General features: G+C 43.6%; 1 pseudogene; it reads left to right on the plus strand.

Moving 5' to 3' along the window:
- The first annotated feature begins 172721 nt into the window (after nucleotides 1-172721).
- On the plus strand, nucleotides 172722-172839 carry LOC126417292 (5S ribosomal RNA; annotated as a pseudogene).
- The last annotated feature ends 403877 nt before the right edge of the window (nucleotides 172840-576716 follow it).

The raw sequence follows: 576716 nt of genomic DNA on the forward strand, positions 1-576716 counted from the left end.
CACCACGAAGGAATAATCCGAATGGGAGGGAAATCGGTAGATATGATGAACACTTACATGCAAACAAGTAACTACAGTTTTAGAAAAATTGGATGGTTATTCAAGTGTAAGAGTTTCACAGATTGAGAAAGTCAATAATGCGTCGTTTCGTCTTTAGATCTCATGTAAGCAGTTATTCGGCTTAGGGTTGATTGATACAGTGGTAGGTCGTCCTCCTGAGAGATATCGTGCCAAATTCTATTCAACTGGCGTATAAACATCGTCAGCATCCTTAAATAATAGGGGGGGGGGGGGGGGGCGCCCATAATACTCCAATCGTTCTCACTTGGGGAGAGATTTGGCGATCTTAAAGGCAGGGTTGGCATGCACGAAGACAAACACTATAAGCTATCACCGTGTGCTGGTGGGCATTATCCTGCGGAAATGTAAGCCCAGCATTGCTTGCCATGAAGGACAGCAAAACGAAGCTTGGAATGTCGTCGTTGCACCTGTCTGCTATAAGAGTGCCGCGGACGACAACCAAAAGGGCTGTGCTATGAAAAGAAATGGCAACCGAGTCAATCACTCCCAGGTGTCAGGCTATACGGCGGGCAACAGTACGGTTGGTAACCCGCCACTGTTCGGGGCGTCTCCAAACACGTCCTCGCTGGTCATTGGGGCTCAGTTTGAAGAGAGATTCATCACTGAAGACAATTCCACTCCACTCGACGAGATTACAGGCCGAAGATGTACCTGGAGACCCCGAGAGTGATGGGATAGTAACATGGCTGTCGCAGCTCGATGACCAGGAGTAATGGTGTTGGGCGCCATTTCTTTTCATACACTACCTTGGAGCAGGGTCCCAGGATCCCTCGCCAGCCGCTGTGGCCTGGCGGTTCTAGGCGCCTCAGTCCGGAATAGCGCTGCTGCTACGGACGCAGGTTCGAATCCTGCCTCGGGCATGGATGTGAGTGATGTCCTTAGGCAAAAAATGGTTCAAATGGCTCTGAGCACTATGGGACTTAACTTCTGAGGTCATCAGTCACCTAGAACTTAGAACTATCTAAACTTAACTAACCTAAGGACATCACATACATCCATGCCCGAGGCAGGATTCGAACCTGTGACCGTAGCGGTCGCGCAGTTCCAGACTGTAGCGGTGTCCTTAGGTTAGTTACGTTAAGTAGTTCTAAATCTAGGGGACCGGTGACCTCAGACGTTGTCCCATAGTGCTTACAGCCATTTGAACCATTTGAACCCGGATCTCTCCCAAATTAAGAACGTTTCGAGCATCATGGGCAAGGCCCTCCAATCATCGCGGGATGTTGAAGAAATAACGCGACAACTGGACACAACTGGACACGATACCACTTAGGAGGATATCGAACAACTCTGTCAATCAGTGTCAAGCAAAATAACTGCTTCCATAAGGAACAGATGTGGATCAACGCGTTACTGATTTGCTCATTTTGTGCAGCTGCTTCTCTTAAACAAACTACACAATTTTTCGTTAATTTCAGTCTTTTGTTTGTCGGTACAACTAAATCTCATCTAGCAATTTCCGCCTCATTCATGTAATTCCCACGCGGTGCGTCGTTATCTTCATGTCTTAGAGAGTTCCTTACACGAATAGCGGTGTTCGTCACACAGTGTGACCTTTCAAGTGATGTGTGGGACAGGAAACTGAATAGATTGATTAAAATTAAATACCTGACTTATGGGAATTTTCTTTAGATTCTTCCCTCTTCCCTCTCCCAACAGTCACATGCATGGATTAAATCTTAGGAATGTAGGTCATGTAAAAGTCGTTCGTGGACCGGTGCCCCTCCAGAAATCAAGACCCAACGGGACAGTACAGAGCTGGTAACAATAATAATCACTCAGTTAGTGTTTGCGCAGAACAGCACGAACAGTCTACATTGCAGCCGTTTCCAGAACGCTTTTAGCCAGGTGGTGTTTCTGCATACGAAGGGATGAGACTAGACAAGTTTCATTTAGCAATTATAGCCGGGATTACAATTGTAGCGACGTACAATGACGTTTCTTCAAAAGGCGAGGAAATGTCTGTTATTCGTTGATTACCATAACCCACCATTTCTAATTATTGCAAGGACAAACGTAGAGACTTCGTTGTAACGGTTTCTGATTAACGTCCGTACAAGTCATTTTCATATGTCTATCACCGTAAAAATATTTTTACATTGCTTCTGAGCAATGTATGACAATTTTGTACTGAATAAAATACTGTATATGGAACGCTGTTATACCACACATGATTTAGACGGACGAACCTAGTATCAATTTTTCTTCTTATACTTGTCACTTTCTCAGTTCCATATAATGTTGGAAATATTATTTACAATGTATTCCCGGTTATTTTATCTCTTTCTTCTCATAATTTTATGCAGTTCCCATTGGTTTATATTTTTTGGAGCAAACAGCTGCAACGAAGTTTCAGTCTCAAAATAGCTACAGTTTTATTTAAAAAAGAGTAATTGGTTGAGTTTAGCGTAGAAAAGTGTTATCTTGTAATCTAAAAATTATTTTGTACGTATCATATCGGAAGTGAGTTTGGTAGGCCTGTTTCCAGAATTTGTCTTTTTAATACATTTTGTACTTAGACAAAGCGATTAATAAAGGCACTCAGAGTTCGAGGATAGAATATTCATTACATTTCTTTTCTATTCGGAAGACTGATACAGTAATAAGATTCACGCGCTACATTCTGAAGGGCACTTTACAGAATACAAAACCCTTTACCAAATACAGACTTCCTGATTTTTCGAAAGTTACAGCGGTTTTGGTCTATTACACTGGGATCTATGGGCTAGTCGGCACAAAGATTCCTCACAGTTGCAGTTGGATGGTCCATGTACTAGTTGGTTAATTAGTTAGTTAGTTACTCAGTTAAATTGTCCATGCATAATTCGGCACGATAAACCCTAATAATATGAAATGAATCACTTTACATTCACATCCCAAATGAATTTGTAAATATGCCTACATGCTAACACTTATTGTTTTGTAATATACGTGTAATTACTACCCCCCCCCCCCAACTCTACTATGTTACAAGGGAAATTCTTCTGCGAACAGAGGGATTTGTGAGGGAGAAACTGTTTCAGTTTGCTTCCAAATTTTAATTTTCTGTCTGTCAGACATTTCACATCACTCAGAATTTTGTTAAGCAATGAAGACTTTCTTTCTTAAAGATGACTTGTCCTAGAAAATTATTTCATAAGGCATTATTGAATGAAAGTACGCAAAATATGTCAGCTTACTGATCTGCCTCTCTCCAAGATTTGGAATGGTTCTAAGTACAAATATGGATGAACTAACTTGTTTTAAGAGTTCTGAAATGCATTTCTTCCAGTATAAATTCTCCGTATTGTGGAAACGTAAGAATTTTGAAGTTCCCAGCCTATTTATTATTTCCTCTCCAGGTGTTATTTTTATCATTGGTATAGTGCCCCTAGATGTGCAGAACTGAATATGATCTGTCTTTTTAATGCTGTGGGTGAGACAAACCGCAGGAAACAAGTCAATAATACTTTTAAGAATACTGTTTACCTTTTTCTCTATTTCATTATTTATGTTTGGTTTGATTACAGTACTTGTATTTGCAAAAGGAACTAATTCTGCTTGTTATGTTGGACGGAAGACCTTTTACATGTATGAGGAACAATAGCGGACCTAATATTATCCTCGGGGAACCAAGTATGTGATTTCCGTCTAGTCAGAATTATGAAGTGAAGGCATAAGAATAATAAGTGAATAAAGACCTTTTTTTTGGATTTGAGTTATTACCACGAAATACAACTAGAATGCATGCTCCAACTGTTGGTGTCCGAATGGTACTAAAATACCTCCCACAGAAGGTGCTATATGGCTCTGCAAGTTATCACTTCATAGATATCCACTTTTCACTGAGAATGAGAAGTGGACAAAGGCCAGTAAAATCATGTTCTCACAGTGAATGTGAGAGATATACCATGGCTACATCTACGTGTTCCTCTGATGAAATTGTTGATGATCCTAGCTGTGTTGTGACAGATTATAGTGACACTGATGTTAATGTTATTCAAGAATCTCCTCAAAAGTCCAAGAAAAGATCTAGAAATGTGGCACAGTGGAAAAAAGTCAACAGAAATCTTATTAATGTAAGTTTGTTTACTGACTGTGGACAGAAGCTTTTGGTTACGTTACTTATTGAGAAATTAAAGAGGAAAAAGAGTATGTCTGCATTCCAGAAGATTGGTATTCTCTAGTAAGGAGTGCCTCAAAGAAATTTGAAGTTGTCCTCGTGACTCAAGATCTCATTAAAAATTTCAAAGCCCAACTGTCACCATTTGTTGAAAAGTCTATGAAAAATGATAAACAACCATTCACAATATCCAAGAACAGAATGTTTGTATATTCAAGAGATAGTATTTCAATGTCTGTAGCACACAGCATCTTCGTAAATCAGAAATTTGCCGCTATGAAGAAAGGAGTGCTCGCTAACGAAATTGATTTAGCTACAAATCTATACAGTTCGACATTGCCAATAAATCAAAAGAAATTGGATGACACTACGAAGCTGGAAAAGTTTATTCCTCCAGTGTATAAGTAGTGGTACGAAAGTATTGAAAGACTTGGTGAAGTTATTGAAAAGAATGAATGAAAAGACTACCATGTATATTAATGTGCGTTATATTTTCTAATTAATTTGTTAATTTTTTCCATACAGTTAAGTAATACTATCTGATGCATATTATAACACAATGTACGATAAATAATTGAAATCAGTGGTGTTTCAATTCACATATAAGTGATTTTGTGCTAGAAAAAATCCACGACTTTGATTGAGTATGAGAACTGGATAAGTCCATCGACATTTCCTCTTAATAAGTTACTTAAGTTTTAAATAATATTTACTTCATTACCAAAAAGTATTAAAAGATCGGTAACATAGTTGGGACTACAAAAAATTACTAAATGGTGAAATAGAATGATGAAAATAATTATTCTTTATTTTCTCAGAATTCGTGAGTTGGTCTTTAGCCACTTATCATTCTCATGCCTTCAATTTTTGTGCAGTTATTTATAATTAATAAAGCGTGGCATCGGTACACTCTCTTAGAAACACATGAAATACATTCCTTCCTTTAATAGGAACACATTACAGGTCAACAACTAAAGACACTGCTTTGATTCTATGAGTGTCAGTACGTCGCTAACCAGAAAAGAATATGAAAATGTATCCGACTATAATGGAACAATATATTTTTTGTGGCTCAGTTTTTAATGCAGAAAAGTAGGGAAAATTAACATCATAAAAACCAGTAATGATTTCTGGTTGACTAAAACTGTGTGGAGGAGCGAGACACCAACTCGGCACTTCGTCTTTTACGGGAAAGTGCTCCACCGACGAACGACCCATCCTCACAGTTTTACCGCCTCCAATACGTCGTCTCCAACCTACTAAACTTCACATATTTTCCCCTGTAAACCTTACAAGACTAGCACACCTGGAACAAAGGATACTGCAGAGACTCGACTTAGCCACAGCCTGGGGATGCTCCCACATGAGATCAATATATGAGTGACATTAATGACTACCGCACAAACAGCAAGGTCACATGTGTGCGTGAATACACCATACATGACAGCGCAGATACAACATATGACGATAATAAATTATCCTAGTGAGGATATTTTATTTAATGACATTTACTTCGACGTGATAACGACAGTATGACACAAACTAGCTGTAAATAAGCATTGTATCCATAAGGCAGGTTACTGTTGTTGCGGAAGACTGTTTTTGATATTGAATACATACCTAATTTTCATTTTTAGTTTTTAATTTGTGTCTATGTTTTTGAAGAGCAGTACGTTCGTTCTTAACATTATGTGTTGCACAATCTTTTTTAGGCACATCATTACCTTTATTGCCGTTTTCTTTAAATACAGAGAACGCAGGGCGTGGACACCTTGTCGATCTCGGGTTACACGAATGGTGACCGAAAATCAAGTTTATTCTCTTTAAGTTATATTCTGTGAATCTAACATGGAAGTTTAGGATAGATTTTGGTGCGTTATATCTGTATGGTAGTTATTTTCAGCCAGCAAATAGGGTAAGGTGGTGTGGGTTGCAGTTAGTGAACCTTAGTCTACTTGTGTGGTAACACTGATCACGGAATCGTATTCAATTTACATACGAGGTATGTGGGAGTGCCATGGAAATGTACTTGTACAGATGCTTGAATGTGTATGTTGTGTAACTGTTTCTGAAGCACTTTCACGAGTCAAACAACGTTAATAATTCTTTCCTCGCCTCTATAACTTTAGTTTTGTATAACACTAAAATGTCAGAGCTTGTACGTAATTGCTTCTGAAAATGACTGATGCTTTAACACGAACACACGTACCTTTCAAACTTTCCTTGAATTAGCATACGGAGTTATTTTGTCACATTTATCTCAGGAATCTTTCTTCTACTCCAGCCAATACAGGACGTTTCTACTATACATCAAACAATAAGAAGGTAATGTAGTCAATACTTTCTGAGTAGTTTATCCACATCTCCCAGTTATTTCTCGGCAGAAGCGTAAAGTGGAATATTCTTTGGCACTTGGAGCACAATGTAGGATTAGGTATATGTTGCCGCTTGTGTAAATGGAAAAACCCTTCACGAGATATTCCTTCGGTAAAAGTAAATCTAGTAGCCAGTTTTTCTACATTTATAACGAAATTTTATCTTCACCTCACTCCTCGACGCACTGTGAAGCTCTGATGCTTCAGTCGACACTATGAGAAGGCTAGAAGACATCAGACATTGCTGCAGTTAAGTGCAGTGAGATTTTTGACAGTACTGGTATACCCACACACGTTCTTGTATTGGAAACTGCGTTCTGCTTGATGGGATGTTGAGGTTCGAATTATATGAATGCCATTCCTCAGTCTTAGATCTGAGATCTTCTGTTACTGTCTGTAACGCTGTCTGTAATGTAGAAAACGTCCCGAATATACATTCTTCGCATTTTATCACTAGCGATACATTTAGATTCAAATGTGATCAGTAAATTTTGTTTTATTTTTTAATGTTTTGACCTTTTCTTTTTACTGTTAGTATGTCCACCCCTGCTTGCTCTGATGGGTGGGTGTGTCTGAAAAACTCTCTTATGACTGATATACTGATACTGCTTTTAGAGGATTTACATAATCCTATTAGGGTTCCAGTAAACGAAAGTGAATTAAGAGTCGACTTAGGAAGAATTTAGCGTAATCTTTTATGCTTAAGGCAACTGAGTTTACCAGGTGATTCAGGTTGTTGCCCGTTAACAGTCATATCGCCTCAATAGGTATCTGTGTTTAAATCCAGCGCTAAATGTTACACGTTCAGTTCCACCGTCACATAAGTGCAGCGTTCATTGCGATCATTGTTCCCTCCAGTTTAACACAAATCTGCAAATAAATGCTAAAGTTCTTTCTCCTTACCTTCTGCCTATCTCCCTTACCATCTGCAGCACTTTATGTATGTTCTCTGTCATCCCTAAGAATACATTGGAGAAAAGATGTACTATCCTACAATAAGCATAATTCAATGAAACTTCCTTTTTATGAAAATGAGATTGATTAATCGTGCACGAATACATATAATGTCTCTATTTCTTTACATATTTTAATTATCCTTCTCACGGAATAATTCAGTTTTACAGCAACATTTTAGTAGATATTTTGTATGTCACTGATATATCTCTTTTTCTCTCCCTCGGATTCTGCGGAATTTGTTCTAATTCGCCACACTCAGTAGTATGTTCCGCTTCATTATTATTTGTTTACATATTTGCCTAATTGTTTCCTTTTTACAGGAAAACACACATAGACACATAAACGTCGTTGAATAACACAATATGTCACTGACACTGCCATGGATGAGACATATGATTTTTAGTACAAGAGAAAGCATTAGAAGAGCTGTCAGACCATATGTGCACAAATACGCTAATCTCACTTGTGATGGCACTTTATTTGAAGGAGTAAGTTGTCCGCGGCTAACATTAAGTTTCATTCAGATACAATTTTCTTTAGTAGTGCTATGTACAACTTCTCACTTCCTTTTTTTCCCTTTGTTCCATCCTCTTTCCTTTTTCTACATTGCCTACAAGAGTTCGAAGAAGACCACCCGCCCTAAAAACTGTATAAGCATTGCCTGAAAGCGATCTATAAGCGCTTGCATTTTGGAACACAAAGAAGCGTGGGAATGTGGGCGTCTGCATGCCGGCTTTGAGTCCTGTAACTGGATTAAGTTCCAGCGAAATTAAATTAGATGCTCAAAGCTAGCTGGACGACATGGCTGACCGGAAGGCGTGAAAACGTTTTTAAAGAAGCGAAACTAATCTCCGCTGACGTTGTGAAACGTCGCTAAAGCGTAGTTTGCCACAGTGCTGTGTCTCGTACTTAATGTGTTCAGTCATCTCTTTTTTATGCGTAATTTGTGTGCGACGACGAATGTATTCTAAAAGCTGGAGGAAAATTAGCCGAAAGGATAGTTTACATAAATTACTTCAGGAATAGGAACCAGGGATTACGAAATGCTGCGAGCATGAAACAATCGAACAGTAGGAGGCATTTCCGGAAATTTAGAGTATTCGGTTGTTTAAAAATCGAAAATTCAGTATGAATTTATGAACTCATAGGAGTTTTTGTTCTTCTTCGGCGTAAATGTACTCCGAGCGCTTTGGGATGAGCTTTCTGATATCTTCGTCAAAAAACTCTCCCGCTGCCTGTTTGGCCCATTGATTTCTGGTATTCTAAACTACATCGTCGACAAAAAACATTTCCCCACCCATAAACAACTTCAGAGAGGTGAAAATTTGAAAATCCGTAGGTGCCAGATCATGGTGTGAACGGGATGGTTGATGTTTAAACTGAATGAATCCAAGAGTAGTGCTGTTTGGGGACGTGCATTCTGCAGCAATAAGCGCCCTCTCCTTTCTTTAACTTTTCTCGTTCTTTCGTTCTGTACCGCCCTCCGTAGTCTTTTGGTGTTTTGCCGTACCACAAATCATTGTTGCTATTCGGGAAACGTTCACTGAGGACAACCGCTCTACGCACCCAAAAGGAGGAGGCCATGATCTTTCGGGACGAAACAGTGGTTTCGAATATCATCTAGAGGATTAAGAAGGCGCTTCAGCTGTGATTAATGTTTTTTTTATCATCAGATAAAAACCCGTTTTTGGCACTGAGGACGCCCTGTCAGTATTTTTTCCTTCCTTTTTTGTGTTAATAAATTACTTCGGTAAATATTCTGAAAGGATTGTACAGTGACAAAGAGAGGAATCTCATGTGTAAAACATTATGCCAATCTGTTTCAAAAGGAGCGCGTCGATTTATATCTCAGAAAAATGGTTCAAATGGCTCTGAGAACTATGCAACTTAACATCTGAGGTCATCAGTCCCCTAGACTTAGAACAACTAAAACCTAACTAACCCAAGGACATCACACACATCCATGACCGAGACAGGATTCTAATCTGCGACCGTAGCAGCAGCGTGGTTCCGGATTGAAGCGTCTAGAACCGCTAGGCCACAGCGGCCGTCGAAGGTGGTTCATTGAACGCTCTGTCGGTAACTTTATTGTGAATAGCAGAGTAAGCTTGTAGATGTAGATGAAGATACATAAAAAAGACGTGAGGGGCAGCTAATTTAAAGAACAGAGGAAGAGCATGCAGTGAAGTGACAGTACGTGTCAAGCAAGTGGCTTATTAACGGAAATTGCATAAATAAAATAAACAAATACCACAAGTCCAGTCTATGCGCATTCCGGGAACATGGGTCACGGTCGCGTACTATGATATACTGACATTGTGAAAATAAGCCGCCAGCCCGCGTACGGCTCACACACGTGCGGATGATGGGCCGGCGTCTCAGAAGAATCGGTGATTCGTTGGGGAACGCGTTATTAATAAAATATTATCAGAAAACTTGTATGGACAATGTAACACTGACAGTTGCTATTTGTTAAAATATATCAGTAATAACGCCTATACAGGAGCAGCATGAACTAAGAGCATTTAATGTCTCAAATGAAAACAACCAGGCACATATATTGCGGCAAAGGGAATAGATCCAGCTGATACCAGTAACAATATCCACTATATAAACGTTAAAAATCTAAAATAAAAATCACAAAATTCCTTTGAAACCTTTGTTTTTACAAAGGAGACGGCTCTAATAACCTTAGAATATATAAAATCCATAACAACTTTTTTAAATAAATACTTGAAAGCACTATAAGAAAAAAAACTAGACGGATGTCCCTGGTACCCATAGAGGGCATTCGTCTATGTTACTTACATATTTGGTTCCAAGGATTAAAAAAAGGTCGAAATTTTATTTGGAAATCCTAAGGTTGTTAGATTAGTCTGAATTGTGAAAAGCATAGGTCTTGAAAAGAATTTCGTAATTTATATTTTACATATTTCAAAATATTTTTATTTTTGTATTTTAGGGCCCGTTATTCTTTCATGATTCAATATTATACAAATATCACCTGAAGACTCGATTTTCAGTGCACGAAACCAGTTGTCACCTGATAATAAAAAGTTTGAATACAGCTGAAGCGAATTCATCATCCCCAAGATGATTGGTCACAGCTGTGATTGCGATGTCTACAGGGATTTCCAGTTCTGAATAATTTCACTGTAGGTTAGGAGGAATGTTGCGACTGATTTGGTTGTCTTTTAGTTTCAATGATGAAGTGAGCTACATGTGTTTCGTCGCAATCACCTGGCAGCTCGAAACACTCGAGAAACACCCGTTAAGATGCTGTTCCGTTGACTTTGTGTTCATCTAAGACCTGTTTAGGTGCCGACCTTGCAACAAGTTTTAAAACTCATGTGTTTCAGAACTGACCTCACATAGAAGTGATCTGGAGGTTTCTGGAAACATTGCGTTCATCTCATCCAAAGTCAACTGACTGTGTTGCCACGAATCATTTCTTTGGTCCTGTTCACCATCTCTTCAGTCATGGTTGAGGGACGCCCACTCCTTTATTCATGTAGAACATTCGTTAGGCCAGCTTTAAATTGACGACACCTCTTGTTCACGCTAGCGCCATTCATTACACCATACCTAAAAAGAATTCAGATTTCGTTAAATATCTGAAACTACGCGTTTCCATCTCAGGATGAAACAAAATTACCCTCTTCCCCTCATAGCTGACGGGAATGTGATTGGAGAGATTAATTTCAGCACGGCGTTACAAAAGTTTTCATCCGATGGAGACAAACAGGTGTGCGTTCTACTACCCACTCCCCGTCCTCGAACTCAGTGCTGCCAAATTTCTTGAAAAAAATCCCTTTAACGCAGAGGCTCAGTCCCATTATTTTGTGGGCATGCTGCTTATTCACTGTAACTATGAATGGCTGTTCGTAACACCAAACCCTATGCCGTTCTAACCTCAGGCAGGCTGACCCACAAGTGTTGCAATTGTTTGATTTCCTTTATTCCCTCCCTATGACAGAGTTGACGTCCGAAGTGGGTCCACACCTGTTCTATCGGGGCAGATCTGGGCATCTTGCTAGCCACGGCAGTACCTTGACATCAAACTGAGAATTGATAGGGACAAGAGTCACGTGTTCACGAGCATTGTCTTCATGAAAAATGGCACCACGTTGGTGCCGCATGAGAGGTAACACGTGACGACACAGGATGTCTGTGACGCATTGTTGACCCATTAAGCCTCCTTCAGCCACTAGTAGCGCGATCTGAAGTTATACTTGACGGCTCCCCACACGGTGAGGGGTAGGGACACTTCTCTGTTTTCCTGAACACTGGAATATGAGGTATCTCCCCGAGCACGTGCTCTGCTCTATAGTCATCTATGGCACTACAGAACCACGATTCAACACTGAACAGAACGCGCCGCGATTCATCAGCAGCCGGCTGCTGTGGCTAGGCACTTCAGTCCGGAACTGCGCTGCTGCTACGGTCACAGGTTGGAATCCTGCCACTTCATGGATGTGTGTGGTGTTCTTATGTTAGTTGGGTTTAGGTAGTTCTAAGTCTAGGGGACTGATGACCTCAGATGTTAAGTCCCATAGTGCTTAGAGCCATTTGAACCATTTGATTCATCAGCAGTCTATACGGAACAGTAACACCACCATTCCCACCGCAACCGTTTGTGTTGTGGAGATAGCGGCAGCTTACGCTTGGGTCGATGATTTCCTACTCCGACTGTTGCCAGCATCCGATGAATGCTGAGGAATGACAGAGAATGTTGCAGGTAGTCTATTACTTGCTTTCAGATATCAGTCGCAGATGTGTTCCATGCTGCCTTTCCTAATTTCTACATCCACCAACGTAGACATTCAAAACGTTGTCACAAAAATCGGAAGCATTACTGTCTCCGATACTTATAAGCCACCTGATACCCCTTGGCCAGCCCACGTTCTTCAAACGCATCCACTTCCTGCTGCATGCGTTGGGGGTTTCAACAGTCATCATGAACAATCGAAGTATAAAGACAATGATGCAAATGGAGAAGCACTAGCAAAACGGGCAGAACGAATACTTATACCATGTAATCGATGCTAAGGATCGATTTACGTTTAGATCAGCTGCCTGGAGACAGGAATACAACCCTGACCTGTGTTTTGTCTCGTCCAACAACAGAGACCAACTTCTCATAGCCTCGCGTAGAGCTCTGTCCGACTTTCCGCACAGTCAACACCGTCCAATCATAATAGAAGTAGGAACTAGAATTACCCTAATTACCTCTATTCCTCACCCACGATGGAATTTTAAAAAAAGCCAATTGGTCTGGGTTCTCCACAGATCTGGACAATTATTTGGGATGGATACCACCTACTAGCAAAAATTACCAAAGATTTGTTGGTGCCATGATAAGCACGGCCAAGAAGCACATACCAAGAGGGTACCGCGAAGACTACATCCCTGGATGGTCCCAAACCAGGTACCAGGGCTACCTTGAATCCAGAGATCAGGAAATAGCGGATGAACTGCTTCCTAGCTTGGATGCTGCCAGAAGACAAAAGTGGACGGAAACTGTAGAAAGCCTCAACTTCCAAACATCTAGCAGGCAAGCATGGTCACTGCTGAGAAAACTAGGTAGCAGCCCACTAGCACAACGACAAAAAGCAGCTGTAAGACCAAATGCCATAACTGCACATCTAGTTAACACATCTAGGACACCAAAGGATAAAACTCATACAATCCAAGTGAAGCGAGAACTCTAAATCTTAAAACATGAAGCAACAGAAACTGAACACTCTCGCCCTTTCTCTAGCGAAGACATAGAAAAACCTCTGAAAGATGTCAAACCAACAAAGACACCAGGTTTCGATAACGTTCACTCTGTATTCATAATAAACTGTGGCAAATATACAAAAGTATGGCTGGCTCAATTTTTCACAAACATAATGCAAACTGGCCATATCCCACAAGAACTCAAACGTCCTAAGGTAATAGATAATCTAAGGCCTGGGAAGCCAGCTGACAACCCAAAAAGCTACAGACCAATTGCGCTGCTGTCTGTAATTTACAAATTACTAGAGAGGCTTACATATAACAGATTTAGCCCAGAATTGTTCAGGGCGGTCCCTGTTGAACAGGCAGGCTTTCAGCCAGGGAGACGTTGTACTGACCAGGTATTGTCACTCACTACTTACATTGAGGCGGGATTCCAGAGAAAATTGAAAACATCAGTCGCCTTTATTGACCTCTCAGCAGCTTACGACACTGTGTGGAGAGAAATCATATTGTACATAATTCTTCCAGTAATTCCTTGCAAATCTATAGCACGCTTAATAGACAGCATGCTCAATGATAGGGTGTTCCAAATAAGTATGGACACTGACTACAGCTCCATCAAAAAAGTAAAGAATGGCTTACCACAAGGATCAGTGCTTGCACCACTGCTGTTTAGCCTCTATATTGCAGACCTGCCGGAAACACAATCAAGAAAGTTCGGGTATGCTGACGAATGGGCTCTCGCTACAAGATGCAGCACAATTGAAGCATCTGAGGATGTCCTAACGAAAGACTTGAAGATAATGGGTAAATATTTCCGTAAGTGGAGACTTCAACTAAATGCTTCCAAAACAGAGGTTAGTTGCTTCCATCTCAACAACAAACTCGCTGGAAAGGAACTCAACATTCGATTTGAAAACACTGTTCTCAGGCATAATAAAACTCCGAAGTACTTAGTCATGACGCTGGACAGAAGACTACCTTTCAAAGAGCACCTAACAAAGACTGCAGAAAAATTAAAGACAAGAAACAACATTATTCAAAAGCTCTGTGGTACTACCTGGGGAGCAACGGCCTCCACTCTCCGCACCTCTGCTTTAGGAATTGTATTCTCGGCTGCCGAATACTGTGCTCCGATTTGGCTAAACAGCCCACATCTAAAAAAGGTGGATGTCCAGTTGCATAACTCTCTGAGGATGATTTCTGAAGTAATTAAACGCACTACAACGAAATGGCTCCCAATATTAAGCCACATCCCGCCGCCACACCTGCGACGTACTGACGCCCTTGTACGTGAATACAAAAACATCATGGGAAATCGAAGCCTGCCAATCCACCAAGACACTGAGGCTGCAAACAGTAATAGGATTCGATCTAGGAACCCGCCAACAAGAACAGCAAGGAACTGTGTACAAGGAGGTTTCAGTATCACAAACACATGGTCTGAAAAATGGAACGCATGGCAAAATCGTAACATGCCTTCTATCACACAAAAACCACCTGGTTTTGACCTACCACGCAAAACGAGGTCCACTCTAAATAGGATTAGAATTCGTCGTGGCAGGTGTGCTTACTCCCTGTATAAATGGAGTAAAGTACCATCCCCTCAGTGTGACTGCGGAGAAAGTCAGACCATGAGCCACATTGTTGAAGAGTGTTCCAGAAGAGCATATAATGGGAGCCCCGACGACTTTCTGCTCGCAACTCCAGAGTCGATATATGATATTAATAGACCTGATGTTTGTTTGTAATCCGTAAACTTTGTTATATTAGTAATGTTGGTTTGCAATTATTAACGTTTGTTATATTAGTGATTTGTCTGTTTGTTTCTTATGTGCCTGTATTGCCATACGATAAATAAATAAATGTATCTCGACATATGTGAGCAGCCCGTGGTGGCTTGCTTTCCACGTATTGTACTTTAAAAATTAGGTGACTAAAGCTTTATCACTTGATATTTATTTTATACGTGGCATGTAAGTACTGTATCTTCTTTGTGCTGTTAGTCAGTTTTCAGTCTTAAAACTGTCCTTGTAGGCTCGTACGAAAACAAAACGTTACAGTGTCCCCTGGTGTCAAGTAAAACATTGTCTTTCTCTCAAATAAAACATTGTCTCTTACTTTATGTACTTACTTTATGTACTAAATAATTTCATCTTAACGTTCATCTGTCTATATTTTAAATGTTAAGTAGCCTGCTTATATTTGCGGCTCGTAGTTGGCACTGTTGGTGTAATGTTCACCTGCCCGCAGTTGCTAACGCAGGCGCCCCAGTCTGTTGCTACCTGTGGCTTGACATGTGTGAGCAGACCATAGTGGTTTCCCTTCCGTGTATTCTTTTTTGAAGAAAATTTTGCTTCTAAAACTTTATCACTTGATATGTATTTTATACGTGACAAAAAATGGCTCTGACCACTATGGGACTTAAAATCTGGGGTCATCAGTCCGCTAGTCTTAGAACTACTTAAACCTAACTAACCTAAGGACATCACACACATCCATGCCCGAGGCAGGATTCGAACCTGCGACCGTAGCGGTCGAGCGGATCCAGACTGAAGCGCCTAGAACCGCTCGGCCACAGCATCTGGCTGTACGTGTCATGTAAGTATTGCTTTTTTCTTGTACTGTTAGTCCGTACTTACACTTTAATAAAAAAATTCCCATTTAATAAAAAAATTTCCATAATTATTGTACTTACGTTATAGGCCAGTTTGAATGTTTTATTTCTGCTTAAGGAGCTCGTAGAAGTACCGAAACCAGGTCAAAAGACTTAATCGTTGCGACCGAGAGCTGTAATGCCACTAATTTTAATTTTAGTGTAACGACTTCCTTGGACTCTGTGTGGTTATTTAGTGAATACAGAGGCGAGGAATAGACGCCGTTAATTAAAAGTGAATTCGCGTATTAATGTATCCTACATGTCTACATGTTATATTGAATAGGAAACATAATACATAACATTTTTGCTGTAGGTGCACAGTCAGTTGCTAACAGTAGGTGTTGAAATATATACAGATACAAAATCTTCAATGATATGTTATTCAGCTGACAAGCAAAAATGGGGGTAAGTGCTTGAATGTTCGAACTGAAGTGCTCAAGCCACTGGAGCTCCGGAGAGTGGATGCTCGTATCTCATTGGCAGCGGCCTTCGTGCAGCGGTGTTGGCTGTAGGAAACACGGCAGTGTAACTGGTAGCGCCTGTATGTGAAAGTGCCGAATGGGCAGTGAAGAGGTTAGTGTGAGCTTCCTACTCAACACTGTGACACTTCCTTGTGGCGGTCAGACTGATCGGTCAGAACCTTGTCGACGAGTATACATGCCCTCAAGCTCCCGTACAGTCCAACAATGAGCCATTATAGCATCCGAACGCCTCAAAAAACTGTCACTGCACGTTTCGGTAAGATGGCCAAATGGAGGTACCCAGCGAGGCCCCTACAAACTATGTCTTTTCGAACATTTACAATGATGCCTCACGTCAGCACCGGCATCACCGTGTCTTTCGCAGGTATCATTCAACATCGATTGTCTTCACGCCTCATATGTGCCGTACAGGATGAGAAGAACACTAAACACAAACAACACGGATGAAATCTGTTCCCCGTTGTACCTGTCACCGAATATTCCAGTCCTAATCATTTACGTACCCTCCGGTGGTGTGTAGGTGCACGATGTGACAGTGACATCCGACCATGTCTTCTGGGTGCTTACTCTGGCTAACTGGCAACTTCGAATAGGAAACCAATCCGTTTTAGGGTGGCTCTGCCTTCCCACTGCCTCAGTAGTACGCGATTACTCCGTCAACGACGATGAACACGGTTGAAGGCCGGGCTGGACCAGAAGGCCGCGTGGGCCTCGCGTCCTCCCTGGCGGCCGCCTTTGAAGATCCACCGTGAATGATGGCGGCCGACGCAGGCGCAGACGCCGCCCCCGCCCGCTGTCTGGCGTGATTTATCGCACCCCGGATGGCGCCCACATCTGCGCTTCCTGCGCCGCCCACAGCTTCGCGCGGGGACCTTCGCCACTGTGCCAGCCAGCCAGCCAGCCAGCGACTCTTTCCGGCTACCGCTGGTGGCTTCGCCGGAAGGAGGTACGGCAGCCGAAGGTCGCACAAAAGCCTAGCTCCAATAAGGCGTGGCGTTAAAGGCTACTTAAAGCAGTGCGTGCATAAGCTGTGATGGGTTGGGTTGTTTTGCGGAAGGAGACCAGAAAGCGAGGTCATCGGTCTCATCGGATTAGGGAAGGACAGGGAAGGAAGTCAGCCGTACCCTTTGAAAGGAACCATCCCGGCATTTGCCTGGAACGATTTAGGGAAATCACGGAAAATCTAAATCAGAATGGCCGGAGGCGGGATTGAACCGTCGTCCTCCAGAATAAGCTGTGAGAATCTGGTTATCTAAGAAATGTAGGAGAAACGCTAGGGGTAAATCGCTTAAAGCGAATATCGTTTGAGTGCTACACACACAAAAGAAAGTGTGCCGTTCTGCAGCATACGTTCTTGTTAGGTTATTAGAAAAGCTGAGAGGGAACCCCATGACATTGGGAAAGATTGATACTACCGAGTACGTAAGCCCTTTCGAAATTATAATTTTATCTGAAGATAGCATTACAACAGTCTTCACATCAAACCGTGTTACGATGCGTTACTTAATCTCTATCTCTTACACTATATTACAAAAATTTTCGGGACATAAGCGAAAGTTGGTAGGTGTCTTTTCACTTCTTAAAGACGATGTCCATTCAGATTTGAAGCCAGGCGCTTAATAGTAGCAGTAGTGGCGCCGCTATAAGTATGCAAATCACGTTTGCTTTAAGTAAACACCGTAACGGTCGTGAGACTTACCTTTGAAACTGGACGTGTCGCGTTGATGTTAGTCAAGAACCTCTTTAAAGCGACAAAGATGCCATTATCTACACCTTACTGAGTTTGAATAAGGTCGCCTAATTAGATTACAAGAAGCTCGATACTTCTTCTCCGAAATTGCAGAAAGACTTGTGAGGAATGTAATTGCTCGCAGTGGTGATCACGGGAATGAAAGATCGCAAGAGGTGCGCACTGCGGTCGGCTACGTGGCCTTACCGAGAGGGAAAACCATGTTCGGTACACGGATATAGCTCATCGTACTGCATCTACAGTAGCAGTTTCTTCAGTAGTTGGCATCACAGTGACATAATGAACTTTAAGGGCAGCTCGAAGTAAGACGCCCTGTAGCAGGCATTCCACTGACGCCAAACCACCTACCGTTTCCGACTTTGGGGTTGTCAAACGAGAGTTCATTTGAGGGCATGGGTCTGCTGTGTTTTCGATGAAAGTTGGTCTTTTTTCGGTGCCAATGATGGCCGTGTGATTCTCAGAAGAAGGCCAATTGAGAGTCTGTACCAAACCTACCTGCATGCTATAGACGCACTGGACCTACACCCAAAGCTACAGTAGGTGGTACGATTTCTAATGAAAGGAAGAACACTCTTGTGAAGAGGGGTCTCTACACGAGCCTCTTCATGATTTTGCAATACCACACAGATTCATTTGTTTGCCTCTGGCACCTCAATTGTTGGTGCAAAAGGTGTATTACCCTAGATGTAAAGAAGAAAAGGGAAATGGCTCAGCAGCTGAGTCTGATTGTGGTAACCATAGTATGCTATCCATATTTCGTTGAACATTTCATTAGGTTATTGGTACTTGTCGGAGCCCTACACGCAAGAGACCTGACTTTCTCCTGGCATATACAACTTTCAAATAACTTACGGCAATTCAGCCAGTTAAAACGCATGTTTCATACATTTAAGTGCCATATTTCAATGTATCTATTCTTTCCCCTTCTTGTCCGATCAATTGAATGTATAAATGAGAGTGTGCAAGGATTTCAGTGTGTAGATCCATGGGAGTGTAGTAGTGTGCCACTGTGTCAGAAAAGCCAACTGAGGGAAACACGTACCAGAAAGCAAAGAGGTTTGTGTTTGCCTTGGACGAACCTCCTGTATACATCGGCACCACAATAGGGGTTCCTCTGACCACTTCCGTAGGTACCGGGAGCGGTTTTGGTTGGAGAGCGGATGTTCGTGGACTCTCCCGTGGGAAGAGAGACGGGTGAGACCTACTGGCGGTAGGTGTGCCTTTTCGATGAGAAGCTAATGTTAAGTTTTATTTTAAGTTTTTCAAAGCTAGTCAAAGTAAATGATTCCTTTCATCCTTCATTGTTTATTATCGTGTGTGACAAATTGTGCTTGCTAATTCACGAGCGTTAAATGCTTTAAAATCCAGGGACAGTGTAGGGTATTGTTCAGTTGAACTGTTATTCAGACACTTGGTGCCGTGTTGAGTTTATTGTGATTCAGATCATCCTGTTTAGTATCCCTTTCGCAAGAGCATGTACACTACGTATGATTTGCGTGATTTTATGAGTGCATTTTGTGAAAATCGTCTGACTTGATAACTTTCGTTGTGCACCCTTTTGTTTGTGAGGACCACGTGGTCGTGATATCATGAGAAAGTTTACAGTGCCAAGGCCATAGTGATCTTCCGCTGTAGAATATCTGAATTAATTATGATTCTTAATTATCGTTCATTTTTATACCATTTCACTTCAAATAGAAATTTTACTCATTTATTCCAGTTCTTAAAATCAAGGGAACAGCCCCTCTTGCTACCCACGTGTGCTGTGGTGAAGGTTTTAGTTCTTTTCCTTCCTGTTTGTCTTTTACGTTCGTGTGAATGTAAGTGTTCGTGATTAAACCATCCGTTGATCATTCCTCTTCCATAGATCATGGACTCCGAAGTAAAGTTCTTGGGTTTATTAATATGTGACTTAATAGATTGCAGGCAACAGCAACCGTCATATTACTCATTATACACGTTCATGTTAGTTCAAATGGTTCAAATGACTCTGAGCACTATGCGACTTAATTTCTGAGGTCATCAGTCGCCTAGAACTTAGAAGTAATTAAACGTAACTAACCTAAGGACATCACACACATCCATGCGCAAGGCAGGATTCGAACCTGCGACCGTAGCGGTCGCTCAGTTCCTGACTGTAGCTCCTAGAACCGAACGGCCACGTCGGCCGGCATTCATGTTTGTAATTAGCGATCTAATATATGTTCTTTTGCCAGAATAATTTGTGTACGCTATCACTGCTAAAATTCGACTCCACGATTCAACCAGTCCTAATGTACGGCGCATCCTACTGCATTCACTTTCCGCGACATTTGTATTGAGGTGACACTTCACCCCCCCCCCCCCCCCCATATTCAGGTTAGTTGTAAGGCTATCCCTTAAATGTAAAGATACCTTTCAGTGGTTATCCCAAGCAACTCGAATGCAAATTTGTATCTCAGTCTGGCGATTACACCAGATGGGCTGGCATTTGTGAACAGCACTCCTGGGGGTGTTTTCCAATAGGACAATGCTCAACCACATATCGCCGTTGCAACCCAGTATGCTCTACAGACGTTTTGCCTTGGTCTGCTCGATCACCATAACCGCCTCCAATAGAATATACGTCGAACATCATCGGATGACAACTCCAGGAACATCCAGAAACAGCATTAACTGTCCCTGTATTGACCTATCAAATATAACATGCTTGGAGCTCCATCCCACAAACTGAATTCTGCCACTTGTACAGTACAATTTATGCACGTTTGCACATTTGCATTCAATATTCTGGCTGTTAGACTGGTTATAAATGTATCAACATTAAGTGTTTGCAATGTCTCGTCTCAGACTTACATTAAAATGTGACCTGGAATGTAATCACTTAAATATGTCGACTAGACAAATGCATTCCACAAATTTCATTTCTGTACATTAATTAATTCTTAGAGTAGAGATTTTTCCCGTCAGTGTATGTTCAGCAAATCTCCCTAAACTCAATCGACATGAACCAAAGCTGGCCATTGTGGCTGAGCGGTTCTAGGTGCTTCAATCTGGAACCGCGCGACGGCTACGGTCGCAGGTTCAAATCCTGCCTTGGATATGGATGTTTGTGATGTCTTTAGGTTGGTTAGGTTTAAGTAGTTCTGAGTTCTAGGGGACTGATGATCACAGATGTTAAGTCCCATAGTGCTCAGAGCCATTTGAACCATTTTTGAACACTACTTCAACCCCTCACCCCCATCCCAGAATCCAAAATATATGAAAGGGAGAAAGTGTATAAACTTGGCAACAAAACACTAAAGAACTTCGTTCTATAATAGATTATATTATCACCAGGCAAACAAGTAGTTTCAAGGCAGTAGACGTCAGATCTTATAGAGGAGCCCAGTGTGGATCAGACCACTATTTAGTAAAAATGAAGTCTTTCTGGCCATGGAAGAATGAAAGGAATGATACAAGTAACATAAATAAAACGAAATAGACTGAGAAAAATGAAAAATTAACTTTTAATATTGACAGCCTACAAGACTAGAGTATCAGAACACTCTTTGCAGCCAGGATGGAAAGGAAACTGGTTGAATCATTTGAAGGAAGTACAGAGGAAATATATGACTATATAAAAGCTAATGTGAAAATCATAGCAACAGAGGTGTTGGGTAAAAGTGATAGCAACCACAACCGTGCAGCAGAGTGGTGGTCAGAGGAACTAGAGGTCCTCGTTAGAGCAAAATGAAATGCGTTCCTTCAGTGGTTGAATGATAAATCAGAAGAAACAAGATCAATATAGAAGGAAAAGAAGAATGAAGTGATGAAAAAAATAAGGACGGCAAAAAATGAAGCATGGGAAAGAACATGTGCCAAGGTGAATAGCAAATTAGGATTCGGGAGAGCAAAAGAAGCATGGTCAGTATTAAAAGGGCTTCGACAGGATACAAAAAGCAAAACTAATCTCCAACTGATAGCACAAAAGGAATAGGAAGAGTATTTCCAAAAATTATTAAATGAGGTCAGAGAAGAATATCTAGAAGAAGGAACAGTGGAAGAAAAAGGACATGTAGATGATGAGATCCAAATTTTGGAAAGTGGAGTACTTCATGCATTGAGAACAGAAAAGAATGGTAAATCACCGGGACCAGGCAATATCAATCTGGAGTGTCTGAAATATGGTGGTGACAAAATTGTGAAACTGATAACACAGCTCTTCAACAAAATGATACATGGAGATTCAATACCCAATGAGATGAAGCTAGGTTAGATTAATACAATATTTAAAAAGGGATCGCAAAATTTGTTCAAACTATCGAGGAATTTGTGTTACAAACACATTAATGAGAATTTTTGCGAAAGTAATTAAAAACAAACTGGAAAAAAATTTTAGAACCCAAGAAGAACAATGTAGACTCACCGCTGGGAGATCATGTGTAGACCATATTTTCACATTACGACAGATTTTGGAGAAACATAGGGATAAATCAAAAAATATCGGATTAATTTTCATAGATCTAGAAAAAGCGTATGATACTGTTCCAAGAAAAGTAATTTGGAGAGCACTACATATGGTAAACATAAATCCTTCCTTGATCAAAATAATACAACAGATGAACAAAAATAACATTTGCCAAGTGAAAGTTGGTAATAAACTTTTACAGAAATTTAGAACAAGCAAAGGCCTTTTACAGGGCTGTCCCATGTCACCATCATTATTTAAAATGTATATAGATATTAGCCTTAGAACATGGTCTCAGAACATGGGATTTGAAATAAGAGATAGAGTTTACCTACATCATTTATTGTTTGCTGATGATCAAGTAGTCGTAGCACAAGATGGGGAGGATGCTAACTATATGTGCAATCAACTAGCAGTAACATACAAAACGTGGGGTTTGAAGATTAACTACCAAAAAACAGAATACTTGACTAATGATTCAGATGAGCTATACATTGAAGGAAAGAAAATCAAAAACATTAACACTTTCTCTTATTTGGGATCCATTTTAGAAATCGAGGGAAAATCAGAGTCAGAAATCAATAAAAGAATTAGTAGCTAAAGGAGGGTCATTGGGATGCTTAACTCAGTCTTATGGAGCAGGAATGTAATGAGCAGAACTAAAAAATTAATACACAAATCCATATTAGAGAGTGTGGTTCTGTATGGAACGGAGACCTGGACAATTAACATGAAGCACATTAAAAAATTACAAGCTCTAGAGATGGACTTCTGGAGAAGATCGGCAAGAATCTCCAGGGAAGTAAAGATAAGGAACACCGAAATAATAAGGAGAATGGAAATAAAACAAAGAATATGTGACGTAATGGATGGGAAGAAATTACAGTGGTACGGGCATGTACGACGAATGGAGAAAACCAGAATACCAAAATTGATACTGGAGTGGGAACCAGGGGGAGAAGAAGAATAGGACGACCTATGAACACCTGGCTCCAAAATATACAGCACACAATGAGGAGAATGGGCGCAGAGGAAGAGGACACACAAGATCGAAACACCTGGAGGAATATTTCGAAAATATAGTTTATGAACGTTTATTGCTTGTATTGTAATTTCCAAGTAAATTAATATGTTGGAGATAAGCCTCTGTAATGAGGAAAAGCTCAAAATAATAAGAAGAAGAAAGTTTATAACTTACTGCATTCTCACTGTTAATTAAGTAAAGCTGGCCCATCAGGTTAGTTTATTACTGCTACCTCTGTTGGTAACACATGTCGAGGACAGTATCTTCTCGTACCACTGATTGTACTGGATTTTTATAGTTAAAGTCAGCTACTGACGGAGGTAAAGTGCGGGCTATAAATACCGTACGACAGCGAAACTAGGTAGACATGCTAATGGTTTAACCCAGATACAATTTACGTGGAGCAAATCTGGCGCTATACAGGATCTCGTCGGCGTCTCCGATGGTAATACTGAACAAATGTCCGACCTAGGTGGCTGAGTGGTCAGCGGAACAGAATATCAATCCTAAGGGCCTAGATTCGATTCCCTGCTGGGTTGGAGATTTTCTGCGCTCAGGGACTGGGTGTTGTGTTGTCCTCATCATCATTTCATCCCCATCGACGCGCAAGTCGCCGCAGTGGCGTCAAATCGAAAGACTTACACCCAGCGAAGGGTCTACCCGACGGGAGGCCCTAGACACACGACGACTGAACAAACTGTAAATAATAAAATTAGCATTGAGCCTTTTTCCCTTGTTTGACGTCTTCTGTGCACATACCGCTTCTAATCCATTACATATGGAAATACTTCTATAGTTTTCACCGCATTCACTGCCCCAGATTTGCCAAAATTGAAATTAATCTTTTTCCAACCTAGATCCGTTCCATATTGAAGCATTATAATATCCACCAAGTCTCAATGAAATACGATAATTCAGCTGACACTGGATCTCTGTGAGGAGCTGCACTTTAATTTGTAAATTAATCATAAGTCTGAAGCTCTTTTATACGGGAGAGTCTGCTTCTTTAAAAGATTGGAGGTTTTTTGGCTACTTACTACCTGGAAAGAAGAACTCTGAGATTTATAACCACCTGTATCACAGACCGGTGCGAATGAATAGTGGATGGCATTGAAGTGTAACCTGCAGCAATTTCAGGCTAATTTGTTATTTACATGAGTCATTACTTGCATAAAATTTCTGTGGGACTAGATTTCCCACTACCAATTGGGACTGGGTTTGGATGAGCATAGGAGGGTAAAACTTTTGAAAAACAACTTGTTAGTATTTATTTTCTCTACTTAGTTGATTTGCTTGTAACAGTCTGAATTGCAATTTACCTCTTATTATTTCTGTCCAGTGTGTCAATTGAGTCGCGAGAATGAGCTCTGCAGCGAGCTAATAATGCTGTCAACGTGTTTAGTTGTCTAAAATGAAGCCACACTGCTGAATACTACAGATAAGTTTAACATCCTGTCTGCAGTCGTATGGTGTAAAACAACAGGGAATCGGACACACAGATATGTCACAGAGGTTCAGCATCTCATTTTAAGGCCATAGACGGTTTTCAATCGAATACAGTACACATGTTACTTATTATCTGAAAATAAATACTATGGGGCACAAAAACCACCAACTTCCCATCGGTGTGTGGGTGGGTGTCTTGACGGTGTGATGCAAGAGAAAGGCGGAGGAGGAGATGTACGTGATGAGGGGGGGGGGGGGCAGGAGGAGCTGGACAGAGAGAGGGGAGAGGAGGAGATGGATAAGAGAAAATGAAGAGATGATGGACAGGCATAAGGGAGGTGGACAGAGGAAGATGGGGAAATGGAGGGTTTGAGAAAGGTATGGTCATAGACGGGGACAGGAAGATTGGGATGGAGAGTGGAGGGAGAAGAGCATGGGAAGGGAGAGGGGGAAAGCATTGGCAAGGGAGAAGGAGGTAATGGGGAGAGGGTGGGAGGGGGAAGGAGATGGATACATAGAGAAAGAGGGGGTGAAGAGATGGATAAAGACAATGGAGAAGAGGTGGGCAGAAAAAGGGGGTGGGCAACAATGGACAGAGAGGAGAGGTAGGGGGAGATGGTTGGAGAGACTGGGAAGGTGGAGTAAAGGGGATGGAGGAGGAGATGTATTTATAGATTGGAAAAAATAAATACCTGGGGTTTTTCAAATAGCACAATTACAAAAATCATTTTCGTAGAAATATAAATTAATTGATGCCTTTAATATTATTTTCTCCGTTTGCATTTTGGTCGTTTACATGTTTGAGGATTATATCTGTCATGAAAATTATCTGTAAGAATTTCAGTTTCACGAAAACCGTTTCAAATTGCCCATAAATGGCTACAAACATGAAAAAAATTTAAGTACGTAATGTAAGTTATAAATCATAGTGAAAGTTGATCGAAATAGCTAAGAAAACCATAACCATTCGCTCGGATGGACCAGAATGTTTTTCAAAACAATCACGAACATCTGTGGCGCGTTGTCATCCATAAAAATTCCTTCGTTGTTTGGGAACATGAGGTCCATGAACGGCTGCAGATAACTCGAAAGTAGCCGAACATAACCAGAGGACCCAGTTCAGTCTGTGTAAATACTACCATTATGAAGCCATCACCAGCTTGTGTAGTACCTTGTTAACAACTTCGGTCGGTGGTTTCGTGGTGTCTGCACAACACTCGAATCCTACCACGACCACTTACCAACTCAAATCGAGACTCATCTGAGCACACCACGGTTTTCTAGTCAGCTATTTCCCAATCGATATGGCCACGAGCCCAGGATAGGCACTGCAGGAGACGTTGTATTGTTATGACGAGCCATTTATGTCTGTCGTCTTTTGCAATAGCTCATGAAATCCAGATTTTGCAGCTCTTCCCTAACGGATACGTTCATCATAACTCTCACATTGATTTATGCGGTTATTTCACGCAGTATTGCTTGCCTGTTCTGCACTCACAACTCTACGCAAATGTCACCGCTCTCAGTCGTTAAGTGAAGGCCGTGGGCCACTGCGTTGTCAGTGGGAGGTAATGCCAGAAATTTGGTATTCGTGGCACACTCTTGACACTGTGGATCCCGGGATACTGAATTCCGTAACGATTTCCGAAATTGGAAGTCCCGTGCGTCTAGCTCCAACCACCATTTCGTTTAGAAGTTGTTAGTTCCTGTCGAGTTGACACAAACACATCAGACACCTCCTCATATGAATCACCTGAGTACAAATAACAGGTCCGCCAATGCACTGTCCTCTTGAACCTCGTGTACGCCATACTACCGCCATCTGTATGTGTGTATATCACTAGCCCAGTTTCGCCACCTCAGTGTGTGTACCCTACTAGGCCTGGTAACAGCACTAATGACCAACAACGCTAAAGTACTCTGGTGGCAGTTGTACCTATTATAGAAAATTCTAATGCCAATTATTTACCCGCTGAAGGTGAAGTGCCGGCCGGAGTGGCCGAGCGGTTCTAGGCGCTACGGTCTGGAACCGCGCGACCGCCACGGTCGCAGGTTCGAATCCTGCCTCGGGCATGGATGTGTGTGATGTCCTTAGGTTATTTAGGTTTAAGTAGTTCTAAGTTCTAGGGGACTGATGACCTCAGATGTTAAGTCCCATAGTGCTCAGAGCCATTTGAACCATTTTTTGAAGGTGAAGTTACAATGATAACTGACCCTGTCTTCTCGGAGTTTCCTTTGGTAGTTCGGCAAATTCGAACATCAGTTTACAGCATTTTTCCGACTTCGAGCACTATGATATCTGTAAGCGAAATACCACAATAACTATTGCTATTAACGAAACGATTAGCACTTCACTATGTATCTGACGTATAAAGATATGAGTAGCGTGAAATTTAGAATTTTCAACCGAATAGTTTCTTTGTAATAGTTTGAGAAAAATCACAGGGTACGTGATCGATTCTGTGAGTGTAGCGCTGGCCAACAGGCGCTTTGAAATGGGGCAAATTAAGTCTCTTTCAATCCAGCTCGCCGACAGGCAGAGGTCCCCAACAGTCAGCGCCGCTAACCGGCTAAAATTGTGTAATGCCTTGTTAGATAACAAGGTGATGTTTTCCGATCGAGTTCAAGGCATGGAATCGTCATCTCGAGCGGCGTTTAAGCGTCGCTCTGGGTTTGTCCTCTGGTGAAATGATGGTACATGTCACAAGTGTCAGTCCACAAGGCTGTGGAATGGGAGGGTCAGTCCAGCTACAGCAACATCAATCACTGTTGGTTTAACGACAGTTTATTTGCACAAGTTTAGCCAGTGAGTTCACAGACACAATGAAGCAAATTCCTTCCTTGCATGAAGTACTCGAATGAAATGCTGATTACACAGTAAACTACACTACTGGCCATTAAAATTGCTACACCAAGAAGAAACGCAGATGATAAACGGGTACTCATTGGACAAATATATTATACTAGAACTGACATGTGATTATATTTTCACGCAATTTGGGTGCATAAATCCTGAGAAATCAGTACCCAGAACAACCACCTCTGGCCGTAATAATGGCCTTGATACGCCTGGGCATTGAGTCAAACAGAGCTTGGATGGCGTGTACAGGTACAGCTGCCCATGCAGCTTCAACACGGTACCGCAGTTCATCAAGAGTAGTGACTGGAGTATTGTGACGAGCCAGTTGCTCGACCACCATTGACGAGACGTTTTCAGTTGGTGAGAGATCTGGAGAATGTGCTGGCCAGGCAGCAGTGGAACATTTTCTGTATCCAGAACGGCCCGTACAGGACCTGCAACATGCGGTCGTGCATTATCCTTCTGAAATGTAGGGTTTCGCAGGGATCGAATGAAGGGTAGAACCTTGGGTCCTAACACATCTGAAATGTAACGTCCACTGTTCAAAGTGCCGTCAATGCGAACAAGAGGTGACCGTGACGTGTAAGCAATGGCACCCCATACCATCACGCCGGGTGATACGCCAGTATGGTGATGTCGAATACACGCTTCCAATGTGCGATCACCGCGATGTCGCCAAACACGGATGCGACCATCATGATGCTGTAAACAGAACCAGGATCCATCCGAAAAATGACGTTTTGCCATTCGTGCACCAAGGTTCGTCGTTGAGTACACCATCGCAGGCGCTCCTGTCTGTGATGCAGCGTCAAGGGTAACCGCAGCCACGGTCTCCGAGCTGATAGTCCATGGTGCTGTAATCGTCGTCGAACTGTTCGTGCAGATGGTTGTCGTCATCCAAACGTCCTCATGTGTTGACTCAGGGATCGAGACGTGGCTGCACCATCCGTTACAGCCATACGGATAAGATGCCTGTCATCTCGACTACTAGTGATACGAGGCCGTTGGGATCCAGCACGGCGTTCCGTATTACCCTCCTGAACCCACCGATTCCATATTCTGCTAACAGTCATTGGATCTCGATCAACGCGAGCAGCAATGTCGCGATATGATAAACCTCAACTGCGATAGGCTACAATCCGATCTTTATCAAAGTCAGAAACGTGATGGTACGCATTTCTCGTCCTTATACGACGCATCACAATAACGTTTCACCAAGCAACGCCGGTCAACTGCTGTTTGTGTATGAGAAATCGGTTGGAAAGATTCCTCATGTCAGCACGTTCTAGGTGTCGCCACCGACGCCGACCCTGTGTGAATGCTCTGAAAAGCTAATCATTTGCATATCAAAGCACCATCTTCCTGGCGGTTAAATTTCGCGTCTGCAGCAGGTCATCTTCGTGGTGTAGCAATTTTAATGGCCAGTAGCGTATTTGTTGTTAAGAAAAATACATTAGAAGACACAGTAAAGCAGATGTTCTTAAGAATTTCACTAATCTCTACACTTAAGAAAATGTGCAATGTTTACTAAGATGAGATGGAACAGTCGTATAGTATTTTATAAAATTCATTTCTGCCATAATCTGTTTAATTGACCCATTAGTCATCTACAAGCTTCGGTTATCAGCAAAAGTTCGTCAATAGATGAGGAATGGGACAAATAAACAGCGGATAGTTGAAACTCATTTTATAAAAATTAAAATATGTGCCTAGCGTTTGTTAAACTATCTCTGTATACCAATTTGCCTTCTCAAAACAATGAAACCGAAATTTGCATTTTTAGAAAAATGCGCAAACGGCACTTAGTAAACTCAGTTACCAAGCTTTTAATTCACAGTCGTAATTAAGAAACATGGCCCACCACAGTCATTATCTCTTTAACTGATAGCTATTCATGTTACAAGGTATTTAAGATCAAAAAACGCCACGGCATTCAACAAATGATTATTTAAATATCAACAGGTCATTGCGAAGAAAGCTCCAAATTCAAATGTCATCCATCACAACAAAGCCAGATGTGTTTAAGAATGTAACATAAATTCAGAAAACTTCTTATTGTCATATAGCAAGAACCCGTACCGTCAGCAAAGTGATTCGACCTTTCCAAACACCGTCACATCGGTCGGTCGGTTGGTCGCTAAGAGAGCGGCGCCAGGCCTGTGGCCAACCAGGACTGCGGAAATCTACTTTCACCTCTCGTTCGTCAACTGCGGAAATGAGAGAAGCCCAAGGATGGACTGAACTATAACACACTGAAATTCTAAGTCAACAAATTGTTTAGCGCAAGGATGGACAATTATAAAAGGGGAACAAATCACTTCCACTCAAGGGAAGTGAGAGTGACGTTCCTACATCTGTCCACACAAACAGTGTCTGTACACATCAACAACAGCTCCGAATTCAAGCTACAACAAACTGGGAACTCAAGAAGCCATTAAGTCACAAGAGAAGCAATTAATATTGTTCCTGGAACATCAGTAATGACCCCGAATTCCAGGTAGAATATTTGGTTTTGTCTGATAGTCACAGCTATTTAACATTTTGAGCATTACATTTAATACTGGCTCGGAACAACGGCTGTCTTCAGAAACTGTAACTGACCACATAGGTTGCCGAGAAGTCTTGCCTGAAGGTTGTCGCTCCTCCCTGCCGCGATAACGACGTCCAAACACCACAGGCGCCAACATGTTGGCAGCAACCCCACCGACCAGGGAACGGTCCCTCTGCACTTCACGCCACTCACCGCATGCACCCCAAGTTTCAAACCTCCTCCACTTCTCACAGCGCCGCGGCCCCTATATATGCCGCAGCCTCACTGGCTCCCGATGTACCATTCGCGCCCTCCGCTGCACTTTCCTCATACCGCTAGCCAGCTAATTCTGCATGCAAGGATCGCGAACCAGTGATACATTGAATCGAGCGCCACGGTCCGCTGGGGTTGAATAACTCAGAAAGATCCTTACTAGATTGCGACGTGGATTTAGTCGCCATGAACGTCCGCCCACCGAATTTGCTCTGGAGCCTGGCTTGCTCTCCTTGTGGCCTTACTTGGTGGACATGCCCACATGATGCCCTCCTTGTTTCCCCTAGGCCTGATTCAGGAATAACGGAGAGCATTACGCTGTTAAGGGTACACCGCAGTTCATGAAAACTCCTATGCTTTTGTTAATTTGTTTGGTTTAGTTTTCTTGCCATAAGCTGTCGTTATTTATTCTGCTGGCCTTTACGTGGTCGTTGCCTTTTATGTGGATAAGCATCTTACTTATACAAACGTCCCCATTGACTTCACTGTAGGAACAGTTTGTCAGCGATTTGTTTTAAATGCGCTATTGGTGCGTGTATTTTTCTAGCATTCGAATTTTTAAACTCTTTCATTGTCGTTTTACTTCTGTCAATAAAAATTTACCTGCCCTACAAAAGCACGATTTTTTTAACTTCGAATATCTTTAACTTTAATTACCAGTTAAGATTAAAATGGCAGTGTATGTCCTAGTTCATTTAGTTATATAAATGTCTGCTCTACTAAAACGCTTATGTATCAAAAGGACTAGCTCGTCTGCTGTCATTTCCTCTGTCATGTGTGGGCACATACGCGATATGCCAATTGTATTAGTTTAATATATTTTCTATATGTGTGTTTTAGAAACAGTACTGGACTAAGAAAACCTTCAGCATGTCGATCGGATTGAACCAAAATGATGTTGTTAGGACATGGAGGAGATACAGAAAGACAGGAACTGTCGATGACATGCCTCGCTCAGACCGCCCAAGGGCTACTACTGCAGTGGATGACCACCACCATCGATTATGGCTAGGAGTAACTCTGGCAACAACGCCACTAGGTTGAATAATGCTTTTCGTGCAGCCATAGGACGTCGCGTTACGACTCAGACTGTGCGCAATAGGCTGCATGATTCGCAGCTTCATTCGCGACGTCCAAGACGAGGTCCATCTTTGCAACCACAACACCATGGAGCGCGGTACAGAAGGGTCCGCCGCGCGGGATTAGCCGAGCGGTATTAGGCGCTGCAGTCATGGACTGTGCAGCTGATCCCAGCGGAGGTTCGAGTCCTCCCTCGGGCATGGGTGTATGTGTTTGTCCTTAGTATAATTTAGGTTAAGTAGTGTGTAAGCTTAGGGACTGATGACGTTAGAAGTTGAGTCCCATAGTATTTCACACACATTTGAACATTTTTTGAACAGATGGGTCCAACAACATGCCAAATGGACCGGTTAGGATTGACATCACGTCCTTTTCAAAGATGAATGTCGCATATGCCTTCAACCAAACAATCGTCGATGGCAACTAGATCAGGCTGAACGCCTTAGACACACTGTTCAGCGAGTGCAGCAAGGTGGAGGTCCCCTGCCATTTTGGGGTTGGACTATGTGGAGCCGACGTACGCCGCTGGTGGTCTTGGAAAGTGGCATAACGGCTGTACGATACGTGAATGCCATCCTCCGACCGATAGTGCAACCATATCGGCAGCATATGGGCTAGATATTCCTCTTCATGGACGACAATTCGCGCCCCAATCGTGCACATCTTGTGAATGACCTCCTTCAGAATAACGTCATCGCTCGACTAGAACGGCCAGCATGTTCTCCAGACTTGAAGGCTATCGAACATGCCTTGGATAGATTGGAAAGGTCTGTTTATGGATGACGTGACCCATAAATCACTCGGAGGGATCTACGCCTAATCGCAGTTGAGGATTGTGACATTATGGACCAACAGCGCCTTGATGAACTTGTGGTTAGTATGCCACGACGAATACAGGCATACATCAATGTAAGAGAACGTCCTACTGGGTATTAGAAGTACCAGTGTGTACGGCAATCTGGACCACCACCTCTGAACAACATGCACCGTGTGGTTTTTATGACCAATAAAAAGGGCGGAAATTATGATTGTGTTGATGTCTGTTCAATTTTTCTGTACAGGTTCCGGAACTCTCGAAACCGAGGTGATGCAAAACTTCTTTTGATGTGTGTATAATATCAATTATATCTAGCAATACTATAAAAATGTAATGTTGCTTACTTCAAAACGCAATACTCCAAAGTTAAACTCATGCAGCGACTAGCAGAAGATAGCTTATCAGCACCCCTAAAGGCATTGTTATTTTGACTAGAAATCTTTTGAGGAGTCCTGTAACCCCCCGCCCCCTTCCCCAACCCTCATAGTTCGCACTACAGCTGTACTTGAGGAGCTCCTCTAGAGTTCAAGAATGCTGATCTTGTCTGAAGCAGTCCGTTTCTACCCCACATTACTCTCCTGCAAGTTTTCGAAGAATAGAGGAACACTTAAATACCACAGAATTGATTCCTCTGCTCAGTGAAATCAGCTGTATCCCATCATTTACGTTGGTGTAAATACAGCTGCCAACTTCATGGACAGACAGATTGTGATAGGAGGCCACTGGATTCAACAAGGACATAGGATTTTATAGTGCTTATTTTTTGACATAGGTTGTCCTGCTGCAAAACTGACTATGTAAATTATTCATGCTTTCGAAAATTGATTGACCCACTAGTTACCTAGTATTAAAATATGTTGTTGTAACTGGCAATTCCCGTTCCAAAATAGCTTGTTTAATGGTAAAGTGTAAGTAGAACTATTACACTTTTGTACAAAAAATTGGTTTCATCAGGGCAGCTTAAGGAAGATACTGATAATAATTCTAGTCGAATACACTGCACATTGTCGTCCCGTTTAGTTCAATTACTTTGGCGATGATTCTGAATAATTATATTTACCGAGATAGTATTTCATGTGCTTTGTTATTGTATGGTGTATATTTATTCATTAGACTGCATTATGGATGATTATCTAAGTACTCTTCTGTGTAACCAAGAACAATGGCTTCAATAAAGCCTGATAAACTCTGCGTTGCCTTAACGTTGGTAGTATTGCAGCAGGAAGAAATATGTTCGTGTATCAATCAAAGTTAATCTGATGGTTTCGATATGAGCTGAACTGATAGGCTACTAGCTGTAGTTAAACATTCACATTGCGACTGCGACTATTACAATGTACATGCTTTTATTATGTTCTGACTTAACTCTCTGGATCCCCGTAAGATAATACAAGCAGGCCTATGGATACGGCGCAATTCTTTATGAATTAGTCCCGTAGTTTGCCTCGGATAAACCGAAACTATGAAGTCATGCAAACGTGAGTTAAAGGTCATATCTGTAATGGTGTTGCTTTGAGTAACGATTTGAACGTCCTATTACTTCTAAACCAATACAAAACCTCTCTCATTACCAAATCCTGTCGAAACCAAAACATTTTTTTTTATCATATACGTGCGTCTGTTTGTTGACTTCTATTTACTGTTTGTCATAAACTACCCTTGTTATCAAAGACCGATGAGGTTGCAGGTAGATGTGAACAACAGTTCGGAATTTACTCCCGCGGATACAAAAAGGTCTTGTGTGTATTTTTTGGTGGAGTGGTATGTAAACGACACTCTTACACTTCTGAATGGAAATTGTATTTGAGGCGTCTTTACTTTGCTGTGGTTACTTTGAAACGAAGTGCTGAATATCGTCTTGCACCTGCTCTCTAACATCTCTCTCCTCCAGTGGAAAACTAAACTTGAAATCTGCAGGAAAACTAGTCCGGTTTTTGTCCAGTAGCGTGATAGAGCCGTTGCGCTTAACGTCTTCGTCTGATGAGCGAATCATCTGTAGATTTCACCAGTACCCATCAATGCGACACTGGAGACACTTTTGAAATTAAGCAGACTCTGTTCAGAGAATATACACAGTATAAACAGTGTTAACTGGCTTCATTGCTGACCACTGACGACATTCCTATTGTGGAAGATCCATCTGCCCCATTCTGGAACGTTCAGAAGTCGTAAGATTATTTGCGGTACTCATTCGTGAGCCGTGGCTGCCTCATACTATGCGCTGTATTGAACCTAGGTTGCTATTCTGTGTTTAGGCTCCCACGGTTATCGTTATTATGCTGTTATCCTCTCCTTCCGAAGGTGGCAGCAGCGGTGTGTATCGATATTCACACCTTGGACTATCTTTGGCCTGGCTCTTGTAGTTTCCAGCTGGCCTGAGTGCGGGCAGTTTGTCGGTTGGCGTGGAGCAGCGAGGAAATCTCTGCGACGCGTTGTTTAGCCGGGCTCGCTGGCGGCTTCTACGCGGTGTCGGAGTGTGTGGTGCTGTTCCCATTGCTACGAGGCTCGTGGCCTACCGATCCTGAACATGAAAGTTGAGTTTTGGCTTAATGTTAGAGCAAGTCACGACTATTCACACTCTGTCGTTTGGAGTTCGTAGTCGGCTGTTGGGATATTCCCGCAAGAAAGAACGTGTGTTTTCAAGTTGGCAATTTTAGCCACCCTCCAGTGGAGTTCAACTGTATTTGGTTATTTGAACTGAAGTACACCAGTGGAATCTTCTACCTGGTGGCCGTTAACGTTCCGGTTACCTGCCCTGGCCGTTGACGTAAACTCAGGCAGTGTATTTTACTCATCATGTTGTTGCTGTCCAACACGGTGTGTAGTTCAAAATGTTCAAATGTGTGTGAAATCTTATGGGACTTAACTGCTAAGGTCGTCAGTCCTTAAGCTTACAATCTACCTAACCTAAATTATCCTAAGGACAAACACACACACCCATGCCCGAGGGAGGGCTTGAACCTCCGCCGGTACCAGCCGCACAGTCCATGACGGTGTGTAGTTTGACAGCTCAACGTATTACTGGTTGTGGGCGCCAATGCCTTCTACGTTGCTCCATTGAACTCCCTGTTGTGTGCTGGTTGGGTGAAGCGGAGTTTATCTTGTCGGTGGGTCTGTTTCTTTAGAATTTGTTTTGCTATTTTTATATGTTTCAGTTGCTCTTTGTGTTTTGGCAGTTATTTCTGAACCTCCTCATGGGTTGTTTGCACCGTGTTGCAGAGGTAGATTTGACTAGAGCTTGAATACCCTGAACTGTGACTAAGAAACGTAATTGACGACCTTCCACTTGCTAGATAGTTCGTGGAAACTTGTAGGAAACGGTGATCATTGTAGTCGATGCTAATCTAAAAAGTTTCGTAAGGTCTGCCAGCCGTTGCTTCCTTTAAAATATTATAGAGATAAAATCAGTAATTGATCGTGAAGCATACCGATGCGCAGATACAAACTGACGCCACAATTTTGCCATGGTGAAGAGTAAATTCAAGCTTAAAGGGATCATCCGGTTTTATCAGAGTGCAGTAAAGAGGGATAATGCAAGAGGGGATACTGTTATACTTAGGAATGACGATGCGCGTTTCAATTTCTGTAAATACTGCAATAATGAATATTACGGTATGCATTTAGGTTGAAGAGGAACTGACATTTCTAAAAGTGGCGGTCACAGTAGTGGAGCAGAGGAATACAGATACAAGGAACGTAACGGCAAACAAACTTTGGGTAAGAGAAAAATATACTTCAGTAGATCAGAGCAAGGAAGAAGTAAAAAAATTACAGAAAAGTTGACTCCTTTACTGCTCGACTTAGTGTTAACTAAGTACATTATTTCGGAGAGCAACTCAGGTGCCCTAACGAATTGAACTCCTGGCGGCACCTGATTGACATACACTGAAGCGCTAAAGAAACTGGTATAGGCATGCGCATTCAAATACAGAGATATGTAAACAGTCGGAATATGGGGCTGACTGCGGTCGGCAACGCCTATATAAGACAATGAGACAACAAGTGTCTGGCGGAATTGTTACATCGGTTACTGCTGCTATAATGGCATTTTATCAAGATTTAAATGAGTTTGAACGTGGTGTTACAGTTGGTGCACGAGCGATGGGACGCAGCATCTTCGAGGTAGTGATGAAGTTGGGATTTTCCCGTACGACAATTTCACTAGTGACCCATGAATATCAGGAATCCGGTAATACATCAAATCTCCTACATCGCTACGACCGCAAAAAAATCCTGCAAGAATGGGACCAACGACCACTGAAGAAAATCGTTCAACGTGATAGAAGTGCAACCCTTCCGCAAATAGCTGCAGATTTCAATGCTGGGCCATCAAAAGTGTCAGAGAGCGGACCATTCAACGAAACATCATCGATATGTTATATGTGAGAGCACGCTTTCTCGGTGAATTTCATATAGGAAGACTTCACAGGTTGTTAGCCGAGTAGCGTCATCGTCTCGTAGCAACGTTCCGATGGAATGCGTCTCCATCATCTTCAGGCAAAGATGACGGAGACGCATTCCATTGAAACGTTGCTATGAAACGACTACACTCGACGCTACTCGGCTGACAACCCTTGAAGGCTTCATATATCATCGATATGGGTTTTCGGAGCCGAAGGCTCACTCGTGTACCCTTGAAAAGCGCGCGACACAAAGCTTTACGCCTCACCTGGACCCGTCAACACCGGTATTGGACTCTTGATGACTGGAAACATATTGCCTGTTTGGATGAGTCTCGTTTCAAATTGTAGGTGGGCGCATGGACATGTACAGCCATGGAGACAACCTCATGAATCCATGTCAGTGGCCGCCCGCAGTGGCCGAGCGGTTCTAGGCGCTACAGTCTGGAACTGCGTGGCCGCTACGGTCGCAGGTTCGAATCCTGCCTCGGGCATGGATGTATGTGATGTCCTTAGGTTTTTTAGGTTTAAGTAATTCTAAGTTCTAGTGGACTGATGACCTTAGAAGTTAAGTCCCATGGTGCTCAGAGCCATTTGAACCATTTGAACCATGTCAGTGGGGGACTGTTGAAGTTGGTGGAGGCTCTGTAATGGTATGCGGCGTGTACAATTGGAGCAACATGGGACCCCTGATACGCCTAGATACAACTGTGATAGGTGAAACGTACATAAGCATCCTGTCGGATCACATGCATACGTTCATGTCGATTGTGCATTCCGACGGGCTTGGGTAATTCCAGCAGGACAATATGACACCCCACACGTCCACAATTAATACAGAATAGCTCCAGGAACACACTTCTGAGAACACACTTCTGAGTTTAAACGCTTCAGGTGACCACCAAACTCCGCAGAACGCGCATTGAGTATATCTGGGATGCCTCGCAACGTGCTGTTAATAAGAGATCTCCACCCTGTCGAACTTTGTAAGTAGGCTGTTTAGGTTTTCTTATTGGTAACGCCACGTAGCGCTCTGTATGAAAATCCCTGGCTGTGCTGTGTGCAGTCTGTGGCTGGTTAGCATTGTTGTAATATTCGGCATTGTAGTGTTGGGCAGCTGGATGTTAACAGCGCGTAGCGTTGCGCAGTTGGAGGTGAGCCGCCAGCAGTGGTGGATGTGGGGGACTATGAAAAATTTTTTCAAATCTGTATTGGCCACTGCCCAAAACAATTTGTAAAATTTTTTGTGGGGAGCATGGGGGCTATGTAAGTAGGCTGTTTAGGTTTTCTTATTGGTTACGCCACGTACCGCTCTGTATGAAAATCCCTGGCTGTGCTGTGTGAAGTCTGTGGCTGGTTAGCATTGTTGTAATATTCGGCATTGCAGTGTTGGCAGCGCGTAGGGTTGCGCAGTTGGAGGTGAGCCGCCAGCAGTGGTGGATGTGGGGAAGTGAGATGGCAGATTTTTGAGAATGGATAATCTGTAGGTGTGTCCATCAGAAACAGTACATTTGTAAGAATGGATGTCATGAACTGCTATATATATTATGACTATTAAGGTAAATACATTGTTTGTTCTCTATTAAAATCTTTCATTTGCTAACTATGCCTATCAGTAGTTAGTGCCTTCCGTAGTTTGAATCTTTTATTTAGCTGGCAGTAGTGGCTCTCGCTGTATTGCAGTAGTTCGAGTAATGAAGATTTTTGTGAGGTAAGTGATTTGTGAAAGGTATAGGTTAATGTTGGTGAGGGCCATTCTTTTGTAGGGATTATTGAAAGTCAGATTGTGTTGCGCTAAAAAATATTGTGTGTCAGTTTAAGCACAGTCATATATAATTTTCCTAAGGGGACGTTTCAACTTTTACGGATTTATGGACAGCCCACAAGGATTAATGGTGTCAGTTCCGTTCAGCACTACTTCAGACATTAGTCGAGTCCATGCCACGTCGTGTAGCGGCACTTTTGGACGATCTCTGGGACCCCACACGATATTAGGCACGTGTATGAGGTTCTTTGGATCTTCAGTGTAGATCCCCTTCTCCCACGTATATGGTGCGGAATTCCGTAGAGCTTCCGCGGCCAAGTAAGCGCGCTCGTCGAATAGGTGGCAGTGTTAGCGACAGTGGCTACAGACGCGATATCAGCGGCATAGCTGTCTGTGCTCCACCCTCTTCATAAGTCATCTCATTGCATTTGCTGAATAAATTTTTCTTCTCGTTAATCATAGTGCGGGCAGGTTCCAGTGCTGACACAATAGGTAGCCACCGTCATGCTTTATTATTTCGTACTCAGTTGGTATTTGGGTAACTTATTATATGACAGTCCCAATCCTGCTGTAGTCGTATTTCATGGCGTTCAGTTCAGAAAAACTGTGATTCGTTTGCAGTAAACAAGAATGCAGCTGGTGTTCACGGCATCGATCTTCCATGTGTGCTCCGTTTCAAATACTTACTTCATTCCATATTACCCGGGAATTAGGTACACCCCACTTTACGTAGCTCGAGATCATCTTTTACGCGCCCAAGTAGTGCCGTAGTTTTCGTTGGCGGACAGAATAATGCGTCAACACTGCTTTCCGAGGATCCACCCAGTCTTTTCCGACAGAGTGCCAACGTCTGGGACAAGTCGATGGCCACTTCTTTTTCCCATTCTTCTATTTTCTGAGGAAATCAGGTTGGAGCATAGTGCTCATCACAATAGCCTTTCAGGTTAACCGTGTCTTCCAGAAAACCAATTTCTGATGTTAGATTTACCATGGTGGAGTCTCCAGGTACGGGAGGGTGTAATAGTGTGACTCTAGAACTGTCTTCTGAAATGGTAGAGGACTGGGATCGGGGAGTGATGGGTATTAAGAAAATACCAGATTTGACTCCATACTAAACCATTACGCATAACGACTACACGTTATTATAAGGAAAGATAGGAATACAGGAGTAACCTTAGTTTTTTATTGCTCTTGCATATCCAGATTTCAACTGTAAAAGGCCGTCTTCAGTACATTTGAGTGAGCTGTAATCCAGCAGACTTGCAGCAGTACATATGACCCTGCTAGTTTGATGGTTTATAACTCACTCAAATACACTAACGATGGCTGCTTATGTCTGAACTCTGAATAAGTAAGATCAAAACACCAAGGAGATTGCGACTGATTCCTATCCTTCCTTATTAAGAAATTAATCCTTCCAACATATTTATTTACCAGACAGCAAATTTAAAATCAAAAATATGTCCAATACTTGTACTTATTTCAAACACAGGTCAAAAATTTAAATTATTCTTTCTGTATCAGTACAGAGAAATTGAAACCCAAGCAATACCTTTGACCTCTATATCATTACAATATCGCTTCAGAGTCTTTTTACTGGGTCTCACTATAGTTTTGGCTACTTTTAAACCGATATAACAAAGCCCATAAAGTGGATAGACTTTAATCATTAGAAAATCTTCCAAGAGAACATATTATGCAAGATAATAGATACTTCTATACAAACTTTAAAATAAAACATACGCACCGAAAATACATCGGATTTACGTCTCATATAAATGACAAACAGCACAGGGGACTCCAGCGATGACAGAAAAAGTGAGGGTAGAAAATTCAGTCCATCTGCCTTGTAAGTACTTGGGGTTATCAGAGTCGAATTTACATAAATAAAAAAAACTATAACATACACAAGAATCTTACCCGAAAATGAAGAAATGTTAAAGATACCTAAACCTCCAGAGCATACGCCCCTCTAGTGTAGGTGAAGGTAAATTTTTCTATATCAAAACAACTGGGTAAAAAAGCATTTATAGATATTTAAATCTACAATAAACCCAAATCAGTTTTAGAAGTAAAGGCGTATCTTTATAGATCACGTTGAAAATGCGAAAACAAGTCTTTCTAGACGTTCCGGATACTTTACGGAAACACAAGAAGTGGTGATTACTGTTATTTTTGCATTACGCCTAGGAGAAATAAGGACGATGAATGTGGCCACGTCCACCGACCAATGCAACACTAGACAGGCGCAGTCGAACCCCGGAATAAGGGCCGCTACCGCACAGGCAAAAGGAAGAAGCGGCTTTGCGGCAGCAGGCACGCTCGTGAAAGTAAGCATCCAGGACGAAATTGTGGGGAGCACACCTCCAATGCTTGGCCGCTGTCCAGAGAGGCAGCTCCCCAGGAGGTCAACACCCAGCAGACAGACATCTAGTGCGAACCGCCCCGCTCGAGGCACCAAGAGAGCACCATATATCGAGTCGCCAGAGAAACTATAGCTAGGTAACAAAACGCAAGGACGTTCCGCAAGCAGAGGTAACACTGATATTTGGAATGTTGTATACGTGCTCTTATACGGCAAGTACTTCCTACGGAGGTACCACTCTTGTGTTAGCGACATGTTTTAGTGGATTTTCGTGGCTATAGAAATGAGAATGGTAGTCAGAGGGTTTAATAAATAAACCACTCATAATAAATAAATGTCGTCAACAGATACAAAAAATTCAGGGTGTTTATAAATAAATATTGGGGTTTTAACGCTTTATAATATATATTGAATTAAACTTACAGTTATAAAAGATATGTCAAATAAAAGAGCAAATAAAACAGTTGCACCAAAAGTCTTATAAATTATCAATGTGAGCACCAGTTGTCACACGGTACACATCAAGTCTATAAACAAGAAAAAAAATTGTTCAAATTGCTCTAAGCACTATGGGACTTGACATCTGTTGTCATCAGTCCCCTACACTTAGAACTACATAAACTTAACTAACCTAAGGACACCACACGCATCCATGCCCGAGGTAGGATTCGAACCTGCGACCGTAGCAGCAGAGTGGTTCCGGACTGAAGCGCCTAGAACCGCTCGGTCAAAGCGGCTGGCTTAAGCCTATAGCCGCGTTCTTCCCAAACGTTGATAAGTGTATCTTCAGTGATTGTAGCAACAGCTGAATCAATACGGTTTCTTAATTCAGGGAGGTCTGGTGGTAGCGGAGGCATGTACACACGGTCCTTGATGAAGCCCCAACGGAAAAAATCGGAAGGGAATTAGGTGGGTGAACGTGGAGACCATGCAAAGCTAGCTCTGTCTGTGGTGTCACCGCCAGACACCACACTTGCTGGGTGGTAGCGTTTAAATCGGCCGCGGTCCGTTAGTATACGTAGGACCCGCGTGTCGCCACTGTCAGTGATTGTAGACCGAGCGCCGCCACATGGCAGGTCTAGAGAGACTACCTAGCACTCGCCCCAGTTGTACAGCACACTTTGCCAGAGATGGATCAATGACAAATTCGCTCTCAATTGCCGAGACGATAGTTAGCATAGCCTTCAGCTATGTCATTTGCTACGACCTAGCAAGGCGCCATTACCAGTTGTATTGAGATTGTAATTATGTATCATCAAGAGCGATGTTCTCCAATTATGGATTAAAGTTAAGTATTCCAGAAGCTATGTACTATTTTTGGCTACTATAATTCTTTTAACTGTTCCAGACCTCACGCCAGTCTGCGTGAGCTTAAACGCGTACATTTCGGCCTCCTCTAGCAACACAGGGTTGGCTCTTCTGCCAACACATCACATGGCGACGAGAGTAAAAACGGTCTTCTTCTTTATACTTGCTTAAATTACTTGTGTCATGGCTTCGCCACAATCTCCAGATGCACTGTCCGAATTTTATCGCTTGCAGAATCAGCAGACGCAGGCCTTATTGGATGCCCTTGGACAGCTCATCCAGGGTCAACGTGCAATGCACAACGATGCGGCCGCCGCCGCTCCACCGCTACCACAGCCACAACACGCTGTTGCACCACCTTTTCGTCCTTTTGATGCGGCACTGGAAAGCTGGACGGAGTGGTCACGCCAATTTGGATTCCATCTCGCCGCCCACAGGTTTCACAGTAATGAGCGGCAGCCTTTTTTGCTTTCTTGTGTCGGCGTGTCCACCTATCGTGTGATAGTGAAATTGTTTCCCCGACGCGATGTAGCAACTCTGTCCTGCGACGAAATTTTGTCGGCATTAGATACATATTTCAAAGACTCAGTCAATGTTGTTGCCAAAAGGTATACGTTCTTTCATACAAAACGTACGGACGGTCAAACTAATCAGGAGTTTGTTGCAACTTTGCAAGGCCTTACTAGGGATTGTGCTTTTGAGTGTGAATGTGGACTCCCTTATTCAGATACTATGGTACGTGATGCAATTGCACAGAACGTTCCTGATGTACGTATCAGGGAACAGATTTTGAAACTAGTCAATCCCTCCCTTCAACAAGTGATGGACATATTGGATCGGCAGGACACACTTGACTTTGCTCAGGAATCGTTTGCCACTTCGCCAGCCGTGAGTCATGTTAACCGGCCCGCCAGGCGCGCTGTACGGAACAGTAAACAGCCCTCGCGCCCGTCCGCGGTGCTGCCGCCAAGCTCTCCGCTACGTGTGCTGCGCAAGCAAGCAAATACAGTGCTAAAATCATGTCGGTGGTGTGCAACTAGACATTCGCGTGAGAATTGCCCAACACCCCAAGCTATTTGCTTTTTCTGTAATAAAAAAGGACATGTTCACAGTGTTTGCCAGAAAAAGCTTAGATTGGACACCCTTTGCTTCACGCCGGAATTGGAATCGAACCAAGAATACTCAGGCTTGTGAACCTTCGCCCATGGACATTCATGTAGTTAATTCCACTCCGCCCAGTGCCACTCTCTCTAACAGTGACTACATTCGTTCCAGAAATAGTGTGCGTCAACATCGCAGGAAATCCCATCAAGTAGCAAGTGCTTCTGTACCAGTGTCCGTTCACGTTGCACAAAACAGTCGCTCTTGTCGTCAGCAGGACAATCAACTTTTTGTAGACTTGGACATTCATGGCAACGTGATACCATTCCAGCTCGATACCGGAGCTGCAGTTTCACTGATCAATCATGACACGTACAAACAACTGGGCACACCTCCGTTGCGTGCCGCAAATGTTAAGTTTAATAGTTGTTCAGGACAAGCTATCCCTGTATTAGGAAAGTGCAGCCTTCTTGCAACATACAAGGGACAAACAAAACTTGTGTCATTTTACGTCCTTCGTTCTTCTTCTGTGGTGAACTTGTTTGGTTTAGATTTATTTCAGTTGTTTAACTTGTCTATAGTCAATCAGGTCCTATCAGTGAACCAGACTGTGCCTTCAGCCAGTGTTTCTCGTCAATGTGCAGAATTTGCAGACATTTTTGCACCGGGCCTTGGTTGCGCTCAGAACTATGAAGCACATTTGGAACTGAAAGTAAACATGCAACAGAAATTTTTCAGATCGCGCAATGTTCCCCACGCATTGCGTGATGAGGTCGCAAGAACCTTACACGATTTGGAATCACAAGGTGTAATTGAACGTGTGCAGGCTTCTCTCTGGGCATCACCCTTAGTAATTTTGCCAAAAACTTCCGGAATGTTGAGACTTTGTGTGGACTTCAAGGCAACAGTGAATCCACAACTAGTGATTGCAACGTTTCCTTTACCCCGCCCAGAAGATCTTTTTGACAAACTGTGCCCGGGTAAATATTTTTCGAAGTTGGACCTCGCCGATGCGTACTTGCAAATACCGGTGGACGAAGAATCCCAGCGCGTTTTGGTGGTTAACACGCATCTTGGTTTGTATCGATTCAAAAGACTGCCATTCGGGTGTGCATCCGCCCCTGCATTGTTTCAGCAGTATCTGCAAATTGTTTGTGCGTCGGTCCCTACTGCAGCAAACTGTCTGGACAATATTGTGATCTCCGGAAAGACAGAAGAAGAACATTTCACCAATCTCAGAACATTATTTCAGGTCTTGCGACAAAATGGTCTTCGCTTGCGGAAGGACAAATGTGTGTTTTTTGCTCGGGACTTACCACATCTGGGACATGTCATAAATGCACAAGGCATACATCCGAGTCCAGAGCACCTCCGTGCCATACAGGACTTGCCTTCGCCGCAGAATTTGAAGCAGCTACAGAGTGTGCTAGGAAAAATCAATTACTATTACAGATACGTGCGCCACGCCTCTTCTATTTCAGCTCCGCTTCATCGCTTACGCCGTACAGATGTTCCGTTCGTCTGGACGACGGCATGCGAACGCGCCTTTCGCCAGTTGAAATCGGCGTTGCTTTCCACTACTTGCCTTACGCCATTCGATCGCCAGAAACCCATTTTGTTGATGGTAGATGCATCGGATTTCGGGATCGGTGCTGTGCTTGCGCACAAAGAAGGATCGCATGATCACCCTATTGCCTTTGCGTCCAAATTGCTCTCGCCTGCGCAAAAAAATTATTCACAGGTCGAGATAGAAGCTTTGGCTCTCGTATTTGGTGTTACAAAGTTTCATGATTTCTTGTATGGTCGTCACTTTACCATCATCACAGACCACAAACCTTTGACATCGCTTTTTCATCCGAACAAGCCTGTACCTCCACGTACAGCGCAGAAATTCATTCGCTGGTCTATTTTCCTCTCGCAGTACCGCTACGATATCTTGTATCGGTCCACTGCTGAGCACGGAAACGCCGATGCGTTGTCCCGTTTGCCTGTTGCTGACGATAGAGCATTCGATTCTTCCGAACTTGCTTGCATGTTCGTTGATGCGGAAACCGAAGACGTGGTCGAACCGTTTCCGATTGATTTTCGTCGTGTAGCTACGGCCACAGATGCTGACCCTGGCCTTGCTACCGTTTTGCGTTTTGTTGCTCGTCAATGGCCCATGTCACACTCACGGATCGAGGATCCGTTGGTTCGCCGATTTTTTGCTCACCAGGAGAGACTTTTTGTACGACGTGGTGTTTTGTTGTTGCGTTCTGATAATGATCAGTCCAGGGTCGTGGTCCCACGTTCGTCACAGTCCTCTGTCTTACGGCTTCTCCACCAAGGACATTGGGGTATAGTGCGAACGAAACAACTTGCTCGTCAGCACTGTACTTAGTTCGGAATCGATGCTGCGATTACGAATATGTGCATGGTGTGCATGGTGTGTGCCGAACAACAATCAGCACCACCGCGGAAATACTTTGCGTGGCCAAAAGCTACTTCCCCTTGGCAACGCTTACACATCGATTTTGCTGGTCCATTCTGGAATTCTCGATGGTTGGTTGTGGTAGATTCATTCAGTAACTTTCCTTTTGTTGCCCGGATGTCTTCCACGACGTCATCTGCCACCATCCAAGCGTTAGCTGCTATCTTTTGCATTGAAGGTCTTCCACAGACTATTGTTTCCGACAATGGCCCACAATTCATGTCCGCAGAATTTCAGTCATTCTGCAAGGCCAATGGTCTTCAACATCTGACATCCGCGCCGTTTTCGCCTCAGTCAAACGGTGCCGCTGAACGATTGGTCCGGACTTTCAAGTCACAGATGTCGAAGTTGAAAGAGTCACATTCTCGGGAGGACGCGTTTTGCTCTTTTTGTCTTCGTATCCCTCTCAGCCCCGAGATGGTCGCTCGCCGGCTGAGTTGATCCACGGTCGTCCTCATCGAACCTTGAGGTATTTGTTACGCCGGCCGAAGTGGCCGTGCGGTTAAAGGCGCTGCAGTCTGGAACTGCAAGACCGCTACGGTCGCAGGTTCGAATCCTGCCTCGGGCATGGATGTTTGTGATATCCTTAGGTTAGTTAGGTTTAACTAGTTCTAAGTTATAGGGGACTAATGACCTCAGCAATTGAGTCCCATAGTGCTCAGAGCCATTTGAACCATTTTGTATTTGTTACATCCGCCGCATCAGGTTCCTGTGCAGCGGCAGCCACCTGCTATTGCTCCAGGCGACGTTGTATACTATCGCAACTATCGAGGTTCACGGCGTTGGCTCGCAGGGCGCATTCTTCGCTGCCTCGGCCGCGCTATGTATCTGGTTTTGGGGGCCTCTGGTGAGGTGCGTCGGCATCTCAATCAGCTGCGCCTCTGTCGTCGCCTGGGTTCTGCCGCTCCCCGTCTGCTTTCAGCGACGGTGCTGTCCGGTCAGCGCCCTGGGGACCCATCTACTGGCTCGCCTCATCCCGAGGTGTTACCGACGCTGCCTTCCATTTTGCCCCATGGCGACGCGCTGCCGCCGCCTGTTCTCCCGCCGGCGTAGCCCGCATTCGACGCTTCGCTGCAGCGGCCAAGCGCCTCCCTGGGTCACGCGCCGCCGATCTCTTCCCGTGACCAGCTGTCCTCCGACATGGAACTCTTACCCGCTCCGGACCAGATGGCGTCTTCGCCCGTCGGGTACCTCGACGCGATGGAGGTCGACCCTTCGGCCCCTCCTGTCTCTCTACAGGCGCATACACCGCATGTTGGCGTGCACCCTGGACTAGGTTTTCAGGCGTTTCCTAGATCCCCTCGGACCGAACGGCAGGGTGCTGGTGGCACAGCCTCGCCTGTTGTTAGGCTCCCCACCTCGTCGCATACGTCAACGTGGGGTCCTCCCCACGGCGGGCGGAAGCCTTATAACACACCCGTACCCCGATTTGCGGGGGAGGAATGTGGTGTCACCGCCAGACACCACACTTGCTAGGTGGTAGCGTTTAAATCGGTCGCGGTCCGTTAGTATACGTCGGACCCGCGCGTCGCCACTGTCAGTGATTGCAGACCGAGCGGCGCCACACGACAGGTCTAGAGAGACGTCCTAGCACTCGCCCCAGTTGTACAGCAGACTTTGCCAGAGATGAATCAGTGACAAATACGCTCTCATTTGCCGAGACGATAGTTAGCATAGCCTTCAGCTACGTCATTTGCTACGACCTAGCAAGGCACCATTACCAGTTATATTGAGATTGTAAGTATGTATCATCAAGAACGATGTTCTCCAATTATGGATTAAAGTTAAGTATTCCAGAAGCTATGTACTATTTTAGGCTACTATAATTCCTTTAACTGTTCCAGACCTCACGCCAGTCTGCTTGAGCTTAAACGCGTGTGCCCGCATCTCGTGGTCGTGCGGTAGCGTTCTCGCTTCCCACGCCCGGGTTCCCGGGTTCGATTCCCGGCGGGGTCAGGGATTTTCTCTGCCTCGTGATGGCTGGGTGTTGTGTGCTGTCCTTAGGTTAGTTAGGTTTAAGTAGTTCTAAGTTCTAGGGGACTGATGACCATAGATGTTAAGTCCCATAGTGCTCAGAGCCATTTGAACCTTAAACGCGTGCATTTCGGCCTCCTCTAGCAACACGGTGTTGGCTCTTCTGTCATTGGGCCCCTTACGGCCTATCCAGCGCTTGGGTACAGTGAAGTTCAACCAATCGCGTACTTCACTATGCCAGTTAACGTTTATAAGGTTCTTGGTAAAACTGTATGAGTGGCTCTTTCATTTGACGTATCATTTATGTTAGTTTAATGTAATAAATATTATAAAGCGTTAAAACCCGATATTCATTTATAAACACCCTGTATTAATTTCGCATTGCAAACTTATAGTATAGCATGTGCGCGGTGTTTGTTCTTCCGCATATATCCGAAAGAGTAAACACCATTTTGAACCTGCAGCAACTACGAATCAGTACACAAAGGAATTTGTGACATTAGTTGCCAGTGTGCATTGATTTAAATAGGTGGTGAAAGCTGAAAATTTTTCTGCTGAACTTGGATTCGAACGCTGGTCTGTTGCTTACTAAGAAGATGCGCTGATCACTGCGCCGTCCGGAGATATGGGCCAACGCAACTTGCACAAACTTCTCTAGTACGCCTCCCGTCAAACACAAATCGTCAACTTATCCATATACTATTTATGTACTGCCTCTTGGCCGCTATCAATATTTGCGGCATTTCGTCGATTCTAGTAAGAGGTGGAACGTGGTGTGCATCCGCTCTGAAGTGATCATTGGCCGTTCTCGCTTTAATAATGTATGTGGTTAACGTTCTTCCGGCTTCTTACAGGAATGCGAATAATGAAGATAATGGGCAAGCGGCACTACATAAGCAGTGTGTGGATAAGTAGAGAATTGGGGTCTGACGGGAGGAGTGTTAAGACAGTCCGTCTGGATGGTGTAGTCGGCTTTCAGCTGTGGCAGCGTGCGGACGGACCCGCGTGCCGGCCAGTGCTCCGCTGCAGGCTTTGTTTACTTCCGCGTCGTAGCTTTAAGGGTTGTGTCGGTCCACCGTGAACAACATGTCGAGCGCTTACCGCCGTGCGACCCTTAAAGTTTCCTTCCCAGCTGAACATGCGCGACCTCGTGCACATGAAGTTGAAACGTTCATACGTGAAGAAGTTCGTTTAGATCCTAACCACGTTATCGGAATCCATTTTTCGATCACGAGTAGAATCGCCGGCCGCGGTGGTCTCGCGGTTCTAGGTGCGCAGCCCGGAACCGCGCGACTGCTACGTTTGCAGGTTCGAATCCTGCCTCGGGCATGGATGTGTGTGATGTCCTTAGGTTAGTTAGGTTTAAGTAGTTCTAAGTTCTAGGGGACTGATGACCACAGCTGTTAAGTCCCATAGTGCTCAGAGCCATTTGAACCATTTGAACGAGTAGTGTCGTTTATACTAAAATGACAAACACCGAGGTGTGTGAAGATGTTATTCGCCGCCATGCCAATGGACTTAAGTTCAAATACTCTGATGGTCACGTCGGAGCTGTAACACTTGAATTTTCAGAGTACGGTCAACGCACGATTAGGGTGTTTGCACTACCTTTTGAAGTTCCGAAGGACGAAGATGTCCCTGCGTTAAAACCATACGGTAACGTCATCGGTTACGTAGAGGAAAAATGGTAAACCTTCACGACCTACCATGTCCTTAATTGTTTGCGTCAGGTCAAAATTGAACTGAAAAAACATATACCATCATACCTGACCATTGGCGGGGTGCGAGCCATTGTCATGTACGACGGCCAACCCCGAACATGTGCGGGTTGTGGACAAGAAGGCCACGTCAGATCCGCCTGCATGCGACGCCGCCTGATCCAGACGCCGGTCGGCGAGGAAGCATCCGTAGCGGTGATCACTCAGATCCCTGTCACATATGCCAAGGTTGCCAAGGAAGGTAGCACTTCTACGCAGGGTCTTCCTGCTCCGTTGACGTCGTCTGATCAGGTAGATGCAACCGCTACTAAGATTCCTCCTGAGGTGCCACAGACACCAGATCCTGACCTGCCGAATCTTCGCAGCACTGTGACTAAAAATTCTACTGAGATGGACGTTAATTCGGGAGTGGTACCTACTTCTGCTTTCCTTCAGACTGGTCCGGAGTCAGACGAAAGCCACCCGCAATCAGACTCTGAACGACATGTTCGAAAACAAGGGTCGACACGAAAGAGAAAGAAACGTAGCCGTACACCCCCTGATGACTCCATTCTACGGATGGAGACCAGGGATGCAGACCCAAAGATGGACGGCAAACCGCTCTTTGATGACCAAAAGTCTGATTCGAACGACCCGCCACAGGCGACCACTGGCAACGAACACCCCTCCTTACTGGCGCCGTCGCCCCCACAGGTCGACGTTGAAGAGAGCCTATCCGATGAGACGAAAACTACGTCTCCTCTCCACGTGGATGGTGTGCACAGCCGATGCCCTACCGCAGTATCAGTCTCCTGGGCGGACGACGTGGAGATCGAAGGGGCTGGGGTGGACGCTGCTGATGATGGGACACCCCCATCGGTTGCGCCAGCGCCCGCAAACTCTCCACAATAGCAGCCTCTTCAGCGGACCGGCAAGATCGACGACCTCTCGCTCCTGAAGAAGGAGCCCCACCTGTGCATGTGGGACTCCAACACCACCATTATCGTGTCGCAACGATTGAACTCGCGACCATTCGTGTGCCCCACAATCTAGCGCTGCTCCGCGATATGATTTATGATGCGGACATAGATTTTTCACCACCACGTGGCTTCACGGCGCACCTTTCTCCCGCTTCGGACACCGGTAGTGGTGTTGCCATCATCTTACGAGAAGGTCTTCCTGCCGAAGATGCCCTATACCTCCCCAACGGCAGAGGTATGGCCCTTACTCTCTTTGGTGTACGCATCGTCAACATTTATGCGCCGTCGGGCTCCAGCTACCGTCGTGAACGCAATGCCTTCTTCACGAATGAAGTTACACCCCTTTTTATGGGACCACACGATGACTGGGTCATGGGTGGAGACTTCAACTGCACCCAGCGACCTCAGGATCAATTGCCGCGTCACTCACCATGCGCAGCTCTGGAAACAGTCGTCACGCGGCTACAATTTGTCGACACGTGGAGACATGTTCACGGTGTTCACGGTGATCTTATGGGCTTTACGTACTACACTGCGCACTCCTCTAGCCGACTGGATCGCATCTACATCTCGCGATCCCTAATTCAACACACTCGACAGGCTGAAATCTGGCCTGTTGCTTTCTCAGATCATGAGGCTTACTTCTGTGATGTTGTTCTCACAAGACAGGCAGTATGGCACGGACGTGGTTTATGGAAACTGAACACGGCACTTCTTAATTCACCTGGCTGTCGACTTCTAATAGAAGACACTTGGATCACATGTAAAAGACGCCATCCCATGTATCCGTCTGCCATATCCTGGTGGATACAGTATGCAAAACCTGCTCTTCGAAAAACTTTGATCCGGTATGGCAAAGATGTTGTAGCCTGGAGGAAGAGCACTATGGACTTTTACTACAGGATCCTACGAGAATGCTCCACGATGCCAGCCTCCCCTGAGCGCCATACAAGGATGAACCATGCTGAGGCCTAAATCTCCAATCTCATGCGGAGGCATTTGGAAGGAGCGATAGTACGATCTCGTACTGCTGATCGCATGCCTCATGAACATCCGTCGATGTACCATATCATCCAAGAACGCCAAAAACGACGCCGAAAATTGATTCACGTCCTAACAGACCAAGAAGGGCGTCGCTACGTAACCCAATCTGCAATAGGGAATGTGTTTCACGCCCACTACCAGCAGCTCTACGCCGCAATTCCACATTCCCCAGAGTTGATCGAGGAAGTCTCATAGCTCAACTTCGGTGGTATCTCAGGAGATGCGGCGATTGATTTGATGTCAGAGGTGACTGATGATGAAGTCCGCGATGCAATCCGGGCAGGAACCATCAATCGCTCCCCAGGACCTGACGGTCTTCCCCTCGAATTTTATCGCACCTTCCGTGATTTGTTAGATTCCACCTTCACCTCCATCTGTCGGGAACGTCTCCGGAAGTACCTGTGCCAGACGCTTTCATGGAAGGAATTATTATTCCTGTACATAAACCGCAAGGTGGCAACAATATCAGTGATTATCGGCCCATCACCCTCCTTAACAGTGATATGAAAATCTTCTCTCGCCTTTTGGCGGCACGACTTGAAAACGTTGCCCGATATGTTGTGTCGCCAGAACAAGCATCTTTGGGAGGGGATAATAATACCCGCACGGCTTTATGCCGCTACAGGGATATGATCGCCGTTACCCAGGCACAACTCCTGTCTGGGGCACTTGCGTCTTTGGACTTTAGTGAAGCTTTTGATAGGGTTGACCATTCGTTCCTTACGGCCGTTCTCCACCATATGGGTTTACCAATCGCCGTTATCACGGTAGTGATGCGCCTTCTGCGGGGTGCCTCGTCCAGGATTATGTACAGTGGCAGACTCACTCCTCCGATAAAAATAGGTCGATCCGTAAGTCAAGGTTGCCCTCTATCAGCGATTTTGTACGCCTTTTCCTTGGAATCCTTGCTATGTGGACTAAGACAACGTTTGGTAGGGTTGTCCATAGATCGCTACCGATTCTGTTGCACGGCCTATGCTGACGATGTAGTCATCTGTTTACGTAATGCCGTTTTGACGTGGGTAGCGACTTATGGTGAGTCATTGGGTAGCTCTTTAAACTTACACAAGTCACAAGTTATATTAGTTGGCACGGGACTTCCCGTGGAGTGCGTTACACCTCTTACCACCATTGATACCATTCGCTGTTTGGGAATAGATTTTTCATCTGATCTCCGGCGTTCAGCCACCATCAACTGCCGACGCCTCCTTTTAATGATCAGAGCAGGTCTTATGGACCATCGCCTTCGATCCTTCGATATTCTCCAATGAGCTCGATATGTAAATATATATATCTCATCCCGAGTTCCCCATGTAGCACAAGTTCTACCTTTCCCGCTTACTGTGGCACGTCGCATGTTGGCAGCGATGGCATCTTTCTTCAGTTCTGGGCTGTTGTTTAAAGTTAACTATGCAGCCCTTACTCTTCCCCGTGAACGAGGCGGGATAGGTCTGTTTCACGTTCCGGATAGAGCTCGCGCCCTATTTGTCAGCTCCCAGATGATGGTATGGACACGTTGCCCAACGAGCCTCACTGGTCTCCTTCTGTCGGCATATTCGCCGGTCTCACTGTCAGCCCCAGTGATGAACTCTGATGTTCCGGCCCAGTTCCATTATATACGTTACTTCTTTCTTGAACTCAGTTATCCACGCCTCACCTTACCAAGACAACTTTTATTCAAGACAAAGGCAGTATACAATTCCTCCAATTAGGCCGTCCACCTAACCCGATTGAACGAAAGTTCCCCCAGGTTGACTGGCGTCATGTATGGCGCGCGGTGTTCGCCTGTTATCTTGACACGAATGTTCAATCTGTCTGGTACCTAACTGTCAATGGCAAGCAAATCAACCAATTTCGACTTCATCGTATCCACCTCGTCCAATCACTTCTATGTTCCACGTGTGGAGTGCCAGACAATGATGAACATCGGTTTGTTTGCGGACCGGCGGCGGAGGTTTGGCACTTGGTTCGTCGTATTGTGGCTTTTGTAACGCGTGACATTCCGGATCGGATTACACCCCTTTCATTATTATTTCCGGAACGTGACTATCTTCCTCGGACAAAGACCAATGCTGTGAATTGGATTCGCGGACATGCCATTCACTACCTATTTGGACAAACTGTAGACTCTGTACTCCATTTTTGGACATACCTGAATGACCGACATTATGTCGTTGTCCGTCACCTAAAATACAGAAAATTTTTCTCAAACTTCCTTGGGAGTGCTTTCCACGACCCGCCTCGCGGCTGGAATGTGTTAAGCCAAGAGAGAAGAAGGTTTCCTGTTTGAACCAATGAACATTTTGCCAGCCGGAGTGGCCGAGCGGTTCTAGGCGCTTCAGTCTGGAACCGCGCGACCGCTACGGTCGCAGGTTCGAATCCTGCCTCGGGCATGGATGTGTGTGATATCCTTAGGTTAGTTAGGTTTAAGTAGTTCTAGGTTGTAGGGGACTGATGACCTCAGATGTTAAGTCCCATAGTGCTCAGAGCCATTTGAACCAATGAACATTTCTGAACAATTTAACGGAACACATCAATTTCGAGAAGACGTGTCTCAACATATTACCAGCGGGGCGCAGAAGGCCTCTGATCAATTACACCACAAAAAGGAAAAAAATGAAGGAAAAAGAAAGGAAAATAAAAAAAATAAAACAATAAAAACAATAAAAATAAAATTCAGAAAAAGGAAGATTTTGTTTTGTATGTAGGATAGCCCTAACCTTAATTTCCTGTATATCCCCTGGTATATAGGTAGCTCTCTGGAATAGTTTGTCAGGAGCCAACGCCTGAAGTGCACCAGATTTTTTTGTTATAGAATGAAAAGTGGCGGTGGCACTTAGGTTTTTTTTAGTTCCAAAAAAAATAAAGAGAAAAACAAAAAAAGCGGTTTAAGAAAAAAAAGGATGGTGCAGTGATCAGCACATCTACCTAGTAAGCGGGAGAACCTGGTTCGAACTAACGACCGACACAATTTTCCAACTTCACATTTATTTAAATCAGTGCTCATTGTCATTAATTCTTTGTGTCTTGATGCGATATAGAGCCGTGTTGATGGAGATATAAGCAACGGCACTTAAAGGCCATTTCTTTCGTCAGTGTGTTCGGCAGCTAGGGAAACGCCGAAACTATGGTACTGACTGCCAACTGACACGTATACGGACAATAAATAAATGTTATTGTTACAGTGTTGTGGAAATCTAATAGACAACGGCATCTGATTTCTAAATTCAACCAAAAGAGGTCAATGAGAACGCACAGTCGCAGTGGGGCGTCTTTCCCTGCGATAAAGATTAACGAGGAACGTCTGCATACATGCTCGACCGACTGCAGACAAATTGCCTGTGCGTTGCATACGTAGGCAGCCCGCAGAACAAGAGCTGCTGACTGATGTTTGCAGGAGAGCCGTACGTTGCTGCTACGAAATTACGCGTCTGCCTTCCTACTGTTTGGCTATAATTTGCAGCTGTGCGCGTTGGCTGCAAGCGTTGTGCCTTTTCAGAGTTCTGGGCCGTCGAATTCGCAGCTACAGAAACATATTTTGCAGTAGCAGATGCGGCTAGCAGTTTCTTACTGCTTCATTATTAATTGTCCCATTCTGTAGTGACGCAACAAATTACACTGAAGCATTGTGGATACTGTAGAAGAAAACATATTGAAGTTATTTAAAATCTTTGGAGGACACACGATATTAAATTAAATTGACGAATGGAGGAAATATTATATTGCAGCTAATTAAGCAGGGGAAGATGCAAATGAGATAACGGGAACAGCAAGAGAAGCAGTGCAGTCTGTAGTAAAGAGAATCAGGTGTATGAATATCGAGAGTTCAGATGCCAAACCAGCAATCAGCAAGAGAGGGAAAATTCAAAAACCGAATTAGTAATTAGAAGAAATACAGGTAAAAAATGTGGATAAGGTATTATGGAAAAGTAAGGAGAGTTAATGATAACGAAGATGAGAAAGAGGAAACAAAATTGTGACCGAAAAAAGTCGAAACAAGGCTCCTGAAGTGAACAACCCGTCCTCAACGCTGTTAATATGCTCGGAAGAACTAATAAAGGTAAAACTGTCACATTTAGTGTGCTGGATATATGAGAGTGAAGTAATAACCCAAGGACGCCCAAGCCTTTTTTTCTAACTAGGATGCATAAGGGGGGGGGGGTTTCGGCGACCCCACAGGTATTAAATAAGTTTACTGACGAAAAATTGCAACTTTTAAAATGGTTTACGTATTTTAACTAATGCATCGGTTTATAAATGTTGTTAATTGTTGTATATATTGGATTGAGTGAATAAAAAATTGACATTTTAATATACAAAATACAGATGTGTTCATATACAATAGACTGCCCTGAGTCCTCAACTTCAAGGCAAGAGACACACTTCACAATTTTTTCTGAATGTGTGTTAGACACATGTTTATGACACTGTCCACAATACTGTCTTTGATTACTTAGATTGTTGTACTTCTGCTTCTTTGTTTTAGCTTTACTTACACAAATATGGCACCGACCTTTCCCTGCAGGAGGCTGACGTGCTACTGTTGTCACTTCTTTGATTTTCTTTTGTAGAATAGTCTCCATTGATTTAAAAATTTGGTTAGATAACCCTCTTGTATTGGCACTTCTTTCTTCTACCTACAATTTCATTAGTTCCATCCCAGCTTGCAGAAGATAAACTTTCCGTTTGTTGTGTTTCTTTTCATTCCATCTTGGATGTTGCTGGATGAATATGGTGATTGCATTGATAGCACAAATGTCGATGAGAGAGTAAAATACAGATAGAGGCCATCTCTTTGTTCCCCTCTTGCAGGTGTACATAAGCGCCATTTGATCAATGATATCAATTACACCTTTAGTGGAATTATAATACGCATTTATCTCAGTTTTATTCTTCTCTCCTCCAACAGTGCCTTTATCTTCGTGCATTGTTGACAACATCAGTAAGTTTTTACTTGCTTTCGTTTTTGCTGCGTAGGACACCAAAGGTACTGGAGGCCTACCTGTTGGGAACTGCACTAACTCACTGCAAGTTTACAAGATAAATAACAGCTGACTGACAGCAACAATCACTTCCTCTGAAAGTAAACCGATTGTTGTGAATATCAAGAATACCAACCAACTTGAATTGTTGTAGAGATGAGAAATACGAAATCCTACTAAGGGAAATTTTCTATACCATGGAAGCCTAAGGGGCGGGGGGTGTGTTGGACCCATAGTAAGTTTATTTATTTTTTCTTTCAAAGCAGGAATTTTGTACAAAATATATTGACACTAACGTTTTATAAAACAGCCAACAAACAATAACTCAAAGGGAATATGTAGTATGAAAGTTACTTGGGCAAAAGCAGGGGACATAAAAAAATTGTGGGTTCAACGAACCCCCTCCTTAGGCGTCCTATGGATAATAGAGATTAAAACTTTGGTTCCAGTCGACGGCGAGGTTGGCAGAGCACGAATTGTGAAAGAATGGGAAAAGGAACTATCATTCCATTCACTGTAACCGATTTATGGTATGACATATGATCGGACGAGTTTAAACCTGTCTCTTAAAGGGAAATATGTGTATATGGGGAACGGGGGCTGGAAGGGGGTGGGAATGATTAAAGTAGCAGATTGAGACCATGCTTGACTACATTAAGCAATTTTGACTGATGAATGTTGGCTGCAGTGAATATCCCAAGACGTAGAGACTCCCTCTTAGATCGCTTTATAACAGCGTCATGACTGAGTACCACAGCAATGGCAACACCAGTCAGCGAGGTATGATTTGTACGTAAGTGCAGCGACATCAGATATCGCCATAAGGTTAGCAAGTACCGAACCTTACGTTCTTGTCCTGAGATCTTTCCTCTTAGGAGCTGTGAAAGCGCTATTGTAGACTTGAAAGGCAACCGCTTGTACTGTACATCTAATGGCGACTGGGTGATCGTGCAGGTACTGTAAAAAAACATTAATTTGATAGATCTGATCCATTGCTGATTATACTGATATATGAAAATAAAGAATTACACGTGTCCTGAGTTTTTAATGATGATCACCTAAATTACAAAGTTTACAAGCATCGTATCATTGTTTGGTTATGCAAATTTCAAAGGCAAATTTATATAGGTTTAGAAGATTTAGTGACCCATGCTATAGTCTCTGATCAAAAGTATCCGGACCCCCGTGTGTAATACAGATTTGATCATTAGATGCCACGAGAGGCGGCAATGTCAACATAAAAGAAGGCGTGGAGCGCTGTGTCATCAATAGAGAAGCAGTAAAAGAGGAGAGGGTTGGTCATAAGAGCTCAATGACTTTGAACTTGTACTAGTCAATAGATGTCACCCATTCTAAAGCGGCAAAAGCCGGCAATTGGTGATGTAACTGTGAGGGGGGAACACGAGGGAAAAATGACGCTAAATCAAGAGTAGGCAGACTTCGTATAGTGACGAACATGTGTCATCAAGCACTGCAGCAAATGGACCAAAGAGCTACGTCACTTCACAGTAGATGACTGGTAGCGTCTGTCAGACCGATTAAGGGGCTTGTGTTTAGAAAGCGCCTGAAGAACGTTACCTACCATCACGTGTAGAGCCAACAGTGAACTATTGTGAGGGGAGGGGGGGAGGGTTGTGGTATGGAGTAGTTTTTCGTGACTAGAGTGTAGTCTCCCTGTAGCGCTTGAGAAAATGCTAAATACGGAAAGATGGAAGCACATTTTACAGCATTACGTAGAGCTATGACGATGACGATGATGATAACTGATGCACCCTGCCATATAGTATCTTCTGCCGGGCAATGGTTTGAGTACAGTGACATTCCTGAAACGAACTGGAATGATCAGAGCCCAGATATCCTTCCAATGGAACATCTTAGAAACGCCAAAACGCCCTATATCATACCTGATTTCGGCTCTTGAAGAAGAATGGGTTGCCTTTCATTCACAGACCTCCAGACACCTCAGTGAAAGCGTCCCCAGCGATGTTCAAGTTATCACAAATTTAAAGCATATGTACACTCTAGACTATATTAACGTATGCGGGTATTTTGGATCATATAATTTGTATGATGAGAATGGCTCACTGCCGTTACGAGGACTGCAAGGTAGAAGTGTTAGTGCTACCGAATAAGTATAGTCATTGTACAACATCTGGTCGGCCATTTCTTCCTTCCTGAGAACGCCACATCAGTACTGCTGACAGAAAGTAAACTAAACTCCGTCCGACCAGGCCTCGGAAGGCTCAACCGTGCCGACCGGCCACCGTGTCATCCTCAGTCCACAGGTGTCATCGGATGCTGGTATCGAGGGGCATATGGTCAGCACACCGCTCTCCCGGCCGTATGTCAGTTTACGAGACCGGAGCCGCTACTTCTCAATCAAGTAGCTACTCAGTTTGTCTCACGAGGGCTGAGAGCCAACAGTACTTGGCAGAACGGATGGTCACCCATCCAAGTGCTAGCCCAGCCCTACAGCGCTTAACTTCGGTGATCTAACGGGAACCGGTGTTACCGCTTGGGAAGGATGACAATGGAATATCCATAAATCGGTAGCATGTTGTAAATGTGGTGATATGAGAGAGAAGAGGGCGAGGAATAAAACTGTGGGTCAATAGGGTAAGTACGCGAAGTCATGGAAGTAACATGTGTTTAGATAAAGATTTTTGTGCGTAGTTAGAAAAAAAAAGATTGTTTAGAAACTTACACGAGTCTGACCTCCATATTAACGATTTTTCGGATCATTCTATTTGAAAGTAAGAGTTATTTCGAGAACTATCTGTATACTTAGACAGAAAAGGATAGTTTGAAACATATGTATATCTGATCTACTCGATGTTTTGCATAAATGTTTAAAGTTCTGTTATTTCCACAAGTTATCCAGTCAAATGTATTCTAGAAATCACACATATTTTATGGAAGACAAAATTTTCTAGATTACTTGCATACACCAAAGAAAGTTTTACATCAGCCCAGTTCACAGAACTCCTGAAGATAGACGTCGACTGTGGATATTGTATCCAGTCCTTTTGACTGTCCGGAGATGTCACAAAACCCGACCAAAGATGTAAATAACCATGCATGAGCAGTGCGTGTTAGGTGGAAGGGGTACGACACCTGATCAGTTCCAGTCATTCCACTAGGAAGGAGGTACACGGCTCGTGTTGTCTGTAGTTCAACCACGAATAGACGGTCAATACCGTGCTTCGATCGCGTCCGCATTGTAACTTTGTGCCAGAAAGGGCTCTCACCAAGGGAAGTGTCCATTTGTCTCGGAGTGAAACAAAGCGATTTTGTTCGGACATGGAGGAGATTCAGAGGGACAGAAACTGTCGATGAGATGCCTCGCCCAGGCCGCGCAAAGGCTACAACTGCATTGGATGACAACTACGCACGGATTATACCTCGGTGAAACACTGACTGCAACGCCACGATGTTGAATAATGCTTTTCGTGCAGCCACAGTATGTCCTGTTACGACTCAAACTGTGTGCGCAATAGGCCGCATGATGCGCAACTTCACTCCCAACGTCCTTGGCGAGGTCCATCTTTGCAACTACGACACCATGCAGCGCGGTACAGATGGGTCCAACAACACGCCGAGTGGACCGCTCAGGTTTGGCGTGACGTTCTCTTCAGCGATGAGTGTCGCATATGTCTTCAACCAGACAATCGTCGGATACGTGTTTGGAGGTCACCTGGTCAGCGGCCGACGTACGCCGCTAGTGGTCATGGAAAGCGCCATAATGGCTCTACGATACGTTAATGCCATCCTCCGACCGACAGTGTGACGATATCGGCAGCATATTGATGAGGCATTCGTCTTCATGGACGACAATTCGAGCCCAATCGTGCACGTCTTATGAATGGCTTGCTTCAGGCTAACGACATCATTTGCATGATGCCGGCCGCGGTGCTCTAGCGGTTCTAGGCGCTCAGTTCGGAGCCGCGCGACTGCTACGGTCGCATGTTCGAATCCTGCCTCGGGCATGGATGTGTGTGATGTCCTTAGGTTAGTTAGGTTTAAGTAGTTCTGAGTTCTAGGGGACTGATGACCATAGATGTTAAGTCCCATAGTGCTCGGAGCCATTTGAACTTGCATCAATGCAAGAGGACGTGCCACTGGGTATTAGAAGTACCGGTGTGAACAGCAATCTGGACCATCACGTCCACCTCTGAAGGTCTCGCTGTATGGTGGTACAACATGCAACGTGTGGTTTTCATGAGCAGTAAAAAGGTCGGAGATTATGTTTATGTGCAATATTATGAGAAGATAAACAGATCCGTGGCACGTAGTTCACTGGAAAAGACGCGCAGGGTAGCACACATTAATGTAGTATTTAACGAATATAATGGAGTGAAACTGAGGGGGAGGGGGGGGGGGAACATAGAATGAATATGCCACAAAAGCAATGTGCTGTTTGAGGGAGGCACCAAAATGGTCCGCGCGTCATTTAGCTCTTCCGCCTCGAATGTTTATCGTACACGATGGGTAAAGCAGAAAAAATTCAAGTTGTGGCTAAGACAAAGCAATAAAACAACGGTATCATCTATGTTAAAAGAGAAGGTTACCTTTATATGGTAACAGGTTATAGCCATTAGATTGTCAGGGAGAGCGCATTGCGAGTTCCTGCTGCTAATAAGGCGAGTACACTGTTCGTTTATTACATATGTTTACGAGCTTCAAACAGGAGCAACTTATTCTAGTTATCTGTTTAGTTACTAGTTTATTTTTGTAATTTCTTGCGGGTTTGAGTGCTTACTATGCATGACGTTTTATTTTAAAAACAGTGTAGTGTACAGTACCGCCTTTTCAATCGACCGTTGTATCGTACAGGCTTCTGTTTGGTTTGCTTAGAACAGCTCAGTGTCGGCTAGAAGGTCAATGGCAGAGCCGCTCGTGTTCGTGCTGCTAGTAAGGCGAGTACACCGTTAGTTTACACACTTTTACGAGTTTCAACCATGCTGACTTCAGAAATGGATAGGCACTGTGATTGCTGTGTACAGGTGCGCAATGAGTTGGCGACCCTTCGTTCACAGCTCCAAGAAGAGTCGGCATCCGCACAGAAGAAGAAGGTCAGCGCCGGTGTTGCCAGAACTACGAGTATATACTTATATGGATATGGTGTCTGTTCCTTCGGACATGTCCGAAAGAACAGACTCCATATCCATATAAGTATATCACTGTGGGGGGGTCGGATGCGGGAATGCGACGGACTTCGAGCAAGATCCGCGTGTCCCCCGATCCGTCCACTGCTGTGGCTGCTCCGGGTACTGCCTACACTAAGGTTGACTCCTCAATCGTAGTCGAGTGGGACATCATTCCAAAGTCTCGCAGGTAGCGAAAGAATTTCCGAGGGGCCGATCGTAGGGCTTCCCAGGTTCGTTGACAAACAGGTCAACCACAACCTCTTTATACTTATGAGGTAATGAGTGCTATCGACAGTCCATATTTTTAGACTTTCAGAAGGCTTTCGACATCGTTCCTCACAAGCGTCTTCTAACCAAACTGCGTCCCTATAGAATATCGTCTGAGTTGTGGGACTGGACATCCATAAAAAAGAAACGCAAAGTACATCTGAAACTTCCTGGGATTTTAAAACTGTGTGCCGGACCGAGACTCGAACTCGGCAGAAGTAGGGCTGTGAGGACGGGGCGTGAGTCGTGCTTGGGTAGCTCAGTTGGTAGAGCACTTGCCCGCGAAAGGCAAAGGTCCCGAGTTCGAGTCTCGGTCCGGCACAAAGATTTAATCTGCCAGGAAGTTTCATATCAGCGCACACTCCACTATAGAGTGAAAATTTCCTTCTATAAAGTACATCTATTAAAAAAAAAGCTGATAAAAATTCTCTCAACGCATTTTTAAGAGACAGTCTCCACTCCTTCCGATCTGATAACGTAAGCGTGGAAAATATGTGGAATGATTTCATAGAGATAGTATCGAAAGTAAATGAAAGCCATATACCACATAAATTAAGAAGTGATGGTACTGATCCCTCATGATACACAAATCGAATCAGATCGCCCTTGCAGAAGCAACGAAAAAAGCATACCATATTTAAAAGAACGCAAAATCTCAAAGATTGGCAAAGTTTTGCAGAAATTCGAAATATAGAGCGTGCTTCAATGCGAGATGTTTTTAATAATTTCCACAACGAAACTCTGTCTCCGAATCTGGCAGAAAACCCAAAGAGATTCTGGCCTTATATAAAGCACACCAGTGGCAAGAAGCAATCAATACCTTCACTGAGCATTAACAACGATGAAGTCACTGATGACTGTGCCACTAAAGCAGAGTTATTAAACACGGTTTTCAGAAACTCCTTCACCAAAGTAGACGAAGTAAATATTTCTGAACTCCAATTAAGAACAACTGCGAAGATGAGAAACATAGATTTAGGTATCCTCGGCGTAGCAAAGCAATTTAAATCACTTAGTTAAATCATGGCCTTCGGTCCAGTCAACTTCTTTTCGCAGTATGCTGATGCAATAGCTTCATATTTAGCAATTTTATACAAACGCTCGTTCAAAGAAAGTTCGGTACCTAAAGTCTTGAAAATTGCTCAAGTCACACGAATACCCAAAACGGGAAATAGGAATAATCCGCTGAATTACAGACCCATATCCCTAACATCTATTTGCAGTAGGGTTTTGGAACATGTACTGTGTTCAGACTTTATGTATGAATTCTCTCGAAGAAAACGAGCTATTGACACATAGTCGGCACGGAATCAGGAGACATCGTTTTTGTGAAACACACCTAACTCTTTATACTTATGAGGTAATGAGTGCTATCGACAGTCCATATTTTTAGATTTTCAGAAGGCTTTCGACATCGTTCCTCACAAGCGTCTTCTAACCAAACAGCGTGCCTATGGAATATCGTCTGAGTTGTGGGGCTGGATTCGTGATTTCCTGTCAGAAACGTCAGAGTTCGTAGTAACAGACGGAAAGGCATCGATTAAAACACATGTAGTATCCGGCGTTCCTTATGGATGTGTTATAGGCCCTCTACTGCTCCTGATCTCTGTTAACGACATAGGAGACAATATGAGAAGGCCTCTTAGATTATTTGCAGATGATGCTGTCATTTACCGTCTTGTAAAGTCATCAGGTGACCAAAAAGAATTGCAAAATTATTTAGATAAGATCTGTGTGGTGCAAAAAATGGCAATTGACCCAGAATAAAGAAAAGTATGAAGTTATTCACATGAGTACTAAAAGAAGTCCGCTAAATTTCGATTACGTGATAAGTCACACGAATCTGATAGCTGTAAATTCAACTAAATATTTAGGGATTACAATTACAAATAACCTAAATTGGAAAGATCACATAGATATGTTGTGGGTAGACATCGAAAAGTTCAAAGAAGTGCAAGTCGTTTTGTATTATCGCGAAATAGGGGAGATAGTGCCACAAACATGACACGTGAATTGCAGTGGCAATCATTAAAACAAAGGCGTTTTTCGTTGCGACAGGATCTTCTTATGAAATTTCAGTCAGCACTTTTGTCCTCCGATTATGAAAACATTCTGTTGGCACCCAGTTACATAGGGAGAAATGACCATCACAATAAATAAGAGAAATCAGGGATCGCACAGAAAAAGTTATGTGCTCGTTTATCCCGCACACCCTTCGAGAGTGGAACGGTAGAGAGACAGCTTGAAGGTGGTTCATTGTACGCTCTGCCAGTCACTTAATTGTGAATAGTAGAGTAATCACGTAGAACTAGATGTAGAACCTCTTTGCCACATTCCTTGAAACTGCAGTATATCTTCAGATGAACCAATGTATTCCACTTCTTCAAAGGAAATTGAAAAAGAACAAGCATTCCCAAGCTAGAACGGCTTTGGATTACTGTAAATAATAAGAAACTTTTACATTTCAAAGTAAGGTAAATGTTCACTTAAATGTGTTGGGCAGTAGTTTTAGTGACAAAAAACTGACGAAAATGTCTAGTAAATCACTTGTGGGAACTTTAACAGAATGACGACTTTTAAAAGCTGCTCTGTGCTTAATCTGTTATTGCAAGTGAACGTGGCCTTAAGAATTAACTTGGTGGAATTAATATAATCCTAGACTGAAACTTACAATTTTACTTTATCGACTCTCGTGACGGTGGCATGATCGAATAAAACGTTATACCAGTTAATATTAATGTCACCTTCTGTATCACAAAGTGAATGACCAAGTTGTGTAAATATATACGAGAAAACAATTAATTTGCTTTAGGTATGGTAAGTCTGAAACGATACTGACAAGAGTTCGTCTGCGTCTCCTGAGTTTTTTATGCTTAAAACTGCAGGGGTCATTATATTAAAAGGAAAACGCAAAGAAGTGTTTTTAGGTACATAGTTGGTAAATAAATAGTTATGTGAATCGAACAAATTGAGTTTCGTGTAGATGTAGCATTCTGAAACGTACACATCAGACAATATTTCGTATCATAACGCTGTGAACGGTATGCGCTGAAACTCTAAACAGCTGGAACGGGACTTTCAAATGTTATTTTACGCAACGGCATTCCAATTTATAAACGCGGACTCAATTATCACTCGAATATTGGTTCGGCTCCGCTGGCTGTTATTTATGTAATTACGATCTCCGAAATAAAGCGGTGCACACACGTGTCATCGTCGCTGTAGAAGGGAAACTCCGGTGCCTGGTAACTGCTTTTACGCTGCTGACTCAATCAAGGCTCTCTTTTACGGATCTGCCGCCTGCGAAGACCGAGCTCCGCAGTAAAGTGATCTTGTATGATATACAGCCTCCTCAGAGACTGAGCGACGTATCAGCTCGTGTCATCAAATGTTACGTTATTTTAAACGGTGTTATGTATTTATTTATTATTAGTAATCAGTCGATAATAATACACGGAAATCATATTAGTTTCTCGTTTCAGTAAGAGATCTCAGTCTCCTGTGTGAAAATTATTTTCGTCATATTTTCCCTATAAATGTCGCACAGGTACTAGTCTAACGGGAATATAAGTGTAGTATTGAACTGCAAGGTAAGGAGTAGATTTTACTGTCTCCAATACACTACATGAAACGTGACGATATATTATCATACCTAGTGTAAAGAAAAGAGTTGTAGTATTTCTGAATGTAGTACATTTGCTACCTACATAACTACTGAGCAAGGTGGCGCAGTGGTTAGCACACTAGACTCGCATTCGGGAGGACGACGATTCAAACCCGCGTCCGGCCTGTCTGATTTAGATTTCTCGTGATTTTCCTAAATCTCTTCAGACAAATGCCATGATGGTTCCTTAGAGAGGGCACGGCCGACTTCCTTCGCCCAATCTAGTTGGACCAATGACCAGGCTGTTTAGTCCCCTCGCCCACATCAACCAACCGACTAACCTAGATTGTTAATTATTACTGTGGAACACCATTTATTTTGTAAAATATGCACCACAATTCACAGATGAAATATGAAAAAAAGTTGCTTTTATTACTCCTCGTTACAAGACACTTAAGTTCATAAAGGGTTGAATAAATTCGTTGCAAGAAATCTACGATCACATACATAGCGACGTAAAATGCTTGTCGACTGAAATAAATTTTTCCCTACAACAAAACGTGTCCAATTCAAATTAACTTATTTCTTAGAAACTTGTAGCGTATGTAGCGCTGAAGTAGTCACAACCTCGCTCAGCGAAATCCACCACAAACTGGTCGCTAAGGAACACTGTAGATGGTGTAGACGTGGTAACTGGTGTAACTCTCTACCAGTCGTGATGCGCGTGTGCCGCTGGTCTTTATGTTGTTGTAACCTGACAGCGGTATTTAAAGATTTTCTCCTCTTCATCCAGATTAATATCTATAAGGACAGTGTTAAGTAAGTGCAGTAAAAATAATATTTAATATACTGTCAATTTGTCGTCCGTGAAATAAAGCGACATGTGAACATTGTAACCACTGTTGTTTGTAAAAAACAAAGAAAACGGTGTAAATCAATTATTTATAAATACAATGTACCAATTTAAAAAAGATCACTTTCTCACTTACTTGGATCTAGATCACTTGGACGGAGATCTCTTTACTTGGATGTTTTATTCTGCCGCTGAACTGTATGATTAATATGACTCTAATTTTCGTGTTTCGGTTGGATGTGCATTAAAAACCTAAAAAATAATTTTTTGCATCACGGTTACGTCATTTAAAAAATCCTTGCATATCAAATCAGAACAAAAGTTAATTTTCTATAATAAAAGTGAGCTAGTTAAATATGGAGGCATTTCGTTTATTTTGTGATTATTTTAAACTTCACCTGCAGTTAGATATTTTTCACGAAGTCCGATCAAAATTTTGAGTACAATTATTCTGAAAGAAATCTTCATTTCATTTCACGGTCACGCAAAATACCAGACGAATTGTTTCCAAACGAACTATGGGGCAAGCTATTTTTTCAGTTTTTGTGTAATGTTATCGCCAACGCCAGAGTTCCAGTACTTAATTTTACATGGCAATTGATGATTTTGATTGTCAAATTCTGAGTATAAAGCCAGTTTCACGAAGTTACAAGTCGTAATTTTATAGAGTCAGTACAGTGAGATTGTTCGACACGGAGGTGAAACCAAATGGCTGAAAAAAACTACCATGCTTGGACGTGTCCTGTGTTCTGATACATCACCGCGGACTATTCAACGTATCTATAAGGCATGCTGTACCAAATGTAGCCATGTTACACGGAGTCAAAACAATGGTCGTAAAATGGTGTTAACGACAATCGATTTCGAATCCGACACAAATGACAGTTTTCATTGAACACAGGGCACTTGAAGCAGTTTTGAGCGAACATTGTGGCGTCAGACGTTTAATCAGAAGCATGGAGGGTACATTCCATGCTAGGTGGGGTTTTGTAGTGTTTGAGTGTTTTCCATATCAGTGGCCAAAGAAGACCACGACACCTGGGCATTTACCAAAAGTTTCAAAAATTTTAGTCTAATTCCTTATTATTAAATGACGAAAAATTTTCAAATCTGAATAGAAACCGCCAAGGCCTTTACTTTAAAAATGTGAACAGTACAAAACATGCATGGGACTAGGTGATGCTGTTGAAATAGATGCGAACGAACTTATATATTTTAAAGTAACTGGTAGTTACGCAATAGAACATCATAAATCATGCAAATGAATAATGAAGAAAGCCCTAGGTATGAACAAACTAACGACAATCGTGGTCTAGTGGGAGAGTCATTGATTCAGAACTTCTTCGGTCCTCAGTATGAATCGCACCGGTGCTTAAATTTTGATTAATTATCAGCACTGGCGTCCGAATACTTCCGGCATGAGAATTCACCCCTCATTCTGCTAACGGACTTTCCAAAAATGGCGGAGGAACGGAAAGAGGTTCACAGCACTCTCTTGTTTCAGGGGCGGCAAACTGCTCCCAAAGGCGTAAGAATCAGCAATGATCAACGGCATGAGGTTGCAATGGAAACCATTACATTAAAGACACGTAACGTGTATCCAAAGTACATGTGGCCTGTAAATGAAGAAGTGTCATGATTATCCCTCCATTGGCAAAAGATTCTGGAATAGCCGCCATTCGGATCTGCGGGAGGGAACTGCCAAGGGGGAGGTTATCATGAGAAAAAGATTGAATAACCAACGGAAGGATAAAGTTCTACGTGTCGGGGAGTGGAATGTCAGAAGCGTGGACGTGTTAGGGAAACTAGAAAATCTGAAAACGGAAATGCAAAGCTTCAATCTAGATATAGTAGGGGTCAGTGAAGTGAAGTGGAAAGAAGACAAGGATTTCTTGTCAGATGAGTGTAGGGTAATATCAACAGCAACAGAAAATGATATAATGGGAGTAGCATTCGTTATCAATAGGAAGGTGGGGCAGAGAGTGTGTTACTGTGGACAGTTCAGTGATTGGGTGGTTCTTATCAGAATCGACACCAAACCAACACCGACAACGATAGTTCAGGTATACATGCCGACGTCGCGAGCTGAAGATGAATAGATAGAGAAAGTCAATGAGGATATTGAAAGGGTAATACAGTATGTAAAGGGATATGAAAATCTAATAGCCATGGGACACTGGAATGCAGTTGTAGGGGAAGGAGTAGAAGAAAAGGTTACAGGAGAGTATGGGCTTGGGACAATGAATGAAATTGGAGAAAGACTAATTGAGCTCTGTAACAAGTTTCAACTAGTAATAGCGAATACACTGTTCAAGAATCATAAGACGAGGAGGTATAGTTGGAGAAGGCCAGGTGATACGGGAAGATTTCAGTTAGATTATATCATGGCCAGATAGAGATTCCAGAATCAGATACTGGATTGTAAGGCATACCCAGGAGCAGACATACACTCAGATCACAATATAGTAGTGATGAAGAGTAGGCTGAATTTTAAGACATTAGCCAGGACGAATAGAATACGCAAAGAAGTAGGATACGGAAGTATTAAGGAATGACGAGATACGGTGGAAGTTCTCTGAGGCTATAGAGACAGCAATCAGGAGTAGCTCAGTATGCAGTATAGTTGAAGAGGAAAGAAAATTTCTAAAAAGGCCATCACAGAAGTTGAGAAGGAAAACGTAGGTACAAAGAAGGTAGCTGTGAAGAAACCATGGGTAACAGAAGAACAATACATATATTTCTGGATAGGGTCTGCCTTTAGCAAAACACAATTTAGTTCTTTAACTCAAACATGTTTCACTGCGGGTGCAGCATCTTTGTTTGTATACATGTAAATATTAATTTTAAATCGTAATTGCAGATATTTGAAGAAAAAAACTACATAAAATTATGAATTCACACCTTTTTACCACATTGTGTGGTTTTCCTTATTTATTGTGTTTCTACAGTGATTGGTTTCTTTCAGAGATTGTCATCTGCAACCACTTACACCTTAAAGTAGATAAATTGTCTAAGCCGAAATTACGATTTGAAAATTGTTACGGCTATGTCTGAAATTAATTAATTCTGTCTGTGTGTGTTTGCTAAAAGCGGAACCGATCCAAAATAATTGTATTGTTAAAGCACACATGGGAAAAAAAAGCTTCAACCCCAAGATGATTAGAACAATTGACATCTTGGGTTGTCGGGTGTTCTGCCGGATATCAGCGTCGTACTTGCAGGATATATCCGTCACGTAGTTCGTAACCTTCATCAGGTGCGACCTGAGACTGCTCCTCGAGCGGACCTGGTCCAGTATTTATGCCTATGGCCTTCCCCCTCCACCAACGGCTGCAGGCGCTTCCTCTGTAGTCCGCGCCCATTCCCTGCGACCTGCTGGGGCGTTGCTGCTCCGTTTTCCGTCCGCTGCGGTTCTAGGTGTTCCGTCTGCGGTCGGCGCCCACCAAACCCACTCCTGGGGGTTTCATCTACTGTCTGGGGTACCAAGCGTTCCCCCTGCGGTCCGCGCCCGCTCACCACGACCTGTTGGAACGTTGCCGATCCGTTTTTCGTCCGCTGCGGCTCTGGATGCTCCCTCTGCGGTCCACGCCCACCAGTCCCGCTCCTGGGTGTTCCATCTTCGGTCTGGTGCGCCTGGCAGTCCGTCAGGGGCTCGTTTTCCATGTCTCTGGTTCTTCTGGCTGACGATCTTATGAACTGTGACACAGGCTACCAGCTAAGCAGAGCCTGGGATCCGGCTCTGGAATTGTTAAAGGAGCAACGGGACCAGCTGCAACACTATACAAACAGAAGAACCAGAGACATGGAGATGGAAAACGAGCCCCTGACGGACTGCCAGGCGCACCAGACCGAAGATGGAACACCCAGAAGTGGGACTGGTTGGCGCGGACTGCAGAGGGAACATCCAGAGCCGCAGCGGACGAAAAACGGAGCGGCAACGCCCCAACAGGTCGTGGTGAGCGGGCGCGGACCGCAGGGGGGACGCTTGGTACCCCAGACCGTAGATGAAACCCCCAGGAGCGGGTTTGGTGGGCGCGGACCGCAGACGGAACACCTAGAACCGCAGCGGACGGAAAACGGACCAGCAACGCTCCAGCAGGGAATGGGCGCGGACCACAGAGTAAGCGCCTGCAGCCGTTGGTGGATGGGGAAGGCCATAGGCATAGATAGTGGATCAGGTCCACTCGAGGAGCAGTCTCAGGTCGCACCTGATGAAGGTTACGAGCTACATGACCGAAATATCGTGCAAGTACAACGCTGATATACGGCAAACCACACGACAACCCAAGATGTCATTAGATCGCCGGGAAAACCTGAAGAGTTACAGAACAACAATTGATCAATGAAAGGAGGAAGTAAAAAAATGTTCCGGGAAACTCAGGAATAGAGAAATACAAGTCACTGGGAAATGAAGTAAATAGGAAGTGCAAGGAAACTAAGACGAAATGGCTGCAGGAAAAATCTGAAGTCATCGAAAAATAAATGATCGTCCGGACAGACTCAGTAAACAGGAAAGAAAAAAAATCTTCGGTGACATTAAAGGCACGGGTGATAACATTAACAGTACAACGGGAATTCTCCTGTTAAATGCAGAGGAGAGAGCGAATAAGTGGAAAGAATACAGTGAAAGTCTCTATGAGGGGGAAGATTTGTCTGATAGAAGAAGAAAAAGGAGTCGATTTAGAAGAGATAGATGATCCAGTATTAAAATCAGAATTTAAAAGAGGTTTGAAGGACTTAAGATCAAATAAGGCACAAGTGATAGATAACATTCCATCATAATTTCTAAAATCATTACGGAAAGTGGCAACAAACCGACAATTCATGTTGGTGTCTAGAATGTGTGAGTCAATACTATCTGACTTTCGGAAAAGATTCATCCACACAATTTTGAAGACCGCAAGAGGTGACAAGTGGGAGAATTACCGCACGATCAGCTTAACAGCTCATGCATCCAAGTTGCTTAAAAGAATAATATACAGAAGAGTGGAAAAGTAAATTGAGGATGCGCTAGATGACGATCAATTTGGCTCTAGGAAAGGTAAAGACACGAGAGATGCAATTCTCACGTTGCAGCTAGTAAAGGAAGCAAAACTGAAGAAAAATCAAAACACTTTCATAGGATTTGTCGACCAGGAATAAGCTTTCGACAATGTAAAATGGTGCAAAATGTTCGAAATTTTGAGAAAAGTAGGGGTAAGCTATAGGGAGAGACGGGTCACATACAATATGTACAACAGGTAAGAGGAAATAATAAGAGTAGACGACCGAGAACGAAGTGTTCATTTTGAAAAGGGTGTAATACAAGATTGTAGCCTTTCGCCCCTACTGTTCAATCTGCACATTGAGGATGCAATGGTGGAAATAAAAGAAAGGTTCAGGAATGGATTTAAAATTCAAGGTGGAAGGATATCAGTGATACGATTTGCTGATGGCATTGCTATCCTGAGTGAAAGTAAAGAAGCATTACATGATCTGCTGAACAGAATGAACAGTCAAATGAGTACAGAGTATGGATTGAGAGTAAATCGAAAAAGGCGAAGGTAATGAGAAGTAGTAGAAATGAGAACAGCAAGAAACTTAACATCAGAATTGATATTCAAGAAGTAGATGAGGTTTAAGGAATTCTGATGCCTATGATGGACGTGGCAAGGAGGGCATTAGATGCAGTCTAGCACTGGCAAAATGGCCATTCCCGGCCAAGAGAAGTCTAGTAGTAACAAACATAGGTCTTAATTTGAGGGAGAAATTTCTGAGAATGTACGCATGAAGCACAGCATTGTATGGTAGTGAAACATGGACTGTGGGAAAACCGGAACAGAAGAGAATCAAAGCAATTGTAATGTTTGTGCTACAGACGAATGTTGAAAATTAGATGGATTGATAACGTGAGGAATGAGGAGGTTCTGCGCAGAATCGGAGAGGAAAGGAATATTTGGAAACCACTGATAAGGAAAAGGGACAGGACGATAGGACACCTGTTAAGGCATGGGGGAATGACTTCAGTGGTACTAGATGAAGCTGTAAAGGGGAAAAACTGTAGAGGAAGACAGAGATTGGAATGTATCTAGCAAATAATTGAGGATATCGGTCGCAATTACAACTCAGAGCAGAATAAGTTGGCACAAGAGAGGAATCCTTGGCGGGCCGCATCATAACAATTGGATAAAACTGGGGTAACGATTAAGAAAAGGGAGATTTCCTCTACTTTTCAATATTTATACTTACAAGAAAATGATTGTCTATTAGATGAAAAAGGGGGTAAAAATAGGAGAAAAAGCAATATGGTATTTGAAATTTGCAGATGAAGTAGTCCGTCTAGCAACTTATGAATATGAATTACAGGATATAGAGGATACCACTGTACCTGAAGGAAATCATTACAAAGAAAACAAAAGCAATGTTGCTAGAAAGAAATAATAAAGTTGACTGGAGATGTATTAGAAGATGTGCAAAGTTTTAAATAGATCGTAATCAGTATAGAAGCCGACTGTAAGAGCAGCACAGGCAGTAAAACCAGAAGTTTAATAGTCAAAGTGGCATTTTTAAGAAAATGACAGAATTCTACAGGAATAAAGAAATGATATGAGGAAAATATTAGTAAAACTGTTTGAATGCAATGTCCGCCTCTACGGTGCTAAAACGTGGGCACTGAGGAAGGAAGAAAGCAATGCTATACAGTGTGATGTGGAAATAGAGGAGGATGGTAAGAATAATTTTGATGGATAGAATGAAACATAAAGAGGTATTACAAAGAATGGGAGAGCAAAGACGAATTACTGGATGTAATGAAAAGAAGGAAACGAAACTGGATTGTACATATAACAAGACAGACAGAAAGGCTTATAGAAACAATTTTAGAGGGATATGTGCGAGGGGAGGAGAGGGTGGAATATATTTCAGATACTGGATGATTCTACGGATGGCATCACATTCAGCAGCATTAATAATGAAACAACAGTTCGCAGAAAATCGAGATGCAAAGGGCCTGTTAATACAGCTGAACGATAAAGATGATGATTAATATTACAGGTATTACATAAATAATTTTTACGTTGTCATAGTGATTCTCCACGCATTTGCAAGATATAACAGAAATTTATGTATTGTGAAGAGAAAACTTTTGCTTTCACTCCACCGGAAATACAATGTTTACTTGTAATATTGAGAAAAATGTACTTTCGTTTCACTGAAATGGCTCGTAGAAATAACGATAACTACGTAGACTTTAATTATCATTGTGTTTCAGCAAATATTAGAATTTGGTGAACTAAAAGTTCACTTTTCATTGAAAGTTTATGGATGTCATATAGTCTTTCCACGCCTGTCTTGAATCGGTTTCCATTTTTATAAAATCGATGGGACGTTAATTTTCATCATAGTGAGAGATTAAGCGGTTCCTCTTTGATGCCAAACTGGTAGTCTTTTGTTTATACGTAGCTGTTTCATGTTTCAGCTTATCTCTTGATCCTGTAATGGAAATTTCTATTCAGCTGTTGTTTTGGAGTAGTACAAATTTCTCATCACGCCTTGAAACCAGACGAAAATGAGCGTTTAATAGAGAGAACAATTACGCCGAGTAATTGCACCACAATTTAATATCCCTTTACTCCGAATGTAAATGCTATGAAACCACAAAATTACACTTTCGGCATATCTCCTTTTAGATATGGTCTGCTGTTGTTAGGCAAACTGGGAAGTGTGTTGGCAATAATGCAAACGCTGCCAAACAACGTTTATCCGAACACGTTGGTGTAACTGGTCACAAACGTCAAGAGCAAGGTAATAAAATTCATTTTTTGGCAGGACGTCACTCATAGAACAGTATAGGATTAATGTCTTCCTAAATCGCAGGACATTCAGTTCTGATGACTGTGAATGTGACTGTGAAGCTGAAAGAAATTTGCAACTGATAGCCTCAAACTCAATGTGGATGAAGTTGGCTAAGGGAAGAGTGCGTGCGTCTGTGGGAAAAAGGTAGTTTTGTGCCGTGATTTGTTTCTATGGGAAAGATATTCATCGCAAATGGAACGTGAACTTATAAATGAAATATTTCGCAGCTAATCTTTTTACGTTTAATAAACACACCGAGCGAGGTGGATAAAAACTCAAGTCACCGAACGTAGGTCACGTCTTGGCTTTCGGTGATTTCCCTAAATAGCTAAAGGTATTTCCCAGAAGGTTGCTGTGACAGGGGAAGGCCGATTTACTTCCTCCAACGGCACAAGTGCTCCTCTCTAATGATTTCACAAACAGCGGGAAGTTAAGCTTTACTCTCTCTTCCTGCTAAGAGAGACGGAAAAAATGTGTAATACTAGAGACAACATTATATATGGAAGCAACGTTTCGAAAAGACCGAAAATTAATACGCGCAGTAGCATGATACATATAGTAGTACTAAAACAAAAATTTAAATTTTTGTAGATCTTTTTCCTGTTTGTCTATCAATATCTAGTGTTTCTGCTTAAATGGTGGATGGCATGATCGCCTGGAAACATAAGTAGCTGCCCCAGCTTGTAGCAAAACGTATGTCTAACGAAACTCCGACAGGAAAACGACCACGAATATATTAAAATTTTTGTTGAAATAATCTTCCGGATTATGAAAAATGACATAAAGATTGTACTAATGCCGAAGAAACATGTTTCATTGTTCTGGGACGATAATATCCTGACGATCTGTACCTAACACACCAAATGACGGATTCAGTATGTCGTATGTGTTCCACTAATACTTCGTCTCACTGCTACAAACAGTTTACATGTTTGTATATACACAAATACAAGGACTGGAAAATACACAATTATGTTGAAAGAAAGAGGTGAATATATTGAGAATACGGTAAGAAATTTCTAAATAGTAAATGACATGGAAGAGAAAGTAGATCGCTAAATTGCATTAATTTTCTCTTCACCCATTACTATGAAAAAGAACTTAACTACAGCACTAGTTTCCACGACGGAAAATTTATTGCTATTTATTGAATGTGTTTTAAAAGATAGTGGAACAAACAGTACGTGGTTTAGGATATCCCAATGAGAAGCAGAGAATTTCAGCAAATGATTAATACATTTACTAGTTAAATTTATAACCAAACAGAATGCATTAAAGACATAGGGAGCTTTCAAACAAGTTGTAACTGTTTGTAGCGAGAACGTCTTAGCCAGAAGGTTCACTGCATCTCATGTAACTGGCGTAAGCGGCCTGATTCAAATTGTTCAAATGGCTCTGAGCACTATGTGACTTAACATATGAGGTCATCAGTCCCCTAGAACTTAGGAACTACTTAAACCTAACTAACCTAAAGACATCACACACATCCATGCCCAAGGAAAGATTCAAACCGGCGACCGTAGCGGTCGCGCGGTTCCAAACAGTAGCGCCTAGAATCACTCGTCCACGCCGGCCGGCTAGCGGCCTGGTGTTGCCCCTTGTTCACAAACTGCACATCGTAATGCATTGCCGACAGTCGTAGTCGATACCGTAAACATAGATATCCTCTTAAAAGTTGCCAATCAGGGCGTGGAGAAAAATGTTTTAGCGTTCAAGTAGGTTACATTCGCCAGGCAGCAACCTTTACCAATGTCACCAAAGGTTAATTTGTATCGTTAACCACTTTCTTCTGTAACACAGTAAGGTCGTGGCTTCTTTGTCATACGAACAAGGAAAATAGTTCATATAAAACATCGTTTATTTTGCAGTCTGCATTTGGTATACGACAAACGAAGTCCTCTACTTGTGGGGACTAAGTGTAAGCAACCGACTCAGAGTTCTGTGCACCGCAGCACAAAATGTATAAATTTAAAGATTTAAAGTCAGTATTAAACTGACAACAGTACCATCCATCACTGCATTAAACAAAACTAATTACAACCAACTCATGAAACGCCTGTTTATGTTGAAACCACAGTTCGTATAGCTAAGACTGTATTTAAAATGGGACGGCCGCTGTGGCTGAGCGGTTCTAGGAGCTTCAGTCCGGAATTGCGCGGCTGCTACGGTCGCAGGTTCGAATCCTGCCTCGGGCATAGATGTGTATAATGTCCTTAGGTTTATTAGGTTTAAGTAGTTCTAAATCTAGTGGACTGATGACCTCAGATGTTAAGTCCCATGGTGCTTAGAGGCATTTGAAATGTAATACTTTGTGCGGCACCCTGTAAGTCAATTAAGTGGAAACGTGGAATTGACAACTACTAGACATGCCACATGCAAACGTTTGAACCTCAGTTTTGTTGCAGTGCGGATAAACGTCATCTTAAAACGTGTGCCTATGATTGTGCCAGTCTGTTTAAGTACAGTAAACACAATTCTCGACTTGTCATTCTGTACTTCGCATTATTGCTGCCACAAGCAAAACTTTTCAACCAACCTAGGGATGTGTATGCCCTCCACTGGCGAAGTACTGCAGCTGTATGTCTACAACTACACTGGCGTAACACACTGCAACGCTGTGTTCAGCTGTAGGGGTGCGGTGGGTTGTTGCGTGAAATGGCACAAAACAGCATTTCCGCTGCCACTTAGGTGATGGGAAGCCCAGCGAGTAGAAATGCCCTTCTGACGTCCGCCAGCGCCATGACAATCTCGACGCCAGTCGTCCGATCAGTGTGTGGGAGAACCACTGCAGCCTCATCGCGTAGTGCCAGTGAAGCCACTGGTCTATGAGGCGCCAACTAAACGTAATGTATCTATGTCTCGAACTGGTACCGCCGTGAGGAGGCATCTCCCTCGGTGTCATGAAGTGACACTCAGGTCGACTCCAAGAAACCTGGGTTCAATGCGGCACATTTGCCCATCCTCGCCGGCCGCCTGGAGCTACATGCAGTATGCACGAGGCCAGCGGTAATCTCACGGGCCGCTGGGCTGACTCTAGCCGTGAATCAGGAAGGCCACGCATGCTGCCAGCCGTGTGGTGCTTAGGCGGAACTCTGCCACCCTGGAGGGCCGCCTGGAGCTACCTGCAGTATGCACGAGGCAAGCGGTAATCTCACGGGCCGCTGGGCTGACTCTAGCCGTGAATCAGCAAGGCCACGCATGCTGCCAGCCGTGTGGTGCTTAGGCGGAACTCTGCCACCCTGGAGTGCCGCCTGGAGACCCTGCAGTATGCACGAGGCCAGCGGTAATCTCAAGGTCCGCCGGGCTGACTCTAACCGTGAATCAGCAAGGCCACGCATGCTGCCAGCCGTGTGGTGCTTAGGCGGAACTCTGCCACCTTGGAGTGCCGCCTGGAGCTACCTGCAGTATGCACGAGGCCAGCGGTAATCTCACGCGCCGCCGGGCTGACTTTAGCCGTGAATCAGCAAGGCCACGCATGCTGCCAGCCGTGTGGTGCTTAGGCGGAACTCTGCCACCCTGGAGTGCCGCCTGGAGCTACCTGCAGTATGCACGAGGCCAGCGGTAATCTCACGGGCCGCCGGGCTGACTCTAGCCGTGAATCAGCAAGGCCACGCATGCTGCCAGCCGTGTGGTGCTTAGGCGGAACTCTGCCACCCTGGAGTGCCGCCTGGAGCTACCTGCAGTATGCACGAGGCCAGCGGTAATCTCACGGGCCGCCTGGCTGACTCTAGCCGTGAATCAGCAAGGCCACGCATGCTGCCAGCTGTGAGGTGCTTAGGCGGAACTCTGCCACCCTGGAGTGCCGCCTGGAGCTACCTGCAGTATGCACGAGGCCAGCGGTAATCTCACGGGCCGCCGGGCTCACTCTAGCCGTGAATCAGCAAAGCCACGCATGCTGCCAGCCGTGTGGTGCTTAGGCGGAACTCTGCCACCCTGGAGTGCCGCCTGGAGCTACCTGCTGTATGCATGAGGCCAGCGGTAATCTTACGGGCCGCCGGGCTGACTCTAGCCGTGAATCAGCAAGGCCACGCATGCTGCCAGCCGTGTGGTGCTTAGGTGGAAATCTGCCACCCTGGAGTGCCGCCTGGAGCTACCTGCAGTATGCACGAGGCCAGCGGTAATCTCACGGGCCGCCGGGCTGACTCTAGCCATGAATCAGCAAGGCCACGCATCCTGCCAGCCGTGTGGTGGTGAGGCGGAGCTCTGCCACCCTGGAGTGCTGCCTGGAGCTACCTGCAGTATGCACGAGGCCAGCGGTAATTTCACGGGCCGCCAGGCAGACTCTAGCCGTGAATCAGCAAGGCCACGCATGCTGCCAGCCGTGTGGTGCTTAGGCGGAACTCTGCCACCCTGGAGTGCCGCCTGGAGCTACCTGCAGTATGCACGAGGCCAGCGGTAATCACATGGGCCGCCAGGCTGACTCTAGCCGTGAATCAGCAAAGCCATGCATGCTGCCAGCCGTGTGGTACTTAGGCGGAACTCTGCCACCATGGAGTGTCGCCTGGAGCTACCTGCAGTATGCACGAGGCCAGCGGCAATCTCATGGGCCGCCGGGCTAACTCTAGCCGTGAATCAGCAAAGCCACGCATGCTGCCAGCCATGTGGTGCTTAGGCGGAACTCTGCCACCCTGGAGTGCCGCCTGGAGCTACCTACAGTATGCACGAGGCCAGCGGTAATCTCACGGGCCGCCGGGCTGACTCTAGCCGTGAATCAGCAAGGCCACGCATGCTGCCAGCCGTGTGGTGCTTAGGCGGAACTCTGCCACCCTGGAGTGAGATCTGGAGCTACCTGCAGTATGCACGAGGCCAGCGGTAATCTCACTGGCTGCCGGGCTGACTCTAGCCGTGAATCAGCAAGGCCACGCATGCTGCCAGCCGTGTGGTGCTTAGGCGGAACTCTGCTACCCTGGAGTGCCGCCTGGAGCTACCTGCAGTATGCACGAGGCCAGCGGTAATCTCACGGGCCGCCGGGCTGACTCTAGCCGTGAATCAGCAAGGCCACGCATGCTGCCAGCCGTGTGGTGCTTAGGCGGAACTCTGCCACCCTGGAGTGCCGCCTGGAGCTACCTGCAGTATGCACGAGGCCAGCGGTAATCTCACGGGCCGCCGGGCTGCCTCTAGCGGTGAATCAGCAAGGCCACGCATGCTGCTAGCCGGGTGGTCCTTAGGCGGAACTCTGCCACCCTGGAGTGCCGCCTGGAGCTACCTGCAGTATGCACGAGGCCAGCGGTAATCTCACGGGCCGCCGGGCTGACTCTAGCCGTGAATCAGCAAGGCCACGCATGCTGCCAGCCGTGTGGTGCTTAGGCGGAACTCTGCCACCCTGGAGTGCCGCCTGGAGCTACCTGCAGTATGCACGAGGCCAGCGGTAATCACATGGGCCGCCAGGCTGACTCTAGCCGTGAATCAGCAAAGCCATGCATGCTGCCAGCCGTGTGGTACTTAGGCGGAACTCTGCCACCATGGAGTGTCGCCTGGAGCTACCTGCAGTATGCACGAGGCCAGCGGCAATGTCATGGGCCGCCGGGCTGACTCTAGCCGTGAATCAGCAAGGCCACGCATGCTGCCAGCCATGTGGTGCTTAGGCGGAACTCTGCCACCCTGGAGTGCCGCCTGGAGCTACCTACAGTATGCACGAGGCCAGCGGTAATCTCACGGGCCGCCGGGCTGACTCTAGCCGTGAATCAGCAAGGCCACGCATGCTGCCAGCCGTGTGGTGCTTAGGCGGAACTCTGCCACCCTGGAGTGAGATCTGGAACTACCTGCAGTATGCACGAGGCCAGCGGTAATCTCACTGGCTGCCGGGCTGACTCTAGCCGTGAATCAGCAAGGCCACGCATGCTGCCAGCCGTGTGGTGCTTAGGCGGAACTCTGCTACCCTGGAGTGCCGCCTGGAGCTACCTGCAGTATGCACGAGGCCAGCGGTAATCTCACGGGCCGCCGGGCTGACTCTAGCCGTGAATCAGCAAGGCCACGCATGCTGCAAGCCGTGTGGTGCTTAGGCGGAACTCTGCCACCCTGGAGTGCCGCCTGGAGCTACCTGCAGTATGCACGAGGCCAGCGGTAATCTCACGGGCCGCCGGGCTGCCTCTAGCCGTGAATCAGCAAGGCCACGCATGCTGCTAGCCGTGTGGTCCTTAGGCGGAACTCTGCCAACCTGCAGTGCCGCCTGGAGCTACCTGCAGTATGCACGAGGCCAGCGGTAACCTCACGGGCCGCCGGGCTGACTCTAGCCATGAATTAGCAAGGCCACGCATGCTGCCAGCCGTGTGGTGCTTAGGCGGAACTCTGCCACCCTGGAGTGCCGCCTGGAGCTACCTGCAGTATGCACGAGGCCAGCGGTAATCTCACGGGCCGCCGGGCTGACTCTAGCCGTGAATCAGCAAGGCCACGCATGCAGCTAGCCGTGTGGTGCTTAGGCGGAACTCTGCCACCCTGGAGTGCCGCCTGGAGCTACCTGCAGTATGCACCAGGCCAGCGGTAATCTCACGGGCCGCCGGGCTGACTCTAGCCGTGAATCAGCAAGGCCACGCATGCTGCCAGCCGTGTGGTGCTTAGGCGGAACTCTGCCACCCTGGAGTGCCGCCTGGAGCTACCTGCAGTATGCACGAGGCCAGCGGTTATCTCATGGGCCGCCGGGCTGACTCTAGCCGTGAATCAGCAAGGCCACGCATGTTGCCAGCCGTGTGGTGCTTAGGCGGAACTCTGCCACCCTGGAGTGCCGCCTGGAGCTACCTGCAGTATGCACGAGGTCAGCGGTAATCTCACGGGCCGCCGGGCTGACTCTAGCCGTGAATCAGCAAGGCCACGCATGCTGCCAGCCGTGTGGTGCTTAGGAGGAACTCTGCCACCCTGGAGTGCCGCCTGGAGCTACCTGCTGTATGCACGAGGCCAGCGGTAATCTCACGGGCCGCCGGGCTGACTCTAGCCGTGAATCAGCAAGGCCACGCATGCTGCCAGCCGTGTGGTGCTTAGGCGGAACTCTGCCACCCTGGAGTGCCGCCTGGAGCTACCTGCAGTATGCACGAGGCCAGCGATAATCTCACGGGCCGCCGGGCTGACTCTAGCTGTGAATCAGCAAGGCCACGCATGCTGCCAGCCGTGTGGTGCTTGGGCGGAACTCTGCCAACCTGGAGTGCCGCCTGGAGCTACCTGCAGTATGCACGAGGCCAGCGGTAATCTCACGGGCCGCCGGGCTGACTCTAGCCGTGAATCAGCAAGGCCACGCATGCTGCCAGCCGTGTGGTGCTTAGGCGGAACTCTGCCACCCTGGAGTGCCGCCTGTAGCTACCTGCAGTATGCACGAGGCCAGCGGTAATCTCACGGGCCGCCGGGCTGACTCTAGCCGTGAATCAGCAAGGCCACGCATGCTGCAAGCCGTGTGGTGCTTAGGCGGAACTCTGCCACCCTGGAGTGCCGCCTGGAGCTACCTGCAGTATGCACGAGGCCAGCGGTAATCTCACGGGCCGCCGGGCTGACTCTAGCCGTGAATCAGCAAGGCCACGCATGCTGCCAGCCGTGTGGTGCTTAGGCGGAACTCTGCCACCCTGGAGTGCCGCCTGGAGCTACCTGCAGTATGCACGAGGACAGCGGTAATCTCACGGGCCACCAGGCTGACTCTAGTTGTGAATCAGCAAGGCCACGCATGCTGCCAGCCGTGTGGTGCTTAGGCGGAACTCTGCCACCCTGGAGTGCCGCCTGGAGCTACCTGCAGTATGCACGAGGCCAGCGGTAATCTCACGGACCGCCGGGCTGACTCTAGCGGTGAATCAGCAAGGCCACGCATGCTGCCAGCCGTGTGGTGCTTAGGCGGAACTCTGCCACCCTGGAGTGCCGCCTGGAGCTACCTGCAGTATGCACGAGGCCAGCGGTAATCTCACGGACCGCCGTGCTGACTCTAGCCGTGAATCAGCAAGGCCACGCATGCTGCCAGCCGTGTGGTGCTTAGGCGGAACTCTGCCACCCTGGAGTGCCGCCTGGAGCTACCTGCAGTATGCACGAGGTCAGCGGTAATCTCACGGGCCGCCGGGCTGACTCTAGCCGTGAATCAGCAAGGCCACGCGTGCTTCCAGCCGTGTGGTGCTTAGGCGGAACTCTGCCACCCTGGAGTGCCGCCTGGAGCTGCCTGCTGTATGCACGATGCCAGCGGTAATCTCACGGGCCGCCGGGCTGACTCTAGCCGTGAATCAGCAAGGTCACGCATGCTGCCAGCCGTGTGGTGCTTAGGCGGAACTCTGCCACCCTGGAGTGCCGCCTGGAGCTACCTGCAGTATGCACGAGGCCAGCGGTAATCTCACGGGCCGCCGGGCAGACTCTAGCTGTGAATCAGCAAGGCCACGCATGCTGCCAGCCGTGTGGTGCTTAGGCGGAACTCTGCCACCCTGGAGTCCCGCCTGGAGCTACCTGCAGAATGCACGAGGCCAGCGGTAATCTCACGGGCCGCCGGGCTGGCTCTAGCCGTGAATCAGCAAGGCCACGCATGCTGCCAGCCGTGTGGTGCTTAGGCGGAACTCTGCCACCCTGGAGTGCCGCCTGGAGCTACCTGCAGTATGCACGAGGCCAGCGGTAATCTCACGGGCCGCCGGGCTGACTCTAGCCGTGAATCAGCAAGGCCACGCATGCTGCCAGCCGTGTGGTGCTTAGGCGGAACTCTGCCACCCTGGAGTGCCGCCTGTAGCTACCTGCAGTATGCACGAGGCCAGCGGTAATCTCACGGGCCGCCGGGCTGACTCTAGCCGTGAATCAGCAAGGCCACGCATGCTGCAAGCCGTGTGGTGCTTAGGCGGAACTCTGCCACCCTGGAGTGCCGCCTGGAGCTACCTGCAGTATGCACGAGGCCAGCGGTAATCTCACGGGCCGCCGGGCTGACTCTAGCCGTGAATCAGCAAGGCCACGCATGCTGCCAGCCGTGTGGTGCTTAGGCGGAACTCTGCTACCCTGGAGTGCCGCCTGGAGCTACCTGCAGTATGAAAGAGGCCAGCGGTAATCTCACGGGCCGCTGGGCTGACTCTAGCCGTGAATCAGCAAGGCCACGCATGCTGCCAGCCGTGTGGTGCTTAGGCGGAACTCTGCCACCCTGGAGTGCCGCCTGGAGCTACCTGCAGTATGCACGAGGCCAGCGGTAATCTCACGGGCCGCCGGGCTGACTCTAGCCGTGAATCAGCAAGGCCACGCATGCTGCTAGCCGTGTGGTCCTTAGGCGGAACTCTGCCACCCTGGAGTGCCGCCTGGAGCTACCTGCAGTATGCACGAGGCCAGCGGTAATCTCACGGGCCGCCGGGCTGACTCTAGCCGTGAATCAGCAAGGCCACGCATGCTGCCAGCCGTATGGTGCATAGGCGGAACTCTGCCACCCTGCAGTGCCGCCTGGAGCTACCTGCAGTATGCACGAGGCCAGCGGTAACCTCACGGGCCGCCGGGCTGACTCTAGCCATGAATTAGCAAGGCCACGCATGCTGCCAGCCGTGTGGTGCTTAGGCGGAACTCTGCCACCCTGGAGTGCCGCCTGGAGCTACCTGCAGTATGCACGAGGCCAGCGGTAATCTCACGGGCCGCCGGGCTGACTCTAGCCGTGAATCAGCAAGGCCACGCATGCAGCTAGCCGTGTGGTGCTTAGGCAGAACTCTGCCACCCTGGAGTGCCGCCTGGAGCTACCTGCAGTATGCACCAGGCCAGCGGTAATCTCACGGGCCGCCGGGCTGACTCTAGCCGTGAATCAGCAAGGCCACGCATGCTGCCAGCCGTGTGGTGCTTAGGCGGAACTCTGCCACCCTGGAGTGCCGCCTGGAGCTACCTGCAGTATGCACGAGGCCAGCGGTAATCTCACTGGCCGCCGGGCTGACTCTAGCCGTGAATCAGCAAGGCCACGCATGCTGCCAGCCGTGTGGTGCTTAGGCGGAACTCTGCCACCCTGGAGTGCCGCCTGGAGCTACCTGCAGTATGCACGAGGCCAGCGGTAATCTCACAGGCCGCCGGGCTGACTCTAGCCGTGAATCAGCAAAGCCACGCATGCTGCCAGCCGTGTGGTGCTTAGACGGAACTCTGCCACCCTGGAGTGCCACCTGGAGCTACCTGCAGTATGCACGAGGCCAGCGGTTATCTCATGGGCCGCCGGGCTGACTCTAGCCGTGAATCAGCAAGGCCACGCATGTTGCCAGCCGTGTGGTGCTTAGGCGGAACTCTGCCACCCTGGAGTGCCGCCTGGAGCTACCTGCAGTATGCACGAGGCCAGCGATAATCTCATGGGGCCGCCGGGCTGACTCTAGCTGTGAATCAGCAAGGCCACGCATGCTGCCAGCCGTGTGGTGCTTAGGCGGAACTCTGCCACCCTGGAATGCCGCCTGGAGCTACCTGCAGTATGCACTAGACCAGCGGTAATCTCACGGGCCGCAGGGCTAACTCTAGCCGTGAATCAGCAAGGCCACGCATGCTGCCAGCCGTGTGGTGCTTAGGCGGAACTCTGCCAACCTGGAGTGCCGCCTGGAGCTACCTGCAGTATGCACGAGGCCAGCGGTAATCTCACGGGCCGCCGGGCTGACTCTAGCCGTGAATCAGCAAGGCCACGCATGCTGCCAGCCGTGTGGTGCTTAGGCGGAACTCTGCCACCCTGGAGTGCCGCCTGTAGCTACCTGCAGTATGCACGAGGCCAGCGGTAATCTCACGGGCCGCCGGGCTGACTCTAGCCGTGAATCAGCAAGGCCACGCATGCTGCAAGCCGTGTGGTGCTTAGGCGGAACTCTGCCACCCTGGAGTGCCGCCTGGAGCTACCTGCAGTATGCACGAGGCCAGCGGTAATCTCACGGGCCGCCGGGCTGACTCTAGCCGTGAATCAGCAAGGCCACGCATGCTGCCAGCCGTGTGGTGCTTAGGCGGAACTCTGCCACCCTGGAGTGCCGCCTGGAGCTACCTGCAGTATGCACGAGGACAGCGGTAATCTCACGGGCCACCAGGCTGACTCTAGTTGTGAATCAGCAAGGCCACGCATGCTGCCAGCCGTGTGGTGCTTAGGCGGAACTCTGCCACCCTGGAGTGCCGCCTGGAGCTACCTGCAGTATGCACGAGGCCAGCGGTAATCTCACGGACCGCCGTGCTGACTCTAGCGGTGAATCAGCAAGGCCACGCATGCTGCCAGCCGTGTGGTGCTTAGGCGGAACTCTGCCACCCTGGAGTGCCGCCTGGAGCTACCTGCAGTATGCACGAGGCCAGCGGTAATCTCACGGACCGCCGTGCTGACTCTAGCCGTGAATCAGCAAGGCCACGCATGCTGCCAGCCGTGTGGTGCTTAGGCGGAACTCTGCCACCCTGGAGTGCCGCCTGGAGCTACCTGCAGTATGCACGAGGTCAGCGGTAATCTCACGGGCCGCCGGGCTGACTCTAGCCGTGAATCAGCAAGGCCACGCGTGCTTCCAGCCGTGTGGTGCTTAGGCGGAACTCTGCCACCCTGGAGTGCCGCCTGGAGCTGCCTGCTGTATGCACGAGGCCAGCGGTAATCTCACGGGCCGCCGGGCTGACTCTAGCCGTGAATCAGCAAGGTCACGCATGCTGCCAGCCGTGTGGTGCTTAGGCGGAACTCTGCCACCCTGGAGTGCCGCCTGGAGCTACCTGCAGTATGCACGTGGCCAGCGGTAATCTCACGGGCCGCCGGGCAGACTCTAGCTGTGAATCAGCAAGGCCACGCATGCTGCCAGCCGTGTGGTGCTTAGGCGGAACTCTGCCACCCTGGAGTCCCGCCTGGAGCTACCTGCAGAATGCACGAGGCCAGCGGTAATCTCACGGGCCGCCGGGCTGGCTCTAGCCGTGAATCAGCAAGGCCACGCATGCTGCCAGCCGTGTGGTGCTTAGGCGGAACTCTGCCACCCTGGAGTGCCGCCTGGAGCTACCTGCAGTATGCACGAGGCCAGCGGTAATCTCACGGGCCGCCGGGCTGACTCTAGCCGTGAATCAGCAAGGCCACGCATGCTGCCAGCCGTGTGGTGCTTAGGCGGAACTCTGCTACCCTGGAGTGCCGCCTGGAGCTACCTGCAGTATGAAAGAGGCCAGCGGTAATCTCACGGGCCGCCGGGCTGACTCTAGCCGTGAATCAGCAAGGCCACGCATGCTGCCAGCCGTGTGGTGCTTAGGCGGAACTCTGCCACCCTGGAGTGCCGCCTGGAGCTACCTGCAGTATGCACGAGGCCAGCGGTAATCTCACGGGCCGCCGGGCTGACTCTAGCCGTGAATCAGCAAGGCCACGCATGCTGCTAGCCGTGTGGTCCTTAGGCGGAACTCTGCCACCCTGGAGTGCCGCCTGGAGCTACCTGCAGTATGCACGAGGCCAGCGGTAATCTCACGGGCCGCCGGGCTGACTCTAGCCGTGAATCAGCAAGGCCACGCATGCTGCCAGCCGTATGGTGCATAGGCGGAACTCTGCCACCCTGCAGTGCCGCCTGGAGCTACCTGCAGTATGCACGAGGCCATCGGTAACCTCACGGGCCGCCGGGCTGACTCTAGCCATGAATTAGCAAGGCCACGCATGCTGCCAGCTGTGTGGTGCTTAGGCGGAACTCTGCCACCCTGGAGTGCCGCCTGGAGCTACCTGCAGTATGCACGAGGCCAGCGGTAATCTCACGGGCCGCCGGGCTGACTCTAGCCGTGAATCAGCAAGGCCACGCATGCAGCTAGCCGTGTGGTGCTTAGGCAGAACTCTGCCACCCTGGAGTGCCGCCTGGAGCTACCTGCAGTATGCACCAGGCCAGCGGTAATCTCACGGGCCGCCGGGCTGACTCTAGCCGTGAATCAGCAAGGCCACGCATGCTGCCAGCCGTGTGGTGCTTAGACGGAACTCTGCCACCCTGGAGTGCCGCCTGGAGCTACCTGCAGTATGCACGAGGCCAGCGGTAATCTCACTGGCCGCCGGGCTGACTCTAGCCGTGAATCAGCAAGGCCACGCATGCTGCCAGCCGTGTGGTGCTTAGGCGGAACTCTGCCACCCTGGAGTGCCGCCTGGAGCTACCTGCAGTATGCACGAGGCCAGCGGTAATCTCACAGGCCGCCGGGCTGACTCTAGCCGTGAATCAGCAAAGCCACGCATGCTGCCAGCCGTGTGGTGCTTAGACGGAACTCTGCCACCCTGGAGTGCCACCTGGAGCTACCTGCAGTATGCACGAGGCCAGCGGTTATCTCATGGGCCGCCGGGCTGACTCTAGCCGTGAATCAGCAAGGCCACGCATGTTGCCAGCCGTGTGGTGCTTAGGCGGAACTCTGCCACCCTGGAGTGCCGCCTGGAGCTACCTGCAGTATGCACGAGGCCAGCGATAATCTCACGGGCCGCCGGGCTGACTCTAGCTGTGAATCAGCAAGGCCACGCATGCTGCCAGCCGTGTGGTGCTTGGGCGGAACTCTGCCACCCTGGAGTGCCGCCTGGAGCTACCTGCAGAATGCACGAGGCCAGCGGTAATCTCACGGGCCGCCGAGCTGGCTCTAGCCGTGAATCAGCAAGGCCACGCATGCTGCCAGCCGTGTGGTGCTTAGGCGGAACTCTGCCACCCTGGAATGCCGCCTGGAGCTACCTGCAGTATGCACTAGGCCAGCGGTAATCTCACGGGCCGCCGGGCTAACTCTAGCCGTGAATCAGCAAGGCCACGCATGCTGCCAGCCGTGTGGTGCTTAGGCGGAACTCTGCCAACCTGGAGTGCCGCCTGGAGCTACCTGCAGTATGCACGAGGCCAGCGGTAATCTCACGGGCCGCCGGGCTGACTCTAGCCGTGAATCAGCAAGGCCACGCATGCTGCCAGCCGTGTGGTGCTTAGGCGGAACTCTGCCACCCTGGAGTAACCCCTGGAGCTACCTGCAGTATGCACGAGGCCAGCGGTAATCTCACGGGCCGCCGGGCTGACTCTAGCCGTGAATCAGCAAGGCCACGCATGCTGCAAGCCGTGTGGTGCTTAGGCGGAACTCTGCCACCCTGGAGTGCCGCCTGGAGCTACCTGCAGTATGCACGAGGCCAGCGGTAATCTCACGGGCCGCCGGGCTGACTCTAGCCGTGAATCAGCAAGGCCACGCATGCTGCCAGCCGTGTGGTGCTTAGGCGGAACTCTGCCACCCTGGAGTGCCGCCTGGAGCTACCTGCAGTATGCACGAGGACAGCGGTAATCTCACGGGCCACCAGGCTGACTCTAGTTGTGAATCAGCAAGGCCACGCATGCTGCCAGCCGTGTGGTGCTTAGGCGGAACTCTGCCACCCTGGAGTGCCGCCTGGAGCTACCTGCAGTATGCACGAGGCCAGCGGTAATCTCACGGAGCGCCGTGCTGACTCTAGCGGTGAATCAGCAAGGCCACGCATGCTGCCAGCCGTGTGGTGCTTAGGCGGAACTCTGCCACCCTGGAGTGCCGCCTGGAGCTACCTGCAGTATGCACGAGGCCAGCGGTAATCTCACGGACCGCCGTGCTGACTCTAGCCGTGAATCAGCAAGGCCACGCATGCTGCCAGCCGTGTGGTGCTTAGGCGGAACTCTGCCACACTGGAGTGCCGCCTGGAGCTACCTGCAGTATGCACGTGGCCAGCGGTAATCTCACGGGCCGCCGGGCAGACTCTAGCTGTGAATCAGCAAGGCCACGCATGCTGCCAGCCGTGTGGTGCTTAGGCGGAACTCTGCCACCCTGGAGTGCCGCCTGGAGCTACCTGCAGAATGCACGAGGCCAGCGGTAATCTCACGGGCCGCCGGGCTGGCTCTAGCCGTGAATCAGCAAGGCCACGCATGCTGCCAGCCGTGTGGTGCTTAGGCGGAACTCTGCCACCCTGGAGTGCCGCCTGGAGCTACCTGCAGTATGCACTAGGCCAGCGGTAATCTCACGGGCCGCCGGGCTGACTCTAGCCATGAATTAGCAAGGCCACGCATGCTGCCAGCCGTGTGGTGCTTAGGCGGAACTCTGCCAACCTGGAGTGCCGCCTGGAGCTACCTGCAGTATGCACGAGGCCAGCGGTAATCTCACGGGCCGCCGGGCTGACTCTAGCCGTGAATCAGCAAGGCCACGCATGCAGCTAGCCGTGTGGTGCTTAGGCAGAACTCTGCCACCCTGGAGTGCCGCCTGGAGCTACCTGCAGTATGCACCAGGCCAGCGGTAATCTCACGGGCCGCCGGGCTGACTCTAGCCGTGAATCAGCAAGGCCACGCATGCTGCCAGCCGTGTGGTGCTTAGGCGGAACTCTGCCACCCTGGAGTGCCGCCTGGAGCTACCTGCAGTATGCACGAGGCCAGCGGTAATCTCACTGGCCGCCGGGCTGACTCTAGCCGTGAATCAGCAAGGCCACGCATGCTGCCAGCCGTGTGGTGCTTAGGCGGAACTCTGCCACCCTGGAGTGCCGCCTGGAGCTACCTGCAGTATGCACGAGGCCAGCGGTAATCTCACAGGCCGCCGGGCTGACTCTAGCCGTGAATCAGCAAAGCCACGCATGCTGCCAGCCGTGTGGTGCTTAGACGGAACTCTGCCACCCTGGAGTGCCACCTGGAGCTACCTGCAGTATGCACGAGGCCAGCGGTTATCTCATGGGCCGCCGGGCTGACTCTAGCCGTGAATCAGCAAGGCCACGCATGTTGCCAGCCGTGTGGTGCTTAGGCGGAACTCTGCCACCCTGGAGTGCCGCCTGGAGCTACCTGCAGTATGCACGAGGCCAGCGATAATCTCACGGGCCGCCGGGCTGACTCTAGCTGTGAATCAGCAAGGCCACGCATGCTGCCAGCCGTGTGGTGCTTGGGCGGAACTCTGCCACCCTGGAGTGCCGCCTGGAGCTACCTGCAGAATGCTCGAGGCCAGCGGTAATCTCACGGGCCGCCGAGCTGGCTCTAGCCGTGAATCAGCAAGGCCACGCATGCTGCCAGCCGTGTGGTGCTTAGGCGGAACTCTGCCACCCTGGAATGCCGCCTGGAGCTACCTGCAGTATGCACTAGGCCAGCGGTAATCTCACGGGCCGCCGGGCTAACTCTAGCCGTGAATCAGCAAGGCCACGCATGCTGCCAGCCGTGTGGTGCTTAGGCGGAACTCTGCCAACCTGGAGTGCCGCCTGGAGCTACCTGCAGTATGCACGAGGCCAGCGGTAATCTCACGGGCCGCCGGGCTGACTCTAGCCGTGAATCAGCAAGGCCACGCATGCTGCCAGCCGTGTGGTGCTTAGGCGGAACTCTGCCACCCTGGAGTAACCCCTGGAGCTACCTGCAGTATGCACGAGGCCAGCGGTAATCTCACGGGCCGCCGGGCTGACTCTAGCCGTGAATCAGCAAGGCCACGCATGCTGCAAGCCGTGTGGTGCTTAGGCGGAACTCTGCCACCCTGGAGTGCCGCCTGGAGCTACCTGCAGTATGCACGAGGCCAGCGGTAATCTCACGGGCCGCCGGGCTGACTCTAGCCGTGAATCAGCAAGGCCACGCATGCTGCCAGCCGTGTGGTGCTTAGGCGGAACTCTGCCACCCTGGAGTGCCGCCTGGAGCTACCTGCAGTATGCACGAGGACAGCGGTAATCTCACGGGCCACCAGGCTGACTCTAGTTGTGAATCAGCAAGGCCACGCATGCTGCCAGCCGTGTGGTGCTTAGGCGGAACTCTGCCACCCTGGAGTGCCGCCTGGAGCTACCTGCAGTATGCACGAGGCCAGCGGTAATCTCACGGAGCGCCGTGCTGACTCTAGCGGTGAATCAGCAAGGCCACACATGCTGCCAGCCGTGTGGTGCTTAGGCGGAACTCTGCCACCCTGGAGTGCCGCCTGGAGCTACCTGCAGTATGCACGAGGCCAGCGGTAATCTCACGGACCGCCGTGCTGACTCTAGCCGTGAATCAGCAAGGCCACGCATGCTGCCAGCCGTGTGGTGCTTAGGCGGAACTCTGCCACCCTGGAGTGCCTCCTGGAGCTACCTGCAGTATGCACGAGGTCAGCGGTAATCTCACGGGCCGCCGGGCTGACTCTAGCCGTGAATCAGCAAGGCCACGCGTGCTGCCAGCCGTGTGGTGCTTAGGCGGAACTCTGCCACCCTGGAGTGCCGCCTGGAGCTGCCTGCTGTATGCACGAGGCCAGCGGTAATCTCACGGGCCGCCGGGCTGACTCTAGCCGTGAATCAGCAAGGTCACGCATGCTGCCAGCCGTGTGGTGCTTAGGCGGAACTCTGCCACCCTGGAGTGCCGCCTGGAGCTACCTGCAGTATGCACGTGGCCAGCGGTAATCTCACGGGCCGCCGGGCAGACTCTAGCTGTGAATCAGCAAGGCCACGCATGCTGCCAGCCGTGTGGTGCTTAGGCGGAACTCTGCCACGCTGGAGTGCCGCCTGGAGCTACCTGCAGAATGCACGAGGCCAGCGGTAATCTCACGGGCCGCCGGGCTGGCTCTAGCCGTGAATCAGCAAGGCCACGCATGCTGCCAGCCGTGTGGTGCTTAGGCGGAACTCTGCCACCCTGGAGTGCCGCCTGGAGCTACCTGCAGTATGCACTAGGCCAGCGGTAATCTCACGGGCCGCCGGGCTGACTCTAGCCGTGAATCAGCAAGGCCACGCATGCTGCTAGCCGTGTGGTGCTTAGGCGGAACTCTGCCACCCTGGAGTACCGCCTGGAGCTACCTGCAGTATGCACGAGGCCAGCGGTAATCTCACGGGCCGCCGGGTTGACTCTAGCCGTGAATCAGCAAGGCCACGCATGCTGCCAGCCGTGTGGTGCTTAGGCGGAACTCTGCCACCCTGGAGTGCCGCCTGGAGCTACCTGCAGTATGCACGAGGCCAGCGGTAATCTCACGGGCCGCCGGGCTGACTCTAGCCGTGAATCAGCAAGGCCACACGTGGTGCCAGCCGTGTGGTGCTTAGGCGGAACTCTGCCACCCTGGAGTGCCGCCTGGAGCTACCTGCAGTATGCACGAGGCCAGCGGTAATCTCACGGGCCGCCGGGCTGACTCTAGCCATGAATCAGCAAGGCCACGCATGCTGCCAGCCGTGTGGTGCTTAGGCGGAAGTCTGCCACCCTGGAGTGCCGCCTGGAACTACCTGCAGTATGCACGAAGCCAGCGGTAATCTCATGGGCCGCCGGGCTGACTCTAGCCGTGAATCAGCAAGGCCACGCATGCTGCCAGCCGTGTGGTGCTTAGGCGGAACTCTGCTACCCTGGAGTGCCGCCTGGAGCTACCTGCAGTATGCACGAGGCCAGCGGTAATCTCACGGGCCGCCGGGCTGACTCTAGCCGTGAATCAGCAAGGCCACGCATGTTGCCAGCCGTGTGGTGCTTAGGCGGAACTCTGCCACCCTGGAGTGCCGCCTGGAGCTACCTGCAGTATGCACGAGGCCAGCGGTAATCTCACGGGCCGCCGGGCTGACTCTAGCCGTGAATCAACAAGGCCACGCATGCTGCTAGCCGTGTGGTCCTTAGGTGGAACTCTGCCACCCTGGAGTGCTGCCTGGAGCTACCTGCAGTATGCACGAGGCCAGCGGTAATCTCACGGGCCGCCGGGCTGACTCTAGCCATGAATTAGCAAGGCCACGCATGCTGCCAGCCGTGTGGTGCTTAGGCGGAACTCTGCCACCCTGGAGTGCCGCCTGGAGCTACCTGCAGTATGCACGAGGCCAGCGGTAGTCTCACGGGCCGCCGGGCTGACTCTAGCCGTGAATCAGCAAGGCCACGCATGTTGCCAGCCGTGTGGTGCTTAGGCGGAACTCTGCCACCCTGGAGTGCCGCCTGGAGCTACCTGCAGTATGCACGAGGTCAGCGGTAATCTCACGGCCCGCCGGGCTGACTCTAGCCGTGAATCAGCAAGGCCACGCATGCTGCCAGCCGTGTGGTGCTTAGGAGGAACTCTGCCACCCTGGAGTGCCGCCTGGAGCTACCTGCTGTATGCACGAGGCCAGCGGTAATCTCACGGGCCGCCGGGCTGACTCTAGCCGTGAATCAGCAAGGCCACGCATGCTGCCAGCCGTGTGGTGCTTAGGCGGAACTCTGCCACCCTGGAGTGCCGCCTGGAGCTACCTGCAGTATGCACGAGGCCAGCGATAATCTCACGGGCCGCCGGGCTGACTCTAGCTGTGAATCAGCAAGGCCAAACATGCTGCCAGCCGTGTGGTGCTTGGGCGGAACTCTGCCACCCTGGAGTGCCGCCTGGAGCTACCTGCAGAATGCACGAGGCCAGCGGTAATCTCACGGGCCGCCGAGCTGGCTCTAGCCGTGAATCAGCAAGGCCACGCATGCTGCCAGCCGTGTGGTGCTTAGGCGGAACTCTGCCAACCTGGAGTGCCGCCTGGAGCTACCTGCAGTATGCACAAGGCCAGCGGTAATCTCACGGGCCGCCGGGCTGACTCTAGCTGTGAATCAGCAAGGCCACGCATGCTGCCAGCCGTGTGGTGCTTAGGCGGAACTCTGCCACCCTGGAGTGCCGCCTGTAGCTACCTGCAGTATGCACGAGGCCAGCGGTAATCTCACGGGCCGCCCTGCTGACTCTAGCCGTGAATCAGCAAGGCCACGCATGCTGCAAGCCGTGTGGTGCTTAGGCGGAACTCTGCCACCCTGGAGTGCCGCCTGGAGCTACCTGCAGTATGCACGAGGCCAGCGGTAATCTCACGGGCCGCCGGGCTGACTCTAGCCGTGAATCAGCAAGGCCACGCATGCTGCCAGCCGTGTGGTGCTTAGGCGGAACTCTGCCACCCTGGAGTGCCGCCTGGAGCTACCTGCAGTATGCACGAGGACAGCGGTAATCTCACGGGCCACCAGGCTGACTCTAGTTGTGAATCAGCAAGGCCACGCATGCTGCCAGCCGTGTGGTGCTTAGGCGGAACTCTGCCACCCTGGAGTGCCGCCTGGAGCTACCTGCAGTATGCACGAGGCCAGCGGTAATCTCACGGACCGCCGTGCTGACTCTAGCGGTGAATCAGCAAGGCCACGCATGCTGCCAGCCGTGTGGTGCTTAGGCGGAACTGTGCCACCCTGGAGTGCCGCCTGGAGCTACCTGCAGTATGCACGAGGCCAGCGGTAATCTCACGGACCGCCGTGCTGACTCTAGCCGTGAATCAGCAAGGCCACGCATGCTGCCAGCCGTGTGGTGCTTAGGCGGAAGTCTGCCACCCTGGAGTGCCGCCTGGAGCTACCTGCAGTATGCACGAGGTCAGCGGTAATCTCACGGGCCGCCGGGCTGACTCTAGCCGTGAATCAGCAAGGCCACGCATGCTGCCAGCCGTATGGTGCTTAGGCGGATCTCTGCCACCCTGGAGTGCCGCCTGGAGCTGCCTGCTGTATGCACGAGGCCAGCGGTAATCTCACGGGCCGCCGGGCTGACTCTAGCCGTGAATCAGCAAGGTCACGCATGCTGCCAGCCGTGTGGTGCTTAGGCGGAACTCTGCCACCCTGGAGTGCCGCCTGGAGCTACCTGCAGTATGCACGAGGCCAGCGGTAATCTCACGGGCCGCCGGGCTGACTCTAGCTGTGAATCAGCAAGGCCACGCATGCTGCCAGCCGTGTGGTGCTTAGGCGGAACTCTGCCACCCTGGAGTGCCGCCTGGAGCTACCTGCAGAATGCACGAGGGCAGCGGTAATCTCACGGGCCGCCGGGCTGGCTCTAGCCGTGAATCAGCAAGGCCACGCATGCTGCCAGCCGTGTGGTGCTTAGGCGGAACTCTGCCACCCTGGAGTGCCGCCTGGAGATACCTGCAGTATGCACTAGGCCAGCGGTAATCTCACGGGCCGCCGGGCTGACTCTAGCCGTGAATCAGCAACGCCACGCATGCTGCCAGCCGTGTGGTGCTTAGGCGGAACTCTGCCACCCTGGAGTGCCGCCTGGAGCTACCTGCAGTATGCACGAGGCCAGCGGTAATCTCACGGGCCGCTGGGCTGACTCTAGCTGTGAATCAGCAAGGCCACGCATGCTGCCAGCCGTGTGGTGCTTAGGCGGAACTCTGCCACCCTGGAGTGCCGCCTGTAGCTACCTGCAGTATGCACGAGGCCAGCGGTAATCTCACGGGCCGCCGGGCTGACTCTAGCCGTGAATCAGCAAGGCCACGCAGGCTGCAAGCCGTGTGGTGCTTAGGCGGAACTCTGCCACCCTGGAGTGCCGCCTGGAGCTACCTGCAGTATGCACGAGGCCAGCGGTAATCTCACGGGCCGCCGGGCTGACTCTAGCCGTGAATCAGCAAGGCCACGCATGCTGCCAGCCGTGTGGTGCTTAGGCGGAACTCTGCCACCCTGGAGTGGCGCCTGGAGCTACCTGCAGTATGCACGAGGACAGCGGTAATCTCACGGGCCACCAGGCTGACTCTACCTGTGAATCAGCAAGGCCACGCATGCTGCCAGCCGTGTGGTGCTTAGGCGGAACTCTGCCACCCTGGAGTGCCGCTTGGAGCTACGTGTAATATGCACGAGGCCAGCGGTAATCTCACGGAACGCCGTGCTGACTCTAGCCGTGAATCAGCAAGGCCACGCATGCTGCCAGCCGTGTGGTGCTTAGGCGGAACTCTGCCACCCTGGAGTGCCGCCTGGAGCTACCTGCAGTATGCACGAGGCCAGCGGTAATCTCACGGACCGCCGGGCTGACTCTAGCCGTGAATCAGCAAGGCCACGCATGCTGCTAGCCGTGTGGTGCTTAGGCGGAACTCTGCCACCCTGGAGTACCGCCTGGAGCTACCTGCAGTATGCACGAGGCCAGCGGTAATCTCACGGGCCGCCGGGTTGACTCTAGCCGTGAATCAGCAAGGCCACGCATGCTGCCAGCCGTGTGGTGCTTAGGCGGAACTCTGCCACCCTGGAGTGCCGCCTGGAGCTACCTGCAGTATGCACGAGGCCAGCGGTAATCTCACGGGCCGCCGGGCTGACTCTAGCCGTGAATCAGCAAGGCCACACGTGGTGCCAGCCGTGTGGTGCTTAGGCGGAACTCTGCCACCCTGGAGTGCCGCCTGGAGCTACCTGCAGTATGCACGAGGCCAGCGGTAATCTCACGGGCCGCCGGGCTGACTCTAGCCGTGAATCAGCAAGGCCACGCATGCTGCCAGCCGTGTGGTGCTTAGGCGGAAGTCTGCCACCCTGGAGTGCCGCCTGGAACTACCTGCAGTATGCACGAGGCCAGCGGAATCTCATGGGCCGCCGGGCTGACTCTAGCCGTGAATCAGCAAGGCCACGCATGCTGCCAGCCGTGTGGTGCTTAGGCGGAACTCTGCCACCCTGGAGTGCCGCCTGGAGCTACCTGCAGTATGCACAAGGCCAGCGGTAATCTCACAGGCCGCCGGGCTGACTCTAGCCGTGAATCAGCAAGGCCACGCATGCTGCCAGCCGTGTGGTGCTTAGGCGGTACTCTGCCACCCTGGAGTGCCGCCTGGAGCCACATGCAGTATGCACGAGGCCAGCGGTAATCCCACGGGCCGCCGGGCTGACTCTAGTCGTGAATCAGCAAGGCCACGCATGCTGCCAGCCGTTTGGTGCTTAGGCGGAACTCTGGCACCCTGGAGTGCCGCCTGGAGCTACCTGCAGTATGCACGAGGCCAGCGGTAATCTCACGGGCCGCCGGGCTGACTCTAGCCGTGAATCAGCAAGGCCACGCATGCTGCCAGCCGTGTGGTGCTTAGGCGGAACTCTGCCACCCTGGAGTGCCGCCTGGAGCTACCTGCAGTATGCACGAGGCCAGCGGTAATCTCACGGGCCGCCGGGCTGACTCTAGCCGTGAATCAGCAAGGCCACACGTGGTGCCAGCCGTGTGGTGCTTAGGCGGAACTCTGCCACCCTGGAGTGCCGCCTGGAGCTACCTGCAGTATGCACGAGGCCAGAGGTAATCTCACGGGCCGCCGGGCTGACTCTAGCCGTGAATCAGCAAGGCCACGCATGCTGCCAGCCGTGTGATGCTTAGGCGGTACTCTGCCACCCTGGAGTGCCGCCTGGAGCCACATGCAGTATGCACGAGGCCAGCGGTAATCCCACGGGCCGCCGGGCTGACTCTAGTCGTGAATCAGCAAGGCCACGCATGCTGCCAGCCGTTTGGTGCTTAGGCGGAACTCTGGCACCCTGGAGTGCCGCCTGGAGCTACCTGCAGTATGCACGAGGCCAGCGGTAATCTCACGGGCCGCCGGGCTGACTCTAGCCGTGAATCAGCAAGGCCACGCATGCTGCCAGCCGTGTGGTGCTTAGGCGGAACTCTGCCACCCTGGAGTGCCGCCTGGAGCTACCTGCAGTATGCACGAGGCCAGCGGTAATCTCACGGGCCGCCGGGCTGACTCTAGCCGTGAATCAGCAGGGCCACGCATGCTGCCAGCCGTGTGGTGCTTAGGCGGAACTCTGCCACCCTGGAGTGCCGCCTGGAGCTACCTGCAGTATGCACGAGGCCAGCGGTAATCTCACCGGCCGCCGGGCTGACTCTAGCCGTGAATCAGCAAGGCCACGCATGCTGCCAGCCGTGTGGTGCTTAGGCGGGACTCTGCCACCCTGGAGTGCCGCCTGGAGCTACCTGCAGTATGCACGAGGCCAGCGGTAATCTCACGGGCCGCCGGGCTGACTCTAGCCGTGAATCAGCAAGGCCACGCATGCTGCCAGCCGTGTGGTGCTTAGGCGGAACTCTGCCACCTTGGAGTGCCGCCTGGAGCTACCTGCAGTATGCACGAGGCCAGCGGTAATCTCACGGGCCGCCGGGCTGACTCTAGCCATGAATCAGCAAGGCCACGCATGCTGCCAGCCGTGTGGTGCTTAGGCGGAACTCTGCCACACTGGAGTGCCGCCTGGAGCTACATGCAGTATGCAAGAGGCCAGCGGTAATCTCACGTGCCGCCGGACTGACTCTAGCCGTGAATCAGCAAGGCCACTTATGCTGCCAGCCGTGTGGTGCTTAGGCGGAACTCTGCGACCCTGGAGTGCCGCCTGGAGCTACATGCAGTATGCACAAGGCCAGCGGTAATCTCACGGGCTGCCGGGCTAACTCTAGCCATGAATCAGCAAGGCCACGCATGCTGCCTGCCGTGTGGTGCTTAGGCAGAGCTCTGCCACCCTGGAGTGCCGCCTGGAGCTACCTGCAGTATGCACGAGGCCAGCGGTAATCTCACGGGCCGCCGGGCTGACTCCAGCCGTGAATCAGCAAGGCCACGCATGCTGCCAGCCGTGTGGTGCTTAGGCGGAACTCTGCCACCCTGGAGTGCCGTGTGGAGCTACCTGCAGTATGCACGAGGCCAGCGGTAATCTCATGGACCGCCGGGCTGACTCTAGCCGTGAATCAGCAAGGCCACGCATGCTGCCAGCCGTGTGGTGCTTTGGCGGAACTCTGCCACCCTGGAGTGCCGCCTGCAACTACATGCAGTAAGCACGAGGCCAGCGGTAATCTCACGGGCCGCCGGGCTGACTCTAGCCGTGAATCAGCAAGGCCACGCATGCTGCCAGCCGTGTGGTACATAGGCGGAACTCTGCCACACTGGAGTGCCGCCTCGAGCTACCTGCAATATGCACGACGCCAGCGGTAATCTCACCGGCGCCGGGCTGACTCTAGCCGTGAATCAGCAAGGCCACGCATGCTGCCAGCCGTGCGGTGCTTAGGCGGAACTCTGCCACCCTGGAGTGCCGCCTGGAGCTACCTGCAGTATGCAGGAGGCCAGCGGTAATCTCACGGGCCGCCGGACTGACTCTAGACGTGAATCAGCAAGGCCACGCATGCTGCCAGCCGTGTGGTGCTTAGGCGGAACTCTGCCACCCTGGAGTGCCGCCTGGAGCTACCTGCAGTATGCACGAGGCCAGCGGTAATCTCACGGACCGCCGTGCTGACTCTAGCGGTGAATCAGCAAGGCCACGCATCTGCCAGCCGTGTGGTGCTTAGGCGGAACTCTGCCACCCTGGAGTGCCGCCTGGAGCTACCTGCAGTATCCACGAGGCCAGCGGTAATCTCACGGACCGCCGTGCTGACTCTAGCCGTGAATCAGCAAGGCCACGCATGCTGCCAGCCGTGTGGTGCTTAGGCGGAACTCTGCCACCCTGGAGTGCCGCCTGGAGCTACCTGCAGTATGCACGAGGTCAGCGGTAATCTCACGGGCCGCCGGGCTGACTCTAGCCGTGAATCAGCAAGGCCACGCATGCTGCCAGCCGTGTGGTGCTTAGGCGGAACTCTGCCACCCTGGAGTGCCGCCTGGAGCTGCCTGCTGTATGCACGAGGCCAGCGGTAATCTCACGGGCCGCCGGGCTGGCTCTAGCCGTGAATCAGCAAGGCCACGCATGCTGCCAGCCGTGTGGTGCTTAGGCGGAACTCTGCCACCCTGGAGTTTCGCCTGGAGATACCTGCAGTATGCACTAGGCCAGCGGTAATCTCACGGGCCGCCGGGCTGACTCTAGCCGTGAATCAGCAACGCCACGCATGCTGCCAGCCGTGTGGTGCTTAGGCGGAACTCTGCCACCCTGGAGTGCCGCCTGGAGCTACCTGCAGTATGCACGAGGCCAGCGGTAATCTCACGGGCCGCCGGGCTGACTCTAGCTGTGAATCAGCAAGGCCACGCATAATGCCAGCCGTGTGGTGCTTAGGCGGAACTCTGCCACCCTGGAGTGCCGCCTGTAGCTACCTGCAGTATGCACGAGGCCAGCGGTAATCTCACGGGCCGCCGGGCTGACTCTAGCCGTGAATCAGCAAGGCCACGCATGCTGCAAGCCGCGTGGTGCTTAGGCGGAACTCTGCCACCCTGGAGTGCCGCCTGGAGCTACCTGCAGTATGCACGAGGCCAGCGGTAATCTCACGGGCCGCCGGGCTGACTCTAGCCGTGAATCAGCAAGGCCACGCATGCTGCCAGCCGTGTGGTGCTTAGGCGGAACTCTGCCACCCTGGAGTGGCGCCTGGAGCTACCTGCAGTATGCACGAGGACAGCGGTAATCTCACGGGCCACCAGGCTGACTCTAGCTGTGAATCAGCAAGGCCACGCATGCTGCCAGCCGTGTGGTGCTTAGGCGGAACTCTGCCACCCTGGAGTGCCGCTTGGAGCTACGTGTAATATGCACGAGGCCAGCGGTAATCTCACGGAACGCCGTGCTGACTCTAGCCGTGAATCAGCAAGGCCACGCATGCTGCCAGCCGTGTGGTGCTTAGGCGGAACTCTGCCACCCTGGAGTGCCGCCTGGAGCTACCTGCAGTATGCACGAGGCCAGCGGTAATCTCACGGACCGCCGGGCTGACTCTAGCCGTGAATCAGCAAGGCCACGCATGTTGCTAGCCGTGTGGTGCTTAGGCGGAACTCTGCCACCCTGGAGTACCGCCTGGAGCTACCTGCAGTATGCACGAGGCCAGCGGTAATCTCACGGGCCGCCGGGTTGACTCTAGCCGTGAATCAGCAAGGCCACGCATGCTGCCAGCCGTGTGGTGCTTAGGCGGAACTCTGCCACCCTGGAGTGCCGCCTGGAGCTACCTGCAGTATGCACGAGGCCAGCGGTAATCTCACGGGCCGCCGGGCTGACTCTAGCCGTGAATCAGCAAGGCCACACGTGGTGCCACCCGTGTGGTGCTTAGGCGGAACTCTGCCACCCTGGAGTGCCGCCTGGAGCTACCTGCAGTATGCACGAGGCCAGCGGTAATCTCACGGGCCGCCGGGCTGACTCTAGCCGTGAATCAGCAAGGCCACGCATGCTGCCAGCCGTGTGGTGCTTAGGCGGAAGTCTGCCACCCTGGAGTGCCGCCTGGAACTACCTGCAGTATGCACGAGGCCAGCGGTAATCTCATGGGCCGCCGGGCTGACTCTAGCCATGAATCAGCAAGGCCACGCATGCTGCCAGCCGTGTGGTGCTTAGGCGGAACTCTGCCACCCTGGAGTGCCGCCTGGAGCTACCTGCAGTATGCACAAGGCCAGCGGTAATCTCACAGGCCGCCGGGCTGACTCTAGCCGTGAATCAGCAAGGCCACGCATGCTGCCAGCCGTGTGGTGCTTAGGCGGTACTCTGCCACCCTGGAGTGCCGCCTGGAGCTACATGCAGTATGCACGAGGCCAGCGGTAATCCCACGGGCCGCCGGGCTGACTCTAGTCGTGAATCAGCAAGGCCACGCATGCTGCCAGCCGTTTGGTGCTTAGGCGGAACTCTGGCACCCTGGAGTGCCGCCTGGAGCTACCTGCAGTATGCACGAGGCCAGCGGTAATCTCACGGGCCGCCGGGCTGACTCTAGCCGTGAATCAGCAACGCCACGCATGCTGCCAGCCGTGTGGTGCTTAGGCGGAACTCTGCCACCCTGGAGTGCCGCCTGGAGCTATCTGCAGTATGCACGAGGCCAGCGGTAATCTCACGGGCCGCCGGGCTGACTCTAGCCGTGAATCAGCAGGGCCACGCATGCTGCCAGCCGTGTGGTGCTTAGGCGGAACTCTGCCACCCTGGAGTGCCGCCTGGAGCTACCTGCAGTATGCACGAGGCCAGCGGTAATCTCACCGGCCGCCGGGCTGACTCTAGCCGTGAATCAGCAAGGCCACGCATGCTGCCAGCCGTGTGGTGCTTAGGCGGGACTCTGCCACCCTGGATTGCCGCCTGGAGCTACCTGCAGTATGCACGAGGCCAGCGGTAATCTCACGGGCCGCCGGGCTGACTCTAGCCGTGAATCAGCAAGGCCCCGCATGCTGCCAGCCGTGTGGTGCTTAGGCGGAACTCTGCCACCTTGGAGTGCCGCCTGGAGCTACCTGCAGTATGCACGAGGCCAGCGGTAATCTCACGGGCCGCCGGGCTGAATCTAGCCATGAATCAGCAAGGCCACGCATGCTGCCAGCCGTGTGGTGCTTAGGCGGAACTCTGCCACACTGGAGTGCCGCCTGGAGCTACATGCAGTATGCAAGAGGCCAGCGGTAATCTCACGTGCCGCCAGACTGACTCTAGCCGTGAATCAGCAAGGCCACGCATGCTGCCAGCCGTGTGGTGCTTAGGCGGAACTCTGCCACCCTGGAGTGCCGCCTGGAGCTATCTGCAGTATGCACGAGGCCAGCGGTAATCTCACAGGCCGCCGAGCTGACTCTAGCCGTGAATCAGCAAGGCCACGCATGCTGCCAGCCGTGTGGTGCTTAGGCGGAACTCTGCGACCCTGGAGTGCCGCCTGGAGCTACATGCAGTATGCACAAGGCCAGCGGTAATCTCACGGGCTGCCGGGCTAACTCTAGCCATGAATCAGCAAGGCCACGCATGCTGCCTGCCGTGTGGTGCTTAGGCAGAGCTCTGCCACCCTGGAGTGCCGCCTGGAGCTACCTGCAGTATGCACGAGGCCAGCGGTAATCTCACGGGCCGCCGGGCTGACTCTAGCCGTGAATCAGCAAGGCCACGCATGCTGCCAGCCGTGTGGTGCTTAGGCGGAACTCTGCCTCCCTGGAGTGCCGTGTGGAGCTACCTGCAGTATGCACGAGGCCAGCGGTAATCTCATGGGCCGCCGGGCTGACTCTAGCCGTGAATCAGCAAGGCCACGCATGCTGCCAGCCGTGTGGTGCTTTGGCGGAACTCTGCCACCCTGGAGTGCCGCCTGCAACTACATGCAGTAAGCCGAGGCCAGCGGTAATCTCACTGGCCGCCGGGCTGACTCTAGCCGTGAATCAGCAAGGCCACGCATGCTGCCAGCCGTGTGGTACATAGGCGGAACTCTGCCACACTGGAGTGCCGCCTCGAGCTACCTGCAATATGCACGAGGCCAGCGGTAATCTCACCGGCCGCCGGGCTGACTCTAGCCGTGAATCAGCAAGGCCACGCATGCTGCCAGCCGTGCGGTGCTTAGGCGGAACTCTGCCACCCTGGAGTGCCGCCTGGAGCTACCTGCAGTATGCAGGAGGCCAGCGGTAATCTCACGGGCCGCCGGACTGACTCTAGACGTGAATCAGCAAGGCCACGCATGCTGCCTGCCGTGTGGTGCTTAGGCGGAACTCTGCCACCCTGGAGTGCCGCCTGCAGCTACCTGCAGTATGCACGATGCCAGCGATAATCTCACGGGCCGCCGGGCTGACTCTAGCCGTGAATCAGCAAGGCCACGCATGCTGCCAGCCGTGTGGTGCTTAGGCAGAACTCTGCCACCCTGGAGTGCCGCCTGGAGCTACCTGCAGTATGCACGAGGCCAGCGGTAATCTCACGGGCCGCCGGGCTGACTCTAGCCGTGAATCAGCAAGGCCACTCATGCTGCCAGCCGTGTGGTGCTTAGGCGGAACTCTGCCACCCTGGAGTGCCGCCTGGAGCTACCTGCAGTATGCACGAGGCCAGCGGTAATCTCACGGGCCGCCGTGCTGACTCTAGCCGTGAATCAGCAAGGCCACGCATGCTGCCAGCCGTGTGGTGCTTAGGCGGAACTCTGCCACCTTGGAGTGCCGCCTGGAGCTACCTGCAGTATGCACAAGGCCAGCGGTAATCTCACGGGCCACCGGGCTGACTCTAGCCGTGAATCAGCAAGGCCACGCATGCTGTCAGCCGTGTGCTGCTTAAGCGGAACTCTGCCACCCTGGAGTGCCGTCTGGAGCTACCTGCAGTATGCACGAGGCCAGCGGTAATCTCACGGGCCGCCTGGCTGACTCTAGCCATGAATCAGCAAGGCCACGCATGCTGCCAGCCGTGTGGTGCTTAGACGGAACTCTGCCACCCAGGAGTGCCGCCTGGAGCTACATGCAGTATGCACGAGGCCAGCGGTAATCTCACGTGCCGCCGGGCTGCCTCTAGCCGTGAATCAGCAAAGCCACGCATGCTGCCAGCCGTGTGGTGCTTAGGCGGAACTCTGCCACCCTGGAGTGCCGCCTGGAGCTACCTGCAGTATGCACGAGGCCAGCGGTAATCTCACGGGCCGCCGGGCTGACTCTAGCCGTGAATCAGCAAGGCCACGCATGCTGTCAGCGATGTGGAGCCTAGGCGGAACTCAGCCACCCTGGAGTGCCGCCTGGAGCTACCTGCAGTATGCACGAGGCCAGCGGCAATCTCACGGGCCGCCGGGCTGACTCTAGCCGTGAATCAGCAAGGCCACGTTTGCTGCCAGCCGTGTGGTGCTTAGGCAGAATTCTGCCACCCTGGAGTGTCGCCTGGAGCTACCTGCAGTATGCACGAGGCCAGCGGTAATCTCACGGGCCGCCGGGCTGACTCTAGACGTGAATCAGCAAGGCCACGCATGCTGCCAGCCGTGTGGTGCTTAGGCGGAACTCTGCCAACCTGGAGTGCCGCCTGGAGCTACCTGCAGTATGCACGAGGCCAGCGGTAATCTCACGGGCCGCCGGGCTGACTCTAGCCGTGAATCAGCAAGGCCACGCATGCTGCCAGCCGTGTGGTTCTTAGGCGGAACTCTGCCACCCTGGAGTGCTGCCCGGAGCTACCTGCAGTATGCACGAGGCCAGCGGTAATCTCACGGGCCGCCGGGCTGACTCTAGCCGTGAATCAGCAATGCCACGCATGCTGCCAGCCGTGTGGTGCTTAGGCAGAACTCTGCCACCCTATAGTGCCGCCTGGAGCTAGATGCAGTATGCACGAGGCCAGCGGTAATCTCACGGGCCGCCGGGCTGACTCTAGCCGTGAATCAGCAAGGCCATGCATGCTGCCAGCCGTGTGGTGCTTAGGCGGGACTCTGCCACCCTGGAGTGCCGCCTGGAGCTACCTGCAGTATGCACGAGGCCAGCGGTAATCTCACGGGCCGCCGTGCTGACTCTAGCCGTGAATCAGCAAGGCCACGCATGCTGCCAGCCGTGTGGTGCTTAGGCGTAACTCTGCCACCTTGGAGTGCCGCCTGGAGCTACCTGCAGTATGCACAAGGCTAGCGGTAATATCACGGGCCACCGGGCTGACTCTAGCCGTGAATCAGCAAGGCCACGCATGCTGCCAGCCGTGTGCTGCTTAAGCGGAACTCTGCCACCCTGGAGTGCCGCCTGGAGCTACCTGCAGTATGCACGAGGCCAGCGGTAATCTCACAGGCCGCCGAGCTGACTCTAGCCGTGAATCAGCAAGGTCACGCATGCTGCCAGCCGTGTGGTGCTTGGGCGGAACTCTTCGACCCTGGAGTGCCGCCTGGAGCTACATGCAGTATGAACAAGGCCAGCGGTAATCTCGCGGGCCGCCGGCCTCTCTCTAGCCATGATTCAGCAAGGCCACGCATGCTGCCAGCCGTGTGGTACTTAGGCGGAACTCTGCCACCCTGGAGTGCCGCCTGGAGCTACCTGCAGTATGCACGAGGCCAGCGGTAATCTCACGGGCCGCCGGGCTGACTCTAGCCGTGAATCAGCAAGGCCACGCATGCTGCCAGCCGTGTGGTGCTTAGGCAGAACTCTGCCACCCTGGAGTGCCGCCTGGAGCTACCTGCAGTATGCACGAGGCCAGCGGTAATCTCACGGGCCGCCGGGCTGACTCTAGCCGTGAATCAGCAAGGCCACGCTTGCTGCTAGCCGTGTGGTGCTTAGGCGGAACTCTGCCACCCTGGAGTGCCGCCTGGAGCTACCTGCAGTATGCACGAGGCCAGCGGTAATCACACGGGCCGCCGGGCTGACTCTAGCCGTGAATCAGCAAGGCCACGCATGCTGCCAGCCGTTTGGTGCTTTGGCGGAACTCTGCCACCCTGGAGTGCCGCCTGGAGCTACCTCCTGTATGCACGAGGCCAGCGGTAATCTCACGGGCCGCCGGGCTGACTCTAGCCGTGAACCAGCAAGGCCACGCATACTGCCAGCCGTGTGGTGCTTAGGCGGGACTGTGCCACCCTGGAGTGCCGCCTGGAGCTACCTGCAGTATGCACGAGGCCAGCGGTAATCTCACGGGCCGCCGGGCTGACTCTAGCCGTGAATCAGCAAGGCCACGCCTGCTGCCTGCCGTGTGGTGCTTAGGCGGAACTCTGCCACCCTGGATTGCCGCCTGGAGCTACCTGAAGTATGCACGAGGCCAGCGGAAATCTCACGGGCCGCCGGGCTGACTCTAGCCGTGAATCAGCAAGGCCACGCATGCTGCCAGCCGTGTGGTGCTTAGGCGGAACTCTGCCACCCTGGAGTGCCGCCTGGAGCTACCTGCAGTATGCAGGAGGCCAGCGGTAATCTCACGGGCCGCCGGGCTGACTCTAGCCGTGAATCAGCAAGGCCACGCATGCTGCCAGCCGTGTGGTGCTTTTTCGGAACTCTGCCACCCAGGAGTGCCGCCTGGAACTACATGCAGTAAGCGCGAGGCCAGCGGTAATCTCACGGGCCGCCGGGCTGACTCTCGCCGTGAATCAGCAAGGCCACACATGCTGCCAGCCGTGTGGTGCATAGGCGGAACTCTGCCACACTGGAGTGCCGCCTCGAGCTACCTGCAATATGCACGAGGCCAGCGGTAATCTCACCGGCCGCCGGGCTGACTCTAGCCGTGAATCAGCAAGGCCACGCATGCTGCCAGCCGTGTGGTGCTTAGGCGGAACTCTGCCACCCTGGAGTGCCGCCTGGAGCTACCTGCAGTGTGCAGGAGGCCAGCAGTAATCTCACGGGCCGCCGGGCTGACTCTAGACGTGAATCAGCAAGGCCACGCATGCTGCCAGCCGTGTGGTGCTTAGGCGGAACTCTGCCACCCTGGAGTGCCGCCTGGAGCTACATGCAGTATGCACGATGCCAGCGGTAATCTCATGGGCCGCCGGGCTGACTCTAGCCGTGAATCAGCAAGGCCACGCATGCTGCCAGCCGTGTGGTGCTTAGGCGGAACTCTGCCACCCTGGAGTGCCACCTGGAGCTACCTGCAGTATGCACGAGGCCAGTGGTAATCTCACGGGCCGCCGGGCTGACTCTAGCCGTGAATCAGCAAGGCCACGCATGCTGCCAGCCGTGTGGTGCTTAGGCGGAACTCTGCCACCCTGGAGTGCCGCCTGGAGCTACCTGCAGTATGCACGAGGCCAGCGGTAATCTCACAGGCCGCCGAGCTGACTCTAGCCGTGAATCAGCAAGGCCACGCATGCTGCCAGCCGTGTGGTGCTTAGGCGGAACTCTGTGACCCTGGAGTGCCGCCTGGAGCTACCTGCAGTATGCACAAGGCCAGCGGTAATCTCACGGGCCGCCGGGCTGTCTCTAGCCATGATTCAGCAAAGCCACGCATGCTGCCAGCCGTGTGGTGCTTAGGCGGAACTCTGCCACCCTGGAGTGCCGCCTGGACCTGCCTGCAGTATGCACGAGGCCAGCGGTAATCTCACGGGCCGCTGGGCTGACTCTAGCCGTGAATCAGCAAGGCCACGCATGCTGCCAGCGATGTGGGGCTTAGGCGGAACTCTGCCACCCTGGAGTGCCGCCTGGAGCTACCTGCAGTATGCACGAGGCCAGCGGCAGTCTCACGGGCCGCCAGGCTGACTCTAGCCGTGAATCAGCAAGGCCACGTTTGCTGCCAGCGGTGTGGTGCTTAGGCAGAACTCTGCCACCCTGGACTGCCGCCTGGAGCTACCTGCAGTATGCACGAGGCCAGCGGTAATCTCACGGGCCGCCGGGCTGACTCTAGCCGTGAATCAGCAAGGCCACGCATGCTGCCAGCCGTGTGGTGCTTAGGCGGAACTCTGCCACCCTGGAGTGCCGCCTGGAGCTACCTGCAGTATGCACGAGGCCAGCGGTAATCTCACGGGCCGCCGGGCTGACTCTAGCCATGAATCAGCAAGGCCACGCATGCTGCACGCCGTTTGGTGCTTAGGCGGAACTCTGCCACCCTGGAGTGCCGCCTGGAGCTACCGCCTGTATGCACGAGGCCAGCGGTAATCTCACGGGCCGCCGGGCTGACTCTAGCCGTGAACCAGCAAGGCTACGCATGCTGCCAGCCGTGTGGTGCTTAGGCGGAACTGTGCCACCCTGGAGTGCCGCCTGGAGCTACCTGCTGTATGCACGAGGCCAGCAGTAATCTCACGGGCCGCCGGGCTGACTCAAGCCGTGAATCAGCAAGGCCACGCATGCTGCCTGCCGTGTGGTGCTTAGGCGGAACTCTGCCACCCTGGAGTGCCGCCTGGAGCTACCTGCAGTATGCACGAGGCCAGCGGTAATCTCACGGGCCGCCGGGCTGACACTAGCCGTGAATCAGCAAGGCCACGAATGCTGCCAGCTGTGTGGTGCTTAGGCGGAACTCTGCCACCCTGGAGTGCCGCCTGGAGCTACCTGCAGTATGCACGAGGCCAGCGGTAATCTCACGGGCCGCCGGGCTGACTCTCGCCGTGAATCAGCAAGGCCACGCATGCTGCCAGCCGTGTGGTGCTTAGGCGGAACTCTGCGATCCTGGAGTGCCGCCTGGAGCTACCTGCAGTATGCACAAGGCCAGCGGTAATCTCACGGGCCGCCGGGCTGTCTCTAGCCATGATTCAGCAAGGCCACGCATGCTGCCAGCCGTGTGGTGCTTAGGCGGAAATCTGCCACCCTGGAGTGCCGCCTGGATCGACATGCAATAAGCACGAGGCCAGCAGTAATCTCACGGGCCGCCGGGCTGACTCTAGCCATGAATCAGCAAGGCCACGCATGCTGCCAGCCGTGTGGTGCATAGGTGGAACTCTGCCACCCTGGAGTGCCGCCTGGAGCTACCTGCAGTATGCACGAGGCCAGCGGTAATCTCACGGGCCGCCGGGCTGACTCTAGCTGTCAATCAGCAAGGCCACGCATGCTGCCAGCCGTGTGGTGCTTAGGTGGAACTCTGCCACCCTGGAGTGCCGCCTGGAGCTACCTGCAGTACGCACGAGGCCTGCGGTAATCTCGCGGGCCGACGGGCTGACTCTAGCAGTGAATCAGCAAGGCCACGCATGCTGCCAGCCATGTAGTGCTTAGGCGGAACTCCGCCACCCTGGAGTGCCGCCTGGAGCTACCTGCAGTGTGCACGAGTCCAGCGGTAATCTCACGGGCCGCCGGGCTGACTCTAGCCGTGAATCAGCAAGGCCACGCATGCTGCCAGCCGTGTGGTGCTTAGGCGGAACTCTGCCACTCTGGAGTGCCGCCTGGAGCTACCTGCAGTATGCACGAGGCCAGCGGTAATCTCACGGGCCGCCGGGCTGACTCTAGCCGTGAATCAGCAAGGCCACGCATGCTTCCAGCCGTGTGGTGCTTAGGCAGAACTCTGCCACCCTGGAGTGCCGCCTGGAGCTACCTGCAGCATGCACGAGGCCAGCGGTAATCTCACGGGCCGCCGGGCTGACTCTAGCCGTGAATCAGCAAGGCCACGCATGCTGCCAGCCGTGTGGTGCTTAGGCGGAACTCTGCCGCCCTGGAGTGCCGCCTGGAGCTACCTGCAGTATGCACGAGGCCAGCGGTAATCTCACGGGCCGCCGGGCTGACTCTAGCCGTGAATCAGCAAGGCCACTCATGCTGCCAGCCGTATGGTGCTTAGGCGGAACTCTGCCACCCTGGAGTGCCGCCTGGAGCTACCTCCAGTATGCACGAGGCCAGCGGTAATCTCACGGGCAGCCGGGCTGACTCTAGCCATGAATCAGCAAGGCCACGCATGCTGCCAGCCGTGTGGTGCTTAGGCGGAACTCTGCCACCCTGGAGTGCCGCCTGGAGCTACCTGCAGTATGGACGAGGCCAGCGGTAATCTCACAGGCCGCCGGGCCGACTCTAGCCGTGATTCAGCAAGGCCACGCATGCTGCCAGCCGTGTGGTGCTTAAGCGGAACTATGCCACCCTGGAGTGCTGCCTGTAGCTACCTGCAGTATGCACGAGGCCAGCGGTAATCTCACGGGCCGCCGGGCTGACTCTAGCCGTGAATCAGCAAGGCCACGCATGCTGCCAGCCGTGTGGTGCTTAGGCGGAACTCTGCCACCCTGGAGTGCCGCCTGAAGCTACCTGCAGTATGCACGAGGCCAGCGGTAATCTCACAGGCCGCCGGGCTGACTACAGCCGTGAATCAACAAGGCCACGCATGCTGCCAGCCGTGTGTTGCTTAGGCGGAACTCTGCCACCCTGGAGTGCCGCCTGGAGCTAACTGCTGTATGTACGAGGCCAGCGGTAATGTCACGGACCGCCGGGCTGACTCTAGCCGTGAATCAGCAAGGCCACGCATGCTGCCAGCCGTGTGGTGCTTAGGCGGAACTCTGCCACCCTGGAGTGCTACCTGGAGCTACCTGCAGTATGCACGAGGCCAGCAATAATCTCACGGGCCGACGGGCTGACTCTAGCCGTGAATCAGCAAGGCCACGCGTGCTGCCAGCCGTGTGGTGCTTAGGCGGAACTCCGCCACCCTGAAGTGCCGCCTGGAGCTACCTGCAGTATGCACGAGGCCAGCGGTAATCTCACGGGCCGCCGGGCTGACTCTAGCCGTGAATCAGCAAGGCCACGCATGCTGCCAGCCGTGTGGTGCTTAGGCAGAACTCTGCCACCCTGGAGTGACGCTTGGAGCTACCTGCAGTATGCACGAGGCCAGCGGTAATCTCACGGGCCTACGGGCTAACTCTAGCCGTGAATCAGCAAGGCCACGCATGCTGCCAGCCGTGTGGTGCTTAGGCGGAACTGTGCCACCCTGGAGTGCTGCCTGGAGCTACCTGCAGTATGCACGAGGCCAGCAGTAATCTCACGGGCCTCCGGGCTGACTCTAGCCATGAATCAGCAAGGCCACGCATGCGGCCAGCCGTGTGGTGCTTAGGCGGAACTCCGCCACCCTGGAGTGCCACCTAGCTCTACCTGCAGTATGCACGAGGCCAGCGGTAATCTCACGGGCCGCCGGGCTGACTCTAGCCGTGAATCAGGAAGGCCACGCATGCTGCCAGCCATGTGTTGCTTAGGCGGAACTCTGCCACCCTGGAGTGCCGCCTGGAGCTACCTGCAGTATGCATGAGGCCAGCGGGAATATCAGGGGCCGCCGGTCTGACTCTAGCGGTGAATCAGCAATGCCACCCATGCTGCCAGCCGTGTGGTGCTTAGGCGGAACTCTGCCACCCTGGAGTGCCGCCTGGAGCTACCTGCAGTATGCACAAGGCCAGGGGTAATCTCACGGGCCGCCGGGCTGACTCTAGCCGTGAATCAGCAAGGCCACGCATGCTGCCAGCCGTGTGGTGCTTAGGCGGAACTCTGCCACCCTGGAGTGCCGCCTGGAACTACCTGCAGTATGCACGATGCCGGCGGTAATGTCACGGGCCGCCGGGCTGACTCTAGCCGTGAATCAGCAAGGCCACGCATGCTGCCAGCCGTGTGGTGCTTAGGCGGAACTCTGCCGCCCTGGAGTGCCGCCTGGAGCTACCTGCAGTATGCACGAGGCCAGCGGTAATCTCACGGGCCGCCGGGCTCACTCTAGCCGTGAATCAGCAAGGCCACTCATGCTGCCAGCCGTATGGTGCTTAGGCGGAACTCTGCCACCCTGGAGTGCCGCCTGGAGCTACCTGCAGTATGCACGAGGCCAGCGGTAATCTCACGGGCAGCCGGGCTGACTCTAGCCATGAATCAGCAAGGCCACGCATGCTGCCAGCCGTGTGGTGCTTAGGCGGAACTTTGCCACCCTGGAGTGCCGCCTGGAGCTACCTGCAGTATGGACGAGGCCAGCGGTAATCTCACAGGCGGCCGGGCTGACTCTAGCCGTGATTCAGCAAGGCCACGCATGCTGCCAGCCGTGTGGTGCTTAGGCGGAACTATGCCACCCTGGAGTGCCGCCTGGAGCTACCTGCAGTATGCACGAGGCCAGCGGTAATCTCACGGGCCGCCGGGCTGACTCTAGCCGTGAATCAGCAAGGCCACGCATGCTGCCAGCCGTGTGGTGCTTAGGCGGATCTCTGCCACCCTGGAGTGCCGCCTGAAGCTACCTGCAGTATGCACGATGCCAGCGGTAATCTCACGGGCCGCCGGGCTGACTCTAGCCGTGAATCAACAAGGCCACGCATGCTGCCAGCCGTGTGGTGCTTAGGCGGAACTCTGCCACCCTGGAGTGCCGCCTGGAGCTAACTGCTGTATGCACGAGGCCAGCGGTAATATCACGGACCGCCGGGCTGACTCTAGCCGTGAATCAGCAAGGCCACGCATGCTGCCAGCCGTGTGGTGCTTAGGCGGAACTCTGCCACCCTGAGTGCTACCTGGAGCTACCTGCAGTATGCACGAGGCCAGCAATAATCTCACGGGCCGACGGGCTGACTCTAGCCGTGAATCAGCAAAGCCACGCGTGCTGCCAGCCGTGTGGTGCTTAGGCGGAACTCCGCCACCCTGAAGTGCCGCCTGGAGCTACCTGCAGTATGCACGAGGCCAGCGGTAATCTCACGGGCCGCCGGGCTGACTCTAGCCATGAATCAGCAAGGCCACGCATGCTGCCAGCCATGTGGTGCTTTGGCGGAACTCTGCCACCCTGGAGTGCCGCCTGGAGCTAACTGCAGTATGCACGAGGCCAGCGGTAATCTCATGGCCGCCGGGCTGACTCTAGCCGTGAATCAGCAAGGCCACGCATGCTGCCAGCCGTGTGGTGCTTAGGCGGATCTCTGCCACCCTGGAGTGCCGCCTGGAGCTACCTGCAGTATGCACGAGGCCAGCGGTAATCTCACGGGCCGCCGGGCCGACTCTAGCCGTGAATCAGCAGGGCCACGCATGCTGCCAGCCGTGTGGTGCTTAGGCAGAACTCTGCCACCCTGGAGTGACGCTTGGAGCTACCTGCAGTATGCACGAGGCCAGCGGTAATCTCACGGACCTACGGGCTGACTCTAGCCGTGAATCAGCAAGGCCACGCATGCTGCCAGCCGTGTGGTGCTTAGGCGGAACTGTGCCACCCTTGAGTGCCGCCTGGAGCTACCTGCAGTATGCACGAGGCCAGCGGTAATCTCACGGGCCTCCGGGCTGACTCTAGCCATGAATCAGCAAGGCCACGCATGCGGCCAGCCGTGTGGTGCTTAGGCGGAACTCCGCCACCCTGGAGTGCCGCCTGGAGCTACCTGCAGTATGCATGAGGCCAGCGGTAATCTCACGGGCCGCCGGGCTGACTCTAGCCGTGAATCAGCAATGCCACCCATGCTGTCAGCCGTGTGGTGCTTAGGCGGAACTCTGCCACCCTGGAGTGCCGCCTGGAGCTACCTGCAGTATGCACGAGGCCAGCGGTAATCTCACGGGCCGCCGGGCTGACTCTAGCCGTGAATCAACAAGGCCACGCATGCTGCCAGCCGTGTGGTGCTTAGGCGGAACTCTGCCACCCTGGAGTGCCGCCTGGAGCTAACTGCTGTATGCACGAGGCCAGCGGTAATGTCACGGACCGCCGGGCTGACTCTAGCCGTGAATCAGCAAGGCCACGCATGCTGCCAGCCGTGTGGTGCTTAGGCGGAACTCTGCCACCCTGAGTGCTACCTGGAGCTACCTGCAGTATGCACGAGGCCAGCAATAATCTCACGGGCCGACGGGCTGACTCTAGCCGTGAATCAGCAAGGCCACGCGTGCTGCCAGCCGTGTGGTGCTTAGGCGGAACTCCGCCACCCTGAAGTGCCGCCTGGAGCTACCTGCAGTATGCACGAGGCCAGCGGTAATCTCACGGGCCGCCGGGCTGACTCTAACCGTGAATCAGCAAGGCCATGCATGCTGCCAGCCATGTGGTGCTTTGGCGGAACTCTGCCACCCTGGAGTGCCGCCTGCAGCTAACTGCAGTATGCACGAGGCCAGCGGTAATCTCATGGCCGCCGGGCTGACTCTAGCCGTGAATCAGCAAGGCCACGCATGCTGCCAGCCGTGTGGTGCTTAGGCGGAACTCTGCCACCCTGGAGTGCCGCCTGGAGATACCTGCAGTATGCACGAGGCCAGCGGTAATCTCACGGGCCGCCGGGCTGACTCTAGCCGTGAATCAGCAAGGCCACGCATGCTGCCAGCCGTGTGGTTCTTAGGCAGAACTCTGCCACCCTGGAGTGACGCTTGGAGCTACCTGCAGTATGCACGAGACCAGCGGTAATCTCACGGGCCTACGGGCTGACTCTAGCCGTGAATCAGCAAGGCCACGCATGCTGCCAGCCGTGTGGTGCTTAGGCGGAACTGTGCCACCCTGGAGTGCCGCCTGGAGCTACCTGCAGTATGCACGAGGCCAGCGGTAATCTCACGGGCCTCCGGGCTGACTCTAGCCATGAATCAGCAAGGCCACGCATGCGGCCAGCCGTGTGGTACTTAGGCGGAACTCCGCCACCCTGGAGTGCCACCTGGCGCTACCTGCAGTATGCACGAGGCCAGCGGTAATCTCACGGGCCGCCGGGCTGACTCTAGCCGTGAATCAGGAAGGCCACTCATGCTGCCAGCCGTGTGGTGCTTAGGCGGAACTCTGCCACCCGGGAGTGCCGCCTGGAGCTACCTGCAGTATGCATGAGGCCAGCGGTAATATCACGGGCCGCCGGTCTGACTCTAGCCGTGAATCAGCAATGCCACCCATGCTGCCAGCCGTGTGGTGCTTAGGCGTAACTCTGCCACCCTGGAGTGCCGCCTGGAGCTACCTGCAGTATGCACAAGACCAGGGGTAATCTCACGGGCCGCCGGGCTGACTCTAGCCGTGAATCAGCAAGGCCACGCATGCTGCCAGCCGTGTGGTGCTTAGGCGGAACTCTGCCACCCTGGAGTGCCGCCTGGAGCTACCTGCAATATGCACGATGCCAGCGGTAATGTCACGGGCCGCCGGGCTGACTCTAGCCGTGAATCAGCAAGGCCACGCATGCTGCCAGCCGTGTGGTGCTTAGGCGGAACTCTGCCACCCTGGAGTGCTACCTGGAGCTACCTGCAGTATGCACGAGGCCAGCGGTAATCTCAAGGGCCGACGGGCTGACTCTAGCCGTGAATCAGCATGGCCACGCGTGCTGCCAGCCGTGTGGTGCTTAGGCGGAACTCCGCCACCCTGAAGTGCCGCCTGGAGCTACCTGCAATATGCACAAGGCCAGCGGTAATCTCACGGGCCGCCGGGCTGACTCCAGCCGTGAATCAGCAAGGCCACGCATGCTGCCAGCCGTGTGATGCTTTGGCGGAACTCTGCCACCCTGGAGTGCCGCCTGGAGCTACCTGCAGTATGCACGAGGCCAGCGGTAATCTCACAGGCCGCCGGGCTGACTCTAGCCGTGATTCAGCAAGGCCACGCATGCTGCCAGCCGTGTGGTGCTTAGGCGGAACTCTGCCACCCTGGAGTGCTGCCTGGAGCTACCTGCAGTATGCACGAGGCCAGCGGTAATCTCACGGGCCGCCGTGCTGACTCTAGCCGTGAATCAGCAAGGCCACGCATGCTGCCAGCCGTGTGGTGCTTAGGCGGAACTCTGCCACCCTGGAGTGCCGCCTGAAGCTACCTGCAGTATGCACGAGGCCAGCGGTAATCTCACGGGCCGCCGGGCTGACTCTAGCCATGAATCAGTAAGGCCACGCATGCTGCCAGCCGTGTGGTGCTTAGGCGGAACTCTGACACCCTGGAGTGCCGCCTGGAGCTACCTGCAGTATGCACGAGGCCAGCGGTAATCTCACGGGCCGCCGGGCTGACTCTAGCCGTGAATCAGCAAGGCCACGCATGCTGCCAGCCGTGTGGTGCTTAGGCAGAACTCTGCCACCCTGGAGTGACGCTTGGAGCTACCTGCAGTATGCACGAGGCCAGCGGTAATCTCACGGGCCTACGGGCTGACTCTAGCCATGAATCAGCAAGGCCACGCATGCTGACAGCCGTGTGGTGCTTAGGCGGAACTGTGCCACCCTGGAGTGCCGCCTGGAGCTACCTGCAGTATGCACGAGGCCAGCGGTAATCTCACGGGCCTCCGGGCTGACTCTAGCCATGAATCAGCAAGGCCACGCATGCGGCCAGCCGTGTGGTGCTTAGGCGGAACTCCGCCACCCTGGAGTGCCACCTGGCGCTACCTGCAGTATGCACGAGGCCAGCGGTAATCTCACGGGCCGCCGGGCTGACTCTAGCCGTGAATCAGGAAGGCCACGCCTGCTGCCAGCCGTGTGGTGCTTAGGCGGAACTCTGCCACCCTGGAGTGCCGCCTGGAGCTACCTGCAGTATGCATGAGGCCAGCGGTAATATCACGGGCCGCCGGTCTGACTCTAGCCGTGAATCAGCAATGCCACCCATGCTGCCAGCCGTGTGGTGCTTAGGCGGAACTCTGCCACCCTGGAGTGCCGCCTGGAGCTACCTGCAGTATGCACAAGGCCAGGGGTAATCTCACGGGCCGCCGGGCTGACTCTAGCCGTGAATCAGCAAGGCCACGCATGCTGCCAGCCGTGTGGTGCTTAGGCGGAACTCTGCCACCCTGGAGTGCCGCCTGGAGCTACCTGCAGTATGCACGATGCCGGCGGTAATGTCACGGGCCGCCGGGCTGACTCTAGCCATGAATCAGCAAGGCCACGCATGCTGCCAGCCGTGTGGTGCTTAGGCGGAACTCTGCCACCCTGGAGTGCTACCTGGAGCTACCTGCAGTATGCACGAGGCCAGCGGTAATCTCAAGGGCCGACGGGCTGACTCTAGCCGTGAATCAGCATGGCCACGCGTGCTGCCAGCCGTGTGGTGCTTAGGCGGAACTCCGCCACCCTGAAGTGCCGCCTGGAGCTACCTGCAATATGCACGAGGCCAGCGGTAATCTCACGGGCCGCCGGGCTGACTCTAGCCGTGAATCAGCAAGGCCACGCATGCTGCCAGCCGTGTGATGCTTTGGCGGAACTCTGCCACCCTGGAGTGCCGCCTGGATCTACCTGCAGTATGCACGAGGCCAGCGGTAATCTCACAGGCCGCCGGGCTGACTCTAGCCGTGATTCAGCAAGGCCACGCATGCTGCCAGCCGTGTGGTGCTTAGGCGGAACTCTGCCACCCTGGAGTGCTGCCTGGAGCTACCTGCAGTTTGCACGAGGCCAGCGGTAATCTCACGGGCCGCCGTGCTGACTCTAGCCGTGAATCAGCAAGGCCACGCATGCTGCCAGCCGTGTGGTGCTTAGGCGGAACTCTGCCACCCTGGAGTGCCGCCTGAAGCTACCTGCAGTATGCACGAGGCCAGCGGTAATCTCACGGGCCGCCGGGCTGACTCTAGCCGTGAATCAGCAAGGCCACGCATGCTGCCAGCTGTGTGGTGCTTAGGCGGAACTCTGTCACCCTGGAGTGCCGCCTGGAGCTAACTGCAGTATGCACGAGGCCAGCGGTAATGTCACGGTCCGCCGAGCTGACTCTAGCCGTGAATCAGCAAGGCCACGCATGCTGCCAGCCGTGTGGTGCTTAGGCGGAACTCTGCCACCCTGGAGTGCTACCTGGAGCTACCTGCAGTATGCACGAGGCCAGCGGTAATCTCACGGGCCGACGGGCTGACTCTAGCCATGAATCAGCAGGGTCACGCGTGCTGCCAGCCGTGTGGTGCTTAGGCGGAACTCCGCCACCCTGAAGTGCCGCCTGGAGGTACCTGCAGTATGCACGAGGCCAGCGGTAATCTGACAGGCCGCCGGGCTGACTCTAGCCGTGAATCAGCAAGGCCACGCATGCTGCCAGCCGTGTGGTGCTTTGGCGGAACTCTGCCACCCTGGAGTGCCACCTGGAGCTACCTGCAGTATGCACGAGGCCAGCGGTAACCTCACGGGCCGCCGGCCTGACTCTAGCCGTGAATCAGCAAGGCCACGCATGCTTCCAGCCGTGTGGTGCTTAGGCGGAACTCTGCCACCCTGGAGTGCCGCCTGGAGCTACCTGCAGTATGCACGAGGTCAGCGGTAATCTCACGGGCCGCCGGGCTGACTCTAGCCGTGAATCAGCAAGGCCACGCATGCTGCCAGGCGTGTGGTGCTTAGGCAGAACTCTGCCACCCTGGTGTGACGCTTGGAGCTACCTGCAGTATGCACGAGGCCAGCGGTAATCTCACGGGCCTACGGGCTGACTCTAGCCGTGAATCAGCAAGGCCACGCATGCTGCCAGCCGTGTGGTGCTTAGGCGGAACTCTGCCACCCTGGAGTGCCGCCTGGAGCTACCTGCAGTAAGCAAGAGGCCAGCGGTAATCTCACGGTCCTCCGGGCTGACTCTAGCCATGAATCAGAAAGGCCACACATGCGGCCAGCCGTGTGGTGCTTAGGCGGAACTCTGCCACCCTGGAGTGCCACCTGGCGCTACCTGCAGTATGCACGAGGCCAGCGGTAATCTCACGGGCCGCCGGGCTGACTCTAGCCGTGAATCAGCAAGGCCACTCATGCTGCCAGCCGTGTGGTGCTTAGGCGGAACTCTGCCACCCTGGAGTGCCGCCTGGAGCTACCTGCAGTATGCACGAGGCCAGCGGTAATATCACGGGCCGCCGGTCTGACTCTAGCCGTGAATCAGCAATGCCACGCATGCTGCCAGCCGTGTGGTGCTTAGGCGGAATTCTGCCACCCTGGAGTGCCGCCTGCAGCTACCTGCAGTATGCACGAGGCCAGCGGTAATCGCACGGGCCGCCAGGCTGACTATAGCCGTGAATCAGCAAGGCCACGCATGCTGCCAGCCGTGTGGTGCTTAGGCGGAACTCTGCCACCCTGGAGTGCCGCCTGGAGCTACCTGCAGTACGCACGAGGCCAGCGGTAATCTCACGGGCCGCCGGGCTGACTTTAACCGTGAATCAGCAAGGCCACGCATGCTGCCAGCCGTGTGGTGCTTAGGCGGAACTCTGCCACCATGGAGTGCCGCCTGGAGCTACCTGCAGTATGCACGAGGCCAGCGGTAATCTCACGGGCCGCCGGGCTGACTCTAGCCGTGAATCAGCAAGGCCACGCATGCTACCAGCCGTGTGGTGCTTAGGCGGAACTCTGCCACCCTGGAGTGCCGCCTGGAGCTACCTGCAGTATGCACGAGGCCAGCGGTAATGTCACGGGCCGCCGGGCTGACTCTAGCCATGAATCAGCAAGGCCACGCATGCTGCCAGCCGTGTGGTGCTTAGGCGGAACTCTGCCACCCTGGAGTGCCGGCTGGAGTTACCTGCAGTATGCACGAGGCCAGCGGTAATCTCACGGGTCGCCGGGCTGACTCTAGCCGTGAATCAGCAAGGCCACGCATGCTGCCAGCCGTGTGGTGCTTAGGCGGAACTCTGCCACCCTGGAGTGCCGCCTGGAGCTACCTGCAGTATGCACAAGGCCAGCGGTAATATCACGGGCCGCCGGTCTGACTCTAGCCGTGAATCAGCAAGGCCACGTGTGCTGCCAGCCGTGTGGTGCTTAGGCGGAACTCCGCCAACCTTAAGTGCCGCCTGGAGCTACCTGCAGTATGCACGAGGCCAGCGGTAATCTCAAGGGCCGCCGGGCAGACTCTAGCCGTGAATCAGCAAGGCCACGCATGCTGCCAGCCGTGTGGTGCTTTGGCGGAACTCTGCCACCCTGGAGTGCCGCCTGGAGCTAACTGCAGTATGCACGAGGCCAGCGGTAATCTCACGGCCGCCGGGCTGACTCTAGCCGTGAATCAGCAAGGCCACGCATGCTGCCAGCCGTGTGGTGCTTAGGCGGAACTCTGCCACCCTGGGGTGCCGCCTGGAGCTACCTGCAGTATGCACGAGGCCAGCGGTAATCTGACAGGCCGCCGGGCTGACTCTAGCCGTGAATCAGCAAGGCCACGCATGCTGCCAGCCGTGTGGTGCTTAGGCAGAACTCTGCCACCCTGGAGTGACGCTTGGAGCTACCTGCAGTATGCACGAGGCCAGCGGTAATCTCACGTGCCTACGGGCTGACTCTAGCCGTGAATCAGCAAGGCCACGCATGCTGCCAGCCATGTGGTGCTTAGGCGGAACTCTGCCACCCTGGAGTGCCGCCTGGAGCTACCTGCAGTAAGCAAGAGGCCAGCGGTAATCTCACGGTCCTCCGGGCTGACTCTAGCCATGAATCAGAAAGGCCACACATGCGGCCAGCCGTGTGGTGCTTAGGCGGAACTCCGCCACCCTGGAGTGCCACCTGGCGCTACCTGCAGTATGCACGAGGCCAGCGGTAATCTCACGGGCCGCCGGGCTGACTCTAGCCGTGAATCAGCAAGGCCACTCATGCTGCCAGCCGTGTGGTGCTTAGGCGGAACTCTGCCACCCTGGAGTGCCGCCTGGAGCTACCTGCAGTATGCACGAGGCCAGCGGTAATATCACGGGCCGCCGGTCTGACTCTAGCCGTGAATCAGCAATGCCACGCATGCTGCCAGCCGTGTGGTGCTTAGGCGGAACTCTGCCACCCTGGAGTGCCGCCTGGAGCTACCTGCAGTATGCACAAGGCCAGCGGTAATCTCACGGGCCGCTGGGCTAACTCTAGCCGTGAATCAGCAAGGCCACGCATGCTGCCAGCCGTGTGGTGCTTAGGCGGAACTCTGCCACCCTGGAGTGCCGCCTGGAGCTACCTGCAGTATGCACGAGGCCAGCGGTAATCTCACGGGCCGCCGGGCTGACTCTCGCCATGAATGAGCAAGGCCACGCATGCTGCCAGCCGTGTGGTGCTTAGGCGCAACTCTGCCACCCTGGTGTACGGCCTGAAGCTACCTGCAGTATGCACGAGGCCAGCGGTAATCTCACGGGCCGCCAGGCTGACTATAGCCGTGAATCAGCAAGGCCACGCATGCTGCCAGCCGTGTGGTGCTTAGGCAGAACTCTGCCACCCTGGAGTGCCGCCTGGAGTTACCTGCAGTATGCACGAGGCCAGCGGTAATCTCACGGGTCGCCGGGCTGACTCTAGCCGTGAATCAGCAAGGCCACGCATGCTGCCAGCCGTGTGGTGCTTAGGCGGAACTCTGCCACCCTGGAGTGCCGCCTGGAGCTACCTGCAGTATGCACGAGGCCAGCGGTAATCTCACGGGCCGCCGGGCTGACTCTAGCCGTGAATCAGCAAGGCCACGCATGCTGCCAGCCGTGTGGTGCTTAGGCAGAACTCTGCCACCCTGGAGTGCCGCCTGGAGCTACCTGCAGTATGCACAAGGCCAGCGGTAATATCACGGGCCGCCGGTCTGACTCTAGCCGTGAATCAGCAAGGCCACGTGTGCTGCCAGCCGTGTGGTGCTTAGGCGGAACTCCGCCACCCTTAAGTGCCGCCTGGAGCTACCTGCAGTATGCACGAGGCCAGCGGTAATCTCAAGGGCCGCCGGGCAGACTCTAGCCGTGAATCAGCAAGGCCACGCATGCTGCCAGCCGTGTGGTGCTTTGGCGGAACTCTGCCACCCTGGAGTGCCGCCTGGAGCTAACTGCAGTATGCACGAGGCCAGCGGTAATCTCACGGCCGCCGGGCTGACTCTAGCCGTGAATCAGCAAGGCCACGCATGCTGCCAGCCGTGTGGTGCTTAGGCGGAACTCTGCCACCCTGGGGTGCCGCCTGGAGCTACCTGCAGTATGCACGAGGCCAGCGGTAATCTGACAGGCCGCCGGGCTGACTCTAGCCGTGAATCAGCAAGGCCACGCATGCTGCCAGCCGTGTGGTGCTTAGGCAGAACTCTGCCACCCTGGAGTGACGCTTGGAGCTACCTGCAGTATGCACGAGGCCAGCGGTAATCTCACGGGCCTACGGGCTGACTCTAGCCGTGAATCAGCAAGGCCACGCATGCTGCCAGCCGTGTGGTGCTTAGGCGGAACTCTGCCACCCTGGAGTGTCGCCTGGAGCTACCTGCAGTATGCACGAGGCCAGCGGTAATCTCACGGGCCTCCGGGCTGACTCTAGCCATGAATCAGCAAGGCCACGCATGCGGCCAGCCGTGTGGTGCTTAGGCGGAACTCCGCCACCCTGGAGTGCCACCTGGCGCTACCTGCAGTATGCACGAGGCCAGCGGTAATCTCACGGGCCGCCGGGCTGACTCTAGCCGTGAATCAGCCAGGCCACGCATGCTGCCAGCCGTGTGGTGCTTAGGCGGAACTCTGCCACCCTGGAGTGCCGCCTGGAGCTACCTGCTGTATGCACGAGGCCAGCGGTAATATCACGGGCCGCCGGTCTGACTATAGCCGTGAATCAGCAATGCCACCCATGCTGCCAGCCGTGTGGTGCTTAGGCGGAACTCTGCCACCCTGGAGTGCCGCCTGGAGCTACCTGCAGTATGCACGAGGCCAGCGGTAATCTCACGGCCGCCGGGCTGACTCTAGCCGTGAATCAGCAAGGCCACGCATGCTGCCAGCCGTGTGGTGCTTAGGCGGAACTCTGCCACCCTGGAGTGCCGCCTGGAGCTACCTGCAGTATGCACGAGGCCAGCGGTAATCTCACGGGCCGCCGGGCTGACTCTAGCCGTGAATCAGCAAGGCCACGCATGCTGCCAGCCGTGTGGTGCTTAGGCAGAACTCTGCCACCCTGGAGTGACGCTTGGAGCTACCTGCAGTATGCACGAGGCCAGCGGTAATCTCACGGGCCGCCGGGCTGACTCTCGCCGTGAATCAGCAAGGCCACGCATGCTGCCAGCCGTGTGGTGCTTAGGCGCAACTCTGCCACCCTGGTGTGCCGCCTGGAGCTACCTGCAGTATGCACGAGGCCAGCGGTAATCTCACGGGCCGCCAGGTTGACTCTAGCCGTGAATCAGCAAGGCCACGCATGCTGCCAGCCGTGTAATGCTGAGACGGCACTTGACCATCTGGAGTATGCATTCGGTGTCTGTATATCGGGTACAGACAACAACCTCTCCTGTGAAATTTTGTGAATGAAGACACGGTCCAGGTAGGCTGTATGCTATACAATTTTTATTATCTATGCGCCTGGCCAGGTTAGATCATTGGTCTATTGAAGCACGTATCTTAAGCTTCCAGCATCATTTTTCATTATAATATGTCATCGGTACATGTAGACAGTAATACAAATTCTGTGCGTTACTGCCACAAAAACAATGTACTCTTTTACATGGTTACGTCTAATAGCCGACACAAACAGAATAACATCTTCGTATGGAAGCTGTGCTTAATAAATAATATTGTTGTTGAGTGAGAGTTTTTGCTGTCATTAGCTGTCACCCGTCTGTGGCAATTTGAAAGGTAGCGCGAATAGGGCTGTGGCTGTATCCGTGCTACACCCTCAGTGCGCTTCCAGTAAAAGCGACACTACATCAGCACAATACGGGGCCACTGTGGGAAGCCGGCTTTGACGGAGAGTCAGGACGCTGGTTGTCACCAAGAAGCAAGTTGGTCACAAGAAGAGAGTGTCATGTGGTGCGGTCAAGTAGGAATACTGGACAGACTGCTTGGATGGGCGCTGGCTGGCGCATGGATGGTGATAGGAGCGTGCTGTTTGGTTGTATAGCTCAGCCGGTGGCGTTTAATTAAAGCAGTCTTTTTTGTGCGCTTACTGGAGTGATGAACTGGGATTAGTCTCTGCGTTATTTGTGTAACAGTTACGAAGTAGTGTTCTGGGGGTTTCCTGCTGCATGGATGGTACCGTATTTACTGGACGCAGTAGTGCCTTGTGGTGTGTGTGACTAATCGCTCACTAAGTGTAGTAGCTAAGTGGTTAGCACAATGGACTCACATTCGGGAGAACGACGATTCAAAGCGGCCATCCAGATTTACGTCTTCCTTGATTTCCTAAATCGGTTAAGGCAAATGCTAAAATGGTTCCTTGGATAGAACACGGCTGCTTTTCTTCTCCATCCTTCCTTAATCCGAGATTGTGCTCCGTCTCTAAAAACCGCTTTGTCTGCAGGACTTTCAACTCCAATCTCCTCCTCTTCCACCTCCTCCATTCGCTCGGTATGAGCTGGAATATGTTAATGCACTGTTATCAGATGAATATGTGACAGACCTGTCATACTGGAAGGTTTAAGCTGAATCGCCGGTAAATGTAATGGTACTCAGCTAATTGAATTGTGTGTCTGTCAAATAGTTTTCTTGTAAGTGACGTGAACTTAAGTGATGTTTATGAAATGAGTGGATCCCCGAGCTATTTCCTGATAACTAAAAGAGCCACATGCAAATGGAAATGCTATATGACATTCAAATAAAAAAGAAGTGTGGCAAGCTTACACACTACTTAATGTAACTTAAACTAAATTAAGCTAAACAGAACACACACACCCATCCACGAGGGAGGATTCGAATCTCCGAGGAGGGAAGCCTCACGAACCGCGGCAAGGCGGCCGAGACCGCCCAGCTACCCCGCGAGGCTCATTCAAATCAAAGTAAAAGACTGAGTTGGAAAATTAATTTATTAATTAATCAAGAACACTCATTGTAATGTCACTTATAAAAAAGGGATGTAATTATTAATATGATACAGGGATTGTTCACATGAATCGAATATTACAATAAAGTAAAAAGTGTGTGAACACTGTGAATAAGAGCAGCTTGCAGCAACATTCCTGAAAACAAGATGTATTCTAAAGAATTTGTTTTAAATAAAAAGGGAATACTAATCATTGGACCTGTGCGCATGAAAACGCTATGGATCGGCTAACAAGGGAACTTCAAGGTAAATGACGTCAGAAAAGGAGACATAATATCGGTACACGATAAGACTTAAAAAAAAAACTCTTTATTTCTTAACACGTTGATATAAGACATCTACATAACTGCTGTTTTCTGGTAACTAGGTACGACTGCTTGTGAAAACCTATACGATTCACAACAGAATCTCTTAATTTAGAATCATGGTCATAATTAGAGGAGGGCGGGAAAGGTCTAATACTCTTATTCAGACCCACATTCACTCAAAGAACAGCAAGGACGGCCCCAACACGAACGTGCAACGAAACTGGGATGTTTTTTCCACTGTGTTGAGAAATGATTAAATAAGAGAGTTCATTTGAATATCCCAGTTGCATTTAGAGTTGAACTTCCGTTTGGAGAAACCGCCACAACAAAGGCCACACATACACGCTTAGACGCGTAACATGAAATCACAAAACACAAACACTTTTGAATAATTTGGACAGGATATATTTAATGTTCCAAAATCAGAGCAATAAGTAAGGGAGGCACAGGAAAGTTAGGCTCACAGTTAACTCGTGTGGCCACGTGGTTCGTGGATACACAATTTCTACGTACAGTGGCCAAATTTTAGCAACATTAAACCACGCAGCTGCGAACGATTAACGTTTCACGGAAGAGAAATAGACTAAGAGTAATGGCAGAGGGTCAACGACCTCTAATATTAACACACGGGGATGGTTTCCAACGGGCATATAGTAATGAAACAAAGAAAATTCACAATGACACAAAAATTATGGAGATTCGGAAAGATTTATACACACGCAGTCGCAGGCACAAAAACATTCACACTGAACAAAGTGTGCACTCCGTACGTGAGATCGCTTCAACATATGCAACACCTTTGTGCTACGTTCTTATTAAGGACCAACGTCTGCATTAGGAATGAGACTCGAAGTCTGCAAAAGCCTTGCATTCCTTGCTGCAACTCAGCAAAGCAATCTTTATAGGACAAGATTCGAGGACAAAAGCTGCAGAAAGTGCAAGTTCAGTGAAAATGGATTACAAAAAGCTCCCCTCACGCTATGAGGCAGAGCACCACGCGGTTAAATCCTCACTATTCTTCGAAGAGACTGTAACCTCTCCTAAAAAAATACATAATTTAAATATTATTTGGTTAATGATTCTAATTTTAGTGTAACCTTAGAACAAAACTGGTTCCCATTTAATGTACCCACAAAATTCTTTTCTCATTTAATATAGGATCGAAACAGAAAAATTCCTAAACCTCGTAATAAAAAATAAATTCAGTAACCAGGTAAAATTTGGACGACAGCAGTGCTGCGTCATGGCCCTGTAAGATCATTCTGAATAAAAAGCAAAAATTCTCACCTCGATAAAGTCGGCAACTATCTGCTCTTACAATAGCTCCTTTCCGGCACAGCTCTATGCAATGCTGGCTTATACATTTGTTATTTATGAAAGGAAGCAAATGATTTTTCTTTTGCAACAATCGGAATGATCATGCATTGAAAAAAATATTAAATTATTTAAATTGAAATGAATGCTTGTTATTATTAGGACATTTTTTAAAAGATATACATGGGAGTTTACATAATATTACTAGATATGCGCGAGTCTGCATTTTGTTTACCTTATAGAATAATACTCAGGCTCTGGCATCGCTGCACCGCGACCGGCCCAGCCAACATGATACACCAGACCAGACCAGAGCAGACACACACACTGGCAACAACTTACTGCTACTGCTACACAGTTCGTACAGTCAACACTGCTCTCTGGTCAGCGATTCTCTTATACCTTGCATATCGCAGGCAGCGCATGAGCAACACATCGAAATTACATCTGCTCGGACCTCTTACATAAAATTACATCTGTATTACATCTGCTCGGACCTCTTACATAACCCTCCACTTGGGGGAGCCAAAAATTTGGCAGCGATGGTGAGTCAATTGGACTTGCCATGAGCAACAAATTTTTCTTAAGTAACTAAGTTTACAGTCACAGAGTATATACACACATATATATATAGGTGCAGAACATGAAATGAAATAGAGTGCACATGCACTGAGTACAGAAGATATCAAGAATTCACAAAATGTATACGCAATGAGTACAAAACATATTAACAAATGACATAAAGTGGATACACACTGTAGTACAGAACATATCTAGCAATAACAAAATGTATACGCAATGAGCACAAAACATATTAACAAATGACATAAAGTGCATACGCACTGTAGTACTTTTTTACCATTGTACAAGAACTAGGATAGGAAAGGGAAGGATTGCATCATGGTTGTAGCACAGTAGGTTGCACGTAGCTGCACTGAAAGTCCATATTTTTCCGCAGAAGCACAACACCAAGTGAGACAATCTGAAGTTCTCTTCCCTGAAGTATTAATCAGTGTAGCCAAGACACTGAAATGTCATATGAATATTCAATGTTATCATTTTGGTAGTACATTAGGTACACCGAACAGTGGAACCATAATACCATCTCCATTGTTCAAGGTAGTGGACACCATGATGTGTCAACACCACACTCTTTCACCAACGTAGAATTAGTGCAGAAACCAAGGATAGACAGGACAAATGTATATTGCAGTAATTTCTGGTAATTAGGTCAGAAGATGAAGGACATTAAGTCTCATGCTAGTCATCATTGAGAATTACACTAGTCTATCAACCGATTCGAGTAATTGGTGGCACTCATTGCCTAGTTACTAAGTATTTCTGCACTATGTATGGAGTATTACAGAATATTATTCATAAGTCATCTGATGACAGTAAATATTGGCACTCATTGGCCAGTTACAAATCATTTAAAAGTGATCATTCAAAGCAAGAGTTAATTAATGGCATACCATTTACATAATTCATCTAGTTATAGTAATCATTGGCACTCTTTGGCCAGTTACAAACCATCAAAAGTCATCCTTCAAAACAGGAGCTAATGAGTGTAGCATCAAGCTACTGGTATTCATATATAATAGCACGTAGGTGACATAATACAGAATTAAAATAAGAAACAGTGGCATTCATTGGCCAGATACTAAACATATAGCAAGTATTGAATAGTACAAAATATTTTTCATCATTCAAGTGACATACGACATATTTAAAATAATTATTGGCACTCATTGGCCAGTTACAAAGTATTCTTATATTTTTATAAAACCTTATTCAGTATTATTCAGAAGTTATCATTCAAAATGAGAGTTAATTATTGGCATAGTATTTATAGAGTATAACAAAAATATTATTTACAGAAATTATTGGCATAGTATTTATGCATTATTACAAAACATTATTCAGTATTACTTAGAACTCATCATTCAAGTGACATAGGACGTATTGAAAATGTAACACACTTTAACTATTACTCAAGGTCTGTAATTAGAAAACATCATTCAGTATTACTCAGAACTGAACATTACAGTGACATAAGACACATTTAAAATGTAACACACTGTAACTATTATTCAAGGTCTAATTTTTTGTGCTAGCAATGCATTGCGTTGGGATCGATAATTAATTGCTGGCGCATGAAAATATTTGCTTTTGACTTATTGCTGCAATTGAAAATAGGTAACGTCATTCATCATGAGTCAGCTGTAGCAAGGTTATGAAACAAGTAGAGTATATGTGATCACATTCATGAATGACACACACAAATGGGTAGGAAAAATGCAAGTACTAGAACAGGTTTAATGACTAACTGCTTATAGCACATTAATTTCATGAATAGCTTCTCCTAGAAAAAATACAAAATGGATTATTAAGCTGAAAAAAGAAACGCATATTATGCTGAAAAGTAGTGAACTTCGAATTAACAGGTAATGAAATGTGTACTCAATATATATGTACTTTAGCTGTCCTTTCCAAAATCTTCAGTCATTATACCATGCGACATGAGACATACTGTCAAAACGAACTGCAACAAATACTTAAATTACTACATAGCATTTCTTAACTAACAGTAAATATATAAACTTCATCATTCTTCTCATCTGCAAAGAAAACCTTAAAAGTGGTGCGTTTAGTGGCCATATGAAATTTATCACTATGATCACCTGTAAACAAAAACTTCATTATTCATATCACCATAACTTCATTATTATCATCACCTGCAAAGAAAAACTTCATTATTCACATTACCATATTCTTCATCACTATTCATCATCACTCGTTATCATCTGCAAAAAGACACTTCATTATTCATTATTCATATTACCATTTACTTCATACAACTATTCAGCGTATAGAGTTCCTTATTTCTAGCATATTTTATCACTAAAACTAAGATGTGTAGTTCTGTCTGACAGCCTCGTATTCTGAAAGAAAAATAATTAGTTAAGACTGCTATCATACGATGTGTATAGTATATTCTTGTTAATGTTTGTTAATTCTGATCCACTTACTCTTCGTGACGAGGTATAGCATCTTCTTTCGTTCATTCCGAAGGTGAAATTCCCATTTCATAGTAATCCACTGTGGTTTGTTTTATTTATTTCATTTTCACGTTATTGCTTTCTGAAAATGATGAACAATGATTAATGTCTTGCATTTAAATCATATAACCATTAAATAAAAAAATGTACACAGAGTATTATAATGTAGTAGCAAAAAAAAAAAAAAAATGTAAAAGTCACGATGTTGAGATATCATAAGGCAAGAATGTCAAATTCAACTGGTGTTTGTTATATCTTAAAGATTTCATAGTGCATACAAACAAACAGGAAAACAATCATACATACACGAAAAATGGAAAATGTGCACGGTCTGATATATAACGACAAGAAAAGCGACGTGCTAAACTTATCAGTAAGTGTTCATATAAATAATTGCATCATAGGTCGTATAAAAACCAGGAAAAGGCATTACAGTGTGATAAATCATAAAGTATGTTCATTCAATAAAGGGTTTAATATTGGAGACATGGTGATTGCCTTTAATTTTTCTGGTTCTCAGAGTTTCGACGTGTACTACATTCGGGAGAGGAATGCTGCGAATTCTGCATGGACCTGCATATAGAAGCTCAAATTTACTACATCTACTCTTTCCTCTGTTAGATAAATGGTGTGTACCTACTAATATCTTCTGTCCAATGTGAAAGTCACGGTGTGTACAAACCTGTTTTTGCTGTCTTCTCCGGCACTCTGCGGCACGTTTGATGTTGTTCAGCGCAATGTCAATTATTTCATGGTGTCGTAGTCCACGAGATGTAGGAAAGGATACTAATTCTTTAATTTTGTTAGGTGGTTCAACATTTTTCAATATAACAATCGGAGATAGCATAGTAGATTCATTTGGTATGGAATTAATTACATCCTGGAATGAGAGTATTTGTGTGTCCCAATCAATATGTTTTTTATGACAGTATATTCTACATAGTTTACCAATTTCTTTCAATAGTCGTTCACAAGGGTTCGAAGAAGCGTGATACTTGGATATATAGATCGGAGAAATGTTTCTAGCTCGTAACATACGTGTCCATATAGCAGATCGAAACTGTGATCCATTGTCGGAAATTACTTTCAATACATGCCCTACATGAAAAAAAAATGTTTCTCAAATGCTTTCGAAACAGATTTAGCAGTAGCTTTGCGTAACGGAGTGAAGGTAACAAATTTTGAAGTGAGCTCATCAGCGACAAAGATGTAGCAGACACCTCTATTAGTTCTAGGAATCGGACCAAAAATGTCTACAGCGGCCATGTGTCTCAATTTAACAGGTATAATGGGATGTAACGGAGGAATATGTGAAGTCGTGTCTGACTTAGCTTTCTGGCAGATTTTACATGACGCTAAAACTCGTCGAATACGTTACTCCATGTTGGTAGAATAACAGTTCTGTCTCAGTATTAGAAAACATTTCTGGCTCCATAATGTGCGTAACTTAAATGAGTATACCAGATTAATTTGTTAACAAGCTCGTCAGGAATGCATTGTAACCAGTTGTTGCTGTCAGGATGAGAGCGGCGAAACAGAATATAATTGCGTACAGTGTAATGGTTTCTAATGGTAACATTATTCCTATCTTGCCAAGGGTGTTTAATTTCTTTCCATACGTTGTCTTTACTCTGCTCTTGTGCTATGTCTCGTAATGACGACGAAATGAAATTTTCGAATACAACTTGTTGCATACACATGACGCTGAAATTTGCTTTGCAGAAGGTGGTTGCGATGTCTTGCTGATTGTTACTGAGAGAACGGGATCGTGCGTCTGCTACAATATTTCGTGTACCGGGAATGTGAACAATTGTAAAATTAAATTCCTGTAAATAAAGTTTCCATCTGCTTAACCTGTCGTGTGTAAATTTAGCGGAAAGCAAAAACTGTATAGCTCTATGATCTGTGTAAACAGTAGTGTATCTTCCATAAAGAAAATGCCTATATCTCGTAAATGCCCATACAACACATAATGTTTCAAGTTCTATAACAGAATAATTGCGTTCAGCAGGTGACAGAATGCGACTCGCAAAGGCGATGTTTTTAATTACTGTAGCACCATCTTCTTCAATTTCCTGAAAAATGTGTACGCCTAAAGCGGTGTTAGAACTGTCGGTAGCAATGGAAAAATGTCTAGTAAGATCTGGATCTGATAAAAGTGGTGCGTTCAACAAATATTATTTCAGTTTCACAAATTCAGAATGTGCTTGGCTATCCCAGGACCAAATAGAGTTTTTACCCGTCAATTGACATAATCTAGGGGTGTCTAGAGCAGAGTAATGAATAAATTTACGAAAAAAGTTAATTAAACCCAAAAAGCTGCGTTGTTGTTTCTTTGTCGTAGGAACAGTAATGTCACGTAAAGCTTGAAGTTTTTCCGGGTCAGGCCCAATGCCTTCTGCTGAAATTACGTGTCCAAGAAATTTTATAGAAGTTTTGCCAAAGTGCGATTTGCTGAGATTAACTGTGAGTCCTTGTGCATGTAAAGTTCGTAACAGTTGTTCAAGAATCAGATTGTGTTCAGACCTGTTAGCTTCTGCAATAAGAATGTCGTCTACATACGTTGTGGTTCTGTCTTTAAGTTCTGTCGGAAGTATACTATTCAAACCGCGAATAAATGCTGCTGAAGAAATAGTTAAACCGAACGGTAATTTACAAAATTGATAACAGTCACCAAAACAGAGAAAAGTCGTGTACTTTCAGCAGTTCGGATGGAGCTGAATTTGCCAAAATCCCGATTTCAAATCTAGTGTGGAATAAATAGCAGTACCATGAAATTTCTGTAGAAGTTCTTCTAGTGTCTGTGGGCGATCTGTTTCATTAATAATTATGTCATTGATGTGACGCGAATCAAGTACGAGACGAAGTTAACCATCCTTTTTCTTAACAATATGGAGTGGGTTTATGTACGGACTAACTGCCGTTTCAATAATTCCTTGGTCAAGCATAGCTTGCAATTCTTTCTAACTTGTTCTCTGTGAATATACGGAATGGGATAGTGTTCGGCTTTAAATGTGTCGTGCTGTTTAACTTGAAATTCATACATAAAACCGGACATAGTACCAGGGACGTGTCAAAAACTAGAGCTTGCTGTAAAACAATTTTGCGCAGTTGCGTGCGTTTGTCGTCTGTATTTGCACTGCTCTGTTTAACTTTATCAAAAATCATTTGCATAACGTCATAGTCGGCTTCGTCTGGAGTATTATGGTTGAGTACGTACGTATCTGTGAACAATGTGGAATGACAGTCTATGTTACGTGATGCGGAAATGACCTCTGTACGATTAATTGTTTGTTCATCTGCAGGTAAAGTGTGCTGAAATTCTAATGCCAGTTGTACATTTTCATCCTTTAACATTAAATAGGAATTTTGAAAGTCAATAATTGCGTCGTGTTGTACCAGAAAATTCGTACCTAAAATAACGTCTGTTGTCAATAAGGGAACAATCCAAAAATTTGAGTGAAATGTATGACCTGCAATACAAAATGATAAATGTGTCTGTAATTTTACATCTACTCCTTTGCCAGATACTGCTCCTTTTACTTTAGTTTTGCCTAATGGTAATATGGGATAGGTATTCTCTTTGTTACATTCGTTGAAAGTTTCCTCATTTATAACTGACATAGGTGATCCAGAATCGATTACTGCTGAAAATTTGGATGATCCAATCTTTACTTCATTGACAGGGTGTGAAATGGTTTTTTGAATAACTGGTCTTTCCTGCAAAAGAGTGTCTCGGATGTCGTCAAAAGTAATAACATTTTCGTGAACAAGATTCTGCGTGTCAAAAGTATTGCTTGCGTTGCTGGAAGATGCAACCTCTACTGTATCTAGTCAAATTCTATCTGACGTGCTATCATTTGCGGGAGGATGCTGTGGCATTTCCACTATTTGTACTGTTCTGTTATTTCGTCCTGATGCATTAGGTTCGGGATGATATCTACTGTCTGGTTCATTCATGATAATCTGTTGTTGCGGTTGATTTTGCTGCTGGTAAGACCGACTGCTATTAAACGTACGCTGAAAATTGTGCTCACTACTTTTACGTCTGTCATGATAGTCATTTCTATATGGTGCATTGCGATATGAGTTGAAATGGTGTGTTTTCTGCACGTACTGATTTCCTTGTTGGTGTGCATTACTATTTGGTGGAGCCGATGCTATACGTGCAGGCGGCGAAACATTAAAGCTTGGTTGACCTTGCAGACTGCATTGTTGGTTAGGTATGCTAACCGGCTGGTTTTGATGCTGTTGTTGAGAAAAACCTCTATTGTTACTAAAATGCGGTTCCTGTTGCTGATAATTTTGACGATACTGATAATGAAAATTTTGTCTGTTATTAAAATTCTGGTGGTTGTCGTTCCTGAAGCGTCTATTAGCTTTACTATTGAAATAGGTGGCTGATCGTAATTGCTGTATCCTTGTTGACCTTGGTTATTATGTGAAAAATTTTTGTTTATAAAGGAATAATCTCATTGCTGAACTTCCAAAAGCTGCAACAGATCTCTGAATGCCGAAATATTTTCTTTCTGCTGACCTGTTAAAAGTGCTACTCTTAACGATCTTGGTAATCTGGAAATACCTACTTGAATAAGAGCAGATTCACTTTATGGTTCACTTAAGTACTGGTTTTGTTGGACCATGTGTTCAAAAAATTGCGTGACAGTGGAAAAATTTGAGTTCTCATAATTCGGTAAATTAATTAATTGATCCTTGATTCCACGTTGTGTCGTCTTCGACCAATACGCTGACAGAAAAGCATTCCGAAATTCTTCTACCAAGTAGCATTGTCTCGCGATCGGTCTCATACGAGTTGCCGGTTCACCTTCCAAAAAACTGCAAATAAATTCAAGTTTGTGTGTTACAGGCCAAGTCGGTGGAAAAGCAAAGCTAAATTGTTGTATACAATCCAATGGGTGAATCTTTGTTCTGTCATTTTTAAATACTTTAAATTTTCTCACTGATAGAAAGTGCTTGTAATCAAAATTATCGTCTCTGTATGTCTGAACAGGTTCAGGATTGTATGAGAATCTATTTGTAGGTGACTGTTCAGAATGTAACTCACGTACTCTTTGTAAATTACCTAAATTATACTGGCTGTTTAAGTCTGACAAATGTTCGCAAAGTGGCGTATGCTGTGATGTGTTAAAGGCTGAAATATTTTTCATCTCCGTCACTTCGTGCTGTAAAGATGACAATTTTCTACGTAACGTATTATTGGACGAACCTATTTCACTGATCGTCTGCTGTAAATATTGGAATTCGGTTGTTTGATTAAGCGAAACTGGTGACGTATCGTCTGATTTGGTGTCATTATTACTTTCGATAACATCAATACGACTGGCCAATTCATCATATTTTTCAGTCAGTAATTTTACCTGATCATCGTTTTTAGTATCGCAAGCATTAATTTGTTCTTGTATTTTATGTGTGGTTTTGTTTAATTTCTTAACGTCTGCTTTGATGGCATCGGGATCCTGTATTACTTCTAATTGTTCAAGTCTGTCGGTCACTGTCTGAAAGTCTACTGTGTGTGTGTCTGTTTTTGTATTAAGGTCAGAGATTTCATCATATAATTCGGTGTTCAACTGTCTGATAGCATTAATTTCGTCTGATACTGTAGCAATATTGTTGTCTACGTATGTTTTTGCCTTCGTAAATAATTTATGCTTATCTTCCTGTCTCTGTGCAGTAACTGTTTCCATGACTTGTCGCTTTACTTTATTCTGTTCCTATATAAATTTACGGTAACGCGTTTCACTGTTTTGTAGGTATTGATTAAAACGTTCGTCAGTTTGGCTGTTCTGTTGGTCAAACTTCGCGTCTACTTTCGCATCCAAGGTGCGTGAAACTTCTGCTGACATTAATTTAAACTCGTCGCGTATCTGTGTTGCGTTTTCTGAACATTGTTCAGTGACTGCATTAATTTCATCTCTAAGTGATTCTGTTGTGGCTACATGTGTATTATTTAATTCTTGTGCAACAGGTCTAATTTCTCCACTACTGTTCCCAGCACAAGCCTCAATTTCGTCACGTAATTGTTCTTTAGTATCATGACGTTGAACGGTAACGGCTGTAATCTGTTCACTAAGTTGTTTGTTGTGTTCATTAAGTTGTTTGAGAAAGTCATCTTGTTCTTTCTTGATTTGTAGTAATAATGCTACAACTTGATCCCAGCCAAAATTAGCGGCTCTATTCTCTGTACTGTGTGATGGTGTATCTGCATTTGTCGCGTTTTGTGTACCGGTAACCATTTGGTCATTCTCTGATTCTTGAGAAGGTTCGCCAATTGGATATGCACTGTTAGTCACTACCTCGGAATCAAATAAATCTGACGTACTTTGAGTGCACTGTTAATTTTCGTTAGAAACATTTGTCTGTTCGTTACGTAAATTTTGCAAACCGGGTCTGTCAAGCTGGGCAGAGTTCATAGTATCGGAACGTGCCGCGTCATCAGTTGTTACATTTACTGTGGACATAATTGCATTTGTTTGCTCAACATTAGAATTAAAATCACTACTAGTGGTCGGTACACACTGATTGCCTGTAAATGGATGATTATCATTATTACACTAAGTGTCGCAAGTATTATCGGTCAAATTATTCGAGTCGGCTATTTCACTCATTGCACATCGCGATGTACTGTTAACAGTTTTTCGCGGCGTTTTTCACAAATCAAAATTAAGCACAAAAATGAAACAAAGACAAAGAAAAAATGGAACAAACACAATTACAACAAAGCGCAACACATTGCCGATGATCTGTGAAAGAAAGAGTGACAAATTAGAAAATGCGTTGCGCCAGATGCCTACTACATTTAAGTAAATAAGAGCAGATATATGACTACTTCTCAGAGATTCACAAAGAAATACGATCCTGGTCGGTTGTCGCCAAGTGTAACCTCCCCACAAAAAATTATATAACATAAATATTATTTGGTTAATGATTCTAATCTTAGTGTAACCTCAGAACAAAACTGGTTCCCATTTAATGTACCCACAAAATTCTTTTCTCATTTAATATAGGCTCGAAACAGAAAAATTCCTAAACCTCGCAATAAAAAATAAATTCAATAACCAGGTAAAATTTGGACGACAACAGTGCTGTGTCATGGCCCTGTAAGATCTTTCTGAATAAAAAGCAAAAATTATCACCTCGATGAAGTCGGCAACTATCTGCTCTTACAATAGCTCTTTTCCGGCACAGCTCTATGCAATGCTGGCCAATACATTTGTTATTTATGAAAGGAAGCAAATGATTTTTCTTTTGCAACAATCGGAATGATAATACATTGAAAAAAATATTAAATTCTTTAATCTGAAATGAATGCTTGTTATTATTAGGACATTTTTAAAAGATATACATGGGAGTTTACATAATATTACTAGATATGCGCCAGGCTGTTTTTTTTTTTTTTACCTTATACAATAATACTCAGGCTCCGGCATCGCTGCACCGCGAGCGGCCCAGCCAACATGATACACCAGACCAGACCAGAGCAGACACACACACTGGCAACAACTTACTGCTACTGTGACACAGTTCGTACAGTCAACACTGCTCTCTGGTCAGCGATTCTCTTATACCTTGCATATCGCAGGCAGCGCATGAGCAATACATCGAAATTACATCTGCTCGGACCTCTTACATAAAATTACATCTGTATTACATCTGCTCGGATCTCTTACAAGACCTCTGCTGCTGACTCTCGGAGAGCTGGATGCAGACTGCCCATCTCACACTAAAACTTCTCCCACACGACCCCGTGGCCAGGAAAACCCAGGGATGAGGCTTCCGCCACCAACCTAACACCGATAACTTTCACACAAAGGGAACAAACGTATTTGCCTACCTGAAAACAACAAGGGTTGGATATTCTGTAAGACCACCTCTGATTCTCTGCAGCAGACTAAACCGCAGTATGGCAAAAGAAACGCACGCACATTCATTCACTCACTCATGCCAGAGAGTTTAGGAATAGGAGAAGAAGGGATAAACATTTTATGGATCATAGTCGTGGGTTAGGTTACATATAAAAAAATGGAAGACTTACAATGGCGTTATAGCCGCATTTTCAAGTGTGATAAGAACCAACATAACAGCCACATGATGCTTGCAAATCGTAGAAAGAAATAGGCTACGGCTAGGCTTAATCATAGCTCAGTCTTCTCTAGAACGAAATTTAGTAACTAAAACACCCGAATTGTTCTGTAGGATGCAAAGTGCTCTAGAAAGGAAATAAAATGATAATGAAAGGGGGCTATAGGACCCTTTCACTGTGACTGACTGTGAGCACAGACCTGAAGTTGAGTTGCAAACTTTTGCATCGGTGTTGAATGTCACAAATTATCTTCTGGACCGATCCAGGCCTCCATATACACTGACGGAAAAAAATCGCAACACTGCGAAGGAGCTGTGTGACATAAAAGGAAATTGGTAGTCGTACTTCTACATCTGAAAGATGACGCATATTAAAATTTCGCTACAGTCGCATCAGAGTGTCACTTATTGCCAGAATGGGGTTGGAAATAAGGTTTTGTTTAAATACATGGAGCAACGGTCGTGAGCGCTAGCTACCTCTGAGAGTGGACGAGGTAAGTTGATTTTAGTCAAGGAAGCCTTTAAGGCCACAAAGAATCCATTACTAACACCTCACTGAGTTTAAACAACGTCGTGTAACAGGGCTACGAAAAAGCTGAATGTTCCTTCTGCGACACTGCAGACAGATTTCTCAGGAATGAAGCCACTGTATGTGACACCTGGTAGCGGTGGTCACGAGAATGTACGGTAGCAGAAGGCTTGTCTCCGGACGGCCACGTGACACTGGCCAGAGCGAAGACATCGTGTTCGGCGTATGGCTCTGCAGCATCGTACTGCATCTGGAGTACCAGCATGAGCAGCAGTTGGCACCATGTGACTCAGTGAACTGTTACAAATCCGTTACTCCAAGAGCAGTCCCGGGCCATACGCCCCGCAGCGTGCATTCCACTGACCCCAAACGTTCGCCATCTGCGACTTCAGTGGTGTCAAGGGAGAGCTCCTTGGAGGGTAGGCTGGAGGTCTGTTGTGCTTTCTGATGAAAGTTCGTTCTGTCTCTGTGCCAGTGATGACCGTGTGCTGGTTAGAAGGAGGACATTTGAGGACCTGAAATCAACCTGTCTGGGTGCTAGAGCCATTGGACCTACACCTGGAGCTGTGGTCTGGGATGCGATTTGTATGAGAGTAGGAGCACTCTCGTGGTGAACCTTAACTGAAAATCTGTACGTCAGTCTTCTGATTCGACTTATTGTGCTTCCATTCATGAACAGCATTACACGGGGTGTTTTCCAACAGGATAACGCTCGCCCGCATACCGCTGTTTTCCCCCAACATACTCTACGCATTGTCGACGTGTTTCCTTGGCCTGCTCGAGTACCAGACCTGTTTCCCATCGAGAACATATGTGGCATCATCGAACGATAACTTCAGTGTCATCCACAAACAGCATTAACGTCTCTGTATTGACCGAAAAATTGCAACAGACACGGAATTCCGTAGCACAAACTAACATCCGGCACCTTTGCACGTCTGCACGCTTGCATTTAACATTCTGGCTGTTATGCCGGTTATTAACGTACCCGCATTTCACATTTCCAACGTCTTACCTCGCGCTTACATTAGCTTGTGATCATACAATGTCAATCACTTGAATATGTTACCAAGTAAATGTATCCCCAACATTTAATTGCTCAACATTTATTACTTTTTTTGACTGTGATTTTTTTGCGTTAGTGTGTATCACCGCTCCTCCGTGCCTTAGCGTTCGCAATCTCTCTCTGACTCCTGCACTGAGAGAGACAGTGTTGTTATTGTCGTTTCGTCCTCTCTTGGCATGTAATACAATTTTGCATGGTGTGTATTTTACAGTGTCTGTATAATACTATGCAACGTCCTTCGGCCATGCAGGTATGTCTCTGTCTGGACAGCTTCGCTACGGCATTACAACACTACCTATCGATGTGATACAAAGTTCATCTCTCTCCAAAAGAACTCCGTAATTAAAATCCTTTAAACTTCTTAAACTAGTGTATAGTTTGGTGAACACAGAAATTTTTGCTCACAGCATTATGTTATTTAATGTGTATGCTCACAATAGCATAAAATGAAATATAGTGATTTTGTAGAGGGGAGTTAGAAAATGTACATAGAAGGAAACACAAAAGCTGATGCAAACAGTTGCAATTCTATTGTCGACGTTAAAGGAAGAAAGAAAGAAGAAAAAATACTTCGGATTATGGTAGAATTTTCACAACCACTCCTCAATTTTTTAAATTTCACTGTTTTTACGACAACGTAGGGAAAAATCGAGGGATTTAGGGACGAGACGTTATAGAAGGAAAGGAGACATACAGAAAGGAGAGGGCAAGTGAGGTGAGGGAGGAAGGGAGGGACGGAGGGAAAGAAGGAGGAAGGTACGCTGACAAGAAATGGTTGAAAGATTAACTCACTTTATTACAGAGAGGGTAGAAGCAGGAGGTGAAGACGATTGATCTTTGTAATTTATGTGTGGTGTATAGTAGAGGTTGCACTACTTTACTCATTTCTTTATCTACTGCTGAGAAACACTCATTTCACCTACCCTGAAGCTAATGCAATAACTGTGTACTAAATAGAATTAAATTTCAACCAAACGCTTAGTTGCTACCAAACATCTACTCCGCAGAAATTGATACGGCAAACAGTTGTCGTGAGGAACGCTCTTGTAAGTCAACATCGATGACGACAGTCTATATAAGAATTCAGAAATAAGTTTCATGCACTGGTTAGCAATAATCTATTTTGCAGGAACTGCTACAGTAAGCAATTAAGTTACGAGACTCAGAAGGCGGTCCATACACATGCTCACTCTTTGACGTATGGTGAACGCGAAGCAGTTTTCAACGCTATTATATAGTGAATAAAGTACGACTGCACGGGGAATTAGACCACCTTTCAAATAAATAAAAGTATGTCATTAATGGAGAGAAAACTTTGACGTAAGCTTAGATTGAAAGTAGCCCAAGAGAGTTTTATAAATTTCAGTTCGCTATTCATGTTAACGATATAATGGGACACGCAGAAAGCTCCACAAGGCGACTTGTGATTAAGGTATTGTTTGTCGAAGCAACAAACCAATGGCGGAAAGGAGGAAGACATGTAGAGGATTGACACATGAAGCAAGGCTTGGCAGATGATCTTCATCATAAATAAATGCAACTATTTCGCAAAAATATGTACAAATGACCCATTATTGTTTGGTTAAATGGTTGCCGCACATTCATTAGAAGTACGATACTGCCATGCCTTTGTTACTCTGATTACGACGTGAAGTTCCTTTTTGCATGCAAGCAAATTTTTGACCGCCTATGTGCAAGTTTGGGATAGCCAAATGATAATGTGACCCCTCGCATTCATTAGAAGTACGATACTGTAATGCCTTTGTTACTCTGATTACGATGTGAAGTTCCTCTTTGCATGCAAGCAAATTTTTGACCACCTATGTGCAAGTTTGGGATAGCCAAATGGTAATGCGACCCCTCGCAATAAGCGGGGAATCCGGGTTCGAGTCCCAGTCCAGAAAAAAAATTGTTGTCATCATACCTTTGTACAGCTCATGGTAGATATTATTGGCAACTGCGAAATCATTTGATGTGTTTCATTAGAAGTAGTCATATGCATTGAAGCCGTTGAATGTGTGTATGAAGGAATTTAAAATTCAAAGACCTTATAATAGCAAAGGCAGATGCCAGCCAGAGATACAGTGGAAGAATCACAATGATCAGCGACTGAAATAACTTACAAAACATTTATTTATCCATTAACTGAGTATTACTAACCAATATAAGATCATTAGATTTAAGGACTAATACAGAACATAGAGAATATCCAAAGAAGGGATGCATGTTTCTTCACTTGTTCGTTTAGTAAGCACGAAGACGTTACGAAGCTGTACATCCAACTCCTGTGTAATACGCTACCAGGTATGGGATGTGCGTAATGGTGTTGTATACTGTTAAGGCTCCAAGCGCATAGAGTCCCAGAACAGTCAGTCATGCGACTCACCAATAATTCAGTTGGAGAAATATGAGCTCACATGGAGAGCGTTATTCCCAATTGGAACTGTAAAGAAAGAATACACGAAGGTGGGTTACACAAAGCAGCCTCCGCCACACACCGCATAGAGACTTCCTGGCAATACATGTGACGTAGACAGATATAGGAGGTGCTGACGCAGCGGCACAACTTACATTCCCCGTCGGTTGTTTCCCCTGTGACACCGGATCCGAGAGGGGTCTCAGATGAGGACGATGGGGGCATTGAATGCACGGAATCAGCATAATGTGGAGATCGTAACCTGTGCTGAAAATAATGTAACAGAAATTTAAAACTGTAAACGTAAGTAGTACTTACGCAAAATTTCAACACCAAATCTACAGCCTTCGAGGATGACACGACTTCACTTTTCTTCTTTATAGTTCTATTACATTGTTTTCAATGTCAGCACATTTCATACGGTGCCAACGTTTGCTTTCAGGATGTCTGAAAATGACGAAACACCTTGACTCCAACAGCAATTCATATTTTCAAGAGTCATATGTGGAATGGTTCAAATGGTTGAAATGGCTCTAAGCACTATGGGACTTAACATGTAAGGCCTTCAGTCTCCTAGACTTAACTACTTAAACCTAACTAACCTAAGGACATCACACACATCCATGCCCGAGGCCGGATTCTAACCTGCGACCGTAGTAGCATCGCGGTTCCGGAATGAAGCGCCTAGAACCGCTCAGCCACGACTGCTGGCCATGTGGAATGACTAAAGTCAATAACTGCATTGTCTGTGGACCAGGCTGCCATCAAAATGATGTTTCCTGAGAATTCCATTTTCTTAAAGAAAGGAAGAAAGTACACAACAGGTTTAAAAGACATATGGCGTGTGATATTTTCTGCTGAAATGAATCATGCACCGCGGGGAAACGGGAAACTATTAGAATCAAAGTGTTTGGGATGTAATAGTAGAGATGGACACTCAAAGACCAAAGACGTCCAGTAATAACGTTCCACACACAACGAAAAGAAAGTTTTGCATTACCTCGGTTCCGAGAGTTCTGGAGCCTGTACAGAAAATTGTAAAAAAGATCAAAATAAACTTCTTTTCCGACTTTTCTATTGCTCATGAAAACCACATGTTGCATGTAGTACCAGCAGACTGCGACACCTTCAGAGGTGGTGGACCAAATTTCTGTACGACCCGGTACCTCTGACACCCAATAGCATGTGCTCTTGTATTGATGCATGCTTGTATCCGTCGTGCCATACTATCCACAAGTTCATCAAGGCACAGTTGGTCCAGATTGTCCCACCCCTCAACGGTGATTCTGAGTAGATCCCTCAGAGTGGCTGGTGGCTCACGTCGTCCATGAACAGCCCTTTTCAATCTATACCAGGCATGTGCGATAGGGTTTGTGTCTGAAGAACATGCTGGCCACTCTATTCGAGCGATGTAGTTATCCTGAAGGAAGTCATTCACAAAATCTCCACGATGGGGGCGCGACTTGACGTCCATGTAGACAAATGCCTCACCAATATGCTGCCGATATGGTTGCATTATCGGTCGGAGCATGGCATTCGCGTGTCGTACAGCCGTTACGGCACCTTTCACTACCACCAGCGGCGTACGTCGGCCCCACATAATGCAACTCCGAAACAGCAGGGAACCTCCTCCTTCCGTCACTCGCTGGACAGTTTTCGAAGGCGTTCAGCTTGAGCGTGTTGCCTTCAAACACGTCTCCGACGATTGTATGGTTGAAGGCATAGACGGCATCATCGGTGAAGAGAACGTGATTCCAATCCCGAGCAGTCCATTTCGCATGTTGTTGGGCTCTTCTGTACCACGCTGCATGGACTCGTGGTTGCAAAGGTGGCCCTCGCCATGGACGTCGCGAGTGAAGTTTGCGCATCATGCAGCCTATTGCGCACAGTTTGAGTCGTAACTGGTGGCTGTGGCTGCACGAAAAGCATTATTCAACAGGGTTCCTTCGAGCCATAATCCGTAGGTAGTGGTCATCCAATGCAGTAGTAGCCTTTGGTGACCTAGATGAGGCATGTCATCGACAGTTCCCGTCTCTCTGTACCTCCTCCATGTCCGAAAAACATGGCTTTGGTTCACCCCGAGATGCCTGGACACTTTGTAATCTCCCCGCGGAAAATTACCCTCTACCACGCAATAATTAATAATGGTCAATCAAATCATCCACATTTATTCACTTTTGAAAAGTTTCTTATCGGATTTTCTAGTAATATATGCGCCGACAGCTCATCGACGCCAAGGTATCTTTCTAGTACGTTTATTCTTTGGAAGAACAGAGATACATATATGTATTCTCCATGGTTGTTAGAGACGGATAACTAGGACAGCTTCGGAAGTATCTGTTGGAAGATTGTCGGGTTGCTAAAAGAGACATATTTGCTCTTCTTCTCGCTAAAGCGAGCTATTAACGTCTGTGCCACTAGCGGGTTATTTGAAGAGAGAGAAAAACTGTAAACGCAAATTAAGTAAGACTTGGAATCAACAGAAAACGGAACATGTAATGGAGATGGATTGAATATACAATTTTCCTCAGAAATAAGGTTTGTGACCCTTTTATTCTAGAGTGAATGACGAATGAGTTCTTTGTCTGAATCATTGATGATTGTCTTGGCCCTGTAATTAGTGGGGAAGTTTCAGTTGTGACGAAGAGAGCCTGCAATCACCGAGATTTTTTAAAATCGTCCAAAAAGGCTTCGGACACATCTGAAATTCTAAATCTGTCGTAAAATGAACGAATTGTTCAAACGATCGATTTTCCCAACTGAATGCAGCGCTTAACAAGAATAATAGATATAAAGATCTTTTACAGCAAGCCAGCCGCTGAATATTAAGACGAAGGGCTCCACCACAGATTCTATTGGGCTGAGTTCACGTAATGAAATATTATATTTAAAACTGTATATAGATAAAGGACAGAGAGAGAGAGAGAGAGAGAGAGAGAGAGAGAGCGAATGAAATTAGAGAAAATACGCAGAGTCCTCCATTAGTATAATTGTTTGCCTGTCTTATCACGGATCAGCCTAAAGATAAAACAGGAGGCCCTTACTTTACTGTACAGGTTTATGTGTGAGAGACATTACACCAAGTTAGCGGCAAGCTGCATTCACATTCTTACATCATTTACAGTATAATCCATTATAACTTCCCTTGTTAAGAGCCCTTCTTGGCACAAAGTAACAATGCGGACGGGATCGAACCGCGGTATTGACCGTCTGGGCATGGTGGAATTACGGACAACACGAGCCGTGTACCTCCTTCCTGGTGGAATGACTGGAACTGACCAGCTGTCAGATCCCCTTCGTCTTATTGGCGCTGCTCATGCATTGTTGTTTTCATATTCTGGCGGGTTTAGTGACATCTCTGAACAGTCAAAGGGACTGTGTTTGTGATACAATATCCACAGTCAATATCGGTCTTCAGGAGTTCTGGGAACCGGGGTGATACAAAACCTTTGTTGATGTGTGTAATTACCACATCAGAAAAATCGAGTCTCTAACGCGACAAATTGCTCCAAACGATGGATGGCTTGGTCGTAGACGTCCACATCTCGGCTGTTTAAGGAAACGTTCCGCCTCGTAATCACCGCATCGCCAGTCTGGAAATTTCTGCCACTTAAAGTGTTTTTTAATTGAAGGGAAGAAGAAGACGTCACTGAATCCACTTCAAGGGAATTCAGGGGTAATGACAAAGTTGACTTTCTCTGGATGTATCTAAATGTTGCTCATGAGACGTTTACTCGTTGATGTGGTTGTTTCGCTCTGATAATACACTGAAACGCCAATGAAACTGGTATAGGCATGTGTATTCAAACACAGGGATATATATAAACAGGCAGAACATGGCGTTGCGGTCCGCAACGCCTATTTAAGACAACAACTGTCTGGCGTAGTTGTTACATCGGTTAATGCCGCTTCAATGGCAGGTTATAAAGATTTAAGTGAGTTAGTACTTGGTGCTATAGTCGGCGCACAATCGTTGGAAGACAGCATCTCAGAGGTAGGGATGAAGTGGGGATTTCCCCGGACAACCACTTCACATGTGTACCGGCAGGAATTCGATAAGAACATCGACTCTCGGACATCGCTGCGGCCGGAAAAAGACCCTACAAGAAGGGACCAAAGACGACTGAAATGCAAGCCTTACGCAAATTGTTGCAGATTTCAACGCTGGGCAGTCAACAAGTGTCAGCATGCGAACCATTTATCGAAACATCATCGATATGGGCTTTCAGATGCACGGCACAAAGCTTTACGCCTCACCTAGGCCCGTCAATACCAACATTAGACTGTCGATGACTGGAAACGTGTTGCCTAATCGGACGAGTCTCGTTTCAAATTGAAGGTGAGCGGATGGACGTGTACGGCTATGGAGACGAATCCATGGACGTGTACGGCTATGGAGACGAATCCATGGACGCTGTATGTCAGCAGGGGACCGTTCAAGCTGGTGGAAGCTGTGTAATGGTGAATGTGCAGTTGCAGTGACATGAGACCCCAATACGTCTAGATACGAATCAGACAGGAGACATGTACGTACGCCATCCTGCGTGATCACCTGCATTCATTTATGTTCATTGTGCACCCCGACGCTCATGGGCAATTACAGCATCACAATGGGACACCGACACATCTATAATTGACACCGAATGACTCTAGGAAAACTCTTCCAATTTTAAACACTTCCGCTGGCCACCAAACTCCCAACCATGAACATAAGTGAGCCTATCTGATACGCCTTGCAACGTGCTGTTCAGAAGAGATTTCCATCCCCTCGTACTCTTTCGGATTTATGGGCACCCCTGCAGGATTCATGGTGTCAGTTACGTCCAGCACTACTTCAGACATGAGCCTAGTCCACGCCACGTCGTGTTGTGGCACTTCTGGGTACTCGCGGGGGCCCTACACGACATCAGGCATGTGTAATAGAATCCATCATATAGTCCTTGAAATCAAAGCATTCTAGTGGTTATGATAACATATCAACAAAGTTTATAAAAGAGTGTTCATGAGAACTTAGTCATATCTTAAGTTATTTGTGTAACCAATCACTTGTCACAAGAACATTCCCAGACTGGCTTAAATATGCTGAAGTTATACCTCTCTACAAGAAAGGAGACAAAGAAATGCCGTCAATTTACTGACCGATCTCACTTTTGACAGATTTTTCAAAAATCTTTGAAAAGGTTATATTCGAGCGTTTACTTAAGCACCTTAGTGAAAATAACATACTGTCAAAGTCACAGTTTGGGTTTCTTAAGGGTTCTGATATTGAGAAAGCTATTTACATTTACAGCGAAAATGTCCTTAATTCATTGGACAACGAATTAGAGGCAACTGGCATATTCTGTGACCTGTCAGACGCGTTTCACTGTGTGTATCACAGCATTCTTTTAAGTAAATTAAAATATTATGGCGTCACTGGTAGTGGTGCAAAGTGGTTTCAGTCATATCTTCCTAATAGAAAACAAAGGGTGTCATTCCGTAACACTTCAGCTGTAGCAATCAGACATCATCTGATTGGGAAGAAATTACATGTGGTGTTCCCCAAGGTTCCATACTAGGTCCACTACTGTTTCTTGTGTATATTAATGACCTGTCATCTGTTACATTACCAGATGCCAAGTTTGTCTTATTTGCAGATGATACAAACATTTCAATAAATAGTAAATCAAATATAAACTTAGAAAGGCAGCTAATCAAATTTTTACTGACATTAATAAGTGCTTTATTAAACTTTGAAAAGACCCACCATATGCTGTTCAGAACTTCCAAGAGATTTCCTTCTGGTGTGTGTATAAAATATGATGACATGGAAATAAGAGAAGTTGAGAGTGTAAAATTCTTGGGATTACAACTTGATAATAAATTCAGTTGGGAGCAACATACTAACCAACTGCTAAAGCACCTAAACAAGTCTGTGTTTGCAATGCAAATGATGTCAGACATAGGAGATATAAATACAAAAAAACTGGCTTATTATGCTTATTTTCGCTCCATTATGTCATATGTATCATATTTTGGGGTAACTCTACAAACAGAGAAAAAACTTTTAGAGTACAGAAGCGTATATTAAGAGTAATGAGTAGTGTAAATCCAAGATCATCATGTGAAACCTATTCAAAGAATTGGGCATATTAACCTCAGATTCTCAGTATATTTATTCCTTAATGAAGTTGGTTGTAAATAATGCATCTCTTTTTCCAATTAACTGCTTAGTTCACAGTATCAGTACTATAAATTAAAACAGTATACATAAAGATTTAAAATCTCTTACTCTTACCCAGAGAGGAGTCCAGTATTCAGCAATGTATATTTCCAATAAGTTACCACAACCATTAAGAGTTTAATTTCAGACAAGGCATAATTTAAACATAATTTAAAAGAATTTTTTGTGGCCAACTTCTTCTATTCCATCCCTGAGTTTCTCAACATGTGCAGTAGACCATTTTAATGAAAATTTATTACACTTTAGTTTTTGGCAATACTTGGTTGTAACAGACAAGTAACTAACCACTCTGTGAATGATGGATGTATGGAAAGAAGATGTAACTAATAGTGGAAGTTTAATTTTAAATCTTGTACATAATCTGACTGTTCTTAGCTGAGGATCAATGAAATGAATACTTTACTTTAATTTTTGACAATACTTGGTTGTAATAGTGAAGAAACTAGTAAATGTCTGAATGATGGATTTAATGAATGCAGATGTAAGTTTAATCCCGTAAATGTTAGAAGTTTAAATTTAATTTATGTACATAATTTTACTGTTTATTGACTGAGGATTATTAAAATTAACGAAACTCAAGTTTTTCTAATTACATTTTTGTAACGTGTTTATCTGATATGTTCCACACCCAGGAGGATTCCCTCTTTTATGGGTCTATCGAATGAATAATTAATCTAACCTAATCTAGTACCTACTTGTCGTTGTGTGGCTGCGGTACTCACAACAACCCCTGCCGTCTTGAGGCAGGCACCTTAAGGCACAGTGTTGTGATGAAACCAGTCATTTTTCTCCCCGTAGCTGCTTTATAACATTGCGCTAACTTTCTGACACGGAAGACATGACGGTCATTAATCACACATGACGTATACCGATTGAAACTGTAATCCTCCCAGCAACGTCCGTGCTATAAACGGACTACAGCTGGCCTGATGAACTATGGTAACTGATTTCAATATACTTGTCCTGCGAAACCCTACTCCCGCTTTACCCACATGACATCCTAAAAGCCATAGATGAAGCAAATCATATTATGTTCCATACAATATCTAATGACACTTGTGAGTGAATTATGGATTTCTTGGAAAGGAGGATGCAGCGTGTTACGTTGGATGGCAAATCATCGACAGACGTAAGAATAACATCCGTCGTTTCCCTTGGAAGTGGTACGAACCCTTGTTGATCAAACTGCATACTAGTGGACTCGCTGTCAATATTAATGGCCCGACATGAATTAATTTTAGCAAACTCTGATATTTAGCAGATCATGCAGTTATCTGTAAGGAACTACTATCTACAAGAATATCCTGTCAGATTCTGTTAACATATCAAAGTGGGCCAAAAACTGGCCATTACCTATAAATAGCCGTAAATGTGAAAGCCATAAGCTTGGAATTCTGTGACTGCAGTATCAAAGAGTCAGAAGTGGAATCAAACTCTTACAAATACACGTCTGAAAAGATATACCTGACCTAAACATCAAATATGCATCACCATTCCGTAATTGCAGTACCTGAGCGGATAAGTACAGCGTCTTGCCTGTACCTTTTCACGTAACTTAATCTTCCTCCATGTTGTTCTCAATTTCATCTGTACCAATCTGGATCAAACTTCACTGTAACCTATTGGTTATCCAAAACTGCTTTGAACTCTGGAAGAGGATGAGGTCTTATCTGCAAACATCCGTATAACTTTCCTTGTTTTCATTTTTCGAATTGGGGTTCACTATCTCCATGACCCCGTAATCAATGTTTATCCTTATATCTTCCTACTTCTGTTTTCTTCCTTCCGTCTCATCTGCTAATTTTACGCTACTATCTCTGCCTCTTTCTCTGACCAACCAACATAATTTTCACATTGATTCCTGCTGCATTTATATTAGAGATCGTACACTCGACAAAAACATAACGATCAAATGGCAATATACTTAATATAATATTGGCTAAATAAAGTGGTATGGCTAGATGTTGGGGCGGAGGGCCTCAGTCTTTCACGATGGAATAAATGCGTGTATATACACAAACTAATGCCTGGGTGTTACAATTTATGGGAACACAAAAAAGAATGATCTCGTTTGGTCGCTGGCAGCTGATGACACATATCGGTTCATTTGGTAGAACACTGTAAAAACGCAGTCCAAAAAGTAACTTGCGAACAAACAATTTCTGCTGCCTACTAATAATATGACAAAAGAGCGACAGACCAAAACGAATAGGGAATACTAAACGTTACAAACAAGGGCAGGAGGTGTGTCCACTAATGTGTTGAAGTCACATAAGTGTGTTATCGAAATTCCTAGAAACCTGGTCTGGGAAACGCTGGAAGACAGCGGTCTACTTCACCGCGAAAGCCAGCCCACTTACAAAGCTTCAAGTTCCAGTATTAAGTCAGGAATCTAAGAATACATTGCAGCCTCATATGTATCGCATCCTTATGTATTAAGACAAGTTTAGGTGGTTACTCTTCCGTGCAACCTATGCGAATAGGTGTTAGTCGATAGACTACAATGAGACGTACGAGACGTACCATTTGCATGCAGTTTGCAGTGGATTGGAGAGGATGGATGTAGATTTCGATGTGTGTCCAGTACGCAGCTAAGGTTAAAGAACCATCGAAATCGTGATGGTTGTGGTGTGCGCATAAGTCTGACTCTCGTGTTTTTTGCAGGGAACAATCTCTATAGACATAGTCGTCTGGCTGGTTCTTGACGGAAAACAAAATACACACAGGGATCAACACTCGAAACAAACAGGAATCTGTTATTTTTAAAACTGCTATCCCTGTGGAATGCATGTGTAATGAAACACATTGCCAGACAAAAATTTGTGCACGGCACTATCTCAAGAGACCAGGTGTGAATTGATGCCTATGGTGAATTCAGCTTAACCCTCGGGAAGCAGCTAATTGTTTTTAATAATTAAATGCATCTATAATTGATGAGTAACACCTCTGAGACTCTCCTGATTAACTGGTTCACCAGCCTACAGACTGTAGACTGAGAATATGGGTCACACTGTGATGCGTAACGCAAAAAAGCAAAATTACATGTTCCCATCGCTATAAGATACGTCGATTATATCTTTCGTCGACGTTCATTGGAATTACAGACTGAATTGCAAAAAAAGTTTTATTCTAACAACCATAAACCATTTACGGGCAGTTGATCGCTATTATACGGATACTTTAAGAATTAGAAATAATATTTGGAGAAATAGGTACCCACAGAAAGCCTTACGTCTATTTGGAAGAACAAACGAGTGGAAGTGGTACAGAGATTAAGGCACAGTTCTCATATGTGGGAGAATTGGATTTGGATTAACCATACAACATTAAGTTATCTGACGTGCATAAGATAAATACTGGGATGGTTGCTTTAGAATAGGACAAGGCAAATTTCACTCTCATATACTACCAAACAACTGGCATATTTTTAACTATCTCAGACTACTTAAATGTATCTGAAACATGAGAAAGTTTGTGAACTGTAGAACATTTCATTGATCATAAATTTTACTTAACCCAGGAGAGAGATTCTGTAATTAAACGGTTTAACTGAAGAAGCAAGAGACTATACTAAAAATGTTGTTGCACAATATATTAAACAATTAGAAGTAGCACCAACAACCATCTGCGAAATTAACAGAGTTATAAACACTATAGAATCTCATATGGTATTGATTTAATTTCCGACAGAATTGTGGAAAGCTGTTATAACTTAATAAGTAGTGACTTTAGTGATATACTGGGTGATCAAAAAGTCAGTATAAATTTGAAAACTTAATAGACCACGGAATAATGTAGATAGAGAGGTAAAAATTGACACACATGCTTAGAATGATATGGGGTTTTATTAGAACAAAAAAAAGTATTGCTAGACGTGTGAAAGATCTCTTGCACGCGTCGTTTGGTGATGATCATGTGCTCAGCCGCCACTTTCGTCATGCTTGGCCTCCCAGGTCCCCAGACCTCAGTCCATGCGATTATTGGCTTTGGGGTTACGTGAAGTCGCAAGTGTATCGTGATCGGCCGACATCTCTATGGACGCTGAAAGACAACATCCGACGCCAATGCCTCACCATAACTCCGGACATGCTTTACAGAGCTGTTCACAACATTATTACTCGACTACAACTATTGTTGAGGAATGATGGTGGGCATATTGAGCATTTCCTGTAAAGAACATCATCTTTGATTTGTCTTACTTTGTTATGCCAACTATTGCTATTCTGATCAGATAAATCGCCACCTGTTGGACATTTTTGAACTTTTGTATTTTTTTTTGTTCTAATAAAACCCCATGTCATTCCAAGCATGTGTGTCAATTTGTAGCTCTCTATCTACATTATTCCGTGATTTATTCAGTTTTCAATTTTATACTGAGTTTTTGATAACCCAGTATGTAAAGCATGTCGGAACAAGAAATCTTTCCATACCGGTAAAGGTATGCAACTGCTCGTAAGAAAGATCATAACAAAGACTTAAACCATTATCGTCCAATTTACCTATCTCACATCCACTTCCAAAACATACAAGAAAGTAATGTACTTAAGAGCAGTTTCATACATAAGTGAAAACAATTTAGTTAGCGTATCACAGCTTGCATACCAGAAAGGTTACTCAACTTACACATTGACTCATTAAGTAATACAAGCCTTAAATAACATAATATCGCCAGCTGGTATTTTTTGTGATCTTTCTGAGGGATTTGATTTGTTATCGTGCTACTCTCTTAGATAAACTCAAGTTTTATGTAATTGATGGCTTTACACACAGCTGGTTTGGAACATACTTAACAAACAGAATGCAAAACGCTGTACTGAATTATTCAGACAAGAGTGGAGGGAGAGGTTAAGCTGAGAATTAAGAAAAGAATATTATGCATTACGTAGTTTCCGAGTTAATTAAAATATTGAAGTTAGCAATCAGACTGTGAGCAGAAAAAGTGCATCCCAGACAAAATTAATGTCATTTTCCCGAAGCGTGTAGGCCGTAGATGATATTGCACGTGACTATTCAGTCTTTGGCTCAGATTCAATCCTTACTACCCTCCCGTGTCAAATGGCTGTATTGCTCTCTTGCTCGGTTTTAGGAAACCAAAGGAGGAATACTTTTGGTGACATCGTCTCGGCGAGCAGTTTGAATTTGCTCGCTCAGCGGCCTCATTGGCTAATGTCAGTGCTAATTAACACTGGAACCGTGCAACTTATCTAAATTTTTGCAACGATTATTTCTATGCGCAATATCCTTACAAGCTTTCCAGTCTGTACATGTGAATTTCTATCCACTTAACATTCAACAAGCAGAGCTGCAACTTTTTGCACAAAAGTCTAGTGTAATAATAAGTCCCATTAGAGAGAAAGCAACAGAAGAGGTTGTTAATGATGTTTTCCAATGAAGTATTAAATAGTTCTTAGAAATTGATCTCTACCTAAATTTCTCTGCAACAATAGCCAAAAAACAATTAATGTATTTAATGTGAGAGTCAATAAATTGTACGAGCACATATTGACGGAAAAATTTTTGTTAATGAGCTCAAACTGTCAAGCTCAATTACTTTTGCTCTTCGTACTATTGCTAATCCTGGAAAAACGGAATAACCTCTTGACATATTTTGCATGTTTCCACTCTATAGTGTCTTGTGGAATAATTTTCTGGGACAATTCACACTTAGGCGGAAAGTACTGATGGCACAAAAGCGAGCAGTAATAAGAGTATGAGACGTTCCTCTACGGATGTCAGCATATCTTCAAGGACCTTGTCGTTTTAACAGGCTGTCACAACACATATTCGCTAATGAAATTCGTTGTTTAAGAAGTACAGTGAGGTCCACACCTCCAAAACTAAAGTTAAAAGAAACCTTTATTACTCATTATTAAAGGTGTTAGTGACTCAGAGAGAAGTTCAATATGCAGCAACAAAAATGTTTGATAATTTGCCCAAATACATAAAATGTCTTAAAACTGGTGCCACGAAAAATAGTAAGAATAATAATAAAACTTGTTTCTAAGTGTAGTTACATGAGTAGAACTATAATGTCCTATAATTTAACATTAATCATCTGTAAATATTCTGGAAACCGACTCGTTCCACATTCCTTTGATAAAAGAGTCGTTCAGATGATCTCTGGAACATGTAACTAAATAAGTCGATGGCTTTATGGTTCAAAAATCCAAGGCACAATTAAAAAGTTAGAACCAAGAAAATTTTTATTTACGTTCTTTCCAAAATCCAAGCATGTTCTTCAGCTCTAATTATCTCGTCATCAACAAGAAGTGAAACCCAGATGTTATAAACCTTGTACGACGAACATTTGTTTGCCGGTACAATGTGTGTACCAACGCCTTCTCCGAGGTGTGCTCGTTCTAGGTAAAATATAAATGTGTTTATAACTAAATTTTTAGTAATCTGTTTCCGACTGTCCGATACCTTTGCTTCGCCCAATTACTAAGGTTAATTTTTCACACGTAATTCATGGTCTGGCACTACGCATTTGGAGTAATCTCGACAATGTCCATTCACTTTTGATGTATAATTTTGACTAATACTTGTAACAAAACTTATGATGTGATAATGATGTTTTCTTTTCATTGCGTTCTTATATTTGCAAATAAGCACATCAATTTTTTTAAAGTTATCCTTACTACGAAACTCTTTGATAATTTTCATTTGTACTTTTGAGTTTGAACAACAGTGACTTTGAGAAGCCCAGATGTGAGTCCTGCCGGACTCCTAACAGCCAATTGGACTTCTTCATCCCGAGGCCTCGTCTCGGGACGTCGCCTCCCTGGGGAAATATCGCGGCCCGGCTAACGCTGGGCTGAAGTGGCAGTTGTGGGATACTTTATAAACTCCGGGACAGGCCGGACGGACGTCTGCAATGAAGGCTGGTGTAACGGTCGCAGAAGGAGAGACAGAGGTTCTTCGACGATATCTTGGTTGAGGAATATAATGCCTCAAAGCAATCGTCCCACTCATGCATCTCTCTTTGTGTTTCCATGCACGTCTTGGCCAAAATTATGAATCAGTGGGAAGCTAAAATAAAGGGGGATTCAGTTAGGACAAACACGTGGAAACAAAGCAATCATAAAATTGCTGGCATTATCTGGTGACATGAAAGTATTCTGCAACAACAGCCGAGAACCTCAACAGCATTGGATCACTTAAGTGAAGTTTCTGCCAGTACAGGTATAACATGAGAAAACGCTGTACGTCGAAAGAAAATATACAAACAGGAGGATGAAATAATGCATCCAACATAAAATTGACAGAAAAACTCACGAAAGCGTATAAACCAACATGGATGCACTACGATAAAAGAAACTTATAAAGACAGGCCAAACTGAGGCATTACAATAAAATTGGATTACCAGACGCACTGTACGCATCAGAAAGCATCAGATATTACTTAAAAGAAATAAAGAGAACGTAAAATCCTACGAAAAGATTTTGGACCAATACAGAGAGACGGTACAGGGATGAAGAAATCAACCACATAATTATACGAACACTTAGATATACGCATATAATCAAAAAACATAAACTTACGTTCCATGAACACGTACATAGAATGTATAAGAACAGAGTGACACGGAAGACTTTTGATGTAAACGCTTAATCAAGAAACCTACCAGGCTTTAAAAAATCGTGGAAGTCCTATACAAACAGAAGTCAGTTAGGAAATGATATACGAGACACTTGAGTAACATAATTATGGACACGAAATTTGAAGAAAAGTTAGGAAGATAACGGTGAAAATATGGCGTAACAAAGGAAACAGGATGTCAGTTGGTGATTGCAGTGATTACGGAAGAGTCAAAGAAGGAAACAAAAAACAATTTAATCATGTAGCATTCAATTACAAACATGTCTTAAGGGAAAAATGTGTTGCAAGGATAGTAATAATAATAATGTATAGATTTCACCGATCTGAAGTTTTATCTTATTTTCGTTGTCCGTAAGAATCACTGGTTCTTTTATATGACAGAATAAGCATAGGGAAATAGTAATTACAAAATCTACAGTATCCCTAACGTTGTGTTGTCATACTTAAGTGTATTTGACGCTTACAAGGAAAGAGATCGTATTAATTTCACGACACGCCATTAAGTACAGAATTTGGTGATATGTCTTATATGCTTCAGACTTACAAATATTGTTGTGGATCTACGTGCGGCAAGACCAGATCAATAGCTACGGAAAATACAACAAGCGACAAATTTACTAAAGTCGGTATCTTCTGACGTTGAAGGAAGATTGGTTTTATCTGGAAGCGGTGTGGCTTGGTGTGGACGTGGTGAAGGAGTCGTCCGTTCATTTTCAGTTGTTTTATGCTGTGAATCTTAGGTTAACTACTTAGGCATTGCTTCATCACGATTACTTCGTAGCTAGGGAATCAACCGTATCCTACCGCACAGTAAAATGGAACCTTGTATATCACACAATCTTGACGGAATGGAAGCTGATTATAGTGACGTATATTGTCTTGTTAGTTCGTCGTAGAGCGGCGCATGTTTTCTTTTCAGTGCGCCGTGTTATTCGCTTCTCACTCAATCCTGAGTTATGAATTCGCTAGTTCACCCTGAAACTGAATTTTGCCTCTGTTGATTTGAGAACCCGTGTAAGTTTGTAAATAGATTCTTTTCGTGAGGTGACAATACATACTACTTTAACCAACTTCTTTCTGAATTATTTTGCTAAGAAACCGAGTCATCCTTTATGACTTACGTACGACAGTACCACGTTGCATGACCACCATCGTAATATCTATAGTGATTCGACTCACCTTCCGTGAATATTCTAATGCATCAGCAACCACATGTTGAGCAGCAGTCGCAAAACGTTAGTAGCAAGTAGCTCCTCTTTGCATGCTATCAGGTTACAAGTGCAGACTAGTAAGGCGGACTCTATGTTACCTGCTTGCTGAATGTGCTGCGCTGTTATCTCGCATTTTACTGTGATAGTGGGTTGATTCTGATGTCTTACTTATTATTACAGAACTGTGGAAACATCCTCATTAGTACAGCCAGACGCCATAAGCAGAAGGCTAACATTCGTTCAGTTCTTCATAACTTTCTTGATGAGTCTTTATTCTTTCCATAGTATCCAAACAGTAGCTACACAGATTATCTTTAAAAAATGTTTACTGGATCGTAAATATCGTCACATAACTTAAAGGTTCAGGGCCGATGGAAGCTGCTGAGTACTTTCTATCACAAAACACACTTTCCAATTGACCTGAGCAGAAACTGTCTTCCACCACCTGTATTTGAATTTCCCGGGAGTCTCGGCGCTACGTATTACCTTCTGAACTTTATTCGCGAGGTCTGTCAAGTTTTCTGTTTTCTTCTGTAAAGTTCCTCATTCCTTCGCTTATCAGTTCACCTAATTTTCCACATTCATCTGTAGCACCAGGTCTCAAATGTTTCGATTCTCTTTTGTTCCTGTTTCCCTGAGTTCTTGTTTCATTACCATACGATGCTGTGCTCCAAGCGCATGTTCTCAGGAATTTCTTCAACAAATTAAAGCCTGTGTTTGGTACTAGTAGACTTCTCTTGGCCAGAAATGCGCTTCTTATCAGTGGTAGTCTGTGTTTTATGTTCTTGCTCAGTCCATCGGGGGTTATTTTGCTGCAAAGGCAGCAGAATACCTTAACTTCGTTTACTTCATGATCCCAAGGTCTGATGTTCAGTTTCTCGCTGTTCTCATTTCTGATACTTCTTAGTACTTTCGTCTTTCTCTCAATCGGTTTTCTGTATTCATTAGAGAGTTCATTCCATCCAACAGAACCTGTACTTCTTCATCACTTTTACTCAGGATTGCGCTGTCATTCATGATGAATTTTAATCCTACTCTTGAGTCTTTCTTTTAGTCCCATCAATGCTTCTTCGATGTATGGAGTGAACAGTGGGGGCGAAAGACTACATTTCTGTCTTACACCGAGTATTATCCTTCTTGGTTTTGTACATATCGTACGTTACCTTTCTTTCCCTGTAGCTGAAAATTATTTCTCTCACAATATCCTATAAATATACGACTTCTAATGGCATTTCAGATGCGGTGCTACAAAAGAATATTGAAATATTAGGTGGAGTGGTGCGATAAGGAATGAGGAGGTTCTCCACAGAAATGACGAGGGAAGAGGTGTGCGGAAAACACTGAAAAGAAGAAGCGACTGGACGGTAGGACATCCGTTGAGACATGACGGAATAACTCCTATGGTACTAGAGAAGGCTGTAGGGATTAAAACCGTAGAGGAAATCCAAATCAGGTATACATCTAGCAAATAACTGAGGACATTGGATGCGTATGCTACTCTGAGATGAAGATGTTGGCTCAGCAGAGGATGTCGCGGCACGCCGCATCAGACCAGTGAGAAGACTAATGAGTTAAAAAAAAAGGCTATAATTATTACACAGAAAGTGACGTAAATACTGATGTAATGTTGTTCAGTGCAACATAGGCAGTCACCGATAGAAATATCAGCCCTTATACCTGTTACACCACGTATTATTATTTATTTTTATCATTCACGGCTCCACCCCAAGGGACCACCCGATATTCTCCTACAACATGGGACGTTTTCAGTGCTCTGTTTTACCTGTCCTTCGTGTCAGTGGTGTTTTGATTCTCTCAGAATGGGCTGTTCTCCGCACATCGGACCAAACTGTTCCGATCTCCAATGGCGTTTTCTCCAGGTCAACTGCTCAAATAGTTTCCTGTCTTATATATCACGTTGTGTTATGCCACTTCTTTCAGGTTTTCTTTGACTGCACAGATCCATTTCATCGTTTGAAATTTTGTTTTACTACGAGTTGATTAGAACTACTGACGGCCTTGGGAGAGCCAGTCCAGACGAAACTCTACCATCTGGTGAGGAAGATGTATGAGACAGGCGAAATACCCTCAGACTTCAAGAAGAATGCAGTAATTCCAATACCAAAGAAAGTAGGTGTTGACAGATGTGAAAATAACCGAACAATCAGTTTAATAATCCACAGCTGCAAAATACTAACGCGAATTCTTTACAGACGAATGGAAAAACTAGTAGAAGCCGACCTGGGGGAAGATCAGTTTGGATTCCGTAGAAATATAGGAACACGTGAGGCAATACTGACCCTACGAGTTATCTTAGAGGCTAAATTAAGAAAAGGCAAACCTACGTTTCTAGCATTTGTAGACTTAGAGAAAGCATTTGACAATGTTGACTGGAATACTCTCTTTAAAATTTTGAAAGTGGCAGGGGTAAAATACAGAGAGCGAAAGGCTATTTACAATTTGTACAGAAACCAGATGGCAGTTATAAGAGTCGAGGGGCATGAAAGGGAAGCAGTGGTTGGGAAGGGAGTGAGACAAGGCTGTAGCCTATCCCCGATGTTATTCAAACTGTATATTGAGAAAGCAGTGAAGGAAACACAAGCAAAATTCGGAGTAGGTATTAAAATCCATGGAGAAGCAATAAAAAACTTTGAGGTTTGCCGATGACATTGTAATTCTGTCAGAGACAGCAAAGGCCTTGAAAGAGCAGTTGAACGGAATGGATAGTGTCTTGAAAAGAGGATATAAGATGAACATCAACAAAAGCAAAACGAGGTTAATGGAATGTAGTCGAATTAAGTCAGGTGAAGCTGAGGGAATTAAATTAGGAAATGAGACACTTAAAATAGTAAAGGAGTTTTGCTGTTTGGGGAGCAAAATAACTAATGATGGTCGAAGTAGAGAGAATATAAAATGTCGACAGGCAATGGCAAGGAAAGCGTTTCTGAAGAAGAGAAATTTGTTAACATCGAATATAGATTTAAGTGTCAGGAAGTCATTTCTGAAAGTATTTGTCAGGAGTGTGGCTATGTATGGAAGTGAAACATGGACGATATATAGTTTGGACAAGAAGAGAATAGAAGCTTTCGAAATGTGGTGCTACAGAAGAATGCTGAAGATTAGATGGGGAGATCACATAACTAATGACGAGGTATTGCATAGGATTGGGGAGAAGAGAAGTTTGTGGCACAACTGGACTAGATGAAGGGATCATTTTGTAGGACATGTTTTGAGGCATCTAAGGATAACCAATTTAGTATTGGAGGGCAGCGTGCAGGGTAAAAGTCGTAGAGGGAGACCAAAAGATGAATACACTAAGCAGATTCAAAAGGATGTAGGTTGCAGTAGGTACTGGGAGATGAAGAAGCTTGCACAGGATAGAGTAGCATGGAGAGCTGCATCAAACCAGTCTCAGGACTGAAGACCACAACAACAACAACAACGAGTTCCGTACAGTTTCACAACCTGTTGGGTTAATGTGGTTCCTTTCATTCTTTTAGTATGCCCATAGAGTATTTGCTTGCGTGGTTTTGCGTCGTTTTGGCATGAATTTCAGTTTCATTGTTTGCTCTGTCTCTACGTTACTTCTTTAATATAATGTGCAGCAAAATTTTTCTTTATTAGCTTTATTTCTCTGTTTTAAATTTTTTATGTATCTCTTCCTATTTCAGATGGCTGCATTAGCCTTACAGAGACATCATGGTTTGTGGACTGTTTTCTAATGTACAAGTTTGCTATATTTTGAGATACAGTTTTGTTAAAGATGTATCTTGTACGTCAGTAGGTTTTTCTTTTGTTTATTTTTTATTTTTTTGCGTTTCATGCCAACGAATTTCGTAACCAGTGTTTTTCAGGTCAGTTTTCTGAATAGCGTAACTTAAACATATCAACTCTCCCGATTTCCCATATGTAGTATTTACAAGTTTTGTTGCTAGGTTGTTGCTGGACATGTATTTTGCCTTAAAAAAAGAAAGCGTTTGGAGACTTATTCTTTCTACTGTTTCTTTAAGAATTACTTTTCTTGATTTGGTCAGGTTGAATGTCCTGGCATGAATTCACCAGGGTGTCTGCTAAAGCCGTGCTGTCTTGGTAATCTTGGTTGTTCCAAGTTAGACTGATTCGTCAGTTTTCAGCTCGTATTTTAGCTGCTGACACTTTTTGATTACTTGTTCTAAGATACAGTGAAGCCATGGAGAGAGTCCATCACTTCAGTTTTAAGTTCTAATTATTCCGAATGCTCTTCTCAAAAGTATACATTAGATTTTGTTGATGCACTAATATCCGTAGTGATTTTGAGGTCCATTCATTATACTTTCATATTTCGGAAGAGATTTTTAAGGTCTATTGGGTCATAAGCTTTTTAGAATCTACAAAGATAGAGACCAGTTCGTTACTGTAAATTTTTGGAGCTGAGGGCTTCAGAACTAAAAATTGTTGGAGCAAGGTCTGTTGGATTCTAAACATGCTTCACACTCGTCGATTTTGCGTCGCGCTCTGTTGGGCCGAACACCGCTGGAAGTCGCCGGCCTGGCTTTTGGAGTGTTATTGATAGCATCAAGCCGGTTGGAGTTAAACTATTAGCTACTCTACCACTGGGGGAAGTGCGTCTGTTATTACTTTGTAGCGGGCCTTGGTTGTTTGTGTACGCATGCCTGCACTATCTGTCAAATTTTTCTGTAAAGTTAACTGACATTAGTTATTTGGTGCTCGCCAGCCTTCTTTAATTCGCTCGTGTTTTCTTTTTATTGGAGTAGAGTTAATGCATTCAGCGCATTTCAACCTTGTTTTATTCACAGGTATTTGTATTTAATCAGAAAAGTATTCTGCTTATGTGTGTGTCACAGGAGATATTAACAATTATTCAATGCTTCGTTTATTAAATTCATGAGTAATCTTTGGAAGGGGCTTAATTGGATGCTTTGGTTGGTCTTTTGCCATTCACCACACAATTTTGTAATGTAAGTTTCTCATACATCTGTTAAAGATGTACCTACTATGGAATGACAGCTTGGCAGGTCATTATAGTAAATCCACATTACTTATTATTAACCGATTTCCGAACAATCCACCCATGTAAGAATTATCTTGGGATCTGTTAGCCTGCCATTTCTGCCCCCTTGTTTAGGTGGTTCCTTCTGTACATTTGAACAGCTACTGCCTGTGTTTACTTACCTGTACCCCCTGTGATTAATCGTTCACCTCACTTTGGTGTGTATGTCAACTGCAGATGTGTCAATAACGAAATCTTTATAATTGTAATTAATTTATCTTAATATTTAGTGAAACTAATTTATTCTAAATACCGTGCAGTTAGCAAAGGCATTCGCGTCGGTCGTCTGCTGCCATAGCCCATGAAAGACAGATTTCATCGCTGTGTCCTAACGACCACGTTTTCAATCAAATTAACACAAATAGGCCCAGAACACCCGAATGAACCCCTAAATGCCGTGACGATTTAAACTGAGTGTACAAATTATAAGTTACAACTACATGGAGGGCTACGTGACTATTTCAACTGAGTGTACAATGTATAAATTACAACTATTTGGAAGGGTACAGCTATATTTAGCTGAACAACCCAACGGAATTCACCATAAATCTTAAGAGGCATGAGTCAAATCCACATTCTAATTTGCTATTAAAATAGTTAACAAAATATCCAAGTATAAATATGCCTTACGGTCATTGTTTACCCGGTACAGAGGCAACATCCACACCTCCCCAGCAAATATCTGGTAGAACAACAAGGCTATTAAATATGACCGCTCAACAGTAGGCAGTGATGCCTGGACCAGACTAAATGCCAGAAGTAAGACAGGATAAAACAACAAATACTCACAATGATCACAAATTTTCAAGGTAACAAAGTCAATAAAACAACTCAAACGTTGGTGCGGATGACTGGAAGTACTGTTCCGCACGGCTCTGAACTTAACAGATCATAAAACCGAGCCGCACAATGAATCGTGAATTTGTATTCAGAGCTGAGGAGCAAACTGCACTTAAAACAACATCAGGGGAAACACAACTGCAGGTAAAGAGGTCAGAAAATATCTTTAAATAAAATGACGTAAGCACAGGAAAATCACACTAAAAATTACCAGGCGTCTACGTCTAGCAGCATAAGTTCCCCTATTGGCTAGTAAGCGAACCAGGTCCACATAGAAAAAGCCGTCAATGTCCCCCAAGCGCCTAGTTTCCCCGCCTAGCACGCAACACAGCAATTCTTGCCGACGTTAGCTAAATCGAAGAACACTTTGCGAGGCACTTGCTAGGTTCACACTGCTCTCACCTTTTTTTCGTCAATGTTACTTCATTCCCCCCCCCCCCCTCCCCACCACGCCCCAGTTAGGCGAGGGTGGGAGTAGTGGGTTTGGGCTGGCAGCGGTAGTGATAACTGTAGAACGTATTGCTAACATAGATGCTAAAAACACAGGAACGTGGAGACACACATACTATGAATTTAAAAGTAATTGAAAAGGTGACAGGAATGGGAGAAATATAAATAATAAATTGCTGTCTTTATGAATTGTTTTAAAAACTGTGATAAAAACGTGTACAGACAGTACAGTTAAAATATTCAAGGGACACTTGAACACGAAAAAATTTTGAAAACGCAGGAAAAACATTGAACACAGAACAGCCAGTGACCATTAAAAACTGAGCAACGTGCAGCTTGACTGTAACTGGAAAAGGACCTGACCTGAGACAGTGGACTGTAGAGGAAAAGGAGAGTTATGGAGGGAGATGGGAAGGTAGTGTGGATGAGAATGGCCAACCGGAAAGAGGTGACTACGAAGACAAGGTTGCTGTGAGGGACAGGTATAGAGGAGCAACTGTTATTGGGAACTGTAGATTGGCGAATAAAACGGGATGGTAGCGGCAAGAGGCAAGGAAAGGGAATAGGATGAGGTGTGGTAGGAGGAAAGGCGGAGGAGGGAGCCCTAAGGGGGGGGGGGATAAGGTATTAACGGTCAGAGTTGTTAGGATGGGTACATGCCAAGGTGGAGTTCATGATCGGAATCCAGAAGAGGAAGATAGTTGAAATATCTTTGGGAAAGGGCGTGGAGGGTGTACAGCTGAAGGTCTGGTGCGATGTGTATGTAGATGTGTGGCAGCATCCTAGAATTGGAAAGGAAGTGGGACACAGCAGGTTTTTCAGAGTGAAGTTTACGGATTTTGTGTGTTATTAGGAGGTGATCAATGGGAGCGACGAGAGGTGGGAATTAGATGAATTGCCGAAGGAGCTCGTGGGGGAAGGTAAGCAAATGCGGAAAGAGAAGATGAGCAAATGGGATTCAAGAATCTGGAGGCGGAAAGACACACAGCATTTGCATAGAATGCATAGGGCGAATCAGGGATATGTACATGTGAAGGGCAGTGGAAGGGCATAGTCTCCATGTTCAGCAGGTTAATACTTTTAGTAATTGTAGTCTGTAGCGGGCTCTCTGTTGGATGGCTAGAAGTGTGCCATTCCCAAGTTAGGTGTCGGTAGAAGGTTAGTTCAAGGTACTTTACTATGTTAGAGAGATAGAACATGCGGGTTGTACGTTCTGGAATTATTGGTTGCGTTTTGGAGGTGTTAACCTTATGGAGCCATTAGTTACACCAGAGGGTAGATGGATTGAGATAGATTAGGAGGGATTGTTGGGATTTCTGGAGCGTAGGATAGATGGCGAGGAAAATGGTGTCGTCAGCATACTGAAGGATGTGGATGGGAGGAGTTTATTTGGGCATATCATCAGTATATATGAACTTCCACCACGCTGGAATACCTGTGGATCAGCAACTTCTGTTAATCAGAACAACGAAAAACCAGCCCGAAGTTGTAAATTTAACTTTTTTTTATTCACTCGATGACTATGTTTTGGCCGAGACCCATTTTCAAATGATATTTAGGAAAATGCAAAAACATGAGAAAAATGTGCAACTGTGTTCATTTGTACATTTTTGACATGTTTCTGCTTTTCAGAAATACCATTTTCGACTGTGTTATAGTGATGTATAGTGATGTGATTACGGGTTCCGGCCGGAAACTAGTCATCGACTGGATAAAAAAGTGAAATTTGCAACTTTGGACTGGTTTTTCGTTGTACTGTCAGCAGTGCGTAAGAGGTGAAGGAGAACTACTGCAGTTGGGTGTAATGGATAGGAACCGATGTTATGGCATAGGACAGGTGACTGTAGAGGAAGGACACAATGAGGCGGACATAGTTGATGGGATGTGCGTAAGTCTGGAGTTTGAAAAGGAGACCGGAATGCCATACGCGGTCGTACGCTTTCCCTAGGTCAAGATGGCGGATTTACGGTTGTCGAACTGCTGGGATAGGAGATGCTCTCACTGCTTTCCAGCGACCACTTCTTCTGGCCGTCAGAGCGCGCCACATCGTGCTCGTTTCGCAACCGACGACCGAAGATCAAAACAGAGAGCAAGGGTCGATATCCACGGAGCCACCAGGGCTAACCGCATACCTGGTTTCTTACGCGCGCAGAGGCCTGATTAGCTAATCTCACTGTGAATTAACTCGGACGTGCCGTAACGTATCCAATTGTTTTCTTAACAGTTACTTCTTTGCAAACGTAGCCTGCTACACTGCTGCAAGCCTTTCAGCCTGCCTCTGATCACCTTGTACACCGACTGACAAGTCGATGTGTACGGATGGGTAGCTTCACATAGTTCACAAACTATTGGTCGGAAGAACACAAAACGAACTAATTCATAAGTAAAGCAATCACATTGTAAAGATACATGAAACTAATTATTCTGAAATCCAGGAGTTTTTTTTTTTTAGTTTTCTGTTACCCATTTACGTACCATTAAAAAGCTAGCTGTCCGCAGCTCGTGGTCGTGCGGTAGCGTTTTCGCTTCCCGCGCCCGGGTTCCCGGGTTCGATTCCCGGCGGGGTCAGGGATTTTCTCTGCCTCGTGATGACTGGGTGTTGTGTGATGTCCTTAGGTTAGTTAGGTTTAAGTAGTTCTAAGTTCTAGGGGACTGATGACCATAGATGTTAAGTCCCATAGTGCTCAGAGACATTTGAACCATTTAAAAAGCTAGCTATTCTCGTCCAAATAATTATTCTGAAGAGTTTGAGAGTAAATATGCAACATTACGGCAGAAAATTACGATTCAGAAGTTAGGTTAACACAATTATGGGACACATTAGTAATCAGGTGTTCTTAAAGAGATTCTTGAGCCTTTTGACAGCGAATTATTTAATTTGTGAAGATATCTGTATATCTGTCGTTTCACCTGATGGTATTAATGTCGCCAGGTCATATTTCTTTATTTACATAGTTTACGCCTAGATTGTAACACTAAAATAAAACATTGTACAGCAGAATCTACAATGAATAAGTTTAGATCCTAGCATTTAGTAATTTCTTCGTTCCCCAAAACTTCATCCGCAGTCATCTGGCGGCTCGATCTTCTGCAGATACTACGTACTTCTTCCGTTGTGATGTTTTGAATGTCAGTCGTATGTACTTGTTCTTCAGCTGCAGTTTCTCTTCTCGCTGTTCAGTTTGATATTCAATTCATTTGGATCAATTTGTACCTATTGAAACCAGTTGTTTTGTCTTATTGTTCCAAAAGTAGACGAAAATTGTCTCAGGGGTGAGGCGAGAAATATTGCCAAAATACGCAATCCATGTTTTCTGCATCGTATCAGGGATATCAGCCTTCTCCAATTAACCAGTTGTTGTTTCAGTGTTTATTTTAAATAGTGTTTCACATGATTTCTTTGCCTTCGGTTTAACGTCGGCGCATTAATGCATTTGTAGAAGGAGATCGACTTTCGTAAGTTTGTATGTAGTTTTCAGTGCCCTTTTTTATATCCAACTGTTCTTTAGAAGAAAAAATCGTCTACTTAACAGCGTAAATGAGTCATGAAAGTAAGATGTAATGTTATAACTGATAATAATGTTAAATATCGAAACTAAAATTAAAAACAGTACTGCCAGAACACTATTAATAGTTTAGTAATAATAATAATAATAATAATAGTGTCAGTACCAAAATTAATTTATTTATCAGTAAGGGTGCAATTAAGAAATATTATGATAAAACGAATCATACATCACAGAAATTGAGGAGGAGAGGGGAAGGTCCTAGTGGCATCGATGGGTGTTTAGTTGCACTATACATATAGATCTGAGATACACACATCAAGAAAAGGTTTGCATCACCTCGGTTCCGACAGTTCCGGAACCTGTACAGAAAATTGTAATAGAGATTAACATAAACATCATTTTCGCCGCTTTTATGTTCATGAAAACCACACATTGCATGTTGTACCACCATACAGGAAGGCCTTCAGAGGTGGTGGTCCAGATTGATGTACACATCGGTACCCCTAATACCCAGTAGCACGTCCTCTTGCCTTGATGCACGCCTGTATTCGTCGTGGCATACTATCCAGAAGTTCATCAAGGCAGTGTTGGTTTAGATTTTCCTACTCCTCAACGGCGAATCAGCGTAGACCCCTCAGAGTGGTTGGTGGAACCCGTTGTCCATAAACAGCCCTTCTCAATCTATCCCAGGCATTGTCGATAGGGTTCATGTCTGGAGAACATGCTGGCCAACCTAGTCAAGCGATGTCGTTATCCTGAAGGAAGTCATTCACAAGATGTGCATGATGGGGCGCGAATTGTCGTCCTAGAAGACGGATGCCTCGCCAATATGCTGCCGACGTGGTTGCACTATCTGTCGGAGGATGGCATTCACGCGTCATACAGTCATTACGGCACGTTCCATGGCCACCAGCGGCGTACGTCGGCCCCACATAATGCCACCCCAAAACGGCAGGGAGCCTCCATCATGCAGCATTCGCTAGACAGTGTGCCTAAGACGTTCTGCTCGATCCAGTTGCCTCCAAACACGTCTCCGAAGATTGTCTAGTGGAAGGCATATGCGACACACATCGATGAAGAGTACGTGATGCAAATCCTGAGCGCTCCATTCGGCAAGCTGTTGGGCCCATCTGTACCGCGCTGCTTGGTGTCGCGGTTGTAAATTTGGACCTCGCCTTGGACGTTGGGAGTGAAGCTGCTCATCATGCCGCCTGTTGCGCACAGTTTGTGTCGTAACATGTCGTCCTGTGGCTGCACGAAATGCATTATTCCACATGGTAGCGTTGCTGTCAGGGTTTTTCCGAGCTATAATCCGTAGGTAGTGATCATCCACTGCAACAGTAGCCTTTGGTGACCTGAGCGAGGCATGTCATCGTCAGTTCCTATCTCTCTGTATCTCCTCCATGTCCAAACAACATCGCTTTGTGTCAACCCGAGACGCCTGGACACTTCCCTTGTTGAGAGCCCTTCCTGGTTCAGAGTAACAATGTGGACGCTATCGAACCGCGAGCCGTGTACCTCCTTCCTGGTGTAATGACTGGAACTAATCGGCTGTCGGACCCCCTCCGTCTAATAGACACCGCTCATGCATGGTTGTTTACATCTTTGGCCGGGTTTATTGACATCTCTGAACAGTCAAGGCACTGTGTATGTGATACAATATCCAGTCAACTTCTATCTTTAGGAGTTCTGTGAACTAGGGTGATGCAAAACGTTTTTTGATGTGTGTATAATATTGTTCCAGCTTTTGAAATGGGGCTAGGAAAGTTAGGTGGCTTTATGACGGAGTGAGGGCTTTGGCTTCCATACTCACTAGTAGATATATAGTTTTCAGATAAGAATGGAAAAGTCTTGGTGGGACAGTAGAGACTGTGTAAGATGGTTAGACATTAATGCAAAGAATATCGGTTTCTTCCGCCTGTCTCCCCATGGGTGCAATAGGAAAGGAGATCAAAATGAAGAAACCTACAGACATGCCATACGTAAGTTTCTTCACCAACTTCATACTCAACGAGCTTGAGTGACACTATCGCTGAAATAAAGAATCAGAAGTAGACGTGTTCGTGAAAGCTCATTTTTGTTTGTTGAATACCTAAGTTTGGCTAAAACTGTATATCTGATTTCGTGAAATAACCTTGCAGATGCAGCCATCAAGCAGGTCTGTTCTCTTCGAAATTCAGCTCCTTATTCAGTATCCCAGCTAGAAATCTAAAGCAAATGACATGGGGAGACATGTGTTGGTCAGAGGCTTAGTGGCTGGAAGTGAGGAGCAATATTAGGGCATTGTTCATGACACCCACCGTGCAAGATGGCGCCGTTCCTGAGACGCAGTCAAGTTCGAGAAGACTGCTGTTGAAATTCCAACCCGAATATCTACATTTACTTTTCCCGTGATTTCTCTAAAACTCCTAACACAGGTGTCACAATGATTCCTCTTAAAAGGTACGGAATTACTTCCCCAATCCTGACAGAAACTAGTGAATGTATCTCGAGAGTCAGGGACGTATTCAGTGTCATTATGTGTGTGTGGCTTCTAATCCCACAGTTAGGTGCGCATATTCTCGCCAACATTCGCCTGCGACGGTAACTAGTATAAACGAAGCTGGTCGTGCATCTGGAGTATCTCAAAACGCTTAGACGGAGGTAGCTTTACACAGGGGTTGCGAGAAATGCATGCCTAAACATAGATGGAGATGCTAACCAAGCTTGCAAATTGCGCTGTTGTACTTGACCACTAGCGGCACATATTCAGTGTCCTCATCAGGTTTCCACTGCCACTCGTGGTTAGAACGGTACTACGTGTAGTTGTGAGTGCATTATTTCAGAGCTAAGAGAAACCGAACGTGGCTGAATTGTTGGTGCTTGTTCAGTATTTCATGAGGCACCGTACAGAAGATTTATACCCCGCACAGGGGAATCAGAAAAACTTCATCTGCTAAGACACCATTCGGACGGAAGCGTATGGTGAGCAATCATAACGGACAGTCATTGAAGAGAATTGTGACCAAAAATAAGAGGGCGACAGCTGCTACTATCCATGCAGAACTGAATATCGCGCTCGCAAACCCTGCCGGCACTAAAACAACACGAAGGGAGATCCATACGCAGGGAATCCCAAAGCCACTCATCAGTAGTACAAACGCTCTAAAAGGGAAACGTGGTGTCGAAACCAAAAAAGTGGACTTTGTAGCAGTGAAAGGAAGTCATTAGGCAGGCTGAGTCTTGCTTCCAATTTCAGGCCTAGTGTGACATATGACGGGTGTTCGCCAACAATTCGGACAGCCATACCGCGGCACTCCATGAGCCCTACGTTTACTCCGTAAGGTCGCATTACTGCCACAGAACAATTTTTCTGATCAGGTCCTTCCCATGGTACAATGATCGTTCCTTAGAAGTGGTGCTGTGTTCCAAAACGATGTGGCGTCTTTCATGAAGGCCCAAGAATAGTTTTGTGAGCACGAGGATGAACTGTCACATCCCCCATGGCCACCACAGTAACCTGTTCTCAATATTATGTCGTCTACTTCGGAGATAAAAGTACTTGATCGCTCTTCACCTCCATTGTCGCTAACTGAATTTGACGCTACTTTGCAGGAATGATGTAAGAATACCTTTAAAAGCATTCAGGAACCATAATAATCCATACCAAGGGGAATTGTTTTGAATACCAATAATATACCTACACCGTATTGGGCATGGTAATGTGTTTGCCTTTTTTGGTGTTTCGATATTTTTGTCCAATCCCTGCACATTACACAGGTGTTAGCAATATAATAACAGTGACTATAGGATATCTCCCACAAAAAATACAGATTCCCCCGTTTAGTCTGAGAGATTATTGCTGTTTTATTCTATATTGACCTCTTGAGTCTCCTTCCTATTTTGTATAAGTGGTGCTAATTACTCTATAGTTTAGCGCCATGAAACAACACTTACCTTTACGTTGTGTGCTGAGTGGGAATTGCAATTTCTAAAACATATACTTTAGGATTCGGAATGAAACGAGGTTGACTAAGGATTCCTGACACGCTGAAACAGTGTGTTCTGACGAAGCTCCTGCCGGATGCATCTCCGTGCTAGGACCGGTGCGGGTTTCGTTATTTGGGTCTCGTAGACAGTTTGAAGTTTACGATGTCGCCCAGTGCTCTTTAGTCTATACATAAAACGGCTCCTTATACGGAAAATAGGCTGTATGTTTTCAGAGTCTGCAGGGGTGCACTGAGCTGGAAGATTACAGGCAAGCAGTCATAGGGTATGGAAGCGACGTATATTTAACACTACCTATGTCTCTAGTCGTTTTAATGGAGATACATCGCTTACCATTTTCCATTCACTTTCTTTTATTGTTTTTCGGTTAGATCCCTTAACTCATACGTATTGATAATGTTTTCAGATTAATAATAACTGATCTCTGAAACCATTAGAATCATTGACGTTATCACTGTTCGAGGGAGGCCTGAAAAGTCAGGCAGAATAGCAAGATAAAATGCTTGTTGTGCAAAAACTCAACTTATTTGTCGACGTAGTCTCCTTTGAGGCATATGCACTTGATCCAGCAATCGCCCACCTTTTCCACCCCTTCGGAAAAATACGTCTTATCAATCTGTGCAAAATAGTAGTTGACTACAACTATCATTGCCTCTTTTAAGTAAAATATCTTCCCAGGAAGGCAATGTTTCGAGTTAGGGAACAGGAAGACTTCATTTAGAGCTAACTCTGGTGAAAGAGGTGGATGAGGAACCAATTTAAAGATCAGTTCATGCACTTTCGCCATTGTTATCACTGATGTGTGAGATGGTACGTCATGCTAGTGAAAGTGCACATTTTTACTTGCCAACCTTGGTCTTTTTTCAGACAATGCAAGTTTCAATCGACCCAGCAAAGAAACACAGGAGCATTCAGTTATGATTCTGTCTTTTTCTACGTAATCTATGAGGATTTTTTCTTGGGAATTCCAAAAAACAATGACCATCACTTTACCAGTTCAAAAAATGTTGTTTGCCTTCTTCACTGCACTTTTACCAGCCTTCGTCGATTGTTCTGACTCCCGTTTTGACTCTGGTGTGTAATGAAGAACCCAGGCTTCAACAACATTGACAAATCGGTAGAATAAGTGTTGCAGATTCCCAATGAACATCGTCAGACATTGAGTTTAAGCGTTTCAGATACGCTTTTGGTCGACTGTGTGCAATCGCTGGATCCATTTCGTACACTGCTTCTTCATAGTCAGTTCTCCGTGCACGATGTTAGCCACTAGCTCTGTTGAAGTTGCCTACAGCTTCAGCAATCTCAAGAAATTTTATTCGGCGGTCTTGTATTAAAGTACCGTGGGTTTTGTCAATGGTTCCTTTGTGGTGACCTCAGTTGGAAGGCAAGAGCGCGCTCCTACTTTTTGCTTGTCCGAGCACATTTAAGTTCATTAATACAAAAGTAAATGGTCTTCAGTGATGGTGCAGAGTCCATGTAAACTACATCCAACTCTGTTTTGATTTGGGCTGTAGTCCGGCGCTTCAAATGAAGATGTTCAATAATAGCAAGAAACTCTGTTTTCTCCATTTTCAGTCGTAGTCCACACACTGACCCATTCAGATGGTCATCAACAATGAACTCTACGCTGTAAATTGCTGAAATTCTTGATAACATCCTTGGAATAATCAAGCTAACCAGCCAGGAAGGAGCAACAAAAAAACATTCCATTCTAAAATAATTTAAAAGCAGTTTTGATGGCAGCCTATGTTAACTTCTGACCGGTTTAGGTTCAAATGGTTCAAATGGCTCTGAGCACTCTGGGACTTAACATCTGAGGTCATCAGTCCCCTAGAACTTAGAACTACTTAAAGCTAACTAACCTAAGGACATCACACACATCCATGCTCGAGGCAGGATTCGAACCTGCGACCGTAGCGGTCGCGCGGTTCCAGACTGAAGCGCCTAGAACCGCTCGGCCACACTGGCCGGCCCGGTTTAGGTCTCTTAATTATGGGCCATTATCGGAGTTTACACTGTAAAAACAAAAGTTACAGTTCAATCTTACATAGAGAAGCCGATGCTATAAAAGTATACTCTAAACCGATGTATCATTACCCATGTGGCTGACTGCGATGGCACCTGACCCGCTGTGGATGTCTCGGTGGATGTAACTGATGCTAATAGCTAAGCAGCCACGAGTTGCAAAGGATGGAGACAGGACGCTCCAGAGCGTAAGGCATCACCGTCAGCCAATGGGGAATGACTTACGTACCATTTGAGTTTTCGTTCTTAAATTTTATTTTTTTTAAATTTAAGTAATCAAGAAATGAGTTAATATTCATTGATGGTTCATATTCTATGTTACAGACAGCCTCATAAAGTGTGCGACAATCTTGTGTAATTCGTTAACTGAGGTCCTGAGCGTCATCTGGATGAAATAAGTAGCACTATAAGATCTTTTGTCCTACAGCTACTGCTGTTTGTTCGTAATGAAACCAAATGTATGGCGTATTAATATGAAAATTTTACATAACGTCTTATTTATAGTCTTCACAAAACACTATAAAGAACTAAATACATCGTTGTATATGTCTACCGTTTCTAGGTGCTTCTAATAACGTATTAGGACGCCGTTTTCATGGAGACATACAGGTTGAAATGTCTCTCAGTTCCCAAAGATGTACTTGACACTTGTATAACACTGAAGGTCGATATAACCAAACATAAAAGGGGCGTTGTTTACAGAAGTGGCGCCAGTTTACCCACGTTATGTTATTCTGGATAATCTGCACTATATCACTGTTCACAAAGGGAAACAATTTGTTACAAATAATTTGTAAATATTAAGAGCTGAGAATGTCAACGGCCTTGCCGCAGTGGGAACACCGGTTCCCGTCGGATCACCTAAGTTAAGCGCTGTCGGGCTGGGCTAGCACTTGGATGGGTGACCATCCGATCTGCCGAGTGCTGTTGGCAAGAGGAGTTCATTCAGCCCTTGTGAGGCAAACTGAGGAGCTGCTTGATAAAGACATGGCGGCTCTGGTATCGTATACTGACATCCGGCCGGGAGAGCGGTGTGCTGACCACAAGGGCCTACGTATCCGCATGCAATGACGCCTGTGGGCTGAGGATGACACGGAGGCCGATCGGTACCTTTGGGCCTTCCAAGGCCTGTTCGGACCAAAGAGCTTAGAATAAAAATGTATCTTAAGAAGAACAGTAAAATTGTGGAAATTACGCAAACATGCCATGTGTAAAATCGTTAAAAACATATCGTTAAAATTATATCTTAAGAAGAACAGTAAAATTGTGGGAGTTTTGTATGCATGTCATGTGTAAAATCGATGACAATATTGTCATTATGAATTAATATTTTTGCGACTGTTGCACGTTTTATATTTCTAACGTCAACGATTTTACACATGAGATGTATACGTAACTCCCATAATTTTACTGTTCTTCTTAAGATATATTTTTATTTTATTTGTAACAAATCGTTTCCTCTTGTGAACAGGGATGTATTGCAAATTATCCACAGTAACATAGCCGGCCGGAGTGGCCGACCGGTTCTAGGCGCTACAGTCTGGAACCGCGAGACGGCTGCGGTCGCAGGTTCGAATCCTGCCTCGGGCATGGATGTGTGCAACGTCTTTAGGTTAGTTAGGTTTAAGTAGTTCTAAGTTCTAGAGGACTGATGACCTCAGAAGTTAAGTCCCACTTCTGTAAACAACGCCCATTTTTCTGAGCTGATTGATATCGACCTCTCGTGTTATGCAAGTGTCAAGTATTGAAAACTGACAGACATAACAGCCTGTATGTCTCCATGGAAACGGCGTCCTAATACGTTATTACAGGCGCCAAGAGATGGCACACATACACAACGTTGCATTTAGTTCTTTCTATTGTTTCTTGAAGACTTTATATAACTGTCTACTAATACAAATGTTTAATTTTCATTTTAATTCACCATACATTTGATTTCATTACGAATAAATAGTAGTAGCTATAGAACTAACGATCCTACAGTGCTAATTATTTCATTCAGATGACGGTCTGGACCTCAGTTAACGAATTACACTAGATTGCCATGCACTTTATGAGGATGGCTGTAACATTATAGTGCCAACTCTGATGATGGTCCGTAATTAAAAGGCCGAAAGCGGTCAGAAGTTAACATCGGCTGATATCAAGACTGCTTTTAAATAATTTTATCACAATGAGATACATATTCTCCAACAATGTTATATAAAATTATGAATGTTCTATTCTTTGATATAAGTTTACCGGACTTATGAAAACCACCCTCGTATATGAACTGTTATAACTGTTGTCTTAAAACTAATTTTTATAGTACTTGGACGGCGGACCATAAAGTTGTTGCTGTAGATAAATTCGTAAAAGCCTAGACATCTTATTTATGTCGAGAATTGGTTATTTTCTGACGTAAGATTGCTTCGTAACTTCCGCAGTACTTGGCCACTACCTTAAATGACGATGACGAGGGTAAAACTGTTCCTATAATTTTTTGTGTTCTCTGGAGTCATTCCTGTAAGATAAGGAGAGAGATTTTAGTATGTTGCACAACGTCTGGGCCTCTCATTATTATTAAGCATTCACTCACCCACAGTAGGAGACAATGTTGCACCTTCAGGATAGTGCACCTGTGAATACAATGTTTATTGGCCGGTACTTCAAAGTATAGACTCATTTTACAATCGCATGAAGAAATGTGCATTACAGACTGCCTGATGCAGTTTCCATCATTTTGTATAGTTTTGTGGAATATAAGGGTGTGCCTCGCGCAGTACTTGTAGATATTTCGAGTTCTACAAACTTCTGTTTTGTCTAATGTACTAGTATATAATATAAAAATATAATGTACTAAATAATGTAATGTAATACATAATCTACTAAATAATGTACTAAAGCTAATTGTAGTGTATTGTTAATTATTCACATAAGGATTTTTTATGACAGTTGAAATTCTACATATTTTTAAAACTACCTGTATAACGTGTTGATAGCTAAGCCATGCAATTTAAGCTGTACTTCGTTCATCGTACAGCATCTTGTACTTTGAAACGGAAGAAGGTCTTTTACCATGCAGTGTGTGATATCTACAAATGAACTGAGTTTCTTTAACGTATTAACAATTTACCTGCCTTGGACATTCAAATTTGATTGAGTTTCAAACAGTTTCAACTTCAAAACATGTTTAACTTCTAACTGGGTTCTGACAATAATCATACTTAATGTGATTTCACTTAGTGATTTTTCGCTTATAACTGAGTAATAATGTAACAGATCGACAATTTAAAACGGCACTGATTACATTTTCTTTGTTGCAGCTCTTTTAAATTTCAACAGAAGCTTTTTGCCTTAGTACAAACCATGCTGCACCTTGGAACATATTCTCACATTTTAAAAAACATTTTTCGGAGCAGCTTTCGTGACTTCAGAGAATTATTGAAGCACGCAAAAAACGAATGCCATCATTTAAAAATGGAATGAGACAGTATACTTAACTTTTATTTCAGTACTATTAAGGGGCGAAAATCTGAAAAAAATATTCTCCGATGTGGTCCCTCTTTGCCGCGCGGGGTAGCAGCGTGTTCTAGGTAGCCTTGTGACGGTCTGTGCGGCTACCCCGCGTCGGAGGTTCGAGTCCTCCCTCGGGCATGGGTGGGTGTGTTGTCCGTAGCATAAGTTAGTTTACTTTAGATTAAGTAGTGTGTACGCTTAGGGATGATCTCAGCAGTTTAGTCCCATAAGACCTTACCACAAATTTCCAAATTTTTCCAAGGCCTCTGCCCTGTTTTGTAGTAGTAGGCTTTTGCATAGTTAATCTGCATTGATATTCTGAATGTTTTACTACTACTTCCTTTAGTTATGTGTTACGTTTCACATTTTGTCCTATGTGTTGGTTTGTTGCTTCTGTTTCGGTACACTGCTAATAGGTTTTAATCGACATTAATACATGTGTCTCTTTCTATTTTACGCAAGTGTCACTATCGTCTGGAGGAGTGTACTGAATGGGGACTGGAATCTGTGAATCATCTTGCGGTTACGGAATGAAGAAAAAGGTTGGTAGTGAATGTCCGTTACACTGAATCACATCGTGAGTTGTTCCGGGAACGCTTAAGCCAGAGAAACAGCTTTCCCATGGCGGGTGTTGACGGCCATTTACTGTTCTAGGAGGCAGTTTCATCATAACTAACTGTTCACGGAAACGCTTGTAGCATCTCATATTAGAGTATAGTTTCCGAGCTGGATAATTGAATCAAGGTACACCTGTAAGTATTTGCAGATAATCTGTATTTAATTTCGCTGTAAGCAAATGAATCTCTGAACGAATCTCTAGCGGTCTCAGCTAGTCGCTAATACGAGGCGACCCTAATCCTTTGTGCACGTGTTTCGGCGTCAGCTCTGCGACGACTGACGCAAGAGTTGGCAGCTTAACAGAAGGGGGCGACAGGCAGGGGCGCGGGGCGGGGTTGTCTGGACCGGCGCTCAGCTCAGCCGGCAGCGGAACGTCCCGGCCGCCACTTGTTCCTGGCAGAAGCCGTGGATCAGGAGCGCATGCCGCGGCACCCGGGGCAGAGATTAAATTCCGCGGCTCTCATTTCCGTCCCACGGCTAGTCCTTCACGAGCAGCGGGCCACCCGCTGTTGCTGCTGCTAGCCTCATCCGCACCCGTGTCTGTGCGAGTTTCCTTGCGAACCTTCATCCGACGAAGACAAATGTCAGCTCGCAGCATGTACGCAGACAAGGCGGGAAGTTCTCGGAGTGTACAGGGTCCTTAAAGAGATTCATGTGAGTTCACGAGATTATTTCTTCTGTATGAATGAAGATAACAAACTGGGCTGGACATTAAATCAGACATTAAATTGCGCAAGTTAACTTTGTGGCCAATTGTTTGTGGCTCACATTGCTGCCAGTCGGTGTCCCTCTGCTGAAGTTAAGGGTTGGCAATTATTGAACCATACGCAAAGAAGACGTAAATTAGCTACAAACTACGGTGTGCACACACTTTATTCAACATGTAAACGTCATTACTGATATTCGGATTTTGGTTATGACATGTTCGGTAGGCCTTGTTGGTGGTGATGTGGCGCTGACGAATATCAAAATTCTGCAGGACCCTCTAACAATCCTACTACAACAAAGGTCGGAAAATTAATTATGATTGTAGTGTTGCTCACGCTGCTAAATATTGCATTTTCGGGAAACAACAAAGTTATATTATGTGGCAGGTGTCATTAGAGCACAGTTAATAAAGTCATTTCTTGAAATAATGGATAAACTAGGCACTAACGCTGGTCTCGTTGTGAACTCATGGCTCAATCGTCGAAAATCTATCCAAGCTCGGATGCAAAGAGGTCTAGGTGTTATTCTGCGATATTCAAAAGTTTTATAGGTGTGTTTCATAAACCATTCTTAAAGATTAAACTTTTGAAAGTTAGGACAATGGTGATGTAAAAAAGTAATCAGCACTCTCAATTTAAGTTACACTTCTTTTTTATTACTTTTGTTGCAATATCACGTAACTCGTTCCAAAACATCACTTCACAATATAAAACATACTTGAAAATATCTTCCTCGCTGTTAAAGTTCACATTTCATAAACTGGCTACAATTTGCGTCTTTTTAACATGACGACCAAAGATTGACTCCCTAATAACCGCTTACGCGCCCAAAAATCAGAGTTGCAAGTACGTCAAACATCATAGTGACAAAAGAAAGAATACACATACGAATAATATCATTGCAATATATACATACCGATGTATCGAAGTACCTCTACATTAATGAAATCAAATCTGAATGTTGTCATAGAAATATGTTAACTATTTTACAGAAACACGGTAGAGTATTGCTGGTATCGAGAGGTTGAGGTGAGGTGCCGTAATGGTTACGTAATTCAAGTACCATTACAACCCGCTGAAGTGTCAGAACGTCGATGACCCCCTGAAAGTTTTTTTTCAGGATTTGTGTTTGTTGCTGTACAGCTTGTCTTTAATATTGCCGCCCCACAAAAAGGGGTGGCATGTGATCAGATCCGAAGAGTAAGGCGGCTTATCGACACCCATGCCAGTGGCCTCTAAGCACCCGAGAGCCAGAATGCGGTCTCGAAAGTGCTCCTCCAGGACATCACTCTCCTGCTTCGATAGCTTCGATCTCCACATCTTCGGTGCACCACATCTTGTTGAAATCAGGGACACTTTGGATAAAGATGATGAAATGATCTTCCAAAAACTTCACGAACCTTTCGGTAGTTACTGTCTCATCAAGGAACGTCGCACCGATTAGTCAGTAACTGGACATTGCACAACACACAGTCAGCCGTTGAAGGTGAAGAGAGTTCTCGATCACGAAATGCGGATTCTCAGTCTCCCAAAAGCGCCAAGTTTGCTTACTAAATGGTTCAAATGGCTCTGAGCACTATGGGACTTAACATCTGAGGTCATCAGTCCCCTAGGCGTAGAACTAGTTAACCTAAGGACATCAAACACATCCATGCCCGAGGCAGGATTCGATCCTGCGACAGTAGCAACATCGCGGTTCCGGACAGAAGCGCCTAAAACCGATCGGCCACAACGGCCGGCAATTTTGCTTACTGACGGACCCATCCAAATGAAAATGGGCTTCGTCGCTAAACCAAAGCAAATGCGCATGCTGATTCCCGTCATACCCCGCGGCCAACCGTGCAGTTTGAACGTCCTAAAGCGAACCGTTCCGAAGTTACGACGATTTTATTTCATATAGTACAATAACTGTCTCCATCGGTTGTTCATTACCGAACGTGCATCGAGTTGAGATACCTAAAAGATATCAGCAGGTGCAATTCAGTTACAGCTGCGCAAGCGTGATTTTTGCGTGACTGAGACACTGCACAGCTCAGAGTGTTCGACGAAGTTAAAGTAGTTTCAAGACATAGGCAGCTTATGTAAGGGAAAAATGACGATTTGCCAGGGTTTGTTCGTTCGCGTCATTGTAGCGCCGACATTATTCTTTGGGCGTTACTGTGAAAGGTAGCAGTTCAGTCACAGTAACTGAAGAAGCTGCAAGTTGCTCGCGGGTGTCAAAGTGTCGGCATGCCAGTTGCAGCAATAGAGCCAATTATGCGATGCGAAGTGGGACAGACTGGGCACGGCAATCCTTCAATATAGGTGAGAGATGGAGTTCTTCCATGAAAGGCAAAGTGGGTTCCACACAGTCGAGAGGCGGGTTAGTTATTTCCATACGTGGCTTAAAGCAGTACATTATCACAGCAAATTAACTTCTAACCACTACAAATAAACATCAAGTCTTACAGATGTATTCGCAGTGTGGCAGCGCTTGAAATGACGATAAGACTACGCCAGATGGATTTCGGAGTGATATGGCTTAGTAAGCAACCACCATGCTGGTGGGTCTCTAGTCCAGGCGGACCCTCTTCTAGTACTGTCCTACACCCAGGACATGGTGCCTCCATGATCAGCAAGATCAATACTCGAGCCCCAGGGTATACCTCTTCGTGAGCAAAGCTGTAGAGCCACTGGTTCGGGTTTCCTGGCACCACGGCCCCTGCTTGCGCGAGCGGTTTCCACTCTCGGAGGCTGTCACTCCGTACAAAGAGTTCCGGCAGTGGTCCGTGTCGGTGACGCCTTCAGCGACCAGCCACGCCTAGCCTAACTGTACACTCGCTGTTGAGCAAGACTGTGGGCATCAGCATCGCCGGGTGCACACTTCATGGCTAGCTTCTTGGTCGGCAGCTGGCCATCGCAACGCACTACGGATCCTCCACGACACATGCTAAATGAGGAGTCGCCACCGCGCCACAGCGCTCCAAATGTCACAGCACAAATCTTAAATGAATGTTTTCCTTGTTTTACTGAGCTACCAAGTGTCGGAGCCTTGCTAGTACCAAATGCCGCAACACAACCCTGCACAAGTAGCTCTTCGTCCTGAGCGCCCCAACATATGGACGTCGAGTTCCCCACGTAGTCCACAGCCGTCATCGTACCAGCTGAAGATATTTCAGAGGGGTGGACATAAATATTGAAATACGAAAACGCAACATATTTACACGCCTAATATGGTGTAGGAAAACAGCTGGCACTCGAAACAGCTTTCAGTCGTCCCGGAATGGTTTCCAAAAGGATCTTATACTCCTCTTCCTACATAACAGTGGCATGTTGAGGATACGATGGTGGAGGTAGATCAAGCACCCTTATCGCCAAAGTGGACCACAAACGCTCAATAGTATCGAGATCTGGTGATTGTGGTGGATATAAGACAGACAAAAACAGTCCCGGAAGGCGCGAGCTATAAGAGCAGGTGTCCTGTCGTGATGGAACGCAGCATCACCACTGGGAAAAAAAGAAAACATTGTACCTTGGAATGGACAACATTAGCCAGTAAAGCGACCTCACGGAGTTACCACGGGGAGCATGGAACACCACCGAATCACTGCACATATCATCACCGAGCACCAGCCATGTTTCACTCTTGGGAACTAATACTCATCCGTACGTTGGAAGCCATGTGAAACGAGACTCATCCGAGGAAGTGACTTTCCTCCGTTGCTCCATCGTCCAGGTTCCATGGCTGCGGCACCACGTTTCCGTTTTGCATTACCAATACTGAAGAGCGTTTTTGGATTTCCTTTCAGTTCACCCTGCAATTCCCTGCTTATGGAATCCACTTCGTATTGTTTTGGTTCTGATAGGGTTGTGAATGCGACATTCAGTTCAGCTGTGACATTAGCAGTTGCAGCCTCAAAAGGTTTTCATCACAAATCTTCTTCATGACACTACTTCACGTTCACTCAAATCACATTTCCGAGTGCGTTGTGACTCGTCAGATACTGTTTATCCGTTTTCGCCGTACGCAGTGTACGTTTTCGACATGTTGCCTCTTCATACCCCAAACAAGTTCGTAACCTTGGCTACAGAAGTGCCCACCACATGAGCATCAACTATTTACGAATGTTCTAAGACACTTAGCTCCGAGCGGCTGCTCCCGGCGGAGGTTAGAGTCCTCCCTCGGCCATTGGTGTGTGTGTTTGTCCTTAGCAGTTAAGTCCCATAAGATTTCACACACATTGGAACATTTGAACTTAGCTCCGACGTAATACACTCACGACTACACTGAACACTATAGTGTCAGCAACCAACACTTGTACAGTGCCGTTCGTGGCCAAATACAACATCGCCAGCTGCAGGCTTGACTAGCATCTGCATTTATGTTGAGCCATACATTTCTCTCGGTGTTTCCATACTTTTTTCTAACCCCCATATGTGGCGGCCTAGCATGTTCTGAGTCTACGTTTGTGAGTTTCAAACCACGTAGCATTCAGTTTGTACAAGCCCTCCGTGATGCTGATCGACAACTACTTTTAGAGTTCTCAGAATTCGTTCTATACGTGGAGATGGTAGATAAAAATTTTCTTTCCGATTTAATGTTCAGTAATGAGGATTTGGTCAGCTTCAGTGACCAGGTCAACAACCAGAGCACGTTAAGGAGAAGACGGTTGCAATAATCATGCACTCGGACATCTTGATGATTTGACGTTTCCCACGACTACAGGACAAACCTGAAATTTAATTTTTCGTTGGACAGAGATCCACAGTCCTTGTTTAACAGTGAACTGTCTCAACGATGGGAAGACCGTAAGGGGTGTATGAACTGTGTTGGATTATTGGCCTCTTAGGTGTGTTCCTTTTTTGTTGCGTTTATTGATCGGTTCCATTTATGTGGCTTCACCTCCAACACATTTTCGGTGAGTCATAGCATTTATGCGGTCCATTACAACCAGCTCTGGCTGTATTCATTTGCCAGTTATTTCTGACACTTCATTTTCGCTGTATGATGCACATTCGCCCCTGTTTCAGTGTCGAATAAATACTGCGAGGTTTAATTGCTTCTAATTTGACTTTTATGACAATATGCGGACGATTACCAAAAATATTTGATTTCTCTCTTTTCATTGTGCACAATATTTCCTCCCACTATAATATGTAACAACCCGAACACGGTACTATAAATTTAAACTTGCGGACGAATGAAATCATGTCAGTCTGATGGTTAAGGTTGACCACATGACACGCTTCAGAAATTTGCTGGTCTTTCAGTGTAGCTCATGATTTGTACTTCTTGGGAGAAATACCTTATTTCTTGATTCTTCCCCGGAACTCATGGGAAAATTTAAGCCGGACGTCTTCAGCAAGGGAACAAGCCACTGCACTCACGAACGTAATCAACCCAGCTGAAGAGGATAACCTACGGCGAAGAACTCAACACAGAATAAACAGCGTGTCTCACAAGGAGGGCTACCCATTAAGGTTTTAAAATTTGGAATTTAGTCTACTAAACCATTTTCGTCCAGTGGTATAGGAAATATTATCCGCGATGATCTTTTTATTTAATATTCGTTTAGTCAATGCTCCAATTGTTAGACTGCACACTGGCTTAATCCCTGGCATGTGAAGGCAGCTGAAAGAGTTGGAAACAAAGTAATCGCCAGATCTGGATGGAATTCCAGTTCGATTTTGCACGGAGTACGCTACGGCTATGTACCCTCACATACGTTGCGTTTATCCCCAACCTCTCTCCCGGCACGAAGTTAAAAAGCGCCTGGAGAAAAAGCGTGGGTTGCTTCCACATATAAATGGGTAAAAGAACGGACCAGCATAATTACAAACCTATATCCGAAACATCGATTCCCTGTGGAATTGTTGTATATATTCTGAGTTCGAAAACAGTAATTTTCCCAGAGACAGATAAGCTTTATTCCACAATGCCGGATGGATTTAAAAAGCATCGCTTTTGGGAAACTGAGCTCGTCCTTTTCTGAGATGATATCCTGCAAACCATGGATGAAGAAAAGTAGGTAGATTTCGAATTCCTAGAGTTCTGAACATGGCGCCCATGTGCAGACTGTTAACTAAGGTACAGGTTCCGAAATACGTGAGTGGCTCGAGATTTCTTAAGTAATGGAACTCACTTCGTTATCTTCTACAGTGAGATTTCATCAGACATAGGGGTACGGTCAGGAGTGCCCCAGGGAAGTGCGGTAGAACCGCTATCATTTTCTGTATTTATCTATTATTTTCTGTAATTTTCGGACAGACAGGCCGAGCAGTAGTTTGCTGCGACGTTCGGGAAGGTGTCACCATTGAGTGATCTGAAGGGTGATACAAGATGGCAAAATTTAGAGTTGCTGTGATGAATGGCAGAAAAATGTAAGGTAATGCGGATACGTTGGTGCGCAGTGTCAGTAGTGTGTGGCTATGAACAGTCACTTCGATGGGCGTCACGTTACAAAGCGATATGAAATGGAACGAGCACGTAAGGACGGTAGTAGGAAAGGCGAATGCTACACTTCAGTTTATTTGGAGAATTGTAGGAAAGTGTAGAATATCGACAATAGAGACAGAATACAGAACACTAGTGCAATCTTTTCTCGCGAATTGCTCGGGTGTGTGGGATCGCCGCCGGGTCGGATTAAAGGTAGACATCGAAGAAATTCAGAGGCTGGCTGCTGGATTTGAGACCGGCAAGTTCAATCAGCAGGCAAGTATTACAGAGATGGTTCGTGAACTCGAATAGGAATCCCTGGAGGCAAGACGAGGAGGCGCTCCTCAGAGAACCGGCGTCTGAGACTGACTACAGAACAACTCTACTGCTGCCGACTTATAGTTCGGTTAAAGACCACAAAGATGAGAGAAATTAGGGCAGTCGTTCACTCCTTGATCCATGTGCGAGTGCAACAAGGAAGGAAACGGCTGGGAGTTGGACATGGGACCCTCCGCCAGGCACAGAGCGGTAGCTTGCGGGGTATGCACGTAGTTGTAGGAGATTTAGATGTGGACAGTTAACCATAAATACCACGAGGAACTTAAATACCGGAATAGCACTGTCAAAAATGTTGAACTGTCGAACAACCTGCAACAAATCGTGAGGTCACAACTAAGATCGATCTCATCACCTTTTCCCGTGCTAGGAAGATAGTTCGTGAATGCCCAGAGTTACCTTAGTTTCTGTAAGAGATAATCAGCTGAAACTGAGCGATGTTGACAAGCTGTCGCATTTCATTATCAGTGAGGGTGTAGACTGTTCTCGTAAGGAAAACTGTATCATGGAGATTTTGCGGATCTATTGAATTATACTGAGACTGACGTGCCCAGAAACTGTTTTTGCTCATCTGCAGCATTATAAATTTATAATATTGTGCTTCTGCGGTCATTTCACTATTGTTTGATAGCTGTGGTTGGTTTTGTTTTTGTGGTCTTCCGACTGAAGACTGATCACATTCAGCTCTCCGTTGTAGTCTAGAATTATCAAGACTGTTCTTTTCTGCATAACTACTACAACACACAACCATCTGGACCTGATTACTGAATTTAAGTCTTGGTCTCTATCTACACCTTTTACCCCCATCCCAATACTTCCATTCGAAAGACCAGAACGCAGTGGGACAGTTGAAAGCTCATAGATCAGCTGGTGTGTCCGTTTTGTGACACTGCTCGATGAGTCTGGATCAACATAGTTGTACGTTCAAAGGTGCAAAGACACTCGCCGAATGTGCGACCCCAAAGGAATGAGGATACCAGCTGAATTGGGAGCATTTATACTCTCTCTGGCTGTGTCTTGACCGGTGCTAGGGTACCGTCAGGTATTCGTCTGTGGAAATGCTGTATTGAGCAATACCGCCAACAGCTGACAGCAGAAAATGGCATTACAGGATGTTACACCAGCGCTATTGCAGCACGCAAGTGGCTAATTACATCGGTGGTTGCAAAGACCAGCCTGAAGCTCAGGCCCCAAGAGCAGTAGTCTCTACATGCTATGCACCACAGCCTCATTGTAACTTATAAATGATGAAACCACTTTAAATAACCACCATAGGCTGTCAGTTTTATTACGTAAGATTCTCTTATTGCACCATGTATATGTATCACATTGGGGCTAGTTTCGGCCTTTAGCCATATTCAAATGTCTACCTATACAATACCGAGAGAACAGTAAACAGGTAGAACACTTTGGTGAACGTCATTATGCCTCCACATAACAGCTTTGGTAATGTTTGTATCACATTCAAAACCTGTTTACTGCTATGTGGATCACCGAGGTTAAGAGCTGTCGGGTTTATCCAGAAGCCCTTGTAAGGTCAGTTCGGGTGCTACTTGATTAAGAAGTAGCGGCACCGGTCACGAAAACTGACAACGGCCGGCAGAGAGGTATGTTGACCACATGCCCCTCCATAACCGCATACGGTGACGCTTATGGGCTGAGTGCGACGCGGCGCCCGGTCGGTATCGTTGGCCTTCGAGGCGTGTTTCAATGATGTTTGTTTGTTTGTTTGCTTCTTCTACGTGGCAACGTAGCTTGTTCGCATTCATAGGTCGAACATCTATATATTTATGGTCTTGCATATCTCAGGCTACGTTCAAGCGAACATTATACAAATCGTCATGTAATTAAAATCACTACTAACCGCTAGCTTCATGGTGCTTGGAAATTAATGTAACGGCACAATGTGTCCTTTGCGTCATCATATACAAACGTGTATGCTCTAAAACGCGGGGAACATGCTCATCCAAAGGCTAAACCTTGGCATGCCATTTTGCAGCGAGTCAGGGTATATACCATATCTGGATAACCGACTCCCGTTCTAATAATTTTTCCAAGTAGGAGACATATAGCTTTGCCTAAAAACAGTTGTCCTAAATATAGCTGCCTTTACAGTTTTCGCCTACTTGTTTGATAGTGATATACGTACATGGTGCAATAAAGCCGTCTGGTCAGGTTTGATTCCATGGGGAAGCAGTTACGTCCAGCGACTGCATTCGTTTCAAATAGTGAAGGGTACAGCAATTAGTTTCAAATAATGTTTGTTGCGTATCTAGATTTCTCTCCTTGTGTGTTCGCCTTCAATCCGATAAATGTAAGTTAAAACATTAAAATCGCTTGTATGTGAAAATAGCTCCAACCGGACTGTTCATGTCGGATGTGGCCCGGGTTAGTTTTAATATATTATCCTACATGTACTGCACTGAAGATGGCAACACAGTGACTGAAATATAGGTATGCTACAAACATTACTTGTGACTGATTCTTATATCATTTACTAATTGAAAGGCATCTTGCATAAAAAACCTGACAACCTACTATATTTTAGGGTTTTGTCACTTGGAAGATGACTATTGTTCAAGATGTATAGTTCGATCGTGGCCTGTATCTTGTCCTCCAAGACCACTTAATCTCAATTCACAGATCTTTTTTCTGTCTAGGGTCATCAGTTACGGGGAATGTACAGCATTCAGTGCGGCTGAACAATCGGAGCAGTGAAGTGTAGTTTCATCATGATGTATTACATTATCCGAGGTTGTTCGAAGGAATTCGTCACCATGAAGGTATTCACTAGTTTTTCCATTATCAGCGTTAAAATTCAGGTTCAACCACCTATTACAGAGCATAATTACTAAAAGTGGCGCGTTTCGAAAAAGGAATAATTAATGAACTGTACTGTAACATGATCCATTAATCACATTAAGAAACAGTTCTGTTGTTTTTGTTATTTACCGGAAACAATGTTCTTCACTCTTCGTCAGAACATACCATGAAATTTAAGAAGGTTACCTTTCGCGTTTGCTTCTGCATCGCCTCCATCAAGTCCACCTATCCCGCTCCCCCTTGCTTTCGACCGGGAGTGCATGGTTACACAATGTATTGCACTTGCTAATGGTTACGGTATTAATTTTGTTCACAATGTTAATAAAGAAGTATTGAGGAAGATAGTTTCTTCCACTAACCACTCCATGATTTCTACTACCTTATCACTTCGCAATTCGTTTCAAGGAACAACTCAATATGAGTAGTTCGAAACCAGCACTAGCATCTCATTTACTTGATAATCAACGTACTATTTCAGATCTACACAATAACTTGGAAATACTACATAAAAAGTGAAAGGGCAGTGTTTTTGAATTGTTTGATGAGAAGCATATAATGAATCCCGTAACACTGTCCCGTGATAATACTATCAATAACCAAATGGAATTAAGACACAGAGCTTTCTTGGCCAGTATTGACTATCTGAATTTTGAAGTAAGGTATCTCAGCAGCTAACTAGTTGTTTAGCTTACTGCAACAACCAATAACCTCGGAGGAACATACGCAACAGAGCATTACAAGAGAGGATGAAAAGACCGCTGCAATAGTAACGTTCTTTTATTTGGTGTACGACCACATTCGTGCTCTTAGACGCCCATTTTCAGGTGTCATTAGTTCGGGGGATCCCGAGCGCTGCAGTGGATTAGTTCACTAGTCCACCGCGGCCCTATGGCTCACAGCACGAACTAGTAACACCTGAAGATGGGCATGTAATAGCCCGAAACCGATTGTGTTCTAGCTAAACGAACATTACAACAGTGGCGGTATTTTCAACCACTGGTAGCTTACTACAGTTTTTTGTGTTAATATACAAGTTTACTCCAACTGCCGCTCCACACTAAGTCATCTGATCCATTTAATGTAACCACTGTTTTAATGATATAGAAATAAATTTATACCTAAGTAACGTTATTGTATTGGTATCACCCATGTCCATCTTTTATGTAATATAAAAAACCGACTCTAATAGTTCGCGTAGTGATCGCAATTACTCAACAGACCACTGGCAACACTTTTCTCTCTTCATCCGTGTTGCCCGCTTTAGTTCGATTTCCGTAACCGTCTCAGTACACGGACAGCAGCCATAGCACTTGCTCCGACAACACACAGGACGTCTCTATGCATTGGTGACAAACACACATAAGCGTCTCGGCTTTCGGTAAGTTTTACTCTCGGCATAAGCTTTTCCCTTTCGGTTATTGGTGGTCTTGATACGTATTAAAAATAAGTTTCAGTGTACTTCAGTACATTAATTTTATTAGTTTTAAAATATAATTTTTATTTTATTCTTAATTCAATCCCGGACCCAATTCTTTTCTGGATAACTTTTGCGGGGTGGAGGGGGGGGGGGGGGGGGGAGGGGGCATTGTCTGTTGCCTGACATAGACCATAAGGCACATATTTTAATTGGTAAAGAGATGACAATTCTTGATTTTAACACAAGTGCGTCCCGTGTTTTACCACTTGTTCTGCGTTGCATGGAAACTGTACTCATCTCTTTTTCATTTTAGTTACTGCTTCCTGTTTTTAAATCAAGGATCAGTTTCTGATTCCTAATTCTATTCCTTCGCTTTTTTTAGACCGGTCATTCATCACTGATAATAACCATCATCAATTAAGAGGGCTGTGAACTTGGCCTACCGACGTCAGCTGTTACTCTGGGGCATTCTGTGATAACTCCCGATAGCATATGATACAGCATTTGTAAGTTGCCTACTATTGGTTTGAAATTACACACCTTATTTATTAAGTATGTACAGGCTCGTTATTTGTGAGGAGTACGTGATCAGCACCTACATTCCTAATTAGATAGGTAATATTTTCTTCCTTGTTTAAGTCTGTTCTCTCACTACTTAAAGGTATTTGATGTAACTTAATTTTTCGTTTATCAAAGCATTAATTTATAAAATTTTGTGTGCAGATATACATCAGAAGATGCAATTTAAAACTAGCGAAACCAGTTGTGTGCGTCTCTAATCGACTTAAGGAAATGCAGCTACGACATACTGTTGGACTTTACATTCAATTTTACTTTTTAACAGTTTTAAAGCATTTCTTTAAATACCTGTTGTACTCAGAGAACTGTCAATCAGTCATGTGTAATCTTATAAATCCGATTGAACTGAAAGTATTAAAAATTTGAGGTCACTTACCCTGTAATTCTGTTCAAAAATGGTTGAAGTGGCTCTGAGCACTATGGGACTTAACATCTGTGGTCATCAGTCCCCTAGAACTTAGAACTACTTAAACCTAACTAACCTAAGGACATCACACACATCCATGCCCGAGACAGGATTCGAACCTGCGACCGTAGCAGCCGCGCGGTTCCGGACTGAGCGCCTAGAACCGCGAGACTGTAATTCTGTCTTCATAAAATGTGGTTTAGCATAATTTGTCCACTCGATAAAATCAAATCAACGTATGCAATCTGTGAATACCGTGTATTGCAGTAGAAATGGCCATTATCAGATATATGACAGGAATGACCGTTCGAAGTAGTGAACTCTAGTAAGCATACACCATAAAATGCATACCTCAAGCTAGAACTGCTTCATCTCCGGTACTATGAAACAAATCTCTTCTATTGCAAGCTCTCCGCTTTTCAGATTTTGAAACGAGATAGTTTAGTCCAAAGCAAGGAAAAATTGACCAGTAAACATGCGCTCCAAAATGCGCAAAGCCCACAGCGGCACAGCGTTGGCCGCACCCTAAGATAATGGGCCGACAGGTTTACATTGTTCAAGAGGAGAGTTCGACCTCACACGCGTTTTACGCAACAAGTTGAGTGAAATTCCCGCAGCTAGGAAAAGAAGGGACCAGGATGACAGGACATTGTTAAGACATCAGGGACTGACTCCCATGGTACTAGAGGGAGCTGTAGAGCGCAAAAGCTGCAGAGGAAGACCGAGAGTGGAATACATCCAACAGATAATTGAGGATGTAGGTTGCAAGAGCTACTCGGAGATGAAGGAAAGAAATTCGTGGCTGGCAGCATCAAACCAGTCAGAATACTGACTAAAAATAAATAAAAACAAAGAACAAAAAAAGGAAAACTTAGCTTTAAGGTCAATAACTCAGTCACCCGACACAAGGGAGATTAGTCATAATGAGTCGTTCCACATGGAACATTGGTCTACTATTTTATCCTTTGTCGGATCTAATCGATGTTCACTTTTCGAACATTAAATTACCTGGGAACAGATGAACTGGTCAAATTGTTAAACGCCATAAGAGAATAGCACTGAGCTGCCTTTCCGAGTTGGTAGAAGCGTGTTCCCTTCTGTCATAAAATAGAGTACCACCTTATGTGGTCTTCCGTTCTCCTACGCTAAAACCGTTTCGTATGAGAGTAACTGCATACAGTGGCCATGAAATACACGTGAATATATTTTTACTACAAGAGTTCAAATGGTTCAAATGGATCTGAGCACTATGGGACTTAACTTCTGAGGTCATCAGTCCTCTAGAACTTAGAACTACTTCAACCTAACTAACCTAAGGACATCACACACATCCATGCCCGAGGCAGGATTCGAACCTGCGACCGTAGCGGTAGCGCGGTTCCAGACTGTAGCGCCTAGAACCGCTCGGCCACTTCGGCCGGCTACTACAATAGTGTCTTGTGAAAACGTTTCTAGGACTTATTTATTCTACGTTGTTAACTCCAGCAATGCAGATAATGTATGTGGCCTAGATCCATTCAGGCAGCACATTCGGAAAATGTATGATTGATGTCCACTACGATTCCGTTCCAAGTCAACGAAGACAGAGCTGCCTTATATTCGGGTCTGTTCACTCCTGGGTTAGGAAAGGCTACGAGTGTGGCACTAAAAATTCATGTAAAACGGGAGTCCGTGCCTCACTTCTCGAGAGCGTGCCCGATTCTACGCGCCCTATGGGATGCGGTTGAAGTGGAGTTAGACTGGATGAATTCTACATCTACATCTACATCTACATTGATACTCCGCAAGCCACCCAACGGTGTGTGGCAGAGGGCACTTTACGTGCCACTGTCACTACCTCCTTTTCCTGTTCCAGTCGCGTATGGTTCGCGGGAAGAACGACTGTCTGAAAGCCTCCGTGCGCGCTCTAATTTCTCTAATTTTACATTCGTGATCTCCTCGGGAGGTATAAGTAGGGGGAAGCAATATATTCGATACCTCATCCAGAAACGCACCCTCTCGAAACCTGGCGAGCAAGCTACACCTCGATGTAGAGCGCCTCTCTTGCAGAGTCTGCCACTTGAGTTTATTAGACATCTCCGTAACGCTATCACGGTTACCAAATAACCCTGTGACGAAACGCGCCGCTCTTCTTTGGATCTTCTCTATCTCCTCCGTCAGACCGATCTGGTACGGATCCCACACTGATGAGCAATACTCAAGTATAGGTCGAATGAGTGTTTTGTAAGCCACCTCCTTTGTTGATGGACTACATTTTCTAAGCACTCTCCCAATGAATCTCAACCTGGTACCCGCCTTATCAACAATTAATTTTATATGATCATTCCACTTCAAATCGTTCCGCACTCATACTCCCAGATATTTCACAGAAGTAACTGCTACCAGTGTTTGTTCCGCTATCATATAATCATACAATAAAGGATCCTTCTTTCTATGAATTCGAAGTGATTGCCCCCATCTATCCATCCAATGGGCTGCTCCCCTTATAGTAAAGATACCAGATGGCTCTCTGAGGTTATGTGACGATTTTGAAGCTGTTGATGCCTAGGTGACCGTTGATACTTTAAAAATTCTGCACCTGGAAGACCTGTTTTCAAATTTTCGAAACAGTAACATTACTAACGTTTATTTATCAGAGACCCAGTTTCAGTTACCATTACACCTGGAACCTCGGGAACTGTTGGCACTCGTAGTGAATAACAGGCAGCTCTTTAGCACTTCCAGAGCCCCAGCGGTATTCTAGCGTCATATGAAACCACTGGGACAGGACATGGCCTGGTGTCGCAGTTATCTGTATGACAGCTTATTCACAGGGGCTTCCACAAGATAAAAAAATAAATAAAATAACATTCAGATCGAGCAATCTTTGCTTTCTAAATTAACCACTGCAGCCCCGTAAATTTGATGAGCCGTGGCGTGGCTGGTGCAAGGGATATCTTTGGCTTAGGCACCATCGATTCCCTCTGGCAGAAGTTCGTCCTTGGAGCCTGGGGCGGCTCAGGATATAGCGGGCAGTACCGAGTGGAAGGAGGGGGGGACAACGTTGGGCATTAGCGAGACGTTGGGTAGACGACAGCGAGCACGGTGTGCCAGAGTATAGGCGGCAGTTAGCGCTAGATCGTACTGGGATCAGTAACAGCGGGCCGGCTCTATGGGTTCTTGGCGACCTCGTGAACCTTGTAACGTGCGCGTGGGGCACACAATACACATTAAAGCCTGTACTATGGTAAGAGAGTGGGGTTCACCTTACAAGACAGGATTTTTGTATAGATATTGACCGCGTGTACCTGAATGGTGGCAAATCAGACTTACACCCACTCTGTAATAACAATGATACGTCAAATAAGTCCGAAATACAACTACACGTCAGGACGGACAAAGAGCAACACAGAAGATGCTACCAATTTGTTAATAATACGGTCGCCAGCCTAATTAGGCATTAACTGAGTTTCTTCCCTGTACAAGTTGGCAGATATTCGTGCAAAGCAACAAGTAGTAACACTGCATAATACAGTAGAATTTTAGAACCAGAAAATCTATTGAACTGATATTTTCACGTTCTGTACTGATATGGAAAAAAACCATAAATACATAACACTACACTATAATGTATACTACAAAACTTCGTACTGTCTATTGATCTGATTAAAATCGGGCATAGGTTACCCTAGAAATAGCACTTTCGAGTCACACATACAATGTCAATTTTGATAAAGATAAAACACTGATAAATTTTGGCTTTTATATTGACTTTAACTTTTGCTGGTCAAATCGATTTAGAACACTTCTGAATTCAAATGAATAAAAAGGGGGGGGGGGACCCTGAAACTGTTATGATCACTGTATATAAAAAAAAACTGGATTACTGAAATCATTATGCACTCAAGATTTCCAATATATGAGTTACTACTCTTTTTATCTTATTTCCTACTCATTTAAATACCATTATATCTGTCTCGAAATAATTAAACTTCATTACTAAATCAATATCAAAGTTATCTTCCAACTTTGTCAGACCTTCGTTATTCATTTACTGGTTCATTAACAAAACAGTTCTTTAAACATCATTCTTACATAGTTATGTCTGCAAGTAATTATTATTAACACAAAATTTAATTTTTCATTTCGGGACACTCGGATTGCACAACATTTGGAAAGGACCCTATATAGGTTAGTTGTGAGGATAATTAAATGATAGGAAAGTTCTGGTAAAATTTAAGTTGTTATTGAACAGTATGGAACAAAAGTAATACTGGTACATACGAATACAGTACTAAAAGTTTCAACCTGCTTGTATCGATGCGGCGGTTGGCGGGCGGCGAGATGGCGAGGCACAGAGCACACATACAACCATAGCTATGGCTCTTGACGTATCGGCACTTTATTTCTTCATAGCGTCGCAATACTTTTCCATTTAGTGTTCATGGAATTTTGTCATGCTGTATGGGCGTTGGAACGGCATACCCGGGGCTCAATGAAACTACGTCTTCCAGGAGAGCCTCCTCGCTCCAGAAGGTGTTGCTCAAACCAGTGCCAAACTCCAACTAACTACTGCTGTGCCCGTTGTGCCGTACAGTGCCCGCGTGCATTTTCCCGCGCTCGCCTGCCATCCACCTTTTACCGCTCCCTTACAGGCCGGGTATTCACCCGACGTTTTGCATTCTACATATCCTAACACATTGCCTACGTATGGACCAGACGCATAGTTACAATTTTAAACATGTTACAACAGTTTCAACATTTGTTACCTTTCAATTCTATTACAATATCGCTTGACATTTGACATAAACATTAATTTTCACATTGAAATTTGTTTACAGTTTTCTTAACATAATGGCATGAAACAAAAATGCGATGAAAGCAGAACATCAATCACTCAAGTCTATCGGAAAATCAGAGGAAAAAAAAATTACTTATTTGTACAATAGTACAGCGTCGTTGTTGTTACTCATGCCCCTGTTTCCAGTAAATTTCACTAAGTGCAAATGTGATGGGAACACTAAACTTTATATTTATACAGGGGTTCTGAATCGTTGTGTGAATGTACCATCATAAATTTTGAAGCACTAAACTTCCTATCTCTCACATTATAGAGGTCTATACTTTTTAATAAATCGAGAACATTTACCTATCATTTACTTAAGTGCCTTTGGCACAGTCCAAGCTCCTGTCACAACATGATTTAAATGGCAAATTACTTATTATTAAATTTCTCAGAGAAATAAATTCAAAATCTGAAACACAAACACTTAACTACAAAGCATATACAAATACCTAGATACTCTATAAGACAATTTGTTGCTGCTTGTATTGAATGGTAGTCCATTTACTTATTTACTAATAAACACACAATACTATTTAGAAAAATTACTATACATATTTGCTGCCTGTTATCCAGATTCGGACAGTCCATTTCACAAAATTTTATCACATCACCTGGACCACACTTACAATTCACATTTGACTATTTATCTGCCCTCTTTGGTGTATGGCAGTCCTTTATATTATGACTCATATACTGCCCATTTTGATTTTTGGCAGTCCCATCTTTTATTTGGCTTGCAGCATTTGCTTTTTCTTTTCAATTCTTTTTTCCATACACCTTTACATTTATAGTACATTTGGTAATCTGAATCTTACATAAGTACATTAGCACACTGACATTGGAATACATGCATTTACAAAGATTTGTTACATTTAGAATAAAATAGTTTCAGTATAAGGTACAGCACATTTACTGCAGATTGTTTTCTGATTGTACTTAGGTCACTCACTCCTTGGAACATACAGTTTCAGATCCACAACGTTTCTTACACCTAAAGGTCTCTTGGATTTTGGGTAGATCAGGTAGTAAGCATTTTTGTGTGAAATGTTCTGTATTATATACGGTCCATTATAAATATATTTAAATTTGGAAATTTCATGGTTCAGTTCACTAGATTTTTCGTGGGTTTTTAAAAGAACATAATCCCCAATTTTAAATTTTGAAACTTTCAGGTTTTCATCATGTCTTTTAGATCTAGATTCAGCTTTTTGCTTTGCCCTTTTTCTGACTAATTCTTTCTTTTGACTCAACCCCAAGCTTGTACAAGGTGGAAACTCTAGTTTTTCCTCAATTAAACTTTTACTTCTGCTGCCTAACAAAATTTCTTCCGGTGGGAACCCAATAGTTTCTTGATGTACTGTGTTCATGATATTCTCAAAGCCCAATATAAATCTGTGTCAGACTCTAAATCATGCCCCTTCCTGGTTTTGTTTTTTTTTTTTTCACAACGCACCTTAGTCGACTGTGACATCGTCCCAAGATACGTTCCTGACCTGTGAACCATTTATATCTGGCGGCTTTCTCGGTTTCTGGAGTTCAGAGTCTTTGCTTACTTGAACTCTTAGCAAAATAAACACTGAGTCATCAGGTGGTTCCTTTTTTCTGTGTTCAGTCTCAACATCTGGGTTTTGTTTTGAAACTTCGTCATCAGTAGGTACAATACCGCAATTAGCTGTATTCCCATTATTTTCACTAGTACCGAAATACTCGTCATCTGAACTATCGTCCGAACCCGACCATTCTGGATCGCTTTCAGGTTCTAACATAAAAGCTTTTCTGAGACAGGCACTAAGTTCTTCCTCTGCATTTTCGTCAGGCTTTGATTTTAACTCAGTATCCTCTTTTGACAAAACGACCTCATTATCAGCTTTACTTACATCCACTGTTACTTCATATTTAGTGTAATCCTCATGGACTTCAATTACTCTTAGGTAATTACCTGCCCCTTCCCCACGGTGCCTTTTGGTAACAGCTTGTACTGTTGGCGGATCGTTAACAGAAGTTACTTCCTCATCAATGCTTAGGATTTCATCCTTCAATTCCTTCTTATCTTTATCCTTCGTCCTATCGGCAGCACGCTTACTTTGCGCAGCGCTATTTACTCTCTCCTCCTCAAATTTGGGCCATGTCACCTTATCGACGTCCCTACTATTTACTTTTTCGCAAATTAACCTCCTTGCCTCATATTCTTTCTTAAAATCCTCCCACTCACACTGCTTGAGGCCCTTGTACAGATCGTCGATCTGCACAGGCCAATCAGTTACTTCTGCTAATTCATTCTCGCCATTTACTTCATTACCAACACTGCTAAGCGCACCTCCTTGTGTATCCACTGTTCCGTCCACTATTTCCTTCGCCACAGATTTACCACTTGTAATGTATTCACCAGCTCTTACACCAATGTTTGTACCTAATGCTGCCGCACTGCTAGTGGCTTCTCTCTGAACAGCTGTTCTGCTAGATTGGGCCGTTGCCCTCTGATGCTCCACTCGCCTGTTAACCTGAATCTCTCTGCCGGCGAAGATGAGTCATCTGCGCTCGCACCTGACGCATGTTTCGCAACAACACGTTGCGTCGTTTTACGCCTGTCTCCAAGCTGTCTCATAACTTTACTGTCAGTTCGGTAACAATTCTTAAATCGGGGCCGGTATGGTCTGTCCGCTTCAGTTTGGCCCGCAACGTTCGCGGAAATCAGTTTCCCGCGTCGTTATTATTTTGGGCGGTGTACCCTCTACCGCGACCTGGATAACCCCCTCATCCTCTTCCTCTGCCTCTACCTCTCTGTATCATGTTGACGCGAAACCCATCGCCGTCATTTCTCTCGTCATTATTGCGATTATTTCTGTTACTAAAATTCTGATAATTGGCACGACTCTCGCGCCAATGATCTTCGTCTTCGACCCTTTCGAGAAACGCTTGGAAGCTACGATGATTGCTTTCCACATATCTCTTTGAATCTTCTGGAAGCTTTTTATATAGCTCCCATATGATTTCAGAATCGGATCTTCTCCCTCTTAAGTGTGTCAACTTTCGGTACCAATATTCACAGAAATGTTTCAGAGAATTTCTGCCCCTGTTATCATGAAGTTTGGCCATGATAAACTCGCGCCACAAATGATCCTGTTTTTGTTTGGACCAGTATTCTTCCGTAAACTTTTGTTTAAGCTCTTCGAACGTCATTAGTTCGGTATTCAAGTTAGTTCTCCAGCGCTTAGCGTCACCTGCTAAGGCGCTAATTACTACGTTTATCTTATCCTGACCAGACAAGTGTTCAGGAAACATCCTCTCGCAATTTTTGATGAACTCCAGCGGATGCCATCCATTATGTTTCTTGGCGGGATCGAAGCGCTCCTCACCTTCGAACAGCTTCGTAAGTGGCGCGCTATTACAGATAACACCAGGTCTATCTTTGATTTTACTCTCGAGATCGAAAATTTTGCCTTGAATTTTCGATGTGTTTTGTTCACACTAGTGTACACATCCGGTAACTATTTTGCCTAAATTTCTTTCAGTATCTGAAACCACCTTTTTCAACTGTGAGATTCCATGTTGGCATTCGTTTACGATCTCAGTTTTAAGACCGAAAACTTTTTCGTCTACTTTTGTTTCAACTAGAGGCTCTACTTTCTCTTGGATGTTGAGAATTTCAACTTCAAACCTACTGTTAATTTCGTCAATTTCCCCCTGCATAGTATCCATATTTTTATTAATTGTGTCAATTTCAAACTTCATAGTATTTACTACAGAACTTAAATTACCCACTTTTTGTTCTACCTGTTCTATTTGTTCACTAATTTTAATTCCTTGTTCTTCGACCTGTGCTTTAAGCTGACCAACTTGTGTTTTAAACTGATCGTCAACGTGTGTTTTAAGCCGATAATTCTGTCCTGCAATTTGTTTGGTTAATCGTTAAAATAAGTCGTTCATGCTTAAAATTTTCACACTGTTTTGTTCTACGGAATCGGTGTGTTCCGATCCTACATCAAAATTTTCTTTCGGTTCTTTCTTTATCTGTGGTGACTCAAACATATCAGTGGATTCGTTCACTTATCCACTATCATCTACTAAGTCATCCACTACTTCCTGTTTTATTTCTTGCTGTGTTCGAGGCGATCTCGAAATTTCAATCTGTTCGTTAACTTGTTCGTGGTATTGTATGTACGGCAATTGTCTACCGGAACGCCATCTGTTATCTGGCCGCGTAAACTCCTGTCATTGCCAGCCTCATTTTCCATTACGCTCGGCACATCTACCGTGTCTACGTTCCTGTCCATACTGAATGCAAATTACACCACACTACCGTACTTGACGTTTACTGCTATTTACTTTACTGAATAATATTGCAATTCGTGCCACTGAACATCCACTGTTCGGTATTCACGTTAATTTGTGACCGACAACAACTGGATGTCCTGTCACCGGGAGCCACTTTTAACGCTGGGCGTGGGGCACACAATACTCATTAAAGCCTGTACTATGGTACGTTGACGGGCTTCACCTTATGAGAAAGGATTTTTGTATAGAAATTGACCACGTGTTCCTGTATGGTGGCAAATCAGACTTACACCCACTCTGTAATAACAATGATACGTCAAATAAGTCCGAAATACAACTACACGTCAGGACGGACAAAAAGCAACACAGAAGATGCTACCAATTTGTTAATAATACGGTCGCCAGCCTAATTAGGCATTAACTGAGTTTCTTCCCTGTACAAGTTGGCAGATATTCGTACAAAGCAACAAGTAGTAACACTGCATAATATAGTAGAATTTTAGAACCAGACAATCTATTGAACTGATATTTTCACGTTCTGTACTGATATGGAAAAAAACCATAAATACATAACACTACACTATAATGTATACTACAAAAGTTCGTACTGTCTATTGATCTGATTGAAATCGGGCATAGGTTACCCTAGAAATAGCACTTTCGAGTCACACATACAATGTCAATTTTGATAAAGATAAAACACTGATAAATTTTGGCTTTTATATTGACTTTAACTTTTGCTGGTCAAATCGATTTAGAACACTTCAGAATTCAAATGAATAAAAAGGGGGGGGGGAACCCTGAAACTGTTATGATCACTGTATATAAAAAAAAACTGGATTACTGAAATCATTATGCGCTCAAGATTTCCAACTCAAGATTTCCAATATATGAGTTACTACTCTTTTTATCTTATTTCCTACTCATTTAAATACCATTATATCTGTCTCGAAATAATTAAACTTCATTACTAAATCAATATCAAAGTTATCTTCCAACTTTGTCAGACCTTCGTTATTCATTTACTGGTTCATTAACAAAACAGTTCTTTCAACACCATTCTTACATGGTTAGGTCTGCAAGGAATTATTATTAACACAAAATTTAATTTTTCATTTCGGGACACTCGGATTGCACAACGTTTGGAAAGGACCCTATCTAGGTTAGTTGTGAGGATAATTAAATGTAAGGAAAGTTCTGGTAAAATTTAAGTTGTTATTGAACAGTATGGAACAAAAGTAATACTGGTCCATACGAATACAGTACTAAAAGTTTCAACCTGCTTGTTTCGATGCGGCGGTTGGCGGGCGGCGAGATAGCGAGGCACAGAGCACACATACAACCATAGATATGGCTCCTGACGTATCGGCACTTTATTTCTTCATAGCGTCGCAATACTTTTCCATAGTGCCTATGAAATTTTGCCATGCTGTGTGGGCGTTGGAACAGCATACCCGAGGCTCAGTGAAACTACGTCTTCCAGGAGAGCCTCCTCGCTCCAGAAGGTGTTGCTCAAACCTGTGCCAAACTCCAACTAACTACTCCTTAGCCCGTTGTGCCGTACAGTGCCCGCGTGCATTTTCCCGCGCTCCCTGCAATCCACCTTTTACCGCTCCCTTACAGGCCGGGTATTCACCCGACGTTTTGCATTCTACATATCCTAACACATTGCCTACGTATATACCAGACGCACAGTTACAATTTTAAACATGTTACAACAGTTTCAACATTTGTTACCTTTCAATTCTATTACAATATCGCTTGACATTTGACATAAACATTAATTTTCTTAACATAATGGCATGAAACAAAAAAGAGATGAAAGCAGAACATCAATTACTCAAGTTCATCGAAAAATCAGAGGAAAAAAAAATTACTTATTTGTACAATAGCACAGCGTCGTTGTTGTTACAACCTATGCATGTGCTCGCTTCCGTGAAGGAACACGCTGTTACTATCGGACTAAGCAACGTCTGGCGTCTTCGCCACATCGATCCAGCAGCTGGCATCAAGTTAAGTAATTGAAGTCCTACCAACGATTTGTGATTGCTCTTGAAGCAGCAAAATGTTGCAAGGACTGCGATGTGATATTTCATGCCTCTTGTTAAGTGTGTGCTTCGCTCCTTAATAGTATTGTTCTTACTTCAGCTGGCAATGGTCAAAAAAAAAAAAAAAGGTCTAATCTATACGAGTACGCAGCCTTACCAAGCGATCTATATTCTGTGGATAAAGATTGACGTGTGGTACCTTACAGGACCACATAAGGTCCTCCATGTGATGCTTCGGTTGTAATGAGCCAATTCCGTTTGCATCATTCGTGTACGTGGTTTTTTATCGATGTAGTTTTCTGTATAAGTTTGAGTATTAAGGTGTAGGAAGGTTTGTTTGGTTCCCTGTTGTCGCTTCTGATTTATGTTTCTGAGATCGGAAGCAGTGAGAAACCGAAGTGCAGAGCCTCCACTTTTAACCCTTTGTTGCCTGACGGTACTTAAAAGTACCAGTAAGTTTTGACTTTCATTATTTTCTCGTGGTGCAGTTTCGTGATCTGAGAGCCTGTCGGTACGTAACAGTAACTCTGCTCTACTGTTTCATAGATGTTATTGTGCAATACATAGACCTCTCTGGCGGTCAGAGCTTGAAATTGTTTTTCGCGCGCTGCTGTGAAAGCAGAAGATTGCATGTGCTTGTTTCCATGGTGTTGCCTGAATTTGTGCGCAATTTATTGAAACTTCCGTTGAGTTTTCCATTGTACGTACTTACCTTCTTTGTTTTTTATAATAGTTTGAAGCATTACGTTACATGTGAATGAGATAAAGTGGAAAATATAAGGCGGACTTATTAGTAGCGTCAGGTTGTGTGAACACTTTATTGTAGCAACAATGCATTACCTCTCACTAGTTGTTCTGTCCACTTTTTCTCACACAGAAATCGGTAAATACATTTGCCTGTGGAACAATTAGAACAAACAGGAAAGGTTTGCCAGGGAATTTACCTAAAGAAAAATGTCTAAATCAAATCACAGAGAGTCATCTTTAGACCTAACAGTATTTCATTGGAAGGAAAATAAAGTAGTGTATTTTGCGTCAAACTTCCATGGCACTGAACAGAGCGTAGTGACAAAAAATCAGAAAGATGGAACTAAGATGACTATACCATGTCCAGTTATTGTATGTGATTACAATAAAAACAAGGGTGGTGTGGATCATGCAGACAGATTACGTTCAACTTATGGTCTTGACAAGCGATGAAAGAAATGGTGGCACCGTCTCTTCTGTGGAGCAATAGAAATTGCTTTTGTCAATGCTTACGTCATTTTCAGTGATCTACATGGGGCACTGCCACTGCTGGAATTCAGGCGTGCTGTGGCACTAGGGCTAATGAATGAACAGCAAGTGCCAAATCTCAAAAAGAGAAACACTGGTAAAGATGAAATAACTCTCCCAAAGAGTACGAAGGATAACTTTTCTGTTCCGAAGGATGTACGTCTTGGCAACTGAGGAAACCATTTTGTTGTGTTCAGTTGTAAAAGAGGACGATGCGAAATGTGTGCGAAAAATAAAATTCAGTCGAGACCACATTAACAATGTAGTACATGTAAAGTATATTTGTGCTGCAGTGAAAAAAAGAACTGTTTCCTACGATTTCATGAGGTATCACTGAATATGTGATATGTATACACTGTCAAAAATGTATAGCTAAGTTACTATGCATTGTGAAGTTGCTCTAGAATAAATTTATGCGAAATTTAAAAAAAAATTCAGAGATATCATATTTCTGTTAATTAATTTTCTAATGTAAAAATATTTAATATTTACGTTGAATAAAGTACAAGTTATAAAAATTGGAGCATTTTTCTGCGCATGTTGTGATTCTGTCCATGGAGTCTGACGGTACTTCTGAGTACCAGGACAGAAAAAGGTTGTGCATATAAAATAAAATTTTACAAAAAATTCTACCGTCATTTGAGGCCAAAATAGCATAAATTCTGCAAAGAAAATGTTAAAAAGCAAATTTTTTCTTATGTCAGGAAACAAAGGGTTAAATTACTAGCGGACGTACGGGCAATGGACTTCGCCTGAGCTCGCGTGTGTTGTTTGGTTCCGATTTCGGCGTTGTGAACGGGGTGGAAGTACAAACGGAGTCCACATCTTAATTCGGAGATAAGTACTCAGTCGCCTCCACCGTTCGTGGCCAAGCCGTGGCCTCACAATCTCGGGCCTCAGTTATTGTACAAGCTGCAGTTTTTCAAAGCTTGTGGTGGCTTTGCAAGGTTGTCTGGTTTAAATGTTTTAAATATTTGTCTTAAGAATTTTAAGGGGTTTCTAGAAGAATGTGTCTTAATTGGAACCGTTTTTTAAAATTGCTGTGCAAATCAGCCTTAGTGGCGTATGTCAATTTTGATGGAGAAGTAATTGGGTTATTACTGATCAAACTGTCTATAACCTTGTAAATTTGTTTGGTAATATCTCGCCCGGAGGGGGGGGGGAGGCGCTTTTCAATCTATGTGGAAGTAATTGATTGCCTGGTTATTTGATGTAAAATTTATTTTAAATGATTTGGTTGGCCCGAGTGGCGGTTTTTTTTCAATGCTTGCAAAGAGATTAATTCGCTTGTGGTTTCATATAACAAGCAGTTTGTAAAATTTGCCTGAGTGCCGGGTTTTTAAATGTTTTCAAAGAGATTAATTCATTTGTGGTTTTATAACAAGCAGTTTGTAAAGTTTTCTCGGTGGCGTTTCTTAAAGAAATTGTTATCTGATTTATGCTTGTAATTCTCTTAATGATTTGTCTATGAAGCAAATAAATATGTTGAAATGAAATGGTCACTGTATGGGTCAAGTCCTTCCACTCCCTTTATGGTAAAGGTTCAAAAATTTGCAGTTCAAAAAGAAAAATCGTACCATTTTATATGTGTAAATTTGTTTAGCAGTGCTTTGAATACCTTGTTTTTATATTCACCGAGCAGGGCATCCGTCCTACCAAGCACTTCGTCCATGCAATAGAGAAAGTGACCAGAGGCAAAAATCTCGAGGAACTGCAATCCATTTTTGGAAAGATCGGCTACTATGGCCTTATATCTCGGCATTACGCAAAAGAACCTTACCCGCTTAACGCGCAACGAAAGAAAGGGGCAAAATTGTTGCTGTCCCCGGAGCGTGACACAGCTTTTTTTCAAGTTCAAACGTGCATCGTGCCTCGTCCAGTTACCTCTGGGTAAGCCTCCTGCTCTTGTCATAGATGCCTTGCAGTATAGCTTGGGCGCGATACTATCTCACAAGGAAGATGGTGGATCTGAACATACTGTTGTATCAAAGACTCTCTACGCTGTGCGACGGAGCTATTCCCAGACAGAAAAGAAGCGTTGGTTATTGTTTACAGGGTAAAAAATATTACACCTACCTTTTTAGAGTAAAATTCAAACTGCTAACAGACCACAATCCGATAATTGCGTTGTTTGGACCACATTCGAATCTCCCAGACGGGTCAGCTCAAAGAGTCCAATGGTGGGCGTTGCTATTATCAGCATGTAAACACAAGCTGATAACGCCAAATCCCTGTCTTGGCAGGCATCAGGACCAGATTCTGACTTTGACATCGAGAAAGGCGTCATATTTCAGTTGGATTACTGTTCTTCATTAGCCATTAACAATTTTTCTGTCAACGCTTCACTGATCGTGGTCGAGATGATGTTGAAACCTGTTCTTTGCATAGCTATCATAGGATTAAGCGAGGGTAGTCTAGCCTCCATCCACACTGGCATACAGTCTACTCATCTCCCTCTCAGATAGTGTTCTCCTTCTGCAGATGGAACACAAAGGTCCTAGCAACTTTATTTTTCTGGTTCTGTGCTGCAAAGTACTTGCGCTCACACATGCAGATCGCCGGCCGCTGTGGCCGTGCTGTTCTGGTGCTGCAGTCTGGAACCGCGGGGTTGCTACGGTCGCAGGTTCGAATCTTGCCTCGGGCATGGGTGTGTGTGATGTCCTTAGGTTAGTTACGTTTAAGTAGTTCTAAGTTCTAGGGGACTTATGACTTAAGATGTTGAGTCCCATAGTGCTCAGAGCCATTTGAACCATTTTGAACATGCAGATGATGGGGCCATATCTCACATAAAGCAGCTGGCATACCATCACCCACACTCTCTGCCCATCAATAAGGACATCGAGAGAAAGGCGTTTTCACCTTCGCCTCCGTTGCGCCCTTTGGAGTGTTTCTACATACTTTTCGCTGATTTTCTCTTATTTAATATAAGGCTGATAGTGGTGAACTTGCACTTTAAATTTCCTAATGTCTTGCACAATTGCCCCACGACAACAGCAAACGCAACCAGGGCCTTTAAGCAAATCTTTGTCACTGACGATCTTCTGAAGGCCCTTGTCTCATACAGTGGCCCCCCAGTTAGTCCAGTCTTCCAATTTCTGAGAATAGCACACGATATAAAAACCTCTCATGAAACCATTCCACCTCGAGCTGGGATGGATGTTGTGGACTTCCAAACAGAAGACATGGGCCGTGGCGACATCTGAGCCATACGAATCTGCCCTTACCTTGTCCTTGGCCACTTACAGGGCCACACCTAAGCCAGGGAAACATCTAGCCAAATTGCTTCATGGGGGGGTGGGTGGGGGTCTTGAACCATCTTCACTCTTCTCTCACTGCTGTCCTAGTCTCTAGCGTGTTGCCAGTGCCAGATAAGTGCTCTGTGTGGGCGCGATTATTCAGTAGCTCTCTCATATGGATTCCAGCCACAATCAAGGTACCAGAAAACTACACGATGACTAGGTCTCTGCCAGGGGCCAACACTGAAAGTTCCAAGAGGACTGTCTACACATTAGGTCACCTCCGTCATGTCCATCTGACCGATACAACCTGTGGTTCTAGCCTCAGCAGCTACTGCTTCTCTCTGTTATCCATCACCCACGCCAGAGTGACTGGTAGGTCACTGGTTGGACTCAAGCATCACCAGGATTCTGTGTCAAAGCACCACCAGGTGATTTCAACTTTCTGCGAGTAGCACGGCGAAGCAGTGGTAACCGCCACGCCCGATGCAGAGCTGGCTCAAATGGGCCCCATTCTGCCCCTGTACGCTATCTGTGGGCGGTTGGGGAAAGGGGGTGGGTGGGTGGAGTGGAGGAGGATGGAGGGAGGTGAGCCATTGGGGGGGGGGGGCGGTGGCGGCTTGCAATCGATTTTGTGTGCCTTGATTTCGGACATTGTTGACTGGCGCTACTTTTGGCGGCGCAAATAGACTGTAGCTTATCTCTGGCAGAGCGCTGCCGAAAGCAGGCCTTGAGCAGCATTGTTGGGTCAGGAAGAGTGAGGCAGCGAGCGACTGCAGACTAGAGGGCTTCGGCAGACTAGAGGGCATCACTGACCGAGTTCCGGACATGGTCATTCGGTCGTTAGCTCTTCTTATGTTAAGAACTGGCGTGGTAGAGTCAAAGTTAAGACACTGAGCGTCCTTCTGTCTGCACCTACTGTTTTGTCCGGCTTTGAAATTCCACGGTGTGAGGGACTAGGTGCTGGGAGCCGCACTGGATATTTCCAGGATTATCAGAACTCTGCTACATCGTGCGTTTATGGTCAGTGATTCTCACACTACGACACACCCATCTTTATTGCCTGTGTTTTTTCGTCTTACTGAAGTAGTTGTTTGACCGTATTTATCTGAACTAAGACTGTTGCTTCATATTATCTATATTCAATCGAATATTTGGCTGTATATGCAACTGTGCCTATATTCGGGATTTCTGTGTATCACTGAGAGCTTCATTGTAGTGTATTTCTGTTGGCAATAAGGAGTGTGAAATCAGTGGTTCATCTTAAGTTAGATTTTCCCATTGATATAGCCCTAGGCTTTCTTGTGCCGAAGTATTCTGCGAACGTATGGTGGGAATAAGGTGTGGCACAAATTTTGTAGGTTAAATTGTGATCTTAAGTGTTTTTAAGGATTTCGAATTTCACCTTTATTTTATGTTTCCTGTATTGAATGTATGAGTTAAAATTGCGTTGTAGATTTCCGCGTCTAAATACCTTGGAAGGAAGCATTGCTTGTAAAGACTTAATTATTAAGTACCGCATCGTACAGGTAAACTTATTATTTTCGTTACCTAACTGTTTGGTTCATGCAAAGGTCTTTGCCATGCGATTTGGCTATCTTATTTTTAGGGCATTTATTAAGTTTTCTGTATCTAATTTTATTCAACTGATTGGTCTAAGAGGCATTACCTTCGCCACTACTACTCGTTCTTGATATTTTGTAAATTTGGTTAAAGACGAAGTTTTGAAATTTGGTGACATGTTAAGAGGTCTTATGCTCACCATTTCTCGAGAAGGTGACTATTAAAATTTGCTTAACTTGTTTGTTTGGCCTATATCCCACCTAAGTGGCGTTTACGAACAGTCCTGTTTAGTCTTCTGAGCATCGCAGCCAGTTTTTCAGTGCTTGGGGGCTGCAAGGCCTTGTTGCTGTTAAGCATTGCTTCGGTGTTTATTGCCTGCCCTTGAGGTGCATCCGCAATTGCGCGCTGGTTCGCACTACCTGCTAACAAAGTGTAAGTTAGGTAGTAGCTGTGTTATTTAATGTTTTGGTCTGGGGAACTGTATTTAAGTTTTACTTTGAAATAAGCTTGTATTGACCATAAATTTTGAATAGCTAAGTTTCCTCTTAACTTGCATAGGCAGAAGATACTGTCTTGATGATTACCTTACGTGAATATTTCTAAATTATATGTGGTTAAATAAATGTAACGATTCAAACGACAAGTGGCGGTGCCATTCTAGGATGGCCCTTCCATGCTTTCCTTGTTCCACCCCATTGCTTGTTTATTGATATCAGGTAGGAAGAGAGGGATGCTGTAACCAGCGACGCGGAGCTATTGCAACTGTCGGAGGTCGTCCCATACAGGCAGCCCTCACCACCGGTAGTGCCGCGATCTGCAAGCATTCATCAGAACAGGCGCTCTAAGAACCTACGCCCCTGCAGCACAAGATGTGTCACATGGCACGACCCCACGACCACCGACCGTTTATAACTGCGGCCCGCAGCTGAACAGCATGTAATAGCTTACATGGAACACTGAATTGGCTATTCGCTATCGTTGACTGCAGTGGACCTCAAGTTCTGGCCGGCGGCATTTCCTTTGTGTTATACAGACGTTGCAGGTGTTTCTACGCTGAAGAGTCAAAGAATCTGGTACACCTACCTACTATCTTGTAGGACTGTAGGGCCTCCGCGAGCGTGCAGAAATGCCACTACACTACGTGGCATGGACTCGACTAATACCTGAAGTAGTGCTGGAGGGAACTGACACCATGAATCCCGCAGGGCTGTCTATAAATCCGTAACAGTACGAGAGTGTGGACGTATCACCGACATTTTATAAAGTTTTAATCTTCAGTTAAATATTTTGAAATTTATTTGTGTTAATATTTGCTGCAAAATTAACTTATTAGTGGATTTTCGATCATCTCAGTCCTTTCTGTGTTATTGACTCGAGTGGTCTGTTATTCGTGAGTGTGCTTACGTCGTTCGTACAAGTTTCTGATATCAGCAGGGTGTTTACATTTCGTGGTGTGTAGTTGCAACTGTAAAGGTTATAAAGCTAAGTACTGCCAAAGTTGTTTGTGCACTGTATTCGAATATAAAATTTAGTAGTTTTCAATCGTTCATCCAAATATTAGCTGTATGTTTACATTTCATGACGTACAGTTGCAGCTGCTGCGTTTCTTAAGTTCTGAAAAAAATTGGCTGCCCACTGTTGTACAGTTATTACATTTAGTGGTTTCCAACGGTGTCTCGTGCTGTTTGTGGCGAAATAACGGTTTAATAAACTTTTGGAAACGTTCGCTCATTGCGATTTTTAGAATTGTCTGTGTGCAAAGTCATTAAGTAAATTTCGTGCGGTAGTTTCCAGCTGACGTTTCTTAATGTTTCTAGTGAAATATTTCAGTAAAATTTTCATTCGCTGTTTTAATTTCGTTGGGTGATCCAATGGCCGCTTCAGTTTTTAGTTTCAGCTAACAAACTGTGTGAAGTTTTGATGGTATTGTTATTATTTGTGGTCTAGTAGCATTAATAAAAGTTGTTTCTATCTTAGTAGAGAGAGAGAGAATTTCGAGACTACTATTGTTAGTTCTTTAAATAGTCCTACTGTTGTAATTGAACTTCGGTAGCGTACGTGTTTAGTTTTTCCAGTAACTCTTAAAATTTAGCATGAGTGAGAAGTGTGGGCTTTGTCGTAGGTTTGTGAGTAGTGAGTTGCGGTGTGGCATTTGTTCAAAGTATTTCCATCGAGGGGAATGCAGTGGGAAAGCCAGTGGGCATTCTAACTACACTCCTGGAAATTGAAATAAGAACACCGTGAATTCATTGTCCCAGGAAGGGGAAACTTTATTGACACATTCCTGGGGTCAGATACATCACATGATCACACTGACAGAACCACAGGCACATAGACACAGGCAACAGAGCATGCACAATGTCGGCACTAGTACAGTGTATATCCACTTTTCGCAGCAATGCAGGCTGCTATTCTCCCATGGAGACAATCGTAGAGATGCTGGATGTAGTCCTGTGGAACGGCTTGCCATGCCATTTCCACCTGGCGCCTCAGTTGGACCAGCGTTCGTGCTGGACGTGCAGACCGCGTGAAACGACGCTTCATCCAGTCCCAAACATGCTCAATGGGGGACAGATCTGGAGATCTTGCTGGCCAGGGTAGTTGACTTACACCTTCTAGAGCACGTTGGGTGGCACGGGATACATGCGGACGTGCATTGTCCTGTTGGAACAGCAAGTTCCCTTGCCGGTCTAGGAATGGTAGAACGATGGATTCGATGACGGTTTGGATGTACCGTGCACTATTCAGTGTCCCCTCGACGATCACCAGTGGTGTACGGCCAGTGTAGGAGATCGCTCCCCACACCATGATGCCAGGTGTTGGCCCTGTGTGCCTCGGTCGTATGCAGTCCTGATTGTGGCGCTCACCTGCACGGCGCCAAACACGCATACGACCATCATTGGCACCAAGGCAGAAGCGATTCTCATCGCTGAAGACGACACGTCTCCATTCGTCCCTCCATTCACGCCTGTCGCGACACCACTGGAGGCGGGCTGCACGATGTTGGGGCGTGAGCGGAAGACGGCCTAACGGTGTGCAGGACCGTAGCCTAGCTTCATGGAGACGGTTGCGAATGGTCCTCGCCGATACCCCAGGAGCAACAGTGTCCCTAATTTGCTGGGAAGTGGCGGTGCGGTCCCCTACGGCACTGCGTAGGATCCTACGGTCTTGGCGTGCATCCGTGCGTCGCTGCGGTCCGGTCCCAGGTCGACGGGCATGTGCACCTTCCGCCGACCACTGGCGGCAACATCGATGTACTGTAGAGACCTCACGCCCCACGTGTTGAGCAATTCGGCGGTACGTCCACCCGGCCTCCCGCATGCCCACTATACGCCCTCGCTCAAAGTCCGTCAACTGCACATACGGTTCACGTCCACGCTGTCGCGACATGCTACCAGTGTTAAAGACTGCGATGGAGCTCCATATGCCACGGCAAACTGGCTGACACTGACGGCGGCGGTGCACAAATGCTGCGCAGCTAGCGCCATTCGACGGCCAACACCGCGGTTCCTGGTGTGTCCGCTGTGCCGTGCGTGTGATCATTGCTTGTACAGCCCTCTCGCAGTGTCCGGAGCAAGTATGGTGGGTCTGACACACCGGTGTCAATGTGTTCTTTTTTCCATTTCCAGGAGTGTAGATCCACGCCTGGGAAGCAGAACGTATTGTAGAAATAAGTTGATAGAGCAGCAGAAGCGTAAGATCTGTACCCTTCAGGTGACAAGACGCAAAGGAGAAAGTAGATAGGTTGAGGAGGGTGAAGAGTGCTGGGGAATGGGAACCGGCAGTTGGTTGGGTTGTGTTGTGTTGTGTTGTTTTGGGGGAGGAGACCAGACAGCGAGGTCATCGGTCTCATCGGATTAGGGAAGGACGGAGAAGAATGTCGGCCGTGCCCTTTCAAAGGAACCTTCACGGCATTTGCCTGGAGCGATTTATGGAAATCACGGAAAACCTAAATCAGGATGGCCGGACGCGGAATTGAACTATCGCCCTCCCGAATGCGAGATAACCGGCAGCTGGTAAGAAGGCAGCTAGGAAGAGGAGATATTCAGACAGGTGTACTTTGCGTATTTGCAATAAATTTGACCAACTGTCAGAGTTGAGAGGAGAGGAGCCTCTTATAGCCGTAGGTGTAGGAAACGTGCAGCAGCCCGCAGCAGTTAATAAGTTTGTCAGTTGCAAATTCTAACAGGAAGAAAAAGGTTCTGGTGCTAGGTAGTTCGCACGGTAGAGGAAGTGCTGGGGACTGAGTAACGTATCACCAGCATTGTGAAACCTAGTGTAGGGTTGTCTCAGGTAACTGACAAGGGAGTTATCCAGGAATTTTACGAGAGATGATCAGGTAGTAATTATGGGTGGAGCAGGTAATAGCCTGATAGGGATGGGGAATGTGATGTGGGTGATGACCTGGTAAAGATAGCTACTGAAACTGGTGGCACTAATGTACACTGCTTGCCACTGTTTCAGCATCACGATCGGCCTCATCTTAGTGCTGCTCTTAGGCGTGTTAACATGGGGCTGGAGAAGGCAGAGGTCGTGGCTCACATTGCCGTGGTACCAGTTGAGTCTGTCAACAGATCGGGCTCCACTGGGCATGGCTTGCACCCCAATAGATATGGGAAGGGAGGCTGGCAAAGCTTACGGTTGAGAGTGTAGTGGGTGCTTGCGGGATCACTTAAGGAAAAATACCTGTACCAGTTGGTGTTAGGGCTGCAACTTTTTTAGACTGATGTCAGTTAATAGCTGTACATGCTTGAAAGAAGGTCCTTTAACAAAGGAAATACCCTCAGTGGAGGTCTGGTATCGAAGAAGGGAAAGAATTAGCATAGTTCATCAAAATATAAGAGATATTAGAGATAAAGTTAGTGAACTGCTTATAGACTTGACTCTGAAATTTGTATATCGGAGCACCACTTAAATAATTTGGCAGTTCAGAGGCTTCCTTTACCAGGTTACAGATTAGCTGGCTCTTTCTCAAGGAGTTCTTTGCGGAATGGAGGAGCGCCCATGTACATAAAAAAAGGTATTCCATTTGTGTCCGTAGACGTCTCACGGCACTGCACAGAATGGGTATTTGAATGTTGTGCAGGGGCAATTGAATTTAGTGAAACTGAACTTCTAATTGTTGTTTATAGACGCTCTAACTCTGACTTCAGAGCATTTCTGCTCAAGTCAGAGAAGGTTCTTCGTTCACTTTATAAGAAGTACCAAAAATTAGTTATATGTGGTGACTTCAATATTAATTTTTCATGTAACAGTGGAAGAGAAAGGATGTTGATAGATCTCCTAAACTCATATGATCTGACGCACATTGTGTTTTTTCAACCTGGGTGCAGGGGAACAGTAGCACAGCCATAGACAATATTTTTATTGATTCTTCGTTGCTAAATGGACATTAAGTTAGTGAAAGGGTGAATGGTCTTTGAGACCATGATGCACAAATTGTAACATATAATTCCAAACTATGTAGGAAATACATGTGTTTCTGGATGGGATCCACCTTTAGTAAATCACAGTTTTGTTTTTTATCCCATACATGTTTCACTGCAGTTGCAGCATCCTGCTGCTGCAGTGAAACATGTATGGGATAAGAAACAAAACTGAGTTTTGCTAAAGGCATTTACGAGTATATAAATGATGTGCCTTAGCCGTGGTAAAAATTACTGTCTTGAAGAGCGCGCCGCAGCGCGTGGTGTGAAGCAGTCGCCCTCCGTTTCCGGCGGTGGCGCTGCTATAGCAATCGCAGTTTTGGTGTCTCCCTCTAGTTGGAAAGGAGAAAGGTTGCCTGTTCACGTGCATTGAAGTGGCGCTTTGAGCTCGCCAGTCCGTGAGTCTGGGTCAGTCTCTCGTCCCCAGCTTGCTAGTCTGTCTCTCGTCCGCATTTGTTAGGCGGTTGGTGTCTGTCTGTCGTTCGGAGTGCTAGTATGGCTATCGTTCGGATAAACCTTTAAAGCCGGCAAAAAAGAGTCTTTCCACTCCGCCAGTAAGAGAACTCAGCGAGTGGTCGCCCGGTCGGGGCTTAGTTCCTGCATCTGAGTCTCCGCGTTAGGCCCCCATTCTGCTCGAGTTTGCTCAGGCAACGCTCATTGGCAGTTGGATCGATCGTTTGGTCGGTCGCGCATTGTGACACAAGATGACCTGTCCGTCTTGAGCGTCGGCGCATGTGAGGTCGCCACGTTGAGTCTAGTGGGCCGCGGCGTATAGTGAGGGGTAGTGACTACGCGGTCGACACGAGAGCAACATGAGTCAACCCATGACATCAATCTGGCCGGTGCGACCTGCGACGCTGCGAGACGGGAGATCGGCGCGCCTTCCTGCGTCCGTTGAAGCGGCTGGCAGCGGACGGTTTGGGAGAGCGATTTGGGGGTGCTGCGCCAGGTCTTCTCGAGAAATCGCAGTTTATTAGAAGGTAAGTGATTGATGATATGTTGTTTGATTTACTCTTGTTAAGTTCTACTTGTTTTCTTGGTGAGGTAACCAGCCGTTTTGCTTTGGGGTCGTCCCACCATTTTTCTCCTTTTGCCCAACCGCGGGAAGATGATTGTTTATAAATTGGGTGGTCCGTTTCTCCCTTGTGGAGTAGGGACGGGTTAGAGCAACCTGCGGTTCGGGTTGTTCGGTAATCTCCCTATCAATCTACCGTACGTTAGAGCTGCCTCTGTCATGTTTGTCGGATTGGGTGTGTTAACAAGTGTAACGGCCTAATACCTGAAATACGTTTTGATCTTTGGAAACTTTTATATTATTGCCTATGATCTTGAGAGGCGGTATCTGTGTACTGTAGAGCATCTTAACTATGGTTTGGCCAACCTTGTAGAATTTTATATAATATTGCATTTCATGGGCTTTTATATAAATGATCATTTTAGTATATAAAATTGCCACCGTCGGTGCCAAGGTTAATATTTTAATTGTTAGTGTTTTGTACCATTTCCATCCCTCCTACGGGGATGCATAGTTTGTGTGTTTCTGTAAATTGTTAAATCTCTTAGTTTAAAGTATTCTGGTGTGTTGCAGATTTGCACCAGTGATGTCTTTCAGAGGCTGTTGTGAGCAGTCGTAGCTACGGCCGTGTCAAAAGGGAGCGGGAAGGTTGTCTGCCCGAAAGCTCATACAGTCAAAACTTGTTTCTTTCTGCCTCTGAATAAATTGTAGCTTTGATATTTAGAGGGTGCTATCTGATTATAATTTCAAATCTGTTTCTTTAAAAAATTGTTTTAGGCACTATTAAAGTGAATAATATTCCCATTTGTTAAAAGGAATTTTGTTATGATTTCATCAGTTACTCCCTGGAAACTGCTTCCATGCTTACATAGTGTGATTAAATGTGTTAATGTTCTTGATGAATCGGTAGTAAATAAAATAAATTCTTAAGAATATTCTTTGAAAATAAATCACGGTTCAATGCCCTTTAGTATTACAGGTAATTCTGTTTGCTGATAGCACTAACTTGGTTGTAAATGATGATGTATGCAACATTGGTTGTGTTTCAAATAGTGCTGTTCATGACATAAGTACATGGCTTGTAGAAAATAAACTAACTCTAAATCACAGCAAGATTCGGTGTTTATAGTTTCTAACACATAGTTCAATAAAACCCGACACTTAAATTTCACAGAATGGACATATAATTACTGACACTGAACAGTTCAAATTTCTAGGTATTCAGATAGGTAGTATATTGTCGTGAGAAGTCCACGTTTAGGACCTTTTTCATAGCCTTAATGCTGCCATTTTTATTATTCGAACGGTATCTGAGGAAAGTGATCGTTCGACACAAAAATTAGTCTACTTTGCTTAGTTCCATTCGCTTATGTCATTGATACATTCTGGGTAACTCTTCCCATTCTCAAACGATATTTTTTACTCAGTAACGGGCAGTTCGTACAAGAATTGGTATAAGTTCGCGAACCTCTTTCCGACCCCAGTTCACTAGTTTGGGTATTCTGACATTAGTCTCTCAATATATGTAATATTTACTGTCGTTTCTTGTTAACAATATCAGCTTATTCCCAAGTATTAGCAGCTTTCACTCAGTTAATACTAGGCAGAAATCCAATCTGCGTTTGGATTGCACTTCCTTAACTACTGCGCAGAAAGGTGTGCAGTGTACTGCAGCATCCACTTTCAACAAGCTAAGACAAGAATTCAGAAATCTTAGCAGTAATCCACACCCTTTCAAAACGAAACTGATGAATTTCCTCATGGGGTCACTCCTGTTACTGTCGAGGATTGCTCTGAAAATTAAAGCTTATTCCTACGTTATTGTTGATTGCGTTTACTTGAAATTATGGCCTGACATTTTTTGGATTCATAAGAATTTTATTTTATCTGTTATTATCTGTGTGTTGTAATTTCATGTACTGACACGATCCTTGACTTTTGACATTTGCTCCTCAATCTAGTCCTACTGAATTAGAGGTGTAAGTACATAAAAAGTTAGTAAAATTCCTTATGGACAGCATGTTGCCAGACGTCTCAGATATGCTCAATAATGCTGGGGAATTTGGTGGCCAGCAGATGTTTTCAATCTGAGAAGAGTGTTTCTGGAGCCAGTCTTTAGTAATTCTGGACTTCTGGGGTGTCACGTGGACCTCCTGGAACTGCCCGCGTCCGTCGGATTGCACAATGGATACGAATGGAAGCAGGTGATCAGACAGGATCCTTACGTAAGTGTCACTTATCTGAGTCGTATCTAGACGTACTAGGGGTCCCATATCACTCCAAATGCACACGTCCTACACCATCACAGAGCTTCCACCAACTTGAGCAGTCCCCTGCTGACATGCAGGGTCCATGGATTCATGAGTTTGTCTCCATGCCCGTACATATACAACCACTCAATACAATTTGAAACGAGACCCCTCAGATCAGGCAACATGTTTGCAGTCATAAACAGTGAGCCGATGGCCGAGGCTTTGTGCCGTGCAGTCATCAGGGGTACAAGAGTGGGCCATATCGATGATGTTTCGTCGAATGGTTCGCGCTGACAGCATTGAAATCTGCTGCAATTTTCGGAAGGGCTGCACTTACGGCACGTTGAACGAATCTCTTCAGTCGTCGTTGGTCCCGTTCTTGCAGGATCTTCTTCCGGCCTCAGCGATGTCGGAGATATGATGTTTTACCGGACTCCTGATATTCACGGTACAGTTGTGAAATGGTCGTACAGGAAAACACCTACTTCATCGCTACTTCGGAGATGCTGTGTCCCATCGCACTTGCGCCACCTATAACGCCACGTTCAAACTCACTTAAATCATGATTGCCTGCCTCTGTAGCGGCAGTAAACGATCTAGCAACTGCACCAGACACTTGCTGTGTTATATATGCGTTTCCGACCGCAGGGCCGTGTTCTGCCTGTTTACGTATCTGTGTGTTTGAATACTCATGCCTATGCCAGTTTCTTTGGCGCATCAGTATATTAACAATGTGTCACTACTGTGTTTGTGTTTGTATTTCGTCCAATACATTGTGCTGATAACTGCTTATTTCAGTATTTACGAACTAAATACCGCATTTACTGTCACAACATCGCAACAACATTACATGTACATGCTCACTAACTCAATTATATGAAATTACTTTTGAAGTCGTATTTTGCAGGTGAGCTGTTTTCTGTGTGCGCTTTCGTTAAATGCATTACAATACGAGGTACGTTTAATAAGTACCGCAACGCATTTTTTTTTCTCGGCCAATTTCTGTTTAACATGTGTGGAATTTGCTGGGGGACATCGTGGAATATTTCCATATCAGACCTACAGTTTCATAAACACGCGAGAGGTGGCGGCGCGATACATATCCGTCAAAATAGGGTCTGAAACGGAGGTGCATTCCAAACAGAAACCTGTCATTGAGTTTCTAATGGGTAGTAACCAGAGCGTGGCAGAAAGTCATAGACGCTTGCGGAATTTTTACGCAGAGCTAGCAGTGAACAAAAGCATGGCGTCTGTTATCATCAGAACGGCAATCCACGAAACGGCGTCACAACACCTCACCTCCGAAGAAAAAGGTTAAAGCCTCTCCATTAGGCGGTACAGTCAAACCGACGATCTTTGGGATTCTGAAGGGGCTATTCTGTCTGATGTGCTCCGTCATCCTGCAATGATCATCTCTGAAGTGTACTGTGCTACCCTCAGAAAACGAAAGAAACGATTTCAGAGTGTTCGTCGTCACAAAAATGAAAACCAACTTCTCTTTCTCTACTTCAGCGCAAAGCCTCACACAAGTCTACGAATCCGAGAGGGGCTTACGAAACTGCATTCGACTGTTTTCCCCTACACCATACAGCCTGGATCTCGCATCTTTCGACTAGCATCTCTTTGGCACAATGGAAGATGCATTCCATGGGAAGCGGTACATAGAAGATGGGAGATTACTGATGCAGGAAGACGTCGGCTCCGACGTCGGCCAGTAGCGGGGAAGCGCAGGGGGGGAGGGGGTACCATACGGGAATAGGGGCCCTCTCAATGAGAAGGTGTGAGGCAGTCCCACTGAACGGTGATTATGTTCAAAAGTAGAGTTTTATAGCCAAAAGAGTGGGGAATAATATTGTCTAAGAGAGCGTCTATGACTAGAAATAGAAACGTCCTCGCTCCCGGGTTCGATACAGACCACTGCTTAACTTTCGGACAAAAATCATCCGAAGACTTCCGGTATACGATGTCATCCTCATTATGCCAACGGCCTTGCCAAAGAAAGCAGAGAAGCAGACACAGGTTCAGGGCAATTTCTTCCTCTGCGACTGGGAAACTACCTCTGGTGGTGGAAGAATCAGCAATGATCTACTGAATGAGGATGCATATGTCGCCAACAATTCCAAAATTATCTTGATAACCTTTCCATTGGGATAAGGTCTCCGGAAGGAGACTGCCATGGGGGAGGTTACCATGAGGAAAAGGTAGAAAAACTAACGAAAAGATAACGTTCTACGAGTTGGAAGGTAGGGCAGAAGTGGATTACTGTGAACATTTCAGTGGTAGAGTTGTTCTCTTAAGAATCTACAGTAGACCAACTCCGACAGCGAAAGTTCAAATGTACATGCCAACGCCGCAAGCCGAATATATCACAATAGTCTACGGGTAATACAGTATGTCAAGAGATACGAGAATTAATGGCCATAGGGGAGTGCAATGCGGTTGTAGGTGAAGGGGTAGAACAAAGAGAGACAGGAGAGTATGGGTTTAGTACTAGCAATGAGATAAAGACAAATTGACTTCAGCAATGAAATTCTGTTCGCAATAACGAAAACTCCGTTTAAGAATCAGAAGAGGGGGAGATGTACTTGGAAATTAACTAGAGATGCGAGAAGATTTCAATTAGATTACGTCATGATCAGAAAGATTCCGAAATTGGATACTGGATTGTAAGCGATCCACAGGATCAGATCACAATTTAGTAATGATTTAAATGATTAAGAGTAGGCTCCCCCCCCGCCCCCCCCCCCCCCCCATCAAGAACCATAGACCTTGCCGTTGGTGGGGAGGCTTGCGTGCCTCAGCGATACAGATAGCCGTACCGTAGGTGCAACCTCAAAGGAGGGATATCTGTTGAGAGGCCAGACAAACGCGAGAATCCTGAAGAGGGGCAGCAGCATTTTTAGTAGTTGCAGGGGCAACATTCTGGATCATTGACAGATCTGGCCTTGTAACACTAACCAAAATGTCCCTGCTTTGCTGGTACTGCGAACGGCTGAAAGCAAAGGGAAACTACAGCTGTAATTTTTGCCGAGGACATGCAGCTTTACTGTATGGTTAAATGATGATGGCGTCCTCTTGGGTAAAATATTCCGGAGGTGAAATAGTCCCCCATTCGGATCTACGGGCGGTGACTACTCAAGAGGACGTTGTTATCAGGAGAAAGAAAACTGGCGTTCTACAGATAGGAGCGTGTAACGTCAGATCCCTTAATCGGGCAGGTAGGTTAGAAAATTTAAGAAGGGAAATGGATAGGTTAAAGTTAGATATAGTGGGAATTAGCAAAGTTTGACGGTAAGAGGAACAAGACTTTCGGTCAGGTGAATACAGGTTTATAAATACAAAATCAAATAGGAGTAATTCAGGAATAGGTTTAATAATGAATAAAAAATAGGAGTCCAGGTACGCTACTACAAACAGCATAGTGAACGCATTATTGTGGCCAAGATAGACACGAAGCCAACGCCTACTACAGCAGTACAAGTTTATATGCCAACTAGATCTGCAGATGACGAAGAAATTGAAGAAATGTATGATGAGATAAAAGAAATTATTCAGGTAGTGAAGGGAGACGAAAATTTAATAGTCATGGGTGACTGGAATTCTATAGTAGGAAAAGGAAGAGAAGGAAACGTAGTAGATGAATATGGATTAGGGGGAAAAATGAAAGATGAAGAGGCCTGGTAGAATTTTGCACAGAGCATAACGTAATCATAGCAAACACTTGGTTCAAGAATAATAAAAGAAGATTGTATACATGGAAGAAGCCTGGAGATACTGACAGGTGTCAGATGATTATATAATGGTAAGACAGAGATCTAGGAACCAGGTTTTAAATTGTAAGACATTTCCAGGGGCAGATGTGGACTCTGACCACAATCTATTGGATATGAACTGTAGAATAAAACTGAAGAAACTGCAAAAAGGTGCCAATTTAAGGAAATGGGACCTAGATAAACTGACTAAGGTTGATTGGTTGGTTGGTTTGGGGAAGGAGACCAGACAGCGAGGTCATCGGTCTCATCGGATTAGGGAAGGACGAGGAAGGAAGTCGGCCGTGCTCTTTGAAAGGAACCATCCCGGCATTTGCCTGGAGCGATTTAGGGAAATCACGGAAAACCTAAATCAGGATGGCCGGACGCGGGATTGAACCGTCGTCCTCCCGAATGTGAGTCCAGTGTCTAACCACTGCGCCACCTCGCTCGGTAAACTGACTAAACCAGAGGATGTACAGAGTTTCAGGGAGAGCATAAGGGAAGAATTGACAGGAATGGGGGTAAGAAATACAGTAGAAGAAGAATTGGTAGCTTTGAGAAATGAAATAGTGAAGGCAGCAGAGGATCAAGTGGGTAAAAAGAAGAGGGCTAGTAGAAATCCTTGAGTAACAGAAGAGATACTGAATTTAATTGATGAAAGGGGAAAATACAAAAATACATTAAGTGAAGCAGGCAAAAAGGAATACTAACGTCTCAAAAATGAGATGGACAGGAACTGCAAAATGGCTAAGCAGGGATGGCTAGAGGACAAATGTAAGGATGTAGAGGCTTATCTCACGAGGAGTAAGATAGATACCGCCTACAGGAAAATTAAAGAGGCCTTTGGAGAAAAGAGAACCACTTGCATGAACATCAAGAGCTCAGATGGAAACCCAGTGCTAAGCAAAGGAGGGAAAGCAGGAAGGTGGGAGGAGTATATAGAGTGTCTATACAAGCGCGATGTACTTCAGGGCAATGTTATGGAAATGGAAGAGGATGTAGATGAAGTTGAAATGGGAGATACGATACTGCGTGAAGAGTTTGACAGAGCACTGACAGAACTAAGTCGAAACAATGCCCCGGGAGTAGACAACACTCCATTAGAACTACTGACAGCCTTGGGAGAGCCAGTCGTGACAAAACTCTACCATCTTGTAAGCAAAATGTATGAGACAGGCGAAATACCCTCAGACTTGAAGAAGAATATTATAATTCCAATCCCAAGGAAAGCAGGTGTTGACACATGTGAAAATTACCGAACTATCAGTTTAATAAGTTGCGACTGCAAAATACTAACGCAAATTCTTTACAGACGAATGGAAAAACTGGTAGAAGCCGACCTTGGGGGAGATCAGTTTGGATTCCGTAGAAATATTGGAACACGTGAGGCAATACTGACCCTGCGACTTATCTTAGAAGCTAGATTAAGAAAAGGCAAACCTACGTTTATAGCATTTGTAGACTTAGAGAAAGTTTTGACAATGTTGACTGGAATACTCTGTTTCAAATTCCGAAGGTGGTAGTGGTAAAATAAAGGGATCGAAAGGCTATTTACAATTTGTACAGAAACCAGATGGCAGAGGCGCAGAGTCGAGGGGTACGAAAGGGAGCAGTGATTGGGAAGGGAGTGAGACCGGGTCGTAATCTCTCCCCAATGTTATTCAATCTGTATATTGAGCAAGCAGTAAAGGAAACAAAAGAAAAATTCGTAATAGGTTTTAAAATCCATGGAGCAGAAATAAAAACTTTCAGGTTCGCCGATGACATTGTAATTTTGTAAGATACAGCAAAGGACTTAGAAGAGTAGTGGAACGGAATGGACAATGTCTTGAAAGGAGGATATAAGATGAACATCAACAAAAGCAAAACGAGGATAATGGAATGTAGTCGAATTAAATCGTTTGATTCTGAGGGAATTTGACTATGAAATGAGGCACTTAAAGCAATAAAGGAGTTTTGCTATTTGGGGAGCAAAATAAATGATGATGGTTCAAATGGCTCTGAGCACTATGGGACTTAACATCTGTGGTCATCAGTCCCCTAGAACTTAGAACTACTTAAACCTAACTAACCTAAGGACATCACACACATCCATGCCCGAGGCAGGATTCGAACCTGCGACTGTAGCAGTCGCGCGGTTCCAGACTGAGCGCCTGAACCGCTAGACCACCGCGGCCGGCGAAATGATGATGGTCGAAGTAGAGAGGATATATAATGTAGACTGTCAATGGCAAGGAATACGTTTCTGAAGAAGAGAAATTAGTTAACTTCGAGTATAGATTTAAGTGTCAGGAAGTCATATCTGAAAGTATTTGTTTGGAGTGTAGCCATGTGTATGGAAATGAAACATGGACGATGAATAGTTTTGATAAGAATAGAATAGAAGCTATAAAAATGTGGTGCTACAGAAGAATGCTGATGATTAGATGGGTAGATTGCATAACTAATGACGAGGTATTGAATAGAATTGGGGAGAAGAGGAGTTTGTGGGATAAGGTGACTGGAAGAAATGATCGGTTGGTAAGACATGTTCTGAGGCATCAAGGGATCAGCAATTTAGTATTGGAGGGCAGCCTGGAGGGTAAAAATCGTAGAGGGAGACCTAGAGATCAATACACTAAGCAGATTCAGAAAGATGTAGGCTGCAGTATGTACTGGGAGACGAAGCAGCTTGCACAGGATAGAGTAGCATGGAGAGCTGCATCAAACCAGTGTCAGAATTGAAGACCACTACAACAACAACAACATCAACAACAACAACAAGAGGAGGCTGAAGTTAAATAGAGTAGTCGGGAAAAACAGTACTCAAAGAGATGGGGGGCCGAATTGCTAATGAATGAAGAGATAAGCTTGAAGTTCTCTGAATCTAGAGAAACTGCGGTAATGTATACCTCAGTAGACAGTTCAGTTGAATGAGGAATGAACGTCTCTAAAACGGCAAACACAGAAGCTCGAAAGGAAAAATATAGGTACAAGGGTGGTAACTGCAAAGAAATGGTGGGTACGACTTCAGGTCATGGATGAAAAAAGTAAAAAACTGTTCAGGTAAAATCAGAAACGCTGAAATGCAAGTCACTTAGTAACGAAAGAAACAGGTACTGTTGGGAAGCTAAGGTGCAATGTCTGCATGAAAAGTATAAAGAAGTCGAAAAAGAAATGATTGTTAGAAGGACTGACTCAGCTTATAGAAAAGTCAAAACATCCTTTGGTGAAATTGAATGCAAGGACGGTAACATCAGGAGTGTAATGGAAATTCCACTGTTAAATACAGAGGGGAGAGCATATAAGTGGAAAGAGATCATTGAAGGCCTCTATGAGGGCTACGACTTGTCTAATGAGTGATAGTGGAAGAAACAAGAGTCAATATCAAGAAGATAGGGGATACAGTACTAGTATCAGAATTTAAGAGAACTTTGAAGGACTCAAAATAGAATAAAGCCGAAGAAATAGACAGAATTCCATCATAATTTCTAAAACCATTTGGGCAACTGCCAACAAAGCGTCTATTGACGTTGATGTGCAGAATGTATGAGTCAAGAGATAAACATCCTGACATTCGGTAAAACATCATTCACATAATTCTGAAGATTCCAGGAGCCTTTAAGTGTGAGGACTTCAGGATAATCAGCTTAACAGCTTATGTAACCCAGCTGCTGAGAAGAATAATACGCAGACGAAAGGAAAGAAAACTGAAGCCGTGTCAGATGATCAGTTTGGCTTGAAGTATGGTAAAGGTACTGGAGATGCAGTTCTGACGTTGCCGTTGATAATGGAAGGAAACTAAAGAAAAATCGAGAAACGTTCATAGGAATTGTCGATCTGCAAAGAGCGTTCGACAATGTCAAATGGTGGAAGATGTTCGAAGTTCTGAGAAAAGTAGGGGTAAGCTTATACAAAGACGGGTAATAAGCAATATCCACAAGTGCCAAGAGGAAATTGTAGGAGTGGCAAACTAAGAAATAAGTACTCGGATTAAAAAGGGTGCAAGACTGCGATGTAGTCTTCCACCATTACTGTTCAATCTACATACCGAAGAAGCAACGACGGAAGTAATAGAAAGGTTCAGGAGTGGAATTAAAATTCAAGGTGAAAGGATCGCAGTGATAAAACTCGTTGATTTCTTATACTAGGTGAAGTTGAAGAATTACACGATCTGCCTAATGGAACAAACAGTGATGAATGGATTGAGAGTAAATCGAATAAAGACGAAAGTAATGAGAAGTAGCAGAAATGAGAACAGGAGAAACTTATGATCAGAACTGGTGATGACGAAATAGGTGATTTTGAGGCATTCTGTTACCTATGCAGCAAAATAGCCGGTAACGGACGGAGCCAGGAGGACATAACAAGCATACCAGCATCCTTGTCCAAGCGATGTCTACTGCTATCAAACATAGGCGTTATTTGAGGAAGAAATTTCTGAGAATATACGTTTGAAACACAGCACTGTGTGGTAGTGAAACATGGATTGTGCGAAATCCACTAGACTATCGGAGCGTTTTGGATATCGGGCTTTAGACGAATGTTTAAAATTAGGTGGACTGATAAGGTAATGAATCAGGAGGTTCATCGGAGAATCGCCGAGGAAAAAAATACATAGAAGACATCTACATGAATGACGGACGGGATGGTAGTACATCTGTAAAGACATCACGGAATAACTTCCTTGTCAATAGAGAATGCTGTAGAGAGAAGACAGAGATTGGAATGCCGCCAGTATATAATTGAGGACGTAGGTTATATGGGCCACTCTTAGGTGAAGACGCTGGCACAGAACAGAAGAATTCGCGGCGGGACGCAACAAACATTTGCAAGACTGGTAACTCAAAAACCAAAAGAAGTCGAATAATGAGTAAAATCAACAAACATCTTTCATAAAAATGTGTGTTGTATCACTTACTCGACGCCTCTCGTATAATTCGTGGAACGTACTGAAATAGGATTTGACATGAGTAGCTGTGACAGGAAATAACGTCAGTAGGCAAAGGTAATAGAAACTCTGGGCTTCATGTAGGTGTATTTTAGGCTTCCTAAGTATGAACATTATCCCGAAGGAGGAGTGAAATCCGACTATCCGACTTCTTGTTCAGCAGACAAAGACGTCACTTGCATGCCGCGGTGGTTGGAGAACTTTCCTGTTGCTCATCGCGCACAATGCAGCCACTGAAGGAGAAGACTAAGGTCTGTAGTTTGCTTGCTACAGCAGGCGTTAGGATTGTGTACTCATGGTAATTATCTTTTTCTGTAACATCGATTATGTTATCGTATTGTGGTAACTTTCAGGTTAGCGGCCTCAGAAAGTACCATCGGTGAATAGCTTAGCTGGCAGTCTGGAAGCGCCCGACCGCTACGGTCGCAGGTTCGAATCCTGCCTCGGGCATTGTTGTGTGAGATGCCCTTAGGTTATTTAGGTTTAAGTAGTTCTAAGTTCTAGGGGACTGATGACCTCAGAAGTTAAGTTCCATGGTGCTCAGAGCCATTTGAACCATTTTTGAACAGCTTAGCATGTAACAAATCAGCGAATAGTACGAGCCCCACCTCCACCATCCCAGGGGGCATATATTCCTATAAGAGCTGCGCAGTGCCCTTCTTAGGCTGCCTCCTTTTAAAGAAGATGGTTTCTTGTGCGCGGGGGAAGGCTGAATAATTTCCCGGTGTAGGAATGATACGCCACCGAACCGAAACAAATTGCCTTCGTTAACAAGCACCCTAGCGGAACAAAGACAGTTCCCAGGAGAGGACACGCCAGATGAGCAGGCGGGGCGAAAACGAGACATTCCGCTTCGCAGTCCAGACTTTTATCGACTTCCTCGTGCAACGTGGAGGGGACAGGCGCTGTGTCGCTATCTTCCTTGACAAGTGTCACTTCCGATAAAAAGGCCTACAGCATCTTATTAATGGCGAACGTCACTTATGTGAAATGTAGGAAACGTCGTTGATTGCGAGCTTTTGAAATGAACTCTGGCGAAATCTCGACTCAGTATAATTTCGATTTTAAACATTCTAACTATATCGAATGGGTTGCTTGTATGGGAGGTTTTTGCTTATTATCAGACATTTCACATGCTTCTCATACAACGTAACTAACACCTTATGGCTACAACGCAGCTGAAAATAGTGGTCTCCTTTATTAGTATTGATTTTATTTATATGTATTACACTACCTGATCAAAAGTGTCCGGACACCCCCAATAACATACGTTTAACATATTGGGTGCACTTTACTGCCATCTACTGCCAAGTACTTCAAATAAGCGACCTCAGTAGCGATTAGACATTTTGAGAGAGCTTAGGGGCGCTCCGCGGCACTCAAGGTCTTCGAAATTGGTCAGGTGATCGGATGTCACTTGTGTCATACGTCTGTACGCGAAATTTCCACAAACCTAAACATCCATAGGTCCACTGTTTCCAATGTGATAGTGAAGTGGAAGCGTGAAGGGTCACGTACAGCACAAAAGCGTACACGTGGACCTCGTCTGTTGACTGACAGAGACCGCCGGTAGTTGAAGAGAGTCGTAATGTGTAATAGGCAGACATGTATCCAGACTGTCACACAGGAATTTAAAACTGGATCAGGATGCACTGCAAGTACTATGACAGTTAGGCGGGAGGTAAGACAACTTGGATATCATGCTCGAGCGGCTGCTCATAAGCCACGGATCACCTCGGTAAACGCCAAACGATGCGTCGCTTGCTGTAAGGAGAGTAAACATTGGACGACTGAACAGTTGGAAAACGTTGTGGCAGTGACGCATTACGGTACACAATGTGGCGATCCGATGGCAGGGTGTGGGTATGGCGAATGCCCGGTGAACGTCATTTGCCAGCGTGTGTAGTGCCAACAGTAGAATTCGGAGTCGTTGGTGTTATGATGTGGTCGTGTTTTTCAAGGAAGGGGTTTGCACCCTTTGTTTTTTTGCGTGGCACTATCACAGCACAGGCCTACATAGTTGTTTTAAGGACCTTTTTGCTTCCCACTATCGAAGAGGAATTCGGGAATGGCGATCACATCTTTCAGCACGATCGAGCAGCTGCTCCTAATGCCCGGCCTCTAGTGGAGTGGTTGCATGACAATAACATCCCTGTAATGGACTGGCTTGCACAGAGTCCTGCGTGAATCCTATAGAGCACTTTTGGGATGTTATGGAACGCCGACTTCGTGCCAGGCCACAGCGCGACATCGATACCTCTCCTCAGTGCAGCACTCCGTGAAGAATGGGCCGCAGTTCCCCAAGAAACCTTGCAGCACCGTATCGAACGTATGCCTGCAAGAGTGAAAGCTGTCTTCAAGGCTAAGCGTAGGCGAACATCATATTGAATTCCAGCATTACCGATGGAAAGCGCCAAGAAATTGTTCGTCATTTTGAGCCACTGTCCGAATACTTTTGATCTCATAGTTTACATCAGTTCCTATTGTGTTGTTGTTCAAAAGTTATGCAATATTAGTACGTTGCCGGGGGGGGAGTAATTGAACCCACGAGTTACACGAGTTAATCCCGCTAATCTTGATAGGAGAGAACTGTGTACTTATTTTTCGAGAATCTTATAAGCAACTACTGAAGTTGTTGATATGTCTCAGTGAAGGTAAAAATCGAAAGTCTTCGGTTCATTTATTTAGATTCACCCAAAAGACGATGTATTTGTACCGAAGAATTGAATTTCGGATATATTTCAAATGACATGATTTGCCTCGGTAAAACGTGATTTCATTATTTACTGTCCTATCCAAATTATCATTTGGTATGTGAAGCAGAAGTCCGCCAACATCATGTGAGAGACTGTTCAGGGAAATCATATGAGTATTTTGGAAGTATGGGTGCTATGGTTGTCGTTGGCACTTTCCACAGTCATTGCATTTCGTTTCGTTTCCTACCCCCAACAATTTTCTTATCTGTATTAGACTAAAAATATCTGCAAAACAGTGGAAGTATGGGTAAAACGCGCTGTGTCCTGTTTCTAAACTTAAATATTCCATTCGCACAAGGTACTTGCTGTTGACAACAGATATGCGAACATAAACCTGGACCTCACACTTCCATTGAATTCGTTCGCTTTTGTTTTGTGTTTTTTCTCCAGCAGCATTAGTTGTATGTTGTCAGATACACTGACGAGAAAAAACATTATGCCCACATGATTCATAGTTTGTTTGTCCATCTTTGGAATGAAACACATAACTGATTCTGCGTATTAGGGATTCGACAGTTTGTTGGTAGGTTTGTGGAGGTACGTGGCACTACACGTCTACCTACAGGTCCCACAATTCACGTAAATAACGGGCTGCTCGTTTAAGGACGAGGTGATGGCGACCGATAGCGATCCATATGAGTTCCATACGATTTACGTGGTTGCAGAGACATCAACATGAGTTCACTATAACGCTCCTCAAACCACTGTAACACTGTTCTGGCTCTGAGATGTGGTCAGTTATACTGATGGAAGATGACATCGCTGTAGGGGAAGACGTTGAGCAGGAAGGGATGCATGTGGTTCGCAGCTGTCAACGTTTCTTCGATTCCTACCACCGGTCTCATGCAAGCGCAGGAGAATATCTCTCACAGCATAACACTGCTGCCAAAAGCCTGCGTATTTTCGCGGTGCACGTTTCGAGCCGCCATTCTCCTCCAGGTCAGCGTTTGTGGAGATGACCATCGACTTAGTGTAGCAAAAATGTGATTCACCCGAAGAGCCGACGAGTTGCCATTAATAGACAGTAGAATCCCGATGGTCCCGTGCCCACTGCAGTCGTAATTGACGATGTCATTGGGTCAACATGTGAGCACTTACGGGTGGTCTGCCACGGAGCTCCATGTTTAATACTGAACTATTAAACTGTGTGTTCCGAAACATTCGTGCACGCTCCAGCTTTGTGCTTTGTTGGTAAAAGTGCCACAGATCTTCTGTCCTACTTTATAGAGCAAACAAGCCTCCTAACTCCACGTTCTGTGAAGCGTTGTGACCTTACAACCGTGTAGCGCCTAGTGGTAGTTTAGCTGACCTGCCTCTTTCCGTAGAAGCCCTTGACAAAAGCACGTGAATATTCGAGATACTCGTTCACAGCCTCTGCGTAACAATAATCTGCCCTCTGTCAGAGTCACTTATCTCAATAGATTTCCCAATTTGAAGCCCATATCTTCAATACGGTGATCACCCGTCCGTGTTTGCCCCGCTTACATACTGTTATTGCCGGGACACACGCCTGCTACGCCGCCAGGTGGCATCTAACGTCTCGGTGGGAACCGGTCATGATATTTTGGCCTATCAGTGTACACGGCAGTATTAGTAGGTGTACGGACGAATGTGGTGGTTGATCACATCGTATGCTATGGGAGAGCGACGCAACTACGCCGTACCAAGTTGTTTCCGCATCGACGGTTACCACTTCACAGTACTCTCGCATCCGAGCGTCGTTACGTTACTCTGAGTTTTATATTATACGTTTTGGTAATTGTACATTACAGAGTTTTTCACAGGGACAACGATAATTCGGGTAACAAGCCGAAAAAATAACAATTATATTTTACTCTGAAACGAGTCACTGGAAACCATGGTGTCGAAACACCAAAGTACGAAGTAGCCCTGAACAACCTGCTGCACTTTGTGGTGCAGTTTCGGTTCTGTGTACAACGGCAACATTCTGTTCAATCTTTTTGCTACAATTGGCATTGATTTTTGTTTCTCTACGTTTTAGGCGTTTTACAACGTGTCGACCAGACGCAGGTAACATAAAACATGATTTGGTCACGAAATGGTAATACGTGACGGGAAAACCCTGAATTTTATTTTGATGCACCCAATCTTCCTTAAAATTGGCATTCAGCGTATTTTGCAGTTATATAAAAGGCAATTGGCAATATTGTATTTGCGGCGTAACAACTTCACAAGGCAGTACTGGTTCAAATGGCTCTGAGCACTATGGGACTTAACGTCAGAGGTCATCGGTCCCCTAGAACTTAGAACTACTTAAACCTAACTAACCTAAGGACATCACACACATCCATGCCCGAGGCAGGATTCGAACCTGCGACCGTAGCGTTCGCGCGGTTCCAGACTGAAGCGCCTAGAACCGCTCGGCCACACTGGCCGGCAAGGCAGTATTACAGAGGAACTTGCCTCAGTAATAGGCAGGCGAGTATCAGCAGTGGTGGGTGATATGTCAGCTTGTGTCTCGCTTCAGATGCCACTATTTTCATCAGGAAAAATAGTATGGTTGCAACTCCCGTGTCAGACGCATAGGAGTGACTGAAATCTATGTTTGTTTGTACTGAAATTAAGAACAAACATTCCATGAAGCTTTTGTTTTATCTTCAGACATCATTAACACCTTTGACGTGTAGCCAATGGAATGTGAATCCCGACAAATCTAGATTAACTGAAAAAGTATATCAACGGAAAATCTGTAGTTGAGCATCTGCTAATGTGGGCTGCGTTAAATGCCAGAAAAGTGACGCCTCAAGATTTTTATTACGTGATACAGAACTGAAATGAGTTTCATCCATGGAGATATAGTAAGAGGAGATGGCCTCATAGATGTAAGCTGTATGTTCCTTTGAAGCCGGCGCCACCATGTTAGATGCCCCGAAACATGAACAGACTACTGTTTACGACTGCTTCTTGTTCTTCATTTCTGTCGCTTACATGCAACAGCTGTTTTAAATAGGAAATGTTACAGTGAGTAACAATGTCAGAAAAGATTTTCAGACGTTTCTCTGATCTTGCATGTCTGTATGATGCAGAAATATGACGAATTTCTCCTCGTTAATGTGACCTTTCGTTATGCGTTTCGAATAACCAAGAAGAGAAGTATATGACTCTAAAAGGCTGTTTTTGTATTCTAGCATTTTCCGTAATATGGAACGGCAAAACTGATGGTTGGTGGTCTCTTTTCGAAAACGGTGAGAACATATTTTGCTGTGTTTGATCCGTTTTCAATCTTTCATTATCACACCGTTAACCCAAAAAGGTTTTTGAGTTGGACTGATTGGAAATTTAAAGCCAATGACAAAAATAAAACCACTATAGTAAAATTAAACAAAACCAAATATAATGTATATAAATGAAAATCTCACTGGAACGCTTACACGTACGAATGAAATGTAATTCTTTTCCACTTAAGACTAAACAGAGAGAATGGTACTCCCGTAAATCATGCAAGCTGTCATACCTGATCAAGACACTACCATCAGAAGCAGCTGTTAGTTATCTACAATATTATTGCACCTTGGAGTGAGGGCAGTTCTGCCCGCTTACCGTGTGCTTTTATCGTCCAGAGGACACGCTGAAACACTAAATAGTATATGTACAACTGGCTTGAATTTATTCAAAGCATCAAGAGTTTTTTTAGCCACCACCATATTCGGTTACTGTAACGTCACCGCGTGTTTCCGATAACGGCTGCGGGGGACCGGGTGGAATAATACCGTTATCGGGTAATAACGTGGCTGTCGTCGGCTTCAAGTCTGACGTCTGGTCATCTCGTCTTATTACGCGTCCATAATTCCATCGCAGAATTTGTTTTGACGGAATGGACATTCCTCCAAACGGTAGAATGAAGTTAGTCAGCTATGTTACGACTGAATCAAGTCTCAGAAGAAGTTGTGATAATTCCATGTTTCCACTGCTGTGAATCACAAACGATCCTAACACTTCAAGGTATAATATTTATTTTACGTCTCAATGTTTAACTTAAAAGCATACTGATTCTGGTATATAAAAGTTGATGGCAGGACTATGTATAACAAACGAGCTCATAATTATTCGAAGCAAACTTGTAGAACGAACTACTGGCGTAAAATTGCCTAGAAGTGAAGACCGAGCGAGGTGGCGCAGTGGTTAGCACACTGGACTCGCATTCGGGAGGACGACGGTTCAATCCCGTCTCCGGCCATCCTGATTTAGGTTTTCGGTGATTTCCCTAAATCACTTCAGGCAAATGCCGGGATGGTTCCTTTGAAAGGGCACGGCCGATTTCCTTCCTCATCCTTCCCTTACCCGAGCTTGCGCTCCGTCTCTAATGACCTCGTTGACGACGGGACGTTAAACACTAATCTCCTCCTCCTCCTCCTAGAAGTGGACTGGGAAAGGTAAACGTTGAACACCATCCGTACGAAAACTTTAGTTAACACTCCTTAGCCAATATAACTCAACAGCTAGGTTATTATAACCTTGATATATTAAGTCGAAACTACGTAATTGCTGTAAACCATTTAAGAACAATTACTGACAATCAATCATCAGTGTAAAGCATTTCAGTGAGATTAATGTTGTTGTGGTCTTCAGCCCGACGACTGGTTTGATGAAGCTCTCTATGCTACTCCATCCTGTGGAAGCCTCTTCATCTCCGAATAACTACTGCAATCTACATCGTTATGACTCTGCTTACTGTATTCATCCCTTGGTTTCCCTCTACGGATTTCACCACGCACACTTCCCTGCAATACTAAATTGATGATTCTTCTATGTCTCAGAATGTGTCATATCAACCGATTCCTTCTTTTGGTTAAGTTTTGCCACAAAACCCTTGTCTCCCCAAATCTATTCAGTACGCCCTCGCCGCGCGGAATGGCCGCGTGGTTTTGGGCGCCATGTCACGGACTGCGCGGCCCCTCCAGTCGGAGGCTCGAGTCCTCCCTCGGGCATGGGTGTGTGTGTGTGTGTGTGTGTTGTTCTTAGCCTAAGTAGTGTGTAAGTCTAGGGACCATTAGGAATTCACACACATTTGAACATTTAGTACGTCCTCACTAGTTACGAGATCAACCCATCTAATAAGATTAATGACAAAAGGTTATAGTGTAAGTGTGCAGGCTTTCGTGGCTATTGTCACTGAAGTCAAAATCTTTTGGTTTTTAGGCTGCGTCATGTTTCTGCTAAAATGATCAACGTTTCGACCCCTCTGCAGGGATCTTCCTCAGTATCTTCTGGTGTCCACTACTGCTAGAGTAACGTTAATTCAAATATTTGCTCCAAACACCTCAAAACGTCATTCACTGGAACATGAAGTATGAAAATTTAAATTTACATCAAATGTAGTTCTATTTTCAAAATATGCTGTTTTCATGCGCCTCTGATTACTATTGATGAAATATTTACAGTCAGTTTCAATAAGAGAAGCAAGATAATATTTCAGCAACTGAAGTTACATAATCTCTTCAAAGATTCTAAGAAAGCAGTCCTTGAAACAGGCAGGCTACATGTATCTTCAGAATGTGTTTGACTAAAATTCAACAGATAAATAAATGTAAATTTCCTGTGACTAGGGCCTCCCGTCGGGTAGACAGTTCGCATGGTGCAAGTCTTTCGATTTGACGCCACTTCGGCGACTTGTGCGTCGATGGGGATGAAATGATGATGATTAGGACGACACAACATCCAGTCCCTGAACGGAGAAAATCTTCGACCCAGCCAGGAATCGAATTGGGGCCCTTAGGATTGACATTCTGCCGCGTTGACCACTTTTTTCTTGCGTTTTGTTCGTTGTTGATCATTGTGTTCGGTCGCTGCGCACGTCACATGACATCCGTTAAAACTATTTTTGTTGATCCTTCCACTCAGTTTTTAATTACAGAGGCCAACCAGCTCTCTGACCGAACACGCTAAGCTACCGTGCCGGCAAACCACTCAGCTACCGGGGCGGACAATACAACAAATGATTCAGGGTGACTGAAACAGCAGTTAATTAAAATGGAACAAAGCTCCTTGAGATGAAATCACCACACGTCGGCAATGTAGTCCGGATGAACGGACCCGAAATTACTTAGGAAGGCCCAATACGTTTCTCACCACACTCCTGGTTAAGCAAGCAAGAAGACAAGAAGTAGAAACTATTCCCGTGTGCCAGAGGACACTATCTCGCTGAAACGTAAGCCCAGGATGAGTTGCCATGAAGGGCAACGAAATGAGGCGTAGGATATCGTCGATGTACCGCTGTGCTATAAGAGTGCCGCGGATGACAAGCAAAGGTTTGCTGCTACGAAAAGAAATGGCGCCCGAGACTTTCATTCCTGGGTGTCAGGCTGCATGGAGGGTGCCACTGAGGTTGGAATCCCACTGCTGTCTGTGGCGTCTCCAGACACGTCTTCGGCCTGGAATCTCGTTGGACAGTGTGTAATTGTTTTCAGTAATGAGTTCCGTTTCAAACTGAGCACACGCCAAGGACATCCATTCCATTCCACACGTCATAAAAAAAAACATAATATCAAGAGAACCGAAGTATTTATCTACAAAAGCTGTTTAGAAAGTAAGGAACGATCGTATGCGAAATGGAAACCACACTGAAATTCAAATTTTTATTTTTTTTTTTAAGCAAGTAGCTACTCAATTCAGCTTGTTCTCTACATAATCGCCGCTGCTTCGTGTAAATGTCACGTTGAATTGTACCGCCTTATCAATAGCCTCACAATAGAAGGCAGCCTCCTATGCTTTCCGACCCTTCACTGTGCTGGACTACAGCTAGTTGCCTGTACCAAAATGTTGTCTTCATAGCCAGCCCTTCATGTGAGCAAAGATGAAAATCAGTGAATGCCAGGTCCGTACAATATGGTGAACGACCAAACACATTCCATCGCAAACGCCGCAGGAGAATTCTCATTGTCCCCGCTGTGTGCGGCCGAAAACTGTCATGAAGAATTAACTGCATGACAGGTACGCTGTGTGTGGTTATAAGCAATCAGATAAAATCTCTTGGCAGGCAACCATACTTGATGGGAGACAGTATTTTCTAGACATCTTTACACGCTCACCGTGCGCTCCGAACTGAGAAGAGCGACGAGACGCTATCTACGTGCATACTGGAGATACTGGACAATACATCTGTGCAAAGCTGTCTCGAGTTTTCAGTGTGGTTTGCATTTCGAGACAGATTGTTCCTTACAATCCGAATGCCCCTCGTGCATTACTTGAGAAAGTACAGGCAGACCTCGATAAAAAAATCCAATTATTCGTATGTGGTGCTGCAAGAGAAGTGAATCTGCTCTATTGTATTGTGACACACAAAAAAATCGACATTGACAAAAACTAGTTCTAAAAAAATCGCTCTGAGCACTATGGGACTCAACTGCTGTGGTCATAAGTCCCCTAGAACTTAGAACTACTTAAACCTAACTAAACTAAGGACATCACTCACATCCATGCCCGAGGCAGGATTCGAACCTGCGACCGTAGAAGTCGTGCGGTTCCAGACTGTAGCGCCTTTAACCGCTCGGCCACTCCGGCCGGCAACTAGTTCTAAAATACGTACTGCAATGTAAAGCTCAAGTGACACTTAACACTCGTAAAATATACAACATGGAGAACTAAACTACTAAATACAAATAGTTAAACAGTAACAGTTCATTTCCCATCTGAAGCAAGTAAGAAAACTACTGAACAGGGAGATGTATAAGAACTAAGTACTGCCGCTTCTACTAATGGCTCCCGTCTTCTCGACTTCCATAGATTACAGAATACCTCTGAACTTCTGTAACTGAAGAAATGATCCCAAGGAAGGACTGACGCGGTACGTCGTTAATCTAACACGAGTGGCTGTAGCTTATGAGATAAAGAAAAAGCTTTAGTTAACGAGTTCCTGTACTCCACGCAGGTCGCCTGCAGCGATCCCAGTAACCATCTTCTGAAAGAAAAGACGCGCTCATTAGGAGAAATTCTTGCCTTCCTTTTTTCATTTTGGACGAACAAAACATTTTAGGTAAATCATTTATTATGCTGTGGATGTGATACCGTTTTATGTATATTAGAAGGGACATTGTTACTCGAAAATATTTCAAGTTTTTTGCTATCTCATGAAGATAAAGAAGAAATTCCGGATCTCAGTTCTAAAATAAATACTGAGGCATTAGTTTTACAATAGTGTATTTCCAGATATCTCAATACTCGTTTGTTTTAAAAAATGTCTAAATATTTTAATAAAAAGCAGCACAGTCTGCAAAAAAATTTTACTTTTAATTCTGGTAGTCCGTTTCTGTCTATAAGACTGTCCTCAGACCAATGTTGCAGATCACGTGAGAAGTCGGTGCTCGCAGCCGCTGCGTAATACCAACTCCTTGCTGCCGTTGGATAAGCAGCTGCCAGCAGCAAGTCGTATACTCTTAGCTCACTTATTTGTTACATAGTTTAATTCTTAATTTCTTTGCGTGTTTCTGGGTACTTGCATTGTTTAATTCATAAATTTCGGGCGTATTATAGTATTTGAGAGTTGTCGTATCGCGTTTTAGTACCTTAATAGTGTGAAATCGCGTAGTCTCCTTCTGCCGCCGAGCAGTGTGTCAGCAATGACAACTACCGCCGTAATTTTAATAACAGATGAAACTGTAATCATCAGTATGGACAACATTTTCAGCAATCGTCAAAATTATCAGCATCCGGATTTTGATAACAACAGAGGTTTTCTCCACAAGAGCATCAAAAACAGCCGGTTAGCATACCTAACCAGCAATGCTGTCTGCAAGGTCAACCAAGCTTTAATGTTTCGCCGCCTGCACGTATAGCGTCAGCTCCAACAATAGTAACGCACAGCAACAAGGGAATCAGTACGTACAGAAAACACACTATTTTAATTCCTATCGCAATGCACCGTATAGAAATGACTACCATGACGGACATAAAAGTAATGAGCACAATTTTCAGCGTACGTTTAATAACAGTCGGTCTTATCAGCAGCAAAATCATCCGCAACAACATATTATCATGAATGAACCAGACAGTAGATATGATCCCGAACGTAATACATCAGGAAGAAATAACAGAACAGCACAAAAAGTGGAAATGCCACAGCATCCTCCCGCAAATGATAGCACGTCAGATAGAATTTGACTAGATACAGTACAGATTGCATCTTCCAGCAACACGCAGAATCTTGTTAACGAAAATGTTGTTATTTTTGACGACATCCGACACACACTTTTCCATAAAAGACAGAATCACAACGTATGTAGACGACATTCTTATTGCAGAAGCTAACTAGTCTGAACACAATCTGATTCTTGAACAACTGTTACGAACTTTACGTGCACAAGGACTCACAGTTAATCTTAGCAAATCGTACTTTGGCAAAACTTCTATAAAATCTCTTGGACATGTAATTTCAGCAGAAGGCATTGCGCCTGACCCGGAAAAACTTCAAGCTTTACGTGACGTTACTGTTCCTACGACGAAGAAACAACTACGCAGTTTTTTGAGTTTAATTAACTTTTTTCGTAAATTTATTCATTACTCTGCTTTATACAACCCTAGATTATGTCAATTGACGGGTAAAAACACTATTTGGTTCTGGGATAGCCAAGCACATTCTGAATTTGTGAATCTGGAGGAAGCTTTGTTGATCGCACCACTTTTATCAGATCCAGATCTTACTAGATATTTTCCCATTGCTACCGACAGTTCTAACACCGCTTTAGGAGTACACATTTCTTAGGAAATTGAAGAAGATGGTACTAAGGTAATTAAAAACATCGCCTTTGCGAGTCGCATTCTGTCACCTCCTGAACGCAATTATTCTGTTACAGAACTTCAAACATTATGTGTTGTATGGGCATTTATGAGATTGAGGCATTTTCTTTATGGAAAACACACTGCTGTTTACACAGATCATAGAGCTATACAGTTTTTACTTTCCGCTAAATTTACACATGACAGATTAATCAGATGGAAACTTTATTTACAGGAATTTAATTTTACAATTGTTCACATTCCCGGTACACAAAATATTGTAGCAGACGCACTATCCCGTTCTCTCAGCAACAATCAGCAAGACATCGCAACCAACTTCTGCAAAGCAAATTTCAGCGTCATGTATATTCAACAAGTTACATTTGAAAATTTCATTTCCTCGTCATTACGAGACATAGCACAAGAGCAGAGTAAAGTCAATGTATGGAATGAAATTAAACACCTTTGGCAAGATAGGAATAATGTTACCATTAGAAACCATTACACTGTACGCAATGACATTCTGTTTCGCCGCTCTCACCCTGACAGCAACAACTGGTTACTATGCATTCCTGACGAGCTTGTTAACAAATTAATTTGGTATACTCATTTAAGTTACGCACATTATGGAGCCAGAAAATGTTTTCTAACACTGAGACAGAACCGTTATTTTACCAACATGGAGAAACGTATTCGACGTGTTTTAGCGTCATGTAAAATCTGCCAGAAAGCTAAGTCAGACACGACTACACATATTCCTCCATTATCACACTGTACTGCCTATTCCGGATATTTATATGACCAATGATGCAATTATTATATGAACCCTTACTGATGATTATAATTTTTTTTTTTTTTTGGCAAGTGCCCCGCAAGGTATGGTTAGCAGGTCGCATTTCCTGTCGTTACACATCAGACCGTGCACATTTTTCCAGATAAACTTACATATTTTATGAACAATTATGCAATTCTATCTAGTGACATATTAATTTTTTTAAATTCTTTCTCCATTAAAGTCTCTATCAACTACACAACATACAAGCTGAACATAAAGAAAGTCATTTCTTGTCGTTATATATCAGACCGTGCACATTTTCGATTTTTTATGTATGTATGATTGTTTTCCTGTTTGTTTGTATGCACTATGAAATCTTTAAGATATAACAAGCACCAGCTGACGTTGACATTTTTGTCTTATGATATCTCAACATCGTGACTGTTTTACATTTTTTTTGCTACTACATTATGATACTCTGTGTACATTTTTGCACCTGCACACTGTCTATATTTTTGACGTATTTCGTTTTCCGTCATGCTATGCTGTACGCTTAATTATATCACTAGAAACCAGTTTTTATTTAATGGTTATACGATTTAAATGCAAGACATTAATCATTGTTCATCATTTTCAGCAAGCAATAACGTGAAAATGAAATAAATAAAACAAACCACAGTGGATTACTATGAAATGGGAATTTCACCTTCGGAATGAACGAAAGAAGATGCAATACCTCGTCACGAAGAGTAAGTGGATCAGAATTAACAAACATTAACATGAATATACTATACACATCGTACGATAGCACTCCTAACTAATTATTTTTCTTTCAGAATACAAGGCGATTGATGCAGGCTGTCAGACAGAACTACACATCTTAGTTTTAGTGATGAAATACGCTAGAAATAAGGAACTCTATACTATGAATAGTTGTTTGAAGTAAATGGTAATATGAATAATGAATAATGAAGTGTCTTTTTGCAGATGATAATGAATGATGATGAATAGTGATGAAGAATATGGTAATATGATTAATGAAGTTTTTCTTTGCAGGTGATGATAATAATGAAGTTATGGTGATATGAATAATGAAGTTTTTGTTTACAGGTGATGATAGTGATAAATTTTATATGGCCACTAAACGCACCACTTTCAAGTTTTTCTTTGCAGATGAGGATAATGATGAAGTATATATATTTACTGTTAGTTAAGAAATGCTATGTAGTTATTTAAGTATTTGTTGCAGTTCGTTTTGACAGTATGTCTTATGTCGCATGGTATAATGACTGAAGGTTTTGGAAAGGACAGCTAGAGTACATATATATTGATTAGACGTTCATTACCTGTTGCTTCGAAGTTCACTACTTTTCAGCATAATATGCTTTTCTTCTTTCAGTTTAATAATCCATTTTGTATTTTTTCTAGGAGAAGCTATTCATGAAGTTAATGTGCTATAAGCAGTTAGTCATTAAACCTGTCCTAATACTTGCATTTTTTTTACCCATTTGTGTGTGTCACTCATGAATGTGATCACATATACTCTACTTGTTTCATAACCTTGCTACAGCTGACTCATGACGAATGACATTACCCATCCTCATTTGCAGCAATAAGTCAAAAGCAAATATTTTCATGCGCCAGCAATTAATTATCGATCCCAATGCAATGCATTGCTAGCACAAAAAAATAGACCTTGAATAATAGTTACAGTGTGTTACATTTTAAATGTGTCTTATGTCACTGGAATGATCAGTTCTGAGTAATACTGAATGATGTTTTCTAATTACAGACGTTGAGTAATAGTTAAAGTGTGTTACATTTTCAATATGTCCTATGTCACTTGAATGATGAGTTCTAAGTAATACTGAATGATGTTTTGTAATAATGCATAAATACTATGCCAATAATTTCTGTAAATAATATTTTTGTTATACTCTGTAAATGCTATGCCAATAATTAACTCTCATTTTGAATGATAACTTCTGAATAATACTGAATAAGGTTTTATAAAAATATAAGAATACTTTGTAACTGGCCAATGAGTGCCAATAATTATGTTAAATATGTCGTGTGTCACTTGAATGATGAAAAATATTTTGTACTATTCAATACTTGCTATATGTTTAGTAACTGGCCAATGAATGCCACTGTTTCTTATTTTTATTCTGTATTATGTCACCTACGTGCTATTATATATGAATACCAGTAGCTTGATGCTACACTCATTAGCTTCTGTTTTGAAGGATGACTTTTGATGGTTTGTAACTGGCCAAAGAGTGCCAATGATTACTATAACTGGATGAATTATGTAAATGGTATACCATTAATTAACTCTTGCTTTGAATGATCACTTTTAAATAATGTATAAAAATGGTTTGTAACTGGCCAATGAGTACCAATATTTACTGTCATCTGACGACTTATGAATAATATTCTGTAATACTCCATACATAATACAGAAATATTTAGTAACTAGGCAATGAGTGCCACCAATTACTCAAATCGGTTGATAGAGTAGTGTAATTCTCAATGATGACTAGCATAAGAGTTAATGTCCTTCACCTTCTGACCTAATTACCAGAAATTACTGCAATATACGTTTGTCCTGTGTATCCTTATGTTCATGGAGCACTATATTTGGTTTCTGCACTAATTCTACGTTGGTGAAAGAGTGTGGTGTTGACAAATCATGGTGTCCACTACCTTGAACAATGGAGATGTTATTATGGTTCCACTGTTTGGTGTACCTAATGTACTACCAAAATGATAACATTGAATATTCATACGACATTTCAGTGTCTTGGCTACACTGATTACTACTTCAGGGAGAGAACTTCAGATTGTCTCATTTGTTGTTGTGCTTCTGTAGAAAGATATGGACTTTCAGTGCAGCTACGTGCAAACTACTGTGCTACAACCAAGATGCAATCCTTCGCTTTCCTATCCTAGTTCTTGTAAAATGGTAAAAAAATACTACAGTGCGTATGCACTTTATTCCATTTGTTAATATGTTTTGTTCTCATTGCGTATACATTTTGTCATTGCTAGGTATGTTCTGTACTACAGTGCATATGCACTTGATGTCATTTGTTAATATGATTTGTACTCATTGCGTATACATTTTGTGATTTCTTGATATGTTCTGTACTCAGTGCATGTGCACTCTATTTCATTTCATGTTCTGCACTTATATATATATATATATATATATATATATATATATATATATATATATATATATATATACTCTGTGACTGTAAACTTAGTTAATTAAGAAAAATATGTTGCTCATGGCAAGTCCAATTGACTCACCATCACTGCCAAATTTTTGCCCCCCCAGTGGAGGGTTATGTAAGAGATCCGAGCAGATGTAATACAGATGTAATTTTATGTAAGAGGGCCGAGCAGATGTAATTTCGATGTATTGCTCATGCGCTGCCTGCGATATGCAAGGTATAAGAGAATCGCTGACCAGAGAGCAGCGTTGACTGTACGAACTGTGTAGCAGTGGCAGTAAGTTGTTGCCAGTGTGTGTGTCTGCTCTGGTCTGGTCTGGTGTATCATGTTGGCTGGGCGGGTCGTGGTGCAGCGATGCCGGAGCCGGAGTATTATTGTATAAGGTAAAAAAAAGGCAGCCTCGCGCATATCTAGTAATATTATGTAAACTCCCATGTATATATTTTAAAAATGTTCTAATAATAACAAGCATTCATTTCAATTTAAAGAATTTAATATTTTTTTCAATGCATGATCATTCTGATTGTTGCAAAAGAAAAATCATTTGCTTCCTTTCATAAATAACAAATGTATAGGCCAGCATTGCACAGAGCTGTGCCGGAAAAGAGCTATTGTAAGAGCAGATAGTTGCCGACTTTATCGAGGTGAGAAATTTTGCTTTTTATTCAGAATGATCTTACAGGGCCATGACGGAGCACTGTTGTCGTCCAAATTTTACCAGGTTACTGAATTTATTTTTTATTACGAGGTTTAGGAATTTTTCTGTTTCGAGCTTATATTAAATGAGAAAAGAATTTTGTGGGTACATTAAATGGGAACCAGTTTTGTTCTGAGGTTACACTAAAATTAGAATCATTAACCAAAAATAATAATATTTAATTTTATTTTGTGGTGATGTTACATACATAAGGAAATATAGCTTTTCTCAGATACTAATTGGTATTCACTCCACACGCTTGATGATCTCAATGCAGTATTTCAATCAATCTGCTCTTCCCAATGCCTTTAAAAGCAAAAATCATTTTGCGCCCATAACCTTGACATCTTTTGCTTATAAATTAAAATTGTTTTCAGTATATTGGAGCTATCCCTCCGTGATCGTTCATTCCACAGATTACTTACACTTTTTTGTCAGCAGATTCTCTTTACCTCCCTTGCTCTTCCTATGTATCTCATTTTTTTGTGAATTTTATAGCTATAGGCATTTTTGTTCTGCCGGTGATTTTATTTTACTCTTTGGTCGATCAGTTTCTTATCACTTAGCTTCTTTTTCCTACGTTTTTATGTACCACGTCCTGAAACACCTTAATTTAGAGGTGTTTTTCATTCCTTGACTCATACTTCACATAGATTATCGAAGTTTCCGTAATTTCACACACTTCACCATTCCTGAATACTCACTACTTTGTACGTTGATAACTCCTGACGGCTCTCTTATACTCGAGTTTAAATTACTATCTTATACGTCTTAACCACATCTTTCTGCATACGTTATGCAGTCTCAGGTCACAGTTTAAGGTGTATTCATAATAATGAACTGCACAACCTGCATATCTGTGTACGTCTTAGAGTGAAATATACGATTTCATAATATTTATCTAATCATGATGTAATACCGGTGGTGTCTTTATTCCGTACATTTACACTGTTCAGTCCTGTAAATTTAGAACAAACCGATAGCTATTAACAAGTGAAATTTATTAAAAGTATATTACATAAACCCGTCTCCGTAGCCTAAGTCGCTACAGCACTACTGTGCTGTGGTAGTCGACTCGGAAGTATGCCAGTTCGTTTCCTGGCGGTGAATGAAGTATTCACTGCCAATATTTGGTTGGCAAGCAGAGAAAAGCTGGAGACGTAAAGTTTCTTATCACTAGTTTTTGCTCCAATTACCTGGATTAAATTCCAAATCCAAATTCATTCCAGCCCTAACATCGAACAGAAGATACGTTTACGGAAACAGTTCATAAACAGCGTGCCGTTAAATGAGAGTGAAACAGGAACCGAGGAAGAAAGGGAGATATAAGGGAATACAGTAGGACTTCATTAGTTGATAGAATGGTATTATAGAGATTCATGTCGTCAACGTGAGTGGAAACCTGTTTTAATTGTGAAAGAAAATTATTTCAGTTTCCGCACTGAAAATTAGGCAAACATTCTGTTGCCTCCCACTTCCCGTAATCTTCAAATTCAGTTCCACTGTACGCTGTGAGGTAGTAAGATACCTGAACGTAAATTTAGCTCCTCATTACTGTGTCAACTTTCCGCTTGCTTAGAATTTCGAGGCGGATCAGTACTAATGTCTTCCAGAGGCAAGCACCTGGAAAAAGACAAGACTACATAAAACTTCTAGCAGGTGAAGTTCTCACGAGGCTTTGTAGAACTCTGACGGATAAAGGAGGTTGCTACAAACTTGCCGTGCACTTTGGCCGCTCTTCCATGCCATGAATATGAAAGGCGACAGCATGGTAAGGACTTCAGATGCTGCCGAACACATCTAAGTGACATCCCTGTTTTCTTTATTTCCTTGACCACATCTTTCTGCATACGTTTTGCAGTCTCAGGTCACAGTTTACGGTGTATTCATAATAATGAACTGCACAACCTGCATATCTCCGAACGTGATTGTTTATAGATACAAGAATCAGAAAACGAAGTAATTAGCCTTATGGAAATAAATATTAGTATTAAAGGTAATCCGGACGATAATTAAAATAAAGACAGTTATTTTGAAAATTTTCATTTTTACTCAGCTGCTAAGTGACAGTTAGTCCTGTGATGATCAACCCAACCCAGTAAATGAGATGGTGAGTCCATTTCGCCTGAACACATACACCAATTATATCGCGACACGGAGTTAGTAACGGAGCACAGTTCGAGTCGCTGAAACCGTTTTTAATTTGAGGCAAAAACGAAAATTTGTGTTCAGAAAGCGTTGTCTGCAGTGGCTAGAAACCCAGTGAAATTGCTCGTCAAAGGGGGACTGTGCTAATTGAGATCTCTGCCTCACATGAGAAAACACCTCCTGTTACATGTGCACTGGGCGATGTTACCTTGAAACACACGTGAATAATTTCGTAAAGAGTACGTCTAAGACTCCCAGATTGGGAACGCTATCAGTACCTCCTGCGCACGTTCGTTGGGCACTTTAAAAACTTCTATGTACTTTCGAATGAGAGAAGCAACTGTTCGACATCCTGGTTTCACAAGCAGGCAGTAGACACTGTTGTGGCGGATGTCGCCTGACCTGCCAGAGACTTGGTATTGGTGAATGATGATCGCTGTACATTTTTAAGACGCCCAACAGAGATAGTCGAGAGTGATCGATGATTTTGCCAAACTGAGAGGGTGAGCGAGGTGGGTCTCTGACGCCCTTCCCGTTTAATCTCACGTTGCCCAGCGCACACGCAACAGAAGGGCACGAAATAGGATGGATGAAAACGCAATAACTCCCTTAGCTGATTCAGATAACGTTCATGTTTCTGAATGGTTCTTAGTGGTTCACCCAGTAGCCAGAGCAAAAATTGGCGTCACGCAATTCTCCAAAGGAGTGAAATCACGTCAAATGGAGTTGCAGCACCGCGTCGTCCTATGAAAACCTTTTTACGTGAGAGAGATGTCATCTGTAGCAAAATTTTTCAAGAACATCGTCCCGCTGCACATCGCGCAGCTAACTGTCATTTTAGAGTCCGAAATGTGGGGAATCAACACCCCAAAGGAAAGGGTGGTGATACTGAAGCACTCTATGCCATCTATTGAGGCTTCACGCGGCGGTTCTGAGTAGTCAAGCCTATGAAATGTTTTACTCGGCTTCCCACGAGATAACCGTCTGATTTCAATGCTGGGCATCCCAGTTCTGACCGTCACAAAGACCCCAAACGATTAAGTGAAACGATGATCATAGGGATTGTGACACGCCCACGATGCTGATGGTGAGAACTGTGGTGAAATTTGGTGGCAATGTGACACCACTAAAACACATGACACCTAATATTAACGTCTGTGCTGTGGCCTTTTTCTCGTGTCGACAACTTAATGTTGAAAGCTTTGTCGATGCCGGGGTGACGTGGCAGAGTACAAAGGTTTTGCACCATTACCCAGAAAGTTTGTATACAACTATACTATGTGATACAAAGTATCCGGACATCTGTCTCCAAATGACTTACAAGTTCGTGGTACCCTCCATCGGTAATGCTGGAAATCAATAAGGTGTTGACCTACCCTTAGCCTTGATGACAGCTTCCACACCCGAGACATCCGTTTAATCAGCTGCTGGAAGATTTCTTGGGGAATGGCAGCCCATTATTCAAAGAGTGCTGCACCGAGGAGAGGTTTCGATGACGGACGGTGAGGCCTGGCCCGAAGTCGGCTTTCCAAATAATCCCAGAGGTGTTCTATAGGCTTCAGGTCAGTACTCCGTGCAGGCCAGTCCATTACAGGGATGTTACTGTCGTGTAACCACTCCGCCACTGGCCGTACATATTGCTCGATCGGGTTGAGAGACACAGTCACCATCCCCGAATTGCCCTTCAACAGTGGAAAACAAGAAAGCGCTTAAAACATCGATATAGGCCAGTCCTGTGATAATGCCACGCAAAACAGTAAGGGGTGCGAGACCCCGCATGAAAAACGCCATAACTGCTTTCGAATTTTACTGTTGGCACTACACACACTGGCAGATGACGTTCACCGAGCATTCGCCATACCCACACCCTGCCATCGGATGGCCAAATTGTGTTCCGTGATTCGGCACTCCACAGAACGTTTTTCCACTGTTCAGTCGTCCAGTGTGTACGCTCCTTACACTAGCGAGGCGTCGTTTGGCATTTACCAGTGTGATGTGTGGCTTATGACAACGAAGTTTTCTTACCTTCCGCCAAACAGTCATAGTACTTGCAGTGAATCCTGATGCGGTTTGGAACTCCTGTACAATGGTCTGGAGAGATGTCTGCCTATTTCACATTACTGCTCTCTTCTTCTGTCGGCGGTCTCTCTCAGTCAACAGACGACGTCGGACTGTACGCTTTTATGCTGTATGGTTCAAAAATGGCTCTGAGCACTATGGGACTTAACTACTGAGGTCATCAGTCCCCTAGAACTTAGAACTACTTAAACCTAACTAACCTAAGGACATCACACACATCCATGCCCGAGGCAGGATTCGAACCTGCGACCGTAGCGGTCACGCGGTTCCAAACTGACGCGCTTAGAACCGCACGGCCACACCGGCCGGCTGCTGTATGTGTCCCTTCACGTTCCACTCCACTGTCAAATCAGAAGACGTGGACCTAGGGATGTGTGGGAGTGTGGAAATCTCGCATACAGGCGTATGACACAAGCGACACCCAATCACCTGACCATGTTCAAGGTCCGTGAGTTCCGCGGAGCGCCCCATTCTGCTCTCTCACGATGTCTACTGAGGTCGCTGATATGGAGTACCCGACAGTAGGTGGCAGCACAATGCACCTAATATGAAAAACGTATGTTGTTGGAGGTGTCCGGATATTTTTGATCACATAGTGCATGAGCGAAATTTCAAACTTATGCATGGCAATACGAGGAAATTACGCGATGCATCGAGTCGGCTTCGTGCTTTCTCTCTGTTGTGTGCTTCGGTGGGATTACAGCGCCTTCTCCCGGCCTTTCTTGCAGCAGGGAAGTGTCCTGGATCTGGCGAGTGAAGCTGAAAACGGACACCGCTCGACAGCAAACCTCGCTTTCTTCTGGGTGCCACCTGGTGTTTACCTTCCCCGCTGCTCTGCGACGGGAAGGCTGCTCCCCGAGCAGCTCTTCTGTATTTTATCAGTGGACCGATCGGCACTGGGATCAGGTGCGACGCGTCCCTGTGATTGCACAGTTTCGGTTCCCGCGATACTGCTGAACATTGGCTCTGTCAACTGAGTGCGGGTAAGAAAGTTATGTGTAGGGTTCCAACCGATCGAATTTTTTCAGTGTAGCACAGTGAAGTTTACACTTTAGTTAAAGTGTTCTTGCGATGAAAGAGAGGGTCATTAGTATGATAATGATGTATGTTATAAGCCGTTCTTATTGAACTTAAATCGAATATGTTTTGCGACAGTACCTTGTACGTAACTTTTGATTATGTAGTGCCACAAGAGTGAGGTTTAAATGGCCATTAACTCCTTAAAAAGTCCGATAATAGTAAACAGGGAATTTCAATAGCAGCAGAAAATTATGTAACGGGAGTAGGATTCGTTATGAATATGAATATAGGACACAGAGTTTGTTAATGTGTAACAGTTCAGTTACAGGATTTTTCTCATCAGAATCGACAGCAAACCTACATCGACAACTATAGTTTAGATATAAATGCCTACGTCGCAAGCTGAAGATGATGTATATGAGGATTCGGAACGGGTAATACAATACGTAAAGGCAGGTGAAAACGTAATAGTCGTGGGAGACTGGCATGTGGCAGTAGGTGAAGAATTAAAAGAAACGGTTACGGGAGAATATGGGCTTAGTACTAGGAATGGCAGAGGAGACTTAATAGAGTTCTGCAATTAATTTTAATTAGTAGTAGGAAATACTCTGTTCAAAAATTACAGGAGGTGGTGCATTTGGAGAATGCCGGAAGATACGTGAAGATTTCAGTTACATTACGTCGTGTCCAGGTAGAAATTCTGTAGTCACATGTTAGATCGAAAGGCGTAAGCAGGAGTACATATAGACTCACATACAGACACAGATCACAGTTTAGTAATTAGGAAAAGTGGGTTGAAGTTTAGAGACTCTTCAGGAAGAACCAATGCGCAAAGAAATCGGATACAGAAGTATTAAGGAATGAAGAAATACACCTGAAATTCCTTGAGGCTATAGGTACTCCATTAAAGAGGAGAAATTGACATCACTGAAATGTGCTATCATAGAGTTTGGAGACTAAAACGTAAGTACAAGGAAAGTAACTGCAAAGAAACTTCGGGTAAAAAAAACTACTTTGGTTGATAGGTGAAAGAAGGAAGTACCGAAATGTTTGGGTAAATTCAAGAATACTGAAATAAATGCCAATCAGGAATGAAATAAACAGTGTTGGGCGTCTAAGGGGAAATGGATCTATGGAAAAATGAGAAAAAATCGAACAGAAATGATTGTCGGAATGACTGACTCAGCATATGGAAAATTAAAACATCCTTCGGTGAAATTAAAGGCAAGAGTGGTGACATGAAGAGTACAGTAGGATCTCCACTGTTAAATGTAGGGGAGTGAGCGGGTATGTGGAAAGAGTACACTGTAGGCATCTTTGAGGGGAAGACTTGTCTGATGTGATAGAAGAAGAAACAGGAGTCGACATAGAGGAGATAGGGGATCAAGTATTGGAAACAGAATTTCAGAGAGCTGTGGACGAGATCAAATAACGCTGAAGGGACAGATAAAATACCAGTAGAGATTCTAAAATCATTGAGGAAAGTGGCAACGAAACGAATGTTCACATCGGTGTGTAGAATGTTTGAGCCTGACTATATACTGTCTGACCTTCAGAAGAATGGCATCCACACATTTTGAAGTCAGCAAGGGCTGACAAGTGCGAGAATTATCGCACAGTCAACTGAACACTTCCTGCATCCAAATCGCTGACACGAATAGAATGCAGAAGAATGTAAAAAGAAAACTGAGGAGCTGTTCTATGGCAATCAGTTTTTGGCTTTAGGAACGGCAAAGGCAACAGAGGGGTAATCATAGCGCTGCGGTTGCTAATGGAAACTAAAAAAAAAAAGAAAACCAAGACACATTCATAGGATCTGTTGACCTGGAAAAAGCGTTCGACAGTAATGTAGCGACTTGTGGAAGGCATGATTAACCACTTTTTGCAGCGTGAACCACTGTGAGACATGCAGGAGGAGAGTCAGTCATGTTCCAGAAGATACTGCAGGGATATGGTGCCATACCGATTCCAGTATCGTGGCCAGCTGCGCTAGATTTATTAGTCGAAAATTCATGACCCGAACAGCCCGGTGGAGGTGATAACTTAGTTTCTCGACTGGGTTTAAATCTGGAGACTTTGGTGGTCAGGAGGAGATGGTCAACACATCCTGCTGCTCTTCGAAGCACGCAATTACACTGCGACCTTTGTGACACGGTGCATTTTCGGCTAGTAGAGGCCATCGTGCTGAGAAAAAACAAACTGCATATAAGGAGTGCAAATTGTCCCCAAGGGTAGATACATACACTTGTTGACATATTGTGACTTCCAGAATGACGAGATCACCAGGGGATGCATACTATTGTTGACACATTGTGCCTTCCAGAATGACGAGATCACCAGGGGATGCCATTTTCGCAGCCCATAACAATCTCTTCTCCGACCTGCACTCTTCCGATGATTGTTTCAGGGTCTTGGCTTTGAGCCCGAGGCAGAATAAATCTTGATTCATCTGAAAAGACCACCTGTTTCCACTCAATAGACATCAAGTTGCGGTATTAGCGTGTAAGTTCAAGCCTTCGTTACCGAAGAACAGCAGTCAACATGGGTGATCTTAACGGGACTTGGTTATGCCAATGTCGACCTGCATGAGCCAATCTTGGTAGTGCTGGCCGGGACTTGTCTGCCCCTTCATTTACTTTACTTCTCCTGTACTGGCTGCTGGGAAATCAAGTATCAACCGCTAGAGTACAAAGTGATGAATGTGCGTGTCATTTTTAATTGGAGTACAGCTGTTACTTGAACGTGCATTTAAATTTATCTGCAAATATTTTTCTTCCTGTGTGTCTCGCCGCAAAATACTTTGTGTTGAACTGCTTGAGACGCCAATTGGTTTCAGTGTGTGTGACATGGCCAAAGGGGCAGAGTATTTAACTGAGTACTGGGAGGTAGAGGAATAAATCCATTTAGGCCGTTAAATTGTGGGGAATTTGCTGAACTTCTTTTAAACTACGATATTACAGTGTATGTGGTAATATTGGGCTTTCTGTTATCTTTAGAGCTCTAAAAGCTACTTGTTTTACTGAACCTGAATCCAGTGGGTCAGCATGTAGCGACCTGTACCTAATTTGAATATGCTCAGACCAGCTCCTGAACGAAGCCTTAATGTTCTTCATCTGTTAACGGTCAGCTTTTCAATACTCTAAAGAAATTCTGTGTTATAAGTCTTATTATTCGAACTCTGTTTACTGACTGCTCATCTGGATCCTTAACTATATTACTATTTTTATGGGCTCTTAAGTAGAATTTTTATGTATTTTATGTGAGCCATGAAATGTCTTGATTGTTTTTGTCTGTTCACTGACATTTTTAAATAATTTTTTGAAGTTATCTTACGGACACCTTTGAACTACATTGATGTCTGCTACGTTCAAATTAAGTACTGGCGCTTTCAAACAGTTTATGAACAACTTTAAAAGTTCTTGGCTAAATAATTACATGTGCTCAGGTTACCAACGTGTGCCTTATGCAAATTGGTAGTGTTAGATAAGATTGCGAAACTTTTCTACTGAGAGTGAACTCACCCATTTACTACTCCCGCTTTTCCGATCCATAAACCTTTTCAGTGGTCTACCTGACAGGATTATGCCACTACTCGCAGGTATCGTTAGACACAATACAGAAAACTGTAGTGCTCTGTGTACCTCTTGGTACACCAGCCTGTTGATGAAGAGATCCCCAACCAACTCATTATTGAACTCACTTATAGTTTTTTCCCTATATAATATTTCAACACAAATGGTGCTCTATGCGCCTTTACTTAGACTCTACTTACTAATCACTACAGCCATAGAACTCTCACTCCGCCCACCTTGCAGACACTGCTCAGTGGGCATGACAATGACTTTACGGAAGTGACCTTATCTCCTTCCGGATCCCTCAGCCACAAGGAGCAGATCCCGAAAGAGATCCGCCGAAATGAATACTTAGAATTCCTGACTTGACCAATTGCAGCCACTTGGCAACATTCCAACAACTGGAAAGGGCGAAAAACTGAGCGGACCACATTACAGCTGTGGTTCTCCAGCCGTCGTTGTATCGTCACTGATTCTTACGCGGCAGGTTGCCTCTTGGTGAAAATGACTGTCGTTCTCCACTCAGGAGCAGGTGACTGGCCATGCGCAGAATAAAGTGGGTGGTGTCCTACGGCGTACAACACCAGTGGACATCGATCAGGCAATAGCTGAAATGCACATTACGGCCCTGCGAGGATAGAGTTTTCCGTCGACATCGGGAGACAAAGGGGATTAGTATCTGTCATTTTCGATTCAGCTACATATTGTAATATGACGACACCTTTTCCCTGTAAGAGGGGATCTTGAACTGCACGATTCGTGACAGTGCCTCCAACAACGGCCAAATAAAACAATTATTGTAAATGAACAAACAAAATCGTTCTTTTCACACCTAGATAGATACCATTTGAATAATAATTTCCCGAACCAAGATACGTACCGTTATCATAGCATCACATTCACTAGACATATGGTGAACAGATGAATATACAGGGTGTTTAAAAAATGACCGGTATATTTGAAACGGCAATAAAAACTAAACGAGCAGCGATAGAAATACGCCGTTTGTTGCAATATGCTTGGGACAACAGTACATTTTCAGGGGCACAAACTTTCGAAATTACAGTAGTTACAATTTTCAACAACAGATGGCGCTGCAAGTGATGTGAAAGATATAGAAGACAACGCAGTCTGTGGGTGCGCCATTCTGTACGTCGTCTTTCTGCTGTAAGCGTGTGCTGTTCAAACGTGCAAGTGTGCGGTAGACAACATGGTTCATTCCTTAGAACAGAGGATTTTTCTGGTGTTGGAATTCCACCGCCTAGAACACAGTGTTGTTGCAACAAGACGAAGTTTTCAACGGAGGTTTAATGTAACCAAAGGACCGAAAAGCGATACAATAAAGGATCTGTTTGAAAAATTTCAACGGACTAGGAACATGACGGATGAACGTGCTGGAAAGGTAGGGCGACCGCGTATGGCAACCACAGAGGGCAACGCGCAGCTAGTGCAGCAGGTGATCCAACAGCGGCCTCGGGTTTCCGTTCGCCGTGTTGCAGCTGTGGTCCAAATGACGCCAACGTCCGCGTATCGTCTCATGCGCCACAGTTTACACCTCTATCCATACAAAATTCAAACGCGGCGACCCCTCAGCGCCGCTACCATTGCTGCACGAGAGACATTCGCTAACGATATAGTGCACGGGATTGATGACGGCGATATGCATGTGGGCAGCATTTGGTTTACTGACGAAGCTTATTTTTACCTGGACGGCTTCGTCAATAAACAGAACTGGTGCATATGGGGAACCGAAAAGCCCCATGTTGCAGTTCCATCGTCCCTGCATCCTCAAAAAGTACTGGTCTGGGCCGCCATTTCTTCCAAAGGAATAATTGGCCCATTTTTCAGATCCGAAACGATTACTGCATCACGCTATCTGGACATTTTTCGTGAATTTGTGGCGGTACAAACTGCCTTAGACGACACTGCGAACACCTCGTGGTTTATGCAAGATGGTGCCCGGCCACATCACACGGCCGACGTCTTTAATTTCCTGAATGAATATTTCGATGATCGTGTGATTGCTTTGGGCTATCCGAAACATACAGGAGGCGGCGTGGATTGGCCTCCCTATTCTCCAGACTTGAACCTCTGGGACTTCTTTCTGTGGGGACACTTGAAAGACCAGGTGTACCGCCAGAATCCAGAAACAATTGAACAGCTGAAGCAGTACATTTCATCTGCATGTGAAGCCATTCCGCCAGACATGTCGTCAAAGGCTCCGGGTAATTTCATTCAGAGACTACGCCATATTATTGCTACGCATGGTGGATATGTGGCAAATATCGTACTATAGAGTTTCCCAGACCGCAGCGCCATCTGTTGTTGAAAATTGTAACTACTGTAATTTCGGAAGTTTGTCTGCCTGAAAATGTACTGTTGTCCCAAGCATATTGCAACAAACGGTGTATTTCTATCCCTGCCCCTTTAGTTTTTATTGCCGTTTCAAATATACCGGTCATTTTTGAAACACCCTGTATCTTAACTTGGCGAATACTGTCTGGATTTGATGAGTGCCGATGTCACGATTTCCTGCAAATAATATTGCTTAAGGAAGTAAAAAATTTCTCACTATGTGGGAGCCACAGTAAATAGGATCTTCGGGGTCATTTTATATATAAGAATCTTGAACTGATCGAGTTTCTCGCAGGTACAGGAAGACCCGAATTGGCTGACGTTTGAAAATACACGCACACTATATTATGAAAACCTACATATAAGGGACAGCCAAATGAAAAGGAGATGCGGATTTCCATCTTATAGATAATGATCGCCTTACCATTAGGCCACCCGAGCACGATTCTCGGCCACTCCCAAACTTCCATATGGCGTCAAACATGTGTCTAGAATCAGCAGTCGTGCGTTCATTACTTATGTTGCCGTACAGGTGATACATTTTAATTAAAAGTCAGTTGCGCGGTGTCGTTAGAGAAATACGATCTTGCAGTACCTGTGTGGTTCCTAAGTACAATGTAATTTTCCTTCGGGTATGCTTGCATATCCGATGGAACAGTCACTGTGGCGACTAGCAGTTATGAAAAACAATAAATGTATTCGAAGCTGCGAATGTGATCAACCATCAGCTATATAATAGAATGCCGACAGTGAAAATTTCTGCCGGATCGGGTAGTGCAATCTACAAAAACTTATGTTTCTGACACCTATAAAATTACCATTTGGAAGGAAATTTCAGAACAAAGATACGTACCGTCCTACCGTCAGTGTCCCTACAGTTATGTCGGAAACGGTTGAATACAAATCTCTAATGACTTCGATGTCGACTGGACGTTAAAAATCCGATGAATATAACTTGGCCAATACTGTCTGGATTTCAAGAGTACCTATTTTATGCAGAGCCAATTAGTTATAGAACTAGAATATTGCTCAAGTGTCAGGGGCTATACTTAATTGGATCTCTGGGAATGTTTAATGTATAACAAGGAGGCAGCAAGAATGGTGAATTGTTTCACTGACAGGAGAGTGTCACTCATGTTCTGGAAGACCTGATCAGGCTGACACTTGAATGTATACGCAAACTACACTGATCAACCAGAATATTATGACAACCTACCTAATAGCCGGTATTTTTGGATCACTGAAGACATTCGTGGCAATAGATTTGTCTCAGACGAAGAGACACACGGCTGGGTACAATCACGGTTTCGTAGGCAACCGCAAAACTTTTTCCATAAAGAAATTCAGCGTCTTGTCTTACTACACGACAAATGTGAAATGGCGATTACTTTTGTATTAACGAAAAGTTTACTAATATCTTTAATTTTGTCTCATTTTCATACGACAGTTCCTTTTAGAAAGTTTGGACAATCGCAATTAACAGAAGAATGTTGGCATATACTATGGTCCGCAACATGTCGTTACTGCGAAGGTAGACTAATTAGAACGCACACAGGCACATTTAAGCTGTCATTCTTGTCGAGCATCTTACACCAATGAAACCCTGAGACACGGTATGTACGTGGTACAGCGCAAAGGCCACTTCACAGTAAATTCGGGATACTTTTATAGGAACAGATATTATGGTGAAAATATGATGTTGCCGAGATCAGTACTCGACGATTGAAGTTAAAAGATGACTGGTCATCACCTCAGTATTATTGTTTTCAAATGTACCCGTTAACAATTACGGTGTCTTCGATAACCGACCGCGGCAAACCAACAGTCGACCACTGCGCAGATGCCGCACACCGTAACAGTATTAATGTACGCTAATCAGGAAGAAGCAGTAAAACCCGCCTCCGGCCCTTTCAATGCTCCGCAGCTTCATTACGCTCTTCAGATACCGCCGCATGGAACAAAAGTGGCCAATCAGTTCTGTTCTGTCAAGGAGTAGAACCTAGACTTGCAGTCTGCTAAAAATCCTGTTCGATAGTTTGATACACTACATAAATGACGTAGTAAAAGGTAGGTTTACCGGTAGTATTGATAATAATGGTGGTGAAAGAAACATGAATGAATGCATAACAGAGAAATTGGGAGACGACGACTTGTCTTTGTTTTTACACTCCTGGAAATGGAAAAAAGAACACATTGACATCGGTGTGTCAGACCCACCATACTTGCTCCGGACACTGCGAGAGGGCTGTACAAGCAATGATCACACGCACGGCACAGCGGACACACCAGGAACCGCGGTGTTGGCCGTCGAATGGCGCTAGCTGCGCAGCATTTGTGCACCGCCGCCGTCCGTGTCAGCCAGTTTGCCGTGGCATACGGAGCTCCATCGCAGTCTTTAACACTGGTAGCATGCCGCGACAGCATGGACGTGAACCGTATGTGCAGTTGACGGAATTTGAGCGAGGGCGTATAGTGGGCACGCGGGAGGCCGGGTGGACGTACCGACGAATTGCTCAACACGTGGGGAGTGAGGTCTCCACAGTACATCGATGTTGTCGCCAGTGGTTGGCGGAAGGTGCACGTGCCCGTCGACCTGGGACCGGACCGCAGCGACGCACGGATCCACGCCAAGACCGTAGGATCCTACGCAGTGCCGTAGGGGACCGCACCGCCACTTCCCAGCAAATTAGGGACACTGTTGCTCCTGGGGTATCGGCGAGGACCATTCGCAACCGTCTCCATGAAGCTGGGCTACGGTCCCGCACACAGTTAGGCCGTCTTCCGCTCACGCCCCAACATCGTGCAGCCCGCCTCCAGTGGTGTCGCGACAGGCGTGAATGGAGGGACGAATGGAGACGTGTCGTCTTCAGCGATGAGACTCGCTTCTGCCTTGGTGCCAATGATGGTCGTATGCGTGTTTGGCGCCGTGCAGGTGAGCGCCACAATCAGGACTGCATACGACCGAGGCACACAGGGCCAACACCCGGCATCATGGTGTGGGGAGTGATCTCCTACACTGCCCGTACACCACTGGTGATCGTCGAGGGGACACTGATTAGTGCACGGTACATCCAAACCGTCATCGAACCCATCGTTCTACCATTCCTAGACCGGCAAGGGAACTTGCTGTTCCAACAGGATAATGCACGTCCGCATGTATCCCGTGCCACCCAACGTGCTCTAGAAGGTGTAAGTCAACTACCCTGGCCAGCAAGATCTCCGGATCTGTCCTCCATTGAGCATGTTTGGGACTGGATGAAGCGTCGTCTCACGCGGTCTGCACGTCCAGCACGAACGCTGGTCCAACTGAGGCGCCAGGTGGAAATGGCATGGCAAGCCGTTCCACAGGACTACATCCAGCATCTCTACGATCGTCTCCATGGGAGAATAGCAGCCTGCATTGCTGCGAAAGGTGGATATACACTGTACTAGTGCCGACATTGTGCATGCTCTTTTGCCTGTGTCTATGTGCCTGTGGTTCTGTCAGTGTGATCATGTGATGTATCTGACCCCAGGAATGTGTCAATAAAGTTTCCCCTTCCTGGGACAATGAATTCACGGTGTTCCTATTTCAATTTCCAGGAGTGTATGTTTGTGCCGCGAGGGATTAGCCGAGCGGTCTTAGGCGCTGCAGTCATGGACTGTGCTGCTGGTCCCGGCGGAGGTTCGACTCCTCCCTTGGGCATGGGTGTGTGTGTTTGTCCTTTGGATAATTTAGGTTAAGTAGAGTGTAAGCTTGGGGACTGATGACCTTAGCAGTTAAGTCCCGTAATATTTCACACACATTTTTTTAATGTTTGTTTGGTTGTTTGTGTTGCCCTCAATTAAAACCAACCTTGATTCAGCCTTAGTCCACCGTGTATTTTATACCCATGCAGAATATATACTGCATTTTGTAAGTAATAAAAATTGGTTTCATCGAGTAACTTATGCAATTTAATGAAACCGAAGGAATTAATTTTGACGCAAGTACAATTTGTAATTGTAATTTTGCACTTTATAGAACCTTCATCACAATGACCAAATGCAAGAGTTTCTGTTATTATTGATAAATGTGAAAGTTGTTTACTAATAACATAAACATGTTGTATATACGTTTCACGAAGTACTGAAGCGATGTTTGATACATTTTTGTGTTGCGTTTCTTTATTTTACTTTTTTGTTAAGGAAATTGCGTTTTCTAACATTTTATGGTAAATCTGTATTGTTTTCTTTATTTGTGCTGCAACATTCCTGTGTTTCTCGTTACGGATCACAAATTTAATAAAACCTGAATTAATCCTTGACTATTTCAATTTCGCTGCAAATACTGTTTATTTTTAAGTAACAGACTGGAGGGTAAATACAAAGAATAAAAATGTTCTATGGGTTACCTCGTCCTTTATATATCCTCTCTCAGTTTCTAGAGGGTTCCCCATTTCCTGGTTTTGGGGAATCTAGTACGACAATGACTGCATATGCAATCGTTATGAGGTTCCGCTCTACGGGTATGCAACGCATCTAACATGGGAGTAATGTGGACGCGACCTTAACTGACCAAAACTAGCAGGACAACTACCGTATACTACTCCTACTTGTGGTAGTGTACAGTAGCCTACATTTCTTTCTCAAGCGCAGTCATGCGTCAAATTTGTATTTCCTCTTCCTACTATCTCTCAGTCCAGCCTAGTTCAGCCATAATGTACATAGTGTTGAGCATTAGACGTAGCAGCTGTAAACATTAAAGTTCATTATCGATATACTTGCACTTTAATGTGGCTTTATGTCTGCGGCTTCCTCTTGTATATTTGAATAGCAAGTCATTTAAATGTACAACTAAGTTCACACTTGTTCACACAGCTGTAGCAGTGCAGAGCTAATGATAATGTTATTTTTTGTTAATAAAATGCATTGTAATTTGAATGTTATTTACCTGACTGTTTCATTTTTTCATTTGTATGTACGTTCGATGTAGAACATATTGATAATGATTCTTCTGAGGAAAGGTAAGTCTAATGTTTAGCGTCAGGGATGTAGTCCGCGCTCGGTTGGGGAAATTTCAAGCAGTGAACTGTACCATAAATGGATATCATACAAGCTGTGTGATGCTGCGGCGGCCCGGTCCTTTTCTGCCTTCCTGCTAAAATAGAAAGTTATTTCTTCAGCAGCCCTACCTGCCTTGGAGCGATACGTTATAAAAAACAAAAACAAAAACAAAGGATTAGCAGCACTACACGTTTCAAGAAGGTACACAGATATATTTGACTGTATTATGAAGTTTCAAAAATGGTTCAAATGGCTCTGAGCACTATGGGACTCAACTGTTGAGGTCATAAGTCCCCTAGAACTTAGAACTACTTAAACCAAACTAACCTAAGGACAACACACACATCCATGCCCGAGGCAGGATTCGAACCTGCGACCGTAGCGGTCGCGCGGTTCCAGACTGTAGCGCCAGAACCGCTCGGCCACCAGCGGACGGCATTATGAAGTTTAAATGTGTTAATTTTACTGTGTCTGACACTAATTATTAAATGAAGAGAAGCCCTTGCATTGAAACCACTGTTCCGTGTTCTCATTTATGTACCCACAATTGCTACCAAGTTCTTCGTAGCGTACGAAATTACTTTCAGTTTTTGCTACTCCTTTTCCCACTTACAGCGAGCCACGCGGTGTAGCCGCGCAGTCTCAGGCGACTTGCCACGGTTCACGCGGGTTCCCCCGTCGGAGTATCGAGTCCTCCCTCGGGCATGGGTGTGTGTGTTGTCTTTAGCGTAAGTTAGTTTACGTTAGATGAAGTAGTGCATAAACCTAAGGACCGGTGACCTTAGCAGTTTGGTCCCATAGGAACATGTCACAAGTTTTCCACTTACAGCGCACACACTGTGTGTTTAGCGGAAGCTTTAAGGTTGCAGCTTGGACATCTTAATGAAGGACGGCAGTTTTCATCAGTTAATAAACAGGTCCTAAAAAGCGCATGGTGTTAAACAGTTTTGAATGCCCACTGGGATACTACGTAGGTTACCGCTTTAGGAACCTTAAAGTTTCGCTATTCAAACCACGGGAGATTGATATTCTTAGAAGGAAAGCGCCGATTCTCACAAGACAACCGAATTTATTTCGACTTCGTCCACAAATGATCCAAAACTGTTATTGGTAATCTGATTATCCAAAAAAACCATTATAATTCAATCTTAACGAAAGTACCTAGCACTGTGGAGTACCTGCTCTCTCGCCACATGAAGTGGCCAAGGACTTCTCTCGACTCATGCACGAAATTATTCTCCCACTACGTAAGTGTTCTATAAACCACTTATCAGTTTGGCTAAGCAACACAGTAGTCAGTCTGCATCACATATCAATTTACATAACCTGGTACTCACATTCTTGGGTCGAGTCCTCTCACCTAAATTAGCTTACATAAAATTTCAAAATAAAACATTCCCAAAGCAAGTAAAAACAAATTAACCCGATCTCTGAACATCTGAAGGACTGAAATAAGGTTTATATTTCTCAAATACTGAAAACTGGCTGCATTACAATGATCATTATCTCCCATGTATGTGACTCACGCAAAGTAGTGCAATCTGAGCAACTTACACTTAGTTGTCCACAATTTCAGTGATATACATAGCACTTCATGCACTGAGACAACAAAAATGAAAATAAGGTCATGCATTAAAATAACCTATTGGTATCAGTCTAAAATTGAAACCACTCCGTGAATTTGTAGTCTTTCCACAAAATAATGTCTGCTTTTCAGGTACTAGTTTAAGTTTATCACTGTCTTCTAAACAAAACATTAACAATTCAGGAATATATTTATCAATCTGTGTTTTAAGGCATCTCTAAATTTTTTGTCGCCAAAAAGTTACTTAAGAAACTGAAATCCACACTTTGTTAATATGATCTTGCGAAAAGTATAGATAAACTTTCACAACAGCTGGCTTATTAAAAGTGTTGTGAGTAATTCGTACCGATGAATGTAATATCCGATCGCATGCGTACGACTAGAAGAGCTGCCTGATAAACACGCGAGAATTTGTTACTTTTGCGGTGTAAAAGCATATTTTTGTGACATGACTCAATGCGTATGGCAACAGAGCTTCTGTCAGATTATTGAGGGCGATTCATATGGGGCACTCAAATGAGAACGAGACATGTAGAAAAAAAAAAAAGAAAAGTAAAACTACTCAATCATTCGGAAGTAATCACCATGACTGTTAATGATTTATTCTAGTGTGGGACAAGATGACCAATGCCTATGGAACCATTATTATACAGAGGCGTGCGCCTCTTGGTCCGAAGAAAATCGACACTCAAGAATGCTTCTCTTAAGGGCTCCAAAAGTGGCAAATCGTATGGTGAATAATGGAGACCATATGGTGGATATGTACGGGCTTCCCAACGAAACTTCAGCAGCATACTCGAAACAACCTTAGAAAAACATGTAGGTACACCCATGGGATTTCAATGTTTTTGGAGCACTGAAGTAAGACATTCGTGGCTGCCGGTTTGTTTCGGACGAGAACGTGCATGATTGGGTGCAATCATGGCTCCGTAAGTAACGGCAAACGTTCTTCCGTGAAGGAATGAAATGTCTTGTCTGGGAGCGGGGATTCCTTTTGCAGTAATAAACAGTTGACTTACTTTACTTATCTGTCTTGTTTTCATTACACTGCTATTTCTTTAGCTTTCTGGCTAAGGATGTACGTACATCCTTCCTAGCTAGCTACACCATGACGCCCTTGAAGTCTCACTAGCATGCAAGAAGAAAGTATTCAGTTACATCGGATGTTACGGATTTCTAAATACGAATCAAGTGAAGTGTCTGAAAACTAGGACCAAAACAGGCGACAGTTCTGCTGTATCTTTCAAAAGGTCAGATGTATGTCGAACGTCGACAGGCCGATCAAAAATGTGTTTCTTCTTTATTTCACTGATACTATATTCTCATATTGCGTTGTTCGAAACAAACTCATCTGATAAGTGCAAATTGATAAACTAGATTCTATATTAACCAAACCTCTTAACTCTTATAAACCGTCCGCAGCACGTGGTCGTGCGGCAGCGTTCGCGCTTCCCATGCCCGGGTTCCCGGGTTCGATTCCCGGCGGGGTCAGGAATTTTCTCTGCCTCGTGCTGACTGGGTGTTTTGTGATGTCCTTAGGTTAGTTAGGTTTAAGTAGTTCTAAGTTCTAGGGGACTGATGACCTTAGAAGTCAAGTCCCATAGTGCTCAGAGCCATTCTTATAAACCGCAAAATTAAGTTTCATTTACAAAGCTGGCCCCTACTGTACAAAACTTAAATATTTCGCTCAGGCACGCTAGTATTGCTGATCAATACTGTTAGTAGAAACTGATATCAAAGTGTGCAAGGGCAACCACATCTCAGTCTAAATCCAGGTACTTCTACACATACTTGGTATCTCGAATGAATAATAGCCTACCAGCAGTTATATTACAGTCATCATACACGCATACTGAAAATCCAACAATGCATTTCGCTCAACAGAACATTTATTACATAAGTTTAGGGAAGAATACCTGCATTTCTGGGTGCTACACGTAATCTTTTTGACAACGGAGATGCATGTACAAGGTGACAGATGCTGGATTCAGCAACAGAGTAGGACATCCTTCTCCATCCACTATAAGATTGACACACAACACATTAAGAAAACAATATAAACTGCTCAGCCAGACGCTTATGACGATCTACCTATTATCGATATGAACCTGTCCAGGCGATAGGAGAGTAGCCTGGCGAAGAGAGACTGCTAGTCATATATCCTACGATACATGTAATATCTGTGAGCATGCTCTCCGTGCGTAGAGTGGGGAATAGAATGGGGACGGCGCGCAATCTGTCTGAGTTTAACCGAGGGCAGATTATAATAGCCTGGAGGCTTGGAACGGGTGTTTCGGAAACTGCACTAATCGACGGGTGTTCCAGGAGTGCTTGTTGAGTGTCTTCAACACGTGGAGAAACCAATGTGGATCCACGCCCAGACGTCGTGATTTGGGCGAGCACCCCACATTACAGATGTCGAACGTTGCAGGCTGGACAGACTGGTAAAATATGACAGCGAACTGTGGCGGAACTAACATCAGACTTTAATGCTGAGCATAGTATAAATGTGTCTGAACACATGGTGAACAGAACACTCCCATCAACGGACCTCCGCAGTCGACGACCCAGGTATCCGCCAGTGCTAACACCATGACATCGACAGCTTCCATTGAAATGGGCACGTGATCGTAGGCACTGGGCATTGTGGAGCGGCAGGGCGTTTCATCGTCTGATGAATCTCGATATCTTCTTATCATATCGATGACCGGGCGCGAAGCGATCGTCTTCCAGGGGAACAGGTCCGTGATACCTGTACTGCTGCACGGAGACAAACTGGCGGCGGCTCCATTATATTCTGGGGAACATTCGCGTGTGCATCCATGGGTCCAACAGAGTTGGTGTTAAGGCACCATGACGATAAAGGAGTATCGCACACTGGTTACCGACCACGTACACTCAATCATGACGATCATGTTTCCCAACGGCAGTGGCATTTTTTCAGCAAGAGAATGCTCCCTGACACAAGACCAACATTGTGATGGAGTGATTCAAGGACCACAACAATCGAGAGTTCCAATTGATGTCCTGCCACCCCCCTCCCCTCCCCAACTGGCCGGGTCTGCACCCGGTCGAACACACACGGGATGTTATCGAATATGGCGACAGAGCCCATTGCCTTCCTTCCCGGAATTTGAGGGCTGTAGGTGACTTTTGCGTGCAGATGTGGTGCCAACTCCCTCCAGTGACCTATCAAAGCGTCACTGCGTCCATGCCATGACGCGTCGCCACAGTTAACGTGCTCGAAGAGGACATACCGGCTTTGAATTAGGCAGTCTTCTGGCTGGTCAGTGTATTTCTGGAGCACAATACTTTCGGTGCCATTAGCAGGAATGAAACCGGAAGACAGCGCGTAAAATGTACAGGTTATGTGACAGAAGCACCTATTTTAGTTGTGTAGGCGTTTTCTAATAAATAAATACAATCTAGTGCCGATCTGATCGTTACCTTCTTCAGACACTACAGAAAATGATGCAAGGTTTACAACTAGAAGTAAGTAAATAATAGCGGCTGACTCAGATGAAATGAATATGTTGACACAAGCAGAGAACAAAGTACTGCTTCCAGGTCTCTCGTTTCAAGAAAATGGCTGCACAAGAATTTGCTTCGTTCTTCCCGAAAACTATTCATGTATAACAAAAACAGCCCGACCTGTAGAAGCATTTAATCACACATTAAAGAGATCATCAAGTGAACAGGCAAAATATTCATGACAGCTTTGGGCACGCACTATGCGTAGCACAGTGGATGTCGTTAAGAGAAGCACCGCTAGTTTAACAGCCTGAGGTACATGAACAACAGCTTTCGCTGCCCTAGTCCATTCCGGAGAATTTTCTTGCTGATGTGAATAAAGCTGTCCATACTTCTACAGCCGGTAAAGGGAGCCTCCATTAGAGTGACAATTTGCGAACTGTCAGACCAGTGGACATCTTTCTATGTAACTGACGTGTGACAGGGACGTCTTGGGGGCTCATGTGTCAATTGGATGACGCGACAGCCTCTCCGCCACCCGCCATGTTCCTCCCACCCCCCTTCCACTATACCCCCTCCCAAAACTACTCGCTGATCCTGTCATCTAACATTTGCACAACCTTGACACTTGTCACGTGTGACAATTGCAGAATCAGACACCCGTTAGCAAATGTACAGCAGAAACAGATTATCAGATCGCTATCTCACATCCATGAACAACAATTTTTTTGACTTGATGCTTTTCCTAAATAGGTCGGAAATTATGGAGATGGAACCTGGATAAGATGAAACAACTAGAGGTTGTTGAAACTTTCAGGTGGAGCATTAGGCAATAGCTGACTAGAAAAGGGAAAAGAAATACAGTAGAAGACGAATGGATAACCTTACAAAACGAAATAGTGAAAGCAGTAGAGGATAAAAGAGAAGACCCGGTAGAATGATAACACAAGACATATTCAATTTAACTGAGGAATGGAGAAAATTGCAGAATGCAGCAAATGAATCAGAAGAGAGGGAATACAAATATTTAAAAAAAATTAGATTTTCAGAAAGTGCCAAATAGCTATGCAAGAGTGGCTAGAAAGCAAATGTGAGAATTTAGAAACGTCGATAGATATCGCCTACAGGAAAATTAAAGAGGTCCTTGGAGAAAAGAGAAGCAGCTGTATTAATATCAAGAGCTGAGATGGGAAAGCAGTCCTAAGCAATGAAGGAAAAGCTGAAGTGTAGAAGCAATATAAACACGTTCTGTACAAGAGACATGAAGGCAATATTGTAGGAAGGGAAGTGGATGTAAATGAAGATGAGAAGGGAGATATGATACTGCTACAAAAATTTGACAGTGGTCTCAAAGATCTAAATCGAAACAAGATCCTAGCGGTAGAAGGTATCCCATCAGAACTACCGATAGCGTTGAGAGAGCCAACGATGAAGAAATTCTTTCACCTGGTGTGCAAGATGTTTGAGACAGGCAAAATTTAGTCACACTCCTAGAAGAATATAGTAATTCCAATTCCAAAGAAAGCAACTGCTGGCAGGTGTGAAAACTACCGAACTATCCGTTCAATAAGTAATCTTTGCAAAATACAAATACGAGTTCCTTACAGAACAGTGGGAAAACTGGTGGAAATAGACCTCGGGAAAGATGAGACTGGATTCAGGAGAAATGTAGGAACACGCGAGGCAGTATGACACTATGACTTCTCATAGGAGGTAGGTTAAGGAAAAACAGGCCGACGTTTATCGCATTTGTAGACTTGGAGAAAGCCTTTGACAACGTTGACTGAAATACTCTCTTTGAAATTCTGAAGGTAGTTGTGGTAAAATACAGGAAGCGAATTTCTATTTACAACTTGTAGAGGAACCAGACAGCAGTTATAAGAGCTGAGGGATATGAAAGGGAAGGAGTGGTTGAGAAGAGAGTGAGACAGGGATGTAGCCTATCCCCTATGTCATTCATTCTGTATGTTGAATAAGCAGCAAAAGAAACCTAAGAAAGTTTTGAAGTAGGAATTAAAGTTCAGGGAGAAGAAATAAGAACTTTGACATTTGCCGATGACAGAGCTGCCAGAGATAGCAAATCACTTGGAAAAGCAGTTGAAAGGACAGTGTTTTGGAAGGAGAATATAAGATGAACATAAACAAAAGCAAAATAACAGTGATGGAATGTAGTCGAATTAAATCAGGTGACGCTGAGGGAATTAGATTAGGAAAAGAAATACTTGAAGTAGAAGGTGATTTGTGCTGTTTCTTCAGTAAAATAACTGTAGATGGCTGAAGTAGGAAGGATATAAAATTTAGACTGGCAGTTGCCAGGAAATTCATTTCATTTCTTAAGAAGAGTAATTAGAGGGCAATTTTGCGAACCAACATAGTGAAATTGCGCTGTTTTGAAATAAATATTCCCAGATGACATTACAACATAGGATGTGTCCATGAGTCGGCAGATATCACCAAGGAACAGTCCTTGCCAGCTAGTGAGGACCATTTCGATGCCATGTTTAGCTATGGACGCAGTGGTCAACTGAAGCTTAAATCTGTATACTTGATCCAGCCTAATTGCGATATATGCTTTAGAGAATGACTGCAGTGAAAGCAACCAATAAATACGTAATTTGAAATCTCTTATCATGAGTCTAATACTCCATGCGATAGGTGATCACATTATATTGTAATATGTACTTCAATGCTACCCATTTGTCGGATTTGAGTTTGTTTTTGCTGTGGCTCTCAGTCCGAAGACTGGTCCGATGCAACTCTCCACGCTACTCCTTTCCTGTGCAAGCCTTCTTCATCTTTTCATACCTGCTTCAACCTGCCTACTGCTTACTGTGGTAAAGATCTCGTCTCTCTCCTCACACACTTAGGTCGGGATGTTATGTCCTATTAACGTATTACATCTTTTAGTCAAATTGCTTTCTCCCCGGTTAGATAATTCTGTTTAGGACATCATTAGTTATTCAATTTACTGACGTAATCTTCAGTATTTTCTGTAACATCACATTTCCAAAGCTACTTTTCTCTTCTTGTCTGAACGGTTTATCGCCCAAGTTTCACGTCCATACAAGGCTACATTCAGTACAAAAGCCTTCAAAAAGGATATCCTAACACTTTATCTTCTATTTTAACAAATTAATCTTTCTGAGAAACATTTTTTCTTGCTATACTCTCTCTACTTCGGCCTTCGTCAGTTGCTTTTGCTGCCAAAGTAGAAAAATTCATCTATTACTTTTAGTGTCTCATTTCCTGCGTCATTCGCTCAGAATCAGCTGATTTAATTAGTAGGTTCTTTTACGTTTGTCTTACTTCTGTTGATGTTCGTCTTATAATCTGTTATTAAGACACTGCCCATTCCGTTCAACTGCACTTCCTAGTTATCTGTCGTCGGGACATCTCAAGTTGTCATCACTTCTACCTCACCTTTAATTCCATCAAAATTTCTCCTTGGGTCCTTTAACTGCTTGTTACGCAGTACCGTTGATAATTAATACCATTGAGTGGCTGTACATCACATAATAAAACAACGCATGTCAACAGACAGTGCTGTCACCATTAGATTCCCGACAGACAGCTTAGAAGGTCAAAGAAATCAAAGACTAAGAACACATTTGCAAAGTTCTTCAAGTAAAAAGAAAATGGCAATGCCCATTTTAGACACCGTCCGTTCTGGATACAAAGAGTGTCCCATTTTACTATTCAACTTTTCAAAGATACTTCTTCGGATTTATTCTAGTTTCCTCACTTTGTGTTTCGTTGTACCGTACAAATGCCCAATTGTACTTCACAGAGCCTCTTAACCTTGTCTGCTTGAACGGAATCGGTATCCTTATTGTGGTCCCCCTCCTCCTCATAACATCAGGGTATTTTAACGGTATAATGTACCTTTCACAGTCACAAAACACACGGACATTTCAATACACTGTGAAACTGTACTTGTTTGACCGCTTAGAGAATCATGTTTCCCACACAGAAGGCAAAATTAATTTTTCTCTTTCTAAATTCATGTACTTATCTCATCAATGAAATAACAGTAACAGTCATTCTTCTAAACTGTTCGTATCTTTACTCGTTACATCGTGCTTTCTACAAAAGCAGCTCTGTACAATACGAAAAATATATACAAATTACGTAATCTGGAATAGCGTGCTAGCGATATTAATTACTTTGAAGCTCACGCGATGGTCGTCGCTCAGTTAATTTTTATTTGGTTACAGCGTTGGAAGCAATATGTTTCATATGCTAGCTTGAAAATCCCAAGCGTCAAAAATAAGTTTAAGATTTAGCAGAGTGAAATAAATTAAATCTTTGCGGAAATTGAGCGGAACGCATGAGGTTGAGTTGACTGGACTACCGACCAGCGTAAGGTGAGGATGCTCTGTGTAATGAACAAAAGATGACAAAGGCCCGTTGCGTAGACCGTCCTGAGGCACAGTGAAATGTGTACATTTTAAATTGAGGAGGCTTCTGGGGTTACGATTTGTGTACAGAAGCCATCGGGAATCGCAACGTCCACAATGTGTCTCCTGAGGGAGAAATGAAATGAAACGGAGAATTGCCATTTGAGGCGAGGAAAAAATTGGCCCCTCGTTAGAATAAAATTACAAGTGTGGTAAAGAATAGCAGCCGGCCGAATGAAACGCTGCAGTGAACCGTAATTATGGCGGGGTGGTGGCCTGGTGGGGGGACTGCGGGGGTAGTAGAGGGATGGAGAGGGATAAACGACGCAGATAGCTGCACTGGAAAACCCAAGGCCGTTCTCTTACGGCGCGGCGGTAGCGTTTTTGCGAGAGCTGCGATTTCTATCAGTTCTTTCGCATAACACCGCTCGTACGGGTACACAATCTTGCCTCATAGCGTATCTCTGGCGTAATAAAATGCCGAAATGAGAACTAGTTACAGTGTGGCTGTGGTTCACGTAAACTACAAGCGCTAACTAAGTCCAGTCCGCTATAAAATTCTTGTAAAGCGAACGAAGAGTATTTTTAAAGCGTCATTTTTCTTTGCTGGTTCCTATTAAACTGCTGTTTGACGTTCTCACCTCAGTGACCTGGCAACAAAATCGTGATACCAGTTTGCCATGAATAAATTGTTCTTTCTGAGGGATCTCTGTAATATTAAGGAATTTTGTTCTTCTGTTTCTCTCGGCATATTTTATAGCAAAATATTTCCAGGATATATTCCTAGTTGTTGTCCTGAGAGATTAATATTTCGGTAATTGATCCCGTCGCCATTATGAGGAATAATTATTGATATCATTCCAAAATAGCATGCCCTCTGTAAGCAACAACCGGCAGAACGATAGTGAATTATTTTGTTAATTATGAGTGAGATTTAATACCATTTGTTTCACGAGAAGTAGAATATTTGGCGATACTACAAAAAACTGACTCAAATATTACATTAGACGCAAGAATTTCCAGATTTTCAATCTATTCCCACTACAGCTAAATTCAGCCTAACCATTTGACTCATTAATTTTTCTAACCTACACTCCCGATTAAGAGCACTAACAACCCACGCTTCAATCCGTAAACCGCCAGTTTTGTCTCTCCTGCTGAAGACATTATCGTGAGTATTCTCAGTTCAGAGACTCGAATGATGAACTATTTTACCTCTTTAATACTTACGCTGTCATCATTTAACCGTACAGTTGAGCTGCATTTCCTCTGGAAAAATTACGGCTGTAGTTTCCCCTTGCTTCCAGCCATTCACGGTACCAAAACAGCAAGACCCTTTTTGTTAGTGTTACAAGGCCAAATCAGTCAATCATCCAGACTGCTGCACATGCAACTACTGAAAAGTCTGCTGCCCCTCTTCAGAAACCACACGTTTGACTGGACTCTCAACAGATACCGTTTCGTTATGGTTGCATCGGTGGGGTGGCTTGCATGGCTAAAGGCTGGCTGCAGGAACCTTTTTCAGTCAGAGAAAGCGGACTACGGTACTGCGGCCTAGTTTACAGAACCAATGAAGGACACTCTCCGAGCCTCATTGCGATGCGGACCGGAGTCTGCCTCTCATTCAGCTGTATTCTTGGTCTGTATCACACCGTCCCTTGCAGTAGTTATCCTATTCTACATGTCGTAACTTCAATTACTTTGGAAGAAGCCTTGAGAGGAATCAGTGAGTCTTACGTTATATTATTAACGTTAGAATGTTCGTGGCCATTATATCCCTTTTTTATTATGCACTCGCGCCGATCTCACTGCGAGCAACAGGCACTGCGATTCCCTCAGTGCTGAAACGGTAAGCTTTGTCGAGTAGTTCCTTTGTTTGCTTACGTATTCGTAACTTCCAGTGGTTAAATACATCCTTTCGTGGCATTCATTACCGAGGGTCTATCTCAACTCTCCAAATACCCATCCCTTTGCACTGTGGCACTGGACAAGTTATCATTTGCATCTTATTGTTCTAATTTCTTCCTTGCACTCTTCTTCTCCTACAGCCAGACGCCTACATTCTCCAAACGGATACATACCGATGCCTTCCGTTGAAGCTGGGCATTGCGTGCCTGACCTTATGAGACGCATTTTTCTGAGCCGACTACAGTTACTCACTACAAGAACTAAATTACAAATATCCAACAAAACCCAAAAAAAACATCTCTGACGACCAGTATATATGTGCGTAAGTGAATATATATATATATATATATATATATATATATATATATATATATATATATATATATATACACTCCTGAAAATTGAAATAAGAACACCGTGAATTCATTGTCCCAGGAAGGGGAAACTTTATTGACACATTCCTTGGGTCAGATACGTCACATGATCACACTGACAGAACCACAGGCACATAGACACAGGCAACAGAGCATGCACAATGTCGGCACTAGTACAGTGTATATCCACCTTTCGCAGCAATGCAGGCTGCTGTTCTCCCATGGAGACGATCGTAGAGATGCTGGATGTAGTCCTGTGGAACGGCTTGCCATGCCATTTCCACCTGGCGCCTCAGTTGGACCAGCGTTCGTGCTGGACGTGCAGACCGCGTGAGACGACGCTTCATCCAGTCCCAAACATGCTCAATAGGGGACAGATACTGAGATCTTGCTGGCCAGGGTAGTTGACTTACACCTTCTAGAGCACGTTGGGTGGCACGGGATACATGCGGACGTGCATTGTCCTGTTGGAACAGCAAGTTCCCTTGCCGGTCTAGGAATGGTAGAACGATGGGTTCGATGACGGTTTGGATGTACCGTGCACTATTCAGTGTCCCCTCGACGATCACCAGTGGTGTACGGCCAGTGTAGGAGATCGCTCCCCACACCATGATGCCGGGTGTTGGCCCTGTGTGCCTCCGTCGTATGCAGTCCTGATTGTGGCGCTCACCTGCACGGCGCCAAACACGCATACGACCATTATTGGCACCAAGGCAGAAGCGACTCTCATCGCTGAAGACACGTCTCCATTCGTCCCTCCATTCACGTCTGTCGCGACACCACTGGAGGCGGGCTGCACGATGTTGGGGCGTGAGCGGAAGACGGCCTAACGGTGTGCGGGACCGTAGCCCAGCTTCATGGAGACGGTTGCGAATGGTCCTCGCCGATACCCCAGGAGCAACAGTGTCCCTAATTTGCTGGGAAGTGGCGGTGCGGTCCCCTACGGCACTGCGTAGGATCCTACGGTCTTGGCGTGCATCCGTGCGTCGCTGCGGTCCGGTCCCAGGTCGACGGGCACGTGCACCTTCCGCCGACCACTGGCGACAACATCGATGTACTGTGGAGACCTCACGCCCCACGTGTTGAGCAATTCGGCGGTACGTCCACCCGGCCTCCCGCATGCCCACTATACGCCCTCGCTCAAAGTCTGTCAACTGCACATACGGTTCACGTCCACGCTGTCGCGGCATGCTACCAGTGTTAAAGACTGCGATGGAGCTCCGTATGCCACGGCAAACTGGCTGACACTGACGGCGGCGGTGCACAAATGCTGCGCAGCTAGCGCCATTCGACGGCCAACACCGCGGTTCCTGGTGTGTCCGCTGTGTCGTGCGTGTGATCATTGCTTGTACAGCCCTCTCGCAGTGTCCGGAGCAAGTATGGTGGGTCTGACACACCAGTGTCAATGTGTTCTTTTTTCCATTTCCAGGAGTGTATAATGTGCGTGTGTGTGTGTGTGTATGTGTGTCTGCCTTTTCTAAAAATGCTTTGTGCTTCTCGTTTAAGGGTTTACATGTTTTATATTTGTAGGACTTCATTGATTTATACATTATATCTATCAGTGCGTACAGGTACCTGTGTTCAGAAAGGTCTCTTAATAATCACCATCAATACTAGTTTTATCTCCACACAAAGAATACAACAAAATCGAGTAGCTATCATGCTGCACTTTTAGCTTCTCATGTGAAACACACACACGCAATGTGGATATGAACGTAATCACCTATCCGAGCAACTTGATGGCGTGTTAGGAGAATTTCTTTAACTAGAGACAGAGCACGCGTTAACAGTGATAATACTTACCCTACTTTGAAATATTATAAAACCAGAAAAATTTACCTCATAGAAAAAAAGAGGATGCACTCTCTCACCTACACAGACCATATATACAATGTTGAAAAGGGAAAATCATCTTCACCAGCAATAGAGCATCCCACTATATAATGCAAAAGACGAGTTACACTTTCAAAGTGTACATGCAGAATGAACCAAGGAATTCTCGGCCGGCCGGGGTGGCCGAACGGTTCAAGGCGCTACAGTCTGGAACCGCGCGACCGCTACGGTCGCAGGTTCGAATCGTGCCTCGGGCATGGTTGTGTGTGATGTCCTTAGGTTGGTTAGGTTTAAGTAGTTCTAAGTGTGGTGTCACCGCCAGACACTACACTTGCTAGGTGGTAGCCTTTAAATCGACCGCGGTCCGTTAGTATACGTTGGACCCGCGTGTCGCCACTATCAGTGATTGCAGACCGAGCGCCGCCACACGGCAGGTCTAGAGAGACTTCCTAGCACTCGCCCCAGTTGTGCAACCGACTTTGCTAGCGATGGTTCACTGACAAAATACGGTCTCAATTGCCGAGACGATAGTTAGCACAGCCTTCAGCTACGTCATTTGCTACGACCTAGCAAGGCGCCATTATTCAGTTACAACTGATATTGTAAATAATGTACAGACAAGAGCGACGTCCAACATTAATGGATTAAAGTTAAGTATTCCACCAGTTACCTCCTTTTTTTCTGAAGTCTAAATTGCTTGTCCTGTTCCAGACCTCACGCCAGCCTGCGTGAGCATAAACGCGTGCCTTTCGGCTTCCTCCAAACTCCGTGGGTTGGCTCCTGCCAATCCACAACACTAAGTTCTAGGGGACTGATGGCCTCAGTCGATAAGTCACATAGTGCTCAGAGCCATTTTAACCATTTGAATTCTGGAAATGTGAAGCAAAATTAAATTTGGAAACGAAATTCCTTCTTGGAAATGTGTATAAAAAGGGTCGTGATCAATAAATGCGACGTGCTCATAACAGAGAATACATGCTGTTATTTATCAGATCAATGATATTACCAGTGTAACATTATAATTTTTCCTATTGATGTAACAAATCTATAAAACTAGATAAGTACTTCCCAACCATCAGGCAGGCAAAGGAGTCTCGAGATTGGATCAGGGAATAGATTGGAAATCTGGAAATTAGATAACGATCAGTTAGCCTTACGGAAGGTGAAGGTACCAGAGAGGCAATTCTGACGTTTCGGTTCATAATGCAAGCAAGACAAAATAAAAATCAAGACAACTTCATAGGATCTGAAAAAAGCGCTCGACAATGCAAATGGTGCAGATGTTTGAAATTCCTAGAAAAATGGGGCAATCCATAGGGAAAGATGACAGATATACAATATGTACAAGAACCAAGAGGGAGCAATAGGAGTGAAATGCTAAGAAAGACATCCACGGATTAACTATGGGGTAACACAGATGAATGTAAGGTAATAAAACACCAGCAGAAAATGGTATAATGAAACTATGATTCGTTATAAACAGGGAGGCAGGGCAGAGAGCGTGTTACTGTGAACAGTTCAGTAACGGGGTCGTTTCATCAAACTCGACGGGAAGTAAACACCGACAACGATAGTTCAGGTATAGATGCCGACATTGCAGGCTGAAAATGAAGAGATAGAGAGAGTATATGAGGATACTGAAAGGGTAATTCAGTATGTAGAGAGAGATGAAATTCTAATAGTCACAGGGGACTGGAATGCTTTTGTAGAGGGACGAGTAGGAGAAAGCGTTACATGAGAAGATGGGCCTGGTATTAGGAATGAAACAGGAGGAAGTCTAATTGATTTCTGTAATAAATTTCAGCTGGTAATAGTGAATACTCTTTACAAGAACGAAAAGAGAAGGAGATTTACTAGGAAAACGCCGAGAGGTACGAGAAGATGTGAGTTAGATAACTCATCGTCAGGCAGAGATTCTGAAATCAGATACTGGACTGTAAGCTGTACCCAGGAGCAGATACAGATCGCAATTTAGTAGTGATGTAGAGTAGACTGAAGTTTAAGAGGTTCGTCAGCAAGAATGAATTCGCAAGGAAATGGGATACGGAAATACTAAGGAATGAAGAGATACTCTTGAAGTTGTCTTAGGCTAAGGATATTGCAATAAGGAATAGCTTAGTAGGCATTTAAGTTCATGAACGTCCCTAAAAAGGGCAATTACAGAAGTTGGAAAGAAAAAAAATACCTACAAAGAAAGTAACTGAGAAGATCCCGTGGGTAACGGAAGAAATACTGCAATTCCTCGGTGAAAGAAAGAAGTACAAAAAATTCAGGGAGATTCAGGAATACAGAAAGACAAGTCACTTAGCAATGAAGGAAATAGGAATTTCCCAGAAGCTATGGCGAAAAGGCTGCATGAAGAATGAGAAGATATTGAAAAGAAATGATTGTCGAATGGACGGATTCAGCGTATAGGAAAGTCAAACAAATCTTCGGTGAAATTAAAAGCAATGAGGATTCCACTGTTAAAGATGGAGGAGAGCGCAGATACATGGAAATAGGACACAGAAGGTCTCTACGAGCGGTAGACCTGACTGATGAAGTGATACGAGAAGAAACAGGAATCGATGCGGATGAGATAAGCCAGTATTAGAATCAGAGATAAAAATTAATTTGGAAGACTTATGATCAAATAAGTTAAAAGAGAGGGACAAGATTTCATTAGAATTTGTTGGAAGTGGCAACAAAACGACTATTCACGTTGGTGTGTATTTTGTATCAGTCTGGCGATATACCATCTGACTTTTGAAAAGATATCATCCACACATTTCCGAAAACTGCAAGAGCTGACAAGTGCTAGAATTATCGTACAATCAGCTGAACAGCACAGTCATTCAAGTTGGTGACAAGAATAACATACAGAAGTACGCAAAAGAAACTTCAGTAAGTGTTAGACTACGATTAGCTTAGCTTTAGGAAAGGCATAAAGCATATGAGCGACAGTTGTGACGTGGTTGATAACGGAAGCAAGACTAGAAAAATTAAATACGTTCATGGAATTTGTAGATCTGGAAAAAGCGTTAGACAATTTAAAATACTGCAAGAGTTTCGAAATTCTGAGGAACATATGGGTAAACTGTAGGGAGAGATGGGTAATATACAGTACGTACTCTAGTCAAGACGCAACAATAAGAGCGGAAGACCAAGGACGAAGTGCTCGGATTGAAAAGAGTGTAGGACAGGGATATAGTCTTTCATCCTTACTGTTCATTGAACAAGGATTGATGGAAATAAAAGAAAGGTTCAAGAGTCGAATTAAAACTGAAGGTTAAAGGATATCAATGATAAGGTTCGCTGATGACATTGCTATCCGCAGTGAAATTGAAGAAGAATTACAGAATCTATTCAACGGAATGAGTAATCTAATGAGTACAGAATATGGATTGAGAGAAAATCGAAGAAAGACAAAAGTAATGAGAAGTAGCAGAAATGGGAACAACGATAAACTTAACACCGGCAACTTATATTCCGGTCTTTTACTCGGTTATTATTAAAAGATTTAAAACACCCTGTTATAACCGAGAACAAACAAATACAGACAATACCGGCTATTGAGAACTAAAATACTGGTCTTTTTTCCCATGCACGTCAAGGGATCGCCAACGAACTTGCTGCAGTGGTATCACCGATTCCCGTCAGACCACCGAAGTTAAGCGTTGTCGGGCTGAGCTAGCACTTGGATGGGTCAGCATCCTGCCTGCCGAGCGCTGTTGGCAAGCGGAGTGCACTCAGTCATTGTGAGGCAAACTGAGGAGCTCAACAGAACACGCTCTGCTAAAGGTATACTAAGCCTTCCACATCGCTGGCAACGGGTTCTACACAACACTGGTGACTCCTTCGAAGGACAGTACCAGGTGCGAAATGAAACTACACTCCTGGAAATGGAAAAAAGAACACATTGACACCGGTGTGTCAGACCCACCATACTTGCTCCGGACACTGCGAGAGGGCTGTACAAGCAATGATCACACGCACGGCACAGCGGACACACCAGGAACCGCGGTGTTGGCCGTCGAATGGCGCTATCTGCGCAGCATTTGTGCACCGCCGCCGTCAGTGTCAGCCAGTTTGCCGTGGCATACGGAGCTCCATCGCAGTCTTTAACACTGGTAGCATGCCGCGACAGCGTGGACGTGAACCTTATGTGCAGTTGACGGACTTTGAGCGAGGGTGTATAGTGGGCATGCGGGAGGCCGGGTGGACGTACCACCGCATTGCTCAATACGTGGGGCGTGAGGTCTCCACAGTACATCGATGTTGTCGCCAGTGGTCGGCGGAAGGTGCACGTGCCCGTCGACCTGGAACCGGACCGCAGCGACGCACGGATGCACGCCAAGACCGTAGGATCCTACACAGTGCCGTAGGGGACCGCACCGCCACTTCCCAGCAAATTAGGGACACTGTTGCTCCTGGGGTATCGGCGAGGACCATTCGCAACCGTCTCCATGAAGCTGGGCTACGGTCCCGCACACCGTTAGGCCGTCTTCCGCTCACGCCCCAACATCGTGCAGCCCGCCTCCAGTGGTGTCGCGTCAGGCGTGAATGGAGGGACGAATGGAGACGTGTCGTCTTCAGCGATGAGAGTCGCTTCTGCCTTGGTGCCAATGATGGTCGTATGCGTGTTTGGCGCCGTGCAGGTGAGCGCCACAATCAGGACTGCATACGACCGAGGCACACAGGGCCAAACCCGGCATCATGGTGTGGGGAACGATCTCCTATACTGGCCGTACACCACTGGTGATCGTCGAGGGGACACTGAATAGTGCACGGTACATCCAAACCGTCATCGAACCCATCGTTCTACCATTCCTAGACCGGCAAGGGAACTTGCTGTTCCAACAGGACAATGCACTCCGCATGTATCCCGTGCCACCCAACGTGCTCTAGAAGGTGTAAGTCAACTACCCTGGCCAGCAAGATCTCCGGATCTGTCCCCCATTGAGCATGTTTGGGACTGGATGAAGCGTCGTCTCACGCGGTCTGCACGTCCAGCACGAACGCTGGTCCAACTGAGGCGCCAGGTGGAAATGGCATGGCAAGCCGTTCCACAGGACTACATCCAGCATCTCTACGATCGTCTCCATGGGAGAATAGCAGCCTGCATTGCTGCGAAAGGTGGATATACACTGTACTAGTGCCGACATTGTGCATGCTCTGTTGCCTGTGTCTATGTGCCTGTGGTTCTGTCAGTGTGATCATGTGATGTATCTGACCCCAGGAATGTGTCAATAAAGTTTCCCCTTCCTGGGACAATGAATTCACGGTGTTCTTATTTCAATTTCCAGGAGTGTATTTTGTATCGGTTGTGAATAAATAGTTCCCACTATTGAAGTAGTTATTTGGAGATGAAGAGGCTTGCACGCTTTAGAGAGATGCATTAAACCAGTCTTCCCGCTGAGGACCACACGGACAGTCAGGTCTAGCAAGGCTGCCACTGGCGACGATTCACGCTGCCTCCCGCAGACCCTCCTGGAGTTACGTTAGGTAAACTTTCCTGGCGCCAGGTCAACTCGTGCAGGAGAGACCTGGATCTACGCAACCGCGTGTCTGCAGCCGAAGCTGGCCCCGAACTACTTCTGATTTACGCCATCATGGGGCTTTTCTAAATTAATTCATCAGTGCACATGAAAGATGATGCTTCCCCAGCATTCGATAGTCCGCTATTTAGGCAAGCCATCACTGGTTTCTGATGGCTGGGGAAAATCGATTTTAATGAATAAATTGATTGATTTTATTTACTTTTTAATTAATTCAGCAATATGTTCGTAATTACTATTGTCTAGATCTTGATTACGTGTACAGCGTGAAACTGACCACTGGAAACATTAATTTCATTTAATTAAGCTCCTGTCTTTGTATGGGACTAGGGGACCAGATTGGAAAGCTGTGGAGGCGTCTTCACCTTTTTCTCTTTTTGAGTCGTCGGTGTTCCGACTGGTTTGATGCGGCCTGCCACGAATTGCTCTCCTGTGCCAAACTCTTCGTCTGAGAGTAGCACTTGCTACCTAGCTCCTAACTTATTTGCTCTATGTGCACCAGTCTCTGTCTTCCTCCTCATTTTTTACCCTCTGCAGCTCCTTCTAGTACCATGGAATGTATTCCGCGATGTCTTAACAGATGTCTTATCATCCTGTCTCTTTTTCTTGTCACTGTTTTCTGTTTATTCCATTCCTCACCCATTCTCCGGAGATCCTTCTCATTCCTTACTTTTTATCAGAACACCTAATTTTCAACCTTCTTCTGTAACTCCACATATCAAATGCTTCGATTCACTTCTTTTCTGGTTTTCCCACAGTCAACGTTTCATTACTATGCAGTTCTGTGATCTAAACGTACATTCTCAGATCTTTATTCCTCAAATTAAAGCCTATGTTTGACCCTAGTAGACTTCTCTCGAACAGGAACGCCCCTCCTGCCAGTGCTAGTCTGCTCTTTAAGTCCTCCTTGCTCTGTCCGTCACTAGTTATTTTGCTGCCTAGGTACCAGAATCTTTAACTTCATGTACTTGGAGGCCATCAATCCTGACGTTAAGGTGTTCGTTGTTCTTATTTCCGCTACTTCTCATTACTTTCGTGTTTCTTCGATTTACTCTCAATCCAAATTGTGTATGCCTTAGACAATTTATTTCATTCAGCAGATCCAGTAATTCTTCTTCTCTTTCACTTTGGTTAGAAATGTCGTCAGCGAAACATACCACATATAATCTTTCACCTTGAACTTTAATTCTGCTTTGAATATTTTATTATTTACGTAAACTGCTTCTTCGATGTATAGATTGAACAGTAGGGCGAAAGACTACATACCCGCCCTACATCCTTCTTGAGCACAGCACTTCGTTCTTGGTCTTCCACTCTTATTACTCTAGGCTCTTGCACACGTTGAATATTACCGATCTATCCCAATAGCTTAGAATTATTATCCTCAGAATTTGGAACATCTTGCACGTCCTGAAATCGAAAGCTTTTCCCAGTTCGACAAATCCTATGGAAGTGTGTTGATTTTGCATTTGTCTTGCTTCCATTATGAACCGCAACGTCAGAATTCCCTCTCTTGCATCTTTATCTGTACTAAAGCCAAGCTGACCTTCATCCAAGAGATCTCCAGTGTTCTTTTCCGTTCTTCTATATGATATTTCTGTCAGCATCTTGGATGCATGACCTGTTAAGTACAATTGTGATAATTCTCGTACTCGTCGGGTCTGGCAAACTTCGGAATTGTCTAGATTTTTTCCGAACGTCAGAAGATATACACTACTGGCCATTACAATTGCTACACCAAGAAGAAATGCAAATGATAAACGGGTATTCATTGGTAAATTATACTAGAACTGACATGTGATTACATTTTCACACAATTTGGGTGCATAGATCCTGAGAAATCAGTACCCAGAACAGCCACCTCTGGCCGTAATAACGGCCTTGATACGCCTGGACATTGAGTCAAACAGAGCTTGGATGGCGTGTACAGGTACAGATGTCCATGCAGCTTCAACACCATACCACAGCTCATCAAGAGTGGTGACTGGCGTGTTCTGACGAACCAGTTGCTCGGCCACCATTGACCAGACGTTTTCAATTGGTGAGAGATCTGGAGAATGTGCTGGCCAGGGCAGCAGTCGAACATTTTCTGTATCCAGAAATGCCCATACAGGACCTGCAACTTGTGGTCGTGCATTATCCTGCTGAAATGTAGGGTTTCGCAGGGATCGAATGAACGGTAGAGCCACGGGTCGTAACACATCTGAAATGTAACGTCCACTGTTCAAAGTGCCGTCAATGCGAACAAGAGGTGACCGAGACGTGTAACCAATGGCACCCCATACCATCACGTCGGGTGATACGCCAGTATGGCGATGACCAATACACGCTTCCAATGTGCGTTCACCGCGATGTCACCGAACACGGATATGACCATTATGATGCTGTAAGCAGAACCTGGATTCATCCGAAAAAATGACGTTTTGCCATTTGTGCACCAAAGATTGTCGTTGAATACACCATCGCAGGCGCTCCTACCTGTGATGCAGCGTCAAGGGTAACCCCAGCCATGGTCTCCAAGCTGATAGTCCATGCTGCTGCAAATGTCGTCGAACAGTTCGTGCAGATGGTTGTCGTCTTGAAAACGTCCCCACCTGTTGACTCAGGGATCGAGACGTGGCTGCACGATCCGTTACAGCCATGCGGATAAGATGCCTGTCATCTCGACTGCTAGTGATACGAGGGCGTTGGGATCCAGTACGGCGTTCCGTATTACCCTCCTGAACCCACCGATTCCATATTCTGCTAACAGTCATTGCATCTCGACCAACGCGAGCAGTAATGTCGCGATATGATAAACCGCAATCGCGATAGGCTACAATCCGACCTTTATCAAAGTCGAAACCGTGATGGTACGCATTTCTCTTCTTTACACGAGGCATCAGAAGAACGTTGTGTATGAGAAATCGGTTGGAAACTTTCCTCATGTCAGCACGTTGTAGGTGTCGCCACCGGCGCCAACCTTGTGTGAATGCTCTGAGAAACTAATCATATGCATATCACAGCATCTTCTTCCTGTCGGTTAAATTTCACGTCTGTAGCACGTCATCTTCGTTGTGTAGCAATTTTAATGGCCAGTAGTGTACATCACCAAACTCACACATTCCACAGACTAACGTGAATAATGGCTTTTGTTGGCACTTCCTCAAATGTTTTTAGAAATTCTGATAGAATACTGTGTATCCTATCTGCCTTTTTCGGTATTATCTCATCCAATGCTCTTTTAGATTTCGATTCTAACTCGCTATCCCTTATCTCTTCTACATCGACTCATATTTGCTCTATCACATCTTGAGACAAGTCTTTCTCCTCACAGACGCCTTCAATGTACTCTTTCCACGTATCCGCCCTCTCCTTTGCTTTTAACAGTGGAATGTCCATTGCGCTATTAATGTTGCCACAGTTTCTTTTATTTTCAGCAAAGGTTTTCTTGACTTCCCTATTTGCTGAATCAGTCATTGCAACAGTCACCTCTTTTTCTATTTCTTCACATTTTTCCAGCGCCCTTTTCGCCTTAGCTTGTCTACTCCTCCTATTCCTATTTCATTCCTAATTGACTTGTCTATCGCTAATCCTGAATTTCTCTGGACATATTTGTACTTCCTTCTTTTTTCATTCAAGTTGAGTTTTTCTTGAGTCATCTCTGGTTTCTTCCCAGTTACCTTCTTTGTACCTATGTTTTTCATTCCAACTTCTGTGATGACCCTATTTGGAGGTCTGAACTGCCTACTAGCTTTTTCCCGTGGTGGTGTCTATTGTCTCAGAGAACTTCGAGCGTATTTCTTCATTCCCCATGTAACGCCGGAAATGCATACCACCCTATTGTCATCTAGTGTACTATAAATTTTATCCTTATTTTGTTACCTGAAGAAAGGACATTCCTGTGTTTTTATATATTGTAATTGTTTTACAATTTGTATATATATATTTATGCATTTATGTCGATGTATAACTGGTTCTTGTAAATATTATTTGTATTTTTACGCTGGGTCTTGCCTAGGGAAAACTATGCTATCGAACGATTACATCTATAGATCTGGTGGAGCACCAAAGTGTTTAGGATGTTTGCCGCGTGGAGCGCGGGGAGAGGAGAGTCTGGCTGGAGTAGGGCGGTGGAGAGGTGTGTTCACTGACGCTCCCGCGAGTTGCCGCGCTTTCGGGGTTTGGCAGCATGTAACTGCGCTCGACTTGCTATGATGGTTTCTGGTACGGTGTCGCGGACGGGAAACATTAGCTGGCACACATCAAAAGCCCGTTTCGCCTGGTGACCGTGTCGAGAAGAAGGTGCGCCAACATCCAGCTTGCCAGCCGCGGTGGTCTAGCGGTTCTAGGCGCGCAGTCCGGAACAGCGCGAGTGCTACGGTCGCAGGTTCGAATCCTGCCTCGGGCATGGATGTGTGTGATGTCCTTAGGTTAGTTAGGTTTAAGTAGTTCTAAGTTCTGGGGGACTGATGACCACAGTAGTTAAGTCCCATAGCGCTCAGAGCCATTTTTTTTAACATCCAGCTTCTGCCACAGCGACGGCCGACAATAAGTGATGTTGCCACTTCCTCGATCGACGACTTCAAACCTTCAATCAACCAACAAGGAAGACTGAAAGCACGTAAAGTTTTATCTGTATGGCAGACCTCAGCTTTTCAAACTGTTCCATTAGCATCACTAAAATACAGCAACTTACGATGAACCCTTGTTGCTCATTGTCCCAATTGCATTACTAAGCAGAGTCCCTTCTTTTTCCGAAATGCACTCGAGTGTCGTTGAAATTCAAAAGCCAGCATTAAAGTAATATCATTCCATTTCACTGCTTTAATTTCAATGTAAAGTATTCATATCTGGCTACAATATTTAGATTACACAAGCAAATTAAGAGTGCGAGTTTTGTTACCATATTTTAGCTTACCTGTGACTGCAGCTCAGCTTCGTACGTATTAAATTTTACTATTGTTAATTGTTCAAAATCATTTAATTCAAGTTCAGAGTTAAATCTCTTATTTCCTAAATCGCGTATATTCAAGTTGCTTTTGAGGTGATTGTTGAGGTTGCCCAAGACTAACCTTATTTTATTTTATTTCGTAGTGCTTCAGAAACAAAGTTCACTATTAAATTCAGTCATTAAATTAACTTTCAATTTCCCGGTTTTGGTTCACATGGCTCTGAGCACTATGGGACTTAACTTCTTAGGTCATCAGTCCCCTAGAACTTAGAACTACTTAAACCTAACTAACCTAAGGACATCACACACATCCATGCCCAAGGCAGTATTCGAACCTGCGACGGTAGCGGTCGCGCGGTTCCAGACTGAAGCGCCTAGAACCGCATGGCCGCACCGGTCGGCTTCCCGGTTTTATTAATTCTTTTGCTAAATTAAGTCAGAGTGTAGCAAAATTTATTACTTCTGACAAATATTCAGTTTTCACACAACACGTGTCAACCTTCTGTTGCCACGCATCTAGTGCTAATTAAACGTGCATTAACCTTTCTTTTTTCAGTTATTATAGTAGTTGTCCATAGGACTGGTGACCGTAATTTTCCCCAAATCTCAAATATCTAATTAACGCCAGTTAACTGTTAATGTAACGACCACACATTTGGTTTCTTCTTTAACTTTACCCTTTTTCAAAATTAATTTCACCAATTTCATTTGCATTTTTCCTTCCATTCAGATTTAACACTTTACTCCCTCTTTACCGACAGATTAACTTCGGTGACGATCGCTTTTCTCAAATTTCCATTAGATACACCCGGTTTAATTTTTCACTGTCATTAAGGTCGATAAGTGAGGGGGAGGCTACACCCAGTACTTCCTTAACCCACTTCTTTTGGCACTGAGTCTTCCTATCCACTCTCTTCAACTTCAGCCAACTTTCCATCACTGCTGAATTGTAATTTGAGTTTACATCTGCTCCTGGGTATGCCTTACAATCAAGTACGCGTTTTCAGCATTTCTACCTAACAATGATGTAATCTAGCTGAAGTCTCCCAGTATTTCCCGGCCTTCTTCATGTATTCCTCCTCCTCTTATGATTCTTGAACAGAATATTCGCTATTACTAGCTGAAACTTATAGCAAAACTCAATTAGTCTTTCTTCTGTCATTCCTAGTACGAAGTCCATATTCTACCGTAAGCCTTGCTTCTACTCATTCCCCTACTACGCCATTTCAGTCCACCATCACTATCAAATTTTCGTCTCCCTTCACGTATTAAATTACTTGTTCAATATCCTCATATACTATCTCTGTCTGTTCATCTTTGGCTTATGAGGTCGGCACGTATACCTGAATTATCGTTCTAAGTCTTTCTTTGCAGTCGATTTCGATGAAACACACCTTTCACTGAACTGTTCACAGTAATTCACTCTCTGTCCAACCTTCCTGTTCATAAGGAATGCTACTCCATCAATACCATTTTTGCTGCTGTTTACACTATCCCATACTCAGCTGACCAGAAATCTTTGTCTTCTTCCCATTTGACTTTACTGGCCCCAACTATAGGGTAACGTGGTGCAATTTCGATATAGATGCAATTCCGATCAGCAGAAGGATTCTAGCTACTTTTCAGTTTCATAGTGTTGGTACCACTTGACTTTGTATGGCGTTGCAGTGTGGAAAGTTCCTGCAGCTTTTGTTGTCTTTTTCGGGAATCACCAGTCTGTGCTACAGATATATAAATTTTTCTTGTTGAGAGATTAACGCTCTCTTATAAAGTGACTAATTTTCATGTGTTTGTAAATTCTCTATTAGTGAGGTAAGAGACTTGTTTTCCGTTCCGACATGTCCGTTTTCGATGAGGAGAAAGATACAAATTCCATGTCCTAGTACAATTTTGACCAATACAGTTCTTTAGTTTAGTCCTCAGGACTGGTTACTATAGACACATTATACACAATTACTACTAAGTCTACAACTTTGACGCGATGTCTCAGGCGTCTTGCCACGGTTCGCACGGCTGCCCCTGCTGAGGTTCGAGTCTTCCCTCGAGCATAGGTGTGTGTGTTGTTCTTAGCGTTAAGTTAGTTTAAGTTACATTAAGTAGTGCGTAAGCCTAGAGACCGATGACCTCAGCAATTTGGTCCCATAGATACTTACCAGAAATTTCCAAACTTTGCTTCCGCCATTTTTCCTCGAAGTTCGGGGCTTTATTGTGAAAAACTTACAAAACAATTATGATTCAAAGTATTGCCCATCACTGGGCACTACATTCTCCCATCTTTCGGATTGTAGACGAATCCCGTGACGGAAGAACTGGGCGTCTTTTGTGGGGATCTATGAATCGATTCAATTTTGCACTTGTTCATATGATCGGAAGAGCTGGTCAGCCAGACTGTATGCCACTGATCGAAAAAGGTAGTAGTAGAGCGAGTAACATATGGAGAATACGGCGGGAGGGATAGGACTTCTCATTTCAACGTTTCCATATATATTTTGACGGGTTTTGCGACGTGCAGTCGAGAACTGACCTGCTGCAAAATTACCCTTACGTGTCTATTGTGGCCGTTTGTGTTTCAGTGCTGGGCTTGAAGGTATCATTTGCTTTCGATAATGATGTCCTGTGACTGCCTTAGTCTGTTTCAGTATCTACGAAAACGTTCAGTCTTCCACCGCAATGCTGGTCTTCGATATCAAAATCACCGTTCTTAAGGCGTTGAAACATTCTCTGCACGTTCTTCCACTAATAATTCCCTCATCATTGGTCTTACCTAGCATTTTAAGAGCCACAGCCACAGATTTCTTCGTGTTAAAGCAGAAAATTAAAACTTCCCGCAAATGACGAGAAATGGGTACATTAGTTGACGTACTTAATCGAGAATAACGTTATGAAGCAATCGCAAATCGACTAATATTTTTATGGCATTATGTTTACCGATGCCGAAGCTTATTCTATTACACCTATGACCAACCACCCGAACCCCATTTGCCGCTACTGCTGTCTATTGCAAAACGGCGGAAGCAAAGTTGTAGATCTAATACAAATAAGTTCCGTGTATTTAACGTTTCTTCTCTGGCAAATTTAAAAAAAAAAAAAAAAAACCCTTATTTTTCCCTTGTATGTCCCGAAAAGTACCATAAAAGAACAGTAAACAGAGTCCAACATGTTACATAAGGCAGTAAATAGCGTAATGAATGGACAGCTGAGCCTTGAGCTACATCATAATTATACGACATTCCTTTCAGCACTCTGTATGGTAAAGTACAAATTAAAAATAAAATGAAAGCTGGATTGCCTCCACCTGTGAAAAACAGAACTGCGCATTCAACTGTGCTCAATTAATTGCTTGACGTATTCCAATCACTGTCTTCCTCTACAGTTTTTGCCCTCTACAGCTCCCTCTAGTACCATGGAAGTCATTCCCTCATGTCTTAGCAGATGTCCTATCATCCTGTCCCTTCTCCTTATCAGTGTTTTCCACATATTCCTTTCCTCTCCGATTCTGTGCAGAACACCCTCATTCCTTACCTTGTCAGTCCACCTAATTTTCAACATTCGTTTATAGCACCACATCTCAAATGCTTCGATTCTCTTCTATTCCGGTATTCCCACAGTCCATGTTTCACTACCATACAATGCTGTACTCCAGACGTACATCGTCAGAAATTTCTTCCTCACATTAAGGCCGGTATTTGATATTAGTAGACTTCCCTTGCCCAGAAATGCCTTTTTTGCCATAGCGAGTCTGCTTTTGATGTCCTCCTTGCTCCGCCCGTCATTGGTTATTTTACTCCCTTGGTAACAGAATTCCTTAACTTCATTGACTTCGTGACCATCAATCTTGTTGTTAAGTTTCTCGCAGTTCTCATTTCTACTACTTCTCATTACCTTCGTCTTTTTCCGATTTACTCTCAAACCATACTGTGTACTCATTAGACTGTTCATTTAGTTCAGCAGATCATTTAATTCTTCTTCACTTTCACTCAGGATAGCAATGTCATCAGCGAATCGTATCATTGATATCCTTCCGCCTTTTATTTTTATTCCACTCCTGAACCTTTCTTTTATTTCTATCATTGCTTCCTCGATGTACAGATTGAAAAGTAGGGGCGAAAGGCTACAGCCTTGTCTTACACCCTTCTTAATACGAACACTTCGTTCTTGAGCGTCCACTCTTATTATTCCCTCTTGGTTGTTGTACATATTGTGTATGACCCGTCTCTCCCTATAACTTACCCCTACTTTTTTCAGAATATCGAACAGCCTGCGCCATTTTATATTGTCGAACGCTTTTTCCAGGTCGACAAATCCTATGAAAGTGATTTTTCTTTAGCCATGCTTCCATTATTAGCCGTAACGTCAAAATTGCCTCTCTCGTCCGTTTACTGTTCCTAAAGCCAAACTGATCGTCACCTAGCGCATTCTCAATTTTCTTTTCCATTCTTCTGTATATTATTCTTGTAAACAGCTTCCATGCATGAGCTGTTAAGCTGATTGTGCGATAATTCTCGCACTTATCAGCTCTTGCCGTCTTCGGAATTGTGTGGATGATGCTTTTCCGAAAGTCAGATGGTATGTCGCCAGACTCATATATTCTACACACCAACGTAAATAGTCGTTTTGTTGCCACTTCCCCGAATGATTTTAGAAATTCTGATGGAATGTTATCTGTACCTTCTGCCTTATTTGACCGTAAGTCCTCCAAAGCTCTTTTAAATTCCGATTCTAATACTGGATCCCCTATCTCTTCTAAATCGACTGTTTCTTCTTCTATCACATCAGACAAATCTTCACCCTCATAGAGGCTTTCAATGTATTCTTTCCACCTACCTGCTCTCTCCTCTGTATTGAACAGTGGAATTCCCGTTGCACTCTTAATGTTACCACCGTTGCTTTTAATGTCGCCAAAGGATGTTTTGACTTTCCTGTATGCTAAGTCAATCCTTCCGACAATCATATCTATTTCGATGTCTTCACATTTTTCCTGCAGCCATTTCGTCTTAGCTTCCCTGCACTTCCTATTTATTTCATTCCTCAGCGACTTGTGTTTCTGTATTCCTGATTTTCCCGGAACATGTTTGTACTTCCTCCTTTCATCAATCAACTGAAGTATTTCTTCCGGTACCCATGGTTTCTTCGCAGCTACCTTCTTTGTACCTATGTTTTCCTTCCCAAATTCTGTGATTGCCCTTTTTTAGAGATGTCAATTCCTCTTCAACTGTACTGCCTACTGCGTTATTCCTTATTGCTGTATCTATAGCGTTAGAGAACTTCAAACGTATCTCGTCATTCCTTAGTACTTTCGTATCCCACTCCTTTGCGTATTGATTCTTCCTGACTAATGTCTTGAACTTCAGCCTACTCTTCATCACTACTATATTGTGATCTCAGTCTATATCTGCTCCTGGGTACGCCTTACAATCCAGTATCTGATTTCGGAATCTCTGACCATGATGTAATCTAATTGAAATCTTCCGGTATCTCCCGGCCTTTTCCAAGTATACCTCCTCCTGTTGTGATACTTGAACAGGGTATTCGCTATTACTAGCTGAAGCTTGTTACAGAACTCAATTCCTTGTCCCAAGCCCATATTCCCCTGTAACCTTTCCTTCTACTCCTTCCCCTACAACTGCATTCCAGTCCCCCATGACTATTAGATTTTCGTCCCCCTTTACATACTGCATTACCCTTTCAATATCCTCATACACTTTCTCTATCAGTTCATCTTCAGCTTGCGACGTCGGCATATATACCTGAACTATCGTTGTCGGTGTTGGTCTGCTGTCGATTCTGATTAGAACAACCCGGTCATTGAACTGTACATAATAACACACCCTCTGCCCTACCTTCCTATTCATAACGAATCCTACACCTGTTATACCATTTTCTGCTCCTGTTGATATTACCCGATACTCATCTGACCAGAAATACTTGTCTTCCTTCCACTTCACTTCACTGACCCCTGCTATATCTAGATTGAACCTTTGCATTTCCCTTTTCAAATTTTCTAATTTCCCTACCACGTTCAAGCTTCTGACATTCCACGCCCCGACTCGTAGAACGTTATCCTTTCGTTGATTATTCAATCTTTTTCTCATGGTAACCTCCCCCTTGGCAGTCCCCTCCCGGAGATCCGAATAGGGGACTATTCCAGAATCTTTTGCCAATGGAGAGATCATCATGACACTTCTTCAATTACAGGGCACATGTCCTGTGGATACACGTTATGTGTCTTTAATGCAGTGGTTTCCATTGCCTTCTGCATCCTCATGTCGTTGATAATTGCTGATACTTCCGCCTTTAGGGGCAATTTCTAACCCCTAGGACAAGAGAGTGCCCTGGACCTCTATCTGCTCCTCCGTGCTCTTTGACAAAGCCGTTGGCAGAGTGAGGCTGACTTCTTATCCCGGAAGTCTTCGGACGCCAATGCTGATTATTTATCAAAATTTAGGCAGTGGCTGGGATCGAACCCGGGACCGAAAACGTTTTGATTATATATTGTAAGTAGGCTGTTTATGTTTTCTCTATGTAAGTAGGCTGTTTATGTTTTCTTATTGGCAACGTTGCGTAGCGCTCAATATGAAAATCACTGGCTGTGCTGTGTGCAGTCTGTGGCTAGTTTGCATTGTTGTCTGCCATTGTAGTGTTGGGCAGCGGCTGCTGGATGTGAACAGCGCGTAGCGTTGCGCAGTTGGAGGTGAGCCGCCAGCAGTGGTGGATGTGGGGAGAGAGATGGCGGAGTTTTGTAATTTGTCATGAACTGCTATATTTATATATGATGATATCAAGGTAAATACATTGTTTGTTCTCTATTAATATCTTTCATTTGCTAACTATCCCTATCAGTAGTTAGTGCCTTCAGTAGTTTGAATCTTTATTTTAGCTGGCAGTAGTGGCGCTCGCTGTATTGCAGTAGCTTGAGCAGCGAAGATTTTTGTGAGGTAAGTGATTTGTGAAAGGTATAGTTTAATGTTAGTCAGGGCCATTCTTTTGTAGGGAATTTTGAAAGTCAGATTGCGTTGCGCTAAAAATATTGTGTGTCAGTTTAAGCACAGTCATATATAAATTGTTCAAAGGGGAAGTTTCATATGTCGACCCTTAGCCAAGGATACTTCACTGGAATCTTCTGATTTTTTGTTGTAGTTTGTGTAATTAGTGTAGATTTGGTTTATTGCTAGCGCGTAATTGTAGAGAAAATCTCCTTTGTAGTTGCAGACTTTCATTGTTGTACAGTAAAACAGTTGTGGCATGCATGTAGATTTGCACCAAGTATTTCGCAGCTGCGCTGGCAATTAAGTAGACATTATTTCCATTGCTATGTTATTTTATTTTGCTCTTCAAATTGTGCTTTTCTGTGTTATCGTGTGAAATATTGTGACAATTATGGCGTGTGAAAAACGTAATACTAGGCTCCAAAGTAAACTGAGAAATGACAGTGAAGACGAAGGCAGTGTGTTAGCGCCGCAGAGTAATGAATTAACTAATGTTCAAAGTAGTAATTTGGTAATTGCGCATAGGGAAATGGAGCGGGCGGCAAACAATGGTGTAGACAGTGAAACAGGTAGTGAACAGGGAAGCGTTATCGATCGATTGGTCGGCAACAGCTCGCCTCAGGAATCGGGAATGACAGAACACAATATCGCAAATACTGTAGATTCAGGTTTTGCGTCATCACCGTTTTCTCAAATAAGTCAAGACACATTTTCTGCTTGTCAAAATGTGAATGTTGCCGGTGCAAATGCACTGCCGAAAAGCGTAGAGAAACAGATTCCAGACACTAATACATTATTATTGCAATTAATGCAACAAATGGAACAAAATCAGAGACAAATGGAACAAAATCTTAAAAAGTTAGACACAATGGAACAACACCAGAAACAAACACAGCAACAGTTAGACGCAATGGAACAAAATCTTCACACCACGCTTGAACAAACACGTGAAGATTTAACTACTGAGTTACATAACATTGAATCGAAATGTCAAAAAGTCTGTAATGACGTAAAAACACAAGTTTGTGAGCATTTTCAACCTATTTTTTCGCGGCATGAAAATGTATTACAGAATCACGAAGCAGCCATAAAAGAACTGCAAACCATTGTTCATGAAAATCACGACACCTTGCAAGCTAAAATTGACTCAGTTGCATCTACCGATTCGGTTACGCAACTTGCAAAAACTCAGGAAAACTTAAAGGACACAGTAGATTCGATTTCAACACAAATGGACACTCTGAAACTTGGTTCAGAAAAACACACTGAGGAAATGTGTTAACTATCGGAGAAAGTAGCCGAACTTTCGGATCAGGTCACTAACTTATCTACAAAGGTAGATGATGATCTGAATGACACAAGACCTGTAGCCTTCACTGACAAAGAAGAGTATGAACAAATTAGAAAATTCAAACGGAATCAAAATCAAATCAGTACACAGTACAAAAGAGAAATCCGGGAAGTACAAGATCAGCTGACACAGGTAATACAAGAATTACGTATTTCAGAGGACACTCGCGCTCCAACACGGGAAGAGGGACTTAGAAACACGGAAAAGCCGCAAAATAATAACACAGGGCATTTCGGAAGTTATGAAAGAAATTGGCAATGTGCACCGAATTTTGAGATGGAACGGCCGACACGACCTAACAATGACCGATATGCGACTCGCCGACATGACGATTTTGACTATAAGCTGTTCATTACTACACGTAAATTCAAAACATTTAAGAATTCTGGCAACGACATTCATCCACAAGCATGGCTCCATCAATTCTCTCATTGTTTTCCTCCCAACTGGTCATTGGAGCACAGATTAGAATTTATGTGTGGCTACTTAGAGAATGAACCAGCTGTAAGAATGCGATCGGTCATTCACGATTGCCACAGTGAAGGAGAATTTTACCATGCCTTCCTCTCAGCATATTGGTCTCAAGCCACACAAGACTGCGTAAAACATGGCATCATAATGATGAAACATTTCGAACAATCTGAATTCTCCAGTCTTGTGAAATATTTTGAAGACATGTTGCACAAGAATCAGTACCTGTCAAACCCATACAGCCCCTCAGAACTCATCCGCATTTGCTTAATCAAATTACCTGAACATTTACGACATATTATTTTGGCAGGACGTTGCAAAGACGACATTGAAGCTTTTCAGGGACTGTTACAAGAACTGGAAAGTGACACTGACAATCGCGGAACACAGGAGCACAACAATTACAGATCACATCAGTCGCAATTCCGCGATGAAAGAAATAATAACTGGACGCGACAAGGCTATTCTCACAACACAAATCGTGACCGAAACAGACACAACCCGTATTACAACCGTTGGCAGAGTAGTAATAACTACAGGGAAAGATCACCTCTCCGTGGTAATGACTATCACAGAGACAATACGAGAAACAGACATTATGGGAACCAAAATAAATACTATCAAGGGAGACAGAATAACTTTAGACGCAACGGATCAGCGCGCAGTTACGATTCAAGGAGAAATTCTCCACCATGTGACCGACAAGAAAGAAACTATGGAATCTACCGACATGACGACAGACGATATGATCGTAACGACAGACCTGAATTGCATCAGAACTGGCGGGATTCAAACAGAGCAGGGCCCTCTCGTCACGGTGAATTTGTAGAAGTTAGGTCTCCTAATCCCAATAACGGCGCGCGCCAACAAAGAGACAGACAATGACTCGCACAGCAGGCAGCCGCGTGCGCCCGCTGGCTCCGAGAAAAATAACACAGACGCTAACCTTGAGAAACGGTTTAGCATTCCTTACCGACGTATAAAACATGACAATTGCTTTTCAGTTGAAAGTCTGCGTACTAGGAAGAGCAAAGGGTTACACGACATTTCACATGTAAAACCATTTATTGAGAGATAATCTCCTTTTTAACTTTGTCTTTGCCATCAAACTTTTCACTTCACATTTCTAGTATGCTTTGTCAGATTTAGAATCTGTTAACATGTAACAATGTTTGAAGTGAAATATCCAGTCAAGAACCAAGAGAACTTATTTAAACAGAAATTACGAATGCATTGTTATAATGAACAGACGACACAGTGTTGTTAATTGTACATTCTTGCTTGTTAGTTGCACGATTACGTAACGACTATCAGGCTTACGTACTTAGGACACATACTGGTACTGCTAATGAGATTTTAATGCAACTTTTGGTTTACTTGAAAATACATTCTGGGTTTAAAGTACTTTCTGTGAGATACCAGAGGACACAGTGGTTAGTTTGTGTGACAGCTACACGATGTTATCACGACGCTACTAATGAGTGACAATTCACAATGTTGCTTTTGCAGTGTATCTGTTTTATATCTGCACAGTTTTCTGAATTCTTCTAGGAAGAAAAACATGTTTTAGTAGTAACTTTTGTGGTATAGCAACAATGAGACAGCCTTTTTCGTGGCATAACAATACGTTACTGTACAGTACTTTCTTCATTACAACAATAAGCGTAATAACTACGATATCTATACGCAAAGCATTTTACTTTTGTTTATCATGAGGTAAGTACATTGGCTTCTGCAGAACTTAGCTTTCGAAGGAAAATAACTACGACACTTCCACACAGATTATGTTGCAACAAGACGCACATTTAGCGCTACAGGACACGCATTTGAGTGATTAATTTTGTACTTAAAACATTTATTTTTAAAGATTTTTGAATTACAAAGAAAGTTTTCCGTGATACATTTCATTGCATTGCTGTAATCTGTAACACCTGAGGGTATGATTACATTAATCCTCAGGGGGGTACATGCCTCCTTTGTGTACCATGTGTGTGGCAACCACAAGGAACCCTAGCTAATATGGTATTTGCTTATACAACTTTACACATCGGTACCATATTTCTCTAACACAGAATTACACAGCTATCTCATTATTTGACAGAGAAACAAACATTCTTTTTACTATGTCAGTGACACATGTTTACGCAATTACACAGTTGGATAACTTCACACTTATTAAACTGTATTTTGTTTGTACTTTGTGAAATGCTCATATTTTTTCGGAACCATTGTGATACTATGAGAGCTTTGAATGATGTATTTGGTATGGGATCATGATTTTTAAAGTACGTTTGAGGCAGATGACACTTTTGACATGAGCAGAGAATTTTTTTAGGTTTTGAAATTATTGCAGAAAGCTACGACGTTTTTGAGATTTGACTGAGGTGTTATGATATTTTTTACGACGACGATGTGTATTATGCTGCTGAGTTATGTTTATGATTAATAAGCTGGTGCTATATAAGGAATTTGGTTATGCTATGTATTTATTATGATGAAATATTGAAGTGTCGTCGTAAGGTTGACGTGTCGACGAATATAAATATGTGTAATAAGGTAAGGAGTAATGAATAGTGATTAGGGACTCTGACTTATGGAAAAGGATGTTGGAAACCAAGAATCGTACTTTAGAATTATGAAATGTGTGTACATGTGTGAATCATGTGTGAATGTATCACAATGCCACTGAAAATTTTTTGGACACTGTTATATTCATAGGATTTTGTTTCTACACATTTGCAAAGTAAATTCTCGACCTGTGAAATTTTGTATATATGACTGTCACTGTAGCGGAAACTGCTGTCGTAAATATTTCCGTACGAAAGTTAAGTGACCACCTGCACATAATGCGTCGTGGGCACCCAGGTGTGTCAGACGCCTGGAGAACAAGCCATTAGTGTGAGTGCCTCGTCAGAAGCACAGGTAGAAAAAAAAAAAGAAAGTGAAGGCCGTTGTCCGCGCTACTGACATCTCCTTGTTGAAAGCATACTGTGGAGCTCGTAATTTATGATATTTACTGAAATGCCTAATGAAACAATGAGAAACATTTCACAGCTATTGCCTTGCTAGTTAAGAAAAATGCCATATGGCTTGCTTTATGTATTTATTTACACATTTTGTTTAATATCAAGTTTCTAGCTGCACTGCAGCATTGGTTAAAATAAAATTTTATAGATGTACTAATATAAATACTTTCTGTCTACAGATCGAGTATATAATAATTTTTTTTCAAAAAAATGAGGGAGCACAAAGCGACATTTACCTTCACAGGAACTGCATTCATAATTTTCTTTTCAAGTACTTGGTAATTTCTTTTGTAGAATAAATTGTGATGCATCACTCTAATGTTAAGATGTGACATAGGTATTAGACATGGCCATTTTAGTGTAATATTTTTTCTGCTTGCGCTATGTCATGTTTAGGTATAAGTTGCTGCTGTTTGCCAGGCATAGTGTTATTGAATTTGACTTTTGCTAATTTATACTGTAGCTTGCTTTGCAATTTTCCATTTTTTTCATTGCTGTTTATAATAATTGTTTTACGTGCTGCTGCATTGCCTCGTCCCTTAGTTTAGCATCTGAGCTCAGTAGATTTAAGTTAGCTTAAGAGGGGGTAGACTATATGAGAAACTGACTATGGAGAATAGGTAAAGAATGCATTGCGAAGTTATATAAAAAGGATTTGGGCCCAAATGAGTATTGTACAATCAGAAATAATTATTTTGAAAGAAATATGAACAGAATACAGAAAGCATGCTTAGATAGAATTTTTTTTGGTGGAAACAAAGGATGAAATAAGAGGAAAGATATATGAAGTTTTGGGTTGGACTGCAGTACCAAATGTTACACTGAAAACGAACCCTGTCCTTTCCTATTGGTGTTATCCCACTATGTGTGTGTGTACCCTTGTGTATTTGTTTTCTTCCTGTCTCTGTGTAGTTTCATAGAATTTTTTCTTCTTTTAATATTAAGCTACATTCACTATGATGAGGAATACTGTTATCCTCAAATATAATTGGCATTAATAATATGTTATTTACTTTGTAAAGATGTTAGACATTATTCATTCTGTTTAAGTGCTCATGTATAAAGTTGATGTTCCAAAAGTTATTCTGATATTTTATGTATCTACTTATGTCATAATTCCTGTAACACAGATGTATATGTCTATTTCTATTCTTTTGTAAAGCCTGTTTTGCTACAAATATTATCTGTATTGTTATGTTCTTTAATGATGTATTTTGTACCTTTGTTATTGTATTCTCATGTTATAAAATTGTAATTGACACCAGTTTATCAAACTAAGTAACATGTAAGCATTCATTTCACTGCACACATTTCCGTTGGTCATAGTATATGGACAATATGTGAGAAGTAGGGACTGTTAGTGTTTGCACGTGTGTTAATAACTCAGCAAGGGACTGGATAACAGCATTGCTGGTTCTAAGGACAATTTCAAAAACTTTGTGAGTGCACAAGTGGTGGTTTATGGACTTGCTATATTCTCCGCAAGACTCTTCGATGGTGAATGTGCACCTGCACAATCGCAACAGATGGCTGCTGGCCTTCTCTACAAGGACTACAGTGGGTCTACATCTTTAATGATCCATCAATACCATTATTTCTACAAGGACTGCAGTGGGTCTGCACCTCTGGTGGCCCACCAATATCGTAATCTCTACCAGGACTACGGTGGGTCTGCTCTGTGATGACCTACCTACCAATATTCATCAAAACTTCGACTGACTCTGCAGTGGGTTTGCTCTGTTGTGACCCAATACTTGTCTGCATGTCGAGAGTCAGCACTGTCTTTCCGTTGGAAGGACAACACTACTTCTTCAAGACGGCATGGAAATCCACTACTTCCGTGTGCATTTTCTTTTACTGCTCAGACTTTGAGAAAAACACTGCTATTCTACTGTAATGAATGATCAGGTCTATCTTTATGGACTGTGAGAAAATTTTAGCTTTTGACCAACATTGTATCAATAAGTGTGTGCATTTGATTTCTTTGTTACTGTAATTATGAAAAATTTTATCAAATCATTATTGGCCACTGCCCAAAAAAATTTTGTAAAATTTTTTGTGGGGAGCATGGGGCTATGTAAGTAGGCTGTTTATGTTTTCTCTATGTAAGTAGGCTGTTTATGTTTTCTTATTGGCAACGTTACGTAGCGCTCAATATGAAAATCACTGGCTGTGCTGTGTGCAGTCTGTGGGTAGTTTGCATTGTTGTCTGCCATTGTAGTGTTGGGCAGCGGCAGCTGGATGTGAACAGCGCGTAGCGTTGCGCAGTTGGAGGTGAGCCGCCAGCAGTGGTGGATGTGGGGAGAGAGATGGCGGAGTTTTGTAATTTGTCATGAACTGCTATATTTATATATGATGATATCAAGGTAAATACATTGTTTGTTCTCTATTAATATCTTTCATTTGCTAACTATCCCTATCAGTAGTTAGTGCCTTCAGTAGTTTGAATCTTTTATTTAGCTGGCAGTAGTGGCGCTCGCTGTATTGCAGTAGCTTGAGCAGCGAAGATTTTTGTGAGGTAAGTGATTTGTGAAAGGTATAGTTTAATGTTAGTCAGGGCCATTCTTTCGTAGGGAATTTTGAAAGTCAGATTGCGTTGCGCTAAAAATATTGTGTGTCAGTTTAAGCACAGTCATATATAAATTGTTCAAAGGGGAAGTTTCAATATCAAACACGCTACTCCTAGGCCACGGGTACAGCTTTGCTGTATGGTTAATTGATCCTCTTGAGTAAAATATTCCGGAGGTAAAATTGTCCCCCATTCGGATCTCCGGGCGGGGACTACTCAAGAGCACGTCGTTATCAGGAGAAAGAAAACTGGCGTTCTACGGATCGGAGCGTGCAATGTCAGATCCCTTAATCGGGCAGGTAGGTTAGAAAATTTAAAAAGGGAAATGGATAGTTTGAAGTTAGATATAGTGGGAATTAGCGAAGATGGATGGCAGGAGGAACAAGACTTTTGGTCAGGTGAATACAGGGTTATAAATACAAAATTAAATAGGGCTAATGCAGGAGTAGGAGGAGGAAATACCCTCAGACCTCAAGAAGAATATAATCATTCAATCCCAAAGAAAGCAGGTGTTGACAGATGTGAAAATTTCCGAACTGTCAGTTTAATAAGTCACAGCTGCAAAATACTAACGCGAATTCTTTACAGACGAATGGAAAAACTGGTAGAAGCCGACCTCGGCGAAGATCAGTTTGGATTCTGCAGAAATGTTGGAACACGTGAGGCAATACTGACCCTACGGCTTATCTTAGAAAATAGATTAAGGAAAGACAAACGTACATTTCTAGCATTTGTAGACTTACAGAAAATTTTTGACAGTGTTGACTGGAATACCCTCTTTCAAGTTCTAAAGGTGGCAAGGGTAAAATACAGGGAGCGAAAGGCTATTTACAATTTGTACAGAAACCAGATAGCAGTTATAAGAGTCGAGGGGCATGAAAGGGAAGCTGCGGTTGGGAAGGGAGTGAGACAGGGTTGTAGCCTGTCCCCTATGTTATTCAATCTGTATATTGAGAAAGCAGTAAAGGAAACAAAAGAAAAATTCGGAGTAGGTATTAAAGTCCATGGTGAAGAAATAAAAACGTTGAGGTTCGCCGATGACATTGTAATTCTGTCAGAGACGACAAAGGACTTGGAAGAGCAGTTGAACGGAATGGACAGTGTCTTGAAAGGAGGATATAAAATGAACATCAACAAAAGCAAAACAAGTATAATGAAATGTAGTCGAATTAAGTCGGGTGATGCTGAGGGAATTAGATTAGGAAATGAGACACTTAAAATAGCACAGGAGTTTTGCTATTTGGGGAGCAAAATAACTAATGATGGTAGAAGTAGAGTGGGTATCAAATGTAGACTGGCAATGGCAAGGAAAGCGTTTCTGAGGAAGAGAAATTTGTTAACATCGAGTATAGATTAAAGTGGCAGGAAGTCGTTTCTGAAAGTATTTGTATGGAGTGTAGCCATGTATGGAAGTGAAACATGGACGATAAATAGTTTGGACAAGAAGAGAATAGAAGCTTTCGAAATGTGCTACAGAAGATTCCTGAAGATTAGATGGGTAGATCACATAACTAATGAAGAGGTATTGAATAGAATTGGGGAGATGAGGAACTTGTGGCACAACTTGACAAGAAGAAGGGACCGGTTGGTAGGACATATTCTGAGGCATCAAGGGATCACAAATTTAGCATTGGAGGGCAGCGTGGAGGGTAAAAATCGTAGAGGGAGACCAAGAGATGAATACACTAAGCAGATTCAGAAAGATGTAGGTTACAGTAAATACTGGGAGATGAAGAAGCTTGCACAGGATAGAGTATCATGGAGAGCTGCATCAAACCAGTCTCAGAACTAAAGACAACAACAACAACAGATGGTTCAGAGTATATCTGGGTCTTAAAGCTCCTCAGCAATGGATTCCGTCACCAAAAGCATTACTTTTCCATTGAAATGAAGTTTTAATAATCACGTCCATTATAAATTTAAGAGCCAAGTCCTGTTTTTTCCCTCGGCCTGAAAGATATGCAGTTGCCAAAATCATTTGCAGACGATATTTTAGAAACAATTACATAAATAAATCGGCAATAATGATGTCAGTATATACCTATCAAATAAGAAAGGATAAATGTTAATCTTCTTTGCAGGCCGAGTTAGTGAATTAACTACAAATTCAAATGAAGCTTCCGTAGAAACTATTTGCGTGGATGGAAAAGGTAATACTACTTTGTCTCTGTATCAATCCCAGAAGAGCATTTAAAATGTGCTTTACTTACGTTTTCATCAGTCGTATCATCTGAAGAAATACTCGAAGACGTACTGTACCCGTACAAAAGCATTTAAATTACTACTGATTTCTCATTATGTTGCATGAACATACTTCCGATTATTACTTGTTTGATTGATACTAATATTTTTTTCCAGCAGGATGCTTAGGTTGCGAACGTACTCTTAGTAAGATTTAGATGTATATCATGTCTGACGTATTGCCACAGTAGGTACAATAAATTTGTTGAAAAACTATTTTGTAACAAGAAGGATCGCCGAAAGTTGAATGGGGCATTCTGCTAATTTTGTTATATTATGTCACCATTGACCCGGATCTGCGATGTAGAAAAGTCCCTGGAAACACGTGGGCGTGCAGTCGATAGCGACCTGGTCAGAATTAAGCAACCAGACACAGGAAAAAAAACCACAGGACGCATTTACACAGCTGAAGAAGCAACCGTTTATTGGTCGTCCATTCCATTCCATGATGTTGAATTCTTGTCTAATAGTGAACTCCTACTCCGATTAATAGCGAGATGCAAGTAGGGGGATTGGTAAATATGGGTATATAAATAGAGAAATTGCTAAGTCACCTACCAGAGGGTGCCCGTTGGGTCTTTTCAGCTGTCTGTAATTCCGAGGTATAGAGAGACTCTTTCAATAAGTGAGTAAAATATTCGCATCGAGGTAGTTGTAACTCAAACAGTTTATTTATTAACTTTAGCAGCTAAACTTGAGGAATCCACCACAGTGTTTTCACAATACTGAGTGCAAGATACCGACGGTAGATAAGTGTACAATGTCCTATAATACATGAAATACATTAGGTCATATGACGTATTCTGTCGAAGTTTACCTGATACCCCAGTCGACAAGTGCCCAAAGCAAGCAGTGCAGACGAATGTGAAAATAAAGGATAAAATTACATATGTGTGAAGTTAATGTGTTATAAAACATCAAACTTGGCTAACAAAGCAAAGCAACAGCAATCTTCGTCAAACGATCTTTCTCGTTTCTGTAATGCTGCTGTCTGTGTCATAGCTAAGTTAGGGGTTTCAAGAAGTCTTGTGTTGTTTCACAAGCAATCAGGAATAACTTCAAGTTTAGTATTCGAATTTCTTAAAACAGATACCTCCACTAGAACTGGAACTGCCACAATTTTGATCCATAGAATGGTCTTGATCGCACAGTTCCTTGTGAAGCGTTATGCGTTTCAAAATTTCGTCATGAGATTGAAGCTGTGGGATTAAGTATGGAAGGAACTTAACATAGCTAATATGTTAATAACAAAATAAGTATATATGCGTCTTACTAATTCATATGCAAATATTTTAAATAATGTTCTAACATTCTGCATGGTGTCTGTTTGTTCTATATCGTGTCTCCCTACCACTTTCGCGCAACGACGCTCTGAGCGTGTTTTTTAGGGAATTGACTAGTTTGAACCTGGGACCTGTTGCTGGTAAGGAGACGCGAGATCACACATGACATGTAGAAGGTATGACACGCATTTAGGCATTCTTGTGTTAGTCTGTGGTATTCCATTTGCTCACTCGTTACTCGTATTACTTTGGTTAATTTAATGTCATGATTTATTCGGAGCTATGTGACATACTACTGGATTTGCTTGTCATGTCAGCGTTTACATGGAAGGTGTTGGATTTGCCTGACACCTTACATATCACCACCCTTCGAACTTAATTTTTGCACTGAAGTTAGGCAATGATTGAATCGTTGTCTAAGTCAGTAAAAATTATTCCGTTATCTAAATTTTGTTGCCTACTGTTCAGCCACGTTATTCTGGTTCTAAGCTAGTTAGTATTACTAATTTAAATTTTTATGTTCTTCCACATTATTATTAAAAATATGTTTATAATGACAAGGGAATAATACTTTTATTCTATTATAATTATTATTTTTTAATTATTTTCATTCTTTATTTAATTGTGAAGTTTGTTTTTTAAGAAGTTTGTTATCGAAAGTGAGGAGTCTTTCACATCGATTTTCTTAGAAATTTTGTTTTTATGAATGTAGTAATTAAGTAAAATCTATTCCTAACACATTTTCTAAATATCATGTACAAGTAAAATGTTTTTGTTTTTAGACACTCATTTCAACATTGTTACACTAACAAATAAGAATTATTTCCAAGAATTCCTTTGACAAAGAAATATACATACACAAGTATTGAGATATTATCCTAACAAATGGTACAAATGTTACAAAAAAAAGGGAAAACATCCAACAAGATAATTTTTTTCTTTGTTTTTAACAGGAGAAAATAAGTAAAATATAGTTATTCTTTTATTTTTATGAGGAGAAAATAAGTGGCATATAGTTTTAGTGTTTATTATGCCTTACTTTTGTTCTTTATATACTGTCCATTTCAGAACTAATGACTTATTTTTATCGATAGTCTATTTTTTACTTAAGTCCATAGTCAATGACTGTTATTTTGTAGTTTATTAGCTGTTTGGTGTGCCTAACTTATTTAGTTTTTCACACATTTCTTTTGCACAATTCCTACATCACATAATTTGATTTCACACATTCACACAATCCTATGAATGTTTAAGCTTGAGGTTGGCGAATGTTTTTGCACGAAGGTGATGGACTTGAGCAAGATGGATGTGGGTAAGTACTTGACGTACAGCTTCGTTCATTGTTCCTTCTTGCTTTGCAAGTGTGTGTTGCTGTTGTGGAGGTCCCATAATGGAATGGAGCTGTGAGTGCAGAATTTCGTGGTTTACTGGCTTTGTAAGTGTGAAAGTCATCGTTGTGTGTCGCTGAATGCGGTCGCTTTTCGTTGTAATATTTCGCAGACGACTAGTTTACAATAAGATAGGGATTTGGGAAGGTATGTCGTCTGTTCTTCACCCATATTCTTTCTGGACTCAATCTTGCGAATCTTCAACTTCCGTTCTTCCTGCTTTTTCTCTGCTTCTTACTTGCTTCTTGGTTCTTCTCTGGGCAGGATATGGAAATATTTATTGATAACTAGTCATTTTGAAGTTCTCCTCTTAGTAACAGTTTGATAAATTGTTTGTGCATGTCATTTTTACTTTGTGGAAGTTTTCTTCAGTTTCGTGCATCAGTGTGCTGTTTAATAGCAGTAGTGTGACTTTTACACACTTTTTTTGCCAGTGGTGGCTTGCCCAAGCGGGCTTCTTGTCGGGCCGTTTTTTGCTCGCTCCACTGAGTCAGGGCGTTCGGAGACCTTTCTGGTGTTCGGTGTCCTGTCGTGTCTCTGCAGGGTTCCGCCACTCTGTGGTTCCATGTTCTGTCCCAGCAGGATTCCGCCACCCTGTGGTTCAGCTTGGCAGCAAATTTATTTACTGCCCACTTCGGCTACAAGGGCCTTCTGTTGGTCTCGCTGTCCTTCTCCTTCTCTCGACGCTTCTGCCTTGTAGGAATCGTGTCTTGCTAATTACGTCCTTTCCTTTCTTGATACTTCTTGTGTTGCAACTTCTCCTTGCTGGAGTTCTTACAATGGTTCTTACAAAAAGTTTTACTTACAATCATCTAACATATGTCTAGTACCTTCATTGTTTTACACCTTCTTAAAAGTTTTACAAATTTCGGCGCCCTTTCCATGTTACAATTCTAAGATATTCTGAGTCTTAACGTCTACAAGAATCCTCAAATTAGTTTTTTATTTTTGTGTAGTGTTGTGGTGTATAGCATTTTAGTATTTCATGCTGTTAGACTATCTATGCTTTATCCCTTCACTTTACTCTACGGTAACATTGGTGTTATTTTTGTTTTTGTTGAAACTACTTTCTTTTTCCCACCTTCCTCTCTCTTCATTCTTCTTTCTCCTGACGATCTTATCTGCAACATAATCTTGAAATACTGTGCTGATTATTTACCAGTAATAAAATTAATCTTCAAAATTTTTTATATGGCTCACATGGTGAACTCCTAAGGTTTTGCTTGTTTTTGTGTTCATTAGTTCCACAGCATTATCATGATCAATTCGGTTAATTATGACAGGTCCTTTGTATGCAGCGTAAAACTTATGTATTTTGTGTTTCTGTTTGCTGAAGAGATGGTGTGTTTTTACAAATACTTTCTGGCCTACTGTGAATGTTCTTTTAATTGCTCTTCCTCTTTCTTTTCTTTTAATGGCTGCCTTTCTGATATTGGAGAGTGCTGTTGCTATGACTTGATTGTGAAGTCTACATGGTACAATTGGAAATCTAACATTTTCTCTGGTTATGTTTGGCGGTTCATCATATTTAAGTACAGTAACTGGAGGTAGTAGTGTAGTGCTATGTGGCATTTCATTTATTACTTCTTGAAAATCTTTAAGGTATATATCACAAGTGTTGTGTCTTTTGCCTGCATATAATCGGCATAAAGTGCCTATGTCCTTCATAGATCGTTCTGCTGGATTTACGCTAGGTTTGTACTTAGATATGTAGATGGATTTTATTTTGTGTTGTTTTAACGTGTTCTCCTATTGCACTGATTTGTATTGTGGGCCATTATCCGAAATTATTCGTTCCACTTGACCTACTTGTCTGTGAAAATCTTGTCTATATGCTTTACTTATTGTAAGACCTGTTGCTCGTTTTAATGGTGTCAAGGTAACATATTTAGAAGTAAGTTCCAAAACGACAAATATGAAAATATATCCATTTTTTGTGCGTGGGAGGGGCCCCATCAAATCTGTTGCAGCTACTTGTTTTAATCTTTTAGGGATTATTGGAAACATAGGTGGCTTGGTTTGGAAAGTGACATGTTTAGCCCTCATACATTTTTTGCATTTGACTAATTCGTCTTTCCATGTTAGGAAAATGGCTTGTTTGTTTTATTTTTAAAAAGCATTTCATTGGTCCAAAGTGGCCATTACTTAAATGTGTATACCATATGTACTTATTCATTAGTTCATCTGGGATATAAATTAACCATTCATTCGTTGCAACATTTCGTCTAAAAAATAAAACGTTGTTTTTTACGAGATAGTGCTGTCGAATGTCTGGAAAATCCTTACTTCACCACTTCTGTTTGATTCCTAGTATTTCGGGATCCTTGTCCTGTTCTTTGTCTATGTTTTTCAATACTGTCGTAATGTAGTTTTTGAAAGGTACTTGTTTCATATAGTACATTGTAAACTGGTCTTTTTCTGCTTCCAAACCTATGTTATTGGATGCACCCTGTGGACATCGTGATAAAGCATCTGCTAATACGAGGGCCGTTCAGAAAGTAACCTCCGGTTGATTTAAAAAAATACACCAAGTTAAATAAAAATATTTTAATATATACATCTTACAACTACATCTTTGCACTGTTTTTCTACATAGTCTCCATAGCGATTGAGGCACTTATCGTATCTCTTCACAAGCTTTGAAATTCCTTCTGCATAAAAATCACCCGCTTGTGCCTGGAGCCAGCCTGTGACCGCATCTTTGAGCTCTTTGTCGTCATCAAACCGCTGTGACCCAAGCCATTTCTTCAAATGCATGAAGAGGTGATAATCACTTGGCGCCAGATCTGGGCTGTAAGGTGGATGGTTAATAACGTCCCACTTGAAGGACTCATGAAGGGTCGTTGTTCTGCGAGCTGAGTGAGGACGGGCGTTATCGTGCAAAAAAACGATACCGGAAGTCAGCATACCACAGCGTTTGTTCTGTATAGCCTGTCGTAACTTTTTTATTGTTTCACAGTACACGCCTTGATTAATGGTCGTACCACGTTCCATGAATTCAACCAACAACACCCCTTTGGCATCCCAAAACACCGTTGCCATCAGTTTTCTGGCAGAAAAATCTTGTGAGGCTTTTGTTTGTTTGGTAGGCGAATTTGAATGTGCCCACATCTTTGATTGTTCTTTTGTCTCAGGGTTCACATACTTAATCCAGGTTTAGTCACCGGTCACGATTCTGTTTAACAATCGTTCTCCTTCGTCCTCATAACGTGACAGAAAGTCTAATGCAGAGGCCATTCTTTGAGTTTTGTGGTGGGCGGTAAGAATTTTGGGCACCCATCGTGCACAGAACTTACGGTATCCCAATCTTGCTGTCACTATCTCGTACAAGAGAGTCTTAGAAATCTGTGGAAAACCAGTAGACAACTCTGACATTGAGAAACGTCGATTTTCACGAACTTTTGCATCAACTGTCTGAACCAGTTCGTTAGTCACCAATGATGGTCTACCACTCCTCTCTTCAACATGAACGTTTTCTCGTCCACTTTTAAATAAACGTACCCATTCACGGACAACTCCTTCACTCATAACTCTTGGTCCGTACACGGCACAAAGCTCACGATGAATAGCTGCTGCAGAATATCCTTTGGCTGTAAAAAACCTTATGACAGCACGCACTTCACATTTGACGGGGTTTTCTATTGCAGCACACATTTCAAACTGCCACAAAAACTAAACTAGCGCGGGTACGACGTTCACTCGACCACGGCTTGATGCCGACTGACCTGTTGAGTGCGTGAACGCACAGATGGCGTCGCTACTCCCCCCACAATCCGCACTGTGACCAATCGGAGGTTACTTTCTGAACCGCCCTCGTACATTCGCTGGCCCTGGTATGTGTGTAATAGTGAAGTAAATTCTTGTAGTATTAACATTCATCTCGCTAACCTCCCATGAGTTAGTTTGGCAGATAACAGAAATTCTAATGCTTTGTGGTCAGTGTATACTTTGTTTTTCTTCCGAACAGGAAGTATCGAAAACGTTGGAAGCCCCATATAATGGCCAATGCCTCCAGCTCCGTGACTGAATAGCTGTTCTCGCTTTTTGTGAGTACCTGACTGGCCAATGCAATTGTTCTATATGATCTTAGCCCTGCCTGTTGATATTCTTGGAATAAAACAACTCCTAAACCTGTTTTCGCGCTATCAGTGGCCATACAAAAATTTTGTGTTAGATCAGGATGTGCTAAAATTGGTGCTGTTGTAAGTGCGTTTTTTAACTTTTAAAAATTCTTCGTTGGTTTGTTGATCCCATACCCATGGCGTGTTTTTTCCAGTCAATGCACATAGGCGTGGTGTTGCGAGAGAGTCGATCGAAATAAATTTTTTATAGAATCCGGTGAGACCTAGAAGTCCCTTGAGGGTTTTCTTATTATATGGAGTACAGAATTCTTTGATTGCCGTTACTTTTTCTTGTTCGGGCATTACCCCTTTCTCGGAAATTATGTGTCCTAGAAATTTGACCTCTCGCCTTCCAAATTTGGATTATGTTATATTTACTGTGACCCCATGCTCTTTCATGATCTGTAAAAATTGATTTAATGTGTCATTATGATGTTCCCAAGAGGGTTCTGCTACAATCACATCATCAACATAACAAGTAATTTTTAGTAAAATTTCAGGACTGAGTATAATATTAAATCCCCTAACAAACGCTGCTGATGATATGTTTAAACCAAATGGCAATCGTTTAAACTGGTAACATCTACCGAATACGATAAATGCTGTAAAGTTTCTACATTCTGGGGCCAGTACTCCGTAAATCAATTGATGAAAATATCTTAGCACCGTGGAAGTTTTGCATTAATTCCTCTAATTTTTCTGGGCGATCTGTCTCAGTGATTATGATTGTGTTGATCTGTCTGGAATCAAGTACTAACCTGATGCTCCCATCTCGTTTTTGTACAATATGGAGCGGGCTGTTATATGTGGGGGTAGCTGGTTCAATAATATCGTCATCTAACGTTTTAGATATCTCCTGGAATACTTTATTCCTGTAGCTTAATGGGATTGTATAGGGTGGCACTCTAAATGGTTTGTGCTGTTCTACTTCAAACTTGTACTGAAAGTGTTTAATACTGCCAGTCTTAGGTAAAAATACCTCTGCTTTATCTCGTAAAATACCCTCTAATTCTCTGTTACTGTGTTCTGTCCAAGGTGCTGCAATTGTCCTGGGTCGGTGCGTCAGTCTCTTTGGCATGGGCGCTTAGCTGTCAATTCGAACGTTTTTCGGGATTTGGTGGTCTTACCTCCACCTCTTCTATCTGTATTCTCTTTTCTTGTTCAGCTTGTTGATAGTGGTTTCTTTGTTGATAATTTGTCGGTCTATTGGTTCTCCAGTAGCCGTTCCGGTTGGCGTTATTCCCTCTGTAATAGTTGTTGCCGTTCCTGTGTGAATTATAGTTATTGCCATAGTCTCTTCTAAATCCATAACCGGTTCTTTGTTGAAATCTATTGTCTTTTCTTGGTGCGAAATTATGTCATGGTTCGTAATTATTGTTTCTTCGTACTGTGTCTTGTGGATTCCACTGCTTTTTGCTTTCGTTTTCACATGCGCTTCGTCTTTTTCTTGCGTCATCTTCCGAAAATGTGAACTCTAGTTCCCTTAGAATACCTTTAAATGCTTCGACGTCATTGCCTCCGCGACCTACTAATGATTGCTGGTATTTCAATGGTAACTTCATTGCGCATAATTTAATCAACTCTCCGTCACTGTATGGTACATCTAAGCATTGATTTTTGTTTGCTATTACTTCGAAAAATTTCACGGGACTCTTCTCTCCTGAATTTTCAAAATATGGGTTCTGTAATAATTCGTACTTCACTCTGTTCTGCGCTTCGCTGAACCAGTATCGTGAGAGTAACTTCTCTCTGAAATCTTCGTACGATCGGCATGTCGCTGCAACATTCTGCATGGTTTCTGCAACTGTTCCTGACATGTGTGCACATATAAAGTCTAATTTGTGTGCTAGCGTCCTGTATTCTGGTAATCCTACTCGGAATTGATCAATAAAAGTTCGTGGATGTAATGAGTTTCCTTCTCGAAAGTGTTGAAATTTTCTGACTGTGAGGAAATGATAGTTGTCGTACTTCGTCATAGTTCCATATGAAATTCGCGATTCTTCGCCACTTTTGTTTCTGATCATTTCACCCGTCGTTCTTTCCGGTTGTGGTAGATCTGTAACTTTCGCCTACCCTTGCGTAGTATCGTTGGAGTGGTGCGCAATAATTTTCTTCCATCGGTTGTGAACGTGTAGCTGAATGCATTGCACTGTACTCTTCGCGACCTGGCTTTCCATTGTCAGGTATTGGTTCGGTATCTTGTCTGGCTAACCTTGCTGCTTCATTGCACGATCCAAACTGTCTTGAAACATACATTTGTGGTTACGCATGTGTTTGTGATGACGTTTGTTCATCAAGAATTTCGAAACGTGTTTGTTGCTGTGCAGGCTGTCTGATTTCACGTATGTTACTTTCCGCCTGTGATTGGAATCGCAAATGCGTAATATCTTCGTTAATTGCTTGTTTCTCCGGTGCTATTACAGATACGGTTGTGGTTGCAGACTCTGTGCTTGTTCGATTCTGTTCACTACGCTCTTCAATGGTTTGCAACAACTCTGTTCGCAATTTCTGAAATTGTCGCTTCGTTTACACTTCTATTTTGACTATGCGGTTATCATATCTTTTCAGCGCTACTTTTGTGATACGTTTGTGTAACACACTGTTTTCAACAACTTCACGCGCTGTACCTGCTGCTTGTCTAGTAATTTCGTTTATCTGTTTCTCTAGTTTCTTGACTTCTCCCTGGGTGTTGTTACGTAATGTTTTGATCTCGTCCTGAATCTCATTACGCAATGTTTGTACGTCCGCTTGTACCTTGTCAGTGTCTGTTCTCAATTGACTGTGACCTGTTATTAAGTTTCCTATCACTTCTCGAGATTCTTTTGCCTCATCGTCAATATGACTTAGGTGTAACTGAATTTTTTTGTTTTGTTCTTTAATCGCACGCATTTGTCTCGTGGTTTCTGCGTTGTGAATTTGAATTTGGTTCACTATGTCTTTATTTTGCCTTGTCATGGTTTCCGTAATTTGTTGTAATATTTCTGCCAGATTGGTGGGTCCTATTGCGTTTTCTTCCGACGTCCTAAGCTCTGTGTTTTCGCCCAAGCGTTGGTTCGCAACCGATTGCATTGAACTGTGCTGCGACACGTGTCTGCTCGCATTCCTTGTACTCTGTGGTAAGGGAGCTCTGATTACTTGTAGTATGGGTTATACGTATTCAAGACGCAAGTTAGAATCCTCATCGACTGTCTCTCTACTTTTCTACTCCTCTGTCGTATGCTGACTTACGTTTTCTATGCCTTGACGTACATTATCCTCGTTACGGTGCGTTATATGTCCTATTTCTCGCCATACTGCATCGTCTGTTGTACTGTCCTCTATTCTCTGTCCATTTTCATGCTGGATCTCTACCTCAATTCGGTGAAGGTCTCGATTTGCCGTTGCTAATCTTTCCGAATCCCTTATTTTCTGTTTTAAAAGCAATTCACGCGCCCTACTTCGAGTCAACATGCGCTCATACGATCTCACGCGTTTCATAAACTTTTTGTTCTCACGACATGACACTTATTATACTCAAGACTGACAATCCATTCACTTACTTGTTGGGTCAGAACCAACTTGTCAACGATGTATCCGCCACATGTGCGCTTGCATTGAGGAGAAAACTTAATTCTAACAATTTTTAAAAGTCATAACTTAATTATGCTATTGTCTCTGCTAGAATGTCTATCTATCGATGCAGCTACTGTTTTCAACTATTTATGCCTTTCAAAAAAAAAAAATTTTTTATTACGAAAATTTTTTAGCAGGATATTTTTCTGACCTAGTTAGGCATGTTGTCGACCTTCAGTCATGGTATTTTACCATCCTGACAGGGTCGCCATTTTCTAACATTCTGCGTGGTGTCCGTTGTTCTATATCGTGTCTCCCTACCACTTTCACGCAACGACGCTCTGAGTGTGTTTTTTAGGGAATTGACTAGTTTGAACCTGGGACCTGTTGCTGGTAAGGAGACGCCAGACCACACATGACATGTAGAGTTTAGAACAGTTCAGTGAGACTACCGATGATATAACCAAATACTTAATGATATCAGCGTCAGCTCCACTGCACTGTCTGTAAAAGAATCTTAATACTAACTAAATTTAGTGGAAGGGGTTCAAGGCTTTCCTATTTTTAGTTAGCTAGTAAAATAACGACGAAAAAGCAGTTAAGTTTACCATTGAAAATTTTATTCTACTCACAAAACATTGTTTATAAATTGCACTATTGATAAAAGGAAATGTTTTAATACAGGATGATAAAAACCAACTGCGTTCTACAAAAATGTGAACGAATATTCCCTGAATGGGTTTCCAAGTTTTACAATGGATCGAAGGATGACCTATGCCATATCACATCTATAATCTAGGTATAAATTAAGTTTCACAAAAGAGAAAACTATCAAAATGGTCTACAGTGACCCTCAATTATCTTTAATTACTTATCTAACTTGTCGTAAATTACAGTGGCTGATGTGGCTTCTCAATAACTATATAACAGAAAAATCATCGCGTTTCAGATTTTTACTTCAAGTGGCAAATGTGAACACCATGAGCTTTAATTGACGATTGACACTAGTATTACGCAAAAAGGGGGTGTAACAGATGAGCCTTCTCCTGTTCTGAGTGAAGCTTTATGTGCTGTTATGCGGCATCACGTGCGTTCATTACCTTGTCGGTGTTCGCCAGGGGGCGGCGGACAGCACAGCTCCGCTCACCTCGCCATCTCAGAAGCAACTCTCTCCTAACTTCTCCTTAGCACAATTTACCGAAGTTGGTTTAAAAAAACTATCTGGCTGTGTTTTCATCTGACCAATCAGGGTCTCAATGTTAACCTTAAGCTCCGCCTACAAAAATTCTGTCCATCCAATAAGAAACGTTATACTTTTCGTGGTGGGCCAATGTTTTTAAAGTTTGCAACGTAATAGAGACGCGAAAAAGTCTCACGCTAAAACTTGCAGCTGGTGTGGTCCTTTTAGTGTTATCGTAAGATCTATACTGTCCTTCAGGAGGACTCTAGCTTTTAACATAGGCTGGGGGTGGTCCTAGCGGTCAGCTGGAAACGTGGGTGTCCGTCCCTTATCGTAGGGCCTTCTAGCTTAACACGGTTCTGCTCTCGGCTTCTGTTCTCGTTTCTCCCCTTGGAACTGCGTCTGTCTCACGGTGGGAAGGTATGACATGCATTTAGGCATTCTTGTGTTAGTCTATGGTATTCCATTTGCTCACTCGTTACTCGTATTACTTTGGTTAATTTAATGTCACGATTTATTCGGGGCTATGTGACATACTACTGGATTTGCTTATCATATCAGGGTTTTCATGGAAGGTGTTGGATTTGCCTGATACCTTACAATGTAGTACTTAAATCTAAATCAAAATTCAGTAAAACGCTCACAAAAGTGAGGATAAAGACTGAAAGTAACACAGGTCTCATCTCATACAGGCATTTTTAACAGTGTTATTACCTGTTCTCAGAGAACCATCGCAAAAATCGCTGTGGCGATTTAGCAGTCACAAGTAAACGAAAGCTGGTATGTGGCGCTAGCCTTAGTCATAGAAATGAAGTCGAACAACTGCACATTGAGATGAATGTTGGCGCTGTTGGCTTTCTGATGATGCCAAATGTCCACTTACAGCTGTCGCTCTTTATTGTTATATCGAAGAAATGTATTTGCTGTCACATTTTTGTTCTAGTGTGAACTTAATAAATGTATGTATCCTGTTTCTGTCTGTATGAAGTTTATCTGTTTTTTCTCTTGGTCATCTCCTACACATATTAAGTCATGTTGTTGTTGTTGTGGTCTTCAGTCCTGAGACTGGTTTGATGCAGCTCTCCATGCTACTCTATCCTGTGCAAGCTTCTTCATCTCCCAGTACCTACTGCAACCTACATCCTTTTGAATCTGCTTAGTGTATTCATCGTTTGGTCTCCCTCTACGACTTTTACCCTGCACGCTGCCCTACAATACTAAATTGGTGATCCCTTGATGCCTCAGAACATGTCCTACCAACCGGTCCCTTCTTCTGGTCAAGTTGTGCCACAAACTTCTCTTCTCCCATATCCTATTCAATACCTCCTCATTAGTTATGTGATCTACCCATCTAATCTTCAGCATTCTTCTGTAGCACCACATTTCAAAAGCTTCTATTCTCTTCTTGTCCAAACTAATTATCGTCCATGTTTGACTTCCATACATGGCTACACTCCATACAAATAATTTCAGAAACGACTTCCTGACATTTAAATCTACACTCGACGTTAACAAATTTCTCTTCATCAGAAACGCTTTCCTTGCCATTGCCAGTCTACAGTTTATATCCTCTCTACTTCGACCATCATCAGTTATTTTGCTCCCCAAATAGCAAAACTCCTTTACTACTTTAAATGTCTCATTTCCTAATCTAATTCCCTCAGCATCACCCGACTTTATTCGACTACATTCCATTGTCCTCGTTTTACTTTTGTTGATGTTCATCTTGTATCCTCCTTTCAAGACACTGTCCATTTCGTTCAACTGCTCTTCCAAGTCCTTTGCTGTCTCTGACAGAATTACAATGTCATCGGCGAACCTTAATGTTTTTATTTCTTCTCCATGAATTTTAATACCTACTCCGAATTTTTCTTTTGTTTCCTTCACTGCTTGCTCAATATACAGATTGAAGAACATCGGAGAGAGTCTACAACCATGTCTCACTCCCTTCCCAACCACTGCTTCCCTTTCATGTCCTTCGACTCTTATAACTGCCATCTGGTTTCTGTACAAGTTGTAAATAGCCTTTCGGTCCCTGTATTTTACCCCTGCCACCTTTAGAATTTGAAAGAGACTATTCCAGTCAACATTATCAAAAGCTTTCTCTAAGTCTACAAATGCTAGAATCGTAGGTTTGCCTTTCCTTAATCTAGCTTCTAAGATAAGTCGTAGGGTCAATATTGCCTCACGTGTTCCTATATTTCTACGGAATCCAAACTGATCTTTCCCGAGGTCGGCTTCTACTAGTTTTTCCATTCGTCTGTACAGAATTCGTGTTAGTAATTTGCAGCCGTGATTTATTAAACTGATAGTTCGGTAATTTTCATATCTGTCAACACCTGCTTTCTTTGGGATTGGAGTTATTATATTCTTCTTGAGGTCTGAGGGTATTTCGCCTGTCTCATGCATCTTGCTCACCAGATGGTAGAGTTTTGTCAGGACTGGCTCTCCGAAGGCTGTCAGTAGTTCTACTGGAATGTTGTCTACTCCCGGGGCCCTGTTTCGACTCAGGTCTCTCAGTGCTCTGTCAAACTCTTCACGCAGTATTATATTTCCCATTTCATCTTCATCTACATCCTATTCATTTTCCATAATTTTGTCCTCAAGTACATCGCCCTTGTATAGACCCTCTATATACTCCTTCCACGTTTCTGCTTTCCCTTCTTTGCTTAGAACTGGGTTTCCGTCTGAGCTCTTGATATTCATACAAGTGGTTCTCTTTTCTCCAAAGGTCTCTTTAATTTTCATGTAGGCAGTATCTATCTTACCCCTAGTGAGATAAGCCTCTACATCCTTACATTTGTCTTCTAGCCATCCCTGCTTAGCCTTTTTGCACTCCCTGTCGATCTCATTTTTGAGACGTTTGTATTCCTTTTTGCCTGCTTCATTAACTGCATTTTTATATTTTCTCCTTTGATCAATTAAGTTCAATATTGCTTCAGTTACCCAAGGATTTCTATTAGCCCTCGTCTTTTTACCTACTTGATCCTCTGCTGCCATCACTACTTCATCCTTCAAAACTACCCATTCTTCTTCTACTGTATTTCTTTCCCACATTCCTGTCAATTGTTCCCTTATGCTCTCCTTGAAACTCTGTACAACCTCTGGTTCTTTCAGTTTATCCAGGTCCCATCTCCTTAAATTCCCATCATTTTGCTGTTTCTTCAGTTTTAATCTACAGTCCATAACCAATAGATTGTGGTCAGAGTCCACATCTGCCCCTGGAAACGTCTTACAATTTAAAACCTGGTTCCTAAATCTCTGTCTTACCATTATATAATGTATCTGAAACCTGTCAGTATCTCCAGGCTTCTTCCATGTATACAACCTTCTTTTATGATTCTTGAACCAAGTGTTAGCTATCATTAAGTTGTGCTCTGTTAAAAATTCTACCAGACGGCTTCCTCTTTCATTTCTTCCCCTCAATCCATATTCACCTACTACGTTTCCTTCTCTTTCTTTTCCTACTACCGAATTCCAGTCACCCATGACTATTAAATTTTCGTCTCCCTTCACTATCTGAATAATTTCTTTTATTTCATCATACATATCTTCAATTTCCTCGTCATCTGCAGAGCTAGTTGGCATATAAACTTGTACTACTGTGGTAGGCGTGGGCTTCGTGTCTATCTTGGCCACAATAATGCGTTCACTATGCTGTTTGTAGTAGCTTACCCTGTTCTGCTGTTCTTAATTTCTTAGTGTTCCCGTGTTTTCCACGTGGTATGATGGTGAATTTATAAAGTTAACAACTGGCCTTACTGGAATAATGTGTTTGTGAACCTTGGGTCAGCTTCTGAGTGTTGGGTATTTACATTCTTCTGTGCAACGATGTGTTGTTTCCGTTTATCAATAAGTCATAATGTACCATTAAACAATTTTGTGTCCTTCTCTTGTGATGTTTGTGTTGAAGATTCTGTTTCCAATGTGGCTAATGTATTTTCTGCCAGTGTCCCTGGTATTGGGGATACCTATGGTGGGCCATCTTTTTGTAAGTATATTCCTTTTTAAATTTCTACTAATTTGGAGATTGTTTGCTTTAATGGTTTTTATTGTTTCATTAATATTGTCTGCAGGTGGTTTGTGTATGTCAGTAGGTTTCCTCGTTTAGTTTTCTTGTGTCTGCGGTGAGATTCCAGGTGTATATGTTTCTTATGTCGAAGGTGGTGAGTGATGCTATATGTGGATTGTGTAAATTTTTTATTTGTGTTATGAGAACATATGTGCTTTTCGCTGTTCTGCTGTTCTTAATTTCATAGTTTTCCCGTGTTTTCCACGTGGTATGATGGTGAATTTATAAAGTTAACAACTGGCCTTACTGGAATAAAGTGTTTGTGAACCTTGGGTCAGCTTCTGAGTGTTGGTGATTTACATTCTTCTGTGCGACGATGTGTTGTTTCCGTTTATCAATAAGTATGTGTTTGATGTCTTTTAGGTTGTTTTTATGTATGACTGAAAACGTGCTGCTGGATCAGATATCGTTTTTGTTGCACTGTTAGATGAAATCTTTGTATATTTTTGTATATGGTTCTTTATTGTGTGTGTTTACAATATGTAGCATTGTCAGCTGTCCCTGCTGCATACCTTCCGTTATTTGTCAATATAATGTGTTTGGTTGATGTTATTCATTTGTTTTGCGTTTGCGAGTGGAGGGTGGGTGGGGTGAATAAATGCCACAAATCAGCCAGTTGGAGTATGAGGGCCGAATGATCCCATCGGCTGGACCACACACGTAGATTAGCAAAATTGGAAATCGTAAAACCAAATGATAATTTAACCTCACACTACCTTAAGCAACAAAGTTCTGTCCTAATCTGAAAAAGAAGAGAAAGAGAGAAGGAAACGTAATATAGTAACATATTTGTAGCCACAACATAATGCATGTAAAAACAAACATATATTCCAGGTCACCGAGTGGCGAAACAAGCGCTGTATCATTTGAGATACAAAAAGGCGAGCGAGTGTGCGGGACTTACCCCAGTTCACTGCTAGTAGCGCCACGTCACCATAACGTGTCTGTGAGTAGCACACAAGTATTGCACCATAATTTAAGAATGAAATTAGTAGCTGAAGTTGCTTTTCTAATCTTTGCCAGCAAGTGATTTAATATACGAATGTTTAAAAAGTCAAATCTCATATTGGTCAGTGGAATATCTTTCCCTAAATACCTAGTTTTAAGAAAAAATAAGTGGTGCTAAATAAGTAGGCTGGAAGGCAGTAACTGGTCGTAACGTGCAGATGTAAGTCAAAATTAACTGGTACAAATTTCAACGTGATTAAAGTAATATTTTGGTCAGAATCCACATTTTTAAGAATATTTGCAGGCGCGTAAATATTAGACTTAGAAATATGAAAATTTGTATGAAGTTTCAGTTTAACATAAAAATAGTAACTACGTACCCCACTGAGCTACCTCAAATAGTTTTCGAGTAATTTACCGAAAACTAAATTCGAAACAAAAACGTCCCTATTTATAATAGATTAAGTATAACTTATATTAATGCTAGAAAGTTCTGATTACAGCACGGGATGAATCCTATTAAATAATATATTAAATAATAGTTTCAAGGCCTAGATATAAATGATAACACAAGTTGCAGTTCAGAGGGCATGTTCTACTGTCAGTTCCATTCTAAAGGTTCAACACGGCTAAGTTTAAATGCGGGCAAGCTAAAACTTCTCCTGTTATTTTAACAAACTTAACTACATTCATAAAAAAATTTAAAAGAATGTAAATAAATACACAACAGTTTTATAAAATATTATACGCCCGAGAAAGCGGCCATTTCGAGGCTACTACCGGTGCATAGAGCGAATGACAGCAGGTCGTTGGGCGTCGGCTGCACCCGTATAAAAATACGGCTTGAGAACCAACACTTCACTTCACTTCGCACCCAACTACCTTATGGTCCGCGTTAGTTAAACGCCGGAGTACGCGATGCCTCGGATGACGTCACAGCCAAACAGCAACTAAACTCATGTTTTCGGGACAAATAGGAAGTGAAGTCGCAAGGACTTTACATCGTCTTGGGTCGCTTAGATTTCGCACAAGTAACTCTTAGTGTGCCCCCCGTAATGTTAACAAATCCGCAAGTAGCAAGTGCTGACAATATTTTCCACTTTTGTGGCGAGCAGTTATTTAGATTACCAAAAGTCAAGGTGAAAGACTATTTAATGGGAACTTACCGAAGAGGTCGCCTATAAACTGCTCATAGTGCTGTTGAGGACAGAGACATTTTATTGTTAGTCTTATCGTCGGGAATACTACTATGTTTCATGTGTGAAACTTCATCATATGTATCTATCAATTAGAATTCAAAATATTCATTTATAATCATAGTTCCTGACGACGTGCCGGCCGAAGTGGCCGTGCGGTTAAAGGCGCTGTAGTCTGGAACCGCAAGACCGCTACAGTCGCAGGTTCGAATCCTGCCTCGGGCATGGATGTTTGTGATGTCCTTAGGTTAGTTAGGTTTAACTAGTTCTAAGTTCTAGGGGACTAATGACCTCAGCAGTTGAGTCCCATAGTGCTCAGAGCCATTTGAACCATTCCTGACGCCGCAGAGTAAACACAGAATAGAAACACTTCCTTCAGTGGGCTGGACTAGAATGTGGACTTTCAGACTGGAAACTATGGTCAATAGTTTCTCCATCGCTTTCTGACTGACCACAGAAATAGTTTCCAGGCTCTCGTAAAAGACAGCTAACAATATTCTAATATTCCCATTTACTTATAACTTATTATTAATAACCCATCGCCCTGTGCTTCGTAAATTAAAGGAGCGAAACACATATATAGCAAAAAACAAGCTGCTGCACGTCCATGAATATTGAGGCAACCAAGGAGCTATGGGAAAAGGAAAAAATGAAGGTAGCATAGACATGTTAGACATTTCCCATCAAGTTATACTACAGTTCCAAGAATATCCATGTCAGACTCCACAAGACCGTCACCAACATGTCAGACTTCATCAGATTTGCAAAATAAATAACGCAATTGCACGTTTTATTTATGTAAAGGTCAAAAACAACTCATCGATACCACAAAGAATGAAATCATTTGCAGAAAAGACTAGGTTAAAAAACAAACCAAATCGCTTTATAGCAGGAAATTAATGCTAAACAGAATGCTATATGAATTACATCTCAAGTTATCTCTATATATTAACAACCCAACGGTGGTGATGAACTTCATACAGAAAATTGGATGCATCACAGCAAGATCACTGCAATGTACTTAGGACAAACAAACGAAATATCACAACGCTCGCTATCAAAAGTAGCCAGATTGTGTAAAAAACAGCAAAGTAAAACACTCCTACCACTATAGATTCCACCCGAAACGAATAAAGCTCACAGATGCAATATCATCAGAGAAACAAAATACAGGTATTACACAAAGGGCTCAAATACAACATCAGTACAAAGACAGACAATCACTACATAGGAAACCTGATTGTAGAAACAGAAACCATCCTGATAGAGGAAGAGAAACAAGGGAATAACACAATGAAATTGGGGTAACATGAGGACTAGCGAAGAAAGAAATAAACAACATAAGAGTCATGTCAAAGAAAAAACAAAACACGAAAATTCAATTAGAAAACAATACCGCTAAGAAATTAAACGAAAAACTACAGCCTGCAGCGTCATTATCACATGAGTCGATAAAGGTAACAGCACTTTACTGATCAATAAAGAACAGGTTATAGAAAAATACAAATATTTCACCTTCCCCAGCAATATCTAAACACTGAAATCTGATACAATGCCACATTTCCAGATGTACGTAGAAAACCACCCCAAAGACACACAGCAACCAGAAGCAACACCTCTTCAGACTGAAGAACCCACAAGCACCAACACTCAGAAGCGAACCCAGTGTTCTCAGACCCTTTAGTCCAGTGAGGTTCGTTAGTAACTTCATAAATGCAGCATTACACCATGTGGAAAAAACATGAAAAACATCATAATGCAACACTACAAAAAGTGGAATAATGAAAAAAAACTGATGATTTCATAATATGAGACTCATCGAGTTATGTCAGCAAAACAACCTAAAAATCGTGACAACATCACTTCGAAAAGACCCCAAGAAACAAAAAACATGGAGATCACCAAACCTTCAGCTTGGTGAATTTCAAATAGACCATGTTGCGATCTCCTATGACTTCCAGAAAGAAATACACGACGTTCAAGTCCGCAGAGGGGCAAATATAGATTCTGACCACTACCTTACCAGAGTTAAAATTAAATTCACTCCAAAAAGGAAACGCCAAAGGAAATCACCACTAATTCCCAAATTTGACTTGAAAAATATCAAGGAATCAGAAATTACAGAAGCATGGGATAAACAACCAACAAACAACTGGAAAGATTTCCGAACGAAAATTATACAGAAAGCAAGAGATTTGATTCCGTTAAAGAAAATATCCAAGCATCCATGGTGGAATTCGAATTGTGATAAGGCATTAGAAGAGAGACAACAAGCCTTTTTAAATTACAATTGTGACAAATCAGAAACCACACAACAAACATTTTTCAAAGTGAGAAAACAAACAGCTAAAATACTTAGACAAACTAAAAGAAAATACCTTAATGAACAGCTAAACACAATTGAAGAAAACTTTAAGAACCACAACACTCAAGATTTTTATAAAATATTCGCAAATCAAATCAAAGGATACACTCCACAAAATCTCTGCTTCCGGAAACAGAATGGAAAATTGGCACTAACTAACAAAGAAAATTGCCAAGAACTAGCTAAATATTTCTCACAACTCCTAAATTGCCCACAACCAAGTACAAGATTCCTCAGATTACAACCAGAACACACGAATGAGACTTCACTACCACCATCTCAAGAAGAAATTTATAGTCACATTAGAAAACTCAAAAATAATAAATCATCGGGAGAAGATGGAATTGTAGCTGAACTACTGAAAAACCTTGGTCCAAATTCGTTAAAAGAGATCACTAGCATCATCAAAGAAATTTGGCAGACAGAAAATATCCCAGAGGAGTGGAAGTGTGCACTAATTCACCCATTGCACAAAAAGGGAGAGAGATCAGACGTAAACAACTACAGAGGCATTTCACTTTTACCAGTTACCTACAAAATTCTATCTGCATGTCTCCTAAAGAGGGCACAAGAACAACTAGAACATACAATTTCAGACTACCAAGCAGGCTTTCGTCCTAATAGATCATGCCCGGAACAGATATTCAACCTTAAAACTATTTTAAAGATTAAAGCAATCAGGTCAAAACCAATAATCTGCACATTCGTTGATTTCAAAAAGGCATACGATTCCATAGACAGACAGTCTCTATGTCACATTCTCGAAGAACGAGGCCTAGACACTAAAACCCGAAAACTAATTGAACAAACACTAACAGAAACCAAATCAAAAATTAAATTCAGAGGGGAAATTTCGGAACCATTCTCAATTAAAACAGGAGTAAGACAAGGAGATGGGATCTCACCACTATTATTCAATATAGTTTTGGACAAAGTTATGAAAGAGTGGGAAGTAACACTAAGGAAACAAAGCTTTTGGAAGCCAATTGAACTAGGAAGAGGTAAAGGAAAATTGAACATCCCTTATTTAGCGTTTGCAGATGACTTGGCAATTATAACTGACAGTGAAGAAACAGCAGTAAAACAAATTGAGACACTTAAAGAATGTGCTGAGAAGGTTGGCCTGCAAATCTCCTTTGAGAAGACAGAATTCATCTGCTCAAAATTAGATATTTCGAAACTAAAAACAAAGTATGGTGAAATAACTAGAGTCAAGCACTTTAAGTATCTCGGTGAAGTTATTGAACCAACAGGACTTGAGAAAATAGCACAAAAAAACCGATTACAGAAAATCAAGAAAGTATTCGGAGTTATTCAAAATATATATAACAAGAAATGTCTATCCAAAGGCACTAAAATCAGACACTACAACACAGTCATCAAACCAACAGTCACATATGCAAGTGAAACACTCTCCCTGAATAGAAAATTAGATTTACACGAAATTAAGAAAGTAGAGAGAAAAATTATTAGAAAAATCCTAGGACCACGATACACACAAGATGGATACAGGCTGCAGACTACCGAGACAACCGAAAAAATATCAAACATCGAGGCAGATATCAGGAAGAGGCGGATGAAGTTTTATGGACATATAGACAGATTACCTGGAAACAGGTTAACTAAACGTCTATTGGACTATATGACATCACTTAAGGCAACAATACCCTGGGTAACTGAAGTTAAGAAGGATTTGAAAAAGGCAAAAATTGACATAACAAACACATCAGACCGGGATACATTCAGAAGAAAAATCGACAAGTGGAAGTTTACTCCAGAGACGGAATCTAAACCTTTCCGACCAAAGTGGACCGAAGAAAGGAAGAAGGCCTTTGGGGAGGCAATGAAGAAATACTGGAGAAATAAGAAGAACATTAAGAAATGTTAATCACCTGCTTATCGTTCTCCCATGGGGACATTCGCTAATAATAATAATAATAATAATATGAATAAAAACCTAATGCCCTCTGCAAACAGCAACACTGATCTCCTTTGCCACAGAGAACATGTACACCTTAATACCCACTGCTGACACAAGAAAACTGATTACAGAAACTCTACTGACATACATCAAACTGCATGCAGACAATATTAATGAAATAATCACACCCTTAAAGAAATCACATCTCAAAATTACTTCCAATTTGTAAAAGAGTTTTACTTACAAAACGGTGGGCTTTCAGTGGCATCCCCAATATCAGGAAAATTGACAAACAAATTCATCAGCCATATAAAAAACACAATCTTTGATATGAACATCACAAAGGAAGGATACAAAATTATTTACTGCTACGGATATGTGGATGACATGGTCTGTTTGGTAGATGAACCAAGAGACAAAGTAAACATAAGCAGGCTACATAAAACATTCACTTTGCAATGAAAAAAAAAACACAAAACCAAATAAATTTTTTGGACATAACAATAAACAGAGTCATCAATAAGAACACATTTGACATCTTCAGAAAGACAATAAATACAATTAAACGTGCTTCATCTAAACACCCACAAAATCAAAAATAGCGCCAAACGTCACATGTTACACAGACCAATAATATCTCACTCACTGAAGAAAACTATGAAATAAAATTACAAACAGTACAGCACGTTCCCACAGTCAATGGTTGTAACACCCATATAGTACAAACACTTAACTAAAAAAACAAAAAAACACCTAAAGAACAATGGAAATAACCCAGGAATACAAACACCACATAAACCCAGACATAAAGCAGCTCACATGGAGAGACAAAAAGTAATATTCATGTCATGACTAACGTAAAGAAATGTTACACTCTAACGTACAAATGGAAATAAACGCACAGGATTGCCAATATTTTAAAGTAACAGGGATCACACATTGCTTATATAGGACAATAAACACACTCCAGCCACATTTACACTCAATAATCGCGAAACCAGATAAATGCCAAGTAGCTGGTACATACTAGTTACAATGCCTAGAATCGGTATATCTGGGTATGATAGGCAGGAATTTAGATACTAGGTCTAAAGAAAATATAAGATGCTGAAAGTATGAAAGTGGCCATTCTCCCTTGGCTGAACACCTGATGAAACATAGTCATGAACCATCCAACAAGGAACAAGACATCAAAATTATTAGAGTTACAACAAAAATCTGCTAACTTTATGATTAATGACCCAGTCAATACAAGCAGTAAGTTACTGTTCATGTTAACCAATAAAAGAATAACAAACCGAAGTGAGAAACATAACCATAATTACTCTCTCTCTCCCTCTCCCTCTCTCTCTCTCTCTCTCTCACTCTATATATATATATATATATATATATATATATATATATATATATAAAACACATACACACACCTGCACACAACAGATGGAAAATATCAAAACACACACGCTACACAAAGTAAAGACGAAAGGCAAATACATAGCTACAGTTGGCAATACTACACAATGTAATCATATATATGTTTATCACAAAATGAAAATTGCAAGTGCTATGCTGTAATAAACGTGGGTGAAAAAACGCCAGACATTGGACAGCTGGAGTACTGGGACGAAATGAATACATCTCCTGGACCTTACACATGGACTAGCAACATTTGAACTTGCAAGTAGTACCAATCGACTATTGAACCCCTCGAAATTTGTGCTAAAATGTTTTTTCTGATCTGGAAAACACGAGAAAAACGTGAGAAAACGTAACATAGTAATACATTCGTAGCCACTACATGCGTTTCTCATATGTATAAAATTTATCCTGTAGAAATTTTACACCAATGAAGGGGCAACTTTGTAAGTGGTATGACTGATAATCTAAAAACCAAATCTGTCAAGAAATTTTAGGACGTGGAGGCGCTGTCATGGGCAAATCGAAGTATTAACACTGAAATGTCTTACGACGAATATGAGAGGTATTTTTTTAAATAAAGATTAATCTGAAACAGAGCAAGCAACAATATGGAGTAGATTTTTGAATGGGCCAGATTATAGAAAGAGGCAGGAAAGCATGAAGTATTTTGTGGAACACAACATAGGAGACCGACTGAGTTAATCTAACCATTTAATGAACTCAGTTAGACTGAAGCTTTGAAAAGAAGTCTTCCAAGGAGAGAGCAGTGTATGGACCAGTAGAATCCATAGAGGAGTTACTAAAATATTTGGACAAGTTTGACAGAGCCTTAGAACAAATTAGAAATCAAGATAATAACTTTAGTAGGAATGACAGATATCAACCAAATGAATGGGATCAGATTAATAATTGGGATAACCATGTGAGGAGGGAAGGGAATAACATCAGGAATTATTATTATTATTGGGGAGGAAATAGAGGGTATAATCAATGGAGTGACAGAGATAGGAATAGAAATAGAAAAATATATAGCACACAGGGAATACCATAACTTGAGACAAAACAACAGATGCAATGGTCAGGAAACTGAAGGACGCCTCAACAAGTGCCTGTCAATTTGGGGTCAGAAAAAATTATTGAAATCAGGCGAAACACTATAAGACTAAAGAGGGCAATATGAAATCCTACAGAATCGATAATAAGGGGACTCACCAGGTTTTCAGATTACTTTATGACAGGAAATTTTGGTGAGCAATGAAGGCTGATAGACAAATTTGGACAGATTTAGCAACTTCGGAAAGATACGAATGTATGCTGGTTACAGAAACTTTTTGTAATTCATCTAGCAAAGAGGGCCACAGTTCGATTGCCGGTTGGGCAGTAGTTTTTCTGCGCTCAGGGACTGGTTGTTGTGTTGTCCCCATCATCATTTCATCCTCATCTCCGACGCGCAATTCGCCCAATATGGCGTCAACAGCGATACGTACTTGCCCTCGGCGGCCAAACTTCCCCGAATGGGGGACTCCCGGCCCACAATGCCGAACGCTCATTTTCATTAATAACACTCTTTTTTCCACGAATTTGCTCGATAGCTGTACAGCGTTATTATACTGCTGAAAGATCGCATTTCACATATAAGCAATTTTGAACATAGCAGTCGAGTATCGCATTTGTTAAACTTAGAGAGTTTGAGTCCAAATACGATTAATTACCAACATATTGTCATGTAAAATAGCAATAGCTACGTAATAGGTCAAAAATCATGAAATTCACGTTAGGTTAATTTGCGTTAGCGATACTAATACTCAGTGGCCCAGGCGCAGTCGAAACGTAGTGTTTCACCCACTTGAAAACCAATCATTATTAAATTGTAATTATTTTTACAATTGTGACTGTATACTCAGTAGTACGGTATGATTGGTTGCGTGTAATTTGATTAAGAGGTGAAGACAAGAGCCGATTCCACATATTAGTACAGAGTATGCAATTGTTCATTCCCGCTTTATTATGACAAGACGGTACCAGATGTGGTGACCTGTCATCCCAGTTATAGTTAAGAAATTACGGTCAACCCTTTAAGAACCGAGACAATAAGTCTGGCATTGATCATTCATAAAGAAAGAGAGAATTTCCCGTTTAACGCTCTTGTAAAATCGTATGGACGTTTTTGAAATAAAAACTTGTAGATCAGCGAGAAAGTTGAAATTTAATCCACAGTTCTTAATGCGTGCAGAAGATATAAGCTTGTAAAATGAGAATTCTTTTTCAACCTGTATGACAGTACCGATATGTGTGAGTAATCTAGTGGGAGCCTCATGCACATGGCTGCCAGTGACATATTGTGAATATTTTGACACAGACAATCATTCCACGAGCCATTGAAAATTCATGGTAAGTCGTATGTGGTACAGTCACACAAACATTTAATGCAAGTAATGAGGAGTTCAACACATCTGGCATTCAAATTCCCATCTGGTGTATCTGGTAAACGTTTCACTTGTTTCTCCGTCTCGATTTTTTTGGAGAGAATATGCCCGTTATACTTTATTACCTAACTGTACGAGTGTCTATTACGAGATTATTGTCCGCAAGAGGTTAAACTCTAATCGCCCTTGGTCTTCTTTCGCTAAATATTTAGATTATCGAATACTTCTCGAATATGGTTGGCTAATCACATTTTTAACATTGTGCTCCAACTTTCAGCTTGCGCACAAATAGAGTGGAATGAGATTCCATATGGACCCGTCGCACCCTCTTTGCTTCATTGCCACGACCTTTATGTGCTCAATATCAGCAGGTGCAGATTTCACGACATACTGAATTCTGAGTGGTATCCTCTACAGTTCCGTAACTACCATTAGGATACTGTCATGCATCTAAGATGCACCCCCCCCCCCCCCCTTTTTGTGATAAATGAGGAATCCGCCGTAGGCGACAAAAACAATGTCAAAGATTACTTAGGAAGTGTATTGTCGAAACCAAGAAAAAACTCTTCGTCTACTCCGACAAAGTATAATACAAAACTGGCTTGTTGAAAGTAACTGGATGAAGACCGTAATTTAGAAACAAGCAAGCTGGTCGCACAAACTGAAAATACTAGTTCTCATTGAGATTGCCTTGAAACAAAGTTCAATTAAAAGTTCAGTTCATCTGTAAATGTACTGACTGAAAGATCTCTTGGAACTGTCTACAGTCTATGTACTTCATGCATAATCTGAAGGGAGTTTTACACCATCCACTACCCTGAAGACAGATCCGCCAGCGGATTGATTGTGGCTCAGGGTATTGTTCACAGCGGCGGCGGCTGCTCGAAGGCGGAAACGTTGGCGCCGGCGTGTTCCGGATATCCGAACTGGAGCTATGACTCGGTATAAATTGCTGCAAGGGGCCACGTGCCGACCTGAATAATGGCCGGTCGCCGGATACCTTGGTCACCTGTACTAAGATAGCTAACAGGTTTGCATTCTGTCAAAAACTGACATTTTGAGCAGGTGGCTGTGTACAAAATTTAGGTTGTCTCTTACACAGAGGTTTACAGCAACCAGCCACTCTTTACAACAACATTTATTTATTTAAACAGCGCCGTTACCGGTTTCGAACCTATAGTTTCATCTTCAGATGACTAGTTCACGATTTACATTAGATTTCGTGTTTTGTTTCCCCACCTGGCGAAACTTCCTTCGGTTGGTGGTGCCAATGAAGAATCCGCGCCATTACGTTCCAGTGCGGGTTGCTTATCATCTTGCAGCAGCGAAAGCTGTATAATTCACTTCTCTGTTTATGTATATGCACATAATTAACAATGTTATGGTTATAATATCGCCATGTCATCAAATTTCTAAATGTGTAAGTGGTGCTTTACATTATGTGAATATATATACACAAAAAATTGCATAATACAGTTTTCGCTGCTGCAAGATGATAAGCAACCTGTACTGGAACGTAATGGTGCAGATTCTTCATTGGCACCACCTCATGTCCTTGCGCCTGTGGCTCTCTTGCCCTGTCTGTCTCGTTCGGACGATACAGCAAGAAGAAATACAAAATACGAAACCATTAGCATCTGTAATATAGAAACGCAACAGATAGCGATTTGAGATGGGAACGACTGACTACGATTAAACGAGCAGAAATCAGACGTTGCGTTGATGGCCAGAAGGCGACGTAACTAATAAGAGATCAGTATTTTTCTTAATAACAGTGAACTGTAGGAGGCAGATGTAAATATACGTATTAAAGGGTGTTAACGGTTTGTCAAATAAAAACATTTGTCACACAGCAGGTGAAAGTACGTCCAATTGGCGAGGTCTGATGATGGACACTATGAATATTGCACATTGCACATCGTATCTAGAAAAAATATTACGTGTACTTCCCTACATCGTACTGCGCAGATAAATGCCCTGTAACGAATGTAAAACCGCAAGAAAACTAGTAGATTCAACGATCACGTTAATTTAAAGAAACGGAAGGACTACAGTAAGACATCAAATCATGATATATGCTTTTGCAATGGCCGGCAGCAGGATACCAGCACGCGCAACTACAAAAACAGAAGAAAATATCTAATTAATGTTACACACGTACAATGAAGTCAAATTATATACACTTCTCTAGAAAATAAAGCTTGGCCCTTTCTACCTGATTTTTTTAGAATATTTCGCTGCAGTATTCACATACATATATAAACAGATTAAGGAAATAAGCCGATGGCAACGGGTCAGAAAATTTCAATGTTTATTAACAAGATGCATACTCAACAATTAAAATTCAAATTGAGTAACAAATGCTCGAATAACCAAGCGAAAGGGTTTGCTGTTAGGAGATAATGTCCAGTAGACCGGAAAACGCAGTAACTGCACTGACTATCTCTGACTGCAGAACAGCGCTGCATTCATTCTGAAACACGTAACGTCGTAGTACGTTAATACGAAGTTCGATGTAAATTAAGCAGAATTCAGATGCATGACTGATATGCATTTGTGATGGACTAAAGCTCGCAGACTGGTGCTGGGCAACGAGATAGCTACTAATCCGGATAAGAAAGTAAATACATTACTTATAATAGTAGCCCCAGGAAAACACTCACCCACAATAAAGGGGCAAGAGTTAAAAAAAAAAGTGTGAGATCCTGCGACGACCAATGAAAAGCAGTATATTCCTATGATCCATTAACAACTGTCGATAAAGCTAATGTGAAACTAAAAGCAAGTTATTAACACTTCAAAATAACGCAAAACACACAGTGTGTTTGTTAAGAAAGGGAACCTGATAAACACATGACAGCGTACACCGTTATTTGACAAATGAGAGGGATGATACCCTAAGACAAATATTGACTGTAGAGGAGGAAGACATATTAATAATTAAAACTGTGTTATAACTGTTTATTATACCTTTTGTAATGCAATAAAAATCTCGGATGTATATCATCTTCTAATTTCAACTACATATTTACGCCTATGTCGAAACGTTAAACATGTTTAACTGTAGCCGCTTACAGCCATTCACTGTTATTTTAATGTATGTGCACGTTCTCAGGCTTCAATGAAGCTACAGACGTATCGACGTTCCTACACGACAACCAATATACTAAGATGGTATCTGTTCTTTCGGACATGTCCGTAAGAACAGATACCATTTTAGCATATATAGTTAAGGCTCACCGGCCACTTCACAATTTTCTTCTTCTCTGCGAATGCACAAACAGTGCCCGAACTCTTACGGGAATCGGCAACGCGCCGCGAGTAATGAGTATAATTGGCGGGGGAGCTACGAATATGCGGGACAATATGTTGAGAATGTGGGTTTCTCGGGAGGCGTGTCAGAGATAAATTATCCCAGCAGTGGCGCTATCCTCTGTGTCCTCGGTGGCTCAAACGGATAGCCGGCACGGTAGCTCAGCGTGTTCGGTCAGAGGGTTCGCTGCCCTCTGTAATAAAAAAACTAAGTTGATCGATCAACAAAGAACTTAAACGGATGTCTTACGACGTCCGCACCGAGCAGATGCAACGAAAAAAGTGAACAAAATGAGATTTTTAAAAAAAAAGAGAGATGGATAGAGCGTCTGCCATGTGAGCAGGAGATCCCGGGTTCGAGTCCCGGTCAGGGCACACATTTTCATCTGTCCCCGTTGATGTATGTCAAAGCCTGTAAGCAACTAAGGCTGTTCATTTCAAGACAACCAACTTGTATTCAACTATTTAACAAAGAAATTCGGCAGACAACCATGCAAATTCAGACGTTATTTTATTTTATTTTCGTCATCTGTTCCGGCAGTTCATTATGCCAACTTCAGGCCCCATATGCACCTCTCAAAAATTTTGGATATTAGCCTACTGGAGCCATCTGTTTCTGGATGTCGTGAATTCTCAAGTGTTTCCATCGAAGACTTGACTGCAACAGTGGATCCACAGAGACAAGTTATATTCGGCTGGTGCATAAATTGGTAGAGTTTTTGTGTTGCATGTTGGTATTCCCGTTGCCGTGGGTTGCTTGTCTATTGTCATTTTTTTGTAGTTCACTTTTCCTATTGTCATTTTGCCATTTCGAGATAGTGAGTGAAACTGTGGAAGCTAGAAAATGGAGTGCCAACTGAATAAATCTGAATCTTTCCACCATATTCTTTTGTTTGAGTTTAATAGAGGGTGACAGCAGTAGAGGTAGCCAGAAACATCCGCTTATGGGGTAGTGCCATTGGACAGGGGACGTCAAGAAAATGGTTTTCTTGTTTTAGTGAAGATCGTTTTGATATTAGCGACTCTTCAAGTTCGGGAAGATCTTCGGGGCTTGATGGAGACTGGGTTCAAACGCATTAATCAACAATTATCCAGCTCAGTGTACTCGAGAACTGCCAGATGTAACGAACAGTGATAATTCCACCATCGTACTACATTAGCGTGTAGTACGGAAAATTAAAAAATCTGGAGTGTGGTTACCGCATGCTCTAAGCCAAAATCACAAAAATCAGCGGGTGACCACACGTGCATCTCTGCTTGATCGTCATCAATTGGCTTGTGAACACGATCATTGGTATCGGTTATTCTAACTGGTGACGAGAAATAGTGTTTTCATGCTAACGTAGAAAATAGGATGTAATGGTTGAGCCCAAACAAAGAAGCGACTCGTAGGACAGTGATCTGCGTTCATCGACAAAAGATAATATTATGCGCCTGGTGGAACAGGGGCGGTGTGGTGTACTAAGAATAGCTCCCCAAGGTGTAGCAATCACTGCTGAAATTTATTATCAGCAACTGAGACGTCTTGCAGACGCAATCCAAGACTAACTACCGGGAAGAAAGTGAAGTGTTACTACTCCACGATAACGTCAGCCTGCATTCTGTTGGACTAACAATATACACTACACAGGAGACGGATTGTGGAATAATTCTGTAACTATATTATTCACATGATCTTGCCTCAGACTTTCGCTCTTGCACTTTCTATCGAACAGGAACTTCCTCCTCTTATGAAAACGCACTCCGAAGACGTCTCGACGAATTCTTAGTCTCAAAACTCGCGGAATCGAAAAGTTACCTCAACGTTTGCAAACTGTTGTAAATAGCGAAGGAGAATATATTATTATTATTACACAAGTTACAGGCTTTTTATCAGAACATGCGAAACATTCATGACTACTTGTTCTTCCTGCTCTTCGAGTATTCCTTCATTCGTTCCCTAAAGGCTCTCTTCCTCTCTTCTTCCCACTTTGGCTTTTGGGCTTCATGTGCTGTATTCTCTGACATCACTTCCCACTTGTACACCTTGTGTCTATAGAAGCATTTGTCCATGATGTCCGCTGAATTTATCTGAGCTCTTTCCGGATCAATTTTGACTTGTGTCATCCAGGGTCTACTGGTCATGAGTCCGCTGCGATGTTGGAGAAGATCTCTGTGGTGTCCCTGAGTGATGTCTATATCCATCATCCGTGAGTTTTGTCCCAGTAATTTTCCTAATGATTTTCCTTTCCTGTGTGAGGATGTTTCAAGGTTGGCCTTTGTGGGTAACATCGGTGTCTCACTAGCGTATAGCACCTCATGTTTGATTACAGTGTTGTAGTAATCAATTCTGGTGCAGGTAGACAGACATTTCTTGTTCTAAATACCCTGTGTTTTGTATAAGGCTCTCTTCTATCGGTTCGAGCACTTCACCTATGTACTTAAAGTGTGTGACCTCTTGATCTTGCCATACTTTGTGTTCAAAGTAGGAATGTTAAATTTCGTACAGAACTTGGTTTTCTCAAAGGAAAACTGTAGCCCTACTTTTTCTGCGCACTCTTTGAATACTTATATCTGTCTGATTACTGTAATTTCGTCATATGTGAATAGTGCCATATCGTCTCCGAGGGCTAGACAGCCGATCTCCAGCTTGTCCTTGGGTCGTCCAATTCGCACTGGCTTCCAGTGGCCTTATATTTGGAGCTCTTTCTCCCATCCCTTCATGACGTTATCTAGCTCTAGGCTCAATAGGAGCGGTGAGAGCCCGTCACCTTGGCGAACGCCTGTCTTCATCTCAAAGGGTTCGGAGACTACCCCCTTGAACTTCACCTTAGACGTTGTGTCTGTCAGTGTCTGTTTGTTCAGTCGCAGTTTCTTGCCGTCAAAACCTCGTTCATGTAGAATGTTGATGGTCGTTGGAGTCATTTGCTTTCTTGAAACCAACGAAGGTGCATATGACTGGACTGTTCCTGAGAGTTTGATTTTCACGGTAGTCTTCAGATTGAAGATTTGTTCTGCACAGGAGCGACCAGAGTGGAAGCCCCCCTGGTACTCGCCGCTCTTATGTTCCAGTCGGTTCCGTGTTCTTTGGAGTAGGTACGCTGAGAGTACCTTGTATGCGACTTGTGTAAGTGAGATGCCCCTGTAATTCCTTACATCTGTGTGGTCACCCTTTTTGTGCAGAGGATAGACCAGTGCGCATTTCCAGTCGTCTGGCAACTTTTCTGACGTCTATATGACTGTGATAATCTGTGGGAGTTTAAAAATGGCTCTGAGCACTATGGGGCTTAACATCTGATGTAATTTGTCCCCTAGAACTTAGAACTACTTAAACCTAACCAACCTAAGGACATCACACACATCCATGCCCGAGGCAGGATTCGAACCTGCGACCGTAGCGGTCGCGCGGTACCAGATTGAAGCGCCTAGAACCGCTCGACCACACCGGCCGGCCGATCTGTGTGAGTTCTCTGAGTGTGTTTGGTCCGAGGTTTTTTAGTCGTTCGGCCACTATGCCATCTTCACCAAATGTCCTGTTTGTTTTGTGACTGAGGATGTGCCTGTGGACTTCCTCTTGTGTCGGGGGTAGTGAGTCTGTGTCTCTATCTGCAGCTTCTTCGACTGGGAATCCCTCTGAGGGTTCTGAGGAATTGAGAAGTTCTGAGAGGTATTGTGCCAGCCCTTTGCAGTTCTCCATGTTCGTCGGTTCCACTTTTCCGTCACTATTTCTAAAGCAGAGATTGGGTAATGTGTATCCTTGGATGTGCCCTGCAAACGTCCTGTAGAAGTCCCTAGCGCTGTAGTTGCCGAAGCTGTCTTCTATGCGGTCTAGGTGTTCGTTCAGGTATTTCCTCTTGGATTGTCTAACCATTTTTTCAGTAGTCTTTCGTGAAAAATATGAAAATGAGCGTATGGCACTGTGGGACGGGAGTCCCCCATTTCGGGAAGTTCGGCCGCCGAGGGTAAGTACTAATTGCACTCGACGCCACATTGGGCGACTTGCGCGTCGGAGATGGGGATGAAATGATGATGAGGACAACACAACACCCAGTCCCTGAGCAGAGAAAAATCTCCTGCCCCACCCGGGAGTCGAACCTGGGCCCCTTCGTGTGGCATTCCGCTGCGCTGAACACTCAGCTAACGGTGACGGACTGTTGACTTTCGTGTTTCGTTGAACACCTGTAAATTTTCTGGAGCCTTGTCACTGTTGTGTTTCTGGTATGCCAATTTCCTAGTGACAAGTGCATTCTCACAATCAGTATCCCACCAGGGGTACTTGGTATTCTTCGTCAGAGGAATGTGCGCCTGTGATTTTTCTGTGATTTTTTGCTGAAATGTGGCCAATTATTTGTCTGCCTCTTTCACTCCAGAGTCAGCGATCTTTCGTGTCCCAAATTTCAGTTGGGGAGTTTTCTTACAGAAAATTCTCTTGGTTGTGAACTTGACTTTGATGCGTGTTAGGTAATGGTCTGAATCAATGTTGGCTCCTCTGCGTATCTGTATTTCATAGATGTCTTTCTGTACTGGGTACGAGATTGCCACATGGTCAATATGGAACTAGCCTAAGTGCTGGACTGGTGAACGCCAGGTTTTATGTTTTCTGGGGTGTTTTCTGAGGGATGTGAACATGAGCTTGAGGTTGTGCTGTTGGCAAAGGAGAAAGTATTATTAACGTCCATAGTAGCTGTTGTGTAAACACTGAAAAGCGCCACGAACATTTGTACCAACCCAATATATTTTATTTAACGGCATTAACGATAAGAGTGATTCTTTTAAGGGAATTAAAATTAAAGCTGTGTCTCGTTTCTCAGGTCTTCTTTATTAGAGTTAGTCCTTCAGTCGTCCAAGGCCGGCAGTTTTGACTCCCAATCGCCATTTTATCCTATTCTGTGAATGATCAGGAAGCAGCCCCGAGATCCTGAAACCTTCGTACAGCGTGACAACTACAACTCATAGCTGCATTGGTCGTATTACAGGACACTTACCATTTACTCTCGATGTAAAACCTGTCTTTACCACTGTAGTTGCGTCTGCTTAAAATCATGCTGATACCATCCTAGACTTTTTTCCTCATCTACTATATGTGCTACTCCACATAACATACGAACTTCATCATTTGTGATGTGATCTTTCATGGTTAGTCAGAAGATCCTAATGAATAATTTTGTTTCCATGACAGCAAGTCGTTGTCTCACTTCTTTCATTGAAGGCCAGCATTCAGCATGAAAAAGTGCAACTGAACTGATTACAGACTGACTTGCGGTTATTTGGAATCACCCGGTTACGGAGTACACAATCACAGAACACCATTTGACCCATGTGCCGCCCAGTTGGTTAGTGATTTCTGCGCTGACATTTCCATCAGCAGCAGTTGTCGAGCCTAGGTTCTCAAAACTCCTCGTTGCTGGGAGGGAGGTCAACACCATTGATTCTGGTAGTGTCTGGATCATTTAGATCTTTGGTGAGGTTTTGCGTTTTCTTTATACTGACAAGGGAACCTCCCCATCGCACCCCCCTCAGATTTAGTTATAAGTTGGCACAGTGGATAGGCCTTGAAAAACTGAACACAGATCAATTGAGAAAACAGGAAGAAGTTGTGTGGAACTGTGAAAAAATAAGCAAAATATACAAACTGAGTAGTCCATGGGAGATAGGCAACATGAAGGACACTACGATTGCAGGAGCGCCGTGCTCTCGTGGTAACGTGAGCAGCTGCGGAACAAAAGGTCCTTGGTTCAAATCTTCCATCGAGTGAAAACTTTAATTTTTTATTTTCAGTTTATGTGACAAACACTTATGTTTTCATCACTTTTTTGGGAGTGATTATCACATCCACAAGAAAACCTAAATTGGGCAAGGTAGAAGAATCTTTTTACCCATTCGCCAAGTGTACAAGTTAGGTGGGTCGACCACATATTCCTGTCATGTGACTCACATGCCGTCACCAGTGTCGTGTAGAATATATCAGATGTGTTTTCCTGTGGAGGAATCGGTTGACCTATGACCTTGCGATCAAATGTTTTCAGTTCCCATTGGAGAGGCACGTCCTTTCGTCCACTAATGCGGTCGCAAAACACAGACACTAAACTTATTACAGTGAACAGAGACGTCAATGAACGAACGGACAGATAATAACTATGCAAAAATAAAGAAAGTAAAACTTTCTCTTGTGCGAAGACTTGAACCAAGAACCTTCCCTTCTGCAGCTGCTCACGCTACCACGAGACCACGGCGTTCCTGAGCTCACGTCCTCCTTGATGTTGCCTATGTGACCCATGGACTACTCAGTTTGTATATTTTGCTTATTTTTTCACAGTTCCACACAACTTCTTCCTGTTTTCTCAATTGATCTGTGTTCAGTTTATCAAGGCCTATCCACTGTGCCAAGTTATAACTAAATCTGAGGGGGGGTGCGATGGGGAGGTTCCCTTGTGAGCAGTGGATCTACTGTAACTCAGTCGTTCCGGCTGCAGGTCGGTCTTCGGGTCTCCGACTTTGTTTTGAGTCATCGATCTTGTGATGTTTAAAGCTACCGCCACGAATTCCTCTCCTGTATCAACATTTTAATCTCACAGTAACAGGTGCAACGTACATCCTCAGTTACTTGGAGTATGCATCCCAATCTCTGTCTGCCCCTACAGTTGTTACCCGTTACAGCTCCCTATAGTATAGCCAGACGTCTTAGCAGATGTTCTGTCCCTTCTTCTTTTCAATGTTTTTCATGTATTCCTTAGCTCTATTCTACGGAGAGCCTCCTAATTCCTTACCTAATCAGTCAGCCTATTTATCAACATTCTTCTGTAGCACCACATCTCAAATGTTTCGATTCTCTTCTGCTCAGGTTTTACCACAGTTTATTTCCACTACCATACAACGCTGCATTCGACACGTAGATCCATAGAAATTTATTCTTCTGTGACTGATACCAGAAGACTTCTCCTCGCCGTGAGATCCATTTTTTTTTGGTCAATAATAGTCTGCTCTTGACGTCCACCTTGCTCCTCTATGTGTTATCTTTGCTGCCTACGTAGGGGAATTCATTACTTCGACTACTTCATGATTCCCAATTCTGCCTACAACTTTTCCGCTGTTCTCATTTCTGTTACTGCTCATGACTCATAGAAAAGAAATATCTATCCACCTGAAATTTAGTTGCATAAAGAAAGGAGTACTGATTGTCTGATCGTATTTTCACTGACAATGAACGTCCTAGTTACGCCCACAGAATTTTGAGGAATAGCTATAAATTGGACCAAATTTAAGACGCACAGCTGTGGTCACTTAATGTTAGATATTCATACAAAATGTTACAACTGAGGAAACGATTGCAATATTAAATTCAGAGTAACTGAAATATTTGAAGGAAAATCTATCAATCACCATCTTGTATACCTCCACCAGTGGTAAATGTACACATTAAGCTGTACGTCCCGTCGTAGCTTCTGGCGTAGTAACTGACGATTATGAATTTGTAACATTCTTCTTGCTGCTGTTCAGCAGTCGCGTGGTCTACTGGAAGTGTTCCCAGGATGTGACCCGGTCACCAGTTGCCCCTGTGTTAAGTTGCACGTTGCAGGCCTAGTCACTCGCGTAGGTTCTGCACTCTTTCAAATTAATACAGCAGCCTGTGAATTTATAAAGTCATCTAGTTGTGTGACAATCGATAGGAAATGAGATTTACACTTTCAGGAGAAATAAAAATTAGCTTACTGCTGTTCCAGCTTCAGTTCTATAATTAACATTCTCTTGGAAACATTGTATGTATGTAAAATTTAACATTTTATGGTTTTCCGCTCCTGACGCTTTTTGTACATACAGCAGAAATTGTTTAAAAGAGACACTTTGCCAATCAAGTTCTAATTAAGCCATATTTTGTTCATAACAGAATAAGTAGCTCAATGTTCTTGCTTTTAAATAATAGTGAAAGTGAGAGAGCGAGTGAGGACGTGAGTGCATCTTCTGTGTGACGTAAACTTTTTATAATGTGTCATGAATTAGACTGTGAGCCATACTGTGTAATGAAGCACTGAGTTACGTAAATAGTATGATGTAGTTAGTGTAAAGTAGCTTGTTTCAGGATCCTAGAAGTAAAATCTTACTACTGTACTTAAAACAATTAAAGATAAAATTATATTCATTGCATTAGTTTCTTTAAAAAACTAAGCCTGAAAAGCGATTAAAGTATGTTCGGTGTTGGTGACTGCTCAAGGAGAGCAATTACAGATGCGGAAACAACATCAGGCCGGAGTCGCCGATATTGTAGAAAAACCTTGTACCGGGTGCTTACGTGCAGGTCAACAACTGTAAGATAACTTTTCCAAAACAGAATAAGGAAACTTCTGATGGTGCCTTGCTAGAATATGTCATGGTTTCAATGAAAAATCCCAAACGAAATTAGTAGTGTCTTTGTTATAGCTCTCTTGAGAAAACGAAATCGAAATGAATGCGGAAATCACGGAATCACGGAGGTATGCCTGGCAGATAAGGCATGTAAGATGTTGTATTGAGTTGTGTAACAAAAAAAAAAAAAAAAAAAAAAAAAAAAAGAAAGAAGGCGCACTGTAATATAATTTCTTTCAGGGGAGAATTATAAAGTAAAGTCTTCCATTTACTATGCGTCCACTGTAAAGGTGTGATAGGGAAAAGTGTCAGTATACATTGTAATATAAGATCAAGAATCAAATCTGGCTCGAAGATGTCTCATCTGTAACTGCATGTAAAAAAGGGATTGAAAGAAGATGTACAGTATTGCATCACCTGCAAAATTTAACCAGTGATTACAAAACTGACTCAAATTTACAAAGAACTTAGCCGTATGCAACCACTCATCAGTGTGAGGCTGCGCTTCCCCTGGCTTGAATGTATGAACTGCTTCGGTAGGGAAGTCTATCACAAAGACGTTTTATCTCTCCTGAGGCACGCTGCACAATAATGTTTTAAGTGGTAGTTGATATGCTGGATAATTGCACTGATACTGAGTTGGTCCAGGCTGGTCCTGAACATGTCCAAACGGGGACAGATCTGGGCATCTTCCTTTAATACCTCAACATCATGCATAAACATCATACAGACACGTGCGGTGTCCTGTTGAAAAAAGACACGATGATGCGGTCGCATGAGAGGCAACGCATGAGGGCTCAAGGTATCCAGGACGTACCCATGTGCTGTCAGAGTTTTCTCAGTCCCTACCAGCCGTGATCTGAAGTCATACCCGATGGTTCACCACACCATTACTCCAGGAGTAACATATCTGTGACTCTCCAAAACATTAGAAGAATGGACAATGGGACCGCAGGTTGCCGTTGTACTCGCCATGGTGCTCATCTGGGATAGTGCAGAAACGCGATATATCACTGAACACAATGCAACACCGTTCGTCAAGAGGCCATGCTTTCAGCTCACGGCACCACTCAAAACGCCACCGATTATGTTGTATTAGTGCAGCCTACACATTGGACGATTATTCTCTAGTCCGGCTAGTACTCGTCTCCGACCAATGCTGCGGGATATCACAGAACGTTACAGGGAATGTTTTACTTGTTCTCGGATGGCACGCGCAAATGTGAACACCCGACGGTTTGCTTGTAGCAAGATACGGCGATCCTCTCTTGTGATGGTCAGACGTGGTCGATCGGGTAATGGAAATTGTCATTTGGCGTCATTGTCCGGGAGGCCCCTTGAGAGGGAAAGTCCAGGTCTTATTACATTAAACGCCACATTGGGCGACTTGCGAGCCGGATGGGGATGAAATGATGATGAAGACAACACAACACCCAGACCCTGAGCGGAGAAAATTCCGACCCAGCCGGGAATCGAACCGTGGCCTGTAGGACGACAATCCGTCACGCTGACCACTTTTCTTTTATCTCATTTTGTTCGTTTTCGTTCGTTGTATCTGCTCATGGCGGACGTCACGAGACACTCGTTTCAGTTCGTCCTTGATCCTTTAACTCAGTTTTTTTTTTCTTTTTATTACAGACGGCAGCTAACCCTCTGACCGAACACGCTGAGCTACCGTGCCAGCGGTCGTTGCGGACGTCACATTACATTCATTAAAGTTCGTTGTTGATCCTTTCAGTCAGTTTTTTATTACAGATGCCATCCGGCTCTCTGACCGAACATGCTGAGCTACCGTGTCAGCACCACTCAGCTATCGAGGCGGACGGTCGACCGGTTCATGCGGTGTGTGTATGAGTGCCCTCACACCACATGCACTCTAGTGTCGGGACGTTGTCACATCCAATGCCCGAAAATCGGGATACTGCACGATTCCACTGGCCAGCCAAACGAACACAACAAAATCCTTTTCAGTCTCTGCCAATGTCAATAATCTTCACCAATAGTCGTGTACTTTAAGATATGATTTTATTTCATTCTGAAGCAACCAGTTTTGGCGATTCAATATGCTATTTTCAGGCTTCATAATGAAATTCCGATGATTGTCTTCCGAATAAAATAAAATAGTATCTTAAAGTACACGTCTGTTTGTGTATTTTATTGACATTGACAATTACTTAACCAGCCAACGTCCCCTGGCCTTGGTGGACCAACAGAGACTGATCTTTTCAGACCCTGTCAGGTGCTGATAATGCCAGTTACAGTGTTACCGTCGGTAACGCCTATGAAACACAACAAGTGTCTGGAGCAGTTGTTGGATCGCTTACTGCTGGAACAACGGCAAGTTATCAATATTTAAGCGAGTTTGAACGTGGTGTTATAGTCGGCGCACGAACGATGGGACACACCATCTTCGATGTAGCGATGAAGTTGGATTTTCCCCTATCACCATTTCACGAATGTGCCATGAATATCAAGAATGCGGTGAAACATAAAATCTTCAACATCGCTGCAGCCGGAAAAAGATCATGCAAGAACACAACCAAAGACGACTCCATAGAATCGTTAAAATTGCTGCAGATTTAAATGCTGGGACAACAGGTGTCAGCGTGCGAACCATTCAACGAATCATCATCGATATGGGTTTCCGGAATCGAAGGTCCACTCACGTACCCTTGATGACTATAGGATACAAAGCTTTAGCGTCTCCTCGGCCCTTAAACACCGACATCGGACTGTTGACGACTGGAAACATGTTGCCTCGTCGGGCGAGTCTCGTATCAAATTGCATTGGACGGATGAACATGTACGGTGTAGAGATAACCGCATGAATCCATTGACCTTGCATGTGAGCAGGGGACTGTTCAAGCTGGTGGAGACTCTGAAATGGGGCCAGTGCAGTCGGAGGAATATGGGACCCCTGATACGTCTCGATACGACTCCGACGGGTGACACGTATTTAAGCTTCATGTATGATCACTTGCATACATTCATGTCCATTCTGCAATTCTAGAAGGACAATTCGACACCCCACATGTCCAGAATTGCTATAGAGTGGCTCCAGGAACACTCCTCTGAGTTTCAACACTTCCGCTGACCACCAAACTCCCCAGACGCAAACATTATTGAGCATACCTGCCTTGCAACTTGCCGTCCACAAGATATCTCTACCATCTCGAACTCTTACGGATTTATGGACAGCCCTGCAGGATTCATGGTGTCAGTGGCCTCCAGCATTACTTCAGACATTAGCCGAGTCCATGCCACGCCGTGTTGCGGCACTTCTGCGTGCTTGCGGGGGCCCTACACGATATTAGGCAGGTGTACCAGTTTCTTTGGCTCTTCATTGCATGTACCTGAGGATTGTGTGTTAGTGTACGAAACTAAAGTGATATCCTACTAAGAATTCTGGGCGCTCCACTTGTTTCTCACGCAGTGAATGTTGGCGATCGCTTGAGAAGAACACTTTTCTTCACCGTGATTTAAAATATCATATGAAACTCGAACACTTGTTTATACGCTGATGACAAGTTAGTTATTGATGATGATGTATAGCAAAAACCGCTCTTTCCAAAGGCATCTTCCTTTGTCAAGAATATAGCTTGAAGAGCTCTACAGATAGTCAACTGTAATGGCATTAAAGGGGTCGCATGTATAGTATGTGAAGTACGTACCATACATGAAAAGAAGTGTAGGAAAACCCAAAAGAATGGCATCAAAAGGTAGACCCAAAAAAGCCCACAGGCGTCTCTCGTAGCCGCGGAAAGTGACGTGGTCACCAAGTCTTGAACTTTTTTTATTTCTGTCTTCTTCAGTTGCGTGTAATATTACAATATATTTATAATTGTTTCCTTTGTGGACCGTAATGTAATAACATATTAATAACAATAGCAGACAAGGGAAATGTAAAAGTACCATCGGTCCGTCCACTAATGTGGCCGCCCCCTGTACTGCCCGTAGTGAGATTGATTCCTCACCCGTGCTCGAGTGGGAGGTCGTCCAAAGGTGCGGCCGGCAGCAGACTTTCCGATGGGCCAATCGGAGGGAATCCTCAGTTCCTCTGACGAACAAGTATCGGCCGTTATCTGTGGCTGATAAAGTCCCTGAGGCAGATGAAGTCATTCGCTCTGTTCTAGAGGAATCCACTTGGCATGGAAGGTCTGTCCATTCACAGAGGGTGGGATTGACTACTGGTAGTTGGGAGCTCCAATATTAAGCGCTTAGTGCGGCCCCTTAGAATGTGGCTGCAACGGAGTGGAAGAATCATATGAGCATTCTCTGTGCATAGCGGGTGGAGTCCCTCTAAATGTTGAATGTGTGCTTCCGGATGCCATGAAGAGCACAGGGTGCAGCCAGCTGTAGATGCTGGCTCATGTTGGTACTAACGATGTGTGTTACTCTGCATTGGAAGAGGTTCCCTCTGGTTTCGGGAGGCTAGTTGAGATCGTAAAGCCTGTCAATCTTGCTGGCGAGATGCAAGCGGAGCTCACCGTCTGTAGCTTCGTCGATAGAATCGACTGTTGTTCTTTAGTACAAAGCCTAGTGGATGGTCTGAATCAGAGGCTCAGACAGGCCTGCGGTTATGCAGGTTTCTGGTTCCTCGACTTGCGCCATTGGAATGCTTGGTTTCCAGGTTCGGCTAAATAGGTCAGGAGTCCATTATACAGGAAACGGCTACAAGGATAACGTGGGCTGTGTGGGGGTGACCGGCCGTTTTTTGTTTAGGTCTGAGGACCTCGAGACACAGCAGAAAGGGCTTCAGTTTCAGACAGTGCAGGAAGACCCCAGAAGGAGGGTAGACATAGGAACGATAAATATTTCAGGTGTAAACTGTCGTAGCTGTGTTGGGAAGAACCGGAGTTCCAAGCGTTAATAGAAAACTCTGAATCTCATCTCGCTGTGGGTATGGAAATCTGGCTAAGGCCGAAAATAAGTTCAGCCGAAATTTTTCAGGGACTTAGCCATGTTCGGGAAGGATAGGTCAAATACAACAAGTCGCGAAGTGTTTACTGCTGTTAGAAGTACTCGTAGTTTACCTTCCAGTGAAATTGAAGTAGATGGTTCTAATTGCTTTGAGCACCACGGGACTAGTGGCATATGGGGTCATCAGTCCCCTAGGACCTAGAACTACTTAAACCTAAGTAACCTAAGGCGACTAAGTAGATGGTTCTTGTGAGTTAGTATGGGTATAGGTCATGATTAACAGCCTGAGTGAATTAATAATTGTCTCACTTTATCGTCCCTCCGACTCTGATGATACTATCTGCCGAACAGTTTAAAGAAAACTCGAGTGTCATTTCAGATAGGTTCCTCACTTACACAATTATAGTTGGTGGTGACTAAAATCTACCCTCGGTATGTTGGCGAAAATACATATTTCAGTTCAGTAATAGGCATAAAATGTCGTCCGAAATCATACTGAATTCCTTCTCAGAAAATTAATTTGAACAACTAGTTCAGGAGCCCATTCGAAGTGTAAATGGTCGCCAAAACATACTGCCCTCATAGCAACAAGTGCTCTTGACCAAGTAAGGAGTGTTATGACAGATACATGAACTAGTGACTACAAGGTTATTTTAGCAAGACTGAATATCTTTACACCCTCTAAAAATAAATGCAAAATACTTCAGTTTATAAAAGCATATAAAAATTTGCCTGACACTGACCAAGAACACACTCTTCTCTCCTTCCTACCTGACTACTTAACACAGACTGGATGTGATGTAAATTCAGAGAAATAGTATCGACGGTAACTGAGAGATATGTACAAAATAAATTAATAACAGATAGTACTGACCCCCATGGTACAAAAAACAGATCAGAACACTATGGCAGAACCAACGAAAAAAGCATGCAAAATTTAAAATAAAGCAAAATCCCAAAGATCAGCGAAGTTTTGAGGAATCTCTAGATTTGGTGCTAACTTCAATGTTAAACGCTTTTAATAGTTTCCACAATGAAACTCTGTTTCAAATCCCAAAGAGATTCTGCTGGGATGTAAAGTACACTAGTGGCAATACTTAATCAATACCATCACTGCGCGAAAATGATGGTAATGTTATTGATGACAGCGTCGCTAAATCAGAATTACTAAACACGGTTTCCCGAAATTCCTTCACAAGAGACGACGAAGTAAACATTCCACAAATCAAATGAAGAACAGCTATCGAGATGAGTATAATAGAAATAATCATCCTCGGTGTAGCGAAGCAGCTTCAAATACTTAAGAAAGGCAAGGCTTCCGGTCCAGAACGTATACCAGTCAGGTACCTTTCAGAGTATGCTGATACAATAGCTCCTTACTTAGCAATCACCTACAAACGCTCGGTCGTAGAACGGTCCGTCCGCAAAGACTGGGATGTTGCATAGGTCACACCAGTACCCAAGAAAGGAATAGGAGTAATCCGCTGCATTACAGAACCATATCATTAACGTCGTGTTAGAATTTTGGACGTATATTCGCTCACAGAAAACAATTCAGTGACAAATAGTCAACACGGGTTCAGAAAATATCGTTCCTGTGGAACGCAACTAGCACATTATTCTCACGAAGTAATACAATCTGCAGGAGACGTCAAAATGATTACATATTTTTAAATTTGCAGAATGCCTTTCACACCTTTCCTCGCAAACAACTTCTGATTAAACTGGATGCCTATGGAGTATCGTCTCAGTTATGTGACTGGATTCGTCATTTCCTCTCAGAAAAATAACATTTCGTAATAACTTACGGAAAGTCCTTGAGTAAACTGGAAGTAATACCTGGAGTACCCCAATTAAGTGTTACGGGCCCTATTTGTTCCTGATATACATAAACGATTAAAGAGATAATCTTAGTAGTCCTGTTAGATTGTTTGCAGATGATGCTGTAGTTTGCCGTTATGTAATGCCATCAGATGATCAAAACTAATTGCAAAATAATTTGGACAAGATATCGGTATGGTGCAAAAAATGGGAATTGACTCTAAATCATGAAAACTCTGAACTCATCCACATGAGCATTAAAAAGAAGCCGGCCGAAGTGGCCGTGCGGTTAAAGGCGCTGCAGTCTGGAACCGCACGACCGCTACGGTCGTAGGTTCGTATCCTGCCTCGGGCATGGCTGTTTGTGATGTCCTTAGGTTAGTTAGGTTTACGTAGTTCTAAGTTCTAGGGGACTAATGACCTCAGCAGTTGAGCCCCATAGTGCTCAGAGCCATTTTTGAATTAAAAAGAATCCGGTAAGTGTCAGTTACTATATAAACCATACAAATCTAAATGCTGCAAACTCAACTAAGTACTTAGCGATTACAATTACAAATAACTTAAAGTGGAAGTATCGCGTAGATACTGTTGTGGCAGAAGCATATTAAAGACTGCAATTTATTGGCAGAACACTCACAAAATGTAACAGGTTTACTAAAGAGACTGCTTACACCACGTTTGTCTGCCCTATTCTGGAGTACTGCTGTGCGGTGTTGGATCCGCATCAGATAGGGCTGACGGGGAACGTCGAAAAACTTGAAAGAATGGCAGCAGGTTTTGTATTATAGTGAAATAGCAAATAGAGTGCCACAGATATGATACACAAACTGGGGCGGCAAACATTAAAACAATGGCATCCTCTACTGCGGCAGGACCTTCTCATGAAATTTCAGGCACCAGCTGTCTCCTCAGAGTGTGAACATATATTGGCACTCACACACACAGGGAGAAATGACGATCGCAATAAAATAAGAGAAATCAGATCTCGCACGAAGAGTTTTCCCACGCGTTGTTCGAGAGTGGAGCGGTAGAAAAATACACTCCTGGAAATGGAAAAAAGAACACATTGACACCGGTGTGTCAGACCCACCATACTTGCTCCGGACACAGCGAGAGGGCTGTACAAGCAATGATCACACGCACCAGGAACCGCGGTGTTGGCCGTCAAATGGCGCTAGCTGCGCAGCATTTGTGCACCGCCGCCGTCAGTGTCAGCCAGTTTGCCGTGGCATACGGAGCTCCATCGCCGTCTTTAACACTGGTAGCATGCCGCGACAGCGTGGACGTGAACCGTATGTGCAGTTGACGGACTTTGAGCGAGGGCGTATAGTGGGCATGCGGGAGGCCGGGTGGACGTACCGCCGAATTGCTCAACACGTGGGGCGTGAGGTCTCCACAGTACATCGATGTTGTCGCCAGTGGTCGGAGGAAGGTGCACGTGCCCGTCGACCTGGGACCGGACCGCAGCGACGCACGGATGCACGCCAAGACCGTAGGATCCTACGCAGTGCCGTAGGGGACCGCACCGCCACTTCCCAGCAAATTAGGGACACTGTTGCTCCTGGGGTATCGGCGAGGACCATTCGCAACCGTCTCCATGAAGCTGGGCTATGGTCCCGCACACCGTTAGGCCGTCTTCCGCTCACGCCCCAACATCGTGCAGCCCGCCTCCAGTGGTGTCGCGACAGGCGTGAATGGAGGGACGAATGGAGACGTGTCGTCTTCAGTGATGAGAGTCGCTTCTGCCTTGGTGCCAATGATGGTCGTATGCGTGTTTGGCGCCGTGCAGGTGAGCGCCACAATCAGGACTGCATACGACCGAGGCACACAGGGCCAACACCCGACATCATGGTGTGGGGAGCGATCTCCTACACTGGCCGTACACCACTGGTGATCGTCGAGGGGACACTGAATAGTGCACGGTACATCCAAACCGTCATCGAACCCATCGTTCTACCATTCCTAGACCAGCAAGGGAACTTGCTGTTCCAACAGGACAATGCACGTCCACATGTATCCCGTGCCACCCAACGTGCTCTAGAAGGTGTAAGTCAACTACCCTGGCCAGCAAGATCTCCGGATCTGTCCCCCATTGAGCATGTTTGGGACTGGATGAAGCGTCGTCTCACGCGGTCTGCACGTCCAGCACGAACGCTGGTCCAACTGAGGCGCCAGGTGGAAATGGCATGGCAAGCCATACCACAGGACTACATCCAGCATCTCTACGATCGTCTCCATGGGAGAATAGCAGCCTGCATTGCTGCGAAAGGTGGATATACACTGTACTAGTGCCGACATTGTGCATGCTCTGTTGCCTGTGTCTATGTGCCTGTGGTTCTGTCAGTGTGATCATGTGATGTATCTGACCCCAGGAATGTGTCAATAAAGTTTCCCCTTCCTGGGACAATGAATTCACGGTGTTCTTATTTCAATTTCCAGGAGTGTAGCTTTAAGTTCGTTCGATGATCCCTCTGCCAGGCACTTAATTGCGAATTGCGAAATAATCACATAGGTATAGATAGAGATGCGATGGTGAGAGGAAGGAAAAGGCGGTGGAAATTGCGATGGTGCAATTGGTAACCTGAGCAACATAATTATTGTCTCGGTTTGTTTTCTAACTATATTTCAGGTATTATTGAATTACGAATCATTGTGGCCTACGTGCAAATAAGGGTTGTTATCTCAGCATAAATATTTTGTTGCCCTAAAGTGCTGACGACACATTTACCCCTAGTACATTCAGTGATAGTAGGCAATAGCAAGAGCATGGGAGGGATAACGTATGGACTTTTAGCCTCAGTTGACGAATATTGGGCAAACAGCGAGCTCTCTCTAGCATCGACGCCTGGCTTGCTATGACATTTCTGTTCCTATCTCATTTGCGGACCTAAGTCTTTCTCAAGAGTGCTCGTCATGCTCTGCTAAGATCGGTTGGCGTCTTTATAAACAATCCAAGGTCCGCCCTTCTGTAACCTGTGAAAGGATGAAACTTCAAAAATTGGTTAAAATGGCTCCCAACACTATGGGACGTAACACCTGAGGTCATCAGTCCCATATACTTAGAACTACTTAAACTTAACTAAACTAAGGACATCACACACATCTATACCCGAGGCACGATTCGAACCTGCGAATGTAGCAGCCACGTGGTTCAGGACTAAAGTGCCTAGAACCGCTCAGCCACCGCGGCCGGCCGATTAAACTTCGTTGTAGTCAGTGGAAAACTACACTTCTAACATAACGTCTACTAAGGCTGGCCGGCCGCGGTGGTCTCGCGGTTCTAGGCGCGCAGTCCGGAACCGTGCGACTGCTACGGTCGCAGGTTCGAATCCTGCCTCGGGCATGGATGTGTGTGATGTCCTTAGGTTAGTTCGGTTTAAGTAGTTCTAAGTTCTAGGGGACTGATGACCACAGCAGTTGAGACCCATAGTGCTCAGAGCCATTTGAACCATTTTTACTAAGGCTGGCAGCAACTTATCTTTCCCTAGCAGGCTCACTCAATACTAACATTTCGGATGAAATGGCGTTATGCAAGGGTGGATCGAAAAGGCCTCGCGTGTCATAAAAATTGAATAATGAACACTACAGGCAACGAAACAAGTTTAGATAAATGGAGGCTGTTGCTTCTTGACCCATGTTTCTTTTCCTTTTTTTTTTTTTTTGTGAACTCCGTCTCTCTCCTCCACTCACTTCATCAATACATAGCCGATTGGCATTTGTGAAAGGCGTTGTCGGCTGCTCACTGCGTATTTTATATGCAATGTTCGTTAGTCAGTTACCAAACGTTTTCGCCCGACGCCGCACTTTCGTGATGTCAGCTCCAGCGATTCCATATGGCTGAGACCGAAACTGCTTAAATATCATCAGTTAAGAAACAGCACCGTGAACTATTCCGTACTGGCTGATGCATGGGTTCAACGACGACGCAAATGCACACAATTGCATAGTGACAAGCCAACATCAACCACGAGTTAGGTATCATAACCTTGCTCTGGAGGCAAGACATATATTACACGTTTGAGACCATGCTGCTGCCCACATAGCAGCCGTTTTTCACCAGCTGCTATATCGCCGTGATACAGTGGAGATGTAACCATCAATATGAATGGAACCTTTGCGTAATACCATCAGCAGCGAAAGCACCTACTGGGTCTAGCCATCATACTAAGGATTATACATTGAATGTGAGTGTCGCCAAGTTGTAACATAATTGAACTGTACGGATCCGTGATTTGGCGATAGGTAGTGATCCAAAATAAAATAATGTCTGAAAGAAAATTTATTATTTACCTACCACAGAAGTCGATCTCTGAATTAGAAAACCAAGTTTGTGTCGGATGCCAAGTTTTAAAACAAAAGTCATGTCCTTATAAATAAGCAGAAGTTTTACAAAAATTATTCCAAAGTTTCTGTAATACACGGATTTCTGACACTGGGAATATTATGTATGTCTGTGAAGCAGACAGAATAGACTGTAACATCAATAAATACCAGAACACTTGAGTTGATGATTTAACAGTAGTAAGTTTACGTGAAGCAGCCAGGGAGACTGTTGTCTCACTAGTCTACACAATCTTAGAAACTGTGAAATTTGAAATAACGTACTAATCTGTGAAGCAGACTTAATTGTCAGTCAGTATCAGACATATTAAAACCTTACCCCCACGGGTGTGAAGCGACGAAAGGGGATTGCTGTTTCACTAATATCCGTAATCACAGAAACAGAAAATTTAAAATAATGCAGAAGTAAGGGAAGCCGTCTGCGAGCATTAACAACCACTTGACTGAGCAACAAAATTCCATGCAATAAAAGGGTCTAGAGTACAAGAATTAGACAATACGTGTAACGGTTCCATTTCGGCCGACCTACCAGATGGCTGCTCTACAAATCTGAAACATACACGCGGAGTAAAAATGAAATTTATGACAGCCAATAAGCAGAAGCCCAATCACAACAGGAACGCAGGGCATGCATTTGAGTTCATTTCATCCAATAGTCCCAAAAATTGTATATAAAGGCACTTAAATGCAGGAAGTAGCAAACATTAATACTTTATTTCTTATATTTAATTTTTTCGTTTTTCGTGAAAACTTATTCTAAAATTTTCATTTGATGTGGCTAGTTTCATACTACAACGTCCATTCTCAAACCACAGACTTGGTTGTAAATTTTGATATACATTTCCTCCAGAGCACACAGGCGCAATTGCCGTAACATCTATTTTTACAGGTATAAAATAGTAACCTTTATACAAGTAAAAGTACAGTTTATGGCTATCGTATAAGCGTGCACCAGCGGAAATATATGTTAAGATTGATAACGAATGTTTTGGTTTGGTAATGGACAATGTAGTCCAGAATTTTTCAACACAAATAAACATTTCTAAACACAACCGTGACAAAAGTGAAAAAGTAAAATTTCGTAATCCAAGTTGCTGGAATTCGCTCGTACATTATGTTAGAATTCCGTAATTAAGACTTTAATTTAGAAAACATATACAACTCTTGCTACTGATATCCTCTTACAACTAAACTGATTTACTTTCGTTGCTATCGCCAGAATGCTGATCCACATACAGGCACAGGGCCAATACGACCAGTAGAACGATTATAATCAGTTCACTGTGAAGATAACAAACGACGTCTAGAAGTGGCTGCTGTGTGGTTGTGTTGTCTTACAAATCGTGGCCAACATTCAACGCCCACAACATATAGTGCGCAGGGTGGTTCCTGCATGAGGCCAAAGGCAATAGTTGACCGTGTATGTTTACATGGCCACCATCGAAGGTAGCAGGTTCACACCAAAAACATAGCTCGATATTATGTCCCGTCACCGTACAGACAGGATAAAGTTCCGTCTCCCTTGCAACGTAAACATTTATTATGCAGATACTATGTGCAACCACCATGGCTCCCAGGTGTAAGCTGCGAAACAACACGAGACTCCATCAAATAGCCGAACCATAGCAAAGAGCGTGTGAAGTGCGCACATCCTTAAACCCCTTTTCCAAGCCACCAAGACGCCACCGTTAGAGACGCCAAGGAAACTGCAGCTAAGCACAGCAATCGATACGGTCTAGCGGACAGCTCAATAACCACTTCCGGGCCAAGTCTATGTGCTCATCAGGTGGCTACCGTATTCGCCAGAATCAATATCCAGGTGCAAGTGTTGTTATCCATCCTTCAAGTGATGGGACAATCTTTTCTTAATCTTCCTGAATGGATTGTGGCCAGACGCTACAAGCATGGCTTGAAAGTTTGCGGTTTCCCACGATCCTATGCCGTTGCAGAAAAAGTCCTAAAGGGATTGAAACGAGACAACGCTTTACAGCAGTCCTATTATTGGCAGCAAGATATAGACAGCGAAAATGACAGCAATTTGGTCCTGATTCTAATTGGAGTATGACCTAACTGATTAACAATTTCGTGAACTGATTTGAAACTCACAAAGCCGAGGAAGTGGCTGTTAGCCACTACGGGACTTCAGATGTTTTGTGCCCTCTCGGTTGGAGATAGTATTTTCAAAGTGTTTTTCTGAAGCCTCGGGAAAGTGATCTTTCGTCATCAACGATGTTACGTATTGTACTGCGGAAGCCTCAAAGCGTATTCACTGGGGTTCTGCTTAGGCGCCGTCGTTGTTTTCGCGGTGAGTCTTGCCGATTAGTGAGCGTGACCTTGTTTAGTAAAAAGTGAGAGACATTGACTGGCAGGAAGAGGCGTTGGATAAAATCAGGCGAACTTGATGAGGGTTCGTTCATACCAATACATTTCATTTGTTTCCCTGCAAATTTGAGAGCGATGTTTCGTTGAGATCCTTTCTCTGTTGATTTTTAGTACAATTTGAGTACAGTGGTCGGATCTCTGAATGTGTCTTAAAGTAAATAGACTGCTGCACGGCTTTGATTAGTGACACTGGAAGAAGACAGGAAGATTGGGGTTTAACGTACCGTCGACAGTGCGACCAGTACAGACGGAACACAAGCTCGGATTACGAAAGGATCGGGAAGAAGACCGGCTGTGTACTATTCGAAAAAATTAGTTTGGCATTTGCTGCAGCAATTTATGGAATTTATAGAAATCCTTAATCTAGACGGCCGGATGGGGATTTGAAACATCTCCCTGCAAAAAGCGAGTCCAGAATGCTAATCATTCTGCTACATTCTTGGAGTCGTGTGAAGTTTAACGCAGACTGGTGAATGAACACGAGGCTGGCGACCCTTATATAGACTGATCTGATAGTGCAAGAGAATAGAAAATTAACGATGGGTCAGCAGCTGAGGTGACCAATAGCTACAAAAGGATAAGACAATATGTAACCTTAATAACTGAGCTATACATTGAAGTGATGAAGGTTTTTATTTGTTTGTTGCTGCTGTAGAGCGCTTCGCAGCAGAGGTCATAAGCGTCTGAAAGTCCTTCAGTGCTGAGTTACACAGGTGAGCCGTGTGCGGCTCGCGTTGATGCCATTCATAGCTTGGCTCCCTGTAATAGCGAAAGTGGCGTCTCGTTTCCTTAGTGTGTTCACTGGTGCCACTACGTTTGTTCGCCATGAATATCCCTGAGTGGCAGCAGCAATGTTTATTGATAGCGCGTACCGTGGTACCATCTTTGGAGTGGCCTCTAGTATTTCCGGGTCATCGTGTATCGAGCGAGTTGAACTGGGACGCAGTAGCTGTGAGGTCCGGACAGCCAGTACTCACCGCACCGCTGACGACACACATGCACTGACCGACGGAAGGATGTGGTGGTGAGAGTGCACGACCACGTCAAGGAGCGGATTCAGCGAGTTTTAGATGAGTGTGTGTGTGTCCGCCGGTCGAAGTGCCCTCATGGCAAGAAGGTGTCAGTCGGCGATTTGTACTTGGATCTTCACCGTGCCTGACTTGAGTGGGGACGACCGTTGGTTGATCATCCGGCCGGTCGTGGCACCGGACGACGTGCATTTGGTATTCTGACCGCTTCTGGCTTCTCTGTGTTTGTGCCGACTTATAATTCAACCGTGTTGTTTCCCAGTGACTGGTTTTAGTGTTGGGAGTTGTTGGTGGAATTGTTTTCCCGCTTCCGTGTGTATCTTGTAGTTGTGAATGAGCTGTTATTTTAATGCTGTCTGCGTACTGCATTTGGTGAGAAGGTGGCGAACGGACATCAGGTCGGTTGGGGGCGCAGCAGAGACCAGGTTCGCGCAGCACGAGGTCAAACCATGTCTGCTGGCGGCGTGCTGCCGCTGCCGGACCGAGGAGGGGTAGCTGCGAGAGCGACGACTTCGTTGCACACCGTATCCTGGACGTTTAAGTTGAGTGAAGAGTTATCTCTCTTTCATAACAAGGCCTTCAGCCGTGTAACAACGAGTTTCTTTTGTGAAGCAAAGTTGTTTTAAAAGAAAAGTATTTGTTGAAATATGTGCTATTTGGAATTGTTCTTCATAACTCTAATTCATGCTTGCAGCCGTCGGTTATTGAAGCTGTGTGTGTGGCCTTCAGCCGAGCTATAATTTCACTTCTTTCATAATAAGGCCTTCAGCAATGTTACAATAAGTTTTTTTTGTTTTTTTTTTTTTTTAAAGCAAACTTGTTTTAAAAACCAGATATTTGTTGACAAGTGTGCTATTTGGTATTGTTTTCCTGACTTCTAATTCAGGCCTTCAGCCGTTTTTTACTTGAAATTGTTTGTGGCCGTCAACTAAGTGATAATTTCACTTATTTTATAATAAGGCCTTCAGCCGTGTTACAATTTGTTTTAAAACGAAATATTTATCTTAATATGTGCTATTTGGAATTGTTCTTCTGACTTATAACTCAGACCTTCAGCCGTTTATTGTTTGAGGTTATTGTTGGTGGCCTTTGACCCTAAAATTGAGGAATTTATTTTTGGGTGATAAGGCTTTCAACCGTCATACAGTCAATAGTGATTTTTTAAGAGATTGTCTTAAAAATTTAACCTATTTAAATAAAATTTATGTATTTGTTGTGCGACCGAGAGTAGCTGATTATGGGCCCATCCACTATCGAAACCTTATCCTGCCTCATCCTGAGAAATCAGCTTCCAACAGGATATTTCACAATTCTTGTTACACACTTTTAGAGGTTGTAGAGGATACTTCGTAGATCAAGGCTTACATTGGATTCCATGTCTGGAGACGTCATACAACGACGCTACAGAGAGGCAGGTGTTGGCGCTGGTAAATGTGTGTAGACTGATCAATCAGATCATTTGTACCACCGACTACCGATCTGTCGAGGAATGACTGCTAGTCAGACACACGCACGGTGCATGTAGTATCCGTGTTAAGCCCCTGTGTAGAGCGGGGATAGCGTCGAGCCCGATTTTGACTGAGGGCAGATTGTGATGGCCCAGAGGCACAGCACGGGCATTTAGGAAAAGTGCATGATTTCTCCGGTGTTTGGGGAGTAGTGTAGTGAATGTCTTCATCACGTGACGAATCCAAGGTGGAACCCCGTCCAGACGTCGCGGAGTTGAGTGGTCACCCCACATTACAGGTGTCGGTCGTCGTAGGCTGGACAGAGTGGTATAAGTGGACAGGCGGCGAACTATGGTGGAACTAGGGTAGAGTACAATAGAGTACAAGTGTGTATGAACACAGAGTGCACTGAACATTACTAACGATGAGCCTTCGCAGCCGAGGATCCATGCACATGGCAGTGTTAACACCAAGACATCAGCAACTACGACTGAAATGGGCACCAGACTGGACGTTGGCGCAGTAGCAGAGCGTTGCATAGTCTGATGAATCTTGATACCATCTTCATCATGCCGCTGAGAGAGAGATGGGAAAAGCTCCTTTACTCAAAAATGGCTCTGAGCACTATAGGACTCAACTGCTGAGGTCATTAGTCCCCTAGAACTTAGAACTAGTTAAACCTAACTAACCTAAGGACATCACAAACATCCATGCCCGAGGCAGGATTCGAACCTGCGACCGTAGCGGTCTTGCGGTTCCAGACTGCAGCGCCTTTAACCGCACGGCCACTTCGGCCGGCAGCTCCTTTACTCCTTTAGTGCAGACGTAGACAAGCTGTCCGCAACTCCATTATGTCCTGGGGAACACACATGGGCATCAGTGAGTCCAGCCGAGCTCGTGCAAGACATAATAACGACCATGGAGTATAATATACTGGTTGGAGAGCACGTACACCAGTTCATGGCGATCATGTTTCCGAACAGCGGTGGTAATTTTCAACAAGATAATGCGCCATGTCACAAGGCCAGGAATGTAGCGGAATGTGCCGAGGAACACAGTGGCGAGTTCCAATTGCTGTGCTGGCTCCAGATCTCGCCATACCTGAACCCAGTCTAACACATCGGAGATGTGATTGAACGTGGCATCTGAGCTCATCGCACCCCTCCCCGGATCTTACAGGAAATGAATGTGGTGCCAACTACCTCAAGCGATCCGCCAAGGCATCACTGCTTCCATGCCACCAATCGTCGCCGCTGTTATCCGCGCCTAAGGTAGACATAGCGGCTACTAGGTGGGTGTTAATAATGTTACGGCTTGTCAGTGTATATGTAGGGTGTAACTATGATGATGTTGCACGTTTTCGAGGGTGATGAAGAAGGACAAATGTATCAATTTGAGTTATGGGTCCCTGTACGAACGAACCCAATGTTGTAAGCGAAAACCGTTCAGATGCCTCTGACACAAGGATGCATATACTGGTACTGTCGTAGCTAAGTCTGTTGGGTAGGCAACTTTCAGAGGTGATAATACAGAGCAAAACAAGTAATAGATGTCCAGTTAATATGGGCTGCAAAGTACATACCTGAGGAGCTTTTAGAGCTTGTTCTCCTACTTTCTCTATTAACCACCTGTTCAAAGCTCTTAGGATGTGTATTTTAGAGACCATGTTTACTAGACAGTTTTTCTTGTTTCAGTCTGTACTACCACCCCTGAAAGTTGCATTTCCCGCAATCTTAGCAACAACAGTACCATTACGTGCAATCCACTGTCAGAGGTATCAGAAGGGTTGCGGCTCATAATTTCCGACTCGTTAGTTTCCAGTACAGTGACCATTATCTCAAACTCTCAAACTGATAGATTTATCCTTCTTTATCATCCTAAAAAATTTAACGTTGTTAAGGAATCATCCTGAATACATATAAATTTACATGCGTCGTCGCCTAAAAACTTAGCGGTCTGCAGCTTCATTGGCTGACATTTTCGTACAAGGGTTTCTAAGTAAAACTTGATTACTAAGTCCCCTCTATCACCCCTAGAAGTGTGTAACATGAATTTCGAAACACTCTGTATACATTGAGAGTAGTGTTACTGATAGTAACAAATAGCCTTGAATTCTTATACATTCAGATATAACACTAACAGTTAAGTTCAGAAGTATCATGTTATGTCGATGTATTTCCCTCAGTGCTGTCATCTATACTATCTCTGATAAGCCTGTAAGTCACTGACATTACCCGGGGATCTGTCGTCTGTCTTATTGTTAATGCTATCGTTCAGTCCACCTACCTCGGCTGCGCGCGTGATAGCCGCGCGGTCTTAGGCGCCTTGTCACGTTCCACCGCGGCTCCCCCTCCCCCCCCCCCCCCCAGTTGGAGATTCCAAGTTTAAGTTAGCTTCAGTAGTGCGTAAGCTTAGGGACCAATGACCTCAGCAGTTTTGTCCCATAAGCCCTTTCCACTAATTTCCAATTTCTCTCGGGGAAAATTTCTGAGTGCTGCTCCTTAGAAACACATGCCGGCCGATAAGAGGTGCAAGTAGTGAAGCCATGTGAATTTAGCGTATTCTCGTGTCATGTTTGCGTTGTGTGCCCCAGCGGAGATGGCGAGCGATGGAATAACTATCTCGCATGGTGGCACTCTTGGGAGGTTCAAATCATCGACCTTCCGCGTAGCACTCAGTGTCGCAGTGGTGCGCCGGGTGCGTTTGACGAAGATGCTGTCGATACTGCAATTAATACGGGTATGCCAGTAATCGTTTCGAGATACAGTTATGAATCAGTGCATCGTTTATTTGTCTCGCACGCGCACATAGCCAAGAGTGCGTGCATTCAGTCCGCAGCAGTGAGTGTAACGTAAGGCAACGACATGGAAACTATGAGGCTCGGACGGAAGGAACGTCCCCTCTGTTATTATTATTATTGTTAACTACCCAGAAGTAGAGCAGAAAAACATAATCAATTTTCTTGGCATATTTTTCTGATTAATTTTTTTTTCTTCCCAAAAATCTCTCATATATTTTTATCTTTTGTTTTCTTCCCAAAAATCTCTCATACATATTCACTGTTTCTTCTTTCTCTCTTGAGTTCATTTCGTTCCTGTTTCCTTTCTTTTGGGTGTTTGCTGACATTTCTGTTCTCTGATCTTTTTTCTGCATTTTTTCTGCCTGTCATGTCTTCTTTGGACACGCTTAGTTTCTATGTCCTCCATGGTTTATTTTACCCTGTTAGTCGTCACTATGTTAAAAACTTTTTCGGTCAGTCTGTTTTCGTTTGTCCTTTGAATGTCTCCGTAGAACTTTCTCCTTCTTTTCTTGATGTTTTTTGTATTTGTCTGTGTCTCTTCGTACAATTCTTTTATCGGCATCTTTATCCAGATCCCATCCTCCTTAACTGGCCCGTCGATCTTTCTCAATACTCTCTACTCACTTTTTTCCATGTACTTGATTTTCGTATTTCCCTTGATAGCTGTTGTTTCTGAGGTACACAAGGCCTCTTGTAACAGTACTGTACTACATTGTCGTAATTTGGCGTTTAAGGAGATACTTACTTTGTTGTAATGGTTCCATGTAAGTTTGTATGCTTTTTGTAATTTTGTGGTCCATTGTTCGTTAGATGTCGAGTTCATTCAGGTCTTCTGTACAATGGCTTCTAACTAAATACAGAACGTCATTTATAAGTGAGCCTTCAGTAACTGTGGTCAAAAATGTTCCTTGAGATTGCTCGTAAATAACTGTTGAGGCTCAACAGCTATCTATTCGATGAATAAATTCTTCTCGGTTATTAGGCCGAGTCAGTTCGAAGAAAATTTTCGATCTTTCAGTGACATCTTCGTCAGGAGTGAAGCCAGTCTGTAGGATGCAAGTGTAGATTGCGGATGGTTACGAACGGTCTGTGGATGACCCCTTGAAATTAATTGACCATAAATACCAGCACTAGTATAGCCAGTCCGTGGTTTTACTCCTGACGACGATAGTGGAGATAGTCATCGAAGGTCCTGAATTTTATTCGAACCGACGCGGCTGGGGAATCGACAAGATTTCACTCAGACTTGCAGCCGCGAAAGACTCCGGTAAGACAAATCTGCCCATCATCACATAGCATAGTATGAGCTACAAGGCTTCCCCTTCCTTTTACGGGTTTGTACCTTCTTAGTAATCCAGGCAGTGAAGCCAAAATCAGTATGTCATACTACTTTCCATCATTCCTCCTAATAGCGATTGCCAAAGCCTGTCATGAGTTTACGATAACAGGAGACCAGCCCACAACTCGAAAAACCTTCATCTTGAAACCCGAACACAGTGCAGACAAATCTGTCATTAGGTAATCACTACTCAGCACCACAGATGATGGACTTGCAACTTACGGATTGTTATGTACGTTATATGGATGACCCCCCCCCCCAAAATTAATCAAAAATAAACAGTAGACCCCTTACAGCCACTATCTTCGAACCTCTGGTGTAGGTTTGTGTAAAGCTATGGTGGAAATTTTAAATTTAACTCGTAGAAGTGCTTAGCTAATTATGCAGAGGGTAGTTCCAAGGATTATAGTTACTACTGAGCGCTACAAACACGTGGGCGTTTAAACAGAATCAGGCCAGAATATGTAATCCAAGATGATAGCTACATACCATACCTATATCCCACACATTCCTTAGTTATGACAGACGTTGTGTCCTAAGTATAATGATCTGTTTTGTTACCTATATTTCTAAGCGACTGGCCTGGTGAACCGGACTCACTAATAGGTAACCTACCTAGCGGCTTGCAGAGGCTACAATAATGAGAATTCCACTGTTTCATGTTATTATTGACCGACTTTAAACATTTAAAATGTTGTAAAAATATAATCCTTAATTTGTGTAATCAAATATCAATGTTTTAACACAGGAAGGGAAGTGCTACTGCTAGAAACTATGATTACGTCTGAGACAGCATAACTCACTACGCACAAGTACCTGGCTACAGTTACATAATACATGGAAATGAGAGGATTTAGCGACTTGCCCACATTATTGGAAACCTTTCGACAGACACGATAACATTGACAAGCTTGAGAAACTAGCTTTTGCTAAAACGGAGCTCTAATTACCCGGAATACACTCATGCAGTGCTTGATAACAAGAGCACAAATTTTATGCATAGTTTGAAACTTCTGTAAAGTTTTTCTCGCATACAAGCTTAACGTCAAAAACTTAACACATTCACATACTTGTAAAGTAATCAGATGTTTTAAGTTGTTTTGTATATGTGTGACCAATTCAGTAAAAATTGTGAGTTTTCCGCAAGTTAATAAACAAACACCGTCTGTATCACCCCACTTTATCACCGACTACCGGCTTCCATCCGCGCTGCAAATCATCTTCAGATCTAAAATGGAACAGCAAAAAAGGCAATAAAGCAAAACCAAAAATTTGAAAAATTTCGTATCGCAAACACTGTCATCAATCGTTGTACATAAACCAACGAAGTAGTATGATGCCACACATACATGGCGCTGCAAAACGCAGGTTCTCGATAGTATTGTAAACTTATGTAAAATACCAGGATGTGGTTAGGAAAAATAGTTCGTGTTGTTACATGCACTGTGCATACGTCATAGGCTAGTACGTTGAATGTGTTGAAAGGAGATTTCTCCATCATAAAACAAAATACAAACAATTCACAAAACCTAAACATTAGATGACATGTTAAAGCAATACGATTCAGTATATATGGCATGTAACACAATGAAAGATACAATTCATATGTAATAAACAACCTCACATCACATAGTGCATCGTAATTTTGCGTTCTTGTTTGTATATTCATTTGCCTTTCTTAACTCGCGACAAGAGTATTTGATGCCTTTAGTTTTTATTTACTAAATTGAAGCGAAATTCGTAAAGATGTACTTCAACAGATGGAAGACTGTAGTTAAGTACAACTGGCCGGGGTGGCCGAGCGATTCTAGGAGCTACAGTCTAGAACCACGTGACCTCTACGGTCGCAGGTTCGAATCCTGCTTCAGGCATGGATGTGTGTGATGTCCTTAGGTTAGTTAGGTTTAAGTAGTTCTAAGTTATAGGGGACTGATGACCTCATACGTTAAGTCCCATAGACCTCAGAGACATTTTTGAAGTTATGTATATTCCACGTATTTGTCAATTTAGCACTGTCTCTTATAACATACGAACAAGGACGAATACGTGTGAAGCATCATGTACATTGAGCTTGTTTATTACATTTTTTTTTATATTTAACTGTGAATGAAGTATAGATAATAGTATTGAATTAACGGGTATCTAAATTCTTATTTTCTTTTAACTATTTGTATTTTATTTCGTAACAGAGGAATCTCTTTTCCACTAACCTACGAGCTATGCACACATCACAATTAAAGCTGACCAATACTTTTTGAAGACGATATTAATAATGTTCGTAAAGGCGAATAATTTCCCTAGTTTGCTTAAGTATAGCCTGGGAGTCCTAAGTTTGGCATCTACCCTCTGTACCGTTCAACTAACCTGCTGAGGCAGCTACCTCTTTCATCGGACTTAATACCGTGGCTACTCAGGCAATCGCAATAAAACGTTTTACTGCAGTTACTTTCATACAAACATCACCGCTCACTGTATGGACAAGGGTCGTACCGAACCAACATTACATGATACACTAAGCCCTAGTTAACTTAGTAATAAAATACTAAGGCATGCAAGAGGGAGAATACTTGAGATTCTGTAGGACTATACGGTTCTTGTTATTTCTCAATAGATCCGTTTCTCATACTAAGGGGTAGTTTGTTATTCGGATACTCTTTCTGTCACGGAGGTGTCTTCGACCATGTAATTTCTTTATCATTCTATCCAAGTGAAAAAAATTAATGAGAATGGAGAGCTTGAAAGAAGTGAATTAACTAGGAACCATTTCCAGCCTCTAAACATTTATTACGTAGAAATTCCTCTCCACACGAAAAATTTCATTAAATCACCAACAAATTTAAGTTTACTGAGGTCCCTCAAACGAGAAAATATTTAATATACAGTTATAAACAAAGTTAAGAGAACAATGTTGAGTAAACGAATATCATCACTCTCATATAACGAAAGCGATGTAAGCAACACACGACAAGAGAGGCATCTAGGAATTGGAATTTTTTCATGTGATGGCAATGATGGGAGTGCATCGTGATGTAAGTAACATGCTTCCAACCAACGTAAATATTGGATGAAAATCATGGGTGTATGTTGTGCATGAGTGATTCGACTTGTTTCGGAGTCTGTCTGAAGTGGTCAAATAAGAGGAAAAATAAGGAAAAAAACCACTCGTGATGTACGTGCTCGGCTCGTGCTACAACACTCCTCTTGTGAAGCTTATTAAGCACTCATTCATGTTTGAGACTCCATGCCCCAATTCTTTGTGATGGACAGTTCATGGCAGACGTCTTCGCTGTGCTACGTAAGGAATCGTGTCCACATCTACTTTTGATTCAAGGAAAGCAGGAAGTTGGTCGGGTCATCTGCTGCGCAGCTGACAGAAGGTTCCGTATGTAAACGTAGCAGAGTTGCTGGAATAGTTTTTCGGGAAACCTTTTACTTGTAGCACAAAAAAATAAAACACCACATATTTTGAAGTCGCGCGTTTTGTCGCTATGCAGTTGATCTCCAGCGACTGGAGTGAAACTACTGGTTAAAAAAGTTTCATTATTTCGAACTGTGAGTCTCACATCATAGTCTGATGATTAGGGAGTTTATTATTTGTCATATTTATTGAGTAACTCACCGCCAATTGTTCGAAGAACTTGCAGTGAATTAAGACTGCAAAATCCAGTTGCTCATCTGAGGGAAGCAGAAACTGAAGTCTGAAACTGCGTCACATTTCGCAATGCGTTGCTAATAACAGCTCTTGAAGTATATCTTGCACATTTATCCACAAGAAATATCTGAATCCCATTCGAGAGGATCGTCCGCCTCCATAGCTGAGTGGTCAGTGTAGACGGCCGCCATACGGAGAGAGCGCAGTCGGTTCCCGTTACTGCCAAAGATTTTTACTTGATGGGTAACTGGTACCGGAGTACACTCGAGAGACCGAGTGAGGAGCTCCTAGAACGAGTATTAGCAGTTCCACGGTTTGGAAATTCTGCAGAACGGTCGGGAAAGCGGTGTGCTAAACACGCCCTTCACGGCCTGGACGAAGGGCTCGTAGTAGTAGCCACGTCTTTGTGATCTCTTCCTCTCTCGAGACACAGATTGAGGAGCTCCTAGAACGAGTATTAGCAGTTCCACGGTTAGGAAATTCTGCAGAACGGCCGGGAAAGCGGTATGCTAAACACGCCCTTCACGGCCTGGATGAAGGGCTCGTAGTACTAGCCACGACTTTGTGATCTCTTCCTCTCTCGTGACACCGATTGAGGAGCTCCTAGAACGAGTATTAGCAGTTCCACGGTTTGGAAATTCTGCAGAACGGTCGGGAAAGCGGTGTGCTATACACGCCCTTCACGGCCTGGACGAAGGGCTCGTAGTAGTAGCCACGTCTTTGTGATCTCTTCCTCTCTCGTGACACCGATTGAGGAGCTCCTAGAACGAGTATTAGCAGTTCCACGGTTTGGAAATTCTGTAGAACGGTCGGGAAAGCGGTGTGCTAAACACGCCCTTCACGGCCTGGACGAAGGGCTCGTAGTAGTAGCCACGTCTTTGTGATCTCTTCCTCTCTCGAGACACAGATTGAGGAGCTCATAGAACGAGTATTAGCAGTTCCACGGTTTGGAAATTCTGCAGAACGGTCGGGAAAGCGGTGTGCTAAACACGCCCTTCACGGCCTGGACGAAGGGATCGTAGTGGTAGCCACGTCTTTGTGATCTCTTCCTCTCTCCACACACCGATTGAGGAGCTCCTAGAACGAGTATTAGCAGTTCCACGGTTTGGAAATTCTGTAGAACGGTCGGGAAAGCGGTGTGCTAGACACGCCCTTCACGGCCTTGACGAAGGGCTCGTAGTAGTAGCCACGTCTTTGTGATATCTTCCTCTCTACCGGAAATTCTGTATCAGTCTTGTTTGTAATTTTAAAGTGTCCCACAAATGATATATTTCGCCTAAAGATGCAAGGAATCGAGTTCGCGTCTACGTTTGAGTCGAGATACACAGATAACTGAGAGTTGAGTCATTCGCTGCGCTGCCGCAATACTTTTTTTATAGAAACCAAGGAAAGCTGCATACCATGCTGCATAAGTTTTTCGGAAAATGTTTTACTTTACGCACAAAAAAATTGAGAACCGCTGGTTTCAGATTTGCATTTCTTTTCGGTGTCGGTTGTTCGGAATCGATTACAATCAACTGATATCACTTTAGTGACTTCCATGTCTCTAAACAGTTATCCAGCAATGAAAGGGCAGCCACAGTGTAAAGTGGAATCCAACGGACGTCTATTTTCTGGTGAATCTCCACATCACTGACGGGTGAAAGCTACATTAAGAGACAGAGTGAAAGAAAGCAGTCCAGCCAGGATTCGATCGCACATCCTCTCTATTTTCTGGCACACGCTGTACGCTTGGACCGCCACACCAAATGCTACTCTAGTCACGATTGCTGCACTCTCAAGTACTCCGAGTCCTTTGAGTTATGGCAGCTGCTCGATACGTGGCAATGGCATCGGTTTCACAAGTTAGCTGTATTTCGTCATTATTCAGACACCGAACCTTCCACGTGAATTCGTGTATCTATTAGTGAAAACCTGACCAAAATCCCTACAGAAATCCCTGAAATTAGCCTGCATATAAAGAACAAACAGGTGACTTCCATTTATACATTTACCAGCTTTGACATTATGACTACTCACCTACCATCGATATAAACCCCTCCAGGCGATAGCAGCATCACCTGGTAAGGAATAACTGCTAATCAGACTCACGCATGGTGCATGTAGTATCTGAGAGGGCGCTGTACCTGTTTATAATGGAGGAAGGCGTACGTTGTAGGATTTGGCGGCTACCTCTGATTACAAATGTTAAACGACGTGTGTTGGGAAGAATTGCAAAACAGGACAAGCGACGCACTGTGGAGGCACTAACATCAGACTTTAATGCTGGGCAGAGTACAAGTATGTCTGAACACACAATGTACCGAAAACTACTAACGATGGGCGTCGGCAGCCTACGACCCATGCATGTGACAATGTTAACACCACATCGGCAACTACGCCTGAAATGGGCATTACGTCATTGGCACGTTAGCGCAGGGGCAGGGCGTTGCATGGTCCGATGAAGCCTTATTAATCATGCCTATGGGACGGCGAGAACCCGCCTCCTTCAGGGGAAAAGCTCCTTAACACGTGTACTGCGGAAGGGCGACAAACTGGCGGCGGCTCCGTTATGCTCCAGGGAACATTCCTGTGAACATCCATGTGTCCAGTGGAGCTGGTTCATAGCTTCAAGACTGCCAAAGAGTATTGTATACTGGTTGCAGACCACGTTCGCTCCTTCATGACGACCACGTTTCCCGACAGCAGTGACATTTTTCAAAAGATAATGTGCAGCGTCACGAGGCCGGAAGTGTGATGGAGTGGTTCGAGGAACACAGTGGCGAGTTCCAGTTGATTTGCTGGCCCCGCAACTCGTCAAATCTGAACCAGATCGAACACCGTCAGAGCTCATCGCCCCATCCCCGTGATTTACGGGAATTAGATGACTTGTGTGGGGGTGCCGTGCCATCTACCTACAGCGGCTTACCAAGGCCTCATTGCTTCCGTCCCACGACGCGTTGTCACTGTTTTCCGTGCCACAGGTGTACATACCGGCTGTCGCGTAGGTGGTCATAATCTTCTGGCTGATCAGTGCATTTAAGGGGCGTCTCGTAAGAGTCGTCAAGAGCAATTTCTCTGGCTCCAGCAGATATTCGCAATTTCATTTTTTGCATTGTGAAGCTGTAATCAGCCCACACAAACAGTGTTCAACACTGTTTTGATGCGACTCCCAGTGTCGACGGAAAGCCTCAGTTTGTTTCCTGTTACGAACAAAATGATTTTAAAGCTCAATTTTAAGTGCCCACACGATAAAGGGGTTCCAGATTAGGCTAGTGCGGTATCTTTTTTGTTGATATGTATTAACAGGGACAGTAAAACTCGAAGGATAAAGGGTACTCCAACAGCGAGAGCACCGTTCTGGTCCGCGGTGACTGCCGCGCCCTTGCATGCAGCGCTATTGAATCAATGTTGAAGTAATGTTTTCCCCCTGTATTTTACTGCTCCTGTTAGTACACATGAATTACTGGAGTAGATTGGTTTGGAGCGGTCCATCGAATGAACATGTTAAATTCCAATTTAAAAATAACATTATTTATAATGGGAAACAAGCTGACACTTTCTGTTGACATTGGACATTGCTTGAAGGATGCGATTGGCAGTAAGTGTTTTGGTTGACACCAGTTACACAACGCCAAAGCTAAACTGCAGATATCTGTTGCAGCACCAATGAAACTGCTCCTCATAGCTCTTAGGAGAGGCACCGGATGTACAGAGATGAAATGACCAGTAATAATTATGTGATTCTTTGCTTTGAAAGTTAACAAAACATGGTTGATTTATCTCCAGAAAACAATCATATAAAGAGATCAGAAATACAAAGTTCAGCCCACGTAGCACACCAAGATCATTTCAATAAGTCTTAGCCAGGGACTCAATGTCATACAATAGGATTAGTTGTTCTCAGTGTAATAACAAGGGAACCTCCCCATCGCACCCTCCTCAGATTTAGTTATAAGATGGCACAGTGGATAGGACTTGAAAAATTGAATCCAGATCAATCGAGAAAACAGGAAGAAGTTGTGTGGAACTATGAAAAAATAAGCAAAATATACAAACTGAGTAGTCAATGCGCAACATACGCAACATCAAGGACAATTTGAGTTTTAGAGCGCCGTGGTCCCGTGGTTAGCGTGAGCGGCTGCGGAACCAGAGGTCCTTGGTTCAAGTCTTCCCTCGAGCGAAAAGTTTAATTTTTTATTTTCAGACAATTATTATCTGTCCGTCCGTCCGTCCCATGCGAGGTAACTGCGCCGTAGTATGGGGACGCTACACCTAAACAAACATCGAAACACACGACGTCAGTCGACTGTAGCGCAAGGAAGAGAGAGTATTCCTGCTATCGAGGCTCCCTGGCTGGCAGTTGACTGTTCGCTACTTTGGACGAGAGTGCATTAAATACATGAGATGTATTCCGTGGGCAATGTGAATCCAGCAAATATAGCTCGCGACTTCAATAACAATCGCACTGTTTTGCGATGCGGTCGCAAAACACAGGCGTTAAACTTTTTACAGTGAACGGGAACGGACAAATCATAACTTTGCGAAAATACAGAAAGTAAAATTTTCAGTCGAAGGAAGACTTGAACCAAGGACCTCTCGTTCTACAACAGCTCACGCTAACCACGGGACCACGGCTGCCCAACCTCACACGGTCCTTGATGTTGCGTGTCTTGCACGTGGACTACTCAGTTTGTATATTTTACTTATTTTTTTCATAGTTCCACACAACTTCTTGTTGTTTTCTCGGTTGATCTGTGTTCAGTTTCTCAAGGCCTATCCACTGTGCCAACTTATAACTAAATCTGAGGGGGGTGCGATGGGGAGGTTCCCTTGTTAGCGGGATGAAATTAAAGAGGGAGCATACTGAAATGCGCCCAGCTGTAACCAGTGTGACACTTCATTTTTATTAAGAACTTGAAATAATTTCATAATGCGATAGTACGATATGAAGATTTTGTGTTGATAACATAATGCGCATATAATGTGGATTTGATTCACATATGGGGCTTGAATTGTGTTGCACCGTCACCGGCAAAGCCACGTCGTGAGAGCACCGTTCCACACGCATTCCAACGGCGAAGCTGAACGCTTTGTACGAACGTTTAGACAACAGACAGACTAACTTCGTGCCTCCCGCACACAAATTCTAACTCTGTTGCACTTCTTGTCTTCCTACCGCTCTCAGCCACACGACAGGCCATCGACGGCGGAGCCGGGGCCAAAGTACTTCGCTTCTGTTGATGCACACGCCGTGCCGGGTGGCACTCACTCCGCTCTGACAGGCAAAGTATGACACTAACATTCCGGTCTATTACAGATGGGTTAGAGGTCGAAGGTGCTGAGGTATCATTGTACGCCGTGCCGGACACTCTATGTTTCACCTGCAGGGACCGAGAGGATTGTTGCGACGCCACCAGAATCTATGTGAATTGCGCGATCTAGCCACCGGCTTTATCTATTAAGGTTCAGCGTCTACCTGGACATAGCAGCTCTCGCTGCATCTGGCTCCCGTAGGCCTCACTTCGTGGGCTCCGTTCCCAGACCTGACGGAATTCGACGCCGTTTCACAGTCATAGCCTCTCGAGAGCAATCTTCGTAAGCGGATGGTATCCTTTTCCTGGCAAATGTCCCACCTGCCACCTCACGTCCGTCTGCAGTCATCGAGAAGCCTCCATTTGCTGGTTCAGCTCTAGATGCAGGTTCCGCTCTCTGCCCAGTTCTTTAGCTGGTGTTCCCAGGCGGGCTCCGGGCTAATGTCTGGGCGTGGGCGGGAGCTTGGCATCTGCTTAAGTTTCGACTCGCGTCATGTCATTGCCACCTGCATCCAGACCCCCTGCCTCCCCCCTCCCCCCCCCCCACCATCATCATCATCATTCGCTCATCTATACTACACGACAACGATGAGAATGGGGGGGGGGGGGGGGCGGAAGGGTTTACAACTACATCTACATGGATACTGTGCAAATCACATTTAAGTGCCTGGCCGAAGGTTAACTGAACCATCTTCCCAAATTTCTATTATTCCAATCTTGTATAGCGCGCGGAAACAGTGAACACCTATATCTTTCCGTACGAGCTCTGATTTCCCTTATTGTATCGTGGTGATCGTTCCTCGCTATGTAGGTCAATGCCAAAAAAATATTTTCACATTCGGAGGAGAAAGTTGGTGATTGGAATCTCGTGAGAATATTCCGTCGCAACGAAAAACGCATTTCACACGATTTCCAGCCCAAATCCTGTATCATTTCTGTGACACTCTCTCTCATATTTCACGATAATACAAAACATGCTGGCTTTCTTTGAACTTTTTCGATGTACTCCGTCAGTCCTATCTACTAAGGATCCCACACCGCGCAGCAGTATTCGAAAACAGGACGGACAAGCGTAGTGTAGGATGTCTCCTTAGTAGGTATGTTACATTCCTGCCAATACAACTGAGACTTTGGTTAGCCTTTCCCATAACATTTTATATGTGTTTCTTCCAAATTAAGTTGTTCGTAATTGTAATACCTAGGTATTTAGTTGAATTTACGGCTTTTAGAATAGACTGATTTATCGTGTAACCAAGGCTTAACGAGGTCCTTTTAGCACTCATGTGGATGACCTCACACTTTTCGTTATTTAGGGTCAACTGCCAGTTTTCGCACCATTCCGATATTTCTTCTAAATCTTTTTGCAGTGTTTTTGATCTTCTGATGATTTCATTAGTCGATAAACGACAGCGTCATCTGCAAACAACCGAAGACGGCTACTCAGATTGTCTCCCAAATCGTTTATAAAGATAAGGAACAGCAAAGGGCCTATAACACTACCTCGGGGAACGCCAGAAATCACTTTTGTTTTACTCGATGACTTTTCGTCAGTTACTACGAACTGTGACCTCTGTGACAGGAAATCACAGATCCAGTCAAATAACTCAGACGATATTCCATAAACACGCGATTTCAATAGCCGATTGTGTGGTACAGTCAAAAGCCTTCCGGAAATCCAGAAATACGGAATCTATCTGAAATCCCTTGTCAATAACCACAACACTTAATGCGAATAAAGAGGAAGTGGTGTTCGCAGGAACGATGTTTTCTAAACCTATGTTCGCTATGTGTCGATAGATCGTTTTCTTCGAGCTAATTCATAATGTACGAACACAATATATGTTCCAAAATCCTGCTGCATATCGACATGAACGATATGGGCCTGTAATTTAGTGGATCACTCCTACTACCTTTCTTGAATATTGGTGGTACCTGTGCAATTTTCCAGCCTTTAGGTATGGATCTTTCGCCGAGCGAACAGTTGTATCTGACTGTTAAGTATGGAGCTAATGCATAAGCATACTCCGCAAGGAACCTAATTGGTATACAGTCTGGACCAGAAGTCTTGCTTTTATTGAGTGATTAAAGTTGCTTCACTACTCCGAGGATATTCACTTCTACATTACTCATGTTGGCATCTGTTCTCGATTCGAATTCTGGAACATTTACTTCGTCTTCTTTTGTAAAGGCATTTCGGAAGGCTGTGTTAAGTAACTCTGCTTTGGCGGCACTGTCTTCGATAGTATCTCCACTGCTATCGCGCAGGGAATGCACTGATTGTTTCTTGCCGCTAATATACTTAACATACGACCAGAATCTCTTTGGATTTTCTGCCAGGTTTCGAGGCAAACTTTCTTTGTGGAAACTGTTATAGGCATCTCGCATTGAAGTCCGTGCTAAATTTCGAGCTTCTGTAAAAGATCGCCAGTCTTGGGGATTTTGCGTCAGCTTAATTTTGGCATGTTTGATTCGTTGTTTTTGCAATAGTGTTTTAACCCGTTTTGTGTACCGAGAGGATCAGCTCCGACGTTTGTTAATCTATTTGGTATAAATTTCTCAACTGCTGCCGATACTGTTTCTTTGAATTCAAGCCACATCTGATCTACACGTATATTATTAATTTGGAATGAGTGAAGATTGTCTCTCAGGAAGGCGTCAAGTGAATGTTTATCTGTTTTTTTGAACAGGTATATTTTTTGCTTATTTTTGGAGGATTTGGGTATTACAGCATTCAATCTCGCTGCGACAACCCTGTGTTCACTAATCCCTGAATCGGTTTTGATCCTCGTTATTAACTCAGGAATATTTGTTGCTGAGAGGTCATGTGTGTTTTCACAACCGTTTACTATTCGCGTGGGCAGATGAACTACTCGAAATAATTTTCAGAGAATGCGTTTAGCACCATTTCGGATGATATTTTATGCGCACGTAAACATGTATTTCGCCAATATATCGAGAGTAAATTAAAGTCACTACCAACTATTATCGTATGAGTCGGGTACGTGTTTGAAATCAGACTCAAGTTTTCTTTCAGCAACTGTATCATCTGAACTGGGAGGTCGGTAAAACGATCCAATTATTATTTTATTCCGATTGCAAATAATTACCTCTGCCCATACTGACTCACAGGAGGTATCTACTGCAATTTCGCGACAAGTTAAACTACTCCTGACAGCACAAACACGCCTCCGCCAACCGTGCTTAGCTTATCCTTTCGGAACACCGTTAGATTCTTCGCAAAAATTTCGGCTGAGCTTATATCCGACTTTAGCCAGCTTTCAGTGCCTATAACGATTTGAGCATCAGTGCTTTCTATTAGCGCTTGGAGCTCTGGTATTTTCCCAACACAGCTACGACAATTTGCAACTGTTATACCAATAGTTCCTGTATCTACGTTCTTCTTGTGTTCAGCCTGCACCCTTTGTGACTGAAGCCCTTCTTGTGTTTTCCCGAGACCCTCTAACCTAAAAAACCGCCCAGTCCACGCCACACAGGCTCTGCTGCCCGTGTAGCCGCCTCCTGCGTATAGTGGACACCTGACCTATTCAGTGGAACTCGAAACCCAGCCACCCTTTGGCGCAAGTCGAGGAATCTGCAGCCTAAACGGTCGCAGAAGCGTCTGAGCTTCTGATTCAGACCCTCCACTCGGCTCTGTACCAGAGGTCCGCAATCGGTCCTGTCGACTATGCTGCAAATGGTCAGCTCTGATTTCATCTTGCAAGCAAGACTGGCCGCCTTTACCACTTCTGCTGCCGGCCGCGGTGGCCGAGCGGTTCTAGGCGCTTGTCCGGAACCGCACGACTACTACGGTCGCAGGTTTGAATCCTGCCTCGGGCATGGATGTGTGTGTTGTCCTTAGTTTTGTTATGTTTAAGTAGTTCTAAGTTCTTGGGGACTGATGACCGCAGAAGTTAAGTCCCATAGTGCTCAGAGCCATTTGAACCAGCCCTTTTCCTCTTGGAGTCAATATGCTACGACACCTGGGTTCATTCTTCATCCTTGTTGACAGTGAGATAGCTGGACTCTGTTACTTGCTGTCTTATGTGAAATGAGTCTTTGTATGTTTGGAGAAGTACAAGTTAAGCAAATTTTCTGTTCGTTGTGTTAACTTGTTCATCAATCATTTGTGTTACTGCCCAACTTCCTATGAAGATGGCTCTGTAGCTCGCCTCTTTTATCATTGGGTACAAAGTCTTCCATAACAGACAACACAGGTTAAGAGGCGTCCACAGTGTGTTCCGGAGCGTGTGCGGCGTCTACCGTCTGAGTACTGAGGCAGGTAAATAAATCGAACTCACGCTGGCAAAACGGAATGAATGAGAAGTGTGCATCCTAGTGCTCTGGCGTGGAATTGCGGTCGCCACCAAATTTGTTACGTTAGAATTGAACGTGACTGATACAAATATAACGTTTTTAAGGTAAGAAAAATTTTCAAAGTTACTACCCATTTCTGTAACGTTAACACTGCGTACACATTCAATGGACTAGTTTATCTACATGTAGACCGGCAGTGAAATTAAACTTAGATAGTAACGTAAAGAAACGGTGCGAAGTTAACCAGCCAGATGGATTAGTTTATCTACATATAGACCGGCAGTGAAATTAAACTTAGATTGTAACGTAATGAAACGGTGTGAAGTTAACCAGCCTGATAGCTACTGAGGCGCCTTAGTTCAAAAATTCAAACAGCCAAAATTGACCAGTAAAGCTCTATGTCTTAATCCATTTAATGTGTGCTCGGTTTTAATGTCACAGAAAGGGATAGCAAATTTTTCAAAAAATTTTCGCCTTAGTAACATTATATTTGTATTAGTCACGTTATATTGTTATCTAATACAGACTGCCGAGTCTAATAGTTCGCTTGGCGAACACAGTTCCTCAACAGAGCGATTGAAGCGCGCTACTCTAACCTACCGTTTTTCCCGCAATAATTCGATTTATTTAACCGCCTCACCCGGACAGCAGCCACCGCACACGCTCTGGCAACGCACAGTGAACACCTCGCAGTTTTTGTTGTCAACCGTTACGGTTATTATTTTGTTGGTGACAAACACACACAAGTGTGTCGTCTTCCCGTAAGTGTGACCTTCAACATAGTGTTCCTTCTCCTGATCTCTAGAGACCCCAAAAAAATGACAAACATTTTTCTTTCTGAAACTTCCTGGCAGATTAAAACTGTGTGCCCGACCGAGACTCGAACTCGGGACCTTAGCCATGTCTCCGCAGTATCCTTTCTTTCAGGAGTGCTAGTTCTGCAAGTTTCGCAGGAGAGCTTCTGTAAAGTTTGGAAGGTAGGAGACGAGATACTGGCAGAAGTAAAGCTGTGAGACCGGGCGTGAGTCGTGCTTCGGTAGCTCAGATGGTAGAGCACTTGCCCGCGAAAGGCAAAGGTCCCGAGTTCGAGTCTCGGTCGGGCACACAGTTTTAATCTGCCAGGAAGTTTCATATCAGCGCACACTCCGCTGCAGAGTGAAAATCTCATTCTGGATTTTTCTTTCTGTGTATTTCTATACATAAATGTTATTAGCTTTAATCATTAACTTTAGTTTTACTCTTCACTCACTCCAGGTCTTCCTGGAAAACACTTTGAGGGTTCGTTGCTTCACATTGGTTCACCGGAACACGTTTCAATTGGTAAAGTGATGACCGTTCCTGATTTCAACACAGGCCAGTCCCATTTGCGGCAGTTGTTCCACAGTACACGAGGATTGATTCCACCTCTTTTTCATTTTAGATGCCAATTCATCGGTTTATAGTCATGTAACAGTTTCTGATTGCTAATTCCATTCTCGCATTTATGGTCTGGACATTCATCATTGATGACCGTTTCACGCATTGAAGAAGGCTGAGAACTTTGGCAAGGTGCGCGAACTGTTACCCTGCGGCATTCTACAATGACCCCCTCCACGATATGACGTAGCTTTGTAAGTAACTATTGCAAATTTTATTTGTTATATACGAATAAACCGGTTCTTGTCGGGCGCATCAGATCAACGATTAGTTTTTTGACTAGATGCATAACATTTTCTTCCTTGTTTAAATCTGTATACTCAGTATTTTAAGATATCTCAGATAACTTTATTTCCCCATTATCGAAATATTAATTTATTTAAATTTTCTGTACAGATTGCGAAACCGGTTGTGTGAACCTCTAACGGACTTGAATAAACACAGCTACAGAGACTATTGGACTTTTCATTGAGTTTTATATTTCAATAGTTTTAACACATGTATACAAAAACCCGTAATACTGAATGAATTGGTCAGTCATGTATGGATTATGATAGCAATTTAAGTTTTTAAATTAGGTCAACAATCACCCGAAGTAAAGAAAATCAAATTTTTGTTGTCCCTGGAATTTATTAGGTAGGCACCCTCCCACTGGTTCTGAGTTACAGGATAGCGGTTTAAATTTCTGTGCTTTGAAGCAGGAAACTGCTCCAATATACTCTGCATACATTTCAATTGTGACGTTATCAAGCCATGAAATCTTACATTATGAAAGAGAGCGAAATGTCGTAGCTGTTTCAATGGGACTAAAGTAAATCTTTTTCTCACCAAATCCTTGTATTACAAGTTGGTTTTGCACCACAGTTTGCAATTTGCGCTTTGTGGCTCCATGTGTGTTACATCACAACATTTCGTTGTTGTACATTTAGGTGCCAAGCCTTGCGACAGCCATTGGCACACATACAAATCGCAATAGTATCGTGTACATGAGGTGTAAGAGCGCAATTTCAGTAGCTGAGCTGTCATTTGCACTTACGTGGTCCATATTGTAACCTCCCCACAAAAATGAAAGTCAATTCAATAAAAAATGAAATTTCAGTGACAATGTAAACGCAAATAGACCGAAATGTCGATCTTAGGCCCTGTTCTTACCTCAGTAAAATTGCATCTGCTCTTATTTTTCACCATAGCTTGGAGGAAATTCATCGCAAAAATTCTTTGAACTTAAGTAAATTTTTTCTTTAAGGAAATGCATGGGAAGTTTTCTTTCAATAAAATGTTTGTTTTGTTAAAATGCTTGGTTTGAAAACAAAATTATTATTTGGGCATTTCTTGAACAATTATTTACAATAAATATACATTACATTATCTGATGTGCGCAATGCAGCTTCATTACCTTATTTAAAAAATACACCTCATCCCGAATCCTGACCTGAGACCCATGTCGACGCCCGCCGACTCCTCACACACAACAACGACCGACTACCACTCGCAACTGAACTAAACTCTCGCGCAGTCAGGCGCAGACTAGCCACGATAAATAACTCTCTGATCAAAGATTCTGTCATGCCTCGCCATCGCTGTACGCGTTTCAATATGAAAAGGTTTCTCTCGGCATGATGGCTGCAAGATGGGAATTAACAGACTTCGAACTTGGAATGGTAGCTGGAGCTGTACACATGGGAAGGTCAGTTTCGTAAATTATTAGGGAATTTAATTTTTCGAGAGACACATTGTCAAGACTGTGCTGAGGACAACAAATTTCAGGCATTACCTCTCACCATGGACAACGCAGTGGCCGACGGACTTCGCTTAACGACCGAGAAAAGCGGCGTTTGCGTGGAAGAGTCACTGCTAACAGACAAGCAACACTGCCTGAAATAACCGCAGCAATCAATGCTGGACATACGACGAACGTATCCGTTAGCACAATGCAGCAAAATTCGCTGTTAACGAGCTATAGCAGCAGAGAACCGATGCGAGGGCCTTTGCTAAGAGCCCATCATCACCAGAAGCGCCCCTAGTGGGCTTGTGGCCATATCGGTTGGGATCTAAAACTGTGGTCTGGCCACATGAGTCCCGATTTCGTTTGGTAAGAGCTGATGGTAGGTTTCAAGTGTGCTGCATAACCCACGAACCTATGGACCCAAGTTCTCAACAAGACGCTTAGTAAGCTGGTGGAGGCTCTGTAATGGCGTGGGCATATTTACATGGAAGGGACTGGGTCCACTGGTCCAACTGAACCTATCATTGACTGGAAATGGTTATGTCTGGCTACTTGAACACCATCTGTAGCCATCCATGGACTTCATGTTATCAGCCAACGATGCGATTTTTATGGATGACAATGTGCCATGACACCGGGTCACAGCCGGCCGCGGTGGTCTAGCGGTTCTAGGCGCTCAGTCCGGAACCGCGCGACTGCTACGGTCTCAGGTTCGAATCCTGCCTCGGGCATGGATGTATGTGATGTCCTTAGGTTAGTTAGGTTTAAGTAGTTCTAAGTTCTAGGGGACTGATGACCACGGATGTTGAGTCCCATAGTGCTCAGAGCCATTTGAACCATTTTGAACAACGGGTCACAATTGTTTGCGAGTGGTTCGAGGAACATTTTGGACGATTCGAACAAATGATCTGGCTACACAGATGACCGATATCAATGCCATCGTATATTTCAAAATGGTTCAAATGGCTCTGAACTCTATGGGCTTAACATCTGAGGTCATCAGTCCCATAGAACTTAGAACTACTTAAACCTAACTAACCTAAGGAGATCACATACATCCACGCCCGAGGCAGGATTCAAACCTGCGACCGTAGCAGTCGCGCGGTTCCGAACTGAAGCGCATAGAACCGCACGGCCACCACGGCCGGCTCATCGTACATTCATCGGACATAATTGTGTTCGTGCACAAAATCCTGCACCGGCTACAATTTCGCCGTTTTGGACGGCTATGTATGCAGAATGGCTAAGTATTTATGTTGGGGACTTACCGTGACTTTTGGAGTCCATGCCACTTCGAGGTGCTACACTATACCGGGCAAAAGAAGAGGTTCCGTTACGGTATTAGGGGGGATCCGATTACTTTCATCACCTTTGAATACGTGCAACCTTCGGTGATAGTGTTTATTGTGGTGTCACCGCCAGACACCACACTTGCTAGGTGGTAGCCTTTAAATCGGCCGCGGTCCGTTAGTATAAGTCGGGCCCGCGTGTCGCCACTATCAGTGATTGCAGACCGAGCGCCGCCACACGGCAGGTCTAGAGAGACTTCCTAGCACTCGCCCCAGTTGTACAGCCGACTTTTATAGCTATGGTTCACTGACAAAATACGCTCTAATTTGCCGAGACGATAGTTAGCGTAGCCTTCAGCTACGTCATTTGCTACGACCTAGCAAGGCGCCATTATCAGTTGCTATTGATATTGTAAATAATGTACAGACAAGAGCTACATTCAACATTACTGGATTGAAAGTTAAGTATTCCACCAAGTACTACCTTTTTCTGAAGTCTAAATTCCTTGTCCTGTTCCAGACCTCACGCCACCCTGCGTTAGCTTAAACGCGTGCATTTCGGCTTCCTCCAAACCCCGTGGGTTGGCTCCTGCGAATCCACAACATTTATAATGTCACACTTTTGTAATTTTACTGTCATTGCCTTTTTCCCTGGTCCAACTTATACCTGTAGATGATCTGCACTGCAGAGTGAAACCAGTATTAGATAATAAAAAGTTTTGATCCAGACGGTGTCTTTCTTGTCATTCATATGCATTAAAGAAGTGAAGTAACACGAAGAAATTATAAAAATTTCATATCTCAACAAACTTTCATGTTAGTATTTTGGATTAATTATGTATTTCTTGCTACTATAGGTAATGAGAAAGTAACGAACTTGTAGTCGGTTATTTACATGTTATCCAACAGATTTACAATCCTGTAGCTTCTCCATTTATCGAGCTATTGTGTTAAAAAGACATCATATGCTACTGTATTAAGTGGATTAATTCAGACTGTACATCTCAACTACATGATAAGGTCCTCGCTTCATTTTATAATCAAAAGTTATTAAACAGAAATCAATCAAATAAAAGTATTCATTATGTTTTATGCAGTAGGTATTCAGGATAACATTTCACGTCACTACCACCATAGGTTCATACAGATTAAAAGTGTCAGCGTAGCCACCATGCTGTAGTCGAAGTAAATAGTGAACAGAGACTGACATACGTAACCGACAAAACACCACATCCAGTGAGAGGACACCCGCAGTAATCAGAGCTACGCCGTTTGCCGGGATGCGCGCAAATGGCCTTTACAGCGAATCTGCTTTTAATCAGCTTACCGTAATGCAGAGTATGGAGCTTTCCATACCGAAAAACAGACGATTCATGGCGCTGCAGGTTTGTGGGGGAGGGGCAGCTGCAGATGTACGACAATCGTTCCGGAGATAATGCGTTTGTCTCGTTTTTTTTGCGCTGGCCAACAATGACCGAGCCGAATGATGACTGCATTACAGTAAATTTTGAGCTTCTCATCAATGGATTACTTTGCTTCTCGTGAAACGAATAGCAGTTCGTGATAGCACCCTGTTCAAGTCAGTAGACTCACGTGTGTCAGCAAAGGAGTTCAGATCCTCTTTCATGTGGTTTGATTTATGTTTTTGTACTTTTTAGAATCAGTTAAGCAAACACTGGGATTGTTCCTTCCAGAAACATGAGACTCGTCCATAGAGGACGTCTCACCATGTCGTATTCAAGAGATATATTTTCTCTGACAATTTTATTTTATAGTTACGCGCTCTATCTGACGATATTGGGAGAAATGGAGCTGTCCTATATCTGATGAGCTGTCGTCATCAGTATAATCAGTCCTCCCACCTCTGATGAGTTGGGGCCATTGATATAACCCTCTCCTTCTTTGCTGCTATTAGCCGCTTTCACGCCGGATGTCTTGTGGACTGGAATTCACTGACGCACCCTCGTAGCCAGTGCACGGTACCTTTAGGAAGACAGAGGGAACGTTTCGTTTCTATAACGATACCTTGCAGTCTTATTCTATCTGCTGCCGCCCAGATGATAAGAGCTGCTTTTCGTAGACCGCTGCTAAAAACAGATACGTTGCTCTACTGACTGCTGCTTTCGTTTGCCCCTCAGATTGCAGTTCAGTTGCTAAGATATGTCACAGTTACGAGAGTCTAATTATGGAATTAAATTTGGCGTCATATAGTGGATTTTAAGACTTGAGACACATATCACACGGACAAAGGGTACCGGTGGCGCATACTTTGTAGTGAAACACTTCAATGAAAACTATAAATCACTTTTTATGAGAAGCAACTACTGCAAATGATGAAAATCGAAAAATTACACAAAACTGCACTACATGACGACTAGTAGCGAACTACTGACTGACTCGCAACGACAGACAGACTGACTGAGAACCGCTCGCAACACTCGCGCGGTCAAGCGCATACTCTCTGGTCACAGATGCTACAATGCCTCGCCATCGCTGCTGCGTTACATACGTGTTTCATAACCCTCCACTGGGGGGGCAAAAATTTGGCAGCGATGGTGAGTCATTTGGACTTGCCAATCGCGGCAAAATTTTTCTTTAATTAACAAAATCCTACAACTTACAGAATATTTAAATGTTGTGCACACGCACTAAGTACAAAATATATCAGACAAAGACAAAATGTGAATACTAAACATAGTAGCAAATCAGAAAAAAGTATATACAAATTTTTTGACAGATAAAGTGCACAGGCACTGAAAAAATTCTTTAGCATATTCAGAACAAATAAACAGACTGGCAAAAAATATTATGTTGACAAGTGACATAAGTGTACTCGCATTGGAGTTCAGCGAATCGAAAAATGTATAACCTATGAACATAAATGATGTTACCAAAAAAAATTTTTTCTTTATGTGACAAGAATCAGGATAGGAAAGGGAAGGATTGCATCATGGTTGTAGCACTTTAGATTGCACACAGCTGTTCTGAAAGTCCATATCTTTCCACAGAAGTACAACACCAAGTGACACAACTTGAAGATCTTTTCCCATCAGAATTTATCAGTGTAGCAAAGACACTGAACTGTCGTAGTAATGTTCCATGTTTTCATTTTGGCAGTACATTAGGTACACCAAACAGTGGGACCATAATAACGTCTTCATTGCTCACGGTGGTGGACAGCATGTCGTGTCAACACCACACTCTTACAAGGCACACCAACGTAGAATTAGTGCAAAACCAAATATAGTGCTCCATGATCACTGGGATAAACAGGACAAATGGACATTGCAGTAATTCAGGGTAGTTAGCTTATGAGGATAAGCACATTATGTCACATAATATTGACAAGTACAGACTTAATTAGTAGTTTGTGTCATTCATAGCCCAGTTATTGAACATTTCTGTACCAAGTATGTAGTATTACAGAAAATGTTCATTAATTGTTTTACATAGAATCAGTAGTCTTCTTTTCCTAGTTACAAAATGTAGCATGGTTAATTAATCATTTGTCATTCCAATATAGTAAGAATCATTAGCCTTCTCCTGATTACAAAGCATTATGAAACAATCACATTCTTTTCCAGTTACAGAGTATAATTAAGAATCATTAGCCTTTTCCTAATTACAGTTAATTAATTATTTGTCATTAATTAATCATTTGTCTAATTACAGTTAATTAACCATTTGTATAATTACAATTAATTAATCATTTGTCGTTAATTAATCATTTGTCATTCTAATATAGTAAGAATCATTAGTATTCTCCTAATTACAAAGCATTACTAAACAGTACCATAGCTAATTAATTGTGTCATTCCAATGTAGTAAGAATTATTACCCTTCTCCTAATTACAAAGCATTATTAAACAGTAATTAAGATTCATTAGCCTTCTAATTACAAAACATCCTAATGACAGTTAATTAATCATTTGTCATTCCAATCTATTAAGAATCATTAGCCTTCTTCTAATTACAAAGCATTATTAAACAGTCACATTCTTTTCTGGTTACAAAGTATCAACATTGGAAACAAGAGCTAATCAATGGCATAATTAATCACAATTCGTGGAGTGACATTAATTATTGGCACTCAGTGGCCAGCAAGTATTGAATAGAATCATCATTCAGTATTATTCAGATTATTACGAAGTCATTATTAAAAATCAGTTAATTACAGTCAAATCATTAATAATCACAGGCATTATAAGTGGTAACATTACAATAAACAGTGTTCCTCCTTCAGTAGTATTCAGACCATTACAAAGTCATTATTAAAATCAGTTAATTACAGTCAAATCATTAGTAATCACAGGCATTATACGTAGTATCATTACAATAAACAGTGGCAGTTATTAGCTAGTGACAAAGCATTATTTTGAATATAGTCTCATTAAGAGGTCATTACTCAAGTGACATGCTATTCAGAGTTGATCAGTATTATTCAGAAGTTTCTCAAACTGGTATCACTATTTGGGACTGTTAATACATTTTATATTTTTTTTTTTTTTGTTAGCAATGCATTGCGTTGGGATCGATAATTAATTGCTGAAACATAACACTATTTGCTTTTGACCTATTGCAGCAAATGAGGATAGGTAACGTCATTCGTCATGAGTCAGCTGTAGCAAGATTATGTAACAAGGCAGTACATGTGATCACATTTAGAAGTGATAAACACAAATGGGTAAAAAATAAAAATGCAAGTACTAGAACAGGTACAATAACTAACAGGTTTAGTAAATGTCATGAAAAACTTCTCCTGGAAAAAATACAAAAACGGATTATTGACCTGAAAGAAGAAACGCACACTATGCTGAAAAGTAGTGAACTTCGAATTAACAGGCAGTGAAGTGTGTATAAAAATGTATTCCATAGCTGTCCTTTCCAAAACTTTCAGTCATCCTACTATGCAATGTAACACCTGCTGTCAAAGCAAACTGCAACAAATACTTAAATAACTACGTAGCATAAATACATTACTTCAACATTATCCTCATCTGTAAAGAAAAAAAAACTTCATTATCCATATCATCATAACTTCACCATTATCATCACCTGTAAAGAAAAACTTCATTATTCATAATACCATATCCTTCATCATTATTCATCAGTACTCATTATCATCTGCAAAAAATCACTTCGTTACTCATTACATAACTATTTCTTATCTCTAGCATATTTCATCACTAAAACTAAGATGTGTAGTTCTCTCTGACAGCCTGCATCAATCACCTTGTATTCTGAAAGAAAAAAATTAGTTAAGACTGCTATTCTACGATGAGTATAGTATATTCTTGTTAATGTTTGTTAATCCTGATCCATTTACTCTTCCTCATAAAGTTATTGCATCTCCTTTCGTTTATTCCGTAGGTGAAATTCCCATTTATGTTAAATTTATTTCTTGGAATCATCATTCCTTTCTGAAATTGATGAACAAAGATTAATGTCCTGCATTTAAATCATATACCCCCTAGATAATGACTGGTTTATGGTAACATAATTAACCCTACAGCATAACATGACAGAAAACGTAATATGTCAAAAACATTGACAGTGTTCAAAAACAAAAATATACACAGAATAATACAATGCAGCAGCAAAAAAAAAATGTGAAACAGTCACGATGTTGAGATGTCATAAGGCAAAAAAAAATGTCAAGGTCGACTGGTGTGTGTTATATCTTAACTATTTCATAGTGCATACAAACAAAACTGGAGTACAGTCATATACACAAAAAAAATGGAAAATGTGCACGGTCCGATGTGTAACGACAAGAAGAGCGACCTGCTAACCTTACCTTGCCGGGCACTTGCCAAGAAAAAATACGATAATCATCAGTAATTAGTCACGTGAAATAATTGCATTAGTAAATGGCATCATAGTGTGTTGAATCATACAGTGGTTTCACTCAATAAACGGTTTAATGTTTGATATATGGTGATTGCCTTTCGATTTTCTAGTTCTCAAAGTTTCGACATGTACAACATTGGGGTGAGGGATGCTGCGAATCCGATACGGACCTGCGTATAGAAGTTCAAATTTACTGCACTTACCTTTTAATTTGCTGGATAAATAGTGTGTACGTACTAGTATCTTCTGTCCAACGTGAAAGTCGCGGCGTGTACAAACCTGTTTTTGCTGTCTTCTCCGGCGCTCTGCGGCACTTTTGACGTTGTTCAGCGCAATGTTAATTATTTCGTGGTGTCGTAGGCGACGACTTTTGGGAAATTCTATTAATTCTTTAATTTTGTTCGGTGGTTCAACGTTTTTCAGTATAACAGACGGAGATAGCATAGTGGATTCATTTGGAATGGAATTAATTACATCTTGGAATGAGAGTATGTGTGTATCCCAATCAATATGTCTTTTGTGGCAGTATATTCTACACAGTTTACCAATTTCCTTCATTAATCTTTCACAGGGGTTCGAAGAAGCGTGGTACTTGGATATATAGATCGGAGAAATGTTTCTAGCTCGTAACATGCGTGTCCATACGCTACTACGAAATTGAGATCCATTGTCAGAAATTACTTTCATTACATGCCCTACATGAGATAGAAAATGTTTTACAAATGCTTTCGAAACAGTTTTAGCAGTAGCTTTGCGTAATGGAGTGAAAGTAACAAATTTTGAAGTGAGCTCAACAGCGACAAAGATGTAGCAAAAACCTCTGTTAGTTCTGGGAATCGGACCAAAAATATCTACTGCGGCCATGTGTCTTAATTTAACAGGTATAATGGGATATAAAGGAGGAATATGTGAAGTGGTGTCTGATTTAGCTTTCTGGCAAATTTTACAAGACGCTAAAACTCGTCGTATACGTTTCTCCATGTTGGCAAAATAACAGTTCTGTCTCAGTATAAGAAAACATTTTCGTGCTCCGTAATGTGCGTAACTTAAATGAGTGTACCAAATTAATTTGTTAACCAGTTCGTCAGGAATGCATAATAACCAATTGTTGCTGTCAGGATGAGAGCGGCGAAACAGAATGTCATTGCGTACAGTGTAGTGGTTTCTAATCGTAACATTATTCCTATCTTGCCAAAGGTGTTTAATTTCTTTCCACACATTGTCTTTATTTTGCTCTTGTGCTATGTCCTGTAATGACGATGAAATAAAATTTTCAAATGCGACTTGCTGAATGTACATGACACTGAAATTTGTTCTGCAGAAGTTGGTTGCTACGTCTTGCTGATTGTTGCCGAGAGAACGCGATAGTGCGTCTGCTATAACATTTTGCGTGCCGGGAATGTGAACTATTGTAAAATTAAATTCTTGTAAATACAGTTTCCATCTACTTAATCTATCGTGAGTGAATTTAGCTGAAAGCAAAAATTGTATGGCTCTATGGTCTGTGTAAACGGTGGTGTGTCTGCCATAAAGAAAATGCCTAAATCTCGTGAAAGCCCATACAACACATAATGTTTCAAGTTCTGTAACAGAATAATTTCGCTCAGCAGGTGACAAAATGCGGCTTGCAAATGCGATGTTTTTAATTACTGTTGAACCATCTTCTTCAATTTCCTGGAAAATATGTACGCCTAAAGCGGTGTTGGAACTGTCGGTGGCAATGGAGAAATTTCTGGTAAGATCTGGATGCGATAACAGTGGAGCATTCAACAAAGCACGTTTCAAATAACATTCTCGTGAACAAAATTCTGCGTGTCAAAAGTAATGTTTGCGTTACTGTAATATGCAATCTGTGCTGTATCTGGTTAAAATTTATCGTACGTGTTATTATTTACGAGAGAATGTTGTGGCATATCCACTATATGAATTGTTCTGTTATTTCTTACTGACGTATTACGCTATCGATGACACCTATTGTTTGGATCATTCATGATTATTCGTTGTTGATGATGTTCTTGCTGCTGATGAGATCGACTGTTATTAAATGTACTCTGAAAATTGTGCTCGTTATTTTTACGTCTGTCATGATAGTAATTTCTATACGGCGCATTGCGATAGGAATTGAAATGGTGTGTTGTCTGTACGCAGTTATTTCTTTTCTGCTGTGCGTTACTATTTGTTGGATCTGGTACTACACGTGCACGCGGCGAAACATTAAAGCCTGGTTGACCTTGTAGACTGCATTGTTGGTTAGGTACGCCAAGCGGCTGACTTTCATGCTATTGTGGTGTAAAGGTCTATTGTTACCAAAAATGCGCTTGCTGTTAATTTTATACAGACTGATGATTACGATTTTATCTGTTATTAAAATTACGCTGGTTCTGGAGTGCCTACTGAAAATTGTCACATTCGGTAAAAGATTTGTCGTATCCGGTTTTCATTACATACGTTTCTTAATTCTACATAGAGCAATAGTTAAAGAGCAGTTTTGATAGATATAAAGGATAGTAGAAGAGAAGGCAGCAGTGCAGAAAACTAAAGATGAAACAGCACTACTACAGCTCGGGGCCCTATGCTCGCTACGGCACATATTCATTAAAGCGTAATGAATCCCCTGAGGTCAATTACGCACTGCAAATAAATTTTAGCTTTTGCGTTGCAAGCAATAGCGGTAAAATTCCAAAGGCAAATTGTTGTATCCGTGCTAATTCCAGTTTCTGCATTATAGGCAATGCTGTTGTAAATACAAAAATAAATTGTCGCATCTGGTTCAAAGCTAGCTTTTGCATTACAGGTAATAGCGGTGAATGTACAAAGATAAATTGTCGTTTACAGTGCAAAGCGTGTACCTGTACGCTGTCATTATTAAGTTCTTTACATTTTCTGGCGGATAAAAATTGCTCATAATCTATGTTCTCGTCACCGAATTTGAGAACACGTTCAGGTTTGTATGTGAATCTGTTCGTCTGTGTCATTTCGTACTTCAAGTTACGTAGCTTTTCAGATTTTAAGTCGCGTGGCTTTTTGGATTTTACGTCTCGTAGTCTCTGTAAATTGTTCACATTATACACGCTGCGTGAGTCAGACAAATGCTCGCAACGTGGCGGATTCTGTGACGTATTGGTGACTGAAATAGTTTTTAATTCTGTTACTTGAAAACTTTCGACATTTTGGTTGTTCTGTCGTTCACTTTTATTATTGACTTCCGTATTCGGAGTGTGTGAAACTTCCACTGACTTCAAATTAAACTCGTCGCGTATCTGTACTGCGTTTTTAGGGCATTGTTCGGTGACTGCATTAATTTCGCCTTTATGTAATTCTGTTGTGCTTACACGTGTACTATTTAATTCTTGTGCAACAGTGCCAACTTTTTCATTACTGTTATTAGCACAAGTCTTAGTATTCACACGTAATTGTTCTTTAATGTCCTGGCATTGCACGGTAACAGCTGTATTCTGTTCACTAACTTGTTTCTTCTGTTCTTTAATGTCGTCTTGTTTTTCGTTTGTGAGTTCGAAACTTTTATCAATTGCTTCGCTAAGTTGTTTGAAATGGTTGTCGAAACTTTCATCAAGTTGTTGTTTGAGTTTTTCGTTATCTTGTCTGATCTGTTCACTAAGTTTGTCTTGTTTTTTCATAAATTGTTTGAATTTTTTGTCTATTTTCTCACTTTGCTGTTGTATCAAACTTGTCATAATTCGTACCAAGTCAAAATTAGCGTTTATATTCTCTGTGCTGTTTAGTGGTGGATCTGGAATTGTCTCGCTTTCCGTGACCATTTGGTCATTCTGTAATTTACAAAAACGTTTATCAGTCGGATGTACACTGTCAGACATTATTTCGGAATTAAATGGATCCGTCATACTCTCACTACACTGATCATTTTCATTCGAAAAATTTGTCTGTACATTACTTGGATTTTCTAAATCGGGTGTGTTAAACTCGGCAGCGCTCATTACCATAGAGCATTCTGCGTCATCAATTGTCGTCAAGTTAACAGACGAGACAATTGAGTTCGTTTGTTCATCATTAAGGTGAAAGTCATCTTTAGTGGTTGGAATGCACTGATTGTTAGTGAACGCAGGATTGTCATCATTACGTTGCGTATCACAATTACTATCGGTCACGTTGTTTAAGTCGGTAATTTCATTCACAATACTTCGCGATACACTATTCACAGTCTTTCGCGGCATTTTTACAATAGTCAAAATTTTTCACAAAACAAATCAACACAATGCAAAAGCAACACACAAATACAACAAAGCAACAAATTGCCGTTGACCTGTAGAGAGAAAGTCACAAGATTAATAAAAGCGTTGCGCCAAATCCTAATTATATCTAAGCAAATAAGAGCAGATATCTGACTGTCGCTCAAAAGACTCTCAACGAAATACGATCCTGGACTGGGTGTCGCCAAGTGTAACCTCCCCACAAAAATTTTAAAAGAAAAGACAGCAATACTTAATAGAAATGGGAGCCAAGTGTAACCTCCCCACCGTAATTTTATAAGAAAAGACAATACTAATTAGAAATGCTGATGGACATTGCTCTATGCGTAACCTGCCCACAATGAAATGTACTGACAATGGCAACAAAAATGTGAAATTCGCAATCTGACTCAAATATAAATCCTTCAAAAAATTAAAGTCCATTCAGTGACAAGAAAATTCAATTAAACCGAAATATCGGTCTTTGGCCCTGTGTAAAACAATCAGAATTAAAGTCTTACCTCAGAATAAATGGACGTCACATATCTGCTCTTGTTGTTGCGCACCGCTTGGAGGAACTGCATTGCAAATAATAATATTCTCTTTTTTTGTGATTTTACTAAAAATTTTCTTTTAAAGAAGTGGAGTGAAATGGGAAGTGCAACGAAATCTTTAGTTCAAAAAAATTAAATTTTTGAAAAAATGCTTTTGAAATAAAAATTATTATTGGGGAACTTGTTGGAGAATAATTACAATAAATAAATTTTTACATTATCTAATGATTATATTAATTAATGGTATACCTTATTCACCATCTTGACCAGTGTTGCCGACCGCCTACATCACACAACCGCACTGGGCTGCTACTACTGACCGACCGCTCTGCATGACGACAATTAGCGTACCGCACGCGACGACTACTGACAGAGTACTGCACTACATGACGACTAGTAGCGAACTACTGACTGACTCGCAACGACAGACAGACTGACTGAGAACCGCTCGCAACACTCGCGCGGTCAAGCGCATACTCTCTGGTCACAGATGCTACAATGCCTCGCCATCGCTGCTGCGTTACATACGTGTTTCAACGTCCACGCTGTCGCGGCATGCTACCAGTGTTAAAGACTGCGATGGAGCTCCGTATGCCACGGCAAACTGGCTGACACTGACGGCGGCGGTGCACAAATGCTGCGCAGCTAGCGCCATTCGACGGCCAACACCGCGCTTCCTGGTGTGTCCGCTGTGCCGTGCGTGTGATCATTGCTTGTACAGCCCTCTCGCAGTGTCCGGAGCAAGTATGGTGGGTCTGACACACCGGTGTCAATGTGTTCTTTTTTCCATTTCCAGGAGTGTATGTTCTCTGGGTTGCCTAGTATAGGCAACCCATTAATTCGATTCTACATTACGAAGCGGATGATTTGTCTACATTCTCTGAGACAGTTGGCCCCCGCGTGTGACTACGCCACAGTGGCTATTACGAATCTAAATAATGAGGGATGACCTCTCCATTTAGTTTCCCTTTTTTTCGTCCTGTCTTCTGACTGACTTGATGCAGGCCTCAAGAATTCCTTTCCTGTGCGAATCGTTTCATCTTAGAGTGGTACATGCTCTCTACGTTCTCAATTATTTGTTCCAATTTCTATCTTCACCTAAAGTTATTTGGGCTCCACAGCTTCCCTTTGTACCATGGAGATTACTCCATAATATTTTAACATTTGTCCTATCATCCTATCCCTTCTCGTTGTCACCGTTGACCTTATGGTCCTCTTTCACTGATTCTATGGAGAATCGCCTCATTACTTATCAGTGAACCCAATTTTCAACATTCTTCTGTAGCACCACGTCTTCGTCGCTTCAGTTTTTTTCTGTTTCGGTTTTCCCATAGTCTACTATTCACTACGATAAAGTTATGTGCTCCAAATATTCTCCGAAATGTCTTCCTCAAATTAAGGCCTAAGCTTCATACCAGTAACATCACTTCGCCAGTGATACTGTCATTGTTTTTTATGACCTCCTTCCTTCGTCTCTCTTGGGATATTTTACTACCAAGGCAATATAATTCATTAACTTCTTCTACATTACCGATTTTCTTTTTGAATTTCACACTATTCTCATCTCAGATACATCTCATTACTTTTGTCTTTGTCCTGCTTGCACTCAGTCCATTGCTGTACACATTTGACTCTTCATTCCATTCAAAAGATACTGTAATACTTCCTCGTTTTCACTCAAGATTGCAATGTGATCAGCGAACCTGATCATTGATATTCTTTCACTCTGAATATTAAAATCGATCTTCAATCTTCCATTTATTTCTGTCATTGCTTGTTCACTGTATGCGCTGAAGGAAGACAGTATCACTGTCTTACACACCTTTTAACCGGAGCACTTAGTTCTTGCTCTTCCAGTCCTATAGTTCCCCCTTGGTTCTTGCACCTACTGTACATTACCCGTCTTTCTCTATAGCTTACTTCTACGTTTCCCAGAATTTATAACGTCTAGCATCATTTTACATCGTCGAATGCTTCCTCTAGGTCGACAGATCCTATGAGCATGTCTTGATTTTCTTCAGTCTTGCTTCCATTACCAACAGCAAAATGAGAACAGTCTCTCTTCGGCCTTTACCATTCCTAATCGTCATCTAACAGATCTCTAATTTTATTTTCCATTCTTCTGTGTATCATTCTTGTCAGCAGCTTGGATGCATGAGCTATTAAGCTGATTGTGCGACGTTCTACCGTTGTCGGCTCTTGCTACCTTTGAAACTGTGTGAGTGATATTTTTGGACATTCCGATCGTACATCGCCAGTTAAAAAATTGTACACATCAACCTGAATATTCTCTTGGTTCCCTCTTTCCCCAGTGGTTTTAGAAATTTTTGCCTTAATTTATCTCTAGTCTTCCAAAGCTCTTTTAAAATCTGACTCAAATGCTATATCCCCTGTGTCATCTCTATTGACTTCAGTTTCTTCTTCTCTCACGTTATCAGACAAAGCATTCCCTACATAGAGCCCTCCAGTTTACTCCTTCCGCCCATCCGTTCTTTTCTCTGCGTCCCAATTAGACTCCAGTGTTACCATCTTTGCTTTTAAAAAATGGTTGGAAATGGCTCTGGGAACTATGGGACTTAACATCTTAGGTCATTAATCGCCTAGAAGTTAGAACTACTTAAACGTAGCTAACCTAAGGACATCACACACATCCATGCCCGAGGCAGGATTCGAAACTGCGACCGTAGCGGTCTCACGGTTCCAGACTAAAGCCTCCAGAACCGCTAGGCCACATCGGCCGGCTTTGCTTTTAATTTCAACTAGATTGTTTCCACTTTTGTAAATTCTTAGCCAGTCCTTCGCACAATCAGATCTTGCCTTCAGCCTTTTCACCTTGGGTGCCATACACTTGCCGTTTATTTAATTCCAAAGTGACTTATACTGTTGTATTCGGTGTCTTTTATGAACATTTTTGTATTTAAATCTTTCATCAATCAGTTGGTGTATTTCTTGCGTTACCAATGCTTTCATTGCATTTACCTTCCTTAGGACTACGTTTGTCTGTCCAGCTTCTGTGACTGCCCTTACCAGAGATGTTCTGTCCTCCTCAACTCAACTGCTTAGTCTTCTGTTTCTTATCCCAGTATCAACGTGCCTCATCCTTCTCCAGTGCTTCACCTCTTTTGAGGTTTACTGATTGGGCCTTATTGTCACGTACAGCCCACAGTGGAGTATACTTGTGTACTGTGTAAATACTGTACTGTGCTTAATAAACGAACGGCGTGCCATGATTCAACAGTATCAAATGTAGCACTGGAACTTATTGACCGATTAGCACTGTGTGCCGGACCAGGTCTCAACGAGCAACGTTCCTTTCATCTCGAGTACTTGTCACGCCTGCTATGCAGGCTTTTAGAAAATATGAAAGTGCATAAAATATTTTTTGTTATGTGTAAGGCAGTTTACCTACAAACAGTGATGATGTGAATATTAAGATAAATGGACGTAAAAGAGGAACGAAAAGTCATTGCAATGCCAGCGCACTGAAATCGGAAAGGCTACAAATCCATGTCGGTTCTTTTCACTGACTCTCCTCCTGCACGGCTCAAAACTTTCAGCGCTGTTGGGTTGGTTATTCACAACTTATGACAGTGGTTACATTAATGGAACTGGACAGTATGTACTGTCAATACGGACAGGAGATAGGCATGGAAGACCCGAATGTACTTACCAGGAACAAGAGTTTTGTGTTTCATAGAAGAATTTTTTAATTAATTTGGCAGTAGACTCGTGGCACGTCTGTTTGCTAATACAAACTTTTCGTAGTATGTACACAAAACTGACGTTGAGAGTCATTCTTCATGAACTGTACTAAACTGTACTAAAATGTTGTCACAATTTGACGAGCCAGATTCACTGTCATAAGTGTCTTGTTTCGTTAGGGTAACTGACCTCGATACCGGATAAGGACACAGTTAGAGAACAGATATTATGTAATTGTGAGTGAAAATTGCCTATCGTCGTTCGTGAAATAGGAGTATACTTAGTTAATTGTCTCATTCGCTTTCAGCAGTTGCCGCTATATCCACCACACGCAGCTGACATTGCTAAGCTGATGTAAATGCCGTGATGTCCTCTCCGCGTTCGGAATAGCTGACGATGCGGAAAGGAAGGTAGCAACCACGGAAGGTATGAGTCCAGCTCACCACCGTCCCTGCCCGCGTTTTCCGATGTTTCGGCGACTCAGCAGCGACCTGGATCCTGGGCCGACGTGCCAGACATGGCAGAAACCGAGGAGGCTACTCAATAGCGGCCCTTCCTCCGCGCCACGCCCTCAGAAAAATGTCGCCCACACACCGCGGGACGTCCGCTGGGCCCTGCAGCAATGGCTACAGCTGCGCAGTTCCTGCTGATACTCCCCCGCTTCCACAACCCAGTACGTGACCTGGCTCGAAAATGCTCCACCGTACTTACTACGTCACAGCAACTGAATAGCTGCAACGATAGTTTCGAAAGATTCGGCAACAGCAAAGAGGAAGAACGGCTCTGAAACGCGGCCTTATCTGTACCCCGTACCCGTGTATCTGCTATCACTGTTGTGCAAAGTCAGCGTTTAGCTTGTGTAGTGTACATTCTGCCAAAGGACGCTGGCAATCTTTTCGGCGCTACAAAGCCACTGATATCGTTCCAGTACGTTCCAGAATCTTGTGGAGAAGCAACCCCTTTCTTTACTGCTGCCTTCTTATGGTCAGAGATGGAAATCGCATTGTTTTCTACGTGTGTGCTACGTTTTAGAGTAGTCGACGTTGTTAGCAATATTGAGAATCCCGTGAATCTCATTACGTAATACAAATAGTGCACGAAGCGTCTGTATCACAGATCAACACGTTTTCTGCTACAGGCTTCATAACTCACAAACCCAGCTGCAGGTTGCGTATATAACGGTTTCCTGGGGCACCAAAAATTTGCTTTCCAATTTCTCATATAGTTGTTCAAATGTGTGTGAATTCCTAAGGGACCAAACTGCTGAGGTCATCGGTCCCCAGACTTACTCACTACTCAAACTAACTTAACGCTAAGGACAACCCTAACACCTATTCCCGAGAGAGGACTCGAACCTCCGACGGGACGGGTTCATATAATTATTGATCGAATGTAAAATTTTAAAATGTTGTTGTAATCTACACTTTAACAGGTTCATCTTCCCTTAAAGTTTTATCAAAGCAAGTGAAGTATCACAGTTAGGAAATGTATACATGTATTGAGATAGCGTGGCTCACTATGTGCAAATCACCCCTGCCATATTCACCCAGTATCTCAGAGTGAGAGCACTAAGCGTCTCGAACACACATCAAAAATAATTTCAAACCTAAGTGAAACATTTTCTCACTGACACCTCTCACAAAATGATGAAAAAAGTTTATCATTTACTACATTTTCGCTCTTCATGCAGCAGATCTTCAGTATCAAGCATATGTTTTAATTTATTGTTTCTATACTACGAACTCTATTCGCAACAAACTTTGTAAACGGTCTCCAGATACACCACTAAATGTACCTCTAAAATGAAATATCATTAAACGAGACATTCTTCAGTAAATGCCTCACAAAGATTGAGATTTTGCTTAAAATGGAGCATAAATAACCCAGACTATTCTAATTCATTTTTTGATAATTACAGAGTTTAGCTGTTTCCAGAAAACTTCAAATATGATTTCAAATATTTTATAAGATTTGCCGGGCTTATTTGAATAATGTCAAATATTTATAACATTGACTCATTTAAACAGTAATCAGACTTTTGAATACGTTGTACACGAGGGAGTTCGATTCTTTAAAAAATCGAGAGTTTGGTCATTCTACAAGAAAATGGTTTTGCAGTTATGTAAGTGTATTCCTTTCTGCATCATCAACTGTTCTGAACGCGGATAGAACATCCTGATGTGTAGATCAGTATATCATTGTCAGCCGCCTCTCGGGTATATAGTGGCAAGCGATGAACGCGAGTGGGAAAGTTAACTAAAATGACAGTTTGAAATCAAACAAGACGACCGGTAATTCAGACTCAAAACTAACGTTTTGTTTGCATATCTACTAAAGTGTATTAAATTCTGGCATTCGGACGCTACAATGATAGATATTAGCACGAAATACACGGCAAATTCCTTATGCTGCCTATGGACGTAGCACAGCAAGTTGGAAACACCGCACTAGAAGCACTGCGTCGTGTTAGCCAAGGTTATAACATCTGACGTGTTTGGCACGATGTTGCTATCACTTCAACGTGGTGTACAACGAGCGAAATTTGCCAGTCACCATGTGCCGGTTTTAAGTTCTCAAGAAGACTTACACAATACTGACGAGGTGTTTAATAGAGTAATAACAAATTATAATCCGTTAGTCCGCATCTCGTGGTCGTGCGGTAGCGATCTTGCTTCCCACGCCCGGGTTCCCGGGTTCGATTCCCGGCGGGGTCAGGGATTTTCTCTGCCTCGTGATGGCTGGGTGTTGTGTGATGTCCTTAGGTTAGTTAGGTTTAAGTAGTTCTAAGTTCTAGGGGACTGATGACCATAGATGTTAAGTCCCATAGTGCTCAGAGTCATTTTTTTATAATCCGTTATAAACATTGTGTAAGAGTCTAAAATATATTCGGTTCTAGGCGATTCAGTCCGGAACAGCGCTGCTGCTATGGTCGCGGGTTGGAATCCTGCCTCGGGTATGGATGTGTGTGATGTCCTTAGGTTAGTTAGGTTTAAGTAGTTCTAAGTCTAGGGGTCTGATGACCTCAGATGTTAAGTCCCATAGTGTTTGGAGCCATTTGAACCATATTCTAGACTATATTATATCTCTCTTCTCTTTACTGTTCAGCTCTGAGTTTGGCTTGCAGCAGTACGCTTATGTAGTGAATCCCACACCATTCATTATCTGCTGCATTATGACATCCTTAGCCTTCCACGGTGACTCATATACCCAACAGCTGCTTCTGCCATTGTTCCAGTGATCTGTGATGTTAGTGTGTCTTAATGTGTGTCCTATGAGTCTGTCTCTTTTTGTTTGAATGTCTCTGTACTCTTGTCAGCACCTTTCCGTTGGCAACTCTGTCTTTCCACCTTCTGAAGCTCCAGATGTGCAGGTCTTCGAGCTGCCTTCTCTCTTGTTTTTGCATCGTCCAAGTTTTACATCAGTACGGAATGACACTCCAAACAAAAGTTTTTGCTAATCTGTTCCACTATTTTCAGACGATTTTGCTGGTAACTATACTCATTTTTAAATTAAATTTTCCCTTTTTACCTGTTGTATTCTGTTCCAGAATTTATTATAGTCTTCTACCATCTCTTGTAATCCTGCTTCCCTAAAAGGTATATCCGTTTATCATTTTTAGCTCGTCTCTTACAATTATTACTAATAAAAGGTTCATGTTATAGAAGATTCTTTGCATTGTGCTGAGGACCTTCTTTAGCTCTTCTTTCGTCTCCGTAATCACAGCAAGAGTGTCTGCGCGACGCAGCATGTCTATCTTCTGCAAATTAATGTTGATCCCCACCTCAGAAGTTTCAATAACTGGGTCTATAGCTTCTGGACTTACGCATTTACTATAATAGGAGAGAGAGCATATCCTTGTTTCACCCTTCTCTTTGCTCCTATTCAAAGCGCCTAGTCACAGTCACTTCCTTCTTATAGAAACTGTATATCACAAGCATTTCTTTTTCATCTGAGATCTGAGTTCTTCATCAGTCTGAACATATCTTATCAGATGACATTATCAAATGCCCTTTCCATGTCCAAACAGGCGATATACGATAAGTAGGTTTATTTTCTGTTTTTGATTTTCGATAAGAAGCGGCAGTACCAGAATAACTTCTCTTATTCCTAATCCAGACTGATCTTCACGCAGAATGTACTCCATCTTCCGTTCTCTTCAGCATTATCTATATGAAAATACTTTATGCATACAATTTTTGGCCTAACCTTCGTTACTGCTCACAGTTTGTGACTGCTGCCTTCTTCGGAGTAAGCACCATGATGCATCTCTGGAGTTCGTTGTGGATCTCTCCTGGACGTGATCAGTTTCAGCAGCATCATTTTCATACTGTTACCAACGTTCTTGTTAATTTATTACATATAAAAATGTGTCATATCATTCTGGCTCTTTATTGTACGTTGCAAAATCTTGAAGTTCAAAAAATGGTTCAAATGGCTCCAAGCATTATGGAACTTAACATCTGAGGTCATGAGTGCCCTAGACTCAGATGTACTTAAACCTAACTAACCGAAGGACAACACACACAAACATGACCGAGGCAGTATTTGAACCTGCGACCGTAGCAGCAGCGTGGCTCAGGACTGAAGCGCCTAGAACCGCTCGTCCACAAAGGCCGGAATTCTTGAAATATTTGGGACATTCTTCTCTAACTAAACCGGGTGTCGAGCACCTCCTGAATGAGCGTGTGGGTCAAACATGCTCGTATTTCTTTTGTGGCCCAGTTGCAAGAGGGCTTTTACGAAGTGTAGCGAAAACGCAAAACCAAAGGAAAAAAATTCTTTCCAATTCTGCACCAACATTGTCCTGTTACATTGTACGTTCTTGATTTCCGGAAAAGAATGTAATTAACTGTTTCAAAACAACTGCAAAAATCAACGACAGTTCTAAGTCTTTTCAAAACTCTGGTGTGTTCCAGACATCGATAGTGTCATCAGAACATTGAGTGCACTTTAATTCGCTTATTTTTAACTCATAAATTCAGTTACGGAATACAACCCCATGGATGCCGTAGATATTGGTAAGCTGTATCCAAGCCTTTCAGAACGATCAATTTGTAAGATGAAGTGTCACCCACAATGCAGACGTCTATTGAAAAATGCTATACAAGCCTCGTCGTTTTTGGGATTCTGTTGTAAGGGTACCTATCGAGATACGAGTGGCCGAGGGTCCAATAACTACTGACAGTGGCTTCACTCTCAATAGAGCAGAGGGCGCAGCGCTCATCCAGCTGAAGGAACATCGACAGAGAGCTACTTCCGCGCACGACGGGGGACCGGAGTTCGTGCCAAGCATCCGGTGATGGTAGGTCCCCTTCCAATACTCAACCCAGACGCTACCTGCCACTGTGTATTATTGGGACAGAGGGGAGCTACTGGGGCACAACAAAACCGCGACGCTTATTTTGAGCATATCATCCTAAGAAGACAGGAAGATGCGCTCTAGAAATCTCGTGTTTCGTTAATGATATTAGTCAGTTCTACAAGGAAGAAGTATGTTGTTGTTGCTGTGGTCTTCAGTCCTGAGACTGGTTTGATGCAGCTCTCCATGCTACTCTATCCTGTGCAAGCTTCTACATCTCCCAGTACCTACTGCAACCTACATCCTTCTGAATCTCCTTAGTGTAGTCATCTCTTGGTCTCCCTCTACGATTTTTACCCTCCACGCTGCCCTCCAATACTAAATTGGTGATCCCTTGATGCCTCAGAACATGTCCTACCAACCGATCCCTTCTTATGGTCAAGTTGTGCCACAAACGTCTCTTCTCCCCAATCCTATTCAATACTTCCTCATTAGTTATGTGATCTACCCATCTAATTTTCAGCATTCTTCTGTAGCACCACATTTCGAAAGCTTCTATTCTCTTCTTGTCCGAACTATTTATCGTCCATGTTTCACTTCCATACATGGCTACACTCCATACAAATACTTTCAGAAATGACTTCCTGACACTTAAATCTATACTCGATGTTAACAAATTTCTCTTCTTCAGAAACGCTTTCCTTACCATTGCCAGTCTACATTTTATATCCTCTCTACTTCGACCATCATCAGTTATTTTGCTCCCCAAATAGCAAAACTCCTTTACTACTTTAAGTGTCTCATTTCCTAGTCTAATTCCCTCAGCATCACTCGACTTAATTCGACTACATTCCATTATCCTCGTTTTCCTTTTGTTGATGTTCATCTTATATTCTCCTTTCAAGACACTATCCATTCCGTTCAACTGCTCTTCCAAGTCCTTTACTGTCTCTGACAGAATTACAATGTCATCGGCGAACCTCAAAGTTTTTATTTCTTCTCCATGGATTTTAATACCTACTCCGAATTTTTCTTTTTGTTTCCTTCAGTGCTTGGTCAATATACAGATTGAATAACATCGGGGAGAGACTACAACCCTGTCTCACTCCCTTCCGAACCACTGCTTCCCTTTCATGTCCCTCGACTCTTATAACTGCCATCTGGTTTCTGTACAAATTGTAAATAGCCTTTCGCTCCCTGTATTTTACCCCTGACACCTTCAGAATTTGAAAGAGAGTATTCCAGTCAATATTGTCAAAAGCTTTCTCTAAGTCTACAAATGCTAGAAACGTAAGTTTGCCCTTCCTTAATGTAGCTTCTAAGCTAAGTCGTGGGGTCAGTATTGCCTCACGTGTTCCAACATTTCTACGGAATCCAAACTGATCTTCCCTGAGGTCGGCTTCTACTAGTTTTTCCATTCGTCTGTAAAGAATTGGCGTTAGTATTTTGCAGCTGTGACTTATTAAACTGATAGTTCGGTATAGTTCGGAAGAAGTATACAGACCGTTAATTTCCCGGTAAAGTTTAAATTCACACACCATTTAACATGTTTTAAATGCTGACATCCGAACACTACAATGGCATATAAGGACCGCAATATATGTTCCAGTTCCCTTATTATATAACATGTCTGTAGTAGAGTCCATCTACTTCAACATCATACTTCGCAAGGCACCTAAAGATATGTGACGGAGGGTACATCCACTACGAACTGGGCCATCCTTTAGTGTTCCATTCGTGAACGCTGCTTCGGTAGAATGATTGTCGGTACGCCTCTGTGTTAGTACTAATTTCTCGTCGCGGTCATTTTGCGAAATATACAGGGTGTTGCAAAAAGGTACTGCCAAACTTTCAGGAAACATTCCTCACACACAAAGAAAGAAAATACGTTATGTGGACATGTGTCCGGTAACGCTTACTTTCCATGTTAGAGCTCATTTTATTACTTCTCTTCAAATCACATTAATCATGGAATTGAAACACACAGCAACAGAACGTACCAGCGTGACTTCAAACACTTTGTTACAGGAAATGTTCAAGATGTCCTCCGTTAGCGAGGATACATGCATCCACCCTCCGTCGCATGGAATCCCTGATGCGCTTATGCAGACCTGGTGAATGGCGTATTGTATCAAAGCCGTCCACAATACGAGCACGAAGAGTCTCTACATTTGGGACCGGGGTTGCGTAGACAAGAGCTTTCAAATGCCCCCATAAATGAAAGTCAAGAGGGTTGAGGTCAGGAGAGCGTGGAGGCCATGGAATTGGTCCGCCTCTACCAATCCATCGGTCACCGAATCTGTTGTTGAGAAGCGTACGAACACTTCGACTGAAATGTGCAGGAGCTCCATCGTGCGTGAACCACATGTTGTGTCGTACTTGTAAAGGCACATGTTCTAGCAGCACAGGTAGAGTATCCTGTATGAAATCATGATAACGTGCTCCATTGAGCGTAGGTGGAAGAACATACTGACGAAACTAAAATCAGCTCTAACATGGAAATTAAGCGTTTCCGGACACATGTCCACATAACATCTTTTCTTTATTTGTGTGTGAGGAATGTTTCCTGAAAGTTTGGCCGTACGTTTTTGTAACACCCTGTATATGGGAGGAAGTAATATGTTTCTCGACTATTCCCGGAAAGTGCTCTCTCGAAATTTCTACAGTAAACCTCTCCGTGATGCACAATGCGTCACTCGTAACGTCTGTCGCTAGAATTTGTTGAGCATCTCTGTAACGCCCAAACGATGCTTTGACGATACGAGCCTCTCTTCGTTGGATTTTCTGTCTCTTCTATCAGACCTATCTGGTAAGGATACCAGATTGATGAACACCACAAAAAATCGGTCGAACAAGGGCCTTGTAAGGCACTTCTTTCGTGAAGGAGCTACATTTTCTTAAGATTATTCCTATGATTCTCATTATGGCATCTGCTTTTGCCGCTGTTTGTATTGTAGGGTACTGTACTGAACTGGGGACCTAGAAACGACGATGAGGCTTCGTTCCCGCTATAGCCTCAGTGGTTCACTTCCCCAGAACAGGCTACAGCAGTCCACTCACCCAACCGCCGCCCCACACCAAATCCAGAGTTATTGTGCGGTTCGGTCCCCAGTGGAGACCTTCGGGAACGTCTCACACCAGACGAGTGTAGCCCCAATGTTTGCGTGGTACGGTACCTAAGTTGTAGCGTACGTTGATAAAGTGTGAGAGCATTAATTGCTGACTAAATGTAACTGAGACGGAATAAGGGGAACCAACACCGCATTCGCCGAGGCAGATGGGAAACAGCCTTAAGAACCTTCCACAGACTGTCCGGCACATCAGACCTCGACACTAATCCGTCGGCCAGACACGCCTTCCTGCCCCGAAAGCAGTGCGTCAGATCGCACGGCTAACCGGGCGGGCTTCACACGTTTTCCTTTACTTTTATTCTCTTTTCCGTTTCAACATGTTGTTGACAGTGAACCAGCAGCTTCATTAAATTTCGCAAATCATTTATTAATGATCCTGTAAAAATTTTCAGTAATATAGGCGAGTAGTTTCAAACCTTTCACGTTCATTTTCAAGCCTAGCCTACTAGGGGTGCACTGATAGCGCCTTATCTTAATAATAAACTTCTAAGTGGCAACACATCATGCTTAATTCTGACTAGTTAAGAGTCATGAGCGGATTGCGACGTTTATTCTGCAAGCAATTTATAGAGCATTTGTCGCCATTTTCATGTTTAATATTAAGACCAGGCTCTGTCAGTGCAGCCTCAGTAGACCAGTTTTGGAAATGAACATGTAAGGTTTGAAACTAGTCACATGATATAACTACTGAAACTGTTGACGAAATCGTTAATAAACACTTTATGATGTTTGTTTTATATGGTCATTCCACTTAAGGTCGCTCTGGACAGTTACTCCTACGTATTTTACGGTAGATACCGTTTTAGAATTATGTTATGGATAGTGTACTTGTTCAACAGTGGATTTCATTTCGTATGCAGGCGCAGTATGATACATTTATTTACTTTCAGGGTGAACTGCCAGGGCCAGCACCATTCATGAATCCTCTGCAGGTCATTCTGCAAATCTGCACTGTCTTCTGGTGTTGCTACTTTCTTGCAGACAACAGCATTCTTTGCAAACAATCTTACAGAGCTTCAGATACTTTCTGCTATATCCTTTATATAGTATTATAAACAGTAACGGTCAAATCATACTTGCTTGGGGTGCTCCGGAAATTACCTTTACATGTGACTCTATTGTTCCATTAAGCGCGACGTGCTGAGTTCTATCTGCAAGGAAGTCTTGAATCCAGTTGCTAATTTAGTCAAGTACTCGGTAAGTTCAAATTTTTTCACTTTCTGGACGATTTCAAGAGCTTGTCTGAAATCAAGGAACACAACATTACCCTAAGCCCCTTTGTCTACAACTATAGATCTCATGGAAGAACATAGCGACCTCAGTATGGCAAGTTCTCTCTTTGCAGAATCGAGCTTGACTTTAAGGCGGAAGACTCTCGTTCTCCAAAATTGTCCGAATTCTTGAGCTCTGAACATGTTCCATAATTATACAACAGATAGGACTCAATGATATAGGCCCGTATTATGAGCATCTGTCGTACCACCCTTCTTTAAAACGGGAATGAGCTGCGATTTTGCAAGTTTGTTCATTTACTCAGAGATGAGGAAATGTAGAAAATTGAAACTGTCAACTAACAGAACGGAGGTGACAGGCACCTTCCTTTAAGATCACTTGCACCTAGTGAGAAGATTTTGGTGCAAAACGTCCGCGTGTCGACAATGGCAGAGACCTGCTATGAAAAAGAGGAAGAAACATTCACCTTCATATGCACTTGTAAAAGTGCGATAGGTACAAAACTTATCACATCCTCTAGCCAACGAATGGAATTTGAGCTTTTGAGGTGTTATAAAAGTAAGTTTACACAAAGAACACAACAGATTTCCTAGCATCTGCAAAACACATCACTGTAAGTCAAGCAATGAACAAAACCGACATTTAAACATACAAAATAATAATGAACAGTTCAACACACTTAATGGAAATAGTACGTTATTATCCATTACTGATTTAATAAACTCGGTCATGCTAAGAAATATTAAACAATAATGTTAATTTACTTTGTATTTTAATACTGATTAAGCAGCACACATGAGACATAACGAAAGAATCGAGCTTGTGGCAAAGCATAGCTCAAACCGTTATGGGGCACATTTTATTACAGTGCTACTTACTGATGCCAATGTGCCTGCAGCAGTGGTCACACCAGTTCCAATCAGATCACCAAAATTAAGCACTGTCGGGCTTGGTTAGCACTTGGATCGGTGAAAGTCCAGGCCTGCCGAGTGCAGTTGGCAACCGGGGTATACTCAATCCTTGTGGGGCCAATTTAGGAGATACTTGAATGAGAAGTAATGGCTCAAGTCCTGAAAACTATCAACTACTGTGAGTGCTGAATGTTGGCCACACGCCCCTCCGTATCCACATCCAGTGACACCTATCGACTGAGCGTGACACAGCGAGTGGTCGATGAAACTGGGTTTTCCGAAATCTGTTCAGATGGATTTCAATTTTTCAGTGCTCTTAATCTGTCATGCATGTGAGTAGTGGTGCTAGGCGGTTTCTGAGACCGTTTGCATTGTTGCCAAATTTTTTTAGAATGGTGGATCTAACATGGTGGACACAGATGAGACAGCCTGGCACAAACGTCATGGCTGAAAATTAAAATTTTTGCGGGAAATAGGGCAATTGGGGTACCTCCACTAACCTCTAACTACCCCTCCCCCACTCCCATGACGTCACCCACCCCCACCACCATGCCGTCACTGGAAACAGCTTGAAACGGTCAGTCTGTACTGAGCTGCGGGAGAGGAAATATTTAAGATTAGTTTTTATTTTGGTGAGAAATGTGTTCTTTGTGGCGATATCCTGCTGGTGGATTATCCTCGTCAATCCGCCGACCTCCCACCCCCCCCATCCCTCCCCCCACTTTCCGTCACATTCTCCCTGACATTTTCCGATCACACGTGTGTAAGTTCGCCTCAAAGACGGGCTGACTTAGTTCAAAATGCCGCCACCAGAAGGTGCTCAAAGCTATCCTACACTCTCCAATTTCTGCCGGCCCCCACTTCGGCCCTTCTTTCGAGTTTCAGCTGCTCGTTTGGAGGCACTGTGAGAGGCAAAAATTTTCAGAATCTTACAGCTAATGTAGTGTTCATCATTTTTATGACACACTAACGGCATGTAAAAGCGCTTGTGAATGATTTAACACAGAAATAGTTCCAGAATGATAGGGACACCATAGAACTGGGGACCGTGACTGTCGTTATCCCGTGTAAGCAAGAAATAATTATATGTGCAACAAAATTATAAATTCACACGACGGTTTTTGAATACTTTCTGTGAACAAAATCATTCAGACTCATGTAGACATTTAACATACTGCCTGTCCACTTTTGTCTCATGATCTTCTACCGCCCCTTATTTAATGATTATCCTGTGGGTCGCTGGCACGAGTGGCTGACATTGGCAGAGGTTCAACCTCCTTTGCTGGTGGCGTACCAGAGTCGAGCCCATGAAGGTTTTCTGCTCTATAGGGCTTTCAGAAAAACCATCACCCAACTACAGAAATCAATATCAGATAAAACAATTGCTCTTTGTATATATCATCGAATCCGAGAGATAGTAGCAGCACAGCCAAGCTGGTGTTGCACCTAAAATTTTGGTGTGCTATGTTTATCGCTTTTCTCATTTCTGCTACTTATCATTTCTGGCATTCTTCGTTTCACTCTCGATCCATATTCTATTCTCATTGCATTCAGCAGATCCTGTAATTCTTCTACACTTTCACCTTGAATTTTAATTCCACTCGTGAGCTTTTATTTTATTTCCGACATTGCTTCTCCAAAGCGAGGATTCAACATCTTTGCCTTACACCCTTTTTAATCCGAGCACTTCATTCTTGGTCTACCACTCTCATAATTCCCTCTTGGCCTTTGTACATGTTATACATTACTAATCGATCCCTGTAGCTTACCTCTATTTTCCTTAGAATTTTAAACATCTTCCAACATTTTACAGCGTCGAACGCTTTTCCCAGATCAGAAAATACCATGGACATGGCTTGATTTTTCTTTTGTCTTGCTCCCATTGTCAACTGCTACGTCATAACTGCCTCTCTAGTGCCTTTACCTGATCATCAGCTAACAAATTCTATTTTTTTCGGTTCTTCTGTATATTAATCCTGTCAGCAACTTGGATGCATGAACTGTTAAGCCGACTGTGCAATAATTCTCGTACTTGTCAGCTGTTACACTCTTCGGAGTTGTGTGGATGATATTTTTCCGAAAGTCAGATGGTATATCGCCAGACTAATACATTCTACACACCGACGTGAATAGTCATTTTGTTGCCACTTCCTGTAATGATTTTAGAAATTCTGATGGAATCCCATCGATCCCTTCTGTCTCAATTGATCTTAAAGTTTTCCATTGTTCTATTAAATTCTGATTCTAGTACTGCGTCTCCTATCACATCTACATCACCTCGTGTTTCTTCTTCTATCAATCAGACATATCTTCGCCCTCCTCGATGCCTTCAATGGACTCTTTCCACCCATTCGGTCTCTCCTCTGAATTTAAGACTGGAATTCCCATTGAACTCTTAATGTCACGCCGGCCGAAGTGGCCGTGCGGTTAAAGGCGCTGCAGTCTGGAACCGCAAGACCGCTACGGTCGCTGGTTCGAATCCTGCCTCGGGCATGGATGTTTGTTATGTCCTTAGGTTAGTTACGTTTACCTAGTTCTAAGTTCTAGGGGACTAATGACCTCAGCAGTTGAGTCCCATAGTGCTCAGAGCCATTTTTTTTTCTTAATGTTACCGCCCTTACTACTTCATAAAGGATTTTTCTGACGTTTTTATATGCTGAGTAAGTCCTTCCGGCAAGCATTTCTTCTCCGATTTCTTCACATTTTTCATGCAGCCATTTTGTCTTAGCTTCCCTGCACTTCCTAATTCCTTCATTCCTACGTGAATTGTATTTCTGTATCCCTGACCTTCCCTGAACATTTTACGACTTCCTTCTTCCATAGATCAACTGAACAATCTACTAAGCTATTCATTATCACATTCTCTATAGCCATCGATAATTTCAAGATCGTCTCGTCTTTCTTTAGTACTTCCGTATTGTTTCTCCCTGACTAGTCCCTCAAACTTCAGCCTACTCTTCATCACTTAGCTGTGATCTGAGTCTACATCTGCTCTTGAGTACGCCTTACAATCCAGTCTCTGATTTCGGAATCTCTGCCTGAGCGTGATATAATTCAATTGAAATCTAGCCCTACCTGCCAGTCTTTTCCAGGTATACATCCTCCTTTTGTGGTTATTGAACAGAGTATTCGCTATCACAAGCTGGTATTTGTTGCAAAACTTAATTTTTTTCCTCTCACATTCCTAGAACCTAGCGCATATTCTCCAGTAACCACCATTATTATATTTTCATTTCGTTTACGTTCTGTATTACGCTTTCACTAGCCTCATATATTTTGCCTATCCCGTCGTCTGCAGCTTGCGACGTCGGTGTTTATACCTGAATTATCGTTGTAGGCGTTGGTTTTCTGTAGATTCTGATAAGAACAAACGTATCACTGAACTGTGCACAGTAACTACCGTTTTAGCATTTTATGATCCTGCTGCTATTACCGTATACCTACCTGACCAGAAATCCGTGTTCTCTTTCCGTTTCGTTTCTCTGGCCTCCCACTATATCTGGATTGAGCAATTGCATTTTCCATTTCAGATTTTCTAGCTTCCCTGACACGTTCAACGTCTGACATTCTATGCCCAGACTCATAGGGCGTTATCCTTTCGTTGGTTATTCAATCTTTTTTCTCATGGTCACCTCTCCCTTGGTAGTCCCCTCCATGAGACCCGAATGGAGGAGTAGTTTGGAATCTTTTGCCAATTGAGAGATCATCATGACACTTTTTCAGTTACAAGCCAAATATCATGAGGATACACATGGTGTGTCTTCAATGCAGTGGTTTCCATTGACTTCTGCGTCTCTTGCGGTTGATCATTGCTGATTCTTCTGCCTTTACGAGCAGTGTCCCACCACAAGTGCCGTGATTCTCTGTCCTCCCTTCCACCATGTTTGACAAGGCCGTTGCCAGCGTCAGGTGGCTTCTTATGCCGGAAGTCTCCTGTCGCCAATGATTAAAATTTTCTTCAAAATTTAAACGTTGGCAGAGTCTAATGACAGGACTGGAACGTTTTGATTATAATGAAGGACGCTGCCACTAGACCACGGGTGAACTGAATCTTTGCGATATAATCGAGTAATGCGTCATCGTTTAAATGAGAAGACAGAGATGTCCAAGGGTCTTTGCTGGGTCAACTTTAGTGATAACCTCCTTGCGAAGCGGCCACCGTCTTATTGTACTTAGCGGCTGGAGGTTTTAATATGTACCGTGAGTCGCTTTATGTACACATACACAAATTACAACATAAGTTTCATATAAGTTTTTAGGATGTACTTGGACTTGACACGTTGTTCAAGGATCTTACGCTAGACAATAGCATCGGTGAAGACTGTGGTACGTGCTACAGGACAGTGTAGTCATTGATAGGTGGAGGTAGCTGCGTTTAGATTGAAACTTAGCCTTGTCAGAGAACTAAGGATCAACAAGAGATGTTCAAGAAAGAGTTTTGTGTCTGTCAGTGTATGTTTGCTGCCGGCCGTGCCTATTATCACAGAAATTTTAAGGTGTATCATATTGCGGGACTATATAGGTATTTACGTTATTGTATGTGTAGTACTGGCATTCACAGATATTTTTCCCTGTTTTGTGGAACTTCATAATGGGATAACATAATCCGGAAGCAGGTTTTGGTAAATCTATCAAACATTTTGGCAACTGTTACGTAAAAATTTTTCATAGGTGATAGAAGGGCAAAGGGCTACTGGAGTGGAATGTCCGAAACCAACGGAGGATATGATACAACAATATTCTCTGTTTACCACAGCATTACAGAACTGCACACCAATAGGAACATCGACATCCAGATCATAACAGCCGGCGCTTAGCCCATAAAAATAATTTAAAAAAATACAATGAGTAAAAACTTGAATTCAATATATATGCGTATGCCTTAGTTCAAAACCAGTTCGCAATCATTACAAGTAACTTCTAACTCGAACTGGGCGGGTATCGCAAGTAGAATGATCTTTGAAATTATATGTAAAGGTCCAATTACAATAACTTCATGAATGAAAAGTAAAGGAGGATCAGAGATTCCGCAACCCCTCCGGAAAAGCAGTTAAGCAAAACACAACTGCAAAAAAATTATCTAATACAAATTGCTGTGGAGCAAATCTTTAGGCATCAGTTTCATTTATCAAACCACCTATCAAAAGGGCCCAGTAGAATCAGAACCCTTTTCAGTTTTGACATCAAACACTATGACTTTCTATGATTTAAAGAGAAAGTGTTTTCTTGAAGACATACATTACATGAAGTATAGTGCAATTCCACTATGGTAGCTTTCAGAGAGCACGCCCGATCTGACTGTACTGGACAGCGACAGGATCTCACTCAGCGCGCGACACAACAGGGACAAAGCAAGGCCCGCTCTGGAGCATCTGAAAATCAATGAATTCACGGCCAGAGTGTGACGGTACTTGCTGAACTACCAAGCATTAGGAAGCATAAATATAAGAGAATGAACCTTCCAATAAATCAATTAGTGAAGGCAAGAAATGTTTTTCATATATAATTCTCGACACCGGCGGCTGTTGCCGTTCATATGGCCAACGTAATTCTGTCCTTAAACGGCCACCAGGAAACTGAAAATTACGAAACCATAGCTCCGCTTTTCGTGCGGAGCTCCAACCAAAGCAGGGAGTGGATCATTACTAAGTTACATAAGACAGTTCACGGAAGTACTAGGTGATAAAAAAAAAGAACGCCAATCTGCTTTAACGTGAAGCAGGCAGCTTTGGAATCTTACAGTGGTTACAATGGCAGTTCCGAAAGCCGTTTGGGAATAACAGCAGAATTAGTGGTAGTTAGTACTTGTATTAACTTCGCAGAAGAACGCATTAAGTACTACGTGTCTTCCTCAACCATTGCCAAATCACTTCGAAGCCACAACCTACGCTGGCCCCATCAACACGCACAACCAACAGGATTAAGCGTATGCAGCACTACAGGGGTGACAGAATTCGGACACTGCTGAACCAGAACGTAACACAGCGCAACCATATCACGGTAAGATTTCTAACGACAAAGGGTCCGACAACAACTTGATAGGTCGAGACAGAGTACTTTTAGCAGTCAACAGTTTACCAGCAAGAACTGGTGTATTTGGCAGCAGCAGTGAGAAGGCCGATGAAGCCACGCATGTCTCAGATCAGGAACGGCCGCCCAGGCATAAACCGCCAGGGTGATTCGAGCAACTAGTAAAATGTAATAATCAAAACTGAGGCAGTGTAGTCACAAATATTACAATGACATTAATACAGAAACAATGACAAAATGGCAGTTACAGAAAGAGGCGACGAGGCTTCTTAGACATTTCATCTAGTACTTCATCATGTTTTATTTATATATTTTTGTGAATATACATGAAGGCAAGTCCTTTTGATCTGTCCACTCCCGTAGTCCTCCTTAAGGATGCCTTCAACTGTCGTAATGTTGTGAACAAACGTTCTGGTGTTGATGTAATCACTGGCAATGTGCTGAGAAGTTTCAGCGCTTCATGAGCGGAGAGAAAAATAATTTCATTACAGATATTCAAAGATGTAATAAAATCGGTGGGCAGTAAATGAACATCTTTGTGGTTAAGGAAATTTCTTCTCCATATCTTCAGTTTATTGAAGAAAGACTCTGGTGATGCATCTACATCATTAGACCTCTGATTTACTATAGCACCAACAGTAGTTTTTAAGTTTCTATATGATGCTCGTACTGTGTTCTTTGGCAACAAAGTTCATACCCTTATGGTTTCAAAACGAGTCCTTTGCCTGGCTGATGAAATTGTCTATCAAAGGGGGGAAAATTGAAAGCCTAAAGAACTCTTCTGGACTCTCTGTGCGAAGTTAGGGCGCTGTGTTTGTCTGCCCGTGGTTCTTGGAATTTCCAACTTAGTCCAAGTGAGTTCAACCACATTTTCTGCCTCCTTATTCACTGCATGTAAATGTGATCGAGAATCTTCCATTTCCTTTTCCAAGTTCCCACACACGTCAACAAATATATTATGGACTATCTGTTGATTTTAGCAAACTGGCTAAACCATGTGACAGGCACAAAACCTGTCTAGCTACAACCGTTGATACAATGAAAACTCTAGGCTTGAATTTCTTAATAGTGCCCTCAATTTACCATCATTTCCATTGGCACCTTCGTCCACTGACAGCTGTCCATAACCTCTGTGTCCTCTAAGTGGTAATCGCTCTCGTCCACAAAACAAAACAATATTAACCACAGCGATAAGGCTATGCTCAATTTTAAAAATATTGTATTCAGTTGAATGTTACCATTACCTGTCTTGTGTTCAAACACTAATATAAAATACTGAGATGAAAAGTAGGCTTTCGCATGGTAACCTTTCTTTTCGTGGTCTCTGAATTCTATTTAGCAATTTTCCATTTTGTGAACGATTTCTTTTACTAACGAGCTTAACTCAATATGTGTACCTTTTCCTGACTGGCATTCAGCTGCAAAAATAACACAGAATTTGCAGAAAGCACCCTATTTACTTTTGAATTAGCTAACCGTTGAAACGCTGACAACCACCGATTTTGAAATTTCAGATATCTTTTATCACAAGGAAATCTATAATTTGCAGGTACAACACAAGTTAAAATACTGTTATATATTTCCTGATCATAGAGTCGGCAGTTCTGTGAAGAAAAAGTACCTATGTCATAGTGGCTGTAGTTTTGTCTTGGGTTTGGATGAGTATCTTGAATATTAGATGAGGTTCAGTACGCTTCCATCTACTGTAGTTCTGTTGTTCTGACTGCTGCGGGATGTCTTCGTCAGGTTCTGAGTGATGTTCACTACACCTTTAATTTCCGTTGCATTTAAACACATTCTTTCGTTCGCAGACAAAAAAAAAAGAGCAGACTTGCTGGTCTTTTGTTCTCCGTTGCACTAAGTCGGAACGCCCATATCTCTGCAACGCCCTGCTAATCGGTATAACAGATAAGATCGTTCGAAGCCTGTGAAGCTGGTCACCGGTTGTTCTTATTGCTTTCAAACCCGTCATGCGGTGAGCCAGCTTTTACTGCCGCAACCATGCACTAAGTTCATTGCTTAGGCTCACAAAAATGGATCAAACATGCGATTAAACAGCAATACGTTTATCTGCGACGGCTGGCCCGAAACATTCACACGCCGCGGTCGCGGACTGCAGTAAATAACTCAACCGTTGATCCCGGAGACTACACACTCTTCAAGTGATCGAGAGTGTAGTGTAGTCACGACACTGCTGTGAGACATAGGACGAGTGTCCAATCTAACGCGCAAAACACGGCTCTCTGAATGCCTTTTAATTCGCGGATTCGGCGCCTGTTCCAATTCACATACGCTTCGGCGGGAAGTGCGCGTTGGCACTCGACCCACGCTGTCCGCGGCTGGCAGAATCAACGATCGGCGTAAACACCAACACGGCACCGAGGTCCAGCACGCATTGGATTCCGGTTTTGTCTCCTTCGTGCCCGTGGGGGCTGCACCGTTGACAATGGTTGACGTAACGGTAAAATCTGCGCTCGAGTACGAATACTGGCACGCCGCCGTCCCACGCGATTCTGTGGCACTGGTGCCACACGTGTAAAGCTAGAAGATTCCAGCAGTTCCACTAATTCATTGCGAAAATGTTGACTCACACCAAGTCATTGCTATCCGGCTCATTTTTAGACCTGTTTACGGAGTAAAAGTTCTTCGAAAAAGATCTTTCTCAACGATTTTTTTCAACTTCATTGACCAAACTAGGTCACTCGAGTTATTACACTGTCGTAAAATATTTTGTCATAGTTGCTTGGGAATGGAAGACGGAAGATTAATCGTCTGTACAACCGCATTTAGTGTGATGTTGGTAAAGAGTGCATTGCTTGAAAATAAAGAGAAATGGAAATAGTTGCTCGTGAAACTGCAGATAATAAGAAGGAAAGGTCAGTTCACCTCAATATGCGTCATGACCTTGCATATAGTGCGAGGACCTAACTATGAAAATTGTTTGAGAATGGGCTACCAAATATTTCAATTGGCCTTTTGTATGTAGCCCCTCATATTTACAAACAAGGTATTTAAGAAATGCCGGTTCTTCATTTCATTCGTGACAATCGATGTTATGGAATTGTGTCATTAAGGTTTAAATAATCAAACATTTCGCTAATTACGCATTTTTTTTCAAGCTTAATCTGACGTCTTTCGAGAATTTATTATGATTATCAAGTGCAAACATTTACATAGGTATTGTATGTGACATTTTACAGTGGGATACAGTTCTTACCGGGAGGTATCTAGTTGCAACTAAAGATTCATAAAATTAAACGCACGTGGTCGAAACTGTATTAAATAAATCGGTTTGGTGTTATCAGGCAAGGGCTCAGGGTTGCTGAATTCACATATCTTCACAATAAAATTTTCGGCAAATTTTCTGCAGCACGGGAGTCGTGAGTAGACTAATAGTCCAGAGCTTACTTAGTAAGACAGCCGTCAGTAAAAATGGCGTTGAATATCATATCAGAAACAGGTTGTAGTTCGAAAGTGCACTCAATACGTTTTGAAATTGTATTCTTTCATTACTGAAACCCAGGTTATCGTTCAACTAATAAGTTTCCTAAATACAGGGGAATGAATATCTGTTTCGTCAATTTTAAAGGTCTGAGTACGAAACAATTTGGCTCATAATTGTTTTTAAAATATTGTGTGCGCAAAGCATAGGTATTCTTATTAAAAGTTTATTCTTGCTGCTGTTCCAAAGTTCTTGAAGAGGAAAGGTTTATAGTTTGGTCTCTTAGGAACAGGAGCTGTTAAATAATGTCGTTAGCATTTTCATTTCTTGTTGTACTACGCTTCTGCAAATTCATAAAATGTTTGCGTTATTGTACATTTTCCAGTTGGTGAAGGGGAGATAAATCCCCCTTATCCAGCCCCCCTCACGTCAGCCACTTGAAAGGTATATACACAGAGTAAAATCTTGTATTGAACCAGAGATGGTCAAATGTAGTACCGATTATGTAGTAGTGTGGCTGCTCAACAGTGATCGCTGGGTCAAGGTGTTAGGGGTAATGCGTCAGAGTAACTTTAGATAGAGATGTACGGAGGACTCTCAAGTGTAAAGACATTTTGTATCTGATGTGTACTAGATATATACTTACTCATGACGGCCCGGGCAGGAATGATCTATTATTTGCAATATGTTGTACTGTAATTAATTAAGGTGAAGACAGTTGTTTTGTTACTAATACCATGTGCGTATTCATAAGTAATGTTTGAGACAATGTATACCACTCGCATCCAATGATCTTGTATAGTTATATGTTAACTTATAATCAGTTTATTGAGTGTTAATTGTGAGGAGTGTTAATTTTCAAAAAGTCAGAATCCAAGCTTTAATGTTAATGCCATACTGTTATTTACTAGAAGTCAATACCAGTTCCAAACCATGTCGTTTATGATTAACTATTTTGATCAAGAACTGATATTCGAATTAATTAAAATGTGTGCTAAGTAACAACATTGCAGAATAGATGAATGCTAGCTATACAATTTAAAGTGCTACAGAGAACAGTCGAAGAGCGTTACCATTGCGCAGATAAAGGTGAGAAATTTAATTATTTCAGGGACAGCGTTAATTAAGCTGAGCGACCATTATTTTCAAATTGGTCAAGTTTTGTTTTTTATTTTTACCAGGGCCAGCTTCAAATTAGTGGTTTTGCATCAGCTTCAGTTTTTGTGTTATGTAAATTCATGAAGTTCTGGTTTGGTTTAAAGTTATCGACGGTTTACACTGAACCGTGGTTCATTATTTTTAAAGAATATTCTTAAGAATTTATTCTATTTACTAGCGATTCATCAAGAACATTAACACATTTAATCACACTATGTGAGCATGGAAGTAGTTGCCAGGGAGTAACTGATGAAATCATACCCAAATTCCTTTTAACAAACGGGAATTTTATTCACTTTAATACTGCCTAGAAGCATTTTTTTTTAAAAAAAGGTTTAAAATTATAATCAGAAAGCACCCTCTATCATAGTTACAATTCATTCAGAGGCAGAAAGAAACAAGTTTTGACTGTATGAGCTTTCGGGCAGAGAACTTTGCCGCTCCCTTTTGACACGGCCGTATTTGCAACCGCTCACAACAAAATGATTCAAATGGCTCTGAGCACTATGGGACTCAACTGCTGTGGTCATAAGTCCCCTAGAACTTAGAACTACTTAAACCGAACTAACCTAAGGACATCACACACATCCATGGCCGAGGCAGGATTCGAACCTGCGACCTTAGCGGTAGTGCGGTTCCAGACTGCAGCGCCTTTAACCGCTCGGCCACTCCAGCCGTCCCGCTCACAACAGCCTCTGAAAGACTACACTGGTGCAAATCTGCAACACACCAGATAACTTTAAACTAAGAGTTTTAACAATTTACACAAGCACACAAACTACGCAACCCCTGTACGAGGGATGGAAATGGTACAAAACACCAACAATTAAAATATTTATCTTACCACGGAAGGTGCTACTTGATTTTAACTTCTAAGAAATGTCTTACGGTGAAAGGTGGCAACTTTACATACTGAAATGATTATTTAAATAGCCGGCCGAAGTGGCCGTGCGGTTAAAGGCGCTGCAGTCTGGAACCGCAAGACCGCTACGGTCGCAGGTTCGAATCCTGCCTCGGGCATGGATGTTTGTGATGTCCTTAGGTTAGTTACGTTTAACTAGTTCTAAGTTCTAGGGGACTAATGACCTCAGCAGTTGAGTGCCATAGTGCTCAGAGCCATTTGAACCATTTGATTATTTAAATAAAAGCTCATGAAATGCAAACTTATATAAAATTCTACAAGGTTGGCCAAACAATAGTTAAGATGCTCTACAGTACACAGATACCGCCTCTCAACATCATAGGCAATAATATCAAAGTTTCCGAAGATAAAAACAATTCGCCGCGCGGGATTAGCCGAGCGGTCTAGGGCACTGTAGTCACAGAATGTGCTGCTGGTTCCAGCCAAGGTTCGAGTCCTCCCTCGGCATGGGTGTGTGTGTTTGTCCTTAGGATAATTTAAATTAAGTAGTGTGTAAGCCTTGGGACTGATGACCTTAGCAGTTAAGTCCCATAAGATTTAACACACATTTGAACATTTTTGGAATACATTTTCAGGTATTAGGCAGTTACACTCCAAACAATAAATTCGTTAACACACCAAATCCGACAAACATGACAGAGGCAACTACTAACGTACGGTAGATTGATAGGGAGATACCGAACAACGCGAACCCCAGGTTGCTCTAACCCGCCCCTACTCCACAAGGGAAAAACGGACCTCCCAATTTATAAACAACCACCTTCCCGCAAGTGGGCAAACGGAGAAGAATGGTGGGACGACCGGAAAGCAAAAGGGCTGGTGACCTCACCAAGAAAACAAGTACAATTTAACAAGAGTAAATCAAACAACATATCACCAATAACTTAACTTCTAATAAACTGCGATTTCTCTAGAAGACCTGGCGCAGCACCCCCAAATCGCTCTCCCGGGCCGTCTGCTGCCAGCCACTTCAACGGACGGAGCAAGGCGCGCCGATCTCCCGTCTCACGGCATCGCAGCTCGCACCGGCCAGACTGATGTCGTGGATTGAATCCTGTTGCTCTCGTCTCGACCGCTAAGTCACTACCCCTCGCTATACGCCGCAGCCCGCTGGCCTCATGTGGCGACCTCAGATTCGCCGACGCTGGAGACGGACAAGCCATCTTGTGTCTTAGTGCGCGACCGACCAACAGAATGATCCAACCGCCAATGACCATTGCCTGAGCAAACTCGTGCTCACCGGCGGCCTAACGCACAGACTCAGATGCAGGAACTAAGCCCCGACCGGGTGACCATTCGCTGAGTTCTCTTACTGGCGGAGTGGAAAGACTCTCATTTTGCCGTCTTTAAAGGTTGGTCCGAACGACAGACATACTAGCAGTCGGAACGGCAGACAGACAGTAACTGACTAACAAATACGGACGAGAGACAGATTAGCAAGCTGGGGACGAGAAACTGACCCAGGCTGACCGACTGGCGAGCTCATAGCGCCCCTTAAATGCATATGAACAGGCAACCTTTCTCCTTTCCCACCAGAAGGAGACACAAAAGCTGCGGTCGCCACAGCGGCGCCACCGCCAGAAACGGAAGGCAACTGCTTCACACTACGCGCTGCGGTACGCTCTTCAAAACAGCAATTTTTACCACTGCTCTTACATTCTCGCAGTCAGAAAAATGCAGTACACGGTAAAGTGCATAAACGGCGAGGTAAATGTCTATGTTTGCATGCTATTTCTGATCCGTTCTTAACAGACGTATTGCAAACTACTATCAGTTACGTAAACACAAGCACGCTTCAAATATCACTGGTACAGCACAGTCCTACGCTGCGGACACTGCCAATCCATATTTCGCTATGCCAAATCGCCTCGCGCCGCAATCCCACGCTGCTGCACCGCCCACACGCGCCACATGGAGCAAACAGTGATACCGCCCCGCCCCAGCACCGGCCACCACCCTGACCACTAACGCCACGCGGGTGTACCGCCCTCTCGTAGTCGCCCCCGAAACTCCGTCGAGCCTCGCTGCAAACCAACCCAACCCCACGACCGTCCTAGCCCACTCCTTTCACAGTCAACCACGTCATAGGAAAGGCCAGCCAAAGGGAAGAGCCAACACGTGACCGGCGGCAAAGATAAAGAAAAGGAACTACGGCGCAATTTTCAGGATTGATAAATATCGAGGAGTACTTAGGCGCTACGCTCAACCAATCATCGCCAAAGAATCAGGTGTGATGGCGTCTGTGGTGTCACCGCCAGACGCCACACTTGCTAGGTGGTAGCTTAAATCGGCCGCGGTCCATTTAGTACATGTCGGACCCGCGTGTCGCCACTGTGTGATCGCAGACCTAGCGCCACCACAAGGCAGGTCTCGAGATACAGACGAGCACTCGCCCCAGTTGTACGACGACATTGCTAGCGACAATACGGACGAAGCCTTCCTCTCATTTGCCAAGAGACAGAATAGCCTTCTGCTAAGTCCATGGCTACGACCTAGCAAGGCGCCATTAGCCTTACCTACTTTGAGAGTTATAGTATAAATGTCTCCAGAAGAACGCTGTATTCATCCACGAATAAAGTTAAGTATAAAGCAGCTACGTACTTTTCTTGCTACCATTCAGTAGTTATCCTGTTCCAGAATTCATGCCCGTCTGCGTGAGATAGCGTGCCTATCGGCCCCATCAAATTAACACTGTGTTGGCACTTCTGTCGACACAACATATGGCGACGAGTGAAGTGTTCTTTCTCCTTGCTTTGCTCTGATTTATTTGTGTCATGGCTTCGCCAGATGTACTGTCCGAATTTTATCGCTTGCAGAATCAGCAGACGCAGGCGTTATTGGATGCCCTTGGACAGCTCGTCCAGGGTCAACGTGCCATTCACACCGATGCGGCAGCCGCCGCTTCACCGCTACCGCAGCCACAACATGCCGTTGCACCGCAGTTTCGCCAGTTTAATCAAAACCACGAGTCGTGGCCAGAATGGTCCCGATAGTTCGCCTTCCATCTAGCCGCCTACAGAATTCAAGGTAATGAGCGGCAGCCGTTTTTGCTTTCTTGTGTCGGTGTGTCCACCTACCGTGTGATAGTGAAATTGTTTCCCCGACGCGACGTAGCAACTCTGTCCTACGGGGAAATTTTGTCTGCTTTAGATGCCTATTTCAAAGAAACAGTTAATGTGGTTGCAAAAAGGTATACGTTTTTTCGTACAAAACTTACGGCCGGTCAAACTAATAGGGAGTGGGTAGCAACATTGCAAGGACTTACTAGGGACTGTGCCTTTGACTGTGACTGTGGCCTTTCTTATTCAGATACAATGGTACGTGATGCAATTGCACAGAACGTTTCTGATGTTCGCATACGGGAGCACATTTTGAAACTCGTTAATCCCTCCCTTCAACAAGTGATAGACATATTGGATAGACAAGACACACTTGACTGTGCTCAGGAATCTTTTGAAACTTCGCCAGCAGTGTGTAACATTCACCGGCCCGCCGGGCGAGCTGCGCAGCCCGGTCAACTGCCCTCGCGCACACAAATACAGCTGCCGCCGCGCTCTACACCAGGTGTGCCGCGCCAGCCCACAACTGCAGTGAAATCATGCCCGCGGTGTGCTACTAGACATTCGCGTGAACATTGCCCGTCACGCCAAGCTATTTGCTTTTTCTGTAATAGGAAAGGACATGTTCAAAGTGTTTGCCAAAAAAAGCTCCGATCAGACAATCACAATCATTCCAGGCCCTTTGCTTCGCGCCGGAATCGAACCAAGGACACTCAGGATCGTGGACCTTCGCCCATGGACATTCATGTAGTTAATTCCGATTCGTCCAGTGCCATTTTCTCTAACAGCGACTGTGTTCGTCCCACACAAACTGTGTGTCGACGTCGCCGGAAATCACGTCAATTAGCAAGTGATTCTGTACAAGTGTCTGTTCAAATTGCGCAAAACAGTCGCTCTTGTCGTCAGCAGGACAATAAACTTTTTGTCGATTTGGACTTTAATGGCAAGGTCATACCGTTCCAGCTCGATACCGGAGCTGCAGTTTCATTGCTCAATCATGACACGTACAAACAACTGGGCAAACCTCCATTGCGTGCCACAAATGTTCAGTTAAAAAGTTATTCAGGACAGACAATTCCTGTGTTAGGACAGTGCACTCTTCTTGCAACATATAAAGGACAAACAAAACTTGTGTCATTTTACGTTCTTCGTTCTTCTTCTGCAGTGAACTTGTTTGGTTTAGATTTATTTCAGTTGTTTAACATGTCTATTGTAAATCAGGTCCTATCAGTGAATCAAACTGTGCCTTCAGACAGTGTTTCTCGTCTGTGTGACGAATTTGCAAACATTTTTGCACCGGGCTTAGGTTGCGCTAAAAACTATGAAGCACATTTGGAACTGAAAGTAAACGCGCAAGCGAAATTTTTCAGAGCGCGCAATGTTCCCCACGCATTGCGTGATGAGGTCACAAGAACATTAAACGATCTTGAATCACAGGGTGTAATTGAACGTGTGCAAGCTTCTCTCTGGGCCTCACCCTTAGTAATTTTGCCAAAACCTTCCGGAAAATTGAGACTTTGCGTGGACTTCAAGGCCACAGTGAATCCACAACTAGTGACTGCTACTTTTCCTTTGCCCCGCCCGGAAGATCTTTTTGCTAAACTGTGCCCGGGAAAATATTTTTCGAAGTTGGATCTAGCCGATGCGTACTTGCAAATACCGGTGGACGACGAATCCCAGCGCGTATTGGTGGTTAACACACATCTTGGATTGTACAGGTTCAAAAGACTGCCGTTCGGGTGTGCATCCGCCCCTGCATTGTTTCAGCAATATTTACAAACTATTTGTGCGTCGGTCCCTACTGCAGCAAACTATCTGGACGATATAGTGATCTCCGGACAGACAGAAGAAGATCATCTTGCGAACCTACGAACGTTATTTCAGGTCTTGCGACAAAATGGTCTTCGCTTGAGGAAGGACAAATGTGTGTTTTTTGCTCGTGACTTACCATACATGGGCCATGTCATCAATGCCCAAGGCATACATCCGAGTCCAGAGCACCTCCGTGCCATACAAGATTTGCCTTCCCCTCAAAATGTGAAGCAGCTGCAGAGTGTGTTGGGTAAAATTACGTACTATCATCGCTTTCTGCGCAATGCCTCTTCCATTTCAGCTCCGCTTCATCGCTTACGCCGTAAGGGTGTTCCGTTCGTCTGGACGACGGAATGCGAACGCGCCTTTCGCCAGTTGAAATCGGCGTTGCTTTCTAATACTTGCCTTACGCCATTCGATCCCCAAAACCCCTTTTGTTGATGGTAGATGCATCGGATTTCGGGATCGGTGCTGTGCTTGCGCACAAGGTTGGCTCGCATGATCGCCCTATTGCCTTTGCGTCAAAATTGCTCTCATCTGCGCAAAGAAATTATTCCCAGATAGAGAAAGAAGCTTTGGCTCTCGTGTTTGGTGTTACTAAGTTCCATGATTTCTTGTATGGTCGTCACTTTATCATCATCACAGACCACAAACCTTTGACATCGCTTTTTCATCCGAACAAGCCTGTACCTCCGCATACAGCGCAGAAATTCATTTGCTGGTCTATTTTCCTCTCGCAGTACCGCTACGATATCTTGTATCGGTCCACTGCTAAGCACGGCAACGCTGATGCGTTGTCCCGTTTGCCGGTTGCTGAGGATCAAGCATTCGATTCTTCCGAACTTGCTTGCCTGTTCATTGATTCGGAAACCGATGAAGTGGTCGAATCGTTTCCGATTGATTTTCGTCGTGTAGCCACCGCCACAGCTGCTGACCCTGTCCTTGCTACTGTTTTGCGTTTTGTTGCTACGCAATGGCCTTTGTTAAAGTCTCGGATCGAGGATCCGTTGGTTCGCAGATTTTTTGCTCACAGGGAGAGACTTTTTGTTCGACGTGGTGTTTTGTTGTTGCGTTCTGATAACGATCAGTCCAGAGTCGTGGTCCCACGTTCGTTACAGTCCTCTGTTTTACGGCTTCTTCACCACGGACATTGGGGTATAGTGCGAACGAAACAACTTGCTCGTCAGCACTGTACTTGGTTCGGAATCGATGCTGCGATTACGAATATATGTTCTTCTTGCATGGCATGTGCCGAACAACAATCCGCACCGCCGCGGAAAGTCTTTGCATGGCCAAAAGCCACTTCCCCTTGGCAACGCTTGCACATTGATTTTGCTGGACCGTTCTGGAATGCTCGATGGTTGGTTCTGGTAGATGCCTTCAGTAATTTTCCTTTTGTTGTCCGGATGTCTTCCACGACGTCGTCTGCCACCATCCAAGCGTTGTCTGCTATCTTTTGCATTGAAGGTCTTCCGCAGACTATTGTTTCCGACAATGGCCCACAATTCATGTCCGCAGACTTTCAGTCATTCTGCCAGGCCAATGGTATTCAACATCTAACATCCGCGCCGTTTTCGCCTCAGTCAAACGGTGCCGCTGAACGATTGATCCGGACTTTCAAGTCACAGATGTTGAAATTGAAAGAGTTGCATTCTCGGGAGGACGCATTGTTGCTCTTTTTGTCTTCGTATCGCTCTCAGCCCCGAGATGGTCGCTCGCCGGCTGAGTTGTTCCACGGTCGTCCTCATCGAACCTTGATGTCTTTGTTACATCCGCCACATCAGGTTCCTGTGCAGCGGCAGCCACCTGCTATTGCTCCAGGCGACGTTGTATACTATCGCAACTATCGATGTTCACGGCGTTGGCTCGCAGGGCGCATTCTTCGCTGCCTCGGCCGCGCGATGTATTTGGTTTTGGGGGCCTCTGGTGACGTGCGTCGGCATCTCAATCAGCTGCGCCTCTGTCGTCGCACGGGTTCTGCCGCTCCCCGTCTGCTTTCAGCGACGGTGCCGTCTGGTCAGCGCCCTGGGGACCCATCTACTGGCTCGCCTCATCCCCAGGTGTTACTGACGATGCCTTCCATTTTGCCCCATGGCGACGCGCCGCCGCAGCAGCCGCCGCCGCCGCCGCCGCCGCCGCCGCCGCCTGTTCTCCCGCCGGCGCCGCCCGCATTCGACGCTTCGCTGCAGCCGCCAAGCGCCTCCCTGGGTCACGCGCCACCGATCGCTTCCCGTGACCAGCTGTCCTCTGCCATGGAACTCCCGCCCGCTCCGGACCACATGACGTCATCACGCGTCGGCTACCCCGACGCAATGGAGGTCGACCCTTCGGCCCCTCCTGTCTCTTTACGGGCGCATACACCGCATGTTGACGTGCACCCTGGACTAGGTTTTCAGGCGTTTCCTAGCTCCACTCGGACCGAATGGCCGGGTGCGGGTGGCACAGCCTCGCCTGTTGTTAGGCTGCCCACCTCATCGCATACGTCAACATGGGGTCCTCCCCACGGCGGGCGGAAGCCTTATCTCACGACCATTCGCCGATTTGCGGGGGAGGAATGTGGTGTCACCGCCAGACACCACACTTGCTAGGTGGTAGCTTAAATCGGCCGCGGTCCATTTAGTACATATCGGACCCGCGTGTCGCCACTGTGTGATCGCAGGCCTAGCGCCACCACAAGGCAGGTCTTGAGATACGGACGAGCACTCGCCCCAGTTGTACGACGACCTTGCTAGCGACAATACGGATGAAGCCTTCCTCTCATTTGTTAGAATAGCCTTCTGCTAAGTCCATGGCTACGACCTAGCAAGGCGCCATTAGCCTTACCTACTTTGAGAGTTATAGTATAAATGTCTCCAGAAGAACACTGTATTCATCCACGAATAAAGTTAAGTATAAAGCAGCTACGTACTTTTCTTGCTACCATTCAATAGTTATCCTGTTCCAGAATTCACGCCCGTCTGCGTGAGATAGCGTGCCTATCGGCCCCCTCAAAATAACACTGTGTTGGCACTTCTGTCGACACATCAGCGTCGTGCAGCGTGTGCACGGTTGTAGACACTGTTTTGGCCGCACAAGTGACTGGATGAGGCGACGGTAGCATTTACAACGTGCCACGTGTCTTATCGGAGTGTTCATACCAAATCCTCAGGTTTGACGTGCGCTCACCTGTTGTTCCTAGGGGCGCTCAATACAGGAAAGGGTGTGGTGGATAACCGTCCAGTGGAGCCTGTTCCGCCGATGACCCCGTCGGTCCTCCCATAGTATGCGGCAAATGGTAAGAACATGGATAGCACGGACGATGATTTCTACTGCAACAACCTGGAAGAGGTGTGCAAGAAGAAAGAGTCTATGGCGGTGCTTCTCTGACTCGAATACGAGCAGGGATGACGCACCAGCAGAATTGCTGCAGGACAGTTATGGGCAGGCCGGCCGAAGTGGCCGAGCAGTTCTAGGCGCTTCAGTCTGGAACCGCACTACCGCTACGACCGCAGGTTCGAATCCAGCCTCGGGCATGGGTGTGTGGGATATCCTTAGGTTAGTTAAGTTTAAGAAGTTCTAAGTTCTAGGGGACTGAGGACCTCAGAAGTTAAGTCCCATAGTGCTCAGAGCCATTTGAACTTATGGGCAAACTCTCGCCCAAAGAAGAGAGCATTAGCATGGAGCAAGAACCGTGCTGTCGCAAACATCAAAGTGGTGGGCAGTGCCTGGACGATAACGGCCTCCAGGTGTGGCATAATTATCGCGCAGAATACAATCACAAGGAGTGCAAAAGTGACGCCTTGCAAAAAATGAAGTCCAACCAAAAAAAAAAAAAATGCACCGTCAGAACCATGGCAGCTGCCGCCGAAACTTCGACTCCTACCGAGAACCGGATCCAGCTGTTGGTGGTACAACACAAGCCGTATGACACAGAAACCTAGCCCACCGCAACCTGGAAACGAAGAGGCTAGCGCTCGGCGCCCAGCGTCCGACACCAGGAGGCCCGACGGAAAACTACCAATAGTCGTCATAGAAGTAAGCGATGACTGCATAAGCTTCCTGCAGTGACCTGAAGGGCGAACAACAGCGCCTGTACCGTCAAGTCTGTGGTGCGAACATCTGATTCGGTGGCAGTTGTCAGGCTGCAAAGAGTACAGGAAGGTAACGAACGAGGAGACAGATCTGCCATAGGCGTCCTCTACACTCTTTACCATCCATGGAAAGCTGGTGAAGATGGCGTTCAGCTGCTTCCCATACTGTGCGGACGCAGGGTGTATACGGTGCGCTCTTGTACTGCGCATCAAATCACCGAAGACTCAGAGGAGGAGGAGTTTAGTGTTAAACTTCTCGTTGACAACGAGGTCATTAGAGAGGGAGCACAAGTTCGGATTACAGAAGGATGGGGAAGAAAATCGGCCGTTCCCTTTCAGAGAAACCATCCGGGCATTTGCCGAAAGCGATTTAGGGAAATCACGGGAAACCCAAAGCAGGATGGCGGGACGCAGGTTTGAACAAACGTTCCACCAAATGCCAGTCCAGTGTGCTAACCACTCGAGCGGTCTCTGGCGCTGCAGTCATGGACACTACGGCTGGTCCTGGTGGAGGTTCGAGTTCTCCCTCGGGCATGGGTGTGCGTGTTTCTTCAAATGGCTCTGAGCACTATTGGACTTAACTTCTAAGGTCATCAGTCCCCTAGAACTTAAAAATACTTAAACATAACTAACCTAAGGACATCACACACATCCATGACCGAGGCAGGATTCGAACCTGCGACCGGAGCGGTCGCGCTGTTCTCGATTGTAGGGCCTCGAACCGCTCATCCACCCCGGCCGGCTGTGTGTGTTTGTCCTTAGTAGTGTGTAAGCTTAGGGACTGATGACCTTAGCAGATAAGTCCCATAAGATTTCACACACATTTAAACATTTCTTTTGCTAACCATTGCGTCACTTCGCTCGGTGAAGACACAGAGAGACTCGCTGTCTCCGCTTGTCATCGCACAAGACAGCGCAGAGAACCGGAAGCCCAATCAACTGACGAAGATGACCAACACGTCAGTCAGCACTGAGACCTGAAGATCAAACGAGACTCACCGCATTGCTCCCTCTGCCAAAGAGTGGGACAGGTGGCTCGCCGCGTAGATAGCCAACGCAGGCCTCTACCGAGACTGCAGCCGTATATGCCCCTGGGAACGACAAAACACGACGGGTGCGCGTGCACAAACGCATCAGAACAGCCGCGCCAGAGTAGCGGCGAGATCTTCTCAACAGGGAAAAGATCCACCATACCGCTGACGACGTCACAACGGCGGCAGGTGGAGGTAGGGGTGACGCTACCAATGGTGATTGCAATGATTGCGCATCGCCGCTTGCCTCGCTGGCTGCAGGTCTTTCGCCTTGCTGACACGCTGCAGCAGATAACCGAGGCAGTGACGACGGCTGCGCAATCACACCGGCTGCGGCACAGTCGTACCGGGGTCATTGAAGAGAGGTCAGCTCAGTGGTCTGCGTTCGCTCCTAGCTGGCTGTCAGTGCCCTGCCGACAACCTGTGGAACTTTGGAGAACTACAAGGCACCACAACATGAACGGCGCATTTGTTTTGCACTGTTTCACATTTTTCGAGGAGCAGTGGTAGGCTTAACCTCCGCGAACAGCACGGGATCTACATCAACAAGCATACTCCGCAAGCCAGCGTGTGATGCGTTGCGGAAGGTACCTAGCCCCACTGCCAGATGTTTCGTTTCCTGTTCCACTCTCAAACAGAACGAGGGAAAACGACTGTCTGTATGCCTCCATATGATCCTTAATCCGTCTAATGGTCCTTACGCGAAATTTACGTTGGCAGCAGTAGAATCGTTATGTAGTCAGCTTCAAATGCCATTTCTCTGAAATTACTCAACAGTGCTCCTTGCCTTCCCTCCAGTGATTCCTGTTTGAGTTCCAGAACAACCTCTGTAATATTTGCGTGTTATTCGCAACTAGTGATAACAAATCTAACAGCCCGCCTCAGGATTACTTGGATGTCTTCCTCTATTTTATTTATTTATTTATTGTTCCGTGGGACCAAATTAAGGAGAAGTCTCCATGGTCATGGAACGAGTCAATACATGAAATTATAACACGATATTAGAAACAGATAAAATGAAATATAAAAATAACATATTCAGGTGACAAGTCGTAAGTTTAAATAAAGAAAATCAACAATGTAACACTGGAATTAGCTTAATTTTTTAGCTCATCCAGGTGCTCCTCGACAGAATAGAAGGAGTGAGCCATGAGGAAACTCTTCAGTTTTGACTTAAAAGAGTTTGGGCTACTGCTAAGATTTTTGAGTTCTTATGGTAGCTTATTGAAAATGGATGCAGCAGAATACTGCACTCCTTTCTGCACAAGAGTAAAGGAAGTGCAGTCCACATGCAGATTGGATTTCTGCCTAGTACTAACTGAGTGAAAACTGCTAACTCTTGGGAATTGGCCAATATTGCTAACAACAAACGACATTAAAGAAAATATATACTGTGAGGGCAATGTCACAATTCCCAGACTATTGAATAGGGGTCGACAAGAGGTTCTCGAACTTACACCACATATAGCTCGAACAGCCCGTTTTTGAGCCAAAAGTACCCTTTTTGAATCAGAAGAATTACCCCAAAAAATAATACCATACGGCATAAGCGTATGAAAATATGCGAAGTACACTACTTTTCGTGTTTAAGTGTCACTTATTTCAGATACTGTTCTAATGGTAAATAAAGCAGCATTTAGTTTCTGAACAAGATCCTGGACATGGGCTTTCCACAACAGCTTACTATCTATCCGAACGCCTAGGAACTTGAACTGCTCCGTCTCGCTTATAATATTCCCATTCTGTCTGATCAAAATATCGGTTCTTGTTGAATTGTGAGTTAGAAACTGTAAAAACTGAGTCTTACTGTGATTTAGCATCAAATTATTTTCCACAAGCCACGAACCTATTTCATGAACTACAATATTTGATTCTGTTTCAATATTACACACAAGATCCTTCACTATCAAGCTGGTGTCATCAGCAAACAGAAATAATTTTGAATCACCTGTAATACTAGAAGACATATCATTTATATAAATAAGAAACAGCAGTGGCCCCAGCACCGACCCTTGGGGAACGCCCCACTTAACAGTGCCCCATTGGGACTGAACATCACTACCACTCTCAGTATTGCGAAGAATTACCTTCTGCTTTCTGTTCTTAAAGTAAGAGGCGAACCAATTGTAAGCTACTCCCCTTACTCCATAATAGTCCAACTTCTGCAGTAATATTTTGAGGTCAACACAGTCAAAAGCCTTCGTTAAATCAAAGAAAACACCTAGCGTTCGCAACATTTTATTTAATGCGTCCAAAACCTCACAAAGAAAGGAGAATATAGCATTTTCAGTTGTTAAACCATTTCTAAAACCAAACTGAACATTTGACAGCAAATTATGTGAATTTAAGTGCTCCAGTAACCTTGTAGATACAACCTTCTCGATAACTTTAGCAATCCGACTTGTCACCTTGTCTCCTCCTACAATCATTCAATGCCATCAAGTTCCCCTACACCACAGAATCATTAGCAAAAAGCCGCTGATTGCTGCTTGTCCTGTCGGCGAGATCATTTACTTGTATAGAAAATTACAGCAGTCCCTTTGCTCTTCCCTGGGGCACTCCTTACGCCACCTTTGTCTCTGGTGAACACTGGCCGTCCAGGACAACATCCTGAGTTCTGTTACTTAAGAAGCCTTCGAGTCACTCACATATCTGGCAAACTGTTGCGTATGCTTGTGTCTTCGTATCGGACAGGAGTGTGGCATAGTGTCCAGTATCAGACACTTCACGGAAATCTACAAATATGAAATCCCCCCCCCCCTTGCCCTTCATCTATACTTCGCAGGATATCAGGAAACAGAATTTCGATGAAGCGATGCTTTCCAAAACCGCGGTGAATCGTGGACACAAGCTTTTCCCTCTCAGCCCTCTCCCCCCGTGAAAGCTCCGACAATCACACTCACCTAAATTTCCCATTAATTATGGGCAAATTTTTATCACTTCTGTGCGCGCATAAAACAATTGCTTTATTATTTTCTTGTCCTACGAAAAGTGCTTTTCGTTCAGTCAGACAAAGAAAAGATGAAAGTGGTACACTTCCGACCTTCTACATTATCAGAGCAAAAACGTCTGCTTCAAATCAGATTCAAACGAAAGCTTGCACAATCTAATAAGATTCGACCGGAGTTGGTTAATTCTGCGCAACATCGGAGGGACTATCCGCATTTTCTTTACTAAGGCAACAGCATCAGATTTGCACGTCTAACAATGGGCCGTTTTTGTCACTGCCTTCACCTGGAGTTCCCAGTTTATTAATCATGAGTATACGAAAATACCAAAGAAAAACTTTAAAAAATAAAGTCAATTTATATATTATTACTTTTATTTGTCCATTGGTGCTGGCCAAACAATACTGCATGGCTGCATTTGTGCTGGGAATGCAAAAATTTGTGTAGTTCCAGACAACGCAAACACTTACACACACACACACACTAATACGATAAAACTTTGTTTTCTTGGATCACTGTGCTTTCGGCGTATTTCTTGATTAAGCTGAGGCTGCTAACAGGGGGATCGTACGAATTCCACCTTACCGATTTGATGCATATCTATAGCACTTGTGAGGCATGATTCTGACTTCAAAATATAGAAACAGGGAGACGCAACTCTGAGCCGTTTTTGACCAAAACAAGATTAAAACTTTTCGGCAAGCTTAAATGCTTCGTATGATCGCTGGAATTCAAGGAGTATGCAACGGGGCTAGTAAGCCCTTAGTTTCACATTCTAAACGTCAGTGGATCGAATTTCGTTAGCTGTACTTTTCCTTCATTCCTCGTAATTCTCAACAGATACGCACTGTACGCTAGGAGACTGTGAGATGACGGAGAACCGTTTATGAATGTAGGCCAAGTTCAATTTTCAATAAACACATTGGGAAGCTATGCACTTGCAAAAATTTTGCTTTAATTTCATTTGCTTCATATTGCAATAGTCCTAGCAGATACAACAATACACACATCAAAAACAGTTTTGCGTCACCTCGGCTCTGAGAATTCCAGAACCTGTACAGAAAATTGGGATAGAGATGAACATAAACTTATCCTTTTTATTGCTCATGAAAACCACGCATTGCATGTTGTACCACCATACAGCGAGACCTCCAGGGGTGGTGGTCCAAATTTCTGCACACACCCAGTAGCACGTCCTCTTGCATTGATGCATGCCTGTACTCGTCGTTGCATACTATCCACAAGTTCATCAAGGCACTGTTTGTCCAGATTGTCCCATTCCTCAACGGCGATTCGGAGTAGATCCCTCAGAGTGGTTGATGGGTCACGTCGTCAGTAAACAGCCGTTTCCAATCTATCCCAGAAATGTTCAATTGGGTTTATGTCTGGAGAATATGCTGGCCATTCTAGTCGAGTGATGTCGTTATTCTGAAGGAAGTTATTCTCAAGATGTGCATGATGGGGGCGGGAATTGTCTTCCACGAAGAAGAATGCCTCGCTAATATGCTGCCGATATGGTTGCAGTATCGGTCGGAGGACGGCATTCAAGTATCGTACAGCTGTTACGGCGCCTTCCATGACCGCCAGTGGCTTACGTTGGCCCCACATAATGCCACCCCAAAATAATAGAGAACCTCCACCTTGCTGAACTCGCTGGACAGTGTGTCTAAGGCGTTCAGCCTGATAGGGTTGCCTCTAAACTCGTCTCCGACGATTGTCTGGTTAAAGGAATATGCGGCACTCATCGGTGAAGAGAAAGTGATGCCAAGCCTGAGTGGTCAATCCGGTATGTTGTTGGGCCCATCTGCACCGCACTGCATGGTGTCGTGTTTGCAAAGATGGACCTCACTATGGACGTCGAGAGTGAAGTTGCGCTTCATGCTGCCGATTGCGCACGGTTTGAGTCGTAACACGGCGTCGTGTGGCTGCATGAAAAGCAATATTCAACATGGTGGCCGTGTTGTCAGGGTTTCTCCGAGCCATAATCCGTAGGTAGCCGCCATCCACTGCCTGAGCGAGGCATGTCGTCGACAGTTCCTGTCCGTACAATATCGCTTTGGTTCACTCCGAGACGAGTGGATACTTCTTTGGTTGAGAGCCCTTACTGGCACAAAGTAACAATTCGGACGCGTTCGAGCCGCGGTACTGACCGTCTAGGCATAGTTGCAATACAGACAACGGAGCCTTGAACCTCATTCCTGGTGGAATGACTGGAACTGATAGGCTGTAGGACCCCCTCCGTCTAATAGGCACTGCTCATGCATGGTTGTTTACATCTTTGGGCGAATTTAGTGACACCTCTGAACAGTGAAAGAGAATGTGTCTGTGATACAATATCCACATTCAACGTCTGTCTTCAGTACGTCTGGGAACCGGGGTGATGCAAAACTTTATTTGATGTGTGTATAAATGAAATGGCTCAACTGATGTGACTGAAAGTTCTTGCGTATCTTCTTTTTATATCCAAATTACATACTAAATTTTTTTCCGTATTTGAGGTGAAATATTATGAAAATAATAAAATTATCATTAAATAATGATAATTTGTACACTCGTAATAAATCTGTGGTTGCAATTACGTTTGAATAATGAGAAAGGATGCACCGGCAGTTACATTCAATCCAGAGATCTCGGGCATGTGAAACTAAGAGCTTACACGCTCAGTTTCTCGTTCCTTAGTTAATAATAGCCATACAAAGTACTTAAGAACTTCAAAACTTCCCAATCTCGGTTTTCTCGAAAAGGTTCAGAGTTGGGTAATCTAGTTTGCATATACTGATGCTCTAGTCGTGCTTTCGACCCCCTGTCAATACGAATAAAATTGGTTAGGAAACATTCGTACAGTCCCCTTGTAGGCTTGCTTCCATGATACAAGAATATTATCTAGTTGCCTACTTTGATATTTTCTGCCTATGTGAAACCATTCTTTACTTTTTCTTCATACTAAGTTTGCTCTTGATCCAAACTGTGTTACAGAAACTTGGTCGAATTGCGAACATTAGAATTTATGTTCTGAACATAGTGTAATGGCTAATCTGAAATATCGTCCACATTCGTTTTTTTGACTTATTCCTTCAGTAACGAGTGCCGAAGTTGCCGCCTTCCGATCGGCTTAACTAAGGCAGATTTGTCTGTCTCGTTGTTCGTTACCATTAATTATCTACGGAGATATCGATAAACTGATTTGTATCTTTGTTCTATCCCTCATTCTCATGATTTCTAGTATGTAGTTTTCATGCTTCAGATCTGAGATGTATCGTTCTGTTCTTTTCACCTTTATGTGCCTGTACCTTCTTTGGTAATGATTCTTTTGTTTAAATTTGGTACTAACAGTGCTATCTCCTTATTTTGACGTCCTATTAAACAACCTAACTCCTATACTTGATACTTCCCAAAGATTTCGGTAACGTTATACACTCCTGGAAATGGAAAAAAGAACACATTGACACCGGTGTGTCAGACCCACCATAATTGCTCCGGACACTGCGAGAGGGCGGTACAAGCAATGATCACACGCACGGCACAGCGGACACACCAGGAACCGCGGTGTTGGCCGTCGAATGGCGCTAGCTGCGCAGCATTTGTGCACCGCCGCCGTCAGTGTCAGCCAGTTTGCCGTGGCATACGGAGCTCCATCGCAGTCTTTAACACTGGTAGCATGCCGCGACAGCGTGGACGTGAACCGTATGTGCAGTTGACGAACTTCGAGCGAGGGCGTATAGTGGGCATGCGGGAGGCCGGGTGGATGTACCGCCGAATTGCTCAACACGTGGGGCGTGAGGTCTCCACAGTACATCGATGTTGTCGCCAGTGGTCGGCGGAAGGTGCACGTGCCCGTCGACCTGGGACCGGACCGCAGCGACGCACAGATGCACGCCAAGACCGTAGGATCCTACGCAGTGCCGTAGGGGACCGCACCACCACTTCCCAGCAAATTAGGGACACTGTTGCTCCTGGGGTATCGGCGAGGACCATTCGCAACCGTCTCCATGAAGCTGGGCTACGGTCCCGCACACCGTTAGGCCGTCTTCCGCTCACGTCCAACATCGTGCAGCCCGCCTCCAGTGGTGTCGCGACAGGCGTGAATGGAGGGACGAATGGAGACGTGTCGTCTTCAGCGATGAGAGTCGCTTCTGCCTTGGTGCCAATGATGGTCGTATGCGTGTTTGGCGCCGTGCAGGTGAGCGCCACAATCAGGACTGCATACGACGGAGGTACACAGGGCCAACACCCGGCATCATGGTGTGGGGAGCGATCTCCTGCACTGGCCGTACACCACTGGTGATCGTCGAGGGGACACTGAATAGTGCACGGTACATCCAAACCGTCATCGAACCCATCGTTCTACCATTCCTAGACCGGCAAGGGAACTTGCTGTTCCAACGGGACAATGCACGTCCGTATGTATCCCGTGCCACCCAACGTGCTCTAGAAGGTGTATGTCAACTACCCTGGCCAGCAAGATCTCCGGATCTGTCCCCCATTGAGCATGTTTGGGACTGGATGAAGCGTCGTCTCACGCGGTCTGCACGTCCAGCAGGAACGCTGGTCCAACTGAGGCGCCAGTTGGAAATGGCATGGCAAGCCGTTCCACAGGACTACATCCAGCATCTCTACGATCGTCTCCATGGGAGAATAGCAGCCTGCATTGCTGCGAAAGGTGGATATACACTGTACTAGTGCCGACATTGTGCATGCTCTGTTGCCTGTGTCTATGTGCCCGTGGTTCTGTCAGTGTTATCAGTGATGTATCTGACCCCAGGAATGTGTCAATAAAGTTTCCCCTTCCTGGGACAATGAATTAACGGTGTTCTTATTTCAATTTCCAGGAGTGTAGATATGTTATTTGGAAACATGTTAATTGGCGATGTGGCAAACTCTAAACGCATTACTGCATCACCCATTACGTCCATAGCTAATTCTTCCTCTGTTTTATGTGATGTTTCAGGACAGATGGACTGAGAGACTTCAGTGCACTTCCTACTCAGAACTCTGTTGCCAGACGATACAACTATGGAAGACACAGAGTAGCATCAGCAGTTGCGCTCTGAATTACGAAAGCAGCAAATGACTAATAGTGTTGTGATTCCATTAGCCCAGGATGAAGTGAAGCTCGCAATGAAAAAGTTAAAGAAGAAGAAGAATGAGCCCGGGCCTGATAAAATACTAGCAGGAGGGTTGCATCAGCTGCTGAGCCAAATTGTACCATACATGTATTATTAAACGAATGTCTTTTGCGTTGTTTGGGGCCCACAATCTGGGAAAAAAAGAGAAAGATAAAGATCCAAGGAACAGAAATCATACAGGTCGATGAGTTGGGTAAATATTCTAGCCAAAGTTCTGGAAAAGATTCTGTGCCTCAGACTAAGGGACCACAGATGATAGTAGGTATGAAATCCTGTAGTATGGTTTCAGGAAAGGGAAATCCACCCAGGCTACGACAAATGGCGCAGTGAATATTGTGAATACCTAGTTACAGGCATAATGATTGATATAGCTGGGTCATTTGGTAAGACGTGCTGATCAGTCTCGTTTAAAAGACTGAAACTCATCGACTGCCTATGACATTACTGCGTAGACAGGCAAGTACTATTAGAAAGTAATAGGAAGGAAATTGTGAAAAACATCAGTAAAGACTGTCCACAAGGCTCTGTTTGTGGTCAGGAGTTCCAGGATGTTCGGTTAGAGCCCCTAATGAACCAGCTGTTGAATATAAAAACACTAGAGGCAGCATCGCCTATTCACACAACTGCTATTTAGTACCTGCCAAAACAAGGGCTAAGTTGGGGAAAATAGCAGGGTAGTTCTTGAAAGAGTAAGTAACTGGTGCGTAGGAAGCAAACTAAGGATAGCAGCGAACAAAACTGTACATATGATACTAAAACGAACAGTGTCAAGAACAAGAAACCCCATAGTCAGAATAAATGGCCAATCTGTGAAATGAAAAGACGTATGTAGGTACCAGGCAATGAAGAGGCATTAAAACTCTAAACATAATAGCATAACACCACAACACAATCTTACCTGCTGTTGTGGGCTACGGGTCGACTGACGGGGGTCACGGAGCCAGAAAGGTAAGGACACTACAGACTCTACGGCGAGTGCAGAGAAGTGCACTCGTGTGCCAGACAGGCGTGTGCGGAACAACACAGACTAAGGCGCTGCTTTTGATACTAGGTTTGCTACCTCCGGACCTAACACTAACAAAGAGAGATGCATAGTACTGAGTCAAAAAGTGCAAATGTGTTAAGATAAAGGAGGAACTGGGCATAAAAACCACATCTTATAAGTAAATAAAGGCATACGTTGATGGAGGATGGCAAGAAACTTGGACAGGGAAGAAACAGGTACGAGAACCTACAAGTCCCTTTCTAACATAAAAGGAAAACAAGAATGTCAGACTTCTTGCCCGTCAAGGGAGCTGCACACTTTCTGTCGGAACATGGTCCATATGCGTCACTTGCTTAAAATTCGATAACACACCAAAGACGCCTGCAGATGTGGAGAAACCGGCACCTCGGTCACATCACCTGAGAGTGTGCGATTAGAAAATATGATACAGGACAGAAACGGTTTTGGTAATGCCACGGTCAATAACGTAATGAGGAATGAGGAAATTTCATATAAGCTGAACTTGCTGACAGCTAAAATATCATGCCTACCTGAAGGACAATCAACAAGAGGCCGTACATCATGACAGCGAGCCGCGCCACCGCAGAACACCGACCTACGACAATAATCTGGGAGTGGTGGGAAGATGAGCCTTGGGGAGGACCAGGAAAGACTCCTGAGGCCCTGACAGCCATCTCTACGTCTTTGGTGGCACAGTAGCACAACCCTTATGTACCACAAGTAGTACCTCAGCGAGCCAGGGTTAACTATCCAGAGTAATGACAAATCCTTCTTGGTTCGGATACCACATACAGTAGCGTACAGTAGGGTGTGTTAAGTACTGTAGTGCTGTTTGGTGTAGTGCTGTGTAGTAATGTAGCCCAGGATAATCGCTAACAAAATCTGTGATTTCCCAGTACTGCAGTGAACGAGTAGGATGTTCTCCCTGGGTTCGGAACGAATATACACTCCTGGAAATGGAAAAAAGAACACATTGACACCGGTGTGTCAGACCCACCATATTTGCTCCGGACACTGCGAGAGGGCTGTACAAGCAATGATCACACGCACGGCACAGCGGACACACCAGGAACCGCGGTGTTGGCCGTCGAATGGCGCTAGCTGCGCAGCATTTGTGCACCGCCGCCGTCAGTGTCAGCCAGTTTGCCGTGGCATACGGAGCTCCATCGCAGTCTTTAACACTGGTAGCATGCCGCGACAGCGTGGACGTGAACCGTATGTGCAGTTGACGGACTTTGAGCGAGGGCATATAGTGGGCATGCGGGAGGCCGGGTGGACGTACCGCCGAATTGCTCAACACGTGGGGCGTGAGGTCTCCACAGTACATCGATGTTGTCGCCAGTCGTCGGCGGAAGGCGCACGTGCCCGTTGACCTGGGACCGGACCGCAGCGACGCACGGATGCACGCCAAGACCGTAGGATCCTACGCAGTGCCGTAGGGGACCGCACCGCCACTTCCCAGCAAATTAGGGACACTGTTGCTCCTGGGGTATCGGCGAGGACCATTCGCAACCGTCTCCATGAAGCTGGGATACGGTCCCGCACACCGTTAGGCCGTCTTCCGCTCACGCCCCAACATCGTGCAGCCCGCCTCCAGTGGTGTCGCGACAGGCGTGAATGGAGGGACGAATGGAGACGTGTCGTCTTCAGCGATGAGAGTCGCTTCTGCCTTGGTGCCAATGATGGTCGTATGCGTGTTTGGCGCCGTTCAGGTGAGCGCCACAATCAGGACTGCATACGACCGAGGCACACAGGGCCAACACCCGGCATCATGGTGTGGGGAGCGATCTCCTACACTGGCTGTACACCACTGGTGATCGTCGAGGGGACACTGAATAGTGCACGGTACATCCAAACCGTCATCGAACCCATCGTTCTACCGTTCCTAGACCGGTAAGGGAACTTGCTGTTCCAACAGGACAATGCGTGTCCGCATGTATCCCGTGCCACCCAACGTGCTCTGGAAGGTGTAAGTCAACTACCCTGGCCAGCAAGATCTCCGGATCTGTCCCCCATTGAGCATGTTTGGGACTGGATGAAGCATCGTCTCACGCGGTCTGCACGTCCAGCACGAACGCTGGTCCAACTGAGGCGCCAGGTGGAAATGGCATGGCAAGCCGTTCCACAGGACTACATCCAGCATCTCTACGATCGTCTCCATGGGAGAATAGCAGCCTGCATTGCTGCGAAAGGTGGATATACACTGTACTAGTGCCGACATTGTGCATGCTCTGCTGCCTGTGTCTATGTGCCTGTGGTTCTGTTAGTGTGATCATGTGATGTATCTGACCCCAGGAATGTGTCAATAAAGTTTCCCCTTCCTGGGACAGTGAATTTACGGTGTTCTTATTTCAATTTCCAGGAGTGTATTTATAAGGGGTGTTCAATAAGTAATTGATTAAATAATTTCTTTAGCAGTTTCAGTTGAAAACAATGCGGTATTTTTTGAGATATGTCGTGGAATATTCCCGATTCGAGCCCTATAGTTTCATGATTTCCGATAGGTGACGCCACTCTAAGTAGCCTTCTAAACTGCGTCTGTAAGAGACCTTCGTTCCAAGCAGACAGATATTAAGTTTCTTATGGTGGAAAACCAGAGCATCGCAGATATCCATATGCGCTTTTAGAATGTATAGGGGACCTGGGAGGGAATAAATGCGCGGCGAGCTGTTGGGGGAGGCGTATGACATCATCACACCAAGGTCGCGCACCACCTGTTCGATCAACCACGTCGCACTAGCCGCACACAACTGTTGACTCATGCAGAATTGGAACATGCGGACGTTGTCATTCGAGATGATCGACGGATCACAATATCAAACACCTCACTGCACAAATGGACGTCTCGTTCGGTAATGTCGAGACACTCATCCACCAGTTGGTGAACTCAATAGTATGTGTGACCATATAGAGCAACGAAGATGATCGAGACAATTCTTTGTTGAATATCTCCACAGGAAATCACAGATGGCTTATGACTTCGAACCAGAAACAAAACGGCAAACGATGAAGTGGCGCCACGTCACCTTATCTTCGAACAAAAACTTCGAAGCCACACCCTCTGCCGGTAAAGTCATAGCGAATGTCTTCTGGGGCTCTGAAGAGGTTATTCTGTTGGACGTCCTCCCTCGATTAACTCGGAAGTGTATTGTGCTATTGTTAAAAAATGTTTACCAAATTTCTGCTTCTTCTTGACAACGCAAGGCCTGACACAAGTCTGGGAAGCTGAGAGGAGATCGCAAATGTCCACTGGACTGTTCTTCCTCATCCAACCCTCAGACTGGATCTCACACTTTCCGACTTCCATCTGTTTGGCCCGATGAAGGATGCACTCCGCTGGAAGCAGTGCATGGATGATGCGTGAGGTTGCTGGTGCAGTAAGACGTTGGATCTTACGTCGACCGCTAGAAATGTACAGCCGTTGTTCGGAAAGCAAGGAACGATCGTTCGCGAAATGCAAACCACAGTGAAAATCAAAAGTGTTTTCTTTGCACATTTAGCTACACCTTCCAGGTAATTTTCTACATAGTCGCCGCTCTGACTTAGACATTAGTCGGAGCGCTATACCAAATTTCCAACACCATCGTCATAGAAGGCAGCCGCCTGTGCTTTCCCATAATTCTCTACGCTGGTCTATAGCGCGTAGTCTGCTCCCAAGTGTTGTCCTCGTATCCAGCGTTTCATATGCACAGAGATGATACTGAGGACAATCAGGGCTGTGTTGTGGGTGATCGAATTCTTCCCATCGAAAAGGCTGCAGAAACGTCTTCACTGCCCCTGCAGAGTCTGACTAAGAATAACCACGAAGAAGGGAGTGCGTGGCAACAGTGTTAGGTGGGCTGCATTCATCGAAGCCTCTCAGCTGACCCTCCTACTTGGTGGGAGACACTGTAGTTCTAGGCACCTTTACTCGCTCACAGTACGCTCACAACTGAAAAGAGTGTCTTGATGCTATCAATGGGCATGCTAGAGACACTGCCCAATACATCTGTGAAAGGCCTAATCGGATTTTCACAGTGCTTCCCATTTCGTGACCGATCGTTCCTCACTTTCCGAAGAGCCCTCGTAGCATGCGGCCATACAGGCCCCCTCACTAAAGTGACGTAATGCAGTCGCATTGAACGGAGACTGTGCTGAAAAATATGGTTTCGCAGCCAAAAGAGTATGAAATAATATGGTATATTGGAACCCTGAATAAAAATAAACTGCTTTCCGAAAGAAAATGTTGCATTACTCGTGTCTCTGTGCGAAAGATAGCAAATTGATGGTATGTAGAATTTCAAAAATTTTTTTTTTGTTTTTATTTTTCTGTAGATATTGTAGGTAGATTTTCTTTCTCCTTAAACACCTTAATACTTTTTTTATACTAACACATTTGGAATTATGTCAAAATATTATGTGCTACACTCATGCCAGTCCGTGCGCAACATTCGGCCTGTTCCTATATACAGATGAAATGACCAAAAGAAACAGCGAATGAATAAAAAAAATTGTTCTGTTCCTACATCGTAGAACTGTTCGAAATATATAATGATATGATGAACTGCGTGTGTGCTGTTGTCCCTACCCATCTATCTGATGTTCTCCTTCTCCCTGAAACCCCTATTCTGACTCATTTCAGTTTTTATAATAATATTTTACGCACTGTACCAGTCCCGAGAGACGTACCGTAGTGCTGCGACCCGTATTCTTTAGAAGTTTATATTACAGTTCACGCAAGTACCACTGCTAAAGGTCAACATGAAACAAATATCTCGATACGAGATATGCTATATCTCCCCGCTCTTGCTCTGACTTTATGTTTTCGTGTAACAGAGTGTCACGATACAATGTTATTAAGTAAAGCTGAGCACATGACTGCTAGGTAGCGGCGTTGTTGGTAATGTCGTTATTCTGCTCTAAATGTTGAACTGGCACCGCAGTCGGAACTTCTGAGGAGAGAAGGAAAAAAGAAGTGAGAGCTCCATTTTCTTCCCGTAGCCGGCAAGCGTTCCACAGCAAGCTTCGTGACTCGTAATGGTGTAGACGTCTGTGCGGCGCGAAAGAAAAGTTACGGCCCCGTAAATCCTCGCCTCGCAGGGAGTATCACACAAATAAAGCGGCAGCGGGTGCCAGGAAACCGAGTTACCTCTCCATCTACTGATGGGTTGCTGCGGGGAGCAAGGTGCGAGCTACTCCCGTTAAGCAAAGGCCAAAGCGTCCCACCGACTTGCAAGTGAGTTATTTCCACTGTTGGCACCCGCTGTACGGAAGAAAAGAAGAAAATAGAATTCTAAATGAGGAGAAAAACAGAAGGAAAGAAGGAAGCCATCCCACAGTAGATATATGAAGAACATAGCATCGAGCTTTGTTTTAATTGACATTACTCCTGTGTCACAAGTTCAACAATATGTGGAGCGTCAGACCGGTAGCACTCCAGCCTCGAGAGACGTAGATCAGTTTGTCACTTCCACAATCGTTCAACTGGCTTATCGATCATAACAATAAACATTGAAACTTCCTGGAAGATTAAAACTGTGTGCTCGACCGAGACTCGAACTCGGGACCTTTGCCTTTCGCTGACAAGTGCTCTACCATCTGAACTACCGAAGCACGACTCACGCCCGGCCCTCACAGCTTTACTTCTGCCAGTATCTCAGTAGGTTCGCAGGAGAGCTTCTGTAAAGTTTGGAAGGTAGGAGACGAGATAATGCCAGAAGTAAAGCTGTGAGGGCCGGGCGTGAGTCGTGCTTGGGTAGCTCAGATGGTAGAGCACTTGCCTGCGAAAGGCAAAGGTCCCGAGTTCGAGTCTCGGTCGGGCACACAGTTTTAATCCGCCAGGAAGTTTCATATCAGCGCACACTCCGCTGCAGAGTGAAAATCACATTCTGGAAACATCCCCCAGGCTGTGGCTAAGCCATGTCTCCGCAGTATCCTTTCTTTCTGGAGTGCTAGTTCTGCAAGGTTCGCAGGAGAGCTTCTGTAAAGTTTGGAAGGTAGGAGACGAGATACTGGCAGAAGTAAAGCTGTGAGGGTAGGGCGTGAGGCGTGCTTCGGTAGCTCAGATGGTAGAGCACTTGCCCGCGAAAGGCATAGGTCCCGAGTTCGAGTCTCGGTCGGGCAAACAGTTTTAATCTGCCAGGAAGTTTCATATCTGCGCACACTCCGCTGCGGAGTGAAAATCTCATTCTGAGGACAATAAGCATTATTTACTTATGTGCAACACACTAGAGGATTATGCGGTATATTAACAGGTCTTAATTTCTTCGTTATTCCACACTGATAACAACGCAAAAGTACCTCACGGAGAAGCCTTAGTGTCTTCTGAACATACTGCAAATAATTTATGACAATAAACACGAGTGAGTTGAAGAATATTTCCCAGCTGACATCCCTAAACTCCAGCACTGTAGAAATAAGAAGAAAATCTTAATCGTACTCACGTAGTCAAGGGATTCCCTGACGCTTGGGATGAGCAATCAATTAAACGCGCATCTCCTACTGTTAGTTTCTGTCTTGGTCAAGGGTGTAGTTTCTGCAGATATCGCAGGTGGCATGTTGAAACACAGTTGAAGCTTCGCCTTTTAGTGGGAAAGTCGGTAGTGGCTGGTTGTTTGTAGAGAAACAAACGTGAGATTCTATGTGGAAGCTGTCTGTGAGTGTCCTTCGGTAGTACAAATGAAGAGAACTGACACAGTCAGATTTTCTGTCTCAGTATGACAATTACATTTCAGTTTTCATACGTCAAAAGGCAGACCCTGCAATAAAGCAGACTAATTTCATACTCTGCACATGTTGAGGTAAACATGTGTATCTTGAACAAAGACTTTTACAAAGTAAATTAAGACTGCTATTGTCTTCCGGTGAGTTTCTGTACGATAAATTCAGTCTTGTACTAATAATATTATCTGTACTGTTCATGCTGTGAAGTGCTGAATCTGACACATGACCACAAGAATTGAAAAATGTAGAAGCGTTTATGTTGAGTTCCCACCCTGAATTACTCATGTCAGCATATTTTCACATGTATTTGTTTGACTTTCCATTAAAACACCGATATGTTACAGCCTGTAAAACGTATCAATAGCTAAAGAAGGGCTCTCATGCATATGTATAATTATAGAGCTGAAACACAGTTTAATATTCCATTTTCATGTTTATTGTGTTTAACGAATCGAAGAGTACTGCAGTGTATTAGATAACAGTCAAGCATTTTCCCTTAATTTCTACAAGCTACCATAACACCTGGCGTTAAAATAAGTTCCGGTGTAACAACAAACACCGGAACGAAGAGGCTGCACGCAAGAGCTGAGAAAGCGGCCAGTGGTGCGGGGAATCGGACCACGCCGCACCAGGCGCGCTCCCTGCAGCAAGTTATTACACTACTGGCCATTAAAATAGCTACACCAAGAGGAAATGCAGATGATAAATGGGTATTCATTGGACAAATATATTATACTAGAACTGACATGTGATTACATTTTCACTCAATTTGGCTGGATAGATCCTGAGAAATCAGTACCCAGAACAACCACCTCTGACCGTAATAACGGCCTTGATACGCCTGGACATTGAATCAAACAGAGCTTGGATGGCGTGTACAGGTACAGCTGGCCTTGCAGCTTCAACACGATACCACAGTTCATCAAGAATAGTGACTGGCGTATTGTGACGAGCCAGTTGCTCGGCCACCATTGACCAGACGTTTTCAATTGGTGTGAGATCTGGAGAATGTGTTCGCCAGGGCAGCAGTCGAACGTTTTATTTATCCAGAAAGGCCCGTAGACGACCTGCAACATGCCGTCGTGCATTATCCTGCTGAAATTTAGGGTTTCGCAGGGATCGAATAAAGGGTAGAGCCACGTGTCGTAACACATCTGAAATGTAACGTCCACTGTTAAAAGTGCCGTCATTGCGAGCACGAAGTGACCGAGACGTGTAACCAATGGTACGCCATACCATCACGCCAGGTGGTACGCCAGTATGGTGATGACTGAACACACGCTTCCAATGTGCGTTCAGTGTGATGTCGCCAAACACGGATGCGACCATCATGATGCTGTAAACAGAACCCGAATTCATACCAAAAAATAACGTTTTGCCATTCGTGCACCCAGGCTCCTCAACGAGTACACCATCGCAGGCGCTCCTGTCTGTGATGCAGCGTCAAGGGTAACCGCAGCTGACAGTCCATGCAGCTTCGAACGTCGTCGAACTGTTCGTGCAGATGGTTGTTGTCTTGCAAATCTCCCGATCAGATGACTCAGGGATCGAGACGTGGCTGTACGATCCGTTACAGTTATGCGGATAAGATGCCTGTCATCTCGACTGCTAGTGATACGAGGCCGTTGGGATCCAGTACAGCATTCCGTATTACCCTCCTGAACCCACCAATTCCATATTCTGCTAACAGTCATTGGATCTCAACCAACGCGAGCAGCAATGTAGCGATACGATAAACCGCAATCGCGATAGGCTACTTTCCGACCTTTATCAAGTCGGAAACGTTTCACCAGGCAGCGCCGGTCAACTGCTGTTTGTGTATGAGAAATCGGTTGGAAACTTTCCTCATGTTATCATGTTGTGGGACCTGCGCCAACCTAGTGTGAATGCTCTGAAAAGCTAATCATTTGTGTATCACAGCATCTTCTTCCTGTCGGTTAAATTTCGCGTCTGTAGCACGTCATCTTCGTGGTGTAGCAATTTTAATGGCCAGTAGTGTATATACGCAGTTTCGGCCAGCCTCGGCCGTTTTGATCGGCCGGAGTCTGCAACGTGTTCAGTGCTTCGCTAACAGACTGTTCTGTATTCATGTCGCCTCTTGCTAGCGACATTTGCTATAGTCAAGTATTGTCGGTTTGTTTTCTAGGAATAAAACTACTAATGTTATTTGATTGAATTGTTGTATAGCATTTCGAGAAGGCTGCATAGCGTAGGAATCCTATTGGTAACGAGTGGGGCAAGACACCACAAAATACATGAGTACCCTTCTCGGGCTATTCGCCCATAAGAATTCGACATTTTTCTCTGCCAGTTTAAGTGGTAACAAAAATTCGCTGAAAATGTTGAAAAATATCGTTTTGCAGCCAGAAGAGTGGGAAATGACATGTCCAGTTCAGTTTTTATGTAATTATAAAAGCCTTTAACCATGGTACTTATTTGACTGCTGTTACTGTAAATATTCTCTCCTCTAGACTGAAAGTAAACTTCCTAACAAGATAAAGTGAAGCACCCAATAGACATGGTCGGATGTCAGTGTAATTCCGTGTACATATATCATCTGTGGGCATATAAATGGTTAGAGATGCAGAGCTCAGTGACGGGTAGAACAGACAAACATGGGTATTAGCATTTTTGTGTTTAGCGCTGTTTCCAGGCTTCGTAGCGATACATCGGGCTGAGCAGTCTGACAGGCTGGGTGATTAGTGTGAAATATACAGAGGTGCCACACACGAGACAGCGTTATCATCAGCTGATGGGGTGTGGAAGAGTTTCCGTTGTGGGTCTTCATTTGTCGCACTGATAGAATCGTTCAACATGTATTGTTGTGGGGCATTTGTATGTTACAACGAATAGATGTTGGGCTGCATAGGAACGTGAGGGCAGGAATACTCATAAAGATTTACGACTGACCACTTCTGGTCACCAAAAGGGAGGAAAACCATATTGTCCATAATACACATCGTAACCGTTTCACATCTGCGTTTTTCATCCCAAAATAAATAATGGGCTACCTGCAACCTCTGTGTCGTCCTGCACCACTGGTCGGAGATTAACCTCAGCCGGCCTAAAGGTAAACAGTCTCATGCGTAAGGTACCGCTAACACTGGAACTGAATACCTATATTTTGACCGCTGCCGTGACTGGTAAGGTAGGAATAGAGATGAGAGACATCGCATTGTTTTCAGCAATGAATCGTGGTTCTGCTCTACCCCGGATTACAATTGTCGCCGAGGGTGGAAGTGCCATTTGGAGATATCCCCTTCTTTCAGTGACTTTGGAGGCACAGCGGTGTTATTGCTGGCCTCATGTTTTGAAGATCCATCTTGTATGACAGCCTTTCACTGCCCGTAGTGACTAACTCTGAGGGCACAATGGTACGTCACTGAGTTCCTGCGTCACTGTGTATTATGTCTCACGGGACACTATCGTGGTGCCAATTTCCGACAGGACAATGCTCGTGCGCCCGTAGCATGTGGCGGTGTGAGCTGTCAGCGTAATTTTTTTTCTCATGTCGCCAGCAACATCGCCTGATCTCTAGCCGAGAGAAGGCCCGTGCGACCAGCTCTAATGTCAACTCCGATCCATAGCCACTGAATACGGAATATACCGGATCAATTACAACATTTGAGCGCCAGCATACTGCAGGAAAGTGTTCAACGGCTTGTTGTACCCTCCCCATCCGAATCAGTGGACGCATCCAGAACAGGGGGAATGCAGCGTCATATTGATCAGTGTGCTCATACGGCCGCTTTCTTTGGAAACGTCACTCGATTATAGACTGAAGCACCAAAGAAAGTGGTATAGGCATGAGTATACAAATACAGAGATATGTAAACAGGCGGAAACGGCGCTGCGGTCGGCAACGCCTATATATGAGAATGTGTGTCTGGCGCAGTTGATAGATCGGTTACTGCTGCTACAATGGCAGGTTATCAAGATTTAAGTGAGTTTGAATATGATGTTATAGTCGGCGCACGTGCAATGGGTCTCAGCATCTCCGAAGTAGCGATGAAGTGGGGATTTTCCCGTACGACTATTTCACGAGTGTACTGTGGATATCAGAAATCCGGTAAAACATCAAATATCCGACATCGCTGCGCCGGAAGAACATCCTGCAAGAAGAGGACCAACGACGACTGAAGAGAATCGTTCAACGTGACAGAAGTGTAGCCCTTCCATAAATTTCTGTACATTTCAAACATTTCAATGCTGGGCATCAACAAGTGTGAGCGTGGGAACCATTCAACGAAACATCATCGATATGGACTTCCGGAGCAGGACTGCACGACACAAAGCCTTACGCCTGGCTGGGCCCGTCAACAAAGACACGGGACTGTTGATGACTGGAAACATGTTGCATCCGATTACGCTGTGTCTCGTAAACGGTTGGCCCTGACTAGTATTATTACGCAATCTGACTGCATAGAACAACAACAAAGAATGAAATGAAAATTTCAGTTAATACAATTAATTAATTAAGTCCCCAGCTACTATAAAACCTACGAAGCCAACAAAGCACAAGTGTAGCTGTTCTGTGTGTGGAAGTGTGATTCAACGTACACATCTGGCAGGGTTCTTCTTCAATAAGACAAGAAATTTTAAATATCATTTATACTGAAGTAATTAAAAAAATAGAAATACTGTAATTGCGTAAGGAAACCAGAATTACACTCTAATACAAGAACACAAGCCAGATGCTTTGTTGACTGAACCTGTAATGACACATTATTTAAGACATTGAGATAATAAAAAGAAAAGGAAAAATTTTTTTCTTTTACCTTCATATATTGACCAAAATCACTCTAATCATCACAATATATCTCCACACCGACTCTCTACTACCACATCTCAACAAGAACATTCCACCACGACCTCTCGACAAGCATTCTTCACTACCACATCTCAGCAAGCACTTTTCACTAGCACATCTCAACAAGCACTGACTACTACGAGTCCTCCCCAAGCACTGACTACTACGAGTTCTGAACAAGCACTGCCAGTGGAGGCGGCTGAATAATACTCTTTGGCGCAATCTCTGGCGCTGTGGCTCAGTGTAGCCACCTTTCATATGCCCCTCCTCCACGGGCCAGAATTTGATGGTATTTTTGCCAGCATTGGTGGTGAAAATACCACCAAATTCGTCCACAAAAATACAGACAGAAATAAAAGATAATATTAATACGTAAATATTACATAATTAGATAAAATTTTGGCTTTGCACTGACCTTTCAATAACCTAATATATAAAATACAGTAGGCAATACAAATTCTTTCATACATGTGGCTTTACATAATAGTTTACACAATACACAAAAAATCAGTTTATACAAATGTTCACATAAAATGCTTTCAATGATTAGTTCCAGCAGTAACACCCAGCAATGGTCAACAGGTGCAGACACCAACAAGTGACATCATTCAGCTGAAGCAGTTCCATTAGTGGCACTCAGCAATGTTGAGCAAGTACAGACACCAACAGGTGACATCTTTTCAGTAGAAGCAGTCCATCAGTGGCACCCAGCAATGTTGAACAGGTACACAGAGAAACAAGTGACATTATGTCAGTAGAAGCAGTCCATCAGTGGCACCCAGCAATGTTGAATAGGTGCAGACACCAACAAGTGACATTATGTCAGTAGAAGCAGTCCGTCAGTGGCACCCAGCATTGTTGAACAGGTGCAGACACCAACAAGTGACATTATTTCAGTAGAAGCAGTTCATCAGTGACACCCAGCATTGTTGAACAGGTGCAGACACCAACAAGTGACATTATCTCAGTAGAAGCAGTCCATCAGTGGCACCCAGCAATGTTGAGCAGGTGCAGACAGCAACAGGTGACATTATTTCAGTAGAAGCAGTTCCATCTGTGGCACCCAGCAATGTTGAACAAGTGCAGACACCAACAAGTGACATTATTTCAGTAGAAGCAGTCCATCAGTGGCACCCAGCAATGTTGAACAGGTACAGACACCAACAAGTCATTATTTCAGTAGAAGCAGTCCATCAGTGGCACCCAGCAATGTTGAGTAGGTGCAGACACCAACAAGTGACATTATTTCAGTAGAAACAGTTCATCAGTGGCACCCAGCAATGTTGAGCAGGTGCAGACAGCAACAAGTGACAACATTTCAGTAGAAGCAGTCCAACAGTGGCACCCAGCAATGTTGAGCAGGTGCAGAGAGCAGTCCATAATATTCACTATTACTGATCACACTGTTCATCAGAGTTTATAAGCAGAAATTAAACATGTCCTAGTGGCACCAATCATGTAGAAGTGCAGGTAACAGTCCATAATATTCACTATCTCTAATCAGACAGTTCATCAGCAGAAATTAAACATTTCTAAGTGTCACACATCAATGTTGAACAAGTGCAGGTTACAGTTCATAATATTCACTATCACTAATCAGACAGTTCAGGCATGAACAATAGTTTGAATCCACATACAAATGCTTTTACACTAAACATACAAATCATAACAAACACACAAATGATATCAGATAATTGTCATATGAACTATTACAAATACTCAAGTATCAGTAAACCTATAATATTTATGGGTGTCAGTGCAAGCCACTACATACAAATAAAATAATATTTAGGAGATAGGTGGGTAGGATTAGGAAAAGAAAACACACAAAACACATTCACTCATTTTTCATCCACATTAAGTACTACCGTGTAATTGAATAGTGTTAACTGTGCAAATGCAATTCTGTCAAAATTTGATGTTCATAATGTGTATCAAGTAGTAGTGGCAGCAATGTATAACAGTCAATAATAGTTAAGTCAACGTCATAGTCATCATGTCAAGACCAATGTTTGCCAAGCCAGATCAAAATGTACGGTTGCTGAACAACTGTCAGTGAGCCAAGATATGCAATTACTTCCTCTCTCCAAAAAAAAAAATATATATATATATATATATATATATATATACTGCTTATTGACTTAACAAAGTGTGTGTAGACAATCTTCCTTCTACTTGAGTGTTCTAGTCTGCTATCCTCATCCTCCTTGTTCCATATAGACCAACAAAAAAAAATATGCTCCTCACTAACTTTACCTCTTATACACCAAAAATCCAATAATCATCAGCATCACATAATCTCAATACTTCAATAATACCTCTTAAGTCGATACATATAAATCTTATCATCAGTATCATTTACCTTACCTCTTGTCCACAAAAACTCCAATAATCATCAACTTCATATAATCTCAATACCTCAATAATACCTCTTCAATACATCGACACATATAAACCTTATCGCCAATATCATTTCACTTCCATACCAACTCTTTCCTCTAGTCAGTCTCCTCGAACAAGTACAGATAAAATCCTAATGCAAACCTCATCATCCCATACAATCCGAAGACACACTGTCAACACACAACCTCTGTGTAATCCATCTGACCCAAATCTTCTACTCATTATGAATTATAAACAAAAGAAATGCATACATGACCTCTAACAGTCTTTAGTTCGAATAACTCTCAGTAATTAAGTACGATTACAAAGTGTGAATGATCATAATATTTCACAGTGTGTACACCACTTCAAGAATTATGCCAAACAGAAGCAAACATGTGGAGTATTTCTTGTGTCAAGTGTCACTTCCTATTTCAATTGCTCACGAAAAATGCAGTGTAATGACTGTCAATGGTCTAAACCTAGTTTTGGTATGTCATGTCGTTAGCTTCCTTCCTATTAGCATAAATTTTTACAGCTTCCATAAAACCTCCAGCTCATGTGACTTCTATGAAGTTTCATGTACTAATATCGTTTATGTCGAATTATAGCAGTTCATTTTCCTATCTTAAAAATATAAGGCACTGAGCGTAAGCAAAACATACAATAGCGAGTAAATATACTAGTAGAGAACAGAATGTCAACAAGTGGATGCAGCACAATTCTTACAACGAGGCTCTGCCAAGCGAACAATCTATAATTAATACAATAATGTGACCTAAACTCTATGTTCATACACAGTATCAGCATTTCTATATACCAAATTAAAGAGTAGTTATGACAACAAAACAGAAATGTGTAAATATACAATCCATAAGCAAGGCAGCAAATATGTTATCTGACATAATAAACAGGTCATTAGCATCATATCAGCATAAGCAAATAAATGTTCATATGTCATCTTAATAAGTAAACATGAAGGCGCAAGCAGATAAATCACAAAGTATAACTTACATACATATCAGCACAATTAAACAGGTGACAATTATAATTTAAATAAATAAGCGCAGCATGCACATAATAGAAAAATATGACATCAGTGAAAAAGCAGTGCAGCCAAGCGATGCATAATATATACAAATAACAACCCTATTCAATCATCAATCATTGTCAAAATCAGTTAATGTACGCAAGCACGTCGCTTCACAAGTAAATTCATAGAACATGAAATTAGCACAAAGTATGAATCACGTAATTGCGAGCAGCAAATTACGTCTAAAGTACGTACCTAAGTGGAAATATGTTACCTGAAAAATGAACTCAATTAATAGTTACCTTTTTTAGTTTATTAGTTTCTTCTTCCAAATTACTTTCTTCCTGAAAATTTCTCGATAGCAAGTCCTCTTAACGTCGGACACGCACAGACTTTACCTGAAGTTCTTAAATATTTTATAGAACCGTATCCTGAAAAACACTGGATGTTAATAACATAATTCATCAAGTCACTATAGCTTTATACTGAATTTAATCGGAGAAATTAAACTGTGTATTTGTTTACGGCTGTCAGTGCTTTCGCACTGAGCGCTCGATCAGCTGTAGGCGCGTGATGTAGGAAGTAATTGTTTGCGGTCAACGACTGCCTTGTGCGGCGCGCAGACTTGACTGTTGCTTTGAGTATATGCCGCCGCCAAAACACATCGCGGTATCTTTGTATTCTCTGCATGTTTACATGTAGCTGTTAGTTTCTCTAAAGTATGTCATTCCACAAAAATTTTAACGTTTGATATATGACGTATTCCCTTAGAGCGTCGAGATTTAAGAGTTTCTACTTCAACAGTGTTATCATGAATAATTTTGCGAATTCTATATGGACCGTTATAAAGCAGAAAAAAATTGCGACACAAGCCTTTTCCTTTGTGAGACAAACGATGAGACTTAATTAACACTTTCTGACCAACTGACAAGATTTTTAAACGACCAGGACGCTTAGCTGATTTCTCTCTTCTAGCAGCTGCAGATGCAATATTTCGTAGAGCCAGGTTGACAACTTCAGAATGCCGCAGTTTCCGTGAAGGTGGAAAAGGAACGATTTCAGATATGCGATTTGTCGGTGCTTTGTTTTTTAATATCAGTATAGGCGGTAAAGAAGTTGAATCATTAGGAAGTTCATTCAGAATGTTTTGAAAAATATGAAGATACTGATCCCAAGTTCTGTGATTCTGATGACAATAAAGGCGACACAATTTACTGATTTCCTTCATTCATCTCTCTGAAGCGTTAGAATGAGGGTGAAAAAGTGAAATGAAAATTGGTTTAATTTTACGACGCTGTAGAGTACGAAGCCAAATTTTAGAACGAAACTGTGATCCATTATCTGATATAACCCTATCAACATGACCCACCTCTTTAAGAAAATGTTTGATGAAAGCATTAGATACTGAACGAGCTGTTGCTTTGCGTAACGGTGTAAAACACACATATTTTGATGTCAACTCCACCGCTACGAAAATGTACGCAAAACCATTAGTAGAACGAACCACTGGACCGAACAAATCGACTGCAGCCATGTCCTTTAATTTCGCTGGAATGATAGGAAACAACGGTGCTCTGTGAGAAATTGTTGGCGGCTTAGCCTTTTGACATAATTTGCATTTGGCCAGAACAGATCAAATACGTTTTTCCATATAACTGAAGTACCAATTTTCTCGTAATTTATGAAAGCATTTTCTAGGTCCAAAGTGTGCATAGCTGAAATGTGTGTACCAAATCAATTTATTGACCCACTCATCAGGAATACAAGCTAACCAAACAGAGTTGTCGATCGATTTTCGTTTAAAAAGAACTTTCCAGATAGTTCGCAAAAACGAGGTGTGGCCAAATTGTCCAATCTAACAAAGCGTCTAAGAAAATTACAGACACCAAAGAAACTACGAACATCACGTTTTGTGGTAGGAACAGCATAATTACGAATAGCGTCTAGTTTCTCTGGATCAGGAAGAATACCTTCTGTAGAGATAATGTGGCCAAGAAAAATTCACCTGAGAACGACCAAATTCAGATTTCTCTAAGTTCACTGTAATGCCAACTCTTGCAAAGATACGTAATAATGAATCCAAAATTTTGTTGTGCTCTCTCCAAGAACGTTTAGCAATAAGAATGTCGTCAACATATGAAGTAATATTGTTACGAAGATAAACAGGTAAAATTTCGTTTAGGCTACGAATGAATGCTGCTGAAGATACAGTAAGTCCAAACGGTAATTTCCGAAATCACATTTAGGAAAAATAGTCATATCAGGTTATTCTTTACCGATTCTATAGATAGATTGATAGTCGAAGAGTTGTTTTGACAGATGCAAAGAATAGTGAAAGAGTAGGCAGCGGTGCAGAAAACTAAAAGAGAAATAGCACCACTACAGCTCGGGGCCCTATGCACGCTACGGCACATATTCACTTAGTGTAGTAAATCCCCTGAGGACATTAATAGCCGCACATAATTTCCAGTTTGTGACTTAATGGCCAGTTTGGTGGAAGTGCGTACATAAACTGATCTAACCATGAACATGGATGTATGTCATTCTTAGAGTTGCGGAAGATCTTAAATTTCCGAACAGTCAAAAAGTGTTTATAGTCAAAGTTTTCGCCTCGTGGCGACAAAGACCTACCGCGCCTGTCCCTGTCCCAATGTCGATTATTGTCAAGTTCGCGCGCCTGGCGCTCTCTTGTTGCATCCCGTAAATGAAACAAATTATTGTCTTCAAACCCCTCTGGTATCTGGGATTCTAAATTTCTTTTGCCGTCTTTTCCTACAATTTCGCCTTCGATTTGTTTCACTTACTTTCGTAATGCCTCAACTTCCCTTTTACGCGTTCATTAAATTTTCCCTGATTTTCAACATGTTTATTTATGTTCTGATACTCTTCGGTTTCTGCAAATGGCAATGGTGCTGTATCATCTGAATCTCTGTCCCCATTTAAACTAAGATTTGTCAATTTGTCTGAAATCTCCTCAACTCTTTCCGATAAATCACCTATTTGTTCTTTCTGTTTATTTACGTTTTCCGTAAGTGTCGCGACTCGGGTTTCAGTATTAACACATTTAGTAGTTAACTGTTCATACTGTTGTGTTAGGTTATTTAATCTGTCATTTGGTATGGATTCCTCGATTCTCTCAAATATTTCTTCCTTATCGTTTGCACGTTGTAAATTTAAATATGAAAATTTCTGTACTATCACGCGATCTCTTTCTTCCTGTTCTCTATCCTGTTCCCTTTGTCTAATCTCTACTGCAATTAATCTATTATTGTGAGAATTCAAAATCGGTTGTACTTCTTCTCTGATTTCTTTCTTTAATTCATCTTTCATATTTTTGAAACATGTCCCTATTCGTGAGTCTAACCGTGTTTCCAAAGTTCCCATCTCTGTTTTAATTGTTCCAATCTCTGTTTTAAATTCAGATCCTAACCGTGTTTCCATTGTTCCCATATCAGTTTTAATTGTTCCCATCTCAGTTTTAATTGTTCCTATCTCTGTTTTAATTGTTCCCATTTGTGTGTCTAACCGTGATCCAAAATTTAATATTGCACCCATCAACTGCTCCATATTAAATGGTTCAAAATTCTTTTCGCCCCTAACATTTCCCGCAAAACTAACTTCCTTCTGCATAGCCATAAAGCTATCTGTGTTCGATACTATACCAGAATCTTCTGTCGTTATCTCGGATTCTGTGAATTTTCTGATTGAGAAACATTTTGAAATGGTTCCAGACTATTTTCCCGACTTATTACGTTGTTTTCCACTTCATTATTCAACATACTGTTCTCCTGTGTTGGCGAGTTCGCCATGTCAACAATTTCGTTATTCTCACTATTCATCATTTTTGCCTTGTTCATCGATCGCATAATCATTTACAAAACATACAAAACTCGTCACTGTACGAAAATTATACACAATGCCTCCTTATCTCCAACAATACCACTCACACGAAATGTTTCCCTCAAACACGATTAACGAACAATTGAAATATTTGCACTAAATTGTCAAACCCGTAGACAAGACAACAAATTTAAATTTTGAAGAATACCATTAGAAGAATGCCAATTACCAAATCTACACATGCAATATAGACTACAATTACTAAACTACAAATTACTGCAACAATACTACTGTCTACTATCTTTACAATCAGAAGAATTCCAAGGGACGATCCGAAGCAGCGGTCGCCACGTGCATGGGGGCTTAATTAAATAAAATGCAAATAATTTTTATTTTTCGTAACTGTATATCCAATTACGCTGTGTCTCGTAAACGGTTGGCCCTGACTAGTATTATTACGCAATCTGACTGCATAGAACAACAACAAAGAATGAAATGAAAATTTCAGTTAATACAATTAATTAATTAAGTCCCCAGCTACTATAAAACCTACGAAGCCAACAAAGCACAAGTGTAGCTGTTCTGTGTGTGGAAGTGTGATTCAACGTACACATCTGGCACGGTTCTTCTTCAATAAGACAAGAAATTTTAAATATCATTTATACTGAAGTAATTAAAAAAATAGAAATACTGTAATTGCGTAAGGAAACCAGAATTACACTCTAATACAAGAACACAAGCCAGATGCTTTGTTGACTGAACCTGTAATGACACATTATTTAAGACATTGAGATAATAAAAAGAAAAGGAAAAATTTTTTTCTTTTACCTTCATATATTGACCAAAATCACTCTAATCATTACAATATATCTCCACACCAACTCTCTACTACCACATCTCAACAAGAACTTTCCACCACGACCTCTTGACAAGCTCTCATCACTACCACATCTCAGCAAGCACTTTTCACTAGCACATCTCAACAAGCACTTGTAACGGAACTGAAATGATGGTGGGCTGACAGTAATTTGGAGCGCTGGTGTGAGAGTGCCAGGGAGTGCACCCTGATGCCATCTATTGGCGAAACTGGGAATTTGCGCTACTTGTCAGACAATGCACTAAGCTCTCGGATTCAAATGTATTATTTTTCTTGGTAATTATAAGTTATTACTGTATGATTTAATGTTATAAAGCGCTAGTAGTAAATTATTATGACTGGTATGAACTCCAGGGTAATAAATATAAATATTCTTAAATACTAAATGATTTCGGTAAAAAGGTGATAGGGGAACGCCCCCACTCTTGGTGATACGAGCGTAGCTAGGGGTAGCTGGAGACACAGGGACTGAACAATGAGATGGCATGGGGAGTGTTGACGTGATCGGACGTGCGTAACCGTGCTCACGCAAAAGTGATTGTGCAGCAGCGAAGAGGCGAATATCGTCGCCGTTTGTGGAGTGGAACGCGACGAATGGTTGTCGAAGCCGTCTCTATGCCACTGGGGCTGATTGTAAGAGTTCCTGCGCCCAGATTTTATGGCGGACGTGCAGAAGCTTATACGAGTGCTACAGCTCGTAGTTCCAGCCGCCATTAAGGGCATGAGGCGTGAAGAACTGCGTTAGCCACATGTATCTCACCACCAGCACCGACACGTCTACCCAAGGCAAGACTGCTTGCAATTGTTAAGTCGAACTTTGTATACATGTAAAAGGAGTATACCAGTTTTCTCTTATGCAAGTGCAGAGGACAGAATATAGTAATGAGTAAAATTACGACGCATGTTGTTCATTGTAAAGTGTAGTAACCTCAGATATAGTGTAGTGAAATCAGACTGAGGCCCCCATCGGCAAATAAATTGATTTATTCTTTTGCTCCTTCAGAGCTGGCGACCGTAGTTATAAGCATTTTCAGGAGAATTCGACGGTAAGTCCGCTGCTCTCGTCGTGCTGATAGGATTATCTACTGCTGCTAGCAGTGGTGATTGGATACATAAGCTCACTACCAAGTTAAGTGGGTCAGTTAGGCAGTGTTACCGTATGAACTGTAGGGCACTGTAGGCCGTGGATCGAACCCGTTCAATCATCACAGCTCTTTCGGAAATAGTCCGTTTAGGAGTGTACTAATCATTAGGTAAATATTAGCGAGTAACGGTCAAAAATGTATACGCAAGTGAATTTAGCAAGGTCCATGTAGCACCTACTTAATGTGGTGCAATGGCGAGGGTAGGAGTGGAGTAAAAGTGAGCTGAGCTTGTGGCAGCTGCGCTGTATTCGAAGATTAATAACGTGAATTCACTACTACCTCTTACCATTAGGACTGAGCTATTTACGGTTAAAATACGTAGCAGTAAGCGCAAAGGCGTGACAGCTACAAGTCCGTATTGGCTTTATACATACGGAAGTAGGAAGCGGGTCATTCCGTCAGTGGAGGGGGTTAAAACAACCGAGTCAGTTGAGAACATACCCCATTTACTGATGGAAAGATTCGGCGGTTCGATCGCATGTGGCGACCGTGACAGGACTTACCAAGTTTGTAGAATAATGGCTGCAATAAAAGTGTTTTATATAAACTTGTAGTTTCAAGAAAATTTTAAATTTAAAATCCTGTTTTAGACAAATATACCACAATTGGTAAGTTCAAGACGACAACCTGCATAGCAGCAAAAGAAAATCCAATAGTAGGAGGTAAACAAGTAATACTTGGTTTAATTAACATTTCTATTAGGCACGAAATACAGCAGCATAAGATGGAGTCGAATAGTAACAAGCAAGAAGAAAACATTACAAGGTCAGACCCAGAATTAGGGACCATAGATACTGTTGTAGGGTTGGAAAATCTTATAGATGAATCCACACCCACAAGACACGAGGAACGGGAAGTGAAACCAAAGGTAGTGAAAAATGAACCCAATGTATCTGTGGATGCAAGTCACAAGGGAGAGGATATGGAATTAACAAGTTTGTTAAATAGGATGATGGCGCAAATTCGAGAAGGGAATGCTAGTTTGAAAGCAGAAATGGCTAGTCATATATCCCAATTGGATGAAACCTATCTGGTAAAATAAAAGCCAATTTAGATATTTTGAATACGCAAAGCGAACGTATCACAGAGGTAAACAAATCAGTAAATAGCATTAGGGCAGAAATAACAAATGTTCAGAGAAAAGTCACAGAAATAGAGAAAAGATTTGATACCGAAATTCAGAGAATAGAGAAATCAGTGGAACCTTTGGTTAGTGAAAAATTAGAACCGATAATTGAAAGTAAATTACAGGTGATAGTACCAGTTGTGAAGAAAGAGATTGTTAAAGAAACGGCAGCTGATATTGAAACACTGCGCAATACCATGTTGAGTTTTGATGCATGTGTGCAGGAGCAGGAAAATACACTGCGTAATGAGATAAAATTGTTAAGTCAGCATGTTCAGAATCAGACGTTTCTTAACTGTAGTGGTATCCCATTGGTAATGCAAAAATCGGAAATACTGAATAGGGAGGAAAAATACGATCCTCAAAAGAAACAAGGTGGATGGCATCCAATGGATTTTATAAAAAATTGTGAGCGTGTCTTACCAACAGACATGTCGGATAAAGAAAAAATTAATTTGGTAATAGACGATTTAGCAGATCATGCTAAACGTTGGGGATTGGGTTTGGATATCGACAATTTGAAGTTTACAGACTTCAAAGAAAAGTTCCTTGAGGAATTCTGGAGCACACAACAGAGAGATAGGTGGTGGAGAGAATTCGTTGTCGCCAGAATGCCAGAACATGGGCGTGGGCTCATGAAAGAATACTGTGAAGGATGGTTCAAGCGTTTGGAGTATCTTAAAGATCGTAGATCAGAATCGGAGATAGTGTGGGAGTTGTGGAAAAAGCTACCTGACGATTCAAAGCGTTATGTAGGAGGCACTCATCGTACATTGGATGAATTTTTAGAAATAATCGAGAATGAAGATAGGTGGCGTGAAACTAGAGAGTTTCGAGGTTTCAGAAATCAGAATGGAATAGTAAAAGGTCGTAGGAATGAACCGCAAATTAACATGATGAGAGGAAGAGGTCGAGGAGGTAACTCTCAGCGAGGGAGAGGACACTATCTGGGAAACGGGATGCATTATCAAAATCAGGAAAACTAAATACCGCGCAGGTCAAGGGCCTAACGCGCGCGGAAAGAAAGAAATGGCCGAGATATAGGGAAGATCGGAGTAGTCAGTACTATAGTAGGATAGTGCGTCGTCCGCCTGAAGAGCAGTTACATAAACGAAACTTTGCGAAGTATAATGCAGGGATACAAACAGAGGAGAGAGAGCAGGGAGGAATTATTAAGGGGAATGAAGTAGGAAAAGAATATCGGTCGCATGTGAAGGCTCACGTGAATGAAATAAGTACAATTCGAGGTCAGAGTGACGAATTGATGAAGGAAGAGTCAGAGAAGGCGTTGTTTGTCGGTAGGGATGGCAACTGTGCAGAGAGGCAGGGGCAAGGTAGGAGTGATGTGACTTATGGTAAAAGGTTCGTACGAATAGTCGACGAATCGCATCGAGAAGTAATTAAAGAGGGAAGGGTGGATAAGAAAAAGGGGCATAGTGCAGAGACGCATGCCGATTCAGAAATTACCTCGTATGCAGAATATGTACATCAGCTCAAAAGCCAGCCAGCACAATTAGAAAGATCTTCCACTCAAGTGATTAGTTTGGACCCGAATATGACGGTGTTAGAGAGCCATACCGATTATGATGTGTACCTAGTGACAGCAAGAGTACATGACTGTGATGAAGATTCTTTTAAAGAAATTAGAGAAAGTGTATCTAACCAAGAGAAAGAGTGTTGTGATCCCAGTAGTACTGAAGCAAATGAGTTGAGTGAGACTGGAATTCCATTAGTAGGGGAAAATAATGAAAGTAAGAGTGGCAAATGCACTATCCAACAAAGGGAAAGTAGAGAAATGGATTATAATTTGCGAGAATTATTTGAATCCGAAGAAGGTCATATTTCTAAGGAGGAGGAATTATCGTCAGAATCATCAGAAAGCATCCAGGGAGAAAAAGAAGTAGAGGAAGTTTCCGATCCCGCAACCGAGAGTTCCGGCATGACAGATTCGAATGAGAACGAGATGGCATTAAAGAGCCTAGACGAAGGACTATTGAAAAAAGTGGTGAAAGAATTTAGGATGAAAAGGAGAAAGAAACCTCCAGATGGAATGGTCAGTATAAAAACCGGAAAAATAATATGGCAAGACGTGCCGGTGGAAAAGGATTTATTATGGGAAGATAAAGAAAGTATGAAAGAGGACAATAGGATGCAAACAATCCTACCCATTAATGTATGTGGGTACGATTTATATGTATTGTTGGACACGGGTGCTCAAATAAGTGCTATTTCGCACGCATTTTTTGAGATGATCAAAGAGCAACGAGGAGTAGTCATGATGCCAGTAACAGGTGTTAAAGTGATAGGGGCGACAGGGAAATGTAGTAAACCTGTTAAACATCAAGTGATGATGGAATTTAAGATAAAAAACAAGCTATTTTCGAATGCATTTTTAGTAGTTCCAGAGCTCAGTGCCGAGATCATTTTGGGCATTGACTGGTTAATAAAACAGAAAGTAATTATAGATTGTGACAAAGGGATAATAGTTTGTAAAGTTGATAGTGCGGTATTAGAAATACCAATTGAATCATCTAGAGTAATGGAAGAGAACCAGCTGAGATGGGTAGAATTTAGAGATGATCATGATTCAGGCATAGGTCAAAAATTCGATTGGTTTCTGGTGAGGCAGATAGTTGAAGATGGAAATAAGGAGACACTCCTTCGAAATGTAGTGGATAAAACGGAAGGGCTATCTGATGCCCAAACGGAGGATCTATGGCAAATTCTGAAAGAAAATCAGGAGGTATTTTCGGACAAACCGGGACGAGTGATAAATTATGAGTACTGCATGGAGGTAGAGGAGCATGAACCTTTCTTTAAACCACCATATAATGTACCCTTGTCTAAGAAAGAAGCAGTTCAAAAAGAAATAGATAAAATGGTTTCATGTGGGGTCATTGAACGGAGTTCTAGCCCATATAATAACCCACTGGTGATAGTAGGTAAGAAGGATGGAAGTGTATGAATAGTGATAGATGCTCGTACTCTGAATAAAGTAGTGAAGAGGGAGTTGGATCGTCCAGAGAACATAGATAATTTATTGCAGAAGTTTAATGGTGTAAAGTACATGACTAGTTTAGACCTAACTGCAGGATACTGGCAAATCCCATTAAGTGAGGAGTCTAGGAAGTACCCGGCATTTTTAGTCAATGGCAAATGCTACCATTTCACAGTGGTACCATTTGGCCTAAATACTTCCGTTTCAGTGTTCATTCGGGCTTTAGACAAAATTTTAGGGAGTGAACTTTGTTCGCTAATCACGGTTTATGTAGATGATCTGTTAATTGCTACAAGGACATGGGAAGAGCACATGGAGTTATGCGACAGGGTGATCAAAGCTTTAATTAAAGCAGGAATGACACTGAACCTGAAAAAATGCGAGTTTGTGAAGAAAGAAATGAAGTTTTTAGGTCACATAGTACACCAGAGGGAATTGAAAAGGATCCCGATAAAGTCAAAGGAATAAGAAATTTTCCGGCTCCCAAGAATAATAAACAACTAAAGTCATTTATAGGACTTTGTTCCTTTTATCGTAAGTATGTGGATGATCAGGTGTTCAATAGCCCACATCTGAACAACCTACTTAAGAAGAACAGAGTGTATATATGGACTGAGGAATGTGAAACAGCATTCAACCGGCTAAAAGACAATTTGGCTAAAAATATAAAGTTATGGCACCCTGACCTGTGTGAACCATTCCACATGGCAACAGATAGTTCAGATTATGGATTTGGAGTATCCATATTTCAGGAGGTAATGATAGATGGGGAAAAAACTCATAGACAAATAGCATTTGCGAGTAGAACCATGTCTAAGTACGAAAGAAACTATACGGTTTCAGAGAAGGAAGCTTTAGCTATAGTATGGGGTTTTAGGAAATTTCCACTTTTCTTATGGGGTCATAAGACTGTGGTCCATACAGACCACAAAGCTTTAATATTTTGAAGGACTGCAGATTGTTACATAACAGGTTGACCAGATGGGCGCTGTCTTTACAACAATTGGATATAGAGATCAAGTATGTTAAAGGGAGAGAACATGCAGTACCGGATGCTTTGTCGAGATTACCAGAAGGATGTGAGACACTAGAAAGTTTAATGATTAGGGAAGATGTTTTTGAGGTGAATTACTTCAAAAAAGCGGAAGGAAGAGAAAAAATTAGGGAAATATGTGGGAATATGCGAAGATATCGAAGTGATGATGATGCACTCAAGTCGGTAAAGGTCAAGTTTGACAATCCGGACGCAACTAACATAAGGGCTTCATATAAAATACATAAAGGTGTACTGTATCTTCAAAGATTAAATAATCCAGGGAAGTGGAGAGTATGTTGGCCGGAACAACACACTGAAGTGCTGATAGATTATGTTCACTTGGCATATGGCCATTGTGGTGCACGGAAGTGTACCAATAAGTTAGATGAATGCATTACCTTTAACAACATGGCACGAACGGTAGCACAGAGGATAAGATCTTGTGATCTATGCCAAAAGGCGAGAGTAACAAATGCAACTAATCAAGGGCCCATGCAATCAATAAAACCTGATGAAGTATTAGAAATAGTAGCAGTAGATATCTTTGGACCATTACCGAAAACCATGGCGGGTTTTGTGTATATATTTGTAGCAGTTGAACTTTTCTCAAAGTATATAAAGCTATATCCCTTGAGAAAAGCTACTGCCAGAGCTGTGTATGATAAAATGGTGTGTGATTATTTTGTGAAAGTAGGGAAGCCAAAGAGAATACTATCAGACAATGGTGTTCAGTTTTGCTCAAAAATGTGGAAGGATGGGATAACTGAGAAACAGGTAGAAGTGGTACATATCTCAGCTTATCACCCATCAAACAATCCGGCAGAAGGATATATGCGTGAGATAGGTCGGTTATTGAGGATGTACTGCCATAGTAACCACAAGAAGTGGGGCATGTATGTGAGTGAATTCGAAGAAATCATGAATTCATTAACAAACGAGAGCACTGGATTTACTCCATAAGAAATCCTGAAAAAGACGAGAAGTAAAAGTCTAGTAGAAGACCTACTAGAATTTCCAGATAGAGTTGAATTAGATTATGATAGTAAAAAGAACTTGGTAAAAGACAAGATGAGAAAACAAGCAGATGCGAGAATTCGTCGTCATGACGAAAAAGTAAGGAATCCTAAATTCAAAATAGGTGATCTCGTTCTTGTAAAAACACATGTAAAGTCAAGTGAAATTAATAACGAGATCAGCATATTTAAATATATATATATATATAATGGACTATTTAAAATAGTGTCCATACCCAATGTGAATGCTTATTATTTAGAGTACCCATTAACAGGCAAACGCCTGGGAGTAAGAAACATAGTGGATCTCAAAAGGTATGAACCACGAATTCTACCAGATTGAAAATAAATATATAAACAAATATTAAAGTAAACCAATATGTAAATAGTTTTGTTTTTGTTCTATGTGAAAGGTAAATGTTCACTAAAATATGTTGCAGTATTATAATGAAACTTCTAGTTTAAGTAGAGACTAAACAGACTGGGAAAGACTGATCTTCTAAGAAAGCCTTAATAGATGTGTAAATAAGTGTTGTGGAAGAGGTAGAAAAGTGAGGAGGTAAAGTGAAAAGGACGGGCAATAAAGGAATAGGCGCATAACGTGTGTTTCACTTGCCTGAGATAAAAGAAGTGTATTTAAAATTTTTGTAAAAAAAAAATATGTTTAAAGTGTACTGTGTTAGAAGTAAGAAAATTGGAAAGAATATATGTAAATCATTTATGTAATGTTTAGCAGGAAAGAGAGAAACAATTGGTGTTTAATTTTAAATATGTAATATAAGTATCGAGGTGTATCAGTAAGAAAGGGAAAACCCTTGGTAAAAAGCTTAACGAAAATTTCAGATTCATTATAGGAGAGACTTCTTATTGAATTATCACTGTTAGATACTTCAATAAGAAGTGGGGCATGTGTAACGGAACTGAAATGATGGTGGGCTGACAGTAATTTGGAGCCCGCACGTCGGAAACGGGCGCGCTGGTGTGAGACTGCCAGGGAGTGCACCCTGATGCCATCTATTGGCGAAACTGGGAATTAGCGCTACCTGTCAGACAATGCACTAAGCTCTCGGAGTCAAATGTATTCTTTTTCTTGGTAATTATAAGTTATTACTGTATGATTTAATGTTATAAAGCGCTAGTAGTAAATTATTATGACTGGTATGAACTCCAGGATAATAAATATAAATATTCTTAAATACTAAATGATTTCGGTAAAAAGGTGGTAGGGGAACGCCCCCACTCTTGGTGATACGAGCGTAGCTAGGGATAGCTGGAGACACAGGGACTGAACAATGAGATGGCCTGGGGAGTGTTGACGTGATCGGACGTGCGTAACCGTGCTCACGCAAAAGTGATTGTGCAACAGCGAAGAGGCGAATATCGTCGCCGTTTGTGGAGTGGAACGCGACGAATGGTTGTCGAAGCCGTCTCTATGCCACTGGGGCTGATTGTAAGAGTTCCTGCGCCCAGATTTTATGGCGGACGTGCAGTAGCTTATACGAGTGCTACAGCTCGTAGTTCCAGCCGCCATTAAGGGCATGAGGCGTGAAGAGCTGCGTTAGCCACATGCATCTCACCACCAGCACCGACACGTCTACCCAAGGCAAGACTGCTTGCAATTGTTAAGTCGAACTTTGTATACATGTAAAAGGAGAATACCAGTTTTCTTTTATGCAAGTGCAGAGGACAGAATATAGTAATGAGTAAAATTACGACGCATGTTGTTCATTGTGAAGTGTAGTAACCTCAAATATAGTGTAGTGAAATCAGACTGAGGCCCCCATCGCCTCTTTCATTTACAATTCTTTTGGTTGTAGAATACTTTAGCGTATAAGAATGTTGAAAAGAGCAATGGTCACACCAGAATGAGTCGCCTATTTATAGTTACTTAAATTTTTCTGAGTAACCTTTCAAGTAAAGTCACTTAACTAATTCTATATAAATTGTCCAAAGAGTAATGTCCAAAATCATTAAATAAGTTGAAGGGTAGAAGTATGTTAACCTAAGTGGCTTAAATTGTCTTGGTGGTAATTACCAAGCCAACTCGCAGAAATTGAGAGAGTATTTGCTTTGTAGAATCACCTAGGATGATCAGAAATAGTAATGTTCAGAATTAAGTTTTAATTCAACTCAAGCCGTTTCACTTTGAAACGAGCCAAAAAAATTGATTTATTCTTTTGCTCCTTCAGAGCTGGCGACCGTAGTTATAAGTATTTTCAGGAGGATTCCACGGTAAGTCTGTTGCTCTCGTCGTGCTGATAGGATTATCTACTGCTGCTAGCAGTGGTGATTGGATACATAAGCTCACTACCAAGTTAAGTGGGTCAGGTAGGCAGTGTTACCGTATGAACTGTAGGGCACTGTAGGCCCTGGATCAAACCCGTTCAATTATCACAGCTCTTTCGGAAATAGTCCGGTTAGGAGTGTACTAATCATTAGGTAAATACTGGCGAGTAACGGTCAAAAATGTATACGCAAGTGAATTTAGCAAGGTCCATGTGGCACCCACTTAATGTGGTGCAATGGCGAGGGTAGGAGTGGAGTAAAAGTGAGCTGAGCTTGTGGCAGCTGCGCTGTATTCGAAGATTAATAACGTGAATTCACTACTACCTCTTACCATTAGGACTGAGCTATTTACGGTTAAAATACGTAGCAGTAAGTTCAAAGGCGTGACAGCTACAAGTCCGTATTGGCTTTATACATACGGAAGTAGGAAGCGGGTCATTCCATCAGTGGAGGGGGTTAAAACAACCGAGTCAGTTGAGAACATACCCCATTTACTGATGGAAAGATTCGGCGGTTCGGTCGCACACTGACTACTACGAGTTCTCCCCAAGCACTGACTACTACGAGTTCTGAACAAGCACTGCCATTGGAGGCGGCTGAATAATAGTCTTTGGCGCAGTCTCTGGCGCTGTGGCTCAGTGTAGCCACCTTTCAATGTTACCTGGTCGGACGAGTCTCGATTCAAATTGTATCGGGTGGATGGAAATGCACGGGTATGGAGACAAACTCTTGAATCCAAGGACCCTGTATGTCAGCAGTTGACTATTAAAGCTGTTGGAGGCTCTGTAATGGTGTGGTGGAGTGAAGTTGAAGTGGTACGGAAACCCTGACATGTCTAGATACGACTCTGACAGGTGACACGTTCGTAAGCATCCTGCCTGATAACCTGCATCCATTCATGTCTACTGTGCATTCCGAATAACTTGGGCATCTCCAGCAGGACAATGCGACACCCTACACGTCCAGAATTGTAAGGATTTATGGACAGCCCTGCAGAATTATTGTCAGTTCGTTGCAGCACTGCTTCAGACATTAGTCGAGACCATGCCACCTCGTGTGGAGGCATTTGTGCGAGTTCACAGGGGCCCTACACGATATTAGGCACTTTCTTCGGCTCTTCAGTGTATAATCACTGAAGAGACATTACGTACCCCACCAACACGTTTCTTCCTCAACTTAGTATGCTTGACTTTGAAACTGTTCTTTTTCCTTCATCCGGTACAATAATGGAATACGACAAAAAATGGCTAATACTGGTACGAGTAACCCATGTCAAAAGCTGTATAAAAGATTGTGAAATGTATAAATGCATGTAACCGTAGTCGTTAGTCAAACTTTATGGTGACATACCCTCTGCGGAATTTGAAAATCAATGAAAAAATCTTGTGGTGAACTGATGTTTTTGCCAGTGTAGAACTGCTGCATAATTAGTAACACAAGGCCCACAGACGGTTGTATATTGCTGGTTATAGCCGGATTATAACCGAACGTTCTCATCGTATCATTAATGTATATATATATATATATATATATATATATATATATATATATTCTCTTTATGCCCTCCTTTCCAACTAACAGCTGAAATCAATTTAACATAATGCCATTTTTGATGCAGAACTTCACTGAATAACCGTGTCGGTTGCTGTGGTCGTTACTTTACGAAGTAATATTATATTCGCTTCACATTTACATTTATATAGTCATTAAACGTAATCTACTCAAACACTCAGACGAAACATCTTTTATATTATGTCTATAAAACGAGAGTACTACTCGCAAATGCTCATCAACGTGGCACCTAACGACAAACTCCTGCACAGAACTCATTAATACCTCTTTCGTGCTAACGGAAGTGCGACAAAGCAGTAGAAATTTAAAGTGATCAAGCAAGAATATGACTCGCTGGGTAGCTGCTCGTTCCCAGGCACCCTGGTACCCTGAGCCACGGTGTGTACAGGAAGAAAACGCACACTGACCTGTACCTGCATGCAGACAGCTGCCACCATCCTTCTCAGATGAATGGAGTACTAAAGGCACTAGCACACAGGGCGCGCAGCATCTCAGGCGCAGAGAATCTGCCCCAGGAACTGGAACACCTCAATACCGGGTTCCGAAAAAACGGGTACTCGGAATGGCAGATTAGACGCGCTCTCCTTCCCACCACCACAGCACTACCTGTGGAGACGGATGAAGTCACGGAAGAAGAGGTAGTCACTGCCTTTATTCCGTACAATGGCGCACTATCGGGGAAAATCGGTCGTATATTAAAGATACACCGAGATAAAAAACCGTCTTTGGCCCACCCAATAAAACGCGGGCATTAGTGGGAAGTGTGAAAGAAGACCTCGGTTTGAGGAAGGTCGGCATATACCAAATTCCCTGTGAGCGTTGGAAGACTTATATCGGACAGACAGTACGCACCATCGAAGATCGCTGCCGAGAACATCAAAGGCACACTTGACTGAAATATCCAAATAAGTCGGCAGTAGCAGAGCACTGTTTGTACGAGAAACACGAGATGGATTATGAGCGGACCAAGATCCTCGCTCAGACCTCTAAATGTTGGGACAGCGCTATGAGGGAGGCTATCGAAATTCGCACCAGGGAAGATCTTATCAACCGAGATTGCGGCTATAATCTCAGCAAGGCTTGGGACCCGGCATTGAATGTAATTAAGAAGACTCTCAGCAAGAAGTACTAACGGGCGACCTGGGCGGACGTAGCAAGCACATCGACGCTAAGACATATTCCGACGCCCACGTCTTCGCGACCGCCGGCGCGCGGGCGCGAGCGCGGACGGCGGCGAGAGCGACTCGCGGGGGGAGGGGATTTAAATCGGCCGCCCGCCCTCAGGAGCTCAGTTCGTCAGCGCACCTGACGATGGCGACATGTCTGGTCGCCGAAATATTGTGCCCGTTGGACACTATGAACCGGCAGCATACCCGTGGACTGTTCGAGCTACATCCTCAATTATTTATTGGATGTATTCTGATCTCTGTCTTCTTCTACAGTTTTTGTCCTCTACTGCTTCCTCTAGTACCATCGAAGTCATTCCCTACCTGGCCCTTCCTCTTGTCAGTGTTTCCCATTTATTCCGTTCCTCTCCGATTCTGTCAAGAACTACCTCATTCCTCACCTAATCGGTTCAACTAATTTTCAACATTCATCTGTAGCAACGTATCTCAAATGTTTTCATTCTCTTCTATTCCCGTTTCCCCAAAATGTATGTTTCCCTACCGTACAATGCTTTGCTCCGAACTTACATTCTCAGAAATTTCTTCCTGAAATTAAGGCCTATGTTTGATACTAGTAATCTTCTTCTGACCATTTATTTACTATTTTCTAGTGCTATTCTGTTTTTGCTGACCTCCTTGCTGCTTCCGTCATTAGTTATTTTGTTGCCTGGGTAGCAGAACTCTTAACTTCATCTACTTCGTGACCATTACTTCTGATGCTAAGTTTCTCGCTGTTCTCATTTCTGCTACTTCTCATTACTTTCGTTTTTCTTTGATTTACTCAAAATACGTATTCTGTTTTCATTAGGTTGTTCATTACATTCAGCGTCTCCTTCTTCACTTACACTCAGGATAACAATGTCATCAGTGAATCGTTCCATTGATATCCTTCCACATTCAATTGTAATTCTACTTCGGAAACTTTCTTTTATTCCCATCATTGCTTCTTCGATGTACACCTTGAACAATGTACACCTTGAACACCGGGGGCGGAAGACTACCCTTTTTAATCCGAGCACTTCGTTCTTGGTGGTCAACTCTTATTATTTCCTCTTGACCCCTGTACATATTATAGATTACCCGTGACTCCCTATAGTTTACCCCTACTGTTTTCAGAACTTCGAACATCTGGCACTATTTTCAGCTGTCGATGCTTTTCCAGGTCTAGAAATCCTATGACCTTGTCTTGAATTTACTTTAGTCTTGCTTCCATTATCAATGGCAGATCAGATTTGCGTCTCCGGTGTCTTTACTTTTCCTAAAGCCGAACTGATAGTCGTGTAAAACTTCCTCAGTTTTATTTTCCATTCGTCCGTATGTTATTCTTGTCAGCGACTCGGATGCATAAGCTGTTAAGCCATTTGTGCGATAATTTCTGATTTGTGTCAGCTCTTGCAGTCTTGGGAATTGTGTGGATGATATTTTTCCGAAAGTCTTATGATAAGTCGCCAGATTCGTATACTCTATACACCAAGGTGAAAATTCGCTTCGTTGCCACTTCCACTGGTGGAATGTTATCGATCCTTTCTGTCTTATTTGATCTTAAGTCCTCCAAAGCTCTCCTATATTCTGATTCTAATACTGGATCGCCTATTTCTTCTAAGTGGACTCCTGTTTCTTCTTATATCCCATGAGACAAGTCTTCATCCTCATAGAGGTCTTCAATATACTCTTTCCACATATCCGCTCTCTCCTCTGTATTTGAAAGTTGAATTCCCTTTGCAGGCTTAATGTTATCGCCCTTGCCTTTAATTTGACGGAAGTTTTTTTGACTTTCCTGTATGGTAAGTCAGCCCTTCTTACAATCATTTCTATTTCGATTTCTTCAAAATTTCATACAGCCATTTCGTCTTAGCTTCCCTGCAGTTCCTATTTATTTCAGTCCTCAGCGACTTGTACTTTTGTAATCCTGAATTTGCTTAAACATCGTTGTGCTTCCTTCTTACGCCGATTCATTTAAGTATTTCTTCTGTTACCCATGATTTCTTCGTAGTTACATTCTTTGTACCTATGCTTTTCTTCCCAACTTCTATTAACGCCTTTTGTAGGGATATCATTCCCTCTTCAACTGCACTGCCTACTGCACTATTCATTATTGCTGTATCTATAGCATTAGAGAACTTCAAGCGTATCTCGTCATTCCTTAGTATTTCCGTAACCCACTTCTCTCGCTAGCACGTTGTGATTTGAATCCATACATGCTCCTGGGTACCCCTTACAATCCAGTATCAGATTTCGGAATCTCTGTCTGACCATGGTGTAATAATGAGAATCTTGCCGTATCACCCGGCCCTTTCCAAGCATACCTCTTTTCTTATGATCCTTAAGCAGAGTATTTGCTGTTACGAGTTGAAACTTATTAAAGAACTCAATTAGTCTTTCTCCTCTCTTATTCCATGCCACAAGCCCTCAATCTCCTCTAACCGTTTCCTCTACTTCTTCCCCTACAACTGCATTCCAGTCCCCCCATGACTATTAGATTTTCACCTCCCTTTACGTACTCACGTACTCCATTGCCCATTGAATACCCTCATATACTTTATCTCTTCGTCTTCATCTAGCGACGTCGGCGAGTTTATCTGATCTTTCGCTGTTGGTAGTGGTTTGCTGTCGATTCTGATAATAACAACCTTATCACTGACTGTTCACAGTAACACACTCTCTGCGCTACTTTCCTATTCATAAGCAATCCTACTCCCATTATATCATTTTCTGTTGCTGATGATATTACCCCACACTCACCTGAGCATAAATTATTGCATTCTTTCTATTTCAATTCACTGATGCCATACTATTTCTTGGTTGAACCTTTGTGTTTCCCTTTTCGGATATTCAAGCTTCCCTACAACGTTCAAACTTCTGACATTTCGCGCTCCGACTCGTAGAACGTTATCCTTCTCTTGGCTATTCAATCATTTTCTCATGGTCACTTTCCCCTTGGCAGTCCGTTGCTGGAGATCCGAATATGGGAGTATTCCGGAATATTTTGGCAATGGAGAGATGATCATGACACTTTTTCAATTACATGCCACATGTTCAAAACTTAAGCGGTGGCGGGTTTCGAAGCCGGGACCTAGGAAGTTCTGGTTATTAATCAAGGACACTACCCTACACCGCCTAAGCATTTGCATCCACGATATTGAAATTATTAATAAGGCTTGTTACTTCATCATCTACATCGCCAAATAGAATGACGGTGTCATTCATATAAGTCTCACACAATTGAACTGTGCTTACGATGTTATCTCTTGAGTCTATATTTTATTGTCTACATGTCTGACAAACGTTTCTGTTATCAGTCCACTAAGATTGCTTGCCATTGCTAGCCCCAGGTGCTGCTTGCAATTTTTGTTGAAATGAAGTAATTATTTTTTTATATATTTTCATTGCTGCTTGAAGAACAAGGAACAGATATTAACAGTGCTATAATAAGAGTAGCTTACGCTAGAAATTGTGTATTCGTAGACATATCATTTTACTAAGTAAACTGCAAGAAAAATTTCTTACATTGAACGTGAGAAAAGAAGAATATTTCATATTATGCCCTTATTTAATCAACGAGTAATATTTTTATAGGAGAAAGTACCTACAATGTAGATTGTGTGAGTGTACGCGGCAGGATAATGACGGACAGTTTATGACACAGTGAGACGATGATCAAAAAGGAATATACGATGAAATATAATACTGAGAATTTAGGAAACTGTCGGAGAGACAGTAAAATCGTCAGCAGCAGTTTTGTACAAATGTTGTGGGATACAATAAAAATGGAAACAAATAAGGACTGATGGACATCGCAAATGAAGCGAAGATGTGAGCTAATTTGTCGTGGATAGCGAAGGAAGTACCGAGCATATGGATGAAAAAGGAAAATATAAGCGTGTTACGAAATAGGTAGCAACGCAGCAGTGTAGATTGCTTAGGACTGAAATTAAGAAATAGTGGAAACTTACTAAATAAGAACGAACGAGAATAACATATTAAGAAATACGAGTATATAATTTTAGGAAAAGTCTACATAGGAATAAAGAGATTAAATGTAACTTCAAAGTAAAATTTTAAAGGTTTAACCTACAGGTTGAGATATCTCTATCAAATGCAGAAACAGGGCAGAAACTTGGAAAGAGTACATCGAAGGCAAACACAGCGGAGATGGGCTGTTGCACATTGTGATACAAGAAGAGGAAGAAGTTGATGGGGAACAAGTAAGTAATTCAATAGGGTGGTCAGAATTTGGCGTAGAACTGAATCATCTGAGCTGATGTAAGTTAGAGAAGAGGATGATATACTTTCAGAGTTACTGAAGTCTTTGATGGATGTATGAACCGGAAGGTTATTTGAGTCAGTGTGCAAAATTTAAGAAACCGGGGTTTTACCATCAGATTTCCAGATAATCATTATCGTCAGACTGGGATTAACATGGGAACTCTCAAATAACTAGTTTGGGAAGTCACGTTTGTATACTCCATGACTAGAGTAGAATACAGAAGAATAATAACAAGAAGTCCCGATATGCAAAACGGTTCTCAGTTTGGTTTCACGATGGTACCAGGAAGGTACCAGGATGATACCAAGAAGATACCAGAGTAGCAGTTATAGCCTAACCTCTGTTGATGGAGTATAGAGAACAGAATAATCTGGATACCTTCCCAGCAGTCGACAATCTAGGGAAAGTTTCGATATCGTGGCATGAGATGTTCACAATTCGTAGGCAATTGAAAACTAAAGAAGACTACTCCATGTTCATGATGGAAGACTAAGTCGTAGCTTATCACCACGACTCACCAGCTTGATCGTTGATGAAGCAATGAAGGAATGGTAACAAATGCGGAATGGGACTAAAAGAGGAAAGGGATATCAGTGCTACGAATCTCAGATGACTTCTGACCGGATGTATGAAAGACGTTTAAGACCTATTGCAATGAATGGCGAATATAAATTTCACCAAATTCCTCTTGACCAACATCAAAAGAACGACAGTAATGAAGACCAGCGGGATGGAGAAAATTAACACGTTTAATATCGGAATTAGGAACAGAATAATGCTGCAAGGAACAAAAGAACTGCGCTGAGGAAGGAAACTTACCCACAACGATCAAAGCAAGAAAGGTAATAGAATTAGATTTGCACAGGAAATGGAAGTATTTTTCTATAAAAGAGGTTTTCTGATATCGTATTTTAGTATAGTACTGAGGAAATTGTTCATGAAAATGTACGTGCGGAGCACTACATTGTATGTAAGTGAAACATGGAGCATTAAAAATCCGAAGAAAGAAACATGGAAGCTTATGAACTGTGAGGACAACGACGGGTCTAGTGGCTATGCAGAGATTAAAAGTGCAGCCACCAGAAAGGTAAAGAAAGGAGATGGCATCATACCAGCGGAACGTCTAATGATTTAGAAAAGTGAACGAGAACTCAACGCTAACTGAAGCTAACTGAATTTTGAATTGGCGAATGAGGAGCTAAAAAGCAGTGGTACATATTCGTCAAAGTACTAGCGTAATAATGGCACAGAATTGTTTCCAAAGGCATCTTGCACACACTTCTATGTATTTCGCAATATCACTTCAAGTGAATGCCTTCTTACGTACTACCTGTTTGAAAGTATCCGGAAACCTTTTAGTGGTCATTAGTATGATGTGTGTTAACACATTGTAGACGACGGCTTACGCTGTTATGTGGACACATTCAGTGAATTGTCTGAAAGCCTGTGAACGGACGGCAGCCTATTCTTTCTCCAGGGCCGAAACAAGAGGAGGCATTGATGCTAGGCACTTCGGTCTGGAGCGAAGTCGTAGACATTCAGACTCGTCTGAACAGGTTTAGATCGGAATTCTGGCCAGGTAAATCCATTTCAGAATACTATTGAGTACAGATCATCGTCTCACAGATGGTGCTATATAGCACAGTACATTGTCATGCTGATACAACAGTCACACTCTCCGGATGCAGTATACAGTGCCGTAAAATATGTCATATACTCCCGTATTTAGCGTTTACTTAAGCACTATACGGAGATCACACCCTAAAGATGAAAAACACCCTCAAATCTCAACGCAGCCTCTTCCATTGGCACCACACAGGATGGCAGATGACAGTCTCCATTCACTCGACAAACCTAAACCATTGCAACGGATTTCCACGAGGTATAACGTGATTCATCATTCCAAATCCAAACTACGTTCGAACAGACCATGAAGGCCCAACGGTACCGATCTGCCACCGTGCCATCCTCAGCCCACAGGCATCACTGGATGCGGAGATGGAGGGGCATGTGGTCAGCACACCGCTTTCCCGGCCGTTGTCAGTTTTTGTGATCGGAGCCGCTACTTCTCTGTCGAGTAGCTCCTCAGTTTTCCTCACAAGGGCTGAGTGCACCCCGCTTTCCAACAGCGCTGACAGACCGAGTGGTCACCCATCCAAGTGCTAGCCCAGCCCGATGGCGCTTAGCTTCGGTGATCTGACGGGAACCGGTGTTACCACTGCGGCAAGGCCGTTGGCCCATCATTCCAAATCACCCGTTTCGAATCATCCACTGTAAGTGGCGACGCTCTCTCCACCACTCCAAACGTGGCTTGGCAATGACTAGAGAAATTTGTGGCTTATGAGGATTTGTTCGACCAATGCATCCAGTTTTGTTTAATTCGCCACGTACAGCTACTGTGCTAGCTGGACTGCTGGTAGACCTTTAAAACGCACTTGTGATTCCTTTCGCTGTTTTCATACATTCTACAAGCATCCTCCGAAAGCTTGACGATCCCTTGCCGCCTTATCGTACGTGAGTACCATGAGTACATGGTCTTGGTTTAGCTGTGACTGTACCTTCGCGTTCCCATTGCACAGACACATCACCAAGCGGTATATTTGACGGGCTATAGAAGAGTTGGGACGCCTCTGAGGGATCTGTTATTTCAGTGAAATCCTAAGACATAGAACTCTCCTGGGCGATCCATTCTATTGTAACCGCTTCCCTGCTGGCAAAAATATATTCCACACCCCAGTTTGTATTGGCGGGTCCCCTTCTTAATAACCACTGGTAAAACCCGCATTACGTAGGTGTATTTGTCAGGATACCTTTTATCAGGTATAATACGGCTTGGCTGCTTATTCTTTGTTACTGTCCCGATTAAAGCCACGCTTTCGTGTCAGTCAGCTGCACAACGATTTGGACGTTATCCAGCTTTATGGCGCTATACGATTAGCTCATTGATTCGAAAAGAGGCATGTGGCCTGAAGATTGTGAAATGAATAGCAGAAACTGGCTGCTTTGAAATAAGATAAAAAATCATAAATTGTACGGCTGTTGGTAAATTGAACTGACAAGTACGTACCAGCCGACGTCCCTGGATATAATGGACCGACAGAGACATAGATATGGAAGTTTGGGTCTGGCCGTTTGTCGTAAACGGTGAAACGCGTACGTTTCATATGTATTCAGTACCAGCGATGGCAAGGCATGACAGAATCTCTGACCAGAGAGTTATTTATCGTTGATAGTCTGCGCTTGACCGCGCGAGAGTTCAGTTGTGTGTCGCGAGTCGGCAGAGGGAGTTGTCAGTTGCGAGTTGCACTCTGTCTGCAGTAGCACTCAGTCAGCAGTAGTTGTATCGAATGGACGGTTGTACTGAGCGGGCGTCGGCATGCGTCGGCGGCGTGCTCTCCTTCCATCTCTGGTCACGATTCAGGACGAGGTATATTGTTTTTGATAGTAAGGAAGCAGCATTGCACTCAGCTAGTAACATATGTTAATTGTAATTAATTTGTTCAAGAATTGCCCCAATAATAATTTTCTTATAAAGTAACTTTTTTAAACAAAACGATTCATTTCAAGTCAAGTAATACTTCCTATGCATTCCCTCCAAGAATCAAAATTAAATATGGGCCAGCATTGCACGGAGCTGTGCCGAAAAATAAAAGCAGATATAGATGCAGTTTTACTGAGGTAAGAATTTATCAGGTTTAATTATTTCACAGGGCCGAAAGTCAGCGCAGCTGCCCTTATAAGATTTATCAGGTTTAATTATTACTGTTGAGATGTTACATTCAGTTCATAGATCATTATTTATTTAATATTATTGTGGATTTTATGAGCAATCATCTTAACATTAATTTTGTGGCGACTTTACATTTGGGCCATTATTATTCTTTAATTTTGCAAGCAGGTTACGCTTGGTTCATTTTTATTATGCAGTTTTGTGGGGAGACAACATTTCACTTAACATTGATTTTCATATTCTTGCTGGGAGGTTACAACTTCACTTATATTGACTTTTAAAATTTTTGCGGGGAGGTTCCAACGGATAGCCAAATGGATTTTGTTAACAAAAATGGTAAGGCGATCGCTCGTGATAAACGTTAAACGTGGGTTCCAGTCCCCGTCCGGCATAAATTTTCTATGTCGTCATTCCATTTTACAGCTGATGGTTGCGATTATTCGCAATTGCGAGTACCTTTAATGTACTTATTTTTCTTGTTTGTTAAGAGCACTTACTAGGTTGCTGGGTCTGAGAGTGTGTCTCGTGTTGGCAGCTTCTAAGCGCGTGGGTTTGGCTAACTTGCGGCCTTGTTCATGCCTCTAGGGCATTCCCTAGCACAGCTTCATATTTGTTTGCAGTCGCTCGTCCTTGTTATCGGTGCTCAAGTTGAAACTCTTATGTTGTCTGGCTTGCACTGTAAACAAAATTGTGCTATCTGCCAAGAGGCCTTTGATTAACAGGCTTGGCACAGGAAATTTTATTTTTAGTGTTTAATACGCATTGAGTAAACATTTGGGTAATCCCTATGTTATCTTTATCAGTATTTATATTTTCGGGTCCGCCTAATATCTTGTACTGTAATTCACTTGAAGAAATTTATCTAGAACAGTTTTAAATAATTTAATTGGATGTTCGTTTAAAATTATTTAATTTAAAGTTTGTAAAAGGTTCAATAATGTTAAGTTCCTGTTGCTTGAGTTTGTCTGAGGTTATTATAGTTATTGTAAGTTTATCAAAGAAAATGTATGAAAATAAATGTTGTTGTTCAAAGGCAAATGATTTTCGTTAAAGGGGCCAGTTCTTCGATATCATTTCCCTGATTTTGGTAATTCCTGATTTCACTGGATATGCGCAACACATAAAATTTCATTATTTGTTACCCTTCGTGGTCATTGAACTGTATAAAACAGAGTCATCCACGAACAGCCACAGGTGGGATGGCGAGACGTGATTGGCTTGTAACACTCCTTTTGAGTACTTCTGTAATTGATTACTTTTATATCTGAACATCGTGCGCCTTTAGTAACGGCATATATGGGACGTATTATAACCCTAACTTACCCTAAAAAATATTTGTGGAATAGCTTTTTTGCGAAAATGTATTAGGTCTGTTTATTTATGGAGTCACGAGTGCCGGACCTCTCAAACCCAGAACTCCCGTGAATACAATTATTTTGGCTCGGTGACTGGATCAAACAAGGTTGCAAGGGCTTAGCGTCATTTACTATTTTAGAAAGTATTTAGGATAGAATTACCAAGAAAATATTGCCTTAAAGGTTTAGTAGTACTCAGTGCAAGATTAAATCGTACTGCCCCCCTTTAATGTGGCCGTAGTCAGAGCGGTCACCACACCACAAATGAGAATCGCAGTAACCTAGTGTCACCTAAAGCCGTCGCTCCAAACTGATTGTAACAAACAGAAGTGCCCACTTTCACCTGAATTACGTTCTATTGTTAATCTAGCTTGTAGAATCGTTTTCATCTACAAACACGCCCACATTTACAACTACAGGCCGCGCGGAGTGGCCGCGCGGTTTGAGGCGCCGTATCGCGGACTGCGTGTCCCCTCTCGCCGCAGGTTAGGGATCTTTCTCGGACATGGGTGTGTGCGTTGTTCTTAGAATAAGTGAGTGTAAGTAGTGTGTAAGTCTAGGGACCCATGATCTGAGCAATTTGGTCCCTTAGAGATTCACACACATTTGAACACATTTTAATTAAGGATTACCGTTCCTCCTACATTGTTATTGTGAAATTCAGATTATTCCTCTGCCATTCTTCCCTGAACAGCGCGTGGAAAAAAACGAACACTTGAATCCTTTCCTCCGAGCTGTCATTTATTTTATTGCGATGGTTGTTTCCCGCAATACAGGTGTGAGTCACCAAAATATTTTCTACATCAGACGAGAACGCAGAGGATCGAAATTTCTGGAAAATTCTCGTCGCAACGAAAAGGGATTAACGTTTGTTGCCCTAATTCGCGCATCGTATCTGTGACACTCTCTCCTCTACTATGTGATAGTACGAAACGAGCTGCCCTTGTTTGAAACTTTTCGATGGCGTTCGTCAGTTGTGTTTGGTAAGGATCCCGTACCGCAATGCAACACTCTAGCGTAGGTTGGAAAATTGCGATAGTACGAAACGAGCTGCCCTTGTTTGAAACTTTTCGATGGCGTTCGTCAATTGTGTTTGGTAAGGATCCCGTACCTCACAGCAACACTCCAGCGTAGGTTGGGAAAGCCTAGTGTAGGCTGTCAATTTTTTGGATGTATTGCACCTTCGAAGGGTTCTGAGAATAAAACGTAATCTTTGGTTTGCCGTAAAAAATAACATTATTTGTGTGATTCCCAATTTAGCTGAACGCAATTATTGTTCCTAGGCATTTACTTCAACTGACAGTCTTCAGATTTGTTTTAATTATCGTGTAACCGAAATATAACGGTTCTTTTCTTTACTACTCATGTGGAATACCTCACACTTTACATTACTTAGAGTTAACCGCCACTACACGCACCATCAGATATCTTGTCTAAAGCATTTTGCAATTGATTTTTATCTTCTGATGACTTTACTACAGGGTGAATGACAGAATCATCTACAAAAAAATATCTAAGAGGGGTGCTCAGATTGTCTCCTTAATCATTTATTTCCTTGGGGAAAGACCTACTCGATGACTGCATACGAACTGTGATCGTTCTGCCAGGAAATTTTGCTGCAGCCACGTTCTGAGTCACAATTACGAAATGTCACATGAACAAAATTGCGATCAAAATTACAGGGATCATTTTAATTAATTTTAACATTGTCTTTCGTCCATCAACCAAGATTAATAGGCTTCTGGATTCTGTTAAAAATGGTTTGGGATAAGGAAGCCCGGTGTTTATTGTACCCCATGCCACTGTGGTATAGAATACGTTGGACTAAATAACCATGCTATTGAGTAGAGGTGTGTGAAACATTGTCGCCGCACTTGATCATAAAATCTGAAAAACCTGCGGGTGGCAGAGGTTTACATATCCGAGGGACATGAAATGAAATATAACGAGAGAGAGTTGGTTGCTGCCACTTCACATTACTGGGGTTCAGTTTTGAAGAAGTCAATGGAAATTAGGATGGGGTACATTTTTATTAAGCATTAGTTTTTCATGATGGGGCCATAGCCACTGTTTGACAAAGTTGTGGAACCCTATGTTGACCTGCAAAAACCCTAGCAATATCAAAGCATTATTCTGAATTTATATTACCGGGTTGTGAGGGGAGTGTACGTTACCCCAACCACAGAAAAAATTAAAAACAACGTAATTCATGAATTGTTGCTGATTAACATCTCATGGTTGGGGTTCGTAGTCAGGTCATTTCCGTCGTTGACTGTGGAGATACTACAGCCAACAGCGAATATGACATCCTTTAAAAAATTATTTTTGAATGATGTTAGCAACACAATTTTTATTATGGCCACTACAAAAAAAGATTTTAAAAAACGCAAATTTCGTTCATTGTTGTTGACTTTTACTCTAAACATACTTTTAGAAGAAATATTGATGTGTAAGTAAGGACCTGATCCTGGAATGATGAATAAGACATTTATTGGAGAAAGTGACACGTACTTCTGAGACTTAAGTTTTTAGATTAAGAGTAACTAAGTGATTTAAAAGATATACGGAATCTTGTAGAGGAATATGTTAAAAATATTTTTCAAAATTTTAAAATATAAAATATAAAGAAACTCACTACGTTACAATATTTTCAAAAGATGGGCATAAAATAACCCCATCAGTATTGCAAGGGTTAAAACGTAATGGTGTCAACCGGCAGAAGACTTTTACATTACATACTTGATCGATACGTCTCTTTTATTTGCCTCCAGCTTCGGAGGCAGTGCCAATATACACTCCTGGAAATGGAAAAAAGAACACATTGACTCCGGTGTGTCAGACCCACCATACTTGCTCCGGACACTGCGAGAAGGCTGTACAATCAATGATCACACGCAAGACACAGCGGACACACCAGGAACCGCGGTGTTGGCCGTCGAATGGCGCTAGCTGCGCAGCATTTGTGCACCGCCGCCGTCAGTGTCAGCCAGTTTGCCGTGGCATACGGAGCTCCGTCGCAGTCTTTAACACTGGTAGCATGCCGCGACAGCGTGGACGTGAACCGTATGTGCAGTTGACGGACTTTGAGCGAGGGCGTATAGTGGGCATGCGGGAGGCCGGGTGGACGTACCGCCGAATTGCTCAACACATGGGGCGTGAGGTCTCCACAGTACATCGATGTTGTCGCCAGTATTCGGCGGAAAGTGCACGAGCCCGTCGACCTGGGACCGGACCGCAGCGATGCACGGATGAACGCCAAGACCGTAGGATCCCACGCAGTGCCGTAGGGGACCGCACCGCCACTTCCCAGCAAATTAGGGACACTGTTGCTCCTGGGGTATCGGCGAGGACCATTCGCAACCGTCTCCATGAAGCTGGGCTACGGTCCCGCACACCGTTAGGCCGTCTTCCGCTCACGCCCCAACATCGTGCAGCCCGCCTCCAGTGGTGTCGCGACAGGCGTGAATGGAGGGACGAATGGAGACGTGTCGTCTTCAGCAATGAGAGTCGCTTCTGCCTTGGTGCCAATGATGGTCGTATGCGTGTTTGGCGCCGTGCAGGTGAGCGCCACAATCAGGACTGCATACGACCGAGGCTCACAGGGCCAACACTCGGCATCATGGTGTGGGGAGCGATCTCCTACACTGGCCGTACACCACTGGTGATCGTCGAGGGGACACTGAATAGTGCACGGTACATCCAAACCGTCATCGAACCCATCGTTCTACCATTCCTAGACCGGCAGGGGAACTTGCTGTTCCAACAGGACAATGCACGTCCGCATGTATCCCGTGCCACCCAACGTGCTCTAGAAGGTGTAAGTCAACTACCCTGGCCAGCAAGATCTCCGGATCTGTCCCCCATTGAGCATGTTTGGGACTGGATGAAGCGTCGTCTCACGCGGTCTGCACGTCCAGCACGAACGCTGGTCCAACTGAGGCGCCAGGTGGAAATGGCATGGCAAGCCGTTCCACAGGAGTACATCCAGCATCGCTACGATCGTCTCCATGGGAGAATAGCAGCCTGCATTGCTGCGAAAGGTGGATATACACTGTACTAGTGCCGACATTGTGCATGCTCTGTTGCCTGTGTCTATGTGCCTGTGGTTCTGTCAGTCGTGATCATGTGATGTATCTGACCCCAGGAATGTGTCAATAAAGTTTCCCCTTCCTGGGACAATGAATTCACGGTGTTCTTATTTCAATTTCCAGGAGTGTATTTTGCAAAGGGGACAGCACATGCGCGGAGTACTCTCTACTGGTCAGACTCGACAACAGCAGCGTCTAACGTTAAGTTGAGGCCTAAAGACCCAGCTACAAACCCGAGTGGAGTATCACTCTAATTTGTACAGTTTCAAATGACACAGAAGGCCTAACTTCATTATGATTCAGTGGACCAGACCAGTTTCGGAGACACTCACATATAGCCGGTTCACTTCGTACGCAATTCATGTCTATAGCTTGTAGACTCATGAGATTGGAACCGCTAAAAACATAAGAAACGAGCCGGCCGGAGTGGCCGAGCGGTTAAAGGCGCTACAGTCTGGAACCGCACGACCGCTACGGTCGCAGGTTCGAATCCTGCCTCGGGCATGGATGTGTGTGATGTCCTTAGGTTAGTTAGGTTTAAGTAGTTCTAAGTTCTAGGGGACTTATGACCACAGCAGTTGAGTCTCATAGTGCTCAAAGCCATTTGAACCATAAGAAACGAGAACTACAAAAAATTCAAGCAAATCTTAACTAGAATGTGTTGATATGTAATGCAAAAGCTTGCGTTTGATTCATGGATTACAAATTTGGACTCGGATTTTTCGAGGAAAAAGTATTTCGTACATTATCCCTTTTCAATTAACTAATTAATTAATTGATATTAGCTAAAATGGTCTTTGAGGTGAAACCAATTACCTGTAGCGGAATTTCGAAGCTATACGTCGACTGTTGAACTTGAATTACTTCAGACTGCTTCACGAGGAAGCTATAGAAACGCATTTAGAGAATATTATCATATGAAGCTTTGTAGGATAAGTTCATGGAAAAGCTGTTCCCTCAGGAAAGTTATAGGGCTGTGAGTAAGAAATAATTCCGTCTTGCGAGAAATGTTAGGAATGTTGGGCCTTATTCCTAAAAACGGAACCAAAAACATGAAGAAGCCTAATAAAGGAGGGTGATGTGAAGAGAGACGAATAATTTCATCCAGTTTTATGATGGAGTCGAAAGTGTTATGTTACATCTGTATCAACGTTTATTGCTCAAAAATGTAGGTAATGATGAATAAAGAGGTATCAAGCAATAGGATGGGTTTTAGGAATGGTTTTTTGTTATTTAGAAAGAAAGCGGAAAATTATTTGCATTATTTAAGTACCTAACATCTGCACCGTCCATTTTCAGATGCCACAATTTATGTCGGTATTTTCATTGATGCCAACGTATATGTTGTTATGCTTCTCTTTCGCTGCAGTCGTATGTTCACCGCTTTACTTAACTCAGAATATTTTTAATTTATTTACCTTAGAGTACACGTGCATCTGCATCCACGTATTACTTTGTAATTCACAACTAAGTGATTGCGAGAAGGTTCGTCTAAAAAGCTTCAAGCTATTCCTCTACCGTTCCACTCTCGAGCAGTGAACGGGAGAAATAAACACTTGAGTATTTCTATGCAAGTTCTAATTTCTACTATCTCATCACGATGGCCATTCTTACCTTTGTATGTGGGTCTCAACAAAATGTTTTCGCGCTCAGAGGACGGGTCTTGCCGCAATTGAAAATGCCTTATTTTAGTAATTGCCATAGCAATTCAATTATCATGTCGGTAGCACTCTTGCCTCTCACGATAATACAAAACGAGTTGCCCTACTTTGATCAATCATATTTGATGAGGGTTCCACATAGCGCAGCGATACTCCTAAAGAGAGAGGACAAGCTTACTGTAGGCTGTCTATTTAGTAAACCAGTAGCATTTTCTAACTTTTCTGCCAATAAATCACAGTCTGTTGTTCGCTTCTCCCACATACTAATAAATGTGATCCTTCCAAGTCAAATCATTCGTAGTTGTAATCCCTAAGTATTTAGTTGAATCCGTAGCCTTTAGATTTGAGTGACTTGTCGGGTAATGTAGATGTATTCAGACTTTTAGTTATTTACAATCCACTGTCACTTAGACTATATGACACCCAAAAACATACGTTTTTCGTATTAGGTGCATCGTGCTGCCACCTACTGCCAGGTACTCCGTATCAGCGACCTCAGTAGTCGTTAGACATCCTGAGACAGTAGAAAGGGGCGCTCCGCGATACGCAGAAATAACGAACTTTGAACGTGGTCAGGTATTGGGTGTCACTTGTGTCATACGTCTGTACGCGAGATATCCAAACTCCTATATATCCCTGGGTCCACTGTTCCCGATGTCATAGCGAAGTGGAAGTGTGAAGGGACAAGTACAGCACAAAAGCGTACAGGACGACCTTGTCTGTTGACTGACATAGACCGCCGACAGTTGAAGAGGGTCATTATGTATAGCAGCAGATATATATTCATACCATCACACAGGAATTCCAAACTGTATCAGGATCCACTGCAAGTACTATAAAAGTTAGGCTGGAGGTGAGAAAACTTGGATTTCATGCTCTTCAGCCACACATCACGCCGGTAAATGCCAGACGATGCCTCGCTTGGTGTAAGGAACATAAAACGTTGGACGTCTAAACAGTGGAAAACGTTGTGTGGATTGACGAATCACGGTACACAATGTGGCGATCCGATGGCAGGGTGTAGATATTCTGAATGTCCGGTGAACGTCATCTTTCAGCGTCTGTAGTGCCAACAATAAAATTTGGAGGCGGTGGTGTTATGGTGTGGCCGTGTTTTTCGTGGATGGGGCTTGCACCCCTTGTTGTTTTGCATGGCACTATCACAGCACAGGCCCACATTGATATTTTAAGCACGTTCTTGCTCCCACTGTTAATGAGCGATTCGGGGATGGCGACTGCATCTTTCAAACCGATCAAGCACCTGTTCATAATGCACGGCCTGTGGCGGAGTGGTTACACCACAATAACATTCCTGTAATGGACTGTGCTTCACTGTCCTGACCTGAATCCTATAGAACACATTTAGGATGTTTTGGAACGCCGACTTCGTGCCAGGCCTTACCAACAGACATCGATACCTCTCCTCAGTGCATCACTCCGTGGAGACGGGGCTGCTATTCCTCAAGAAAACTTCAAACACCTGATTGAACGTATGACTGCGAGAGTGGAAGCTGTTATCAAGGCTAAGGGTAGGCCAACACCATACTGAATTCCGGTATTACCGAAGGAGGGCGCCACGAACTTATACGTCATTTACAGCCATGTCTCCGGATACTTTTGATCACATTGTGTATCTTGTGTAAATGATATTGCAGTTGGATTTGATCATTTGATGATTTTAAAAGACGGGAAATGACCCCACAATCTGGAAACAGTCTAAGAGGGCTGCTCGGATTGTCTCTTAAAGCGTTTATACACATAGGAGCAGCAGGATTTACAATTCCAGTAGCGCAGGTATGCTTCTGTATCAGAGATGACGGTGTTTAGCGCCGAAGGTGCATTGTCCTTTCTGCAACAATACATTTGCTCCAGAATTCAGGTCTGATAAGAGATGATTGTAATAGACTTAGTCTGATCTTATACATCTTTGTAGTAAGAAGTGTACCTCAATTAGACATCAGAAACGCTATTTTTTCTAAATGCCATTTTTATCTAAACGCATTTCATGCACTGACGGATCTAATTATCAAGACAAACAATAAATATCGTCATCACATGGTAAGATTAGAAATTCATCATCATTTGTGTTCACTAATTATCATCCTCGTTATTAATCCTTTGATCCCAAAATGGTATGTATTACTGGTTCAAGGGAAGCGTGCTGGTGTCGCGTCAAGCACAGTTTGCCAACACCATTTTTTTCTTTTCGGCTTCGATGTTATCTACGTGGCACAGTCAGGATGTTAACTTAGGTTTTTTGTCAACTATTAAAGCGAAGATGTCAAGCAAATACTCTCCTTGGTTGGGATGGTTCTTAGGTTACAACAGGTTCGTAAATCTCGTGCAGTTCACAGGATTGATCTGCTGAAGCAGCCAGTTACTACTTTTAATCAGTTCGTTTATTGTTGTAACCAACACATTTGTTTATCCATGCGTCAGACCAAAGCCCCTTAGTATGAAACTTCCCCTTTGAACAATTTATACAAGACTGTGCTTAAACTGACACACAATGTTTTTAGCGCAACACAATCTGACTTTCAAAATTCCCTACTAAAGAATGGCCCTGACTAACATTAAACTATACCTTTCACAAATCACTTACCTCACAAAAATCATCGCTGCTCAAGCTACTGCAATACAGCGAGCGCCACTACTGCCAGCTAAATAAAAGATTCAAACTATGGAAGGCACTAACTACTGATAGGGATAGTTAGCAAATGAAAGATATTAATGGAGAACAAACAATGTATTTACCTTGATATCATCATATATAAACATAGCAGTTCATGACAAATTTCAAAACTCCGCCATCTCTCTCCCCACATCCACCACTGCTGGCGGCTCACCTCCAACTGCGCAACGCTACGCGCTGTTCACAGCCAGCTGCCTAACACTACAATGGCGAGTATTACAACAATGCAAAGCAGCCACAGACTGCACACAGCACAGCCAGTGATTTTCATACAGAGGTGGCGTTACCAATAAAAAAACCTAAACAGCCTACTTACATAGCTCCCATGCTCCCCACAAAAAAGTTTACAAATTGGATGGGCAGTGGCCAATACAGATTTGAAAAATTTTTTTCATAATTACAATAACAAAGAAATCAAATGCACACACTTATTGATACAATGTTGGTCAAAAGCTAAAAATTTCTCACAGTCCATAAAGACAGTCCAGATTGTTCATCACAGTAAAAATGCAGAGTTTTTCTCAAAGTCTGAGCAGTAAAAGAAAATGCACCCAGAAGTAGTGGATTTCCATGCAGTCTTGAAGAAGTAGTGTTGTCCTTCCAACGGAAAGACAGTGCTGACACTTGACATGCATACAGGTAATGGGCCACAACAGAGCAAACCCACAGCAGTGTCAGTCGTAGTTTGGAAGAATATTGGTAGGTAGGTCATCACAGAGCAGACCCACTGTAGTCCTGGTAGAGATTACGGTATTGGTGGGCCACCTGAGGTGCAGACCCACTGCAGTCCTTGTAGAGATAGCCAGCAGCCATCTGTTGTGACTGTGCAGGTGCACAATCACCATCGAAGAGTCTTGCGGACAATATAGCAAGTCTATAAACGACAACTTGTGCACTCACAAAGTTTTTTGGAATTGTCCTTAGAACCAACAATGCTGTTATCCAGTCCCTTGCTGAATTATTAACACACGTGCAAACACTAACAGTCCCTACTTCTCACATATTGTCAATTTACTATGACCAACAGAAACGTGTGCAGTGAAATGTAACTTACAAGTTAATAATAAGATGAACTGGTGTCAATTACAATTTTATAACAGGAGAATACAATTACAAAGGTACAAAATACATCATTAAAAACATAACAATACAGATAACATTTGTAGTAAAACAGGCGTTACAAAAGAATAGAAATAGACATGTACGTCAGTGTTACAGGAATTATGACATGAGTACATACATAAAAGATCAGAATAACTTTCGAAACATCAACTTCACACATGAGCATTAACACAAAACAGAATAAATAATGTCTAAACATCTTTACAAAGTAAATAACACATTATTACTGCCAATTGTATTTGAGGATAACAGTATTCCTCATCATAGTGAATGTAACTTAGTATTAGAAGAGAAAAAAGTTCTATGAAACAGTACACAGAGACAGGAAGAAAACAAATACACAAGGGTACACAAACATATAGTGGGATAATACAAAAGGAAAGGACAGGGTTTGTTTTACTGCAGTATTTTGCATGGAGATCTCCCTTTGTTCATCATTATTCCCAAAAAGTCCTATCTACGCCTGCATTCTGTATTCTGTTCATATTTCTTTCAAAATAATTATTTCTGATTGACTTCCCCTTTGAACAATTATACATGACTGTGCTTAAACTGACACACAATGTTTTTAGCGCAACGCAATCTGACTTTCAAAATTCCCTACTAAAGAATGGTCCTGACTAACATTAAACTATACCTTTCACAAATCACTTACCTCACAAAAATCTTCGCTGCTCAAGCTACTGCAATACAGCGAGCGCCACTACTGCCAGCTAAATAAAAGATTCAAACTATGGAAGGCACTAACTACTGATAGGGATAGTTAGCAAATGAAAGATATTAATAGAGAACAAACAATGTATTTACCATGATATCATCATATATAAAAATAGCAGTTCATGACAAATTTCAAAATTCCGCCATCTCTCTCCCCACATCCACCACCGCTGGCGGCTCACCTCCAACTGCGCAACGCTACGCGCTGTTCACAGCCAGCTGCCTAACACTACAATGGCGAGTATTACAACAATGCAAAGCAGCCACAGACTGCACACAGCACAGCCAGTGATTTTCATACAGAGGTGGCGTTACCAATAAAAAAAACCTAAACAGCCTACTTACAAGTATAATGTCAGATTCTTTCAATAATCACTAGAAAGGACCTTTATCAGAGACGAGAGTTTTCACTACAACTCAGTCTGCTAACTATTGGCCACTTGACCTAAATTATAAATCATCACCACTTGCCCTAAATGTCAACAGACAGCTAGCATTTGGTAATTTGTTGCTGCTATTCAGTGAAATTCCTCTGACTTAGAGCTTTGTGACAGGTTGTCTCCATTCAATGCAATTCCAACGAATACTGAAAATTCCTATTTTTATCGCCGTATATTAATAGTCGAAGAGTGTATTGCCGCATCAGATGCTGCTGAGGAGCATCACGTGACTCAGGCTACTAGTATCACTCAGTGTCTCTACTTTGCTTCAATCTGCCACTCTCTCAGGTTTTCTTCCGCTCTACATTGAGTTTAATATACCCTTGGAAGATTTCCTCGACATGTTATCCTCTTAATGTTTCACTATCATTCTAACTTCCATTGTGTGAATCAGAAGTTTACACTAATGACTGTGACCCGGAATCTCGTCGGTTGGGCGAACCGTTGACAATAGTCCTCACTGGGGTCTTCCGTCGGTCGCTGAGAACAAAATAGCTTCCTATTGCCTCGGGACTCTTTCTCTCGTCCTGTCACCCACCTGTTCAATGCGCCTAAACGCCCGTGGCCACCTCTTGCTATGATCTAACATGTAATCAAAATTATTAACATTTTATGGTCCGACATGTAATGAAAATTATTAATATTTTCAATGGTCGTGACACTAGAGCTTGCATCTTTGGAAACTCTTATCATTCATTACCTGGTTGGTTCAAATGGCTCAGAGCACTATGGGACTTAACTTCTGAGGTCATCAGTCCCCTAAAACTTAGAACTACTTAAACCTAACTAACCTAAGGACATCACAAACATCCATGCCCGAGGCAGGATTCGAACCTGCGACCGTAGCGGTCGCGCGGCTCCAGACTGAAGCAGCTAGAACAGCTCGGCCACTCCGGCCGGCATTCATTACCTGGTTCTAACCATTTCGAAGGTATCAACGCCAACCATTAGCTGTCCAATTTGGCATGCACTGTGCTACGCATACATTTATACCAGCCACGAAGAATAATAAAGTGTCCTTTCAATAACTGAAAGGAACACGTAACAACAAGCGAGAAATTCTCTTTGAAATTGACAATAAAAAGACAATCTCACTAAAAAAGGAGTATTTAATACGGTAGTATGGAAATCGGATAAATATCACAACTTATTTGGTCACCAATGTTGGCGAAAATTCCAAGTTTTAAATTTTGCGACTGCAATAAATCCATAACAGATGATTGCAGGGAAAAAGAAACGTAGCAACACTCTCAGCATCATATCCAACCCCTGTGTGAATTGTAGGGCCTCATAACACTATTCCCTAATAACGAGACCTTTAAATCTGTCACGGGAAAAGCTACGTACTTCGACAGTATGTGTGTCTAATGGAAAAGCTAATCATTCACTTAAATTACTTTGTAAGGTAATAAAACACAACACCTGGCTTAATTAACCTCAAAAGGGACCAGTGATTATGGGTACTAAAACAACACTATCTCTAAAATGTGTACAACTTCACATCTAATAGTACTATCGCAAATCAGTTCTTTAAAGATTTATATGTACTTTTACCTGAATCACTTGTTAAGCAGATATTCTTGGCAACAATATTTACAAAACCTTGCACAAAAGTTTACTCCCACCTCAATTTTTGCCACTCCTTTTACTTTAGACAAGAAATCACTTTTAAACACACGACTGCCAGAATTGTTCATTTAAAGCAGGATTCTCGGTTTTAGTAGCACTTTGGTTAGGACGCAGTGTAGGTTCGTGATCAGGATCGATGTTATGGTTTTGAACACGAATTGACGTTTTATGTGATTATTATTTAAACAACTCACAAATTAACTCGTCCATGCCTATAACATTACATTACGTAATCACACGCAGCAATTTCATCTTTCATTTCTTAAATATATGGAAGTCACGAACTCGAAGACACTCATTACTGAGAAAGCGCCCTCTTACATGTACACTCCTGGAAATGGAAAAAAGAACACATTGACACCGGTGTGTCAGACCCACCATACTTGCTCCGGACACTGCGAGAGGGCTGTACATGCAATGATCACACGCACGGCACAGCGGACACACCAGGAACCGCGGTGTTGGCCGTCGAATGGCGCTAGCTGCGCAGCATTTGTGCACCGCCGCCGTCAGTGTCAGCCAGTTTGCCGTGGCATACGGAGCTCCATCGCAGTCTTTAACACTGGTAGCATGCCGCGACAGCGTGGACGTGAACCGTATGTGCAGTTGACGAACTTTGAGCGAGGGCGTATAGTGGGCATGCGGGAGGCCGGGTGGACGTACCGCCGAATTGCTCAACACGTGGGGCGTGAGGTCTCCACAGTACATCGATGTTGTCGCCAGTGGTCGGCGGAAGGTGCACGTGCCCGTCGACCTGGGACCGGACCGCAGCGACGCACGGATGCACGCCAAGACCGTAGGATCCTACGCAGTGCCGTAGGGGACCGCACCGCCACTTCCCAGCAAATTAGGGACACTGTTGCTCCTGGGGTATCGGCGAGGACCATTCGCAACCGTCTCCATGAAGCTGGGCTACGGTCCCGCACACCGTTTGGCCGTCTTCCGCTCACGTCCCAACATCGTGCAGCCCGCCTCCATTGGTGTCGCGACAGGCGTGAATGGAGGGACGAATGGAGACGTGTCGTCTTCAGCGATGAGAGTCGCTTCTGCCTTGGTGCCAATGATGGTCGTATGCGTGTTTGGCGCCGTGCAGGTGAGCGCCACAATCAGGACTGCATACGACCGAGGCACACAGGGCCAACACCCGGCATCATGGTGTGGGGAGCGATCTCCTACACTGGCCGTACACCACTGGTGATCGTCGAGGGGACACTGAATAGTGCACGGTACATCCAAACCGTCATCGAACCCATCGTTCTACCATTCCTATACCGGCAAGGGAACATGCTGTTCCAACAGGACAATGCACGTCCGCATGTATCCCGTGCCACCCAACGTGCTCTAGAAGGTGTAAGTCAACTACCCTGGCCAGCAAGATCTCCGGATCTGTCCCCCATTGAGCATGTTTGTGACTGGATGAAGCGTCGTCTCACGCGGTCTGCACGTCCAGCACGAACGCTGGTCCAACTGAGGCGCCAGGTGGAAATGGCATGGCAAGCCGTTCCACAGGATTACATCCAGCATCGCTACGATCGTCTCCATGGGAGAATAGCAGCCTGCATTGCTGCGAAAGGTGGATATACACTGTACTAGTGCCGACATTGTGCATGCTCTGTTGCCTGTGTCTATGTGCCTGTGGTTCTGTCGGTGTGATCATGTGATGTATCTGACCCCAGGAATGTGTCAATAAAGTTTTCCCTTCCTGGGACAATGAATTCACGGTGTTCTTATTTCAATTTCCAGGAGTGTATATAACAACGAATATATCAGAAAAATGCTTAACTCTTACGGTTAAGGGAGTCTCAGAGGGTTTTACCAACCTGAAGAGGAAAAAAAAGTATATAAAGGCACTGAGGGGTATGTGAACCTACAACCTTCGACACGGCATTTCATTGCCTTGCCCAATGTGCTGCTACAACTCACTTGGGTGCTGGTCTTTATTTTACGTAATTCCATTGGAGAGAGACGAAGGCTGAATTCCTTGCAGAGTACTACAGGCGAAAGACGTAAAAGCGTGAAATTTTGGAAGGTATCCTCTGTCAGACTTCACAAAATTTCTTTGGATTGTTACTTAAAATCTTTAAACGCGTTTCGATAGTTGGTAAATAAACCATTTTCGGAAAAAAGTACGTGAAGTCACTCGTAATTTCAGCCAGAACTCATGTGATACACGTAAGCAGAGCCAACCTTTCGAAATTAATTGTTTTTCAAACTCTTAATTACTTAAAAATAACAGGTATTTTGTGAAGACTTTGACTGTCTTTTTATGTTATAATCCTTCAAAGTAACAACAATACAAACTTTATTTTTCACAAAGAAAAATGGTTTATCGTGAGCTCACTTTCCACCCTGGCGCGTCCTAGTGATTCTTCAGCAATACGATCACTAAATACGACCCTAAAACCGCTCAATATGTTTAATATAACAAGTTATAGGTGTAAATAAATCACACTGAAACGAACGAGAGGGCCATTGTGAAATCCAAAATATCTGGCTTCAATTGTCCAAAAATCTGCGGGAGGACCAATCGGTAACCGGTCTCAAAAGCTTAAAGAATAGTAACTTCGAATAAAGAACCTAAAATGACGTCACGGCCGAGGCTAACCTACTATATCGATAGGTATAAACAATACAGAATAGAGCCCCCAGAAGGCGGTTCGGCAAAGTTCCATGAATTGCAGAGTTCGTGAAGACCATCCACGGCTGTCACACATGATATGTTGCAGCGAGCTGATGTTGTCATTCATTCAAGGATGCCATTCGTCGAAGACATTTTGAGGACGATGAGGAGGTGATTCACACAGTGAAGCACTGGTTCCGCCACCAAGTCAAGGATTGGTACCAACACGGCTTAGACGGCCTTGTTTCGGGCTGGGGGAAGGCCACAGAAAGGGGTAGAGATTACGTAAAAGAATAGGGTATGTAGATAAAACACCGTCCTTTCGTGTGTGTAATTTACGTTTAATAAAGAATTGTTGAAGACAAAAGAAAAAAATAACGTAATGCAGTGAGCCGCGCGGAGTGGCCGCTCGGTTAGAGGCGCCATGTCACAGACTGCGCGCCCCTCCCACCGGAGTTTCGAGTCCTCCCTCGGGCGTGGGTGTGTGTGTTGTTTTTACAAGGGAACCTCCCCATCGCACCCCCTAAGATTTAGTTATAAGTTGGCACAGTGGATAGACCTCGAAAAACTGATTAATATCTGTCCGTATAGAATATATCAGACGTGTTTTCCCGTGGAGGAATCGGTTGACCTATGACCTATCACCTTGCGATAAAATGTTTTCGGTTCCCATTGGAGAGGCACGTCCTTTCGTCTACTAATCGCACGGTTTTTCGGTGCGGTCGCAAAACACAGACACCAAACTTTTTACAGTGAACTGGGACGTCAATGAACGAACGGACAGATCATAACTTTGCGAAAATAAGGAAAGTAGACATTTCACTCAAGGGAAGACTTGAACCAAGGACTTCTCGCTCCGCAGCTGCTCACGCTAACCACGGGACCACGGCGTTCCTGAGCTCACACTATCCTTGATGTTGCCTATCTTGAGCATGGACTACTCAGTTTGTATATTTTATTTTTTTTTTTCGTAGTTCCACACAACTGCCTCCTGTTTTCTCGATTGATCTGTGTTCAGTTTTTCAAGGTCTATCCACTGTGCCAACTTATAACTAAATCTGAGGGGGGGTGCGATTATGAGGTTCCCTTGTTGGCATCAGTTAGTTTAAGCTAGTTTAAGAAGTGTGTAAGTCTAGGGACCGATGACGTCAGCAGTTCAGTCCCTTAGGAATTCACACACATTTGAACATAGTTGAAATGCGGTGAATTACTTTCTGAGCAACCCTCATATGACTTCATACACACATATGAAAACACACAGCTGCTGCTCAGGCACGTCATCTTGCCAGCAATGTAACTACCTGCTAGATGTCAACTTGAAGTTAAAATCTTCTGAGTTATTAGGCCGCGTCATGTTTCTTCTAAAATGTTCGACGTTTCGACCTCTCTGCTGGGATCTTCCTCAGGATCTTTTGGTGTTGACTACTGCTAGAACACTGTCATAGATGAGTGTCGCGTCCACTTATAAAGGGGGAATTTTCTGGCTACCATTGGTGGGCCATAGTCATAGGCCAATACAGAAGAAGGGACATTGGTGGCTCATCTCCTGTGGATACCATTGGCGGTCATCGTCACTGGATAGAAAGGCACTGTTCCACAATTATGCTGGAGAAGGGTTATTGGTTGAAATGCCTTCTACCGCTATTGGTTGGTCGTCATCAGTGGCTAGATATGAAACGGACAGAGCAAGAGAGGAGGAATGTTTACCCAAAATATTATTGTCCGCCGAGGTGACTTACAGCGCGTTGTTTATGCCGCTCACACACCGCGGCTGCGTATTTACTTCCTTGATGGGGGGGGGGGGGGGGGGGGAGCCACGATGCCGGAAGCCTACTATAGCCGTCCTCTTTATTGAAATTTGATGAATTCTTAGAAATTTCAACCGCTTCTCGGACCTTTCTTCTATAAATATTTGTTTCTTTAGCCAGTACACGTACGTTATTAAAATGGATCTCAGAGCCACAGTTTTCGTGATGTTCCGCTACTGCCGATTTTGCACTTTGATTTATCCGCATGTGCCGTTCGTGTTCCTTAATGCGTTCTTTAACAGTTCTTCCAGTTTCGCCTATATACACTTTGCGGCAGCCACATGACACTTGATAGACGCCTGCATTGTGGAGGTAATCTTTAAAATTCTACTTATGCGGTCAGTGACCCCAGAAGCGGACGGTAGCCTGACGGAGTGGGAAGGCGGTTCCTCGTCATTCTTATTAGCGATATAAATATTCCCCCTAAAAACCCTGTCGACTGAATAACTATCATACCCATTTGCCTTCAATATCCTCTTTAAAAAATTCAACTCCGATTCTAAGTTGTCGTCGTCGCTGATACGGAAGGCACGTGAAGACAGAGTGTCAACCTCCTCGTCGAAACTTGCAGCCCGAAAGTACTACGTAGAACACCTGTCTCGGTGTTTAGCTGGACCTTTGAATACTGAAGTAGTTCTGGCGGCTACTTGGAAGGGATAGGGAACACTGGTCGCATGCGACTGCAGCCACTGGCGACTGCCGAGGCAAAGCCAGAGTTACTGGCAGTCGGGCAGGGGCGAGACGGCGCCGCGGAAACTTGTGCTGGTGGCGGGGCGGTCTGGTCGGCTCGTTAAGCGGAGTTCGCCTTATTGTCTGGCCGCCGGCTGCATTACGGGATAATCCCGGCGACGCTGAATACCGCGGCAGCACAGGCGGGAGTGCGTAATTCGGCGGCTTTGGCCGCCTGCCGCCTCGGGCCGACCTCTATCGCTGCCCACACACGCCCGCATAACCGCGGCGCGCCGTCGGCGGCACCCAGGGCCCATTGTCCCCCCTGTGTGGCGCCAGCGGCCGTGTAATCGAACAGGTAAACAAAGCCGCGATTTGCGCGCTTAATGGGCCCCGCCCACACTCTGACAGGCCCGTGGTCTTTAGTATGCAGGTGATAGCAGAGCGTGTGGAACACTGTTTTAATTACCCTGTGGGAATTATGGTAACCAGTATGTTCCAGAGCGTCAAGTGTTCGCACTCCGTATTTCGCAAGAGTAGGGTAAAGCTCATGTAGCGCGATTTGTATGAAGTTGATACCCAGTAGCAGGGCAGCGATGGCGTCCCTCTGCCGATGTACTCAGCAGAAAGGTGGAACTGTAAGAGTGTCGAGATTCTTTTTCCGGGACATTCATTCATTCATTCATTCACAGTTTCTTTCCAGAGAATCCCTGTTTAAAGAATAACTTTTAGCCGGTCGGGGTGGCCGAGTGGTTCTAGGCGCTGCAGTCTGGAATCACGCGACCGCTACGGTGGCAGGTTCGAATCCCTCCTCGCGCAAGGATGTTTGTTATGTCCTTAGGTTAGTTAGGTTTAAGTAGTTCTACGTTCTAGGGGACTGATGACCTCAGAAGTTAAGTCCCATACCGCTCAGATCCATTACAACCATTTGAATAACTTTTAGAGTAGGGCATCTACTTCAGTTACAAATAAACCGATAGAAGTAGCCATTGGAGGTGTTTTGCGTATAGTGTAGTCCCCTAAAACTCACTAGGTACGTCTCAGGCTCCCATCTTTGTGACCCTTACGGTTTTTGACATTCAGAGATCTCTAGCGGCTGTGGTGTTCAAGTTAAAGTTTCAGAAAAAACAGAAGACAGGTAATTGTGGAACCTGTCTCAAAGAGGTGCAACGAATTCCAGGTGGCATCTGCCTTCAGTACAATTTTCTACACGTTTATAAACCCAGTGTGAGTAGTTAGTGTATTAACATAATTCATAGCCTCATCTGACTTCACTACATCCAGTGTTCATATCGGTAATATTAGTTACAAAGTGGGACTTTTCGCAGCTTGAATTGATGTTCATTCGAGTTTAGGGGTCGTTTATTCGAAATATTAGTCGTTACCTACTCAAAAATGCGACACTGATTTCTTTCTACTTTTTTCAATACTAGAACTTGTAGGTGTATTTTCATGTTCATTCTTACAGAAATGGCTGGTGGTCGAGTAGGGAGTAGTGGAAAGGTGGGTACTCTGCTGTATAAAATTAATGAACGAAACTGACAGAAAACATTTTGGATGACGTGAAGAATAAAACATCATAGCACGCCAGGCTAATAAAATGTATGGAATATACCGATGACATAGGAGAAGCACAAGTATTACCCAAAATCAAGTTAGGAAAATTTTGTATGCAGCCCAATTCTCCTCATGTGTGCCATAAGGCACACGAGATTGTTCGCCATATAGACCCATCACGTAGTATCCCACTTGGTGTTCCTGTTTCAGACCTGAAGCAGTGAATTTCCTTGTTCAGTTCCTTTCTTTTGGTGTTGTGTGTGTGTGTGTGTGTGTGTGTGTGTGTGTGTGTGTGTGTGTGTGTGTGTGTTTGTGTGTTCTTTCCTATTTATACATATAAACACTTGATTTGCTTTTAATATTTATATCCTAAAGATCACTTTTTTAAATATTGTTGGTTAAAAGAGGCAACTTGAGGTAATTAGTGTGAACACATTACGGTAGAGGCAATACAACAATTTCACACCTCATGGATGGGTTTTCTATATAAAGTGTCATGTACATGGTGAACTTGTGCTCCCAACAGTGTGACACACAAAAGAATATCCCAATTCCCTGCCGTAATATATAGTGTTTTTGAAAACACAGAACCGGAAAGAAGACAGTGACAAGATTGAGTAAATTCCTCAGATTTCCACGTGAAATGTTAAGGGAGCTACTTTCAAGAAACCTCAAAAAGGGCGACGAGCTTGGGGAGTTCTACATTAACATTTTATTACATTTCAGTACACAGTTCTGAATCTGAAGTATCTCACATGGACGGTAAACAAGTTGTCAGATAAATTTCCGCCACTTAGTAAGCATAAGCCAACACCCATCCATATCATGGTAAACGGGCGGTGTTCAACAAACCCCGAATTTAGTAATCGTTTCTGCATTAACCATAGCTATTTCCAGTTACAGCTAAAGATTAGTTCTAGCATGAAATGCTACATTAACAAAACATAAAATAAAGATTCGTTCGCCATATTGTGCACATAATAAAAACATAAAATGAAAAAAAATGAATTACATAAACGGGCAACAATAAGTAGCACAAATTACGTTATTACTGGTGCAATTTGCAGCAAACAAATGAACGATTGCAGTAATTATTAGCACAGTTTCATCCGTAGGTTCATTGAGTTAAGGAAACTTTAAAGCCCCAAAGGCAATACGTGATAGAGAAGATGTGTTTAACCTAAACATGCAACTACAGAGACCGAGCAGGTAAAGCAGATTTACAAACCTCTGTCGAGACTAATATCAAGGCAGCTGGTATGTGGCTGACAATATAGGGAAGAAAAATTCAGAAGGTACCTTTAAATGCCTAGGGGAATGGATTGAAAATCGGCCAACAGGAAAAAAACCAATGGATACATTTTGCATGGAAACAAACAAGAATATTGCAATATTGCGATCAACACATTACCAGATAGTTATACTCCATGAAGCCTTATGCGCTGTACAAACTCATAACATAGGAAGAACAGGAGGCAGTAGTTAAGAGATTAGAAATGGTGAAAAGAAGGATTCTCAAGAGGATAGTGGGACCTCGAAGAACAGAAAATAGTCAATATGGAAGGCGAGCAAGTCAAGAACTATATGCCAAAATAGAGGGAATCTTAGTCATCATTAGGCGAAAAATGTGCATGTTTTTCAGACACATACAGGTAGGGAGATGTAGTGACAAGGAATCAGATACAGAAAAAGGGGATGAGGATATGGATATGGAGATGATGGCAGTAGGAGATTGGCAGAGAGAAGGAGAAAGAGGGGATGAACTAAGAGCTGGGGGCAGGATGAGATGGGCACAGGATGAGAAAGGCAGGAGAAAATGTGTAGAGAGAGAAGAGGGTGGAAGTCATGGACGAAGAGAGGAAGAAAGTAAGAGGGGGACAGGGAAAAAGGTAGGAAAAGATGGACACACAGATGCATTAGGAGACCTGTGGAATATATATGTTGAACATTTATGAAGCTGAAGTCTGGGGGAAGGTCTAGTATTTATACATAGTGCAGTATGTACATACGTATGTCCACCAACTTCTTTCAAACCCCTGGCTCGAATTTAACTGCAGTTGGTACACAAACAGCAAACTTCGCAAGCATCGGTGCTATTGGGATTTTGCAGCCCATGGCTGATAGGCTACCTTGCATGACAGGTACATAATTTCGGAGAAGTAGCAACCTGCCTTACTGACCTACTTTCCTGTGCAGCCTTTGTGTAAGGGACAAAAAAACTGTTTGAAGCCCTTGATGTGTAGGCTTCCTGGCACAACATGCATGTTCTATCGGATTTTACTCAGCCTGTTCCGCTGAACTGTTTTGCAGGGACTACACATGCAGATGACTGTGGAAAGGCGGATGAAGGGGTGCATAGAGAGGGGTGGACAGGAGAGGATGGATGGAAAGAGGAAGAGTGGTGCAAGAGGGATTGACAGAAAGAGAGGATAGGACAAGATGGAAAAATATCTGAATGGTGTGAAAAGTGGGAGTTGAACATATATAACGAAAAGTGTGAGGTCATCCGCATGAGTACTAAAAGGAACTCCTTAAACTTCGGTTACATGATAAATCAGTCTAATTTAAAGGCCGTAAATTCAACTAAATACCTAGGTATTACAACTACGATCAACTTCAATTGGAAAGAACACATAGAAAATGTTGTGGGGAAGGCTAACCAAAGACTGCGTATTATTGGCAGGACACTTAGAAAATGTAACAGACCTACTAAGGAGACTGCCTACACTACGATTGTCCGTCCTCTTTTAGAATACTGCTGCGCGGTGTGGGGTCCTCACCAGGTAGGACTGACGGAGTACATCGAAAAAGTTCAAAGAAAGGCAGCACGTTTTGTATCATCGCGAAATATGGGAGAGAGTGTCACAGAAATGATACGGGATTTGGGCTGGAAATCATTAAAAGAAACGCGTTTTTCGTTGCGATGGAATCTTTTCACGAAATTCCTATCACCAACTTTCTCCTCCGACATAGCTCGTACGGAAAGGTATAGGTGTTCATTCTTTTCGTGCGCTATACGAGATTGGAATAATAGAGTAATGGGAAGGTGGTTCGATGAATTCTCTTCCAGGCGCATTAAATGTGATTTGCAGAGTATCCATGTAGATGTAGATGCGCAAATAGGGAGATGCTATCAGCAGAGACAGACAAAGGGAGGAGGAATGGAGGACAGACAAATGGGAGGTTGGGATAGACAGGAAGATGGGGGAGGATGTGACGTATACATATATGTGGGAAGATGTGGAGGCCGACAGAAAAGTGGAATATAAATATCAGATTAATCTTAATGTGGCATCCTACTCGCTGGCCAATTCCTTCTGAAATGTCTCATCATTCTTCCAGTATAATTCCCATCACTTCATCATAAAAGTTACCCTCATCTGAAAGTGGTGTAACTACGAGGTACAAATATGAAGTCATACACTGTAAATTTTGCTCAGTACATTGACCTGAATTTAATTCTCACACATCTATTTGATATCTGTAACTAATGTATGTAAAATATCACCTTTATCAAATCACTTTTGTGGTAACTTTCTTCACATTTTGACAAATATTACAATGGAAATTTTGATTAAAAACGCAATCAAACAGCCTCTGCAGGGTATTAATTGAGTGAGAATTTATCCACATGCAATATGTGTGTCCTCTGGAGCTAAGCGATAATACCTATTTGAACCAATGATTGTCACTGACCTTATCTTACATAATGTTTACTACAACATTTGGGTGGGCGTGAAATGCATGCTGGCATAGAGGGTTGGTTAGCAAGTATTCTACTATTGTTTGATATTTGTATCACTGTGTTGAAAGACGTATTTAATATAGTTAGAAGTAATAATTTCCGCACAAATATTGCGTACTAAAATAGTTAGAATGTGGTGTTTTGCTCATAAACTACATTCAGAGTGTTTCTCTTAGTGTAACTTTTTCTGGCAGTGAACATCACCTTATTTTCTGTTTAAAGTAAAGAACTTTGCATCTTTTAACCACAGTTATCAAGACTTTTTAGTAAAACATAAAATTACAGGAGTGTGAAGAATCTAGACCATAATTCTTAGAACCAAAGTATTTATGAATAGGAAAAATAATTACTAAAGACATTGGAAATTGATAATTAATGCCAAATTGAATCTTATTTGCACACTTTACAAATGATTCAAGTATGTGACTAGAATCAGTATTCATAACTAAAGCCTAATCCACTGAGAGATGAAATTTATTTTGCAGCATACTGATTGTTGTAGGAATTAGGTGATAACGCTCCATCACTATTCATGTGTGACTCGATACAGCCAACTTCAGATGTAGCTTATCATTAATATTCTGCCCATCGGCAATGCACAGCTCGGTGCACTGTCGAGCCTTCCACTATGCAAACGTCTGTAGATCCGTCTAACATGCTGTCAGTTCAGAAATTACTTATTTGGATCACGGTTCAAATGGCTCTCAGCACTATGCAACTTAACTTCAGAAGTCATAAGTGGCCTAGAACTTTGAACTAATGAAACCTAACTAATCTAAGGACATTACACACATCCATGCTCGAGGAAGAATTCGAACCTACGACCGTAGCGGTCGCTCGGTTCCAGACTGTAGCGCCTGGAACCGCACGGCCACTCTGGCCAGCTATGTGTATCATACTGAGGCTCAAGTAAAATGCTTGCGGTACACAACCTGTAACTGGCCATATAGTTTTATTCATCTGTAGATCACTTTTACAAGGCTATTGCACTTGTCTTTTTACTAAAATTTAAGAAACACATAAATAATGCAGACCTTTACAAACGTGCAAGCCCAGTTTCACAAGGACGGTCAGATAAAAATTGGAGCCTTTTTCGAAGAAGTTATTCAGTAATGTGAATATTATGGGGGTTATTCCCTGATATAACACATGTCCTGTCATCCTGTCCCTTCTTCTCTTCAGTGTTTCTCTAAACACCTCTCTCCGCCGAGTGGAGAACCTCTTCATTCTTTATTTCGTCAGTCTACTAATTCTCAACTAGTTATGTTTTTGCGTCCTCCTTGCTTCGTACATCATGGATAATTTGCCCTTCCAAGTTACCGGAATTCTTTAACTTTGTCTACATCGTTGTCATCAATCTTGATGTTAAATTTCTAGTTATTTTCGTTTTAGCTAAACCTCATTACCTTTTTTTCCTTTTTCCGATTTACTCTCAATCCATATTCTGTTCTCATTGGACTGTTCACTCCATTCAACAAATTCTGTATTCTGCACTTTCACTGAGGGCAGCAATGTCATCAACAAATCTTATCATTGATATCTTTTCACTATGAATTTTAATCCCACTCTAGAAAAAGTCTTTTATTTCTGTTATTGCCACTTCGATGTCTAAATTAAAGAGTAGGAGGAAAAGACTGCACCCCTCTCTTACACCGCTTATAATCCGATCACTCAGTTCTTGGCCCTCCACTCTTCCACGCATATTGTTATGTAAGGTAGCAACACACACGTTATCATTTGAAGTCAAGACTATAGTGATGTTAGGTTGTGGGCTGCAACCTCCCATTTGCTACTGAGTCACTAGCCCTCTATAATCAGTGTGACAGTGAGCTCAGAGGGAAAATAAAATACTTGTTTTACATGCAGGTTTCCTATGGCAGTAGATTTTTCCATCAAGGAATATAACAGTGTGAAAATGTTACGTGTGAGCCATGAGCCGTGCTACCTCTTATCGAAAGTAGTTGCCTGCTTTTATTTGTGATGGTTACCCAGCAACGGTTCAATTATGCCCCATGAGAGGGCACAACCCGTTTGCCTGCAAGGCTTTTAGAGTGCAAACTCGCAGGAGGTAGCTGGCTGGCTGGCAGGACTCTCTTCTGCGAAAAAATGCAGCACTCCGAGGACACCGATAAGTGGCACACAGATGAAGACGATGATTATGATGATGATAATTGGTTTGAGGGGCACTTAACTCCGCGGTCACCAGCGCCTTTACAATGTCCCAATTTTTACAAAGTACAATCTATTCACTGTCACGATTGATGAAGATTATATGATGAGGACAACACAAACATCCAGTCCCCGGGCAGAGAAAATCCCCCAACCCGGCCGGGAATCGAACCCGGGACCCCGTGCTCCAGAAGTGGCACGCAGAAGCCAGCCAGACTGGGGAAGCTGCAGCTGCTAACTCCACCTCACATGTCAGCAGCCATCATAAAGGAAATTTAAGTTGGTTTGTATGTTTCAGAACATTTGTTTCCTATGTTTTTGCCTTCTGCAAACCGTGTTTGTTGACACTCACCCTACCCAGTTTTTCTTCAGCTTCCAGATTTCGTCAGTTGTAACGAGTGTAGCGACTGTTTCATATATTGTATTTGGGTCCTGGAAACACTTTGATTCTGGTTCTTACAAAGGACTGTAAACTAGGATTAACTGAGGCATCTTCTCTGTTTTGGAGTTTCAGAAAGAGATTAAATTTACCACGTGTTTAAAGTGCAAAATTTTTATTCCATTGATTTTTCGGAATGTTTTGAACTTAACAGACTTATTGAACTCTTAATTATTATGGGTGTTACTCATTGGTTATTCACCCTCTGATTATATTGGTTAACATAAGGGAGTTTTTTGAATGTTTGTTGGTGTTTTAGTAATTTTTAGATACATCTTATGCATGACAGTTAATGAAAATATTTACCACTTTGTTTTGTGCAAAACTGTTATGCCTAAATTTTAATGTATACTTGGTACAGCCGACTGGTGCCAGCTCCTCTGTATGGGTTATCCAGCATGTTACAAACGTTTTTGGTGTCTCTTTAGCATGGAGTATTGTATACTTCAAGCCTTTCGGCAACTGTTAGTGATTCCCGCACGCCCGAATGATACCACTCTACTAGTCGGCGTTACAGTCAGCGTCTTGCTGTACCAGTTACCTTTCCATCACCCATGTACTGCAACCCGTGGAACGCATCCTTCATTGGGCCAAACTAATGGAAGTCAAAAGGTGTGAGATCCGGGCTGTAGGGTGGACGAATTAAGTTCTCTTATCTCCTCTCGGTGAGCAGACTTGTATAAGGTGTTACGTTGTCATGTAGAAGAAGTTAATTTGCATTTTTGTGGTGACTAGCACGATGAAGTGGTTTCTTCCATTTCCTGTGGACGGTGCAACACACTACAGAGTTGATCATGCCAGCATAAGGGAAGATATCAAATAGGATAACTCTTTCAGAGTGCCGGAAGACCATCGCCAAGACTATACTGGCTGAGGCTGTGCCTTTGAATTTTTACTTTGGAGAACAGGTGGTGTGACGGCATTGCATGGATTGTCATTTGGTTTACATTTCGAAGTGGCGATCCCATGTTTCATTGACTCTGCCGATTTTGAACGAAAAGTCATGATTATCCTTGTAACACGCAAGCAGTTCCGCGCATGTGGTCTCTCGAGCAACATTATAGTGTTCTGTTAGGCGGTGTGGAACCTAGCGGGCACACACAAGCCAATTGCTGGACAAGTGTGTCAGCACTACAGAGACGTCCAATTGAGCAGCGCGGTGTTTGATAGTGATCCATCGATTACCTCAAACTTATATGTTAGCCTAGCAACAGTCACACCTGTGTGGACGATCCACACGCGGTAGATCAGACAGATTTGCAAGGTTTTGTTGCGATTATGACAGGCACACCGCCCAATTCTCACCGTACTGTTGTTCACTGCTACGTCTTCAAAGATACTCTGCAAGCGCCTATGAATATCTGCGATGCTCTGGTTTTCCACCAAAATAAACTCATTGAAAGATCTCTGCTTGGAACGCACTTTCGTTACAGACGACGTTTTGAGATCTCCATATAGCACTGCCACATATCGGAACTTATAAATATTCCACGATGTCCCATCAGAATTTCCGCATTTGTTTAACTGAATTGCTGAGGTACAAAAAAAGTATTTCTTTTCAGTATATCAATTGCTGATGACGAACTGCGACTGTCATTTAAATTGGCGTTTAGCTGTCGCTTTTTTACGATTTTTTCAACCATGAACATGTTTTCGACCCACTCCATGCTCATCATCAGATGGAAATGTCACGAGAATATTATGTTGCGGACCAAGTGTAGCTAGAAGCAGTGCTGGTGCTGCTGGCGGAAATGACGGGCCTTTAGTAATCGGTGGCGTAACATTTACGAACCCCAAAGTTTTGTATGCTTTAGGTACTTACAGTGCACTGCCTTGTGGTATCCACATCAGATTGCTTCTTATAACGTGCGTTATTAAGCTACATACACAAATAAACACAGTATTCAGCTACACTCGGTTTTACACTGACACATAGAATGGAAACATTCGATGCCTTTACGAAGAATATAATTATGATAGTCTATTTACTACACATTAGTCTTTGACAAGAGATGCATTGCATTAAGGTACAAAATATATTACTAGTAGAGATTTTACGTTTCAGTAAATGTTGCTAACTGCAGGAGTGTCTTTCTATTGGCAAAAATATTTTAATGTAGGTTAACAGTTATACAAAAGGTAAACGGCTAGAGTGGAGTATTTAATACATAATTAAAAACCTATTGTAAGTTACAGAATACCATAGTCGTTACGTGCCAAGAAGAACAAGATTTACGCATGAAGATGAGTATGTATTGATACTGTCATTTTTGTGGTTTTGGTGCCAGGATATCCTGGTAATTCTGGAAGAAAAGGTTTTGTGTTGAATCAGTCTTTTCATTTAGGATTTTTTGGGACGAATTTAGTTTGATGGTGTAAATATCTAATTGTTCAAGGAGATACATCTGTGTTCCTTTCTCACCTATGTGCAGCACAGAAAGATTGTAGTTGATATCACCATTGACATTCACAGTTGAACACCAGACCACTGAAAGAATTAACTTCCTTGACATTACTATCTCCACTCACCATAACAAGCATACCTTGCAAATATATAGAAAACCCGCTACCAGTGATGTTACCATTGACAATACCCCATGCCACCTGAACCAACATAAAACTGCTTTCTTCAGGTTATCTGTAAACCATATACTCCGCACGACTATCAGTGAAGATGATGCATGTAAAGAAATTAACATATTTAAATTTATAGCCCAAAATAACGGTTGTAATCGATCTTTGATAAACTTCCTAGTGGAAAATATCCAAAGTAAGCTCAGGCAACCACCATCACCATTACAAACTAAGAAAGTAGTGCCAAAATTTGTCTGTCTTCCTTTCCTTGGCAAAGTGTCATATAAAGTTACAGACCTTTTCAGACAACACAACAAAAATATATTCTTCCAAACTGAGAATAAAATAGAAAATAAAATTTTTCACAATAATATATCCACTGGAGATTGGCACAGAAATTGTGGCATATATCGACTCACATGCTCCTGTTCTTGCTTCTACATAGGTCAAAAAGTGAGAAATTTTGCAACGCACTACAAAGAACGTATGGTTGCCGTTACACTCAAAAACTTATATAAGTCCAGTCTTGCTTCACATGTCCCTTATCATGAACACTCTGTTGGTGATATGAATGACAATCTTCTTGTGCTACACATAGCTGAGAAAGGAATACAGATGGACCGCCTTGAACAATTAGAAATTTTATCCACAAACTCAAGTGACCCCCAAAAATCCTGAATGAACAGACTGAGTCAGCACAAAACATTTTCTTCCTGAATTTTCTGGATATTCTGGAACCAAAACCACAAAAATGGCAATGCATAAATCTTATTTTTCTTGGCATGTAACAACTATGGTATTCTGTAACATAGAAAAAGTTATTTCTGCCAATAGAAATACATTTACTGAAATGGGAAATCTGTACTAGTAATATTTATGCCGTAATGCAATGCATCTCCTGCCAAAGACTATTATGTAATAAATAGACTATCATATCAACATTATTTGTATAAACATCGAAAGTTTACATTCAGTGAATCAGTGTAAAACCAAGTGTATATAAATACTGTGTTTATTTGTGTACATAGCTTAATAATTCACATTATAAGAAGCAGTCTGATGTGGATACCAAAAGGCAGTGCATTGTAGGTACCCGAAACATAAAATTCTTTCAGATTCGTATATGTTTCATCATCGATCGCTATATTTCGGACAGCTGCACCAGCTTTGAATCTAGCTACATTTGATCCACAACATAATACTCTCTCATGATGAGCCTGGAGTGGCTCGGAAAGATGTTCGTGGTTGAATAAATCGTAAAAAAGCGAATGGTTCCATATTTACTGCCAGATAAACGCCAAAAAAAGTGTTGCTTGAATTACTGAGCGCCCCTCGTACTATCATTCTTTAACTGATGTTTCAATTTATTTCTATATAATTGATAAAATTTTTCACGTACTTCGGTAAATTAATTAACATGAGCTAACTTTATTTCTGATCGTCATTCTACAGTACACTTAATTGTTCGATAACAGGTATATTTTCGATCAAAAATTATTGTTCATAATTGAAGTCTTTCCTGTGAAGTTCAGAACATGGTGTTACACGGATCATTAATATAGCAGAGAGTGCAGGAGTGTTACCATCTCATACTCCAAAGTTCTTTTTAAATTAGACAGTATTTTGTAATGCTTGCAATAATATCAAATACACTCTCACCCTGTTAATTTTCATTTCGTTTCCTTCTCTCCTGCTCAGTGCTTCAGTTTTTCTGTCAGCGTGTGTGTGCTTTTCAATCCAAGATCACGCGATATTCGGTCTTGATGGATATACCTGTTTTGGTAAAGGTGGCACCTATGTATACTTTCAAACTGATTAAAAATTTATCATGAGTAGGTCTTGCGATACTGTATGCGCACAACAAGTAAATCATCTTTATTTTCTGACCTTTCTCGTGTTGCAATCTGAAGGGTGCACGGTTTATATGGTACAAATGATGACTGGATTTTTTTTTATCATGACAAGCTGTCACATATTACTTTAAATAACATCCTTACATTACATGATTTTAATCGGCAACAAATATAACGTTTAGGGATCATTTGAGGAGTAGTAATGTAATGATTGATATATAACACCTGTAATAAGAGCCTAAATTACAGGCTAAATCAATCTCAGTGATACCCCCACTAAAACTTCTCGTTATATGATGTCTTCAAAAAGAAGATCAATCAGGTAGAGAAATTTTAAAATTGCCAGATAGTCCACGTGATGGTACAGGATGATTGCAAAGGAGTAGACTCAGTTTTAAGAAGAAGCTGAACGTCTTTAAAAAGTGAATGATGATACTGAAATTTTTATGTTCCTGGTACGTATGTAGAGATAATACTACAAGGGAATTGATGCTTCAGTCTGATAAATCTCTTGTAGACAGTAAATTCCTGTTCTAGGTATTACTAACATTTACATAGCAAATAATATGTATCACTCCTCATGTGGGATCACACAAACTGGTGGAGAAGTGTCTGACAAGTGTTCTGTACGTGATTTACTACAGATGTTGTAAATAATTTACAAAGAATAAAATAAAGGGAACAGACGTAATATATCAGGGTATTGCGCGAACGAAGAATAATTAAGAGGCACGAGTCTGTATTGAAGTGAATGGGAAAATCAGAGAGACGGAAATAGTGAAACAGTACCACTGTCGGCGCCGTAACGCTAACAGAGTACTGAGGGCGTGGTTTTGTTTGAAATGTCAGCTCCTGTACCGCAGTAATTCTTCAAGTAATTCACCAGCGAGCGGTAATGAAGACGCACTACTGCTTGTTGAATGAGGGCTGTGGCTGACGAGGTGGAGGAAATCCGGTTTTTGCAAGAGCAGCCTGGGAACCTGATTGCGGCGTGCGGGAAGAGAAGACGCGGTCGGCGCTGCGCGTGTTCTTGCAGAGTTGTGCGGCGTGCTGTGTTAACAAGGCGAGCGCACGTGTAATTGCAGCGCGCGCCGTGTTGACGCCCCCCATCTGTGGCCGCTGCCGCCACCGGAACAGACAGCCTCCTGATGGAGCCATTGTGCTCGCCGGAATGAAAGCGGCGGGCAGGAGACGTTCTGCCGTTGAGGGCGACTTCTCATGCGCGCCGTGTTCGTTGGGGTATCATTCAGTGGCAGACAGAAAGACACCAACAAACGCCTTACATTTCACTGTCATTATTCTCAGCAAGGAACCCCTTGAGTGCGACGTCACAAGTTCAATCTTTTGTAACGCTTATTTGGAAGTGTTAACAAATATGACAGGAAAAATATTAGGTGCTAATGATTAACCACGAGCATCAGGGGGACAGCAGAATATGAGTGGTTCAAATGGCTCTGAGCACTACGGGACTTAACTTCTGAGTTCATCAGTCCCCTATACTTAAACCTAACTAACCTAAGGACATCACACACATCCATGCCTGAGGCAGGATTCGAACCTGCGAACGTAGCGGTCGCGCGGTTCCAGACTGCCCACTCCTGCCGGCGAATATGAGTGTCTGTTAGGTCCAGAGATCAATCTTATATAGGATGTACGTATTACACTTCACAAAATGGACATCATCGACATTCAAGAAATGTTCAAAACAAACGACGGAGGTGCACTATGAACACAGAATGGAAAATGGCATGCCACAGTGATCACAAGGATTCCTACCATCAAGATTGATGGCGGACTTCGTGGGAGTTACAAACCATGATGGACATTTGGCTAGGCACTCACTCTTAAAGAATGCATGTAGAATCATATTGGCGTAGCGGGGTGATGCGAAACGGTGAGATGCTATGGAATTCAGTCGGTCATGGAGCTTATCGCGAAACTGGTTATCCTTTAGGGCATAGCTGCTGACTGTGCGAGAATATGTTTTATGTTGTGGATTGGCAGGAGACCAACCCACTAAATTGAGAGGAAGCCGAAAGGCACGCGTTTAAGCTCACGCAAGCTAGCGTGAGGTCTGGAACAGGAGAAGGTAATTAGAACTTATAAAAAAGGAGGTAACTGGTAGAATACTTAACTTTAATCCATTAATGTTGAACGTAGCTCTTGTCTGTACATTCTTTACAATATCAACAGCAACTGATAATGGCGCCTTGCTAGGTCGTAGCAAATGACGTAGCTGAAGGCTATGCTAACTATCGTCTCGGCAAATGAGAGTGTATTTTGTCAGTGAACCATCGCTACCAAAGTCGGTTGTACAACTGGGGCGAGTGCTAGGAAGTCTCTCTAGACCTGCCGTGTGGCGGCGCTCGGTCTGCAATCACTGATAGTGGCGACACGCGGGTCCGACGTATACAAACGGACCGCGGCCGATTTAAGGGCTACCACCTAGCAAGTGTGGTGTCTGGCGGTGACACCACATTTTATATCAACGGAAAAAAACGAACATGCAGAGGCTGAATATATCCAGCGGTTCTAGGCGGTATGAATTAGTATGTCACACACTTTTCAGGAGGGATCTTGCTGTAGAGGAGCATGCTTTTGATACGCAGACCAGGAATCAAATAAAAGCAAGTTATTTTGACCAGCTACTGGGCAAACGCAGTGCTCATACCATGGTTGTAGTTCTCTTACGCCCATTTCCTCACTCTTACTTACTGTGACGTAAGTTTTCCATACTGCCCTTGCAACATCACCCATCCTAGCGGTCAGATAACCTCCAACGTCTGGCGACACAGTAAAGTACCTTCCAGCGAATTTATCATTCAAGTTAACAGCCGACATAATTGCATACGAATTGGTTAAGGCATCGGTGTTAGAACTAACATACAAATCTCTTGGTACGTCTGATTCCTATGGTTCCTTCCATATGCATTCTGCTCTTAGTGAGCGGTTTTCACATCTATACATTTTTTGGCCGATTCCGCAGTTGACGTTTTGAATGAATTGTAGTTATCTTAAGTCTTCCAATTCTGTAGCATTATTGGAAGATACGCAGCCACCCTCTGTTTCCATGGAAATCAGTGTAATCTATGTCGCGTGCAATCTGACTTGCATAAGGTAGTATGTCACTGTCACGCTGATTATGTAAATTGTGTCGAGCATCCTTCAAACGCAAGAACATCAGTTTTTGTAATAAGTGCGCCTTGTTCTCCTACATGTAAATTGTGTCGAGCATCTTCGAAAATCGTCTTGCCCTCCCTAGAATGTTCGTAATTTTTCGATGCACAACACGGTCATATTGCTGCAGACCTATTCGAAACATTTTCATATTTGCTTTTTACTGTGCTGCGGATGATCTTCCAGGTAATCATGTTTAGTAACCACTCCTAGGATGACGACTGTACTTTAATACGTTACACTGGAGTTGGGTGCTGTGGTTCGAGGTTCGACAAGGATGATGAAATACATGGATCGACACCAGTTTCAGTATCACTTTCACTTTTGAAGTACGTATCGTCGTCATTGCACATCTCATGTTCATTGTCCACCCAGTCGAATGAATATGACTCATACATTCCAAAGACACATCTTGTGGAAAAGCAACTATTTCATCAGCCACTTGTTTTTCACTCAGTGAATTTCCTTAGGCTCCTTTTAGACAAAATTTGAGCTTCTGGAACTGTTGCACATATAATGCAATGTTCGGTTTTCTTATTGTTGCCTTTCCTCCGCTTCGTATCAACACCTCCAGCAATGAGTGCTGTTGTGAGTTACTCATCGACTAAGCAGTTCAACTGCGATCCGTAGCCTGAACCTGTCGTCACCACTTTATATCTCCAGTCTCGCCCCCCTGTTGCCATTCGAAGCCAATACTGTGGTTGCGTAGTAGACAGTAAGTAGGGTGTCGAATGTCCCAAATATCGCTGGCCTTTTCAGCCTCGCACTTAAGGGTTTCTTGAAAGAGTATGTACCGCTCCTCTCACGCATCTCTCGCCTACAAGGTGAAATTATTATTGAGGTCACTTGCTTGTGAATCCCCTTAAAAATAGGTTCCTTGTTTTGCTTGAAAAAAAATTATAGTTAACAGAACTGAATTGGACATCGGAATGTCACTTAAACATCAACTTAAAGATCCCTGTGTGTGTGGTTACATTCATATTTCCGCTGCGTTCACACGTCAAATGTTATTCGACTCCCATTCGAGAAAGACACATTATACAACTGCAGCTTATTGTTTCCTAATTTGTCATCCGCGAAATATATTATGCCTCCAAAGAAGTGTTTTGGTTCTAGTGTGAAGTTCTAGAATTACTAAGAATATATTCTGGGTTCAGTATGAGGCAAACACCACTGGCCGTTGATTCCCCGAAAGTGACCAACAATGAAAAGTTCGTCCCTGACGCAACTAAAGAGGCTAGAATAACAAGGAGAGACAAAAAGGGGCCAGAATAACAAAGAGAGAGAAGAAAAGGAAGTGAGAAGACGAGAAACCTGTAAAGAAAAATGTTATACGGCTGGAATATCTTAGCAAAAACAATGGTATCCGTAGAACAAATATGAATTTGAAATGAACTTTCTGAGAGTAAAGATTCCTGACATGTTTATGTTATATATAAAAAATCTATTTGAGCTAGAGGTCTGAAATTTTTGCTAGCTTTGAAATTACTATTTGGTGTGAAGTAGGCTACAGGCACTAACGTACTACGAAGAGGAAGAAAAGTACACACTGATTGTTGTAGAAAAGTAATCTTGAATATAACTGTCGTCCATAAATATATTTTAATAACAACTTGTGACTGGAATGACATGAGTGTAATCTACTTTTTGGATGGACAGGTTGTTAATGTGCACTTAAAGTTCTAATCCTTTAAGTAAGGTAGTCACTACATAGATCTCAACTTTCAACCTCCAAGATGAACATGTTATTTACTATACTTCACAAAAATGTAGTAAAATCAAGATGAGAAGTAATATGATTAATTGTTGAGCAAGAAGCACTCTTTCCGAAACCTAAACAGCCTTGTAATTGCGTAGTCTTCCGCGCTCAGAGTCACTCCACATAAAAATTTTCTGGCTATGGTTGGCGTCATAATGCATAAAACTACTGCTGCTGGAGAAAAACCAACGTTTCGGCCTCGGTTGCAGCGGCCTTCTTCTGGGTCATGTCATTACACCCAGAATAAGGCCGCTGCAACCGTGACTGAAACGTTGGTTTGTCTCCAGCAGCAGTAGTTTTATGCATTATGACGCGGTACCACACTTGGAAAACTTCAATGTCGACAAAACTGCCATGTCAGCACAACACAGTAGAAACACACATTCCCATCAGAGAAATATCCTTTACATCCCACTCCATCATTCAGATAATCCTTTGTTTTGTAGAAAATCTGGTTCTAAATATGTCAGACAACTAAATTACATTTCCTCCTTTCAAAAACAACAACTAATGATATTTATTAAAACTACAGTAATGTCCACCTTTAATAAAATCTTCTCAGGCCTCCAGCCGCATCACGTGGTTGAAATCCCACGAGCTTTCGAAGGAGATCTTCTCGGACACTGTCAAGTGGTAACTTACTCCTGGTTCCCCTGGCTTCGCGGTTATACGGCCGTGCTGCAGGCTTTGACTTAATTGCTGCTCCATTGCTCGCAAAATATGATAATGTTTCCGTCCTACATCCGTCGCACTAGCTTCAGTCTCGCGATGAGCGTTTCCCAGGCTGTGCTAAGCTACAAACCGCCGTCTTTATTGATGGTGTTTTCCGATAATTTTATCTCTGATGCTTTTTTTTACAACGAGATATCAAAACCCCTTCATCCTGATAATGTCACATGTTCACATGTTCCGTCGAATAGGATTCTATGCTGAGTTTGTAAAGCGTATATGATGTGCGTCTTCTTCCTCGCATGTCCACGAAGAAACAGACACCACCTATGTAACTAAGGCGATGACGGCCTATGATCCCTGCAGTGCAGATGTACACCAAACTCGAACTTTTACGGGAATCGGCGATACGCTGCGAATAATGGAGCTAATGGGCAAGGCACTGCAGTGATGGACTGTGCGGCTGGTCCCGGCGGAGGTTCGAGTCCTCCCTCGGGCTTGGGTGTGTGTGTTTGTCCTTAGGATAATTTAGGTTAAGTAGTGTGTAAGCTTAGGGACTGATGACCTTAGCAGTGAAGTCCCATAAGATTTCACACCCACAAATGGGCAAGGGGCACTACATCAGTGTAAAATATATCACATATGAACGGCACGTAGCACCAGTGAGCCCAAGCCATGGTTTCTTATCAGTTATTCCGTGCCTTCCGAAGTCGAATATGACTACGGCGCCACATTTCCCTCCGTGTATTGCTTCTGCTTGTGAAGCAACATCTCTGGCGGTGCATCGACGCGGCGGCGAAACGCATATGGAGCATGTACGAGGAGGGGAAGCGAACAGCTGAGCATGGTGTACCAGGACGACCAGCGGCCCGAACTACCAGGGCAGCTATATTTATCAGGTGCTCATTTTCGTCACAGCCTTAACGTTTTTCGCCTGCTGTACTTTTTGGGGAGACGGCACAGTGTTGCATTAAATCCATTAGTCTTGACGTCCGTTGTTTTGATTCAGGCGATGCACTGTTGTGTGCGAATGGATATTTGATGCTGCCATAACATATTCCGCAACGGCCTTGCCGCAGTGATTACACCGTTTCCCGTGAGATCACCGAAGTTAAGCGCTGTCTGGCGTGGTCGGCACTTAGATGGGTGACCATCCAGGCCGCCATGCGCTGTTGCCATTTTTCGGGGTTCACTCAGCTTCGTGATGCCAATTGAGGAGCTACTCGACCTAATAGTAGCGGCTTCGGTCAAGAATGATGATGATGTCCTCCTCGCCGTGTAAGGCGACAACGACTCCGTCAATCTTCTCTGCCCTTGTTGTGGTAGGCTCGGATGTGGCTCGCGAATCCGAATTTCGCTTTGAATATCCTGTTGCATGAAGCACAGTGAAGTTGACCAGCAGAGTTGTAAGTATACGTGTAGACAGGCTTGAGCTGAGATTTTCGGAGCTCTCTTTTAGCATCCAGGTTCATTAGACGCATTTGCTCGAATTGTTCGATGCTCTTATGTACAGTTGATCGCCACTCCGATCGGCGCAATGCTAGCTCCTCCCAACGGTTGCTTGGAATGCCACAGGCTGCAAGGTGGCGTTTAATGGTGTCTTTATACCGCAGGTGTTGACCACCTTTCCTCCTTTTCCAGCACGAGAGCTGCGAGTAGAACACCGCTTTAGGTAGCCTACTGTCATCCATGCGTACTATGTGACCACTCCATCTCAGTTGATGTTTCATTATTAAAGCTTCAATACCATCCAGTTTCACGCGGCGCAAAATCTCCGTGTTTGGGACACGGTCTTCTCATTTGATGCGCAGTATTGATCTCAGACATCGAAGATGAAATTTATCTAGCTTCTTAATGTCAGCTTTGTGACAGCACCAGGTTTCCGAGGCATAGAGTAAGGTGGATAATGCTACTGCTTTGTAGACTGCAATTTTTGTTTGTAGTTTGAGATCATGTGATTTCCATACTCGGTCATTAAGCTTACCGAAGGCTGAGACTGCGCTGGCTATACGCGCTGCGACTTCCGATGTCAGGCTGTTGTCACTTCAAATTTGGCTTCCCAGGTATTTGAAATTTGACATATTTTGCAAGGGTTTGTTATTTATCTCAATACTGGAGTCATCTGCATTAAGACCTCTAAGTGGCTGTTTGAGAACTTGGGTCTTAGTGATGCTAATGGCAAAGCCAAATCTTCTGCAGGAAGCATTTAGCAGATTTATGTAAGTCTGAAGAGTTTCGCAAGATTTAGCCATCATGCATACATCATCCGCGTAGAGAATCTCTAAGATGGATAGTTTGGTTACGCGACTTTTTGTTCTGAGGCGAGAGATGTTGAAGACACTTTTGTCTGTCGTTGTGTCGAGACTAATTTGATTACTACAGGCTTTGGTCGCGTCTCTCATAACAACTGCGAAGTAAAGTGAGAAGAGTGTGGGAGCCAGAACACAGCCTTGTTTTACACCACATGTCACGGGAAACTGTTCTGAGAGCTTGTCCTCATGGCGGATTTTTGCCATCATGTTTTCATGAAACTGCCGAATCAAACTGACAACTTTGTCAGGGCACCCTGTTTTCTTTAGTATGATCCAGAGAGCTTCCCGTGGGACACGATCAAAAGATTTTTCCGGGTCTACAAAGCACAAGAACAAAGGCCGATGTTGCTCTAAACTTTTCTCTTGCATTTGTTTGACAACAAATATGACATCCACTGTGCCTTTGTTTGGGCGGAAGCCACACTGGGTCTCTGGTAGCAGTTTTTCTGCAAGGTGTGTTAACCGGGTGTTAATTATGTGGGCAAGGACTTTTCCCGCTGCTGAGAGAAGAGAAATGCCCCTGTGGGAGCTGCAGTCTGATATGTCACCCTTGCCTTTATAGATCTTGGAAGTACAAGCATCTTTCCAGTCTTGTGGAATCATTTCATACTCCCAAATCCTTAAGATCAGAGCAAACAATGGTTTCTTGATGTTTGGCCCCCCATATTTATATAGCTCTGATGGCAAGTTATCTAATCCTGCTGTTTCGTCATTTTTCAGCTTAGCCAGTGCTGAAATGAATTCATCGTAGGAAGGGGCATCCGCAAGTTGTTCCTCAACCGGCAGGTCAAGAATACCATCATAACGACCGGGAGAGTGGTGTGCTGACCCGACGACCCTCCTATCCGCATCCTCCTCGGACGATTACACGGCGGTCGGATGGTCCCGGTAGGCCACTCGTGGCCTGAAGACGGAGTGCTTTTTTAACAGTATTCAGTTTGCTTTCGGCTTTTTCACCTTTTATGCACTACAAGAGCTTCTGGCTTTGCTTGCTCTTGATGGCCTCCTGAATGCTGAATTTAATGTGATTACTGACTGAGCACTTCCCTTTTATTTATTGTTTTTTTATTAATTGTGTATTTGTGCCATTCAGTTCCTCTGCAATGATGGCTGTCTGCTTTATTTATTGCATGTTTAATTTGATTGCGTAGATCCAGCTACAGTGGCAGGAAGCAGTTGTTTAAGTAATGTAATTTATCTTTTTATTGTACTGGTGACTACAGTTAGGGTTGCCTGTTTCATTTAACTGTTGATCACAACCCTTTTTCTTTAATAAGAGAGTTTGTAACTAAGGTATAGTCTTTTAGTATTCACTAAACAATTTTGTGGTGTAACTTGATCAGAGTTTTCTTGTGGATGGCTAATGAAATTCTGAATCAACTGAATTGTTTAATTAGCCATATGAACGCTTGAGACTGAAATCATTTAAATTTTCTTATTGTATTTTGAGATTCTGGTTATTTTAGCAGTTGCCTTTTAATTTCTTTTTTTGTGGGGGCGTGGATTCAAATTGCGTATATCTAATATATATGTAATTTATGTTATAGTTTTCCGTGCTTAAAGGTTGCATAATGAGCCAACAATCATGGGAAACTTATTAATTCCAATTATGTTTAGGTAAGCTCGTTCCTTATTGTCTTTTGTAATACACGCCAACAAATAGCTTGACGGCCGCACAATTCTCGGCTGCATTTGATGCTGAGTCTCTGATTTCAATTGTGACTAGCGAGTGGGTTAAAGCTTGAGGCTGTCTTTAATTTTCCAGTTTTTGTTTCTTAAATAGAGATCTTTATTACGAGAGTGCAGATAAGTTGCTACTGTTTGGTACATTCTAGTAAGGGCTTCATTTATAATTGTTAAACCGCTTCTTTGGATCTCACTTCTCTAGTCCCTTTTCTTAGCTGCACCAACTTGCCTCAGGATGCGGCCGACTTCTCTACACTTCACGCGGGTACCTGTTACTGTTCTGTACCTCCCTGTTGTTCGCCCACTTGTGTCGTGATGGGGGGACTTACCTAAGCACATTAATTCAAATGGTTCACATGGCTCTGAGCACTATGGGACTTAACATCTATGGTCATCAGTCCTCTAGAACTTAGAACTACTTAAACCTAACTAACCTAAGGACATCACACAACACCCAGCCATCACGAGGCAGAGAGAATCCCTGACCCCGCCGGGAATCGAACCCGGGAACCCGGGTGTGGGAAGCGAGTACGCTACCGCACGACCACGAGCTGCGGGCGCACATTAATTCAGGCTGTCTTTTGGAACGATGAACTTAAGTTCTCTTGTGTATTTTACGCCCTGTATTTTTATTCAAAATTGTACGCTTTCCCACACAAAACGATGCTTATTAGAGTTTTAGAGATAAGTAATTGTACTGTACCAGCTTTTTCTCAAATACTAGGAATTCATTATTTATTTGAAGGTGTTTCTTTCAACTGGCTCTAGGCTGAGCTGTCAATGTACTGCCTTCACGCTGTACCCTCTGGTAACACTTTAGTGCTACTTATTTCAAAAAAAAGTTTGTATAAAAAAGGTGGGGGGGGGGTGGGGTGGATATTCTGCTTTAAAACTATATTTGCTTCTTTTCTTGATATAAGGTACTGTTAATGCTACTATGAAACAACTTGTTGCCTTTTATGAAATTACTGATCATACTGATTGCAGCAATTTCCGCGATTAGCAGCATACGTTAGACGAGTGCAGACTGAATTTCGGAATAGATCCCGTGTCCTCATTTTCACCTTTTTCATAGCGTGAAATGCTACTGTTCTTTACTGGGTGTATACCTCTGTTATACATTTTTGATATAAATGCCCTTTGGTTGTTGTTCGTTAAGAGGGGATCTGATCGTTGCTGTAATATTATTTGGTGTTATTGGAATAAACATAATCCAAAGACAAAAGGCATTGATACTATGGGTTGCCCTCTCACGCCTCCATCCTGTGTAAAGGGGTTATCAAACAGACTTTATTAGTAAGACTTTACGTGAAGATACTTCTGACAGAATTTACTAAAAGACGTCAACGCAGCAATTTAATGACTTCAATGTTTAGTACGAGGTGCATTCAAGTTCTAAGGCCTACGATATTTTTTTCTCCAGACTGGAAAGAGATAGAAACATGCGCATTGTTTTAAAATGAGGCCGCGTTCATTGTCAATACGTCCCAGAGATGGCAGCATTGTACGGCACATGGAATTTTACCGCCAGTGGCGAGAATGAGAACTGTTTTAAATACTTAAAATGGCGACGTTTTCCTTACTTGAACAGCGTGCAATCATTCCTTTTTTGAACTTGCGTGGTGTGAAACCAATTGAAATTCATCGACAGTTGAAGGAGACATGTGGTGATGGAGTTATGGATGTGTCGAAAGTGCGTTCGTGGGTGCGACAGTTTAACGAAGGCAAACATCGTGTGACAACAAACCGAAACAACCTCAGGCTCGCACAAGCCGGTCTGACGACATGATCGAGAAAGTGGACAGTATTGTTTTGGGGGATCGCCGAATGACTGTTAAACAGATCGCCTCCACAGTTGGCATTTCTGTGGGTTCTGTGCACACAATCCTGCATGATGACCTGAAAATACGAAAAGTGTCATCCAGGTGGGTGCCTCGAATGCTGACGGACCACATGGCTGCCCGTGTGGCATGTTGCCAAGCAATGTTGACGTGCAACAACAGCATGAATGGGACTTTCTTTTCGTCGGTTGTGAGAATGGATGAGACGGGGACGCCATTTTTCAATCCAGCAACGAAGCGCCAGTCAGCTCAATGGAAGCACACAGATTCACCGCCACGAAAAAAATTTCGGGTAACTGCCAGTGCTGAAAAAATGATGGTGTCCGTGTTCTGGGACAGCGAGAGCGTAATCCTTACCCATTACGTTCCAAAGGGCACTACGGTAACAGGTGCATCCTACGAAAATGTTTTGAAGAACGAAATCCTTCCTGCACTGCAACAAAAACGTCCGGGAAGGGCTGTGCGTGTGCTGTTTCACCAAGACAACGCACCCGCACATCGAGCTAACGTTACGCAACAGTTTCTTAGTGATAGCAACTTTGAAGTGATTCTTCATGCTCCCTACTCACCTGACGTGGCTCCTAGTGACTTTTGGCTTTTTCCAACAATGAAAGACACTCTCCGTGGCCGCACATTCACCAGCCATGCTGCTATTGCCTCAGCGATTTTCCAGTGGTCAAAACAGACTCCTAAAGAAGCCTTCGCCGCTGCCATGGAATCATGGCGTCAGCGTTGTGAAAAATGTGTACGTCTGCAGGGCGATTACGTCGAGAAGTAACGCCAGTTTCATCGATTTTGGGTGAGTGGTTAATTAGAAAAAAAATCGGAGGCCTTAGAACTTGAATGCACCTCGTAGCACTGCCAATCGGAGCTACTGTTACATTTACGAGAAGCAACTGTTGCCATCAGAAATTTGAGCAAACATTGCCTGTGTTCCCTCTTGGCACCAGTCTACTGGTCGACATCATATCCCATGTCATGCTACATCAGTAACCTGATCATTATCCATGTAGTGCTTCCCACGGAGTGCATCATCCTTCACTGGGCCAAACAGATCGAAGTCGGAAGGTGTGAGATCCAGGTCGTAGGCTGGATGAGAAAGAACAGTCCATAGAAGTTTGTGAGCTCCTCTTGGATGTGCAGACTTACGTGTGGCGTTGCGTTGTCATGGAGCAGGTGAGGTTAGTTTGCATTTTGCGGCGACGAACACGGGTGAGATTGTTTATTCAATTTCCTGACGATAGACCACACACACCAGAGTTAATTGTTGCACCATGAGGTAGGGCATCAACAGAATGACATTTTCAGTGTCCTAGAAGACCGTTGCCATGCCATTACTAGCTGAGAGTGTGCTTTGAACTTCTTCTTTGGACGAGAGCTGTTGTGGCAACGCTGGGTTGATTGCTGTTTTGTTTCCTGTTCGTAGTGATGGACCGATGTTTCATTACCTATGACGATATTCGACAAAAATATGTCACGATCAGAATGAGATTTTCACTCTGCAGCGGAGTGTGCGCTGATATGAAACTTCCTGGCAGATTAAAACTGTGTGCCCGACCGAGACTCGAACTCGGGACCTTTGCCTTTCGCGGGCAAGTGCTCTACCAACTGAGCTACCGAAGCACGACTCACGTCCGGTACTCACAGCTTTACTTCTGCCAGTACCTCGTCTCCTACCTTCCAAACTTTACAGAAGCTTGAAAGGTGGCTACACTGTGCCACTGCGCCAGAGATTGCGCCAAAGAGTACTATTAAGCCGCCTCCACAGTGCCTGTTTAGAGTTCGTAGCAGTCAGTGCTTGTTATGAGATTGTAGAAGTCAGTGGTTGTTGAGAGTTCGTAGAGGACAGTGTGTGTTAAGAGCTGGTGGTTGTCGTGAAGTTGGAGTAAGATGTTGTCGTAAAGAGTGTTGTTCCATGTTTTATGCAGTTATTTGATGGGAGAGATAGCAGATGTTATTGTGTGCATTTCGTCAATATATATGAAGGTAAAACTTACAATGCTCTTTTATTAATTGTGTATCTGAAATAATGCGTCACTACAGGTTCAGTCAACAAAGCATCTGGCTTGTGTTCTTGTATTAGAGTGAATTCTGGTTTTCTTACGCAATTACAGTTTTTCTAAATTTCTTTTGTCACGTCAGCATAGTTGGTATTTAAAAAAATTCTTGTCTTGTTGGAAAAGAACCGTGCCAGATGTGGACGTTGAGTCACACTCCCACATACAGAACAGTTACATTTGTGCTTGGATTTTGTAGGTTTTATAGTTGCTGGGGACTTAATTAATTAACTGTATTTACGAAAATTTTCTTACATTGTTTGTTGCAGTCAGATAGCGTAATAATACTAGTCAGGGCCAACCGATTACGAGACACTGCGTAATCGGACATACAGCAACGAAAAATAAAAAACATTTTCAATCATATATATATTAATTAAGCCCCCATGCACGTGGCGACCGCTGCTTCGGATCGTCCCTTGGATTCTTTTGATTGTAAAAATAGTAGATGGTAGTACTGTTGTAGTAATTTGTAGTTAGTAATTGTAGTCTATTTTGCATGTGTAGATTTGGTAATTGTCATTCTTCTAATGGTATTTTTTTTCTCTCAGAATTAAATTTGTTGTCTTGTCAACGGTTTGACAATTTAGTGCAATTATTTCAATTGTTCGATTGATCGTGCTTGAGGGAAACATCTAGTGTGAATAGTGTTGTTGGAGATAAAGAGTCACGGTGTGTAATTTTCGTACAGTGACGAATCTTTCGTATATTTTGTAAATGATTACGCGATCGATGAAAAAGACAAAAATGATGAATAGTGAGAACGAAATTGTTGACATGGCGAACTCGCCAACACAGGACAACTGTATGATGAATAATGGAGTTGAAAATAATTTAATAAGTCGGGAAGACAGTCCGGAACCATTTCAAAATTTTTCTCAATCGGAAAATTCAGAGAATCTGAGATTAACGACAGAAGATTCTGAAATAGTATCGAACACAGATAGCCTTACAGCTGTGACGAAGGAAGTTAGTTTTGCGGGAGATGTTAGGGGCGAAAAGAATTCTGAACAATTTAATATGGAGCAGTTGATGAGTGTACTATTAAATTTTCAATCTGAATTAAAAACTGATATGGGAACAAAGTTAGACTCACTGGGATCACAGATGGGAACAATTAAAACTGAGATGGGAACTTTACGGGCTGAATTAAAAACTGAGATGGGAACAATGGAAACTCGGTTAGGATCTGAATTTAAAACAGAGATGGGAACTTTGGAAACGCGGATAGATTCACGAATAGGGACATGTTTCAAAAATATGAAAGATGAATTAAAGAAAGAAATCAGGGAAGAAGTACAACCGATTCTGAATTCTCACAATAATAGATTAATTGCAGTGGAAATCAGACAAAGGGAACAGGATAGAGAACAGGAAGAAAGAGATCGCGTGATAGTACAGAATTTTTCAGAGTTAAATTTACAACGTGCAAAGGATAAGGAAGAAATATTTGAAAGAATAGAGGAATCCGTACCAAATGACAGAATAAATAATCTAACACGACAATATGAACAGTTAACTACCAAATGTGTCAATACTGAAACCCGAGTCGCGACACTTACGGAAGATGTAAACAAACAGAAAGAAAAAATAGGTGACTTATCGGAAAGAGTTGAGGAAATTTCAGATAAATTGACAAATCTTAGTTTACGTGGGGACAGAGATTCGGATGATACAGCCCCATTACCATTTGCAGAAACCGAAGAGTATCAGAACATAAATAAGCATGTTGAGAATCAGGGAAAATTTAATGAACGCGTGAAAAGGGAATTTGAGGCATTACGGAAGCAAGTCAAGCAGATCGAAGGCGAAATTGTAGGAAAAGATAGCAGAAGAAATTTAGAATCACAGGTAGCAGAGGGGTTTGAAGAAAATAATTTGTTTCATTTACGGGATGCAACAAGAGAGCGCCAGGCGCGCGAACTTTACAATAATCGACATTCGGACCGAGACAGACGCGGTAGGTCTTTGTCGCCACGAGGCGAAAACTTTGATTATAAACACTTTTTGACTGTCCGGAAATTTAAGATCTTCCGCAATTCTAAGAATGACATACATCCATGTGCATGGTTAGATCAATTTATGTACGCACTTCCACCAAATTGGCCACTAAGTCACAAACTAGAATTCATGTGTGGATATTTAGAAAACGAACCGGCGACGCGGATGCGCGCACTCATTAGAGATTGCAATAATTTAAATGATTTTTATCATGCATTTCTATCGGCATATTGGTCCGAAAACACGCAGGACAGAGTTAAACACAGTCTTATTATGCAGCGTAATTTCAAACAGTCTGAGTTCCGCACGCCGGCAGAGTACTTTGAAGACATGATTCGAAAGAATCAGTTCCTGTCCAACCCTTATAGCCCGACTGAATTAATTCGCATTTGTTTAACTAAGCTGCCACAATTCATAAGACAAATTGCTCTAGCTGGAAGGTGTAAAGACGACATTGAGACTTTTAAGACTTTGTTGCAAGAACTTGAGTATGACAACGACGACGGGACCTCTTGTAACTTTTTCAGTAACAGTATTTACAATAGATTTCCAGAGAAAAGAGATAGTGATCGGAACGGGCGTTATATGGGTAATTTTGAGAATGACAGACGTAGCAGACACGACAATATTTACCAGCCCTATGACAATAACAGACGTTCTAACAGAAATTACACAGACAATAGCGGTAATTCGTACCGGAATGATCAATCATACGGAAACAGTAATCGGTATCATCAGGACAGAAATTATTCATACAGTAATAGAAATTCTTTCTACAGAAACAATCAGGGTAGTAGATACAACAATAATTTCAGAAGTGACAGTCGAAATTACACAAGGAGTAGTTATGCAGACAGACAGGAGAACAGAAATTTTAATAACAGACACAGCCAAGAATTTGCATCCAACAGACAGGAGGGACCTAATTGGCATCCTCCACGTGACAGAACTTCAGAGAGACAAGTGCAAATCGTAGAAATTGATCCGCGAAATGACGCGAATACTCAAAGACGTGACGCAAACAATCGACAATGACTTGCAGCTTCGGCTTCTGGCAGCAATATAGACGGCTCAGAAAGTAATGACACTACGACTTTACACTACGTACGCCTGGAAGACATGAGAGACATTTTATTAGACGAAAAGGAAAATAATGTAGACGCATTTTTACATCCTGTTATTGAAGTATGCGTGGGTAAGAATAAGTTCACTGCAGTATTAGATTCTGGGAGCCCATTGAATGTCATTAGTGAATCAGTTTTTCGTATATGTGAAAGAACTATTGCCTGTCCTGTGTTACCTATTTCTAAAACTACAATTCGAGGTGCTATTTCTGGAAAAAGTGTGGAAGTCAAACAACAGACCAACTTAAATTTCATTTGTCAAGGATACGAATTTTCTGCTAATTTTATTATTGTTCCATTACTCAGTACACAAATTATATTAGGTATGGAGTTTCTTAACGCACATAAGGCAATTTTGAACTTTAAAGAAGGAAGTGTAAATTTGACTGTTGCTGGAATGCCGAAATGTTTAAAATTTTTCGAGTGTTTAACAAGATCTGAACCAGATGCAAAATGTTTAAGGTTTCTTACTTCTGATGTTTTCGTTGAGCATTATGACGACAATGTGTTTATTCATGATAATGACAATAGATACAGAGACGCGATGGATGATATAATTAATAGCGAAGAATTAATTAATGAAAAGGTTAAGAAAGCTGAAGTGCCAGATGACGTTGCAAGAGAAGAGCTGCACCACATTTTGACTTCACATGCTACAGTGTTTAGTCATCACACAGGAACTATAAAAGGCTTACAATATTCATTTAAAGTAAAAGAACACACACCATTTCGCGGGAAAACGTACGCTATTCCTTTGGCTTACAGAGACAAGGTTAAGAATGAACTTCAGTACATGTTAGATCAGGGCATTATTGAGCCTGCAGTCAGTCCTTATACTAGCCCATTACACGTTGTTCTTAAAAAGGATGGATCAATTCGTCTGGTTCTGGATTCCAGACAGATAAATAACATCATCATTCCTGAAACTGACCGCCCACAAAATTTAGATGAACTTCTTCAACATTTCCATGGAATTAAAGTTTTATCTACGATTGATATGCGCGCAAGTTTTTGGCAAATAGAACTCCACCCCGACTGTAGAAAATACACCGCCTTTTTAGCCTTTGGTAACTGTTACCAATTTCGGAAATTACCGTTTGGACTTACAGTATCTTCAGCAGCATTCATTCGTAGCTTAAATGAAATTTTACCTGTTTGTCTTCGTGACAATATTACTTCTTATGTTGACGACATTCTTATCGCTAAACGTTCTTGGAGTGAACACAACAAAATTTTGGACTCATTATTACGTATCTTTGCAAAAGTTGGCATGACAGTGAACTTGGAAAAATCTGAATTTGGTCGTTCTCAGGTGAAATTTCTCGGCCACATTATTTCTACAGAAGGTATTCTTCCTGATCCAGAAAAATTAGATGCTATTCGTAATTATGCTGTTCCTACTACAAAACGTGATGTTCGTAGTTTCCTTGGTGTCTGTAATTTTCTTCGACGCTTTGTTAAATTGGACGATTTGGCCACACCTCGTTTATGTGAACTATCCGGAAAGAAATCTAATTGGTGTTGGGATGAGGAAGCTCAGTCAGAATTTGAACAGCTTCGTGATGCTTTAGTTGCTGCTCCACTTCTTTCACATCCGGATTTATCTAAAGAATTTTGTTTGGCGACGGACTCATCATACAAAGGCCTAGGTGCACATTTATTTCAAGAAATAGAAGAAAACGGCGTTGTAGTCCAGAAAACTATTGCATTTGGAAGTCGTGTTCTTTCTAAATCAGAAAAGAATTATTCGATTACGGAACTTGAAGCTTTGGCTGTTGTTTGGGCTTTTACAAAATTTCGCACATTTTTGTTTGGCAGACATACTAAGGTTTACACCGATCATCGAGCTCTGGAATTTCTTATGTCAACAAAATTAACTCATGGCAGATTGTCACGATGGGCGTTGTACCTACAGGAATTTGACTTTAGTATTGTTTACATACAGGGTTCTTCTAATATTGTTGCCGATGCCTTATCACGTGCACCTATGGGTTTGAAACAAAGTGCTGAAGAGGACTACAAGGAAAACAATTATTGTTTGATGTATATTCAAGGTGTTTCGTTTGAGAACTTTATTTCGTCTTCGCTCCAGGACATCGCTAAGGAGCAAAATAAGGATCCAATCTGGAAGGACATTAAGGAGAAGTGGAGGAGAAAGGAAAGCGTGGCGATTAGACAGCATTATTTAGTTCGCAATGACATTCTTTTTAAACGAAAATCGGTAGACAACTCTGTTTGGTTAGTTTGTATTCCTGATGAGTGGGTCAATAAATTGATTTGGTATACGCATCTCAGTTATGCACACTTTGGTCCCCGAAAATGCTTTCACAAATTACGAGAAAATTGTTATTTCAGTAATATGGAAAAACGTATTCGATCTGTTCTTGCCAAACGCAAATTATGTCAAATGGCTAAGCCTCCAACGATTTCTCACAGAGCACCGTTGTTTCCTGTCATTCCAGCGAAATTAAAGGAGATGGCTGCAGTCGATTTGTTTGGTCCAGTGGTTCGATCTATTAATGGTTTTGCGTACATTTTCGTAGCAGTGGAGTTGACGTCAAAATATGTGTGTTTTACACCTTTACGCAAAGCAACAGCTCGTTCAGTATCTAACGCTTTTATCAAACATTTTCTTAAAGAAGTTGGTCATGTTAACAAGGTTATATCAGATAATGGATCACAGTTTCGTTCTAAAATTTGGCTTCGTACTCTACACCGTCGTAAAATTAAACCAATTTTCATTTCACTTTTTCACCCTCAATCTAACGCTTCAGAGAGATGGATGAAGGAAATCAATAAATTGTGTCGTCTTTATTGTCATCAGAATCACAGAACTTGGGATCAGTACCTTCATATTTTTCAAAACATTCTGAATGAACTTCCTAATGACTCAACTTCTTTACCGCCTCTATTGATATTAAAAAATAAAGTACCAACAAATCGCATATCTGAAATCATTCCTTTTCCGCCTTCACGGAAACTGCGACATTCTGAAGTTGTCAACCTGGCTCTACAAAATATTGCATCTGCGGCTGCTAGAAGAGAGAAATCAGCGAAACGTCCTGGTCGTTTAAAAATCTTGTCAGTTGGTCAGAAGGTGTTAATTAAGTCCCACCGTTTGTCTCACAAAGGAAAAGGCTTGTGTCGCAAATTTTTTCTGCTTTATAACGGTCCATATAGAATTCGCAAAATTATTCATGATAACACTGTCGAAGTAGAAACTCTTAAATCACGACGCTCTAAAGGAATACATCATATATCAAACGTAAAGATTTTTGTGGAATGACATACTTGTGAGAAACTAACAGCTACATGTAAACACGCAGAGAGTACAAGGATACCGCGCTGTGTTTTGGCGGCGGCACATACTCAAAGCAACAGTCAAGTCTGCGAGCCGCACAAGGCAGTCGTTGACCGCGAACAATTGCTTCCTACGTCACGCGCCTACAGCTGATCGAGTGCTCAGTGCGAATGCACTGACAGCCGTAAACAAACACACAGTCTAATTTCTCCGACTAAATTCTGTATAAAGCTATAAGGACTTGATGAATTCTGTTTTTAACATTCAGTATTTTTCAGGATACGGTTGTATAAAATATTTAAGAACTTCAGGTAGATTCTGTGTGTCTCCGACGTTAAGAGGACTTGCTATCGAGAAATTTTCAGAAAGAATGTAATTTCCAAGAAGAAACTAATAAACTAAAAAAGGTAACTATTAATTGAGTTCGTTTTTCAGGTAACATATTTCCACTTAGGTACGTACTTTAGACGTAATTTGCTGCTCGCGATTACGTGATGTGCTACTTTCATGTTCTATGAATTTACTTGTGAAGCGACGTGCTTGCGTACGTTAACTGATTTTGACAATGATTATTAATGAACAGGATTGTTATTTGTATATATTATGCATCGCTTGGCTGCACTGCTTTTTCACTGATGTCATATTTTTTTAATTATGTGCCTGCTGTGCTTATTTATTTAAATTATAATTGTAACCTGATTTATTGTGCTGATGTGTTTATGTATGTAAGTTATACTTTGTGATTTATCTGCTTGCGCCTTCATGTTTACTTATTAAGATGACATATGAACATTTATTTGCTTATGCTGATATGATGCTAATGACTTGTTTATTACGTAAGATATATGTTTGCTGCTTTTTGTATGGCTTACATATTTACACATTTCTGTTTTGTTGCCATAACTGCTCTTTAATTTGGTGTATAGAAATGCTGATATACTGTGTATAAACATAGAGTTTAGGTCACACTATTGGATTAATTATAGATTGTTCGCTTGGCAGAGCCTCGTTGTAGGAATTGTGCTGCATCCACTTGTTGACATTCTGTTCTTTACTGGTATATTTACTCGCTATTGCATGTTTTGCTTACGCTCAGTGCCTTATATTTTTAAGATAAAAAAAATTAACTGCTATAATTCGACGAACGACATTAGTACAAGAAAGTCATAGAAGTCACATGAGCTGAGGTTTTATGGAAGCTGTATAAATTTATGCTAATAGGAAGGAAGCTAACGACATGACATACCAATACTAGGTTTAGACCATTGACAGTTATTACACTGCATTTTTTCGTGAGCAATTGAAATAGGAAGTGACACTTGACACAAGAAATACTCCACATGTTTGCTTCTGTTTGCCATAATTCTTGAAGTGGTGTACACACTGTGAAATATTATGATCATTCACACTCCGTAATCGTACTTAATAACTGAGAGTTATTCGAACTAAGTCTGTTAGAGGTCATGTATGCATTTTTTTGTTTATAATTCATAATGAGTAGAAGATTGGGCTCAGATGGATTACACAGAGGTTGTGTGTTGACAGTGTGTCTTCGGATTGTATGGGATGCTGAATTGAAGTTGCATTAGGATTTTATCTGTACTTGTTCGAGGAGACTGACTAGAGAAAAGAGTTGTTATGGAAGTGAAATGATATTGGTGCTGAGGTTTATATGTAGCGACGTATTATTGAGGTATTGAGAGTATATGAAGTTGATGATTATTGGAGTTTTGTGGACGAGAGGTAAGGTAAATGATGTTGATGATAAGAGTTATATGTATCGACGTATTGAAGAAGTATTAGTGACGTATTGAGATTATGTGATGCTGATGATTATTGGAGTTTTGGTGTATAAGAGGTAAAGTAAGTGAGGAGCATATTTTTTTTGGTTGGTCTTATGGAACAAAGAGGATGAAAATAGCAGACTAGAACACTAAAATAGAAGGAAGATAGTCTATACACACACTTTGTTAAATCACTAAGCAGTATATACTTTTTTTTGAAGAGAGGAAGTCATTGCATATCTTGGCTCACTGACAGTTGTTCAGCAACAGTACATTTTGATCTGGCTTGGCAAACATTGGTCTTGACATGATGACTATGACGTTGACTAACTATTATTGACTATTATACATTGCTGCCAGTACTAGTTGATACACATGATGAACATCAGATTTAGACAGAATTTCATTTACACAATTAACACTATTCAGTTACACAGTAGTACTTAATGTGGATGAGAGATGAGTGAGTGTGTTCTGTGTGTTTTCCTTTCCTAATCCTACCCACCTATCTCCTAAATATTATTTTATTTGTTGGTAGTGGCTTGCACTGACACCCATAAATATTATAGGTTTACTGGTATTTGTGTATTGTAATAGTTAATAGGATAATTATCTGATATCATTTGTGTGTTTGTTATGATTTGTATCTTACTGTAAAAGCATTTGTATGTGCATTCAAACTATTGTTCATGCCTGAACTGTCTGATTAGTGAAGATAAATATTCTGAACTGTTACCTGCACTTTTCAACATGATGTGTGACATTTGGTCGTGTTTAATTTCTGCTGATGAACTGTGTGATCAGTGATTTTAAAAAAAAAATTATGGACTGTTACCTGTACCTTTTCTACATGATAGGTACCACTAGGACATGTTTAATTTCTGCTCATAAACTCTGATAAACAGTGTGATCAGTGCTAGTGAATTTTTTGGAACTGCTTCTGCTGAGAGATGTGACTTTTTGCTGTCTGCACCTACTCAACATTGCTGGGTGCCACAGATGGACTGCTCCTACTGAAATGATGTCACTTGTTGCTGTCTGCACCTACTCAACATTGCTGGGTGCAACTGATGGATTGCTTTTACTGAAATGAAGTCACTTGTTGCTGTTTGCACCTGCTCTCAATATTGCTGGTTGCAACTGATGAACTGCTTCTACTGAAAAGATGTCCCCTGTTGCTGTGTGCACCTGATCAACATTACTGGGGGCCACTGATGGACTGCTTTTACTGAAAAGATGTTACCTGTTGGTGTTCTTTTTTGTATAAACTAATCATTGAAAGCATTTTATGTGAACATTTGTATAAACTGATTTTTTGTATATTGTGTAAACTATTATGTAAAGCCACATGCATGAAAAGAAGTTGTATTGCTTACTGTATTTCATATATTAGGTTAGTAAAAGGTCAGTGCAAAGCCACAATTTTAACTAATTATGTGATATTTAGGTATTAATATTATCTTTTATTTTTGTCTGTATTTTTCTGGACGAATTTGGTGGTATTTTCACCACCAATGCTGGCAAAAATACCATCAAATTCTGGCCTGTGGAGGAGGGGCATATGAAAGGTGGCTACACTGTGCCACTGCGCCAGAGATTGCGCCAAAGAGTACTATTAAGCCGCCTCCACAGTGCCTGTTTAGAGTTCGTAGCAGTCAGTGTTTGTTATGAGATTGTAGAAGTCAGTGGTTGTTGAGAGTTCGTAGAGGACAGTGTGTGTTAAGAGCTGGTGGTTGTCGTGAAGTTGGAGTAAGATGTTGTCGTAAAGAGTGTTGTTCCATGTTTTATGCAGTTATTTGATGGGAGAGATAGCAGATGTTATTGTGTGCATTTCGTCAATATATATGAAGGTAAAACTTACAATGCTCTTTTATTAATTGTGTATCTGAAATAATGCGTCACTACAGGTTCAGTCAACAAAGCATCTGGCTTGTGTTCTTGTATTAGAGTGAATTCTGGTTTTCTTACGCAATTACAGTTTTTCTAAATTTCTTTTGTCACGTCAGCATAGTTGGTATTTAAAAAAATTCTTGTCTTGTTGGAAAAGAACCGTGCCAGATGTGGACGTTGAGTCACACTCCCACATACAGAACAGTTACATTTGTGCTTGGATTTTGTAGGTTTTATAGTTGCTGGGGACTTAATTAATTAACTGTATTTACGAAAATTTTCTTACATTGTTTGTTGCAGTCAGATAGCGTAATAATACTAGTCAGGGCCAACCGATTACGAGACACTGCGTAATCGGACATACAGCAACGAAAAAAAAAAAACATTTTCAATCATATATATTTAATTAAGCCCCCATGCAAGCTCTCCTGCAAACCTGCAGAACTAGCACTCCTGAAAGAAAGGATATTGCGGAGACATGGCTTAGCCACAGCCTGGGGGATGTTTCCAGAATGAGATTTTCACTCTGCAGCGGAGTGTGCGCTGATATGAAACTTCCTGGTAGATTAAAACTGTGTGCCCGACCGAGACTCGAACTCGGGACCTTTGCCTTTCGCGGGCAAGTGCTCTACCAACTGAGCTACCGAAGCACGACTCACGTCCGGTACTCACAGCTTTACTTCTGCCAGTACCTCGTCTCCTACCTTCCAAACTTTACAGAAGCTCTCCTGCGAACCTTGCAGAACTAGCACTCCTGCCAGGAAGTTTCATGTCACGATCAGCCTCTTAAGCGCAAGTAATTCAGTACAGATGGTCCTCGGTTGCTCTTTATGATCGTCTATTACACAGACACACACCTTTGACTACCTGAACTGGTGGATGAGTTTGTCAGCACTACCAACAGAGACGTCCAGCTGTGAAGCGAGTTGTTTGATGGTAATTCGTCGATCACATTCGATGAGAGTGTCCGCACGTTCCAGTATTGCAGGAGTCACAACTGTGTGGGCCAGCTGGCACTTGGGAGAGCAGACAGATTTGAGCGATATTGTTGCGATTAATAGAGTGAGCATCGCAGGATCACGGTATTACGTGAAAGACGTCGGTAACAAATCCAGCCAAGTGCCAGCTATGTGCAGTTGTCCGTTTCCTACTCGCAAAAGGAATAACACGCACCAAAAATTTCATCGCGAATCCCAGCGGTTTGAGGTGAAGGTATTCTAAACAGAAAGAGTATGTGTAAATGGCCTCGGGAGTTTAATGAAAACAGGACAGATGTCCATGACGATCTAAGAAGTAGAATACATTCCATTTTGACTAATGAGTTGGTGCAACAAATCGAGTAAATTGTTAGGAGACACTCACAGAAACTCTGCGATGCAGGAAACCGTGCGGGAGATGGGCCCCACAACAGCTGACAGAACAGCACAAGAGGAAGCGTATCACTGGCGCCTGGCGCCCTCGTATCTATTGAGTCACTTAGAAGAAGAGGATTTACTGAGCTTTGTGGTGACTGTCGATAAAACGTGGATGAGTTATCAACGTCTGAGACAACAGTACAATCGTCACAGAGTGGTGTCACACCAATTCCACATCTTCCAAAAAATTCAAAATCACAATTTCATGCGAAAAATCATGGCCTCAGTGCTTTGGGACCATAGAGGGTTCGATTTTCACTAATTTTTGACTCGGGGGGGATACCATCAATGTTCAAAAGTATTGTGAGACCCCATGAAAACTAGAAAGGAACATTCATAATGGAGAATACTGATCGGAAAAGTGTGCTTGTAGAATGACAAAGCCCTTCCCCACACAGGCATAGCTACAAAGGCGCTCTTGGATTCATTTCCTCAGATTATCATCTATTCACTTCTCTGAAGGCACACATGTGTAGAATTAAATTTTCTACCGAAGATCAGGTGCAAAAAGAGGTTCTAAAGGGGGGCAAGGATCTGATAGGGGGCCGGCCGCGGTGGTCTAGCGGTTCTAGGCGCTCAGTCCGGAACCACGCGACTGCTACGGTCGCAGGTTCGAATCCGGCCTCGGGCATGGATGTGTGTGATGTCCTTAGGTTAGTTAGGTTTAAGCAGTTCCAAGTTCTAGGGGACTGATGACCACAGATGTTAAGTCCCATAGTGTTCAGAGCCATTTGAACCATTTGAACCATCTGATAGGGAGTTCTTCGTGATGAGCATAAAAAAGCTTGTGCCATGGCTCACCACATGCGTTGAACGGGATGGCGATTATGTTGATGTTTCAAATGGCTCTGAGCACAATGGAACATAACATCAGAGGTCATCAGCCCCCATAACTTAGAACTACTTAAACCTAACCAACCTAAGGACATCACACACATCCATCCTGAGGCAGGATTCGAACCTGCGACCGTAGCAACAGCGTGGTTCCGGACTGAAGCACTTACAATTTCTCGGCCACAGCGGCCGGCGATTATGTTGAAAAACAGTTAAAAGGTGTATTAGAAATATCTTGTAACAGTTTTTCAAGTACGCTTTTTTCGGAAAAAATATACAAATCTTAGAAGAAACTCTCCTGGAACAACCGATTTCGATAGACTTTGCTGTCATCTTCACGTCTTCAGAAATTTTCGTTATGAAACGTTTTTATATTTTAAATGTCTTATCTATGACAAACTTTTGTATAATGTGCAACATTTTATTCAATAAAATGGGAATTCACGTGAGGTTCCAACCCTAAACTGAAAACGTTCTGAAACAAATTTTTTTTAAGACCTGAAGATGAGTGCAAAGACTTAACCGGTTGTTTGAAATAAGAAATATTTATGCTCTCTTGGCTTTAGAAGCTTTTTACTCTGTAAGAAAGATCCCTCTTTAAGATTTCCAACATAATACACTTCAATATAATAATCTAGTACACTTTTTGAACATGTTTCGTACATAATGAACGGACAGAATTACAAGATCTTCTGTAACATACGTGGCTCAAGTTGGCTGCCGTTCCGGTAGCACCCGTGTTGTGGCTCCGCGTTCCGACGCAGGTTTCTTAGGTCAAAGTTGAATAAGAAGAGATGGTATCTACGTTCACACATGTGGGGAGTGTTTTTTTTCCCGTAGAGAGTTTTTCACTTAGTCGTTAGCTATTTTAATGTACACAGGAAGAGTGAATAATGATTTGTAGTGATTCGTGCGCCGGCACTTGTTCGCCGCTCTCCCGTCTGCCCGGCTCCTATCGGTCTCTCCCGCCATCTCGCCGCACCTGTCGGTTCTGACGCGTCAGCACACCGCGCCACGCCGCGCCGCGCTAGCAGCACTGCAGCACACCTCGACCTCGGTGGCTGCCCACGCGTCAGATGCCGCCAGCCGTTCTCTCTGCACGCCCCGCCTCAGTGAGCAGTCCAGGTGACGCTTTTGCAAACGGGGCAGCTTCATACTGCTGCTGCTGTTTCTAATGAACAACCTCGCAGAAGGTGCGTTAATCTTAAAATGCCTGCTTGGACTAATAAACTCACAAAAAAGTCGATTAAGGAACAAATGCTGTGTTCGAACTTTGCGAATTATCTCGAAGAAAAGGGTTGGAACTAAACTAGCTTTTTATTCACTTGAATTAATAAGTGAGAATAACACAGTACGTGAAATAAACCGTATATGTTTAGATTTCCAGAAGGCTTTTGATAGCGTTCCTCACAAGCGACCTCTAATAAAATTGCGGCATATCGAGAGTCGCTTCGGCTAAGCGGCTGGATTTGTGAGTTCCTGTCAGAAAAGCTACAGGTCGTAACAACGGACAGAAAGTCATTGAGTAACACAGCAGTAATACCTGGAACTCCTCAAGGAAGTGTTACAGGCTCTCTGCTGTTCCTAATCTACAGAAACGACATAGAAGGCAACCTGAGCAGCCCTCTTAGATTTTTTACAGATGATGCTGTCAATTATCTTCTCGTAAATTGATGAGCTGATCAAAACCAATTTCAAAATGATTTAGACAAGGTATTTGTATGAAGTGAAGACTGAAAATAGGCTCTAAATAATGAAAATTGAGAAATCATCCAGATGAGTGCTAAAGGAAATACGCTACAAAAACTAATTACTTAGGGATTACAATTACAATAAACGTAAACCGGAATAATCACATGTGGGGAAAAGAAACCAAAAACTGCCAGTTACTGGTATACCACTTAGAAAGTGCAACAGGTCTACTGCAGAAACCTCTTACATCCCGCTTGTCAGCCCTCTTCTGAAATGTTGCTGTGCACTGTGGGATTCACATCACATGGGACTGATAGAGAACATCGAAAATTTCAAAGAAGAGTAGCGCGTTTTGTACCATCGCAAGATAGAGAAGAAAGTGCTATGGACGTGATACGTGAATTAGGATGACAGTCATTAAAAGAAAGCCGTTTTTCTTGCTGCAGGAACTTCTCGTAAAATTTATGTCACCCTGTTTCTCCTCAGATTTCGAAAATATTGTATTGGCACCGAACACAGAGAAACTTTGTGATTCTAAAACTGCTGCGTTTACTTGTTGCAGCTTATGTTACAAATCATCAAGATTTCATTATTCCCTTCACATTCACAAGGAGGCATATCTCACTCACTTACCAGCCGTCCAAAAGAGGTGCATCGGTAAAAGATTCCTATATGATACACGTACTGTGACTAATGGCGCGTGTGACATACCAGAGGTGTTTTCCGATGGAGGATTCAGTTAACTTGTCTTGTCATCAAACGTTTGCGGTTCCCATTCGAAAGCCACTTCCTCTTGCCTGCTAATAGAGTGGTTGAGCAGAATCAACTGTCATTATATGTCCCTCCCTTACACTCGCTGTTGCAGACGGACGTTACACCAGGACACACACGCAAATCTGAACAGCGAAAAATAAATTGTGACGAGGGAGGTTTGAATACGACCCACCTGCTTGGAAGTCTTATATCGTGCCCACTTAACCACAAATCAGTCAATTCAGGTAAAATAGCTCGAGTTGATGAAATCCTGGCTCAGCTTGTAAGCGCATTAAGGCAGAAGAGGGCAGCCACTGTAGTCTTAGCCCATGTACGAAATAGAATATGGGCTTTTGCTCCTACACAATGTAAACTGGGCCAAAACGAAGAATTTGTAAAGAGAATCACAGGCTGTGGAAAAAAAATTTGCTACTGCCAATGACCCTGCTGCGCAGCATAGAATCCAGCACCTTAAGGCAGAAAAAACAGACTTAAAGAAGAGAACCAAAGACTAAGAACAGGAAACAAGTCTGCTCAACTATCTTCTGTGGATCTCACTGCATTGAAAGATGCACTGAACAAGCTAAATCCAAACAAACAAGTGTTCTTTCCTTTGCGTCAGCAGATAATTGAGATGAAAAGGCTGATAAACAAGCCCTAACATAGACCACCAGTCCAAGCCAAAATAAAGGCCTTCAGGTTTACAGCAAATGCAGTGATTTTGGAGACACACCAGGATAAAAGAAAAATCGTAGAGAAAGCTTCATAGCTGAAAAATATCAAATATGAAGAACCCAGAAAACTTAGACCACTTCTGGCTCTTTATCAGGTACCTACAACACTAACAGATAAAGAGTTCCTAGAAGAATTTTGCGAGATAAACTTGAGTGAATGCATTTCACAGGAAGAATTAAAAAAAGGAGTAGCAAAAAAATTCAAGCTAAGACCAAAGGGGAAGTTAATACCATAACTGAGATCTCCCCCAGCGTTCGTCTACTTCTGCTACGTAGAGACAGGGTGTGCGTTCACTTTGAAGCATTTCTGGTTACAGAATATATAGCCGTACAAAAATGTCTCAACTGCTGGGGCCTTGGATACTCGTGCAAACGTTGTGACAAGCAACAAGTGTGTTACAGATTTGCAAAGCCGGGACAAAAAGAGACAGATGGTCTGGAGGAGGCTGCATCCTACATAAATACCGAAATAGAGTCTGCAGGAAACCAGGGGAATTGTAACACCGAACACACAAACAGCTATACGAATGAACAAATTCAGCGCTCAGAACACGAGATCAACAACGTTCACTAATACGGAACAAGACTACATGGAAGACACATCGTCCCCCTACCGTAACAGCAGCTGTAAACAGATATCACCATGCACCAGAACAAGCGGTATCCTGGAGGCAGCAGACGGGCCTGCTGCAAACCACTGTCCCAGACTTCGAGACAGTGCCATCAGTACGATTATATGTGATAGTGCAGAACAAGTAACATTCATATTACAAACTACGTTGATAACGCTTGTATGGAAAGTGCCATTGACTACTATGTAGCTAGGCAGCTTAAATATGACATGTTTCAGCGGACGTCTTTCCAGGCTTAGTTTCTTCTAACAGTGGAAGAGCTGCAATATGAAGCCTCCTACAAGAGCAAGTAAAAATCAACAACAAAAACACCACTTATATTTGGCAAACGTGCAAATACGTGAAGGCATCAGAGATAATCACACACACTTATACTACGAAACACACCACCAAATCGACAAGTAGCACAAGAAGCTTCCATGCAACCAAACACTACAACTAGACAAGCATACAGAACGACACAATAGTAATAGCAAAACAAAGTGTCGTTCGTACATAAAACGAGTACGCTTTGTTCAGGGTGAAAGTACCCACGGATCAAACAAGAGTCAGAGACTAAACAAAAAAAAAACAGATAAAAAGGAACCTGACCTCATAAAGGCAGAAACTGCAGAAGAAAAACATACCCTCATCAGACAAACAAAGAACTCATATACCGCATACTATCAACAAACAACCAAGATAAGCAAAATTTATGAAGATACACTGATAGCAAACACAGACGATAAACTCGACTCACAATAAGTCCCAAACGATAGAGAACCAATAACAAAGATAACCATGACTTCCACAGAAGAATGGAAGGTAAACACACATGAGGAAACCAATACACCGTAAGGTGTGTGTTTCATAGTGATGCTGTGTTATATTGGTCTATCCGTCTTTGTGGGGAGTAGTGCACAGCCTGATTTTGTTTGTGATCTTTCAGCAAAAGTTTTGATTCAATTTCTTGCACAGTGAACGCCAGTCAGTTTTGTCTTTATGTAAATGTGTGCGCTGAGAATGGCTGTTCGCAATATTAATTTCAGTTGCACATTTTTATAATAGAGGACAGTCATTGAATTTTAGTATAAAGCAGGTAAACGTTTTAACTGTCATGAACGAAAGAACGATCACGTGAAAGTAAATAACCTTCAGTTTTCTACCGCTGCTTCGTATTGTCCACTGGTACTTTTAAAAAGCAGTTAGATAATTTCTTTATGTTTTGCTACAGCACACAACACAAAACATGTTTTAAGTACTGACACTTTCATGTTTCTTTCCTTACAGCTATTTTTTGTGTAACTGTTACACATGACATTTTCTATATCTTTAGTACTTTGCATGTGACGAAGATTCGTTACGTGTGACAAATATTCAGTACGCATGACGAAGTTTCATTACGCCTAAAAATTTGACTATTGGATTTTGCTGTTAGGCAACGGTTACGTCGTATTTCCAGGTACTGCATTTTTTTACAGATTTTTTCATAACGATAAACCGTATTCCATTTTCATCAATTTTGGTAACTGTTGTGAATCTCACTTTGTTACAACAATGAATACCAGATGTATTCAGCGCAGTTTCGTACAACAACTGAACCTGTCGCAGCACAGCGAGAGCATGTCATTTAACTCATTTAATAATGAACAGATACCGTTTAGCATCAGAACATTAACTGACAAGGAACGTGATCTAACTCTGTAACTACAAGGAAACGAGCCTACACCTGAAGTAGAACAAAAATCCGAAACGAGCGATAGATGTCAAACTGAACAAGAATCGCTAGGCGATAAGTCGCCAATTTATGATACGAAAGATACTGATATGCAATTGAATAACATAGATTCTTGTTTTGTATATTTTTTTCCGTTAGATATGACTGACTGTATGTCGGACAGATCAAAATATCACACTGATATTTCAAACGCTACTTGAATAGCCTGAACAGTCGCAACAAATGAACAGATCAAACAGACGCAGGAACAAAATAATGCACCGTTTCGACGATTGACGGAATACAGTAAACAGCCACAATAACGAACTAATGAGGAGTTTAAACAGGCACAAAACACTCAATAGGCGAACTCAGGAAAGAAAGAAAGAACTATTATCAACCAATGGTTGACGGTATTACTAAACGATTACAAGGTTTAGAAACCTACACTGAGCAAATTAAAAGGACACGAAAAACCGACAGTGCAGAAATAATTTGTGAAAATCAGCGAAATAGGGTAAGGTAAAAGAGCAGACCGCAATCAAAAAAAAAAAAAAAAAATATCGAAAAGTTCGAAACTTTACCCTTGTGATGAGAAGTACAGAAAGGACAAATAAGTAACAACTCCGAACAAACAGATGAACTATGAACAAAACCGATAAACTTGGTGCCAAAAATGATCTGCATTCCGATGACGCAATACCTGTCCACTTCGCGGACACAGCTGAATACTAATGTTTGAAACATTTCAAGGAAAATCAGATAAAAATTAGCGAACAACAAAAGAATGACATTGTACCCTTACAGTCACAATTTTCGCGTATTGAAGGAAAACAGAACAATAATAACCCTAGACGAAGAGTTTATAGTAGTTATAAAAGTGCACACTACGGAAACCTAACGACAGTAATTACTTTTGGAGTTTGGGTGATTAACATGTTAAGACATGTTAAGACATATTAAAAAGTGACAGCGAAGAGGGCGGTAAGCGCAACCGTGAAAACACTGCACCAGGCCGCTAAGACACATTTGATTATAAACACTTCCTCACTGTACGAAAGCTCTAAGTTTTCCCATATTTCACTGATGACATTCATCCTAGGGCGTGGCTACAGCAATTTCTTTCTGCGTTACCACCAAATTGGGCCCTTGTATACAAGCTAAAATTCCTGTACCGAAATCAAGGAAATCAACCAGCTGTCAGAATGCGATCGATTATAAGAGACTGTCAATCAGAAAAGAACTCTTACCAGCCATTTTTAATTGCATACTGGGATACATCAAACCTCACAGTATAATCATGTTGAACAACTCTAAACAATCGGAATTCTCAAGTCCAGCACGGCATTTAGAGGACACGATACGGCTGAACGGATACCTGCACCCTCCACTCAGCCCACCTGAGAATGAACAATGGGTTCAGGTCCTGGCAGCTAAAGGGAAAAGACAGCTAACAGATGACTCTGCTGCCATAGCTACGAGTATAACTTTATGTAGTTGAAAGACTTTAAGGATATTCTCCTCCAGGAAAATGCAGTTGTACAAAAACAAATTTTACAACCTGCAACCAACATTTGCATTGGTAATAACAATTTTACCACTGATTTGGACTCAGGTTGCGCAATATCAGCTATCAGTATAACAACAATATTTTTCCCAACACTGCCTCTCAGGAAAACTAAAACATAAGTTGCTATTTTGGGGAAAAACTGTTGACATTAAACATGACACATTTCTGAAACTCACTTGTCAGGGACTTAAATTTGCTATGAACTTCCACGTTGTGGCTTTGCTCTCTACTCAGATAATTTTAGTTATCAAATTCTTTAACCAATACAAAGCAGTAATGAATTTTAATTACACAAATTAATCTAGCAATTTTGGATCAACATGTTTTAAAATTTGATTCTTGGTTAAGTTCGCAGGAAGAGGAAATGAACACGCTATGTTTCCTGTATAATGATTCTTTTCTATGTTCACATGATTCTGTTGATAGTAATACAGCTTATCTATGTCAAACAATGACAGTTAGAATCAGGTCAATTTATGCACACCAGTGCAGAAAAATTGCGAGGAAGCAGAGAATTGTGATGAACAAGACAGGAGAGAACTTAGTGAAATTTTACAGGCACATATACTAGTGGTTAAACATAGACCCAGCACCGTCAAGGGATTTCAGTATAACTTTCAGGCTAGAAAGTACAACAAATTCTATGTAACACCTTATGTAGTACCAGTTGAACAGTTGACGGCTGAGATACCGTTGATGTTAGAAAATAGGGCTATTGAGCCAGCTGTCAGCTCCTACAACAGTCCATTGCACGACATTGAAAGCAGAGGTGGTCGAATGAAGTTGGTCTTGGACTTACGTCAGATAAATACTATCATTCTTCCAGAAACATAAAGACAGCAGACAATTGAGGAATTGTTACATAATTTCTGTTGCATACAAGTAATTTTGCACTTGATGTATGAATTAAAGAAAACGCCTTCAGTCACAGTTTTCGTGTTTTGTTCAGTACACGATGCATTTCGGACCCAGTGAGTCCATTTTCAGGTGTAATTCTTCTTAATACATGCTTTATTTGTTCTCTTGAATGAGACGAAATGTATATTTCAAATAATCCAAGAAAAGCGTTTTTAACGTTTTAGTAACAGCATAACTTTTTTCCTCCATCATTTTCAAGCATATCTTTTCATCCAAGAGGCACACTCGCAAACGCAAGTTCTCAAACAAATCGAAATAATTCAAATGTAATGATTTAAACTTAGGTGGGACGTGGACTGCTAAGTTGCAAGAATGGCTAGCATTTTCTTTCTGTGCCAGCAAAAATTATGACCTTAATAACATATGTAATGCAAATCCATTCACTTTGTTCTACAAATGCTGCGACTGTAAGTCATTTCATCAATTAATAATTCCCAACAATTTTCTTCAGCATAATCGTCCTCCAATATGCACTACGCTAAAGGTTCTGCCACTGCCAGCTTACTCCATGTCCAACATTCGGATACTCTCCTCTTTACAACTGAGCCGAAGATACACAAGTGCAGTGAGATTACTGTCACTGCCATAAGTCGTCTATTCCACAGGTGTCTCCCACAACTATTTCGCTCCTGTAACATGAAGTCGTAGGTTGTGTTCCAAAAATGAACAACACAGAGACAGAAGTGATGACACTTTCTGCAGGACCTGACCATGATTTTGCAGGACAACGTTCAAACACGAACAGTGCAAGCTGTTACTGATTTGTTTGACTGATGCGGCCGCTAAGTGCTATACCACCTATTGCACTCCCCTGACGTAAGCCCTCGCGAGTTCAACTCGATTTCTAAACTGAAGGGAACAGTTTACGGCTCTCGCTTCAGAAATGCTACAAATTCGTCGGGCAATAGACCGCGCCGCTCGAACTGTCAACACAACTGGCATTTCTAAGAGTACCTTACGACCTCCACATCGCAGGCAATTGGTTATACTTAATGTTGGTGACTACTTTGAATGTCAGTAAAACTTTGAAACACGTATCTATTTTTTACGAGCTGTAAATAAATAGTTGCCTCTATTAAAGTTCAAACCCGCTTATGCTACGAAATTGATGCACCTACCAGCAGAAAGCTGTAAGAAAAGGAAAGTCTGCAAGGCACGACTATTAAAATTGAAAATAAATCGTGTAATATGACCAGAGAAAGAGGCGACAGAGGGAACCGATCCTTTTTCTGTAACTCGACGCTCTTTGATGTGACTAAACAACGTAGTAGACTTCACTGTAGAACAACACTTTTTGACATAGAAATGAGTACGACGTAATTTGGAGGCGCAGTATATCTGTACATGCATGCAAGTGGGATTTTTATTGCAAACTGGTTCAGTTCTTCAAATCACAGTGCCTTCTAAGTATTGTTACGGTGAAAATCTGTTTGATAGGAAAATGGTGTTCATCTAAATTAGCAAAAACGACGCATGATACACCGTCCTACTATCACGTTGGACGTTGTTCCTGGGTGTATTACATGTTCCCACTTGTAGCCTCCACATATTTGAACTGTGTACAACTACTGGTCGACGTTATCGCAACTATACACTCATTCCAAGGTGCTTCTATTCAGGGGTGCGCTCAACCCTGTATTGATTTTTATGAATGACAGTGAGCGGAAGCATCGAATAACGCAGGTGGAGGAGGTCCTGGAACGAGAGGTTATTCGGAAAATCGACTGGACTGTCCGTTGCTACGACTCAAATCCCATCGGGCACGTGTGGGGTGCGTTGGGGAGCCGTGGTCAGCTGTGCTTCTGGAGGAAGGGAACGGCCTACCACAAGAACTCCTTACGAACCATTTTGTCGGCTTGGGTGCACGTTGCAGAACGTCTATGGTGATCACACGTACTATACAAAACAACGCCCCATCTTTCGTAATATCCAGGTGCAATGACGAATCGCGGTGACTCCAGTGTAATAATTATCTTTCAATAAATGTGTCGTTTCTCTTCGTCTGTATGTGCATTTATTTCAATTACGTTCTTTCTGTGTACGACCAGGTTTCAGTGAACTATGTTACTTGGCAGCGACACATCATGCTTAAGATGTTTTCGTCTTTAAGTTTTGCGCACCAGGATACCACTAGCTGAAACCGGACTGGTCATTTTTGTAATCAGGAAATACCAGATAAGAATAGAAATCACGCCTAATTTGAATGAAGGAATCAATATCTTCAGGATAAAGATATTTATGGGCTCTAATACGATCGACGAGAATGAAAGGAGGAAACAAATCTACCTTATTCTGTTAAGATATCCAGAAAGAGAGAAATAAGTGTATTGTACAATACCGCCCTATCTGTTATTTTTAGGATTAAACTGTCATTTTATTTCATAGTGTTCACTATTAAATAGTTTAGGTTATGCGGCCATTCTCAAAAGAAGAGTATACCCTGATAAACGAACATATTTGAGATACAGTCAGCATAATTGCCTACGCCACACTTCACAAATATGTAACTCATGTGATTTTAACGGGCTCCACTCTATATTTGAGAATGTCTGTATACTCGAAACAGTGGATGTTATAAACTGAAAGAAATGCTTAATCCCGACAGTAAGAGACTGTGCGGCACATTCATGTCATATTCCACTTTCAAAAAAGACTACTGTATAATTCCACTTCTTACCGTTTGTCTTATAATATTACATTGAATTTCTTCCCCATGTCTTTCACTATTGCATTTCTTCTACACTACTGGCCATTATAATTGCTACACCACGAAGATGACTTGCTACAGACGCGAAATTTAACCGACAGGAAGAAATTGCTGGGAGATGCAAATGATTAGCTTTTCGGAGCATTCACACAAGGTTGGCGCCGGTGGCGACCCCTAGAAAGTGCTGACATGAGAAAAGTTTCCAACTGATTTCTCATACACAAACCGCAGTTGACCGTCGTTGCCTGCTGAAACGTAGGCCAGCCGAAGTGGCCGTGCGGTTAAAGGCGCTGCAGTCTGGAACCGCAAGACCGCTACGGTCGCAGGTTCGAATCCTGCTGCGGGCATGGATGTTTGCGATGTCCTTAGGTTAGTTAGGTTTAACTAGTTCTAAGTTCTAGGCGACTAATGACCTCAGCAGTTGAGTGCCATAGTGCTCAGAGCCATTTTTTGGTGAAACGTAGTTGTGATGCCTCGTGAAAGGAGGAGAAATCATGTTTCCGACTTTGATAAAGGTCGGATTGTAGCCTACGACGATTGCGGTTTATCGTATCGCGTCATTGCTGCTCGCGTTGGTCGAGATCCAATTACTGTTAGCGGAATATGGAAACGGTGGGTTCAGGAGGGTAATACGGAACGCCGTGCTGGATCCCAACGGCCTCGTATCACTAGCAGTCGAGATGACTGGCATCTTATCCGCATGGCTGTAACGGATCGCACAGCCACGTCTCGATCCCTGAGTCAATAGATGGGGACGTTTGCAAGACAAGAACCATCTGCACGAACAGTTCGACGACGTTTGCAGCAGCATGGACTATCAGCTTGGAGACCATGTCTGCGGTTACCCTTGACGCTGCGTCACAGACAGGAGCGCCTGCAATGGTGTACTCAACGACGCACCTAGGTGCACGAATGGCAAAACGTAATTTTTTCGGATGAATCCAGGTTCTGTTTACAGCACCATAATTGTGGAATCCGTCTTTGGGGACATGGCGGTGAACGCAAATTGGAAGATTGTATTCATCATCGCCATACTGGTGTATCACCCGGCATGATGTTATGGGGTGCCATTGATTACACGTCTCGGTCACTTCTTGTTGGCATTGACGGCACTTTGAACAGTGGAAGTTACATTTCAAATGTGTTACGACCCGTGGCTCTACCCTTCATTCGATCCCTGCGAAACCCTACATTTCAGCAGGATAATGCACGACCGCATGATGCAGGTACTGTACGGGCCTTAGTGGATGCAGAAAATGTTCGACTACTGCGCTATCAAGCACATTCTCCAGATCTCTCACCAACAGAAAACGTCTGGTCAATGGTGGCTGAGCAACTGGCTCATCACAATACCCCAGTCACTACTGTTGAAGAACTGTGGTATGGTGTTGATGCCGCATGGGCAGCTTTACCTGTACACGCCATTCAAGTTCTGACTAAATGCCCAGGCGTATCATGGCCGTGATTACGGCCGGAGGTGGTTGTTCTGGGTACTGATTTCTCAGGATCTATGAACCCAAGTTACGTGAAAAAGTATTCACATGTCGGTTCTAGTATAATATATTTGTCCAATAAATACCCGTTTATTATCTGCATTTCATTTTGGTGTAGCAGTTTTAATGGCCAGTAATGTAATTCCCTGATCTATTGTTTCAGTTTTGCTGTGTAACTATTTCATCAGAATTACAGGCTAAACTTCGTAACAGATGTAGAACTTGTGTCATTTTAATATTACTGTTACGTAATATATACATATATAAAATACACATACCTGCGTGATAAAATATATGTGTTCTAGTCGATCATACACGATCAGATAAGTAAGAGAGTGAAGAGGAATAACTTACGCTTTTAGGATCGAATATGTTGGAGCGTGCTGGTGTCTATTGAGAAGGATACTCTTTATCGTTTAGAGAGAATTACTATGTCACATGTTTTTGTGTATACGGGTCTCTGTTATGAAATATTTTGCTTGTCGAACGTAGAAGATAAATAACAGAATAATGCGGAATGTTTAACTGTTTGACAGCGATTATAATAGGAATATGGCCGGCTGGTGTCTACTGAGAAGAATACATTTTACAGTTTAAAGCGAGATTGCTGTGTGACATTTGTTTGTAAATCTTTATCCTAGGAACTGAAATGCAAAAGACGGTAAATTTTCGATTGAAGAAACTTTGATGTATTTTCCTGGTAGGTCCAATACACGAAGCTGTGGCTTGTTTGACGGCACTCCTAACAATGCAACAGATCTCTGTGTAATGCATCCCTGAGTATTCAGTTTGCGACGCGGTGAACCGGCCGCGTGCTTCCGCCACGTAGTTGTGCGGCGTTTGGAACTACTGACAGCGCTGTCCAACGAAGGACTCGAGACACTCGAGTGGAGAGCGCTAAAACGCCGAGTGCGGTCCGTACGGTTAATTGTTCGTAAGGGGGGCGGGGGAGTCCCCTAATCGTCGCGACGGGTACTCTAGCGGGCAAACTCGGCGGCAAAGCCCGACTAACTGCGCTTTAATGCGACGAACAAAGTGGTGCGCGCACCGCAGCTGCGGACAGCTAAGCGGCTTGTCGCACTGTGCGTACGCGGCAGAGCCTGCGGGAGGCCTAATGCGGCGGCAGAACGTTCTACGCGCTGCGACCGACGCCCCCGGGGACTGTTGCCACGGTTCCCGCGCTGCTGGATGCTGGCTGGCACCTGTCTGCCACCGTGATGCTGAGGCCACAGTGCTAATCTGCTGCCGGCACCTCAGGTGTTACTCTCTCTCTAAGCGGTCTGTGCTGCTATTGTAGATGTTTTCCGCGTACGCATCGCGCCGAAAGGTATCCAAGATACCTGATGAATGTAGTTAAATTATCTATGTTGCGAGTGCTGTAGTGCGGGCTGTATACACTGATGATCCAAAACATTTAAATGAAACGATCGTAGGGCATTTATTGACCGGGATCTCCACCATCGGGGTTTGGCCGCCGTATTGCAAGTCTTTTTGTTTGACGACACTTCAGCGACTTGCGTGTAAGTGATGATGAAAATGATGACGAAGGACACACAACACCCAGTACACTGCCGGGAGTCGAACCCTGGGCCCCTTACGTGGTAGGCGGTAACGCTACAGCTGCGCTACGGAGGCGATCGTCCACCACATTATGACCACCGGTGCAATAGCTTGTTTGTCCGTCTTAGGAATGAAATAACTCACTGAAACATCCTGGTAGAGACTCGAACTCGGGACCTTTGCCTTCCGCGGACAAGTTCTCTACCATCTGAGCTCCCCAAGTACGACTCACGCTCCGTCCTCACAGCTTTACTTCTGCCAGTACCTCGCCTCATTTTGAAGTAACTCACTGATTCTGCGAATCAGGGATTCGACGGTTTGTTGGTAACATAGTGGAGTATGTGACATTAGATGTATGAGCACAGGTCACGCAAGTCACGTAAATAACGAGCAGCTGATATGCATTCTCGGTGATGGCGCCAGATAGCGATCCACATATAGCATTTACGTCAGGCGAATTTGGTCACCCAGAGGTCAAAATGAGTTCACAACAATGCTCCTCAAACCATTGAAGTACAGTTCTGGCTCCGAGACGCGGACAGTTATACTAGTGAAAGATGACACCGTCGTCGGGGAAGACACCAAACATGAAGGGATGGAGATGGTTCGCAGCTGTCTTCGGTCACTACCCCAGATCCCATGCAAGTACAGAAGACCGTCTCCTGCAGAATAATACTGTTCCCAACAGCCTTCGTCCCTGGAACTCTGCACGTTTCAAGCAGCTTTTGTGAACACGACTATCAATCTAGTGTAGAAAGAATGTGATTCAGTCAAAGAGCCGACACATTTCCGCTGATCGACGGCCCATGCTCACTGCAATCATAACTTAGTCTACCGTTGGCTCAACATGTGAACACCTAGGGGTGGTCTGCTGTGGAGCTCCATGTTCGTCAACGTACGAAGGACGGTGTGCTCCAAACACTTGTGCGTGCACTTGTGGTCTTTCGGCAGAGACGCCATAGGTTACTATCCATCCTCCTTTACAGAGCAGAGAAGCCTCCAAACCCCAGGTTCTGTGAAGAGTCGTGAACACTCAACCATTCAGCGCCTAGTGTTAGCTTCATTGTCCATCTACCTATTTCTATACATGCCCCTGACAGGAGCACGTGAGCATTCGACTAGCTTCGCCGGTTTCGAGATACTCGTTCGCAGGCTCTGCGTAATGATAATCTGCCCTTTGTCAAAGTCACTTATCTAAACGGATTTCCCCATTTGCAGCCGCCTCTGAGTGTGTGGGCTTCGCTTACATACTTTTGTTACCGTGTCACATGCCCCCGACACCACCAGGCAGCATCCAACGTCGCGTTGCGTAGTGGCCATAGCGTTCTGAATTATCAAATTAAAATTGAAACAAATGAGCCCTCGGTCAAAATTTTTTAAGCTAGATCAGATCGTTCCTGTGTTTTCTGTGCTTCCACAGGCTCATTAAAATGCCTTCTTTCACTCTGATATTCACCGAGCTACTTCCATTCCACTTTCGAAAGAAAAGTTCAAAATCGAAATCAATGTACTGAAAACGATAGCATTTCGTAACGAGTATAAACCTGCATCGTAGATGACGTCCTCAGAAAGAAAACTGTTAAAAGAGTTTTTACTCTCGACAACTCTATAATTGAATTTAACCCAAAAGAACCTTTTATTTTCTTCTCTTGGGGCCCACCTCTTATCAGATCCAACGTCTTCTGCGTAATAAATACAACTGCAAGTTGCCTTTTCTACCAATAATAACTTGAAAAAAAAACTTCATTCATAATTTAAAATCGATTCGTTGCCCTTTAGAAAGTTCTAGCGTATGTAAGATTTTCTGCCATACCTGCTATTCTTACTAGGTAGGACAAACAGGTCGTGCCTTTACAACCAGATGTAAAGAACACCTTTTAAGAAAAAATGGCACTAATCTCCAAAATTTGTCTTTTGCTGACCATCTTCTGATTACAGTCACGCGCGTATGGCTATTTCCGATATCAACATCTTGCATACCGAGAAGAAAGGCGTAGATTAGATATTCTTGAAGAATTAGAGATTTTTAAACATATTTTTCAAAATGATAGCCTCATTCTCCATGAGCAGCTGCAGTTGCGTAACAAAATGGTTCAAATGGCTCTCAGCACTATGGGATTTAACATCTGTGGTCATCAGTCCCCTAGAACTTAGAACTACTTAAACCTAACTAACCTAAGGACATCACACACATCCATGCCCGAGGCAGGATTCGAACCTGCGACCGTAGTAGTCGCGCGGCTCCGGACTGAACGCCTAGAACCGCTAGACCACCGCGGCCGGCTGCGTAACAAAAATTCCTTCAATGGTACAAAGACGTTACTTGACATTTAATTTCGCATCTCTTCGCGCAGTTCACCGAAATGTTCTTTTACATCTAAGTCATTTCATAATTTTTCATTTATTAAAAGATTTATTGGCTGTATTTTATGTCATATCTTTTTCTACTGGCTGTGTCATTCAGCCCTTTCTGTATTTTCTACACTCCTGGAAATTGAAATAAGAACACCGTGAATTCATTGTCCCAGGAAGGGGAAACTTTATTGACACATTCCTGGGGTCAGATACATCACATGATCACACTGACAGACCCACAGGCACATAGACAAAGGCAACAGAGCATGCACAATGTCGGCACGAGTACAGTGTATACCCACCTTTCGCAGCAATGCAGGCTGCTATTCTCCCATGGAGACGATCGTAGAGATGCTGGATGTAGTCCTGTGGAACGGCTTGCCATGCCATTTCCACCAGGCGCCTCAGTTGGATCAGCGTGCTGGACGTGCAGACCGCGTGAGACGACGCTTCATCCAGTCCCAAACATGCTCAATGGGGGACAGATCCGGAGATCTTGCTGGCCAGGGTAGTTGACTTACACCTTCTAGAGCACGTTGGGTGGTACGGAATACATGCGGACGTGCATTGTCCTGTTGGAACAGCAAGTTCCCTTGCCGGTCTAGGAATGGTAGAACGATGGGTTCGATGACGGTTTGGATGTACCGTGCACTATTCAGTGTCCCCTCGACGATCACCAGGGTGTACGGCCAGTGTAGGAGATCGCTCCCCACACCATGATGCCGGGTGTTGGCCCTGTGTGCCTCGGTCGTATGCAGTCCTGATTGTGGCGCTCACCTGCACGGCGCCAAACACGCATACGACCATCATTGGCACCAAGGCAGAAGCGACACTCATCGCTGAAGACGACACGTCTCCATTCGTCCCTCCATTTACGCCTGTCGCGACACCACTGGAGGCGGGCTGCACGATGTTGGGGCGTGAGCGGAAGACGGCCTAACGGTGTGCGGGAATGTAGCCCAGCTTCATGGAGACGGTCGCGAATGGTCCTCGCCGATACCCCAGGAGCAACAGTGTCCCTAATTTGCTGGGAAGTGGCGGTGCGGTCCCCTACGGCACTGCGTAGGATCCTACGGTCTTGGCGTGCATCCGTGCGTCGCTGCGGTCCGGTCCCAGGTCGACGGGCACGTGCACCTTCCGCTGACCACTGGCGACAACATCGATGTACTGTGGAGACCTCACGCCCCACGTGTTGAGCAATTCGGCGGTACGTCCACCCGGCCTCCCGCATGCCCACTATATGCCCTCGCTCAAAGTCCGTCAACTGCACATACGGTTCACGTCCACGCTGTCGCGGCATGCTACCAGTGTTAAAGACTGCGATGGAGCTCCGTATGCCACGGCAAACTGGCTGACACTGACGGCGGCGGTGCACAAATGCTGCGCAGCTAGCGCCATTCGACGGCCAACACCGCGGTTCCTGGTGTGTCCGCTGTGCCGTGCGTGTGATCATTGCTTGTACAGCCCTCTCGCAGCGTCCGGAGCAAGTATGGTGGGTCTGACACACCGGTGTCAGTGTGTTCATTTTTCCATTTCCAGGAGTGTATAATGACGCTTTTACGCTTCAAACTGCTCTTCTAAGATCTGATGCAGACAAAATGTTAGTTTATCTTTCACTGTTAAACAAAATATTGCCTTTTACATTATATACTGAACTATATTCGTTATAATTTTCGCCTCTCTACGTTTGAATTTTGAATAGCCAAGTTGTACCTGCGGCTACTAGATGGCGCTTTCGCTGCAATGTCATGTTCACCTTCCACGCTTGTTAACGCGGGCGCCTCAGTCCGTTGCAACCTGTGGCTGTACAGGTATGAGCAGTCCTTAGAGGCTCACCTCCACACATTCCTTTCAAATATTTTGTGACTAAAGCCCTTCTGCCCTGTTATTTATTTTATACGTGACATATAAGTACTGTCTCTGTCTTGTATTGTTAGTGAGTACTTACACGTTTTTTATGTAAAAAATATTTTCATACCATAAATTTGTAATTGTATTATAGACCACGTTAAATGTCTAAATTCTGATGAAGGCACTCTTAGAAGTGTTGAAACCTGGTTAATAAGACTAAAAAATCATGACACAGGGCTCATTTGTTTCAATTTCAATTTATAAACGGTCGCTGAACCAAGCAGCCATATTCAAATCTTTCTGAATTATCAGTGTACATCACAGGACGCTGTAACATCGTAGCGGTATTCATTAATCGATGAATTGCATTTTCTCCCACTATGCGAGAATAGGTCGCTGAAATCAGTCACAATGTGATGAGGAAAAGAGGAGAATCGGTCATACACGTGCTAATCAGGCTTCTGCGACTTTAATTAGGATATGGTCACAAGTTACAACATGTATTCAACATGATCTGACTCACTACATACTGCATGCTGCATAACATGACATGTTCGACAGTTGCTCGCAGCATATTCAGTGTAATTACAGCGATATGTCGTCGTAGACTACGCTTCGAATCAGAAAGAGTCCGGATTCATCGCTGATAGACGCGATCTTTCAAATGTCCCCATAACTAAAAGTCACTTGAATTTGTGTGGGGGGATCTGGAAAGACACACATCTTGTAATTGGCTAGAGATGAGGTAGTAGTGACCGAAGGTTACGTGAATAAAATCTTTTACCTGGCAAGTAACAAGTGTCACTCCATCTTGTATGATAATAGTGTTGTGGACACAGTTGCGTTCTTGCAAATCTCTTATTATGTGTAGCATAATAAGGAGTTTATAACGGGTAGACGTCACTGTACACGTAACAAGCCCTCTAGGTGTCATAACCACGAAGAAAACCGAACCTATAATGTTGGATCTTGTGAAACCACACCACACAGTCACATAAGCTGAGTGTGTGGATCTTACTGCACAACATGTCGTTGAGTGAAACGCCGCATGCAACAATTCTATACGCTCACGGCATCGTGCAAAGCAAAGTGTGCCTCGCCAATACAAAGAATGTTCCCCAGATATTCCCCAGCTACATGTCATCCATTTCCACGAATGTAAAAATCGAAGGACAAAATCATGCCGTTGAAGCTTCAGTTAGTGGCTATTCTAAATCTTTGGTTGTACCAGTGTATATTGTACCTCCAAACCTTTAGAACTCTTGACCTGCATAGCGAAGCTCCCATGATGCAGCTTGAGCACTGGCTGCAGAATTTGAGGCATACACTACATTGTCGTCTGTTACTACAGCAACGTCATTAACAATTGCAATGGGAATGAGCCGCCTATCTCTACCTGCTGCAACACCTAATTCACCTTTTTCTTGACCACCCTTCGCCATATGCTTTAGCCCATATACTGATCTGTTTCTATCGACGATATACCAACAGTGTAGCGCAACTATTGCTGCCATTCTCATAAAACAACTTCACCAGCAGTGCACTGTCGTTCTTCTCAATAGTCATTGCGTTTTGTAAGGAAAACTTCAACCTTCTTAACACTTTACACCTACAATCAATTCACAAAAGAAATCAACAGGCGGCACAAAGCGGTAAACAGCACATTGACTTTAAAACTGGAAACATCTCAGATTCTGACGGCTTACAGAGCCATATTGCCAACTGGTGCCTGAAAGTGGCACTACTATTTTTTCAGCATACTCTGCTTTCGCGCAGATTTATCGGTATCTACAAAGATACAGCTTATTTGAATGTATACAGCTCGCACTGCAGCAGTCGGAACAGCAGCAGTTTGATTACAACCACTCAATACATATCACGCATGCCATATGACGTTCAGATTATTTTGGCAAGTTGTAATCTTTTGGAAATGGACTTTGCTACTCTGCAGGTGAAATGATGACCCCATAAAACATTGGGAATAACACCACACTATTACGATTATTACAAGGTGCTGATAAACAGTGCGATAAATATTGGAGGTTCCATTTGTCCTGACCACTACAAATAACTTTTTGCTCAAAGTATGAGATTTATCATGTTTACCTTTACCTATACCTAAGGGCAGGCACTAACTAGCATCATTATTCTTCTTGTAACTTGGTTCACTACAAAGATACAAACAGCATTACGTCCAATATGACACCCAAGTTTTTCGTTGCATCGTTCTAATTTAAAACTTTGCAGTATTCAGATTGCGTGAAATCGAGGTTAAAACTAGAGCTTTGGACGTTCAGCACTACGTGCTTGATCAGAAACGAAGTCTGCTTCCTTTATAGAGGCGTTGAAGCCTGCGTTAGCCTGGTGACTTTACGAAGAATTCCGACTTGTAACCAAGTGGTGCCTGGAGATGAGCATTTGAGACAGAATGCCTTCGAGGGATAACAATTGAAAATCATCGCGCCTATGGCTATGAGTAACGCTGAGGGCAGTCTCTGTTGCCGTTCTGCCCATCAATCGTGCCCCGATTGGGGAGTGGAGGGAGACATACGTTACATTATAGATTTCCTATATTTGAGCTGACGAATCGCGCCCATTATGTGACATCAAAATAAGAGCGATCAATGAAAACCTTCAGTGAGACTATAAAGGAGCCAAAAATTCACCCAGTAGTTACCTCGTTGGTGCTTATCTTCCGAAATTCTAGTTTTAACTTCGATCTGACTTGGTCTAAACACTGACAGGCAGTATATCCATTTTAAATAGCATAATTTTTAATCGGCAATCGACTTCCTTCCTCAAGATCCGTTAAAAACGTCTGACGGTGTACTATTCACGTTAACGCGGTGTTATTAAAATCGCCATCCACAACTGACTCTTCTGTACTAGTACGCATTCTAGGTACCCAGGGTAACGTAACTCTTGCTAGAGTTGGTAGTAAACAAACGGAAACACGAGGGAAATGTACACCCCACATTGAGTCGAACATCTTTAGTTGAAAATTTGTGTGAGAACAATGTACACCAACAAAGAGAAGGCAAATGTGTTACTCGTCTACGGAGAATGCTGTGACGCTTTCTTACTTACATCATTAATCCATATAGTATGGTACTATAGTACTTCTAAATGATAATGGCACTGAGAACCGTAGGGGCCCAAATCACAGTGTAAAGTAGCAAATTATTAAGTCATCTTGCACTGAAAGTTAAGCTTACCACAAAGCCCGAAGGAAAGCAGATTTTTATTCTCACACTGGCACAGCTGACGCTGACTACTGGGCCGAGCAAGCCGCGTACTTGCTTAACACTGCTTGCAAAGAGTTACACATACTCTCTATGAATCTGAAGAAGTACTATTAAATATTAATCGATCCTTTTTATGCTAAGTATATCAAATTCTACTGACAACGCAGCCGTACTCTTAAAATTTCAGATACATTCACAAATATAACTTTTTGTTTAAAATACATAATAACCGTGCTGGAACTATGAAACTTGATCTAGGCACTATAATATATTCATCAATAGTATCAATTGAAACTACAGTCAAGACTATAGGTTTATACAGTGTAACATTCTGGAATTTTCCTGAAGTTCAGTACCACAGGTTTCTGACGTAATTGAAGGTATGTAACCACCCCACCGAAATTTATGTATAGCAAAGTTAAATAAATAATGGAGTCACGAAGCAATACCGTCCCCTCAGAAATATTTAAATAAAAAATAATAAATGGGAGCCAAGTGTATCCTCCCAGCAATTTAATCTACTGACAATGACAATTAAATGTAAAATCGCAATCGGACCCAAGTATAAGCTGGCCACAAAACAATGAAAGACAAGTTAATGATAATTGAATCTCAATGACAATCAAAACTCAATTAGACCGAAAAGTGGATCTTTTGGCCCTGTGCAAAAAATCAGAATTAATTTCTTACCTCACTAAAACTGCATCTGCTCTTATTTTTCGCCATAGCTTGGAGGAAATGCATCGCACATATTCTTTGAATTCAACTGAAACTTTTGTTTAAGGAAAAACAAGGGAAATATTTTTTTTTATTAAATAGCTCTTTTGCTAAAATTGCTTTGAAAACAAAATTATTATTGGGGCACTTCTTGAAAATTAATTACAATAAATATACATTACATTATCTGATGTGCGCAATACAGCTTCGTTACCTTGTTTAACAATATACCTCATTTAGCATCTTGACCAGAGACCCATGTCGACGCCCGCGAACTGCGTCCCACTCGCGACTCCACCCGCAACTGTACAAGACTACTACTACCGACAGACAGCTGCTCGCAACTGAATCATCTCGCACGCGCTACTACTCTCTGGTCAGAGATTGTCAGGCTCGCCATCGCTGCATACGTTTTTCAAGTACTTTGGAAAATTATTATTTCATCGTGTTATGGTTGTGAACGTGTTTTGGAGAGACTTAGAGAGTGAACGGAGGACATACGTAAAGTGATGATGTGATATTTCATTAAAACTATGTAAAGGTATGCGTGAGACAGTTCTTGTGCAATAAGGAAATTTGTGATGTATATTCGAGGAAGCTCAATTTAGCAAAAGGTAGCCAGAAGGGGCGGTAAGTATTAAATTTATTGGTAATGTATTTTGTGGAAAGGACTCGTTTTTTTCTTTCATTAAATTTTGTTTAGTTTCGGAATTCTTGGGTAAAATATTCCGGAGGTAAAATAGTCCCCCATTCGGATCTCCGGGCGGGGACTACTCAAAAGGATGTCGTTATCAGGAGAAAGAAAATTGGCGTTCTACGGATCGGAGCGTGGAATGTCAGATCCCTTAATCGGGCAGGTAGGTTAGAAAATTTAAAAAGGGAAATGGATAGGTTGAAGTTAGATATAGTGGGAATTAGTGAAGTTCGGTGGCAGGAGGAACAAGACTTCTCGTCAGGTGACTACAGGGTTATAAACACAAAATCAAATAGGGGTAATGCAGGAGTAGGTTTAATAATGAATAGGAAAATAGGAATGCGGGTAAGATACTACAAACAGCATAGTGAACGCATCATTGTGGCCAAGATAGATACGAAGCCCACACTTACTACAGTAGTACAAGTTTATATGCCAACTAGCTCTGCAGATGACGAAGAAATTGAAGAAATGTATGATGAAATAAAAGAAATTGTTCAGATTGTGAAGGGAGACGAAAATTTAATAGTCATGGGTGACTGGAATTCGAGTGTAGGAAAAGGGAGAGAAGGAAACATAGTAGGTGAATATGGATTGGGGGACAGAAATGAAAGAGGAAGCCGCCTGGTAGAATTTTGCACAGAGCACAACATAATCATAACTAACACTTGGTTTAAGAATCATGAAAGAAGGTTGTATACATGGAAGAACCCTGGAGATACTAAAAGGTATCAGATAGATTATATAATGGTAAGACAGAGATTTAGGAACCAGGTTTTAAATTGTAAGACATTTCCAGGGGCAGATGTGGACTCTGACCACAATCTATTGGTTATGAACTGTAGATTAAAACTGAAGAAACTGCAAATAGGTGGGAATTTAACGAGATGGGACCTGGATAAACTAAAAGAACCAGGGGTTATACAGAGATTCAGGGAGAGCATAAGGGAGCAATTGACTGGAATGGGGGAAATAAATAGAGTAGAAGAAGAATGGGTAGCTTTGAGGGATGAAGTAGTGAAGGCAGCAGAGGATCAAGTAGGTAAAAAGACGAGGGCTAGTTGAAATCCTTGGGTAACAGAAGAAATATTGAATTTAATTGATGAAAGGAGAAAATATAAAAATGCAGTAAGTGAAACAGGCAAAAAGGAATACAAACGTCTCAAAAATGAGATCGACAGGAAGTCCAAAATGGCTAAGCAGGGATGGCTAGAGGACAAATGTAAGGATGTAGAGGCCTATCTCACTAGGGGTAAGATATATACCGCCTACAGGAAAATTAAAGAGACCTTTGGAGATAAGAGAACGACTTGTATGAATATCAAGAGCTCAGATGGAAACCCAGTTCTAAGCAAAGAAGGGAAAGCAGAAAGGTGGAAGGAGTATATAGAGGGTCTATACAAGGGCGATGTACTTGAGGATAATATTATGGAAATGGAGGAGGATGTAGATGAAGATGAAATGGGAGATACGATACTGCGTGAAGAGTTTGACAGAGCACTGAAAGACCTAAGTCGAAACTAGGCCCCCGGAGTAGACAATATTCCATTGGAACTACTGACGGCAGTGGGAGAGCCAGTCCTGACAAAACTCTACCATCTGGTGAGCAAGATGTATGAAACAGGCGAAATAGCCTCAGACTTCAAGAAGAATATAATAATTCCAATCCCAAAGAAAGCAGGTGTTGACAGATGTGAAAATTACCGAACTATCAGCTTAATAAGTCACAGCTGCAAAATACTAACACGAATTCTTTACAGACGAATGGAAAAACTAGTAGAAGCCAACCTCGGGGAAGATCAGTTTGGATTCCGTAGAAACACTGGAACACGTGAGGCAATACTGACCTTACGACTTATCTTAGAAGAAAGATTAAGGAAAGGCAAACCTACGTTTCTAGCATTTGTAGACTTAGAGAAAGCTTTTGACAATGTTGACTGGAATACTCTCTTTCAAATTCTAAAGGTGGCAGGGGCAAAATACAGGGAGCGAAAGGCTATTTACAATTTGTACAGAAACCAGATGGCAGTTATAAGAGTCGAGGGACATGAAAGGGAAGCAGTGGTTGGGAAGGGAGTAAGACAGGGTTGTAGCCTCTCCCCGATGTTGTTCAATCTGTATATTGAGCAAGCAGTAAAGGAAACAAAAGAAAAATTCGGAGTAGGTATTAAAATTAATGGAGAGGAAATAAAAACTTTGAGGTTCGTCGATGACATTGTAATTCCGTCAGAGACAGCAAAGGACTTGGAAGAGCAGTTTAATGGAATGGACAGTGTCTTGAAAGGAGGATATAAGATGAACATCAACAGAAGCAAAACAAGGATAATGGAATGTAGTCTAATTAAGTCGGGTGATGCTGAGGGAATTAGATTAGGAAATGAGGCACTTAAAGTAGTAAAGTAGTTTTGCTATTTGGGGAGCAAAATAACTGATGATGGTCGAAGTAGAGAGGATATAATATGTAGGCTGGCAATGGCAAGGAAAACGTTTCTGAAGAAGAGAAATTTGTTAACATCCAGTATTGATTTAAGTGTCAGGAAGTCATTTCTGAAAGTATTCTTATGGAGTGTAGCCATGTATGGAAGTGAAACATGGACGATAAATAGTTTGGTCAAGAAGAGAATAGAAGCTTTCGAAATGTGGTGCTACAGAAGAATACTGAAGATTAGATGGGTAGATCACATAACTAATGAGGAAGTATTGAATAGGATTGGGGAGAAGAGACGTTTGTGGCACAACTTTACCATAAGAAGGGATCGGTTGGTAGGACATGTTCTGAGGCATTAAGGGATCACCAAGTTAGTATTGGAGGGCAGCGTGGAGGGTAAAAACCGTAGGGGGAGACCAAGAGATGAATACACTAAGCAGATTCTGAAGGATGTAGGTTGCAGTAGGTACTGGGAGATGAGAAAGCTTGTACAGGATAGAGTAGCATGGAGAGCTGCATCAAACCAGTCTCAGGACTGAAGACCACAACAACAACAACAACAACAGTTTCGGAATTACGATATTTCTAGAATAAATTACTTGTGGTAATGTGACTGACTGACGTTATAAATACCAAGAGTATAGAAGTCGGTTCTAGGCGCTACAGTCTGGAACCGCGCGACCGCTACGGTCGCAGGTTCGAATCCTGCCTCGGGCATGAATGTGTGTGATGTCCTTAGGTTAGTTAGGTTTAAGTAGTTCTAAGTTCTAGGGGACTGATGACTTCAGCAGTTAAGTCCCATAGTGCTCAGAGCCATTTTGAGCCAGTATAGAAGTGCTACAGATGATCTGATTGGCTACTTAACATACTTTCCTATAGGAATTCAGTATTTCCCCGCAACTTAGGGTAGGTCTTTGTGCCTCATCTAGAAGTCGAGGTAGTCGCTCTGGACCCGTCTTGTAGTAATCACCTATGTTAACCCGCGCTGATTAGATTTGTACGAAAATGAAGAAATTCCCACGTCTGATCAGTTCTCGTGTTGTTGATAAAAAGCGACTGCGGTGTTGAGTATTTCGTCAAAGTTTGAGCTTTGTGAGTCGTTTATTTTAGGAGATACTCGCGTGTGAACACTTCATCTCGTCTATAAACTCCGCATGGCATGTTTCGCGAAAATTACCATACGCTGTGAAGAGCACTTCTTTACCAGAAGCCTACTCAGCGACTGAATGTGTTACCTCGTAAGTAGTTGTGGGTCAGTGACTGTTCAGGCCGTCTAAAATATCAGATCGGACTAAATATCTTCTGAGTGCTTTTAGGTGTGAATATCTGACAGAGACAGTCAGTAACATACCGTAATTGATATCTGGACATTAAATACCGACTTGATAGCCAGTTTCCTTGTTTTAAAGACAATAAACCAACTTTTCAAACAACTCACGTAAGAATCTCGAACGCTTGATAGTTCACTAACTTTCAGCTACTGTCCATACACTGGAGTTATGTGGCCGTTGCGTGTTAGGTATTTAGTCGAATTTTCGTCAACGCTTCTTTTGTTGGCTAAACCATTATTTACCATCGCAGAGTGAAGGGGCAGAAAACCTGAAACATTTCCAGGTAGGTAGATTGCTTGTTTAAAGTTTACTCAGGGACCCACAGCAACAGAATTAATGTTTTGAAAAAGATTGGTTTGTGAAAATCATATTTATAGAGAAGCCACCGGTGTCATTGGTCTAAACTGTTTTCAGCCAAGTACCAACATCCTACATTTCCCATGAAATATTAATTAATATTTAAGATTGTACGTATTATTAATTTAAATTCACAGAATTTCCATATATAGGATAGTGGCAATAGTGCTTTTGTCTGTTGTAAAGTTTTTTAATTAATGTGAAATAAGAAGCAGAACGTTGTCTACGGGAAATACTCTCGAAAACAATTACTAAAGAACAGTTATTAAATGCATCACACACGCAATTATGACCTATTCTAGTATTTATGGTCCTCGTTAGATCATTTTAGTTAAGCACGTTTTTTGGCTTAAGGTTCAGATACAATTGCCAATATATCTCTGATTATGAAGTATTACTACTACGTACACGTCGCAGACATGTTTCATACAGTCATTTCGTCTTAGCCTTTCTGCATTTCTTATTTATTTGATTTCTAAGCTACATGTATTTTCGTATTCCTGAACTTCCCTGAAAATTTCTGTACTTCCTATTGTCATCGATAAAAGGACCTATTGCTTCGGTTTCCCATGGCTTCTTCGCAGTTATCTTCTTTGTACCAATGTTTTTCTTTCCAACTTCTAATATAGCCCTGTTCAGAGAAGTCCATTCCTTTGCAGCTGCACTGCCTACTCAGCTATTCCTTATTGGAATAACTACAGCCTTAGAGAACTTCAAGCGTAACTCTTCATTCAGTAGTACTTTCGTATCCCCATTCTTTACTGAATGGCTGTCTGAATCTATATCTCCTCCCGGGTACACCTTACAATCCAGTATCTGACATCGGAATCTCTGTCTCACCATAATGTAATCACACAGAAATCTTCCCGTATCCCCAGGCCTTTTTCAAAGAATACCTCCGCCACTTGTGGTTCTTGAACGGAGCTGAATTTTACTGCAGAACTGAGTTTGTCGCCCTCCTCTCTCATTTCTAGTACTGAACCCATATTCTCTTGTAACCCTTGTAAGTAGTCTATTTGCATGTTGACAGCGCTATAGACTGAATAGGGAACTGACTGCACAGTATTATTGTGTGTACATTTTCGCTTGTCAGTTGCACGATTACATCACGACGATAATGTTCACATTCTTGGAACATATACTACCAATGAGGCTTTACTGCAACATTTTGGTTAACTTGAAAAGACATTTTTAATTCAAGTACTTTCTGAGAGGTCACAGGTGACACATTACTTGGTTTGATTGACAGATACATGATTATATTACGACGCTACTTATGAGTGCCACAATTTTCATTATTGCTTTTACGTTGTATCGGTTTTATGTCTGCACAATCTCACATCAATACGTTTCAGTACAACACTTTCAGGGTCATGGCCATGAACACAATACTCACAACATTTATATACATAGCACTTTACTTTTGTATATGACAAGGTAAGTACATTAACTTTGGAGAATTTTGCTTATGAACAAAGATAACTATGACACTTGGCATATTTTTATCGCTAAGCAATGGCAGTAATTTTCTTACAGCAAGAAGTACAGTTTAACGCAACATGACACGAATTTAAGTGATTACTTGTAGTACTTTAAACATTATTAGAAATATTTTTAACTACAATTACATACAGAAGGTTTTCAGTGATACATTTCATTCTGCAGTTTTTAATCTGTAAGGTCTGAGGTATAATTAAATTATGCCTCATGAGGATATGCCTACTTCTGTACCAAGCGTGTGGTAAGCGCAAGGAGCTCTAACTAATGTGGTATGTGCTTATACAGTTTTATACGTCAGTACCTGGTTTCTCTAACACAGAATTACATAAATGTCTGGTCATTTAACACAGAGAGATGAACATTTTTACTATGTCTCTGACCCATGTCTAAATAATCACACAGTTTGATTACTTTGCATTTATGAAATTGCACTTTGTCAGAAATTTGTGAACTGCTCACATATATTTTCGGATCCACTGTGATACTGCAAGAGGTTTGAGTGATGCACATTGTATAGGATCATGATTTTTTAAGTACGTTTGAGAGCACAGAGCATTTTTTAGAGGTTTTGAGATTATTGGAGGAAGCTACGACGATTTTGAGATTTAATTGATGCGGAATGATGATATTTTTACGACGACGAAGTGTATTATAATGTCAAGATATGATTATGATCAATATGCAGAATGCGTATACATGTGAATCCGAGTACCAGAATGGTGAAGAAAACTTTTTGAGGCTGTTATTGATGAGATTTATCTTCTACACACTTCTCCTGTAATTTTACATCCCATGCAATTTTTTATGTGCGTGAAACTGTCATTGTAACTGAAACAGTTGTTGGAAATATGTTAGTAAGAGTATATGGGACTTTTACATAATGCTCTGCTGTGCTGGGCAGCGCGCTAGCCTTCTTGAAATATACTCATTGTAGTGATGACTGTTAATTTTACTGGTGCCACTTCAGCGGCTATTAAGCTCGCCACATTCCCGCAAGTGCTGATATAGGTGTAGAAATGAGAGGCCGTTGACCTCGTTATTGACATTTCTTTCCAGAACACACCACAAACACGACATACACTATTACTTGTAAACATATGCTTACACATTGGAGTTTGAACTTTCTGTAACTTACTGAAATGCTTATGAGTTGATGAGAAATATTTTTATGGTTACACACCTAATTACGAAAACTGCCACTCTACGAGAGTTGAGAGAATTTCTACTAGCTTATGAAATACCACATAGCTATTTAACGATGTTTTTATGTTGTGCTTTGTACATATTTGCTTATTTTATTTGATATCTGGTTTCTAGCTGCGTTCCAGCATTGGTTTTATAAAATAAAATCCAATACGTATGCTAATGTGAACACATTCTGTCAACAAATCCATTAAATGATAATTTTATGATCCACGTCCTCAAATAAGAGCCATTGGCAAAGGAAAGAACAATAACAAGGAAGAGGGACTAGGAACAGGAACTGCATACATAATTTTCTTTTCAAGGACTACGTAATGTTTTTTGTAGAATAAGTTGTTGTGGTGCACCACTTTAGTGTTAAGATGTGACAGAATCATTGTATTTCACATGGGAGATGGTATAGATCTTGCTCCTTGTGCTGGGGCGTTGCATAGTTTTGACGATCACAAATATCCACATGTTGTTGTAAGCTTACACATATATTTCCCTTACCTGCACTGCAGTCTTTACTGCAATACATTTTTCTGCTTGTGCTTTGTCATCTTTAGGTATAAGTTATGGCTTTTTTCAGGCAGTGTCCTACTGAATTGTACTTTATATTACTGTGAAAAGCCAGTTTTACCCCTGATTTATTTTCCTTCTTTGCTCCATATTGCGTTATATTATTTGTGGTGTTGCATTTGCTTTGCTGATTTGGATGTGCTATTTTCTTTGCCACTTTGCATTTTTGTTGTTGTTTGGGTTAATTTTTTTGTGTTGCTGCATTGCCTCGCTCTCTAGTATATGTACCTGAGCTCAACAGATTTAAGTCAGCTTAAGAGGGGGTATGCTATATAAGAATACTAGCTATGATGAGTTGGGAAGAAATGCATTGAGAAACTATAAGGAAAAGGACTGACCAAAGAGTATTCTATAATAAGAAACAATTTTTTTTAAGGAGGAAGTGAAAAGATGTAAGTAGGGTATAATGACAACAGGTTAGGTAGGATCTTTTTGGAAACGAATGATGATGTAAGAAAAATAGGGAAATGTTAGCACTGGTTAAAAGTATTGATACAGATAGCTTGCTTAGAAAATATTTTTTGTGGAAACAAATGTTGAAGTAAGAGAGATCAGCGAGAATTAAATGAAGTATTGGTTGGATATGAAGTAGTTTTGCTTGAAAGTAAAGGAGATATGGTCATGAAAGAAATTCTTCAAATGAGAAAGCGACACAGAGGTATAAAATGCACACCACAAGTACTGCAGTATCAATTGTTACACTAACACTTACACTTCGACACATTTACACTTGAAAATTAATCTTGTCCTTTCCTTTTGTGTTATTCCGATATGTTTATGTGTATCCTTGTGCCTGTGTGTTTATCCTAGCTCTTTGTGTGTACCTGATAAATTTGGTAGAGTGTTTTTCTTCTAATACTAGGCTTCATTCTCTGAGGAATACTGTTACCTGCAAACGTAATCTCTGCTTTTGTACCATTTTCTTTACTTTAGGAAGGTGTTCAGACATTATTTATTCTGTTATGCTTATATTCTTATTCTCATTTTTCATTTATTTTCTTTTGACATAATTCGTGTAATACTCATATATATGCTTTATTTAAAGCCTGTGTTACTAAAAGTGTTTTTTCTATTATCTTGATCTTTAATAATGTTTTATTTACACCTGTAACTGTATTATTATACTGTAAAACTGTAATTGGATAGACACCAGTTCTGAAAGATAGGTAAACAGTAGGAATTCTTTTTACTGCACACATTTGTCTGTTGGTCATATTATATGTATCAAATCTCTGAGACTATATGACTGTGTTAACGCTTGCATGTGTGTTGATAGTTCAGCAAGGGATATTGCAAAAGAATTAGTGAGTGCACAAGTGATGGTTTAGGGACTTGTGATATGCATCACTACTGATTACATGGTAGTAGCCCATGGACTTGCTACATTATCCTAAAGACTGTTCGATAGTGATTTTGCACCAACACAATCACAACAGATGGCTGCTGGCCATCTCTACAAGGCTTACAGTGAGTCTGCACCTTTTAAGGCCCACTACTATCACAATCCCTACACAGACTGTAGTGGGTCTGCTCTTTGGTGACCCACGAATACTACCAATATTCTTCAAGACTTCGATTGATACTACAGTAGGTCTGCTCTTAGGTGACCCACGCATACTACCAATATTCTTCAAGACTTTGATTGATAGTACAGTGGGTCTTCTCTTTGGTGACCCACCAATACTACCAAAACTCTTCAAGACTTCGACTTATACTGCTGTGGGTCTGCTCTGTAATGGCCCATTACCAGTCTTATGATAGACCTCTGAGATCTTCATGTCCAGGGTCAGCCCTGTGTTTCCACGGGGAGGACAACATTACTTCTTCAAGACTGTATGTTTGTCCACCACTTACTTGTGCATTTTCATATACTGCTCAGCCTTTGTGCGTGAAACTGGCGCAAGCTTCTCTTCTGAAGAAGTATTAGGATTGTCTTTAAGGACTGTGAGGAGAAGTTTTACTTTATTGACCAATTTAACCTTTGTGTGCATCTGCTCTATTTGATATTGTAAATATAAAAATATTCTTAACATAATAATATATAAAATTTAATAATATATAAAAATACTGTTAATGTTAAACACAAATTAGTCTTTCCTACTGCCCAAAACACTTCGTAAAATTTTTTGAGAGGGGCTGGGGGGCTATGTCAATAGCCGTTTCTATGTTGGCAGCGCTGTAGACTGTGTTAATATCGCTGACAGCGCTCAGAACCCACGTCAAGAGATTCTGACGTTGGATGGACTAGCAATTAGCGAGTGGATGGAGAAGTGTATGGACATATATTTTCTTAGTGGAGACTCAGTGTTGGTTGGACGTGTATTGTAAAGTGAGACGCAAGAAAATGAGGATGGATGGTGTGGTAATGTTTGGGTGGTGTAATTATTGACAACTACAATTTTTGGAACTGGATGGCACATGAATAGGGAAAATTTTTCTAAATAAATTGTTTATTCTTGAACAAAATCTTTCTTTTGCTAACCATATGCCTCCTGGCAGTTAGAGTCTATAGTAGTTAGTATCATCATATTTAGCTGGCTGTGGTTACTGCTTGCAGTAAATGCTGTAGATAGTGTTATAAAGATTTTCTCTGAGTTAATTGACTTATAAAATAATATGGGGTTCGTGACTGAAATTAGTTGGGGCAGTTAACAGAGTTGGAGGTAGTTTCATATGTCTTTGATTTGATATTTTTGCACTTAGGATTTCTTGAAATTCGGGACCATTCTTTTTTGTTAATTATTGGAAGTATGTTGCCACTGTAAAGCAATCAGACTGTGTTGTGCTTGTATATTTTGGGTAATAAGTGTCTTTGTCAGGGAAAATTCTGTAGGTCAGTGTTTAAGTGATAAAAAACCTTCGTTGTCGCTGTTGGTTTGATGTCGATTCTTATAAGAACAACCCTATGACTGAACCGTTCAGAGCAACACACTCCCTGCCATAGAATATGACTCCTGTCATAACATTATCTGCTGCTGTTGACATTACCCTACAGTCAATCTACCAGAAATTTTATTCTTCTTGCCATTTCACTTCACTGACCATCTACCAACCCCCACGCCCCCCCCCCCCCCCCACGCCCCCCCCCCCCCCCCGCCACATATCTAGACTGACCCTTTGCATTTCCTTTTCCAGATATTTTACCTTCCTTATCACATTCAAGCTTCAGATATTCTACGCCCGAACTCGTATAACGTTATCCTTTCGTTGTTATTCGACATTTTTCTCGTGATCACCTTTCCCAATGCAGTCTTCTACGAGTGATCTGAATGGAGGACTGTTCCGGAATCTTTTGCCAATTGAGAAATTATCATCAAGCGTTTAAATTTGCAGACTATATGTCCTGTGGATACACTATATGTGCTTTAATGCAGTACTTTCCATTGCCTTCTGCATCATTATGCCATTGATTATAGCTGATTCATCCGCCTTTAGGGCAGCCTCCCACCCAAAAGGCAAGGGAGTGCCCTGAACCTCTTTTAGATCATCCGCCCTCTTTGACAAGGCCGTTGGCAGAATGGGGGTGACTTCTAACGCCGGAAGGACACCAATTCCGATGACTTTTATTCAAATTCTAGGCGGTGGATTGGTTCAGAGACGCGACTGAGGTCGTTACGACTGCTAATCAAATACGGCACGGCCCTTTTTTTCGTTGCATTTGGTCGTGACGGACGACACCTGACACCCATTGAAGTTCATCGTTAATCCCTTCACTCAGCTTTTTCTATCAAAGAGAGTAGCCATCTCTCTGACCGAACAGGTGAGCTACCGTGACGGCACTCCTACGCCAAGGGTGCTGAAGCACAATACAGTGCATTATATACGCATGACACCACACTCGCCAGTAACAAGACACGTCCACAGATTAGCTTCTGAGAGATTAGCAGAAACGAAATTTCTTAATAGATGCTCTGGGCTTGAGTGATTAGAAAGGCAGACAGCCCTTTGGCATTTCCTCTCCATATAGTACACAAGAAAGATGGGAAATAGCTTCCTTGTGGCGCCTACCATCGACGGAACATGAAAACGATCCCGCACAACCAAATTCTGGTGGCTCCAGTTGATGTGGCAAAGACGGAGGTAATCATGCACTTTGGGCTATTCGAATTGTTGTTTATGCTATTCGTACTAAAATGCATCCTCGCAAAGATTCAGTGATGAGGTACTCCAAGAATTAATTTTCTGTTGTGCATACCTGGATGATAGTTTGATACTCTCAGAAGATGATCAATCACGTGCAAACACATTAGGAATGCAGCACAGAAGCTAAATACATCAGGAGTAAATTTTAAATTAACACAAGTGTTCCATGTGCAAAATTCAAGTAACTTTTCTCATCTGTATAGCCTCAGCTGACAGTATACAGCCGTTACCACTGAATACCGACGCTCTGAGAAACCTACCCAAACCTGTAGACTACAAACAACTTTGGCGTCTCCTGGATGTGGTAAACTTCTACCGTTGTCATTTGTCACACACACAAGTACCACTTATAAAGGCTCTGGCTAGCTACAATGCCAAAGGAAAGTTAAAGCTGCACTGCACACCAGAAAGATGCTTTTAGCGACTTACAAAGAAGCATCGAAGTGGCAGCGTTGCTTGCACATCCCGTACTTGCAGCATCGTTGAGTGTTGTAGTAGATGTCAGGTGTATCGCAAATGAAGCAGCCTTCTAACAACATGTAGGTGCAAACTGGCAGCCTCTTCATTTCTTATCAAAGAAGCTGAAACTCCGACAGACAAAATGGAGTGAGTATAACAAATAGTTTTTGACGATATACTCTGTATGAAAGTTTCAGACACCTCCATCCGTATATTGAAGCCTGACAAGTCACAATTTTCACTTTTCATCGACCTATAACATCGGCTTTCTGTAACAATAGCACCAAGGTAGTTCGACATATAGAACTTTTCATCTGAATCTGGTTGAAAATTACTTTTCTCGTGTTTGCGGCGTATCCGGTGTTCTGAACACAGGATGCGGATCTGGAGATACAGAAATTACTGACATACCTCACAACAGGATTATGATTACAGTCGACACCAATGCCAGGAAGAAGATTTCATTTATGGTGCGATATAAGACGGCAGAAGCCGCATCCGTACATTATACAAGAGTTTCGCAAGGCAGATTTTGACAGTGTTCATGGTCTGGCACACCTAGGGGCAAATTCCACGATGAAGTTACTGACAGCATGTTTCGTGTGGCCATCAATTAGAAAGGATACCAGGGAAAGGACTCCCGAATGCCTACAACGTCAGCGCTGCAAGGAAGGACGACACGTCCATGCGGAAATTGGGAATTTCGCATGATCATCGGATAGTTTTTCCCATTTACACCTTGACTTAGTGGCCCGACTCCGAGGCTGTGGTGGCTATAAATGATTCTCATGTGTGTCGGACAGGCGCACTATACGGGCAGAGATCATTCCGATCACCGGCAGAGAGGCGGAAGAGGCGGAAATAGTGGAAAGGTGTTTGTCTCTCAATGATTAGCTCACTTCTGGTGCCCCTTCATATCACAACATATCGAGGCCACCAGTTGCAGTCCAGCCTGTTCATAGAGTCAGCTGACGTATGCGGGTTCCAGCACAAACAGCTATCACCAAGGGATCAATGGTATGGTGGTGAGGCGGTGTGTAACGTCGGAGGCTGCTCTGATATGTCGTCAAGGAAGCTGGACAGATGTATTACTACTGGTTCTGCTTGAATTTCGGACCGTTGCTTCGGTGGTGGAATTGGTTTGTGCGAAATCATTGAGAATCCCGGCTGACTATCTAATTTCTGCCTCATCACCAACGCCAATAAATCTGTCATCGCTGATACGTGAAATCCGCGATTATGTAGAAACAGCGAGAAGACCGACGGCATCTAGCCACGATGAACGCCCAGTTTTCGAGCAGAAGACGGCGGTGGACTGTGAAGATGTCAAGCTTCTCACAGATGCAGTCGCGGCACCACTACAACCTCCGTATACTGGACCTTATCGAATAGTACGTCGGAATACCCATATTATGGACATCTTGCAGAACAATAAAAGCATTAAAGTGTAAGTCCAGCAAGGAGCCCGAGTATAGCGACACTCAGCCAGAAGAGAAGAACAAAAATTTGGAGCGCACTACGCATAATTTACCAGAAAAATCCACGTCGAGACGGCATGGAAACTCAGTTCAGCAGCTCACATTTGCTCCTACGCCTTTGCAGAAACAATTCGTCCTTACGACAGCAAGAAGACAAGTCAGACTTAAAGATTTAATGCCATTACATCCTGGGTGCTCCGCCCTTTAATGGGAGGGGTGGGGGGACTGCGTGTAAACTTGGAAAGAACGAGTGATATGTGCTATGTTTGCACTGTGCAAGTGCAGTGGGCATTAGAATGATGGTTTTTTATTCTTTGACTTGCGTTCTATTGAGTATTCTATTTAGAGTTGGAAAAACAGAATATCCTAAGTCCCTTTATATTTGATTTTGATTTGTTGCCTACTAACTGCTCTACTCTTTGCCATTGCCGTGCAGTGGGGTTTAGCTAAACGGGACGCTGCCGGATGGAGAGGAGTTGGTATTCTGTTCTCCTATATCTTTCACGCCTGGAAGTAGCGCAGTATTACTAACTGTATTCATACAGATATGAACGGATTCAATCTGTGACTCTTACTTTCTGGAACAGAATTTATGTGAGCGTTAGTCAGGAAAGGTTTTCATTTCCTTTTCTTCAGCAGTTAGTTTTATGTTAATACCAAATCTGGGAAGCTATTTCTTGTGCCACAAAATCAAACTTTTTTGTGGTATAGCCGGTGAACGAGTCGTGTAATGCAACGGAAGGGACATATCAAATATGTTCAGGGAAAGAAGGTACAAAAAATTATATAAGATGAAGTGCAAGGAAACAAAGGCGAAATGGCGACAAGGAAATGGAAAGAGAGCGAAAAAATCGTTGTTGGAAGGACAGAGTAAACATATACAAAATTCAAGATTCGTAGTAATTAAAAGCAAGCGCCTGCCATTTTATTCTCAGACTTGTACGATATATCTTTATCTGAGATTTGTCTGTGTCCAGAGGGCGGGAGCATATATGCAAATAGCGTTAGAAGCTAATTAAAGAACTTATTGTACACGAAGTCTTCATGGTATCTGCTGGAGCCTATGGTGCTTTACCCTGTCTTTTTTTAAAGTCATAAGTCTTGGGATTGTTTTGATGCGGCCCCCATGAATTCCTCTCCTGTGCCAACCTCTTCATCTAAGAGTAGCACTTGTAACCTACGTCCTCAATTATTTGCTCGATGTATTCCAATCTTTGTCTTCCTCTACATTTGTAACCTGTGCAGTTCTCTTCAGTACCATGGAAGCGTTATCTGACGTCTTAACAGATGTCCTATCCTCTTGTCCCTTCTTTTTGTCAGGGCTTATCACTCCTTGTCAGTGTTCACCATATGTCCACCCCTCTCCGATTCTTCGCAGAACCTCCATATCCCTTACCCTACCAATCAACCTAATTTGCAACTTTCGTCTACAGCACAACACCTTAAAAGATTTTCTTCAGTCCCGGTTTTCCACAGTCCATGCTTCACTACTGTACAATGCTGTGCCCCAAACGTACATTCATAGAAATATATTCCTCAAATTAAGGCCTTCCATTGATACTAATAGACATCTCTTGATCAAGAATGCCATTTTTCCCAGTGCTAGTCAAGACTGATGTCCTCCTTGCTTCTTCGTTGTTGGTTATTTTACTGTCAAATTAGAAGAATTAGTTAACTTCATCTATTCGGTGACCGTCAACCTTGACGTTAGGTTTCTCGCTGTTCTCATTTCTGCTACTTCTCATTACTTTCGTCTTTCTTCGATTTTCCCTCAGTCCATAATCTGTACTCATTAGAGTGTTCACTCCATTCAGCAGATCATGAATTCTTCACTTTCACTCAGGATAACAGCGCCATCACCGTATCGTATCACCGATATCCTTTCACCTCGAATTTTAATTACACTCCTGAAGCATTCTTTTATTTCCATCATTGCTTGTTAGTTACACAGATTGAACAGTAGGGGTGAAAGGCTACATCTCTGCCCTACACCCTTTTTAATCAATGCATTTCTATCTTGGTCATCCGCTCTTATTATTCCTTCTGGGCTCTTGTACTTGTTGTATATTACCCTACTCTCCATATTGCTTACCACTACTTTTCTCAGAATTTTGAAGATCTTGCACTATTTGACTTTGACTATCGCTTATTCCAGGTCGACAAATCCCATGAACTTGGCCGGCCGGTGTTCCCGTGCGGTTCTAGGCGATTCAGTCTGGAACCGCGTGATCGCTACGGTCGCAGGTTCGAATCCTGCCTCGGGCACGGATGTGTATGATGTACTTAGGTTAGTTAGGTTTAAGTAGTTCTAAGTTCTAGGGGACTGATGACCACAGATGTTAAGTCCCATAGTGCTCAGAGCCATTTGAACCAGCCCATGAACTTGTCTTTCTTTAGTATTACTTCCATTGTCAACCTAAGCTGCAGAATTGCGTCTCTGGTGCCTTTACCTTTCCTTCGTCATCAGATACATCCTCAATCTTCTTCCCCATTCTTCTGTAAATTATTCTTGCCAGCAACTTGGATTCATGAGCTGTTAAGCTGATTGAGCGGCAATTCTCGCACTTGTCACCTCTTGCAGTCTTCAGAATTGTGTGGATGATATTCTTCCGAAAGTCAGGTGATACGTCGTCAGACTCGTATATTCCACATACCAACGTGAATAGTCGATTTGTTGCCACTTCATGATTTTAGAAATTCTAATCTAATGTTATCTACAATTTCTGTCACATGTTTAAAAGAAAAATAATTAGTTTCAAGCAAGCCATGGTTTAAATTGTGTAATTATTTATGTACGTTATTTCTTTAAAGCATGTTCAGTGGAAAGATGACGCTGATTGTAATGGTTGCCCCACGTATGTCCTTCGCGTTTGCACTTCACTTGCAGATGGCGGAAAGAGAGTTCTGTGTGCTGCATGTCATTCTAGTTTACATGCTCTCCGACTCTGAAGTTTCACAGTTATTGTCCCACATTCGGTCGTAATTGGAAATAATTATTCCAGTATGTGCAACCGTCATTACATTATAATCGTAATGAATTACGCCGATATTAACTTAAGAGCATGGGGGCTGCATTTTTTTTTCGGTGCCACCGTGATTGGTTTTACGTGCTTGTCACCTTAATAGTAGCTAAAATACCAATTACAATTTTGATTTATTTTTTACTGTATTGTGTTAAAACAGGGATTAGTTTTATAATTCTGCCATCAACCCAGTAAAAGCGACGATTCATTAACAGCTTTGTGATTTTATTATCATAATGAATAGTCTATTTTCTGTCTTATTTAAAAGTGAATGTTTCATGTACCGTCATTTGCAATGTTTTACCTTTCTCTACGTTAATGAAATTTAATATTTAGGCGAATGAGGTTGGCACGTCTGATTTCTACAATCTTATACCGATAGTTGTAGGGGTTCTTAATGGTTACATTACCTTCTATAAATACGCTAACGTACAGTAACTCAACGCGTGTAAGACAAGGCAATTTTCATTTCTTTGCTATGTTAATTTGAAAGATACTTACAAGCAGCTCCGAATTTTAGTAATTTGTTCGTGCCTATGAGAGTGGCGACTCCTTACCATGCTTATGACAGCAGCAGTGCCAACATGAATGGTCTTTCCTAATTGCCGTCTGATTTGAAAACGAAATTCCACGCAATTTGAAATCAAACTTATAATTATATGTACCAAATATACATGTTGTAAACAAATATGTATGTAGTAAGAATCTTCCTATCCATATATTGCACTCTAATAACTGCAGAAATAGGAGGAATCAAGTCACCGTGTCAAAATGGCACGTTTAATCTACGCTAATACAGGTCATTTTTAATGACTTAAATAACCTCTTACAAGCACGGCATATGTGCAATAACGAGCTTAACAGAGACAATTATAATTTTAATTTGTAATTTTATCACATCTTTCCAAAATTATTTTACTAACGAGGTAGGATTCTTTGGACTTGTAAATGAGAACGCCGGGATAATTGGTAGATATTTGCCACAGTTTAATTATGACACTAATATTTTTGCATTAGACTGATTTACATGAAGCTTCATGGAGTAATTTCTACCAAAGCAAATATCGGTAAGGCTTTGACTCGCTCAGTAAGAAACGATATGTGTTGCTGTTGAGAATTTACGTCAACTGAACACAACGAGCTTACTCTATGCGTGACGGTGGCGCTATACACAGACCGATATTGATAACATGTGACGCTTGGCTACGTAATTTCTTATTTTACTAACGAGGTAGGATTCTTAGGATTTGTAAATGAGAACGCCGGGATGATTGGTGGATATAATTTTGTAAGTGTAGCCCGTGAAATTATTTTACTGTTTGTTGGTGAAACACATCGTATTTCCATAGTTGTGAAGATGCTCGTATTTGTCGAGTGAAACATGTTAAAAATATAGACAAAGTGACATACGATTTGTAGATGTTCTACAGTTTCAGTTTTAAAAGCAAGGTCGTTATCATTGAGTGCGCGATAGGAACTGCACTTTTAAATCCGAGGACAGTGCTGGTATATGGAAAGACTACATCGAAGGCTGTTACGACTGGCAGAACTGATGACGTGATAAAAGAAGGAATACTAGTCTATATGGAAGACTTGAGGACTGAGTCAGAATTTAACACAACTTTGGAAGAGTTGCAGTCAGACGTCAATCAAAAAAAGGAAGCTGCGACAACGATATTTGGCAATGGTGTTCGAGTCCCTCTTCGTATTTGCCCTTCACTGCCACTAGTTTTTCCTAACGACTGGTAACCTGCATGAGACTTTGGCTGTAGAAGTTTATGTTTTGGCATTTAAGGAAACATTCAACCTCATAAATCATCTCGTTGTCAATCTGGATATGACGGACTTACAGATCATCGAATGAGGAAGAATTCACTGTGTGTCATATTACGACAATAGGGGAGGGAGTAAAAATTTTACATCTCGACGAAGCAGCATGTGTGAATATGCCTTGTGGTGAATGATGTGGGGCGTTGCGACACTTCATGCAGATAGCCTCCCGTTACCCTGTCAGGATATTTCGACGATGTACTACAACGATGGTTTGCTCCTTATTTGTTAGCACCACATGACGTCATTCTCAAAGAAACGCTCAACACCACTTGCCCGACGGTGGCTGAGTCTTCGTTTCGTTTGGCAGTGTTTCCAATTGTTGCTTTTCTCTCTTCTTCTGGAGACATTGTGATGCATCGTGCACTCTTGGAAAGTGATGATCAGGTGGTTGAGGGAACTGTGCCGTGTTGATGACGACATCGATATAGTGGCGCCAGCATGCACTTGAATTTACTGGGCGCAGTCTCGAGAGATATCGCTGGATCATATGGAGAGCGCAGTCGTCCCTGCATTGCCCGATACAGAAGGACACACGCCAAGACCGCGGAGTTTTAGGTGACACAACAACTACCAGGTCGGGAGTGCTTATGTATGCAGCTGAGCGAGGGCGCCCATTTTAGTTGGTGGTCAATTCATAAGTGAAATGTTGTGGGACTTCCCTTGTCAATCGTTTACGTTCTGTGCCTGTTGTAATGTGGGTACTAGAAAAGCACTTATGTAATTCAGTAAACGAAAAGGGACATAATAAAATGTGGAAATGCGGCAACCGAAGCAGGTAAAAGAGAACAGAGACAAAAAATGAGATTAAAAGAAGTTTGCGAAGTGGCAAAGCCCGATAATTGGAACGTCATTCCAACGTCGTAGAAGAATGCATGAGTCTAGGAAACACTGAAGAAGATAATCGGAAAAATGAAGGAACGCTTCAGAAAAGGATGATGCAGCTGTTTGAACATCAGAAGAGCAGTTCTATTGAAGGAAATGGTAGCTTAAAGTAGGAAGGAATATACAGGGAAAATCATAAATGAGTGCACAATATTACACAGTGAAGAAAGTCATATTTCGATACATCTAAGTACCAGTAACCAAATTACTACTTATTTACCACTGAAATCGATTGTTTGATCATCTTGAGGCGTATTGTATAACTATGGAAAGACATTTCATAAAATCGGTGCTTAAGTTCTTATATCCCTATAATGCTATACAGCATTACACATAGTATGCTGTTGGCTATGTCTTGTAGATCATACGTTACTGTACTTTGTACCTCAATTTCGCTAACACTGGATAGCTTTTATTTTGTTTGATACCGCAGCATTACCGTTATTATTAGCTGTTACAAGTAGTTGTACGTCAGTGTGTGACTGTGAAATGATAGTTTTCGTGAACATGTACACTGCATAGCTAAACTGTAAGTGAATAACTCGTATTCGCTTCATCGGTATGCAAGTTACTTGAAGGTGACTACAAAATTAAAATCTGGTAAACAAAAAGTTATTTTATTCGCAGCTCTTGGTGGTTTTGAAGTAGGACTTTTCGTTCAAAGATCTACGACCTGTGGAACGCAATATGCATACAATAAACTGTCACACACTGAGCCGCAAAGGCAAAATTGATGTTCTCATACCCCTGTGTCAGGATATGATTACAGGTAAGTTTCATAGCATCCAGAAAAGGAAATGAATGTTTGTATAAAGCAGGAGGAAAGAAAAGCAATTCCAAATAGTCTGACTGCCCTGTAATCAATATTATTCCCGGAACTGTCGGCATATGTTTACATTTGCAGCTCCAACTTCAGGTGAAGCCGGGCTTTATACTGTTGGTAACGTGAGGTTCACACATTGTTATACATTGCTTGTACTCTACGATGACGTGCGTTCTCCCTGTAGCTTTCAAGCGTTGCCTGATAAATATCGCCGGCTGGTGTGACCGAGCGGTTCTAGGCGCTTCAGTCTGGAGCCTCGCGAACGCTACGGTCGCAGGTTCGAATCCTGCTTCGGGCATGGATGTGTGTGATGTCCTTAGGTTAGTTAGGTTTAAGTAGTTCTAAGTTCTAGGGGACTGATGACCTCAGATGTTAAGTCCCATAGTGCTCACAGCCATTTGAACAATTTTTTTTAAATAAAAATCGGGATTTTGGTGTACCATACGATACGTAATTGTTGAAAACTAACACTTCCCACTCTTGAGGTTCTCTAGTGTCTCGTTAAAGGATTAAACTAATTACTATGTTTTGGAATGAGATATCCGAGAAGGCAGTGCGTAGCCACGTGTGATCCTCAGAATATTATTCCTCTTTCACGACTTACCCTATAAAGAAGGACCCGTATAAGTAATCCGACATCGCTAGTGCCTATGTGGTATGACGGTTCGAATGCTGGTGGTGGAAAGTTTTGACTGCCAGTTTTTGGTCTGCAAGGGGACGAAAGGCGATTGCTTGTTTCATCATAAGACTTGGCGCCAACGTCCCTCTGATGCTATTCCAGAGTAGTAGGCTATGTGCGGGCTCCGAGGATCATCTTTTCACTGCCATTCATTCATGACAACACATATCCATCACTACGCTGTACAAGTTTTATCACAGTCATCCACATGACACAGATATACACTTGACTCTTCACAACACGACGGAGAAACGCAGCTTCAAAACACCGCCATTAGACCCTCATTCCCTGGGTATGGGACCTTTGACTTTTGATACAGAAAGGCTATCTAAAGGAAAGGATATTGAAGCTACTTTAAATGCGAAAATTTTCCGTTAGGCTGCAGTGTAAGCATCGTAATTATTATTGTTACTGATTTGAATATAATCAAGGGGAAGGTTGCAACGTTATAAATGTCCATATAATAATTGAAAATGTCAGACTAATTACTACCAAAATTCACCTCACAGGTTTCAACAAATTATTTCCATTCTGAGATGTGATTAAAGTCCACAAAGCGTTTCCTCATGATTGATGAATGTCTGCATCTTCACATTACAATGTCTTTCAGACATGTACTTATGTCTGTAGGAACAGACTCAGCTCTAACGATTGCAGCGATGGTAAACATTACGAAATGGATTCGCGTTTTAGGAATCGACTGACATCAGCTTTATGACAAATAACAATTTACGCTGGACTGCGACGCAAAGCTGACTTCCCGCTCATCGCGATCAATTGCCTTAACCATCTTGACTATCCGGGCTTGCCTCCAGGACTGAACCACATGCGTGTCTGAAGGACACTGTATTGTGAATATGCCGACACTGTATAAACACAGACTTGTAGCCATTAATGAAGTGCATATGCCTTGACGGGCTAAAAATTGTATAACATTTGCCTCCATGTGTGGCTGTCACGAACTCAGCGAGCATAAGGGTTGTGACTACGTGATGTATGGTAGTTTGGATCGGTCCTGAAGGTGTGCTCGGATAACCGAAGTGGTTGAGACGACCGCTCATGACAAGCGGGATATTCGTGTTGGAATCCCGAATCAGCACTTTTTTTTTTTTTTTTTTTTTTTTTGTCACAAACAGCTGGGACCAGTGAAACCTATTTCGTAAATTTTCGCCGTGATGTGCAGACTCAAGTCACATGCATAATGAACATTATGAAAATGTTATAAGTATGCCGAAAAATTACTGTGTATCTCTGTACCAGTTGGATGATGTTGACATAGTAAACTTTTATATGTTACCAACATGAATTGAAGATACAAACTGCTGTAACCAGTCACATTTATTCAATTATTCTTTGCAGTAAGTGTTACGGAAAATTATGCTATCATCAGATGATGTGTAATTTCATAATGAGTGTTTGTACTTAATGTACGACTTTTGGGCGTCCTGTGTCGCTGTCTGAGAGCAGAAGACTATGTTTTTTTTTTTTTTTTTTTGTTTTTTTTGTTTTTTTTTAGATACATAGTTCGTTGTTACGTGGATGTTTGCTGACAGAGGTGCTCAGTAACACTAGTGTAAATAGCTTTGGTTGCCTCAGGCTTCTTTTCTTGACATATGTGCGTCAAAAACCGCTACACATTGAACTAAGCAATAACATATTAGGAGTTAGCAAGATAATTAAAAATAATAATGCTACTATTAGTGGAAATTGTATCTGATGTGTTTAATAATTACACTAAATTGATAATGTTTGTGTGTGTGTGTGTGTGAGAGAGAGATAACTTCGACCATTACAAGTCTGTGGGTTGCTAAGTACATGACGCAAAAGGTTTCTGTTGTGATTCGGCTTTCGTCACAATATTAAGAACTACCTATGCGAGAATCTGGTTGTGAAGATGCTCATATCGAGATGTTTTTAAATACAATCCTAATATTTGTGGCTCATTTGCTAGTGGAATATATTTCAGGAAATCTAAACAAGAGCACAACCGTGTAGATATGAAATATAGAGTGCGAGGGAACCAGAAAAGACGACAGATTGTCCCACGTAAGGACATTATGCTGTCAGTTGACAAATAAAGAACAAAAATGGTGACCTACTCGAAAGAAACAGAGAGGAAAAGAGTTTACAGAGAACGCTTACCATAACAGACGACACGATAATGAGACGGTTGGTAAAGAACTTGAATATTTAAAATTTTTGATTATGGAGATTTCAAGTGTAACAGATACACAAAAATGAGAGTGTTAGCGGGACATGTGACGAGATGGCGGCAATCCAGTAGAAAGTGATTGATAAGTACTAATAAAAACAAAATATTTACGGAAACAATTTACCACGCTGATACTGTGAGTTCCTCTGCTGTAATTCAGTAAACGTTGAAATGATTCAGCGATAAGTTACTCCGTATCGGATGTATTTGTACAGCAAAAATATAACAGATTGGAATCTAGTGTCCGCTGTAAATATGTCAGTCGTGACAAATAGGTGCAGCAGCTGTACCCTTTTATGTGCCGCTTTCCCGCGCGATAAGCGTGAGTTACGATTCCACACAAAAGGGCAAAGCAAATTATATGACATAAATATTCCACGCTAAAATCATAGAAGGAATGTGTCTGTAACAGTTAATCCTGTATGTAAACTCAATGGTAACACACGTTGTTCAACAAGTATCTTGTATTTTATATCGATAATGGTTCAAATGGCTCTGAGCACTATGCGACTTAACTTCTGAGGTCATCAGTCGCCTAGAACTTAGAACTAATTAAACCTAAATAACCTAAGGACATCACACACATCCATGCCCGAGTCAGGATTAGAACCTGTGACCGTAGTATATCGGTAAATATATTAATGTGATCTAATAACTGATACCGAGAATACTCATTTTATACTACTTCATCAGTAACATTGTCTTGAAGAATGAAATTCCACGTACAGCTTCATCTGGACTGTCAAGGAAATCAATGATCACAGAGTCTCACAATGTGCAAAGGTTTCAGCCACTCAACAGTAAATGTTGAAACTAATCAATTCCAATAATATTGTCGACATAAGACAGCATAACTGGACTTTTCGTAATTCCACGTGCAGTTACAGTTATTGAACCCTGCTTACACTGAAATTAAGCCGAGTATATTTGTTTTACATAGTAAAATACGAGCTGCAAAGACAATCTAAATAAAGATACTCCCTAAGAAAAAGAGTCTGGTCCTCCTGGAAGGGTGCTGGAGAGTTGGGACTGCACCACATTCTCTGAAAAAAAGACATTTTGGCATTGAGTCCCCCACACAAGCCTCTGGCAGTAAGCAATAACAGACGACAACTTTGGCTTCGCTAAAGAACAATTTCTTTTGGTAATTTGAATATTAAGGTTGTTATCAAAACAGAAGGAAGTCTTAGATGAAATATGTAGACCAGAGCTGGCTGTAATAATTCCAACAGAAGATAAGACGAAGTGCTCTGGGGAAGAGGTGCAAGGGAATTATTACCATATACATAGAGAGGGATACCAAAATCCCAACATGCTACACAATAAGTGTTGATAATAATACAGAACAAATGGTAGAGGTATATACAGCAAAAATAATTAATATCTAGTAATGAAATTTCAAGAATACATTTGTCTAGGTGACACATTTAAGCGATCAACTTTGCAAGATCACTGCTCAATGTAAGTGCGAGATAAGGCATTGCACATATGAAATGCTGGTACATTAATAACCGGTGTATCTGCCAGAATATTGAATGAAAGCATATAAACGTGCATGCATTGTGTTGTACAGGTGCCGGATGTCTGTTTGTGAGATTGAGTTCCATGCCTGTTGCAGTTTGCTGGTCAACATAGGGATAGTTAACGCTATATGTGGATATACCTGAAGTTTTCATCCGATGATGTCTACATCTACATCTACATGACTACTCTGCAATTCACATTTAAGTGCTTGGCAGAGGGTTCAGCGAACCACAATCATACTATCTCTCTACCATTCCACTCCCGAACAGCGCACGGGAAAAACGAACACCTAAACCTTTCTGTTCGAGCTCTGATTTATCTTATTTTATTTTTATGATCATTCCTACTTATGTAGGTTGGGCTCAACAAAATATTGTCGCATTCGGAAGAGAAAGTTGGTGACTGAAATTTCGTAAATAGATCTCGCCGCGACGAAAAACGTCATTGCTTTAATGACTTCCATCCCAACTCGCGTATCATATCTGCCACACTCTCTCCCCTATTACGTGATAATACAAAACGAGCTGCCCTTTTTTGCATCCTTTCGATGGCCTCCGTCAATCCCACCTGGTAAGGATCCCACACTGCGCAGCTATATTCTAACAGAGGACGAACGAGTGTAGTGTAAGCTGTCTCTTTATTGGACTTGTTGCATCTTCTAAGTGTCCTGCCAATGAAACGCAACCTTTGGTTCGCCTTCCCCACAAAATTATCTATGTGGTCTTTCCAACTGAAGTTGTTCGTAATTTTAATGTCCAGGTACTTAGCTGAATTGACAGCCTTGAGAATTGTACTATTTATCGAGTAATCGAATTCCAACGGATTTCTTTTGGAACTCATGTGGATCACCTCGCACTTTTCGTTACTTAGCGTCAACTGCCACCTGCCACACCATACAGCAATCTTTTTCTAAATCGCTTTGCAACTGATACTGGTCTTCGGTTGACCTTACTAGATGGTAAATTACAGCATCATCTGCGAACAACCTAAGAGAACTGCTCAGATTGTCACCCAGGTCATTTATATAGGTCAGGAACAGCAGAGGTCCCAGGACGCTTCCCTGGGGAACACCTGATATCACTTCAGTTTTACTCGATGATTTGCCGTCTATTACTACGAACTGCGACCTTCCTGACAGGAAACCACGAATCCAGTCGCACAACTGAGACGATGCCCCATAGGCCCGCAGCTTGATTAGAAGTCGCTTGTGAGGAACGGTGTCAAAAGCTTTCCGGACATGCAGAAATACGGAATCAACCTGAGATCCCCTGTCGATAGCGGCCATTACTTCGTGCGAATAAAGAGCTGGCTGCGTTGCCCAAGAATGATGTTTTCTGAAACCATGCTGATTACGTATCAATAGATCGTTCCCTTCGAGGTGATTCATAATGTTTGAATACAGTATATGCTCACACATATGTCCCATATGTTCTCGATTGATGACAGATTTGGTCATCGTCTAGGCCAAGGAAACATGTTGACAGACCTAAGAGCATGTTGTGTTACAACTGCGGTATGTGGACGAGCGTTATGTTGTTGGAAAACAACACCTGGAATGGTGCTCATGAATGGCAGCGCAAAAGGTCGAATATCCAGACTGACGTACAAATTTGCGGGCAGGGTACGTGTGATAACCACGAGAGTGTTCCTACCGTCATACGAAATCACGTGACGGCCCGTATCTCCAGGTGAAGATCCAGTGTGTCTAGCAAGCAGACAGGTTGGTTGCAGGCTCTCAACTGTTCTCCTAACCAAGGAGCGCCATCACTGGCATCGAGTCAGAACCAGCTCTCATCAGAGAACACAATAGACCTCCACCCTGCCCTTCAATAAGCTCCCGCTTGACACCACTGAAGTCGCAAATAGCGGTGGTTTGCGGTCAATGGCAGCCTGGCTTGGAATTGTCCTTAAAGTAACCGATTTGTAGCAGTTCGTTGCGTCACTGTGGTGTGAACAGTTGCTCAGATTCCTGCTGCAGATGTAGTACTCCATGTCCCAATGGTACTCCCTGTTGTTTAAGGAGAATGTGATTATTTCTGACCACTTGTGATGACCTTATAAAGTAACCTCCTATTTTTAACGTAACTTGCAGCGCTAGGCGTCATTAATGTAACGTCTACATTCGTTCCATCGCCCTGTCAGGCAGTGCAGATGTTGGGGGTTTACCTGGCCTTGCAAGGCCATTATTGTTATCTCCGCTTTACAGCCGTTTGCATCCCGAGTGTTACTAAACCGTAAAGGGGATTTCGCACTGATGTCCACTTTCACTATGACATTACTCCCCTGAAACACCGTGGTCATTCTTATAAGATGTTCCTCTATATTTCCCCCGTAATGTAAGTATATATTCAGTAGATATAGCACTCTCAAAGGTGATTGAAGTTCAGTAACACTGCTGTGGCTGTTCGAAAGTTGTGACAAGGACATGACGCTTAACGATTTATTAGCCTCAATTATGGCTGCCTTAGGCTTTTCACTGTTACTGATTTCCCACGTAGCGACCATGAAGGTGATTCGACCGGCAAGGGAGTATGGCTACTGCAACAGAGCACATCCAACCTCCTCCAGAACTCTTCGTTGCTCCTGCATCACTAGCATCTTGTTATATGTGTCCTACACTTATGTCCATTGTTATGGAAACTAAGTGTGAACATAGCACCCATTCCACGTCTTTATCCAGTCTAGCACTATGATCGCACTAGCTATGACAGATTGAATGTGTATCTCACACAAATCGAGATTTTCCTTTCATCTTTCAAACGTCCGCCCTGATAGCTGAGTGGTGAGCGTGAAGGATTGCCGTCCTATGGGCGCTGGTTCGATTCCCGGCTGGGTCGGGGGTTTTCGCCGTTCAGGGACTGTGTGTTGTGTTGTCTTCATCATCATTTCATCCCGATCCGGCGCGCAGGTCACATAATGTGGCTTCAAATGTAACAAAACTCAACGAAGGCGGCCGGACCTGCCCGTTAAGGGGCATCCAGGCGAATGACGCCAAACGCTCATTTCATTTCATTACCTCTCAAACACCTTTTTAACAAGATCCTGCAGGGCTCCGAAGTCAGTGGTGAGATTCATTGAATGTAGCCATATTTTATGCACAATCTCCATTGCAGAGATGCTGAAATTCCTGCCATACTCATGACCAACACGAACCGTGTGTCACATGGCAGTGGTCGTGACAGCTGGCTGCTACGGACAAGGAAGCTGCATGGCAAATTACAGATTTGGATAAACCCTTATAGGGTCCGTTCCTGGCCCTCTAGTGGGAGGAGAGCCTTGCACAGATGTTTTCCCATTCGTGCTACTCAGTGTACTGTCTTTTAAGTGACCGCCTCACACTTTAAAGACCTATACCCACCACCGGTTCTCTCATCACCACAGGACGCCCCACTTGTCATCCTCGAGCCATCGGCCAGTAACCCTGGCTGTGGGAAGAGGGAACTCCAGCTGGGGTATGGGGTTCTGTCTGGATGCTATTGGTGAATGACTCGAAATGAGCTCACAGAAACTCTTTAAATTAATTAGCCCTTTCACCATCCCTCCTCCTTTTCCTTGGGGAATTCCTTATAGGCATCCAACACACAGCCATTATCAGTTCTAGAAATTGACCTTTATTCCAGCATCGTATGTCGGACTGCCCTTCGAGTGGCGCCACAAGATTTGTTGCCTCCTCTGATACATGGGATACATACCCCTTTAAAGTTACAGTTCTTCCTTATATGGTTCTCCACTCCATACTTGGAGCATGCCAGCTTCCTGTCACAATGCTTATTAACGTGGTCGTTCCCAATAGTTATGGCAACGAGTTAGCACTAAGTAAACCCAGACGTTTATTGTATGGAAGCTCATGTGCAGCCTGCCTATAGTGGTCATCTTTCTCCATGTCTTCCCTGAGACCTCAGCAATGACATGACATTACCGAGGTCCAGTCCTAAAACAAAGCTTGAAATCCTTCTTAAATGTTTTCATCTCCATTTCATCAAAGTTTTGGTGTCTCACGTTGTAATGGATTTCATCTTATTCCAAGTTTACAGGAACGTCATTATTGTCAATGGATTCCGTTATTTTCGCGATTCTCATTTAACCGCCTTGCATAATTTCTGGTTATTCAACAGCTTATTTTTATCGCCCTCTGTAGCCACACCTACAATTACTACACTTTTTGTAGATATTACTTTGTTGATCTTAATCTTATCCTTTGCAGGGTCGACCATCTACACCTTCATAATGTCTTGGCTGGGAGGGTCTTTAAGAAGATCACCATGTCCATCCACTAGGAAATTTTTGAGAATGTTTCTCTTGTTGTCTGGGCTTTAGGTGTTGCGTGTGGAGCCACCAGCCTATGTGTTCACTGGCTTCTTGCAGAACCTTTCAATTTCCTTTTGTAGCACCTGAAGCCTTCCTTCTAGCTTCTCATGCAGCCAGTTCCATCTTGATTACCTTTACTGCTGCCTGGGTAATTTTGCCGTTGTTGACACTTTCATCCAGGATCCCTTTGCGGGGAGGGATCAGAAAGTGTCAAAGCCCTTGTAGGGAGGAGGGGGG

The sequence above is a fragment of the Schistocerca serialis genome, chromosome 8 (genome assembly GCF_023864345.2).
Source record: "Schistocerca serialis cubense isolate TAMUIC-IGC-003099 chromosome 8, iqSchSeri2.2, whole genome shotgun sequence".
NCBI lineage: Eukaryota > Metazoa > Arthropoda > Insecta > Orthoptera > Acrididae > Schistocerca > Schistocerca serialis.